Here is a 576,716-nt window from a genome sequence, read left to right on the forward strand (position 1 = left end):
CTTACTAGAAGGCTCGAGAACGACGATGTGGTTTCAGGTAAATGAAGATTGGAACGAGACCTCCCATTCCTAGCCCTTGATCCTATTTCCATGGATATTTCTCTTGAGATGTGGAACTCCTCCCTCTTTTCATGGATCCCCAACTCCCTCTCATTCCCTATAAATGAATTTCTAACCATCCACTAATGGTTGGTTGTTGGTTGGTTGGTTTCCATCCTAGTGTTGAACTATGCCCAAATGTTGCCCATTTGCAAAGGAGAAAAGGTGTTTGAAGGCTAAGGCTTGGACTTGGAATCTCAGTTGAAGGAGGCTTCCAACATCAAGGCTTCATTGGTTGTCATGCTCCCTTGTTCATCTATTAATAATACAATATATGTTTTATTTCCATAAATATGTCAATTATTGTCCATTTATTGTAATGCTCCTTGATATGTTACATAATCTGTATTAGAAAATATTATGATTTGCATAGTTTTGTTGTCTCCACTTGATCTTTCTTGCAGGTACTCATCTACACTAGCAAATAGGAGATCATGAGCTTAGAAGCCAAAGAGCCAAGGTTGACATCAAGGATATCAGCATCAGAGAGAGGTAGGATATCTATCCTCCTTTTTATTCTCTAATATGAATTAGGTAAGATTGCATGTAGTTGGCTTTTGTAGTTGCTAGATCCTCCCATAGGACTAGAGGGATTATTTATGTCTATAGAAAGGATTTCCTACACAACAGTTCTTAAACAAACACGAGCCTTAAAGCACGAGGACATACCATTTCAATAAGATGTGAATTAAATAAAATAAAGTAGTTCATTACCTTCAATACATATAAATGCAAACACATACCATGACCATCATAAGAGCAGTCCTATAATAAATTGTGATACATGCATGAAAAGGATGTTTGGCTCTAAGAGTTTCTTATGATTATGAGTAGAAGTATAGAGATACATGGTTCTAAAGACATCTCACTTGTTCACATAGTGTAACATGAAAGCCACAACTTTCTTCTCAAAAGAATAATCTCTCTCTCATATGCTATAATGAGAAGCCAAGGCTAAAAGTCCCCTTCTTTGAGCTATGAGGGTTTGCATATAACAAATGAGGTGACCCTTCACCTTCCATGTGACTCTTGAGCTCCCTCATGACTATTTGGTTTCCATGTGTCTTTTGGACTTCTTTGAGACTTTTCAACTTCTACATGGATTTTCATTTCTCTCTATTTTCTAATTACAAAATTGAGCCCTTTACAAAATTGTGGCAAAAGAATCACTAAAAATAAAATAGCACGTATTATGTTCAAATTTGCGGTAATTGTAATTCAGCCACTTTAACAAGGTGAATAATTTTTACAACATTTTGATTCCAAGCTTTGTACTATGTTGTTATATCCTTGACCTTTTGTGGCAACTCAGATTCATACCTCATCCTGCCCTCCAAATCATACAGTAATTTTGTTTTGGTGCCCACCTATAAATTGTTCCACAAAATGGCCACCTTCATATGGAACTTAGCTGGTTCGTTGACATATTGTAGAACAATATCCTTGGTTACCTCAAGGTCATCTTTGGTGGCCACATGTCTAATTATCTCCCAAAAATATTTTAGCTCTTTTTTGATGCCATCTTTATGCTTCAATTCTCTGGGATCTCCTACTGAAGGTACCGTGTGCATTCGCACAAAAGCTTCTAATCCAAAATGTAATTTCATGTAGGTATACATGGTGTTGGCGATGCAGTTGCTGAGCTGATTGTTGGTTTCCATATGTATCTTCATCTCTACTCTATCCATTTCAGTTGCAACCCTTTCTTTCCTAGCCAATGTTGTTGATGCATTTAGGTACTTGGCACTCCATTCGTGGATCATAACTATGGCCATGTGTGCCAATCTCACAATCCTCGATTTTTGTTGCAAATTCCTTTAGATTTTGTACAAAGGTGACATTACCTTATGCAGAGTCATTATCTCCTCATAAATCTACTTCATTGTGTCCTCCAATTGTTTGAGTTCCTCAAGTATCGTGGCATACAAATCCTCTTTACTGGAACTTGTGGAAGACATCCTCTGATTTTCTATTAGGAGTTGCTCATTTTGTTTCTTTGTAATCATCAGTTCTTTCTTCAATCGTTCATTCTCATCAGTAAGATAGTCAATATTCTTCTATGTGGCTATTGTAAAAGCTACACCTACTAAAGCAATTGGCTTTGGATTAGCCTTTGTATTTGAAACAATCACTCTTTTTGTATTGATATAGATCGGACGATGTGGCTCATTCGGAAAGTAGTTCTTGCTCTCTTAGATGATATTGTTCTTCAACTGATCAAATGTGAAGTTAGAAATGTCTAAAATCATATCTTCTCCAAGGGGCAAAATCCCCATTTCACCAAGAGGAAGATGGTCGACTGTTAGAGGAGCTGGAGGTCTTATAACTAGATAAACTGCAATTGGCTCATTTTATGTTATCTGATTGTCTTATGCTAGCTCATCATTTATTTCCTGAGTGATCAACTCTTCCTCCAATTTCTTCACCAATTCTTTTTCTTCTTGCTTCTTTCTCCTCTCTTCCTTAAGTTGTAGCCTCTTTTGTTCTTCTTTTTCTTTTTGTTTCTGGTAGACCTCCTCTTGTTGTTTCTCTAGAGATTCCTCTTATTTCCTTTCTTCTGCTCTTCTTTCTCTTTTGAATGGCCTCTTTCTTGAGTCTTTCTTCCTCTTCCTTTTGCCTCTGCTCTACTTCATGTTTCTTTCTCTTTTCTTCCTCATGCTCTTTCCTTCTCTTCTCTTATTTTGTTTCCCGTGTGGTAGTTTTATTTGCTGTAAATTTATTTCTCCTCTCCTCTGCTACTTCTTGTTCCTATTTCCTTTTCAACTCAAGATTACCTTGGGTATTCATCTCTTCCTAGTTTCTACCCTCTCGGTTTTCTGGAACATTCACTTGATTTGATGGGTATGCTTCCCCGTTTATCCCTGTTATTATGGAAGTGTTATAATGATCCTTGATTTGCTCATCCTCCTCCCAGGAGACAGAGGCATATGGCCATGTACATCTCAACATTACACAATTTGTGTGGCGATGCCTCTTAGATCATAGCAATGGTATCCCATCTCTCTGAACTTGAGGCATTCTAATCTAGGAATTTCATGTTTTATCGCCTTTAAAGTTTTATAACAATATGATCCCATGCACCAAGGAAAGATGGGCCATGGAGACTTCTTCACTTTTTTGCAACGTTCCAGTGTATCTGATAGCAATCTAATACCCAACCTCTTGAATCACAACCTTATCCATTACAAACAATGGCATAATGTGTGGGATCGTATAAGCTTCGAAAACTCTAATGAATGTCGCTTGTGGTGATGGGAACTAGTTTGCAATGTCCACTATGGTTTCTCTCACCTGCTTTGTCATACATAGCACCTTGATCCGAATATAATATGGTACAAATATTTGATGAAGAACTCACTTATTCTGGCATATAATCCTCTATAACTAGTCTCCCATAATGCCTTATAGTATATATGAACTGAAGGTATCTCATTTTTCCATCTCAATTCTAGCCCTGGGAAATTATTCTTCGCACATATGTCGTCTAACAGATAAGGGGCCATGTAAAACTCTGGTTTCTCCCCTTCTGGCACATTCTTTTCTTTTTCAAAACTCTTCTACAATTCCTACACTATGAGATTGGCCCAATCGAAAATGGTTCCCTTATTAGCACATGGATGCACCATATAGACCCATTTTTCTTCAAAGTACATAGCATTTTCACGTCCATAAATCCTACAACACATAGCCATTAGGTGTTGGTATACCTTCTTGAGCAGCTTGGTCTTGTAGATACTATCAATCATTTGGCAGAATTTGGTCGATTCCTACCACCAAGTTTTGAGGATATCTTATGTGGCTTGCCCAAAACTTGCATAGAATATAGAATTGAGATATTCCCTGGCCTTGGGGAGCTTGTAATATGTATGGTTATCATGGGCCAAATAGGTAGCTAATTCTTCTCCCCGCATGTTCCCAACAATCATTTTTTGATGATTGGTATGTTGTAGGATCCATCCATTTGTTTTGGCACATGGTAGCACTGGGTAGCGACAAACAATCGTGTGAAACCTGGAGCGCTTGATGTTGACAAATACTTCCTTGTCTTCTAAATATTTCATGAATTCCTTCTTGCTGAATTCCTTAACTATATTTGGCCAAGTGAGGGTGATGGACTTGTCTATAAACATATTGTGTCCTGCAAGATAGGTAGCTTCATTTTCAAACTTTCCACAAAACCTTCGATATCACTTTCAATTGCCTCTTTTCGCAGGTCCTTTCCTTGTAATTAGAGGCATATTGTTAGTAGAGGATGATACATTGATATACTAAAGATTACTAGTACCTGGAAACTAAAAATCATTCATGGACACACATACAAGATCAGTCCTCAAAAACTTGTACTCTAACTTGTTTAATTTGTATGAATTTTATACTATGGGGAAACAATGCACTAAGTTCAGGCATCAACACAGAGGTTAGGGACAGGTCTTGGTTAGACTGAGCACTGAAAGTGCACAATCTACTAGCACTTGGAGAAAGTATATGTAATGAGTGCAAGTGCATGTGTTAGAGACAAGAGTTGGTCTGAGCGCTGGGAGTGTGCAATGCACTCACACAAGGCTAAGGTGTGATTTGGGTACAACTGGATAAATTAGGGATAGAGCACTTCGAGACTTGGACTAACAAGTGTGTGGTGTGATTTCATAAGAAAGGCCTCAAGCTGGCGTTATTGCTCTTCCTAAAGTAAGGGACTTATGCCCATGCTCTTACCTTGCGTCAGTGCAAGAGATTAGAGAAGACTTAATCGTAGCGTGAGTGCATTGTTGAGGAGCTAATACATGAGGCTAGTGTTATTAGGTTGTGCAACGTGCCATGTCAAGGCTCGATAATGATATAACCAGGAAATTCAAAATTTTAGCTGGGAAAAGCCTTGATGAGAGAGCACAAGAAAATTGCATAAGGTGATGACTGGCGCGCACACACACACACACACACACATATCAATTTAATTATTAAGGAATTTGAATGGTCAGGGTAATAAAGAGGCGCATAAGATAAGAACAAGGAACTGAAACGAAAAAATTATAAGTGCAATTTTTGAGTGTCAAAAGAGGAACTTACCCGTGAAAAGCGTGTGACATGATCGCAAATGGAAGTCTATAGCTTTGTACTCAAGAAGTGTGTGGAGCTCAATAAGAACACATAAAACTATGAAATGCACATTTGTGGGGGGGGGTTATATTTATAACTAGCCCACATGTGTGATCTTGTCATACCTTTTAAGTGCACCCTAGCATCAGAAAGTGCGCCAATATGCCAGACTAGTACTATGAAGCGCGCTTGTGTTGGGCCAAAGAAGTGCACTAGTTTTAGCAATAGGAAGTGCGTTACGCAAGAAAATTGCATTGAGCTTGTGAGGAATGAGTGCGCCTTAACTTGATGAATCTCATAATGACTTCAACACATATAATTTTTCAAAACAAGCTTCAGATGAACTGGATTGGAAACTTAAGAAAACATTATAACACTTAGGGGAACTCAACGATTAAATCAAATGAAGAACAAGATATTTTCACAAAGATTACAGGGGCTCCAAAATTTGAAGGCTAGTTGTAGAAACTATAACAAATGGATACATATCACATTTCCTTGGGAGAAAAATTTTGGGAAATTGTAAACACCAAATATAAAGTTTTAAATTTCATCCCAACTAATGCAATAGAGAAGGAAGTTTACATGTAGAATACATAAGCTACGCATGCTATCTTAAGTGGCTTAGTAGAGTCTAAATTCGTCAAGGTAATACATTTCAATTCAGCTCATGAGGTATGGAATAAACTTCGATCATATTATGAAGGAGATAAGAAAGTTAAAAAATTCTTATTGCAAGCACTTAGGGGACAATTTGAAAGCTTGAATATGGAATATGGTGAGTACATTGCTTCATATTTCCTTCAAGTATACAACATAGTCTACTCCATTGTAGGACATGGTGAATAAGTCTCTAATAACTATGTTGTTTGAAAGATTTTGAAATCACTTCCATCAAGATTCAATACTATAGTTTCATCCACTGAGGAACTAGCAGAAGTTGACAAGATGGTCATGGATCAACTTCATGGAACTCTTTCCACATATGAGATAAGAATGAAGGAAGACAATTCAGGGGTCAAGGAAGCAGCTTTCAAGGCAAGAAGAGAAGAAAAAAATAAAAAGGATCAAGAAGACTCTAATTCTTATGAACAAGAAGCCAAGTTTGTTCGAAAGCTCAAAAGAGGAATCAACAAGTTAAAAGGTAAGCTTCCTTTCAAATGTTTTGAATGTGGAAGAATTAGTCGTTATGCATCTAAATATCCTTATGCTAAGATGAATGAAAGTGATGATGAATCAAGATTCAAATCCAAGTATAAAAAGAATAAGCGAAAAGGAAAGAAAAAAAACTTTTACTCAAAGGAGCAAAGTGACTCAAGTGTGATCGATGAAGAAAGAAGTTAAAATTATTCATTGTTGACGCTAAAGAATCTAAAGCAAAAGTGTATCTTGAAGGAGAACTTAAAAGTGCATTAAAAGAAATCAAGACTCTCAGGAAAAAAGAAAGTCAATTGATGCAACAAATACAAGACAAGAGTCTAAATTGAGACACTATTGTTGCTCTCAAAGTTGAACTAGAAGAAGTAAAAGGAGTAAAGGAGTTTTTTCCTGAGCAACTAAATGAGAAGGAACAAATATGTGAAATACTAGACCATTAATTTATCCTCTTAAGAAAACAATTAGAGGATCTTAATTCAAATTTCAACAAAGGAACTAAATCCCTAGATCATATTTTTAGCACGCAGAGGTATCTTCTTATTAACATGGGTCTTGGCTATCAAGAAGGTGAGGCACCCAATATTGATGGTCCCCTAAGCTCACCAAATGAAATTCATCCCAAGAATATTTATTGGACATGTATACCATCTAGTAGCAACTCACTTGAAGATTGAAAGCAAGTAGTACACCAAACCAAGCATGTTCACTTCAATGGTACTCAAGGAAATTCCTCAAAGGACCAGAATGCAAGGAATCAAAATGAAGGGAAAGGATCCACAAGCAGGAATAAAGCATGACGGAATCCACAAGCAACAATGGAACTAGTATTCGAAATCAACAAATGAGTATGGCTCATGCAAGGATTGAACAACAAGGAAACATGGCTCCTCCAAGAAGAAACTTCAGAAGATCAAGATCTCCTTCTATATCTAGGTATCAAAATAAGTTTTGTGGTTATTATTTATCATCCACAAAGTTTTGACACAAAGCATAATATTGTTATACGAATGACTCAGTAAGATATAAAAGATATGATCAAGTATTTAAATGGAGACTTGTGGACTAGATCAAGAGAATGCCTCGACCATTTCCATGAGTGTTGAAGTCAGATGTTGAATGTCACATATGTCATAATGAAGACCATATAGCATGAGACTGCATACTTAACTTTGGATGGTACAAAAAGCAAGGACATCCTATCAATGTTGGTAGATGGAGAAGAGGACAAAAAAGACCTCGATTAGGTCATATTCCTTATATATAATCCTTTGAAGAAAGCTTCTTCAATATCATTACTTATAAAATCAAAATTTGAAAAGGCAATTATTGTGTGAAGGTATTATGTGGACTATGATTTTATGGTTATATCTAAAATGTGAAAATAAAGTAGGCACATAATAGGTACCTATAAATGAAGAAAATAACATGATATCAAGGGGAGTACAACAATAGTGGAAGCATGGTCTTAGGGGGAGTACAAAAACAATCACAAGCAAGAAGTGGAAGCAGGATCTTAGGGGAGTACAAAAACAATCATAAGAAAGAAGTGGAAGCATGGTCTTAGGGGGAGTATAAAAACAATCACAAGCAAGAAGTGGAAGCATGGTCTTAGGGGGAGTACAAAAACAATCACAAGCAAGAAGTGGAAGCACGGTCTTAGGGGGAGTACAAAAACAATCACAAGCGAGAAGTGGAAGCATGGTCTAAGGGGGAGATTATATGTTAGCAGGAAGGAAGCACGGTTCAATCAAGTCCATAGGATCATCCAGGAACATATATGATCATCAACGTGACAATTTTTCGATATATATCCATGACCAATTTACATTGATATCAAAGGGGGGGAGGTTGCATACATTGATGCAGATATTGACATTGAAAGGGAGATATTGCAGACACTTACTTGAGCAAGGAGAGATCGCAGACATTACACTTGCCCAGGAGTTCTTGATTTGTTTGATGTCAAATGACCATCAATGTCTAGGGGTGTTGCCATTAATGATAAAGGGAATATTGTTACACATAGTGTTTTCGTTGATGTCATAGGAGATTTATTAGATAACAACAATGGTACCAAGGAATCAACATGACTCTTTATGAAGTGGTATGACAGTTGGATCTTTCACAAGGACTCCTTACTTAAAGATACAGGCGTTTGAATTTATTCAAGTTTTTGATGAATTTATGTTTCTCAAAATACTCTATAGTAGAGCTCATTAATACCATTACAACGGTATATCTTTCTCATAAAAACTCCTCTAGGATGAGAAGATATGGGCAGTTGAAAATAAGCATTAGTTGGATCAAAACAAAAGGGAAACCTATAGGGCCAAACCCAAATGGTTAAATGGTCATATAATGGGAAAGTTTGGAGTGAATATGCCATTGAGCAGAATAGTCAACAAACATGATTGCACCGAGTTGTGTGATCCAAATCTCTCAGCTACCGAAATTAACCAAGATCTTTTACTTCTATGATGTTAGCATAATTACATGTGAAAGAGTATGAAAAACCTCATGTGCGTACTTTTAAAGAAGAGGAAACATAATGACAACCATCAAACCAAGAACACACACACATTCATAATGGATTTCACCCAATGTGGGTTACTTCTATAGGCTCGGTGTTAAGAGTGGGGAGTTCGCTTCATTAAATGTTGCAAGATGATGATGATATACATGGTATATTCTTTGTCATTACAAGGATAAACTCCCTCAACTATAGTGGCATGTCTCTCCATGAGATGTTCTCCTGTAGGAACTCTCACTCATGTGGGTACTCCTTTAGCATGACAAGATATTAAATTCTCACATGAAGTGGCATACAAGTATCCTCCAACAAAATGGTAAACAAGGATCTCAACATCAGAAACATCATCTCAGCAAATCAAAAGAAAGAAATGGCAGCACTGCATCATATACGTCCACTTCCGGGGATGGCCTCAAAATGCACAACTCTGCTGAAGAAATGGATTGCATCATTGAGTTCGTGGTACAAAATCATGTCAAATGACCGTAAACTCAATCCCTTCTAACACCGTCAAAATTTGGACCCTCGGGACTCTCAAAGATTCCTTCTCGCTAGTTGGCTGGAATTCTGCTGCTCAGATGTCAAATCTGACTTCACCACTGCGCTCCTTGCAAAAAGCTGAGTAATTTGAGTATAAAGTCAGCCTAGTTCTGAAAATGTAAAAAATCGTCCCTTAGGGAATCTTTTGGATTCCTCATGATTCCACAAATATTCCTCTCTGAAATTTTATTGAAGATATTTTGCTTAGATCCAAAAACTGATCACGCCATCAGACTCCTAGCGAAATTCTAGTTCGTTTGAGTATAAAGTTGGTATGATTCTGTCACTGTGAAAATTTAGCCCTAGGGGAATCTTGTAGATTCCTCATAATTCCACAAAGATTCCTCTCTGCAATTTGACTTAATATCTTCCACTCAAATGAAAAATCTGATCTCACCATCACGCTCATTGTGAAAAATTGAGAAAAATGAGTATAAAGTTGATATGAATCTGATACCTTTAAAAAGCAGCCTCCAGGGAATCTCCAAGATTCTTCACTAATTATGTGTGGGAATATTCCAAAGAATATTCCCTTGGAATATACTCTCCTTGAAATTTGTGCCAACAGGGTTCTGATCTTGTCTTGGTTTCGTTGCACACACAAGGTTCCAAGTGGCTCTTGTTTCCGCTCACAACCTCTTCCTCCTCCCAATGCGAACATTGTTGGCTTGTATTATGGAGGGGTAGATTTGACAAAGTTTCTAACTGGGATGTTGAATGGCCGCATATATATTAACGTGTTTGGTTGGTTTATGGTCTCGGGTTCAAACCTCGAGGACTCTTAATTTTGTCTCTTAGTTAAAATAAATTTTGTTTTTTTTTTTTAAATTAAACATTCATTCTTACCATATGCTTAACCTATGTCACATGACTTTGAAATGACATGAGACAAAAAGGAAGGTTGCGCATTCCAAGGAAACATGGCCCATTTGGAGGTGTTATGTCGCACCATGTGATTAGGTCACGTGGCATGTTCCCATTGGTCCATAACTGCCAAATCACCATGCCATGTCATGTGCACAATCAATGATTTGTCAGCACCATGTTCGCAATGGGTCTCACCATTGCTGACTATACCTATTGAATGAGTTGCCATGTGTCAGAATCTCATTAGTCCACATCAGCCATATGACATTGTCAACAGTGCCATCTGTCTTGTAGGTTGACTTTCACTTCTTCTTTTTTTGGTACAATCTTCAAACTGTAATAAATTTCTCATACGAACTTAGATTGAGGTGTCATTCGCGCCGTTGGAATCAAGATGTCGAGATCTACATTTTGGTCATGGTTTTGCTTAAATCTGAAAAGTATGAATTTTGATCTTTTGTTGAGCCCTCTTTGATCTTTGAGTGTCTCTGGAGCCACCTGGATCATTGTGTATTGGTTTAATGCCATTAAAGGACATGAATGTTCCAAACAAATCAATGTTGCATCTCATGGGTCAATGGTCAGATGACGGTATGTGAGAAATGTGCAGTAGATTTTGTATTGGATTCATCATATTCATTCTCTTTGTTGAATTTCCAACTCTACAATATTTTGATCTTTGATCATCATGGCAGTTATAATACATATTTTCCTCAATTTTTGCTATAGCTAAACACAAATTTTAAGTTCTTTAGTGATTTCTTACATCTACAAAGTTGTATTAGACGAGCCATAGAAAATGGCGACTTTGGGTTTGTACTTTGGTTAGTCTCAAGTTTAAACAAATGACTCTGATGCAATTTTTTAAATGGTTGAGCGTATTAACCATGTGAAAGTTACTTCCTTATTCTAAAACAACTATGTTCTACATCTATTGGATGATTGTTTGTGCCAACTGAACCAATGAAACCTACAAGACTTTACAAAGTTTTATAATTTAATTAAAGTTTTAGAATTTAGAATTTATAAAGTTTCAAGGTCTAATTTTTTGAAGGGTGCTAGCTCAATGGAAGAGAGTCTTCTTTACAAGCAGGTTGTTTGTGGTTTGATTCTATCGTACTCTAATATTCATAGGAAATAGTGATTATCACTATTCATCCTTAATTATGTATCAATAATGAGGGTCGTTAAAGGGCCATCCTCAAAATTCATTTTATATATATCAAATGGTCATGGTTGATGAACGTTGCCGTATATATGCATCAACAACAACCCCCCCCATTTCAAATTTTTTCTTAATTTTATTCTAAGATGCTAAATAGGAAATAGGGTCCCTTTAGTTTGTAAAAAGCAATAAAACCTTTACATAGAAATCAATTTCTTTGTTTCTTGCTTTTTAAATAAAAGTGCTTCAAAAAACCCTCTAAAAACAACACACATCGCAAATCGCAATCACTTAAGGTTAAGGAACATACAATCCGTATAATATTGTTGCGATCTGAAAGTCTCAATCGTAGAGCTTCTTAAGCAAATCATTGACAAACATGCGATGTGATAAAGCGATCGCATATCGCCTATCGCATCACAGATTCCAAGTGATAGGTTTAACGAAACATTGAAACTTTGCGATGCGATAAGATTATCGCATCTCGCATATTGCCGAAAACCAAAAGAAGCCACACCTAAAAACTTGCGATGCGATAAGATTCTCACATCTCGCATATCACAATCCCAGCGGAAATAAGTGATAATCACCTTGGGGACGCGTGATGCGATGTTAAAATATAATAAAGTGGTTTAATGATAATACGGAGAAAACATGATGCGGGCGGTTAAATAAAGATTTTCCCAACTCTATGTGCCAGGTCATCACTGATCGCAATCACAGAAATTTAAAAGACTCTTAGAACATGGCGCTTACACCTCCTGACTTGCGATATGTGATGGCTCTTAGAATATTAAAATAATATATATTGAAATCGCTCATCGCAAAATCGGAAAGTTTACGACACACATTCTAATTAGGCCTTAAGAAAACTGCGATGCGATCTATTTATTGAACATTTAAGTTTCACATCGTTGAATACGGCAAAGCATTAAGAACAGTAATGACTTCAATCCTTCAAGATTTTGTCTTTCGTGTTAATATTATTTCATAATATGAAATATTTCGCACCAAATGCTCCTGCCCTGATTTTCGACTGTACTATTATCACCACTATCTGTTCAAGCATTAGTCGCTCTGAAAGTTTTAGTTTATCGCTCTTCTCTATTTCATATAATTGCAGTTTGAATCTGGAAGTATGCAGCCAGCTAAAATGTCAAAGAAAGCCCGAAAGACGAAAGCTTCCCCTGCAGTAGCCGAAGGACCAGAAAAAGTTGTGTTGATCTCAGATATGACATGCCAAGACTGTGGGAAAATTTCATGGGAAGGCATATATGATATGTTGGAAAAGGAAAAGCCTAAGGTAACTGAAGGACAGGCAACAACAGATGGACCTGCAGAATCTGAGAATACAAATGGTGATTTAGCCAACTCTTTTTAGAATTGCAGCTCAACCAAAGATTTTGCCATACAATGACATGGTAAAATGGGTAGTTGAGGGCATCAATATAACAGACAGGACGCTATTCACAGCCGATGGAAGAATGTTTGGATCCTTCAAGCCTGAAGACTTGAAGAAAATGTATCATTTTCCAGAGCCTCAGAAGTACTACAACAAATCATTCCTTGAAGCTTTCTCGAAGGAAAATGAAATAGAGTTGGACCCCATCAAACAATGGAGGCACTTCCCTAACAAACACAAGCACGAGTCATCCGGTATGTATTATGTGGACTCTCTAGCGTCTCCATATTGTTATGCTGCCGCAATGATGTGTAGACTATTTGGAAGCCCCAATTCTGCTAAGTTTTCCATTGAAATGGTTCTGTTAATAGAAGCAACATTGAATTCTTTTGTGATGGATTGGGCTACTATCCTATCAGACAAAATGGTCGTCCAAATACTTGATTATAGGAAAAATAGGTTTGTGACCACTCGAGTTGTTCCCCCATTCTATATGAGTGCCTACATAGTTGATACCATTTGTTTCAATTCTGATTTTCCCATCATGGGATGGAAATGGACTGTTCAGGACCCAAACCCTATCCATATTTACCATAAATACCTGTGGCAGAAACAATATAAGAAGCATTTTTACAAAATTTGTCATGGCTTCATCCTACCCATTCATCAGGCCATTTTTAATAGACCAGCCCCTCGGCTATCCGAGGAAGCTAGCATCGATTTAACTTCAATTGGCAGTTGGTTTGGGGAAGAGTTGTTTACATACATTAGGGTTTTTGGCAGCATTACCAACCCACATGTCCTTCCTCTATATGTCCCAGATAAATTATTGGCTAGGGAAATAGCTTGTCAGACAGTTGAAAAAGGGCTTACAAAAAATCTCAAAGATGCCAAGAAATAGTTATGGCCTGCCTTTCCGGTTCGCTGCGGCATCTATTCATTGCATGATTATAAGCACGCCCAAATTGAAGCCGAGAAAATAGGGGGTTTGAACCTAGCGGTTATTCCCAAAAGGCAGTATGACCCGAATAATGTTGCTTATAATTTCACTACTCAGGTAAAAGTTAAACAATTCATCCATGAGAAAGATGAATTCAATGACTTCTTTAGATCAGCCGAGACGTTCTCACAAGTACACCACCTAGCAAAGATTAAGTTGGAACCAGGGAAAATGGATCAATTCATCCAATACAGGACGCAAAGGCTTCAGACAGTACCACTGGACTTATTGAATATTGCACCAGTCATCCAGCAAACAACGCAAAGCACAGAGCAGGAGAAAACTTCTGAGGCGGCCGAGACAAGCGAGAAGGCAATTGAACAGTTGGACACAGATGTTCACATTGATCCGATATTGATCAAAGAATGGGAACAGTTTGATCAACAGATTAAAGGTCAGAGTAATACCCAAACTGTTATCGCACCAGAATCTCCCTTAAAACAACAGCCCATGATTCATGAGCCTGTGATTGATAGACCATCTGACATGGACTCACCTCTAAAGGAAATCGAGGTAATCCCTGAGTATCCTTCGTCAGAGATTACACTCAGCATAGAAGAAATTCCACCGTTGGATGTGTTCTATAGCCCTAAACACAGAGTTGTAGTCAAAAGGCAGCGAAAAAAGAGAAAGATAGATCAAGTATCAGTGACAGTTCCTCAAAATGAATCCATGAATATCATTTGGAGAGACTCAGAAGTTAATCCCTCTGAGGACTTGACCAAATTATCTCAGTTTGCAGGAGCATATACAGCTGCCACGATTGATAAAGCAACCGAAGTTAATCAATTGATCAAGGAAAAGGATCAGAGGATTAAACAACTGGAAGAACAATTAAGGGTGGAAAAACAGAGGATTGATCAGCAAGTTATTGAAAGACAACAACACCTATCTCAGGAATTCGAACAGCTGAAACTGGCACATCATGAAGAGATCAAATCTAAGGATGAGCAAATAAAGCAGCTACAACTCTCAATGGATCAATTTAAAGACAATCCCAAAATTGAAGAGTTTATAAAGGAAGCCTTAGAAGTAAATAATTTCTTGTCTCAACAGCTAACCCAACTCTGCCAAAAGATATCTCTCATTCATCCACTATGTATCAAAACCAGCACGTTGATAGATCAAGCAATCAATTCCAGGTTGGAATTCGAAGATGCAGATGACAAGATTATAGATTACATCTCTTGGTAGAACACAGGAAAGGGAAGGGCTACTAAATCACCAATAATTGAAGAATCTCACAAAGAGATATTATTTTCAGAATGGGAGACACAACTGATCAAAGCAGAAAGAGCAACTTCTAGGGCTAGGGTAGTGAGGAATAATATCATTGAACTTATAAATGATAACTTACACAGTGCCAATTTAATTTTTGAGTGTTCCCCAGAAAACCTTCCAAAAGCAAAGGTGTTGGAAAAACAATGGAAGCAAGATTTGAATACCAGGGAGGAGCAAATCAAAAAATTAAAAAGTCTCAATTGGGATGCACATTGGTTCTACTTGGTCAAACCGCATAGTCAACAAATGACAATCAAATGTCTTGCTGATGCAGCCGATCACATGATGCCAAAACTCTCGGATGCAGTGTACACAGGTCATCCACCAAAAGTCTAAACTATGCTCGAGATTTGTCAGTTAAAGCCACAGGAGGAATGATAGATGTGATGCATCTTTTTAGAGTTATTGCAATTCTATTTTTATCATGAAATCCCATATTTTGAGAGAGGTTGTTCCAACCACTTTAAGCACTTTTTACGAACAATTTGTTTTATTTTTACTATAAAGACCCTTTCATGTCATTTTAGAAAGGGTCCTGAAATTGTATTAAATTAGATTTAAGAAGATAGCACTTCTGCACTTCTGGATTTATTTTTGTAGAAGATAAGGATCAAGGTTCAAACTTGTTATAAAGGAGAATTCAAGAGGACTTGCATTTCTGTATCTTTTTGGAGTTTTCGGAAATAAGAAGAATGAACCAAACTGTTATTCTCGTAGCAGGATTCAAATACATATGGTACTTTTATCAAATGTCTTTTTGTTACATGTTATGCAAATAAATAGTCTTTTGATTCGATGTTGTTATTATATGTGAATGTTCATACAGTTCTGCATTACATCACTTTTGAGTAAGTTGGAATTGGTATTCTATAAGCACATATGCTGACAATTGATGTTATTATGAGATGTGATTGATCTTTATTAGCATTCGATTACCATGAATCATTATAAATCGCATTGATATTGCATTACGCGGGTTATATATATATATATATATATATATATATATATATATATATATATATATATATATATATATATATATATATATATATATATATATATATATATATATATAGATTTATTTGTATATTTTCATAAATTTGCAACTCAAACCATCTATCATCTCGTTATATACTTAAAACACTCATTCATCAAAACACATTTGATTGGGAAACTGGTCCCATATTATCCAGTCGGAGCCACCATCCCAAACGGAAAAGGAACTGTATTAAGGGCCGGACCGGGTGGTTATCCCCAATGTTGGTGCAACGATTTTAGAGGCATCAACATGTTCATATGAAATGGTAACGATAGGTATTTGTCATTATAATCATTATCTATGACGAACCTTGAATTTCACCATAACACCTATACTTTTGGTGATGCGACCTTTGGTGACATTCAATTTTTAGTGATGGAAGTTATTTTCACCATCACCAATGAGCTTATGGTGACATTTTTCGACCCTCAGCAAAATATGAGAAGTTGACGGTCAACAAATATTACCATATATGTGCATCAATAGTGAGGGCCATGAAAGGTCCATCACCATAAATCATTGTTGTTCATATGAAATGGTGATGGTCACTATCCATCACTATAGTCAATATTCATGACAGACCTTGAATGTGACAACAATACCTATAATTTTGGCAATGCAGCCTTTGGTGACGTTCATTTTTTTGTGATGGAAGCCATTTTGAATGTCACCAATGAGTTATGGTGACATTTCTCAATCCTCACCAATGACCTTTTTTGTTGTAGTGTGTTGTGTGCATAAGTATAAAACTACGAGGACCTTCCATCTAGATCGTTGCATGTGCAGGAAAAAAGGGACATTGAATTGCATGCGTGCATAGGAAGAAAGGAGTTCACCGAGATTTTGGCACTCCAGTCTACACAACGGTTTTAAGGATCTATTATGGGATATTGTGCATTGCTCTTGTGCTTGCAGTGGTAAGGATGGAGGTTTGTTGCTCGTGGTTGGAGTATTGTGGCTGGTGATTCATGGTTGGCAGTTCGTGGTGAGTGGTACATTGCACCAAATCCTTGGTTCATGGTTTCCAGTGCTAATCAGATAGTTCTCTTGAATGAAAGATTTGCATAGTAGATATTTTTTTTGCATATAGTTGTATGTAAATTGGCAAGGTGAAAATTGTAATGAGGCCTTAACCATCAGACCACCGTTGTCTAATGCTTATTGTGGTAGAAGCTTTTGGTTAGCAGATAACATATAGAAATTTTGTAATATCAAGATATTAAACCTTTGTTATTGGTCGATTTCCCAGGGGGCAGGCTCATAGCAAAGCCTATTACTCTTTGTAATACTCTATTTCGGTAATCAAATGATGAACTTCAAAAAAAAATTGGATGTTGTAGATTTTATTTTGATGGATATTTAATAAGTATAATGATGTTGTTAGTTTGTATGGATGTCCATTTCCCTAAAAATCCTTTATGAATGGTATGTTATAAAATATTTCAAATGCAATATGACTTACTTTATATACTTAACTAATTTAATTGAAATAAAAAATATTAAATTAATAAATGGAAGCTATAAAGGAAGCAACATGTGTTATTAAAATGAAAGCATAATGTGGCTCTAAAATGGAAGTAAAATTCAACATTAATTGGAAGTCATACTTGGAGTTATTACTAGCTCTAAATAGGAAGATAAATTGGTTGCTTAGCAAGAAACAAAATTGGAGGCTAATTAAGAAGCAAATTTCAACACTAAAATGAAACAAACCCTAAACCTAAAAAATAAGCAAACCCGGGCACAAAATAGGAAGAAAACCTTGCAACTAAAAGGAAGCAAACCATGAGACTAACAAGGAAGCAATTTTGGAAGCAAAAAGGGAAGCAACATTAAAAGTCAAACTAGAAGCACACCAAAAGCAATTTTGGAAGCGAAACTTGGTTTTACCTGTTATCACAAAATCACAACTGAAGGGCTGCTGATCAGGCAGACTCTGTGTAACTATTTCAGACCAAGCTTTTGACTAAGGATTGGCCTCCCTAGCCTGAGAGGGCTCTCTCAAGAAAAGGTTATTGATTTTGAATGTTGGTAAGAGGGCTAACTCTTGTACAATAGATTTAATGTAAGCATAACTGGTTGGAAACACACCAAAAGATATCTCATTGGGCTATGGAGTCTATAATATCAAGCAAACAAGAAAACACAGTGAACTCATAGAAATCAAGGCTCTTAGCATTACAAGTCAAACATATTCCACCACACATAGCTTGCTGTATACACAGGAAGTCAGAGCATACAAGTATGAATTCTGAGTGATTGCATACAACAAAACCATAAAATAACATAAGGTATAACACATCATCACTTCATTTGACCATGGCAATCCTTCGAGAATCTTGAGAAGAGTATAACTCTGTTTTACTATTACTGTCAAAAAAGATCTTACAGTGGCCCAAAACAACACACTTTTTCTATTAAGTATCCAACCTTTTTTACATATCAAGTCTTCCTATATATAGCCTATCAAAAACTACTGTACGAGGCTCCTCAACCAGCATGAAGGGAGCTCGTGTTTTTACATAAATGACCTTAACCATGACACAAACCAACTGATTAATTACAAAAGTTATGATGATACGAAAACAGGGGATTCCATCATACTGGCCCTTTAAGTCTCCTTCCTTGTATACCCTGCTATGTTCTTCAAAGCTCACCACCTGTATCATTGCCATAACAACCATATCCAAACTAGAAGCATGTTCAATGTATATACAGCTTCGGGTTCCTGATGCAGAGATGATTCACATAACCGAAAAGAAAACGAAGCCTATATTCTTGGTTATTGTCCCCCTCGGTGTCCACATATTAATGATCCATATTTGAACCTCTTACACCTCGGATAACCTCGTCTGATTAAAAAGAATTCATGAACCAGCCATCCCAGAGCTAGACAAGTGGATTATCTTACACCTCAGCAGCTCTATCCAAACCCTAAATTCTCGGAGATAAAGTGACTTTTTAGCAAAAAACAAAACTTCGCCCCTTTTTTTAATATTTACCCTTGGCCTCTTTAACAAAGTATCTGATTGATCTTCTAAATTCCCCAGGCTTAATATTTGACCATTTGTTAAAATATATGCTGACCTCAGCATTCCATTCCAAGCTTTAATCATAATCAGTCATCTACAGCAGTTTCGTAGCGCGCTACGAAACTGCTGTAGGTCATTAAAATCAATTTTATGAGCCTCAAAACAGTATCACTTCAAATTTATAATTCTTCAATCATTCCATACCAGCAAAAAAACACAAAAAGTCTCAAAAACTTTTGACAAGATAATGACCCAAAATATATCAAAATTTTGAGAATACACAATCCTTCTTGAATCATTTAGCTAGCCTGTCTAGCTTTTCTCTCAGACTGATGACCTCCTTCTTCAACTTCTTATTCTCTGCTTTCAGACTTATGTTCACTTGTTTCATAGTTTTTGCTTGTTTTAAAGCTGGTACTGTCCATACATAGGCATCAGACACCGAACTAGCTTGACTGATCATTCTTGCTTTACCTTTCAACACAGCTTTCCTATAATTGGTATACCTGACTGCCTTCTCTTTAAAAACATTTGAGACCTGAGGTATCTCCTTACTTACTCCAGCTTGTTTTTTGATGGCCACCATATTGCCACTTGGACTCATAACCACCTTTTTGTCCTTACTCTTATTTTTAGCTGCTTGGACCATTTCAGAGAAAATTTCCAGTGCCTCTGTCCTAGGCAAGTCTGAAGAGACTTTCCCTTTTTGAACCTTTTCTGCTTCCTTCACTTGCCTCCTAGTCATTGGTCTGCGGGGTTTAAAAGCATACTCTACCCCTGGTTCTTCAAACTTTAATTTTTTAGAAGCCTTTGACTTCTTTGAACTTTCAGGAGAAGACAGTGTTAAATCAATATGCATTGGCGATACCAATTGATCTTGTTCAATTTCAAGGGGTTCAACTTGAATTGGGTGCTCTTGTTCTAATTCAATAGCTTCCAACAAATCATTTAAACTACCCCTAGACACAGGACTTTCTTCCACAGGAGCCAATTTTCCCTTTTCTTTATTTAGCTGTCCTCTAGTTCTTACTCTTGAAACCCTTTCCACTTTATTGGACTCAAATTCATCTTTTCCTTTGTGAGTCTTCTGTTTAGATGATTCTGGTGTTTCTTTAAGAGATGACTTAGAAGCTTCCTTTTCAGATACTTTGGATGACTTTGAAGTTTTGATTGTCGATGCTTCAGGAGCTTTTTCAACTGCTGACTTAGGAGTCTTCTTTGTTTTAGCTTTGGACTTGCTATGGTCTGTTATTTCTTTTCTTAACTCAGCCAAAGTAGTACCGTCACTCCTATCTTCTTTTTCTCTTACAGGTAAAGGAGTTAGGCTCGTTTTACTTGGGAAACCGGCCATGAATACAAACGAGTCCCAGTCCTTACCAATTTTATGTAGGCTATCCAACACCAGTAATTTAACCAGACCATGATGGAAAAGAGAAGTTTCATAGGCTTCCTTCTTCAACTGAATTTTATCACACATCTTAGAAATACTCCTGAATAAGTAAAAGGGTATGTCTATGGAGCTCTTACCAGTAAAGTGTAGCAACAGCTTGAAATGATATGAGTAAACTTTGTTGTATCGGCCTTCACACGTCAAATACTTCTGAATGCATGACAATAATGCAGCATAATTCTCCTTAAGATAACTCCTTGGGACAGCTCTGGAGAGATCTTCATTCACATACGGTGCCTTTAAGAACTCCTTACACGGACCCATATCAAACTTGAAATTCTTGAACCACTCTTGACCACCTCTTGGGATTTCTGTGACTTTAGAAATAACTTCAGGTGAAACCGGGAACTCCAGCATGGCCACTTTTGAATTTAATCCCGTAAAATTCACTGCAAATGCCTTGGTAACTTCTGCATGTCCACCTTTTAGCTTTTCACAAAACCGCCAACAACCAGTAGCTCTAAATGCCTTTGCTATTTCCTCATCCCTGAGGGTTACATCTAATCCCTCCGGTTCTGTTCTCACACACCTCCCTGAACGATGCTCTTTTTTCTCCATACTTCTTAACACAATTCTTCACGAGGGAATGACAATGGTTTGCAGCACAATAGCAGATTTTACGCTGTAGAAATCAGGCTCGCTTGCAGAAGTCTATTTAGGATGAAGCTCAAGCTTTCATCAAGCAGAAGACATTCATTTGTTATGAAAAACATATTATGACACGACCACTTTCCATAACGTTCCCCAAACCGACACCTAACTCAATGAGATCAAATCTGATGGCAAAGTAATGGCGAATCATGACAGACAAATGGTGTGAGGAAACAATCATGACCGGACACGTAACTCATCCCCTCTCGGATTAGACAGTTAGGGAAAAACGCTGCATAAAAACCCGAAACCCCGATTTCGTAGCGCGGGCAGTTCAAATTTAAGGGAATGCGCTACGAAATCGCTAACAAACAAGCCGCTACGAAACCGCGCAAACAGATTTGAGCAACAGACTTGACCAATCATACCCGCGCTGCGAAACTGCGCAAGTACCTAAGACATGACACCCGCGCTGCGAAACTGCGCAAGTACTTTTGACAAGACATGACATAACTAACTATGATGAAAGATGACCAATGCCCTTGTCTTTACACGAATTTCATTCATAACTCTTGCATTTTCAAAATTTGAAATTAACACAAGTTAACAAAGCTATTTACAAGACCACAAGACTCTTCAAAATTTATGGACAATTGTCATATACATGGACTATAGTTTCTGGTGATAACATTACCTAAGAAGAAAAAACGGAAGTAATTTAGGTAGCAAAAAAAGAAGTAATAATGGAAGCAATACTATCAGCCAAACTTGACATTAATTGAGAAGTAATTCAGGGAGCAAACAAAGTGTTGACAAACTTGGGTGCAGCTAGATTAGGTGATTTCTCTTACTTTGATAACTGCTTGCGATGTATTTTTGCTTAACTTGATTAATTTCTTCTTCAACTTGATTATTATTTTGTTTTCTATCATAAAAAAACTACCAAACAATAAAGATCAATGAGACAAGATGACTCATAAAGTACGTTGTAAGTCAGGGCCAAAACCTCTCCTTTTGAGAGGAAAACCCACAAGAATTCTTCTCTTCTTATAAAACTTCAAATGATGAATTCCAAGGCCTAAGACCCTTGTCAAAGACCCCTCCAAAACCAATTCAAACTTCTTCTTGAAAAACTTCCTTCTCACAGAGTCAAACCAAGTCAAACTTGCCTTGTGACAATTGCAACTTCTCCTTAGATCAAGATTTTGAATCTGCAACTTAAGACTGCAATTTCGACCTACAATTTTCGGCTATTGCAGAAACCCTAGCTCGCACGTGTGGATGGAAGATCATAAATTATGTCTTCTTTCTCCTTCGCTTGGGGATCTTCTTCTTCCTTAGCAACTTGGCTTGCAAATTGCTCTTTTAGATACATAATTTATGCCTTCCAATGTGACTATAAATTTTGCTCTAGATGTAGTAGGATGATTCTGTAGATCTCGCAAATGAGAAGAGATATAGTACAAAACATGTCCAAAATTTCATTTTTCTTCTCCTAGTTTATTTTCCTCTATCTCGCTCTTCTTTTAGTCTTCTTCCTTGCCTTGATCAAACTTCTCGAGAGTTGAATAGATGTTCTTCAAGTGAGGTCGATGTCTCTTATATATAGACTTCTATTCTAGGTCGAATAGATACTTGAAGGTCAAGTTGGCTACTCATGAAGGTCGAGTTGTTCTTTGGATGATGACAAGGTCTTGGAGGGTCTATATGAAACTTTTGACTTTACATCATTTTTCTTTGAATTGATGCAATAAGCCCAAAAGGGTCTTCTATGCATGACAATGGCTCAATTGACTTGTTGAATCAATAACAATCCCTAGAATAACTCAATGGGTGCTTGAAATATAAATAAATTTACCTTGAGTATGAAACTTGTTGTTCCTTAAGAAACCAATTTCCTGGCTGTGGGGAAATTGTGCTTAAGACATTAATAAATATTATTTACTATCACTTATTGTTTGTTGTGTTCTCAAATGAAGGACCTGGACAACTTGTTCTTTAACTCTTAATGCATGTATGACCAGAACATCTCAGAATTCCATTTGTTGCTAGATATAAATGATGAATAAAGAAAGTCTGAAAGAGAAGTTAAAGATAATATGTTGATCTTTCACAGAAACTACTATTTGTAACTTAGAGGAACTATGATAATGAGAACTGAATCATAGACAATATGCTGGTATTTCACAGAAACTATTATCTATAACTTAGAAAGGAAGTGAGGACTTCAAGTATAGGAGCGCTCTTTTAAGGAATTTTAACTTTATCTACATAAGAAAATAAAGACCTGTAGCTTCATTACTATACTTGAAAAGAAGAAAACATAGCATGACACATGACAGAGAAGCTTACAAAATTATATGCAACAACTCATGAAAACTTCTCATTCTTTCATTAATCAACGATGATATCAGGAATACAGTGGCCTAGTCTCCAAGTTCTCCAAAGTTCGAACCCTTTCTTAGTAAATTTTCCTCTTTTTATACATTGTGGAACAATTGTTGATTTCTAAAACTACCCAAACTATCTAACTGCTTTTCTAACTATATGAAGTAAAAACTATTACAGAATTTTACAGAGGGTAAAAGACACCTCCAAGAACATGAAATAACAAGAACATAACTGGATTCAGAAGGGGATGATAACTGCTGGCTTGCTCTGTTGATCCGCTGTCAAATTCCTCTATAAATGCCCTAATGATGCTTAACTCGTTTTAGCCGTAATGAAATATGTTTAGTTTGTGTAATCCTGAGCTTACATGGGCATTCTGATTGGCCAAAATGCAAAGAAACATACCAGATTGTCTTCCTCTTCAGCTTTGGCTCTAACCCTGATTTTCCACTTTACACAGCAAAATTAACGCGAACTTCTGATTAATCCAGAACTCAAAAGAGTTAATCCTGCTTTATAAACCTGTCAAATCCACCCGTTCAGCACTCCGTTGACTTTTGCCACAAATCACAATCGGCCCTTTCAAATGATATATCACTACAAAACTTAACTTTACGCACAAATCCTTCATATTTGTACTATTTCTATTATATACCTTTTATAATAGAAATATGCCATAAAACATGCTTTTTCGCCTTTAATAAGGGCTCTGCACAATTATCGAGACATACCTTTCTCGTGATAGATCCTCACCGTAGATTTGTGCTTAGTAGATCAGACAGTCTACAAAGATTTCAGATGTGACATAAGCCCGGAGAATACCCGCCTGAAATGGGCGGTTTTCTCTCTCCACCCAGCTGGTACGTGTCAAACAATAAGTGGAATCGGGTAAGCTCCACTAAAAACCGCTTACCCTTTTGCATCCACCCAAAATTCTGCCTTTTAGCTTGAAATCCACCTTTTCTTAGGATTCGGCTTTAACACTAATTTTTCCGTTTACACAGCAAAATCGACACAAAACATGTAAAGCGGAATTGAAAAGAAATTAACCCAATTTAATAAATCTATCAGGTCCGGAACCCAATCGTAAATCACAATCGGCGCTGTGAACATATACATAAGATGCCTTACGAACCCGTCGGAGTTATTAAACACATTATATATAATTTCGGGTCCGATATCACAATTGGCATAGCCACACACACACACACATATATATATATATATATATATATATATATATATATATATGTGTGTGTGTGTGTGTTTGTGTGTGTGTGTGGTATATATATATATATATATATATATAGCCCCAAGGGATAGCTCAATTGGTCGAGTTCCCGTTGCTAAGTACTTTCCCAGTTGGGAGGTCACGGGGTCAAATCTCCTCGACGCCCTTGGGGTTAGGCCTGTTAAGATTGGCCGACGGGCAGATCCACCTTGGCAGATCCCTTCGGGTGGATCTGCCCCGATATTTCCCGTGGATGTAGCGACCACTCAGTGATCGTGAACCATAGCGTAAAATATATATATATATAAAGAGTTATGCGATGTTGTGGACCCGCCACAATTATAAAACATAATATATATACTCTCAGGTCTGGCCCGCAATTGCAAATCGCAATCGTCATAAGTCATAAACGCTATGCGATGATCGCAGACTCCTTACAAAATGCAACATATAATATTTCGGGTCTGGTCCGCCATCGCTCATCGCAATCGGTGGAACCAATGTACATAAACCCTGCGATAAGTCGACCCAACGAACTTTATAAAGCATAACATATATATATATATATATATATATATATATATATATATATATATATATATATATATATATATATATATATATATATATATATATATATTTTAGGTCCGGGCCTTTAACTTTAACACTTGTTTCCTTTGTAAATCTGATATATTTATGCTTTGCGGTATATATATATATTCAAATGTGTTTTCATATATTTTTGATATACTTTTAGACTTTGCGGGAAGGGTAAAGAATATAAAGGAGTTTTATTGAGTTTGAACTCCCGATAGTGATATAACTGATAAATAAACCTCAAGCACAATATAGGCTACAACATTTGGCTCCAACTGGGGATAGTGCTTTTGCCACAGAAGCACTAAGAACCGCAGATCAGTGCCTTATCCATTGAGCATGGAGTCATATATTGCTTCTCCAAACTTAACTGTGTGAAAATTTTGTACTGTGATCCCACACCGATATCTGCAGTGATAAGATGCTTGCACTTTGATAGCAAAACATTGGGAATCATAGATCATTAGCCTTAGTTGGGCATGGAGTCCAAAACTATGAAAACCTTGAAATATGACAACTGAAACCTGACAATATGACACCTCTGCAAACCTGTTTCCAACTGGGAAAATCACCCTTATTCATCAACTAATGATTGAACTAAAGAACTGCAACTGGAAACCAAATGCTCAACACCTGAGCCTATTTTTGTACAAGTTCATACATATACACATGATTGATCTCCATCAGGTGAAGTCAATCTTCCAATGGTACCCGATTAGCATTTGAGTGCATAATATTGAACCATTCTACCAATGAATCTTGAAAATGCAATTCATCCTGAGTTTCTCCGGAGTTCCAATGTTGTGATCCTGAATGTGTTCATCCTATGAAACCTTCCCTAAGTCAACAACCACATCATTGGAGTTAGAAAGCCTTTCAAGAGGAACAAGTCCCTTTGGCAAAATATTATCCTTCAATTGAAAAATCTTCGGATTAGCTATTGAATCTTTTAAACCACTGATTTCTGCAACTTCTATTGTTTCTTCTTTATCCTGATCAATTTCTATGCCCTCAAACTCCTCAACTATAGTCAAAAATTCTTTAATCTAGTGATCATCTTCAAAAGCTTGCCAATTTTTAACATTATCTGGAACAGAGGGTCTGTGTCTCATCCCTACCTCATATCTTAGCCTTGGATTAATAGGAGGCTTGAAAGTACTAGCAGACGTAGCCAATGAATCTGCTAATCTATTCTCATTTCTTGGAATAAATTGAATATTAAAAGCTTCTAAGAAGTTCTCAATCAAATTACATACCTTATTTCTGTATGCCCTAAGCCTAGGGTCCTTTTTTTGGAAATGATCCTTTTTTGCTTAATAATCAGCTCTGAATCCCAAAAAGTAGAAATTGACTTAACTCCCATCTGTTTAGCTGTTTGTAAAGAAATAATTAAGGACTCATATTTTGCCACATTGTTTGTTGCCTCGAACTCTAATTTGAAAGAAAAAGGGAACATATTCCCTCCATGCGCAATTAGAAGAAACCCAACATCTGTTCCTTCCTTGGAATAAGCTCCATCAAAGAAGCATTTCCACACTCCTTTAGTTTGCAGCTCTGTAATTACATTGGTTGAAGCAAGTTGCTTCTGATTATCTTCAGCCAGCTTTGCATTATCATACAGTGTGAAACAAGAAAAGTCATCCTTTTCTTGGCTATATACAGGTGAATTACTTGCTCCATTTATTGTAATTGTTTTTGCAAATCTAGTTTCTCTGTACAATCTCCTCTCTTCCCCACCAAAAATTGGTATAGCAACATATGTAAAATCCAGTTTCAAAGGACCACCCAATTTAGCCCCCCGGGACCTAGATAGAAGCATTCCAAATCTATCAGGGATATTTGCTACTACTACATCCATGACCAAGCTTCTAGCTGGAATTTGAACTAGTGACACTACCAGATCCTTAATAACTCCCAGACACCTGACTTTGCTCGAATCAAAAGAATACAAGTTTCTATAGGGTTTGGTAACTTGTAGATCTAGTTTCTTCATTACTGACAAATGCATAAGATTGTGTGAAGCTCCCGAATCAAACATACAATTATGTAAGAGGAAGTCATGGACCAATAAGGAAATATAAAAAGGAGGTATTGAAGGGTCTACTTCCTCTACATGTGGACCAAAAACCACTACTGATTTGTCTTCCTGCATATTTACAGTGTCATTTATAATCTCATTTTCTTTCAAACGAACAAACTTAGCCATCTCCTTTTGATAAATAGGTATTTTTGTCAATTCTGTAAGAGGAACCTGAATTCTTACCTTTTCCAACTCCTTAGTAAGACAAAACAAGTGACCCTATTTAGCAGTCCTTTCATTCTCATCTTCACCTTTCTTGGTTGGAATTACTTGAGGAATTGAAACAAGTTTCTCCAAAGGAATTTTTCCAGTTTGATCTTGAGAAGACTCACCTTGAAGTATATGTGTCTTCCCATTTGCATTCTGTTGCTGCTTTCCTTTATTCACTTGTTTTGCATACTGAGATTCTTGTGGAGTCGCCTTTAGTGAGGAAGTTGAAACTTGCTGCTCACTTTCCTTTTCTTGATTTCTTGACCTCTTCCTCAATCTCAAGTCATATTTCTTATGTAGTTCAGTCTGCATAAATCAGAGAATTGCTTGCAATATTCATCAACTCTAAAATGAATGGCATATGTTTCATCATTTTCATACTCTTCTCCTTCGATACCAATTTCATCTTCATCCACTGCATATAATGTAAAAATTTGATCTTCGGGATGCTTTTGTTTTTCAACAGGACTTGCCTCTATATATAATGGTGCTTGAATTTGATCTTGATCTTTTCTTTCCCTTTGCAATATTTGCAAAGGTTGTCTTCTGAATTGGGGATTAAAGTTCTTATTATACTGTGTTTGTCTCTGAGAGTCCTTATTCTCTAGCTCTAACCTATTTAACTTATCTGACATAGTTTTAATTACATTACACATATCCTCCAATAATTGACTTTGAGAGGATTCTATCTTTGCCTTTCCCTTGTCTTGGGTAGGTTGTGTTTCTTGTGCTTTTCCTACAGCCACCAGATTCGCTTCTATCTCTAAAGCATCTGTTTGGATTTGATCAAGGATTGGAGCTCTTCTTTTCCTTAATATGAATCCAAAATTTGATTCAAAAACCCCTGCAAAAGTTATTTTTGCACCAGCAGGAGGAGGCTTAATCTCAGCTGGGGGACTATTGTATAATCTATTAAATCTTCTGACAAATTCGGCCACAGTTTCATTAGACTTCTTCTTTATGGCATTAAACTCTGTCAATATACCCATCGTCTCTTTTTTCTCCCCATCTATGAATAAAAACGTGTTCCATCTCTTCCCAAGAAGGAATGGTATTATTGGGAAGTCCTTTTAACAATTTCCTTGCTTCTCCATCCAGGGACTGAACAAAAGTCTTAGAACAACATCTAAATGTTCAACATTTAGGCTTTCTACAAAATTAAAAAATACTACTACATGATTCTCTGTTGTCTGTTCATATTCTCCTGAAAAACGTGGAAGAGTTTTAAGGTAATCCTATGGCATTTGATTGAAAGGTTGTGGTAGTTGAAGAGGTGCACACCTATTAACTAAGAATGCAGGTGCTGCCATGTTTACTAAACTTTGATTACAAACATATGTGGAACTTGATTGAGAGGTAAATGGAAAGTGCAAAGGAGGTAATGTGGTTATTGGTTGAGGTTGAATAATTACAGCAGGTAAATGAAAAGCAACAGATTCAAAAGATTGGTCTTGACAGCTAGGTTCCTGAAATGAAGATGATGAAAAAGATGATTCTCTATCAGATGAATGTTCAAGTGAATTGCTGCCTGATGCAGACAATATAGGAATTGGTGTAATTGGAATCTTAGACCTTCCAACCCTCTTAGAAAATAGCCTTTCAGGATCTGAAAGAGCTTGAACTTTCTTTTGTGAAGTGTCTAATCTTGTATGGGGCCTTCTTGAAGCCAGAGTTATTGCTTTGATTCAAAGTAGCCAAATATTTCCTCCTCACTGAACAACCAGAGGAAAATATTGAAACCCGGGGAAAAATCTTCTTGTCTTCTCCCCGAAATTGCGCCAATTAATGTTGTTCCTTAAGAAACCAATTTCCTGGTTGTGGGGAAATTGTGCTCAAGACATTAATAAATATTACTTACTGTCACTTATTGTTTGTTTTGTTCTCAACTGAAGGACCTGTACAACTTGGTATTTAACTCTTAATACATGTATGACCAAAACATCTCAGAATTCCATTTGTTTCTAGATATAAATGATGAATGAAGAAAGTTTGAAGGAGAAGTTAAAGATAATATGTTGAACTTTCACATAAACTACTATCTGTAACTTAGAGGAACTATGATAATGAGAACTGAATCATAGACAATATGCTGGTATTTCACAGAAACTATTATCTATAACTCAGAAATGAAGTGAGGACTTCAAGTATAGGAGCGCTCTTTTAAGGAATTTTAACTTTATCTACATAAGAAAATAAAACCTGCAGCTTCATTAGTATACTTGAAAAGAAGAAAACATAGTATGACACATGACAGAGAAGCTTGCAAAATTACATGCAACAACTCATGGAAACTTCTGATTCTTTCATTAATCAACGATGATATCAGGAATACAGTGGCCTAGTCTCCAAGTTCTCCAATGTTCGAACCCTTTCTTAGTAAATTTTCCTCTTTTATACATTGTGGAACAATTGTTGATTTCTGAAACTACCCAAACTATCTAACTGCTTTTCTAACTATATGAAGTAAAAACTATTACAGGATTTTACAGAGGGTAAAAGACACCTCCAAGAACATGAAATAACAAGAACATAATTGGATTCATAAGGGGCTAATAACTGCTGACTTGCTCTGTTGATCAGCTGTCAAAATCCTCTGTAAATGCCCTAATGATGCTTAACTCGTTCTAGCCGTAATGAAATACATTTAGTTTGTGTAATCTTGAGCTTACATGGGCATTCTGATTGGCCAAAATGCAAAGAAACATACCGGATTGTCTTCCTCTTTAGCTTTGACTTTAACCCTGATTTTCCACTTTACACAGCGAAATTAACGCAAACTTCTGATAATCTGGAACTCAAAAGAGTTAATCCTGCTTTATAAACCTGTCAAAGCCATCCGTTTAGCGCTCCGTTGACTTTTGCCACAAATCACAATTGGCCCTTTCAAATGATATATCACTACAAAACTTAACTTTACGCACAAATCCTTCATATTTGCGCTATTTCAATTATATACCTTTTATAATAGAAATATGCCATAAAACATGCTTTTTCACTTTTAATATGGGCTCTGCACAATTATCGAGGCATACCATTCCCGTGATAGATCCTCACCGTAGATCTGCCCTTGGCAGATCATATGGTCTACAAATATTTCGAATGTGACATAAACTCAGAGAATACCCGCTCGAAATGGGTGGTTTTCTCTCTCCACCCAGCTGCTACGTGTCAAACAATAAGTGGAATCAGGTAAGCTCCACTAAAACCCACTTACGCTTTTGCATCTGCCCGAAATTCTGCCTTTTAGCTTGAAATCCGTTCGGATTCGGCTTTAACACTAATTTTTCCATTTACACAGCAAAATCGACGCAAAACACGTAAAGCGGAACTGAAAAGGAATTAACCCAATTTAATAAATCTATCGGGTCCGGAACCCAATCGCAAATTGCAATCGACGCTGTGAACAGATATACATAAGATGCCTTACGGACCCGTCGGAGTTATTAAACACATTATATATCATTTCGGGTCCAGCACACCCATATCGCAATCGGCATAGCCACATATATATATATATATATATATATATATATATATCTATATATTAAGAGTTATGCGATATCGGGGACTCGCCGAAATTATAAAACATAACATATATACTCTCGAGTTCGGCCCGCGATCGCAAATCGCAATCGGCATAAGTCATAAACGTTATGCGATGATTGCGGACCCAACAGGCGTATAAAATGCAACATAATATATTTTGGGTCCGGTCTGCGATCACTCATCGCAATTGGCGGAACCAACGTACATAAACTCTTCGATAAGCGGACCCGATGAACTTTATAAAGCATAATATATATATTTCAGGTCCGGGCTTTTAACTTTAACACTTGTTTCCTTTGTAAATCCGATATATTTATGCTTTGCGGTGTATATATCTATATATATATATATATATTCTTCAGATCTAGGGTTCGAAACTGGAAAAGAACAGGGGCAGAGTGGCAGAGCTATTCAGAAGAGGACAGATTCTGACCAGACAGATGGAAAACGAGGGGTCCATAGGGACCCCTTCGTACAAACATATAATGATGCACAGATAGACAACACAGGAAGGTGTGCAAATAGCTGGATATGAAAGATCACAGAAAGAGGACGGAACCAACAAGGGAAGGAAAAGAAATGAGGGCAAGGAGGAACACCAGAATCAAAAGCTAAAAGGAAAGGAGGATGGTGGACGAACAGAAAATAGAGGCAGGGAGAAGGCAACGCTTGCACATCCCGATCATGAAAACAGACAAGGAAAGAAGCAGATAGAAGAAGAAGAGGAAGAAGATCTGAATAAAGAGAACAAGGAAAAAGGAGACAAAGCAGGAGCAAGCAATGGCAAAAAAATTCAAGGCCCATGTAAACCTAAGGCGGCAGAAACCCTAAGGGTGGTGATAACAGATCCAGAGATTCAAGCCTACCGGGATCACATGACCGAACATGCAATAATCTGCAAGTTTATGGGACTCTGGCCAACGGAAAGGGCTTTGTGTCAATGGATAAAGCAGCAATGGAAACCCAAAGGTGATGTTAGACTGCACTTAGGAGCGAAAGGTTTTTTTACTGTTGTTTTTGCAAATCTAGAGGATAAGGATAGGATATTTGATGGCGGACCTTACTTCTTCGCTTCTGCGGGCCTATACATTAGGCCTTGGAAGCCAAATTTTGTGCCAGAAAAAGAGACCTTCAAGCAAGTGCCAGTCTGGATTCGCCTTTTCTCCCTGCCAATAGACTATTGGGGATATGCTGCTCTAAAACAGATAGGTGACAAATTAGGAACCTTCATCAAAGCTTCAGAAGCTACTCTGCAAAGAAGATACACTTCCTGTGCCCGAATCTGTGTGGAAATGGATGTATCAGGGGCTCTGCATGAGGGACTGTGGCTGGAGTATAGGGATGAGGACTATTTCCAAGCCATTGATTATGAGCAAATCCCATTCCGATGCCGAAAATGTCATGAGCATGGACATTTAGTCAGAGAGTGTCCATTAAATAAAGTAGCAGAAGACCTTAACGCAGACAAAGCAGGAAAGAACAGGGAGATCTTTACTCGACCAAGAGCGAGACAAAGAGCAAACAGGAAACGCCCAACCAGAGCAGGAACATCACAAGGTAATACTAGTAATGCCTTCGAAGTATTGGAAACTGAAACCGAATCAGAGGACAATAATAAGGAACAAAATACCGCGGAAGCAAACAAAACTACAACAGAGCCTGAAACCAAAACAATGGAGGAAAATCCTCCAAGCATTACACTACAGATTCAAGAGATAACGGAAGGGGGAGATGAAGACTCAGAAATGCTCATAAGTGACATCGGAAGTGATGAGATGGAGCTTAATGACATACTAGAGCAAGAAGGAGTTAATCTACCAGACATGGTGGAGCACTGGGGACGGAACACATACCGGAAGAGGAAGTTAGAAGAATCAATGAGATACTAATAGCACAACAAAAAGTAGAAATCGAAAGACAAAGCAAGAACCTGGGCGTAGCCAAAGGAATGGGAAACCGAACAAAAGGTCTACTCCAAACCTCCACAAGCTCCAAACAAAGGAAAAAAAGAGGACGCAGAACCAATAATGAGGCACTGCAAGAATTGGGTCAGATGCTCTTAAACTCTGGTAAGATGAAAGCTCTAGAAGATTTTTCTCTTAACTACTAAATATTGTTTTAAAATGAAAATCATCTCTTGGAATGCTAGAGGGCTTAATAGCCAATTAAAACAACAACTGTTAAAGAATAAAGTTCAGAAGGAGAACCCAGACATCATATTTGTACAAGAAAACAAATGTGCAAATAGCACTTTTCAGAAGATAAGGAAAAAATTAGGTAAACAACCGGAATGCCTGGAATCCACCAGCCATGGATGGGAGGGAGGTTTAGTTACCCTATGGGACCCACGAGTTATCACAGTCCTCTCCTCGGAAGCAACAAGATCCTACATAGCCATATAAGCTCAAGTGGTAGGTAATTCGGAAACATACTTATACACGAATGTCTACGGGCCTCAGAAGTTAGAAGAAAAGTTTCTATTTCTGAGATCTATAATAAATCTGATGCTGAGATATCCCAGAGCAAAGGCTGTCATAGGAGGAGATTTCAATATGATAACCACCCTAATGGAAAAGAAAGGAGGGACAAGAAGACTTAACAAAGATTCTGAAGCCTTTTTAGAGTTCATCGATTCTACTAAACTAGTGGATGTCTACCCCAAGAGTGGAACTTATACTTGGAATAACAAAAGGGGAGGGGATAGACAAATCGCTTCCAAACTAGACAGATTTCTAGTCTCTGAAAGCATTATGTTGGAGGGAGTTGTAGTGGAATTAGATATACTCCCAAGTGGAGGATCTGACCATTGGCCCATTTCTCTGATTGCTGCTATCCAGGGCACTCCAAGAAACAAGCCATTTAGATTTGATAAATTTTGGTTCACTCATCCGGACTTCATTCAACTTATTGAAAAATGGTGGCATGAACTGGTGGACATCAGAGGCACCAAAATGTATAAATTACAAGGAAAACTGAGATATATCAAAAACAAAATCAAAATATGGAATAAAACAGTCTTTGGGAACATTTTCAAAGAAAAAGCCAAGTTAGAGGAGAAATTAGAGCAGATACACAAAGGCTGGATTACGGGAGACATTGACCCAGTAACAGCAGACAAAGAAAAAATGCTAATGCAGCAATGGCAGCTTCGTTGCCATCAAGATGAGACACTGTGGAAACAAAAGCCCCAGATTCAGTGGCTCAAGGAAGGGGAACATAATACAAAATTCCTCCATAGATCATCAATGGACCACAGGGGAGCGAACAAGATACTCAGTCTCAAAAATGAATAGGGATTCATAATACAGACACATCAAGAAGTTTCAACCCTGCTTACTTTGCATTTTAGCAGCATAGCTCAAGAGCCAGAGGTTGATAGGACAGAAGCGATAGAGGAACTTCTCAAATCCATTCCCAAGACAGTCACCGATGAGCAAAACCTAGCACTTACTCGTGAAATTTCTTTGGAAGAGGTGGAAGAAGTGGTGAAGGATATGCCTAATGATAAGGCGCCTGGACCTGATGGTTTTACCATCACCTTCTACAAGGCATGTTGGGACATTGTTAAAACAGAGGTATGGGAAGTGGTGGAAGACTCTCGGCGCTCGGCCTCAATCCTCAAATCCCTAAATTCTACTTTCTTTACCCTGATTCCAAAAGAAGAGGAGGCCAACATCCCAGCAAAGTTTCGGCCTATTGCTTTATGCAATGTTATTTATAAAACTATCTCTAAAGTCATAACTAACAAAATGAAGCCTATTCTTCCGGGTCTCATCTCTGAAGAGCAATCTGGATATGTAGAGGGGAGACAAATCCTGAACAACATTTTACTAGCTCAAGAAATGATTCATACACTTCACTCCATGAAAAAAGCAGGTATGATGATGCAACTTGACTTATCAAAGGCTTATGATAAAGTCAATTGGAACTACCTGGAAGCAATTTTAAAGGCTTTTGGTTTTGCTAGTCAATGGATAGTGTGGATTTTAGCTCTAATCAAATCTACTAAATTTTCTATTCTGGTTAATGGTGCCCCTGCTGAGCAATTCTCTCCATCACGAGGACTTAGGCAAGGTGACCCATTATCACCCTTCCTCTTTGTAATCCTGATGGAAGGTTTAAGCAGACTCATTAGCCGAGCTAAAGAGAAGGGAAATATCAAAGGTTTGCAGCCCCTGCCTTCCATCCTAGCGACCAGTCACCAACAATTTGTTGATGACACAATGTTACATGGCACTTCAACAGTCAAGGAAGCCTTGGGTTATAAAAGGATCCTCAATCTCTTCAGCAAAGCCTCAGGTATGGAAATTAACCTATCTAAATCCACCATTTTCTTTTTCAACACTCATCTTGCAATGCAAAAAAATCTCGCCACCATTCTAGGTTTCCGGAGAAGCAACCTACCCTCTCGATACCTAGGAGCTCCTCTAACGGATAAACCTTGGCAAAAAACTCATTGGGAGAAGAACCTAGCTAGCATGGAGAAAAGATGCCAACATTGGACCCACAGAGCCCTCAATTTTGCAGGTAGACTTGTCTTAACCAAAGCAGTCTTGCAAGCTATTCCTCAATACATGCTATCCATACTTCCTGCTCCCAAAGGAGTCCTGCAACAAATGAGGGTAATTCAGAGATCTTTCTTATGGTCGGGAAATGCAGAGAAAAAAAGTGGGCTCTAGTGGCATGGAATAAAATGTGTAAGCCCAAACATCTGGGAGGGTTAAACCTGCTAGACCCCTCCACCATCAATAGGGCCTGCGGAGCTAAGCTGTGGTGGAAATGGCTGAAGGAACCCAATCTTCCATGGGCTAGACATTGGAAGGAAAAATATGCTCCAATGCATAATATACAGCACCTGATCAGAATGCAAGAGAATCCAGAAGGCTCACCGATCTGGAACCTAGCAAGGAATAATCGATACATTATACAGGAGAATAGCTTCTGGGAAATTCGCAATGGAGAAACAGCCCTTTTCTGGGAGGATGCCTGGCAACAACTCCCCAAGCTAGAAAGGCCTGAGTTTGTAGCTTTACAGAGAAATTACCAGGAGCTTGGAAGAATAACGGTGAATCACTATTGGACTCCTAGTAACAGGGACCCAGAATGGAGAAATTGGGCAATCAATGAAACAGAGAACATTTCTGAAGCAAACAATGACATCAGGAATCTGCAAATGCTGTTAAACAAAAGAAGAATTAGAATGGCGGAAGACAATGACCAACTAAGATGGGGAAAACAAGGAGGGGGCAATTTCACGCTTAAAGAAGCCAGACACTGTTTCGAAGACTCGGAGCAAGAAGAAAAGGTTAAATGGAGCAACAAGGTCTGGGATTCTCAGTTCTGGCCGAAAATTAAAACATTCCTCTGGCTCCTAATGCACAGGAAAACTCTCACTTGGGAGAACCTCCGAAATAAAGGGTTCTGTGGCCCATCCAGGTGCCCCATGTGTGAAAAGGAAGAAGAAACAATGAATCATCTCTTCAACACATGTGAGGTAGCAAATCTCCTGTGGAATTGGGCGGAAACTACTTTGTAGCAAACGGATAGAGTAAGAGAGTCCATTCAAGCAACCATCGAAAATTGGCGAGGCAATTTCTCTAGCAATCAAATGGTCAACATCATTTGGAAAATCATGCCGAGGTTTATCACATGGTCAATCTGGAAGGAAAGAAACAGAAGATTTTTTTAAAATGAAACCATAAACATAAATCACTCTATAGAAACAATCATTCAAAACACCAGGCAACTGATTCTTGTCAAAGGAAAACCAGACAAAGATACTAAAGTATCAATGGGGGACTTACAAATCTTAAAAGCCTTCAACCTGGATAAGGAAACCTTTGCGACCACCGTAAATCGCCAACAAGAGATAAATACCACTTTAAGCATCTGGAAGCGACCACCTTCAGGCTTCCTCAAGCTAAATTTCGATGGTGCCTCGCGTGGTAATCCGGGTCTGGCAGGTATCGGAGGCATTATCAGGAACAGCGAAGGAGAAATTCAGCACATCTACAGTAGAGCCTTAGGGGAAGGAACCAATAATGAGATGGAGTTCGCAGCAATGGAACAGGGTCTGAGAATTCTAGGGAAATTACAGGCGGGCACAGCGGTGGTAGAAGGGGACTCCCAGCTCGCAATCACAGCAGCCAGAAGGATGTATGCGGGAGCCAAAGCAAATAAAGTTACACAGCATTGGCGACTTGCCAAAGTAACAGAGAGTATTTCCGATCATCTTGGGCATTTGAAAGGGTTAATTTTTCAAGTTGTTCGCCGCAAAGCCAATACAGCAGCAGACCATCTAGCAAATTATGGTATATAGAACCCAAACATTATCATGGAGAGCTATTGGCAGGACGTCACCTGCCCAGAAGTAAGAAACAAATGTACCCTACTATCGAGGCAGGATATGGTGAATGAAAGATAAGGACAGTGGGACAGTACTCTTAACAGGCATAGGGATATGATCACGATTAATCATATTGCGGGGAGAATTAAAGATAGGCAGAGGAATGTAGGACAAGCAGGAAATGGGCATTCAATGCATAGGCAGGTGAAAGTCACGCCCATCAACTCCATAAGTGGGAAGTATGAGCGACGTCGTCGCCCATACAGAAGGAGGGACACTTGGCACGCTTCGGAGAAGCTCAAAAGAGGCAATCTTGAGAGTAAAAATCTGAAACATCATCGAAAGTATAAACCACGAAATAGGGATAATCATGAAAAGATTGGCGATCAGCAGGTGACACGATGGAATGCAGCAAGTGGCTCATCCGATCTCTCCTATATATCTGCAATACCCAGCATCGGCAGCGTCAATGTGAATTCAATTAGTCTGCAGAAACTCTTTTCCTCGGCCCTTAGAATACAGTGTAGTCGGGTGCTTGATTTCAAGATAATGGCGGGTGAGGGAAGCAAAAATGCTTCCGCTAACCGGGATCTCAGACAAGCCCGGGAGGCATATGAAACAAGGACGTCGCAGAAAGAAAAACGGAAGATCGAGGAGCTGGAGGCCATTGTGAATGAGGAAGAGGAGAATTTGGAGGAGCAGGAGCTGGAAAAAGATATGGAATGGGTCCACGACCGTGGAACTTCTACTACCCGAGCCACCCAATATGTCCGCACACAAGCGGAAATGTGGAGAATGAAAACGCTGATGGAAAAAGCCATAAGTATGCAGGGTGACTATATAAGCCAAGCTCGACAGGCTCAACATGCAATTGTTGTTACTTCTGCTGAGCATGCAGCGATCTTGGAAGGCCTGGAATTCAAAATCAGTGGCCTGGAGCAACGATTCGACAGCATTTCTAAAAAACTGACTGTCTTGATCAGTCTTCTGCGCCATTCTATATGTCAGGATGTTGCAAATGTTGGGGAAAGGGTGGAGGGGATCACAGGCAACAGCAAGAGCACGCTATCAGCGCCACCGCAAGCGGGCAAAGCCAAAGCTCCGATTGGTTAGGATTCCCCCAAGAATTATGTGGTTCTCGAGATGTAACGGGTCACTGCAGCAAGCTTTGGATGAGCTCTATTCAGCTATTTTTTCTTTTACTGTCTATGGCTTCATCTGGTCTAAGTTTGTTAACTGTCTGCATTTTTGTGTCAACCCCAAACTGTCATGGCCGCCCTGCGTGGTGTGCCCGGGGTTCTGGAGGAGGTCTTTTTGGTCAAGATGATGTGTATGCGGAGTAGCGATACAGACTTCTGTCTGCACGAGCAGACCTTTTGTAAATATGTATTTTTGTCTTAATATAAAAAGCTGATTTACAATATATATATATATATATATATATATATATATATATATATTCAAATGTGTTTTCATATATTTTCGATATACTTTTAGACTTTGCGGGAAGGGTAAAGAATATAAAGGAGTTTTATTGAGTTTGAACTCTCGACAGTGATATAACTGATAAATAAACCTCAAGCACAATATAAGCTACAAAAAAACCCATGCATCAAGAATAATAATTTTTTTCTCTTTACATTAAACATAAAATCATGATTACATTAGACATTATGAAGACCAAACATAGTTACACATTTCTACACAAAGAAGTAACAGTGGAAGCAATATTAGAATCTAAACTTGGTGTTCCCTAAGAAGCAAACAAAGAATCCATTCACGTAGAAAACCAATAAGTAATAATGGAAGCAATATTAGAAGCAACAAAAGGCACTATAATAGAATCCATATTAGAACCTAAAGAAGTTGCCATAATGAAAGCAAATCTAGATGTAACAAGAGATGTCATATTGGAAGTAAAACTCGAAGCAAAAAATGACGTTATAATGGAAGCATAACTCGGCGTAAATTAGGTAGCCAAAAAAGAAGCTATTTTCTATGCCATACCAAAAGCAAAATAGGAAGAACAATTTGGAGCAAAACTAGAAGTACAAATGGACACAACAATGGAAGCAAGAATGGAAGAAACAGTTTTCGATGCTAAACCCAGTGATAGTTCTAACGCTATTACCAATCCTATTTGTGGTGCCCAAGTGAAAATACATTGTAGCGCCAGGTTTCGTGCCACCAATTGAACCCAATTTGTAGGCTCAAATACATTGATTTTCAGTGTTATTTCTGGCACTAATGGTCTCTTATGTTGTAGTGTCTGTAGGTGCAATGGTCTATGGCCTAGAACTGATGCTTTACACAGTGGGTCTTTTTAACATGGACAACCAATTGTGATATTTATCTTTGTTCCAAGGGTTTCATTATTGTTCAATTTGACACTTAGGAAGAGCAGGAGAAAGTATTGAATGAGTGACCCTAGTTTTGGGGAAGAGTTGGGCTCTTCATTACCCGTTGGTTTCCAGATTTTGATGCCACAGAAATGGTGGTCACAACAATGTTGGTGTGGATGATGCTATAAAATATCCCCCTTCCTTTTTGGCACCATAAGGTTTTAGAGGGAACAAGAAACACCCTACGATCATTCAAAAAGATGGATCATGAGAGAACCGAGAAATGCATATTTACCTTTACAAAAATCTGTGTATAAATTGATCTCAACAAAGGTCTACCTGATCGCATATAGTTGAAACACAAAAATGTTCAATGCACCCAACTTTTGGATTATCAAAATACAACATTCAAATGTTGAATATGTTACCAAATGGAACATTTACAGAATACATGGTTGCGGGAAAAAAGATCCCAAAAAAGAAAAAGTAGCAGGCTCATAAAACAAAAGGATGGTAGCCTTCTGACCCCTACCTCTCATAAGAAGAAGAAGAAAATAAGAAATAAAGGATAACCCTCTAAACCAAGTAGAAGGGGATGCTCTGGTACACCATGGAATTGTAACCCATACACAGAATGGAACAAAATTAGTAGAGATCCATGAACTAGATCAACAGAAAAATGAGGCACACAAAGAAAATGGGTTGAGGGGTACATAGAGAGCTCATGTTTCTGAGAGCTCAGATTCAGACAAAGAACTCCCACTAATGACAATAGGAAGTGAATTGGCAATGGTTCCAATTGCTCCTAACTCAAGGGGATGGCAAAAGGTCCAAAAAAAGAAAGGCAAGAAAGATAAGTTAAGTGATTATTATCACACTTCACTTTGCATGTTCTTATGTAATTTTTTTCTTCAGTTTTTATCTTTTTTCCTCATAAGCCAAGAGTCTTTTCTTACTGAGTGCTTTCAACATCTACAAAATGTAATTTTGTTCCTTGTTATAAGTTGAATAAAAATACGGGTTTTTTCCCTTTGGAAAAAAGGAGAGACTGCAATAAGAAATTATGCCCATTTTGCATAATTTGTTAAACTATTGGAATGCGCTAATTTAATTGAAGTTGAATCCATTCAATGATTTGACCCAAAAGGCACCTTTTCTAATCACTTGGCATCCATGAAATATGTCAATTCAATCACAAGGATCTTAGAGGGAAGTGGAGAAAATCAAGTTGGCACTTTTAAACGACCTACCCGTCCAACAATGTTGTGCCAAAAGCAATTACCAATACCATAGGAAGAATGAAACAAAGAGGGGAAATACCCTCAATCTCTCATCCTAGTCAAACTCCATAAACTGGTTGAAGTTCCTCTTCTACATAGAGGAGAAAAGGAACAATTATTATAAAAGGAGATGACAAGGATCTACACTTTGGTGGTGGTGATGGATAAGAGCCACCCCCTCATAATTATTTGGAAAAATTATATGTGGTTTCATCATCCAAAAGTAAAATCTTAGGTAAAAAAGGGTCATTGAATGCAAAAGAATCCATGGACATGGAAGTAGATAGTACTACATGTTTGAAATGGGTAATGACATGAATGGTTCAAACCCATAAACTTGTCGAATAATTGGTTGCTAAAGAGCCTATCTTATTTGAAGACTGATATTTAACCATGCAAGATACCCATTATTATAAATATATACAAATGTTGTTGTTTGAAAAAGTGCAAATATGAAAGAAGAAGGTAGTGAGTCAAATGGAGAGTGAAATGGATGTTTTAGGAGTTGGACCTTTTGAACTCCTAAGACTATAAAAAACTACAACGGATGCTTTTGCTCATTTTGTAATACAGTAAGAACAAAATAATTTGAGATTAAATAAAAGTATAGATGAGCTTGAAGAAGCACTTAGTCCTACACCCTTGTTCTTGACTTCATTGTCTATTAGAACACCTGAAGTAACAACTACAATCGGCACGCCCAAGAAGATTAAAAAGGAAGCTCAATTGTTAAAAGGAACTAGAACGTGTGTCAATATGGACATTAACAAGAACCTTGAAATTATAGAGGCATGGGAAATTTCACCATTTGAGAAATTTATCTTAGAGAATTAAACCATTTTCTGAATATTTATCAAGAGACCTTAAGAATGATTAGTAATTCACTAAAAATGATTTAAATACATTCGTAAATAAACTCAACTCTTTAAATGAAATCCAAAGAAATTAGCAGGCTTGCCTACTCCAAAGAGGATAAATCAAATCAAAGCAAGTTGGTATGCTAGAATTAAGATGTTTGAGGATGCTCTTTGTTAAATGTTAAGCATCAATGACCACAAAATCAACAATTTCTTCAAAGCAATTAAGATTGTTGATGCTCTCAAAGGCCCCCAAATGATCAGGGATTCCGTGATGATCCCTAAAGATGATTACAAAAAAAATTGGATGATACGTGAGCATCATTAGGGGTTGACTTTGACATTATATTTAATTTTCCAAAAGGCTAGAATAAGAAATGGTTGGTCACATTCGACTGACAACAACAACCAATTGGCTAATATTATACAATTTCACTCGAATGTTAAAGACATAGGAGATGAGATATTCACTTTGAGATTGAAGCATGACATATCCATCCCACCAATGAAGGACTACATTGAAGAAGGGATAAGGAAATTCTTGAATGAAGTCATTAACCCACAATAACTACATGAGTAGCTGGTATAACAAACAACTGAGGATCCAATTATATAAATTTCTTCTGCCACAATTGCAATGAGAGAGGGGATCCATTCCACTTGTGATCCTTTTGTAATTTTTTGAATGTTTATTTTTCTTTCAAGCAATTCCCTATTCTCTTCCTTGTCTTTTCATTCGACTTTATTGAACTATTGTATGTTTCCTAAAGCCAATCCTTGACTATGTTTTCTCTCTTTCTTCTAGGAACCTTTACCATTATTATTTGGTCTATGAGAGCCCCATCCCAGTCCTTTAGGGATGAACACATTTTATTTTACACTGAAGTAACAAGATTTTGTGATTGTGCTCTAAGCACCTAACTTTATTCTAAAACTTTAAGTTTGTATATTATTCTTTTGACTCTCAAAGAGAGCTTGTTTCAGGAAGGCATGCTAATTTCTATTTTGAAACTTTAATAAGAACTAAGAACCCCATGAATGTTTTCCTATGCTCTTATGATTTTAGATGTGTGAGATCATTTTATAATTCTCTGAGTATATGGACTAATAATTTCTATTTATATCTATTTCAATTTTTTTCAAATATGTTTCCTCATTGTTGGGTCTCTAAAATGTCATTCATTTCACCCTTTTTTTTCACTTTGCTTCAAAATTTACCATATTATGTAGCTCCATAACCATACACTAAGACCATCTTCATAATTAAATATGGGCTTAGGCACATTATTTTCCAATACATTTACTTTGGTATTGAGTGAATTTATGGTTAAATATTAGAAAAATAACATGTACTCACTTATATATAAAAGTTGGAAGAGTTTTGTGACATGTGTACGCATATTTGAAGATTCTAAGACAGTCCTATTTGGTCTACATGACTCAAATTCGAATTTCCTCTTCAAACTCTTCAATATTTGAGGAAGATTTGAGATCATTGGTCAAGCACAATTCTTGGAGAAGAATCATGGAAGTTTTCATAAGTGTCTCCTATCAAAGTTATCAGAGATTTGTGAGAGGATATGAAAAGATGCTAATTTCTAGATGTCAACACATGGTTGTAACCACATGAGATATTTATGGATCTATATTTATGAGTTAGTTATCTTACTTTTTGTATAAATAGGAGTTCCTACTCATCTCAAAGGGTGTGAAAAGTTTGGAATCTATGCTCATGCTTCAATGTAGAGTTTTAGATGTTAAGGATTGACACTATGCTTATGATTGATGTAATGATATCATTGTAGATCACTTTGATATTGTTGGTGTTTAATTAATAGTTTTCTCAACTTTCCACCTCTCATGCACTTTGGGATTGCGACCTAATGAGTATGGGACGTATTCTAATGGTTTATTTTTAATTTCTTTATATTCATTTTAAGTTTTTTGATTAGAGGCATTGTTTACATTATTTCATACTCATTCCATTTATGTTCTTTTGCATGTTAAGCGTTATTGCTCTCATTTCATAGATTCATTGCTTTTCAATTTGTTTGAGAGAAATGCATGAATGATTCTAATTTGACAATGCACATTGCACACATTAGTAATTCAATTGATCTCTCACTACTTTCAGAATAGGTTGCCTTTATTTCATAATGTAAGAATTCAATGCAACTTTCTTCGTATACGATTTGTTGCTTTCTAGATTAAATTTACTTTCAAGTCATTAGAATACATTTCCTGTTGGTAAAATAGATTTGCTTTCATGCCACTATAATAGATTTATTTTCATGTCAACATAGTAAGTTTACTTTGATGTCAATTGTCATTTCAATTTCATAGATTAAAAGATTGTTTTCCAAGTTCCGAATTTGAGACTTTTGAAAAGAAAAGTGTATGCATATTCATCTTAGACATTTTTCGTGAATAGGTTTTATTCCAGTTTTGCCATTTCTTTCAATAGATTAGGATCTCCTTTTGAAATTGAAAGTGATTCCTAACATATACTGTGCACGTATACTTCGCAAGTTCACGAACTCCGGGTTTGACAATTTAATGACAAGTAATTTAACTAATAATTAAATTACCCAACATTTTTGGCCCCGTTGTCGGGGAAGTATACATTGGTGTTAGCTTTCAATTTAAAATTCCGTTTTAGTTTTCAATCTCATTTTTTTAGTTGCATTCATTTTTAGATGCATATTTAAAATTCATGTTAAAAATCATTTAGATGCATAAATTTCAATCATTTTTTGTACTATGAGAGTTTCGACATTAATCCATTTATGGACAGGAGATCTAGAATGATGATCAAGCATTACATGGAGAGCAAGGACTATATTGGAGATTGGTTTCAAACAGTGACTACGCCACAACATTTGTCCATTCTTCAACAAATCCTAGCACCAAATCCAAATGTACAATTGGTCTCTCATATCCTGGTGGACATTGAGGTATATTTTTCAAATTTGGATGTGAGCATACTAGAGATCTTGATTCGTAAATGGCTTCATTGGAAATAATCCTACACTTGAATAAAAATTCCTTTTCAAAATAGAGTAGGATAGAATAAGAAAATAAAACCAAACTTGGTAAAGTTTTTGAGTTTTTGATTTTATTTTTTTTCTTATAAGTTTGATTTCATTTTTTTCCTAAAAATTTTAATTTAGTGGTGCAGTAAGAGCCACTTTGTCCACATATATATATAGATTCTTAACTCTACATGAGAGCGCGCGCTGGAGATGGAGCTCCGCCCCCGCCTCTGAAGCCCTGATCGTCCCCGCTTGAGCCTTGGCAGCCCTGCTGCCGGGCTTGCAGGCCCTTTCGGGCCCTCCCTGCTGCGCTCTTTGCCCCCCTTCGCTCGATCTAAGGGCGGCCCTCTGTCGCTGCTCGCCTTCCTGGGCCTCCTGCCCTCCCCCTCTTGCATTCGATGGATTCTCACGCTCCCAATCAGCCCGACTTTGAGAAAGCCTTTGCCTCTCTCGTCCCTGGAAATAACTCTGAGAGGATTCGACCTTCTGCCTCCAAATTTATCAAAAAACTTGATGAAATTCCAGAAATTCCTCTTCCCCTTTCTCTTCCAAGGAGATCGGCTGTAGCATTAGCTGAGCGAGGATTGGTTGGCCAGTTCACGGGGCTATGGCCCTCCCCTCGATCTGTCCAACGTTGGGTGGAAAGAAATTGGAATGCCATGGTCCAAGGAAAAATTGCCATAAGGTTCTGTGGAAGAGGATTTTATACATTCCTTTTTGAAACAGTGGATGATCGCAACCTAATTTTCAGGAACGGACCATACTTTATGGACTCAAGAGGCCTTTATCTCAATCGTTGGACCCCGGACTTCGATCCTGAAATGGACGTACCCAATGCAGTCCCCGTTTGGGTACGCCTTCCGCATCTGCCGCTTCACTGCTGGGCTGATGAAACTGTTCGAGCAATTGGAAATGCTATAGGTAAATACGTGGACAGATCAGAACCAAAGGAAAATATGTATGCATGCGCAAGGATCTGTGTGGAGGTAGACTTGGGCAAAGGCCTTCCAGAGGCAGTTAAACTCAGAGTGGACCAGTGGACGCATATTCAGCAGGTGGACTATGAACAGCTCCCCTTCAAATGTAAGGTATGTCATGAGTATGGTCATTTTGCAAATAGGTGCCCTAAATCCAAACCAGAAGTCAATAACAATTTGTCTGAATCTCATGAGGAAGCGTGGGAATTAGTAAGAAAAAAGAAGAAGTCAAACCCTCCTCCTGCGCCTGAGGCACCTCATGCCGGATCCCCTCTCTCTTCCCCTGTCTTCCCCTCGTCCTCCAACCCCTTTGGATCTCTTGCTTCAGAGGAACCCCCTTCTCCCCCTCCTTCCCCCAAATATCCCAGAATCTCTCCCTCTTCCCCCCTCCGAGCTTCCCCTCCTCACTCAGTGGATAGGAGCTTATTCAAAAATAAATCGAAAGTACCCGATGATGGCCCTCAATCTGATCAACCAGTTCTGACCCGCATTGAGCCCCCTTTGATCTCTTCGACCCCAGCTCAGCCAGTTCTCGGATCTCAGCCCATAAGAACCACCAGAAGTTCCTCCAAAGACCTTGGTGCATCCGGTGACACCCACAAGAAACCTGGACCAGGCAGAAAATCAGCCAAGCAACATCGGGAAGAAAGTTCGCAAAAGGACATAGCTCTAGGGATTCAGACCCCTATGGATTCCTTCATTACAGGTTCTCAAGAGAAAGACACAGCAGCCAAAGAATTTGAGAGGCGAGCACCTCCTCGACCGAACGCCTTATGATGAAGCTTTTATCTTGGAATAGTAGGGGTATGGGGCACCTCTCCAAAACAGCGGCCCTAAGAGACCTTCTTCATTCAGAAAGGCCTGAAATTGTTCTAATTCAGGAAACCAAGCAAAACCAGAATGATATGCAGTTAATCATAGATGCACAAAAATCCTTCATAGGGATCAGTAGCAGTTCCAGAGGAGCCTCTGGAGGAATCACTACTATGTGGAATAAGCAGCAGTGGAATTGTGTATCCTCCGTCATCAATTCAAATTGGATCAGGACCAATCTCGTCAATAAGGAAGAAAGCTGTGATATAATCATTTACAATGTCTATATCCCCAACCATTTTAGGGAAAAGGATCAATGCTGGAAGGAATTGAAGCAGGAAATAGACAAGGAGCAGAATACAAATCTTATCATTGCGGGAGACTTCAATCTAATTCTCCACGCGAATGAGAAAAGGGGGGGAGTCTTCACCCCCGATCCTTTCAGAAGACAGTTAGAAATCATCATGGCTGAATACGAATTGCTGGACATCATCCCAAAGAATAGAAAATACACCTGGAACAATAGGCGTATGGGGCCAGGTAACATTATGGAAAGGCTGGACAGAATCTTGGTTAATGTTTCTCTCCTTTCCTATTTTGCTGCAGGACACACCAAAATTCTAAGCGCTACAGCTTCAGATCATTTCCCCATCCTTCTAACGATGGACTCCCACGCCAATTTGGGACCAATCCCTTTCAGATACAATCCACTGTGGAGAAACAGCCCTGAGGCTGAGTCTATTATAGAAGAAACTTGGAAGAAGCACGTTGAAGGCTCCCCAAACTACATTTGGGAAACTAAAATTCGAAACACAAGGAAAGCTCTCAAGGATTGGGCAAAAGCTAGCTACAAGGAACCAGAAAAAATAAAGGAAAAATTACAGCAGAAATTGGAAGACATTCATAAGCAAATAGAAGAGCATGGATTCACTAATCAGCTCAAAGGCAAGGAATGGGAACTGCAGGGACAGCTAACTCAAATTAAGAGGGCGGAAGAAATCAAATGGAGGCTCAAGTCGCGAGAAATATGGTTAAAGGAAGGCGATAAAAATACGGCATATTTCCATAAGCAGGCCACTGTCAAAAAATCAAGAAACATTGTAACTACTATCACAGATAGTCAAGGCAGCAGGCATGAAGATCAGGAATCTATTAAAAGGGCAGCATTCCAACATTACAAAAGTCTTCTCACTGAACACCAAGGCGCCAGGGACTATACGGCCTTTCTCCAACACCTTCCAGGAAAAATCTCTGCTGAGGAGAATGAGAGGATGAACAGAGAAATAACTGAGGAAGAGATAAGAAATGCTATCTGGACTCTTCAACCAGATAAATCTCCAGGTCCAGATGGGTTCTCTATAAATTTTTACAGAGACCATTGGCATTTGATTAAAAAAGATCTTGTAAAGATGATAAAAGGAATCCAAAGAAAAAAGAAAATGGGGGGGTTCACAAATTCAACATATCTTGCTCTCATTCCCAAGGAATCCAGGCCCACTTCCTTTTCCAGGTTTAGACCAATCTCCTTGTGCAACACTTCTTATAAGATCTTTGCTAAAATCATAGCTGCTAGACTCCAACCCTTGCTTCCTTCTATCATATCTGAAAATCAGGGCGGCTTCATGACCAACCGACAAATTCACGACTCCATCTCCTTGGTTCAAGAAGCTATCCATTCTAGTACCTCTAGACAAGAGAAAGGCTTCGTCCTCAAGCTCGACTTAGCCAACGCATTCGATCGAGTAAGACATTCCTTCTTGTACGCTGTCATGAGAAAAATGGGCTTTAACTCTGACTTCATAAGCACCATTGCTGCATGCATCTCTGGTCCATGGATCTCGCCTCTCATTAATGGCCGCCCCTGTGAAGCTTTTCAATCTTCAAGAGGACTAAGGCAAGGATGTCCACTCTCACCCTATCTTTTCATCTTGATGGCGGAATCCTTCAGCAGCAATCTTGACCACAACCGAAGAGTCGGCCTCATCTCTGGCATCAAGTACGGGAATGGAGTTAAAAATATCAATCATTCACAATTCGCTGATGATACCTTGCTAATTGGCGGGGCTTCCACCACAATAGCAAGGCGCTTCAAATCTCTCCTTGATCAATTCATGGAGTGCTCTGGGGGAGAAGTCAACTTTCAGAAAAGTTGCATCTATGGATGGAACATCTCTAAACAAACAGCTCACAATATTGCCAACATATTTGGAGTAGCCTACAAAGAAATTTGGGACCACTTCACATATCTGGGGATGCCGGTTACCTTGGGCGCCCTCAAAGCCTCCACCTGGAATGAAATAATCGACAAAGTCAAAAGAAAGATGCAGCAATGGGGGACTCAATGGCTCAACCCAGCGGGCAGACTAATCTTGCTTAAATCAGGTATTTCCTCCTTACCGTTGTATCGTTTCACTCTTTACCAAGCTCCAGTTTCGTTCCACAACAAGTTAGAAATTGCTCTTCGTAATTTTTTATGGCAAGGAGGGAAAAAAGAAAAAAATAGATACAATTTGGTCAACTGGAAAAGTGTAATTCAATCTCCAGACAGAGGTGGATTGGGAATCAGAATGCCCAAACTGCTAAATCTCGCCTTTGGGATTAAAATGGCTTGGAGACTTATCAGTGAACCAAAAGCCTGGTGGAAACAGGTCCTTGAATGCAAATATCTATCAGATCACAGACAAAGACTTCTTGAATCTGATGTCCCAACAAGAGACTCCACTAAAATCTGGCAACTCTGCAAAAAAGCAATCCCCACTCTTATTCAAAACACTTCAAAGATTCCGGGGATGGGAGCAGCATTAACTATGCCACTGACAGAATTATGGGCCTTCAACCCTTAATTTCTGTTGAAGAAGCCATTCCCATCATTCTTTACCTGCACAGTAAAGGCATTCAGAAGTTGGATCAAATCTCAAAATGGGACGCAGAGAGCGGTGCTTGGCTTAGCTGGGAATTCCCGGTTATTCCCCCACACTTGGACTCTAGCTATCAAGTCCTCCTTAAAAATCTTCAAAATAGAGCTCCTATTAAAAAAGGAACTCTAGATGGACTTAGATGGGACCCCTCGGGCTCAGGGTACACCATTAAATCTGGCTACCAATTCATCTGCAACAACAATTATCAAGCACCGGTTTGGAACCAATGGCGAATAATCTGGAAGTCTGAGGCCATCCCAAAGGTCAAATTCTTCATTTGGCTGCTGCTTAAAGGAAAAATTCTCACTTCGGAAAATTTGAGAAAGAGAGGGATATATGGTCCATCAATCTGTCCTAACTGCTGCTCCGAGGAGGAAACCATCCATCATCTTTTTCTTGATTGTGCCTTTGCGAAGAAATGCTGGATTATTATGGCCAACCTTGGCAATATAACATGGCATCCTCAGCAAAACATTGCTGAGACAATCCAAGATTGGAAAAGAACCTGCCCCTGGAAAGATAAGCGGAGCAAGATTGTCAAAAGAACCTGGGACATCATCCCCCACAACCTTCTTTGGAAAATCTGGCTTACTAGAAATAAAAAAAATTTCCAAAATCAAGAAGGCAATGTTAGAAAAACTTGTAACAGTGCTCATCTTCTGGCACAGGAGACGATGGCTGTCAAATATTCAGGCATCATTAAAGCTACTGACTATACAACTGAAGAGAGAATCATGATCAGGCACATTTTAGGTAGCACAGGCCAACATCAGAGTACTCTGAGAAGTGGAATGAAACCTCAGCACAAGACCAAAGAATGGGAAATAAGGCTTTCTTCTCAGGATTTCAAGAGATGGATTTTGAGCAAAAACTGTCCAACTTTATTCTTTGATGGAGCCTCCAAGTCCAACCCAGGACCAGCAGGAGCAGGAGGAGTTATTTTAGATGAAAAAGGAGAAGAGATATGCAGCTATGAATGGAGTTTAGGAGTAAAAACAAATAATAATGCCGAGGCTCTTGCTCTGTTTCAAGGACTGCTGCAGTTAAAAAATAGGGGAATCAAAATTGCAACTGTTTTAGGAGACTCCTCCATAATCATCGGCTATATGAACCATCACAGGACTTCCTCAAACTGTAGTCTCCAACAGCACCTCCATCGCATCACCCTCCTCATCGATTATTTTGAAACAATTCGATTCTACCATATTCTACGAATACACAATGGAAAAGCGGATACTCATGCTAATAAAGCAGTTGGAAACCAGAAAGGAACTCTAAGGCACAGTCAACGAACTACCTTCCAGCCCCTGCCATGAACCAGGCCAACTCTGACAATGCCCAAGCGCGCAATCCCAGCAAGCGTGTGAGGGGTATGGTGAATCCCGTCTCTGGATACAGCTCGAAAAGCTCTATCAATCAACCTCAGAAAATGACCGGCAGACCAGTGGATATCCCAAGCAAATCTCATATCTACAGGGAAGGACTGAGGAAGGACTTCACCGCCACAGTCAATCGTCCTAGAAATCTCGAAAAATATTTAATTGCTGCAGAGGATCGGGTTGCGGATACGAATCCAGGGCGCTGCAGTCGAACTTATCCCATATATTTGAGCATAGGAACTCATATCTCTCAGCATTGTGACCAAGAGCAGCTCTGCGAAAGTCAAGGAAGCGTCCAGGATCAGCCTCGACAGAGAACTTTTGCTCTGGTATCGGGTCTCTTTTTTCTGTTTAACATTTCTCTAATAAATCTGTTGATCTCTTTCAGGAAAAAATCCAAAGGGAAGCTCAGAGCTTCAGTCGCCCTCTCTCATAATCTTCTACTTCTCTCACAGCTTCTGTGCTGGCCGTCGTCCCGCTGTCCGCCATCCGGCTCCCTCTCCTTGTATCTTCCCGACTCATTTCCCCTCTTTTCAAACTCTTATTCCTTTGTCCTGTGCGCCTTCATCCAGATCTCTCTCTTTTATCTTCCATTGAAGTTGAGATCTGGGATCTCGAATCTCCTCTGCCTTTTCTTAACCCCTCACTGCTCTTTCTTAATCCCTTACAGACCCGCCAATAATCTTCGATTTATTTCTCGGCCCCCTCCCTCTTGTAGCTTGAAGAAGTCAATAGATTATTCTTGTGATCCCGCCTCTTTTAGAATCCATCCCATTTCTGTGATGGCTCGTGCGGAGCAATGTTTCCATTGCCAAGACCTACAAGCAGAATTCGACGAAGTCAGAGCTCAACAGCGAATTCTGGAAGATCAAGTGCGAAATATGGAAGCTAGGCATGCTGAGCAGATGCGATGTCTGGAAGGAAAATTCAAGGAGCAGTTCAGAAACATCCATGCTAAATACCGCACAGAAATGGGTCTATTTCTCCACAGGGTTCATTCGCTTCAGGAGCAGTTCAACGGGCTCAACAATAGATGCATTCATGCTGAGGAATCGTTGGCAATTTTAAGGGAAATTTTGGAAGCCAAACAGAAAGAGAAATCAACTTCTTCAAGCGTAAAGCCAATGGAAGCAGATCAGCACCCAGAAGACTCTACTGCGAGAAATATCAGTCATATTTCCATTGATTAATTATGTATTGCAAATGCAAATTTTTGAGTCATCAGTTCGTCCGGGTCTATAGTAGTTCTAGTTCTTTAGTAGTCAGAATTTTCAGGAAGCAGCTCAGGGATAGGAACCTCAAGCTCTATCCTTGGATTTGTAATGCTTTTGAAGCAAACTATGTACGGCTTTATGCCTTATCACTCTTTTCAATCAATATATAGCATCCGACTTTAAAAAAAAAAAAAAAGAGCCACTTTGTCCACTAATCATTGGCAGTAGAATCTACAATAAAAGGGATGTTTGTGAAGGAGAACAAGTGGAGTTTAGAGAGCTAAAATTTGAGGTTTGAAAGATCAATTCTTCTTACTTTGTTTTTCAAATTTCAGATTCCAAATGGATAACGAATTTCTATATTTCTGAATATGGTCTCTTCTTATGCCTTGTGTGACTTGGAAGATCATAATAGAAATTGGATAAGTTAGCTTTGAAATTTCACAATAAAAAATGATAGGGAGATCTAAATTTACTATTAATCCTTAAAAGTTTTGCTCAAATTTTGATCTCCAACTTTTAGATATGTCTCAAAATTTGTTAAAATAAATTTTCCCTTTATTTATTTATTATAAAAAAAACAAAAACCTAATTAAATTCTTTTCAAAAATTCCTAAATTAAATTATTTATTTTATTATAAAAAACAATAATAAAAAAATAATAATAACTAAAACAACACATTAAAATAAAAAAATAAAAAATAAAACAATTTTAAACAAATAAAAAAACAATTAAAACCAAAAACATTAAAGAAGAAAAAAAAAACAAACAAACACTGAAAGGACCCCTTCAAAACAAGAGCTGCATAGTAGCTAGTACTTGCCGCTTAGCTTAAATATAGCTTAATTAAACTAAAATTGATAAAGAGAAATATTAATGTATTGTTGAATGTTATCACAAAAAATATGATTAAGTAATATTGTTTATATTAACACATATACACTTTAATATATATGTTTTTATATGTGTTTTATTTTTTATTTATATGTGTGTGTGTGTATGTGTGTGTGTTTAATATAATAGTAAGTCATTTTAAATTGGAAATATGGGAAAAACTATAATCCATGAACACGGAAATAATAGAAAAATAGGAAAAAAAATAGAAATAAAAAAGTGAAATAAAACAAAAAAAAAACAAAAAAACAAAAAAAATAGTAACTAATAGAAATGGAAGTTACTAAACAACCCATAATACGACCTCAACCAATCACCTTACAAATAAATAAATTTAAATAATAATAATAATAAACAAAAATTGAGTTCCTAATGTTAAACTATGGATAATTGGCAAAAAAAAAAAAAATTGGTCAAAGGCAAACAAAACTAAATGCATAATACTATGCCTATATAATAAACAAACCACGTATAAAAAAAACACACCATTCATTATATATTAAACCCCAAAGGAAAAACTAATTAAAAAAACAAAACAAAATAGTAATAATAAAACAAAAAAAATAATATTAAAAAAACAAAACCCAAAACGAAACAAATGTATAAAAACACAAATTAAAAAAACCAACGAAATGTGGGTTAAAAACCCATCACGTATAGCTTATATAAAACAATAAAATCGAAAATGCAATGTTGGGTTGCTCCCATCCTGGTTGGACAAATCAGTGGAGCTTCTGAATTAACCCATAGTGATTGTTCTATTTCTGCAAATGAACTCTTTGACTCTCAATTCTCATTACTAGTACACTGAAGAAAGAAAGAAAGAAAGAAATTTTAATGTCTACGAGGCTAAAGATAACCTATGGGACAAATTGCTTCTTTATCTGCTTGATGTATTCGACCCTTTTCCTATGAAGCCTCGCAATAAATGCTCTCAACTTCTCGACAAACCCCTGGCTAAATATATCATCCTAAGAGCTAACTGCCAGAATATTTGCATAACTTTCCCTGTTGTATTTTTGTCTTTAATGATAGATTGTGCAAAACAAAAACAAAACTTGGATGCAACAAAATAACAATGGTTTAGTAAATGGGGTATTTGCTTGAACATGTGTCCCATAAACAACAAAGAGATAAAAGCTTTTGTTATGGATAAGTTCCACAAGCGTACTTGGGATAAGGAGCTAGGAAGAGAGAAAAAGTGCTATATTGAAGTGCTTAATCCCACTCATAGTCATCAACCAAAAGCTACATAGAGGCCACTATTTCTTGGAGAGCCAAAATTCATATTTCTTAGTTAAGGACTAATTATCATTAACTCCGTTGTGAAAAAGGGATCTAAGTTGGGATGGTTGTAGAAAGAAAAGAACCTTGAGGGGTTGGAAAACATTTTATGCTTTTCAAAATAGGTGTAGAGAGGCAGAGTTATGGGACTGGAAAACCAGTTAAACACTTTTTGGGCTTCTAGTGATTCTAGTGATTCTCTATGATTGTGAACTATGGGTCAGCAATACATTTGACATGTAGTGGAGACAAATTGAGAAAATTCAGCAGCGTTTGATTACAAACAAATTCAAGATTAAAAGTGCAGTTCCTTATGCTATCTTGTTACGTGAAATAGGGGTTGCTCCTATTGAAGCAATTGTTATGGTGCGAGTCATAAGGTATTTAAAAAAAAAATGGGCTTCTAGTGATTCTATTGATTCTCTATGATTGTGAACTATGGGTCGGCAATACATTTGACATGTAGTGGAGACAAATTGAGAAAATTCAGCAGCATTTGATTACAAACAAATTCAAGATTAAAAGTGCAGTTCCTTATGCTATCTTGTTAAGTGAAATAGGGGTTGCTCCTATTGAAGCAATTGTTATGGTGCGAGTCATAAGGTATTTAAAAAAAAATTGAGCAAATGGAAGAGGGTAGATGACCTAAGGTTGTCTTTAATGACAGATTGTGCAAAAAAAAAAAATCTTGGATGCAGCAAAATAACAAATGGTTTAGTAGATTGGGTATTTGCTTGAACACGTCTCATAAACAACAAAGAGATAAAAGCTTTTGTTATGGATAAGTTCCGCAAGTGTACTTGGGATAAGGAGCTAAGAAGAAAGAAAAAATACTATGTTGAAGTGTTTAGTCCCACTCATAGTCATCAACCAAAAGCATACATAGAGAGCAATATCTCTTGGAGAGCCAAAATTCTTATTGCTCAGTTAAGGACTAATTCTCATCAACTCCGTTGTGAAACATGGCGCTGGAAAAGGCCAAAAGAAGTGTGGGAGGAAAGAGTATGCATTTTTTGTTCTTCCAGAAAAGTGGAAACAGAGAAGCATTTCATTTTAGAAAGCGAGGTCTTCAAAGCCAACAGGGAAAGTTATGCAGATATGCTGGCAGCTAGCTCTTGGGATAATCTATTTAGCGAGGGGTTTGTCGAAACACTGGGAGAATTTATTGTGAAGCTTCATAGAAAAAGGGTTGAATACATCAAGCAGATGAAGAAGCAATCTGTCCCATAGGCTATCTTTAGCCTCGTCGACGCTAAAATAATTTCTTTATTTCTTTTTTTGAAGGCCTCACATTCTAAAATGAAATGCTTTTTATTTACACTTTTCCAGAAGAACAAAATATAAATACTATTTCCTACCACACGATATGAAGTCCAACAATGTAATGGCGCGGGCCGAGTCACATGAGGGCTTCGGCCTTAATAAAAAACCTGCAATAAAAATTCGTACTGCGAATTTTGTGGTCAAAAAAATGAAGAATTCCACTGTTAAAACTTTTGTTTATATATTGCAACAGGGCATTGGAAGAATTCGACTTTAAATCAAATATGCATTTCTTTTTAGGCAGTGGTCGCGCCAATGTTTGAATCGGTGTTTACGTGGATCAAAAAAATGGTTGAATGATTAATTATGTGGCAGAAATGTTGAATTCGTCTGCATGGCTAGTCAATTTCTAAATTTATTTTGAAACCTTTAAAATTTAAAACTTGTTTTTGCCTTTCAATAATGCAGTTAATGTGTTTGTTGCAATGGTAATACTTTAGAGTTGTAGGCTTGAGACCAAGTATTCAAGCCTTGTGAGCTCCATTACATTGAATTTAAATATTTTAGGTAAAATGAGGTGCCACGTGGCAGCCATACATTGGTCAAAATTCAATATTTTAGGTAAATTGAGGTGCCACGTGGCACCCATACATTGGTCTACATGGTGGACCATGCCATTTAGCCATTTGCACAGTCATATTTTAGGTAAAATGAGGTGCCACGTGGCAGCCATATATTGGTCAAAATTCAATATTTTAGGTAAAATGAGGTGCCACGTGGTAGCCATACATTGGTCCACATGGTGGACCATGTCATTTAGCCATTTGCACAGTCATTCTACTCAGTTAGCAATCTGCCACATTGACTGCTACATCCATCACGTCAGTGTACCAATTGAGCGACCACATTAGCATTGCACTGCCACATGCCACTCATGCACCCATTTTCATTGTTTTGCTAAAACTTCAAATGACCATAACTTTCTCATACGACGTCCATTTGACGGGATTCAAGCGTCGTTGGAAATATCTCAACGAGATATACACAATGGGATAGTTTTCATTAGCATTTGAGACAATTAAAAAAGTGGTCATTTTTTATGGATTTTGCAGCAATTGGACTTGTAAAACATCATCAGATCATTAAAAACATGTTTCTAATATGAATTTTCTTTAACCTGATTTTTGAATCACTAAAATTGGGCATCAAACGAATAAATTATCAACAAAATATTGACAGGTTGTCCAAAATGCATCACTTCCTAACAGGTAAAAGTGCATTTCATTTTTATTTTATCTTCCTTGAATTTGTATTATTGGTACTATTTATGAATTTGTTGTGCATATATAGTATGAAGAGAGATTGATCACCTCTCTCCTTCGAGAATCTTACATTTTATTGCAGATAAGTGCTAAGTTTTTTTGTAAGTTTCAAGATTATCAAAGAAGATCAATCTATGCACAAGTGGCTTTTAAGAACCAATTTTTTTAGAAGATCATGTCTCAATGAAATTTTGAAGAATTCAAGTCCATGTCAAATCACGTTCATCATGTCGCTGCTATCAAAAGAAGACTTTCTAAATCCAATTGTGTCATGGTGTACTCATTCATTTTCCCCTCTCTAAAGCATTCATGTTGAGGTCCTAATTCTCATCTTCCTATCACTACCAAAGTATGACTACAAACTTGTTTTCCCTTTGCAAGTTCTATACTTTTCCGTCTCACTTACATTTCATCCCTAACCCATGAATAAGGTCATTCAAATCACTTACAATGTTGAGTTACCTCATTTTCCTCTTCCATTTTCAAAATAAATCTCACTTCATAAATGCAAAATTTTCATCTATGGTCCTCCAAATCATTGTTTTATACTCACGTTAGATGATGGGGGATTCATTATGGCCCTCCTTCTAACAAGTCATTACTCATCGACTTCAACACATTATCTGGGTTCAATACTATAGTTATTTTTATTACCTTGAGGCTTGTATGCCTTAATGGCAAGTTCGCTCACCAATGAACAATGGGAATACATCGATGTCCCATGTTTGTTGGATCTTCTAGGTGACTGGACTCCAACTCATTTATTCGTACCTAATAGGATGTACTTGGGCATCTTGACTTTCATTGACATTAATGGTGGGTAGTCTCGTGTTGGTTAACGACAATGATTAATGGTCGGTAATCCAACAATTTATTTCTATGTTCGACATCAGCAAAATTTATTCACATAGAAAGAATTATGCCACGATGTGAAAATGAATGAATACTGATTTTCAGTAGCTTGCAGGAGTGTTCCAATAAATCAAAATTAAGTTCTAGTGTTCAGTAGCAGTACCAGCAATAAGAAGGCACAAAGATTCCAATTTCATAGTTCTTACACTATTCATACAACCAAGAGAAGAAGAAGCATTTCAGATTCTTTCACTTCTTATTCCATGATCCAGCAGTAATAACCAAGATCTCGCAGATGCGTAACTTATCAAATTTTCATGTAGGTGAAGGTATGTTACGTTCTAATCTTTAATCAGTAATTCCTTGAATGCTAAAAGACATTTATTTGGAAAATTTCCCATGTGACATTGCTTTACCTATTTTTAAAAGACAAAATACCTTCAGTTGGGGGGGGGGGGGGGGGGGGGGATATTCATTACCATTTTTCATTTCCATATTCCATAACCTCATACATTCTTGACCAACATGCTTCTCCCAACTGAATGTTGTTGCTATTTTTGGTTCTCTAAAGATAGATATGTTTTGTAAAAGATTCAAATCATGAACAAGGATTGATTAATATGTATATGAATAGGTCTTCATTTTGAATACATTCTTATGTATTCTTTGTTGCAGCAAGAAGAAGAATAAAAGAAAAGTGTTGTCACACAAGAACCAACACTTGAAATAGTTATGGTTGCCACACAAGAACCAACCATAAGAGCTGCCACTTAGATATCTTTCAGATAAAGAATACTTTTCAAAAGATGCAAGTCTTGAAGAGTATCTCAAAGTCACAAAATGACTTAATCTTCTACCTCATAAAAGGCTACAATCCATGATAATTAATGCAAAGTTGCATGAGGACATGCAACATCTTTAGTTGGGGGGAATGTTGGGTCTCCAAAATGTCATTCATTTCACCCTCTTTTCTTTCACTTTGCTTCAGAATTTACCATATTTTGTAGCTCCATAACCATACACTAAGACCATCTTCATAATTAAATATGGGTTTACACACATTATTTTCCAATACATTTACTTTGGTATTTTGAGTGAATTTATGTTTAAATATTGGAAAAATAGCATGTACTCACTTATATATAAAAGTTGGATGAGTGTTCTGACACGTGTAGGCATATTTGAATATTCCAAGGCAATCCTATTTGTCCTCCAATACTCAAATTCCAATTTTCTCTTCAAACTCTTGAATATTTGAGAAAGATTTTAGATCATTAATCAAGAACAATTCTTGGAGACGAATCATGGAAGTTTTCATAAGTGTCTCCTATCAAAGCAAGGATAGATTTGTGAGAGGATATGAAGAGATGCTAATTGCTAGATGTCAACACATGGTTGTAACCACATGAGATATTTGTGGATCTAGGAGAGATTTGTGGATCTACACTTATGAGTTAGATAACTTACTTTTTGCATAAATAGGAGTGCCTACTCATCTCAAATGGTATGAAAAGTTTGGGAGCTATGCTCATGCTTCAATGTAGAGTTTTGGATGTTAAGAATTGACACTATGCTTATGATTGACGTAATGAATACCATTGTAGATCACTTTGATATTGTTGGTGTTTGATTAATATTTTTCTCAACTCTCCACCTCTCATGCACTTTGGGATGGCCACCTAATGAGCATGGGATGTATTCTAATGTTTTATTTTTAATTTATTTATGTTCAAGTCTTTTGATTAGATTCATTGTTTACATTTTTTCATAATCATTCAATTTATGTTATTTTGCAAGTTAAGTGTTATTGCTCTCATTTCATAGATTCATGTTTTTCGATTTGTTTGATAGATATTCATGAATGATTCTAATTTGAAAATGCACACATTAGTAATTTCAATTTCTCTCTCACTACTTTCATAATAGGTTGCCTTTAAATTTCATAATTTAATAATTCAATGATTTCTTAGTATAGGATTTGTTGCTAGATTAAATTTACTTTCAAGTCATTAGAATATATTTACTTTCCTGTTTGTAAAATAGATTTACTTTCATGTCACTAGAATATATTTATATTCATGTCATTAGAGTAAACTTACTTTCATGTCAATTGTCATTTCAATTTCATAGATTAAAAGATTACTTTCTAAGTTCCAAATTTGAAACTTTTGAAAAAGAAAGTGTGTGCATACTCATCTTATACATTTTCCATGAATAGGTTTTATTTCAATTTTGCCATTTCTTTCAATAGATTATGACTCTATTTTGAAATTGAAAGTTGATTCCAAGCATATATTTTGCACGTATACTTCGCAAGTTCACAAACTCCGAGTTTGATAATTTAATGACAAGTAATTTAACTAACAATTAAATTACTCAACACTCATGTTTGTTTATGGATGACAATGTGGATGCATTTGTGAATGCATAATTCATTTTGTTGTCATTTCATTTTTACTTTGAAAAACACTTGGTCCACTCACAAATGCATGCATTGAATGTTTTATTCTTAATATTCAAGTTATGTGCATATCAGTGTGATCAATAGATGTAAGATGGGAACATTCTCGGAGCGTGAACATAGTTTGAGCAACCATGGCAGATGTATTGGTTATGTGTGACACAATGGAGGGCCACATCAATGTGGTGACAGCCATCACAACCCCAAATTCATTCCCAATAAGAAGGTTCATGTTGATCTAAGAAATGGCTTCAAAGAGAGGAGTAAAGGCTCCTATTGTTGCTAAGAAGAAGGTGCAAAAGGTTATCCATCCATTGTTTGAGAAGCATCCCACATAATTTTTAATTGGGGGAGCTTTGCCACTAAAGAGGATCTACACATAACAAAGAAATGGCTAAAGTTTGTTTGCATCTAGAGGTAGTGGACGGTTTTGAAGCAGTGTTAAAAGGTTCCTCCAACTTTAAACTAGTGCACCAAAAGCCTCAACAACAATCTTGCCCTCTGTTATCCAAATCCTAAGCCAAGAGTGAAGGTCAAGCCAGATGGGAGAGCATTTGAGGTGGGTGGCATTAATTCTAGGAGCACAAGGGTTTCAAATTCTTCCATCCACCCAAGTTTTTGGGAGATCCCTTTATCTACATCCTGAAAAACCCTCATTCCAAACCGATTATTGGAAGGATGAATAAAGGGCCACAAATACATATAATTTAGAGAAATGGATTTCAAATATCAATCAAAACTCTCATGGGAATTCCATCCAGATTTGGGTGCAAGAGGAACATAACATGGGGCTCAGGACTCTACACTATTCCTAGTGTTGAGATTGCGTGGGGGTGTTTTAGGCTCCAGAGCTCCAGCCGCTACAACATCATACAAGGATGTAGTGCGTGGAAAGGGGCCAGTTCAAATGGAACAACCATCCTCCATCCCTGGGATGTACATAGTGGAAAAAGGTGGTTGATATGCCATCCCTGGATATTAAAAATAATTAGGTAGACATCTCTTTTCTTTCTTCCATTCTAGGGTTATCATCTATATATTTAATAGGTTTGGGCCAAAAACAGATGCATTACATCAATGGATCTTCACATCCTGAACAAAAAACTATGATATCTATCTCTTCTCCAAGGGATTTTTCATTGTCCAGTTTGATACACAAGAGGACCTTGACAAAGAATTGAACGAAGGAGCCTGGTTTTGGGGAAGATTAGGCCTTTTCATAATTTATTGAATTTAAAAAGATGCTAGTATGGGTTTAACTTCCAAATTTGCCTCTCCATTTATGGCATCACAATGTTTTGGAAGACATAGGTAATTCTATGGGAACCTTTAAAAAAACAAGTAATTAGTGAATTTAGCAGGGACTATCTACATTTACCCAAATATGGGTTGAAATAGACCTAAGAATAGGTCTTCTTGATCACATAAAGCTGAAAAATGGAACATTTCAAAGGATCTAAAGTCTAGACTAAAAAACACAACGTTCAGATGTCGCACATTCTTTCAAATAGGACACTTGCATGATTCTTTCCACAAGCCGAAAATTCCCCAAGGAAGAAAAAGGTCAATCCCGTAACATGAAAGGATGGAAACATTTTGATCCCATATGTTCATAGGATGAAGAAGAGGAGGCCACACCTACTCAAGGCAATAAGAATACCCAAAATAATGAAGACATGTCTCAACCAGTGCATAATGAACAAGAAGATTAGATGAAACATGGGACAGGGGTACAAAGAGAGATCATGTTTCTAAGAGCTTGGATTCAAACCAAGAACTCCCACTAAAGACAACAAGAAATGAATTGGCAATGCTTCCAATGTATTCCAAGTCAGGGGGATGGAAGAAGGTGCATAAAAAGAAAGGAAAAAAGAAACGTTAAGTGATTATTATCCCACTTAACTTCGATAGTTCTTATGTAATTTATTTATTTTTCCATTTTTTTCCTTCACTCATTAGCTAATAGGCTTATCTTACTGAATGCGTTCAACATCTACAAAATGAAATTTTGTTCCTTGTTTAAAGTTGAATAAAATTATGATTTTTTTCCCTTTGGAAAAAGAGGTGTGATCAATAGAGGAGTACCACCTCTATAAATACATAGACGGAACTTGGAAACATGCCCTAGGAGGTTTACCTTTTCCATATTGGAAAAATTAGATCAACAACTCCTCCACCTTCCTTTTGATGCACTTATTTTTATGCCTATAGGGTTCCTTGTGAACGAAGGAGGGAGAAAATGATTGTCGTGTCAGGTTACTGTCTCTAGAATGAATATATAGGGTTAGGAAGTTTCTTGGAAAATCAAGTTGAAAGGAGGGGTTGGTGAAACTCGGGTAGTATACCAACGAGAAATAAGGGGTTGCAACAGATGTTTTGCGGAGAATTGCCACATCCATAGGGAAGCGAGGAGAGGGAAGTTTGTCTAAGGGTGAAGAGGGGGAGTTATTTTTGTGAAAACCAATAGAAGGGGAATGGGGAGCAGACCCATCCTTGAAACCATTGAAAGATTTTTCATCTATGCCACTTTCAATCAATGATTGTATCACTAGATAGGTATCATTTGTTGTCACTTCCATTGAAACATGCTCTGAATTGAGTGAAGGACAAGGGTTGGACATGTTATTTAAAATTTGGAACAATGGTGAGGTATGGAGCAGGAAGGACCATATTTTTGTCCCTTCCAAGGGATCCTCTAAAAAATCAATTAATTCCTCGTCCATACTGTCCCATCAGAGCATAGTGCTACAATAGAAGTCATGGGGGTGGATTTAGAGCATGTAAACAACCATCCTTTTTTTCTTTTCTTCGATATGCCTTTAAAGGTTAGATTTGTTTAACAAAGTCATTAATCAAGATTTATAATGATTACATTCTCTTTCAATCATAGAGTGCATAAAACTATCAAATCCTTCATAAGCCTAACTTTACCATTTTAATTAGTTTTTGGAATACATATGTTATTGATAGATTTAATCTTTATCTTTCCTCTATATCAAAAGTAATGGTTCTTTGTGATAGAAGATCACAAGAATTTTAAGTTGTAGTTTTTGAACTTAGATGCAAGATGAATTCAATCTAGTCTCAAAATCATATAATGGGGTTCCCCTCCTTTCATGAAACCCCACAATCATTTGTTAGTTCATCCAGTTAAGCCCAATTAAAAGTTGAAGAATCATGTGAGCAACTCAACTTTTTTAATTAGCACAAAGAAGATAAAATATCCCTTTATCGTTGATTGTGAGAATGATTTCGGCAAAATCACATAGAGAATCATTTGTCGACGTGTTTCGAACCAACTAGCGTGGTTCATCGTCAGGACAAGTTGAGGAACAATTCTACGCGATCCGTTAAATAGAGCATGCAGGTCCTTCAATGGCTATGTGAATGGGCAACGGTTAAAAAGACCCTTAACGGTTATAATATATATATATATATATATATATATATATTTATATTTATAATTATTATTATTATTATTATTATTATTAATTGCAATATTATTATATTAACATCAAATTATTAAAATATTTTTATTAACAGTAATATTATTGTATTAACTATTTAGTAATATTATTATATTAACTCCAAGCTAATATTATTATATTAATTTCAAATTAATATTATTAATAATATGAATATTATTATTAATAATAGACTAGGGTAAATTATTATTATTATTATTAAATTCTATTTTTTATTTATTAATTAATATTATTATAATTTGTATTTTTTTAACATCAAATTATTAAAATATTGTTATTAATAGTAATATTATTGTATTAACCTTTAGTAATATTATAATATTAACTTATAATTACAAATTAATATTAATAATAATATTAGTCTAGGGTAAAAAAATTTATTCTTATTTTTATTTTAATTTTTTATTTATTTTAATTTTTTTTTAATATATGAGTAAAATGAATAATATTACAATTGTTAATTACTAATAATCCAGGTCAAGGGTGAATAATTAAGAATATTAATTACTAAAGAGACTAAAGTTATTAAAAGAGCGATATTATTATCACTAAACCAATGATATCAAGAGAAAACAACATCCAACTAAACAAACCGAGAGGGGTCACGCGAAGAAGAGGCTAGGGTAAAAGGGCTGGGATCCAACACCTACTAATCTTCCAGCCGTCATCCCTATTGAGATTCAAAGGTCTTTTCTCGATCTCCAGGGCTTCCCTCAATTTACAATGGTGAAACTGCGCCACTCTTGCGATAACTTGAGCCTCTTCGATACAGACTTGATGTTTAGTTTTCTTGGCATGCTCAGCAAGGGCTGAGGACTTGGCCCTACCATGCCTCAAGTTTGTTGAGTGCACACTAATCCTCTGATTAATCAAGCGACCAGTTTCACCAATGTATGGCGCCCCACAGGAACAGGGAATGACATAGACCCCTTTCATGTCTTTAGGGTCGACAGGATCTTTAAGAGATCTAAGAGAGCTACGAGTGGTGTTAAGAGGTCTAAAGGTCGAGGGAATATTATGCTTCTTAAGAATCCTGGCAATCCTATCAGTGGTTCCTTGGATGTAGGGGAGGTGTACCCCCAGGATCCGGTCTTTAGGATCTTTATGTAGGAATTTACAGGGTAAGTTCCTCAGACAGAACACCAAAGGACACCGCTCACAAACAGATCACAGATCAATACACCAGTACTTTTGACGTGGCTAAAACCCCCAAAGATGGAAACAGTCCACGGCCTGAGCCAACGCGGCCACTTCAGGAAATTTATTAATAAAAGAATTAAAATTTACATAAGCTTCTCTCGTGAACGGGTTAACCTACAAATGACCCTCCATGCTCTTTAAATAAAGATCATGGACCAATCGGGTGTTAAGCCACGGATCAAGTGTCGGTAATACCGAGGAGAGAATGAACCGTCAGATCACTACATATCGTGACCGTCGGATTGTGAGTTACAAAATGTAAATAGTAAAGAAACACACTTTACCTAACTCTATACTAGACCAAGTTATACTTAACTATTTCCTATGTGTCGGAATATCCTAACATCCCCCCTTAAGAACAACTTGGGATAGGATTGAAGGATTTACAAATATGACACAATAGGAGAAGGAAGGAGGCACTAGAGCCTATCCCCCCTTAGTGGCAACTTCCTGAACTCCAACCATAAATCGAAGTTTAGTGAACTTCGCCTCTGTGAGAGCCTTTGTAAAGATGTCTGCAACTTGATCATCTGTTGAACAATATTGCACTTCAAGAACATGGTCGTGGATGAGCTTTCTGATGAAGTGCATGTGCAGTTCAATGTGTTTGTTGCGCTGATGTTGGACTGGATCTTTGCATAGTTGAATGACACTTTGATTATCACACCAAAGTGTAGTCGGATGCTGCTGCTGAAAGCCAAACTCGGACTGGATCTGACAAAGCCACAAGGCTTCCTTACTAGCTTCTACGGCACCACGATACTCTGCTTCTGCTGAAGAAAGAGAAATGGCACCTTGTTTCTTGCAAGCCCATGTAATAGGTCCTGAACCAAGAGTGAACACATAACCTGCAGTAGACTTCCGATCATCAGGGTCACCAGCCCAATCGGAATCAGTGAAACCAACCAATAGAGGAGATGCTTCGGCACTATAATGAATCCCAAACTGAACTGTACCTCGAACATAACAAAGTATTCTTTTAGCTACTTTCCAATGACTTTCACGTGGGTTTTGCATAAACTGAGCAACAAGGCCAACAGCAAAGGAAAGGTCAAGACGAGTATGGGTTAGATACAAAAGTTTTCCTACAAGTTGATGGTATAAGGTAGCATCAACTTCAGGAGAAGTACAAGTGACTGAAAGTTTAACTCCAGACTAAAAGGGAGAAGGGGCTGGCTTACAGTCTTCCATGTGAAAATGGCGTAGAATATCACAGGCATACTTGGACTGGGAAAGGGAAATACCTTCCTTGGATTGCAAGACTTGGAGACCAAGAAAATAATGTAAGTGTCCTAAGTCTGTCATTTCAAACTTCCTTTTAAGGCTAGTCTTCACATGGTTTATAAGGTTGGGATCACTACCAGTAAGGATAAGATCATCAACATAAAGAACAAGAATGATAAGAGACTTGCCCACTTTCTTGGTGTAGACAGTATTGTCAGAATGACACCTAGAAAAGCCATTTTCTAAAAGAAAGTTATCCATTTTCGCATACCAAGCTCGAGGAGCTTGCTTGAGACCATAAAGGGATTTCTTAAGCTGACATACAAGGCTAGAGTCTGTTTGTATAAAGCCAATAGGTTGTTCCATATAGATTTCTTCAAGCAAGTCCCCATGCAAGAAGGCGGATTTAACATCCATCTAATGGACTTCCCATTTGAAAGAGGCAGCAAGGGAAAGAACAAGGCGGATAGAGTTCATTTTTGCAACAGGGGAGAAGGTTTCAGTATAGTCAATGCCTTCAACTTTTGAAAAACCCTTAGCAACAAGATGAGCTTTATGTTTATCAACTTTCCCATCTGGTCCATACTTGTTTCTGTAAACCCATTTGCATCTAACAAGTTTTCGTCCCTTTGGTAGAGGAACAAGATCCCATGTATCATTTGCCAATAATGAATGATATTCTTCATTCATAGCTGCTTCCCAATCTGGATGGCCTGAAGCTTCTGCAAAGGTGTCAGGATCATAATTCATTGAAGCTTGAGCCAGTAAAGAAGAGGCTCTATCAAACTGAGAACGTGTACGTCGCTGATCTGTAGGATCACCGGCAAGATCACCTATTGCATCCAGAGTAGCACGGACCCATTTTGGAAGCTGAGGAGCTAAAGGAGGATCCTGAGAAGGTGGGGGAGGATTTTCATCCTCGCTTTCATCATTTGAAGAAGAAATATTTTCAAAAGTAGAAGAGATAGGGAGAGGTGGAACATTCGCCGAACTAGGCTCGCAGGCCGATATATTTTCAGCAAACTTTACATCTCTTCTAATGATAACATTTTTGGACTTAAGTGGAATAAGTCTATATCCTTTGACATCTTCAAAATATCCAACAAAAATACATTTTTCACTCTTAGGTTCTAAAGCTTTATGTTTCTCATCTGGAATATGGGCCCATGCTTCACTTCCAAAAACACGAAAGTGACTTACATCTGGTTTGATTGAGCTCCATGCTTCTTCTGGAGTGATATTCTTTAAAACCTTAGTAGGAGTGCGATTTATTATGTAATTTGCACAGTTAATTGCTTCTGCCCAATAATTAAGACTAAGTCCTTTAGATTGAAGCATACAATTAGCCATTTCCTTTAAGGTGTGATTCTTCCTTTCAGCTACACCATTTTGTTGTGGAGTATATGGAACAGTATGTTGCATTTGAATTCCATTCTCAGTGCAAAAGTTGATGAATTTGTTGTTAACATATTCTCAGCCATTATCAGATCTTAGCTTAAGAATTTAATGTCCAGATTTTTTTTCAACAAAAGCCTTAAAGGCCAAGAACATGTTAAATACTTCACTCTTGAGTTTTAAGAAGTATACCCAAGTGCGTCTGGAGAAATCATCAATGAAAGTTAAGAAATACTTGTATCCATAGAATGAAACAACTGGAAGTGGACCACATAAATCACTATGCACAAGCTATAAAGGGGCTGAGGCATGCCAAGAGGCACGTTTTTCAAAACTTTCCCGATGATGTTTCCCGAGTACACATCCGAAACAAACACCAGCTCTGCAAGATACCATTGGAAGACCTGTCACCATATTTTCTTTACATAGATTCTGAAGAGAGCGATAGTTTAAGTGACCAAATCGCTCATGCCAAAGTTTGCTCACTTCATCATTATGAGCAACAAATACCGAGGGAAGATTTGATGACCCAAAGTTGTGAAACTTATACAACCTTGTAGAATCATCAGCAATGCCAGTAGCTAAAATATGTCTAGGATCTCTTAGGTCCTTAATTACAACATCGTGAGATGAAAATTCAACGATTTTACCTTCACCTGAATGAGATATCTGATATACAGATAGAAGGTTGCAGGATAAGGTTGGAACACATAATACATCATTAAACTAACCATTGTCTATATGAACAGTTCCAGTCCCTACAACACTAAGAGATCTATCATCACCAACATATATATTTTTGGTGTTACAATCATTTAAAGAAGAAAACATGGCTTTGTTTTTGGCCATGTGATAAGAAGCTCCAGAATCAATGAGCCACTCATGAGAATGAGAAGAAGAATATACATTTAGTGCATAGCCAGACCGAGATGCTTGACAACCACATGCAGAAAGTGTCATTCCTGAAGATGAAGTTGAAGTTGAAGAGTGCTCCAAATGGATGTTATGCTTCTTCATCGCTGCTTCCAAGGCTTCCATCTTCTTAAAGCATTTGGATTCTAAGTGGCCATCTCGATTACAAAAGTTGTAATGTCTATCAGTCTTCTTCCCTTTGTTTTTATTTGTCTTATCATTTTGTTGAAATGATTTTTCATTTTGAGGCTAAAATTGCTTAGGACCCTTGTTTGGTTTAGGGCCATTCCTTTTAGGATACAACTTCTTAGGATTCTTTGGATTTGGTTGATGCTGGGAAGCTAACGCTTTCTTGGAAGAGTTTCCAAGATTAAGAAGACCAAGGTGTAAGAGTTTTTCTTGTTCTCTTATTAAAGAATCACAAAAAGAATCAAAGGAAGGGGACTTGTAGTCTTGTCCTTGAGAAATGAAGGCTTCTCTTGTGGAATGGAAGGTGGAAACAAACATAGAGTAGGCTGGTCCCAACTTAGTAAGAAAGGAATAGATAAGGTTACTATCTTCTTTCTTAACCTTAACACCTTCCAAGAGAAGTCTAAGGGTCTTGAACTTGGACAAAAAATCTTCAATGCAAGAAAAATTATTGGGGTCCAATGTAAGCAACTCATTTTCAAGTTGATGGGCTCTAAGTTCATTTTTTATTCCAAAAACTTTAGTAATCTGTTTCAATGCTTCATCAGGAGTATCAAGTTCTGCAATATGGAATCTAAGATCTGGAGAAATAGACATCCCTATCAACCCACGTGCTTGATCTTGCCTATTTTCCCATTTAGCTGCCTTATCTTCATCTTTCGGTTTGGTTTCTTGGCCTGTGGCTATTCTGTAGAGACCTTTACTTCTAAGTAAATCCACAATGTAGGACCACCATTGGAAGTAGTTGGTGCTGTCAAGAATAACTTGGCATGGAATTTCCATTTTAACAGAAACTGAAGCTATAGATGTTGAAACTAAGTGTTCCAATGGAAAGATCTCGAAAAATTAGGCTGTTTCAAAAAATGGTTCTGAAAACGGCTTCCGGATGAAGAATTTATGGCTTTTTGAAGAAAATTTGATGAAAAATCCGCCCCACAAAAAGGAGACTTGAACTCAAGACCTCTACTCTCATAAATTAGCTTTGGACCAAGTGAACTATACAAAAAGTTAGAGAGAGAGAGAGAGAGGTTGAAGCTTTGGGTTGCGTGCTTGCTTTGAGAAAGCTCTTTTTCCCTACAAAACAAAAAACACAAAACCCAACACGGACATACAAAAAAAAAACAAACCTTGCGGCTCGAAGTTAGCTTTAGCCGGAAACTAAATATTTTCCTCAATGTTTCTGATTTTCCAAGATCACATTAAGGCGCAGCGGAAAAGAGCATACGCATGAGAAAAATCCTTCCTTTCTGTTTCTGATTTGCCCAGATCGCACAAAGTCGCGGGGCAAAGAGGATACGGAGAAATGAAAGGTATAGATCCGGTAATAAAAAAAAAGCTAAATAAATTGAAACCTAAATAAACAGAGAGAAAATAACTGTAAACTGCAAATAAACATTGTATACCTCCAGATCTTAAAAATGACGTAGCTAGGGCTACCGAAAACCTTTTCGCCTGAAACAAAAGGGCTTCCTCACTGGAACAGATGCTCCCAACACAACAAAGCAGTCCTCTCGGCCCGAAAGTAGTCAGAAACAATAGATCTAGGAAACGGTAGTCAGATGCAATTCTACCGGCTTCAGATTTGGATCACCAACGAACGCGGCCCTCAAATAGCTCTGATACCATGTAGGAATTTACAGGGTAAGTTCCTCAGACAGAACACCAAAGGACACCGCTCACAAACAGATCACAGATCAATAAACCAGTACTTTTGACGTGGTTAAAACCCCCAAAGAGGGAAACAGTCCACAGCCTGAGCCAACACAGCCACTTCAGGAAATTTATTAATAAAAGAATGAAAATTTACATAAGCTTCTCTCATGAACGGGTTAACCTACAAATGACCCTCCATGCTCTTTAAATAGAGATCATGGACCAATCGGGTGTTAAGCCACGGATCAAGTGTCAGTAATACCGAGGAGAGAATGAACCGTCGGATCACTACATATCGTGACCGTCAGTCTGTGAGTTACAAAATGTACATAGTAAAGAAACACACTTTACCTAACTCTATCTAGACCAAGTTATACTTAACTATTTCCTATGTGTCGGAATATCCTAACACTTTATGGACAAAGTGATCTTTCAACTCATTACTTCAAGTACCAAAACAATAGCTCTTGTTTTCTTTTTTGTAACCACCATGGCCAAGCTCCAACCCATTAATTCAATGGTCATCATATATATTCATGCTACTTCATCTTAAAATTCCTTTACCACACATAAGCCATCCTCCCTAATACCCCATATATTCATTACTATCTTCCCATTAGTAACAACCCTCATTGTCTTCAGCACCATGTGTTAAAGTCATAGCCTTCACATGCAACCAAAACAAACTACATCATGAGAACACAACAAGAATATACACAATACACAAAGAAGAACCGAGTTTTAGGAAGAAATTGCAACCAACTTTCCATTAAGTCTTCATGCATATTTATACATAGATGATGTGGTTGGAGCATTTGTACCCACTCCAACCAATCACTCATGCATTTACCTTTTACCACTTATTACATACATTTACTCATATAGATATGATGAATATACATGGCCTAAAAGGCCCTACCAACATCTCCTCCACCCTCAATGTCTTGCTCATCCAAAACAACGACGCATAATGTCTTGGACCTCTACTTCTTGTAGAGGTATCCTTACTGTACATCAACCATGTATACCAGTATGCATAGGTAACTCAGTCGCAACAACCTCCAGCTGGATAGGAGGATGCACATATAGAAGGTTTACTATGACATATACTTACTAGGTGGATACATATTGGATATATCAACTCTCAATCATTTTCTACAGCTTTTCTACCATACAGGCTGCTACTCCAAGTAAGAACCATTAGGAAGCTCCTCTCCAATCAGAGGGCCTCTCTTACTTCTCTACGGATGAGTCTAGTGTGTGATTATCACTCCTAGGAGTTCTTCATTCATACATAAACTTAGTGAAAGTCTGCACATCAACCATCCTACTCTTTACCACTATCACAACCTAAGAACCATTCTGCAACTTCATACCGAGGATCTCAATCAATATAGTCTCATGTTGTATTCATCTTATTTGTTTAGCTCTTTGTGTGTATGTTCAACCTGTTGGCCTCATTCTTGACCGCACTCTTTCACTTTTCACCCCCTGCAAGTGTTTATGTCAAAGAATTGTTTATGCTCATCTAAGATGTTTTTTTGTGCTATTGTTGTTGTTGTTATTAACATGGTGGAGTTGAATTTATTGTTTTCCTTATGTTGCTAATGATGTCATGTTTTGCTGCATAGTAAATTCGTTTTACCAATAAAATATAGTTGGACTACATGGTCACTCCCTTGATGAATTTGTTGGTATTTTTCTAAGTTTGTAATTCAATTGTGAAGGATAGCTTTAGTTTGACTAAAACATTCTATTTTTTGTTGTCAACTGGGCTTTTTACTATAAGTGTCAACTTGATATCAATGGTTGTCAACATGGAGTTGATCTCATCTATTAGAAATTGATTTAGTTACAAAGGTGAAGAGGATCACTTGCCTTAGAAAAGGCTCGTGTTTAACCCACTCCTAAATTTTTGACTTAAACATAACTAAAATACTCATTCAACAACATAAACTAGAGACTCACTCAACTATACTTTCGATGATTTTCTTATCCATAATTCTATTACGCAGTATTCTATTCCTTAATTACATACTCAGTGGATTTAAAAAATGCATCGGGAGAATCTTATTCATTGTAATATGAGTATAAAATAAACAAAATTTGTTGTAAAACATTATTCAATCTTGTTTAATTAGATATACAGCAAGTCAATTTGACCAAGTCTGCTAAGACCAATGCTTCTGCTTGGATCTCTTTTAAAAAATTTGATGTTTCCCAAAATGGTACTCCTTCTCAACATATATAAAACACAATTTCTCCATCCTTGTATGCCACCTTAGGATTTGTAGTTGAAAGCTCTGTTAGTGTCAGTCTTTACAACCTTCCTCCAGTGATCAAATGTGCTCTTACATAGTGATTTTGAAGTGTCAAGGTCAAATTTTGTCATTTCAGTGAGTCTTCAAGCAAAATTTGGTCACTAGGCATTAGGCCTAGGGTTTGCCCAAATGTCAGTCCATGTCATCATTCAGCTGAGCCTATCATCATTCAGAGGTTTGTCATCGTCATGTCAGTGTCTAATGGGTCATTTTACACCATGTTCATGCTTCAGTTGTGCCTAGGCAAGCTCATTTCCCTCTCCTAGGGTTTTGAAAGCCAATTTCTCTTGGGCGGCCAAATCATCGGCCAAACTTGTTTCCTGATGTTAATACACCTTCCCCTATCCTTCATGTACCTTATCAAACACTTCCCATCCCTTATATCCGCCAAATTCCTCATTTTTGCACAAACCCTAGTTTCTAGCTACAACTTGGCAATTTTTTAGGTTTGGCCTGTGTTTTGCCCTTTTGGACCCCTTCCCCTCGCTCAATCTCTGAGATTCCACTTTCCCCTGCTTCCTAACATCCCTCCCCATTCCCAAAAATTTCCCCAAGAATTTAGAAGCCCTCTGTCCCCTTCATTCCGCTTCATTTCGACAAAATTCCTTGTTTCACACATCGGGACAAGTTTCACTCAAAAGCTGTTTCTGAGCAATCAAAGATGAATTTTTCAAAACTGAGAGAGGTTTTTGTCCACAACATGCCAAGGAAGAAAAACCTCCTTCATTGTTTACACAGGTGTCATGGTTTGAGAGAAATGTCAAGAATACCGTTGCCTCAGGAGAATCAAAGGCACCTCTGAAGTGACCTTGGGAAAATCAAGTTTTCTCCTAGCTTGGTTGGCCAAATGACTTGCTTGATGGGTAAATTGATAACTCGACATGAAGATATTTCCAATGAGCTATCCTGCGCTCAATTTGGGGTTGAGGAAGGCATTCAAAAGTTTACTGCAACAGCACTCTTCCTTGAGGCAGCCTCATTGGACACTTTTTGACCAGTCTTGGGAGATTTGCTTTTTGACAGGTCAAATCAACTCCAAATTGAAAAATTCTTGTTGGGTTGGAAAGTAGACTCAAATACCTTTCCAACGCGCCATCCTGCGCCTAATTCCGATGCCGGGAAGGCCCTCAAACAAGGCTGTGAACGTGCGCGACCAAAAGGAGGTGCGCGACCAAAAACTCTGTCTGCCGTAAAACTCACCTAAACTTCAATTTTCTTTCAAATTTGCTCGGATTTCTTCAAGGTATGCTTCCCTTATGATGTTTATAATCATGCCATGGATGAATAAGGAGGGTTATGGTAATTTTATCATGCAAGAAATTAATGAAAAATAGGTTAAGTGACTTGATGTCTTTGCAAGCTTATGTTAGGTTGTATTGTTTGTTTTTCAAGGTAATTTTTCCTTTATTCCCTTCCATTAGTTTCCCATTATAAATTCACATGTGTTAGAGTGTCATTTTCATTGATCTCATTTGCAAATTAATGCTAGACCCCATCCCAATTTCCTAAAAACCCTAACCCCTCCTAAACCCTATTTCAAATCCTAATTTCTCCCATGCATCCTACTCAAACCCTAACACTTTGTCACACAGCAAAATGAAAAAGAAACATTGTGAAAAGAAAAAGGAATATGATGGCAAATGCATGCATATGAATATCACAAAAAACAAAGTAATATCACTATGCATAGCCTAGACAAGACAAGAGCAAAAGAGACATATTGCTGTGTAAAAATCAGAGGCAAGGTAACTAGGTGGCTGTCATGACAAAGTTAACAATATACAGCTGTACATGTTGTAAAAATGAACATTTTGCTGTGGTAAGGTTTGCATAAGAACATGGTATATCTCCCTAACCTCAAACTCTGTTTTCCTACCCTTCCCTTCATTAAAACCCTAATTCAATTGCTTATCCTTTCCCTAAAATCCCTATGCAATTGATACCCTTCCCTTTTGACAAAGTATGTAATTGAAGACCCTAATTCACATATGACAAAAGTATGAAAGCTGCCAGCATTGTAAAGGACTGCTGTTATGAAATATGGTTGGCAGCATTGTTGATGGGTTCCTACTCCCTAACCCTAATTCCCATATCCCTCCATCTCCCTAATTCCCTTGATACAGTCCCTTTCCCATTTCCTTTTCAAATTGTCATAAAAACCCTTCTCTTCCCCTTGTAATCAAAATAACAAAATCCCTGTTTCCCAAAAGCATCAATGACCATTTCAAAAGCTATAAAAAACAGAGTATGCTCCTCAAGGACATGCAAAAGCAAAATGAAATGAGCTGCCTGTTACTTGTACATAAGTGATGCTACCCTATTCCCATTTGCCCATGACATCCTTCCTTCCATCATGATGAAAATTCTATATTGTCCTTTCCCTTGGTGCTTGAAAAACACAGTTTCCCTAAATAAAGTATTGATTTGCAAATGTGGAAAGATGGAATGACATGTTTAGCATTATGTGATGTTTTCCTTCAGAATTCCCTGCTTATATATATATTTTTCCCTTTCCTATATGTAAATTCCCTCCCCTAACATATCCCTCATGATGTTTCCCCTTGAAAACAACATACTTCACAGCATTTTGCAGGCAGGGCAGCGGTCATTTTGACTTGTTGATTCCACCTTGCTCAATAACATCAGGTCAACCAATGAGACTAATGAGCAAGGTGATGACCGGTCTTCTTCCACGGAGGTTGAGACACAGCAGAGGCTTTTAGAGAAGGCAAATCATGACAAAGAGCTGCTACGCAACATGAAAACACATTATTGGGCAAGATTACATGTTTACAAGGCGAGAATGAAAATTCTCCAAAGAGAGCTGTCAGAGGCCCGGAAGAAGAAGAAAAGGACAAATCCACTCCGCATCTTGGCTGAGGCATCCCTCACTCATCATGGTATTGATTAGCCTTGATCTAGCATCAAAATCTGAAAATTTTGAGAATTTTGGAGCATTTTGCAAATTTTTGGTAAAATTACAGGTTTTGCCCACGGTTTGGTCTCACCCCGGGTGAGACCATTTTGAAGGGCTGCTCGGAATTTTGCAAACTTGGCATTTTTGGAAACGGTATGCAAAAAGAAAAATTACCAGTACTTGGGGGCAGCCTAATTTTGAGTTTTGAGCCTCCAAAAGCTCAAAATACACCTAAAAATTGACTTTCTGCCCACTTTTTGAGTTGCAGAAAGTGACCTTGGGAGAAATGGTTTTTGAGGGGTCAAATCTACACCAAATTCAGAAATTCCACTTGGGATGGAAAGTAGACAGGCCAAGCTTTCCAATGAGCCATCTTGCACCTGATTTGGATCCGTGGAACCCACTCAAAAGTAGCTGCAAAGGGGCGCGACCAGAACTTCCAGATTTGCCAGTTTTTGACTAGTTCGGCCAGAAAAGCACTATTTTCACTTTGGTTGACTATTTGGGCATGTAAATGATGGATTATTGTGTAAATTTCATGGCATTAGATACTTTTACTCTTCTTTACCACTTCTAGAAGCTTCTTTGATGTAAATAGTGAATATTTAATGCATGAATCAGTTAGCTAAGTAATAGAGGCAAGTTGTTGGACTGCCTATTATCTAGTGCTTGATTTAGAATTAGTTCAAACTGCCCCTAGGAAGCTGAGCTCGACCCCTAGAGGTGGGGAAAGGAGTTAGATGGTCTAGATGGTCTATATTATGCTCTCTCCTACTCATTTTCATGGTTGGACTCTAGAGGGAGAAGTGCTATTGTATTTTTGACTTGTATTTTCTGCAATTTGAGGAAAAGGAAGGCCAGGGTTTTGCAGACTTCATTGTGGATTCTTGTGGATTATTATGTTGATGGTGTGTCTCCTACTGTTATTGTAAGTGTGTTTATGTGTTCCATTTCTTGATCTCTTGCTGCTATTTAAACAAAAGAAGTGATAAAGTTTGAATTCATGCATGCCATGCTCAGCTTTCAATTTTGTTTAAAATTTATGTTTTCCACTGTCTAGAGAGGATTCGAATTCATTGTTTGCCCTCTTTAGCCTCTCTTCTTTCTTCCCTGATCATCTCTTTCAGTTAAAGGCATCAGCATAGACTCCTACCTTGCCCCAAAGACCCACCTGCAAAAACTGAGCTCAATCCCCGCACCCTAAATTGCACTCCCTCCAATTGCCACCAAAAACCCAAAAAATCTTTAAATCAACCCCCCTTATCAATTTACTAGCCTAATATCTTTGATCCTAATTGGTCAGCTTATTATATTATAAGATCTATCAAATCTGACCCGAGAGAGCCTTCTCATACCTCGTAGGGCTAGCTACGAGGTGAAATGGTTTGATGTAGCCTTGAGAGTTTGTCTATCTCAGCCTAGGTGAATTCCAAGCGCTAACATATTGGCGACCATACTAGGGAGAACATATTAATCGTTTGCTCATTGTCGTGTTATTTCATAAGTCTTAGACGGAGCCTGAAGTTACGCCAGAAGCCTTCGAAAACGCTCTTGTTTTACATCAGCGCAAGTAGATAAACGCTGCTTTAGTCTATCTCCGTGGGATTAGTGAACATAGCGCTTCATTTGCATTTTACCCCAGTACATGTATCAAGTTCAGATCTGATTGTTGATAGTGGACAACGATCAGACACTTGAAAGGCTGAAATCATTCACTGGTGACTCCTTCACTGAAAACTCCAGAGATCGATGTTTCATGGTGACTTCACTGCAGATAGATCAGTGGCTTTGAGATTTTCATGATGGACCTAATCGCAAGAAGATATGCTCCCTTGAGCCGAGATCACATTCCAGGTTTTCCGAATAAAATTCCGAAGGTAGATTGGTCAAGGAATTTGCCTACATTTAATGATGATGGTAAGAAAGACGCTGCTCTACATTTGGTTAGATTTCATATGCATATTCGCAAGTTGAAGGTGGATTTTCCTGAAGATTGCTTAATGAAGATATTCTTGGCCACTCTGGAAGGTAAAGCTCAATCATGGTATGAAAGTTTGCCGCCTGCTTGTATTTACTGTTTGAAGGATTTTCATGTCTTGTTCATTGAAAGATATCAAGCATCTTATCCATCATTAAATTTGGTTCAAGACTGTTGCAAGCATGCTTATAGTTTTATTGAAATCCTTGAGAAGTTTTATGAAGATGATAATTTTATGGATGTTGAGATCATAGAGGCTTTGTATGAGAATCCATTTCAGCAACATGAAGAGAACCTAGAGGATTCCCATAGAGACGATTATGAAAATTTGCCGCAGGACCAAGATCTTAGTATGGTGGAAAATGAAAAAATTTCGCCTCTTGACAATCAACAGAAATTGCATGAAATGAATCAAAAGTATGAGGAAAAGCTATATTCTCCTTCACTTGAAATCAATGAAGACACTCACTGTGTGAACAAAAGAAAACAAAAGGCATTATCTCCTTTGTCCGAAGAGGAGATAGATCAGCTCTTGAGAGGTCTTGCTCCAGCTCAAGTTAACGCAGATTTGCAGTGCACACATGGTCAAGAAGATGATGGTGGACCTTCTTCCTCTTCTGAAAAGGATGACAGTCTTGTAAGCAGCTTTATAGATCAGCAGGTTGAAATTTGTTATATGGCTGAAGATGGTGAAAGAGAAGAGCTCATTTCAGATCTGCCCACAGAAGAAGACAGCATGCAAAGCCTGCATGAGGAGGTGATTCAGTCAGTTCATGAAAATCAAGATGAGATCTTCATTCAACAGGAGGTGGCAGTGGTGAATCTTCATGTTTTTCACGATCCTCTAGCAAGTTTGTTGCAGCCAACAGTGATAGTGTTTATTGCAGTGTTCAATGATGAAGGAGATCATGGTCAGCTATGTTTTTGGACGCTCAGTTATAGGTTTGTACTATTGACCAGCAGATCTGATAAGAAGAATCAGTCAAGAAGCCATCTTCTTGATTGGTTGCATTGGCATTTTGATATAGTTTGATGGTATATTGTATTGTAAGAAACACAGGTGGTTGTCATCATGATTTCAAATCTTGATGGACTGCTGCCCTTCATAAGCTTTGTAAGTCTTGTTTTAAGTCAGTCATGAGTCATTTGTGTTTGGTTTGTTGAGTGAGTTTTTCAAGTTATTTCAGTTTGCCATCGAGTCGGTTTGAGTCAAGTTCTAGTTAAGTTTCAGTCAAGTTTTCATTCAATAAATGAGTCAAAGTCTTGTGTCGTTTGCCGAAATATTGACTCCATCGCCCAATGATTGTAAGGCACTGGTCTGCTCTCCCAGAGGTCTAAGGTTCTTGGCACCTCCAAGGAGCTACCATCCCCATTGGAGCCAATGTTAGTGTCAGTCTTTACAGCCTTCCTCCAGTGATCAAATGTGCTCTTACATAGTGATTTTGAAGTGTCAAGGTCAAATTTTGTCATTTCAGTGAGTCTTCAAGCAAAATTTGGTCACTAGGCATTAGGCCTAGGGTTTGCCCAAATGTCAGTCCATGTCATCATTCAGCTGAGCCTATCATCATTCAGAGGTTTGTCATCGTCATGTCAGTGTCTAATGGGTCATTTTACACCATGTTCATGCTTCAGTTGTGCCTAGGCAAGCTCATTTCCCTCTCCTAGGGTTTTGAAAGCCAATTTCTCTTGGGCGGCCAAATCATCGGCCAAACTTGTTTCCTGATGTTAATACACCTTCCCCTATCCTTCATGTACCTTATCAAACACTTCCCATCCCTTATATCCGCCAAATTCCTCATTTTTGCACAAACCCTAGTTTCTAGCTACAACTTGGCAATTTTTTAGGTTTGGCCTGTGTTTTGCCCTTTTGGACCCCTTCCCCTCGCTCAATCTCTGAGATTCCACTTTCCCCTGCTTCCTAACATCCCTCCCCATTCCCAAAAATTTCCCCAAGAATTTAGAAGCCCTCTGTCCCCTTCATTCCGCTTCATTTCGACAAAATTCCTTGTTTCACACATCGGGACAAGTTTCACTCAAAAGCTGTTTCTGAGCAATCAAAGATGAATTTTTCAAAACTGAGAGAGGTTTTTGTCCACAACATGCCAAGGAAGAAAAACCTCCTTCATTGTTTACACAGGTGTCATGGTTTGAGAGAAATGTCAAGAATACCGTTGCCTCAGGAGAATCAAAGGCACCTCTGAAGTGACCTTGGGAAAATCAAGTTTTCTCCTAGCTTGGTTGGCCAAATGACTTGCTTGATGGGTAAATTGATAACTAGACATGAAGATATTTCCAATGAGCTATCCTGCGCTCAATTTGGGGTTGAGGAAGGCATTCAAAAGTTGACTGCAACAGCACTCTTCCTTGAGGCAGCCTCATTGGACACTTTTTGACCAGTCTTGGGAGATTTGCTTTTTGACAGGTCAAATCAACTCCAAATTGAAAAATTCTGGTTGGGTTGGAAAGTAGACTCAAATACCTTTCCAACGAGCCATCCTGCGCCTGATTCCGATGCGGGGAAGGCCCTCAAACAAGGCTGTGAACGTGCGCAACCAAACGGAGGTGCGCGACCAAAAACTCTGTCTGCCGTAAAACTCACCTAAACTTCAATTTTCTTTCAAATTTGCTCGGATTTCTTCAAGGTATGCTTCCCTTATGATGTTTATAATCATGCCATGGATGAATAAGGAGGGTTATGGTAATTTTATCATGCAAGAAATTAATGAAAAATAGGTTAAGTGACTTGATGTCTTTGCAAGCTTATGTTAGGTTGTATTGTTTGTTTTTCAAGGTAATTTTTCCTTTATTCCCTTCCATTAGTTTCCCATTATAAATTCACATGTGTTAGAGTGTCATTTTCATTGATCTCATTTGCAAATTAATGCTAGACCCCATCCCAATTTCCTAAAAACCCTAACCCCTCCTAAACCCTATTTCAAATCCTAATTTCTCCCATGCATCCTACTCAAACCCTAACACTTTGTCACACAGCAAAATGAAAAAGAAACATTGTGAAAAGAAAAAGGAATATGATGGCAAATGCATGCATATGAATATCACAAAAAACAAAGTAATATCACTATGCATAGCCTAGACAAGACAAGAGCAAAAGAGACATATTGCTGTGTAAAAATCAGAGGCAAGGTAACTAGGTGGCTGTCATGACAAAGTTAACAATATACAGCTGTACATGTTGTAAAAATGAACATTTTGCTATGGTAAGGTTTGCATAAGAACATGGTATATCTCCCTAACCTCAAACTCTGTTTTCCTACCCTTCCCTTCATTAAAACCCTAATTCAATTGCTTATCCTTTCCCTAAAATCCCTATGCAATTGATACCCTTCCCTTTTGACAAAGTATGTAATTGAAGACCCTAATTCACATATGACAAAAGTATGAAAGCTGCCAGCATTGTAAAGGACTGCTGTTATGAAATATGGTTGGCAGCATTGTTGATGGGTTCCTACTCCCTAACCCTAATTCCCATATCCCTCCATCTCCCTAATTCCCTTGATACAGTCCCTTTCCCATTTCCTTTTCAAATTGTCATAAAAACCCTTCTCTTCCCCTTGTAATCAAAATAACAAAATCCCTGTTTCCCAAAAGCATCAATGACCATTTCAAAAGCTATAAAAAACAGAGTATGCTCCTCAAGGACATGCAAAAGCAAAATGAAATGAGCTGCCTGTTACTTGTACATAAGTGATGCTACCCTATTCCCATTTGCCCATGACATCCTTCCTTCCATCACGATGAAAATTCTATATTGTCCTTTCCCTTGGTGCTTGAAAAACACAGTTTCCCTAAATAAAGTATTGATTTGCAAATGTGGAAAGATGGAATGACATGTTTAGCATTATGTGATGTTTTCCTTCAGAATTCCCTGCTTATATATATATTTTTCCCTTTCCTATATGTAAATTCTCTCCCCTAACATATCCCTCATGATGTTTCCCCTTGAAAACAACATACTTCACAGCATTTTGCAGGCAGGGCAGCGGTCATTTTGACTTGTTGATTCCACCTTGCTCAATAACATCAGGTCAACCAATGAGACTAATGAGCAAGGTGATGACCGGTCTTCTTCCACGGAGGTTGAGACACAGAAGAGGCTTTTAGAGAAGGCAAATCATGACAAAGAGCTGCTACGCAACATGAAAACACATTATTGGGCAAGATTACATGTTTACAAGGCGAGAATGAAAATTCTCCAAAGAGAGCTGTCAGAGGCCCGGAAGAAGAAGAAAAGGACAAATCCACTCCGCATCTTGGCTGAGGCATCCCTCACTCATCATGGTATTGATTAGCCTTGATCTAGCATCAAAATCTGAAAATTTTGAGAATTTTGGAGCATTTTGCAAATTTTTGGTAAAATTACAGGTTTTGCCCACGGTTTGGTCTCACCCCGGGTGAGACCATTTTGAAGGGCTGCTCGGAATTTTGCAAACTTGGCATTTTTGGAAACGGTATGCAAAAAGAAAAATTACTAGTACTTGGGGGCAGCCTAATTTTGAGTTTTGAGCCTCCAAAAGCTCAAAATACACCTAAAAATTGACTTTCTGCCCACTTTTTGAGTTGCAGAAAGTGACCTTGGGAGAAATGGTTTTTGAGGGGTCAAATCTACACCAAATTCAGAAATTCCACTTGGGATGGAAAGTAGACAGGCCAAGCTTTCCAATGAGCCATCTTGCACCTGATTTGGATCCATGGAACCCACTCAAAAGTAGCTGCAAAGGGGCGCGACCAGAACTTCCAGGGGCGCAACCAGAACTTCCAGATTTGCCAGTTTTTTACTAGTTCGGCCAGAAAAGCACTATTTTCACTTTGGTTGACTATTTGGGCATGTAAATGATGGATTATTGTGTAAATTTCATGGCATTAGATACTTTTACTCTTCTTTACCACTTCTAGAAGCTTCTTTGATGTAAATAGTGAATATTTAATGCATGAATCAGTTAGCTAAGTAATAGAGGCAAGTTGTTGGACTGCCTATTATCTAGTGCTTGATTTAGAATTAGTTCAAACTGCCCCTAGGAAGCTGAGCTCGACCCCTAGAGGTGGGGAAAGGAGTTAGATGGTCTAGATGGTCTATATTATGCTCTCTCCTTCTCATTTTCATGGTTGGACTCTAGAGGGAGAAGTGCTATTGTATTTTTGACTTGTATTTTCTGCAATTTGAGGAAAAGGAAGGCCAGGGTTTTGCAGACTTCATTGTGGATTCTTGTGGATTATTATGTTGATGGTGTGTCTCCTACTGTTATTGTAAGTGTGTTTATGTGTTCCATTTCTTAATCTCTTGCTGCTATTTAAACAAAAGAAGTGATAAAGTTTGAATTCATGCATGCCATGCTCAGCTTTCAATTTTGTTTAAAATTTATGTTTTCCACTGTCTAGAGAGGATTCGAATTCATTGTTTGCCCTCTTTAGCCTCTCTTCTTTCTTCCCTGATCATCTCTTTCAGTTAAAGGCATCAGCATAGACTCCTACCTTGCCCCAAAGACCCACCTGCAAAAACTGAGCTCAATCCCCGCACCCTAAATTGCACTCCCTCCAATTGCCACCAAAAACCCAAAAAATCTTTAAATCAACCCCCCTTATCAATTTACTAGCCTAATATCTTTGATCCTAATTGGTCAGCTTATTATATTATAAGATCTATCAAATCTGACCCGAGAGAGCCTTCTCATACCTCGTAGGGCTAGCTACGAGGTGAAATGGTTTGATGTAGCCTTGAGAGTTTGTCTATCTCAGCCTAGGTGAATTCCAAGCGCTAACAAGCTCAACCAAAGGATATAGCGACAAGACTAGACTTCTCCTTTACTTGAAACGATAATTAACCAATTTGACTCAGTCTAGTCAACTAGGTCAACCAATGTTTGTGTTGTCTTCATGGTCAGTTACATGATTCCAAATGCAAGGTGAGAAGTGAAATGCTTCCCACCAAAATTCTATAATTTATTACTCTGTTGCTTGAGCTTTTCCTATACATGGACAACATACATTTATGCTTGTAGGTAGACCAAGGTTTCCCGAATAAAAGTGGACAACTTGAAATTGAAAACCATATGAACCTTCAATTGTCTAAGGACATACAAACATTTATGCAAATATCTAGGTTGTTTAAAGTTTGAACCTTCAACTACTTTGGTCTCAATTTAGGAAGATTCCTTCCTTGTTATTTTACATGAATAAGGTTTCTTGTATGGACTTGAAGGAGGCATCGATCTCCATATTTTTTTGTCTACTTTTGATGTTAGTTGAGCAGATTGAGTAGAGAAAGTTATACATAAAGCCTCACTAGTGTTTTGCCCGTGTTTTTTTATCATTGTGTCCTCAACGTCCATATTTGATTTGGAAACAACATCATCATCAACATCTTGAAAACTTGAGTCTTCAAATATTGCATCTCATTCCACCAATAGACTTGTGAACAATTTCTTGAATTTGATCAATATTCAACATTACCTATTAATTGTCTTTTCAAATCGATGGCCTAAAAGCCCCTTCTAACGCCATGATTCCAACAACCCTCATAAAATTCACCATTCTATAGAATTGATGGAGATAAGCATACTTTTTATTCAGTATCCACTCCCCACTATAAGTAGCACCATCTATTCCCATATATATTCCTTAACCACTCCAAAAAAATGCTATCATAATTTGTGCTTGTTGGATAAGAAATTCTACATTTACCCACATGCTTATCTCTACACCAATGGTATTCATACATGCAACCTTTTTCCCATGAGTGTTGACAAATTCTAGCTTTAAGTGTCTATTTACCTCTACACTATTGGTCTTTATACATGAAACCATTTTCCTGCAAGTAGTTACCTCTCCCCTTTATTAAATGACTATGCCAAGAATGAGCATATAGGTCCCCATGAGTGTTGACAAATTCTAGCTTTAAGTGTCTATTTACCTTTGCACTATTGGTCTTTATACATGCAACCATTTTCCTGCAAGTATTTACCTCTCCCCTTTATTAAATGACTATGTCAAGAATGAGCATATATGTACCCATTCGTTAGTTCCTAACAAAACAAGTCCATGTGGGCTTTGACCCATTGGAAAACTGAGTCTATAATATAAATTATGCATTGTTGTTGTTTACCTCCTTCTTTCATGTGGTCCACATGAATAAGCATACAAAGTATATGATTAATTTCATTATTTTTTATTTTTTTTTGCAACCATCTTCTTCATCATAACAAGGTTGGTAAAAGCTCAATTAGTGTTTCTCCTCCTCCTTGCTTTATTGGTAGATCTAGATATTTGGTGTTTGCCATTGTAAAAGCCTCAGATTTACAGTCACCTTATTGTGAGGGTTATGCATGGAATCTCATAACATACATAAACTCATGTCACATGGAAGTGTGAGATGACAACCTATATTGGCTTCCCTTGAAATCCTATGTATTTACTCTTTTATAATGACATGATTAATATGTATTGACTCCTAAGAAAAGGGATTAACATAGTTTGCAAAGGTATGTTGTGTATCACTGTGAAGTATAATGTAGTAATTGTGAATGCGATCACATGGGAGAAAAAATTAAAGAGTTGGACTATCCTTTCTTTATAATTTTTCATATTTTTTTGGACTATTAAAGACAAAATAAATAAAATTCAACAATTTCCAACCAATCACAATTCTAAAAAATCAAAGGAAAAAGAAGTTTTGGAATTTAAACAATTCAAACTATTACAAAAAATGTGCTCATATATTCCTCTATAGCATGCAAGTACTAACAACTGATATGAGCATATTGTAAAGATATGTCTCGAGTTCTATAATATGGGAGACAATCATTTAAAACACTTTGACTCCTATTTGTTTTGATATAAACTTGTGTTATTAAGGTCTTCTTTATCAAACATACATCATTTTATTCAAGCTCTGATTTTACTAAGAGAAGTAAGGTGCATTCTACAACCTAACACTAAATAAAATGTAAGGTTTTTGCCATGTCCGTAATGTTGATGTCATCGTATGTAGGCCCAATATAAAATATTATCCAAAACTAACAATTTAATAACAATAATGTAGGCTAAACAATACTCATTCACAAATATGTTTATACAATAATGCAAAAGAACACAAAACAAACTAGATCATATCAATTATTTTTTATCAATCCAGATTAAGATAGGTGGACCACATTATATCAAGCATTAATCTATCTATATAAAAAGCACACCAGTATTCCTTAATGAGTGTGTCCACCTAGGATAGTCATAATGTTGAGCCAAGAGACATTCGAGAAAGGGAGAGAGGTGATAGCATGGGAGGACAATTAGCCTCCATGCGCCTACCCCACACTCAAGCACTGGATGACTCTAGAAGAGTATGGTCCACACTATTAATTTTTGTTACAAAGGAACTTGATCGTAGACCTGTGCAAATGTGGGTCTGTTAGAAAATTAGAAAGGTATATATATTTCCTTCTCTTGATAGTTACTTGTGATTATCTTTGAATTCTTATTATCTTATTTTATCTTCTTATCATCAAGAAGCTACCAGAACATAAGTACATGAAGACCAACACAACAAAGACACAGGATGTAGGCTCTCAGCCAGGGCTAAAACCCCTTTTCTAGGGGAAAACCCAAAAATTATCTTCTTTCCTATAGAACCAAATCAAATGTCAAGATGACCAAGATCTTTTGACCAAGATAAAGACCTCCTCCAGTCCACCAAGTCAGCCTCCCAAGATGATTAACATCAACTTCTAGTCAACCAGAGTTAGCCTTCTTCAACACTGCAACAAACCCAAACTTCGTCCTCCTATAACAACCTAGAAACTCACACGTGTGGCAGAAAAGAGAGAATTTTAGCTTCCATTTGCTTTGACAAATGTCTCCTTCATCTTTGTTAGTGTTTTTCCTGATTTTTTTAGGTATTTAACACTACTTTCTTCACTTAAAATTGTAGTCGAACTTGTTTATTGATTGGATACTCTAATAGGTAAAATGGAACTACTTTTGTAGTCTTTCTGTGAGGTCGACTTTGTGGAGGCATAAAATACAATTTTGACTCAAAAATAAATTTATTTCTTGACATATAAAGCCGAAGAAGGGTCTATAACAAAATGACAAGGACTATGACACATGACATAAACCCTAGGAGCACTCAATGGGTGCTTTTAACCTAGAAATAAAATAAATGAAGCATGAAACCCATGCTTACAAATAAATTTATTTTCTTCTTTTGACAAATACATTACGTATTGACTCAAATATAATTACGAAGACCAATACTAGTTACATTTCTCAACAATCCCTCTTAACTAGTAAGGTTTTCATAATTGTTCAACTGATACAAGTTTGACCTCAATTTGAAATGTTCTTAAGAAGAGTACAAAAACATACATAATGCTAGGGATACCCTAACTGCCAATGTATTGACCCAACAAACTAAGGTGTCATTAAGGCATTTGTCATTATAGGTGCCACGAGGCTACAACCCTGGTATCAAGCCAAGAGAATATAGATACCATCTAGGCCTCCATGCCCCGACACCAACCCTTACAGGGATCCAAGTATCAACATTAAACCAAAGCTCCACACAATACCCTCCCTCACAGGGATCTAGACATCAACTGAGATCTCAATATTAACAAGACCACGATTACCTCCCAAGTACCATCATACATGCAGTTTTATGGTACCCATATCTCCCTCTAAACCAAATAAGAGATATCCTCCAATCCGAGCATGCTCCTAAAATAAACTAACTTCTTTTTGGGAAGAGACTTTGTCAACACATCAACTACTTGTTCATCTGTTGGCATGTATTGTAGCTTCACAACCCCAATCAGTATCAAACTTTCAATGTATATGTTCTTATATGCTAGCACAATCTTCAGGGTATTATGATTCTGCTTAGGTCATTAAGATATTCAAACACGTCTTGATGGAATATTCCTTCTTCAATTTCTATGGCAGCACCAAACTTATTCTCAACACTTTTCAAAACGTTCAGTCCTTCTTCACAACTTCATCAATCATGAATAACCATCAATAGTGCTCTAGTCTTTCTTTGATTTTCATTGTTTCTTCATGGCCTTTATTATTTTCACAATATGCCCTCCCTCTTAATTTGGGAGATATACACTTTCTTTTATCCAAACTTCTTCTCTAATAGAGGAAAAGTTCATTCACAACTCAACCACACATGCTCTTTCTTTCACATCATCATATCATCAGAGAACTTCAACCTTACAAAACATCATTTCTTCTATTTTCACAAGGTCGACAACAATGCAAACTTTGATGCCATCAAGATTCTTACAACTCCCTCTTTCCATCATGCTTATCAAGGTCATCAACAATTATCATCATAAGGTCATCATCAAGTATGTGATAGGTAAGCATCTTCAACATCTAAAAGATTATGTACCCGCAAATCTTCAATAACAAGTACAACAAAATACAAATATACAAAAGCATGAAGTTAAGTTTATCAATATAGGGTTAGAATGGAGCATCTAGGGTTATCAAATAAGAAATCAATCCAAAACCTAAACTTGGTTAGGTTTGTAATCAACAAAGGTTACACTTTTCATGCTCTAGACTTTCACAACAATTTTGCTAGGGTTTTTGTCATAAACCCTAGATTTCATCATCAAGACTAAAGCCTTAGATATTAACAAGTAAATCAAGTTAGGATAGTGAAAGCATTATTACAACTGGGGGTTTCATTATCATGCCCTAGAAACTTATATCAATTTATACTAGGGTTTTTTCGTAAGCCCTAGACACAAACATACAAAAATTTAATGTTAGATATGCAACAACTCGACCAAGCTAGGGTTTCAATTAAACATAAGCATATACACCTAGGGTTTCATTCCTAGGATCTTTGACTATTTCCCTAATCAAAACCTACAAATCTAGGGTTTCATCATAGGTTTTATAATGAGCCCTAAAGGTTAGGGTTTTACCAAACTGAACAAAAGATAAATAGTATGACAAAGGTTGATTTAATCTTAATATTAATCACCCTAACATATAAGAATATTTATGATTCAAAACCCAAGACACGAGAGAGTTAGTAATATAAAGCAAGACAAAATGAAAATACCTTCTTATATGAGGAATATCTTCAACAAATTTTGTAATTTTAAACAAACCTTGAGTTGATCCTTTTACAAACCTTGTAGGATTTCCTATTGAAGGGCTCCCTCTGCAACTAAGCTTCTTTCTTATTATTTTAACTCTCTCTTAGAATCTGGCCATAATTCTTATTTTAAGCATTATTTTGATTATACCTTCAAACATTCCCTCCAGGGAAAACACAAGAGAAAGGATTATAAACAAGCACAAATGAAATTTAGACAAATAGAGGAAATCAACAATGAAAAGAATATAAAGAACATGATACTTCTTTTGTGAAAAAGTGGGGAAGCTCCCTCTTGCTCCTACATCAACCTAGTCTTGTGAGGGATTTATTTAACTTATCAAAACAACTCAAGAACCTTATAACAAAACATTTTAAATCTACAAACCCTACAAATCAAAATATTGATCCTAGAGACAAACTTTCTACAAACAATAAGTCCTTGACCTCAAAATCCTCTACTTTAGACTTATTTGTAGGATTATCATCAGTAGTGACTGTAGATTGGTCCCTTTCTCTCTTCTTATTATTAGGATTATCAAGACATTGACTCTTATAATGTCCCATCTTGTGACAATGATAGAATTCTATTTTAGATAGAACAATCTTCCCATGATTATTCTTTGACCCCTTAAACTTCTTATTTTCTCCTTTCTTCTTGACATGAACAGAGTAGGAATTTGCAACATTTTCTTCTTTTTCTTGTTTACCTTCCACCAAGGAAACATGGGCTTCTTCTTGTACACAAGCAAACCACATTTCTTCAAAGGATGGACAATTATTTTAACTACTAATTCGAGTTGCAAAGGCATTCCAAGACTTTGGTAGTCCTAGAAGGGCAGCGATCACAAGTTCCTTTTCAGTGACTATGTCGGCCGGATAAATCGTTCTTGCGGACAAGACCGATCTCCCTAGTATCTACAGATATCTAGCGACAAGCAGAACAAGCAAATCTACCTTTCTCTAAATATTGTGATTTATAAATAAAAACCAAGAGACATTTTAGACCCTACCTTAAGTCCAACGCTAGTTTGTGGGAGCCACGCTTCGACCGTCCGAATGAGTTTCCTTTTAAGAACCTGCAAACACAAACAAGCACACATCAAATAACACCTGCATAGCCAATATAATAAATCATATTCATCATAGTGATCAAGGAATCCATGAAATAAACCATAAGAGACAGCTTATTGAGAAAAATAAACTTGATTGTATTAACTTTAAACAAAGAAGAAGTTTACAACCTTGGTAGCTTGATGTTGTACAAGCTCCTCCCAGGGTCCAAGCAAGAATCTCCTCTACTTTGACAAGCTTCACACTCTTCCCAATGAGATCAAAAGGTATGTAATCTCTCCTCTCAAGCTCAATTAGGAAGTCTAAATTCCAACAACATTTACCCTCAAAAATATTCAGCTTTCAACCTCCTCAGTAACCAGTCCAATGCCTCATTTTATAGTGCAAAGGAAGGAGGTTACAGGTCCACCTATGAAGGGATCAAGTCCTCCTTCAAAGGGATAAGCTCCTCACATCAAGGTGTTAGCTCCTTAAGGTATGGGATGCATGAACCTTAAAGGAGCGAACTTGCCACCTCAAGATTCCCTCTAGAAGCTTCCAGAAATAACCCAAAGTGAGTTTTTAAGAATGTACTTGCGCCTTTTTGACTTTTACAGGGGTCTGCACCCATTACAAAGAAACAGAGTGGTCAAGTACACAAGGGACATGACCAGTAGGTGCAGGACCGCAGGTAATGCTAAGAGAAAGTGTGGAACCAGAGTTTTAGAGATTTTTAAGGGTTTTCTCTTATTTTTCAAGGCTTGACATGAAGAGCTGAGGTTTAAGACTTGCAAAATAGGAAAGTATGAGTGGTGATAGACTCACACTGACTACAGAATGTCATGGTGACAATATTTTGTGCAACAGACTATTTCATCAATTGCTTGTAATTCATCATTTATATGGGAAATTGTTACAAAAAAGGAAGATATTGTGTCATCCTTTGTCATCTTAATTATTCGAAGTTCATTCTTTATACTTGTCACTTGCCCAATATTATTGATTGTAAACAATTTTGAGAGAGCACATACATTTTTATTGAAGAATATAGTGTGTATATGTAGGGAATTAGGTTGTCTTTGACTCCACCAACAATTAGGTTCATGGAAAGAATATTAGTTTCTTTGTATTTCTCCTTTCGAACATCAACTAAAGGTTCCTTGACTTTTCCTAGTACAAAATCCAATACCTTATTCATTGGAAGGATGAGATCCATCCGTGTCTTCCATGCTCTATAGTTAGAGGCTCCTTGAAGCTTGTTTTTAGAATTCATTGATAACGTCATAGGTGAACTTACTTGATGAAAACTAGTATCCTTTTAAGAATTACTTTATTCTCCTGAATCCTTCCTTGAGATGATGCAAGCTATTGATCTCCAGGTTTTCTTTTTCCTTCTTCTTCACCTTAGCTCTAATACCATCTAAGAAAATCAGAAAGGCAAAACATGTTTCCTTCTCTTGATGTTACTTGTGATTATCTTTGAATTATTATTATCTTCTTTTATCTTATTATTATAAAGCAACTACAAAATCATAAGTACATGAAGACCAACATAACAAAGACATAGGATGTAGGCTCTCAGCCAAGGATGAAATCCCTTTTCTATGGGAAAACCCAAAATTTACCTTCTCTTCTATAGAACCACATCAAATTAGATGACCAAGACAAAAACCTCCTCCAAGCTACCAAGCAAGCCTCCCAAGATGATTCTTCCATGACGATAAAAATCAAATTCTAGTCAACAAGCATTATCCTTCTTCAACACTGCAACAAACCCAAATTTTGTCCTCCTGCAACAAAATTTAGGCCCTATTGCAGACCTGCAACTTTAGCCCTCTTGTAGCAACCCAAAAAATCGCACACGTGGCAGAAAAGAGAGAATTTTGGCTTCCTTTTGCTTTGACAAGTGTCTCCTTCTAGTGTTTTTCCTTATTTTATAGGTATTTCACACTTATTTCTTCACTTCAAATTTAAGATCAATTTTTTTATTGATTGGATGTTCAAATAGGTCGAATAAAACTACTTTTTTAGTCTTTTTATGAGGTTGAATTCCTTCAATGAGGCCGACTTGAATAAAGGGCTGGCCGACTTGGTGGAGGAAGCATAAAATACAATTTTGACTCAAAAATAAATTTATTTCTCGACAAAAAAAGCCCAATAAGGGTCTAGAAAAAATTGACATGGACTATGACACATGACATAAACCCTGTATGATCTGAATTTGAAACTACTTGAAATTTGTTTGCAAGGTATTCAATTCAGAATTAAACATGTTTAAAATATTTCCATGTCTTGCAGAAAGAAAACACATGAAATTTTCAGCTGTTCATGACCCATTTAAGCATAGCAGATTTATTTCCTTTTACTGTTTAACACATTAAAACGAATTTTTTCTGCAAAATAAATCAACCACAAATGCAAAAGAAGTTGATAAAGCAGTTCACCCCCTCCAGGGCTACGTCTGCTGGGTCCAAAGCTCCCAACCGGGCTTGTCCTTGTTTTTATTAAATGCTCAAATTGAAAATACAGCTGAATAGAAGCATCTACAGGAGAAATAGATGGTAAAAATATATTCAGAACACTTGAATCCTTCACGATTGACTATTGGATCACCTCCAATGGATACCTGTAACCCTATACAGTCTTCACAAAACTGGGCCCTAGTGGCTCCTAGAACTTTCACGGCTCAAAAACCTCTGTAAATGACCTCAGATGGTTGTAAGACCTACACCAATGGCTTCAGAAGGTCAAAAATACCCAAAATCAAAAAAAAAATCGTCCAAAACCGACTTTCCTAGCCAAAGTTATGGCCATTTAAAGTTTCTCCAGTTTGCCCCTAGAAAAACTCCAGCTAACTTTAGTTAACTCCAGATAGCTCCGCCAATTATGGCGGGTCCGCCAAATTTGGCGCTCCTGCCAAAATTCCGCCAACTTAACTGCAGTTACATTTAATATTTGGGTGGTTGCCTCGGATTTCGTGCTGGAGGAATATTCCTTTTTTAATTTTTTTTGAAAAATTAAAATTTCTAATGTTATGGACAAATTCTTCTTTTTGCCATAACTTCCTCATACGGCGACCATTTTTTGAACCGTTTGCGGCGCCGGAATCGGGAAGACGAACAATTTCCAGTCATTCAACTTTGAACCAGTTCTAAGCACTTTAAATCTTGAGCATTTTACGACACTTAGGACATGAGCACCTGATCACGCCTCCCCATTGGGAAGCTTTTGGACCCCAAAAGCCTTCGACTACCTGTTATAGAGGTGAGGGTACAACTCCCTCACTCTGTCCACCTCCATCCACTTTGCCTTGTTCGGTTTGCTGCCTTTGAAACCAACCCGAACATAATCTACACTGCCCCTTCTTGAAGTGTGTGTCCTTCTGTCAAGGATTGTATCTTCTTTCAGCTCATCTAAGAATTCTGGCGAGAAATATTCTATAGATGGCAGCTGAACAAGCCTCTCATGATCAGCAATCAAAGGAGGTTCATACAAACATAATTTCTCCACATTGACAACAGAATACATTTGCATGTAGGAAGGTAAATCTAATTGAAAAGCATTATTTCCAACCTTCTTGAGGATTTTGAATGGACCATAACGAATAGGCTTCAGCTTTTTACCTTCTCCTTGCATCCTTTCCTTACTAATGTACAACCATACTTCATCTCCTTCTTGAAACTTGTGATCGACTCTATGCTTGTCATGTCTTTCCTTGTACTTGCCTTGACTCTTCTCAAGCTGTTCTTGAATTTGCTGATGTATTTGCTGAATTCTTTCAATGAATGAACGAGCTTTGTCAATGTCACTATGTCCCTCAATGGCGACATCTTTCTCAAGAATGAAATCAAGAGGTGATTTTGGCAAGTAACCAAAACAAGCTTCAAATGGTGAGGTGTTTGTGGAAGAGTGTTTGGCACAATTGTAAGCATGTTGTATGTAGTGCAAATGTTCATCCCAAAGCTTGGGATGCTTGCTGCGATAACCTCTCAAGAGGTGCACAATGGTTTTGTTCACAACTTCGGTTTGTCCATCTGTTTGCGGATGGAAAGCAGTACTTTTCTTCAACTTTGCGTCCATCATCTCCCATAGGTTGGACCAAAAATTCCCCACAAATCTGGAATCCCTGTCACTAATAATGGAAGTAGGCAAACCAAAGTGAATCCATACATGATGAAAAAATAATTCAGCAGTTTGTTCAGCAGTTATAGTTTTCTTACAAGGCATAAGTATACACATTTTGCTGAAACGATCAACTACTACATATAAATAACATGTTGCTTTCGAGATTTTGGCAAACCTCCTACAAAATCCATAGAGATGCTCTCCCATGGTCTAGAAGGTACCGGCAAAGGAGTATACAAACCAAGCTTCTTGTTGCTAGGCTTGCTTGTAGCAAATAATGAACAACCTCTTATGAACCTTGAAACAGAATCTACCATGCGAGGCCAATAGCAATACCTTTGTAGATGTGCAACTATTTTGCTCACACCAAAATGGCCAGCAATAAGAGAAGAATGAGCTTCTCTTATGACATTTATCCTCTCCCCCTGTGGTATACACAACTTGCCCAAATGAAACAGCAAATTGTTATGCATGTGATAGTCATTTTCCTCTACATGATTTCCTTTACTCAAGTTAGCATACACATCTTTAAAGTCATCATCAGATGCATATTGTTCTATGTAACTATCATGTACAATGGAATCATTCTTAAGTAAAGTAACAGCACCAATAATAGGCCTTGAAAGCATATCATCAACCTTATTCAAAGTACCTTTCTTATACCTTATTACCAAATGGAACTGTTGCAAGAAGCCCATCCATCTGAAGTGTCGTGACTGTTGTAACTTGCTTTGTGATTGCAAGTACTGTAAGGGCTGATGGTCTGTATGTATAACAGTTTCTTTGCCCATAAAGTAGTGTTTCCACTTTTTGACGCTTTGTACCAACGCATACAACTCCTTATCATATGTAGGATAATTTACAACAGCACCATTAAAAGTTTCAGAATGAAAAGCAATAGGCTTACCATGCTGTAGAAGAACTGCACCCATAGCATAATCACTAGCATCAGTTTGTATCTCAAATGGTTGTCTCAAATCCGGTAATGCAAGGACTGGAGCTGAACTAATCTTCTCTTTCAAAGATTCGAAAGCTTTTTGCTGCTTGCCTCCCCATTGGAAAGCATGCTTCACACTTGTCACTGCATGCATAGGAGCTGCTATAGAAGAGAAGTTAGAGAAAAACTTCCTCCAATATTGAGCTGCACCCAAAAAACTTCTTACCTCTGTTATGGATTTGGGAGTAGGCCACTTCACAACAGCCTCAATCTTAGCAGGATCAATTCTCAAAGCACCTCCTCCTACTATGTGTCCCAAATAAATCAAAGAAGTCTTTCCAAATTCACACTTTGACATTTTAAGAAATAACTGATTCTTCTTCAAAACATCAAGTACTTTCCTAACATGCATGACGTGATCTTCTCTAGACTTGCTGAAAATTAAGATGTCATCTAAGTAGACAATAACGAAATCATCAAGAAAAGGACGCAAGACATCATCCATTACCCGCATGAAAGTTGCAGGTGCATTGCACAAACCAAATGGCATCACAAGCCACTCAAAGAGTCCTTGTTTGGTTTTAAAGGTTGTCTTCCAAATGTCACTTTCTTCAATTCTTACTTGATGATATCCACTGCGCAAGTCTAGCTTAGTGAAATATCGAGCATCTTTCAGCTGGTCTAGCAAATCATCTATCCTTGGGAGTGGGTAACGATTCTTTACCGTTATCTTGTTCAAGGCCCTGAAATCAACACACATATGCCAAGTGCCATCTTTCTTTGGAATCAATACAATCGGTGACCCACAAGGCGAAGTACTTGGCCTTATGAAACCCTTGTCCAACAATTCCTTTATTTTCTTCTTTATTTCAGCATTCTCCATAATAGACATGTGGTACATGCCTATGTTTGGAAGAGGACAATCTGGATGCAAATGGATTTCATGCTGAATCTCCCTCTTAGGAGGCAAACCTGTAGGCTCCTGAAACATCTCATGATATGCATCAACTACATCATACAGATCTGATTTAAGTTTCGGATCACAATTGTCAAATGACTCATGATTCACATCAACCTTGGGCTTAATCATAAGAAGAACAAAATTCTTACTTGAATTGACCAGCCTTTTTACCTGTCCTGCATTCACCATCGCTATATTTGTCTTCTTGCGATGAGCTCTAACAATGAACTCCTTGCCATCTTTGAACAGATGATATTTGTTTTCATGGCGATGAAAGATAGCTTTCCTGTCAAACAAGTAAGGACTTCCCAAAACAATTCCTGCTATATCAAAAGGTACCACATCAAGTTCAACTGTGTCAATAAAATGTGCAGTAATTGCAAAGCGCAATGTGCACTTTCTTGAAACTTGTAAATTTGCATCCTTGCAAATCCATCCAAGTGGATATGGCTTCGGATGTGGAACGGTCTCAAGTTTAAGCTGCTTGACCAAGTCCTCTGATATAAGGTTTTCTTGTGACCCACTATCAAAAAGTGTGTCAATTTTAGTATGTTTTGAAATCACCCTCACATGAAACAGTTCAATTCTTTCTTCCTCATTAGGAGCTTGTACATGGCAGTTTGAGGTACTAGTGCTGGCTTGAGTTTCAATTTCTTTTCCCTTCAAGTCTTTCAAACCCATGGCTGCAATTTTGGTTTCATCACCTAAATCTTCCCCTAAATCTTGTGGTGTAGATGTAGTAGCAGCAGTTTTCTAGTTCCCTTTGGATTTGTTAAATTGAGGTCTTTTTTTAGGATATAATTTCCAACAGTTTTTCTCCTCATGGCCTGGTTTAGAACAGTGTTTACAGATCACTTTCTCACTCTCCTGTTTGACAGATGCATTCTTTTTTCCCTTTCCCTTGGAGGTTTTCTCTTTGTTTTTCCCCTTGGGGGGCTTGTTTCTACCCTCTTCAAATGTGTTTTTTCCCCTTGCCTCTAAATGGGTAGCTTGGACACAAACCTCGTCTAGGCTAGTAGGGTTAAACATCAAGATGTTGTGTCTAAGGTAGCTATGCAAGCCACCAATGTATTTCAGCAAGGTTTCCTGGGTCTACAAATCTACCCCTAACAAGAGAGCTCTTCTCCTGAATTCTTGGGTGTAGTCTTGGACACTCTGACCCTTAAGTTGTCTGAAATTTTGTCAATTCATAATGGTTTTCCACATGTGAGCAAGAGGATAAAACTGTTTTCTAATGGCTAACAGAAATTCAGGCCATGTTAAGGTGACCTTACCAAATTTTTTGATCTCCTCTTTAGTCTTGGCCTCCCACCAGACCAGTGTTGCTCCATCCATTCTCAAAGAAGCCAACTGAATCTTTGTGGCATCATCATGCATATTCTGGATCCTCAAGTAAACTTCCAACTGCCTAATCCAATTGTCAAGCTTTTCTGCATTCACTTCACCATTAAACATAGGTAATTCGAATTTTACATCAAGCTTCAAAAAAGGACTTTTTCCAGAGGATCTATGCTTATGAACAAAAGAAGACGAAGATGAAGAGGAAGAAGGTGAAGATGGGGGTGGTGGATCACCATTTCCTCCATGTCCTTTCTTGGAATGATCATCATCCTTCTTACCTCCTGAAGAGCCCTCTCCTTCATGTGGATGTTTGGACCCTTCTCCAGCCAATTTCTCATTTCTTTCTTGGTACAATATCCTCACCATTTCAGTGAGGTCCAAGAAAGCCTTTCTGAAGACTCTTTCTTCTTCTCTTGGATCTGTCTCTGTAGGAATTTCTCCTTCATGTTCAGACATCCTTGAAGCTTCTGCTGAGACTCTTGAGGGTGAAATTGAAGGTGGAGGTGAAGGCTCTGTGGCCTTCCTTGACTGAGGATTCTCTCGTTCTCTAGTCAACTGTCCTTCCCCTCTTTTGAGTTTCAACCTGGTAAGCATCAATACTTTGCAAGACAGTTAGAAGATCTTTGCACAAAACCCTAAGCTCTGATACCAACTTGATCTGAATTTGAAACTACTTGAAATTTGTTTGCAAGGTATTCAATTCAGAATTAAACATGTTTAAAAGATTTCCATGTCTTGCAGAAAGAAAACACATGAAATTTTCAGTTGTTCATGACCCATTTAAGCATAGCAGAGTTATTTCCTTTTACTGTTTAACACATTAAAATGAATTTGTTCTGCAAAATAAATCAACCACAAATGCAAAAGAAGTTGATAAAGCAGTTCACCCCCTCCAGGGCTACGTCTGCTGGGTCCAAAGCTCCCAACCGGGCTTGTCCTTGTTTTTATTAAATGCTCAAATTGAAAATACAGCTGAATAGAAGCATCTACAGGAGAAATAGATGGTAAAAATTGATTCAGAGCACTTGAATCCTTCAAGATTGACTATTGGATCACCTCCAATGGATACCTGCAACCCTATACAGTCTTCACAAAATTGGGTCCTAGTGGCTTCTAGAACTTTCACGGCTCCAAAACCTCTACAAATGAAATCAGATGGCTGTAAGTCCTACACCAATGGCTTCAGAAGGTTGAAAATACCCAAAATCAAAAAAAAAATTGTCCAAAACCGACTTTCCTAGCCAAAGTTATGGCCATTTAAAGTTTCTCCAGTTTGCCCCTAGAAAAACTCCAGCTAACTTTAGTTAACTCCAGATAGCTCCGCCAATTATGGCGGGTCTGCCAAATTTGGCGCTCCTGCCAAAATTCCGCCAACTTAACTGCAGTTACATTTAATGTTTGGGTGGTTGCCTCGGATTTCGTGCTAGCGGAATATTCCTTTTTTAATTTTTTTTTGAAAAATTAAAATTTCTAATGTTATGGACAAATTCTTCTTTTTGCCATAACTTCCTCATACGGCGACCGTTTTTCGAACCGTTTGCGGCGCCGGAATCGGGAAGACGAGCACTTTCCAGTCATTCAACTTTGAACCAGTTCTAATCACTTTAAATCTTGAGCATTTTATGACACTTAGGACATGAGCACCTGATCACTATAACACCCTCCTCCCACATCTACCCAAGCAACCGGCTAGCCAGGGTAAACATGCGACAAGATGCCACTATGATATGATTTGACCTCCTAAGTCACATTAAGGAAGTGGAACCAACAGAAACACACCATACAGGCATTCAACATAAGCTTCAGGACCATCATGAACCAATCCAACATTTTAAACAACTTGCCCTTGGGTCCCCCTGAGATTTTGGACAACTTAAGCCTCAATGGCTCTCATGTTATAGGCATGAAAACATCCAGAAACCCAAAGTCGCACTCATAGGCTTGCCTGCAAGTGTCTAGAGGCTCATTTAGTCAGTGCTATGCCATTGTCCCCAGGATTTGAGCCACTTTTTCAAACCCAAAGCCCAGGTCGCTGCCCATAATTGAACCAACTCTTCAGAATAGTAAAATAACATGGAAATGACAATACTAAAGTAAATACTTTTTTAAGACCTTGATTGCACCCCTACTACTCATGATAGGAATTTCGTCAAATATATCGGGAATATGTAAACTACAAGTGTAAATAATAGTTCTGAGCATAGGGGTCTCATACTTAGCTGATAATCGCTAACTATTGATGCCTCAACACATCAACTGCCATTCCATCCATTAGGCCATAGATACATTGATCATTCAATTACAAGTAAAAATATGATGAAATCCATATATAGTTGTTCTCATAAAACACATATATAGCCAGCATAATAGCAACATAAATACTAATGAAAGTAAAACCATATAGACCACATATAATCTATCAAATTACTCATAGAAATAGAGGGAGAAATAACCTTTCATTAATGATGAAAAAACCGAACTAGGGATGGGACTTCCACGTTCCACCCGACCGTAGAATGGTTGAGCCAAATATCTCTTCAACCATTCACCCATGTGCCATATCCCAAGAATGAATGTGGGATATCATAGAACACATAAATCAAAACTCATTCAGGGCTTTTAGAGGCCATCCACCTCAACCGATCAAACAGTGATTCCACCTCACAGTCAAACATCACAAAACCATCATCAGACTGGTCTCCATCCAAGCCTTCCAGGCCTTCCAGAATGTTTGTTCCAACCAAGGCTTCCAGGACTAGTAACTCAACCCACATCTTATAGAGGGCTTCCAAAGCGTTTGTTCAACCAAGGCTTCCAGCACTAGTAACTCAACCCACCAAGGGATTCCAAAGATTTTTTCCAACCAAGGCTTCCAGGACTAGTAACTCAACCCAAGTTTTTACATGTATTACAAATATTTTGTCCAACCAAGGATTCCAGGAACTAATAACTCAACCCAAGCTAAGAAACATTAGAAACAACCAATTGGAGGGGAAACTCCTCCTCCTGGATTCTAAGCATATCATGGTTTTGCTTTAGGGCTTTGTCATTGGTCACAGTGGCAGGGCGCAGAGGAGGGAGATTAGCTCCCTCCTACAGTCAAGTGGTTGCAAACAGAAGCAAGGGAGTTGGATCGCATCGCTTTAAGAAACCAACAGAGGTGGTAATAGAGGCTAAGAATACAAAAAAATCGGAAATTATCAAACCTCAAGGACATGAAGAGAATCATGAGGAAGCTAGTAAGGAGAAGAGGACAGAGGTTAGCAGTCTGAAAATTACTCCTATGAGTACATCAGGGGTCTGTAAACCCAAGTCGACCACTATTCCTCGAGTCGCTTTAAGTGACCCAGTGCTACAGGTACACAGAGACCACATGTCGGAGTATGCTATTATCTGTAAATTTATGGGGATATGGCCGACGGAGAAGGATTTGCAAGCATGGATAAGGAACCACTGGAAACCAAAGGGGGAAATTGACCTTCACCTTAGGTCCAAGGGCTTCTTCACGGTGGTGTTCACAAGCTTAGCGGATAAAGATAGAGTGTTCAAGGGAGGAGCCTATTTTTACGCTTCTATAGGACTTTATATGAGACCATGGGTAATGAACTTTGTCCCAAAACAAGAAACTTTCACCTCAGTGCTGGTATGGATAAGACTCTATTCCCTTCCTTTAGATTATTGGTTGTCAGAGTCTCTAGAGGCTATCAGAAACAAGCTAGGGCATTTTATAAAGATCTCAGATGCTACTCTAAGAGGAAAATACACTTCCTTCGCTTGGATATGTGTGGAAATGGACTTATCTGGGGCATTTCCAGATGCAATCATTTTAGAAGTGTATGACGAAGAATGGGTGTAGGCGGTGGACTATGAATACCTCCCATCTAGGTGTCGTAAGTGCCATTAGCACGGGTACCTATACAGGGACTACCCATTGAACAAGCTGGAGAGCAATACAAAAGCCACTACAGGGAAGGATCCCAAAGGTTTTACTAAGGTTGGGGGTAAAGGGAAAGGAGGCAAGCGGTACCAAAAGAAAATTAATGAAGATGGACAACCGAGTCACAATAGTTTCAAGATCTTAGAAGAAGAAGTCGAAAACAACGAGACAAACCAAGAATCAGAGAATATTCCCACTGAGAAGGAAAGTGATACTAATATGGAGGATGTAGCAGAAAACATCGAACAAAAGGATGATATTCTGAGCATTATGGAGCTCAGTAGGGACCATGAGATGACCCCAAGTGAGGCTGGAATGGAATACCATGAACTACAGGAGATTCTAGAGAGGGAGAATTTAGATCTAGAAAAATTTCTGGAGCAGGGAATCACCAAAGGGGTAGACTCTCTGCCAAAAGAGGAGTTTGACAGGGTTCAACAGCTCTTCCTCTAGAGATCACAAATGAAGTGTTCTGGAGTCAAAATAAACCATGATAGCCAGGAGAATATGGGAGTGAAAACGATGGAGGATACACCGATGCATTCTTCCAAGAGGACGGGTAGGAAAAGAGGAAGAAAAATGCAGAATGAGCTGCTGACCGAATGTGGGAAACTTATGATTAACTCAGGTAAGATGAGGGATCTTACCAGTTACTCCTTTACAAACCTTTCTTAATGAAGCTTACAAGATGGAACATTGGGGGTCTAGGAAGTAAAAGGAAATAAAGAACTCTTAACAGTAGAATGAAAGAAGAAAAATCAGATATGGTTTTTATTCAGGAAAAAAATGTTCGATGGACAAGATCAGAGAGATACACAACAAATGGTTAATCAAGTATGAGTATCTAGAGGTTAAAGCAGATAACTCGACGAGTGGGATTCTTATTTATGGGATCGTCAAAAACTTGGAATCCTGGATGTTGAAGCTTCTAGGAACTATCTATCGCTAGTGATTCAACCTTTGGGTGATAAGGAGATCTACATGATCACTAACATCTACGATCCTCAAAAACTAGAAGATAAACTTAAGCTTCTCACCTCCCTTGAGAAGCTAAGAGAGAGATATCTTGATATGCCCTGGATTCTGGCTGGGGATTTCAATATGATCAGATCTCTTACAGAGAAAAAAGGCGGTACCAGAAAACTAGGCAGAGATTCCATTGCCTTCCAGAACTTCATGAATAACATGGGGCTAGTGGACACCGAAACAGTAAATGGCACTTTTACTTGGAATAATAAGAGGGGAGGGGCTTCTCAAGTCACCTCTAAACTAGATAGATTCATAATCTCAGAGGACCTCTTTCTCAAAGGCCTTGATATGTCAGCTTCAATCCTTCCCTTCGGAGGCTCGGACCATTGGCCTGTCCAACTTGAAGCTACTTTCATGGGTACACCGAGGAACAGACCTTTTAGGTTTGAAAATGTCTAGCTCTCTCACCCTGACTTCACCAACAATATTGACAAATGGTGGGCAGAAGATATGCCCGTTCAAGGCACTAAAATGTTCATGTTGCAGCAGAGACTTAAACACATCAAATCTAGGCTTAAATATTGGAACAAAAAAGAGTTTGGTAATATTTTTAAAGCTAAAAGAGAAGTTGAGAAGAAAATCCAAGAGATTAATAATATCATCATCTCAAAAGGTTTTACTGAGGAATGGAACATTCAGGCTGACTCTCTTCAAAACGAATGGGACGATTGATGCATGCAAGAGGAGATTTTCTGGAGATAGAAATCGAGGGTGCAGTGGATTAGAGAAGGAGAAAGAAACATGAAGTTTTTTCATAGATCAACCTTGGATCACAGATCTCATAACAGAATTTCAAAACTTAAAAATTCTCAAGGGAAAGAGCTCGTCTCTCACAAAGGAATATGTCCTAGTTCAACACTTCCTTAGCATAGTAGAGGAGCCTCTCGTCGACAGATCTCGGTTCATTAACAAATTCACCAATTTCATTCCCAAGCTTGTAACCAGGGAAGACAACTACAATCTTAACAGGCCAGTGTCTGAAGAGGAGGTTAGTGAAGTTATCAATGACATGCAAAATGGGAAAGCTCCTCGCCCTGATGGCCTCAATGTGGACTTCTTCAAAGCTTGTTGGAAAACAGTCAAACAAGATATCCTTGATGTTGTGGAAGACTCTAGAAGATCCAAAACTGTTTTGACAGCTCTTAATGCCTCTTTCATAGCTTTGATTCCAAAGCAAGAAAAAGCTATGACACCGGACAGATTCAAACCCGTAGCCTTCTGTAATGTGGTGTACAAAATTATTTCCAAAGTGATTGCTAACAGACTCAAGCCTCTTCTTCCTGCTCTCGTCTCATAGGAGCAAACTGGATTTATGGAAGGAAGATAGATTCTCAATAACATCATACAAGCTCACGAGGTGGTACACTCTCTTAAGAGTAATAAGCAAGCTGGTATGATCATGCAGCTTGACCTAGCGAAAGCATATGATAAGCTAAGCTGGTCTTACATCAAGGCAGTGCTAAGAGCTTATGGCTATGACCAGAACTGGGTAAGATGGGTTGTGGCCATTATATCCACAGCCAACTTCTCCATTCTACTTAACGGCTCTCCCTCCAGAACCTTTATGCTTTCTAGGGTTCTCAGACAAGGGGATTCGCTCTCCCCCTTCCTCTTTGTTCTCATGATGGAAGGGCTAGGCAGAGCGATCAGAACGGAAAATTCTAAAGGAAGAATCCAGGTTCTGAAACTTACTTTGGATGGTGATGCTTCCACTCATCAACAATTTGTTGATGACATAATGATGCATGGCATTCCTCCAGTCAAGGAAGCCAGAGCTTTCAAAGAAATCCTAAACAACTTTGCATTGGCCCTAGTACAGAGGTAAGCCTTGACAAATCAAAGGTGTTCCTTTTTAACACTGGCATTGCTATTTAGAGGAACCTCACCAAAATTCTTGGGTTTCAAAGGGATCAGTTACCTTCCATGTACCTTAGGATTCCTCTTACTGATAAACCTCTGAGCAAGGGAGTGTGGGAGCCAGTAACTAATAAACTTCAGGACAAAGTCAGGAAATGGACCTGTAGGTCTTTGAATTTGGCGGGGCATCTTGTGCTTACTAAGGCTGTCTTGCAGGCTATACCCATTTTCATGTTTTCAGCTCTTCCTACTCCTAAAGGAGTTATGCAACAAATCAGGAGTATTCAACGAGATTTTCTTTGGGGCAAAGGGGAAGAGAAAAAGAAGTGGGCTTTGGTAGCTTGGGACAAGCTCTGCAAACCTAAGGCCCATGGTGGTTTGGGGCTTCATGACCCTGAAATCCTCAGTAGAGTTTCGAGAGCCAAACTTTGGTGGAGGTGGCTCAAGGAATCGGCCACCCCTTGGGCCAAGCTTTGGAAGCAGAAATATGCAAATAATTGGCAGGAGAGGGATCATATCTGAATGTCAGGGCTCATCAACGACTCCCACATTTGGAACCTTGCTTGGGAGAATAGAGCCATCATCCAGAAGCATAGTTTTTGGGAGATCCGAGCTGGGAACCTTGCATGGTTTTGGGAGGATAACTGGCAGCAGGAACCAAATTTGTTTAGGGAAGAACTAACCGCTCTCAAAAATGACACTGACAACAAAGGTTTACTTATGGTAAGTGACTTCTGGGATCAGGTAAGGAATAATGGTAAATGGAGAATGTGGAAGGATCTTGGTTATAGTGAAGAGAGTCCTTTGAAGGCCAAAGCGGATTCTCTTGCTCTTGACTTGGAGCAGAGGAATATTTTGGTGTCATCCTCGTCTGACCAACTGAGATGGGGTTGAAACACCGAAGGCACCTTCAACCTCAAAGAAGCTAAACACATGGCCCTAGGTTTTGATTATCCAAACCCTAATCAGGTTTGGAATGACCTTTGGCAGAACTCGCAATGGATGAAAATAAGGTTATTTATGTGGTTGGTTCACCAAAAGAAAATTCTCACATGGGAGAATCTTCTAAAAAGTGGATTTTTTGGCTCATCCAAATGCCATATATGTGGATTACAGGAGGATATGATGGAACATTTACTAAACCTCTGCACCTTCACCTCTACCTTGTGGGATTGGGCGGCCTCAGTCTTCAGGCAAACTAACAGGGACAAACTCAGCATCACCAACACTTTGAAGAATTAGAGGAAATACTTCTCAGGTAATGAAATCATTAACAAGGCTTGGACTCTGGTTCCAGGCTTTATTATCTGGGATGTCTGGAAAGAACGCAATGCCAGGATTTTAAAGAACAAAATAGACTCGACCCAAAACATCATTGTCCAAATTTTACGACAGCTCAAAGATACAGTAGGAGCCCTTATGTGGAAAATTCCTGAGGACCCTCCTTCGCCCCAGGATGCTCGCATATTGTTGCAGTTGGGTCTCCATTCTCTAGTTCCCCAAGGCATTATCAAGGGTGTGAACAAAACAACTGCTGGTAAAGATATCTGGCAGACTCCTCCTCATGGTTTTTTGAAATCAATATAGACGGGGCCTCTAAGGGCAACCCAGGGATGGCTAGATTTGGTGGTGTCATAAGAGATGAGCAGGGGCACATAAAGGATATCTTTCACAGCCATTTGGCGACTGCCACTAATAACATGGCGAAGCTCATGGCCTTAGAGAAGTGCCTGGAAATCCTGATGGAGTCAAATTTACACAACGCCATCATTGAAGCTGACTCTGAATTGGTCATTAATGCGGCCAAGAAAATGTGTAATGGAATGACACCTAGAAAAGTGTCAAAACATTGGAGGCTCTCACAGGTCTTTCAGTGTATTCATTCCCACTTGCGAACCCTGAGAACTGTCAGCTTTGTTCATGTGCGAAGAAAATCCAATATGTTAGTTGATCGTCTAGCAAATGAAGGAGTGCTATGTAAGGAAAGCTATATTCGGTACGACTGGGATTCTATACCCTCTGGTAAACTGCGTGATGATTGTCAACGACAGGCAGCCAAAGACATGGCATACTTCCAGACCATGAATAATGAGCAGGAGGAAGACTAGCGGAAGTAGGAGAGAGCAGAAGTCCTTGAGCCTGGTTGAAGTGCCGCAGTAAATCCTAACCATCGATCCCACAATCAATGCTTACGTCATAGCTAACTACAGGGGTTGAGTATTTGGTAAACAACATGTTAGTTGAAGGGTCGCAAGCCATAGGATTTGATGTCCTTCATTATTAAATGGATATCGGGTTTTAAAATGGTTGGAGGTTAAGTCTAAGACCAAACTCGAAGTTTTATAGACCAAGGTTTATAATCTATATCGGCTCCGTGAAGCGAGTAAATGTCACGCAAGTTTCTGATGCGATATCATTGAGGACCGTCAGATCAAATGGGTTTTGATCTACAGTGCAGGATCACCGTGCAACTCTGTTGATCGGAGAGAATATCAACCGTCCGATTGAAGGTAAGATCGACGGTGGAGATTGAGCGATAAGAATTGGGGAGATTGAGCGATAAGAATTGGGGAGAGATCAACAGTTTGAACACTTAGGAATAATGACCAGGGGTCTAATTTTGTTTTTGTGTGTAAGGTTTTGGGTTTTGTTGACCCTGTTGTTTGTTTATCATCAACGGGTCTGTCTTTTTTGTCTTTACACTTGTAAAGATGTGTACCATATGTAATATTTTTTCGATTAATTGAAGGATCCACTCTTACTTGACCAAAAAAAATTAGAAACAACCAAAAACAAACAATGAAAGGAAACCCACAATCACCATGGCTATCCAGGAAATGGCAAGGTTAGGCATTCCACTGCCAATCCAGGCAATCCTTCATGCCAATGATAGATCATGACCAAGAATCCACATGCATATGCCATGCATGCCAAAACTAGTGAAGAAATCGTACATGCAACTCGGTACCTGCAAGCAAATATGATGTAGTTTCTGATCCCGATGCCTTCTTCATTTTCCATTATTTTCTTTCATTTTCCTCCTCACAGGCAACTTGTGATATTTCACCTTCCTTTTATCATAATTTCCTTTATTTTCACAAATAAATGTGTCAAAAACTCCATTTTTCCTTCCCAAAGCCTTAGTCATTGCCTTTCTCAATTTCCTTAGCCATAATAAATCGAATCAACACCCACTAGGATGTTTCCCCCACCATTAAGCTTGGAATATGTGTCCCATCACCATGGCCATATATATATTTTTACATGGAATTTTCACCAGGGTTGTTATAGAACCCTCCCCCTTGGGGGAACATCGTCCTCGGTGTTCAATGACACGTATAACCAACAAGACTGTTGAAAACAAAACATACTTCCCCTGGAGCTTTATAACACATCTCGTTGTAGTATTTACAATGACCATTGTTGAAACGTGACAATCATATCGTTTACTGGAGCTTTATAACATATCTCATTACGGTATTTACAATAACCACATATACACATACACATTTTCTTCAACCAGCAAATAACCATACTATCTATGGAGCTTTATAAATCCAGCTTGATACAATATTTACAATAATACACACACATATGCACATTTTCTCAACTAGTAAATAAAAGGATATGATGCCTGCATCCGCAACAAGGGAATCTAGAGGCTCACACCTCCACCCTCAAAGTAATACAAGGATTCACTTCCTTCCTAGGTAATCCAGAATCCACTACAAACTCAAATTTGCATCCAATGTCCAGCTCTACAAACGAGCGCCACTTGTCCTCTCATTGAATAGTTACAGGCTAATTTTTCTAGGGCACACTCCCAATGTGCATCTGATTCCATCTGGCAATGCTAATGACCAAAACAAACATATCCATGACCTTCCTTTCTCTGCTACACAATCCATCGGGAAATCTGGTCACCCCGTGCAGTCACTCACCTCCCAAGTTCCGTTGGTACCCCCATTCCGGGCAGTCCATCCCTTGGCAAGGCTTCTTCGCATTGGAAGATAAAAGAACCAAGGCATATCCCTGCCTTAAAACCATCATACCGATCATAGCATGCTCATGCAATTCCTAGATCTAACAATCCCAGGAATCCTACTACAACCAACTAAATCTACTTCACATAGATTATCAATTACATTACAAGCTTATTTCAAGTTTCTTCTTGAAACATTGAAGTAAATTAGTGAAGTAGCCTACACCAATTAAATATGATTATGAAACATAGAAACTAAGCAAGGAAAATAGAAACACATAGGACATAGTGATTTTTGGACAAAAGTCCCCGGAAAAACCCAATGTGGGAAAATCGGTGTAATGACTTTAAGAGTTTATTATTAAGCAGTATCAAAATCTAAATACATCACTTAATACCTCACAGGGTTATTCAGTTACAGAGAGAAATACTAGCAGAAGCTTTGTGAGTTTTACCTCATACAATCACTGAGAAAAAGTACTCGATGTTTTGGCTGCTAAATGAGGTGCCCCTCGCAGGCCCTACATTGCCTCTATTTTGTCCCAACATCAACCCTCTCAGCCACAATGTCACCCAACTGGGGAATCGATCAATAGCCTAGAGTCACTACTCTCAACCTCCTGATTTCACACCCTGGCTTCTGGCTGCTAAAACTGACCCTTTGCTCTGATTTTCGACTTTATCTCTCTCCCTCTGTCCTACTTCTACATGGCTCTTCTAGCCCTGCATCAGCCCTCGCGTCAAGGCTACTGGATCACTCTCTGCCTCTCTCTGCTAATGTATCTCTGACTGAGAATCTCTCTCTCTCGAAGCTTTTATCCCTGCACCTCAATTGAAAGAGATCCCTTCAATTGATTTTTTCTCTTGAGAACTTCTCACTTCAGAAAATCGATTTCCTCAATCTCTCTGTGTGTCTTCCAAATGATCCTCAAGCACCTTCTTATATCTTCCTGTTGCAAAACCAACAACCTAGATTAAATCATAATCAAATACTCAAATCGTTTTGGCTTGATATTCGTCTTCTTTTAGAAGTTACACCCACAATTAGATTAATACCCATTAATATTTTAATTTTCCTAAGTTTAGACTTCGAAACTCCATTAAAAATATTAATTCTTTTAATAAAATTCTCTCGGTGGAATTTCCCAAAACACTTTCTAGGTTCTTTGGAATACATGTGCCTAAGCCTCCCTTACAAAATTTGAGGCCTAGAGCACATATGATGCTACCCCAAATCAACACTCCCTCTTAGCGAGGAATGTGCTTTAGAAATATATTATTGTTGCATACTGCTCAGATTGTGAAGCATCATCCTCTGCACTGTTGATATCTGACATGTTATCCACTAACTACTGCATTGCTACTGTATATGTACTGCTCCCTATGACATGGCCACTGCCAATGCTACATATGTACTACAACTCCCTCTCAAACGTTGCATCTGTTATGCTGCTAGCATTGCCACTACTAACACTGCATCTATACTGCAACTTAGTTGCTGAGAGAAGCAACTAAAAACACCCAAAACTAGACAAGTATCCAATGGATACACCTCAGTGCTGAAATCCTGACTTGATGCTAGTCCCACGCTATCCTCTAAAGCCATTGTGTTGTTGAAGCTCTACACTGTACCTCCATGCACTGTTGCCTCTCTGCTCTGCATTGCTCATGTTCTTGCGCTATTAACTACTGCATCTATCAAATCAACACTCCATGGCACCAACTAAAACTCCATCATCTCGCTACTAATGATCATGGGCTCTCGTAGCAAGGTGATGATCCAAAAGGTGGGCTCCTCAAGGATCCTGCCCATCTGTAGCTCTATCGAACTACAGTTCTTTATCAGCCCACCTCCCTCTTGGAGGTATCTTGGCTGTCATGGCGAACTCCTCCTCCTGTTCAATCTTTGCGGCTACAACCTTAGGATCATGCTTCTCATCCTTGTCCTTTTTCTTTAAAGGAAATTGGGATGCATAGCGGCCAATATCCCCACATCTGAATCATTTCACCTTGGAGACATCCTTCTTTCGTCTTTGTTGCCCCTGTTTTCTGTTCGATGCAAGGGTTGCGTTATCCTCCTCCTCTACTTTGGGCTATGACCCACTGCTATTGTTGCTTCTGTCAAGTTTACACTTGACTATATCTCTCCTCAGCTCTTTGTGTTTCAGATCTGCCCACATCTTGTCCCAATTTGGCAATGTTGCTCTGCCCAGGATACTCTGGACAAAGAGTTGTCATTAATCTGAGACTAAATTTAGAGCCAGTCTCACTAACTCTGATTCCTGAGGTGTGTGCCCTACAACGGACAACTCATCGCAGGTCTCCTTCAGTTTCGTGAGGAATGGATCCACACGTTCTCCCTTTTGCATCTGAGCAGATCTCAACTTCTGCTCCAAGTACATTTTCCGCAGCTCGAAAGATCCCTGATACAATGTGGCCAAGACATCCCACATCTCTTTAGTAGTCCCTTTGCTAGCAACGTGAAATACCACGTGATCCTTGAACCCATCCAAGATCATCCTTTTTGCCTTATCCATCTCAGCTCTGTACTTTTTCAGTGGATCTGCATCCACAAGGATAGCTACCACACTATCAACATACACCTTGAGGGCATGCTCATCTAGAAGGAACGAAATTCTAGCCTTCTAGATGGCGTAGTTGGAAGCTTCGTCTAACCTATCTTGATTCGTCAAGCCACTGGTTGCCATATCCTTCAAAAAATGTCTAACAACTCCCTCTTTCTCCCTACTGCGTAGCTCCTAAGTTGGCTTACGCACTCCCTGATGGAGCTGGTAAGTCTTCTTCTCCTATGTTGGTCAACAAATGAGAAATATTGATTTCCTTGGCAAGAAATCACTGAGGAAGTATTCCTCACCATCCGATCCGCTTCCTCCTTCTGACAATTTTTCTGCCCAACATTCATCTTACAGAAAAATGCATCCCTCTAGCTCTGTGTAGCTCCCTCTGCCTTAGAAAATTCTCGATCCGACAGTCTTACCTCTTTGTCGACTCACTCAGAGAGAGACACCCATGAAAATATAGCCCTCCTAGCTAGAACTACGCAATCCCTTAGGGGATTTGAACCGCTACTTGCTGCAGCAAGTTGGCCCTTGCTTGAGTGCTAGATCTGCTCTTCCATGTTTCACAACAACAACTCTGATACAATGTGAACAATCCTATATCTAACAATCTCAAGAATCCTATTACAGCCAACTGAATCTACTTCACCTAGATTGTAAATTACATTACAAGCATATTTCATATTTCTTCTTGAAACATTGAAGTAAATTACTGAAGCAGCCTACGACAATTAAATATGATTCTGAAACATAGAAATTGAGCAAGGAAAATAGAAACACATAGGACACAGTTATTTATGGACAAAATTTTCTGGAAAAACCCAATGTGAGAAAATCGGTGCAGCGACTCTAAGGGTTTATTATTATTAAGTAGTAGCAAATTCTAAATACATCACTGAATACCTCACAGGGTTATTTAATTACAAAGAGAAATATTGGCAGAAGCTTTGTGATTTTTACCTCACATAATCACTGAGAAAAGTCCCAATTGTTCCGGTTGTTGGATGAAGTGCCCCTGGCAAGCCCTGTGTTGCCTCTACGATGTCCCAGCATCAACCCTCTTAGCACAACGTCACCCAACTAGGGAATCGATCAGTAGCCTAGAGTCATTTCTCTCAACCTCTCTATCTCACACCCCGACTTTTGACTGTTGAAACTGACCCTTTGCTCTGATTTTTGACTTTCTCTCTCTCCCTTTGTGCTGCTTCTACGTGGCCCTTCTGGCCCTACATCAACCTTTTCATCAAGGCTACTGGATCACTCTCTACCTCTCTTTGTTGATATATCTCCGTCTAAGAATATCTCTCTCCATAAGTTGTTATCCCTACCCCTCAACTGCAAGAGATCTCTTCAATCGATTTTTCCTCCTCGAAACTTCTCACTTCAAAAAATCAATTTCCTCAATCTCTCTGTGTGTCTTCAAGATGACCCTCAAGCCCCTTCTTATATCTTCCTGTTGGACAACCAACAGCCTAGATTAAATCATAATCAAAGGCTCATATTTTTTTTGCTTGATCTTCATCTTCTTCTAGAAGTTACACCCACAATTAGATTAATACCCATTAATATTTTAATTTTCCTAAGTTTAGACTTAGGAACTCCATTAAAAATATTAATTATTTTAATAAATTTGTCTCTCGGTGGAATTTCCCAAAACGCTTTTTGGGTTCTTTGGAATACTTGTGCCTAAGCCTCTCTACAAAATTTGAGGCCTAGAGAACATTTGATGCTACCCCAAATCAACATTAATGAAATAAACCTAATCATCAAGTTACTAACATATAATAACCATAAGCTATATAGCATGCCCATCAACAACATATAACTTAATCATCAAGTTATCTAACATAAAACAATCAACGATAGAAATGCATCCAACCACAGGTTACTATCATCCTTGACTATCCAACACATGTGCATATGACTATACTTATCAACCATCATCTATCATGTATGTAACCATAACATCAATAGAATGAAAGACATACACATAACCATAATGCACATAACAAACCTTAACCTACATATCTGAACACCCAACATACACACCTGTATGCCGACATGCTCTTGCCTCGAGGTCTAATGCTGCAACCTCACTATGATGATCTGCATCTCCTGCTCTATCTCAGCCAACATATTAGCATCCTAACATACCAATAGCATCATGATAACTTAAATTGCATACCATGACTTCACAAGGCATGTTTGACCTACATTTCATGCATAACTATAATCAAGACCTTGCATGCATAACAGCTGCATATAGACATATAACACATGAGTACAAAACCATATACACATCATTCTAGCTAGAGTCCAGTCATCAATGCATAACTTTAACAACAACACACACCACGACCTCATGCATGACAACAACCACTACATCACTGTAAATTTGACCACATGCAAACATGAACATTCATAAGCAATACGTAACCAACTACACATATGCATAAGCACATATGATCAAGCATGAATGAACGAAAAATGAAATCAAACCTACAAGAATGATACATGCAACCAAGCATACAAGAATGTAACCAAACATGCAAGATTGTAACCAAACATACTACAACAATACATGTAAGTGACATAAGTCGACATGTAACTAGTCATACACTCACGACATTGCATTCCACAATAAAAACCTCAAATTTCACATGACGACATCACTACCACCATGAACAACATCATGCAAATGCAACAAGCACATGGAATGCAAGTGTGAGAGACACACATGCAACTGACATGCATGCATGACCAACACATAGCCCATCTAATCTGAGGGGTGAACCATGCTCTAATACCACTCTATAACACCCTCCTCCCACATCTACCCAAGCAATCAACCAACCGGGGTAAACATGTGACGAGAGGCCACTATGATATGATTCAACCTCCTAAGTCACGTTAAGGAAGTGGAACCAATGGAAACACATCATACAGACATTCAACATCAGCTTCAAGGCCCTCAATAACCAATCCAACACTTTACACAACTTGCCCTTAGGTCCAACTGAGATTTTGACAAATTAAGCCTCAGTTGCTCTCATGTTATAGGCATGACAACATCCAGAAACCCATAGTCACTCTCACGAGCTTGCCTGCCAGCGTCCAAAAACCTAGAGTCATTCTCACAGGCTTTCCTACCAGTGTCTAGAGACTCATTTAGTCAGCATTATACTAGCATCCCCAGGATTTGAGCCACTTTTTCAGGCCTAGAGCCCAGGTCACTACCCATAATTGAACTAGCTCTTCAGAACAGTAAAATAACATGGAAATGATAGTCCTAAAACAAATACTTGTTTAATACCTTGACCGCACCCCTACTAGCCATGAAAGGCATTTTGTCAAACATATCACAAATATGTAAACTATAGGTGTAAATAATAGATCTAAGCATAGGGGTCTCATAGTTAGCTGAGAATAGCTAAGAACCATTGATGCCTCAACACATCAACTGCCATTCCATCCATTAGGCCATATATACATTGACCATTCAATTACAAGTAAAAACTTGATGAAAGCCATATATAGTTGTTGTCATAAAACACATACATAACTAGCATAATAGCAACAGAAAGACTAACGAAAGTACAACCATTCTGACCACATAATCTCTCAAAATACTCATAGAAATACAAGGAGAAATAACCTTTCATTAATGATGCAAAATCCAAACTCGGGATGGGACATCCACGTTCCACCCAACCATAGAATGGTTGAGCGAAATCTCTCTTCAGCCATTCACCCCCGTGCCATATTCCAAGCATGAATGTGGGATCTCATAGAACACATCAATCAAAACTCTTTCAGGGCTTCTAGAGACCATCCACCTCAACCCATCAAACAATGATTCCACCTCATGGTTGGACATCACAAAACCATCATCAGATTGGTCTCCATCCAAGCCTTCTAGGGCTTCTAGAGTGTTTTTTCCAACCAAGGCTTCCAGGACTAGTAACTCAACCCACAACTTATACAGGGCTTCTAGAGTGTTTGTCCAACCAGTGCTTCCAGGACTAGTAACTCAACCCACCAAGGGCTTCTAGAGTGTTTGTCCAACCAAGGCTTCTAGGACTAGTAACTCAACCCAAGCTGTTATAGGGCTTCTAGAGCGTTTGTCCAACCAGGGCTTCTAGGAACTAATAACTCAACCCAAGGTAAGGAAACATGAGAACCAACCAATAACAAACAATGAAAGTAAACCCACAATCACCATGGCTATCCAGGAAATGGAAAAGCTAGGTAATCCACTATCAATCCAGGCAATCCTTCATGCCAATGACAAATAATGACCAAGAATCCACATGCATATGCCATGCATGCCAAAACTAGTGAAGAAATCATACATGCAACTCGGTACCTGCAAGCAAATCTGATGTAGTTGTTGATCCCAATGCCTTCTTGCGCTTTCCTTCTCTTCCTTTTCCTTCTTTCTCCAAGAATCCAAGTATGCCACACCCTCCAAGAGTGCTCCAAGAAAACTCTAAGTCTCCAAGAGTATGAGAGAGAGAGAATAATGAGAGAGCTCCAAAACTAAAATGACCAAATATTACCAACTGATGAAGCTTGAGCCAAGAGCTTACCAACTGATCCCGAGAAGCCTTTTTATGAATGACACCTCCATTTTCTTCATTTTCCATTATTTTCCTTCATTTTCCTCCTCACATGCAACTTGTGACCTTTCACCTTCCTTTTCTCTTAGTTTCCTTTATTTTCATAAATAAATGTGACAAAAACAATGTTTCACCTTTCTAAAGTCTTAGCCATTGCCTTTGCCAATTTCCTTCGCCATAATAAATCGAATCAACACCACTAGGATGTTTCCCCCACCATTCAGTTTGGAATACGTGTTCCATCACCATGGCCATATATATATATATTTTACATGGAATTTTCATCAAGGTTGTTACAAACCCTAGGAGCACTGAATAGATACTTTTGACCTAGAAATAAAATAAATGAAACATGAAACCCATGCTTATAAATAAATTGTCTTTTCTTTCTTTTGACAAATACATTAACACCATGGCTCAAATATAATTATGAATACCGATACTAGTTACACTTCTCAACAGGGTCACCTCGTGCTGAAGTCACAATGAATTTCTCTTGGGATTTAAAGGCTACCATTCAAGGCACCGCAAATCTCAAGGTTAGTTCAACTAGTTATAAGAAGAATAAGGGAATGTTTTCCACCTTTGTGAATTTATGTTTCAATCTGCATCATATTTGGTTTGGAAACTTCTCGGTTTATCAAGTTCTTTCTTGCCAATTTAATAACACTAAGTTTGTGGAAGGACAAGTACCTCCTGGTCTCACTCCTTCCATCCTATCATTGCTTTGTCTCCAGTTCACACTTTCTCTCTCATAATATTTTCCTCTCTAGAGAGCCTTATGAAAATCTAAGTTTAGGACTTATTGGTTTCTCTTTCAACCTCCCTTCATTTTTCCATCATCAAATATAATCGGGAAAAGAGCTATGGTTGGTTCACCTCTAGATATTTGATGAGTGGCTAAGGTGTCAACTCTCTCAATTATCCAACACTATGTTTTTCAGGTATGCATCATAATAGTTGGCTCTTTTTGTTCCATGCATGGCTTTTATGTAATTTGGATTCAGTGGAGCATTCTCTCCTCTTGCATTGCACCCTTCCTACATCCTCTTCCAATGGAATCCCCTTGGGTCTCTTTCCATTCTTTCCATTTTTTACAGTCATCCTGACCCTCTCATCCCCAAGTCTATTTCTTAGCCTCAGTTTATATCTTGTTGTGATCTTCATCTATCAATCATGCCTCATTAGACAACACCTGTGAGACAAGTAGCTGGAGGCCGAGATGGCCTCAATAATTCTCAAGCTCGAGCTCGAGCACATGCTGCTTTAGAAAGGTATAGAGCACACACTCCCTTGGTGGTGCAACAAGAAATTGAGGAAACTAAACAAGAAGTGGCCAATGAATGTGAAGACATTTTAGATTTTGATGTTTTGGTGTCCTTCACCAACTTGATCCTTAATATGGGCATGGGGAGAGGACACCACAATTGATATTTGCTCATTGTTGATCTCTATTGGCATCTCAAGGAGCTATTGAGAAAAGAAGTGTTTGAATGCAATGAGAGTCATGATGACCTCCTCCTATGGATGGAGGAAATACATTTGCTTTATTGAATTATGGATGAGTGTTTATAATGCATTGAAGGCATCCTTATGCGAGACCATGATCCACTTCCCCTAGCCAATCTTGCTCCTCCAACTTAAGGAATTAAGCATGTGGGCTTTGTTGTTTCTACTGCAGACGATGTTCAATTTTTTTGCCTTATTACAACCTAAGGACTTATATCCTTTTTCATATGTAATTACAATTTATAAGACCAAGATGCCCGATTTTTTTCTTAGTTTCATTAGACATATCATGTATATCTTGTAGATTTTGGCAATCATATGCTAGAGCCTTAGATTCTGCCTTTGGTCTAGTTTCTAGACTCAATGACCAAGGCACTCTAAGGCGCTTTTTTGTTATATGCAATGTAAATATTATTATAATTAATAATAGAAATTGAGCTTACAAAAAGAAAATCCACACCAATATAAATCCATCTTAACTAAGGGCCTTTTGAGTATACAGATAATTACATCTTGATAATTATTTTTTGATCTCTCCCATTACTTAATAGATTCAAAGTTAAGATTCATTTGTGTTGGTCAATACTAAGGCTGAGTTGTGTCCTAAAAGATCTTACATGGTAATGAATCTTGGTTTCCCTTTACTATAGTATTCGTCTAAGTTTTTTTTTAGGGGTTAACTTGGAGTTAGAGTAAACCATGACTTAAATGAAGATACAAATAAATGGCCTACACAAATTTTGGCCTTACACTCCAATCTTGTTAGGAAGAAAAAGGAGGTTTTATGACATAAACAAGACAAATAACCTTTCACTACAAGGTTATTAGAGATCCATGGTGAGAGCCTTGTGGATACCTTTCAAAACATTTATTCCCTTTCTCAAGTGAGGGTCTGGAGATTTACACTAGCAAGGACTTTTTGACAAATCTTCTTATATCTTCTCACAATGTATTTAGGCAAAGAGACCATGGGAAAATGCGTAGATATATTTGATTTGGACTATTGGTTTGAATTAAAATACAAAACAAACAAGTGCATGAGAGAAATATTTGCAATACTCTATAGTGGACAATATAAGACGGGTTCAAGAGCTATCATTAGCTTTGATGGATTGCCTAAATTTAGTTCAAATGTTCCTCTATTCCATTGAGAGGTTTAAGGCTATTAGTATTAAAAATAGGTGAATTCACTTGTTTCATGGTTGTAGGTCAATATCTTTATTGAGTTTTTCACAATGGCGTGAAATGTCTAAGTAAAAGGTGACTACAAATTTGAGAGTGAAAAGATGGATAAAAGAGACTCAAGTAACACTGTAATTCAAAAATATCCCATCGAGCGAAAATAACTCTAGTGATAACAAACTATACTACTCTTTTGCATGGATATGGATCTTTAACTTAAAATCCACATATGGGTCTTTGGAAAATCTTTGGGTACATTCCTTGAAAACCAATGGTTATGTTTTGATTATTTACACTAGGGTAGGTCTTCATGTGTATCGAAGCAAAGGTCTCTGTAACTACAATGTGTTGGAATATAGCGATTGGTGTTGGACTCAACCCTTGGATTATAAACACATTTCTTTTCATTGTAGACTTTGATTTAATGATGGATATACGATAAATTTCCATGCGAAGGCAAAAGCTTCCCTAATTCCAAAAAGAGAATTTGGAAACCCTCTTGGTGGAAAGACTAAAAGTTGGACCATTGTTGTGTAGATCCAACTAAAACTATTCAAAACTTAACACTCACTCCTTTGACAATGTCCTCCACTCCATTGTCAATCCATGAGAATAGTAAAGAATCTTATTACTCCTATATCTTACGAGACAACTCCCATCATACTGACTCCCAAGCAACAAAGTTCCTTTTGAACCAAGGAGAATGTTTATCCATATATACATGACTCATCTATTATTAAAGCTTGCAACTTTTTTGCAAATAAATATATCCCTATGTTTGACTAAACTAAAGCAAGTAGGGTCCCATTAGTTAAAGTTATGAATGGTTGACATGATTTTATGCCTTATATAACTATTTGGCATAACTAGGTAAATAAAATATTTGACATGATATTTTTTGTTTCAAGCATACTTTATTGAAGGTTTTTGTGATGCAACCAGCGCATAAAATAGAAGAAAATATAGATCAACGACTTCAAAATCAGTCTCTTCGATGGGGCAACCTCCTTTACATTACACAAATGAACAATTATTGGAAGATTCAAATGACGAAACCTCATTTCTATATATAGGAGTCTAAGGGGTCACAATATAATCAGAGCCGACATAAAAATAATAATGTAAGGGTACAACAATAACAATAGTGGGCTTCTATGGGGCAAAATAATAACAATATGGGGACAACATGGGTTCAACAATAACAATAAGGGGCTACAATGACAATAATAATAAGGGAATACACTGGTATTATAGGGACCTAACATGCCCCTCTCCTTCAAAAAAATGTTGTCCTCAATGCTTGAGTAGTTTTGGGTGCTTATGTATAAAATTATCATCCTCCCATGTGGAATCTTCAGCAAGTAAGTTCTTCCACTTGATGAGATACTCTGAAATTGATCGATTTTGTAAGCTGTCGATTTCTTGTTTCTGTGATTGCTTCAGGTTCCAATATGATTTTTTCTTCCTTGTCAAGTTCTGGGAATATTGTTTGAACTGAGAGCTCGTCACCTATAACCTTCTTTAAGCATGAAGCATGGAAAATTGGGTGCACTCGGGAAGATGGAGGAGGCTCCAATTTGTATGCCATAGTACCAATATTTTGTAACACCTTGTATGGACCATAATACTTTGGTGATAATTTATTATCCTTCTTAGCTTGCTTGAGGGACATTTGTTTGTATGGTTGTAGTCGTAGAAATACCCAGTCACCTACATCCAAATTCTTTCGTTGCGATGTTGATCTGCCTGTTGCTTCATTCTATTCTGCGCTAAAGTGAGGTTATCCTTTAAGAGTTGGAGAACTTGTTGTTGATGCTTGATGTGATCTTCCACTGCTTGAACCTTATAATTTTCTCTTAAAGATGATGTGATGAATGGTGGATGATATCCATAAAGTTCCATAAATGGGGTCATTTTTGCTGCAGTATGGAAGTGTTATACCACCATTTAGCCAGAGGCAACCACTTGATCCATTGTGTTCGTTTATCATATGCAAATCAACAAAGATATCCTTCCAAACATTTGTTCACTATCTCAGTTTTCCCATTAGATTGAGGATGATAAGATGAGCTATGAGCTAACTGAGTACTCAGACAAGAAAATAATTATGTCCAAAAATTTCCAGTGAAAATTAGATCTCTATCGCTTACAATAATATTTGGGTTTCCATGTAGCTTTTGAATTGTTTCTATAAATGCAGTAGCAATTGTACCGGCTTTAAGTGGATGAGATAATGCACAAAAGTGTGCATACTTGGTAAGTCTATCAACTACCAACACGATGACACTCCTTCCTTCAGACTTGGGTAAACCTGTGATAAAATCCATTGAAACCTCCTCCCAATGTTGACTTGGAATGGATAAAGGCCGTAACAGACCTCGGGTCTTAATTGTCTCAACTTTATTTTGTTGGCAAACCAAACATTCTGCCACAAAATTTTGAATATCAGATTTAAGGCCATCCCAAAAAAAATCCTTCTTAACCTTGTGGTAGGTTTTTAAAAATCTTGAGTGCCTTCCTAAGGGAGAGGTGTGCAATTCCAAAATAATCTTTTGTTTGAGTTGGGAATTCTTACAGAGGTATAAGTGATCTTTGTACCATAATGAATCATTTTTTCAGTTAAATGTATCAGATGTACTGGGATCTTGTTGCAACTTTTGAATGAGTGCCCACACTTCTTTGTCATTCTTCCATTCATCCCTTGTTTCATTTATCCAATTTGGTTGGCTAATAGAAATAGCACAAAACAATGCTTTCACATCCTCATCCTTTCTTGAGAGTGCATCTGCAACAACATTTTGCTTCCCTTTTTTGTAGATGATTTCAAAGTCATAACCCAACATCTTTGTGACCCATTTTTGCTGCTCTTCTGAAGATAATATTTGTTCTAAAAAGTATTTAAGACTATCATGATCCGTTTTTACCTTGAAGTGTCTTCCCATTAGGTAAGGTTGCCATTCCTTAAGTGCATGTAGTATTGCCAACATTTCCTTCTCATAAACAGCTTTGTGCAAATACTTTCCTTTGATTGGACGACTTTTGAAAGCAATCAATCTTCCTTATTGCATTAAAACAACACCAATTCCATTTCTTGAGGCATCGCATTCCACAATAAAGGTTTTTGTGAAGTCTGGCGTAGCTAAGACGTGCTTGGCACATTGCCTCTTTAAGATGTTCAAAGGCCTTTGTTGCTTCTAGAGTCCAAGAAAATCCATCTTTCTTCAGTAATGTTTTTAGAGGTTCTTCTATTCTCCCATAATTCTTAACAAACTTGCGATAATACCCCGTTAACCCGAGAAATCTTCGTAGATGCTTTATGGATGTGGGGATTTTCCATTTCTTAATGGATTTAATTTGGCTAGGGTCTACCTTAACACCTTCATGAGATACAATATGACCCAGATATTCCACCTCTTGTACTCCAAAGAAACATTTGGCGGTTTTTGCATATAATTGTTTCTCCTCCAATAGTTTGAGCACCATGTCAACATGTTGAACATGATCCTTCCAAGACTTGTTGTAGATTGGTATATCATCAAAAAATACTAACACAAATTTTCTAAGGAAGGGTTTTAAAATGGAATCCATCAAACCTTGTAATGTAGAAGGTGCATTGGTAAGGCCAAAAGGCATGACCACAAATTCAAAACGACCCTCATGAGTTCTAAATGCTATTTATGGAATGTCTTCAGTCTTCATTCTAATTTGATGATATCCTGAATGAAGATCCAACTTGGTGAAGTAAATTGCTCCATGTAATTCATCTAATAATTCATCAATTACAGGAATCAGAAATTATTCTTTAATAGTGATCTTGTTGAGCTCCCTATAATCCAGACACATGCGCCACGATCCATCCTTCTTGTGCACCAATACTACTGGAGCAAAGAAAAAACTTTCACCAGGTTGAATTATACCAGCCTCTAGCATTTCTACAACCATACGTTTAATTTCACTCTTTTGGGAATTTGGATATCTATAAGGCCTCATGTTTGGAGGAACATTTCCTGGAGTCAAATGAATAGCATGATCATGATCATGAATAAGTGGGAGGCCTTTGGGAGTCTAAAATACTTTGGAATGATTGTCCAACATTTTTGGAGATCTGGAGAAATAGATGATTTCGATGTGGGAACCTGTAGTGAAAATAATTGTGAAATTACGCCCCATTGTTCTTTCTTTACAAGCTTTGTCATGTTGTTAGAGTTGATTATATTTCTCGGTTCCCCTGCGATACCCCTTAATTCAACTTCCTTTCCTTCCCAAAAAAATTAAAGAAAAGTTCTTGAAAATTAAAATCTATTGTACCCAAAGATTGTAGCCATTAGACTCCTAGTACAACATCAGCACCACCCATTGGAATGGAAAGAATTGAACTATTCAATACATATTATCCCATGGATACCTTGATATTATGGCACTTTCCAGAGCAATTCATGGTTCCTCCATTTGCAACCATCACTCAACACTCTGGAGCTGGATATAGGAAGCAATTCAATTCCTTGGCTATCTTACAATGAATAAAATTATGGGTACTGATGAGCCTCATCATTGGGTAACTATATGGACCTTAATCCACCTCCTAGCTTATTCAAATCAACTCTTCTCATAATTTATTACATATTTTGATTGTATTTTTCTCAATGAGATGAGTCAAAGTGAGATATTATGCCTAGTGGACTAATATGCATTGATTGCAGGTTTTTGAGAGAAAATCATGGAAATTTTGGTTAATTAAGGGCTGAAAATCAAATGAGACAAGGAGGAGAGATTGTAGGAGGTAAATCCTCCTCATTTACTCCTCATTCATTCGAATATTTCTCCATCAGTCACACTAGCTGGGAGTACAAGCAGCCAGGTCATGGAGATCAAAAGGCAGTCGAGCAAGTGACAATCAAAGAGCTAGTTTACCTCGAGTTTGAGAGCCAAGCCTCCCTAGATTTAAGGAATTCATTGGAGACTTCAGTTGTATAAATTAGAAGGCCTAGGGCCTCATTAGGATTCAAATTTTCGCTGTAAAAACACTAGTCATTTTCGAGTTCAAGACTTGTGGAAGACATTGTTATGTAATTTTCTATTTTGATAATGAGAATGGGCATTTCCTTGATCCAACGCTGAGTTGAATCAAAGGGTTGAAGCTCTTGGGTTAGGGCCCAACCCTAGCAACAAAGTCTCCTCTTCTTGTATTTGTATGCTTAGTCAGTTTCCTAAATTAATAGTTGAGTTGTCTTTAAACTTATTTCATTACAAGTAGTTGTAGATTTGATTAGTGTGCTTTCATTTGTGCTTTACTTCAGTAGTAGCTTAGAAGAGATAAAGGAACTTCACAAAGATGTTAGTAGGTGGATTTGGCCTCACTCCTTCCTTCAGGGATCATGGTTTGAGGAAAGAACCCCTATGCAGCCCCAAAAAGGCATAATTCTTGTTTCTCATGGAATTTAGGGTTTTCTGTACTTAGGCCACCATTTAATCAGTTTGCAAGAATAGGATTTAGTTATCATTTCTTCTATCTTCAGTATTACATTAGATCTCATCGAGGTTTCATCTTATTCTGCAAGTTTTCCCTCATGCATGAAGTAGGCAGCTAGCTCATGAATATATGTTTTCCTTAGCTAATTGAAATCCTTCTTGTTTACATGATTTTTGGATAAATGTCAATGATTGATGCAGTGCAGGAGTTTCATAAGTACAAAGATATTTCATGATGAGCAGCCTCATTCCAACTTCATCCATCCATGATCATTCCTTCCTTTCACCAAAACCCTCACAAATTTCATCATTTCACAAGAGTACTTCTCCAAGCTTGTTGAGCAAATCCAACCATCTCCCAACTCTGGTTTTGAGTTATGAAGTAGTCCTAGGCATTCCCTTGCCTCATTCCATCCACCAACCACCTTCCCTAAGCCTTCCATCACCTTCAACATCCCTCCTTTTTCTCTCGGCTGTATCTTGTAGGAATACAGGGGATCCTATAGGAATTCAGGACATCCTGTAGAACACATTAGGACATCCTGTAGGTTGACAAGTAGTGGCTTGTTTTGAGGCCGGATTGTGGAAAAAGCCCTAGGAAGCTAAAAAAGGACCCCTACTTGTCTCCCAAGCCTTCTAACCATTCACCATCATCCCAAAGCCACCTGCCACATCACCAAAATAAGTTAGCTTTCACACTTTCTCATGAAAAAAGACAAGAAGAGAAACAGAGTTATTTTATTCATTTACATGCACAACAGTATAGTGTTTGATGTTTCAATTTGCATACCTAGGAAAGTAGGATTGCATACATGTTAACTTAGCATTCTTTTGAAGCAAAGCCTCTTAGCAGTTCGTTAGAGAAATGGTGTGTTTAGTACTTGATTTCAGTATTTTTCCTTACTGTAGTAGACAAGCTTTCCCTTAGTGTAGATTTCTCTTTTCCTCATTGGTAATCAAGCTTCTTCTGAATCAATAGAAGTTTGGTTTGAAAAACCTTAGTGGTCTATCACCAGCTTAGCAGTGACAAAGAGCGGACCCATCACATTTACTTGTGTATACAACACTATCACCTCCAAGTTTGTACGAACCCCGGGTTGATAAAGTAAAGTTGGTAGCCCTAGGAGTTGCAACATTCTTGCTACAATACTGGTGCTCATCACTTTTTGGCACCGTTTCCGGGGAGGTGTCTGAGTAATATGTGATTTCTACTTTCTTTCTTCCATTTCTTATCTCTGACATTCTGCTATTAGTTTCATTTCTGCAAAAGTAATTTAGTTTGCTTTCTTTTCCATTCTGCATTCTTTGCTTTCTTTTCCATTCTGCAAGTGAGATTTCATTCAAGTAGTTAGTTTTCATTCAGTCAATTAGTTTCCATTCATTTTTCAATTTCAATTCTGCAATTATTTTCAAAGCTTGAAAAAAACACAAAACAAACCAAAAACACTTCTTTCATGCCTCGTAGGAATAGGGATAACTTAGGGAAATTTCTGCCAAATACCCCCACCACTTCAAACAACCAACCTTCCCTCTTCTTTGGTGGCTGTGAATTGGAGGAACCCTTAGGTGAACAACTAGAGATATTTGAAGAGCCTACAGGGGGAGAAGAAGAAGAAGAACCCATTCCAACTGACCCAATGGTTGAAAATAGAAATGACAGAGGAAATAGAGAAAGAGTTGAGGGTACCTTTCCCATCAGAGAAACTAATGGGGATACCAAGATGAAGAATATAAGCCCCTCTGCTCTTCCTCATTTCCATGGCTTGACCTCAGAAGATCCAGACACTTTCTTGTTTGAGTTTGTTGTCATATGCAGAACCTATGATTACACCAATGATGAGCAGAAGTTGAAACTATTCCCATCCACTCTCAAGGATGCAGCTTTGCGCTGGTTCATGGGTTTACCTGGGGATAACATCACAACTTGGGTTCAAATGCAGCAAGCCTTCAACAACAAGTATCGAGACTACTACAGGTCCAAAGACACTAAAGAAGAAATTTTTAGGATGACCTTAAGGCATGATGAATCCCTAGAGGATTATGAAGAAATATTCCAGCTTAGCTACAAAAGGGCCAGGTGCACACTTGATCCTGAGTCACTGAAGCTAGTCCTGCTTAGATGGGTAAGGGAAGATCTTCTGGATACCCTAAACCTACTAGCAGGAGGGGACATCTACCAACTACCCTATGAAGATATCAAGACTGTCTTTAGGAACCATTCTAGGGCAACTATGAAAAAGGGTAGGGGTAGTCATCCTATGGTAAGTCCATCATATTCCAATACATCCATCAAAGGTGAAATTGGAAATATGCTGTAAGATTTCAAGAATGAGATGTTGCAAACCCTTGCCCTACAGATGGACACTATGCACATCAAGAGAAAGCAGGAGGAAGCAGAGAGAGCCTTAGTGATTTTCTGCCCTAGATGCACAAGGAGGGACCCTAAGAATGAATGTCCATTAAACCTTATTGAAGTTTACTGGGTCTATGAAGAAAACCACTCCATAGTCAAATACCCTTCTCTACATGGACTAAAAGATGTGTATCAGGGAACTGAAGGGGTGACTGAACAACTCTACTACATAAATCAACGGAGACCTCATGGGCCTCGGCCATACCAGCAGAGCATGCAAGGGTCTTCCCATGCCTATTACAACCCTAACTAGACCACATCCATTCCCTCTTAGGGACCCCTTACTCATCCTTCTTGTTCTACACCTCCTCCTTGGTCCTTTATACCTCAGTACCATTCCTAGCTGACCAACCAATCATTTCAGCCATATGCTCCACCTCAACCTCATTGGAATGCACCGCCCTAGGGGTGGAGGCCCCCATACAATAATGCTCCAAATTTATCGCCTTCACCACCTACTCAACCACAACCTTTACACCCTACTCCACCTAAACAACCCCAGATGCCTGCCTAGCCAAATCTGAACTCGAACAACAAACAGGGACAACAAGTATACATTGGAGAGACATCCTATCCTGCTTATGCTGAGATTCAGGGAATCAACTCAAGATCTAGGAGAGTACTCCCAGAAAACCAACCTCTACCTCCACCTAGGGAGAGTGGGAACAAAGAGAGGAAAGCATGCCTAAAGTAAATCCTCCATCCTTTACTGAGAGATTAACTCATCTAGTCCAGCCTACCCTGGAAGAGAATGAACTTTTGGGTGAATTGAAAATTATATGTGTTGAAATTCCACTTCTCCAAGCCATAAAGGATGTACCTATTTAAAACAAGTTGATTAAGGAGAAGTGCTTCAAACATCCAGGGAGGTGAAAAAGAGACACCCCTACCATTAATGTCATTGGACAACTGTCCGACTTAATGTTGGGGCAGGTAATTTGTCCAAAGTATTTGGACCCTGGAAGCCCTGTAGTAGATGTGCACATTAATGGCACCATTGTCCCACACACTTTGATTGATCTTGGGGCTTCCATTAATGTGATGACTAAGGACACCATGCTCAAGCTCAACCTCTAGGGTTCATTGAGAAAGACCACAACAGTCTTGCAACTTGCAGACCATTCCACAGTGACCCCTGAGGGGATTGTGGAGGATGTGATGGTCTCCATTGACTCTTGGGAGTACCCTGTAGACTTCCTAGTTCTCCAGCCTAAGGCCAAGATTACTAGTTACCCTCTCATCCTTGGGAGGCCCTAGTTAGCCACTGCCAATGCCTACATCAGTTGCAGGGCTGGAAATATGACTATAAAAAATGGGCATATGTCCAAGCAGTTAGTCTTGTACCCTCATGCTCAACCATCTCTAGAACATGAATTACCTTTATGGCTGGAAGAGGAGGAAGAAGATGAAGTTTATTCAGCCCAACTCTATACCTTAGAAACAACCATGGGAGGAGGACAACCAAATGAAGATGATTTGATTGAACACATACTCCAAAGTCCAACTCCCAACACATTGTCCTTAGAGGAAGTAGTAAAGGAAACCCAAAACAACCATCATATTGACCTATCAAGCCCTACCCGTGTCAAAACCATAAAATTCAACCCTGAGAGAACTTTGAAAATCAACCTCTCTTTTTGTACACCAAGAAGAAAAGTTGTGCAACATGCTAAAGGAAAATCTGGATGCCTTTGCTTGGAGTTACAAGGAAATGAAGGGAGTGCACCCCTCAGTGTGTACTCACCACATTTATGTCAAAGAAGGTTGCAAACCAGTCCAACAACCCCAAAGGAAAATGAATCCAACTCTCAAGGATATAGTCAAAGAAGAGCTGCAAAAGCTGCTAGATGCAGGATTCATTTACCCTATCTCAGACATTGAGTGGGTCTCTCCTTTGGTGTTGGTTCCAAAGAAAAATGGGAAGTAGAGGACTTGTGTCGATTACCGAGAGTTAAACAAAGCAACAAAGAAGGACCATTTCCCTCTACCTTTCATTGACCAAGTGCTAGATAGCCTCACAGGTGATCCGAATTGGATCATTAAACATTCTCTAAGTTTTCATGACTGTTCCAAATTATGTCAAGCTACAAAATCTTATGGATATCGAGCTTATCAAAAATAACCTTTAAACAATGGCAATTATGGTTAGCACAGAACAACGAGTGTTGGCTACTTGAATTGTTTATTGATTAAACAGTCGAGTACCACATTAATTTTTCAACCCGGGAAAGTCCTTTTATTTCAAAGGTGACCTCGTATTGTATGTACTTAATTCTAAAAGCATTAAAAGCTGTAGTAAACACAATTCTATCTTCTGTCAAACTCCTTACTCTATGTTATAGCAGTTAAAATATGTTGCAGAGATGAAATGAAAGCAGTTAACTAAGATTACAATTCTGCAAAGAAAAATAATGCCTGCTCTGTTAGCAGAGGATCAGGACCCTATCCTCAGGGTAAGGATGTTCAGCACCTGCCCCTGTAACCAAATTGCCAATACACACTGCAATTTCTAATCACCGGTGAAGTATTCTTGTACAATATCAAGCAATTAACAAAACAGAGTATCAGCAAAAGGAAATTATCAGAGGTAATCCTACAGAATCCAAACAGAGTATCAGCAAAAGGAAATTATCAGAGATAATGCTACAGAATTCAAACACACTCACACACTAACAGAAAATAAATGGGTGAATCTTGTGAAGAAGGTGGGCCCTGTCCCTCTCACAAGATTCCCCAGAACACAGATGCCGGATTAGATGCTCAGAACAACCTTTTATTCATCTGCCAAAATGTCCAGTTATAATGAAGATTCAGACTTGCTTTTGTTTTTCAAAATTTCCCTTACAACTTCTTTTCTTTCCTCCCCCTTTTTAATGTAGATGTATCCTCTTTATAGAGGAGACATCTATTACAATAGACCGCCATGGTTCATTCAGTTTAACCTTTTTGTCAAAAATAAGAAATCCATCCTTGTTACAGGATGTCGTTACAACAGTGTGACGGTGTATGCTTTCTTGGGTCTCTTACTGTTACACAACTGGTAAACAAACCTCAACCGTCTTCTTGGAATCCTCGTACTATCCTTTGTCGCTTCACCATCGTTGCTGATTTAGTAAACTCATACTGTTCCTGGTGTTTCAGCAACTGTAACTGTGTTTTACCCTTTCTGGACAGTTGCTGTCGTGCTGTGTCAGCATGGAATTCTGTCGATCTTCTGATAGTTGTTGTTTGTCATTTCCGGTATTCCAGTTGTTGCAAAATAACGTTTTCCCTGCTTTAGATAGTTGTTGTTGCTGGTGTTGTAGCAACTGCGTAGTTGTTGTTTCTGGTGTTGCAGCAACTACGTAGTTGCTGTTTCTGGTGTTGCAGCAACTACGTAGTTGCTGTTTCTGGTGTTGCAGCAACTACGAACTATAATTTCTGCAGACTTTAGATAGTTCAACGGTTACTTAGAAACTTGGTTAACTTCTCCAAAGATTAATTATAAAGATAACATGAATATGTAATGAATGATTAAACATATAGTAATGAGGAGAGTTGCTTCATACCTTGGAATGATTAGGTCATTATATAATCAAAAGCTTTCAACTTATGGACTGAAGAGGGTAATATTATAGCAAAAATACAAGGTCAAAAGTGGTCAATTTGGAGTCCTAACATCCCCCCCAACTGAAAGGGTTGCATGTCCTCATGCAATGCTTACTCTGAATCTGAGTCGGAGTACTGGGATGAACAGTGTAAATTACTGATACAGTAGCTATGGAAAGTGTTATCAAACCTGTCTCTGAACCCACAGACACTCTCTAGTTGCCTCCATGCTGCCACCTCTTCCTTTTTGGATGATCCAAACTGACCCTTGTATTGCTGACCAGATAACCATAAGAGGGGAAATTTAAATCTGTAGCCAATCCATTTTTCAGCACATTGTTCCATACATCTAACATAGTAAGGTACCCTTGAAATTGCTGCCTGTAGATTAGGGGTATTGTAGGGATGATACTCTTGTCTTTCCTTGGGACAGTTTTCCCAGAATAGGTTGTTGGCTTTAATAGCCATAGGTGCCTTTGTTTTCACATACTGTTGGCAATCTTGCAAGACCACTGCTTGTAGTTGCCTAATGTGATCAATCATTCCAGGTTCACTTAACATTCTTTGGTGCTGTGCAATGAAAGTAGTTGCATTTTGGGGTTCAACCCTAATCCAAAGGAGGCAGTTTTGTTCATTGTGTTGTGCTGAGATGAAAGCGTTTTTCCAAGTGAGTTGGTTGGCTAGAAAGGAAATGAAAGCTCTGAGTTGTATGTCGCCAACAAGAGGGAGTATATTCGTTTTTCTATCTTCAGACATAGCTTCGTTGTGCAGATAAAGCTCACACAACAAATTCTGATCATTCTTGGGTGCTTCTGCAAAGGTTTCAATAAATTGTTCTAATGTAATCACCTGATGAGGTCTGCCTTTATCTGTAAGAATGTTAGTCGTTCCCTCAAAAATGCTGCATAGTTGAAGGAAGGTTTTCTTGTAGACAGTATTCTTTGAACCAAATCAAAGATCTGGGACAGTCTGGCTTTTAGTTCCTTAATTTCTTTGTACTGAGCTCTAGACTGCTCAAGTGCTTCCCAATTCTTATATGCATAATTGAACCAGATTCCCTTTTGCTGTTGGAATGCTTTCCCTTGTGACAGCTCATATTCTTTCCACCATATTCCCTTTAATTCCTGAAAACTAGCGGTCTTTATGCATGCATCACTGACAGAGGGAGATTCAGTTTGTGTAAAGGCATCAACAAGAATTTTATGTTCTGTGATAATTGGAGTAGGCCGGGGTGGTTCGATGTCTTCTTCTCCGTTTCCTGCTGATTTCTGTGTAACAGCCAATGCTTCTTCTTCTTGTTCCATAACAATTTGGGTAGGCCGGGGTGATTTTATGTCTTCTTCTCCATTTCCTACTGATTCCTGTGTAACAGCCAATGCTTCTTCTTCTTGTTCCATAACAGTTTGGGTAGGTCGGGGTGATTTTATGTCTTCTTCTCCATTTCCTGCTGATTCCTGTGTAACAGCCAATTTTTCTTCTTCTTGTTCCATAACAATTTGGGTAGGCCGGGGTGATTTTATGTCTTCTTGGTCATTTGCTGTTGATTCCTGCATAACAGCAAGTTCTTCTCTTTCTTGTTCTATAATTTTTGGGGAGCCTGCTGGTTCTTGTGTTACAGCAAGTTCTTCTACTTCTTTCTTTACACTTTTTGGAGATCCTGCTGGTTCTTGTGTTACAGCAGGTTGCTCTGTTTCCACCTGCACTGTTTTTGGAGAGCCTGCTGGTTCTTGTGTTGCAGCAGGTTGCTCTATTTGCTCCTGCACAGTTTTTGGAGAGCCTGCTGGTTCTTGTGTTGCAGCAGGTTGCTCTGTTTGCTCCTGCACAGTTTTTGGAGAGCCTGCTGGTTCTTGTGTTGCAGCAGGTTGCTCTGTTTGCTCCTGCACAGTTTTTGGAGAGCCTGCTGGTTCTTGTGTTGCAGCAGGTTGCTCTATATCAGCAGAGGGTTGTGGTGGTTCTGTTTTTGCTTCTGCAATTTGTGTAACAACAGGTTCTTTCATTTCAACTACAACAGCAGAAGGTTCTGGAATGACTCCAGTCACTGGTACTGCAACTATCTTGTATCCTGCTTGAGTGTATAGCTCACCACACTTGGCGCACATATATTCACTCTCTTTACTCTTCTCCGCTGCAGATGCTACCTGTGCTAAAATGTGCAGGTTGCGTTCATTTTGATAAGCTTCTTTGACCCTTATTATTTCCTCCTGATAATCCTGAATTTGGGATTTCAGAAATTCAATTTCTTCCTGCAGGGCAGATATGGTAGGCTGAGCTTGTGGAACTGCAGGTTCCAGTGGAGGCAGAGGTTGTGTTTCAACATTCATTTGAACATTTATACCCCCAACAGGTGGTTCTTGTGTGTCACCTGGTGGGGTAGTGGCTGTTTCTTGTGTTGCAGCCACTTGGCCAATATTACCTTGGGTGTCGGCAGCTGGTTCTTGTGTGACAGCTGCCTCAAAAGATAATGTCACGACACTGTGAACACTCTGCATCTCAGCCCTAGAGGGTGAGGAAGGGGAGTGTTCAGGGCTGGTGGGAGTACGGGTTCTTAAGATGATGGGTGGAGAGCTGGGGAGAGTGGGGCTAGGGGGTTCAACTGTTACAGACGACCGAGTCCTTTGCTTGGGTAGAGAAGCAGGGAATTCAGATATTTTTCTTTTTCGGCTAGCTTTCTTTAAAATAGGGGCAGTGGCGGAAATAGCAGCTGCCTTGACCGAAGCCCTAGTTCTTCTTCTTTTCGGTGGGGTTTCATTTTTCTGCTGCTTCTTTCGTTTGAGAAGGGTAATAGGGATGTTATCATCAGAGTCGTCGGTAGAAATACCAAGTATGGGAGTGGATGGGTCGGTTTTATTGGGGGATGGGGTTGTTTGCATGGGTATTTCTACTGCTGATTGTACATTTTCAGCAACTTGTGGGGGAGTTTGCTGGGGAATTTCTTGGGGTATTTGCTCTGAAATATCCTCTGTTTGCTGAGGAATTTCTTCGGGTATTTGCTCTGAAATATCCTCTGTTTGCTGAGGAATTTCTTCGGGTATTTGTTCTGAAATATCCTCTGTTTGCTGAGGGATTTCTTCCTCTTGGTGGGGATTAATGAGGGGAGGGGGGTTATTTAAGGCAAGGCCTTTATTTATCAATAATTGAGCTAGACGGTGATGTTTCAAGGAATGGAGCAGACGCTTTGCGTTGACAGTATAACGTGACATATTTTTAAGACATCCCAATAGATAGTATGGCATATTTATCAACTGACCATGCCTTAAGTGATTCAACAAGACGAAATCGTGCTGATAAATTACCTGGTACCGGCCTTCGCACGTCAGGTATTGCTTTACAAACTCAACAACTTTCGGCCATGGTTGAGGCAGTGCTTGAAGTGCTACGCCTCTGCCCTTGGGTTCCACCTGCTCGCCTGGTTGAAGAAAATCCTGCTGCGCGTTGAGGATCAGGTGCTTCCTACTGAACCAGCACGTGCCATTAACTGGTAGCCCGGTAGCTTGGGCTATGACTTCCTCTGTGACTGGAATTTGTACTCCCTGAACGACGGAAAAACCCTATGTTAAATTGCATGCAAACTCAAGGACTTTCTGTGCGTCGAAATCTGGAATTCTCCTAAAATAATCTAGCCATCCCGCTTGCAGGAAGATTTGGTAGGCCTCGGGATAGAGCTCAAGAAGTTCTGTTGTGCCAGGTTCATATGTGATGAGATTTCCTCCCATAGCTGCTGTTTCAGTGAGAATTCTCAGTACAGAGCCGAGTTTCCGAGTTCAGTCCAGAGTAAACCGTTGCAAATGGTAACATGACACAATGAGGTGACTTTTACATATTACCGGGAGAGTTAAGGGCGGCGGCAGTTGGCGTGCTATACAATTATGACAGCGCTTTGGTAAGCCCCCCTCCAAAAGCTACGACTAAATGATATGATTGGAAGTACAATTATTCGGTAGCCCTATCAACGTCTCCACATTAACTATTATTTAATATCCATGCATAATCATGCGTACCTTTATATTTTACCTTTTTAGTTGCTGCGTCGAAAAGTCTTGTCTTGTCTTTTGCTAGATTAATAATGATTAAAGCGGGTCTAAAAGTATGAGAATACCGGCGGTTTTTATTACTGACGGGAAGTAATAGTGGAGGATTGTAATCATCATAGTGTATGGCTGGTTCTTTTGGTAGGAAATGGTATGTTTTATGCAAATAATAATTCATTTCTTGGGAACTGAAGTGGAGAAATTGGTGCTTTTTTTTAGTATAAATGAGAGAAATACTGAAAAAGGCATTACGACATCGGTAAGTGGTGTTGCAGCAACGGGAGTTGGTGTTGCAGCAACGGGAGTTGGTGTTGCAGCAATGGGAGTTGGTGTTGCAGCAACGGGAAATGGTGTTGCAGCAACAAGAGTGGTGTTGCAGTAACGGGAAATGGTGTCGCAACAACGGGAAATGGTGTTGCAGCAACAAGAGTGGTGTTGCAGCAATGGGAAATGGTGTCGCAACAACAGTAAATGGTGTTGCAGCAACAGGAGTTGGTGTTGCATCAACGAGAAATGGCATTGCAACAACAAGAGTGGGTGTTGCAGCAACGGGAAATGGTGTTGCAGCAACAAGAGTGGTGTTGCAGCAACGGAAAATGATGAAAGACTGATTTATGGTCCAAAAAACGTTCCCAAGTCCGCAAAGTGATTCTTTTGAAGTTTTTGTTCTCAGCCATTTTCCAAAACTAAGATCTGCAAAATAATGAATTGTAATATGGCAACCCTTGGCAGGGATTATTAGTTGAAAAGAATATCTAATCTAAAAATAAATAAATGAACAGAGATTTAAGTGCCTTGAGGGACAGCAAGTTCCCCCAGGAAAGCATAGTGTATATCCGTCATGCAAGTAGCTTTAAAATCTTCTTTAGAAACAGGCCGCTGATACAAACGGAGTCGATACCCATTCACTAGTAGTGGTGTTCTGCTATCATCAATCGTTAAAAGTCTGACTGTCCCATTTGGAAAAACAGCATCTACTTCATAAGGCCCTAACCACCTTGTTCTTAACTTACCTTGGAAATTCTCAAAATGGGAGTCATAGAGTAGAGCCCAGTTACCTTTCTGGAACTGCTTTTGCTTGATGGTTCTGTCATGCCACCTACTTCTTTGTTGCTGTATCACGGTTGTTTGATGGATGGCATCCAGTCTCTTCTCGTCCAATTCCTGAAGCTGCTGCAACCTGGCTGTCTGTGCATCAGTCAAGTCAAGGTTAACAGCTAAAGCAGTTCTTAAAGTTTTGATTTCAAACTCTACAGGAAAACAACATTTTTTCCAAAAACTAATTCATAAGGTGAAAAGCCCGTATTATTCCTCCACGTAGTTCTATAGGCCCATAATGCCTCAAGAAACCTTTGAAACCAGTCCCTTCTATTCTCCTTTATTGTTTTTGTCAAGATGGCTTCTATGACTTTATTGGTGCTTTCTACCTGCCCATTTTCCTGGGGGTGATAAGGTGTAGTCATTTTGTGCTTAATATGATATTTCTGAAGTGTATCCTTGAAGCCATGAGAGTTGAAAGGAGGTCCTCCATCCGTGACTAGTTCTCTAGGCAATCCAAACCTAACAAAGATCTCTTCAAATAAAAATGTTAGTACTGATTCTTCATTAGCTTTAAGGAGTGCCTTAGCTTCTACCCATTTAGTCATATAATCTGTGCACACTAGTATGTACACTCTTTGATTGGATGGGGGATTAATGGGACCTATAAAATCTAATGCCCATCTCTCAAAAGGTTCGAGAATTACCTGGGGTTTGAGTGGCATTTCATCCCTGTGATTAGGCTGGCCCATTCTTTGACAGCTATCACAGGCCTTCACATATTTCTTTGCTTGAAGAGTGAGTGCCAATAATAACCCATTCTAAGTACCTTGTGTGTTGTTCTTTTATCTGCAAAATGCTCTCCACAAGGGCCATCGTGACAAGCTTTTAACACATCATAAATTTCATCTTCACCAATGCATCTCCGGATTTCTTGATCGAGTCCTGTGTGGAAAATACACATGCTTATCCAGCTGTACCTAGCACTTTGCTGAATGATCTTTCTTTTTTCCCTGTGTGATAGGTGCGATGGTAATTTTCCTGCAACTAAATAGTTGGCAATGTCTGCATACCAAGGTGAGTGAGCAGATACTGCAAATAAATATTCATCAGGAAAATAATCATCTACTGGAATATTTTCATCAGTTTTTAATCGAGAAAGGAAATCAGCAACTACATTTTCTTTTCCAGGCCTATCTACAATTGTGATGTCAAATTCTTGTAATAATAATAACCATTTAGTAACTCGAGCATTTGTAACTGATTTATTCATTAGATATTTAATGGCCGAGTGATCAGTATGCACAAAAGTAATGTATCCAGTAATATAATGTCGAAACTTATTGATAGTATAAATGACTGCTAGGAATTCTTTCCCAGTGACTGTATAATTCAGTTCAGCTGGTGTCATATTCTTACTGATAAAATAAATAGCATAGGGAAGACTATTTTCTTCTTGGCCCAAGACAGCTCCAATTGCAGTATCTGAAGCATCAGAAGATATATGAAAGGGTAGTGCCCAATCAGGTCCTCTCAAAATGGGAGCTGTAGACAACTGATGTTTAAGTTCATTAAATGCTTTTTCACAATCATCAGTCCACTTAAATTCAGCATTTTTTGTTAATAACACAAATAGAGGAGAAGCTATTTTGGAAAAATTCTTGATAAATCTTCTATAGTATCCAGCATGTCCTAAAAAGCTTCTTACATCAGTTTGTGTTTTGGGGATAGGGAGGGTCTGAATTACCTGTGAATTCCTAGGAATGAGATGAAGTGACCCAATACAATACCTTGATTCATCATCATATGACATTTTTCAGTGCTTAAGGCAAGGTGTGCTTCTATACATCGCTTAAGTACTTTTTCAAGGTTCTGCAGTGCATCCTCAAAAGTCACTCCATAAGGAGTAAAGTCATCCATAAATATTTCTAAGGAATCGTTTAGCATATCAGAAAAAATCCCTATCACTGCTCTTTGAAATGTTGTTGGAGCATTACATAGCCCGAATGGAAGAACCCTGTAAGCAAAGGTCCCCCATGGGCTAGTAAACGTGGTCTTGTCCTGGTCTTGGAGTGCAATCTTAATCTGATTGTATCCACTAAATCCGTCCAAAAATGAAAAGAATTTCTTACCTGCCAAATTATCTAATACCTGATCAATGAATGGTAAAGGGAAATGGTCTTTCTGGGTGGCTTTATTTAAGGCTCTGTAATCCACACATACTCTCCATTTTCCATTTTTCTTGGGTACAATTACAAGTGGGGAAACCCACTCACTGTCAGATATAGGATATATAAATCCTGCATTCAACAGTTTTTGAAGTTCTTCCTTCACAATTTCCCTTAAATTGGGATTCATCCGTCGCTGAGGTTGACAGACTGGGCGGCATCCTTCTTTAATATAAATGCGGTGGGTGCATAGCTCAGGAGAAACCCCCTTCATGTCTGTACAATCCCATGCAAATGCTTCTTTATTCTCCCAGAGTAACTTTATTAACTGTTGTTTTTCATTATTAGTTAAGTTAGGATTTATATTTAATGTTTTGCCAGGCTCAATTTCTATTGTTGTACTTTTGGAGGAGCTGCCTGCTATTGTCTGAGATAAATTTTCAGTTTTCATGTTCTGCTGAGATTCAGATTCCAAGATTGCAGTGAAGTGATTATACATTTCTGGGCTGACCGAAGAAGGTTCAGAAATGAAGCTACTGATTAATTCATCTTCAGTAGAATCTTTGAAAGTTAAAGCTTGTCTGATAGTCAGGATAGGTTAGGTTTCTTCATCCTCATAATCTACCTATACAGAATTGTCATTATTAATCATGGGTGTAGCATGAGAATAAAGGGTAAGCTGTTTGGTTTCTTGCCCATTAGAGATGGTCATTGATCCTGATCTACAGCTGATGAAAGCATCTGCTGTAGCTAGCCAAGGTCTTCCTAGAATCAGTGGATGGCCCCCCAACTTTGTTTTAGTTTGTAACACCACAAAATCAGCTGGGTAATGTTGAGCCTCAAACCTGCACTCATTTACCCATCCTCCCAATAACCTTTTCCTACTCATTTCCTTCTTTTGTCATCATTTCCTTCATCAACTTGTTCAATTCATTGCATTATAGGACTTTTTAACATGATTTGCTAATCGTGCTAATGATTGACTGTTGGTTTAGATTTTTGGTTTAAGTGCTGCAATTCCGCAGCTTATACAGGGTTTCCGCAGCCGATCTCTGATTCCGCAGCCGATCCCAGATTCCGCAGCCATTTTCTTATTTGCTATGCTCCAGGTGTCCTCCAGAGGAAAGAGCCACATGGGCAAGTTTGTATGACTGTGTACATGGTGCGTGTGCTGTCAGCTCAGCCAAACTGGCCGTCTACACCCCTGGTCAACGCGGAAGTAACTCTGGTCAAACGGCAAGGTTGCAAACGGTGGCACGGCTCTGCGTGTTCAGGTGGAGCACGGAACTCACAGCTGGCCTCCTCTTTAGCCACGAAGACTGCAGGGGACAAGAATCCAACAGCGGATTTATCATCCACGATGACCGTTTCCTAAATCCGTGCACGGTGCTACTGAACGTGTCTTTTGCATAGCTCTTAGTTAGCTTAGTTTACGCACAGAACAGTTTGTGTTCCTGCTATAAATAAAGCGTTTGCACACGCTGATTAGTTAGCTTTTGGAAGTTAGTCTTTTGCTGTTGTTGAACTCTGTTTCAAGACTCTTTTACATAGCGTTTACGCTCCCCACTGTATTTTATTATGTTCTGATTTAATACCAAGAAGACAGTTCTGTTCTTACCTGCGTAGCTGATCTTTTTAATTGGTTGAAGTGAATGGAGGGCCCCTGTCTGCTACAACCATTGTACAGTAGCTTTTAAATTTATTTTCATGCATTCCTTTTTTCTAATTTACCATGTATATTAATGTACAGTTTGATTTCTGCAATTTTGATTTCTTTTGACATGTATATTAATGTACAGTTTGAATTATGCTGCTTTACGTTCCTGTACTTTTCATGACTGATCAGTGTGTGTTTTTGCAGCTTTGTTAGGAGCCCGGGACAGTGTGTTTTTCCTTCTTTTTATCACTAGTGGCATTTGAAGTTGTCTTATCTAAACTGCTGACTTTTGCTTTGATTTTCATTAGTTTCCTTGCTTAGTTAGTTTCCTTGCCTAGTTTACTTTATCAAGTTTTGTCAAGTTGCTAATCTCTTGATGGTTCTTTTTATCATAATTCGCTAACTTTTATGGGACCAAAACATCACTTAATTGCAGCTTGGTTTATTTAGTTTTAGACTCATATTGCTAATTCACTCCTAACTCTTTTTCACATGATCAATTTAGCTAAAGGCAGAATGTTAAGGGAGAATTAAGTAGTGTGATTTGTCACTTAATTTTTGCATTGCTTTAGATTCAATAGAGGAGCTAGAGTAGTGTTCATACTTTCAATTGAGTTAAGTAGATGTCATTTTCATTCTTATCAGCAGTAAAGGTATTGGACTAGTGCCATTGGTCTTTTTGTTTGATGCTTTACTTTCATTTGAAGCTTTAATTTCATTCCAAGTTATTGTTCTAGTTTTCTCTTTAAATTTCAAGAAGCATTTAGAAATTGTCACATACACACACATTCACTCACTTGTTTATAACTTCATCACATCACATTAGGAAGATAAGTCAAACATGAACTAAAAACAACAAAAAGAACTAGGAAAGGCTGCTTAAGTATATATTGTACACTTCACTTCATCAGCTTACGAACCCCGGGTTGACAATTTATGATAGCAATTTAGACAACACTAAATTGACCAAACAGGTAATTCCAGGATTCTACAGAAATTATTAGGTCTTCAATGACTCCTTCAGGTTTAATTGTAGAGCGATCAGCCAGCTCTAGAATAGTTGGAGTTTCCCTAATAAAGTTTTTTAACTGCAGCAATTGTGTTGTTTCAAGCGTCATAATGTTTATTGTAGCACCCAAATCTACTAGAACTTTAGAGACAAAGGTTTTTCCAACCTGAACTGTTACTGTAGGGTGACCAGGGTCACCATATTTCACAGGAGGATCTTTTTCTGTCATTAAAGCAGTCAGTTCTCCCATCACATGAACTGTGAGGGGGTCCTTAGCTTTTCTTCCAGGTTTTTTTATACAGATATCTCTAACGGTCCTAGCATAAATGGGAACATCTCTTAGCGCTTGCAACAATGGAATTTTAACATATAAATTCTGCAGTTCGCCTAAAAGGTTAAAAGCAGGTTGCTCAAGCGTTTTGGTGAGAGCTAGACGTTCAGGGAATGGCGGATCTGTTGTTTGAGCATTGTTGTTAGATGCTGATTCAACTGTTTCAGCATTATTGTTAGCTGGTTTTTCTTTTCTAACTTCCTCTTTATCGGAGTTAGTAATGTCATCAATGATGGGTTCAACAATTCTCCCTGAACGGAGATGGATATCGTTACATTGCATAGGGGAGACAGGCTGATTTTGAACATCAATTACTTGCAGAGCTTTATTATTATTTGGGTTGGGGTTAGGTTGCACAGGCAGCTGTGGTCTAATTGCTTGGTTATTCGGAGGAGTGTTGAATGGTAAGGAAAGAGATTGTTGATGCTGAGGAAATGGCATCTGCTGGGCTGCCAAGTTCGGATTCCATTGATTAAAATACGATTGCTGGGGATTCCAAGGATTCCACATGGTAGGATCAGGAAAAGGAAGACTTGGTTGCTGCATGGGTAGAAAATTCATCGTATTAAAGGGTGGGTACTGCATTTGGTTCATGGGTGGGTAATTCGTTTGAAAAGGAGAATGATTATTCCAACGACTAAATGTTGTGTTAGAATTCATACCTTGTCTTTGTGGCCATTGCCTCCTCTGTGTCATCAGGTACACTGCTTCAGCCTCTTCTTCAGTTGACTGCAGTGCTGCTTTTTGTTGGAAATAATACTGAGAGGGGGGGTGAATCAGTATTATCAAGTTCTTTTAATAAATCTTCCTTATTTATACTTTGAATTATTTTTGCATGTCAGTACCATAAAATAATGAGCATGAACAAAGAAAACAGATAGTCACACCAAAGAACACCAGATGTAAGGTGGAAACCCAATGTGGGTGAAAACCACCTGCTGCAATATCTTCTTTCAAATTAGAAACTCCTTTTACAATGGTTTTGTACTGGTGCAGTCCTTTACCAGTACGCAGGCTGCAACCTGCAGAGAGCTACAACTCTCTCTCGTTTTCCAGTCTCTCCTAGAAGGGAGCTACAACCCCCTACTTCTTTTCTTTCAAGGACCACTTTTCATAAATTTTCAAACTGGATCCATAAACATCAAGAGATCCTCAAGTACAAGTAAATCACCCAGTCAACTGCAGTAACCAGATCAACAATAACAGTAAACTAAACCCAGAACACCTTATCAACAGAAAAATTCAGCCAACAAAAGGTCTTAAGACAGATACGCAGTTTTTCTTTATCTGGCCTGCGTGGCTCTGCACTTCACCTTCTGCTCCCCTGCGTGTACCCGCATAGAGCCTTCTGCTGCACCGCGTACCCACGCACTGTTTCTTCAATCACGTCGCGTACTGTTACTGTAGGTACGCACCCACAAATGTTATCGCGCCGCGTACTGCTACTGTAGCCACGCACCCACAGATGCTATCGCGCTACGTACCTACGCACCTGCGGCTTCTGAAGCGCCGCGTACTTTCACTGTGCCTACGCACCTGAACCTCTGTCGCGCTGCGTACCCATGCACTGCGCCTTCTTCTGCTCTGCGTACCCACGCACTGCTCCTTCTTCTACTCTGCGTACCCACGCACTTGCACCGTTAATCACCTGCGTACCTCTGATTAGGGCCGAATTGGCAGTCCCCCAGTGTGCCACAGATAGTCAGATGCTCAGATCTAATCATGCGCTCGAGAGATCACCCTTCATAGATTCGCTTTCAACTTCACTTTTATATAGATCAAGCTTTTAAAACAATAACCCAATATTTCAGATCTTAAGATATTCAATTTGCAAAAGATACCTTAGCCAAGTGATCTCCTTCCCTATTTATAGTCAAGCCCTTATTCACACCATGGGGCAAAACCATCAATAACCAATACAAGGGATCCAAACCGGGGCTAAAATAGATCCTATACCACGGGCCAAAACCATAGAATCAAGAACGGCGGGCTAAATACCACGGGCCAAACATAGGAAACCCCACGTGAACGCGCTTCTCTGCCTTGAAGTAAGTGAACTGGGGGTACGCACCTTCTGAACGGGTGACCTGCGTGTGTGGCCGCAGTCCCTTCACGGCGTACCTGCGGGTACGCACCTTTTGAACTATTCTCCTGCGTACCTCTTAATTTCCAACATTTTGAGAGCCTGATCAGAGCATTGCCACTTGAGGGTGTTGCCATCAAGTACAACATCTGTATCATAGAGCCATACCAGAATCATAATGCCAACACTTTTATTCCCGGCAGAGAGGGGCATTGCTGGGTCTCATGGTCCTTTTCACAGATTGTGCAGACTAGTACCTTATCTAGTGGGCATTCCCTGAGTGGGTGTTTTTCTCTCCATTTAGAACAAAAAATAGCTAGGGCAGCTTCTGCTTCTGCCTGTTTCTTTTTTACCTGCATAGCATCAATTTGTGAAGCAAAAGAGCTTAACATTTCAGTTTTAAATTCTTCCAACAAATTACCTATTTCAGCCCTTGTTGCTCCTCCACTTGCTGACTTCTGGACTCTTGAGTATACGCTGTCCCTGCTTTTTGGTCTGCTTACTGCTCCTCTTGAACATCTCATACAGAGGTTGATAATTTCATCAAATGGTTCCTTGGAAATATCCCCTTTTCCAAGCATATTTAACATGTCCAAGCAGTCATCTCGTACCCCTTTCAACAGTATTGTTTTCAGAATATCTTTACTCATGGTAGGGTGGTCAGACCGCTGCAGATTATACTGCAACCTTTCCACAAAGTCCTCCAGATTCTCGTCCTCCTTTTGAACCATTTTAAACAACTCTTCCTTCCTCTCTCTTGTTCGGCAGTAATCCTGATATTTGGCCACAAAACTTTCTTTCATCTGATCCCAGGTAGTGATTGCCTGAGCTCCTAAGCTCATAAACCACCTTAACGCATTCCCTTTCAGTGTTGCTGGAAACAGTTTTAGTTTCTGATTAGGGCTCACATAATCATAACTCCTACATAGTATATCAAATTCAAAGAGGAATTCATTCGGGTCTTCAGAGGATAACCCATGAAAGTTGGGTAATGTTGAAAGTGGAATGTTCTTCATAGGGGTTGCCCCTCTCGGGAGCTCCCCAATAGGGAACTCCAGGGTAGAGAGTGAGTTTTCCCCCCTTCCTTCTGCTCTGTTATCCTCCATTGGTCTTTTTCCTTAATCGCTTGCTCTATCTTCAGTATCTTCTGTCTCTTCAGGTTCTTCTACCGGTTCCTCAGTGTGCTCTGGTACTTCTAGCTTCCTTTCAGGTCCTAGTACCTCCTCCGTCTGTCGATCTGTTTGTGAGGAATACTGGATCTGAGGTCTCCGGGAACTCGTCCTCTGTGATGTCTCGGCCTTTGAAATAATTTCGTCCATGAAGGTCTTTTTTCCTCCCCCGCCTTTGCAGCCTGTGAAATTAGGTTTCTTGCGTCCTCTCATGCACCTGTTATTCTTAAAAAGAAATCATTAATGCTTTTAAAATCTCTAGTCGCCTTCCCCGGCAACGACGCCAAAATGTTGGCTACTTGAATTGTTTATTGATTAAACAGTCGAGTACCACATTAATTTGTCAACTCGGGAAAGTCCTTTTATTTCAAAGGTGACCTCGTACTGTATGTACTTAATTCTAAAAGCATTAAAAGCTGTAGTATACACAATTCTATCTTCTGTCAAACTCCTTACTCTATGTTATAGCAGTTAAAATATGTTGCAGAGATGAAATGAAAGTAGTTAACTAAGAATACAATTCTGCAAAGAAAAATAATGGCTGCTCTGTTAGCAGAGGATCAGGACCCTATCCTCAGGGTAAGGATGTTCAGCACCTGCCCCTGTAACCAAATTGCCAACACACACTGCAATTTCTAATCACCGGTGAAGTATTCTTTTACAATATCAAGCAATTAACAAAACAGAGTATCAACAAAAGGAAATTATCAGAGGTAATGCTACAAAATCCAAACAGAGTATCAGCAAAAGGAAATTATCAAAGATAATGCTACAGAATTCAAACACACTCACGCACTAACAGAAAATAAATGGGTGAATCTTGTGAAGAAGGTGGGCCCTGTCCCTCTCACAAGATTCCCCAGAACACAGATGCCGGATTAGATGCTCAGAACAACCTTTTATTCATCTGCCAAAATGTCCAGTTACAATGAAGATTCAGACTTGCTTTTGTTTTTCAAAATTTCCCTTACAACTTCTTTTCTTTCCTCCCCCTTTTTAATGTAGATGTCTCCTCTTTATAGAGGAGACATCTATTACAATAGACCGCCATGGTTCATTCAGTTTAACCTTTTTGTCAAAAATAATAAATCCATCCTTGTTACAGGATGTCGTTACAACAGTGTGACAGTGTATTCTTTCTTGGGTCTCTTACTGTTACACAGCTGGTAAACAAACCTCAACCGTCTTCTTGGAATCCTCGTACTATCCTTTGCCGCTTCACCATTGTTGCTGATTTAGTAAACTCATACTGTTCCTGGTGTTTCAGCAACTGTAACTGTGTTTTACCCTTTTTGGACAGTTGTTGATCGTGCTGTGTCAGCATGGAATTCTGCCGATCTTCTAATAGTTGCTGTTTGTCATTTCCGGTATTCCAGTTGTTGCAAAATAACGTTTTCCCTACTTTAGATAGTTCTTGTTGCTGGTGTTGCAGCAACTGCGTAGTTGCTGTTTCTGGTGTTGCAGCAACTACGTAGTTGCTGTTTCTGGTGTTGCAGCAACTACGAACTATAATTTCTGCAGACTTTAGACGGTTCAACGGTTACTCAGCAACTTGGTTAACTTCTCCAAAGATTAATTATAAAGATAACATGAATATGTAATGAATGATTAAACATATAGTAATGAGGAGAGTTGCTTCATACCTTGGAATGATTAGGTCATTATATAATCAAAAGCTTTCAACTTATGGACTGAAGAGGGTAATATTATAGCAAAAATACAAGGTCAAAAGTGGTCAATTTGGAGTCCTAACAACGAGGACCCTTGGTCAAAGCACGCAGACTGTTGGCCCATGGTGACTGCGCACTGACACAAATTGACAAACGAGAGGTCAAATCCAAAAACAGAGGCAGTTTTTGATATGCGATTAGTGCTAATCGCGTATGGCAGGGCGTCCCCCTTAGTGAAGGAAAGCCCCCAAGTGCTCGTTCATGACGAAAAGCATACAGCCGTATGAAAATCGCTAATTTCGTCAGAAGGCGGGTCCTGCGCTAAAACAGATAGGATATTGGAAGGGCTTCAAGCGGTAATCGAGTTTGATCGAGTCCCGCCCGATGCCATACACTGGGTGACACGCTTCCAACGGATGAGAGAGAAAACCGCTCACATCGGACGGGTAAAGGGCATGCTACTTACCCGCCCGATATGGACGGAGACCGTAGGATCTGGAGGCTCCAGATCAATGGCGGAGAAATAATCCGATGGATGACCAGATTCGACGAGGAAATAGGCTGAGTCATATAAGATTTGAGGTTCGGCATGACCGATGAGTTGGCAGAGGAATCAGTTTCGCGGGCAATCTTGGAGCAATAGAAATAACGATCGTTCAAAGAGAATTGACACTCAGTTCGTGAGAAAACAAGTGGCCACCTCTCTGTAAAGTGTTACACAATGATGATGACGCAGAGCAGGGGAATTCAAGCAGACAGAGGCAGGAGATCCAGAGAGCCGAAAGCGGAAACGAACAGTCATGGAGCAGATTGGCTTTAAGCCACGAACAGACAAAGAGTAAGAGAGGCAGAAAGAGAAGTAGAAAGCCAAAAGGCAAGAAAGAAGTGAATTGTAGAGAACAGAGAAGCCAAGCTGACTTGCAGAGCAAAGGCAGCATCGAGCAGACAGAGGTAGAGAGAGTCTGAGAGTCTATGAACTTCGGAGAAGGCTTGAGAGGTTAAAGCAACTCTTCTGTGTATACCTGTCAGGTATTGAGTACCAAATCGGACTCATACCACTCAGACCAGTTGAGATCGAGATTTATTAGGGGGAGTCTGTGTACTCTAGAGACTTGGGGAATCCAAGTACAATCCTACTGATCATCATCTATTAAGTGAGACTCAAATTGAGTTCCTTATTGTAAAAACTCTGCTTTAAGACATAATAAAAAGGCCACCATTGAAGGCTGGACCGGGAGACGTAGCCTAGGAGGATTAGGTGAACTCCTTATTAAATTTGTCGTGTTTATGTGTTTGCTTACTGTGTTCCCTTACTGTTTCAGTGTCTGTGTATTTCGCAATCTTATCGATCTGTTGCATAAAATAACATAGGCACACCCCAACACTTGAGTCTATAATACCTTCATTATTTCTCTGAGGTCATTTACAAGTGATTTCAGATCAACAGGGAAATTTTTTTTCTCTTTCCTAGATGGGTTTAGCAGGTACAATCAAATCCAGATCAGCCCCGAAGACCAAGATAAAACCACCCTCACTTGTCCTTGGGGTACTTTCGCTTATAGGGTCCTTCCTTTTGGCCTATGCAATGCCCCTGCCACTTTCTAGAGAGCAATCTTGAGTATCTTTGCCGAGCTAATCCATGATGCAGTAGATATTTATATGGATGATTTTACACCCTATGGGTGTGATTTCCAGGAGGCTTTGTCCAACTTAAGTAAGATGTTGAACAAATGCAATGAAATGAACCTATCCCTTAGTCCCGAAAAATGTGAGTTCTTGATGATTGCAGGCACTGTTCTAGGTCATTCAATATCCCAGCAAGGACTGCAGGTGGACCCAAACAATAGCCATCGTCCAAAGTGTCCCACCTCCGAAAAAATAGAGAGATGTCAGAAGTTTTCTAGGTTTAACTAGATACTATAGGAGGTTTATAAAAGACTTCAACAAGTTAGCTTCTCCTTTATTTGGGTTATTGGCCAAAGACTCTGAATTTGTATGGTCAAAAAGTTGTCAAGAGGCCTTGGACACCCTGAAGGACAAGTTGACCACTGCACCTATTCTCCGAGGCCCAAATTGGGCCCTTCCTTTTCATATACATGTTGATGCCTCACACAAAGCCATAGGAGCAGCTCTAGGCCAAATAGATGACAAGTTACCTTATGCCATTTACTTTATCAATAAGAATCTGTCAAAGGCCGAACTGAACTACACAGTGACCGAAAAGGAGCTCCTAGCTGTTGTGCATTCATTAAACAAATTTAGGCATTACATTACAGGTTACCAAACATTTGTGCATACTAACCATGTTGCAATTAAATATTTGATGAATAAACCTGATGTGAATGCCCAGATTATTAAATGGTTACTTTTATTACAACAATTTGATCTAACTATTGTTGATAAGCCTGGCAAGGAGAATGTTGTTGCAGAATTTTTATCCATATTAACTTTGCCTGCAGGGGAGGAAGGAATGGTCGAAGATCAGTTATCGGATGAACACTTATTCGCCATTTCAGTTCTATCTCCATGGCTTGCTGACATAACAAACTTTTTGGTGTCTGCACAGTTCCCACCAAATTTGTCCTCCAAAGAGAAAAGCAAGATTGTGAGGAAGAGCGCCCCATTCACTTGGATTGGGGACAACCTTTTTAAACTAGGCTCGGATCAAATTCCGAGAATATGTGTCAGGGAAGAGGAAGTCCTTGACATCCTTCTAACCTGTCATGATGGGCCTTGTGGAGGTCACTTTGCAGCCAAAAGGACAACATTCAAGGTGTTACAGGTTGGTTATTATTGGCCTTCTCTTCATCAGGATGTGAGAAGGTATACTAGTCAGTGTGATCGATGCCAAATGATGGGAAAGCCTACTCCAAGGGATGAAATGCCTCTGCAACCTCAAGTGACTTTCGAGCCATTTGACAAGTGGGGCATGGATTTCATTGGACCTATTGACCCTCCATCCAAACAAAAGCAGTACATCATTGTGTGCACTGACTATTTGACCAAGTGGGTTGAAACCAAGGCAATTAAGGCAACAACTGAGGAGAAAGTGGCCGAGTTCTTAAGGGAAAATGTATTTTATAAGTTTGGGTACCCTAGAGAACTGGTCACTGATCAAGGCAACCAATTTACATCTAACATGATTGAAGACTTGTTAAGCCAGCACAAGATCAAGCACAGAACCTCCACCCCTTATCACCTACAAGCTAATGGGAAAGTGAAGGTGACCAACAGAGCGCTGGAGGGTATTTTGACCAAAGTGGTTAGCAACAACAGAAAAGATTGGGTAGATAGGTTAGTTAAGGCCACTTGGGCCTATAATACCACCTGGAAGACCACTACTGGATTCACTCCCTATGAGTTGGTCTATGGGAAGAAGGCCCTGTTGTCCATTGAATTTAAGTACAATACATTAAGGATGGCAGCCCAACTAGATCTAGATCTTAGCAGTGCAAAAAAATAGAGATTGCTCCAGTTGAATGGGTTAGATGAGTTTAGAATGCATGCCCTCCTACACACAAAGGCGACTCAAGTTCAGAGGAAGATCTGGCATGACAAGAACATCAAGGAAAAATAATTTCAAGAAGGTGATTGGGCTTTGTTATATGATTCCATATATAAATATTTTAAGGGAAAGTTAAGGACTAGATGGTTAGGGCCTTATGTCATAGAGAAATGTCATGATAATGGTTCAACGCAGATTAGAACCATTGATGCAAAGGCCATTCCTTTACTTGTTAATGGGCACAAATTGAAGGTTTATAAGAAGCCATTGTCAAAGCAAGAATTCATTGATGGGGACAACATGGGCTCAACAATAACAATAAGGGGCTATAATGACAATAATAATAAGGGAATACACTAGTATCATAGGGACCTAACAATTTTAGACTATCATGACATGAAGATCATTTTGGGCTCATGGTTACATTACGTGAGTTCTCGTATGAATCAAGTTCTAAACATATGACCCCTGTTACAAAATTGAGCACATAATATATGGCCGGGCATATAAGTTAGAGCTAATGTGCATATATATCAAAGTTTGTCTTATAATAAAACGAAAAGGTTTCACAATCAAGTTATAGGTGATACAATTTAACATCATGTATGTAATATGTAATATGTAATTGTATTGATAGTTTATATGGCAAGTTGGTATGTTATAACACGGTATAAAGGTTAGTCACATGACATATACAACCTGGTTAAACTTTGTATAATGCTCATGTACTTTTAGATGAGGTTGATGACATGCAAAATATATGGTTACATATTAGTTGTAAACATGCCCCAAAGCATCGCATGGAACAATTGGAAATTATAGTGTATATAGTGGAGTTGATGGGTTGATAAACTTTAAGTGGGAGGCATGAATTGTAAGGGATTTCATGGTGTGTTTAATGGCATCGGTCTCCATCTCACTCATCATTCTAGAAGTTTGTTAGGGTTCGAATGCTAGTTCATTTTCTCATTTGGATGTTGTAGCTCCATCTCATGTAGTTGTAAGCTTTGTCTCATACTGTTAAATATGAGAGTTGTTTTAAATACCTCAGCCATTGCACAACGAACTGTTGGAAGCTACTTAAGTTCGTGGAGTTGCTTTGCAACAAAGAAGAAGGTTGAACTAAAGGTGAGTGATTTTACTATGTGTAGTTAAGTACTACTATAGCTTTATTTCATTTGTAAATGGTTTATCTTGCATTAGTTTTTGTAATGGGTATTTTGAGTTTGTTTTTTTATCCATAACTATGATATCCCCTGCTTATCAAAACCCTAAATTGATTTTGCATACAATGCTTTATAAAAGTGTCATTTGGATGTTTTTGTTTGAAGTTTAAAATCAGCCTATGTCTTCCCCTCACTCCGTGTATTTATCCCTCTTTTGAAAATGTTGTGACTCTATATATGGAATTTTTAGCTGTCTTGAATGATGAAAAAGGTTTTGTGTTGTCGAGAAGAGTATTTATTTGTCACTAGGTTAGCTCATTCTATGTTTTCATGCACTCATATTTTCATCTCCCATTTGCTCACTCTATCCTTTTAAATGACTCACTATGTATGTTCTATTTTATGAGATTTTGTTATGGGTTTTGGGATGAAATAATGGCGAAAGTAAAGAGTTTGTGTATAGGGATCTTACTACTCAAAACTTCCCGTACATTTGTTGAAGTACATAAGGTTAAGCTTATTGGTTTAAAATTAATCTTTATTTCACCTATAAAGAAAGGAAACCTACAACAAATTCATGCTCCATCCATATATTATTTCGTTTTCCATATGTCATACAATTGTTTCATTTATGAAGCTAATGAAAGTTTTAATTGAAATACATTGTTTTGTTCATATATGAAATGATGTAACCAATGGCAAAACTTAGGGCTTGCAGTTCATAGTAAAATTATGTTAAAGATGCTTGCACTATGGAAATTCCATTTTAAAATTTGCTCTTTTATGGAGATTTTGAATGCATTATAAGTTGTAAAAGGAATTGTAAAGAACACTAAGGGAGTATTGTTAAAAAAGATGGTTACGGTTTTTTCATTCATTCATATTTATCATTTCTCATTTTTTCCCTAATATTTTGTGTTTTATATTGCATACAATATGCCTTTTAAATTTGTTAAAGGCACTTGTTTTGAAGATTGGAAAAATATTGACATATGGTTTGAATGAAAGTTATAACTTTAATTTTTAAATAAAAAAAGAGAATAAGAAGGCTGGGATCATTTTTAAATTCAAAGTTTTATAAGTTCAAAGTTTTGTTATCAATGGAGAATGAGTTGATTATGTAGAGCATAAAACATAGCTCTTTATGGTCTTTATGTTTGTTGAGCTTTTTCGTGAGTCATAAATTAATTCATTTTCTCTTTTTCTATTTACGTTCTCATATTCACTATGCTTTAATTTAAGCTTTGCTAAAACATATTCAATGAAATGAGATTGATGTGAAAGTGTACTTCATTTCTACATATTATATTTCAAAGTTGAGAAATTTCAATTAATATCATGGCAACTATTTAAATGATTTTTTTAAGCAAGGGTTCGAGTGGTAGGAATAAAAGGGGATAAGGAAGAAGGCCAAATATTGTTTCGCAAGAGGACAAAAAAAAACAAGATTCATTTTTCTATCAATTTTGATGCCAACTCTAATGAATTGAATATCAAACATTTATACATGGGTGGACAATAATGTTTACCTTAGCCTTTTGTTCCTCTGGATGCTCCCTTGCAACCACACCTAAGAATTATGGACATTCCTGAGCGGTAGTCTCAACCCATGAACGATGGGTGGGAAGACAATCCTATTAGAGCTCCCTCTAGTATTGTTAACTGGCTAGAAAACCCAAGAGATCCACGTCTATCACTTGCTACTAGATGTATTGTAACTTCAACTGCTTCTTTTGTTCACTCAAATCCTAAAGCTGACAAAAAGTATTTTCCTAAGACCCCGTTAATAAAAAGAGATAAAGGAAAAGAGCAATTGGAAGAATTCTCAAGTACTGAATCATCCCAATCAACTTTTGCACATTCCAAGTCACACTTTCTAAAAACACAGGTGAAGGAAGAAGAGAGATTTCTTTTAAAGATATGCATGGAGAGATATTCTAATAAGACATTTTGTTTTTATTTTAGGACAATATTCGCAGTTTAAAACATGCCAAGTAATTAATTTTTTTATTGGTGATATGACATTTAATTTTGAAAAACTCAAAATATCATATTTCAACAAAGACGATAAAAGCGTTTTTTTTTTTGTAAATTGATTTGTATTACCTCAAAGTATCAAATAACATCATATCATTCTTTCCATAAGCACAATACACAAAAAAACATTTACTACCTTCCTAGTGTTAGATCCTGAGATTGTTCATGGGTTTTTCCTTCATTCCTCTTCTTTTGCAGACGTCTATCCATTCCAAGGAGTTATCAGGAGCAAATGTAGATGAGACAATGGCGACATTTCCTTGAGATGCTTCCGTTGTTGAATTTTCTAGCATATTTGTTGTTTCCTTGTCACTATCTGAGTGATTTGATTTGTGGGTATGTTTGGGCCCACTCATTGACGAAGCCAAAATTATGGTTGATTTTCTTTCCTTTTCGGTAAAAGGATGAGCTTCCATTGTTGAAGGTTGAGATGGCTCCACATGAGCCTGACTAGAGTTTGAAGGTGTTGATTTGGCATATAAAGCCCATAGGACAAATCACACATATTACATAGTGTTATTCCTGAAATCTCTACAATATGATTAGCTGTGAAAGTCTCCAATCACTCATTCCAAATAAATTTTAAAATGCTTGAAAAAAAATGAAAATGCAATACAAATTCAAAATAAACTCTTAGTAAGCCAATCAAAGAAAAAAATTGACAATTTTTTTTTTTATGAGATTAATATGTTAGGGTAGTTCATCTATACTTGACTCAGTCAAGTTACTAACAATTTTCAAGCTCCACGTTTATGAAAACCCATGGTTTCATCCACCATATGGAATATAACATATTTAAGGTAGAAAGGCTCCAAGTAAATTAGTATTGGTGACCAACATGATCCCAACAACAATGTCCTTAGACACCACCACTTCTCTCGGTGTTTCATGATTCTCACAACTGACATGAGAGCGCGCTGTTAAAAAAGACAACAAAGAAAAAATAAACCAAATACAAATTAACTCATAAGTTGGAGACTGTATTTACGTGGAAAAACTGAAAACCTATTTGATAAAAATTGCGAGCAAAAAAATTAAAACTTTTTTATTACAATATTTATTTGGAACTTTTTTTGTTCTTAGTTTTTTTATACAATTAATTTATTTTATTCATTGAGTTGGTATAGAAGGTAAACATAAACCTTACATTTCTAAGAAAATAAAATTCATATTTTAAGAATTTATGCATCTTGAAATTTGGTATAGTTTTAAGGGCTATAAACCTAGGGTGACATTCTCGCTTATTTCATTTAGCCTAATGAGATTTAAGGTGTTTTGTGTGAATTATCAAAACTTCATCTTCAAGGAAGAGAAAACATGAATTTAATTCCTAAGATTAAGAGAGAGGTCTAGTTTCATTGTCTCAGTAAATATAAAATAACAATTTACGATAATACATACTCTTGCCGTAAGTGAGGAGAAATTTAATGAAAATGGAAAAAATAGTGAAATACAATCATTTATTTGCGAAAACATAAATACATAACCATGATTATGATTAGCTTTTCACGCTAACCAACATGTATCAACAATTTAATACCATATCATAATATGATTCTTAAAATTTTTATATACCTTGAAACCATATAAAAAGAATTTGCAAGTAAGACATGTCCACTATTTGTAAGTTGCTTATACTTATGTTGGTAAGAAAAAACATTTACATTAATAATGGATGAACAACATCAACTAAAATCACCATTTATCAATAATAACCCTATCTTTCATCTATTAATCATACATTTCTACATTAATAATAAATGATCAACACCAATAAAAATCACTATTTATCAAAATTTCCTTAATCTATTAATCATACCATTCTCATTATATAAGTATTTTTAATTAATAATAAAAAAATTAATCATATATTCCTCATTTATCAATTATTATATAAATATTTTTAATCCTCTAATTAATAATAAAAAAAATAAACTATTAGATATTGAAAATTTAAAATGACTAATTAATAATCAAAGATTTAAATTATTAATCATTGAAAATCTCAAAATGCCATCTTAGACTGTCCACATTTTTTCCAGACTATCGAAATAATACAACCGAGTACAAAATGCCTGCGAACCCCTTAACCAATTTTGAAAATATGCTCGTTTCTAACCATTCAAACACGTCTCATTTAACAGTTGCCACAAGTAAACAGTTTTCAATGAGAAAAACCCACACATTAGTTTTCGATTAAAAAAAATCCAACGCCATATAAGTTGCGAAGTTCAACATTGTCAAAGGGGCCTCGCTCTCAATTTGAATTGAAGAGGTCTCTGTGGTGGGACGTTTATCAATTGCACTCGCAGGGCCATCACTCCCGTTTGTGAAGAACCAGCAGAAGAAGAAGTAGCAGAAATGGACTCAGAAGAAAGCGGCGGCAGTCCAGTTGAGCCCAAGCAGAAAAAGAAGGCAAAGCCTAAAACTCCTGCTAAAGGCAAAGAAAGCGTTCTTACGCAAAGTAAGTAACCATAACAATAAATCCTCGCAGTTTAAATCCCAGGCTTCACAGTTTCTGTGTCTTTTAAAACCCTAACATTCAAGAACTTGGAATGAGCACATTCTGAAATATTTTAGTGGCATTTTGCAGAGTCCCCTGCAGAATTCTTCGCAGAAAACAAAAACATTGCTGGTTTTGATAACGTGGGTATCATTAGTTATTGAACTTTCAATGCTGTTTGTGTGTATATATGTTTATGATTATTTACCATATGTTTTTATATGGCTTTAACAGCCGGGCAAGAGTCTTTATACGACGGTGCGCGAGCTTGTGGAGAATGCACTTGATTCTACGGAGTCCGTTGGCGAACTTCCGGCAATTGAAGTTACTATGTAAGGACGCATATCGATGTTTTAAGTTCGCTGATGATTGTTTAGTGTTTTTCTCCTGTCCTTTATTTAGATGGAGGGACTATGAAATTCTGTTGGGAACAATGGGGCAGAACAACCAGATTCTGTAGGAATTCTTTTGCAACTGCTTGCTTACTCTTGCAGTTACATGATATGACTCCACGCGGCGATAATATGTCGCATACTGGCATTGGCTTGGTATGTTTCTGCTTCTGGCTTTTAATGGCTCTGGCTTGCTGTCCGTTGGCCCCTCGATTACTCATTCTAAACTAGCTTTCTCTTATCAAGATGAGGCCAACGCGTCCAGATTTAGCACTATGGAAACCGGCTAGGTCAATGCATCCAGATTTAAAATTATGGGTAACCATTAGCATCACTCAATTTGGTGGCCTTTACTTAAAATGCTGCGAGTGGGGGACTATCAATTCTGTCTGTCAAATTCGCCCAGGGCTTCTATCTGGTCCCAATTATCACTTAAATGGATCCTTCGATATCAACAACTTGGTGGCTTTTGATTGGTTCACAATTATTTTGATTTTATCTATACATAGTTTGAAAATTTAATGTGCAAAGGGAACTTTTTTTCCTTAAATTTCCACAAAGAAACAATCATGATATTTCCTTTCATGAAGAAAATATACATGTTTCTCCCCATTCTGGGTTCTCCTCAGACACTGAGACTGTCTTTTTCTGCTTACATAAAAAAAAGTAACATCCTGCTACATAAAGACAACCTACAGACTTAAACGTCCATACAATTTCCAGTTGTTGTATAACAGCTCAACTAGAAAACCATTGACATTGTTGCTTTGGGAAACTGTCAACTAGCATTTACCTTTGGAGCCACTTCTGTTGACAGAGAAAAATTGTGGAGTACAAATTTCAAAACTAAAGTAAAAAAACGTATCTTGAATCAGTTTGTTCTCAAAGAATTCATGGATAATGAAAGATCCATCTTGGAGATGTTGAAATATGTAACTAGGTTCGGTCTTCATAATGTAATCACGATTTTATATTAAAGAGAAAAAAAAAATATTATTGTCATTTTTGATGCATGGGTTTCATGGTCAAGGTAAATTTATTTGTAGGTCAAATAACCATTGAGTGCTTCTAGGTTTGTCATAGAATTATGAAGTCAAAAGAGTCACTGTCTACATGTAAAACCCCTTTGGGATGTTGTATCTTGTAAAGAAAATTTATGTAAAGTCAAAAGTGTCATATGGACCCTCCAAGACCTTGTCATCATCAAAAGAACAAGCCAGCCTTCATGAGTGGACAAGTCAGCCTAAAGGCAGCAATTCGACCTAAAAAGAAGCCTATACATAATTCGACCTAAAAAGAAGCCTATACATAAGATGTTGAAGAAAATGTAACTAGGTTCGGTCTTCATAAATGTACTTTTGATATTTGTATTTCCCGAAGAAAAGAAATATTATTTTTATGATATATGTCAATGAGTTTCTTGTTCATTGAAGTAGGTCTAGCACATGTTAAAGTGCTATAGGTAAGTCAAAAGGTCAAAAGAATTATGTTAAAGACCTTAAGGGTATGTTACATTGTGTATAAGAGTCAAAGAAGTCACCTCCAAGCAAATTCAAGTCTCCTCCTAGCAAAGACACCATCAAAAGAAGCAATGGCACCATTAAAAGCACCCATCGAAGCAAAGGAAGTCAAGTCGGCCTAAAGGAGGGACAATCCTCTATATATAGAGGCTGTCCACTCCTCCAAAGAGAACACAATCATCTCTGAAATTAGCGAAGGAAGAAGCCGAGATAAAGTGAAGGAAAATAAGTCTAAAAGGGTCTCCAAAGTGTAGCGAAGTAAGGAGGAAGAAAAGTGAAGGTAGAGGACTGTTTCTAGGGCTAGAAACAGTGACACGTGCGAAGAGGAAAAGGTCAAATTTGCAGGTATGACAACAGGGACAAATATTCAATGAACTAGTGTTGTTTGGGTTTGAAACTCGGCCTACAAGGCCTCCCAAGACAAGCGAAGAAGCCTATCTCTCTAGCGAAGGAAAAGGACCCTAATTCTCTAAGGTACCTCTCACACGTGCGAGAATTAGGGCTGCAGTGTTGTCACACTAAGCCTTCCACCATACGCCAAGAAGGAACTCAGATGATCAAGAGAAGGAATGAGTATCCTTAGGTGAAGGATATCACTAAGGAAACCTATCTCTTCTAGAAGATCTACTTACAGTGGAAGGAATAAGGAAGTGCCGGAAGAAGGATGAAGAGCCAGGGAATGAAGTGTCGGAAGGAGGTGGATAAAGTGTCGGGGAACATAGTGCAAAGAAAAGGAAGGACTTGACTTGTGCTTGGAGGTTCTTCTAGTCAAGGGTCTAGGGTTTGTCATTGATCAAGAAAGAAGCTTCAATAAGAGAAAACTTACTGAAGGGTTTTCCTCTCAAGAGAAGAGAGGTTTGGCCCTAACAGAGATTCAACATCTTGTGTTCTTGTTCTTATGTTTTGGTAGCAGTTTGATGAAGTACATACACATGCATTAATAATAATAGGAAGAAGATTAATCTAACAAGAAAAAGTAAAAAGACTCCACAAATTGTTATCAAGTAACGAGGAATCGCACTACACTTATTTGCCCTAGATTCTTCAACATAATAGACTTCAGCCTCATTTGAAAATCATCCAATCAACTCTCAAGAAGTTCAATCTAAGAGGAAAAGAGGACAAAAAAGGAAGCCTAATACCTAACAAAGAAGGAGAAGGAGAAAGCGAAGTTTTGGGTTTGCCTTTGGGCTATTATCCTTCACATGTGCGAGAGAATTAGGGCATCTATTGCAGCAGCTAGACCGAATTGCAGACTTGCTACAAGAAGTCGAGTTATGGTATACCTTGCAAGCGGACTTCCATAGAAGGAAGAACTGAGTCAAGTGAAGAAGAATGAAGAAAGAAATCACTATCTTCTCCCTCACATGCAAGAGCTAGGGTTTCTGCAACAGTCGAAATTGCAGAGGAAACTACTGGGGTTGAAATTAATAGAGAAGCTGTTGGGGTCGAAGTTGTTAGAAACGTTGCTAGGGTCGAAGTTGCTAAGGACAAGTTTGCTAAAGAAGTTGCTAGAAGGCTCATCAAAGAGGAAGGATTGACTTGGTCTTGGAGGGGTCTTAGGTCTTGGAACTCGTTATTTGAAGTTCTATAAGAAGAGAAAATTTCTTGTGGGTTTTCCTCTCAAGAAGAGAAGTTTTGGCCCTGGCTGATAGCGTATATCTTGTGTCCTCTTGTCTCATTGTTCTTTCATTGTTTGTTAGATGTTTGATGATAAGAACAATAATAATAATAATCTAAGTGAAAAAAGAAGCTAATCAAGTTAAGTAAAAATACATCACAAACAATTATCAAAGTAAGAGAAATCACTTAATCTAGCTGCCCTAGATTTCTCAACAGGAGAGGCAGTGCCTCTTATGACAATTCATCTACTACGGGATTTTTTCCCTCTATATGTGGGTAAAATAAGTCCATTCAAAGGTAGAATGTGCAAAGGGATTTACCAGGTTGTTGCTTTCCTGATTAACTTAAAAGTTAAAACCTACTACTTATGTCATCGAGTAACATTTATAAGTTATAAAACTATGTTGTACAAGTTTCCACAATGGGGGACAGGGCTATGGAGGTATGGGTTTCATCTTTCAGGAATAGGTATAAGTTCTCCCCCAAATTTCCAGCAAAGGGCATTTTTGTTAAAAGTTGGAAATTCCACCCGCTCTCCCCACGAGAAAAAATTACCTAGGATTTTTAACACTTTAATATGATATATCATACATGGTATATATTATCATTTTAAGTTTAAGAGAGGATGGTATAATGATGCAATTTCTTGGTTAAATTACTAGAGGATTCAAGAGGATGTTACTCTTCAAATTGGCGATATTATTAAAAGGGGATGTTACTCTTCAAATTATTAATAATATCAAAGCGGATGTTACTCTTCAAATTATCGATGATATCAAAAGCATTGTCACAACTAGAGTTAAAGAGAAATTATAGTACCATGAAGAAATAAGAGAAAGCTAATGTACTATGAAAAGACCGTCAACCCCAAGTTAGAAGATCAAAACATTTTATTTCTTTTATTGGTAGCTTAAAGAAGAAAATTAAAGTTACTAAAATAAAGGCGATCTCTAACTAGCTTCATAGTGATACTAAGAAAGCAGAGGATGAAAAACACTTTCTCTCAGAATGCCATTCCTACACACACATTAGGGCTCAACTTCACAATATTTTTAAGGCCAATGATTTGCATAGCTACTCATGAAAACATAAGAGAACTAGGAAAATTTATCTACAATCTTTTGGATCATAAAAGCAAAATATTAAAGAAAATCAATTAGTCATCAAATTTCTTATCATCATCATTGCTCATGACTATTCATGAATACCAAAATACAAAACTAAAGACCAAAATGATAAGAGTAATATTTAATGAAAGTGACCTAGTACATAGTCCAAAATGACATGACAATAATGTATGTAGTCCATTGTGGAAAAATGTACATAATATATGCTCAACCATCTAAAAAGTAATTATAATTTTCTGCCTCAAGGTATGCATGTGAGATTTGAATTCTTTCTCCCCTTGAACAGGTGTATGGCTTCATGTATGCCCAGGTTTGTCCAAAAGATGATGAACTCCCTGGTGTAGTTACCCCTAAAATTTGCACGACCATCCCTTATAACCAGTAGTGCCAGTGTTGACTAATTAGATACTACAAAAAGGGTTTGTTTGCAGCCCTCCCTCCTTTATGAAAATAATTAAAGCCTATAAAGCAAAATGAAAGTAACTTCAAAATAACAAGTGACATGATATACATATATGCAAATGTGGTGAAGGGAGCTCTTCTATTTGTGAGCTCAGGGTTAGCTTTTTGTTTTTTATCCTATTTGTTTTGCTGCTTTTTTCCTGGTTTTTGGGTATATTAGCTAAGTTTGCCCCATGAAGGCCCACTCTTGGTTGAGTTGGTGCCAAAACAGGCCTGTTTTGACACCTGCTGGGGCAATAGGCTGCCGGAATGCCCATAAGTGCACGGAACACTCCCTTTTGGACAAGAAAGTGACCAGGAACATTGGGAAGTTCCTAATGTTATCAGTGCCATTCCCTCCGAAAGGGAGCATTCCCTTCTTGTTCCAAAGTTCCCTGGGATGTGGGAACTAGAGGAATGGGTCCACTAGTTGTGGGAATGAGTTCCCGTGCAAGTATGGTATCATAAATTTTTGTTAAACATGTGAGAAATTATTACAGTAACTAAATATCTCTTGGAGTTAGCTATTAACATGCAGAAGATATGCCCTATGGGCTCAAAATTACCAGTGTACACTTGGAGAACAATTCAATGATGCTGAAAAGTAAGAGTTGACTCAGACTTTGAAAAAATTTGGGTGTTGACATGGATCTTGACAATACCTAGGCTTTGATACGGGCAATAATAAAATGAAACATACACTAATACACCAAGTTTTCTACAAAAATAATATTCTTCATTAATATAAACTTTATATTGGCCAGATGATGCAAAATTTCAATAATAACTTGTTTCATAGTACATAGATGATACTAGACCGTACATACTATGATACTACTATAAAATGCTGTAGATTCTAGATAGTTGACTGGCTATGATTGTCTATTGTAAAATCAGGTTAGAAAAACAAGCAAAACGAGATTCACGAGTCAGACTTTCCAAGTTAATCTGACTCACAATTGACTTAAGGGTCTAAGTCATAGTCATAAGTCCAACATGCAAGTCTGACTCGGGGCCAAGTTAGACTCATAATGGAGTTGACTCCACATGGTTTCCTGTATGAACAGAGCCAAACTTGAAAGTTGAATCGGATTTAGGAGAGTCTGGTAACATGACGCGAGCCTCTGATTGGTAAGTAGGTAACGTCTAGCGTGAGGAGATTGAGGTTCAAATCTTGTGGACACCTTGCCCTTATCCTATCTAATGTTGTGCCAAGCAATAGTTCAATATTAACTTTGCACCAATGTCACCAAGATATGAAGTAGTCCGCAGAGCTTACCTTTCAGGAATGAAAGGTGGACTGTTGCCACAACTCTCTATAAACAGCAGGATATGCACGCTACACCCTCTGGATTGTTACCACATCCCTCTGGAAACAGCAGAATATGCAGGCTATACAATAAAAGTGATACCCTCTGAATCGTTGTCAAAACCCCATGGAAACAGCAGAATATACAGGCTATACAATAAAGTTGAAGATGATGAGGAACACTGGCATTGCAATGCCTTGTTTACAATAATATTTTGGAAATCTTGAAATTCTGCACTTTAAAACATTTCAGAAATTTCACCTTATTTACTGGAGGTTCCCCAGATCTATTCCATAGAACTTTCAGCCTTATGGATAAATCTGAAATATTTATTATAACAGCAATACTTTTCTGACCAACCTTTTCACTCGACAAGCTCAATAAGATAGACATTGAAAACGCACTTAAAGGAGAGATGAATATCACAGCTCCAAGGGCACAATCTCCACCGACACACAGAACTGAAAATTACTTTTATAACATCAAACTTATAGGTCTCTAAATTGGTCTTGTAGCTTCATCTAGGTGCGTTAAAACACATAACATTTCAACGCAGCTGCCCCAACAAATCAGCTCATTAAAACAACCATGAAACTATTCACAACAATTTGAAACCAAGGTCTGATTTCAGATTTGCAAGACATAAATTTAGGACAATAATAATGCACTTCATATACTACACAAATGAAGATAAACTACAATACCTCTGCTCATCCCAAGCTGGCACGACAAGTCTCTTCGGCTATTCCAAGCAAGGACTCTATAATTACTTTTCAAACACTAGGTAGGGCATCCACCATCAACAACAAACCCTACCTAGCAATACAAAGGCCTATCAAAGCATTTTTCCAAGCTATTTAGCAACACCAATGGCACTACAACAAGCTGACATCAACACCAACAAGTCCACTCTTGGATCTCTCACTTGCGTTCTACAGGCGATCAACGAGATTCACCAATTACACATCACACAAATTCCACTTGCCTCCAAGTCCTACAAATCTTGCTCCAAGGTTTCATCTTACAAACCCTGGCTCACACCAAGACTTCACAAACCCTAGTGTTCCAAGGACCAAGTCTTCTATAGGGTTTACTTTGCAAAAATCCCCAAGTCTTCCCAACTGTTGGACCACAGAAGCAGAAAGATGCCAAGACAAGTACATCAAGGTTACAAGTACATACAATAGTTGTTCGTGACAAAGGGTCTCTCCTCCCATTCTATGGAAGTAGACGAGGGAGGCCAACAATTGAAAAGTGAACTAGGTCCACAAGTTACAACAACCTACTCTAAATCACTAGATCCAGTTTAGAAGGGGAGTTCTCCTCTACCAAGAGAGTACACACGTCACTAGGTGGTTGGCCACCTCCTCCCAAATCAAGTGCTCTCCAAGTTAAGCCTCCACATGTCAAGTGCTCCTCATCACCATGCTGCATGCTTTCCAAGATAGTCTTCCAATCTCAACGGTCCTCCACATATGTGTAATTGGGTTCACAAGCAACCTCCAATGGAGTGCGCTTCAAGCAGGACTCCCTCAAGCCAAGCACTCTATCTCCACTTGTGTGCCACGTGGTCTTAATGCTTCTTGAGCCAAGAGCCTTTGCTCCTATTTCCTAGGTCTCCTCCACTGGATAGCTCATTCACCTTTGCCAAGCATCCATCCTCCTCAACTTGTGTCGAGTAGAAGACATCAACTGCCACATAAGATAGCTACCTCTACAAGAAGTGCAACTTTTTAAGCAGGTATTCTGAGGACAAACAACCACCTATAGTATGCTCACCAAATGTCAATCAACCAAAAGTGTAAGATACATCAAAGGGCCAGGGTTTCACTGTGCAGTCCACATCACATGAAGCACACCCCTAGCGTGGTGTGAACACTTCCAGAGGAACCCAAAACTAACAAATATACAGCTCAGATAAGACATAACAAGGCACAACTCGTTCCAACAACTATTAATAGCCAAAATGAATTACTGGACAGGAAAAACTAATAACAGTGATCCTGTGGAGTGTGGACTTCAAAATAAAAGTCTATTATAAAAACAGGAATAACTCAAAAAGAACTATGGAATTCATTCTTACCTAGAGTTGATTAAAGCTTGCAATGGTTTGTATACTTTCACAATATTGTGTATATACTATTAATAAGACCAGAGGGAATGCTTGCAAATCCCAGAGACTATCCAGACCAGAATTGCATAATGTTATGAATATTTTGTTCTCTGCTCTGAACTGTGCACAAGAGGGAAGCAAAGAGGGGCTGTGGTAAACAAGGGTCAATGCCAAAAACTGGGAATCCACTGATGCTAGATTGAGGGTACAACCTGGAAAAAATTGCAGTCCCTGAGGAACTGTAAATGCTCAAGACTTTGGCTGGAAGTTGGTGATGTTTGGGAGCTAAAACGCAACCAGGAAATTGGCATAGAAATTTTGGAAAGTAATGCTTAATTTACAATTTACTGACCAGTCACAATGTGTCATTAGGGGTCATAAATTGGAAATGGTGGTCATAATCTGTAGCACCAATTGGAGACTACCGTTTCCATCTATGACTCCTAATGACAGATTGCGACTGGGAAGTAAATGACAATTTAACGTTCTTTTTCCAAATTATCTATGGTCAGTAAGAAAAGGAGGGCATATTTTCTTGATCTCGATAGTACTTTTAGTCAATTCCAAAAATAATTCAGGTGTGCGAAAATAATCCACATCTCTCTCATAAAGGCCCTTATGAGCCTGCCTGGTGATGGGTTTGTTCTCACTTACCTCCTTCAGAATAGGAAAGGGAGTAGGAAAGGGCCTGACTGGGGGTAAGATGGACAGTTTGTTCCGGTGGGTCATCGGGGCAGTTTCATTTGGAGTTAGAAACCTAACTGTCCATGCTCTTAGTTTGGGATAGGAAGGTATTACGGGGAGCACTACACAGTTCTTCTTATGAAGTTAGCAACTACAAGAAGCTCAATAACCCCAATGGCACGATGTTGCTCAATCAGGAAGGATGTGGGTATTGAATCAAAGGCTTTCTTGAAATCAACAAAACGACAAGGAACCTTCAAAGGCCTCTATCTTATTTCCTCAATAATAATTGAAAAAGTGACAATATAGTTCCTTATTTGGTAACCCTTCCTAAATCTACCATTGCCTCAAGTTTTGAGCTTCCTCATCTCCAGTAAGCTATAAAGGCGCATCTCACTAGCTACAGTGTAAAGTTTTCCAAAGTGTGGCCAATCATGATAGTTAAATAATTATTTGGATAAAATATGTCACTTGGCTTGTAAATAGGATGAAGATGTGACCAACAAACAAAAAACATTATTAAAGAGATTGATAATGGACCAACTACATGACTAATACCATGCCTGAAGTAATAGAGCCATTCAATATTACTTGCTTTGTTACTAAAATGTATAAATGCCCCTCTAAATGATATTAGGGGTAAAAAGTTGACAAAAGGAATGAAGGGATGCGATGTGCATAGGAGATTGATCATCATGAAGATGAAGCACGAAAGTCAGAATAGGGGGGGGGGGGGGTCTTAGTGTCTGTCACAGGGAGGGACTTTGTTGGGTGCATGAGCTTGTCAGATTTTCTTGGGATTGTTGTGAGGCACAGTTAAGAGCTCATACATTCTTATGTCAGAACCTTGTGTTTCTTTTATTTAAGGAAGCAGTCTTGCTCCCTTAGAGTGGTTGGGTCTAAATCAAGATGGGAGTGAGAACAAACTTAAGTTTCTTGTGCATAGTTTTACATTCATCATCGTACCATTTGTTCATAGAACAAAAGCTAGGAGGTTGAATGGAATTAAAGGAGTAGATGGTGTGAGTAAAGGAATCCGGAGTAGCTTCCCAAACATGCTGGTCAAAACCCGGGGTTTTATAATGACATTATTGATAGGATAGAAATCAGGAAGATGTTAGAATAACTGAGCTTTGTTAGCAAAGGCATATGAATTATTAAACTTGATACGAGAGGAACTAGGAGGGAGAGAGGGGAAAGAGGAGCTAATCCTTGAGCCTCCAACCATATTTTATTTATCTTTGCATTAGATGACATTATTTTCCTACTAATGTGTACCTATCTTCTTCTTGTTTGCTACTGTTGGCTTCCAAGACTTCTATGAAGTGTCTTTAAAACTATTGTTTTGCAAATGTTGCATTTTTGCAATGATTTTTACCACTCTCAGATGTGGACTTTGGGATATTGTGCACTCCAAGTTGAGTGCTGCTGTGACATGAATTGTTATATAAAAATTAATTATTCTGTAATCTATTAGTTTAATTAGGGCACGTAGGGTTGTATTTAAGCCCGAACCTCTCACTATGTAAAGCATCCATTCATATTTGAATCATTAATAAAATATATATATCATTCCTATTAATTGTTGAGTATTCTACTACATGCGGTATCAGAGTAGTTCGCTCCTCGGACTTTGTCGTTGTACCATCGCTGCACCTTGTTCGTAGCTGCTCCACTGTGCACACACAACCGTCTGTCTCACCTGCCTTTTCTCCACCGTCGATGTCCAGTGCCAATTCCTCTATGCATCTCGATTTCCACCGTTCACCCCTGCGTCTATCCTCCTGTCTATTCCTGTCGTCACCCCCTTCCCTGAACAACCATCGAACCAACACAACCCCTGATTCCGTGTCGTCGCTCCATTCGACATTGCCGTCACTCCTCGTCCCCATCAACACCTTTCACCCTGTTGTCTCGGCGTCCACGTCGTGCGTACTCATTATTGACCCCGGTCATCCTTCGTCCTATTGACCACAACTCTGTCCATCATTTCGATAAATGTTGAGTTCATTTGTTGTCCGCTCTTATGTTTTATTGGTTCATTTGCATATAGTTTAATATTTATACATTATATTAATTATTATATAGTTTTGTTATCAGTTGTTATATAATTCATAATTATATAATAATTAATAAATAAATAACTATATATATTAATTAATATTTAGTTATAAAATAAAGTCATTTAAAAAATAAAATAATAATGAGGTCAATTTAACAAAAAAAAAAGGCGTTACACTGGATAAGTATACCCCACCTCATACACGCTTGATCGCTGCATCAATGTCGATGGCCGATTTCAATAAAAAATTAATAAAACTTGAGGCTAAGGTGACCGAACATGGCAACAAAATCGAGGCACTGTAGGACACAACAAAGAAAATAAAGAGTTAGCTTGAGGAGATTTCTTTGATGGAGGGTGCGAGGGTTCCAAACAATAATGTATGAATCGAAAAAAACTTTAGCAGCAACAACACTTTCTTCATGAGTCTAGTTGAGGTCATCCATTTCTGGTACATTTGAGAACCATAGGAAGCCATGTATATGTGCAAAACCTCTATGTTTCCATTCGTACCTATGGTAAAAGAAAAAGAGAACAAGTAAGAGGTTTACATGAAAGAAATTGTACATTAAGGAGAGAAGACAAACCAAGAATGCATTTAAAAAGGATTAGGTAGACCTTTCAGTTAAAGTGGATAAAGCAATGGTGATGTTGACCTGTATTTGTAACACTATGAAGATTACACCTCATCAAATACCCCAGAATAATGAAGCTACTCAACATCGCAATTCTTCAGATTTGCCAAACTTGTTAGACTCACATGAGAAGCCCAAGTCTCCAAAGACATCTTCCACTCCTAATCAAGAAAATAGTAACACGAATTTTGAAAATAGGCAGCTTTGGAATCCATACACCAGTATGTTGTTTTCAAATCAATACCCCTTCTTTGCTCCGTCGATAGCGACATATCAACGAAGCGCAAAGCTTGAGCTATCCAAATTTGACGGTAATGAAAAATGTAGCGTTGCTTGGTTCAATAAGCAGAAGAATATTTCGAGATTTACGGTATTGACAATGATGGCGAAAAGATCAGGCATGCTTCCATGAAAATGGAAGGCAAAGCATATAATTGGTATATGTAGTGGAAAAATATGACACTTGTGATTAGTTGGAGGAAATTCAAAAACACGTTCTTTAAAAGGTTCCAAGGTGTCAAGGAAGAAGAATTCTTCTCAGCACTCACCAGATTACAACAAAAAGGAGCTGTGGATGAATACACTCGAGAATGGGAGACTTAAGAACCACGAGTACCTGGATTATCAGAAACTCGTCTCATTCAATCGTACACCTCGACACTTAAACCCCATCTACAAGCAGAACTTGAGCTTCATGACATTACCTCGATAGAAGTAGCAAGACAAAAAGCAAAAGTTGTTGAAAAGATGCTGTGGTCAAAGGCTGAAAGAGTATATTCGAGACGAAGATTTCCCTAGTCCGCGAACACGGATAATACAAAATATGTTCCACCACGTCTTCGTGAAGGAGACAAAACTAACGTGGAAATGCAAAGGATGAAAGAGGGCAAGTGTAAACATTGTGGTGAAAAGTGGGACCCTAAACATAGGTGTGCTAAAGGAAAAGAGACCAAGAACCTGTATAATTGTGAAGCAACTAATGATTCAGGCAGTGATGAATCAGACGTAGAAGAAATCGAAGATGCCCCAAAATTCTCTCCATAACTAGATGATGAGAGCATTCCACAAGTATCATTATCAGCTATGACAGGTATTTCACAACCCCATACATTAAAGTTAAAAGGACATATCAAGAAGAACAATTTGATGGTTCTCATCGGTACCGGCAACACCAACAATTTTTTAGACTCAACCATGGCGAAGAGACTCATCGTTTTCTCATTCCCCATGCACAACATGAAGGTTATGGTAGTTGACTGTAAAAAAATTGAGAAGGCAGGGAAATGCCATGTTAGGTCCCTATAATACTAGTGATTCCCCCATTACTATTGTCGTTGTATCCCTTATTGTTATTGTGGTGGCCCTATTGTTATTATTGTGCTCCATAGAATCCCACTATTGTTATTTTTGTACCCTTGTATTATTATTATTATTTTTTTTTGGTTAAATAAAATGACTCTATTATCATTAAAGGGGTAAAATTACATCTAGACCGTAGTAAAAAACAACTGCCTTGTAGAAGCAGCAGAGAGTATCAGAAACACTGCCCATGATAGTGAACTAAGTCGAGCGCTGGTATTCAAATCCCACGCAGGGGAACAAGTATTGACCCTCTTACTGAGCTTGCAAAAATTCAAAGAAGCATACAAATTAAACCATATCTTGCAGCAGTGAACCAAAAATTGCATCCTGAACCAAAAATTTCCCGCTATTAAGGGCCGCGTGACAAGTAGCAGAGGCAACAGAGAAAGAACTACGCATCTGGAGGCTCCTCCACAATTCTGCACCAACCGAACTCAGTCAGAGCACTTGCACGAGCAGCATCTGTATCATTCCTTGCACGAGCAACATCAAGTTCAGAAGGACTAGGAGCCTCCATTTCCATCACCATGTCCAAGGCATTGTGAGTTGGGACCTCCGGAACCTGCATAGAGAAAGGAATTTGCACAGAGATAGAGGCAGGGTCCTCCTGATGAGAGCTGGATTCTCCTACCTCCTGGCCTTCTTCATGAAAGAACACCGAGACGTGAGCAGTGATTCTTGGACGATTCAGGGAACAATTGAAAGTGAAAATCGCCGAGCCAAAAGAGGGAGACGACGAGGAGTCAGGAGGGTAATGGCTGGGGAGATGGAGACGCCCTCTCCCACTGCCCTTGCGAGGGTAATGGCGGGCTGAGAGATCACTGGAGATGGAGGGAGAATTGGAGGACGGATGGGAGGGCACACGCCTAGGAGTTCCCCTGCGGCTCATTCTATGGCGAAGACGGGGCATAACGAGGACCGTAGCAACACTATGTAAACAAGACCGCTCAACCACCTCCTCAGAGCTTGGCCTATTCAAATGGGCATCCAAACTCAGGCTGGAGGCCTCCAAACGAAGCCTGGGAGTTGACGGAAGCAGCGTCGCAGAATTGGCCGAGCATAACAGAGCGACAGAGCATAACAAAGCAGCAGACCATAACATACCTTTACCAGACCAGCAAAGCACCAGAGGCTTCAAAACAATCCCAAAGCTGAGCCTGTATTTAACACTCTCCGCCCTGCCTCGGATTGCACCCGCCATAACTCCAGCATTAAAGAGAGCCGAGGCCCAGCTCAGACCAGAGCATGCGGAGGCGATGGAGAAATCGAAGGACAGGCTGGGCGAAACAAAGCCACATGAAGTGAAACCAAGTGAAACCAAATGCCCCTGTTTATGCTGCGTCGGGCGATAAACCAAATGGTACAGGGCAGGCAGGTGTCGTCCTACCTCACCGCACCCCTGTCCCATCACATTAACCAACTGTCTATGTACCCCTTATATTATTATTGTTAGGTCGGCTTTGGTTATTGTGACCCCTTAGACACCTATATATAGAAATGAGGTTTTGTCATTTGTATCATCGAAGAATTGTTCATTTGTGTAATGTAAAGGAGGTTGCCCCCTTGAAGAGGCTGATTTCTAAGGCGTTGATCTATATTTTTTTATCTTTTTGTGAGTTGGTTTCATAACGTTTGGTATCAGAGCTTTGGATTCTAGGGTTTTGCTGCTCCAAACAGGTCATTGTGGCATTTTTGCTATAACTTTTTTCGCTTCGAAGTTTCAGAAGCTAAAAAAAAAACCCATTTGAGACGGAATCAGTTTGAACCTAGGGCCATAATTTTAGATCTTATCTCGCTATATTTTCAGAAATATAATCTGAGGAAGTTAGGGTTTTTGCAGACCCCGAATTACATTCCAAACAGGTGATCTTGGGAAAATCGTCATAACTTTCGCTCTGAGCATCAGATTGAATGTTCGTAAGAAGTTACAAAAAGAGGACAGACTGTAGTTTTTTGAGTATCATTTTTAGAACCTAAGGTTGAAACAATGACCCGCGGCACGTCGTACAAGTTCGCTCTACTGAACCAGTCTATACTAGGGTCATCGTGGGAGATTTGGCATAACTCTTCATTGGAGAATCCAATCTTGATCAAACTTCCGGGGCTATAAAGATTATTCAGAAGGTTATCGTAGGAAGAAATTTCAGACCTTGGAGATCCAAGATTACCGAGATACATCAGATTCAATATCGAGCTCCTACAAAGTGAAAAAAAGTGTGTAGTTTTTTTTAAATTTTTGCATAAGCTTGGTTTGAAAAATTAGTTTGAAGGAATTCAAAGGGCATAGTGAAGCATTATTATCAGTAATTGATGCCTTGAAGAAAGAAAATGGAAACACTTAGTAAGCAACCTAAAAGCTCTAGCATGACTCATGAAGAAGAGGAAGAAATGCAACATGATATATCAAAATTACGAGATCAAGTGCAACAAATTTCACTCACACAAAAAGTAATAGAAGCTAAGATGGATGGTTTAAAGAAAGACGTAGAAGCTAAGATGTATGGCGTGGAAGCTAAGATGGATGGTTTAAAGAAAGGCGTAGAAGCTAAGATGAATGATGTGGAAGCCAAGATGGGTGGCGTGGGAGCTAAGATGGATGGCGTGGAAGCTAAGATGGATGATTTAAAGAAAGACATGGAAGATTTGAAGACAGATTTGACAAAGTTTCTACAAGAAATGCTTACTAATGGTGAAAGGGTAGTAAATGAAACTCATGATGAGAACAAAATAAATGTTAATCATGATTTCATAGACTCTAACGTTGGATCGAAGAACCACCATGTTCCAAAGATCGATATGAGGAAGTTTGATGGCAAGGATCTCAGAACATGGATACTACAAATGGAACAATTTTTCGATCTCCATAATGTGCAAAACACACAAAAGGTACGCATTGCAACTTTATATTTGGAACCAAATCAGTTTGTATGGTATCGATCACTTTGCTCTCGTAAACAAATTGTCATTTGGGCTATTTTTATGGATGAAATGATAGCACATTATGAGGATACAAAAAGAAACACTTTTTTTAGCCAATTGATAAATCTCAAACAAACGGGTTCAATGATGGAGCACATTGAGGACTTCCAAAAATTCAATATAAGGGTAAAAGATATTCCAGAGGAGCATAGGATTGATGTGTTCATAGGGACTTTAAAAGATAACATCCAACATGAGGTTCGCCTTTGGGAACTAGATTCATTGGAGAAGGCATCCAGGTTGGCAAGAAAAATGGAAAGCAAAATTATGGCAACAAGGAAGCCTACCACTCAATCATAAAGATGAAAGTGTTGTTGCCCCTAGCCATCCACAACCTACAAGGTTGACACCACAACAATTGGAAGAAAAAAGAGCAAAAGGGCTTTGTTACAATTGTGATAACAAATACACTAAAGGTCATAAGTGTGCCGAGAAGAAATTATTTTACATAGATTGTGAAGAGGAGGAAGAAAATGAACAAGGAACGTCAAAAGAAGAGGATATACACCAGGAACAAACCCTAGAAAAAAGAAGAAATGAATCCGACCATATCTTGTAATGCATTGGCTGGAATTACCACTCCTCAAACTATCAAGATAGAAGGGCATATCAAGAAGAAAAAGGTAATAGTGTTGCTTGATTCGAGAAGTACCCATAATTTTATTCATTGTAAGACAGCCAAGGAATTGAATTGCTTCCTATATCTAGCACCAAAGTGTCAAGTGATGGTTGCAAGTGGAGGAACCATAAATTGCTCAGGAAAGTGCCATAATATCAAGCTATCCATGGGAGAATATGTATTGAATAGCCCAATGCTTTCATTCCAATGGGTGGTGCTGATGTTGTACTAGGAGTCCAATGGCTACAATCCTTGGGTACAGTAGCTTTTAATTTTCAAGAACTTCAGAAGGAAAGGAAGTTGAATTAAGGGGTATCGCAGGGAAACTGGGAAAGATATTCAACTCTAACAAAATGACAACGCTTCTAAAGAAAGAACAACGAGGCATAATTGCACAATTATGTTCACTAGAGGTTCCCACATCAAAATCATCCATTTTTCTAGATCTCCAAAAAGTCTTGGACAATCATTCCAAGGTATTTGAGACTCCCAAAGGCCTCCCACCTATTCGTGATCATGATCATGCTATTCATTTGATTCCAGGAAGTGTTCCTGCAGACATCAGGCCTTACAGATATCCCTATATCCAAAAGAGTGAAATTGAACGTATGGTTGCAGAAACGCTAGAGGCTGGTATAATTCAACCTAGTCAAAGTTCTTTCTCCGCTCCAGTAGTATTCGTTCACGAGAAGGATGGATCATGGCGCATGTGTCTAGATTATAGGGAGCTCAACAAGCTCACTATTAAAGATAAATTTCCCATTCCTGTCATTGATGAATTATTGGATGAATTGCATGGATCAATTTACTTCACCAAGTTGGATCTTTGTTCAGGATATCATCAAATCAGAATGAAGGCTAAAGACATTCCAAAAACAACATTTAGAACTCATGAGGATCATTATGAATTTTTGGTCATGCTTTTTGGCCTTATTAATGCACCTTCTACATTTCAAGATTTGATGAATTCCATTTTCAAACCCTTCCTTATAAAATTTGTGTTAGTATTTTTTGATGATATACTAATCTACAACAAGTCTTGGAAGGATCATGTCCAACATGTTGACATGGTGCTCAAACTATTGGAGGAGAAACAACTATATGCAAAAATCTCCAAATGTTTCTTTGGAGTACAAGAGGTGGAATATCTGGGTCATATTGTATCTCATGAAGGTGTCAAGGTAGACCCTAGCAAAATTAAAACCATTAAGGAATGTAAAATCCCCACATTCATAAAGCATTTACGAGGATTTCTCGGGTTGACAGGGTATTATCGCAAGTTTGTTAAGAATTATGGGAGAATAGCAGCACCTCTAACAACATTATTGAAGAAATATGCATTTTCATGGACTCCAGAAGCAATGGAGGCCTTTGAACATCTTAAAGAGGCAATGTGCCAAGCACCAGTCTTAGCTACACCAGACTTCACAAAAACATTTATTGTGGAATGTGATGCCTCAGGAAATGGAATTGGTGCTGTTTTAATGCAAGAAGAAAGACCCATTGCTTTCGAAAGTCGTCCAATCAAAGGAAAGTATTTACACAAAGCTATTTATGAGAAGAAAATGTTGGCAATACTACATGCACTTAAGAAATGGCGACTCTATGTAATGGGAAGACACTTCATGGTCAAAACAGATCATGATAGTCTTAAATACTTTTTAGAACAAAGATTATCTTCAGAAGAGCAACAAAAATGGGTCACAAAGATGTTGAGTTATGACTTTGAAATCATCTACAAAAAAGGGAAGCAAAATGTTGTGGCAGATGCACTCTCAAGAAAGGATGAGGATGTGGAAGCATTTCTTTGCGCCATTTCTATTATTCAACCAGATTGGATAAACGAAGAAAGGGATGAATGGAAGAATGACGAGGAAGTGTGGGCACTCATTCAAAAGATACAACAAGATCCTAGTACATCTGATACATTTAGCTGGAAAAATGATTTGTTATGTTACAAAGATTGGTTATACCTATGTAAAAATTCCCAACTCAAACAAAAGATTATTAGGGAATTGCACGCCTCTTCCTTAGGAGGGCACTCAGGATTTCTAAAAACCTACCACAGGGTTAAGAAGGATTTTTTTGGGATGGCCTTAAATCGGATATTCAAAAGTTTGTGGCGGAATGTTTGGTTTGCCAACAAAATAAAGATGAAACAATTAAGACCCAAGGTCTATGACAACCTTTATCCATTCCAAGCCAACATTGGGGGGAGGTTTCAATGGATTTTATCACAGGTTTACCCAAGTCCAAAGGAAAGAGTGTTATCATGGTGGTAGTTGACAGACTTACAAAGTATGCACACTTTTGTGCATTATCTCATCCATTTAAAACGAGTACAGTTTCTACTGCATTTATGGAAACAATTCAAAAGCTACATGGAAACCCAAAGATTATTGTCAGCGACAAAGATCCCATTTTCACTGGAAATTTTTGGACATAATTATTTTCTTGTCTTGGTACTCAGTTAGCTCATGGCCCATATTATCATCCTCAATCTGATGGGCAAATTGAAATAGTAAACAAATGTTTGGAAGGATATCTTTGTTGCTTTGTATTTGATAAACAGACACAATGGGTCAAATGGTTGCCTCTGGCTGAATGGTGGTATAACACTTCCTTCCATAGTGAAACAAAAATGACCCCATTTATGGCACTTCATGGATATCATCCACCATCCATCACATCATATTTAAGAGAAAATTCTAATGTTCAAGCAGTGGAAGATCACATCGAGCATCAACAACAAGTTCTCCAACTCTTAAAGGATAACCTCACCTTGGTGCATAATAGAATGAAACAGCAGGCAGATCAACATCGCAACGAAAGAAGTTTTGATGTAGGTGATTGGGTATTCCTATGGCTACAACCACCATATAAACAAATGTCCCTCAAGCAAGCTAAAAAGGATAATAAATTATCACCAAAGTATTATGGTCTGTACAAGGTGTTGCAAAATATAGGTACTGTGGCATACAAATTGGAGCTTCTTGCAGCTTCCCGAGTGCACCTAGTTTTCCATGTTTCATAGTTAAAGAAGGCTATAGGTGACAAGCTTCCTGTTCAAACAATATTGCCAGAACTTGATGAGGAAGGAAAAATCATATTGGAACCTGAAGCAGTCAAAGAAACAAGAACTCGACAACTACGAAATCGATCAATTTCAGAGTATCTCATTAAGTGGAAGAACTTACTCGTTGAAGATTCTACATGGGAGGATGAGAATTTTATACATAAGCATCCAGAACTACTCAAGCGTTGAGGACAACACTTTTTTGAAGGAGAGGGGCATGTTAGGTCCCTATAATACTAGTGATTCCCCCATTACTATTGTTGTTGTATCCCTTATTGTTATTGTGGTGCCCCTATTGTCCCCATAGTGTTATTATTGTGCCCCATAGAATCCCACTATTGTTATTTTTGTGCCCTTATATTATTATTGTTAGGTCAGCTTTGGTTATATTGTGACCCCTTAGACTCCTATAGAAAAGAGGTTTTGTCATTTGTATCATCGAAGAATTGTTCATTTGTGTAATGTAAAGGAGGGGTCCCCCTCGAAGAGGCTTATTTCTAAGGCATTGATCTATCTTTTCTATCTTTTTGTGAGTTGGTTTCATAACATGCCAAAAGTCAAATTGTAGATTCAAGACTTTAATTTAGAATCCTCGTTCTACACTGTACCATTAGGTGGAGTGGATGTGGTCTTAGGTATCCAATGGCTACAAATCCTCGGTACTTTGCCAACCATCAAAAGCAATTTATAAAATTTAAATGGGAAGGGCAAAAATACAAATTATATGGGTTCCAGCCACTTGAAAACCAAATTGTATCATCATCCCAGATGATGAAAATGATTTGGAAGGGAGCACCAACTTATGTAGTACATTGTCATCAGTTAGAAATGTTAACTTCAAATATGGTCAACGAAGAATCACTAGAAGTACAGGAGTTGATTCAAAAGCATGAAAAAGTATTCCAAGACCTGCCAATGAAGATGGCGCCTAATAGAGAAATCGAGCATACAATAGAGGTCAAAGCAGGATCAAATCCCATCAACATCAAACCATATCGATATCCACATCATCAAAAAACTGAAATTGAGAGATTAGTCCAAGATCTTTTAAAGTGTGGCATCATCTCAAAAAGTAAAAGTCCATATGTTGCTCCAGTTATATTAGTTCTTAAGAAAGATGGATCGTTCAGATTATGCGTTGGTTATTGATGGCTAAACAAAATAACAATTAAAAACAAGTTTCCAATTCCTTTTATCGATGAAATGTTGGATGAACTACATGGCGCTAAATACTTCTCCAAATTGGACCTAAGATTAGGATATTACCAAAATCAGAATAAGATTGGAAGATGTAGCAAAAACTGCATTTCGAACACATGAAGGTCATTACGAGTTTAAAGTAATGCCTTTCAGTTTAACCAATGCATCGACAACATTCCAAGCTACTATGAACGAGCTATTCCATCCATATCTAAGGAAGTCTGTGTTAGTGTTCTTTGATGACATTTTAATTTACAGTAAAACCTGGAAGGAGCACCTACAACATTTGGATAAAGTTCTTACTGTGTTGGAAGAGCATCCGTTCTATGCCAAGAAGTCCAAATGAACTTTTGGGAAGGAAGAAGTAGAATATCTCAGACATATAATATCCAAGGAAAGAGTTAAAGTAGATCCTAACAAGATCAAGGCTATAAGGGAATGACCCAAACCATTTAATATTTTCAAGCTAAGATGATTCTTATGACTAATTGGGTATTATCGAAGATTTATTAAAAACTATGCCCATATAACCGCACCCCTTCCTAACCTTCTTAAGAAGAACTCATTTCAATGGAACCATGAAGCAGAAAAGTGTTTTGAAGACTTGAAGGGAGTTATGTCTAATGCCTATGTATTGGCAACTCCATACTTCTCAAAACCATTTATAATTGAATGCGATGCTTCGGGTTTCGGCATAGGAGCAATACTAATACAGTATGGTCACCCAATCGTGTTTGAAAGCAAGAAGCTCAATAGGCACGAACGTCTGAAGTCTACATACAACAAGGAAATGCTTGCTATTATGCACACATTAGCCAAATGGAGACAATATCTCTTAGGAAGTAAGTTCTTAATATGAACATATCATAATAGTCTTCAGCATCTCCTCCAGTAGAAAAAGCTATCTACAGAACAACAAAAATGGATAGAAAAAATCGCTACATTTGACATGGATATATTACATAAGCAAGGGAAAGATAACGTAGTAGTTGATGCATTGTCAAGGAAAGACGAAGAACCATCATTACTTGCAGTTTCAGTGGTTGTGCCTGAATGGATTAATGAGATTCAAAGTGAATATGCAAAAGACCCAGAAACAAGTGCTATAATCAATAATCTTCCTCAGAATTCAAAATTTGAATGGAAGAACGATATTCTATGGTACAAGGGAATAAATTATCTGAATGCAGATTCCAAATTTAAAATCAAGGTTCTCAAAGAGTCCATGATTCACTGTCTACCAGACATGTAGGATTTTTTAAAACCTACTATAATGCACACCGGTCATTCTTTTGGAAGGGAATGAGTAAGGATATTCAAAAATATGTAGCCGAATGCGATAAATGCCAAAGGAATAAAAATGAAAATATTATGACACCTGGACTCCTTCATCCCTTCAACATCCCGAATCAGAAATGGGAGGAAATATCAATGGACTTTATTGAAGGGTTACCTGTGTCTGACGACAAGGATAAAATTCTCGTGGTAGTTGATAGACTCACCAAGTATGCTCATTTTATTGTAATGAGGAAAACAGACTCAACAAAACAAATCGCTGACATATTTTGCAAAAATGTTTACAAATTACATGGATTTCCCAAGGTCATTGTGAGTGATAGAGATGCCAAATTTAAGAGTAATTTTTGGAAGAATTTTTTTAATCATATAGGAACCTACTTCAACATGAGTTCCGCTTACCACCCTCAAACAGATGGTCAAACAGAGGTTGTTAATAAATGTTTGGAAGCCTACCTAAGTTGTTATGTCGTAGACAAACAAAATAAGTGGGTTCAGTGGTTACACCTTGCTGAATGGTGGTACAATTCTACTTACCACACGTTAGCTAAAATGAATCCATTTCAAGCTTTGTACCGGTACGAACCTACGAAATGGAAGGACTTTGCTATCGCATAGACGAAACTACCAGTTGTTAAAAACTAGTTAGAAGAAACCCAAAAAGTCGTCCAAGCTCTAAAAGAAAATTTAAATAATGCAAGAAACCGTATGAAGCAACAAGCTGACTGAATAGAATGGAGAGAGAATTTGAAGTTGGAGAATGGGTATTTATCAAACTTCAACCATATAAGCAACTGTGCTTAAAACAAAAAGGAAAAAATAAATTGGCACCAAGGTTTTATGAACCATATCAGATCAACAAAAAGATCAGCCAAGTCGTATACAGTTTAAGCCTTCCCAATAAAAGTCGTGTTCACGTCTTCCATTTATCTTGCCTCAAAAAGGCACTTGGTGAACATCAATCAGCACAGACAACACTACCGACTTTAGATGACGAAGGAAGGGTTATTCTAGAGCCAGAAGGTATCATATCCAGTAGGGAAAGGAAGCGCGATCACGAGTGATCAAAGAATACTTGATCAAGTGGAAGCACTTACCAGAAGAAGAATCTTCCTGGGAGACTGAAGCGTTTTGTCAACAACATGCGTCGTTACGTATGCATTGAGGACAAAGCATCTTTTTGGGAGGAAGGCAATGCTATATAAAATTTAATTATTCTGTAATCTATTAGTTTAATTAGGGCATAACATCTTATTGGGAAGAAGGCAATGCTATATAAAAATTAATTATTCTGTAATCTATTAGTTTAATTAGGGCATAGGGTATGATCAAAGATCATGCCCATTCACTAAGAGGCACGAAGGGCTATATTTAAGCCTGGGCCTCTCACTCTGTAAAGCATCCATTCATATTTTAACAATGTTCCACCAAGACTCCGGTGCGGGGAGACGCGGGTGCGGGGAGACGCACAGGGGGGACGTGTGGGAGTACCCTCAAATTTTAGGGAAATTTCGGGGGTGCGGGGAGTCGTCAAGGTATATATATATATATATATATATATATATATATATATATAAAATTCAAGTTCATATTCATTGTCCACTGTTCAATAATGAAAGCATAAAAATATTAAATAGACAATTGAAATTTAAATCATTGATCCATCCTCATCATTCATTTTGATACATACATCATTCATATGACATACTCAAGTGACAAGTCTCATTATTGAATTAATTATTATTCATACATACCATGAGATTCAAAAAACAAAAATAAAAATCAATAATAAAATTTTCGATATCATTCATCATTCAATGGTTCATCATTCTACAACAATGACTCGGCTCACTGTCCCTTAGCTTAGCGTCTCAACGTTCAGGCAAACAGTGGGCTGGAGCAATGCAAGGCGACTGGCTCAGAGTCTTGGCTCAGCAGCGGCGGCAGGGAGGTTGGCTGGGCGTGTTCTCTGTTCACGCTTTCAACTGTGCGTGGAAATGGTATTTTAGCGCTGTCTGGAAATGCCTCTGTGTGGAAATGGAAATGACTTTGGATTGAAATGAAATGAGCTTTTAACTTTAAGTTTTGCCTTTCATGACTTTTAGGTTTAGGCTTTTAACTTTAAGTTTTGCCTTTCATGACTTTTAGGTTTAGGCTTTTAAGTTTTAGTTATTTAGTTTTAATTTTAATTTTTTTTGTAGACTTTTAAGTTTTAGTTATTTAGTTTTAATTTTAGTTAAAAAAAAATTAATGGTTTTGATTTTTGAATTTTTAATTTTTAAGTCTTATTAGACAAATTTAAAGGGGGACGCCCAGGCGCACCCTTTTTGGGGAGTCTAGACTCCCACACTGAAGGGGGACGCCCAGATGCACCCTTTTTGGGGAGTCTTGGGGAGTCTAGACTCCCACACTAGGGAAACGCACCCCCTTGCGTCTCCCCAAGACTCCCCAAAAAGGGTGCGTGGGGAAATGCACCCCCAAGAGACTCCCCGTCCCGGGTGCGTGGGGTGCGAGGGGTGCGTGCACCCCACCCTGGGGGACGCGTCCCCGTGGAACACTGTATTTTAATCATTAATAAAAATATATATATATATATATATATATATATATATTGTTAATTGCTGAGTATTCTACTGCATGAATATTTCTTTAGATGTTGCTATTAATGCTTGTGGAAATTTAAATGGCTTTTCTTGTTTCATTGTGAATATTAGACATTGCAACTTCTAATTTATATTTTAAGGACTTTTATTAAATTCAGTGTCTGCAACCATGGTTGATGTGATTCTAGGGCAGAGGGAGAATGTTTAAAAATTTGCATATATCCTCTGTTATTTTTGTTTTTGTTATATTTTGAAAAGTGGCAACTGCAAATGCCATTTGTGTTATTGGAGAATCTGCCAGCATAACTCATCAGTCTATTAATTATTGATGACAAAATGGTTTTGCTTGATTGTATTTTTAATGGTTATTACCAATGTCCAGTCAAGGAACTGGATTTGTACGTGAAAAATTCACGAAGTTTGCATCACTACAAAAGAACAAATAATCAGCAGTCGTAGGTGTTTGGATGGAGCAAGCCTAACATTATATCACGTCTCAAGTTTGTGCTATCGTACCTGCTGTTTTGATAGCTTATTGAGCTATGTGATATTGATGATGAGACAATGATATGAAATGGATTGATTTAGTTTCACTGTGCTTATATCAATGCTCAAGGATTTTGCATTGCAATGTTGAATGAGTTCATGAGAATTGCAACACTGCATGGGGCACATAATTGGTAATCTAGTTGTTTAGATAGAGCAATCATAATGATGTATCAAGCCCCCAGTGTGTGCTACTTTGCCTGCACTGTTTGATCCAACATCTGTAGAATTTCCACAAAATTTCAATCTACTGATAAGAACAATCTGAAAAACACTTTCTTTTTTTACAAACATAGAATTTCTCTACTCAATTTGCAACGGAATTAGGAATAGAAATAAAACACAGTCACACAATTCAAGACAACTTTTTTTTATTAGGGAACCCAACTGGGAAAATCTTTTGCTTGATGAGAATTTATTGATAGCAAAAACTGAACAATTGATCTTGTTGACCACTCCGTGTCAACTACCCTATAGTAGTACACATTTTTGCAAAGGAATTCCATCGTGTTTGAGCAATCAAATATCCAAGATTCATCATCGTCAATTGTTAGTTCATAAGAATTGTAAACCCAAATTCTGCAATTTTATTGTAAATGATTAGTATGACTGTTTAATTATGTAACAACTCAGATAAAATTATTATTTTGGTGACGAATTTCATCCTAGGAGGTTTTTCGTCTCACTGATTATCTGTGTTTCTAAACACGGATGATCAACAGAGTTTTTCCCTCAAGCTTCACCCCAAAGCTAGGGTGAAATTTATCGTCAAGGTCTTAGGTGAGTCCTAATGTTCTTAGTAGAGTCTTCTGTAAAAGTGATTTGGGAATAATTTAAGCTAAATGGCTAAATTATTTTATTACTTGTCACTTAGTCTACTAGATCATATTGAGTTGCAAAATTGGGTAAATTATTAAGAGTCTATGTCTAAAGTTGTTTTCCCCTTTCAAGGGTTGAATTAATTGTAATATCTTGATGTAAAAATTTCTTGGTGAATGGTCCCTCATATTTAGACACCATGGCTTAAATATTTAAGAGTGGAAAAAGATATTAATACCCTTTAGTATCAATTAATCAATTTTTCTGGCCAAAACAAATTAAAATCCTAAGCCAAAAAATTAATTAATTTAATAAAAAAATTATTTTCATTTTTGGTGTCTCAGCAAAAAAGCGGTTAAATAATTAGTTGGAAATTGGTCAGAAAATAAAAATAAGAGAAAAATAATTTTTTTCCAAGTGAAAAGTATTAAAAAAGAGAATGTGCACTTTCCAAGAAGGGAATCTCCACAAATCAAGCAAGCAAAAATTCAAGAAAATATTTTTGGTCCAAAAAAGAGGAATTATTTCCCAGAAAAATCTAATTTTTAATGAAAATCAAATTTATGGTCCAAGTTGGTTAAGTCACTGGGGATTTTTTGAGGAGAATATGTCAGAAAAAAATATTTCTTGGACCAAGAAAAAAGGCACCATTAAGGAATTCGAATTTTTTTTCAAGCAATCAATGGTGGAGATTATTTTGACATGGATCAAGCATTTAATTAGCGAAGATCAAGTCAAATTTGTGCACTTACATGGAACTAGCCATATTCACTTGGAAGAGCCTTTAGAGCTCTCATTTTTTCTATATAAGGAAGCATATGCTCCTAATTGTAACTTCTCTTGATGCTATGCTATGGCTTTTTGGTCTTGAAGCTCTCTCTATTTTGAAATAATAATACACAAGTCTTTGGGGTGAAATACTGTGGCTCCTCTTATGGATATGGTAATGAATTCTTGAGCTTATTTTTCTACTGGTGTTTATCTTTATCACTTCACTTTCTTACATAGAATTATTAGTGTATAGTTATCTTATACTGGTAATTAGATCTGGAAAATATTTTAGGATTGGAAGCGGCTAGTGTGTTTTTGTTTAAGTTGCTAGATTTTTCTTCCATTATATTTTTCATGTCTCATCTGAGCCTAACAATTTTTTTTTTTTTGAGTTGTGTAGAAAACATTTCACTGAATCAAATCTCAAGCGTAAGGGGATGCTTTTGCTTAAGTTAACCAACTCTTGAGTGATTAAGTGGGAGAAGTTAACCAACTCTTGAGTGATTAAGTGGGAGAATCCACTCTATCTTACTTGAAGGACTTATCTGACAATTTTTGCCAGAGTTTATGAACTTCAATTTGATTAAATTTAAATTTCTTTAATTTATTGAGCTTTAATCTATAAATTTTCCATTTGAAGTGCTAGTTACATTGAAAACTTTGTAAATGATATTTGCGTTATTTTATTTTAAATTTTTGTAAATATAATATTTTATTTTAATATTTGTAAATATTTCAAAGTTTATAAATAAGTTTATTTAACATTTATGATCGTGATGGTTTTTTCTTTTGTACCTACTCTTGGTCTTCACAAGAGAGCGTAGTGTTTGTTGGTCAATAATTGTCATTGATGAAATATATATTGTTGAGCTCTCCTAGTAAATGTCACCATGAAGCCTTACATTTCCAAATGGCCTTACTCTCCATGAAGCCATTCTGTCCTACCTCCAATTTTGCACTAATTGATGACCAATCACATTAAAAAATGTTTTTCACTACCTTAGAGGCAACCTCTCAATATGATACCTATACCATCTTTTAGAGCATAATTTTGCCTTTCCAATGAGCTCTTACTTGGCCCGAAACTCCAAATAGTTTGGGAGATATAATTTTTTTAAGTTAAGGATATTATTCTGGACAATGAGCTGACCTATACTGGCCTACTCATGTCGGCCTATTTGTAGAGACATGAACACTATATATTAGGCATACATATTCATTCTTCACTCATCAGTTCGATCATCCACACAGAGGAAAGACAACGAGCTGAAGATTCACATCTCGTGAATCTTAAGGAAACTGCAAGTAATACATTTATCTCGGGTTGGTGGATTATATCTCAGATTGGGTCTAGGACTCTTACACGTTGGATTGGTACATAGTTACAGGATAGATTTTCGACCTTATTACAGTGACAAAATTCAGACTGTGGACTGTGAGAACTGTGGTGGAACAGAATTCGGATTGTGGACTGTGGTGCTCGGACTGTGGACTGTGTGCTCACACAACAACTCAGACAGGGAAGATTCACCTAAACAGTAGCTCAGACTGTGTTCATCATTCATTACAGGACTATCTCTCAGCCCTCTTTACAGGACTGTGGTTCTTATACACTAGATTTGGGTAGCTCTTCCTACACAGACTGGTGATTATGTACTACTAACATAACTCAGATTTTTTTGAGACAAAGAACTGTATCTTGGACTGTGCAGTAAGGCTGTCTTTCAGGATTCAGATTAAGTGACAATTGACTGTAAGGACCAGATTGTAGTGTCATTTAAACAGTGGCACAATGAACCTTCTTTTGGACAGTGAAGAACCCTCTCTTGGACAATGTGAAGCTCAGTAATCAAGACAATGCAGTGAAGTGATCTTGGTATTGAAGTCAACATAAGATCGAACAGTGAAGTCAACGTCAACATAAGCAATTATGGAAGCATTTGTGCAGTGAAGAATTATGTCAAGGACATTCAAGTAAGTACTACTCTCCTTCTCTATTAAAAGAAGCAAAAAGGATTGTTGTCATAGGGGTTGGTGCTCCTAAATGCAAGGTTGGAGCCTTGGATAAGATAGGGTCGAAGCCCTAGAGGTCGGAGCCTCATCAAGTCCAAGTTGGTGCTAGGCAAACATTCATCATTTATTAAAATCATTATTATACATTTCTCTGATTAAATTGTGAAGAATCCAATTGGTAAATATAACAATTGAAAAGAAACACTGATTCACCCCCCCTCTCAATCTTTCCAGCAATTGGTATCGGAGCCAACTTCTTCATATCAACCTAACAACTAGAAGAAGGATTCACAGGTCACAATGAAGAATCAGGAAATGACAGGAAAGATTCCCCTGTTTGATGATACAAACTTTGGTTTTTGGAAGAAAAGGATGTCCTACTATTTAATGTCCCATGGACCTGAAATATGGCAATTTGTTTTGGATGAATACAAAGCTCCTCCCACTCTTCGGACTGATCAAGATGGGAGGAAAATTTACATTGCAAATGCCAAAGCTTTAAATTCCATAACTAGTGGAATCACTGACTCTGAATTCACAAAAGTCATGGGCTGTGATTCTGCAAAACAAATGTGGGATAAGCTCATTCCTTTATACGACGGGGACTCCAGAGTTAAGAAGGCAAAGCTCCAAACTCATAGAAGGCAATTTGAGAGTCTCAAAATGGATGACAAAGAAGATATTGCATCATTCTTTTTCTGAGTAGCTGAAGTTGTCAACTCACTTAAAGGCTTAGAAGAAAATATTGAAGAAAGCACAATTGTTCAAAAGGTCTTGAGATCTCTCCCAGATAGATTTGACTCCAAGGTAAGTGCCATAGAAGAAATGAAGGATTGGATACTTTAAAAATGGATGAACTTCATGGAATTCGCATTGCTTATGAAATGAGAAAAGTGATCCCAAATTCCAAGGAAGCAGCATTGAAAGCTTCAAAATAAAAAAAGAAGGGAGAGGGGGGGGATTGGAATACCAGCAGTGATGACTCCGATACTGAATCTGAACTTGCATTGTTTGTATGAAAGCTAAGAAAATGATCCAAGCTAAAAGGTAAGTATCCTCTCATTTGTTTTAAATGTGGAAGGATAGGTCACTATGCTGCAAAATGTCCTCATAAATATGATAGTGATAACGAGGAGGAATATAAAAAGGGGATGTTCAAAAAGAAAATTTTTAACAAGAACTTCTTCTCCAAACAAGACGATTCTGATGAAGATGAATTCGTGATCACCAAGAAGAAATCAACTAAAAATATCACTTTTCACAAAAGAAATGATGATGAGTCAGATGAGGAAAATGACTATGCTAGAAGCAAAGAAGTATTATTCATGGCATTTACAAATCATGATGACTCCGAACAAGAAGGCGAAGGAATTGTGGATGAGTTACTAATGAGTGCCATTGAAGAAAATGAGAAATTATGAAAGAAGTTTATTTCTCTCAAAGTAGAAAAGGAGGAAGCAAAAAGGAGGGGAGATTTCTTGAACAATAAACTAAAAGAGAAAGAAGAGATTTGCGAAAAACGTGAAACTAAAATTGGTTTTGCTAAAAAAAGAATTGGATTAAGTTAAAAAGAGTTGGAAAAGCTCTCAAACACTTGATAACATCCTTAAAGGACCAGACTGTGGTGTCATTTAAATAGTGGCACAATGAACCTTCTTTTGGACAGTGAAGAACCCTCTCTTGGTCAATGTGAAGCTCAGTAAGCAAGACAATGCAGTGAAGTGATCTTGGTATTGAAGTCAACATAAGATCGAACAGTGAAGTCAACGTCAACATAAGCAATTATGGAAGCATTTGTGCAATGAAGAATTATGTCAAGGACATTCAAGTAAGTACTACTCTCCTGCTCTATTAAACGAAGCAAAATGGATTGGTGTCCTAGGGATTGGTGCTCCTAAACGCAAGGTTGGAGCCTTGGATAAGATAGGGTCGAAGCCCTAGAGGTCGGAGCCTCATCAAGTCCAAGTTGGTGCTTGGCAAACATTCATCATTTATTGTATTCAATCTTTTCTATACTTAATAAAATCATTGTTATACATTTGTCTGATTAAATTGTGAAGAATCTAAATGGTAAAAATAACAATTGAAAAGAAATATTGATTCACCCCCCTCTTAGTGTTTTCAACAGGGTTTTTCTTTTTTAATTTCTTTTATCCGCAGGTTATTTCTTGAAGAGTTTGGAGGGAGCTGAGCAGACAAGAGGGCTCACCCCTTAACCAAAACTAAACGGCTAGAGTTTGATGACATTTTCTGAGCCTTCCTTGAAGGATTTCTAACCTAAGAATTTTTTCTTAATTTTTTTTACTGAGGTTTATCACAATTTTTTTTGGGAAAGGTCGCCCTTCTTTGAACGGTTGCTCGCTCTATTTTGGAGGGACTTCATTTTATTCTCTTGTGGCATAAAATTTTCTTTTGCTATTTCTCAAGGAGCCGCAGCCACTAGGCCTCATATCCAGTGAGCCACTAAGGGATTAAAGGGGTTTCTATTGCTTTATTTTTCCAGATTTGTCAACCCTTTCTTTTGTTTTCTTGCAGAATTTTTTAAGAAGCCCTAAGCCCTTTTTGGGCCTCCAAGTCCTTGATCTTCTTGGATATAATTTTCTTAAAGGCTAACATATTATATGCAGCCCTCAAAGGCTTTAAACCCTCACTAATTTGAAGTGATCTGTTGAGGAGGTTTGAAGGGTTTATTTTGTATTTTTATCTTTTTACTTTTTTGCAATAAGTATTATCTGATCTTTGAAATTTTCTGCAAAGGTTTCACATTTTCTTTTGAAGGTTTATCCATCTTTTTGGCATAAAAATCATCAATATAACCTTGTTTCTTTTACAGGTCCATAAAGGCTCCTTTAGAAAGCTTATTCTTTCCTCTGCCGTGAGCTTAAGCATTGTCTCTGTCACCTGGTGTTAGCAGCTGAAAGTGGCCTAAGCATTTGCACAAATTTGTTAAAGTTTCATGCCTTTGAAATTGTAATAAATTTCCCTATTTTTTTTTAATCAAAATTTAACCCGAATCTGAATTTTTGGAGTTGGCTGTAAGGATTTTTTCTATTGACTGTAAGTACCTTTGTTTGTCACTGGTTAAACATGCATTTTTCAGGGTCTGACACATTGGTTCTGCAGAGGTAATCATCATAAAAGTTCAAGCATTCTTAGTGGCAGAGATCTCTTTGCCGATAGGCCAAAAATATCATCCTTGTTTTCAACTTATTGGGAGATCATAAGCATTTGCTAGACTATAAACTCTAAACTTAACAAAACTCCCCTTCAGGATGTCTTGGTGAATTTTAATAATTTATTTTGCAAATTTGAAGGTTGCTTTAATTTTTTTTAGCCTATATTCCTCTAGACTGAAAGCTATTTCTTATAATCCGGTGCAGGTGTTAGCTTTTATGTTTTCTAATCTTGGTATTTATAGGGATTCTTGTTGAAAATGTGTAACTAGGTTCGGTTTTCATTCGTATGAAATGTATTCTTGTAAATGTAAAATGAAAAAGAAATTATTATTATTATTGAAGCATGGGTTTCATGCTCAAGTTCTTTTATTTTATAGGTCAAGCACCCATTGAGTGCTTCTAAGGTTTGTCCTAGGTATAGGAGTCATTGTCATATATGGAAGTCCCTATGGGCACATTATATATTGTAAAGAAAAATTTATTTTGTCTTAAAAGTGTCAAAATACCTCAAAGATCAAGTCTGCCTATTGAGTTGTCAAGTCGGCCTACATGAAGAGCCACGTCCACCCTTAAGGAAGCCTATATATAAGAGGAACTCGTCCTCCACTTGGATCATTCATTCACTCATCTTTTATGCGAAGAAGGTAGAAGAAGAAAGTCGAAGAAGGAAGTGCGAAGAAGAGAAGGACGAAGAAGTCGAAGTGATTGGGTCTCTCTCTATTCTTCTGGAAGTGCGAAGTTAGGGTTTCTATGCTGGGATAGTCTGAAGTTCGATTTTGAAGGCAAGAGAGAAGGGAAGGCAAGCGAAGGTCTCTTAGGGCATCCTACTAGCCCTAGGACTCAAGTCAAGGCAAGCGAAGTCAAGAGGAAGGCTGTTAGAGGGAGATCGAAGTCTCCTAGAGAAGTAGCAACAGTTGCTAGGGGGCAGAATTTTGGATCTATTGGGAGGATGAAAATATTGTAGTAGGAGGCCGAGGAAGACTTGATCTTGGAGGGTATTTGTCTGAGTCTAGGTCATGGTATTCGTCAATTGAAAGATTTGAAAGATAAGAAGAGATTTTCCTATTTTCCCCTCAAGAGGAGGGGTTTTGGCCCTGGCTTGCAGCCTTTATACAGTGTCATTGTTCTTACTATTTTGGTAGCTATTTGATGTATTGTACATTGGAATAAGGAAGATCAAAGCTAATAAGTAAAAAGGTAACACAAACAATTATCAAGTTAAGAGAATTAACATATACATTTCCCTATTGAATTCTCAACATGGTTTCAGAGCTTTGGTTCTCTAAGGGCATCATGAAGATCTCCTCTACAATGAAGAAAGTCATCAAGAAGATTGCAAGCCATCTCAAGAAAGGTATAAAAGAAGTATGGAGTCTCATATTCTCTTCAAAGAAGGTATCACTCAAAGAAAGGGATGAGGGACTCTTCTTGGCTCTCTCTGGGACATTCCAAGACGAAGATATCTGGGTGATTGATAGCAGTGCATCAAGGCACATGTCTGGTCACTCCCACCAATTGAAGACATTGTCAAAAGGAAAATCTGCATACTCTGTGGAACTTGGAGACAACAAAAGTTGTCTAGTGAAAGGCATTGGTTCATCATCCATAAAGCTCAAAGATGGAAGCAACATCCATCTCAAGAGCATTCTATTTGTTCCAGGTTCGCACAAAAATCTACTTTCTATTTCAAGCTTAGAAGATAAAGGAGATAGAGTAGCCTTCACTGATGGTAAAGTAGTTGTATGGGCAAAAGGCTCAAGCATAGAACAAGCAAAAGTGATTGGTATCCGAGAAGGAAGACTCTACAGATTAATATCTCCTGTAAACCATGCCCTAGTTCACACTGAGATTAGTCCATGCGAACTTTGGCACTGAAGGTTTGGTCATCTACATTTCAAAATACTTTTGACTCTAAATTCCATAGTAGATGGAATGCCAAATTTGAAGGAGGATCATGAAGGTGTCTGCAAAGGATGTGCATTGGGCAAAAATACCAAGAGACCATTTGGAAGCAGTGCTTCACGGTCGAAAGAAATCTTAGATCTCATTCACTTTAATGTGTGTGGCCCTATGACTCCAAAATCACTTGGAAGACCTCCTCCTTATGTCACACTCATAGATCATCATTCAAGAAAGACCTGGGTTTACTTAATGAAAACCAAGGATGAAGTACTTACTAAATTTCAAGAATTCAAAGTTGAAGTGGAGAACCTTACAAAAGAAGAATCAAGATACTAAGATCTGATAATGGAGGAGAATATACATCCAAAGAGATTATAGCATTCTGTAAGGAATCTGGGATTAAGAGGGAGCTGATAGTTCCATACAATCCCAAACAAAATGGAGTTGCAGAAAGAAAGAACAAATCCATTGAAGAAAGTGTAAAAGCAATGTTACACGATCAAGATCTACCTAAGTTTCTGTGGGGTGAGGCAACAAAGACAACAGTCTACATACAAAATCAATGTCCTCACAGATCTCTAGACAACAAGACTCCGAAAGAAGTGTTCATTGGGAAGAAGCCATCTGTAGATCATCTCCGAATCTTTGGATGTCCTGTGTATATTCATATACCAAAGGACAAAAGAAAGAAGCTAGATCCTTCCGGTGTGAAGGGCATATTTGTTGGGTATAGTAACTCATCGAAAGCCTATAGAATCTATATGAAAGATGGACATCACATTGAAGTTAGTCGTGATGTCATATTTGATGAAAGCGTTGTGAAAATTCCTAAACTAGAATCCCTACTGCAACAACTGATGATATTTCTCCTAGTTGTTAGATTTACATGAACAAGTTATTTGCAGTTTCCTACGACAAGTATTGAAATACATACACTTCAACCTTCACTTAATTAATTTATATGCGGAAACAAGGGACTAAACAAGAAAGAAAATACAACACAATAACACCGTTGGACAATTGTCCTCGGAAAAACCCAATGTGGGAAAACCGGTGTAGCACATTTGAGGGTTTTATTATTATGTAGTAGTAAAATCTGAACACATCTCTGGACGCCTTCCCGACATTCTAGTTACAGAGAATAAACTTGACAGAGAGATTTGTGAGATTACCTCACACTATCACTGGAAATCCTAACTGATCTAGCCCCAGAAAGATTTCCCCTGACTTTTCTAGCTGCCTCTATGCAGTGTCTGCGTCAGCACAATGTCAATCCTCTCGCTGGTCGATTTGCTGCCCAAGTGATTTGATTTCTGCCTCCTAGTCTCACACCCCGGCTCTCGGCTTTTGAAACTCGAATTCCCTCCGCAAATTTCAGACTCCCTCTTGGCTTTTGCGTTGCCTCTTCATGGATCTGCGTCAGCCCCTTTGGCTCAGTGCTTCCAGTGCTGGATCTCCCTTTGCCTTCTTTGCTGAGTATCCTCTGACTGGGAAAGATTTCCCTTCGGATACTATCCCTGCTCCTCACTGCAAAAGCTCACTTCGAATCTCTCTTAGGCAACTGCTCTGCTTCAGAAATTCGACCTTTTGAACTCTCTCGGTGTGTTCTCCAAGTGCCCATCAAGCCTTCTCTTATAATCCTCTCGTTGATCAATCAATGACCCAGATTAGATTCTAATCAATGGCTAGGATCATATTGATTTGATCTTTGCCTTCTTCTAGAAGTTACACCCACAGTTTAGATTAATACCCATTAATTATTTTAATTTCGTAAGTTTAGACTTAGGGTCCCATTAAAAATAATAAATAATTTTAATAAAACTCTCTCCAAGTGGAATTTCCCAAAACGATTTCTGTGTATTGGGGAATGCATGTGTCTAAGCCTCATTGCAAACTTTGAGACTTAGAGCACATCCGATGCTGCCAGAAATCAACAAGCATAACATTCAAGAAATCAAAAGAACTTTCTATAAATTCTCATGATGAAGAACTTCCCATATTTGAGGAAGAAGTTGACAAGGAAGGAGAAGGATTTCATGTCGATTTTTGGTAGCATCGAATGTGCTTTAAGTCTCAAATTTTGCAAGGAGGCTTGGGCACATGTATTCCAAAGAACCCAGAAAGCGTTTTGAGAAATTCCACCTGAAGACAGTTTTATTAAAATAATTAATTATTTTTAATGGGTCCGTAAGTCTAAACTTAGGAAATTAAAATAATTAATGGGTATTAATCTAACCGTGGGTGTAACTTCTAGAAGAAGACGAAGATCAAGTAGAAATGATCTTAGCCATTGATTAGCTTCTAATTTGGGCCATTGAATGACAACGAGAAGATTATTTAAGGAGGCTTGAGGGTCATTTGGAAAATACACAGAGAGAGATCAGAAGTTCGATTTTCTGAAGAAGAGTAGCTGCTAGAGAGATTTTCGATATTGATCTTTTGTAATGAGGGGCAGAGATAGTATCCGGAAGAGGGGAGTTTTCTTGGGCCAGAGAGTACAAGGCAGAGAGGGCAAAACGACGTCCAGAGAGAGGTTGCCGCTGGCCCACACAAAGCTGATGCAGTGGCAACAACGCAGAGCCTAGAGGAAGATCAAATTCCTGCTGAGGAGACCGATTTGAGAAGTTGGGAGCCGGAGTGAGACCGGGAGGCTGGAAATCGAAGTTTCTAGGCGGCAGAGGATCCGGAGGAAGAGCAACGCAGTCCCCAGCTGAGGTGACGCAGACACTGCGTAGGGTTGACGCAGATCTGTGTAGAGGCTGACGCAGAAGGGACACAGAGCCTCCTTCCAGCGAGATCAGGGTCAGATTATTTTAGTGACAGGGTGAGATCATCTCACTATTTGTTTTGTCTAGTTTCTCTCTGTATCATATAGCCAGTTGGGCTTCCAATGAATTGTACTCAGATTTACTACTACATAATAATAAAACCCTCAGAGCTGCTGCACTGGTTTTCCTGCATTGGGTTTTTCCGGGGACATTGGTCCAAAAATAACTGTCACTTGTGTTGTATTTTCATTCTTGCTCAGTTTCTTTTTTCCGCATATAATTTAATTAAGTATGTATTTCGATATTTGCTGTAGGAAATTGCGAGTAATTTGTTTAAAGGAATTTAACAAATAGGAGAAATATCATCAGTTGCTGCAGTAGGGATTCCGGTTTAGGAATTTTCACATTTCACCATGAGGAAGAAGGACCTAGTGAACCTGTTCAACCCGTGGTCATTCAAGAAACAAGGAAAATACCTAATTGGTTGAAGTCTATATTACTTGATGCAGAAGGTCATGGGGCAACTCAAGGATCATTTAGAGAAAGTAAAAGACCCAAGAAATATTCTGTGTATGCTGCCTACATGACAAAATTAATAGAAGCAGAACCATCCACCTTTGAAGAGGCTGTAGAACATCGAGAATGGAAGGATGCCATGAACGAAGAATATGAATCTATAATGAAGAATGGAGTTTGGGAGATCGTACTTAGGCCTAAAGACAAATCTGTGGTTACTTCCAAATGGATCTATAAGATCAAGCATGCAACTGATGGAAGTATAAATAAGTATAAAGCAAGATTTGTGGCTAGAGGGTTCTCTCAACTTGAAGGCATCGACTATGAAGAAACATTTGCTCCAACAACAAGATATACAATGATTCGATCATTAGTCTCTCTGGCAGCATCGATGGGATGGAACATCCATCAAATGGATATCAAGACTGTGTTTTTGAATGGCACTATAGATGAAGAAGTCTACATAGAACAACCCTTGGGATTTGAAATCAAAGATAGGAAGGCATATGTTTGCAAATTGAAGAAAACATTATATGGCCTCAAGCAAGCACCAAGGGCATGGTATGCTAGAATGGATGCATACCTACAAAGATTAGGCTTCACGAAAAGTTCTATTGATTCGAACCTATATATTAAGGTTGTAAACAATGAACCTGTAATTATTCTTCTGTATGTAGATGACCTTCTCTTGACAGGTGTAGAAGGTTGAATTGAAGAATGTAAGAAACAATTGGCAGCAGAGTTTGACATGAAGGATCTTGGGTTGATGCATTACTATTTGGGACTAGAAGTCTGGCAGGAACCTAATGAAGTCTATTTAGGTCAAGGAAAGTATGTGATCGAGATACTGAAGAAGTTCAACATGATGGACTGTAAATCTATGACCACTCTGATGATCACAAACTTAAAAAGACTAAGGAGTTCCAAATCAAGCCTTGTGGATCCTTCTAGATATAGACAACTGATTGGCTCATTGATGTACTTGGTGAATACTCGACCAAACATATGTTTTGTAGTAAATGTACTCAGTCAATTCCAAGTGGAGCCGAAGCATGATCATTGGATAACAACAAAACATATTTTGAGATATCTAGGAGGAACGATGAATTACTACCTGAAATATGATAGAAGGAATGATGTTCAATTCATTGGTTATACATATTCCCACTGGGGAGGCAGTGAACGGGATGGAAGAAGCACTATGGGAGGATGTTTTAGTTCAGGATCCTCTATGGTCTCATGGATGAGCAGAAAGCAAGACACCGTTGCTTTGAGTAGTGCTGAAGCTAAATATGTTGTAGCATGCGAAGTTAGTAGGGAAGTAGTTTGGTTAAGGAATCCACTATCTGACTTGTTTGAAGGACTGATGAACCCTACAATGATACTTTATGATAACACTAGTTGTATTCGTTTGTCTAAGGACCTAGTATTTCATTGGAAGACAAAGCACATCAACAACAAGTATCACTATATACGAGAGCTAGTACAAAATGGTGTGGTGCAACTTCGGTCTATCTCCACTGATGAGTAGGTAGCTTACATATTGACGAAATCACTTCCAAACAAGAAGCTTGTATACTTAAGGGACAAGCTTGGTTTGGTGGATTTTTCCTCCGTAATTGAGAGGGAGAGATAGACACAACATTCTTGTCTTTACTTGGGAAGAAAGAATGGAGGATTGGGTAACCATCTGGCATTCGATACTCTTTGAGAATGTGGTAGGGCATTCAAGACGAGTAGTCATGGACCGATATTCTTTGAGGATTAGCTACCCAAGATAAGAATAGCCCAATGGGAGGTCATACTTTGTGAACCCCCTGGTGGGGTATGTACGTTGGAGAGACAATGATGATGGTCTCTATACATCATTGATCTCGCCAACATTGTGCTTTGATATTGTGGAGAGATAGAGCTGTTAATCGAGGCTTTGCTATGTGATAATGCTGGTTAGTATGATGCTAGACAGATGGGTTACCAATCCAACTCTTCTTATGAGATCTCTTCAGATTGAGAATGACCATGTACCCCTAATGAATACCTCCCTAGTTAAGAGGGAGTGTTGAAAAAATGTGTAACTAGGTTCAGTGTTCATTAGTATGAAATGCAAAAAAGAAATAATTTTTATTATTGAAGCATGGGTTTCATGCTCAAGTTCTTTTATTTTGTAGGTCAAGCACCCATTGAGTGCTTCTAGGGTTTGTCCTAGGTATAAGAGTCATTGTCATATATGGAAGACCCTATGGGCACATTGTATATTGTAAAGAAAAAATTATTTTGTCTTGAAAGTGTCAAAATACCTCCAAGATCAAGTCGGCCTAATGAGCTGTCAAGTCAGCCTACATGAAGAGTCACGTCCACCCTTGAGGAAGCCTATATATAAGAGGAACTCGTCCTCCACTTGGATCATTCATTCACTCATCTCTTATGCGAAGAAGGTATAAGAAGAAAGTCGAAGAAGGAAGTGTGAAGAAGAGAAGGACGAAGAAGTCGAAGTGATTGGGTCTCTCTCTATTCTTCTGGAAGTGCGAAGTTAGGGTTTCTGCGCTGGGATAGTCTGAAGTTCGATTTTGAAGGCAAGAGAGAAGGGAAGGCAAGCGATGGTTTCTTAGCGCACCCTACTAGCCCTAGGAGTCAAGTCAAGGCAAGCGAAGTCAAGAGGAAGGCTGTTAGAGGGAGATCGAAGTTTCCTAGAGAAGCAATAGTAGTTCCAGCAGTTGCTGGGGAGCAAAATCTCAGATCTACTGTGAGGTCGAAAATATTGCAGTAGGAGGCCGAGGCAGACTTGATCTTGGAGGGTAATTGTCTGAGTCTAGGTCATGGTATTCGTCAATTGAAAGATTTGAAAGATAAGAAGAGATTTTCGGGTTTTCCCCTCAAGAGGAGGGTTTTTGGCCCTGGCTTGCAACATATATACTGTGTCATTGTTCTTACTGTTTTGGTAGCTGTTTGATGTATTGCACATTGGAATAAGGAAGATCAAAGCTAATAAGTAAAAAGGTAACACAAAAAATTATCATGTTAAGAGAATTAACATATACATTTCTCTATTGAATTCTCAACAATTCGGGCATTTGAAAACAACATTGTTGTGTTCCTTGTTCCATGCGCTAAGAGCTCCTAAAAGGGCTTCCTTTTACCTGTGCAAAAGTTTGAGAATAGAAGGGTTTGCAGTGAATATATTTTGAGAAAGTTTGAACTCTGAACCACACAGAGTTTTCCTTAAAATTTAATAAAAATTTAATCTAAACTTATTTGATTTTTCTGGGCTAAGTTGAGAGCCCTTGCTACCTCTAGATTGTCGAAGCATAGGCCTTGTTGACAGTCATTTCACTTAATTGGGGCAATGAACTAAGGAGAACCATTCACTAAGCTTCAAGTCACTATTGTTGCAGAAAACTCATCCATTTTCTGAGCTTGAAATTCAGATTTTGCAGAGGTCTTGGTCTTCTAAGCAATGAGCAAATTGGTTATCAGTTCATCAATGTTTGGAGGTAGTGATCTAGAAGGTTGACCTACTTGTCTTGGGGTGTTTTAAAGTTGTGATTGTAATTGGATCAACATTATTGCTTGAGGAGAAAAGTTATTTTGAATCCTCTTATCATTTTAAATCTCCTTAAGTATGAAAAGAGCCCTTCTTTGTGTCAAAGGGTCTATCTTGTAACATCTTTAAAACCTTGTAATTTTCTTAAGAAGGCATTCTGGTTTCATAAGCCTTCCTCAAAAAATTCTAAAGTCCTCTAACTTCCTGCCACAAGAAGGACTTCTCTATAGCATCTCAACAAAAGATTCATCTTTATCCAAGGGAGCTTGGGACTTTGATCCCTTGGAATCCTGTTTCTCCTTATTTAAAAGGGAGATCTTGTGTGGTTGGTTTTGTAATCCATTAATTTGCTTCTACATCTCATCTCTTTTGCATTCTAGATCTAACTTCACCATTTGTATTTCATTTTTGTCTACTTGATCTAAGTGCTTGGAATATTTCCTGTCTCTATTTTAGTTACAATTGTAGATCTAAGTAGTAATTTCTTTAATTTCCAGTTAGCAATCTCATTTGCCATCCTTTAGTTGTGTTTGCATCATATAAGTTTTCACTTGTTCTGTTGTCTAAGTTAAGTGAAGAAGGTCTTTAACTAACACTTCTTAAAATCATTTTGAGATTTGCTTTAGGTCAGCATTGCCTCTGTTGTTTCATTGATCATTGTCATTAACAAGTAATCCCGTGCTTTGAAGCATTTATGTACTTGTGATTACAAGTTTATTGACATTTTACTTTCCTTGAAACAATATTGATATCATTATATCTCATTGAAATTTGCATCATCATTTACATTCTAGAGTTAGATTTTGCATCTTAAAATTTACATCCAAGCATAAGCTTGGTTGGAAGAAAGTTAGGACCACCTTTCTGTTGTAGCTTGCGAAGGATAGATCCTCTTTAGTGGTTAACACAGTGACCTTGCAGTCGTTAGAGGCACAGCCTCTGCAGCGTCGAAGGCATCGTGTGGTTAGATCTCAAGGGGAGGGATCGTTAACCAAGCCGTAACTTGCTCCCCTTTGCTTTCTCTCCACAACTTACTCTAGAGACTAGCAACAAAACAACTAGGAGAAAGGATTTATCTAGATTAGGCATTTTAACTAAAAATAACCAAGATCTTGCATTCCACCTAGCTTAGTTTGCATTCGTCTATCTGGCTTTCTCTAACTTGGCATATTGTTATTTTGTGAGCACTCTATCTTTACTTGCAATACTATATTACTACTCTTGTATTGTCATTTAATTTCCTTGCTCATTGTCCATTGATACTATTACATTTATTTGAGCATCTCTATAAAAGCAAAATACAAGTTTCTTTTATTCTTGCAAGTTATATTTTCTGCTCATCTTTTAATATTGTGCCATTTCCTATATTAATACTTGTCTTGCAACATTATTTATCTTGTGACTTGAATCTCTATTAAGCATTGTCATAAGGCACTGGTTTATCATTGCTAATTTAGGCATTGTCATAACCCCCCTTAGCTTATCTAGGAGAAAGCTTAAACAATGTGACTAGGGATTAGGTGACAACCCCTACTCTGAGGCTTTTGCCTTAAAGATTATACATTGCGGGGTTAGAAACTTTTTCTGCACTTAGGTGTACATCTTAGGCGACAACATTTTTTTGGCGTTGTTGCCGGGGACAAATTTACTTTGGCTCAGTTTATTCACTAACTATCGGTTCTTAATTAACTTTCGGTTCTTAGCATATTGGGTCTTTAGAGTTGGGTTCCTTTTCAAATGGCGACTCTGCTTGTTACTTTTCCTGCGAGCATCTCTACTAGAAGGAATCCAAGACTTTTGTATAATCCTACTCCGGAACCTGAAAGGGCTCTTAGAGTTCGATTACACAAGCTTCTTTCTCGTAGACTCCTTGATAATCTTGGACATGAAGCTCTCCTTGATATCCATTTGTTTTTTCCTGACCCGGTTGAACAAGACGTCATGGACTTGTTCGCCCCTTGTAACTTTGCTAACATTCAAGGTTATCCCCATGATCTTCCTGATAATGGTCTTGAAAAGTTGCCCTCTTTCCAAGGCAATAAGCGGTTAATGTTAAAGCTCATCTCAAAGCTTTCAGCTCTTGGTTGGGTAAATATGCTAGAGGTGCTGACTATAATCATGAAGATGTGAAGATGAGCCTCTTTGTCCTTTCTTTGGAAGAAGATGCTTTGGATTGGTTTACAGAAAAGCCTGATAATTTGTTTGATTCATTGCAATCGATTATTACTGCCTTTAAGGATAAGTATATTGATAAAAAAGAAGAAAGGCACTTACTTAGAGCTATCAACACCATAAAGAAGAATAAAAATGAGGTTGTGGAAGAATTTAATAAAAGGTTTAATGGTATTGTTAGAGATTTACCTCAAGATTATAAATCTATTGATAAGTCTCTTTTGGAATATTATCTCGATGCATCTAGCAATGATACTTCTTATGAGATGTGCTAAGCCTAATGATTATAAGGCTACCCAAACTTTAGCTGAAGAAATGGAACAATGTAGGAAAGCGTCTGGGAAATCTGAGATTCCAGGTTTTGATAGGGGTCCAAGTAAGTCTCGTGAATCTAAAGGAAGAGAAATTAAAGAGGTTGATCACGATCCTATTAAAGAATTGACACAAATGATTAAGAACATGGAAATTAATCAAGCAAAGATGATGTCAAATCATGCTAAAGAAATCAGTGCCATGCAAGCCAAGTTGGTTCAAATGGAAAGATCGCAAGCACAAAATATCCAACCTAAGAATAATCAAAATAATAATGCTTGGCAAAAGAGGGGCCTGTTGACCACTACGTGTCAACGACCCATATTAGTACACCCCCTTTTTCGCAAAAGGGATAGCGCTTGATCAATGTGTTCGTGCTGTACAACTATCATCGTCAGTGTCGCTTCCAAGATGTTATAATGTAAACCCATTCTGCATGTATGTGATGTAAATAATCTCAGCAGATCTGTGTCGTGTATGTAACGACCTAGGCAAACCTACTTTTTTGGTGACGAATTCTCGGAGGTTTTTTGTCTCACCGATTCATTCTTGGATGGTCAGCAGAGTTTTCCTTCAGTTTTACCCCAAAGTCGGAATGAATTTTGTCGCTGGGATCTTAGGCGAGTCCTAATGTTCTAGATCGAGTCTATGTAAAAGTGATTTGGGATAATCTTAACTATTTGGTTAGGTTATTTTATTACAAATTGCTTGGTCTGCTGGATTATATTTATGTCGCAGAAATGGGTAGTCTGTGAGGGTCTATCATAGATGGGTTTCCCCCTTACGATGTAAAAAATATGAAAATTATGATGTAAAGTGTCTTGAGGGTTGGAAAAATAATTTATCCCCTCATAGGTTAATTAATTAAATTTTCTGGCAAAAAATTAATTAAAATCCTAAGCCAGAATTTAATTAATTATAATTTATCCCCTCATAGGTAAATTAATTAAATTTTTCTGGCCAAAAATTAATTAAAATCCTAACCCATAAATTTAATTAATTCTAGGTCCTAGGTGAATTTAAATTCTCCAAAGGCAAAATTCGTCGGTCCTTAAAAATCAAATTTTAAAAGGTCCCGGGACTAAGATAAATTAATTATTTTTCTAAATTTTAAGCCTTTTATCCTTGGAGGTTAAGTCTTGAGGAAATTAACTCAATTTTTATTTATTTTGAGTTAATTAAAATGCATTTAATTGAAAAATTTGAATTTCCTCAAGAATTTAGTATTTTGACGGATGAGATTAAAGGAAATTTTAATTCTCATCAATGATCAAGATTGCTTTGACGAGGGTCACTCGAACTAGCTGTTGGAGGATTTATCTTTAAATAGGAGGTCATTTGTTAGTTGATCCATCCGACCTTTGAGTCGTGCGTTAAGCGAAAAGCTCTCGTGTAATCTTTTTTGTATAATCAAGAAAGACTTTGGGGTTAATCTTCACTGGTGTTACTCTTCATGGAAAAACTGTAAGGTATGTCGTTTTTCATGCGTAATTTTTTTTAGTCATTAATGATAGCTTCTGAAGAGTGATTTGAGTACAGGATCTTGCTCAGTCGCTGGGGTTTAAGTGATAATCTAAATTTTGAATGTAATAGCAGGTATCTCTATTTATCTGAATTTTATTATCTTTTTCTCGCTCTATTTTAATGGCTGAATTGAGTTTTGTGGGAAAGTCTTGATTTTTAGATCATCGGGCGTTAGGGGAAGTTTTCAGTTGGACCAACCAACTTTCGATCCGTGTTTTCTGAAGAGCCCAGCTTAATTTGATCCCGGGCTTATCATAAGATTTTTATTGGTGATGCATGAAGGGTTTTGAGCTAAGCACTTCCTTTAAAATTTAAAAATTTAATTTTTTATGTGCGAAATTGATGAATCTGGCTGTTGAGAGCCTTAGATTATCATATCTGGGAGCGGAGTCAGACTCACACTCCCCAGATTTGATAGATCTACCATTCCTGTGCATAGATCTATAAATTATTTTTTGGTTTTCTGACTTGGGTTTTTCTGGGTTTTAATTTTATCATTGTATATGTCGTTTGGGTGTTTCTTGTTGTCTTGCAGCGGCAAATCTGAAGAAGAAAATTGTGTAAGGTCCAGATCTAGGCCCTGGAGGGTAAGATCTGGATCTCTGGGGTTCATCAATATCATTTTTGTAGGGATTCTATCCAAATTTTTGCAGTCCAAGGGTTTTTAAAATTTTTAAATCTGGAAATAATTTAAATTTTTAAGGGTTTCACTGGTAAATCTTAAGCAAAAGTATAACATCAAAATCTAGAAATTTCTCTTTGGTTCTTTGGCTACATGTCTGCTGCAGAAAAATTTCGATTTTTTTTTAAGGCCCACAACCTTTTGCTGCTGCCTGCATTCGGTTGTCCCTACCCTTGCTTGTAAGAATAATAGACTCAAGAGATATCAAAATGCAGTTTGGGACACTATGGACCTTTTTTACGCTCTCGATCTTGAAGCTGTCCCTAGAGAAAAGAACAACCATGTTGATCAACTTGCAGTTGCAACATCTACTTTGCAATTATCTGATGAATTAGTAAATGATCAAGTCAAGATGGAAGTTATTTTTAGGCCTTCAATTCCCGATAATGTTGAGCATTGGCAAGTGTTTAATGATGATAATCAAGTAGTTCGCTTCATGAATAGCTTAGAAGAATTTGAAGGTTTAAACATTGCTTACAAGGAGGAAGGATGTAATTGTGTTAATGATGATGTGATGAATCCTATCCCCAAGGGTCAACAAGCATTAGAACGACTTTTTGATAGGCATGATGCCACAAAGAAAAGAGAAGAGAAGAAGATTGATCCAGGGGAATACATTGAAGTAAACATTGGTACCTTTGGGGATCTAAAAATTGTGAAAATTGGTAAGGGTACCATGGAGGAAGAAAGGAAGAACTTAATTGATTGGCTTCATGAATATAGAGATGTTCTAGCATTTTCTTATGATGAGCTGAAAGGTTATAGGGAAGATGTCATGGAACACTATCCCTTTAAAAGATGAAAATGGTAAACCCTTTCATCAAAAACTTAGGCAAATAAATCCTAAGTTACCCCCCTTGGTTCAGAAAGAGGTTCAAAAAATGCTAGTAGCTGGAATTATTGCACAAACTAGGCATTCATCATGGTGTTCTAATTTGGTGATTGTTAGAAAGAAAAATGGAACAATCAGACTTGTGTAGGTTTTAGAAACCTTAATCTAGCATGTAAAAAGGATAATTACCCTTTGCCTAACAAGGAAACCATGTTGCAAAGAGTAACAGTTTTAGGAATGATGTCATTGCTAAATGGTTTATCGGGTTATAATCAAGTTTGGGTAAAGAAAGAGGATCATTATAAGACAACTTTTACAACACCATGGGGAACATTTGAATATACAAGAATGCCTTTTGGATTGACTAACGCTAGAGTGACTTTTCAGCGGGCTATGGACTATGCCTTAAAATGATTAATTGGTAAAATCATTGAAATATATCAAGACGATATTACGGTTTTTTCAAAGGATGGTATCAATCATATTGATCATCTTAGGCAAGTTTCTAACAGGTATAGATAATTTGGAATTTCTTTGAATCCCGCTAAATCTGTGTTTGGAGTAACTAAAGGTAAATTACTTGGTCACATCATTTCTAACGATGGGATCAAGATTGATCCTGAAAGAGTTGAGGTCATCCAGAACATTCCTTTGCCTCATAACCTTAAGTCCCTTCAGTCCTTCCTTGGAAAGATTAACTTTCTCAGGAGGTTTATTCCAAACTATGCAGAAAATGATAAACCTATTCAAAATCTTTTAAAGAAAGATGCAAATTTTATATGGAAAGACGATAGTAAGAAGGATTTTAAGGAAATCAAAGGTTCTATCGCTAAAGCTCCTGTTTTAGCTAGCCCAGATTATTCAAAGGAGTTCATGATTTTCTCTTTCGCTTCAGAGCATACTATAGCAACCGTTTTGCTTCAGAAAAATAAAGAGTGTCATGAGTAGACAATTGCTTTTATGAGTAGAGCGCTTCAAAATTTCGAGTTAAATTATAGTACCATGGAAAAGCAAGCATATGCCTTGGTCAAGTCACTTAAGCATTTTAGGACATATGTGGGATATTCTAAAGTTATAGTTTTTGTCCCGCATTCTGCTATTAAAGATATATTAACGCAAACTGATTGCTTAGGGACTAGATCTAGGTGGGTCACTTAAGTCCAAGAGTATGATTTAGAAATTAGACCCACTAAGCTTGTTAAGGGTCAAGGATTGGCCCAAATGAGAAGGCTTTAGGCTTGATTTGTCAAAGTAATTCTTCAACTTCACCTGAGCTTCAAAGGTTAGGAGAAATTGAATGGTACATGGACTACCCCTTGTTGACCACTCTGTGTCAACAACCCCATAGCAGTACACCCCTTTTTTTCGCAAAAGGGATCCATTGTGTTCGAGTGTTCGTGCCATTCAGACTTCATTATCAGTGGACAATTTTATGAATATGTTAGCCCATTCTGCATATGTAAAATGTATATCTCAGAACGACCGCGTCTGTATGTAATAACCTAGGTAAACCTATGGTTTTGGTGACGATCTCCATTCTAGGAGCTTTTTTGTTTCACTGATTCATTTGTGTCTCTAGACACAAATGATCGGCAGAGTTTTTCCCTCCACTCTTACCCCAAAGTTAGAATGGATTTTGTTGCTAAGATTTTAGGCGAGTCCTAGTGTTTTAGATCGAGTCTATGTAAAAGTGATTTGGGAATAATCCTAGCTAATTGGCTAGATTATTTTATTTCAAGTCACTTGGTCTACTGGATTATATTTTGTGTCACAAAAATGGGTATTTTTTGAGGGTCTATAACGAACAGGGTTCCCCCCTTCAGGTATTAAAATGTAAAATCTTGATGTAAAAAATATTTAGTGCATGGTCTCTCATATTTAAACACCATGGCTAAGTATTAGAGTGTTGGAAAAATAATTAATCCTCTGATAATTCAATTAATTAAATTTTCTGGCCAAATTAAATTAAAAATCTTAAGCCATAAACTTAATTAATTTTATGTTCTAGGTAAATTTAAATTCTCCAAAAGCAAAATTCGTTGGTCTTAAAAAATTATTTTTTAAAGGTCCCGGGCCAAGGGAATATTGAAAATTTAAGAAATATTGGACCCTTAAACCTTGGTAGTTAAGTTAGTTAATTTTTTGAGGTAATTAACTCAAAATTACTATTTTTGAATTAATTAAAAATGAATTAAATGAAAAATTCGAAATTCCTCAAAAAATAAATAATTTCGACGGACGAGATTAAAAGATAATCAAATCTTTTTCAACGGTTGATATTACTTTAACGGGGATCAAGCGAATTAGCCATTGGAGAATTTATCTATAAATTAAAGGTCAGTGTCAGTGTATTTATCATCCAATATTCTAGATCGTGTATTAGCTCTCGAAGCTCTCTTGTACTCTATTTTGGAATAATACAAACAAAATCTTTGGGGTTTTACTTGATGGTGATGTTCCTTTTGATTTTTTTATGGTAATCTTGATCTTATTATTCTGCTGGTAATTATTTGAAGAAATTGTTGATTAATAGCTCTTGTAGAGTAATCTATTGCACAAGTACCTTGCTTAAGTTACTGAATTTAGGATAAAGTTTTAATTGGATTGAATTGGCAGGTACTTCTAATTCTTGAAAATTTTATTTTTATCTTATTTCTCTATTGATTAACAATTTAACTTTAAGTGTGCAGAAATCTTTCGAATTTAAAATTTGGGCATTTGGGGAAGTCCTCTGTTGGACCAGTCGACTCCTAAAGCATAAGATCTGAAGAGCCCGCTTGATTGAAACCCCAGGTTTACGAATTTTCTCTTGCAGGGTTTTCTGCGCTAGTACCTCTTTTAAAATTATTTCTCTTAACAAACTGTGCCAAATAGCGAGATCTGGCTAGTAAGAGCCTTAGATGACTAGACCTGGGAGTGGAGTTGGATTCGTACTCCTTAGATCTGATAGATTTATAAATTATTTGTAGAGATCTGTTATTTACTTGTGTAGATCTGAAATTTTGTAACATAATTTTGAATTTTAACACCGGGGGTTTTGGGGATTTTTTCTATTTTTATATATATTGGGTATTGGGTTTTTCTCTTTTCACTTGTGCAGGAATAGATCTGAGAAATCAGCCAAGGAAATCTTCAGGTTTGAGCCAGATCTAGACCCTGGAGGGCAAGATTTGGGCTCAAAGATTGTTTGCAGGGATTACGTGATAAAATCATTCATAAGAATTCAGATTTGAAGTTGTTTGAGGAAATTTTTAGAGTTTTAAGATAGATCTAGGCCCTCGAGGGCAAGATCTTGTTTCAAATATTATTTGCAGGGATAAACAAACTCCAAAACTATTTTTAGTCAAGGAATTTCATTTTCAAATTAGGGTTTTCATCAATTTTTTTTTGAAAATAGCATGGATATATATTTTTTTTTGGGCCTGGAGGCCTAGCGTTGGCCCTAGGGGCCCTCCAAACCCGTTGCCCAGCCTTCCTTCTCGGCACCCTAGCAGCTCAGCACTCCTCCTCCTTACTTGCCTATAGCCTTGTCTGCCCTCTCCATTTTCCTGTCTCTCGCAGCCCTCCTAAACATTAATGCTGCCATACCTCTAGGCTCTGCCCTGTGCTAGCCTCTTTTCAGCATCCTAGCTGTTGCTCCCTTTCCCTCTCAGCCCTTCAGTGCCTCTTGAAGCCACAACGCAGCCTCTTTAGACTTATTTCAGCTCCCTTGAGGCCTGAACCAAGTGGGCAGTACCCACATTAAAAACAAGGAGATTCTTTGAAAGGGGTTTGACAGTCAAATCTGAACTGTGGAGTAAGAAACATTTTCCTGAGCGGATATATCAGCAAGTTTACAGTGGGATTGCCCATCACTGGAAGAATTGGGTAAATCACTTCAAGGCCTAGGGCCTTCAGGTTCTTCTTCCTAAACCTTGCTTCCTATTCATTAAGCAAAGACATAATCTAACACAGTCAATACAACTTAAATTCACTGTCTCTAAAGTCTGATCATTAACACTGAATCATATAGTACAGTTCAGATTTCATATTTTTGCATCAATGGTTCAGGCATTAACTTGGCATGTTAAACTCTTTGCTGTCCTAAATACATTTTCTGAAGTAAAAGCGCTAAAAGTGAATTGAATATTCTGCTGTTCCATTTGTCTTCTCACTGTTTTCATCATTAAAACTGAAAGCAACTTTGGGACTAAGTGCTTGCTGTCTCTCATAATCTGAATTTGCATTTAATGTAAATTTCTAAATTCTAAACATTGCTTGGCATCTTCATTTTGACATCTCTGAGAAAATAGTTAACTCAGAATTTTTTTTAAAGTATTGCTCATTAATTTGGCATTCAAAGCTTACTGCTGTCATAAAACATAATTGTTGTCCACTTATCTCTGAAATTCAGGTACTGTTAGCTCACTTTGAAAAGACTGTTTGCACTATTTACTTCAGCAAGTTCTAGTAGTCATTAGCATTAAGATTTCCTGAGTTTTGAAATTGGATTACATTCACGTATGCTAACCTGCCTAAAGGAACATTATTGCACCATTTCATAAGTAAATTAATTGTTGATACTTAATGTTCTGAAGCAGTATTGTTCCTTGGTTTATGTGCTGAAGTCTAGTTGCATTTTGATCTAGATCTAATTGAATATTTGGGCTATCTAAACATCTCTTGTGTAATTAGTTTTCCTGAACTTCAAGTATTTATCATCAGCATGTTACATTAAGATTCTTGTTGTGGATCAGAGATAAATTGTACATTTTTTGAAAATTTCATATGTCATCTTGTTAAAGGGAGCATTTATGTTTGTGATTTTCTGAGTCTTGGCTTAAATAGTTAACGATATAACTCAGAATAAATCACACATCTAAGTACTCTAAAGCGTTAAACTCTCATTCATCAAGCAACATTAGTTATCTTGTAACTTGATAAACCTTTCATCCTGCAAGTTCATTCCTCTGGGCATTGTTATTAAAGGCACTGGTCTCACAACTTTAATCTAAATTGTCTAATCTAATTGAATATCCTAAAAGCATTGCTCAATCAACCTCGCTTGCATCTAATTTAAGTCAGGTTAATAAGATAATTCTCAGTGCATCTCCTAGAACTTGTTGGCTCCCAACAAGTTTTCCTTCATTACCCATCTTTCACCCCCTAGGGACTAACCCCCCTAGTTTGCCTAGGAGATAGCTAGAACATTGTGGACAGGGATTAGAGTGACAACCCTTGACCTGAGCCGTTGTCGCGGTGCCTAGACATTCTGTGCGACAACACACCCCTTAGCTTATCTAGGAGAAAGTTTACACAAAGTGAGTAGGGATTAGGTGACAACCCCTACTCTGACGGTTGTGCCTTAAAGCTTATACCTTGCAGGGTTAGAAACTTTTCCCGCACTTAGGTGTACATCTTAGGTGACAATAAATCTCTTACGAAATAATTGTTTCAATCTGAAAACTGCCTAGTTTTCCTGCCCTGAACTAGGCTTGAAACGCTTGCAAGATTGTTGCCTTCTACCAATCTGTGCACAATCTTCTCTTGCACACTCTTCCCCTCACAACTAGAAGATCAAAACTCGATTGTCAACTTCAACGCCTCAGTTAACTGCCTCATGCACTCCTATTTTTCAGGGAAAATCCTAAATTTTAGGAACTTGACCATGCACAAAAAAGGTGCTCGACTTTGACTCCTTGAATTAAGGCACAAATCAGGGAATCACTTTTCTCGCTAATTTTCAACACTCCCTCTTAGCGAGGAAGGTGTTCCTAGAAGGACCTCGTCCACTTGGATCTGTCTGCAACATTACCAAGTTCTCCGCTGCTGCAACTACTCTCTTTGAACTAGAAGACTTCCCTGCTTTCTTCTGCGGAACCCACTTTGAAGACTTGTTCTTTCCCACTATACTTTGCGAGCTCTGCTCCTCTTCATCATCCTGCTGGTCAGCCCAACGCCAACTAGCTTAACCTGAAACTGAGATACTCACTGAGGCTCCATCTTGAGAGCTCTATCTTTCTCTTGCTCGACCATCACTTCTCTATTCTATGGACTATCAACCTTGCTACTCAAAGTTGCACTTGTCTCTACCTACAACTTGTAGAGATTCTTGACCCTCACACCTATCTGCTTCTTACATCCATAAGCTAAGTGCTGGAGGTACGCCATAGCTTTGCTGAAGATGATATCATATCCTTTGTCCTCAAGGGTGGCTACCAAAACAAGATTCTACCTCAATCTTGGAACATAAAGAACATCTCTGAGATGAATGGAATTACTTGACTCCCTCTGAAAGATGACAGTACCAACTCCTCTAGCTGCATATTGACCATCATCTTCTAGCTGAATTTGAACTTGCATGTCCTTCTCCTTCAAGTGGCTGAAACTTTTCTTGTTTCCGGTCATGTGGAAGGAAGCTTCTGAATCAATATACCACATACAACTATTTTCTAAGCTTGCCATGCAAGCTTTCAATGAAAAATCCTTCTTGAACTGGGCAGAAAAGTCATCTACCTCCGTTGATGCAACAACATGATCCTTCCTGACCCCCTTTTTCTTACCAAGACACTTAGAATCATAGTGTCCAAACTCATGGCATTGGAAGCACTTGATCTTACTTAGATCCTTCTTCTTGATTTTCTCATTGGACCCAACCTCTCCTTGGTCCTTCATGCCCTTAGCTTTGCTACCCTTGCCTGCCAGGGCACAATTCTCCTCGTCCTTTGTCGTAAGTGATCTTCCTTCTATGGTTCCTCTCCCGATCTCTTCTTGTATGTGGTCAGTCTAAAACCTTTCCCACTTTGGGAAGTTCTCTCTCCCACTAACAACATCCTAGAACCCTTTCCACGACTTGTGAAGTCCAAGTAAGGCAAAACTCACAAGATCATGATCAGATACAACCTCACCCACCCCACCTAGTTCATCTCGTACTTGAGTGAACCTTGACAAATATGGGACGATGGGCTCATCCGGATACTTCTCAACTTCTCCTTAAGAGCAAGCTTCCTGGTATCACTGGTACGCTGATACAACTTTAGGATTGTATCATACATCTCATACGCTATCTTCTTCTCATGGATATGAGGCACCATATGATCTTTGATCCCTTCTAGAATGATCCTCTTTGCCTTGATATCATTCTTATTATGCTTGTCCAATTGCTGGGGTCTTGAGGTGGTGCTATCGCCTGCTTGATGTACTCTCCCACCCCATTATCTTCCGGCACTATCATGTTCCTCCCTTTCCAAGCTATGAACTTCGATGCTCCCTCTAGACAGTGATCTGCTCTCAAGCCTTGGTAAGCCATACCGCTTCCCCTAAGAGCTTTCTAAAAAACTTACCTGCTAACAGTCTTGTAGTCCTTCACAAGAGCTGTACCTGGGGCCTCTAAAACTGCCTTTTCTAGCATACCTAATAATCCTTCACAGGTCTGCACTTGGGGTTCCTTTTGACACCTGCTAGCAGCCCTCCTCACTTCTCTTAAGATGCCAAACACACACTGTCCAACCTGAACAATATCCAATTAGCAAAACGACAACATAAGAAGGCACATACATACTCTTCTGCCCGAGATTCAACTCGGTCCTGTGCCCTTGGTTCTGAGTTTTCCCAGTCCACGGGTTAGGGCTTTCTTTACCACTGTAACAGCCCTCAACACAGCCTCAAACCTCCACAACTTCTGCGCTGTCCTTCCTCCCTTCTAGCCCTGCCTTTCCACTGTACTCGGCCTCCTTCTAGGCTGTTATAACAGACTTGAATTAGCTCAGAACTGCCCTAAACTAGGGCTCTGTCCAGCCTGAGGTCACACAGAAATTCGGCCTGCTAAACAGAGATATAACACCTTCAAACTAGCACAGAATTAGCCCAGAATTTCTCCTTTTCTTGCTGGCTGCCTTCTCCAATAACTCGGCCTGCTGTCATGAAAAAATAGCACCACAAACAGTCCCTTTTCCCTCCTTCGCTAGGCTTCCCTTGGCTGCGGCCTAACAGAACTGTCTTCTACTATGAAGCATTGCACTTGTGCTGGTCTTTATTCTGATCCATTTTCTAATACCATGTAGAATTTCCACGAAATTCTGATCTGCTAATAAGAACAATCTGAAAAACACTTTCTTTTCTTACAAACACATAATTTCTCTACTCAATTTGCAGTGGAATGAGGAAGAGAAATAAAACACAGCCACACAATTCAAGACAATTTTTTTTTACTAGGGAACCCAATTGGGAAAACCCTCTGCTTGATGAAAATTTTATTGATAGCAAAAAGTGAGCAATTGATCTCTTTCAAAATAGTTGTTTCAATCTGAAAACAACCTAGTTTTCCTGCCTTGAACCAGGCTTGAAACCTTTGCAAGACTGCTGATCAATGCTGCCCTCTAGCAATCTGTGCACAATCTTCTCTTGCACACTCTTCCCTCACAAGCTCCACGCATATACTTGTGCTTCCTATTGCTTGGTCTCACCAACTCGTGCTCACCAAAACAATTAATAAACTTTTGTCTTCGTTCCTCCTTTTAAAGGCAATTTGAATGGTTAAAATTGGCAAGTTTTCTAATTAAGGAATTGAACTGGAGCTTTTCTAGTTAACAAAAGCCAACTGGATCCTCCCAAAATTTAGGAGGCTAACTCCACTTAAGCTTTTAGTTCCCAATTTAACTCACTAGAAAATCAAAACTCGACCTTCAACTTCAACACATCAGTTAACTGATGTGAAAATTTCTGAATCTACACATCAGAAACCCCTACTGCAATTACTGGTTTAACATCTCCTACTTGTTCTTTGCATTAACAAGTTATTTAATTACATAAATATCAATGTAAAACACTATTGCAGCCTACACATACATACAAATCATGAATTGAATTACATTGAGACAATCACACAAGGGACACCATTATTTTTGGACAATTGTCCCCAGAAAAACCCAATTCGGGAAAGCTGATGCAGCATATAAAGGGTTTGTATTATTAAGTAGATTCTTGAATACAACTAGGGTGCTAGATATGGCTCACCCAACAGAGAAAAATCCTGGCAGAAGTACCTCTATCTGGAGACAGATATTCCGACAAATTCAGCAACTGGATGATCAAACCCCATAGATGACTCGGCTGTTCCCAGTGCTGGGCAGCGATGGCTGCTCCAAGCTCTGCGCTGGAACTGCGTCACCTCCTCTAGGAGCTGCGTCACCCCCACAGTGAGCCTCCCTTGCTCAGAAAGTCGATTTTCTGAACTGCTCCCTCTCTGCCCCACAAAATCTCCCCAGCGCTGCCTCTAAGGGCCTGCATCAGCCCCTACGGCTTCTGCGTCACCTGTGTCAGCCCCTACGACCTTTGTGTCACCCTCTCTGGGACTGCGCTGTCTCTCCTGGTGCTGCTATGCCTCTCTGCTATGTATTCTTCAACCTCAGACTGAAGTTCCTTTGCCGAACTGCCCCTCACTGCAACTCAGATCAGTAGCTAGATTTTCTTAGCAAACCTTGCCCCAGAAAAATCGAAGTCTTTGATCTCTCGGTGTATCTCCAACTGACCTTCTAGCCTCCTCTTATACTTTTCCTATTGATCAATCAACGATCGAGATTAAATCCCTAATCAACGACTAAGATTAAAATAGACTTGATCCTAGTCTCTTAGAAGCTTCTCACCCATATCTTTATTAATACCCATTAATATTTTTATTTTTCTAAGTTTAGACTTAGGAACCCATTAAAAATATTAATTATTTTAATAACTCCTCATCCGGGTGGAATTTCTCCAAACGATTTTTGGGTCTTGGAGATCTCATGTGTTCTAGCAAGACTTGGATCTGGATTCCTTGGGCGCAAGAAACCCTCTAAGGAACAACTCCTTTCTAGAATCCCTCTGAATCTTGATTTCCCTCTCGTAAATCCTCCAACCAACTGTTGAATCACTCCTCTCCAATCCGCCTTTGCTGCTGCAACCCAGATCTAGATTTCTTGGCTAGAAATCTATCAACACAGTGATTCGCTCTACGTTGGTGTAGTCTCCTTAGACACTGTTCTGCACCAACAGAAATATTGTCCCACCAGCTCCTCAAACCGAAAATCTGCTCAGCTTCCTTGGCACTGACAACTTGAAGAATCTGATCCCTTCAGGCTCTGCGCAACCACTGCGTGGGATGGATCAGCTCCTCCTGGCCAACTGCGTCAATCCTTCTTGGCTCAGAAATATGACGTGGCTTTGCATGAGCCTGATCTGTCCCCCTTTGCTTCTGCGTTGGCCTTGACGACTGACGCAGCTACTGTGTGGGCTCCTCCCAGCTACTGCGTCACCTCCACCTGGCTCAGAGTGCTAACGTAGGCACTGTGTGAGCCTCTGCGTCACTTTCTTTGCACTGCGTCACTCCTTCTGCATCTCTGGAACAATGCTGTCACTCGGGACAGCGGCTTTTCTTCTGCAAATTCTCCGTATTTCTTGGCTGGTGTCTTCAGTGGCCTATGATTTGCAATCCCTCGATACCATGTGAAAATTTCTGAATCTACACATCAAAAACCCCTACTGCAATTACTGATTTAACATCTCCTACTTGTTCTTTGAATTAACAAGTTATTTAATTACATAAATATCGATGTAAAACACTATTGCAGCCTACACATACATACAGATCATGAACTGAAATACACTGAGACAATCGCACAAGGGACACTGTTATTTTTGGACAATCGTCCCCGGAAAAACCTAATTCGGGAAAAATGGGGCAGCATATAGCGGGTTTGTATTATTAAGCAGATTCTTCAATACAAATAGGGTGCCAGATATGGCTCACCCAACAGAGAAAACCCCTGCCAGAAGTACCTCTATTTGGAGACAGATATTCCGACAAATTCAATAACTGGATGATCAACCCCCACAGATGACCCGACTATTCCCAGTGCTGGGTAGCGATGGCTGCTCCAAGCTTTACGCTGGAACTGCGTCACCTCCTCTAGGAGCTACGTCACCCCCACAATGAGCCTCCCTTGCTCAGAAAGTCGATTTGCCGTACTGCTCCCTTTGTGCCCCACAGAATCTCCCCAACGCTGCCTCTAAGGGCCTGCGTCAGTCCCTACAACTTCTGCGTCACCGTCTCTAGAACTGCGCTGTCTCTCCCGGTGCTGCTTTGCCTCTCTGCTATGTATTCTTCGGCCTCAAACTGAAGTTCCCTTGCCGAGCTGCCCCTCATTGCAACTCAGATCACTAGCTCAATTTTCTCGCCCCAAAAAAATCAAACTCTTTGATCTCTCGGTGTATCTCCAATTGACCCTCAAGCCTCCTCTTATACTTTTCCTGTTGATGAATCAACAATCGAGATTAAGTCCCTAATCAACGACGAAGATTAAAATAGACTTGATCCTCGTCTCTTAGAAGCTTTTCACCCATATCTTTATTAATACCCATTAATATTTTTATTTTCTTAAGTTTAGACTTAGGAACCCATTAAAAATATTAATTATTTTAATAACTCCTCATCTGGGTGTATTTTCTCCAAACGATTTTTGGGTCTTGGAGGTCTGATGTGTTCTAGCCCTTAAATAAAATTTCGGAGCTAGAGCACATCCGATGCTATCCAAATTCAACAACTGCCTCATGTACTCCTAATTTTTAGGGAGACTCCTAAATTTTAGGAACTCAACCACGCACAAAAAAGGGAACTTGACTTTGACTCCTTGAATCAAGGCACAAATCAAGGAATCACTTTTCTCGCTAATTTTCAACAACATCTAGAAAATCTATTTGTGAGATTATTCTTGTGCAAGCTCTGCAGTAATAAGAGGAAAATACCAGAGGAATGCACCTCCTATCAAACTTTTCAGGGTCACTACTAAAACCATTTCCACATGTTTTGTTCAACTTGAAACCCATTTATTTTATAAAACCTATTTTTTGTTGAACCTTGTATCTTTTATTTTCATGTATCTAGACAAAAAAGGCATTATATTTGTCTCCTTAGTATCTGAAATTGAAATGCAGATGTAATGTATGCAAGCTTATTTTAAATGGGAATTTTGCCATGGCATTGCTTAGATTACTTGTGATATAAAAATCAATGATATGGAAACATTCAGATTTCTGTAATCATGTCTTTTAACTACCTATCATGGTTGATTTTGATAGAGAGGAGATTACTAAGTCCACTTTTAATACCATGATTGGGCTAATAGATCGGGAGCGGGTGGATGCAGCATTGTATGGTGATTTTGAATCTGAGAAGGCTCGTGAGGTATATCTTGTTTATTTCTTCATGTCAAAAGTCATTGCTCATTATTTAATAATGACATATATCCTTTCTGTTTAAACAAGTGAATATCTAGGTTGCGTATGAGTTTGACTGCCATAATTGATATCTCTTGTCCATGGCTCCCCAAGTGATTACAATGTCACAATAGCACCCTTTTAGAACAGTTTGAAGTCATGACCAAAATATCAAGTAACATGATAAGATAGTAAAAACTTTTTAGTTGTGTCAGGGATGTCAAAAATCTATCATTTGAATGGAAAAGTATGAGTTTGTTGCAAATCAAACAGTTTTGCTGCCTATAAGTTTATAACAGATGGAGTTTCAAACATTTTATGCTGACCTAGGACATCATATTATTTGATCCTGTTGAAATATTCTAAGTCATAAATACGGAGTCCAAACTCCAGAGTCTTAACTGTTACTAACCATTCTAATGTTTTGGAAGACATCTATCTGCTATTTAACAACTTGTTTGCTATGAATGCATTTCTATTTAAACTCGTATCAATGTGCGATGGCATAGTTCAATATGAATTCTATGTTTTATGTCATGTTTCTAAATGATGCTCACTGTGAATGCTTAGTATTGATTTTGTATTTTGTGCATCACAAATATAGAAAATGAAGGACAGGAAGTTGATATGAAAGAATTTGTTCAAAAGATGTGGATGTATTTTACATAATAAGATAAAATGTATCAATCTTATGTTATGCTAATGCACTGATAATATTTTCACAGAAAACCTATATTAAAATTTGCAGCATACTCTTCTTCAGTTTGTCATTTCTATTGAGAGAACACCACTGTCCTGAACGTTTGTTTATAGTGGATTGTTTTAACAATGCTAGCAAACTGGATCATGCAAATTTGTTGCAAAACCTCTGTTAAAATTTGCAGCATACTCTTTTGGTTTGTCATTTCTATTGAGAGAACACCACTGTCCTGAACGTTTGTTTATAGTGGATTGTTTTAACAACGCTAGCAAACTGGATCATGCAGATTTGTTGAGCTTTGTTCTAACAAGTGTTTTATGCCTGTTGAAACGATAATATAGAAACGTCTAGCTAAAGAAGCTCGTGAACAAGAGAAGCTGGCAAAGGTTGCTGCACTTGGGAAGAAGCCTAAAGAGATGTCCACTACAAAGAGTCAGAAAGCCCGGGGCGAGACATCATTTTTCAGGGTGACTTGTAAGGTGATTGCACATGCTATCCAGTTTCAACTGTTTTGTTTGTTTTCACATTAAAATATCGGACATTTCTTGCAGTACAAGAAACTTCTAAATTGCTATTTACATTATTTATGCTGTATATACTTTATGAATTGAGGTTTAATTGAAGAATAGTAGGTATTGAAGCTATTGAATTGGTAAGTTCAAATCCAGCTGTTTACATTTTGTCCACTTAATATGTGGAACCCCTTTACAAGAATGATAATTGTCAATTTTCTTAGTTAAGTTCCATGTTTCTTTAGAAGCTAACTCCTTGTATACTATTTAACTATGGACAGATTCCATATACTTCAAGAATCAATGATGTTAGCATATATATATATATATATATATTTTAGTGTTCCACCCAGTTTCTGGGACGTAGGGACGGGGGAGTGGGGAAAGGCAGGAGTGGCCTATGCAAAACCTCCCCACCAATTTTTAGGAAACGTGGGGGGACATCGGGGTCTTTAACACATGGGACCCCGACAAAAATAGTAAAATACTAAAAAGTTATAAATAGATCATTGAAATTTTATAATTTAACTGCCTTTATCATTATATAACACTTACATCATGAAGGATAAATCGATGAATCATATAACTGAAACAAATTTAAAATGAAAAGCATGATACAATCATACATATAATTGTAACATTGTACAATGAAAATAAAAGTTTAAACCATATTGAAGTTCCAATTGTGAATACTGAATATTGAAATAAAAGTCAAGTCTGATACATCAAGATTCAAATTTTTATAGAGTCAAGTCTAATATATCATATATCAAGATTCAAAACAAACTAAAGTCGGAAACAAAAAAGCAGATAACGTAAGAACATATCTATGCCTCATCAAGTCCCTTCTCCATATCTACCTGTGCATCATCCTCTAGATCAACATCCTATCATGTCGCTGGTCCCTTCAAATACTTAGGTGTCTTCCTATGTTCACGACATAGGCCACTGTGCACAACAACTAACTTCTCTGCTCTTTTAGAGGTAAGCCTGTTCTTCTTGATAGAGTGGATGAAGCTATATGTGGACCAAATCCTCTCTGCTGTGGAGGAACTGGCAATCTGAGATACCACACATATAGCTAGATGTTTGAGCTTTGGAGCATCATCCCCATGCATCCTTCACCAACCAATCAGGTCATTTTGGCCTAGATCTATGCGATCTACCCGAGCACCACGTGTGTTGAAGGGGCCACTAAGAGATGCAAACTGAACAAATTGTCTTCGAAGTTTTCCCCCCTCCTCATTGTACATATTTGCAATTGCATCTAGGAAGCCGTTCTTTAACTTAGGATCATCAATAGTAAGCACTCTCCCAGGCCTTTCAACATATCGTTTTGGGTTTGATGCATATGTTGCTGTGTGCAAAGGTGTGTTCATGCGATCCCGCTAAATAATGGGTCGAATTTGGGATGTATAGAACTCTAATGAGGGCTCCTTCTGTTGAATGGCTGCCTTCAAATGACCCAACATGCTATCAAAGGTCTCATGGATTTCTCCAAGACTAGGAGCATCTGAATCAGAGCAACAAATGACCTCCACAATCGGGGCTAGGAATGACACCAAATAAGAGCAATCTGCCCACCAATCATTGTCCAACACTTGAAGCTTGACCATCGTCCCCAAGTCCGTCTTTGATTCTGACCACGATTTTTTTTGGAAACGCAGGAAACATTTATTGTTTTGTGAGAAAACGCCCCCCTTCGAGTTTCCTCATGTTTCCTTCTTTTGGGGACATGGGGAAACATCCCCCAAATGTCCCCACATCCTTAGAGTGCAAGGAAGTGCGGGAATGTGTTTCCTAGGTGGGGGGACGCATCCTCGTGGAACACTGATATTCTTTTCTAGGTGATATATCCTGGGAACCATCTGAGCACTTCCCTTCATTTTGAGGATGGTACATAGTGTAAACCTAGATGCTTCAAGGCATAAGGCCAAGTCAACAACTAATGAATAAATTATATTTATCTCATCAAAAATCCGTTTAGTAAGAGCAAGCATGTCACAAAGTGGGATTTGAACCCTAGCAGGGAGGGTAATAACTTCTCCTCACAACCACTTAAGCTACACCCAGTTGACACATAAATACACATATTCTTTGGAAATAACTCCTTCGGAAACTCCTGGGCACTTATCCTCATTCCTAGATGGTACACAATGTACATTGTAAAGTGGACAGCTAAGCCACTTGACACGCGGACACGGGACATGCAGGACACAAAAATACGAGAGTCCAATTTGGGACATGGAGACCTCCCGGAACATGACACATAGGACACATTATATATATATATATTAAAAAAATTAATAGATACATCATATTATGATATTACACAAATTCTCATGATGAGACAAGTAACAAATTCAATCATAGACACATACATGTACATTGTAAGTTTGTAATATTATGCATATAATCATGATTCATCAATGATACAAGTTTACAATGTTTACAATTATAAATTAACCATAAATTGCAACTTTCTCATTAAATCATCAAAATAAAAATGTATTACTTAGGTATTGAGTCATCAACTTCAAAATTAATATCAGTACCAAGAGTTGGAGTCAGATCCAGAACTATGAAGAGCTCCCGCAGCTCATCACTAGTCTACAGGCTTCCCATGCACATGTATTCAAGAGTATGGATGTTGTGGTGCGTGCACATGCGATCCCATCTATTGGGACTCTCACCCAAGTGAAGACAAAGACACAAGTTCGACTAGAGCTTGACTTGTACTTTGACGAGTTGATGCGCATAGCCACTAGCCCATACTTGCCAATCAGTGCAAACACCAGGCATAAGTATGTAGCTGGTCCAACCGCGCTGAAGACAATGATGCGCATGCTTTCAGATGAGTTGGACAGAGGAGCCCGAGCAATGTACTCGGATGCTATGGAGGCAAGAGTTAGGTTCCAGAAAGATGTCACCTTGGAGTACATGGACACCATCATAGACTACCGATCTTGGTATCAGTTCGCTACTGTCGATCATCACGAGGATGTCGAAGAGTTGGACTTCTCGCGGTTGTCCGAGTCATAGTGATGTCTTGCATGGCTTGCTCAAACCATTTTGTCTCACATGGGTACATGCGCATTGTAATGTAACTTTTTGCCAAGTGTAAGTTCAAGTGTCGATAGTTGGATGTAACAATCATAGAGTAGATGAAGAGTTGTGAGGGTAGATGAATTGTCATAAAGGGGAATGTTAAGGGTCACCCCACCTTTTGCTATAAATTGTTCCTCATAACTCATTGTAAAGGCTTTTGGTCAGCCAAGCTTCGATAGGAGTATCTTAGAGAAAGCTTGGATAATATTGTAACACGCTTGGCTTCTCCACTACGCAGAGCTAGTATATCTCTTTAGAGGAGCAGGCAGTTGTTGCTATAACATTCCACTATTGGAACTAGTGGTTGGACATGGATGTATTGTATGACTGGAACTTACACTTTTTAATATAACAAAGCCAACATGTTCTCATGCATATGTTGTTATTGTAGTTGGACTGATCTGGTTGCTATAGCAATGTATGTTATTTAACTAATGCATTTGTATATGAACTATTTTGGATGCAATTGTATAAATCTTGTTTGCAGATGTGCTGTTGGTTTAACCGTCACTTTGGATTTCTCGCTATCTTGCTTTCCTGCTGGTGATGCATCTTTGCTCATGTGTTCCCTTCCAAGCCGAGTACTATTACAGGTTTCCAAGGGGCGCGCTCACCTCACTCTTCGTGTGTTAGAACCTCTCATGCACTTTCCTTGACTCCCTGCAGCTGTCACACTCTTGCTACCAATAGGGACAACTTACTTGCCTCTGTGCGAAATCGCGGTCAAGGCATTACTGTACGACCCACTGCTGAGACTCCTACATCAAACGGTCTGAGGTTTAACTAAGACTTCTTACCGGGGAGATCTGCTAACATGTTGGTGGGTCTAGCACCGTCAACACCATGACAAGTCCAAGCATATTGCGATCAAATATCACTATATCCGGGATATGGTGCTGAGAGGAGCAGTAAGATTCCATCATATAGCAACTGATGACTAGATCGCTAACATTCTTACCAAGCCTTTGTCAAAGGGGAAGTTCTTGGTTTTCAGAGAGCAACTTGGACTGACGGATGTCACCCTTCCTAGAGAGGTTGGTCATGGATGATAAGCCTTGGTTGTGCGAGATCCTTGTCATGTGTTGACAAGTGGATCCCCCCAAGCAGAGATGAGACTTGGTTGTGTGAGATCCTTGTCAAGTGGGTTATCCCCCTAAGCAGAGATGTGACTTGGTTGTGCAAGATCCTTGACAAGTGGGTTATCCCGCCAAGCAAAGATGAGTCTTGGTTGTGTGAGGTCCTTGTCAAATGGGTTATCCCCCCAAGCATAGATGTGACTTGGTTGTGCGAGATCCTTGACAAGTGGGTCATCCCCCCAAGCAGGGATGTGACTTGGTTGTGCGAGATCCTTGACAAGTGGGCTATTCCCCCAAGCAAAGATGGGACTTGGTTGTGCGAGATCCTTGTCAAGTGGGTTATCCCCCCAAGTAGAGATGAGACTTGGTTTTGCGAGATCCTTGTCATATGTTGGCAAGTGGCAATCCCCCCAAGTGAATATAGGGTGATGGATGAATCTCCCCTATGATGATTCTTCTTCATTAAAGTGAGACATGATTGTTTCAGATGAGACAAAGCATAAATGAACAAAGATGAGCAAAGAAAGAAAAGATGTGTGTTGTAGAAAAAAATTCCTCCCTAGCTGAGAGGGAGTGTTGAAAATTGGTATTTCAAGGATGAAAGTCTAAAAATATAAAGTCTCAAGATAGTAAATCACCTTGCATCAATTGGTAATCAAGTATTGTTGATGAAAAATCACTTCTTATCATTAATCAATCCTAATAGTTCAATCTCGACTTAATATTTTATCATCAATATTAGTATTATCCTTTTTATGATATTATTATTAATAAAAAGAAATTTCAAGACACTCAATCATGACTCTCAATAGTGTTTTCTTACACTCATTATTGGCATGGCATACTCTTCTTACACTCATTATTGGCATGGCATATTCCTCTTACACTCATTATTGGCATGGCATATTCCTCTTACACTCATTATTGCTCTCTCTTTTTCACTCATTAAAGCATGTCATAAAAGATTCACTTACACTTTGTCACACTCAATAAAAGCATGTCATAAAAAATTCCTCTTATGTACTCTTTAATGCATTTGTTACACTCTCTTAAAAGCATAAGTTACAAAAGCATGCGTACGAACTCTTTAATGCATTTGTTACACTCTCTCTTAAAAGCATAAGTTACAAAAGCATGTGTACCTCCTTAATGGCATGAGTTATATTTCCTAAATGGGCATGAGTTACGCTCCTCAAGGCATGCTAGATTCCTCCATTGAAGGCATGCATTGCCTCTCTCCATAATGGCTAAAGTTACTCTTCTTAAATTGACATATGTTACTCTCTCTCTTGGCATGCTAGTTACTGCTTTATGGCATGGATTTGTTGCTCCTCCTATATATATATGTGCCTCTTTCTCCCTTCACTACTTGTGCATTGTGAAAGAAGAATTCGAACTTGAGAAAGAGTTGAAGAGAGTTGAAGAAGATTGTGAAAAGGAGACTTGGAGAGTAAAAGTAGAACTTGGTGAGCCAAGGTTGATTCAGTGCTTCAGTGTTCCAGTGTTGATTTAGTTGAAGGGAAGGTTGATTCAATGCTTCAGTGTTCCAGTGTTGATTTAGTTGAAGGGAAGGTTGATTCAGTGTGTGCATATGTTGCTGCAACCAGTGATCTTCATGCTACAACTTGTTAAAATTTGGGTGAACTTACTCATTCTCTTGATCTCTCATTATACTCTGTGTCTCTGTTGAACAATTGATTTCTAATAGAAGAAGAATATCTTCATGCTACAACTTGTTAAAATTTGGGTGAACTTATTCATTCTCTTGATCTCTCATTATACTCTGTGTCTTTGCTGAACAATTGATTTCTAATGGAAGAAGAATATGGTTGGGTTTTCCCCTTGTGGGTTTTGCCTTGGTCATTGGACTTAAATTATCTATCTCATTGTATTCTTAGTTGTCTCCTATTGTGCATTTGATTTATGTTCTACCTACAATTGCTTATCGAATATTGCAGCATAAATACATTTTGTAATAAGTGATTATTATAGCATAGAACATCGGAATTTAAACACGGATTTCATTCACCTTCATCATTCCATCAGGTGAGGGTGTCCTTTTACCTCTTATTTGTATGTCCTAGTTGCTAATAACTTGTGTTATTCATTGGAATCTGCTTAGATGTACGGAAGAATTTTGGGTATTTCTCTATCTGATTGGTCTAAAATGGTATTGGCCGTTTTGTTGATGATTCTCATCTCTCAGTTTGGTTAGATCAAATATTGGTGGAGGCCAATAGTTGCTTGGATGTCGTTTGCAACACTTATTAGATAGTGGTAAGTGAGTGGAAAATTGATCATTGGTTGGTTGGGTTTGTGACACACTAGCTTGGGTCCCATCTCTATGGAATCGGGTCAAGCTTGGGGTGATTGTCTAGTACCTAGGGATTTTGTTTGGTGCCTTCAAAGGCATAGGAAAAATTTCTCATATGGTGTATATGAGTTTTCCCTTTGTAGTAAAATTGTGGTTGTTTCACAAAACATACAATCATTTACATTTATTACATAACTTGCTGGCTTCTAAGCAAGGCCTAGTTCAACAAATTGGAGAAAATCCTTGGGTTTTTCTGTGTTCCAAGTATGGTAGTGAGTGAGAATTTCCTATGCTTCATTGGGAAGTGTGTACATTTGCCTCAAAATCTAGTAGGCCTTGTGAGAGGGCTCACAAAGAAAAAGCTAGACTAAGATGCAACAATGAAGTGGACTGCTATTGTCACCTCAACTATCCACCTCCTCCTCTTTAATGGAGTTTCACCACATGAGAGGCTTCCTAGTTTTCACCTAAGGGACATTCTGAGTCAATTGGCTCAAGGTGATATAGGTCTAGGGTTAAGCAAGGTCCTTCTTCAGTGGACAAAGGCACAATTCTCAATGCGTAGGAGCAACCTACCATATACAAAAGCCTTAAAGAAGGCACTTGACACCTAGGGATTTAATATGTATTTCAATAAAGGAATGTCTAGGCATACAAGTATAAAGAAAAGGTTTGCTAATGATGAGCTTAACAAAAAGGGATGGCAAGCCTTCAAAGCAAACCCCAAGTTGAAGCCTTAATTAAGATTAAGGTTTTTGTAGGGCATAAATTGCCTTTGGTTGATGATGTTAACCAAGGTTGCCAGGGGGGAACCTTGGTTTTCACTGGCAAATCCTAGCTATCTTTTTATCAAGGGAGGAATTAAGTAGAGGAAAACCCTCTAGGAGGCCCTCTATGGATTCAAGGAAAATAAAATTTTACATGCAATGATCAAGCAAAATTTCCAGTAAAGATATACATTTAGAGATATACATTTAGACATGGAACAATAGAAAAACCCTAGCAAACATTCATCACATGAAAAATAATTAAAAATATGCAATTATACTCACGCATTTTCAAAGAAATTGCCTTATTTCATTCCTTAAAAGGCATTTCCAATACACAAATTAGTCTCCGATAGCGACAGGGCCAAAAAGATCACATCTCCTCAAGCAGTGGATTGCAAAAGGCTAAGTCGAGCTCTCTAAAGGAGGACAAAATCCACAAGTGATGATGAACAATAAGAATTGAGTGATCCTCCTTTTATATGAGGTCTATCACATCCATTAGTCTAACTTAAAGCCCTATAACAAGTTTGATTTGGAGTAAAAACGAAGTAAGTGGGTTACAAGCGAACCCAATAGCTCAATAAAACAAAATAAGCCATTAATTGCCCACAAGTGTGAGTTGAAATCCCTCTGTAAGAATGATGTCTTGCCCTTTTAGGGCTAATAAGGCTCCAAAAGTGCAAGATATGGGCTATATGCATCTACAATTGTCATAATCAATCATGAATTGAGGAAGAATCCTCAAATCAAGCCTCAAAACATCTCCATGTGTCCAAAAGCCAACTCTGCGTGTTCTTTGTCATCTTCATGGGAGCCATCAAAACAACGTGGTGTAATCTCTCTCTAGCGTTGGGGCTCCATGAGGTAGTACAAGTCTGCCCTAATCATCTTGAGGATTATCATCATCATCTAGACTCCAGATCAAGGAATGCACATCAAATAGTGTCAAGGCCAGCCTGGAGGCATGCTTGGTCTATTGGGTACATCATCAAGAATCTCCATTGCTAAGCAGAGTGAGCTCAACGTCTTACATGTTGAAAATTGTGGTAGCCATGGTGGGTATTTTCATCTTAAAAAGAAATTAGAAAATTTCGAATTTAATTTTGCCTCCTAAAGATGACAAGGCGACTCCACTAAAAGTCAGGTCGACTGGACCCCTAGAGACACTCGTTTGACTCCCTATAATGACTATATATACGTGACAATTGCTCCTCATTTGGGCAATTCGTTGAGCATCTTTTCTTTCTATTTTCTGTGAGCTACAAAAGGACAAGAAGGACGAAATCTCAAGATGGAAAGGAGGCTTGTCTATTAATATTGATCTGGTTAGCTATTGTGTTTATATTTCTGTTTATGGATATTTTGAAGGACATTAGATTCTCTCTCATAATGAAAGTAGTTCTGGGTTTTCCCCTTGTGGGTTTTGCTTTGGCCTCAAGTTTAATTCTTTGTGTCTCTTGTTCATTGTCTCACTGTGGAATTTACTGCTCTTTAAATGTTTAAATAATTGTAATTTTTCTTGTATAATTGCTTGATGAAACTATGTGAAAATTATGCTAATATGATCATTTGATGTAGTTATTTGTTAGAAAAATTGTTTCTAGTTTCCCATGTTAGAAAAAGAACATGGTATTGAAGCTATGGAAGATCAAAGATGATCTAAGAGTAGTTAATATTAAGGACAAAGAAATGACCCCTTCGCTCTTGCTCTCAATGCGAATTCTAGTAGAAATTCAAACTCTGAAAAGGAGGGCTGAAATTAATCACTATGTAAGGGTATCTACTCTAATTCTGTTGAAGAAAAGTCCGAGCCTAGAAAGAACACTGTTTTAGGCCTTGTTGTAGCAGCTACGACAACCCTCCAAAATTTTGCCTTAGCTTCGTTTTGGATCCTCCCTACCAACCTTTCACAGCAGCATGTCTTGCCTTGTCAAGTACACAAGCTTCAATTATTTTCTTGTAGAATGACAACGTATCCATCAGAACTTGCTGCATTCCCCTCACAGGCTATTTCACCAGACTTAATCCAGCTGCAGGCTGGGCAGCTCCCTCAAGAAATTGCGCAATTTTGGAGGGGAACCAGCCTTCCCTCCAAAAATTGCGCAATTCTGTCTGGCAGCCTGCTGGGCTCTAGAATTGCGCAAATTTGCCTGTCACTGTTCACTGGAAAATTTGCGCAATTCCTCCCAGCAGGACTGCTCAGCCCAAAAATTGCGCAATTTTGGGCAGTAGTTAGCTGCTCTGCGCAAAAATTGCGCAATCCCTCTAGGCAGCTAGCCCAGCTCCCTCCCAGAAATGCACATTTTTTCCTCCCAGTTGAGCAGACTATTGCATATGCATTTGAGTTGACCGGTTCCCTCTGGGACAGAGCAAAAATGATTTGCATGCATGGGCTGCTTCTCCCAAGGCAGCATGCACAAGCATCCCTTGATTCAGGGATCTACTTTTAGTAGTTGGAGGTTGCATGCAAGCATCATTTCAGAAACCTCCTACTAAGTGTCACTCTTGTTAGATTTGTGGCATGCGCACATCTTCGATTTTATCAAAACTCATGAACCAGACGCTACAGAGCTCATTCCTCACATCGACCTTGCAGCTCTGACATCCGACATTGCATCTAGGAGTCGTCGACACATTCAACTCAAGCTGTTTTGGGGTAAGCCCGCCTTCCATGTCTTATGTTGCATTTCTGTCGCATTTTGTGTTTTGCTTTTTGTGATTGTTGTGTTCTTGATTTCAGTAAGCGCTTGTTGTCATTTTGATGCATGTTAGCTTGTAGAAGCACTGTTTCAGTTTTTGTTCGCATCTCACTGCTGTCGCATGCATGACATTGTTTTGCACGGATGGTCGTTGTTGCGGCGACTTGCTTCACACACATGCATGCTTTCCCGTTTTCTGAATCCTGCGCTTGTTGTTTGCATGAATGGTCATTCACTCTTGTTTGCACTCATCTCACTGTGCATTCACACTTCTCATGTTCTCAGTTGCCCGTCGATCGGACTGGGCTACCATGGCCCGGACCGTTTCTTGCTTGGCTAGCACTGCGCATTTTCGGAAGCGAAGGCTCTGCCTTCCCTCCAGAAATTGCGCAAGTCTAGCGGCTAGCCAAGCACTGACCTCCAGGCATGCATTGCACAATTCTTGGAGGCATGTCTTGTTGGCGATAGAAACTGCGCAATGCAGTTTGTTGGTTGCATGTCACTGTTGACTGAAATTGCACATTGTGTAGTTTCAGTCCTCAGCAGGCCAGGCTGGACTGTGCATTTCGCAGTTCCAGCAATCAGTTAGCCTAGTGACAACTCGGACTATTCCTTACGTAGTTTTGGTAGTTAGTCTCTTGACCTCCTGGTGTAAATTGCGCAACCTTCATGATTAGTCACACAGGTATGTTGCAAGTCAGTTCTTAAGTTCGTTTTGGTTTTTGATTGACAGATTGCTTGCCATGAGTGTTGCCATGTCTCCAGGTATCGTAGGTGTTCATCTGTCTCTCAGCAGCACACGTACAATGGTTTCCAGGAAAGCAGAGTTGAAGGCACTGTTCAGAGCACACTTGGGGATGCAGTCGATCAAGTGTCTATGAACTTGCCTACCGAAGACATTGAGTTGTTCGTAGACAAGGACATCAAGATATGACGACAACAACATCACAACAAGCAACACCATCAACAACAGCTGAAGGCAGCATACCGAATGCAACGAACGTAAGAGGAAGTTTGTTGACAACACAAAGGCGGAACAAAGTTGCAAGCTCAAGCAGATCCACTTGTGATGAAAGAAACTTTGGAGACTCAGCCTACGAGGTGACGATGCGACATGAAGATCGCGCGAAGGCAGAGAACAGAACAAAGAAGGAGTTGCATGTGCTGAAGTAACAACTCAAGGAAGAAAAAGAGCTGCATAGACGAGAGAATGAGTTGCAGCAGGAACATGTACAGTAGGGGGCACAACATGCACTCACGGATGAAACTGCGCCTGTACAAGTTATAGATCCATCCCAGCAGCTGGCACAAAGCAGACAAGGTGAGCAGTGTTGTTGATCACATGCAAGGGAATGCAACAACATGCATGTCATTGTGTGCATGCATGCGATCCCACCCATTCGGCACACTCACCGAGGCGAAGACAAGAAGCAAGTCTGACTGGAGCTGAACATGTACCTCGACAAGTTGATGCGCACAGCCACCAGCACATGCTTGGAGAGCAGCGTAGACACTATGCATCAACATGTTGCTGGTCCAGTCGCACCAGGACGACCATGCGCATGCTATCAGACGAGTTGGACAGAGGAGCCATATTAGTGCACCTGGATGCAATGAAGGCAAGAGTTCGCTTCAGCAAGATGTCACCATTGAGCGCACAGACACCATCACGGACAACCAAGCTTGGCATCAGCTCATCACCTTCGACCATCACAAGCATGTCAAAGAGTTGGTCTCACCACAACGGTTCGAGTGTCAGTGATGTCTTGCATGGCTTGCTCAAGCCATTTTGTCTCACATGGGCACATGTGCATTGTAATGTAACGTCTTGTCAAGTGGAAGTTCAAGTGTCAATAGTTGAATGTAACAATCATAGAGTAGTTGAAGAGTCATGAGGGTAGATGAACGGTCTCAAAGGGGAATGTCAAGGGTCACCCCACCCTTTGCTATAAATAGCACCTCATAACTCATTGTAGAGGCTTTTGGTTAGCCAAGCTTCTGATAGGACTATCTTAGAGAGAGCTTGGACAGTATTGTAACGAGCTTTGGCTTCTCCACTGTGTAGAGCTAGTACATCTCTTTGGAGGAGCTGGCGATTGTGGCTGTAACATTCCGTTGTCGGAACTAGTGGTTGGACATGGATGTATTGTATGACAGAACTTACACTTCTTAATATAGCAAGAGCCAACACATTTCATGCATATGTTGTATTGTATTTCAGCTATCTGTTTACTCTAAATGATATATGTATTTGTTTGCTTACGCATGTATGTATAGCTATATCTGTGTATGTATGTATGAATCTTTCTGAATTGTGTTGTTGGTTTAACCATCACTTTGGATTGCTAGTTAACTTGCCTTACATGTTGTGATGCATCCTTGCTTGTGTGTTCCCTTCTTAACTCTGTGCTTTCACAGGTTTCCAAGGGGCGCACTTATCTCAACCCCCGTGAGTTAGAACCTCTCATGCACCTTACTTGGCTTACTGCATATGTGACACCCTTGCTACCAACAGAGTTATTTTACTTGCCTCTGTGCGAAATTGTGGTCAAGGCATTACCATACGACCCACTGTTGGGACTCCTACACCAAATGGTCTGAGGTCTAATTGGGACTTCTTACCAGAGAGATCCCCTGACATGTTGGCGATTCTAGCACCGTCAACAGGCCTCAGATGTGTTTCTGTCCATGTTGTGATAAGACAGTCTATTTGCAATTTGAAGAAGGGCCGAGCCCCTAAATGTGTTGCAGGATCCCTAATAAAGGACCGTGAAGTATATTGTTCTAGAAAATCAAAGACCAAGCTCCATGTGAAATTGATTCGTGTTTATGGTTGTTCTGATTTGAGGTTGTTTGATTCGAGTTCATGCTTATGATCTGAACTGTGGAATAGACTGAGAAAGGCTTAAGTCTGTTCCATTCCATGGCTCATATTATATTTTACTATGGCTCGCACACCTCTGTGGATTAAACGATATTTTGGATTGGACGAATCCTTGTAGCATATATCTCTATGGATTGGATGAATTGTTATGGCTTCTATCTCTGTGATACTAAGACTCAACCACTATGATACGAATAAAACTATCTTTGCAATGTGATGAAGACCATGATCTCTATCATGCGAAGAAGGGACCTTATTCTCTATTAATGTGATGTTTACCAACTTCTGTGATGCAAAAATAATATTTGTGATGAAGAATCTCTGTTAGGAGAAGCCTTGATCATTGTAATGTGAAGTGATATTTTTCTCTATTTGATGTGTGAAGACCTATCTCTATGGTTTATGTGATGATACGAAGTATATAACTTCTGTGATGTGTTATATCTATATATATATATATATATATATATATATATATATATATATATATATATATATATACATAGACCTATCTCTATGGTCTATGTGATGATGCGAAGTATATAACTTCTGTGATGTGTTATATATATATATATATATATATATATATATATATATATATATATAGTACACGAGAATCGCTCCTAAGAGTTGAGAAATCGTTCCAATGGTTCCTGCGCTCTTGGGAGCTTTGGAACTGTATGGGAACATTCCCTTTTCAGTGGGAGCTGCAATGGGAGCTTGGGAAAGTTCCGGGAGCTTTGAAGACTATTTTTTTGGAGTTCCGACGTTCCCTAGGGTTGGGGAATACAAAGTCTGTAGAGAAATATGCTGAACTACCCACAAAACATGAGCCTAAGTTGAAACCTTCGTAGGAAGAAAGGCCAAAGACATCCTTAACACCGATATCCTTAATTGAGAAATTGGAGCAATCTCTTGATGGGTTAAGGAAGCGTGTGGCACCTCAATGTAAGGGCGATATCTGGGATGTCATGCTGATGAGTATTTCTTTTGTTGTTTATGTATATATATCGCAAAAGATTGTGTGTGCATATTGTATGTGGCAGTCAATGCTTAAACATTAGAGTTGCTTTACTTTTTCTCTTAAGAATAACTAGAGAAACATATGTAAAACTGTTCCTTTGTATTTTTAAGCCAGATTGTTTCAAAGATTAACTACCCACAAAACACGAGCCTAAGTTGAAACCTTCGCAGGAAGAAAGGCCAAAGACATCCTTAACACCGATATCCTTAATTGAGAAACTGGAGCAATCTCTTGATGGGTTAAGGAAGTGTGTGGCACCTCGATGTAAGGGCGATATCTGGGATGTCATGTTGATGAGTATTTCTTTTGTTGTTTATGTATATATATCGCAAAAGATTGTGTGTGCATATTGTATGTGGCAGTCAATGCTTAGACATTAGAGTTGCTTTACTTTTTCTCTTAAGAATAACTAGAGAAACATATGTAAAACTGTTCCTTTGTATTTTTAAACCAAATTGTTTCAAAGACTTGTCATGTGTCATAATGAACTTGACATTTTAATATTTTATATATATAAAAGGGAGAGACTCAGGGAGAGAGACACCCAAAGAATATATTTATATATAAGAGAGATTATATATTTAAATTGATTTTAATATTTGAATATTTTGATTCAATATTAATTTTGATTATTATATAAATTATATAATTGATTTTTTTTTTTTTTATTATATAATATTACCGCTCCCGATTAGCCGTTTCCTGTAAATTTTGGGGAAACCTCTAGTCGTTCCCGACACTCGTACCCAAGTTCCCAACATTCCCACGCTCCAGAAACTCATGCAACACACACACACACACATACACACACATATACAATCTCTTTAATACAAAGAGGGTTGTGACCGTAACTTCTGGGCTACGAAAAGTCCAATCATCGTGATGTGAAAAGAACTAATCTCTGTATTGATCTATGTTTTGCGAAGTAGAACAAAATCATTGTTGATACAAGGAGACCTCAATTTTTGTCATGATAAGAAGACCTTGATCTACTATGATGCGAAAAGTCTAGAAGACCTGGATCTCCATAATACGAAGAAGCTATGGCAATGATACATATGATGACAATGATCCTGTTCATATGGCTGTAACAATGATATAGTGACCTTGATATCACTTGACAGTAACTATGCACTTATGAGACAGTGACTTGTTAATGATGACAACAATGACCATGTTCTTGATACATGGTTAAGTGTGCTACATGAAACACTATTTTCCTATAACTATTCAAGCTTCCTGAAGCTATAATGTTCCATGCAAATCTCTAGAAGCATATTCTTCCGTGGTTAAAGCTGTCCCTAAGACACTTTATTTCCGTGATATGTGGCATTGCTAACAACCTAAAGAATGTGTTCAAGGAAATCTATTCTCTAAGATATGATCTAGAGTTTGAGGGTATAAGTTAGATTCTATGATGAATCTGGATCCCTGATCAGAAGCCTGTGGCATGATTGTATAATTGTCAAGGTTCTATATATAAACGAAGATCAACCATTCTTCAAGGGCACTGACCTAATTGATTTGATTTCAAGAAGTCGCCCCGAAGTCGAGCTTACTCTCATATATTCGTCTTAAAATAGTTGCCTCAGGCCATCATGGAATTCACTCTAAATGTGAAAAATTTATGGTAGTGCACGAGGCAACACTAGGACAAAACTGAAACCCATTTCTTTATGCAATATAAGTTATGATGGTAGCCCTGGCAGAAGATGAGCTTCGTCTTGTCATTAATGATGCTTTTATTCTATAAAGGAGATCTCGACACTTTTTTAGAAGCCATAAAGAAGAAAAATATTTCTAGAAGCCACCAACAAGGAAGCCCTAGGGTCTGTAAACTAAACCCTAGGATTGATACTGATATTGAAAAATCAGAATGATGAAAAATTGCTAGAATTCGTGTCATCTGAAGAATATCCAGAAAACTTAAATTTTGTATTGCTAGAAGGATGACCTTGTGGCTGTCAAGCTCCAGAAAAGGGGACAACTTCACTAATCTATTTTAAAGATAAGCATTAGGGTTTGTTAACCCTTGTCTAACTTGAAAGTTCATTAGGATTGATAAGGAAGGCCTTGATTAACCACTTCCATATAAATGAAGGAACCCTAGCTCTTAGAGGATCTAACATCTTGATGTGAAGGTTGATTTGCAAGTTGGAATCAAGAGGGCTAAAGATCAAGAGTGAGCGGTCTTGGTCAAGATAAGTATCTTGTATCTCTTTTATTGTTCTAATTATTACTGATGTTGGATTGTTTATTGTTTGTAAACCCTAGGTAGGGTTTGGTGAAGGAAATGGAAGGCTTATGGACCATTATGTCTAATCGATGGTGTGATCCCTTTATTGGATGTTCTGTGAGATCTATGATTTGGTCGGGAAGGATGAGTCATCTCTATGAAAGATTGGACTGTGTTATAGCCTCATGGACAATGTTGTTTGGTTTGATGCTATCAACTTTCCTTATGTTAACACTGATCTCTCCATTCGATGTTCTGTGAGATATCTGATATGGTGGGGGAGATTGATCGTGAGAGAGAGAGAAAATGAAAAGTACCTCCCTAGCTAGAAGGGAGTGTTGAAAATTGTGGTAGCCATGGTCGTTATTTTCATCCTCAAAAGGAATTAGAAAAATTCTAATTTAATTTTGCCTCCTAAAGATGACAAGTTGGCTCCACTAAAAGTCAGGTTGGCCGGGCCCCCATTCGGCCCCCTATGATGACTATATATATGTGACAATTGCTCCTCTTTTGGCAATTCGTTGAGCGTCTTTTCTCTCTATTTTCTGCGAGCTACAAAAGGAAAAGAAGGACAAAATCATAGGATGGAAAGGAAGCTTGTTTATTAATATTGATCTGGTAAGCTTTTGTGTTTATATTTTTGTTTATGGATATTTTGATGGGCGTTGAATTCTCTCTCATAAGGAAATCCATTCAAGGTTTTACCCTTATGGGTTTTTCTTTGGCCTCAGTCCTAATTCCTTGTGTCTCTTGTTCATTATCTCATTGTGGATTTTACTGCTCTTTCAATGTTTAAATAGTTGTAATTTTTCTTGTATCATTGCTTGATGATAATATGTGAAAATTATGCTAATATGATCATTTGAAGTAGTTATTTGTTAGAAAAATTGTTACTAGTCTCCCATGCTAGAAAAACAACATTACATCTGAGGGTGCTCTAGGGTGTCAATCAATCGTTAGGATCATCAAAGTGCCTAATGCTTTGCTATGGAAGGGCAATGTTGCATCTGCAAGGTCATCATGCTCTCTAGAAGTGTAGTGTGACCTGAGCATGATGTGGAGTAGGCATGTAATAAGTGTGCCTTCAAGGCCTTTTCTAACTCTGTGCAAAACCACCTAACAAAACCATCTTAAACTCAAATGAAAGCGACCATTCATTAGAGCCAATGAACATAAATGCATCATAGTGTACCATACTTAATTATTAAGGGCATAGTAATACTTCAAACTGGGATCACCTTCAAATATCTAACTAGATCAAGTTTTGTAAAAGTGTTCCCTACCTTGTTAGAGGTGGCTAGGTAATCAACCCTATTAGGTGCTTCTAGCCCCTAAAAGGAAGTGGCATTTCCAAGGTCAACCCCTCAATTCATAGTTGTTAGTGACAATAATTGCCATCAGAGTGGAAAGACTTCATGGTTAATTGCCATGGCCATGGGACCAATTGGTGTGTGGTCTCCACCCTAATTGTATAGATGTAATGGAGGGAACAATTTTGTAGGAATGAATACCCCTTTCCTCGGCCTACCTCCACCCCTTTGGCGCACCTTTTACTTCTTTTTGATAATACTTTTATATGGAGTGTAGCTCAGTTGTTCAAGCTTGCTTTTTATGATATGGCATTTATTAACCCCTTTAAGGTGAGTTGGTTTCTCGCTCATCAGGGTTGGGACATGTAAGGGTTCCTTATATGATGAGATGGAGCGTTTAGTGCTTAGGAATCAGGTGACAACTATGCGGGGGATAGATTTCATGCTAGGCTTTTTCCCACATGCTAATTATGTGCTAGGGAAAAGTTTTCCAGCCCTAACTCAAGGATGTATGAGTGCCAAATCCCAATGAACCAATGACTGTTAACCCAAAGAATGGATGTGATATAATGGAATGGTGAAAAGTGGTAGGTATGGAATGGTTATGGACACACTACTTCAATCCAAGTTTATCAAGTAGTGCCCCTCCTATAAGCCCAAGGCCTAAGATGAGGTCCCACTGGACTAGGGCTAAATATTAACACTTTTGGTAAGGTGAGAGAACAAACTTACAATCAAGACTAGCCAATTATCAAAATCACCCCTTTATCCATGTTAGAATGCCCAAAAATTAAGTAAAAACACTGGATTGCAAAATGGTTAAAGTACTACCAGTGGTAGTCCACATTCATTCAAGAGGAATGCTGGATGGTGAGAGGTGTATGATCTGTGCAAATGGTGGAGGAATGTGGCATATCATCATCACTGAGCAATATGTATTAGGTTGCTGGCTAGATGACTGTCCAAGATAGGAGAAATATTTTCTCCCACGGGGTTACCCACTTTTGCTGGGTAACAATGTACTATGCCTAAGGAGCAGGGAGGTATAGGTCTTACTGATGTTGCGACTCAAGGTCATATTTTGGTGGTGAATGGATAGTCAGGTGCATTGAAGGTTCCTCTGCATGGAAGAGCCTATTGTGATATTGGTTCCAAATTGCTGAGTATTTACTTCTGGTTTGAACTTTTGGGGTTGTAAGATATCCTCTACTTCCTGCGCCTCTTTAAGATTTCTGCGTCCTTCCTCCATAGGACCATGTGGGAGGCCTAGAAGTTTGTTGCCCTTTTTGTGAAGTGGATCTTATCTGGTAGCCATGTGTGATGGGATTTTGCTTGGTTCCCTATTTGGAGTTGGTTTCGTTAGTATTAGTGTATTGCCAGTGTTCAAGATTCTATGCATATAGGTTAGGTAGGAAAGGCATCTCTTTAGAGGGATCTTTGGGGTTTTGAGAGCAGGGATTGGATGGATTAGAGATTGCTGGCTTGTCAAAAGTACATGCTGTCATCTAAGAAGCTGACTATCAAAGAAATCGTGGGGTGATTCCTACTGAAGAACTATACAAGTTGAATATCAGTATGTAGGGACCGTTGTGCCGAGGTTGAAGATGGAAGTTTGGAAAGCAGATTCAGCAGTATGACATGAAAAAACTATATTTTCTGTTGCACTGGAAACACCATTTGTCTCCTGTATTGAATGTCAAGTGGATCTTTTATGATTCGGAGGATTGGTGGATTTGTCAGTTGCATAGTGTTTGGTTGCCCCAGTGTAGTTATAACGTTTTGGTTTTTGTTTGGCTTGTTACTTACTGGGGTTTTCCATCTAAAGCATGGCTATCTACAAGTGGGCTGACAGAAGGTTTTTGTGTAGTTTGCAGCTTTTAGAGATAGTGAAGCACACTGGATTGCATGTTTTGCTAGAGCTTGCTGGAAATATGTTGAGGATCAACACTCAGTTTTGTTTTAGGGACAGCTTCATTGGAAAACAACATTGTTTGGTGACTCTTGATCTGTAGTACTAACCCTTCACAAGCATTTGGGATTGCCTAATAATCACTACATGATTTACAATTTGGATCCTGGAAGTTCCAGTGGAAGTACGCTTTTTCTGATGACGTTATTTCAGTCCAATCATTTTGTCACTCTTGGTGGGATCAAGTATGTATGCATGCAAATATCTGCCAAAGGTTACCGTTTGATTAAGAATGCAAAGGAATTAGATGCTTAGCTTATTCTAACTTTGTTTATGCTTTAGTAGCGGGAAGAGTAAATAATAATTAGACTCCATTGTATATACTAAATAATCTCCTGCTTTTGTTTTTGGATTTGTAAATATCTACTTGTTAATAAAAGCTCTGTTTAGAAAAACAAAGAGACGAAACATGTTCAAGTATATGTATATATATGTAAACGCACACAAAACTAAATGGTTTTGCTACTAATTTTATTTAAAAAAAATCATTGTTCAATCACATTTTTCTTTAAATTTGAAATTCACCATTAAATTTGCCAATGCTCAAGAGTCAGTGAATTTGGATTTATATGGCAAAAGGATGTCGTGTGTAGTGGCTAAGGATAGAGGATTGGTGGTTTCAGAAATGCATGTCCCACTACACAGATTCAGAAATAGCAATCTTTTTCTTGTTTTTTGGGGTGAATTATCAGTGAATAGTCTCCTTTTTTCCCTCTTTAAATAATTTTGTATCAACTGTTTTAGTTTCCCAGTGTGGGTCATTTCTGTTGATAGTTATGGCCTAAGGAGAATAGCAATTTTCAGAGATTGATTCAGTTTTAGAATGAATTATATGATGAGGAAATGAATGCTTCATAGGATTGTCATGCTTTGTGTCCATGCGTTTTCCAATATTTATGAGGAGTTATCTTCAGTTTTCAATCTACATAAATAAATTATATGACGAGGAAGTGAATGCTTTATATTATTCTCATGCTCTGTGTTCATGGCTTTTCCAATGTTTTAGAGAGCAGCTGTATACCATCGTCACCAAAGAATATTAATGACCAACATCTGTTTGCATACAGGATAATGGAAAGGGAATGCCACACGATGACATCCCAAATATGCTTGGAAGAGGTGATGCACCTTGCCCCAGATGGTCAATCTTTGAACAGTATGAGAGTTGTCGCTTTATGTCTTGCCTAGCCATGTGTAAAAAGTGTCAGAGGACTCACATTAGAAATACCTTTCAAAAATTTTCATAAAGAGAGATGCAAATTACATTTAGTTTATGGATTTCAGTTGAATTCTGTATGCATTGTGCAGTGCTTTCTGGAACAAAGTATGGGTTGAAACAAACTCGTGGAAAATTTGGACTAGGTGCAAAGATGGTGAGCACAGTCTTCTCCCCTATATATTAGTGTTTCTTCTGAAATGGTTAAACTGTGTTATTGTTGATGTGAAGTTCATCCTAAAATATTGTGTTAAGCATAATGTTTTTGTAAAGATTACTGACATCTTTATGGTAAGAGCAATTGGAATTGTAAAGAAGGTAATAAAGTGATGGGCACTGAAATTTACTTTCCACTGAGATCTAGGAAACATGGAATTTTGGTAGCAGTTATCAGAAAAATTAACAGAGAGGGAACCATACACTTAGAAGAGAGGTGTATATATCTAATCAGAATATGTTTTCTTACATTTATACAAGTGGAGAGGGAAAGACATTATGTAACTTCCTTCCATTGATTTATTATTAATACTAAAAGTACTTTAATGAAGTTATTTGCATAAAATAAATCCTAATTACTAAAGAATGACCATAAATATTAATTACACTAACATTGTTGCTTAATTGTCATTCTCAAAAATACACTAACTTTATCTCTATCTTTGACAAATTTATTTGGATCAAGTGGATTGGTGAAAAATATCTGCAATCTGTTCCTATGTGGTACAGTATTGAAGTTATCCTCATCATATTCTACAAGTTTTCTGATGAAACGACAATGAACGGCAATGTGTCTAGTGCTTCTGTTCGGTTTGACGAACCCTTGAATTGTGCTTTTAATCCCCACAATTTCTTTTGACAAAATTTGCTTGGATGACCAATCTTTCCACAATAAAAGTGTTTAGAAATATTTCCCTTTTTGAGATTTACTTGAATCATTTGTCTTACCGCCTTCTTTCTGCCCACTTGTAGTCGCCCTACCCTTTCCTTTTCCTTTAAAATTCGCTGCCAGGGCTACCTTTGAAGTGTCATGACTGCTGCTATTTCGAAATTGATTCCTCCACTTATCTTTTTGCAAATGATTATTTCTAGGTTCAAAGCTTAGGCCATCATTTGAAGTAACATTCAAGGTTTCAATAAATTTTTTTTGAATGAGGAAGCCAGGCTCTTCAAAGTTATGATGTCAAGATCTTCCTCTTCCTATCAATGGCCTCTAATTGGTCTCTAATTTAATATATGGAAGAGAATCATGATCATTCCTCTCAATGAAAACAAAATATTCTTCAAGAAAAGGCTCTACCTTTATCAGAGGATTTATGCAAATTTTTAAGAGTTGCCAAATGGTGAATGCATGACACCCCGTCCGAACTTCAGGAAGCATCTCATTCGTGACAGAAAGATTAATGAGCATGACAACCTCTCTATTATTTGCATCATACTTTTCTTGGGGCTCTATATCGGTTTCACTCTAGATTTTTTTTCCGAAAATCAATTTGTCCAGGCACTTGTACTGAAGGATTGCAAACATTTGGTTGTTTCCATGTCTGAAAATTCTGAGCATGTCAGCCTCTATTATTTACATCATACTTTTCATGAGCCTCTATATCAGTTTAACTCTAGATTTCTTTTTCCAAAATTAATTTGTCCAAGCACTTGTACTCAAATATGTAAGCATTTGGTTGTCTCCATGTCTGAAAATTCTGGCCATTAGATTTTTGGCTAACCTCAAGCATAATATTTGACAAAGGGGGCATAACATTACAACCACCGTACAAAATGAATGACTTCAAATGTGGTTGTAAAACAAAACAAGAAATTAAACTAAATTTGTACTGAACTACACTAAATCTGTATGGCTCCAATTAATCTGTACAACAGCTACTGAAAATCTGTACAGTTGTCAGTTGGTAGAGGTGCTATGACAAAAGATGTACAACGACATTAGAAGTGTATGATATACGGCTACCAGATACTGATGTCTTGATAAAAATGTGTATGCCACTGTCAGAGAAATCGTATGGCAGCTGATAAAATCTTTCCATGTTAGATTTTCGACACTAGATGTTGATTTCTGGTAGCATTGGATGTGCTTCAAGTCTCAAATTTTGCAGGGAGGCTTAGACACGTATTCTCCAATACTTAGAAATCGTTTTGGGATATTCCACACAGAGACAGTTTTAAAGACTCCATGCCCAAGGATGTATTAGAGGCCTACTGTACCATCAGAGATCATCATATCGCCCGAGTTTTTCAACTCTACTTTTTCTTCTCATCTCTTTCTGTTGTACTCAAATTCCACAAGTCCTGCGGGGACAATGTAAAAGTGATACTAGTATGAGGAGTCGAGTCATGTAATAGGCCTGGGTGGCTTGAGACCTTGTCATCAAGAGAGTTTAGTTTGGGAGGTTCTTTTTCATTTGGTTAATTATCATTTTCTTTCAAGAATTTAATAATTAATTGAATTTTTTTCTCCAAGCACGACACCAAATCTAAAGTGCGGCTTGATGGTGAGTTCTAGTGTCTAGGGTCATTGTATATTACCATACTAGATCACACAAAAATTTTCGTAGAATTTGATTAGGTCTAGGGAGTCATTTTTAAATTTCCCGCAAGGTGGAAATTCAAATAAATTTTGTATATGAAATGTAATAAGTGATGTCTAGAAAAGTTGTATAGGGTATGAATGATCAAAATTACACCTTTCACCTTCAAATTTCTACTATGACACACTTTGAGGAGTTAAAAATGTGTTTTAGACCCTCAAAACCCACTTTTTCTAAGTTTAGTGGGAAATGTGGCAATAAATTAGCACAACAATTAAATAAATTGGAAAAAATAAATATCCACACATACTAAATGATGTGGAAATGAGGTGGAAAATCATCAAGGAGTTGAAGCCAAGTTATAAAGTGATGTGGACCAAGAATCAAGGGGAGACTTGTGACAAAAAAGGGAAATTGAATTTCCTTGAAGGGACCACGAGTTTCACAAAAGCAAATCACGTTTTTTTAGGAGGACAAGTCGAGTTAAGGAGGTGACTCACCCATTGCTGGGCTTTGAATTAGAGTTCAACAAGAGATGAGTGGAGAGTGGTCTCCTACCACTCCACTCTCATATACACATGTCCTCGTCACCTCAACGAGTTCTCCTCAAAGATTGTGTGGGCCTCTCTTGGGAAATTCGAATTTGCATGTAGAGGCATTGGGATTGTCACCATTTGCCTTGGGATTGACTCCCAATCTTTTATATAATAGGGCCATGGGCTCTGACAATGTATCAATTGTTACTAGCTATTGTGCTTGCGGAAGCGCTGCTATTTTGTACACTTTTCAAGAATTTCAATAAAAATACTATGGGGGTCCATTCATAGGTGTTCTTCCTTTGGAGCATGGTGCATTGTGAGCTATTGATATAATCTCTTTTATTTATGCTTTGTGTTATTTCATTTTCTGTATACTCTTGTAGACTTGCAAGTTTCTAGTGCAAAGCTATTTTATATTAGCATTTGATTTTGGAAGTAGGCTCTAGATATTGAAAACTCTAGTTTATTTTCAAATAAATTTATAGAAGTTTCAATTCATTGTTTGCTTATCTAAATAGATATGGACTAATGTGTGATTGAGGTATTCTAGAAGAATTATTTTTGGATCAAGCATGAGGGGAAATCTTTGGGAGACCATTCCACTCTTGAAACATTTTCAAAGGAACTCTCATTTGTTATTTGGATCTTTCATAGTTTATCTTACGAAAAAGTGTTTCTGCAGGGATTCGTTTGGACATAACTTGTATACAAGCAAATATTCATATTTTAAATATTTTTCAAATAGTGCTTAATTGATTTTATGTTAGCTACTTGAGGGCATTTCCTAAACTAAGCAAGTGATGTGGTTAACTCCCATCACTTGATTTGGTTTCTTGTATATTATTTGTATTATATTTATTTGTTTCACATGTTCTCTCTACACTAATTGTCTTTTGATTTTGTAGCCCATAGTTGGAGTGTTGGTGACAAGATCATTGAAGAAGGATCATACAAACTCTAACCATTTTCTTGTAGGACCTCTCAAGCATTCAAAGTTGACTTTCTAGGAGACGTGGATATTTGAGGAGGGCTGCCATTTAGTTAGGCTGTGTACAAGATAGAGGAGGATCTCTCACTTGACAAGGGCGTGGACAAAGAAGATTAGCTCCTTTTCTCTTGCAAGTTCATTCTTCATTGGAAGCTAATCTTTGGGATACCAAGTGACATCTAAGGTCTTCAAATTTGAGAGCATTCTTGTTGTAATTACCTTAGTTTCTAATTTTGATTTTCAAGAAGGAAATCTAGTGCTTGAAAAGCCTCATATGTTGTAAAAGATTGCTCTTGAAGTTTTAGTTGAGATCCTTTGGAAGAATTCTCATATTTGTAACAATCTAATAAAAAAACTTAGTTTTTTTCTTGTGGGAGCTTGGGTTTCACCCAAGACATCCTTTTCTCCTTATTTAGAAGGAGAAACATGTGGGTGGATTGATTTTGCATTGTTTTCTTAGTTTTCATTTTTTCATGCTCTAAGAATTAACACAATCTCACCATCAGTATCTAACTTTCTAAATTTGTTTTTGTTATTAGTTTCCAATTTATGCTTTGCATTTTAAGTTTTGCTCTTAAGTACAACTTGGGATTTCACTTTGGAGCAACTTATTTTATTATATGCAAACATTTCAATTCATATGGAAAAGTTTGATTTAGTTAAAGTGCTTCATGTTTTTCTCACTATAGGTTCATTTTCTATTTGGTCATTTATTTCAAAGTTATTTACTCACTTTGCAAGCATATCATACTTTGAAGCTTCATCTCATTTCATTGTTTTCACAATGTGCTTAGATTCTCTAATACCCTATTTTTCATTAAAATGTTGATTTTTTGTTGCATTAGGAGGTATTCTATTTTCCCGAATGCTTAAGTCGACCTAGAAGAATTATGATGAAAGAATTAAAATAAAATTGATTTTTGGAGTTCATGTAGGCTCAAGAAGTCAGGTCGGCCCAACTTATGAAAGGGTGTGCCCCTTGGGTTAATTTACCCCATTCGACGAGTCTATATAGATGATGTGACATCTCATTTTTCCTCACCAAGCAAGTTCCTTCTTCATCTTTTAGAGGTCTCCTTGACAACTAAACGTGGAGAAATAGAGGACGAGTTGACTATTTGACGGAGCTGTTTCTCTCTGTGTGGCTGAGTTTGATCCGAGTTCACTGAATTGTTTTAGGTCGAGTTTGACCAGAGTTGATAGAGCTATAGGAGGGCTGCAAGTGTGCAGGAATTTGAATGTAGTGAGCTACAGGAGGGCTGCAAGTGCATAGGAATTTGGCTGTAGTTTACTGCAGGAGCCAGAGGGCCGAAGCTTTACCGCATGTTCACCATTTGACTAGCTTTGACTTTTGTGCATTTTGGCTGGTTTGACCAACGTTGACTTGCTGCTATATTTTGACCAGATTTTGAATTGTATTTGGACTTGTACTTGGCTTAGATTTCTAGACAAACTATTGATTTGTAAACATTGTTGAAGAATAATTTCTCCTAAGAAAAGTTGTTGAGTTTTCTACCAAGTTTGGGTTTTGCAGGGTGGCTGTCTTTCTATGATCTTGACCGTTTCTGTTGCATTTATTATTGTTATTTTTTGAAGTGTGATATATCAATGGCACAATAATACTGTGTGAAAATCATTGGGTAGTAATTATCTGGCAGAAAATAGTATTCTACTATGCATCTTGTAGAAAATTCCACATGGTATTAGAGCTTTATTGAAAGAGTGACCGTTGAAGTCAGCATAAGACACAAGTGCTCAACAACTTGGTTTTGAAATCTCTTGTCAATATGGCACCAAGTCTCAGAGGTTAAGACAGGTTAGGTGGTGCCATCAATTTCAGATCTTGGAAGACCAAGATACTCCTTACCTTGGAAGAGAATGAGCTTCAAGATCACGTGGAGAAAGTCATTCTAGATCCAGAGGGGGCTGAGTAGAAAGCCAAGTATAAGGAGAATGAAGCGAAGGCAAAGAGAATCTTGGTAGATTCCATAAAGGACCACTTGATTCCCCAGGTTGCTGAATTGAAGACCGCCAAGGAAGTATATGATGCTCTAGTAGGATTGTATGAGAGAAATAACACTAATAGATAGTTAGTCTTGAGAAATCATCTCCGTAATGTCATGATGAGTAGATCATATTCTGTTGTTATTTATCTTATGGGAGTCTCCTAGATTAAAGATGAACTTATGGCCATTGAAGACACCATAGATGATATAGAGCTAGTTACAATGATTCTCAGTGGATTTACTTTGTCATGGGAGCCATTTATTAGGGAATCTGTGCATGAGAAAAATTGCCCATGTTTGATAACTATGGACTGATTGTCTAAGAGGAGGCCAAATTGTTGTTTAGGAATAGCTTGCAGAATCTACAGGATGAAGAAACTCAAGCTCTTGCAGCTCATGCTAGGAAAGGAAAGGGAAGAAGGAACTTTGGAACGTTTGATAAGAAGAATACAAGTAGAAGACCCACTCTTGTTCATGATCAGAAGAAGGAGGATATGTTAAAGGTTAGGTGCCTCATTTGTCATGATTTTGGTCACTATGACTCCCAATACCCTGAGAAGAGAAGGAAGGGAATACATCATGCATCAATAACAAATGTTGATGATGATGATGAGCATCCACCTTAGAAGTCAAAGGAATTTTTTCTTGAGAAACTATTGCCAACAATAGGGATGTTTGATTTGTGGACTAGCCATATGACCGGTTTTCAAGACTATCTTACATATTTGTCAATGAGGAATTTGACAATTCCCTACAATCCTCAAATTAAGAGATAAGTACTCCATATTTCTATCCAAGGCTAAGATGCTAAGAAAGGGTTTCAAATGATGATTTAATCAGAACAAAGGTACATAAAACCCTCAAATAAGCCCCTAAGTTAAAGGAAGACTAAACTAGGGTTTTCCCTTAGGGCGAACAACTAGGGCAAAGAAATTGATAGACAAGAATGAAGTGGATTCCCACCAAAAGATGAGATTTTGTGGCAAATTCACTCTTCTTGATGTTTAGGTTCTTCAATACCAAAAATACTCCTTGCCTAGAGATTCACACCAAGCCTTAATTAGTGAGCTTGGCCTTAAAGGGGACGAATTAAAGAGGGAAGAGTTTATGGATAACAAATGTGTTTGATCATGAACAGAATTGACCAGTCCCCTGTTCCTTGGGATTATGGAATCTATGGTTTGATAGGACAACCAAATTTTTTCTAAGGAGACTGAAATCTTGATGTAGTAGCACCAAGACTCAAGCAATTATCTAGATAGCATTCAATAGATTTTCAACAAATTAGGGCACAATAACAAACCCTAGATTCAACACATTCCATACATTAGACATAGAAAATAAATATTCAACAATAAGTGCACTTACAAGATAACTTGCAATGAGATTCCATCTGTTTGATCCAAGGAATAGCTCCAAAGACAAACTAATCAAACTCCAAAAGTCAAAATGCATTCATAGATTTGAATTCTCCCAACAAAAGAAACCTGAATTAGCTCAAGAGGTTGAATTACACAAGTTGATGATCCTTCGATACAAATGAACTCTTCTCTATTTATATGAGGAGTCATAAAGTCTATTTTAGCTTAATTCCCCCTAAAATGATAAATTAAAGTGCCACTGGCAAGTTAGGTCACAAGCTGACATAGTAACCAATGATAGAACTCATAAATTTGCCCACATGTGTGAGTCGTAGGGTTGATCTAGTTGGCGTCATCTATGCGTGGGTTGCTATTGGGAATGCGTTGAGGGCTACATGTGTTAAGATGTGAGTAAAATCCCTCTAAAAGTCTCTCCTAAGGGTTGGCCCGTAGGTCTCTATTAATGCTCCTCCTCTGTGGACCCAAATTTTTATCTTGAGGTATAGAAGTGGTGGCATGGCTCTCTTGGTGGTCAAAATGTCTGTCTCTGCTCCAATGTTGAGGGTTCCCAATGTGGTGCTGGCCCTCCCATGTCTCAATGAGTGAGACCATCCTCCCCTCTGGGCCCTTGATCAACTTCCTCCCCTCTAAGAGTCTTAAGTGGCTGAGGGCACATTAAGTCCAGGTGCATCATCCCAAAAAGTAATCAATAAAGGGAAAAGTGTTGGAACACTATGGGTGCTGGAGGTTTCCAAGGATATGTATGATTCTCTCCTGTTGCTTGGAGTCCCATAACTCTCAATGCTTCACTTGTGGGCGTCAATATATTCCTCTGATGGACCTGGATCCCAGTTAAGTTGATGTGAAACCACCTGACAATTACACACAATATGCAGTGCTACAACTTTCACCATTAGCCAATAATCATTTTTGCTTCCAAGTGGCCAAACTTGAAAGTAAAGGGCTATTTAACACTTCAAATAAGGTTTCCCTTCCAAAATTAAGGCATTGAACTCACAATGGTTGTTACCTCCCTAGGTAGGAGTGGCCAATGGACAACCCTATTAGGTGTTTCCAACCCCTAAGGGGAAAGACATGTCCTTGGTCCACCCTTCAATTGGTAGGTATCTGTGAATAATAATGATGGAATGGAGGGGAGAAAGACTTCATGGCCAAGAACCATGGTCAAAGGGACCAACTTGATGGGTATCCTCATCCTTAGCATACAAATGTGAGGAAGGAGCAATCGTGGATGCATAAGCTACCAACTTGGCATTTGTTTTTCTGCCCCTCTTGTGCGCCTTTTACTTTTTCTTGATTTTTCTTTGTATTACTGTTCGTAGCTCAAAGGGTTAGAGCTTGCTTTATATGATGTCTAACAATTAGTACCCCCTTAATGATGAGGTAGTTCATCACCCATCAAGGGTTGGGACATGCAAGGGTGCCTTTCTTTTGACGTAATAGGGCAACATTGGCCTAGGAATTGAGTGATGGCCATATGAGTGAGGTAGAGCCCATGCTAGGATTTTTCACACGTGCTAATTGTTGAGAAATCTAGGGCATTCAAAGTTAACAATTTCTCTGCTTGATAATTTCTTGTGATTTAGTTTTACTTATAGACTTTTGTTTGTTAGCTTATTAATGTGTTCTTTCATCAAGATAATTACCAATATGCATAATAAAAGACTAGTGACACAGTATGTAGGCTTCTCTAGCCAGGGCCAAAACCTCTCACCTCTTGAGAGGAAAACCCGATCAAAATTTTTCTTCTAGATCTTCAATTGATAACTACTAATGGGAGTTTGGATTCAAAACCAAAATCCCTTGCTCATGAAACCCATGAAGCAAGTCAATATAATAATTTTATTTTTCTTATTTACATCTCATTACATAAAATCATAATTGCATGTCATTATGAAGACCTAACCTAGTTACACTTTTCAACACTCCCTCTTAACTAGGGAGTTATTCATAATGGTACTTGGACTTTCTCAATTTCAAGAATCTCATAAGAAGAATTCAGATTTGTAACTCATTTGTCTAGCATCATATTAACCAACATTGTTATATAGCAAGGCCTTGACTAATAGATCTATCTCTCCACAAGATCAGAGCACAATGCTGGCGAGACCAATGATTTATAGACACACTCATCATTGTCTCTCTCGGAACATACCCCACCCGGGTTCTCTCAGGATATGCTCCATGAGGACTATTCTTTTCTTTGACTTCCCAGTCCCTCAAAGAATATCGGTCCTCCATGATTACTCTTTCATGGGATGCCCTATCTCATCCGCTAAGAGTATCAGATGCCAAATGATTACACAATCCTCCATTCTGTCTTCCCAGGTGAAGACCAGAACGACAAGTCTATCTCTCCTTTTACAAACCAGGAGGACATATTCCATTAAAGGAATGTACTCATTCCTATCACAAAGGAATATACCTAAGCTCTCTGCTTAGGAGTTTCCAAGTTTCTTCCAAGTAAGAAGCTTCTTTTCAAGCTACCTCTTAACTAGGGACCTACCGTAGCTCCTCATTTGGAGATCCTGAAACAATCAGTTGCTTGAAGAGATCCTTCCTTTGATGTCATGAATTTCTTCTTTGTCAAGGAGTCTTCATTTTCGGGAACTTTCTACATAGGGCATAGATCATTCATCCCTTTTATCCATGAGTTAGTCATGTCCTCAACTCATCAAAAAGTGATCCAACAGATTTTCCTTCTGGCTTTGCTTCATGTCATTCTGCTTTCAAGCCATATTTTTCGGAGGGATATTACATCCTTCTATATGGTCCACTTGGAAGTCATCCTCAGATTTCCCTTTGACAGTCCTACATAAGCTTATCCAGATATTAGTTTAAAAATAATCAATGAACACCTCAAATCAAAATTACCTTTGTGATGATCTTTAACCATGACATCTTCCTGAAAGTATCAGCATCCTGCATGCAGATTGACACATATCCCACAGATATCCATTGTCAAAGGTCTCTATCTTTTTTGACTTTCATTAGAGTCTTCATATATTTATGGGAGATATTCTAGTTAAATCTTCTTGGACTTCAGATGTTGAATACCTTTTACCTTCGTTGCATATTATCATGATCTCTTCCTATCTTATCATACACACTTTATTTCCAGAAGCTTCCAATCATAGTTCCTTGATTGTTGTCAGCTTCCTCATGATTCACATATTATGTTGATTTCATCTAGTGTGACTTATGCTTTGCTGTAGTCTTTTGGAGGAGGAGGTCCTTTGTTCTCTTGATCATATTTCCCAAGATGGAGATGTTGATCCATATTATCTGCAACCATATGACATGACTTTCATAATTATCTATATAAGGATACATACCTCATTTTTCTTTCGGTCATCCAGACTTCTTGTAGCAGATTCATTCGAAAGGACTTTATCCTGCTTTCCTGTTATGTCATCATGCCATCATCCCTTGAATCCCACGAGTTGGAATTCCTGATGAAAACCTTGCTTTTCTTTCTACATCAGTGAATCCTTTGATTAGGACTCTATCAGAGAAACTCGAGGATGTTTCATATCCTTACTCGACATATGTTTTCTTTATGATGGTCCCAGTCGATGATGACCTTTGCTTCTTTCTATAAGTATCAATGAGGTTTCCTAAGAGCTTCCTATTCTTTGTAATCAGTAGGATTTGTACCAGACATACTTTCTGCTTCCCATGTCACGATCTCTTACTTCTAATGCTTTTATCACGATGCTTCTTTCTAATTTGATGCATCCTATCTTATTTACACTATTCCTACCTATAAATTACAAGTGAAGGGTACTTTCTAACGAAGAAGATCATCTTTATCATCCTTTTGCTTCTTCCTTCTTATGCTTCTTTGTCTTTGGTTCTTTCACTTCACTAGTAGAATAGTCTTCTTCCCTGTCTCTCTTACGATAAGGACAATCTTTTCTATAATGCCCAAGATTATGACAACCATAGCATCTTTCCTTAGCCATGTTCTTCTTTGGAGTACTATACTTTCCAAATTTTCCCTTTCGACTTGACACCAATCGTTTCCCTCTCTCTGATCTTTTGTCACTTTACTGTTGAAAATAATACTGAGAGGGGGGGGGTGAATCAGTATTATCAAGCAATTTAATAAATCTTCCTTATTTGATCTTGAATTATTTTTGCATGTCAGTACCATAAAATAATGAACATGAAAAACAGATAATCACACCAAAGAACACAAGATGTAAGGTGGAAACCCAATGTGGGTGAAAACCACCTGCTGCAATATGTCTCTATCTTCTTTCAATTTAGAAACTTCTTTTACAATGATTTTGTACTGGTGCAGTCCTTTACCAGTACGCAGGCTGCAACCTGCAGAGAGCTACAACTCTCTCTCTTTCTCGTTTTCCAGTCTACTCCTGGAAGGGAGCTACAACCCCCTACTTCCTTTCATAAAGCATCAGATGATCAACAAGTACATAACAGATATAGATCAGTAATAACAGAAACAACCCAGAACACCTTATCAACAGAGAAATTCAGTCAACAGAACATCTTAAAACAAAGACGCAGTTTTTCTTTCTGTGGCCTGCGACCAGACGCCGTCAACTTTCTGCTACTCTGCGTCCACACGCAGATATCCTTCTGCTCCGCTGCGTGCCCACGCACTGTTCCTGTGACTGCTCTGCGTTCTGTTGCTTCAGGGACGCACCCAAAGATACTATCGCGCCGCGTCTTTCGCTACAGAGACGCACTTGAAAACATTATCGCGCCGCGTCCTTCTGCTTCAGAGACGCACCTGAACCTTGATCGCCCTGCGTCCCCACGCAGGTCTCTTTCTACTGTACTGCGTCTCGGCGCACTTACCCTTTACAGTATCAGCGTCCCGGCGCACTTGCCCTGTACAGTATCAGCGTCCCGGCGCACTTTCCCTTCACTGAACCTGCGACCCTTCAGATGTAAATGATATGAAGACTTCAGAACAGACCCAAACAGTCAGATCTACAGATCTGATCATGCGCCATAGAGATCACAGTCCATTAGAAGATTCGCCCTCTTAGATCTGGACTAGATCTCACCAAATAAGATATTCAACCCAAGACACTTGCCCAATCCAAATGAACTCCTTTGCTTTATATAGGCAAGCTCCTCCCCAAAACATGGAACAATACCACGAGCCGACACCATAGAAACACAAAACCATCGGCTAGATACCACACAAGAAACCCCCACGTGCTTTTCTCTGCCTTGAAATGTGTGCACTGGGTAGACGCACCCCCTGAACGGCTGGCCGGCGTCCCTGGACGCGGGTTCTGCATGGTATACCTGCGGGGACGCACTTTCTGAACCGATTGCCTGCGTCCTTCTTAATTTTCAACAAACTGAGAGTCTTACCACTGGAGTTGCCATCAAGTACAACATCTGTAACATACAGTCATACCAGAAAACATAATGCCAACAATCTCCCCCTTTGGACTTGATGGCAACCTCACAAACTTCAACTTCATTCTCCCCCTTTGACATCAAGGGCAAAGGGTATGCTCCCCCTAAGCTCATGCTCCCCCTGAATATGAACCAGATCTGCAGCAACGCACCACCATGAAAGAGATAGAGACATATTGCAGCTATTTCCAAGATCTCCTTCTCCATAATGCCAACAATGCATTATGTGCTCCCCCTGAGCCTGTACCACCAATAAGAAGAAGTTCAACAAGATGATGCATCAACAACCCCCAGCTTTTGCCTGAGGTATTCAAACGTGTCCCTGGGCAATGGTTTGGTAAGAATATCAGCAACTTGTTCCTTGGAAGGAACATACTCCAACTTGACTTTCTGTTCAAGCACTTGTTCCCGGAGAAAATGGTACTTGATTGGTATGTGCTTGGTTTTTGAATGCATAACCAGATTTTTTGAGATGCTGATTGCACTTGTGTTATCACATAAGATGGGGATAGGTGGTGTACAAGTGATTTGAAAATCCTGCAAAGTCTGCATCATCCAAAGGAGTTGAGTGTAACAAGATGCAACAGCAACATATTCTGCTTCAGCTGTAGACAAGGCAATCGAACTCTGTTTCTTGCTGAACCAAGATACCAGTCTGGAACCCATAAAGAACGCACCACCACTTGTGCTTTTCCTGTCATCCACGCTTCCGGCCCAATCTGCATCTGTATAAGCATGAAGAGTAAGATCTGTATCTCTAGGATACCATAAGCCATAATTTTGAGTCCCTTGAAGATATTTGAAAATTCTCTTTACTGCCTGAAGATGAGTCTCCTTCGGATTTGCCTGAAATCTTCCAACTATTCCAACTGCATGCATGATGTCCGGTCGGGTACCTGTCAAATATAGTAAACTTCCAATCATAGATCTGTAGGTTGGTTGATGTACTGCTGCAGATTCATCATTTGCACTGAGACTACATCCTGTGACCATGGGTGTACATACTGGTTTTGCATCTTCCATGCCATATTTCTTCAAAATCTGCTTGAGATACTTGGTTTGAGATAAAAAGATTCCTCCTTTCTTTTGTTGGATTTGCAAACCAAGGAAATATGTCAGTTCTCCTAGCAAGGACATTTCAAATTCTTTCTGCATGACCGAGGCAAAGCTTTGACTCATAGCTTCTTCATTGCTGCCAAAAATAATGTCATCTACATACACAACAAGTATTAGTAATTTGTCATTTTCAATTTTTATATACAGATTGCTATCTGCTGAACCTTTTGAGAAGCCTTGTTGATGAAGATATTTGTCCAACCGGTAGTACCAAGCCCTTGGAGCTTGTTTGAGACCATAGAGAGCCTTTTTCAATCGGCATACAAGATTTGGATCATTTCCAAGAATGAACCCATCTGGCTGTTCAATGTACACTTCTTCTTCCAAGTCTCCATTCAGAAAGGCTGATTTCACGTCCATTTGAAATACTTTGAAGTTTTGAAAACTTGAGAGAGCAAGGAACATTCGGATGGCCTCAAGTCTTGCAACAGGAGCAAAAGTTTCTTCAAAGTCTATTCCTTCTTGCTGCGCATACCCTTTACAAACAAGTCTGGCTTTGTTTCTAATTACTTCTCCATTTTCATTCAATTTATTTTTGAAGACCCATTTTGTTCCGATAACATTCTTATCCTTTGGTCTAGGAACCAGCTCCCAAGTGTTGTTCTTTTCGATTTGCTCAAGTTCTTCATCCATTGCTTTCACCCAACATTCATCTTTGCAGGCTTCTTTCACATTTTGTGGTTCAGTAGAGGAGAGTAATGCCAAATAGCTTGAAGCTTCTGCAACTGTTCTTCTTGTTTGTACACCTGCTTCTTTCTGCCCCACAATCTGAGATTCTGGATGATTCTTCTGAACATATCTGGATGGAGTTTTCTCTTCTATTCTTGTCTGCTCCTCTGGTTCTTCTTGAGGTTCTCCTTGGGGTTCTTCTTCTTCATCATTCTGTCTTTGAGGGTAGCCTTCATCTTCTTCTATATCTTCATGATGTACTTGCCTAGGAATATATCCCTTCTCATCAACCACTACATCAATGCTGTCAACAATTCTGCCAAGTCTTTTATTGTAGCATTTGTATGCTTTGCTATGTGGAGAATAGCCAAGAAGAATGCCTTCATCTGCTCTAGGTTCAAGTTTGCCAAGCTGCTCATCAGTATTCTTGATATAGCATTTGCTCCCAAAGATTTTGAAGTGCTTTACCGAAGGAGTTTTACCACTCCAGAGCTCATGAGGAGTTTGAGTGCTGTTCACCCGGACATTTGTCTTGTTGAGAATAATAACCGCAGCATGTGCAGCTTCACCCCAGAAAGTTGCGGGAGTTCCTGATTCATCAAGCATAGCACGAGCCATTTGTTGGATTGTTCTGTTCATTCTTTCAACAACTCCATTTTGCTGAGGAGTTCTAGCTGTAGAGAATTCTCTCCTTATCCCATGTTCATCACAGAAATCGAAAAATTCATTTGAAGTAAATTCCCCACCTCTGTCGGATCTGAGGCACTTAATTTTGTGACCTGATTCATTTTCAACCAAGGCTTTGAAGGTCTTGAATTTTTCGAATGCTTCATCTTTGTGCTTCATAAGTCCTAACCAGACAAACCTGGAGAAATCGTCAATAAATAATATCAAGTATTCCTCTCCTCTAGGTGTTCTTTTCCTAAATGGGCCACATGTATCTGTATGTACTAGCTCAAGAGGCATGCTAGCTGATCCTCTTTCTCTGGAAAGTTAGTCCTGGTTTGTTTTCCAAACTGACATGATCTGCATATGGTGTTGTCAGGAATTTTGATATCTGGAAGATCGCGAACTGCCTGATATTTGCATGCTTTCCTTATTTGTGAGAAGCTTAGATGTCCCAACCTTCGATGCCATAACCAGTGCTCTTCATCCTTGCTAAGATAGCATTGTTGTTCTCCTTCTTCAAATATGTACAGATTATTTGGAGTTCTTTTGCCTTTGAGTACTGTTTTACCTGTATCAAGATCACGAACAAGACATCCATTCGATCTGAAAATAACCTCGGTTTTTTGATCACACATCTGGCTGACACTTAGTAGATTATGCTTCAATCCATCAACATACAAAACATTTCCAGCCTTGACCTTTTCTTTCAAAGGAGCAATACCTTTTCCTTTTATAGTTGCAGGAGTATCATTTCCAAAAGAAACTTTCTTTCCCTTTTCTAAAGTAGAATAAGATTCAAGTTTTTCTTTATCACCTGTCATATGTTTCGAACATCCACTGTCAATGTACCATAGATTTTCCTGTCCTTCTGCATAAAATGCTATCCCACATCTTTCTGTTTGAGGTTCCTTTATTCTCCATGTTTTGGTGCTTGTGGCTTGTTCCTTTTTCTCCTGAAACCTGCTCCTGCATTCAGAGTCTTCATGACCAAAATTATTGCAAATAGAACATTCAACTTCATTTTCAAGAACCGAAAAGTTGTTATAGGTCCTCTTTGTAATCCCTGTCATACTTCTTTGTTTTTGAGCTTCCCTAGTCATGATTGTTTTATATGCAACACATTGAGCTGCTTTGTGACCAAAGTTATGGCAAGAAAAGCATTGTCCATTGAAGAAGCTTCTGCGGTTATTGAATCTACCAGCCAACTGATTGTAATTTCTATTTTCATCTATTCTTGAACCAAACTGAGAAGATTTTACCTGTGGCTGGTTGTAGCTTTTGTTCACCCTTAAGATGGATTGTCCCTGATAGTTTCTGTTTGTAATTCGTCCCTGCTTTACCTGATTATCTTCATTGTTCTTCTGCTCATTTCTTCTTGCTGCATCAAGATAACTTTTTGAGGTGGATGCTTGAGAGGTTTCTCCATTATAGCCCAAACCTGTCTTGTTTAGAGGAGACCGCTGCACATTGATAATCTCATCCAAAGTTTCAGATCCTTTGACAAACTTAAGATTAATAGCTTTTGTTTTCTCAATTTCTTTTCTGAGACCAACAATTTCACCTTCTAGTTTTTCAAGATGTTTTTCCTTTTCATCAATTTGAAATTGCAAAGTATCAATGATCACATTCTTTTCTTCTATGCATCTCTTGAGTCTAGTAATTTCATCATAGAGATTATCCACATCTACAGCATCCTCATAATCATCATCTTCAAATGCCATTAACAACTTATATTTATTACCTTGTTCATCTTCATCACTGTTTGATAAGCCATCACTATCTTCATGGGTGTAGTAGCTTTTCTTATTTGCACTTTGTTTCTTGTTCCATCTAGCAGGTTCTTTTCCTTTATCCTTATAAGGACATTTTGCAGCATAATGACCTACTCTTCCACAAGCAAAGCATTTGAAAGGTAGCTTACCTCTGAACCTTCCAGAACCCCTTTGAAGATTTCTGACAAAATTTGATTCTTCTTCCTCTTCTTCTGGAACATGGCTTGCTTCATAGTAATCTTCTTTGCCTGATGCCTTAAAAGCAGCTTCCCTTCTGTCTGATGGACCTCCCTTTCTCATTTCATAAGCAGTTAGAATTCCATGTAGCTGAGACATAGTGAGAACACGGAGATTTTCCTTTTCTTCTATTGCAGATACTTTAGATTCAAACTTGGGGGATAATGATCTTAGAATCTTTTGAACTACTATAGTCTCTTTTATTTCTTCACCCAAATTTTTCATACAATTAACAATCTCATCTACCCGAAGAAAATAATTAGCCACACTTTCATCATTATACATCTTGAGAGTCTCATATTGAATCCTGAGAGTTTGAAGTTTAGCTTGTTTTACCTGTTCATCTCCTTCATAGCTAGTGATCATTTTGTCCCATATCTCTTTTGCTGATTTGAAGTGCATGACCTTCATGAATTCTGTTTGGGATATACTTCCTAATAGAGTACTGACTGCTTTTGCATTTGTTTCATACTGCTTTTTCTCAGCTGGATCTGTAGGAGTAGCTGAAGGAAAAGCATAGCCTGTTTCTACAATGTTCCAAACTTCTGTACCAAGAGATTGAAGATATGCAGTAACTCTTACCTTCCAATAATTGAAATTTGTCCCATCGAAAATAGGTGGCCTGATTGATGCTTCTTTCTCGTAGTTGCTCATGATGAACGATCTACCTTCAAGCGATCAAGCTTTTCTGAAGGACCTGCTCTGATACCAATTGTTGAAAATAATACTGAGAGGGGGGGGTGAATCAGTATTATCAAGCAATTTAATAAATCTTCCTTATTTGATCTTGAATTATTTTTGCATGTCAGTACCATAAAATAATGAGCATGAAAAACAGATAATCACACCAAAGAACACAAGATGTAAGGTGGAAACCCAATGTGGGTGAAAACCACCTGCTGCAATATGTCTCTATCTTCTTTCAATTTAGAAACTTCTTTTACAATGATTTTGTACTGGTGCAGTCCTTTACCAGTACGCAGGCTGCAACCTGCAGAGAGCTACAACTCTCTCTCTTTCTCGTTTTCCAGTCTACTCCTGGAAGGGAGCTACAACCCCCTACTTCCTTTCATAAAGCATCAGATGATCAACAAGTACATAACAGATATAGATCAGTAATAACAGAAACAACCCAGAACACCTTATCAACAGAGAAATTCAGTCAACAGAACATCTTAAAACAAAGACGCAGTTTTTCTTTTTGTGGCCTGCGACCAGACGCCGTCAACTTTCTGCTACTCTGCGTCCACACGCAGATATCCTTCTGCTCCGCTGCGTGCCCACGCACTGTTCCTGTGACTGCTCTGCGTTCTGTTGCTTCAGGGACGCACCCAAAGATACTATCGCGCCGCGTCTTTCGCTACAGAGACGCACCTGAAAACATTATCGCGCCGCGTCCTTCTGCTTCAGAGACGCACCTGAACCTTGATCGCCCTGCGTCCCCACGCAGGTCTCTTTCTACTGTACTGCGTCTCGGCGCACTTACCCTTTACAGTATCAGCGTCCCGGCGCACTTGCCCTTTACAGTATCAGCGTCCCGGCGCACTTTCCCTTCACTGAACCTGCGACCCTTCAGATGTAAATGATATGAAGACTTCAGAACAGACCCAAACAGTCAGATCTACAGATCTGATCATGCGCCATAGAGATCACAGTCCATTAGAAGATTCGCCCTCTTAGATCTGGACTAGATCTCACCAAATAAGATATTCAACCCAAGACACTTGCCCAATCCAAATGAACTCCTTTGCTTTATATAGGCAAGCTCCTCCCCAAAACATGGAACAATACCACGAGCCGACACCATAGAAACACAAAACCATCGACTAGATACCACACAAGAAACCCCCACGTGCTTTTCTCTGCCTTGAAATGTGTGCACTGGGTAGACGCACCCCCTGAACGGCTGGCCGGCGTCCCTGGACGCGGGTTCTGCATGGTATACCTGCGGGGACGCACTTTCTGAACCGATTGCCTGCGTCCTTCTTAATTTTCAACAAACTGAGAGTCTTACCACTGGAGTTGCCATCAAGTACAACATCTGTAACATACAGTCATACCAGAAAACATAATGCCAACATTTACTTCTTCACCTTGTCTTCTTCTACCTTGCAGAGAGACCATAATTTGATGAATGGGATAACTTCCTCTTCCCTAGTAGAAATGAGGTTACCTTGTTCATCAGTTAATGCATTTAGAATAACGAAGATTGTTTCTTTATCAGATACCATCTCTCCTAGATCCTTCAATTGATCTTTTATTTGAGATGCCTTTGAGAGACATGACGATATCCCTTCATCCTTTGACACCTTCAATTTATGAAGATCAAATCTAAGTGATAAGATCTTTTCTATCGTGCTTCTAGAGAAAATTTCTCCCAACTTATCATATATTTCTTTAGATGTCTCCAACTTGGCTACATAGGAAATGAGTGGATCTTTGATAGACTCCTTAAGAATATTTTGAGCCTTGAGATCCCTTTCCATGTATTCAAATAATGCTTGTTCTTCGGATGGCTTAAAGACCTTCCCATGGACATGACCAATGTTGAAGAATCGAGGGCAATTAGATATAGTAGGATTCTGCTAGACATGATAACAATTTGTGAAGCACTTTTCCAGTTTAACTTGTTAGCTTGATCTTCTTCTCTTATTATTATTGTATGTGTGTTTACTTCATCAAACTGTTATCAAAACACAAGAAACAAGAACACAAGATATTGGCTCTCTGACACGGAAACCTCTCTCTTGGAGAGGAAAACCCTTTCGTAAATTTCTCTTATTGAAGCTTCTATTGATCAATGCCAAACCCTAAACAAGAATATCCTCCAAGCACAAGTCAAGTCCTTCCTTATTTTGACACTTTGTTTCTTGGCACTTCATCGTCCTTCTTCCAACACTTCGTCCTCCTTCTTCTTCTGGCAATTGGTGATAGACCTTGTTATGTGAGCTCTAGAAGAGACACTTTATCTTTGATCCATAGTGAGGTTCTTCACTTATGGAGATGCCTTCCTTCTCTTGACCAACCGAGCACCTTCTTGATGTGTAGTTGCAGACTTGATATGATAGCACTGCAGCCCTAGTTTCTCGCACATGTGGGAGGTTTCCTTGTGTATTTGACTCCTTTTACCTTCGCTTGGGAGAGCTTGTTCTTCACTTGAGTAGGAGGCCTTATAGGCCTAAGTTTCTAGCCCAAACAAAGGGAAATATATGACTATGACAATGTTACTTGGGAGCGGAAGCGAAAACGGGAGCGGGAGCGACCATTTTCAGAAGCTATTGGTTTGGGAGCGAATCCGGGAGCGATTTTTTTTAAAATATATATATTTTTAATTTTTTTTAATTTTTGATACATATATGTCAACAAAAACATGTAGAATGATGAATTAGACATAAAAAATTTAAAAAACATAGATTGATCATTGAACCATATCACATCAATCATCTAGAAATTATAATCGTCATCAACCATGTCCACAAGTTAGTAAAATACATTACAACTGCAACATATTGAGTCTTATAAATCATGATTCATCAAATTCAATCTTAAAGTTTCAACTTCAAGCTTTCAGAATTGAAAATTCAATAACATTTATCATCATTGATCACCAAAGTTGTACTTGTAAGCTAATTTTAACCATTACAAGAAGTAATATCGAAGATATTTCTAAGTCCTAACTTCTAACTGTTAACATGATATGAAATGTTAAAAATTTATAAAATGAAACATGAATAATGAGATGAAATGAAACAACTTTAGTCTTTCACAAAGCATCATATTCATAATTCACAATCATTACCAATGAGTTATAATTGCCAAGGCCCAACTTCAAACTTCAAATTTTCATTGTCACAGTGATATAATGTTTACAAAAAATATCATTATGATATGAAAGAGTCAAGAGTCAAGAGTCAAGGACTCAAAACTCAACAGTTATGAAAACTAAAGTCTAATAGAAACTAAAAAAGACAAGTAAACTGTAAATCTACATGTGGCCCTTGCCACGAGAGTCTCCAGGAGTATAAGCAGGTCGTGGTGGTCTTCTAGGAGTCTCCCGCACAACCGACGACCAGAACTAGAACCTCCACGCGAGGGTGTAGATGGAGGTGGCGACAGCAAAGGAACAAGACTCGGACCTCGAGCACTGCTACTGGATGGTGGAGGTGGAGGTGGAGGTGGCATGGCTGCTGCTGCATTTTCATCCCTTACAAGTTCCTCTTCTAGTTCTTCAATATGTACAATGCCATCCTCCAAATTGTCATCCTCTGGGTGATTGTCCCAAATTTTATATGTGGGATCCTCATTAGCCCGATCACAGTAATGACTCAACAACCTCAAGTTGTAGTGCACATAAACCAAGCTTTCTGCTCGGTTTTCATTGAGTCTGTTTCTTTTCACATTATGTATATAGCTGTAGGTGCTCCAACACCTCTCTGCAGAAGAAGAATTTACAACCTGTGAAAGAACTTTTTTTGCCAATTTTGGCAAAAGTCCGTGGCCGCCATATGTTTCCCACCATGTGAGAGGTTCAAATTTATCTTTGTCGTCCATTGCATGGAAGTTACCATACAAACCAGTGCCACTGAAGTATCTGCCTATTTCAAGGCGCACAGCTACACATTCCTCCCTGTCAGGTACCAACTTTTCTAATGCTTCCAAATATCCTTTAGTTACCTCTGGATCTAAATGGGGTTTGGTCCTAACCCCACCCCCTGCTGCAGGTTGGCCCAACCAAGATGTAGAGTAGTATTTTGGCGTAAGGATATACGCCAAGCAATGTAGTGGAAGGTTAAGCCTATTCCACCGTTCACACACAATCATGAATCAGTTTGTACAAGTTGGGATCTCTATTATGAACAATGTCTTTTATTTCCCCCAACATGGTATCCATTTGCTCATACACCTCGCCAATCACTGGTTTGTCTGTATCTGCAAACCGAATCATGTGATAAATTGGCTTGGTGAAATCCAATACCTGCCTCACACTTGTCCAAAACTGCCCATCAAGAGCGGCCTCCTCCACCATTTCAAAACCTGCCATGTCAGCTACATTTGTAGCCCTTTCCTTTAACACCTGCCAATGTGGACTTGATACCATGCTAGCTAATGCCTCTCTTACCTTCAAAAGGCGCCTGAAGGTGATGTAATAGCTACAAAATCTAGTCTTCGCAATCTTCAGCAACTCCAATCTCGAGTGACTGCGGAAAAGGCCATGGGTATTGCTATGATTTGTAATAAATTTTATCATTTGTTTGCCTTTCTTGTACAAATCACCAATCCATTGGTATTGTTCATTTTTGTTTTTGACAATATCATGCAACAGAAGGTTCAATGTGTGAACCAAACATCCAGACCAAAATATGTTGGGGTATTTATCCTCAATAATTGCTCCCGCTGCCTTACAATTAGGAGCATTATCAGTGATGACTTGGATGACATTGTATGGGCCAATATGCTCAATTGTTTCAAGTAATGCTTCTGCAATGTTGATGGCGGTCTTGAACTTGTCTGAGTAATCATGTGCAGCTAGAAAGATGGGACCACTAACAGACACAGCAAGAACACTTATCAATGGCTTGCCTTTTACATTTGTCCATCCATCAGATACAATGGACACCCCATGGTCAGTCCAAGAACTTGTCATTTTATTCAAAGAATGTGATATTTTTGCTTTTTCATGATCAAGGCCAACGGTTCTTGCCTTGTCATACCCAGGGCTCTTGTATCCTTTAGGGGCATCATTTATTGCAGAAACCATTTCGTGCCAATAAGGTGAGCGTAGAACATTGAATGGTATCCCACATGCATAGAGAAACCTGTAAACTTTTGAATCCACATCATTCCTACACCCCTCATCAAGGAAATCTGATATGGTTCTACGCCTTAAAGATGATGACCCTGTGCCTCCATGTCCATATCGACTACCTTGGGAGGATGTTGAAGGAGTTCTTTGTGATTGTGAGCTTGGTTCAAAGAAACCCCTTGATTTTTTTGTTCTGTATTGGGCTTCCTCCTCTTCCCTTATGTATTTGGCTCTATCCGCTGTTGGCTTCTCTCCATCCCATGGCCTTTTCCCGCAGAGGTGTCTTCTAGCACGTGTGTATGAACCTGTGTAATCAGTGTTGCAATGGGGGCAATGAAATTTAGTGGTTCCACCCCCTCTCCCTGTTTCAGCCCTGTGAACATATTTCCACAATGGAGTTTGGTCCTGTTTAGTTTTTTGAGGGTCATGTTCACCCTCCTCCAGCTCCTCCTCATCGGGGTTTTCACCCATTTGACTTTCTCCGGCTTCTTCATCCCCCTCTTCAGTTTGGGGCCCCCTCCGTTTCCTACTCTCCAGCACCATAATAACCATAAAAGGGACCAGGAAGAGGAAAATGCCAAAAAATATAGCCAGGTCCATGGTGTTTGATGTTTGTAGGGTTTTGATTCTTGAATCTGCAAATTAATTTAATTTATTGGGATTAATTAATTTAATTTAAATACATGATTTTTAAACTCAAACAGTTAAACTAAATTAACTAAATTACTATCTAACCAGCTAAACTAACTAAATTACTATCTAACCAGCTAAACTAACTAAATTACTAAGTTACTTACCTCTGCAGGCTTGCTTCTCGCTCCTTGGCACTTGCTCCTTGCTCCTCAGCACTTGCTCCTCGCTGCTTTGCTCTTGCTCCAGCTCCAAACTCAACCTCAATGAAGTTAGAATGAATTTTTTTTGGCCCATTGGGCTTTTAAAACCCAATTTTTTTTTTAATTTTTAATTTTTATTTTTCGGGTTCGCGTATTTTTTTTTTTCCGCCGAACCGCTCCCGGCCTGGCTCGAATCGCTCCCGGTGTGATTTTTAATGCTCGGGAGCGATCGCTCCCCGATCGCTCTCGAGCGTTAAAAATCGCTCTGGGAGCGCCGGAGCGATCGCTCCCTATATCGCTCCCTAACAGACTAGGGAGCGCAAATTTTTTTAAGGGAGCGCGCTCGCGAAAATCGCTCCCGTTCGGGAGCGATTTTGGGAGCGCGCTCCCGAGCCGCTCCCGCCTGGAGCGCGATTCGGGAGCGGGTTCGAGGGTGGGGAGTGCTCCCCCGCAACATAGGACTGTGATATTGCTATTGTAGTGATCGCCTATTGCCCTCCTTTTCTCACACGTGTGACTGTAATTCACCCTTAAATCAGCCTTCTAAACTTCAGTTTAGTTTTCTTTCTTTGCTGCACTAAAGTCTTCTTATGCTCGACTTCTCTCACCCTTTTCTCGACTATCTTCTTCGTTGATTTCAGAGGTAGTTATTGCTTGTCTTTGGAGGAGTGGACAACCTCTATATATAGAGGACTGTCCTTCCTTTAGGCCGACTTGAGGCCGACTTGACTTTTCCACTTTGTTTTTTCTTCTTTGGTGATGTCGTTGCATGGAGAGGACTTGTGACTTTGCTTGGAGGGATATCTTTGACTCTTATACAAATGTATACATAGTGTAACATGCTCTCAAGGGTCTTCAACATTTTCTTTTGACTCTTTGACTTACCTATAACACTTTGACATGTGCTAGACGTATTTCAATGAGAAAGAAAGTCATTGATAAATATAACAAAAATAACATTTCTTTTCTTGTATAACTACAAATATCAAAAGTACATTTATGAAGATCGAACCTAGTTACACTTTTTTCAACAATCAATGAATTCATTTACTTCAAAGACAATGTCTATCCTTCTTTTCCATACATGGAAGTTTGATATCCCAACCAACTCTTGGTCTTCCTTGAAACATGAAGTCATTTTTACTAGATTGTATTATAATAAGAGGTACTTACTTGTGAAGATCAAATCTTCAACTTGATGATGAACTTGCTGCTTCTTACTTCAAACCTTTTGGTGAGGGAGGACTACCTTCTATGAGATCTCTACTTCAATAGAGCGAGGATTGACTTTCAATTTAATCTTCCTTAGATTTGAAGAGCTTCTACTTCTTGTGTGATGTAAGATTATGTAATGTACCTAGGGGGGATAATATCGGGTACAAAGGGAGGTACCCAAGGGAATAATGTAATAATGGGATGGGCCATAGTAATAAATAAGGTGGTTAATCCGTATCATGTAAGGGACCACAAGTAGTTAGTAATAATGTAATGGGCCCATGGTATTAGATAGATGGTATTGAGGGAACCATGGTATTTGACCCATGGTATTGTATGTATGAGACCTATATAGAGGCTAGAGACTCCACATTGAGAGATGTCAAAGAATATTGTATGAACAGACATATGGCTTGTGGAGTGTTCTCCTTTCTTGAGGAGTGAATGTATGGTGTTGCCCTACCTTAAGGGTTTGATCAATAAAGAAACATTTCTATCTATTTCTCTCTTATTGTTTCTGGGTTTATTTGCATTGTCTTATATTTTTAGATCAGATCTATAACAAGTGGTATCAGAGCACTTTCTTGGGCAAAAGTGGAGATTTTTATTTTTTTTGTTAATTTTTTGCAGGAACTTTCTGGGGCGGCAAGTTTGCAGATCAGATCTGTACGTTTCGGGGAAAAATCTGCAAAATCTAATTGCAGATCTGGATCCTTTGTGAAAAATACCCAAGTTCAAAAAACAAATCGGCCAAATCGGAGTCCTGATGAAGGAGATATTGCTGATCTAAAAATCAGTGGTGTTGTAGACATTTTTCGGGGCAGCGAATTTGTAGATCAGATTTGTATGATTTGGGGCAAAATCTGCAAAATCTAATTGCAGATCTGGATTCTTTGTGAAAAAATACCCGATTTCAAAAAAAAAATCGGCCGAATCGGAGTCCGGATGAAGGAGATATCGCTGATCTAAAAATCAGTGGTGTTGTAGACATTTTTCGGGGCAGCGAGTTTGTGGTGCAAATCTGTATGTTTTGGGCAAAATTTGCAAAATCTAATTGTAGATCTGGATTCTTTGTGAAAAAATACCCGATTTCAAAAACAAAAAATCATTGAATCAGAATTCGGATGAGGGAGATATCGTTGATTTAAAATCAACGCTTTTTTCAGAATTTTTGGTGACGGCGGGAGAGTTGCAGCGCGGATCTGAAATTCCAGTGCCTAGATCGGGATTTCTATCACATGGGAAGATGCAGAATGGTCATTCCATTTCCGAAAACAGGTCATAATAGAGATTCTGAGCAATATTGACTAAACTGTGGCCACTTTAAATTTTCGCCAAGTAAGTGATTTTTTTCGTGTCGTCTAGCAAGATGTTTTTACAGGAAAAGATAATGGCCCTACTATTGAAGAATTCATAAAACAAAGAAAGTTCACATATGGGACAGATTGGAAGGATTTAGTGTGGCTTGGTTTCAAAGATGAGGCTACCAAATGGTATTTCTCACTTGACTACAACCAGTTGACCAAACTTTCAGATGCAGAATTTGAAAGAGTCCTTTTAGACAAATGGTCTCGTGCTAGAAAAAAGGAGAATGAGACACGTAAGGGGTTATTTTCTACTGGTGTCTCCTTATTGCAGGTTCATGGATTAATTCAGAAGGAGAAGATCGTTGTGTTTATAAATCCTAGTTGCAAGCATAATTTGATCAATGTTAATTTCGCAAAAAAATTACAAGTTCCAGCAAAACACATTGAAAACACACAGGTGGATGATGAGGATGTTCAAGTGTATAAGGATTTGAGGATTTCTATGGATAAGTATACGTTGCATGGTGATTTTTATACTTCAGAGATGGATAATATGGATGTTGTTTTGGGATATCCTTGGATGGAATCCGTGGGTACTATCAATATTAATGTGCAGAAAAAATCCCTGAAGCTCTGATATAAAAAGAAGAAAATTACATTACAGGATATTTCCCTCAATAAACAGGTAGAGTCCACGGAGGTTGAAGCAGAAGATGTTCTAGGGACTGACATATCAGATGATAAGCCTTTGATGATCAACAATCAAACACAAACAAAGGTTGAAATAGAAAAAGTTATAGGTGCTGATACATCAGATGAGGACTCAGTGGTTGAAGTAATATTGGAAGATAAGACAACACAGCCGGCACCACAACATGCACCAGATAATAGCCAGGCTCCAGTAAGGGATGAATTAAAGAAAGATACATCGTTGGTTAACCCTTCAGCATATCGCTACCCACATCACCCAGCAAGAAAACAACCAACAAGATGGCAACGAATTAGCCACAAGGACAACAACCCCTGCATGACAGATAAAGAGGATCGAAGATCCACCTACTACACATCAACATAGAAGTGCTGCCCAGGTCAACTTCCATTTCAAGTGAGCGAGACACCAGCGAGATCGAGGGTTCACCTTTCTCTTGGATGGCTAGATGCACGTGCATGATGCCAGTGGACTACTCTTTTGAGTAGATCTTATTATTTGTGTTCTTCCCATGTTTCGGGGACGAAACATGTTAAGGGGGGTGGAATGTAATGTACCTAGGGGGGATAATATGGGGTACAAAGGGTGGTACCCAAGGGAATAATGTAATAATGGGATGGGCCATAGTAATAAATAAGGTGGTTAACCCGTATCATGTAAAGGACCACAAGTAGTTAGTGATAATGTAATGGGCCCATGGTATTAGATAGATGGTACTGAAGGAACCATGGTATTGACCCATGGTATTGTATGTATGAGGCCTATATAGAGGCTAGAGACTCCACATTGAGAGATGTTAAGGAATATTGTATGAACAGGCATATGCCTTGTGGAGTGTTCTCCTTCCTTAAGGAGTGAATGTATGGTGTTGCCCTACCTTAAGGGTTTGATCTGGATCTGATCTGAAAATATAAGACAATGCAAATAAACCCAGAAATAATAAGAGAGAAATAGATAGAAATGCTTATTTATTGATCAAACCCTTAAGGGAGGGAAACACCATACATTCACTCTTTAAGGAAGGAGAACACTCCACAAGCCATATGCCTGTTCATACAATATTCCTTGACATCTCTCAATGTGGAGTCTCTAGCCTCTATATAGGCCTCATACATACAATACCATGGGTCAATACCATGGTTCTCTCAATACCATCTAACTAATACCATGGGCCCATTATATTATTACTAAATACTTGTGGTCCCTTACATGATACGGGTTAACAACCTTATTTATTACTATGGCACATTCCATTATTACATTATTCTCTTGGGTACTTTCCTTTGTACCCCATATTATCCCCCCTAGGTACATTACATTTTGTTATAGATCTAATATAAAAATATAAGATAATGCAAATATATCCAGAAATAATAAGATAGAAATAGATAGAAATGCTTCTTTATTGATCAAACCCTTAAGGTAGGGCAACACCATACATTAACTCCTTAAGGAAGGAGAACACTCCAAAAGCCATATGCTTGTTCATACAGTATTTCTTGACATCTCTCAATGTGGAGTCTCTAGCTTCTATATAGGTCTCATACATACAATACCATGGTTCCCTCAATACCATCTATCTAATACCATGGGCCCATTACATTATTACTAACTACTTGTGGTCCCTTACATGATACGGGTTAACCACCTTATTTATTACTATGGCCCATCCCATTATTACATTATTCCCTTGGGTACCTCCCTTTGTTACATTACAGATTACTGGAATGCTTCTAGGGTTTTGTTCTTTCTTCTTGCTTCCTTCTTGAAGATAATTTCAAGACTCTTGCTTTCGATCTAGGGTTTTGGTTTGATGAAGAACTAGATCTCTTTACTTGCTTTGATCCTTCTTTGAAGATCGATTCTCTTGTGTCATCTTGCTTTGACTGCCCCTTCTTGTCTTCAACACCTAAGCTCTGATACCATGTTGAGAAATCTAGGGCATTCAAAGTTAACAATTTCTCTGCTTGATAATTTCTTGTGATTCACTTTTACTTATAGTCTTTTGTTTGTTAGCTTATTAATGTGTTCTTTCATCAAGACAATTACCAATATGCATAATAAAAGACAAGTGACACAGTATGTAGGCTTCTCCAACCAGGGCCAAAACCTCTCACCTCTTGAGAGGAAAACCCGATCAAAATTCTTCTTCTAGATCTTCAATTGATAAGTACCAAGACCATGACACAGACCCTTGACTCTAGTATCCTCCCAAGAATCTTGTCACTAACCTTGATGCTCTACCTCTTCCTTCCTTCACCTTTCTTCTTGATCTAGAACTGCTCTCCTCGGCTCCTTCTAGAGAAACTTGGTCTCTATCCTTCTTACTGCTTCTTCTTAGATTTCCCTAGAGAATCTCGGTCTCTAGGTCTTCACTGGTTTCCTCTAGAGAAACTTAGTCTCTAGATCTTTACTTCGACCTCTCAGAAGAATCCTTCTCTTGCTACCCTAGAAGAAACCTCTTCTTTTACTTGCCCAGAAGAAACTTCGCTGCCCTAACTTCGCACTGCCCAGAAGAAACTTCACACTGCCCAAAAGAAACTTCGCTATACCCAGAAGATAGTCTCCCAGAAGAAACTTCGTTCTTTTCTTCACAACTCCTTTCCACTCTTTCTTCATACTTCTTTCCAGACCGAATTCAGATCGAGTTACTTGCTTAGAATGGAGGCCGAGTTAGGCTATTTATACACCACTTCACATGATCTTTAGGCTGACTTGACAGCTGGAGTTAGGCCGACTTTATCTAAAGAGTTCCTTCGTCGTTTGTAGGCCGACTTGAAGAGGTTAGGTGACAAGTTCTTGGAGGATACTTTACATAGATAGGATTGACCTTTTATAAAGTGTAACATGACTTCATTTACATGACAATGACTGTAACATTTTATGACTAGATGATAAATAAGTCCTAAAAACTCTCAATGGGAGTCTTGACTCAAAAACAAAATCCCTTGCTCATGAAACCCATGAAGCAAGTCAATATAATAATTTTATTATTCTTATTTACATCTCATTACGTAAAATCATAATTGGTATCCCTTCCATGCTCAAAACGTCCCGTCAATGGTTTGCCACCCAGACAATCACATCCTTTTTTTCTTTTTGATTATAATAGTAGATAGGGTCATTATGGAGTTAGTAGCCAACAACATCATTCCAACGAAGTCTAGATCTATTTAATCTTAGGGGGTTTCGTGCCCCCTCCAACGTGACCCTTGCGAAGTTGTTGATTGAAATCTTATGGTAGGGCTTGACTTTCTAGTCAGTAGACTTTCACATTTAGACAACAATAGAGTGCTCCCTTGAGATGATGAGAACTATACAACTCAACTCTTCTTCTGATACTATACGACAACCGTCGATTATGAGTTTTTTCCCTCTGATCTCAAATGAAAAGAGAGACACATTATAGGTAGATGGCTTGCAGGAGTCCATTTTGTCCTCATCTTCAATAAACAGACCTTGTTAACACTAAGGTGTATCCCCTTTCCCTTGCATCTTCTTATGAGGCTATTGTTTCCCTCAGTTGCTCACGTATTGCTTAAGTTTTCACATCAACACTTTCTTTTCTAGATGTTAGACTTTAGATCTTAGGTTATATGTTCTTTCCATCCTTTCCTTTATATAGGAGCGGTGCCTTACAAGCGCAAAGTATATTGATGCTATTGTATTTAGCAGTCCCATTGACCTATTTGTGGTCATTTGTTGGACATTACTAAGATTATCTAATCTTATCTTATCTAGCAACATGGATGGACATGGAGATAATGATGTTCAACTTTTGAGAATTTTTTTAATTTTGAATTAATTTGATCTAGTAATTCACAAAGAAGGCTGATGTGAGAAGAGGAAAAATAAGTTTGAAACAAAAACAAATGAATTGGCATTGATTTCAGAGGACATGATGACAACAAGGACATAAGCAATGCAGACCATGTTTGGTTGGATACAAATCCAACTGAAAATGGGAATGGGCTTTATGGATGAATAAAATACAAGATAACGGTTGATAGAGCCTAGAAAACTTGATGAGAGGGTGAAGGGGAAAGTAACACTATTCAATAATGCTATGGATATGAGCACTTCGATAGTAGGCATTTGGAGTGTATTATACATTCAACATCTAGCATTAGAAATTTTAGTGACTTGGAAGGCATACACAATATTGAAATGGTGATGAAATATTTCCAGTGTTGCTAGGGCAAGTTCACACATCAAAAGATCATAAAACCTGTAGATGAAGAAACAACATGTTAATTAGGTAATGGTATCCAAAACACTAAGGTAATGTTTAAAGTCCTTTATCATTGAGATGAAAAGATTATATAATTTACAATGATAATTTTATGGAGTGAGGAAGTCAAAATAAGGTTTCCTTGAGACATCAAGAGGACAAGGAAAATCAAGACAAACTCCATTGGTACAAGATATTGAAAGCAAAATCTAGCATAAAGGATACACAACAAAGAGGACAATGGAAGGAGTGTTGAAATATGTAACTATGTTCAGTCTTCATAATGACATATGTAATCATGATTTTATGTATTTAATATAAAGAGAAAAATAAGTTTATTATTGCTATTCTTGAGGCATGGGTTTCATGCTGAAGAGAAATTTATGTTTAGGTCAAGCACCCATAAAGTGATTCTAGGCTTGCCATAAAGTCAATTGAGTCATTGTCATGCATGGAAGACCCTCTTGGGCACGTTACATATTGTAAAGAAAATCGTATTCGAGTCAACTAGAGTTAAAGACCCTCCACGATGCTGTCAAAAGTGCAAACATCAAGTCGGCCTATACAAATGACAAGTCGGCTTAAGGGACAGAGTCGAGTCCGACTTCAAGGTGAGACAAGGAGCCTATATAAAGCACTCGACCTCATTTGAAAAGAAGACATCCAAGCAACTCGTGGAAGTAGATAAGAAGCTTGTACAAGCACTAGAAGTATCAGCGAAGGGGAGAAGAATAAGAAAAGGATAAACCAAACTGTTTTCTGGGCTACCTTACCTCACACGTGCAAAATAATTAGGGCATCTGTGGCTACATAAAAGCCAAAATACAGAGCTGTCTAGAAGTCATTAATTGGTGTCAAGAAGCCTTTCAATACAAGCCGAGTTGACTGGAAAAGGGAGGCACTTCAAGCAGAAAAAACAATCTTTTCACCACTAAGTTCACCCATGTGTAATTTTGTGAGAGCTACAAACATGCGGAAATTGTAGTCCTGAGATGATAGCCGAATCTCTGAAGTTAGGGACGAAAAACTGAAGTGTATAAACAAGTTTGACTGACGTTGACTTGGTGAAAAAGAAGCTCATCAAAGGAATGTCTGACTTGGTCTTGGTGGAGTCTTGGTCAAGGGTCATAGGTCTTGGAATTCGTCAATTGAAGATTCTATAAGAAGAGAAGAATTCTTGTGGGTTTTCCTCTCAAGAGGAGAGGTTTTGGCCCTGGTTGATAGCCTACATCTTGTGTCCTATTGTCTCATTGATTTTATTGTTTGGTAAATGTTTGATGATAGTAAACACTAATAATAATCTAGTTGAAAGAAGCAGTGAACCAAGTCAAGTAAAAATACATCACAAGCAATTGTCAAAGTAAAATAAATCACCTAACTTGCTGCCCCTAGATTTCTCAAAATGGTATAAGAGCTAAGGTGACTTCATCAGTTTAAGGCAACTTAAAGAAGGATACTCAAGGGCCGAAGCACAAGAAGCACAAGAAGATGATCTGGGAAACATCAAGAGCATAGTCATAAGAAGGCTTGTACCAAATTCTGGGCACAAAATTCTCAATTTTTGATCTCAAAATGGCAAAGAAGTTACAATGAACACTATCTATGTCCTAAGAATATCTCTCAAGAAGTTGAAAGGAACGGAACTCATTCCAAATATAAGCGAAGTTCTGGGCTACAATACTAGCCCTTCACCAAGTAATTAGACCTTCGAATTGTGTGCATACAAGAATGATTTTTGAGGGATACTATATCACTCTTTCAATAGTTCAAATATTCGAAACAATGTGAGTCCTCTGGCAAGAAGAACGAACCTCTAACCCTTGAAAAAGAGGACTGTTTACATCACCTCAAGAAGCCAATTCTAATGTAGCAACCTCAGAGCCAAATTTCTGGGCATCTTCAAAGAAGTATTGAACTCCTCAACAAGACTGAGAACCTCATTAGTGAAGGTAGTCAAGATATGTCATATTCCTATCACTGATTGCAAAACCCGAGTTTGTGGTGAACCAAACCTTTGTGGCACTAAGAGTACATATACCAATGATTCAAATATACTTGTCCCTCAAGAAGGCCGACCTTCCAATGATTCATCTATACATTCTGGTAAGCGGTGAAACCAATACTCTACAGGCAGTGAATAAATACAACAAGAAGAATCTCTACTGTGACGTTTTTAGCAAAGAAGTCATGTAGCCATCAAAGTAGCAAAAAAGAGCTACAATCATACTATATCTTAAATACACACTTGGAGAAGCAGGTCCCATCAGAAGAGCAACAATATCCCCGAAGATTCATTAAAAAGAGGTCATGAAGATGGCAAAAGGTCAATAAAGATTACAATGCCTTTGTGAAGGAACCATGGCATCCGAAAGTACAGGACATTACAAGTAAGTAACCATGAGGTATGTATGGCATATTTTATTAAGGGTCCATCATAAGATGTTTTAGGGTTGAAGTTATGACTCTAGGGTTTGTAAGATGTTTTAGGGTTGAAGTTATGACTCTAGGGTTTGTAGTTATTTCAGTATCTTGAATTGTAAAATCTAAACAGTTCACAAGAAACCCTAGTAATTATAAACATCTTAAGGTACTTGTTCCCTATGATTTCATTTCTAGGGTTTGTTAGGATTTTAGGGCATGGGATAAACCCTAGTATGACATGAAGAGAAAATAATCTGATCTAGGGTTTGAACTTAAGAAACCCTAGGATGACCTCATGATTGCATGAAAACCCTAGAAAGATAACTTGACATCATGTTTTGGTATCATATACTTTGCTTGTCAATAAATATTGTAGGTACATGAAGTAAATATGGATGGGTTGATCCTTTGTTTTGAGAAGCATGATGGAAGGAGGGAAGTATATGGACCATCGGATCCTCAGGCACTATTCTTGATGTAATTGTAGAACTATGGATGCCTGGTTCATAGCATGGAGAAGTAGGAGGTGATAAAGACCTCTACCATGGCATTCAAAATGAGAAGTATTGCAAGTATGGTAGGATGCATCATATTAAGAGATGGCATCATTTTAGAAGCATGCGATTGAAGCAAAGCAAGAACTCATGATTAGAGAAGCATGAGAGAATAGTTGAAGTAGAAGTCTACTTGGATGTAGCAAGGAAGTAGCTCCTAGTAACTACATTGAAAGCATAAAGAGTACATATGGTGAATGTTGAAGTTTCTAAGTCTAACAGTTAGAAACCCTCCACGTACTTTCTGATTTATTCCTTCCTACTTGTTTTAATTAATTAACAAGTTATATACCATGTAAATACTGAAAATAAACACAAGTACATGCTCAACACATTACAGATCATCAACTGAAGGAAACAGAAACAAGCACACAAATGACACCGTTATTTTTGGACTAATGTCCCCGGAAAAACCCAATGCGGGAAAACCGGTGCAACTATCTGAGGGTTTGATTTATTAAGCAGTTTCAGAATACAATTTGGGTGCCAAATCCGGCTCACCCAATAGAGAAAAATCTCGGCAATAGTACCTCTCCTTCGGAGACAGATGCTCCGGCTGAAACCCCGGATAAACACTCCGGTAACTCCTCAGCTCCAATTTTCCCCATGAAAAATCCCAGCGTCAACCTCTTCTGCCCTCTACGTTAGCTTTCCCGGCAGTTCTGGCGTTTGCCCTCTGCGTCAGCTTTCTTGGCAGTTCTGACAGTTCCCGACTGTTCCGGATTCTGCCCTCTGTGTCAGCTTTCCTGGTAGATCCGGCAGTGCTCGACAGTTCACGATAGTTTCGACTTCCGCCCTCTGCGTCAGCTTTCCTGGCTGTTTCGACAGTTCCCTGCAGTTCCGGCTGTTCCGAGCAATTTCGGCTTCTGCCCTCTGTGTCAGCTTTCCTGACTGTTCTGGCAGTTCCTGGCAATTCCGGCTTCTGCCCTCTGCGTCAGCTTTCTCGATTGTTGCGCTGATCCTCCCAGAACTATCTCTGCCTTTCTGCTTCTGTATTCCCTGCCTCTCAATTGCAATTCCAGATCACTCTCTCAACTTTCTCAGCAAAAACCTAGCCCCAGAAAGTCGAAATCTTGATCTCTTGGTGTGTTCTCCAAGTGACCCTCAAGCCTCCTCTTATACTTTTCTCGTTGACAATTCAATGGTCAAGATTAAGTCCCTAATCAACCACTAAGATTAGATCTGGCTTGATCCTTGCCTTTTGGACCATTTTAACACAGTTTTATATTAATTCACATTAATATTTTAATTTCCCTAAGTTTAGACTTAGGGACTCCATTAAAAATATTAACTATTTTAATATCTCTCAAACTGTTTAGAATTTGCCCAAACCCTTTCTGGGTATTGGAGATCTCATATTCCTTAGCCTCTCCACCAAATTTCATGGCTAGAGCACATCCGATGCTACTCGAAATCAACACTCCCTCTTAGCGAGGACTGTGCTCTAGCAATACTCCTCACTGAGTATCACTCTGATCATCTGGCATCGGTCCCTGTGCTGATGCTAGGCCTGCTGCCCATCATCTGCACTGCTGCATCCTGTACTGCTACCCATGGCCCTGCCACTGCCACTGCTGCATCCATACTGCAACTCCCTCTCATCCTGTTGCATCGTGTTTCCCATAGCACTGTCACTGCTAACTGCTGCACTGCAACCCAGTTACTAAGAAGTAAGTAACTGATCTCCCAACTTTGACATCTCCGTCAGGCTAGAGACACCCATGATGCTGAAGCTCCCTCTGTCGCTGACAAGTGCTCCCTCTCTGACCTTTGTGCTGCTGCAACTATTCCATGCATCTCGCACCGTTGCACACCTCTCTGTGCCATCTTCCATTGGTGCAACACTCTGTGCTTCTTGCACTGCTGCCTCACGCTGTCCTGGGAATCCTGCACTGTAGCTCCCTTTGTCGCTCCATTCGCATCCGTCTCTACTGACATCCGCCAGTACTGCTACTCCTCTTCGGGGCTCCGTTGCAAGGTCTAAACCAAGAGGCTGGGTACCTCGAGGATCCTGCCCCTCATCGGCTGTAGTACGTCTGACTACAGCTCGATTTCTCCCCACTTCCACTCAAGTGGTGTGTGTGCACTCATGGCACAGTCATCGTCTGTCTCCACTTCCTTCTCTGCCCTTGCTGGCGCAACCTTGGTCTTGGAGGCCTCTCCCTTGCTCTTCTTCCTTGGACACTGGGTCACATAATGACCTAGCTCCCCATAGTTGAAGCATTTGACCTTGAAGAGGTCCTTCTTGCGTTCTTCTTGCTTACCCTTAGATGCTAGGGCAACATCCATGTCCTTCTCCTTCTTGATTCTGATCCCCTTGCTGCTGCTTCCCGTCTTGGTCAACCTCTTGATCTCTTCTTGGCGAAGAGCTGCCCACATTTCCTCCCAATCTGGAAGGTCACCTTGCCCAGTATGCTCTGGACAAACACCTCCCAGTCTTCTGAGACTGCATTCAGGGTTGTTCTCACCATCAACTCTGGATTTGGTGTGGCCCCTATGGAAGTCAGCTGATCTCATATCTCCTTCAATCGACCGATGAAGGTGTCGATCTGTTCTCCCTTCTGCATTTGGTATGACCGCAACTAATTTTCTAGGAGCATCTTCCTCTGCATAGAAGTATGTTGATACAACTTGGTTAGGGCCTCCCACATCTCCCGTGCCATATTCTTCTCGGCAATATGTGGTACTATATGATCTTTGACCTTGTCAAGAATGATACTCTTGGCCCTCACCATTGCTTCCTCATACCTTGCCTGTCATTGTCAGTTGGGTCAATCGGGACCGCTATTGTCTTCAAGGTGAAGTGCTTGACACGATTTCTGTCAAGTACGGATAAGATTCTGACCTTCTAGACTATGAAGTTTGAGGCTCCGTCCAGTCTGTCCTGGTCTCTTACTCCTTGTAGTGCCATTTTGCTACTCTTCTACTTCCCTCATGGAAGTTCTCGATGTGACTCTCTCTGAGCCTTGATTTCCCTCCTGGAAATCCTTCTGCCGATGTCGAGATGCCCCCTACTCTGATCATTTGTGCAACCGCACCACTGATTCGGATTTCTCGGCTAGAAACCCTTGGTAGCAACTACCTCCTTCTTGGCCTCGCCCTGTTAGGTACTGTTCTAACAACAGTACCCCACCAACTCCACTCTGCAACTTATCCACAGCCTCCTAAACCCCAGCAACCTGAAGGTGAGAGCTCCTAGGCTTTGCGCAGTCCCAGCACCAGCAAACTAGCTCCCTAAGCCAACTAGGTCAGCCCTTCTGGCCTTTGAGTGGCTCTGCGTGAGCCTGTCTTTGCCTCCCCTTGCTTCCGCGCAGCCTCTTCTTGGCCTGAACTTGATGACGCAAGCATTGCGTCACCCCTACCTTGTTGTTTTTTTGCTAGGAACAACTTCTGTCACTCAGGACAACTGTTTTCTGCTTCTGATGCTCTGCTCGGTTGATGTCCTTAGTTCTCCTATGATTGTAACCACGCTCTGATACCATGCTGAAGTTTCTAAGTCTAACAATTAGAAACCCTCCATGTACTTTCTGATTTATTCCTTCCTACTTGTTCTGATTAATTAACAAGTTATTTACCATGTAAATATTGAAAATAAACACAAATACATGCTCAACACATTACAGATCATCAACTGAAGGAAACAGAAACAAGCACACAAATGACACCGTTATTTTTGGACTAATTTCCTCGGAAAAACCCAATGCGGGAAAACCGATGCAACTATCTGAGGGTTTGATTTATTAAGCAGTTTCAAAATACATTATGGGTGCCAAATCTGGCTCACTCAACAGATAAAAATCTCGGCAGTAGTACCTCTCCTTCGGAGATAGATGCTCCGGCTGAAACCTCAGATAAACACTCCGGCAAGTCCTCAGCTCCAATCTGCCCCACGAAAAACCCCAGCGTCAGCCTCTAGGCTTTGAGTCACCTCTTCTGCCCTCTGCGTCAGCTTTCCCGGTAGTTTCGACAATTCTCGGCAGTTCCGACTGTTCCTGGTGGTTCCAGCTTCTACCCTCGCATCAGCTTTCCCGACAGTTCCAGTAGTTCCTGGCAGTTCTGACTTTTGCCCTATGCATCAGCTTTCCCAGCAGTGCCGGCAGTTCTCGGCAGTTCCGGCTGTTCCCGGCAGTTCCTGCTTCTGACCTCTGCGTCAGCTTTCCCAGTTGTTCCCAGAAGTTCCGGCTTCTGCCCTCAGCGTCAGCTTTCCCGACTTTCCGGCAGTTCCCGACAGTTTCGGCTGTTCATGGCAGTTCTCGCTGTTGCCGGCAGTTCCGGCTTCTGCCCTCTGCGTCAGCTTTCCCGTCTGTTCTTGCAGTTCCCAACAGTTTTGGCTGTTCCGGACAGTTCCGGCTTCTGCCCTCTGTGTCAGTGTTCCCGACTGTTCTTGTAGTTCCAGCTTCTGCCCTCTTTGTCAGCTTTCCTGGCTGTTGCGCTAATCCTCCCGGCACTATCTTCGGCTTTCTGCTTCTGTATTCACTGCCCCTTAACTGCAACTCCAGATCACTCTCTCAACTTTCTTAGCAAACCCAGTCTCAGAAAGTCGAAATCTTGATCTCTTGGTGTGTTCTCCAAGTGACCCTCAAGCCTCCTCTTATACTTTTCTCGTTGACAATTCAACGACCGAGATGAAGTCCCTAATCAACGACTAAGATTAGATCTGGCTTGATCCATGACTTTTAGACCATTCTAACACAATTTTATATTAATTCACATAAATTTTTTAATTTCCCTAAGTTTAAACTTAGGGACTCAATTAAAAATATTAATTATTTTAATATCTCCCAAACAGTTTAGAATCTGCCCAAACCCTTTCTGGGTATTGGAGATCTCATGTGCCTTAGCCTCTTCACCAAAATTCGTGGCTAGAGCACATCCGGTGCTACCCCAAATCAACAGTGGAAAGAAATTCATCTAGCATGATAGAAGAAATTCATATATCATCATCATTAGAAAGGAGCATTTGCAGGATGAGGACAATCAAGATCCTCTGTTGCAATCTTCATTAGAAGATTCACCTCTACTTGGAAGAAGCAAATGTCTTGCTAATGGTCTACATTCCACCTTGTGTGGGATCCTTTGTTTAGAAGGATGATGGTATGATGACAAAGGAGTGCAACTGATTGAAATACTTTCAAGTAAGGAAAAAAAGTTGCCGAAGGAAGTCTAGATGACTATGTTGCAGGAAACGTGGGGGGGGGCCCGTTTCTGGCTGGAAACTGGGACGAAACGCGTTTCCGGCCGTACTGCCACGTTTCCCGAAACAGAAACGTGGCAGTACGGCCGGAAACGCGTTTCCCGGCCGTACAACCCGCGTTTCCCAATTGAATTGTGGTTTTTTTAATTTTTGTTTTTTTCAAATTTGTTTTTTAATTTTCTAGATGGGTGTCTAAAGTTATAAAAGTGAATTTTTGCCCTAGTGTTGATATGCAGTTCATGGTAATGTTAAATTCTTAAAGTAAAAGTGATATTCTCCTTTATTTTTCATTTTCATCCTTTTACTTAAATTTTTAACATTACCATGAAATGACTCAGGATGTTTGAGAGTGGTTTCGCCCTCATTGGATTTCATATGGAGAAAGTAGAATTTTAGATCTCACTCAAAATCCAGCAGACTTATTTGTTTTTCAGGATTTCAGGATTGGGGGGATTGCAATGTTTCCATTGGATTTTATCATGTACTAGGGTATGGAACTTGTATTTAATCAAGAAAACCAAGCCCTCTATGCAGGGGAAACTCCCAATAGTCAAGATCATGTAGGGTACTAGGGTATGAAACGTGTACTTAATCAAGAGCACTAAGGTCGTTCGAATATGTAGGAGGAGACTCCCAATACAACAGTGGTCCTTCTAAAGAATGGGATGTGGATGCAGAAAATCCTGATTTGGATCTCTCTATAGTCTTTATTGTACTTGCAACCTCATATATTAATATAAATAAAGGATGATTTTGAGATTTGGATATCTAATAAAGGTTGCTTTTGGATATTCCGATATTTTTATTTTCATTATGTGATCATTCATGAGTAAATGTGATGTAAATTAAATCTTAATGTTTAAGTGTAATAAATTATAATGTATCATTTATGCTTTATGATTGCACACACACACACACACACACACACACACATATATATATATATATTTAAATATTTTCTATATATATATATATATATTCGCGTTTCCCCGTTTCCAAAATTTGGGGAGGTCGCGTTTCGTATCGCTTCCCGTTTCGGAAACTTGTCCCTGTTTCCCCGTTTCGTGCAACTTAGCTAGATGACCAATAAGAGGTATGCATATATTTGACAGAATAAGCCATGTCATCATATAGTTGCATGAATAAATGCTCTACCTCATAAGCATGATCAAAGAAAAAGAGATCTCTACCTTTGGAAAGATGCATGGTTCACATATTGACAAGATGAAATCAACATAATATGTCCTCATATGGATTATGAGGTGGTTGACAAATATGAAGGAACCATGGATGGGAGTTCTTGGGGAGCAATGTGTGAAGAATAAAAGAAGGGATCGTGAGAGATGCAACTATGATCACATAAGAAAAATGAAATCAACAGCCGATGACTAGAAGAATTGGCTATGACATCTCCATAAAGAAGGTATGAAGACCCCGATAAAGTCTGTAAAGAAAGGAGACCCTTGACATATGAAGTCTTGAAGATGTGTTTATGAATGTGCAAGATGTTGATGTTGCTAGCAAGCAAGATGTCATGATGAAAGGCCATCACAAAAGCTAACTTTGATTTGATTTTTGATTTTCGAACCATATCTGGATGGGTTGATACAGGGCTACCGAAAAGAGAGTTGTAGATGTCACTTACAACTAGCACTCTTGAGATTGGATGGAAGTTCCTAAACATGTCGTCGAAAAGGTAGCAGTATGTGGAAAAACCAGATGTGGACTATAAGATCACTTTCAGATGAAAAGAAGGATTACATCATGTTAATCTAGGTTGTCATTGATGGATGTCAATATGGTGTTGTTGAAAATGGTAAATGTCCTCGTGATACATGCCGTAAACCTTGATGTAACCCTAACCCTATCATAGATTATTGAAACCCTAAATTTCTACCTAAACCCTAATGGCTAGTGAAAGCCCTAAGAAGCTGCAACCCTAAAATCCTAACCCTAGGTGCAAAGCCCTAAGATCTAAGTCAACCCCTAATTGAATCCATCCCTAAAAACCCTAGCCAAACCCTAACTCTAAAACCCTATACCTTAAATTATTACATGAAATTCTAAATACATATCATTTTAATGGGACCCATTAACTCTTGCCACAAATTTCCTAATTCACTTAATCATCAATTTACTTGATGCACCTTCATAATAAAACCAAATCACGTGACACTTTACCAATTAAAAAAAAAAGAATTAAAAAATATATTTCCTATCTAATTAAAAGACCAAACGATTATATACATATCCAAAAGCCTTTTATTTTGGGCGTAGATTTTTTTTTTTTAATACACATTGGACAACTGTTCAAACTTTACACGTCGGCCTGATTGGTCGGCTCTACCTTCGGACGTAGACAACATTCTACGTATACATATTGTGACACAATTTCATTTGAAAAGAAGATGGGATAACAACGAAGACAATATACAACGGATAAACAAGGTTCACGAGATGTGAACGTAAGCGAAAGATGGTAAAACACATATCTCAGATAGCCTGCGAACAAATGCGTATTTCTGGGCAAACATATATTTCTGAATAAAATACAGTAAACGCATATTTTTGGGTCAACCGAGTTACAGTAAGCGTGAACAATTTCGGACAACTTGTGGATGAAGGAACATCGGACAGTCTCTTTTTTATTGCATCGTTACATAAATTCTCAGAAGACTGTAGCCTTACACCTTCAGAACCAAGCAACGTTCTTTGGCACTTCTTCTATTTATGTGTCAACGACTGTTTGAGTAGTTTCATTACCTCAGTTAGACTCGGACTGAGGAGCAGATACTTCGGTCATTACAGAAAATCCTTACTTGCATTCTCTCAACTGTTGACTGCTATTTTATAGCTCGGACTGTTGGAACAGTGCCTCAGACTGTGGTAACTCAGACATTGCAGAAGATCATGACTTACTGTTGATTGTAATCTTATAACCCTGGAAAATGAAGAGTTCTTTCTTGAACAACGGACAGTGAAGTAAATCAAGGACAAGTACAAAGCAAAGCCAAAGTGTTTTCGTTGCTGAAGTAGTGAAGACATTGAAGAATATACCAAGAACATTGAAGTAAGTACCTTACACATTCTCTATTAAACAACAAGATTGGTGTCCTTGGAGTTGGTGCTCCTAAACACAAGGTAGGTGCCTTGGATTAGATAGGGTCAAAGCCCTAGAGGTCGGAGCCTCATCAAAACCAAGTTGGTGCTTGGGAATAATTATCATACATTGTATCTATTCTTTTATACTCAATAAAATTATTCTTATACGTTTTTTTGATTAAATTGTGAAGAATCTAACTGGTAATAATAACAATTGAAAGAAAATATTGATTCACCCCCCTCTCAATGTTTCCAACACATCATTGATTTGGTTCGTGAAAGTGATGGATGGCCGATGCCCTATGAAAGATTAAGGCTCCATAATGAAGAAGATGACATTCATGACATCAAGAGGAGGAACTCTACTAGCAGCTGAAGGTACCATGATCTCAACCAAAGCGCTGCTATGGGAAACAAATCCCTGGTTAAGAGGGAGCTTGGGTACATTCCTTTTATAGGAATGGGTTGGTCCTCCCTGGTAAAGAGGGAGTGAGAGATATGATTCTCTACTTCATGTCTCAAGCACTAGACCAGGACTAACATTTGTAAGTCTGAGTGAAGACCATGAAGAGAGGTAGACACATCATTCTTGTCTTCATATTGTGAAGAAAGAATGAAGGATTGGGTAAGCATCTGCCATCTGATACTCTTTGAGGATGTGGTAGGGAATCCAAGATAAGAGTCGTCGAAGAGGACCAATATTCTTTGAGGATTGGGAATCCCAGATAAGAATAGTCCTGGAAGGACATACCCTGTGAACACCCGGGTGTGGTATGTACCTTGAGAGACAATGATGATGGTGTCTATCAGTCATTGCTCTCGCCAACATTGTGCTCTGATCTTGTGGTGAGATAGAGCTGTCAGTGAAGGCCTTGCTATGTGACAATGTTGTTGGTATGACGCAAATACATGGCTTACCAATCCGACTATTCTTATGAGAATTCTTCAGATTGAGAATGTCCAAGTACCTTGTATGGATTATGAATACCTCCCTAGTTAAGAGGGAGTGTTGAAATATGTAACTAGGTTCGGTCTTCATAATGACATATGTAATCATGATTTTATGTATTTAATATAAAGAGAAAAATAAATTTATTATTGTTATTCTTGAGGTATGGGTTTCATGCTCAAGAGAAATTTATTCTTAGGTCAAGCACCCATTGAGCGCTTCTAGGTTTGTCATAAAGTTAATTGAGTCATTGTCATGCATGGAAGACCCTCTTGGGGATGTTACATATTGTAAAGAGAATTGTGTTTGAGTCAAATAGGGTCAAAGTCAAGTCGGCCTTCAAGATGAGACAAGAAGCCTATATAAAGGACTTGACCTCATTTGAAAAGAAGACATCAAAGCAACTCGTGGAAGCAGATAAGAAGCTCATACAAGCACTAGAAGTATCAACAAAGGGGAGAAGAATAAGAAAAGGATAAACTGAACTGTTTTCTGGGCTACCTTACCTCACATGTGCAAAATAATGAGGTCATCTGTGGCTACAGAAAGACCAAAGTATGGAGTTGTCTAGAAGTCATTATTTGGTGTCAAGAAGCCTTTCAATACAAGACAAGTTGACTAGAAAAGGAGGCACTTCCAGCAAAGAATGAAAATAATTATTTCATCACTAAGTTCACCCACACGTGCGGATTTGTGAGAGCTACAAACATGTTGAAATTACAGTCTTGAGATGACAACCAAATCTCTGAAGTTAGGGTTGAAAAGCTGAAGTGTATATGCAAGTTTGACTGATGTTGACTTGGTGAAAGAGAAATGTTATCACTCAAACTAGCAGGGGGCATAAAAGGGACTCTTAAAGGGACAACTACTTGATCAAAGGGCAACGATGGAGGCTTAGTTGACTGTCACCTCAGCTAAGACGCCCTACTCTTTCCAGATTTTCTCTGATTGGAGGAGACCCGATATATAGAAAGTCCCTTGCGAAGGATGAATCAACCAATGAATGTGAAGTGACCTTTTATAATCCTTTTTCTAGGATGGGGTTAAGAATAGAGCTTACTTGCTTGTTAAACAAGGTACAAGGATTTCTAGGATAAGGAGGTGAGGATTTGAAGGTTAGGTTAGAGGGATATTCCTTATGAAGGAGTTTCCCAATCCTAAAATCCTTATTGGAGTTGACTTCTCGAATGGTTATTGAAGCTTTCACTTTTCAAAGGTGTGGGACCATACAGAACCAATTGGACCTAGCCTAGCTTAAGGGGGAAGAATCTAGCAACCAATGATGTTCTTAAGCTAGACAAAGAAGGGGAAAGGATCACAACAAGAATTTCCACTTAAAGGTGTCGAATTGATCCAATGAGGCACTAGCCTTGGGAACACTAGGGCAAAGTTTGATCTTGGAGCTAGGGCTTGGGTTATTTGACAACTCCACTGTTGGAATGGCTTCAAAATTGGAGGAGGCCTTAAGGACACACCAACGCAGGAGAGGCTAGGAGATTGAACTTTTTGTTTGGCTATTTTGTCAGGAAAATGATGCCCTAGGTGACCCAACTTGGATAGACCTAGAAGAGAGAGAGAGAGGTGAAGAAAAGTATTCTTTGAGAGATCACCTATTGGAGGACCAGTGCCTTAATCCCTTGGGGAGAATGGAGTCTAGGAGAATGATGAGGAAGGAACTTGTATTTCGTTCAAGGAGGCCTCAAGGACTTCTTCGCTTAGCCTTTAGGGCAAGAGGGAGATTGTTGATTTGGGGTAGCATTAGATGTGCTCTAGCCATGAAATTGGTGGAGAGGGTAAAGCACATGAGATCTCCAAGACCTAGAAATGGTTTGGGGAAATTCCACCCGGTTAGAGAGATAACTAAATTGTTAATATTTTTAATGGGTTCTTAAGTCTAAACTTAGGAAAATAAAATTATTAATGGGTATTAATATAAAAATAGGTGAGAAGGTTCTAAATGACATGGATCAAGCCAAATCTAATCTTAGCTATTGATTAGAGATTTAATCTCGGCTATTGAAGACTCAACAAAAAAAGTATAAGAGGAGGCTTGAGGGTCAGTTGAAGATACACCAAGTTGATCATTCAGTTTGATTTTCTGAAGCGGGATTTGCTGAGAGAAATCGAATCAGTGATCAGAGTTGCAAGGAGGGGCAGTGAGTGCATAACAAAGAGGCAGAGATAGTGTCGGGAAACTAGTGCAGAGGCAGGCGTAGAACCAACAGGAGCCACGCAGAGGGCCATAGTGACTGCGCAAAGGGCCAGAGGGCTTGTGTGGGTGACACAGAGGGCTTGAGAGCTAGTGTAGAGCATCTGTAGGCTGACACAGAGGCCAGGAGGGTTGACGCAGAGCCTCAAAGAGGCGTTAGAGAGACTTTTGTAGAGCAGACTTGCCAAATATCTGCGACCGAAGAGAGGTATTATTGCCAGATTTATTTCTTTGTCGGGTGAGCCAGTTTGGCACCCATGTACTCAAGAAAGCTGCTTAATAATAAAATCCTCAGAACTGTTGCACCGGTTTTCCCAAGTTGGGTTTTTCCGGGGACGATTGTCCAAAAATAACAGTGTCCCTTGTGTGTTTGTCTAATTCTTTCAGCTGATGATCTGTAGATGGTTGAGACTGCATTTGTGTTTATTTTTAGTATTTATATGGTTAAAAAACTTGTTAAAGAATAAAACAAGTAGGTGAAATAAACCAGATAGTGCAGGAAAATTTCTAATGGGTTAGACTTAGAAATTTCAACATGGTATTAGAGCATTGTAGATCACAGGAGAACTGAAGGCACCAGCTAAATTAGAGAATTTGTGGCAGAAACAACTGTCTCGAGAGACAAAAGATGTTCTTGAGCAGAAAGCAGCAGAGTAGGAGTGACGTAGTTGGTCAGAGGAGCGATTCAACCTTGCCGGGATTGCGCAAAGATAAGAGGCTCAATTTCTTCAGCCACTGGGGCCTAGGGAGCTGTGGGCAGATTGTGGATTGTGAAGCTGGTGCGGTGTTGTTTCTGTCAAAGAATAATAGTACCTAACGAGACAGAACCAAGGTAGAGGGAGTTGCTACCTAGGCGGATTTCTAGCCAAGAAATTTAGATCAGTGTTGCAAGAGCAAAAGGGATCGGAGAGGTGTGATCCGATTGTTGGCAGTAGGATTTCCACGAGGGAAATCGAGACTCAAAGGGAGTCTAGGAGAGGATTTCCAAGAGGGAAATTGTGACTCTGAGGGAGTCTTGGAGAAAACTTCCAGGGGGGAGTAGAGACTCAGACGGAGTCGAAGAGAAGAGCAGAGATGGCAATGAACGGATTGAGGGATTAGGATAGGTTGGATGGGGCATCCAACTTTGTCATCTGGAAGGCCATAATTTTGTTCGTTCTGGATAGACATCACATCAAGGCCTTCGCCTTGAGAACCGTGGCTATCCTAGTTGACCCAGCTGAAAACAAAAGGTATGAGGATGCAATGGCCAAGGCAAAGTGCATGATCCTTGATGGGGTCAAGGATCATGTAGTTCAACATATTACCGAGAAGAATACAACAAAGGAGATGTGGGATACCTTGACGACAGTTTATTAGGGCACTTCCGTGCAGAGGAAGATGCTACTAGAGAATCAACTGCGGTCGTATCAGATGCAGAAGGGGGAACAGATAGATCACTTCCTCAGCAGGTAGCAGGAGATTTGGGACCAACTTACTTCCATAGGGGCCACGCCGGATTAGGAGTTAATGGTGAGGACCACCCTGAACGCAGTCTTCGAAGAATGGGAGACATTCGTCCAAAGCATTTTGGGCAGAGTGAATCTTCTAGGATGGGAAGAGTTGTGGGCAACTCTTTGCCAAGAAGAGATCAGGTGGATGACCAAGGCCGAAAGTAGCAGCAAAGGATGTCAAATCAAGAAAGAGGAGGAAGCGGATGCGACTTTGGCATTTGCGGGGCAACAAGGGAAGAGGAAGAAGAAGGACATTTGCAAGATGAAGTGCTTCCACTGTGGGGAGCTAGGCCATTATGCAACCCAATGTCCTAGGAAGAAGAATAAGGGAGAGGCTTCTGACGTTAAGGCAGCGCCGACTAAGGCAGTGAAGGAAGTGGAGACTGATGACGACTATGCCATGAGTGTTCATGTACCTCTAGAGAAGAGGTGGGGAGACATCGCGTTGTAGTCAGAAGGATTACAGGAGATGAGGGGCAGGATCCTTGAGGTACCCAAACTCTTGGATCATATCCTGCTACGGGAGCCTAGAGTGACAGTAGCAAGATGGCGGATGTCGATAGAAGCAAGATGCGAATGGAGTGGCAAAATAGTGCTAGAGTGCAGGGATATGTAGCAGTGCAGTGGGGGTTGCAGCAGTGCGAGAGGAACAAAGGAGGTTGCAGCAGTGCAGGAAGGCACAAAGGTGTTTGCAGCAGTGCGAGAGGAACAAATGAGGTTGTAGCAGTGCAGGAAGGCACAAAGGTGTTTGCAGCAGTGCAAGAGGCACACAGTTGTTGCAGCAGTGCAGAGGCAGCAGCGGGAGCACAAGATAGCGACAGAGAGAGATTAAACATCAGGAAGGCTTCTAGTCTGACAAGGATGTCAGTAGTTGGGTAGATCAGTTACCATTGTCTTAGTGACTGAGTTGTAGTGCAACAATAATAGCGGTAGTGCTATGGGCAGCACGATGCAACATCATGAGAGAGGGCTGCAGTGTAGATGTAGTGTTGGGAGAAAGGACCAGCAACAACACGGATGCAGAGGGAGCTGTATTATAGATATAGTAGTGGCAGTAGTAGAGCCATGGGCAGCAGTACAGGAGGCAACAGTGCAGAGGATGTTGGGCAAGGCCAAACATCAGCACAGGTACCGGTGCCGAATGATCAGGGTGATGTTCAGTGGTGGAGCATTACTAGAGCACATTCCTCGCTAGGAGGGAGTGTTGATATGGGGTAGCATTTGGATGTGCTCTAGCCATGAAAATTGGTGGAGAGGCTAAAGCACATGAGATCTCCAAGACCCAGAAATTGTTTGGGGAAATTCCATCTGGTTAGAGAGATCTTAAAATAATTAATATTTTTAATGGGTTCCTAAGTCTAAACTTAGGAAAATAAAAATATTAATGGGTATTAATATAAAATTGGGTGAGAAGGTTCTAAATGACATGGATCAAGCCAAACCTAATCTTAGCTGTTGATTAGAGATTTGATCTCAGCCGTTGAAGACTCAACATAAAAAGTAGAAGAGGAGGCTCGAGCATCAGTTGGAGATACACCAAATTGATTAGTCAGTTCGATTTTCAGGAGCGGGGTTTGTTGAGAGGAATCGAAACAGTGATCAGAGTTGCAGCGAGGGGCAGTGAGTGCATAACAGAGAGGCAAAGATAGTGACGGGAGACTAGCACAGAGGCAGAGAGGCAGACGTAGAACCAACATGAGCCACGCAGAGGGCCAGAGTGATTGCGCAGAGGGCCTAAGGACCTGCATGGGTGACGCAGAGGGCCTGACAGCTAGCGCAGAGCATCTGTAGGCTGATGTAGAGCCTCAGAGAGGTGTTGGAGAGACTTTTGTGGAGCAGACTTGCCGAATATCTGCTTCTGAAGAGAGGTATTACTGCCAGATTGATTTCTCTGTCGGGTGAGCTAGTTTGGCGTCCAATTGTACTCAAGAAAGCTGCTTAATAATAAAACCCTCAGAACTGCTGCATCGATTTTTCCAAGTTAGGTTTTTCTGGGGACGATTGTCCAAAAATAACGGTGTCCTTTGTGTGTTTGTCTATTTCTTTCAGCTGATGATCTGTAGATGGTTGAGACTGCATTTGTGTTTATTTTTAGTATTTATATGGTTAAATAACTTGTTAAATAATAAAACGAGTAGGTGAAATAAACTAGATAGTGCAGGAAAATTTCTAACGAGTTAGACTTAGAAATTTCAACAAACATACCTCTAATATTTTATATTTCGCTTGGCAAAAGAGATGGCTTATCCAGAAAAAATTCCCTGGTGGAATTATCCCTAGGAGATTTCATTCACATACATGGTCCAAACATTGAGAGATGCTATATAGAAACAATAATTTTACAAATTTGCTATTATGCAATGCAACAATTAGCCCTATTATAGCGAAAATCCCATTCAATGCACATGACAAAAGTAAAACAAGAATAACATTAGAAGTGTATACTTACATGTAATAGAACATATTCAACCATCAACAATTTGACAATAAAGAAGCTTCAAGATAAAAATACTCCAATCCAAACATCAAAATTCATCCATGCTCCAGTGCTTCATCCCAAAAAAAGTGCGAAATTCTCTAACGAGAAGAGAAATCCATTCCAAAGTGATGATTAGAAAATGAACTCATCTCACTTGTATTTATACACTAATGAGGTGTTCGAATTAGTCTCTTAAGCCTACACAAGCCTCAAAAATAAAATAGTGTGCTAATAATCTAAATTTTGGTGACAAACCTACCAAAGTAGCTCATAAATGGAATAATAAGCCTCTCAAGAGGTCAAATGATAAACAATACATGTCGTTGGGTCCTCCAAGAGGCTTGATGAGGTCCATAGGTGCCATAATGAAGAATAGGACCTTCAAAAGCGATGGACAAGTGGGTGGTCCCTTGTCCTCCAAACAATAAACTGGTGGTGCTCCCAGTGGATGTGGGGGCACAACAATAACCTCATGGTTTTCCAAATGAGTCGAAGATTCCTGTAAATCATCTGTAAGGGCTTCGATGATGGTGAAGGTGATGCCGCATCATCCTACAAGTCTTGGGTCAGCTGCCAAGTGCATGGTATATCTGTGGGGCTAGCTGGGCAAAGGTGAACTAGGTGCATCTTCCTCGTCCAATAGGTAAATCACGAGCAATATTTGAGCATCCGTAGGGATCCATGGAGTGTTGTTTACTACTGTGGAGGCCCATGGATCTCAACACACCCTACATATGTCAATGTATTCCTCTGGAGGGTTAGGACCCCGTATAGGGAGACTAAACCCAGGATGGAGAGCACCTGCAATCCTCCATAAGATCCAATGAGTCCCCTAGCCTTGTAGTACAAGAAGTCATCAAGGAAATCGAGTAAAAGAGCTTACAAACCATGAACCACAAGTGGGGACTTCATAATGGACCGCCCTTCCATAATGGGCTTTGGCATGTGCTAATGTCTCCAAACTCCAGATGGGGTTAACCAAGTATCCTATTAGGTGGTTTCCACTTCTAAGGGGGATAATATGTTTAAGGTACATCCTTTAAAAGGTGGTGTTATGTGATAAAAAGGTGAGTGGAGTAGGGGATGAGAAGGGGTAGCCCTGGGCCACATGTTGGGGTACAGGGGTAGCTGATAAAAGGGAAGCCCACACTTGGGTATATAATGTATAGGAGGTAGCAATCGTGGTACATGAGGTGCCCCGATCTTGATTTTTCCACCCTTCTTTATACGCCTTTTGCCTTTTCATGATTTTTTCTTTAATTAACTGCTCGAGGCTCAAGGGGTAAGAGCATGATGCGTGACATGTAGCAGTGGATACCCCCTTTTAAGGTAGGGCGGTTCATTGCCCACCAGGCTTTGGGACAATCATGGTTTTCTATATGACGAAGGAGGCTCATAGACCTTGTAGGAACCAAGGTGATGGCCATGATGATGGGGTAGAGCTCATGTATTGGCTTTTTCCCACGTGCTAAATGTATTTGTCCCGACCATATTTTGCATTTTGTGGTGCATTTCCTGTTGAATGTGGCCAATTATGCTTTTACTCTTCTTTTTAGCTGCATCAAACTTCAGGGCATCATTTCAAGCTTGACCCAAGGTGTGGGCGTGGGAAGGGGAGAGCTAACCCCATGTGGACCCAGTGGAGGAATTTGGGCCCGGGTGGGAGAAATGATGAATGGGGTAATGATGAGCAGAAAGGGGGGTAATATATGCAGATGAGGGAGTGGGACCATGCAACCAAAATCAGGGTTTCCCGTGAAATACCATCCTTAAAGCCAAATGGTCAGTAAAAGAGATCCCACGGGATTAGAATCCAAGGTTAATATCCAAAAGGGGTCTAGGGGACAAGAGCACAGAACTATTACATTCTTTCCGCCGAATCCCCCCGTTAATTCATGCCCAGAAGTGTCCATGATAAGCAAACTACAATACTCAATTACCAAATGACAAGGCATAGCCTTAGGTTTGAGAGGCCCACCTTCAAACATTCGATCATGGAAGATGGGTGAGGGACCACATGGCTGGCTCAGGTGGCAGAGAAGTAGCACAATGAGCTAGTTGGTGGCTGCAAGGGGTTGCCGAATGAGGACTATCTTGGATAAATTTTTTTCTCCTAGGGATATCACCCACAAAATGGTGGGTAACAAGAAGCTCATCAAAGGAATGTCTGACTTGGTCTTGGAGGAGTCTTGGTCAAGGGTCATAGGTCTTGGAATTCATCAATTGAAGATTCTATAAGAAGAGAAGAATTTTTGTGGGTTTTCCTCTCAAGAGGAGAGGTTTTGGCCCTCGCTAATAGCCTACATCTTGTGTCCTATTGTCTCATTGATTTTATTGTTTGGTAATTGTTTGATGATAGTAAATACTAATAGTAATCAAATTGAAAGAAAAAGTTAATCAAGTCAAGTAAAAATACATCACAAACAGTTATCAAAGTAAAAGAAGTCACCTAACTTGTTGCCCCTAGGTTTCTCAACAAGGAGGACACTAGGATGTGGAAGACTGAGGTAACATCTAAGAATTGAGGAAGATAAAGTAAAAGAAGGGAGACAAGAGGCAACAAAATTTGGTTATATTCAGTTGGAGGATTTCACACCAAGGATAAGATTCTAGACATCTTTCCCAAATTTTAACAAGGATCAATTTACATACTTAGCTTGGGATGAAGGTTTTTGTTTTTTTAGGGTGCACAATAGAATTGTTCCTTCCTTGGCCCCGCTCCCCAAGTCAAACTTAAAGGGGGATGCTAGTGTATAATCTTGACTTAGGTCACTATTGTTGCTAACGATGTTATTGTTATATATAAATTTGGGGTGTGATGGAAAGGGCACAACCCCTTTCTGTATGTTATTATGTATTTGGTCTTGCACCCATTGTATTATTCACCATTGATGATTGAGCTTATTGTATATTTGCTTATAAGAGTATACCTGTGTGTCTATGTGCTATGTGGAGTTAATCATGTAAGATCCCAATTTAAATACATAAATCCAATATAATTAGTAACCGCCTTCTTCTTTTTCTTATGTTATTTTTAAGAGACTAAATTACAAGTGAATTTTAACCCCAGTGAATTTTGATCTGAGTGAAATGTTCTTTCATAATGCTCTTGGTATTGCACTATTGCAATTCAGTGTCTTAGCATTTGCACCTTGATGCTTGTATGCAGGCGTTGATATGGTCCAAGATGAGTACTGGACTTCCAATAGACATTTATTCAGCAATGCAAGGCCAAAATTACCTTTCATTTTGTAGGCTTGATATTGATATTCATAAGTACGGATTTTTCAAACATATATCCAGAAATATTTCATATATTTTCTTCCTCTATGTTTCATTCATTAAGCATCTACTGTTTGAGCTGATGCTTGAAATTTCTTTTGATTGCATAGAAATATTCCTCATATTCATGTACATGAAAGGCGGGACAACAATGATAGATGGAATGGAGCAGAAATTCAAGTTACAATTGAAGGAAATTGGACAACTTATCGTGTGGGTAATAAATTAGGGTGCAGAATATGCAACTTGCTTTTTTGTTTTGTCTATTAGAAATTTATTTATGGCTTTTTTTTGGGATTTTGTTGATTGGTGTCTGCAGTCAAAGATAATACAGTATATGCGCCAAATGGCTGTAATAACACCATATGCTCAGTTTCTATTCCGATACATTTCAGCAACAGCGGAGTAAGAATTGCTTTAGCAAGGTCCTTTAGGACATATTGCATACGTTCCTTACTATTTATTTTAGTGCCCTTGTTCATTCTTTTTCTGGATAAAATTCTTTCTTCTTCTGTGTTTAACTGTGAATATTAAGTTCTAATTTTGGATTATTTTTATGTTTGTGTCATGTTGCAGCAAGAATGTCACAATAAGATTTGCACGAAGGACAGATGTGATGCCTCCAGTACCTATTGAAACGAACTATCATCCTTCTGCTGTAGATCTATTACTTATCAAGCGCCTTATTGCAGAGACATCGAAGCAGAACCTTATCCAGTTTCTCCAACATGAGTTTGTTAATATTAGCAAATCTTATGCTGATCGCTTAATTGGTAAGCTTTTCCCAATACTTTTAGCTTTTTTGTTACTGTCTCTGTCCAATGACTGAATATTGGATACAGTTTTACTTTTTAGCATGAAACAGTAGGACTTGAAAATAAACTACAATCAGTTGTATTTATTTGCAAGTCAGAGGTTTTGGATGGGTAAATATTTATTGAGTCATTTGTGAGTTCATGTCATTCTGTGCTGCCACATCAAGTTTAGTGAGTTCATACAATGTGGTTTAAAATCCTATCTTGTACTCTTCTATGAACTTGTCAGGTATTTTTGTTGAATCTGGATTTAGAATTGGAAAAAATTAAAATACAAAAAAGAATGGAGGGATATGCAAAATTGATTATCCTATTGAAAGAATCATCTAATATTAATGGAAGCTGATGCCACGAATCCTTAAACTATAGGATAAAGAAATGTGAGAAAGTGAGGGTGTTCAAGGATAAGATGGAGGATCAGAAGATGGGAGATAGGGACAAAAAGAGTTTCTAGAAGGGTGAAATGGTGTTAGGATATTGAAAGAGAAATTTCACACTTGAAGGTTATGCAAGACAAGGAAGGGGCCATGTCATAAGGCTATTGTTTCATTGGGAGTGTATCCCTTCTGTTTCCTGCCTTTTGGAATCAAGGGAGCACCTTGGGCATCCCTTGCCAACCCTATCTGCAAGGGGCAATGTGGAAACATCCTTGGGATATCTCTTTTGTTGGAGGCCTTCTTGGGTGTTAGAAAAAGAGAACAATCCTGATTGATTGCTGTCTAATTACCTATGAGCATATGCCACTAGTATAAAAATATCAAGAGATACAATACGAGAGACAAAAACACTAGGATTTATAGTGGTAGATGTTGTCGCCTAAAATGTACACCTCAATGTGGGCAAAATCCGAATTCCACCAGGTGTAAATTTAGAGGCACAATGCTCAGAGTAGGGGCTGTCACTTTGATCCCTACTCACTTTGTTTAAGCTCCCTCCTAGACAAGCTAAGGGGGGTAGTCCCTAAAGATGGATGGAGAAGGGGAAACTTGTTGGAACAACAAATTTTAGGAGATCTAAGGGCAAGACAATCACTTCTCTTGGTAACTTGAATTTAGATTAAATGGCAACTTAAGTTATTGAGCAATGTAAGAAATAGAGATTTAATTGATATGACACTTAGGATTAAAAATGAGAGACCAGTGCCTTGATAACAATGCTTAGATAGATTTAAAATACTTGCACAATAGTAAATGATATTTCAAGCTACAAGATAAGCAATGCTGCAAGAAAATGTTAGTACCGAATCAAGAAAATTGAAAATAAGAGCGATGAACTTTAAAGGAAAATGGCAAGGAAAATATGATATTCAAAATACAATAAGCTTGAGGAGACAACAATGATATTGTAAAACTTGCAATTATAGATTAAGCTCAATTCCAATCATAATGACCAATGATGATGAATGCAAGGCCTATCTAATGTGAGATGCAGGCTCTTGGTTAGTTTTAATTAGATGCTTATCCTAAGGGTGAAGACCTTCTCCTCAATTGTTTTGAAACAAGTCTTAAACAAGGTTGTAGAGAGAACTGTTGGGGAAGAAGGCTAAGGCCTCATTAACAATACCTCTCCAGGAGTTCTAATGACCTAAGTGTTTCCGTTCCTACAAGGGATTGCCTACAAGAGAAATGCAAGGTCACCTGTTTTAATCGTTGAATAAGGGTTAAGTTTCTCAAATTGGTATGAAGAAGGTGGTCCTATCTCTCTATCAACCAAGCTTATGCTTGGAGGTAAATTTTAAAGATGCAACACTAATCTAAAATGATAGTGCAAATGATGATGAGATTAGATAGTTTCAAAGAGATATGATAATGATAATGACAATATATGCTTCAATGTAAGGAATATAAACCCCTTCTAACCAAGCTTATGAATATCACTTTACAACACAAGATTGCAAGATGCCAATAGTAACCAATGAAGCACTTTAGGATTACTCAATGAAACAATGGCCATACTGACTACAATATCACATGCCTTTAGTTAGATTGCTTGTTAAAGTGTTCTTCACTTTATGAAATAACAATTAAAAACAAGTGAAATTTAAATGATACAAGCACAAGTAACCAATCACAAATGAGATTGCTAACAGTGATAAATGAGAGTGCAGTTTAGAGATTAGATCTAACTGATGAAATGAAGTGCTAACCTGGACAAAAGAGAGCGAGAGAAAGTTAGTATCTAAGCTAGAAAAGAGAAGAAAAGGCTCCTCCCAATACCTTGAGAAGATGACAAAGATGCCAACAACCCTCAAGCTACAAAATGCAAAGATAAAGGCACATGAAGATAATTAGTATACTTTAGTGCGAAAGAACATGCACCAGACTTCAAGAAACTCAACGATCAATATAGATATGTCATACAGAACCCACAGCCCAACAAGAAAAAAAAGGTTAGACAGATTGTTAAAGTTTTTGTGGATTATGTGTAATGAATTTCATTGACTTCCAAGCCTTGAAATATTAAATTTTGTTGTGATCACCCTCCAGTTAATATGCTTCAGATCAGAGGTGGATTTGGCCTCTTAGAGGCTCACGACTAGGAGGAAGAAGGCCTCCTAGGCTTGCAGTGTCTTCTCAACAGATGATATGCCAATGTGAGACCCAGAGGGCAATGCCTTAGCCATAAAAAACAATGATAAACCCTCCAAACGAATGAGCAATGCATCTGGAATCAATCAGTTGCTAGTCCTGAAGCAAATAAGGTATGAACAGACACCTAAGAAGGTTTGCGGTTGGGCTAGATAAGGACTTTATGTTATAGATCTAACCCAGAAATATATGATAATATAAATAGACCCAAGAATAACAAGATCAAAATAGATAGAAATGCTTCTTTATTATCAAACCCTTAAGGTAGGGCAACACCATACATTCACTCCTTAAGGAAGGAGAACACTCCACAAGCCATATGCATGTTCATACAATAATCCTTCACTTTTTTGCCCAAGAAAGTGCTCTGATACCACTTGTTATGCTCTTAACCTGCAAAATGATACCCAAATACAGAATATGCGAAGAAAAGATACCCAGAACACAGAATAGCAATGATTTTATTATTCAGAGAGTAATGTTCACTTGCCTCTTCGAGGGGGCAACCTCCAATAGAGCAGAGCTCGATTACAAAATAAGACACGATGCTCCTCGCAGGGAGTCTCTATCTTTTATATATGACTCATACATGCAATACCACGAACCAATACCGTGGGTTTTATTAATACCATCTATCTAATACTACGACCCATTTGCAACTAACTGTGGTTCCGTCATTAATTGCGGATTAACCACTTACAATTATTAATATGGGCTTTATTGACTCTTGACTATGACGTGATCCCATTACATAAATAAGGGGGTTAGGGTGGGACCCTAACACTTTAGGTCTAGAATGAATCTCTAAGCATCAAATCAGAGAATGCTAGCTTCAAGCCTTACACAAGTGATGATAAACCCTGCAAATGATGGAAATAGGCCTGCAAAACACCAAGGTTTAGTTCATAAATCACATGCGATAAGTATAAGACCCTTATAGGGCTACGACTAGTGCTAATAAGCTTAAACAAGCTTGCGGCCAGGCCTAGAATGCCCAAAATATGCTAGCGGCCAGCCCAGTAAGCCCTGTAATCAGATCAGAGCCCAAAGAAATGATCTATAACCCTGCAAAAGTCAAACCAAATCAGATTTAGGTTGAGACAATAGTGAAACAATTTAGAAAATTATTTGCAATTTTTTTTGAATGTCAAACCCTTGCTAAAATTTCGACTAGCAGTGACTCGTGAGGTGAGGGCTTCAAAAACATGCCCTTCTTTAAAAATATTTTGTTGATGAATGAGGTCTTCGATATTGCAGATCTGATGCCTAAGAGGCCTTAAAACCCGTGGCATTACCAGATTGGAAGACGACTCTAAAAAAAAATGTAATGACAATCCTAAATGCTCGCCGTCTAGGCTAGGTGAGGGCTGGAGCCTTTACAACTTCGGTTTCTCTTTGTTCTTGAGATACATGTATCTGCAATAAAAGTACTTGAAAATAGATGAGATAATTTTTTTTAATAGATGATCTTGTTAGATAAAAAGGCAAGAAACTCCCTTCAAAGCATCTCATAATAATCCCTTGAGAGTCCCACAATGGGTTCTTGGTTGCTATGGACCGAGGAGATGAAGATCCAAACAAGGATTACTCCAAATGCTCGACTCGAGTACTTAGCTGATTCAAGCAAGAATTTCCCCAAGTCCTCGATACCTGATCAGAAAAGATTTTCTACACAACTTCGAAAGATTTTGTTAGTTTCAATAGGGATTGGTTAGCACAACAAAAAGGAAGTCTAGTGTCCAAGCAAGGATCCACTAGATCCGCCTAATCAAATGTGTTCCCCAATCCAAATATTGGTAGCAAACAAATGAGCAATAAATCCAATAGGCTAATGAAACAACAAATTTAAATCTAGTAGAAATTTAAGTACAAATTATTAAAATAAATTTACCATAACAAGATGAAGACATACACACATAGCTTTGCCCCTGTTGACCACTACATGTCAACGACCCATAGCAGTACACCCCCTTTTTCGCAAAAGGGATAGCGCTTGATTGATGTGTTCCTGCCATCCAGCTATCATCATCAGCCTGAGGATCGTCTTATAATGTAAACCCAGTCTACATGTGTATAATGTAAATAATCTCCGCAGATTCGTGTCGTGTATGTAATCACCTAGGTAAACCTACTTTTCTGGTGATGATCTACATTCCGGGAGGTTTTTTGTCTCACCGATCCATTCTCGGATGGTCGGCAAAGTTTTCCTTCAACCTTACCCCAAAGCCGGAGTGGATTTTGTCATTGGGATCTTAGGGGAGTCCTAGTGTTTTAGATCGAGTCTATGTAGAAATGATTTGGAAATAATCCTAACTATTTGGTTAGGTTATTTTATTACAAATTGCTTGATCTGCTAGATTATATTTGTGTCGTAGAATTGGGTAGTCTATGAGGGTCCTTTTCAGATGGGTTTTCCCCCTTGTAATGTAAAAAATGTGAAAATCATGATGTAAAGTGTCTTGAGGGTTGGAAAAATAATTTATCCCCTCATAGGTTAATTAATTAAATTTTCTGGCCAAAATTAATTAAAATCCTAAGCCAGAAATTTAATTAATTCTAAGTCCTAGGTAAATTTAAATTTTCCACGGAAAAATTCGTTGGTCCTTAAAAAATTAAATTTTAAGAGGTCCAGGGACTAAGGTAAATTAATTATTTTGCTAAATTTTAAGCCTTTGGTCCCTGGGGTTAAGTCAAAGTCAAAATTTTGAGGAAATTAATTCAAAAAATTAATTTTTGAATTAATTAAAATTCATTTAATTGAAAAATTCGAATTTCCTCAATAAATTAAAATTTCGACGAATGAGATTAAAAGAAATTTTAATCCTCATCAACGGTCGAGATTGCTTTGACGAGGATCACTCGAACTAGCCGTTGGAGGATTTATCTTTAAATAGGAGGTCATTTGTTAGTCAGTATCATCCGATCTTTTGATGTACTAAGTGAAAAGTTCTCTTGTAATATTTTTTTATGAGCAATAAAGAAAGACTTTGGGGTTAATTTCTACTGGTGTTACTCTTCATGGAAATACTGTAAGATGTGTCATTTTCGTGCATAGATTCGTTTTAGCCATTGATGATAGCTTTCTGAAGAGTGATTTGAGTACAAGTATCTTGCTCAGTTGCTGGGGTTTGAATGATAATTTAAGTCTTGAATATAATAGCAGGTATCTCTATTAAATCTGAATTTTATTATCGTTTTCTCGCTCTATGTTGATCGCTGAATTGAGTTTTGCAGGAAAGTCTTGATTTTTAGATCATCGGGCGTTTGAGGAAGTTCTCGGTTGAACCAGCCAACTCTTGATCTGTGTTTTTTGAAGAGCCCAACTTAAATCTGATCTCGGGTTTATCATAAGATATTTTTTACGGGTGATGCATGAAGGGTCTTGAGCTCAGTACCTCCTTTTAAAATTTGAAAATATTTAATTTTTTTGTGCTAAATTGATAAATCTGGCTGTTGAGAGCCTCAAATTATCAGATTTGGGAGCGGAGTTGGACTCACACTCCCTAGATCTGATAGATCTTCCATTCATATATATAGATCTGTAATTATTTTCAGTTTTCTAACTTGGGTTCTTTGGATTTTAGTTTTTTGGGTCATTGTATATATCATTTGGGTGTTTCTTGTTGCCCTGTAGCTGTAGATTTGAAGCTGAAAGTTGTGCAGAGTCCAGATCTAGGCCTTGGAGGGTAAGATCTGGATCTCTGGGGGTCCATCAACATCATTTTGGTAGGGATCATATCCAGATTTCACAATCCAAGGGTTTAAATTTATTTATTTTCAGATCTGGAAATTTTCGTGAGGGTTTCATTAAGAAATCTGAAGCAGAAGGATTATAATTTTAAATTAATATTGCTGGAATTTTTGAGTTTCTGGTGATTTAAAGAATTTTTGGGCCACCATTTTGCAGATCGGTTTGCTGCCTGGTCTCAGGGTTCACCGTGCAATTTCAATTTTTTTTTTTACAAGGCCCCAACCTTGTTGCCTTCCCTCATTCTGCAAACGCTGTCTACTGTCTAATCTTCCTACAACCTTCTCCAGATCCTCAAAACCTCGCTGGTAGCCATGCCCGCACATACTATCGAAAAGCGGTCTCTTAGCGTTTCTCGTTGCCATCATTCTCATTGATCCCTCCGACTCATCCCTGTCCACGTGAGCTTCCTCAATCTGTTGCGTGCTCTCTTCTCTTTGACACCTCCAGCTCATTTTCCCTCCATGCAGCAACATTCTTCCGTTGCCCATCACTAAACCATCCATTCGAGTTTCCCTTCCACTGCCTATCACATGCGTCTTCTGTTGCCAACGTCGCCCATCAATCCACAACCAATCGTTGGTTTAAGTCGCACACCCGCATCCATTTTCGCTAGCCTTCAAATTCCATAGACTTGCCTTCATAGCAGTCCTCTTTTGCTGCTATCCCCGCGCTTTTCCTTTGTTTGCTGCCTGCAAAGCCTGAGCTTCCTCATTCGTCAAGTTCTTCACCTTGCCATTCAAACCCTCTTCCTGTGGCCCTCTTCTCATAGCATCTTCTCCCGTCCAATCTTCAGTTGTCTGTCCAAACCCTTACGTAGTCTCTGCTCTCGAGCCCTTGCTCTCCCCTCTGTCCAAGCAGCTCTCCCTTTTGCGATTTCTCTAGCTCCATTAGCCCTCTCCACGTTGTATCTTCTTGCCTTAATCTACAGTCTTTCCATTGTTCCTTACCCTCGGTCTTCCATTCAGCCGCCAAACCTACATTCACAAAAAGAAACACTTCGATCCTTTTTGCCTTCACTTATATGAATGCGTTAGGTTAGGTTTTTCATTTGTTAAGTTTTTTTTTATTTTACTTTGGGTTTGTATATAAATTAACACTTTAGGATTAGAATGTATTTTATTTTTTATTTTTTGATTTGATTTAATTTTTGTTCCATTTCATTTATATATATATATATATATATATTTTTTTTTTTCTTTCTTAAAATCATAAACATTTAAAAATCCTAAAATATTTAAAATTTTACAAAAATCTAAAATCTAAAACATTTAAAAAACTTAAAAAAAGGTTTTTTTTTTGCATTTGATTTAGATTTTTTTTTTGGTTCTTTTTTGTTTTTTTATTTTCTAAAAAAATCATAAGGAATATTAAAAAAATAAAAAGATTTCAAACTTTAAAAAATTTCTAAAATAAAAAATGAAATAAACTAAGTAAATTAAAGGAATTGCGCTTTAACATCAAATTTTTTAATGTGGCCTATGGCCCATTAAAAATTCAATTTATTTAACCCTTTGATTTATTTTACTTATTCATTTTTCACATTGATGTTATTGCCTAAGGAATAATTAAATTTTAAATTTGAAGTTCCTTAGTGTTATTTGGTGATTAAGTGTGTTTTTCTCTATTGTCAAGTGCGATAAATGTTTTAAATTATATTGGCTATAGGAGAAGATTTATTAAATCTAGATTTGGGCAGTTAGCGAAAATCATTTTAAATCTGGAATTTCTTGCATGTTACAATTTTGGGCGTCTATAGTGATTATTCATGATTGTCATTATTCGTCACATATTGGAAAATTGTTTTGGATAACTTGTTTTACTTAATCTACGGTTAATCGAACATAAGGCACTGGTCTATAATTGTTTCTATCTTGTCGTCGTGTCTTGGTTATGATAGCGCCTGATCTATTCATCTAAGTTAATCGAGATTCGTTTACATTTATCAAGTTGTCTATCATTAAAATCTCCTAGAGTCTGTTTTTCACAGGTTATTTCATCCATTTACCTAGGGACTACCCCCCTTGACTTGTCTAGGAGAGAGCTAAGCAGAGTGAGTAAGGATTTAAGAGTGACAGCCCTTACTCTGAACGTTGTCGCGGTGCCTAGACACTCTGTGCGACAACATTTTTTGAGTTAGGTGGCCTCCGCAGCAAAATCGAGGCGCCAACCGGGTGACTCGAGGGTGAGTCACCATATTTGTGTTGGGGGCCTATTGGGATAGGGTCCCCAGGGTCAATTTTGGGTTAGTTTAACCAATTTTTGTAATAGATTTTTTGTAAAGAATATACAGAATGTAATTAAAGCGCTAATCCAAAGTTCCTTGGTGTTATCTGATGATTAAATGCATTTTCATAATTCTTCTATGGTTAAAGTGCGATAAATGTTTTAAATCAGATTTATTGTTGGAGAAAATTAATTAATTCTAGATCTGGGTTATTAGCGGAAATCATTTTAAATCTTGAATCATTTTGCGTGATACAATTTTGGGCATTTATATTGCTTATTCATGATTGTCATTATTCATCACATATTTGTAAAGTGTTTTGGATAACTTGTTTTACTTTATCTACGGTTAATTTAGTTTAAAGGCACTGGTGTATAATTGTTTCTATCTTGTGGTCGTGTCTTGTTTATGTTGGCGTTTAATCTATTCATCTGATTTAATCAAGATTCATTTAGATTCATCAAGTTGTCTGTCATTAAAATCTCCTAGTCTGTTTTTCACAGGATATCCTCATCCATTTACCTAGGAACTAGCCCCCTTGACTTGTCTAGGAGAAAGTCTAAACGGAGTTAAGGATTTAAGAGTGACAGCCCTTACTCTGAGCGTTGTCGCCGTTCCTAGATACTTTGTGCGACAACAACCCCCAAAGACGTTGATTTTATTGATCAGGAAAATATTACAAAGCTTCTAGAGCCAATTACACCATCCAAAGATGTTTACAATGAGTAGCATCAGGCTCAATTTATAAAAAAAATGAGAGATTCTAGATCCCGCTCCAAGTGGAAAATGGCTAGGTCCAAGGAAGTGCACAAATTTGACTTGATCCTGGAGAATAATAGCTAGTTGATGCTTTATCCATGCCAAAATTTAATCCTGTCCCTTGATCTGGAAGAAGAAATTCGAATTTGTTGATGAAGGCTTTGATCTTGGTCCAAAAAATAAAATTTTCAAATTTTTCTCCTTGAAAAATCCCCCTTCAATTAACCACCAAGGTTCAATTTTTTCCTTTGATAGAGGGCCTCAAAAATATTTTCCAATTTCTTTCCTCAAAATTCCCTCATTCAATTTAACCACCTGGACCCAAAAAATCGATTTTCCTTAAGAAATTATTTTTTTTGGTCCAAGGAATTTTTTGTGGGATTTTTCTGCCTTGGAAATGAATCCTTCAAATTTAACGTCCTCGAGAAAGTCAAACTTCTCCAAAAATTCGTTTTTCCGCTTGGAGAATTTTTATTCTCTCATTTTAATTTTTTCACCATTTTCTGGCTAATTTTTTGCCATTTTTTGTCAAAAAGTAAGTTAAATGACTCTAGAGAGGGCTAAACATATTTTCATGCTCAAAGTGGGTCTAAAAAATAAAATATCTAGACCATGATGCCTAATTATGATTAATCATCCACCTAAAGTATTCCTAGACACCACTTTTTACATCAAATATTACATAGACATCCCATACAGAAGGGGAATTTTAATAATTAAAACATGATCTCTAGACACAACCAAATTCTGTGACATATGACAGATGATCTAGTATGAGAATATACATAGACTCGATAATGTGAAAATTTCTGAATCTACACATCAGAAATCCTATTGCAATCACTGGTTTATCATCTCCTACTTGTTATTTACATTCAACAAGTTATTTAATTACTTAAACAACGATGAAAACACTATTGCAACCTACACATACATACAAATCATGAACTGAAATAAACTGAGACAATCACATAAGGGACACCGTTATTTTTGGACAGTCGTCCCCCGAAAAATCCAATGCAGGAAAACTAGTGCAACATATAGAGGGTTTGTATTATTAAGCAGATTTTTGAATACAACTAGGGTGCCAAATCCGGCTCACCCAACAGAGAATAAACCTTGCAGAAGTACCTCTATCCGGAGACATATATTTTGACAATTCCAGCAACTAGATGATCAAACCCCACAAATGACAATTGCTGTTCCCAGTGTTGGGCAACGATGGCTGCTCTAAGCTTTGCATTGGAATTGCGTCACCCTCCCAGTGAGCCTCCCTTGCTCAGAAGTCGATTTGCTGAACTGCTGCTCTCTCTGCCCCACCAAAAACCCTAGCGCTACCTCTAAGGGACTGCGTCAGCCCCTCTAGCTTCTGCATCACCCTCTCTAGAGCTGCGCTGTCTCTCCTGCTGCTACTCTGACTCTCTGCTATGTATCTTCGGCCGTGGACTTAGGTCCCTCTGCTGAACTACCCCTCTCACTGCAACTCAGATCACTTAGCTCAACTTTCTCAGCGAACCACACCCAGAAAAATCGAACTCTATGATCTCTTGGTGTGTCCCCAACTGACCCTCAAGCCTCCTCTTATACTTTTCCTGTTGATGAATCAACGATCGAGATTAAGTCCCTAATCAACGACTAAGATTAAAACAGACTTGATCCTTGCCACTTAGAAGTTTCTCACCCATATTTTTATTAATACCCATTAATATTTTTATTTTCCTAAGTTTAGACTTAGGAAGTCATTAAAATTTTTAATTATTTTAATAACTCCTCATCTGGGTGGAATTTCTCCAAACGATTTTTGGGTTCTGGAGATCTCATCTGTTCTAGCCCCTCCACAAAATTTCGGAGTTAGAGCACATTTGATGCTACCCAAAATCAACACTCCCTCTTAGCGAGGATGGTGAAATTTCTAACGTTGACACGTTAGAAATCTTTACTGCATTATCTTGTTTAATTTCTCCTACATGTTTATTCCATTAACAAGGTATTTATAAATATAAATACTGAAATAAACACAAATGCAACCTTAACTCATATATAGATCAACAACTGAAGTAACTGAGACAAACACACAAGGGACACTGTTATTTTTGGACAATCGTCCTTGGAAAAAGCCAATGCGAGAAAACTGCTGCAGCAGATATGAGGATTTTATTATTATGCAGTTTCTGAATACAACTAGGGTGCATGAAATGGTTCACCCAATAGAAAATGCCCTCGTCAGTAGTACCTCTCGGAGATAGATATTTCGGCTGATCAAACACAGGATGAACGATCCCACAGCAAATATGACAACTTCCACTGCTTTGCATCACTCTGCAGGCACTGAGTCACCCTTCCTGGCTCACCAGCACTCAGTCTGCCCCATGAAAATTCTTCTGGCGCTGCCTCTTGGCCCTGTGTCGGCTTTGCTAGCCTTTGCGCAACTTTTGAAGCCTCTGCGTCAGCTCTCAGACCATTTGCATCACCCACGCTAGCCTCTTCAACCTCTGCATAGCTCCTAGCTGCCTCTGCGTAGCACCCAATTGCCTCCGCGTCAGCCTCTCCAGGCTCTACGCTATCTCTCTGGCACTATCTCTGCCGCTTTGCTATGTATTCTCGACCTTCTGTCGAACTGCCCCTCGCTGCAACAGACCACTGGTTCGATTCTCTCAGCAAAACCCCGCTCTAGAAAATCGAACTGATTGATCAATATGGTGTATCTCCAACTGACCCTCAAGCCTCCTCTTATACTTTTCCTGTTGAGTCTTCAACGATCGAGATTAAGTCTCTAATCAATGGCTAAGATTAGATTTGGCTTGATCCATGTCATTTAGAACATTGTCACCTGGTTTTATATTAATACCTATTAATATTTTAACTTTCCTAAGTTTAGACTTAGGAACCCCATTAATAATATTGATTATTTTAATATCTCTCCAACCAGGTGGAATTTCCCCAAACCATTTTTGTGTCTTGAAGATCTTATGTGCCTTAACCTCTCCACCAATTTTCATAGCTAGAGCACATCCGATGCTACCACAAATCAACACTCCCTCTTAGCGACGAATGTGCTCTAGTAATGCTCCACCACTGAAACATCACACTGCTCCTTCCGCACTAGTACCTGTGTTGATGCTAGGCCTGCCGCCTTACATCATCTGCATTGTTGCTTCCCGTACATGCTGCCCCTGACACTGCCACATTTGTACTGCAACTCCCTCTCAATATGCTGCCCATGCTGCTCCTAGCACTGCCACTGCTAACCACTGCACTACAACTTAGTCACCATGAAGTAGGTAACTGACTTCTCCCAAACACTGACATCCCAATTAGTCTGGAAGCCTCATGAAACCGAAGTTGCCTCTGCTGCTATCCTGATCTCTCTCTGTTGCCACTGTGCTGCTGCGTACAACTCTGTGTCTCTCGCACTGTTGCACCCTCCATTGCGTTGCCTCAGATTTCTGCACCCAAGCACTACCTTGCTGCTTCACTACACTTTGCTCCACCCAACATCTGTCATTCTACTACTATCGTTAGGGGCTCTCGTAGCCAAATATGATCCAAGAGTTTGGGCACCTCAAGGATCCTGCCCCTAGTATGTAGTCCTCATGACTACAACTCAATGTCTCCCCACCTCTTCTCTAGAGGTGCATGAGTCGTCATCAGTCTTGACCTTTTTCTCTGCCTTAGCTGGAGCTGCCTTGGAGTTAGAAGCCTCTCCATTGTTTTTCTTCCTTGGACACTGGGATGCATAATGTCCCAACTCCCCACAATGGAAACACTTCACCTTGGAGATGTCCTTCTTCTTCCTCTTCCCTTACTGTCCGACAGATGCTAGAGCCGCATCCTCCTCGTCTTTCTTGATTCGACTTCCCTTGCCACTACTCCCCTCCTTGGTCAATCTCTTGATCTCTTCTTGGCGAAGAACTGCTCACATCTCCTCCCATCTTGGAAGAGTAGCTCTTCCCAAAATGCCTTGGACAAATGTCTCCAACTCCTCGGAGTCTGCATTCCGGGCGATCCTCACCATGAACTTCGGATCCGGTGTAGACCCTATGGAAGTAAGTTGGTCACGAATCTCCTACAATCTAAGGAGGAGCGAATCTGTCTGCGCTCCCTTCTGCATCTGATATGATTGCAGCTGATTCTCCAATAGCATCTTCTGCTACATGGAAGTGCCCTGATATAAGGTCGTCAAAGTATCCCACATTTACTTTGCTGTGTTCTTTTTAGAAATATGTGGTACGCCATGATCTTTGACCCTATCAAGGATCATGTACTTCGCCCTCGCCATTGCATCCTCATACTTCTCATTTTCGAGTGGGTCGACCTGGATAGCCACGGTTCTCAAGGAAAAGTCCTTGATGCGATGTCGATCCAGGACTGCCAGGATCCTGGCCTTACAGATGACAAAGTTGGAAGCCTCGTCCAACCTTTCCTAATCCCTCAGTCTGTTCACTGCCATTTCAACTCCTCTTCGTGACTCCCTCTGAGTTTCGATTTCCCTCCTGGAAATCTTCCTCTAAGTCCTGATTTCCCTATTGGAAATCCTCTTGCCAAATGTCGAACTGCTCCTCTCCAACCTCCTTGCAACTGCAACTCAGATCTGGATTTCTTGGCTAGAAATCCGTCAAGGTAGCGACTCCCTCTACTTTGGTTATGTCCCCTTAGGTACTGTTCTGCATCAACAGAAACAACACCGCACCAGCTTCTCAATCACAGTCTGCCCACAACTCCCCAAGCCGTGACAACGAAAGAAATTGAGCCTTTTAGGCTCTGTGCAATCTCAACAACGACAAAATCTGCTCCTCCTGGCCATAGCGTCAATCCTTCCTGGCTGAGAAAGATGACCGGGCATTGCGTAGGTCTGATCTACGCCTCTCTGCCTTTGCGCTGACCCTCCTCCTGGCTCGAAATGGTGATGTAGGTCTTCTGCGTCACTTCTCTGTTGCTTTTGCTCTGGAACAACGCTGTCTCTCGGGACAACTGCTACTGCTGCAAATCCTTCATATTACTGTTGGTGCCTTCAGTCCTCCTGTGATCTGTAATGCTCTGATACCATGTTGAAATTTCTAAGTCTGACACGTTAGAAATCCCTACTGCATTATTTGGTTTAATTTCTCCTACTTGTTTATTCCATTAACAAGCTATTTATAAATATAAATACTGAAATAAACACAAATGCAACTTTAATTCATATACAGATCAACAATTGAAGTAACTGAGACAAACACACAAGGGACACCGTTATTTTTGGACAATCGTCCCCGGAAAAACCCAATGCGGGAAAATTGGTGCAGCAGATATGAGGATTTTATTATTATGCAGTTTCTGAATACAACTAGGGTGCTTGAAATGGCTCACCCAACAAAGAATGCCCTCGACAGTAGTACCTTTCCTCAGAGACAGATATTGTGGCTGATCAAACACTGGATGAACGATCCCACAACAACTATGGCAACTTCTACTGCTCTGTGTCACTCTACAGGGACTGAGTCACCCTTCTGAGCTCACCAACACTTAGTCTGCCCCACGAAAATTCTTTCGGCGCTGTCTCTTGGCCTTGCGTCAGCTCTGCTAGCCTCTACGCAATGGCTGAAGCCTCTTCGTCAGCTCTCAGACCCTCTGCGTCACCCACCCTGGCCTCTTCAGTCTCTGCGTAGCTCCCAGCTGCCTCTGTGTAGCACCCAACTGCCTCTGCGTCAGCCTCTCCAGTATTTGCGCTGTCTCTGTGACACTATCTTTGCCTCTCTGCTATGTATTCTCGACCGTCTGCCGAACAGCCCCACATTGCAACTGATCATTGGTTCGATTCTCTCAGCAAAACCTCGCTCTAGAAAATCGCACTGACTGATCAATATGGTGTATCTCCAACTGACCGTCAAGCCTCCTCTTATATTTTTCCTGTTGAGTCTTTAATGACCGAAATTAAGTCTCTAATCAACTGCTAAGATTAGATTTGGCTTGACCCATGTCATTTAGAATATTTTCACCCAGTTTTATATTAATACTCATTAATATTTTAATTTTCCTAAGTTTAGACTTAGGAACCCTAGTAAAAATATTAATTATTTTAATATCTCTCCAACCGGGTGGAATTTCCCCAAACCATTTATGGGCCTTGGAGATCTTATGTGCCTTAGCCTCTCCACCAATTTTCATGGCTAGAGCACATCAGATGCTACCACAAATCAACAATGTGCTCTAGCAATACTTCCCATAGAAGCATTACACTGATCCACTACATTGGTCCTCTGTGCTACCGATGCTTGGCCTGATGCCCTTCATCCACTGCACTGTTGCTTCTTGTACTGTTGCCTATGACTTTGCCACTGCCACTATTACATTTGTACTGCAGCTCCCTCTCAAAATGTTGCATCATGCTACCCATAGCGCTACCACTGCTAACTGCTGCCCTGCGACTCAATTACTGAGAAGTAAGTAACTGAAACTTCACCCAAAAACTGACATGTTGGTTAATATGGATGCCTCGTGATGTTGAAGCTACCTTTGCTCCTAATTTGTGCTAACCGTCTGCTGCTACTGCGTCCTTGCAAACTGCTCTGTGCCTCTCGCACTGCTACAACATCCACTGCGCTGCCTCAGACTTTGGCATTCTAGCTCTGCCATTGTCGCTCCATCACACCTCACTCCAACTGACACCCTTCATCTTGCTACTGTCGTTAAGGGCTCCTATAGCCGTATGTGATCCAGGAGTTTGGGCACCTCAAAGACCCTGCCCCCCATGTAGTCCTCTCGACTACAACTCCATGTTGCCCCACCTCTTCTGCTTAGGCGCATGAGCAATCATGGCACAATCGTCATCCTCGCCTTCCTTGTCCGCTTTCGCTAGAGCAGCCTTTGATTCAGAAGCTTCCCCCTTGCCCTTCTTCCGGGGGCACTGAGTGGCATAATGTCCTAGTTCCCCACAGTTGAAGCATTTGACCTTCGTTATGTCCTTCTTCTTTCTCCTCTGCTGCCCTTGCTGTCTTGACAATGCGAGAGTTGCATCCTCCTCCTCCTCCTTGACCCGGCTCCCTTGCCGCTACTCCTTGTCTTTGTCATCCTCTTGAGCTCTTCTTGTCGAAGAGCTGCCTACATCTCCTCCCAACTTGGGAGAGTCGCTCTGCCCAAGATACTTTGGACAAATGTCTCCCAGTCCTCGGTGACTGCATTTAGGGCAGTCCCGACCATAAACTCAGGGTCTGGTGTAGACCCCACGAAAGTCAACTGGTCGCGAATCCCTTGCAACGTGAGAAGGAAGGGATTGATCTCTTCTCCCTTCTGCATCTGGTATTGCCTCAGTTGATTTTCTATTAGCATCTTCCGTTGGACGGAAGATCCTTGATACAAGGTGGTCAGCGCCTTCCACATCTCCCTTTGCTGTGTTCTTCTGAACAACGTGTGGTACTACATGATCTTTGACCCCGTCTAGGATCATGCACTTGGTCTTAGCCTGGGCCTCCTCGTACTTCCTCAACGGATCAACGTCAACCGGCTCAGCAACTCCCTTCAAGGCATAGTCCTTGATGCGATGTTTGTCTAGGATTGCTAGAATCCTAGCCTTCCAGATGACAAAATTGGATGCTCCATCCAATCTGTCCTGATCTCTCAACCCATTCATTGCCATTTCTTCTCAAAAATAGGACTGGTTCTCTTCTCCCTCTCCCGCTGTCAATCTAGCAAGACTTGGATCTGGATTTCTTTGGCGCTAGAAATCCTCTAAGGAACAAGCTCCTCTAGACTCCCTTTCAGTCCTGATTTCCTTCACGGAAATCCTCCTACCAACTGTTGAAGCACTTCCTCTTCAATCCTCCTCCTTTGTTGTTGCAACCCGGATCTAGATTTCTTTGGCTAGAGATTTGTTAAGGCAGTGATTCCCTCTACCTTGACTTTGTCTCCACAGACATTGTTCTGCATCGATCATAAACATTGTCCCACCAGCCCCTCAAATCGAATCTGCTTTGCTCCCTCAGCCCGACAACTGATTGTTTCGAATCTCTCAGGCTCTACGCTGGACCAGAGAGATGACACAGTCACTATGTGGGCTCCTCTTTGGCTCTGCGCCACCATCTGCAGTTTCAAAATGCTGACGCAGGAACTGCGTCACTCTCGCAGCTGCTTCTCTGCGTCTGAAACAACGCTGTCACTCGGGACAACTGCTTCTCTGCAGCAAATTCTCTGGATTTCTCTGCTGGTGTTTTCAGTCTCCTATGATCTGCAATGATCTGATACCATGTGAAAATTTCGGAATCTACACATCAGAAATCCTATTGCAATCACTGGTTTATCATCTCCTACTTGTTCTTTACATTCACCAAGTTATTTAATTACTTAAACAACAATGAAAACACTATTGCAGCCTACACATACATATCATGAACGGAAATACAATGAGACAATCACACAAGGGACACCGTTATTTTTGGACAATCGTCCCCGGAAAAACGCAATGTGGGAAAACCAGTGCAACATATAGAGGGTTTGTATTATTAAGCAGATTTTTGAATACAACTAGGGTGTGCCAAATCCGGCTCACCCAACAGAGAATAAACCTGGCAGAATTACCTCTATCTGAAGACAGATATTTTGACAATTCCAGCAACTGGATGATCAAACCCCACATATGACAATTGTTGTTCTCAGTGTTGGGTAGCGATGGCTGCTCCAAGCTTCGCGTTGGAACTGCGTCACCTCCTATAAGAGCTGTGTCACCCTCCCAGTGAGCCTCCCTTGCTTAGAAGTCGATTTGCTGAACTACTGCTCTCTCTGCCCCACAGAAAACCCCAACGCTGCCTCTAAGGGACCGCGTCAGCCCCTCTAGATTTTGCATCAGCCTCTTTGGAGCTGCGCTGTCTCTCCTATTGTTGCTCTGCCTCTCTGCTATGTATCCTCGGCCTTGGACTCAGGTCCCTCTACCGAACTGCCCTTCTCACTGCAACTCAGATCACTTAGCTAAAATTTCTCAGCAAACCACGCCCTCGAAAAATCGAACTCTTTGATCTCTTGGTGTGTCTCCAACTAACCCTCAAGCCTCCTCTTATACTTTTCTTGTTGATGAATCAACGACCGAGATTAAGTCCCTAATCAATGACTAATAAAGATAAGGATGAGAAGCTTCTGAGAGACGAAGATGAAGTCTATTCTAATCTTAGCTGTTGATTAGGGACTTAATCTTGGCTGTTGATTTATCAACAAGAAATCTATAAGAGAAGGCTTGAGGGTCAGTTGGAAAGAGACTGAGGGAGACTAGTGAGTTCGATTTCTGGAGCGGCGCTTGCTTAGAATCCGAACTAGAGGTCTGGATTGCAGCAAGAGGTAGCGAGTACATAACAGAGAGGCAGGAACAATGCTGGAGGACCAGTCAAAGTTTAGAGAGGCAGACACAGAGCTACTTAGGAAGACACAGAGGCAGTTGGACTGCACAGTCATTGGAGGGTCAGCGTGGGTGACGCAGAGGGCCCAAGTGCTGACGCAGTGTGGTAGACGCTGACGCAGAGGGTGTAGGAGCTGCACAGAGGCTCACTGAATAGATGCTGAGCCTAGGGGAGGCGTCAGAGGATTTGTCTCTGTTGGGTGAGCTAGTTTGGCACCCTAGTTGTACTTGAGAAAAGCTTAATAATAAAATCCTCCTTTGCTGCATTGGTTTTCCCGCGTTGGGTTTTTCCGGGGACAATTGTCCAAAAATATTTGTGTTGATGTGTTTGATTCTTGTGCATGTATTTGTTTTTGTATTATGGTGTGATATCTGCAGTAGAATTTATTTTAGTATTTACTGAAGGGTTTTCGTAAATAACTTATTGGAAAATAAGTAGTCAAAATAAATCAGTTGCTGCAGTAATAGAATTTTCACATGGTATCAGAGCAAATAATCAGAGACAGGAAGGGAAAATCAATTATTGGTCGAGATCATGATGCAGAGTCCTCTACGTCAAGAGACTTGTGCAGATTTTCAGAAAATTGCACAAGAGACAGTAATTCCGATTTCTCTATGCTGGCTTCCAGATTGGAAGAAGAAGTTGCTTGTGTGACAAGCTCTACATCATCAGAGGTATGGTATATAGACAGTGGAGCCTCCTAGCATATGACAAGAATCCAGGAATGTTTCTCAGATTATCAGGAGGAAAGGATGAATTTTTAGATCACCATGGGGAATAAGGCAAAGTGTACTCCAGTAGGGAAGGGTACCATAGTTTTTCAAACAAAAACGGGAGAGCGGTTCCGTGCTACCAATGTGTTGCATGTGCCAGCACTGGGGATGAACTTACTTTTTGTATTGCAACTTTAAGGCAAGAGCCATAACGTTTTCTTCATTAAGGAGAAATTATACGTCAAACACCCGCGCTGAAAAAAGAAAGAACAGATCGAAATCAGAAGTAACAGGTTGTACAGGTTACAACTGGAATCACCAATGGCACTGATAGGCAGTAATGGAGACAAGGATTTGAATGATCTATGGCACAGAAGAATGAGACATTTGCACCATGGGGCTCTGAGAATTCTTAGGAAAACTGTAACAAGAGTTTTAGATCTTAGTATAGAACGAGATGATGTGTGCAGAGGATGTGTTCTGGGCAAGTATGCCAAAGCAACATTTTCTAGAAGTAAAAACAGGGCCAAGAGTATACTAGGATTGATACACTCAGATATCTGCGGACCTATGTCCACTAAAGCTCTTAGTGGTGCCGAATACTTCGTTACCTTCATTGATGACCACTCAAGGAAAACCTGGATTTATTTTTTGAAAACCAAGGATGAGGTTTTCTAGCAATTCAAAGAGTTGAAAGCTCTGGTGGAGAACCTGGCAAGGAAGAAAATAAAAGTTTTGCACTCAGATAATGGTGGAGAATATGTCGATAAGGACTTCACTGATTTTTGCGCTAAGGAGGGCATCAGAAGAGAGTGGACAACTCCTTACAATACGGTGTAGAAGGGAGTAGCAGAAATGAAGAATAGGACTATCGTGGGAGTAGCTAGGGCCATGATGTATGATCAGGATATGCGAAAATTCATGTGGGAAAAAACATGCAACGCGACAATCTATGTCTAGAATAGAACTCCTCATAGGGCATTGGGCAAGATTACTCCAGAGAAAGTCTTCATCGGAAAGACACCTAAAGTCAGTTATTTTAGGATATTTAGGAGTTTAGCATATTGCTGTATACTGGAGGAGAAAAGGAAGAAGTTAGATCAAAATGCAGAGAAAGGATATCTAGTGGGATATAACGAGAACACTACGGCATATAGAATCTATCTTCCAGGGAGCAGGAAGGTAGTAGTTCGACGAGATGTGAAGTTCATGTAAGATAGGGCCTTCAGAAAATCTTGAGAAATGCCTTCCGAGGAGCTGTCAAAAGATGAGCCATTGGTCAAACCACTTCAACTAGCGGAAGCCAGGAATTCTTCCTCAGAACAGGAAGAATCACAGAAAGAGGAGGAGCTAACAGAAGCACTTGCTACCAAAGGAAGAACTAGCAGGGAATTTCGACAGATTCTGCGGGATGCAGAAGATTTCATCGGTGCACCAAGAAACAATAAAAAGGAGCGAAAACATCCACATAGATATCAGGCATTAGTAGCTCAGGATGGGGAGCCTTCCAGTTTTCAAGAGGCCACTCAACATCAAGTTTGGTTGGATGTGATGGTAGAGGAATACAACTCTATAATGGTGAATGATGTCTGGGAAGTAGTGCCTAGGCCTCAAGACAGATCAGTGGTAGGTTCGAGATGGATCTACAAGATTAAATACGTTGCAAACGACAGTGTGGAAAAATACAAAGCCAGGTTTGTGGCTAAGGGGTATGCTCAGAAGGAAGGAATTGATTATGAAGAGACCTTCGCTCCAGTAGCCAGGTATACATCTATTAGAACCGTGATATCTCTTGCAGGTCAGATGGGATGGGAGATTCATCAGATGGATGTCAAAACAAAATTCTTGAACGGGTAATAGAAGAGAAAGTATACATTGAACAACCAGAAGGCTTTGAGACACGTCAGAAGAAGTCTCATGTATGTAGATTGAAGAAAGCCTTGTATGGGCTCAAACAGGCACTTAGAGCATGGTATGGTGGAATCGATGGCTACTTGCAGAAAATGGGGTTCGTTAGGAGTGATGCTGATCCCAATCTCTACTATCTGGTTGTAGAAGGTGAGCCTCTAATACTAGTATTACATGTGGATGATCTCTTTCTGACAGGTTCATCCAGGCTCATCGAGGATTGCAAGAAGAATCTAGCCACAAAATTTGATGTGAAGGATTTGGGACAGATGCATTATTTCTTAGGGTTGGAAGTTTGGCAACAGAAGGATAAAATCTTCCTTGGACAAGGGAAATATGCTACAAAGGTCCTGAAGAGATTCAGGATGCAGGACTATAGGCCGATGGTTACTCCAATGATCACCAGTTGGAAGAAAATTGATGCATCAAAAGACAAACATGTTGATCCCACTTTATACAGGCAGCTCATAGGGTCCCTAATGTATTTGGTCAATACCAGGCCAGACATTTGTTACGCTATCAACACCCTCTGTCAATTCATGGTGGAACCAAAGAGGGCTGATTGGGCAACAACCAAACATATTCTCAGATATCTACAGGGAATAGTCGATTATGGACTCTTGTACACCAGAAGTAAGTGGGTTTACTGATTCAGATTGGGCTGGAAGTTCAGTGGATCAGAAAAGTACCTCTGGGTACTGTTTCAACATTGGATCGGGAATGACCTCCTGGTGCAGTAGGAAACAAAAATCTGTAGCTCTGAGCTCAAATGAAGCAGAATATATGGACACTAGCACAACTTCATGTGAAGCCATATGGCTTGGAAAACTACTTGTGAACCTATTTAGAAGAAGAATGGAAGCGACCAGGATCATGTGTGATAATTAGAGTTGCATCAAGCTCTCTGAGAATTCAGTATTTCATGATCGGTCAAAGCACATTGATATTCGGTGTCACTTTGTCAGAGACTGTGTCCAACAAGGAGCTGTACAATTGAGCTACACTCCTATAGGAGAATAGCTGGCAGACATCCTTACCAAAGCCCTTGGAAGAACAAAGTTTATTATTTTAGGGAAAAGATGGGGATGATAAAGAATCCATTTCAGTAGCAGAAATGGGTATGATATTGCAGTGTAGATGTAGTGTTGGAAGGAAGGACCAACAACAACATGTATGTAGGGGGAGTTGCAGTGTTGGGAGGAAGGACCAACAACAACACGGATGCAGAGGGAGCTGCAGTACAGATATAGCAGTGACAGTGGTAGAGCCATGGGAAGCAATACAAGATGCAACAATGCAGAGGATGTTGGCTAGGAAGGCCAAACATCAGCACTGGTACTGATGCTGGATAATTAGGGTGATGATCAATTGTGGAGTATCACTAGAGCACATTCCTCGCTAAGAGGGAGTGTTCATTTGGGGTAGAACCATATGTGCTCTAGCCATGAAAATTGGTGGGGAGGCTAAAGCACATGAGATCTCCAAGACCCAGAAATCGTTTTGGAAAATTCCATGCGGATGAAGAGTTATTAAAATAATTAATATTTTTAATGAGTTCCTAAGTCTAAACTTAAGAAAAAGAAATAGTAATGGTTATTAATAAAGATAAGGATGAGAAGCTTCTAAGAGACGAAGATCAAGTCTATTCTAATCTTACCAATTGATTAGGGACTTAATCTCGGCCGTTGATTCATCAACAGGAAAAGTATAAGAGAGGGCTTGAGGGTCAGTTGGAAGGAGACTGAGGGAGACCAGTTAGTTCGATTTCTAGAGCGGGCTTTGCTGAGAAATTCGAACTAGAGGTCTGGACTGCAACAAGAGATAGTGAGTACATAACATAGAGGCAGGAACAGTGTCAGAGGACCAACCCAGAGTTCAGAGAGGCAGACGCAGAGGTAGTTGGACTGTGCATTCATTGGAGGGTCAGCGTGGGTGACGTAGAGGGTCCAAGTGTTGACGTAGTTAGGTAGATGCTGACACAGAGGGTCTAGGAGCTGCGTAGAGGCTAGTTGGACAGATAGTGAGCTTATGGGAGGCGCCAAAGGAGTTGTCTCTGTTGGGTGAGCCAGTTTGGCACCCTTGTTGTACTCGAGAAAAGCTTAATAATAAAATCCTCCTTTGCTGCACTGGTTTTCCCGCATTGGGTTTTTCAGGGGACAATTGTCCAAAAATCTCTGTGTTGATGTGTTTGATTCTTGTGCATGTATTTGTTTCTATATTATGGTGTGATATCTACAATAGAATTTATTTTAATATTTACTGAAGGGTTTTCGTAAATAACTTATTGGAAAATAAGTATGCAAAATAAATCAGTTGCAACGGTAATAGAATTTTCACATGCGTCACCTATTCTGCTGATCGGTTTGCTACCCGAAGTCTCTGCTCTCAGCCTCCCGGTCTCACACCTCGGTTCCCTACTTCTGAAACTGACTTTTGCCAACAAAATCTCAGATTCTCTCTCTCCCTCTTCATTGCCTCTGCGTGACCGTTCGTGGCCCTGCGTCAGCCTCTCCTTCTGGGCTACTGGATCAATCTCTGCCTCTCTTCGTTGATGATTCTCTGGCTGGGAAAATCTCTCTCTCTCCAGATGCTATCTTTGCCCCACAACTGTAAGAAATCTACTCGATCAGAATTTCCTTTGAGAACTTCTCACTTCAGAAATTCGATCTCTTGATCTCTTGGTGTATTCTCCAAATGACCCTCAAGCCCCTTCTTATATCTTCCTGTTGGAGAACCAACGACCTAGATTAACTCCTAATCAAAGGCTCAGAGTTTTGACTTGATCTCCGTCTTTATCTAGAAGATTCACCCACAATTAAATTAATACCCAGTAATATTTTAATTTTCCTAAGTTTAGACTTAGGAACCCCATTAAAAATATTAATTATTTTAATATAATTGTCTCTGGGTGGAATTTCCCAAAACGGTTTCTGGTTTCTTTGGAATGCGTGTGCTCAAGCCTCCCTGCAAATTTTGAGGCTTAGAGCACATCCGATGCTACCCCAAATCCATAGATCCGCCATCCACAAGGATCTACATTGAACCACATTGGACAATGCTCTACATTGAGCCACCTTGATGGATGATCTAAACCAATGGATGGATCATAGTGACCTCAAGAATTCCTTAATATTTAGGCCTTAACAGTGAGAAGATCATTTGACATCTATGTCGCACTGTTTGTGTTCATGTTGGAATCCGACAATGATGAAATTCGATTCAGATTGCCCAAAGGGGCTGCATTCCAATGGTAAAAAGTGAGGAGTTTCTCACTATTGAGCAATGTTCAATTCTTGTGCAGGTCACTTACCTTGGAAGTGACAAGGACACCTTGAAGTAGTTGTCAAATGTGTGGTTGCACTTAGAGAGATTATATTAAGTCTTGTAACTCGTGCACACATAAGTGGAATTAATCCCACCCCCATGTCCTTTATTTTTCTTAGTCAAATTCTTTGAGTGCGATTGGATTACGAGGCTTTTGTTATGTAAGGTGGCCAAGGTTTGAAATTTGTGGTTGTTGGGAGGAGATACCAAAAAAAATCTAGCTATGTTTAAGGGATGGTTTGGCCTAGGTCGGGTGCAATCCCTAGGTGATTTTGATGGCTTAGATGTCTTTAGGTTGTGGTTTCTTAGACCACAGGCTAGTCCTGCAAGTCACGAACACGCCAGAAAATAGAAAAGTTCTTCACCATTAAATTCATATATATATTACAAGAAATACCATCACTACATATTATATATATATATTTTCTTTTTATTTATTTATTTTTATTGCATAAGGCATTTCTTGTGGAAACCCACACAGGGCTTGTCCTCATTTTGAGGATGTACCCAAGGTAAACTAGATTCCTTAGGGCTTAGGGCCGAGTTAAGCATTAACTCTTGGCTCATGAAGAGAGCACGCATTTTGTAAAGTGGGATTTGAACCTAGGTGGGAGAGGATTATAACTTTCCTCTTTGCCACTTGAGCTACAACCAATTGACAACAACAACTGGCAGATATTGTATCAATACAAAATCTATGGCAAAATGCATGTAGCGAAGGTACATCAAAAAGGTTGTTCTTGAGAGAATGCCACATTCTGATATCATAGAGAGGTTTGGCTTATATTTGGCTGGTGAAGATAGTTTCAGATATCAAAATTCAAAAAAGTCCTTGATAGTGTAAGCATATGGAAAATCCCTGGAATCCTACAGATCATAAAAAACATGAGAATCACTCGTGTTATTTTGTTGTTGGCTTCTTCGACTGCTTCATGTTTTGTTTGATGCTCCTTTGGATTTAAATTTCAAATCTGTTACACTGGCTTATCCATTTCCTATCTAGATGTAGAATTTATTGAAAGGATTTGATTCTAAAGCCCAATTTGATGGCTGTGAGAAGATCTGTTTAGTTGATTTCGAAGAGCCATACACACACCTTCAACCACCTTTAGTAATTGCCATTGTTGAACCAGAATCCCGATCACCACCTCCAAATGAGCTGAAAAGTTGGCATCCTTCACTTGAATTTTACAAGACAAAGGCTGAACGCTATGACATGTTGAAGAATCTAGGGCATGCGTAATTAAGATGATTCTTCGTTACATGATAACAACTTGTGAATTGTTAATGCAATTTTATGTTAGCTTGATGTTTACTTCATTATTAGCATGTATAAGTTAACTTCATAACACTGCAATCAAAACAAAAGAGACAAGAACAAAAACATTTTGGCTTACTGCCAGTGCCAAAACCTCTCCCTCTTGGAGAGGAAAACCCACGCAAAAATTCTTCTTATAGAGATTCCATTGACGAATACCAAGACCATGACCCTTGACATACTCTGCCACTCCAAGACCAAGACATCAATCCTTCACTTCTCTGAACATCATCTTCACTGCATCCCTAAAGCCAATACTGCTACATTGTTGAGATCCTCAATATTGCTTGATGAGATCTTTCATCCTAAAAATATCATGCAGTGACACAGCTACTGCATCTTCACTTCTTGTTACCAGATCCTTATTGATCTGCATCCTTGGAACAATGAGGTCACTGAAACAATCTCATGTTCTGTTCATGCTCGAGGGGAAGTTCTGCATATATATCTATCTATCTATCTATCTATATATATATATATATATATGGTTATCACAGAGATCTTCTCAAAACCCTCATCACAGCTATTGATCGTCTCAACCGAGGTACTAGATCTGAATTTATTGCTGGATATACTCATGCCGAGATTGTCATACGCTTTCACTATGCATATCTATTAAGACTGTAACAATGTTCTTAGAGTCTCACCCTTACGTTGATGCTGAGACAAAAGTGAATGCGAGATTATTACTTTTTCTGAGATTGTGATCAAGAACAACGTTCATCACTGTTATCTAACACGAGCACAGATGTATATGCCATGACTGCTACGAGAGATCCATCATCACTGTGTCTTTGTCCAAGATCCATCGGTTTCATTTGAGATTCACCATCACTGTGCTCTCATTATCACTGTCCCTTGGTTCGAGATCTATCATAGTCATGCCGAGATCACTGCGGCTTACTATCTTATCCGAATCCTTGTCTGCGGTCATGTCACGTCCAAGGTTGCACTCAAATGAGATCTTCGACCGGCGACTCATCCGAAACCCAAGTCACGCTTGCCAAGGTCACTGTGCCTTATGCGAATCCTTATCTGTGGTTATGTCATGTCCAAGGTTGCACCGGCCTACACTCAAACGAGATCTTCGACCTGCGACTCATCCAAAACCCAAGTGATGCCTGCTTGCACTCTATGCCCATCGACATTTCAGAAGATAATGCGAGTTCTATCTCTTGCCATTTGCGGATAACTCAAATGGGGTATTTATAGTGGTTTGCATCATCTCTTTGAGCCGACGTGAACCATGAATCGTTGTGTCTCTTACCCAAGCCGACATGGCTTTTCATTAATGTAATTAATTCATAATTTGAGTTGACATGTAGACTTCTTCATTGCTTTCGTTTGCAGACTTCTAGTGAAAGATTATGCTTGGTCTTTGGAGGGCTTCTTCACATCTTTGAGGGTTTGATTACATTTACATAAACTCATGACGAGTTTCTATATCCATGACATGACTCTTTGACACATAAATAAATCCTAAAGACATCAAGAAGAAGTCTTCTACTTAGAGACACTTCTTGCTCATGAAACCCATTTAGCAAGATTACAAAAATAATTTATTTACTTTTATTACATCAAATACAAAGATCATGTCATCATGAAGACCAAACCTAGTTACACTTTCTTCAACACTCCCTCTTAACTAGGGAGGTATTCATAATGGTACTTGGTCATTCTCAATCTGAAGAATTTCTCATAAGAAGAATCGGATTTGCAATCCATCTGTTATAGCATCATTTCAACCAACATTGTTTCCATTTAGCAAGGCCTTGACTAACAACTCTATCTCTCACTTAGATCAGAGCACACAATGTTGGCGAGACCAATGACTGATAGACACGCATCATCATTGTCTCTCTTAGGGTCATAGCCACCCGGGGTGTTCTCCGAGTATGCCCTATTAGGACTATTCTCATCTTGGGTTCCCAACCCTTAAGAATATCGGTCCTCTTGCCCACTCTTGTCTTGGATGCCCTACCACATCCTCAAAGAGTGTCGGATGCCAGATGATTACACAATCCTCCATTCTTTCTTCCAAACTGAAGACAAGAATGTCGTGTCTAACTCTCCCTCTTAATCAGGGACGAGTTCCAAGTTTCTCTTTTCTCAGAAACTTGCTCGAGTTCCTTTGCTCATAGGAACTTCCCAGAGCTCCCTCTTACCTAGGGACTCTATCATCAATGCTTTATAAGGTCTTCTAGTTGACTGATGATCCAAGACTTTCATGTCATCAATTTCTTCACATGTAGGGTTCAGCCATCCATCACTTTCCTTCGTCATGTCATTCCTTCGTTCCTGGAAAGTATCCTCCTTGGTTTTACATCTAGGGTTTCCTTCATAAGCTCATCTGTCTTCACTTTTCTTCAACAATGATTGCTCTGGATCACAAGGTACATAGTTGTGACATCCTTCACAACTCCCCTTTTCTTGATCCTACACACGTACCCAAACTTTTCTAAGAGGTTAGACACCAAAAACAAATCACATATTACCTTTTGTTGATGGCCTTCTTCCGGTGACATCTTCTTGTAGGTATCAATCATCCTGCATACATGTTGACACATCACCCAATGATACCTATTTTCAAGGTTTCTCATCTTTTCAGACTTCCATCAGAGTCTTCACATCATTCCAGGAGGTTTCCTGGTCAAGTCTTCCTGATCCTTTGGATATTAATTGCCTTCATCATGGTTGCATGTTTCACGATATCTTTCATCCTCATGTCTTTCATTCCCAGGAACTCTCAGAGCTCTTCAATTGTAATCAACTACCTCATACTTCATATGAGGACATATTATGTTGATTTCATCTACTTGGACTTATGTCTTTCCACATCCTTTCAGAGGAGGAGATCTATTCCCTATTGATCATGCTTGATCTATTTTATTTGCAACTACATGTCATGACATTACAATATCAAATGCAAATACAAATACAATCATACATACCTTATTTTCCTTCTTGGAATTTTCCTGCAGCTTCCTTGATTGAAAAGATCTTCAATCCATTTGTCTGCTCCATTCTTCTTGTCATTGAACCACCAACTTATGAGTTCCAGGAGTTGGAATTTGTGATGAGACATTTGTTGCCTTCCTGGACTAGGAGATCCTTCGTTGAGATCTCTATCAGAGATCCTTTAGGATCTAGTATATCCCCATTTGGCAACTGTTTCCTTTGACCTGAATGACTTCTTCCTTTTCTTCAATGTATAACGAGATTCCCCGGAGCTATGTTCTTCAAGATTCCATACGAGCTCTTGATGCCACGATGCATCTTACTATGTTCATATCTGCAGGGACTCTTGATAGGATCCTTTTGAGAGGGATATCATTTCATCCATAGTGGAGATCCATTATTCCCTCTTTCCCTTGATCCTTTCCTCAACTTCCCTGCACTTATTTGTATCCTATACAACTTGCCTTTCTCTATCTGACATAGAGATCACAGACTGTTGATCGAGGTAAACTTCTTGTTCATGGACATTTGTTACCTTGCTTATCGATATCAATATCAATGATGTTTATTTCATCATTATTCCCAAATCTCGTATCTGAGATCGTATGAAGATATTTCTTCATTCTTCTTTTACTGCATTTCAGATAGTATATCCTTTAGCATTTCATGAATCCTTCTTATGTCTCCTTTCTTACTTCATAGGTCCTTAAGAGTTCTCATAAATTCAAAGGTGAACTTGATGTATTAACTTCTCTAAGGATTATGACATTCCTTCTCATTCCATGCAAGAACCTTTGATGACCCATACAGCATACAGATCTTCTTGTAATGAAGTCATTTAAAAAATAATTAATGAAAAATACTTACTTGAGATGTGAAGATAAAATCTTCACCTTGAGCATGTTGGCAGTTGATGGAGTAGGTGTGTTGATGCTTCCTTTGGTTGAGATCTTTGATAGGAAGACTGCCTTCCTTCCCTTCAAGCCATCTTCATTGATATATCAATAGACTGCTGATATAATTTGGTAGAATGCAACATCGACTTGTGATTGCAAGTGTATTGCCATTGACATCCAAAAACCCTTGCTGTTGTAGATTGTAAACTACTTCCTGAATCTAGGTCTCGTCCTTTGCTTATAGATCCTTCAGCAACATTGATTCCTTGACCTCTGAATGTCTCTTTTCTGCCCCTTTCCTTGACTGTTGAACCAATCCCTCCGATACCATGTTGAGGAATCTAGGGCATGCATAATTAAGATGATTCTTCGTTACATGATAACAACTTGTGAAGTGTTAATGCAATTTTAAGTTAGCTTGATGTTTACTTCATTATTAGCATGTATAAGTTAACTTCATCACACTGCTGCTATCAAAACAAAAGAGACAAGAACTCAAATATGTTGGCTTACTGCCAGTGCCAAAACATCTCCCTCTTGGAGAGGAAAACCCACGCAAAAATTCTTCTTATAGAGATTCCATTGACGAATACCAAGACCATGACCCTTGACATACTCTGCCATTCCAAGACCAAGACATCAATCCTTCACTTCTTTGAACATCATCTTCACTGCATCCCTGAAGCCAATACTGCTACATTGCTGAGATCCTCAATATTGCTTGAAGAGATCTTTCATCCTAAAATCATCATGCAGTCACACAGTCACTGCATCTTCACTTGTTGTTGCCGGATCCTTCTTGATCTGCATCCTTGGAACAATGAGGTCACTGAAACGATCTCATGTTTTGTTCATGCTCGAGGGGAAGTTCTGCATATATATATATATATATATATATATATATATATATATATCACAGAGATCTTCTCAGAATCCTCATCACATCTATTCATCGTCTCAACCGAGGTACTAGATCTGAGTTTATTGCTGGATATACTCATGCCGAGATTGTCATATGCTTTCAATATGCATATCTATTAAGACGGTAACAATTTTCTTAGACTCTCACCCTTACTCTGATGCCGAGACAGAAATCAATGCGAGATTATTACGATTTCTGAGATTGTGATCAAGAACAACATTCATCACTGTTATCTAACACGAGCATATATGTATATGCGATGACTGCTATGAGAGATCCATCATCACTGTGTCTTTGTCCAAGATCCATCATTTTTGTCCGAGATTCACCATCACTCTGCTTTCATTATCTCTGTCCCTTCGTTCGAGATCTATCACAGTCATGTCGAGATCACTGCGGCTTACTATCTTATCTGAATCCTTGTCTGTGGTTATGTCATGTCCAAGGTTGCACCGGCCTGCACTCAAACGAGATCTTCGACCTGCGACTCATTCAAAACCCAAGTCATGCCTGCCAAGATCACTGCGGCTTACTATCTTATCTGAATCCTTGTCTGTGGTTATGTCATGTCCAAGGTTGCACCGGCCTGCACTCAAACGAGATCTTCGACCTGCGACTCATTCAAAACCCAAGTCATGCCTGCCAAGATCACTGCGGCTTATGCGAATCCTAATCTGTGGTTATGTCACGTCCAAGGTTGCACCGGCCTGCACTCAAACGAGATCTTCGACTTGCGACTCATCTGAAACCCAAGTCATGCCTGCCTGCACTCTATGCCCATCGACATTTCAGAAGATAAATGCGAGTTCTATCTCTTGCCATTTGCGGATAACTCAAATGGGGTATTTATAGTGGTTTGCATCATCTCTTTGAGCCGACGTGAACCATGAATCGTTGTGTCTCTTACCCAAGCCGACATGGCTTTTCATTAATGTAATTAATTCAAAATTTTAGCTGACATGTAGACTTCTTCATTGCTTTCGTTTGCAGACTTCTAGTGAAGGATTATGCTTGGTCTTTGGAGGGCTTCTTCACATCTTTGAGGGCTTGATTACATTTACATAAACTCATGACGAGTTTCTATATCCATGACATGACTCTTTGACACATAAATAAATCCTAAATACATCAAGAAAGAAGTCTTCTACCTAGAGACACTTCTTGCTCATGAAACTCATGTAGCAAGATTACAAAAATAATTTATTTCCTTTTATTACATCAAATACAAAGATCATGTCATCATGAAGACCAAACCTAGTTACACTTTCTTCAACATGACAGTTTTCTTCAATTAACCTTTCATGTTTCCTTGGCACTCTGCGCGTCTACTTTCAAATCCTAATAGTCTATTGAGGGATTGTTGAAAAACTGGCCGCTAAACTTGAGAGACCCAAAAGAGCTAGGGGAAGGCAAACCCAACTAAGAAAGGAAGAACATGGGATAGGAAACAAAATCCACAGAATAAACTCCAAAATGAAATTCCCAATCTGCAGTAGCAGAAACCTCCCCAAAAGTAATCTGACTTGCAAAGAGGAGAGAATGAAGAGTGCCCACTTACCCAGGGTGGGATCCAGAAATAGACAACTCTCCATTATCCTAAACACTTCACTGTAACCCATGATCCAGTTCCACCAGTGGAAATCATTAAAGCTTTGCATGGATGGATCCATCACATGGAGAATAAACCCACTGATAGGTTGCAGGATTCAAAGCGATGTTTTATAATTGAAAAATTAAATGTGGCTGAAGCATGAAGCACGAGAGCAGTTGTGTCACATAAATTAGACCAGGGAGCCCGTCACCTCAAGAACGAGCCAGGTGCCCCTACATTACATGGCCACTTAAATTGACAATTAACATTAGGGAATGAGTTGATAATAGTTTTGGTGTTAATGGTAATAACACCCACTTTTTCGGGGATTTGTTAGACTATGAGTGCCCAGGCTCTCACAAAGTCTGAGACCACATTGTCATGAGTTGTAATTACACCAACCCAACGACCTACCACAACACCACCCCCCCAGGATCTGTCACCCTTATAGACTTGAGAATAAATATAATACTTAAGAAATAATTCTTAAATAAATAAGAATAATTATGAATAAATAATAAAATTAAGAATAATTATTTATTATCGAGAATTGTGAAAATCATTCATAATATTTCAGAAATCTAGCTCCTGTATTAGAAATGTCATCTTGTTTTACACTTCTGCAATGGTAATTTTTTTTTTCAGGCACCATAGATTTCATATTACAATTTACAGTTGTTTTGTAATATACATGTAACTCGAATAAGGTTGATTTAATTCAAATTTTATGTATTGAGATAAATTTTAGGTGCGTTTCTTGATGTCGTAGGAGTTTGTTGAATGTAGTATGGCAGATGAATATGATGGTTCGTGGAATAACAATTTCTTGTGATATCTGCGAAGTGGTGTATCCTGGGGCTTTGTCCTATCTCGTATGTTATACATATTGAATATCTAGGATCTTGGTTATTTTTGTCATGTGTTTTTATATAGTTGCTCCATTTATTTCTTTACAGGTGAGATGGGTCCAGATTTTACGCCCAAGATGGCTGTGAAAACTCTTTCATCTCAACAGATAGTTCGAATCCATCAACTCTTCCGGCAAGCTAAGTTTGATGATCCTAGTGGTGATGTGAGGGCAAAATGCAGTTTCCATATAATATTGATTAGTTAACTTCGCTTATTTGCAGAAAATGCCAAAGTACTGAACTTTGTTATTTATTTCACTGTTTACAGTGTCTTAGTCCTGCAGGGGAATACAATCTTCGTCTTGGGATCATAAAAGAGCTACATCCAGACATGGTTGCAACATACGAGGGAAGGTGGATGTTTTACTGATAAATTTGTTTTATTTTCCAAAAGTTTTACCCTCCATGATAGAAAAAGTATTAACTCTGCAGGAATTCTCAGTACATACATTTTATCCCATAGTATATATCTTTTGTATGGGGCGCTATGGTACATGACACAAATAATGGATCGAAGTAACAAGATCTTTGAATGTTATGAATATAGATTAATTGATGTTGAAAGGTTGTTGACTTAAACTTTTAAAACTTTTAATCCATTTTTCAAGCTTTTCAGAAATATGAAGATTGTAACACTCCACATTTTTTTTCAGTCCACATGTTTTTGAAGGTCATCCGTTTATTGTGGAGGCAGGGGTCAGTCTAGGTGGAAAAGATGTTAAGCAGGTAATTTTCCAGCATTGTACATTCATTCTTCGATTTTTTGTTGGTGTCATTTGAGAGAGATACCTGATGACATTTATTTGCTACAAGGCAAGAAAAATATTTTAGGAACTTTATGCATAGACACTTATACCTTTGTGTGTGTTGCCAAGGACTCATGTTAAATGTATCTTATTTATTTAGTTCCTTCTTGTCATGATCTTCATGATTGCAATCTCTTATAAATCTCCTCGCTGACCATGGTGTGATTAGTGATTCATTCACCAGATGTGAGGGCTGTTAAGGTTGCTTAAATGAAATTGGCATTTCTTTTGGGATTTTCAACTTTATTGGTAGGATATTCTTGACAATTTTCTATAGTTGGCTGCATGGACAAATTATGGATATGCACAAATTTTGTGACTGCCTTGTGTAATACCCCTATAAATTATGCATGAAAAACTATCTTATTTTAGTATGTCTTCTTACAAGGCGTCTAAAAGGCTACAACTTGATAATGCACTTTTGTTATTCCTCTTGTAAAGACCTTCAGGATTGAAATAATTCTTTTGGGTATTGTTGTTCATGATTTTCAGATTCATGGATTTAGATGAACATTGCAACAATGAATCTGTTTGCATATGTAGGATAACCACATACTATCCTGAGGGAATAAATACAACAAATCTAGATCTGATCCAGCTGATCATGACCTTGTCTTGGCTGATTTGGATCTCCTTGCTGCACCCTAGCACTTTCCGAACCCAGCATACTTGAGTGGATGTCCTTCTCCACACAACCATTGAGATGGCTCTATCAATGCTTTGTGCTCCTCTATGTTGTGTCTTCTCCCTTGGCCTAGCTCTTCTTTTATAAGCTAGGATTACAACCGAATCTTCAAAGTGATTGACGGCTGAGATTAGGTCTCACCTCATTTGAGATTGACAGTTGGGATTCATCTAATTCACTAATGCAAAAACCTTTGCATTTCATTAGATTAACTCACTTGATCTTATAAAAAAAAACTTACTTTAATTACTAGAGTGATTTCTATGGTTTAAGGGTGTTTTAGGCGACTTCTGCATGCCTAGACACTTAGGCTTGTGCAGAAGTACCTTACCCAAGCTACAAACATCAACACTTCCTCTTAGTGAGGGAGTTACTTCCACCACCTGGAACTTGCTCTACCTTCAATCTTGGAATAATGTTTAACACCTCATCCAATACCATGGTTCCTCCCTTTGAATAGGAAGCCTTCGCTACCACTTGGCTTGGAATCTTCTTTGAAGGATTGCTCCCTTTGAATTTGCTCTTGCAAGCCTCTTGCTCCTGAACATCCGCAAAAGTCATCTCAAACCATGATTCCACCTTGATAGACTTGGAAGGATCTATTGATTGCTCCTCCCCAGCTAAACCTGATGGTTGACTCCCTCTTCTTTGTTCAACCTTCAGAGTTTCCCACTTGTAATTTGGCATTGTCCTGCTTCTTTCCATTTATCGAATAGGCTGGCCCTTTAGCCTATACAAGTTTCCCTCTCTAACTGCAATGACGTGGTCATTGACAAAACTAGATCCCATGTGTCTGATCAGTGTTTGTCCATCTTGGGATGTTATGACAAACCCCTTATTCTCTATCATAGAGATTGAGAGCAAACCTCTCCCGAGTTTTGGCACCCATAACACATCCTTTTCTTTCAACATGCCTTTTGACTCAAGTTGCAATAACACTGTCTCAACACCCTTCACTACATGTTTGCTATCAACACCAAATTCCACGTGCATTTTTGGGCCCCTCTCTGTAAAATTGTCAAACAACTCTTGTGCTCCTATCATATGACATGTAGCATCACTATCTAATAGCCATGCACCAACTAGTATGGTGCTCGAGGAAATGTAGGAAACATGATGAATTTAGTCTCAAACTTACTAGTAAACTCTTCCACCTAAAGCTTCTGTCAACACTGCTACAACCGACTGCATACCATTTCCACCCTTCTTCCTCTCTAGACACTATGATGCATAGTACCCATTGCCTCAAAATCTAGTAGGCTTTGTGAGAGGCCTCACAAAGCAAAAACTAGATTAAGATGCAACAACGATGTGGTTCCATGTCACCTTAGCACTCCACCTCTTGCTTTTTAGTGGCATTTCACCATACGAGAGGCTTCCTAGTATATATCACATATAAAAGGTATTCTAAGTCAATAGTTTCAAGGTGATATAAGTGAATGGCTTAATCAAGGAACCCTTATTTGTATTAAGGCACAATTCTTTATGTTAAGGAACAACGTATTGCTGACTAGATGTTAAATTTTTCTAACCCAGTTACAAATTAACTACTCAACAAATTTTCATAGAATAGAACCAAAACAAAATTTATCCATATGATTTGTAATATCCAATACTCGAGGTTAATTAATAGCAATAAACAATAGAGGTAAATTCACATCAACAAAATAACACAGGTATACGGAGGAAACACTAGTGTGGGGAAAATTTGCAAACATTGAGCTCTTTTATTCAACTTCAAGAGCAATATTTCTTATACCGGTGTCACAAAATGCTACGACAATTACACATCAATAATTTCAGCCTCAAAACGCTCACTCGACCCTCTTGTACTGCCCACACCTGGCCCTCTCGGCCCACTCCTGTGGATCCACTGATTTACTTAAGCGTACAAGAGAAAATTCGACCTCTCGACCCTTGAGAAAGTACATGCCCTGTTGCTCAAGGAACTCGGCCTTCTCTCTCATAAGCAAACTCGCCCCCCTTTTTGATCGATTTTCTCTTGGCCTTGCTATAGCTAGCTCGACCTCACAATTGGCTTTCTTTGCCTAGATACTCGCTCTCACTGAATGTCCAACTCGTGCTCATCAATTGTGTCTTCGTTTACCCTTAGGCTCAATTTATAATTTTTCTAAGCTAAGATTGATAGCCAAAATTAACTCATCAAGTTAATTGAAGATAAATTACATACGTTTAATTAACTTTCTTATCTTTAGTTGTCTTTACTTTAACTCAAGTATCCGTCATGAATTTAACTTGTATTACACGCATATCTCATGCATGTTACATGTAACTCATCCGCATACATGCAACTCCGCATGCAACATGCAAGCCACTTGCACACTCCGCATGTTGCATGCAATGAACATACAAACTCCGCATGTTGCATGCAATCACATGCATGCCTTGCATGTCACAAGCAAGCTCCTAAAGAGGCGAAACAAGGTCATTCTAGTTAAGAAACAAGGCTAGAAGACTTTCCACAAATACAAAAATCAACACTCTCTCTTAGCGAGGAAGGTGTTTTGCACAACACCCAACTTGTCCATGAAGAATACAAACTTGCCCTTAATCAAGGCCTTGGTCAAGATGCCTGCTACCTACTTGTCTGTAGGAATGTACTGCAACTTCACTGCCCCCTTCTACACACAATCTTTGATGAAGTAGTACTTGATCTTAATGTGCTTTGACTTGTCATGAAATAATGGATTTTTAGAGAGTTCGATGCAACTCTGATTATCAGAGTAAACGACAGTTAGATCTAGTTCCTGATAAAAAAGCCCAACAAAAAGTGTCTGAAGCTAGATTACCTTGCATGTAGCCATACTGCCTGCCATATACTCGACCTCCTCAGAACTTAATGCAATTGCCTTCTGTTTCTTGCTGTACCAAGAAACTTCTCTCGATCCCAAACTAAAACTGCATTCTAAAGTGCTTTTCCTGTCAGTTGTACTGCCTACCCAATCCGAATCAATGTTCCGCTCGATCTTCGCTTCATCCTGTTGAATATACCTCAACCCATGCTCAATTTTGCCTCAAAGATATCTCAAAACATGCTTCAAAACCACCTAGTGCGCTCGCTTAGGCTCTATCATAACTTGATTGAGTGAGTTCCTCTTAATCGGGGAAGATATGCCCAAGTTTCCTCTTAGCATAAACTTGATCAAGCTCCTTTGTAATTAGGAACTTGTTAGAAACTCCGTCTTAGCTAGGGACTCCGTCTTATCTAGGGAGTTGTGCATGCATCAACAACTTCTTCTATGTGGGTCCTTCAGTTGCTCGATCTTCTTCTTCCTTTGATGTCATGAAGTTTTGTTGAACTTCTTCTTTTTGTAGGGCATTGGCCATCAATCACTTTTCTTCCTAGTTTGTCATGTCATTTCTTCCTTCGTGGAAAGTGGCCTTCTTGATACATGTTAGGATCTTTCGTCATCTTGCTACTCCTTTGTCATATACTTCGGAATATTTATCATATGGATGCTTAGTTGTACTTGCTTGTTCCCATACTTCGGTCTAGTAGCCCTTCATGACTTTATCCTGATATTACTTCAACATCAAATAGTGCTTTGCTGGATGGCTCTTCATCATGACATCTTCGTGGAGTTGAATCGGTTATCTGCATCTTAATATCTCCAAGGCCTTCATAGGTGTCAAGGGTCCCTTGATCTTTTTCTTTCTTTGTCAGAGTTGTCATGCCTTTTTTTTTTCGGGAGATGTCTTTAATGGATCTTATCAGATAATGATTCTTTGTGGCCATGGTGTTCTTCACATGTTTGATCTCCTTCTTCATCTGCTTCTTCTTGGATTGTTTAGTCAACCACCTCATACTCCTTATGAGAGCACTTCTTCATGTTGACCTTCATTGGATTGTAGTACATGCTTTCGAGCATGTCATTGGTGAAAGAGATCCTTTTATACTTGATCATGTTTTAGAACTATTCCATGATTCAATAAGACATATGATGACATGACTAAACTTTGATGCATACATACCTCATCTTGATTCTGCTTTTGATCATTTTGGCTTTCATGTTTGTTGGTCCTTCTTGATTGGTGTAGCTTTTCTTGCTTCATCTTTTCTTGCCTGCATATCATCCTTTCTTGAATCCCATGAATGGAACTCCCATTGAGACATCTGCTCTTATTTATGAACTTCCTTTTGAAGATTCTATTAGAGGATCTTGAAGACCCTCATCCTGCAAATGTTTCTTCCTTTTGATGATGGAGGCTTTCTAAGATTTTTAATCATGATCATTTTCTTTCATCGTGGATGAGGTCCTTAGTATGTATATTCCTTCTACATGAATATCTTGAGCTATATCTACATCATGCTCCTATATTCTAGAAGATATCTTTAAACCATGCATTCTATCCTATTTCTATATGCTCCTATACTACTCAAAACTTTGAAAGAAGACTTAAGTGAAGAGGTTGACTTAGTCATAGTAGAGATCTGGAGGATCTTCCTTCTTCCACTTCCTTCTTCCGCTTCTTGTCTTCTTCTTTCACTTCTTGAGTTATGTGAGTTTCTTCCCTTTTTCTCTTGTTGTTTTCATTCTTATGTTTGGGACAATCTTTTTTGTAGTGTCCATATTCTTGACAACCAAAGCATTGGACTTTGGACATATCTTTGTTGCTTGTTCTTCATGGACCAAATTTGCCAAATTTTCCTTTTCTCTTTGCCTTGGTAGCAAATGCTTGCTCCTTTGATCCCACATCATCCTTGGCTTTCAGTCTAGTCTTCTCAATTTTGCATGGAGACCATAGTTCATTTAGTGGAGTAGCTTCCTTCCTGGCATATATGCTTGATGTGAGGTTGCCCCAATCCTCAGGTAGAGCATTGAGTACTACAGTTGTCATTTCTTTGTTAGACATGACTTCTCCTAGTCCTTGAAGTTGATCTCTCATCTCAGAGATCTTCATGAAGTATGGAGCTATTCCTTCCTTTGATATCTTCATCTTGTACAAATCATTATGTAGTGATATCACTTCTCCAGCAGTGCTTATTGAGATAGATTTCTTTTGATCTCTCAAACTTGGAGACATAAGGAATGAGAGAGTCCTTGATAGATTCTATTAGAATCCTTTGAGCTCTTGTCTCATCCTTACTGTATTTGGCTATGGCTTGAGTTTGTTCCTTAGTAGGGATAGTGATATTACCTTTGAGGAGGTCTAGAAGTTCATTCTCCTTGAGAAGTAAATCAATCCTCTTCTTCCATGCAAGGAAGTTAGTGGTCCCAACCAATTTGTTGCTTTCCTTGCAAAAAGACATTGATGTATGTTTAGGAGGGGACATATATACTTACTTGATAGAGTTTGTGATGTAGTAGTCTTGCTTTCTTCTTGAAGACTTGATGGCTTGCCTTCTTGGATCTTGACGCTCTTAAAATTGCTTTCTTCAAATGGACTTGACTTGATGATGAGATTTGCTTGGAGAGTGAGGCTTGACTTGTAGTCCTTTTCCTTTGGAGATGATGTAGGTCCTTCTTTGATTGGATATTCTTGTAGATGTCTTTGTATGAAAGGCTTGTCTTCTTGCTTAGTAGTCTTCCTTGATGGATAGTAGATAGTAGACCTTTCTTGTTCTTGATGAATTTGAGACTTCTTGGCTTGATGCGTCAACCTTGTTGATGTTCTTGAGTTGTCCTTCCTTGATGAGTCACCTTATGAGTGTTCTTGAGATGCCCTTTCCTTGATGTGTCACCTTACCTCTGATATCATGTTGAAGAATCTAGGGCAATTTGATATAGTAGGATTCTTCTAGACTTGATAACAATTTGTGAAGCACTTTTCTATTTTCTTATTAGCTTTGATCTTCTTCTCTTATTATTAGTGTATGTGTGTTTACTTCATCAAACTGCTACCAAAACACAAGAAACAAGAACACAAGATATTGGCTCTCTGCCAGGGAAAAAACTCTCTCTCTTAGAGAGGAAAACCCTTTCATAAATTTCTCTTATTGAAGCTTCTATTGATCAATGCTAAACCCTAGATCCTTGACAAGAATATCCTCCAAGCGCAAATCAAGTCCTTTCTTCTCCCGGTACTTCGTTTCACGACACTTCATCCTCCTCCTTTCGGCACTTCGTTCTTCTTCCAGCAACTGGTGATAGTCTTTGTTATGATAGCTCTAGAAGAGATACTTATCTTTGATCCTTAGTGAACTCTTTCACCTATGAGGATGCCTTCCTTCTCTTATCCAACCGAGCTCCTTCTTGAAGTGTAGTTGCAGACTTGTTATGACAACATTGTAGCCCTAGTTTCTTTGCACGTGTGAGGAGTTTCCCTATGTATTTGACCCCTTCCTTCTTCGCTTGAGAGAGTCTCTTCTTCGCTTTAGTGGGAGGCCTTATAGGCCTAAGTTTCTAGCCCAAACAATGAGAGATATGTGATTGTGATAGTGTTGCTGTAATGACTGCAAATGGCCCGCCTTTCCTTGCATGTGTGACTGTAATTCACCCTTAGAACAACCCTCTAAAACTCGGTTTTGTTTCCTCCTTCTTTGCTGCACTAGAGGCTCCTTTTACTCGACTTCTTTCACCCTTTTACTCGGCTTCCTTCTCGCTGATTTCAAAGGTATTGATTGCTTGACGTTGGAGGAGTGGACAACCTCTATATATAGAGGTCTGTCGCTTCTTTAGGTCGACTTGAGGCTGATTAGGAGACTTTAGGCTGACTTGAATTTTCCACTTCGGATTTGCTTCTTTGGTGATGTTGTTGCTTGGGAGGACTTGTGACTTTTCTTGGAGGTAATCTTTTGACTCTTATACAAATATATACATGGTGTAACATGCCCTTAAGGGCCTTCAACATTTCTTTTGACTCTTTGTCTTACCTATATCTCTTTGACATGTGCTAGACCTATTTCAATGAGCAAGAAACTCATTGATATAAATAATAAAATACTATTTATTTTCTTTTATAAATACAAATATCAAAATTACATTTATGAAGACCAAACCTAGTTACACTTTCTTCAGCAGACCCTACCTCTTTGGCCCTCCAATGGTGCTGCCTTCAATCTTCGGTGCAAGCTCCTCAAGCTCAAACCCTCTCAATCTTCTTTTCTCTCAAGCTCCTCAATATCATGAAAATGATACATTGTGAGAGGGGAGGAGGTGTTTTATTCTTTTGGTCCCTCCCTTCTCTCCAAAAAAACCAGCGCACCTTCTTTTTTACCATGGGAGAATCAAGTGCGATTGCTCCCGTATAGCTCCCCAACCTTAAAAGTCACCCTTGGAGTGAACAGAAGCGATCACTCTCTCTATCGCTCCTGAAAGAGCAAGGTGTGCAAATGTTTTTAGGGGGGAGGGGGTGCGAGGGGTTGTCCTTCGCAAACCTGAACATGACAACACACAAGGCATTCAAAGATGCGAATGTGACCCGAATCTAGTTTCTTCCCCATGAATGCCTCCTTTGGTGTCGATTTTCCCAACACCTTGTGTGGGCTTCTATTTTGCAGGTTTACGACAATGTTGTAGGCCTCTACCCACAAAAACCATGGCAAATCCTGATCATGGAGCATGGCCTTGGTCGCTCCAACTATAGCCCTGTTTTTCTGTTTTGCAACCCGATTGTACTCAGGGTTGTTCGGAACAATCAACTCCTTGATATTGGCTTGAGCACATAAGGCATTTGAGGTGTACTCGCCTCCTTTATCTGACCTCAGTGTCTTGATCTTCCTCCCTATCTGATTCTCCACGAGAGCCTTAAACTCCTTGAACTTGCTGAAGATCTCATCCTTATTCTTCAAAAAATATATCCAGGGCTTCTTGGAGAAATCATCAATGAAGGTAACATAGTACTCGTACCCACTCAAAGATACCATTGACATGGGCCAACACACATCTAGCTGTATTAGATCAAAAATTCTTTTGGACCTAGTGTCGCTGCTTGGAAAACTGGTCTTGGCATATTTCCCCAGTGCGTGTAAGACCCATAATTCATAAAATTAACAAATTTAGTGGTTCTAAAGCTCTGAGAACAGTTTAAGAAACCCCAAATTAGGAATTTAACAGGGTGTGACCAATATTACTTTTAGAATATACTGTTATGTAATATATGTACAAAATTTAACAATTTTATATTGAGTATCAACTTGGAGTTCTGTAGTCGAAGTTGTCTTTGCTTTGCAGTGGCTCTTGCTCCCTGTTCTGTTACCAAAACGACCAAAACCTCCCTGCCAAACTAAGCACAATTTCAGTACCCAGCTCCAAAGTACTTCAAATCCGAGGTACTTTGGTCCCTGTGCCCAAAACTTCAAGAACAATTGAGCTCATAATGCTTTCTATTAGTAACACTATGAGAATTTCCTACTGTCTCTCTATCAATTTACCCCAAAAATTGCTCCTCCGTTATGGCCTTCTTCACTGCCTTATATGTTTAATTTTACTGCCTCTTAAACTCTTTGCTGTCCGCCTCCTTCCTCCACCGCTTCCATACTTTCCTGTGCTGTCATTCTCCTACTATCTTCTTGACCCTTCCTTCTTTTAGATGGAGGCGGTCCTCTTTTATTTTAATTTAATTTACTCACTTTTAGGACTAGGCAATATTTTATTAACTTTTAATTTGTAATTTAATTAAATTGTTTTGGTTCATATGTTAAAATAAATTATTTTATGTAAAGTTTTAAGTAATTTCTTTTATTTAATTTAATTAATTCTAAATTAGTTAAATTTTAATTAATATATTCCATCATCTTATTTTATATATAGATATATATTTTTGATTTAAAATATTGTATATATATATATAGTTCTATAAAGGCGGTACATATATAAATTCCCTAATCGATATATTTATTATAGCCTGGTGAGTTTAGTAACTTATTTCGATAATCAAAATTTTTAATATTAGCTAGTGGGTATAATAATGCAATACATGCGGTTCATGCATATGTAGCTATCATATGGATGCCATATGTATGCTAATATTCATACTCAGATTGTAATTATAGGCAGGTCATTACATACACTGTCTCCTCCAAAAACTTCGTCTTGAAGTTAGGGTTTATATAGTATAATGATAATTGCTTTAGGGTTGAGTATAATCGTGTAAGGATTGAGTTTTCATTCATACCTAACTCCTTTACGCTGGAGAGTTGTGATAGGCTTTGCAATTTTGGAGGATCCTTTTACAAACCTTCGATAATAACCAGCTAAACCCATAAAGCTTCGTACTTCATGTACATTTTTCGATATTGGCCATTCCATGAATACCTTTACCTTATGAGGATCCATTGAGATCCCTTCACCAGATATAATATGACTCAAGTAATGAATCTTTTTGTGAAAGAAAGAACACTTGGATAACTTTACATATAACTGGTGTTTTTTGAGGCGAGATAATACTATCCACAAATGTTCTTCATGTTCTTTCTCATTTTTGGAGTAGATGAGAATATGATCTAAGAAGGCTTGTACAAATTGATCAAGATATTTGCGGAAAACGTTGTTCATAAGGTTCATGAATACTGTTGGTGCCAATGTTTTACAAAACGGACTCGGATTCGGACTCGGCCGAGGATCGACTCGGAAACGGAAACGGAAACGGCAATGACTCGGCCGGCTCGATTTCAATGACTCGGTCGTTGTAAAAAATACATTAAATATTTATTTTTTTTATAAAAAAACATAATTTTATTTCTAAGCTTTATGTCACCCTGCCATAATTCTTTTTTTAACATAGCTCAATACCTAACCCTTCACTGTTTCTAAATGAAGTTGTCAACTGATCATCAAAACATTTGGACCTCTTGGAAAGGTACAAACCTAGTGCTAATATGATGCATGACTAGGGTTATTTTGTCATGAATAGATGGATCTTCTCTAAAATTTGGTAGTGATCATTTTGCTTGTTGGAAAGAATAATAGTCCATTGCCTATCGAAAGGTGCAATTTGAACATATTTTTCATTCAAAGAGTTAAGCTTTATGAAATAGGAATGATATTGTACCCCAATGTTATTGTACCCCAATGTTAATTTGGTTTTCTTCCTTAGCTCTGACAGGACAATGGAACTAACAAATTGTTGATTGCAAGGAGAGCAAACAACATTAACAGATTTTGTTGCACGGTTTCTCTGCAACTTCTGGTTGACTTGTGAACTAATTGGCAGGTTAATAACTCAATCATGATCTCCATCATGATCTCCATCATGGCCTTTAGTGTGTTGTGCTGTAGTCCTTGGTGAATTAATAGCGTTCTTGATCTTACCAACAGAAAATGAAGCAATGTTGATGGAGCCTCTCTAATTCTGGAGCATCCAAGTTACCTACAGAGATCTTAAGTTCATCCTTATGATTATCAATGTGACTTGCGTTTTTCACCTTCATATTGGATCTTATTTGTAGACTCAGTTGTAGAATCTTTGAGTTCCAAGATCTATCTCCTTTGATCTTTTCATAAGATAAATGTATTCTGAGAAACTTCTTTCAGGAGTTTTTTCATGCTAAGGTTCCCATAAGTTTTGATATTCACTAATGAGGGTCAAAATTGCTCTATCTTCGATAATTTTTTTTATTTCTAAGAGCTGCCTTTGCTGTGTGCAATCACGAGGCCAGGAAAATTCTCTGATCCGACTAACCTGATAACTGCTAATAAAATGACTGGAAAAATGCTGTTATAACTGAAAAAACCCTGCTAACTGGAGTCCTACTGACTCGGCCGTTTTTTGACGGGACCCGGCCGGGTTGACCGGGTCAGCTATGACCCGGCCGAGTCATTGGCTGACTCGGCCGGGTCATAGCTGACCCGGTCAACCGAGCCGGGTCAAAGGCCGTTTTGAAATTTTTTTTAATAACCCGGAACGAAACGGCCGTTTCCGTTTCGGTACGGCCGTTTCGTAAAACACTGGTTGGTGCATTGGTCAACCCAAATGGTACCACAATGAACTCATAATGCCCAAAATGTGTTCGGAATGCAGTCTTAGACATATCACTTTCCTTAATTCTTAACTGATGGATACCGATTCTTTACTGTAGCTCGATTTAAGTCTCAGTAGTCTATGCATAGCCGTAAGGAACCATCATTCTTCTTGACGAAAATTATAGGAGCACCCCAAGGTGAAACACTGGGTCGAATGTGTCCTATATCCAATAGTTCTTTTAATTGAATTTGTAATTCTTGAAGTTCTAGGGCTGTCATTCTGTAAGGTGTTTTAGAGATTGGTTCTATACCAGGTTTCAATTTTATTGTGAGATCCATCTCTCTTTCAGGACGTAATCCTGGTAGTTCCTTTGGAAAAACATCCAAAAATTCGAATAACAATTGATATTGTTCTAAGGATGGTCCTTTCTCTTTGCTTATTTATTGAATTCCATATACTTGACAACCTTTTCTTAAACAACGCTTCATTTGCATTGCTGAGATGAAACATAAATATACTTTCCTCTTAATACCATGGATTTTGGATCGTCTCCCCTTTATCATTTATACAGAGAATTGTTTTCTCGTAACAGTCTACCCATGCTCGATGAGCTTCTAACCAGTCCATCCCTATGGCGAGGTCTTAATTTCCTAGGGCTATGAAATAAACTTTTAACTTAGTCGAACAAATCCCTAGATCAACTTTGCATTCCTCAACACTTAAATCTACCGATCGTAGTTCTCCTGAAGCCATTTCCACCTGTTTGAAATCGTTTTGCGTGCGGGCTGCCAACCCACATTTATTTAATGCATATGCCGAAATGTAACTATTAGTGGCACTAGTATCAAATAAGATTTTGAGTTTTATGCTGTTAATAATACTTGAAGATTCTAGTACAGTGGACCGATGTGTTGCCTAGTTGTTGTTGACTACAACATGGATTCTATGATTGCTTTGGGTATTTGATGATGGCTCTTTTCTTTCTCTTTGCATTATACTTGACAAAGATTCTGGACGATCATGTTGAAAATGCAATCCTCCACATCCCCAACAATTTACCTGTTGTGATCCCCTTGAGTCAAATTGTGAGTTTCTAGACATGGAGCTCCATCCTCTTGTGCCACTTCCTCTCATATTTCTTCCTCCATTAGCAGTTCCTCGAGATTTCCATGGACTTGTGTTTGATGGTTCAACAATTGTAGTATTAACTGCCATGGGAGCTCTTGCTCCTACTCCTCTTGGGGTAAATCTATTACCATAAGGAGGTGGTCTCGAGCTACTTCCCTTGAAGAAGTTTTTGAGAGTGTTTCTTGGAAATCCTAGCTGTAGGGGTTCTGTTGGCCTAACGTCCCTTTTTATCTCTAGACGCTCCTCCTCATAATGACCACATTCAACTGCCTCGACTACGGATGATGGTTTCCACATCTTAACCATGGCCCTGATTCGAGTATTTAATCCATATACGAAGGGCTCAGCTTGACGTTCATCTGTATGTAGATAATGAATATATTTCAAAACCTCCGTAAACTTTATCTCATATTCCTCCACTGTTTTGTTACCTTGGACTAGCGTATGAAAGGCCCCGACTTGCTACTTCTGAAAGTAAGGTGGCAAGTATTTAGCATGGAATTTTTTCTCAAACAATTCCCAGGGAACATTATCTGTTGTGAATTGTAATTTTTTTTCCAGATTTCCCCACAAAATCAAGGCACTTTCCTTTCACTGAAATACGACAATTTTTGTCTTGGAAGTAGAAGGGTACTCTCTTAGCGCAAAACATCTGTTCATTCCTTCTAACCATGCTTCAGCACATTCTCTAGCTCGTCCTCCTGAAAATTCTGGGAGTTTAATTTTCTGCAGCTCCATAGGAATCTCTTCCTTTGATTGTCTATAATCATAACCTTTGGGCTCCGTTGGATTTATTTCTTCAAGTTGAGGTTGCTCTTCTTTGGTATTAGCTATTGGCGACCCTTTTAATGTTTCCAAGATGGCCTCCAATGAGTGCCATTGTTCCACGGGGTCGCATCCCCCCACCTGGGGGTCGAGTTTCCTAGCTCCCTCGCGCTCCGGGGACTTGGGGACGATTGGGGGTCGTTTCCCCACGCTCCCAAAAAGCAGGGTACGTGTGGAAACTTGTAAGGGGGTGTTTCCTCGATTTTCAGGGTCGAATCCTCCAAATGGGGTTGTTTCCTAGGCAAAAGGGGTCGTGAGGGGTCGTTTCCCTAGACAAAAATCGCAAATTTTTTTAATGAAACAAAAAAATCCTATTTTTTATGAACTGGGAAGGGTTTAAACTTTATTTTCAATGTTCATTTCATATTGTTTCATCTTTTCATGATATCGCTCTTTTTAGCTGGATGCAGAGACTAGCGGGGCATTACCTTGAGCAATTATGCTCATTTATGATTTATCATTTGATATGTTCTTATGTTATTACCTTATTTGCTTTTCTGTTTCAGACTTCATTTTATTTTGAATCTTGATCTAAGTTGCACGAAACGGGGAAACGGGTACGAGTTTCCGAAACGGGAAGCGATACGAAACGCGACCTCCCCAAATTTTGGAAACGGGGAAACGCGAATATATATATATATATATATATGTGTGTGTGTGTGTGTGTGTGTGTGTGCAATCATAAAGCATAAATGATACATTATAATTTATTACACTTAAACATTAAGATTTAATTTACATCACATTTACTCATGAATGATCACATAATGAAAATAAAAATATCGGAATATCCAAAAGCAACCTTTATTAGATATCCAAATCTCAAAATCAGCCTTTATTTATATTAATATATGAGGTTGCAAGTACAATAAAGACTATAAGGCTGCAAGAGAGAGATCCAAATCAGGATTTTCTGCATGCACATCCCATTCTTTAGAAGGACCACTGTTGTATTCGGAGTCTCCTCCTACATAGTCGAACGACCTTAGTGCTCTTGATTAAGTACACGTTTCATACCCTAGTACCCTACATGATCTTGACTATTGGGAGTTTCCCTTGCATAGAGGGCTTGGTTTTCTTGATTAAATACAAGTTCCATACCCTAGTACATGATAAAATCCAATGGAAACATTGCAATCCCCCCAATCCTGAAATCCCGAAAAACAAATAAGTCTGCTGGATTTTGAGTGAGATCTAAAATTCTACTTTCTCCATATGAAATCCAATGAGGGCAAAACCACTCTCAAACATCCTGAGTCATTTCATGGTAATGTTAAAAATTTAAGTAAAAGGATGAAAACGAAAAATAAAGGAGAATATCACTTTTACTTTAAGAATTTAACATTACCATGAACTGCATATCAACACTAGGGCAAAAATTCACTTTTATAACTTTAGACACCCATCTAGAAAATTAAAAAACAAATTTGAAAAAAAAATAAAATTAAAAAAAGCACAATTCAATTGGGAAACGCGGGTTGTACGGCCGAGAAACGCGTTTTCGGCCGTACTGCCACGTTTCCGTTTCGGGAAACGTGGCAGTACGGCCGGAAACGCGTTTCCTGGTCGTACCAAACGCGTTTCCGCGTTTCGTACCAGTTTCCAGCCGGAAACGGCCCCCCCCCCCCCCCCGTTTCCTGCAACATAGATCTTGATATATGATATATTAGACTTGAGTATTGACTCTAAAAATTTGACTCTTAATGTATCATACTTGACTTTTATTTCAATATTCAGTATACATAGTTGGAACTTCAATATGGTTTAAACTTTAAAACTTTAAGCATTTATTTTCATTGTACACTGTTAGTAGTTACACTGTATAGTTACAAACGTACATGTATGACGTATGATTATATGATATCATGATTTTCATTTTAAATTTGTTTTCGACTTCAGTTATATGATTCATCGATTTATCATTTATCCTTCATGATGTAAGTGTTATATATTATATAATGATAAAGACTGTGACATTATAAATATTAAAAATTCAATGATATATCATATACTTTTATATTTACAAGTTTTTAAGACCTCGATGTCCCCCCACATTTCCTAAAAATTGGTGGGGAGCTTTTGCATAGGCCGCTCTTGCATATCCCCGCTCCGTTGCCCCCACGTCCCGAAAACTTGGTGGAACATTGATGAGTGCATTATAATAGTTAACTCAGGTGCTGAAGTGGTTGGCGTTGATGATGGTCTCGGTGGTGGTGATGGCAATGGCGATGGTGATGACGACAGTGGTGGCGTTAGTGATGGCGATGCTACCCAATCGCGTCGTCGTCGTTGATATGTGTTTACCATCACAGATTTTCCTAGATACATAATAAAATTATGAAAATCTGAGGTACAATTTAGATTTAATAAATATAATTTCGTAAATTCAAGCTCACATACGGGTATAGTTTTTCTACTATTATTACCTACACGTAGGTCTTACTGACATTGCGGTCAAGGAGGGTGGTATCGCTACCTCTTTGTCCTAATGCATGGTGATCTATTCCGATGCGTAAAAATACTTATAAAAATGCATGGGTCTTTTATGGTTCATCAAGGGTTATCTATAGGAAGTTTGACAAATCTATGTTTAATGGAGGAAATATGAAGTGTAAAATTTAAATACATAGTTTAGGGGTTTAATTTCTCAGATTGAACTTATATAAAGTTGGTATTCTCTTAACATTTTTCTCCTTCAAAATATATAATTTATATTTCCAATTATTTAAATTATTTTAACATGGAATGTTATTTTAATAATAATTATAGTTCAATGCTATTATAAAATATATAACTTACTGAAACGTCACAAGAATTAATAATTATAACAATTTATTTTTATAATTATACAATTAAATTTTATTGCCTATATTTATAATTGAATATATTAAATTTATATCTTCTAATATAATAATCAATTTGTTCACATTAAAATATTATATCTTTTATTTAAAGATTATATATACCTTAAATATTTTATCCCTGAAAGCTTTATAAATCTGGAATGAAGATAGATTTAAAGCTAACTAATGAAACAATGTCCCTTTATTCTTAATATATAATAATAATAATAAAATTATATAAAATTTAAACAGTACGTGTAATTCAAAAAACTACACTACATCATTAGTTTACAATGTTACACAATGCTTTTTAAATTAAAAAAATAAATACATACAAAGTCAACTGAGAAAAACTTCTAATTATAAAAACTGTTTATTTATAATTGTAAATCTTTAACTCACGCAGTAAGCTAAATTATCATTGACCACTGAACCTTTTATATTGAAAAATGAAACTGTGTGAAATGAATATATGAACCTTCAAGCGACAAACAAGTCGGGTGTGGCCAAGATAACTACGTCATTATTTCTTTTTTCTTTTGAACCAAGCGTAGCGATGGAAGAACACTGCTCGACCATGGAACTTGAGAGTCAAATTTAGTGACCCCACCCAAGCATATTTATAACTTATTTATGTTTTTAACTTTGGTGTGTTGAAAGAAATATGTGAAATGACTTCTCATTCTTATGGCTATTAACGGGTTTATCTAAAGCCAAAATCATTTTTTTGAAGGAAGCTATGAAATTCGAGAAGCCATGGGTTTGAAAATTAATGGAATGATAATCTGGTGCAAAAATATTTCTAATGGCATCCTCTCCATTCACACAATCTATGCTATATTTCAATTCTAAATGCTTTTTAGCCAAAAGAAAGCCGCTATAACCTTCCCAGGCCTCCAAAATAGTTGGAATCTAGAAGAATTGTGAGATAAACTTGTTTTTATCCACACAAGCACAACGCCCAGACTGAGACCGAGCATAATATATATATATATATATATATATATATATATATTTCATTTCTTTGCTGGAGTTTTATCATGATATTGACTTTGTTGTATGCCTTGAGCCAACAATTCCTTAACCCTGTCATTTCTAGGGCAACCTTGCCATTTCTAAAGGGCTGCAAAAGTGAAACTAACTTTTAACCAATCATTCAAGCTTCAGAACGTGTCTGAGGTGATATTGTTACAACAGAAAAAGACTTATTTCATAGCTACAAACTCTGCATGCACCGAATTAATGATTTTTCGCTAAGTCAATAATTCTTAAAATGTTGTCAAATTTGGAGTGGCTTCTAGAAAACTGTTGTAGAGATCTACAATTTAAGGATGGACCACTTGTGAGTTTTCATATTTTCATTGATTCAGCTCCAACAGGCCGAGATTCTTGGGCCAGGACAACGTATATCTCAGGCTAGTTAACTTCTTCAGCGAGAATTTTATTTGTAACACAGGTACAGGAATTTGGATTTATAACAACAATACCTACAATAAGAGGAGTACTTTTTTCTGGGGAGAATTCTAATTACAATACTTAATAATTTTTTTTTTTATTGAATACAAACTATAACACTCTTTTAATAGGTCCGAGAGTTGGAGACCTGCTCTGATACCAGAATGTAAGACCCAAAATTCATAAAATTAACAAATTTAGTGGTTTTAAAGCTCTGAGAACAGTTTAAGAAACCCTAAATTAGGAATTTAACAAGGTATGACCGATATTACGTTTAGAATATACTGCTATGTAATATATGTACAAAATTTCACAATTTTACACTGAGTACCAACTTGGAGTTCTGTAGTTGAAGGTGTCTCTGCTCTGCTGTGGCTGTCGCTCCTGGCTTCATTACCAAAACGACCAAAACCTCCCTACCAAACTGAGCACAATTTCAGTATACAGCTCCAAAGTACTTCAAATTCGAGGTACTCTGGCCCCCACACCCAAAACTTCAAGAACAATTGAGCTTATTAGAATAATGCTATTTAGTGTTTAATGCTCATTCTTATTAGCTGTTTCTATTTTTATCTCTTTAGCAGTTTCTTAGAAGAAACTGGTTGTTTCTATGCCCTAATAGAAACTTGATGTTTCTATTTCTGTAAATATCTCTGTATTACTTATTGAGCGTCATTTGCTCATGTAAATCAATTCAATTCATTCATTGATTATGGTATCGGAGCCAAGTTATTTTTTCGAAATTAGGAGTCTGAAATTTTTTTACTGGGGCGTCATAATTTCTGAGTCGCAGTTTTTCTGAGGCAAAGGCAGCGAAAGGCAGGAGTACCATGCTCTGATGTTTGGTTTGATCTGTCACTTCCGTGAGCTCAACTAAGCTCCACTATCAGTCTACCCACGGCAGGATTTAGCAGCTCTCTGCTGTGACTTGATTGAGGATTTGGGTTTCACATGGTGTCGAAGGTCGTTAGTTTTAGTTTGAAGGAAGCCGCAAGTCCAACACTACCAGTCCATGCAGGCACGTACGACGTCCATCATCCGATAGTTTCTTCGTGCCTTCTACGGGAGAAGAAGGATACCTGTTCGTCAAGAGTTCGGTGCCATTTCGGTGGGTTCACTTCTTTCTTTCGCTGACCGTGAGAAAATCCGCCTTCCTCTGCTATCCGCCATTGCTGAGCCACTGCAAGCAATTTGGCCGCGATTTTTTTCGCAGAACAGCTTGTGAGACTTGCTGCGGGTAAGCCTGGGCGATCTCACGAAGAAGTAACAGTGCCAAGCCTGAGTTACATGTTTTTCTTCCCGCGTGCCTAACACGGCTCCTCCCTAGCGTGCGACTATTCTTTAGCTGTCTCAGTCACCGTCGCTGTCGACAGATCAGGAGATCGAACTTGCTCAGAGCTCAATACTGATCCTGGTATTTCTTCACGCGCAAATTTTTTTTTAGCCGCTGTGTTGACAAGAGGACTGCGGCCCATAGCATTCAGTTATTCGCTGATCTGCGTGTTTATCCACTATTTCCTGGGCAGCGTATTTCACTGTTATGTGAAAGAAAGGGTCTGGTCGGTGAATCATGCATACCGTTGTTTGACCGAGAAAGGAGTTTTCAGTGAGAATCTCTGTCAATTGACAGATTTTTTTGTGTGTGGCTCGTTTGTCGAAATTTTTTCCAATTACAGATTTGATGTGGGTTTTGTAATAACTCAACTAGGTAGTTGTCTGAATTTTTTGGGTGCATCATTGTCTGTGCTTCGATTTTTTTCAAGTCAGCAGATTTGAATTTTGTTTCCAGCAACGGTCAATTTTTGTTCGGATCAGCCGGCATCTGCATTAAAATCCGTGCTAGACTCCTTATTGTTTTATGTGTCTTTGGAAACGTGCAGATGGCCTCGCTAACCAATCTGATGTTGGAAGGCAGTCAACGCTTTAATGGCACCAATTATAACATTTGGAAACAGAGAATGTTGACCATTTTTTAATATAGGCGTCTTGACCAGCGCATTCTGAACAAAGAGCTCCGTCCTGGTACAACTGGTATCGATCAAGATAAGTTTGATGATCGAAATCGAGACGTTGTTATGCTTCTCAAACTCTCTGTGACTGATGATCAGTTACCGCAGATTCCTTTCGGCAAGACAGCTGTCGAAATCTGGCAACATTTGAAGGAATTGCATGAGACATCTGACAAGAGCAGAGCTTTCTTTCTTAAGAATCAGTTGTTCTCCATCATAATGGGCAAACATATGTCTTTACAAGAACATCTTAACAGGATTAAAGACATTCGAGATCAGCTCGAAGCCATTGGTCGGACCATGGAGGAAGAAGATATGGTAGTCATCACTCTGAAAAGTCTACCGAAATCTTATGAACACTTCATAGAAACACTCAACATTACCACCACAAATGTTGATCTGAAGTTTCTAGAGTTATGCACCAAACTCCTGCAGCAGGATCATTGGAAACAACAGTTTGGTAGTAGTGCTTCATCAGCCTCCTCAAAAAGTGCTTTTGCTGCCAAATATCAGTCCTCTCGGTCCTTTCAGCAAAAAGGTTCTTCTCAGCCTTTTGATCCTTCTAGGAAGAAAAGTGTGCAGTGTAATTACTGTCACAAGTTCGGCCACATGAAGAAAGATTGCCAACAGAGGATTGCTTCTGAACAGAAGAAACAGGGAGGGCCCCATCAGACAGCGAATGTTGCAGAACATTTCGAGTAGACAGAATCTGCCTTTTACGCCTTTATGGCTACAAGGTCTTTAGAGCATGTCCCGTCTTCTGCCTGGTACATTGACTCTGGTGCATCACACCATTTCTCTCACAGGCGTGACTGGTTTATTGACTTCTCACCTTTCACTGATTCTGTGGTATTCGACGGAGGTGAAAAATACACAGTGGTTGGCAGAGGTACAGTTCAGGTCCAGTTTGGTGGGCGCACACTCATCTTCCTAAATGTGTACTATGTTCCTGGTATGGAAATTAATCTGCTATCTGTCAACCAGATTATGAGGAACTCTCCTTAGCTTGATGTAGTGTTTAGTGCGCACAAGTGCTCCATTATCGACAGGCAGACTAGTCTTATAGTTGCTGTTGGCCTAGAGGATCATGGTCTATACAGGCTTCTTGACACTGGTGATTCTCCAGAAGTGGCTCTAGCAGCTCGTGTTTCTCCCATCAGCACTTTGTGGCATCAGTGATATAGGCATCTAAACATGCAGTATCTCTCTCAGCTCTCTCAGGAGGGACTTGTGTCAGGGTTACCTGATATTCAGACTTAGCAGTTGGGAGTATGCAGTGCCTGTCAAGCTGGCAAGCAGCATCAGTCTTCATTCAAGGATGGAGAATCTTGGCGCACATCTAAGGTACTCCAGTTAATTCATGCTGATATTTGTGGTCCTATGAATACATCTTCTATTACTGGTTGCAAATATTTTTTGCTTATTGTAGATGATTTCAGTAGAAAGATGTGGGTGTATTTTCTAAAAAATAAATCTGATGCATTTAGTACCTTTCATAAGTTTAAAACCTTAGTTGAAAAAGAGTCTGGCTGTAATATCATGACTCTTAGGACAAACAATGGGGGGGAATTTTGTTCTTCTGTTTTTCCAACTTCTGTGATACTCATGGCATCAAACACCAGTTAACTACACCCTACACTCCTCAGCAGAACAGTGTTGTCGAATGCCGCAACCGTACGGTTGTTGAAATGGCTCGCTCCATGTTACAACACAGGAGTGTTCCAAACAAATTTTGGGCTGAAGCAGTATTTACTGCTGTCTATCTTCTTAACCGATCACCTACTCAGGCTGTTAAGGGGAAGACTCCCGAAGAGGTTTGGTTTGGCCGTAAGCCAAAGATCAATCACCTCAAAGTATTTGGCTCAGTCGCATATGTTTGGATTCTAGCTGCTAAGCGCTCTAAGTTGGATTCCAAAAGCCAGAAACTCATGATGACAGGTTACAGTGATCATCACAAGGCCTATAGGCTGATAAATATAGCCATTGGTCGTCTTAGCTTCAGTCGGGATGTAGTATTTGATGAAGACAGAGGACTCTTTCAGTCTTCTCCTTCTGAGCAGTGTTCTGAGGATCAGCCTCACAGTGTTCTTCTTCCAGTAGGTCCACCTGATGGGAGGGATGATGCAACATCAGTATTTGATAATACACTACCTGAGCTTCCTCTGGAAAATAACACGCCTCTTGCTGCTCCTATTGTTCTTGAGCCTTCTCCACCTCCTCCTGATATTGGTTCCTCTACTCTTCGGCCTAAATGGTGGGCTAAAACCATTGGTGATCTCTGGGATAATGAGCTCCTTGGAGGTAGAACTTCTAGACATAAGAGCAAACACCAATCTACAGTAAATTTTTCTCTTATGGCTAACTTGCACAGTATTTTTGAGCCTCAAACCTATTCAGAGGCTAAGGGTACATCTGAGTGGGAACAAGCTATGGAAGCTAAATTCCAGAGCCTTCAGAAGAATCACACGTGGACCCTTTCTGATCTTCCTGCAGGGAAAAAGCCCATCAGCTGCAAATGGGTGTATAAAGTGAAATACAAAGCTGATGGAACCCTAGACAAGTATAAAGCTCGTCTTGTTGCTCGAGGGTTCTCACAGAAGGAAGGCATCGACTATGAGGAGACCTTTGCTCCTACAGCCAAGATGAGTACCATACGACTTGTCCTTGCCCTAGCAGCTTAGTTCAATTGGAAAGTTCATCAAATGGATGTAAAGAGTGCTTTCCTAAATGGTGACTTACAGGAAGAAGTCTACATGACGTAGCCTCCAGGATTCAAGGTTGCCGGTCAAGAACAGAAAGTGTGTAGATTAGTTAAAGCACTCTATGGATTGAAACAAGCTCCTTGGGCTTGGTACATGAAAATTGATCAGTACTTGACAGATCATGGCTTTCAGCGGAGCCCATCTGATGCAAACCTGTATATCAAGCATACTGGTGATGATATCTTGTTTGTGGTTGTCTATGTGGATGACCTTATCATTACTGGCAACTCTGCACATTTGATCCATGAGATCAAACAAGACTTATGCAGCACCTTTGATATGACAGACTTGGGACTTCTTCATTACTGTTTAGGGGTTGAAGTCTGGTAGACTGAAAACAACATTTTCCTCTCTCAGTCCAAGTATGCCAAAAATCTTGTGGACAGGTTCAGAATGCAGGATTACAAACCGGCCAAGACTCCTATGGAACCAGGGCTCAAACTTTCAACTCAGTCATCCTCCCCCCTTGTGGATGAAAGTTTATTCAGGCAATTAGTGGACAGCCTCATCTACCTCACTACCACTAGACCTGACATCAGTTTTGCAATGAGCTACATTTCCCGCTTCATGTCAGCTCCTAAGGCTGATCATTGGATAGCAGCAAAGCGTGTGCTACGTTATTTGCGTGGCACTCCTGATTATAGACTCCTATACACTCGAAGTTCTGATCCTATACTCAGTGGTTACACAGATTCTGACTGGGCCGGTTCAGTTGATGACCGTAAATCTACAGCTGGGTATGTGTTTAGTCTAGGATTCGGTGCTGTCACCTGGACTAGTAAGAAGCAGTAGGCAGTGGCTCTCTCCTCCACAGAAGCAGAGTATTGGGGAGCAGTTAAGGCATCTTGTGAGGTAGTTTGGCTTCGACGTATGCTTGCGGATATGCATGTTTCCCAGACAGGTCCTACTCCCTTGTTCTGTGATAATCAGGGAGTGCTCAAACTTGCCAAGAATCCAGTCTTTCATGAGCGAACAAAGCATGTGGAAACCCATTGCCACTTCATTCGCCAGCTTGTTGAAGACGGATTTGTTCAGTTGCGATATGTTCCCACAACGGAGCAGCCCGCAAACATCTTCACCAAGCCTCTTGGTCCTGATAAGTTTGTAAAATTTAGAGGGTCTATTGGTGTTGTAAATAGATTGAGCATTAAGGGAGGGTATTAGAATAATGCTATTTAGTGTTTAATGCTCATTCTTATTTGCTGTTTCTATTTTTATCTCTTTAGCAGTTTCTTAGAAGAAACTGGTTGTTTCTATTTCCTAATAGAAACTGGTTGTTTCTATTTCCTAATAGAAACTTGATGTTTCTATTTCTGTAAACATATCTGTATTACTTATTGAGCGTCATTTGCTCATGTAAATCAATTCAATTGATTTATTGATTAGAGCTCAGAATGCTTTCTATCAGTAACACTGTGAGAATTTCCTACTGTCTATCTATTAATTTCCCCCAAAAATTCCTCCTCCGTTATGGCCTTCTTCACTGCCTTATATGTTTAATTTTACCACCTCTTAAATTCCTTGTTGTCTGCCTCCTTCCTCCACCGCTTCCATACTTTCATGTGTTGTCATTCCCCCACTATCTTCTCAATCCTTCCTTCTTTTAGATGGGGGCAATGCTCTTTTATTTTAATTTAATTGACTCACTTTTAGGACTAGGCAATATTTTATTAACTTTTAATTTGTAATTTAATTAAATTGTTTTGGTTCATTTGTTAAAATAAATTACTTTATGTAAACTTAAAATTAATTTCTTTAATTTAATTTAATTAATTCTAAATTAGTTAAATTTTAATTTATATATTCCATTATCTTATTTTATATATATATATATATATATATATATAAAGGAAATACATATATAAATGCCCTAATCGATATATTTATTATTGCTTGGTGAGTTCAGGAACTTATTTCAAGAATCAAAATTTTTAATATTAGCCAGTGGGTATAGTAGTGCAATACATGTGGTTCATGCATATGTAGCTATCATATGGATGCCTCGTATGTATGCTAATATTCACATTTTGTTTGTAATTTTGGGCGAGTCATTACAGTGCGTAGCCCTTGTACACCTCATGCTTCTCGACCTTCATTTCAGGCAGCCTTGTGACTATCTCCTTGAGCATAATAAGTGCTCCAAGATGAAGATGGGCCATCGTCCTGTGCCACAATTCTCCTATCTCTCTACTACTGCTCACCAATGCATGCACTAACTCAAACTGCAAACAAAATAGGTTGTGCTTCTTGACCCCTATTACTTTCGTTGTCTTGTAGATCTTCGGCTAAATCTAGCCGAAGAAGCAGAGTTCACAATCTAGCCCTTGTCCTCGAAGTTAGCAACTGAGATCAAGTTCTTTGTGCCAGGTTTGATGAAAAAATTACTTTCCATTTCTTGTCTAGAAGATAAAGGATATAGAATTGCTTTTGTTGATGGAAAGGTTATGGTATGGGGTAAGGGCTCTAGCATTAATAATGCAAAAACCATTGGAATTCGTGAGGGTAGAATCTACATATTACCTACGCTTCTCTCTCAAGCCTTGGTTCACCTTGAAATCAATCCATGTGAACTTTGGCATAAAAGGTTTGGACTGTTGATTTCTGGTAGCATCAGATGTGCTCTAAGTCTCAAATTTTGTAGGGAGGCTTGGGCATATGTATTCCAAAGAATCCAGAAAGTGTTTTGGGAAATTCCACTCGGAGACAGTTTTATTAAAATAATTAATTATTTTTAATGGGACCCTAAGTCTAAACTTAGGAAAATAAAATAATTAATGGGTATTAATCTAACTGTGGGTGTAACTTCTAGAAGAAGACGAGGTTCAAGCATAAATGATCTTAGCCATTGATTAGCTTCTAATCTGGGTCGTTGAATGTCAACATGGAGATTATTTAAGGAAGCTTGAGGGTCATTTGTAAAGAGACACGAAGAGTTCAGAAAATCGATTTTCTGAAGTAGAGGAGTTGCCGGGAGAATTTCAATAGTGAGTTGTTACAGTGATGGGCAGGGATAGTTTGGTTGGAGAGTCTTCTCCTGAGCCAGGATACATAGCAGAGAGGCAGAGAGACACCAGAAGGAGGCAATGCAATACCCGGGAGGGGTTGACGCTGAGGCAATGCAATCCTCCAAGCAGAAGTCCAAAAATTTGCTGGGGTTTGACGTTCTGAGCCGGGAGGGTTGATGTTAGAGCTTTGGAAGAGCAAATCGATCCAATGCTAGGGTGACACAGTGCCTTAGAAGCTGATGCAAGGCCCAAGTAGGGGCAGCGCAGAAATAACTGGGGACACGTTGGTTTAGCTGCTGGATCAACCAGGACTTGCCGGGTAGAGTGAGGTAATCTCATCAGTGCCTTCTGCTAATAAGTGATAAGTGATATTCTGTGTAACTGGATTACCAGGAAGGCATCCAGTAGTTGTATTCAGAAATACTTCTACATAATAACAAAAAACCTCAGATCTGTTGTATCGGTTTTCCCGCATTGGGTTTTTCGGGGACGTTTGTCCAACAACAACTTTGTCAATTTTGTGTATCTTTCTCTATTGTTCAGTTTCTTGTTTCGACATATTATTCAAATGGTGTAGGCTATAGTGTATGTATTTCGATGTTTGCCATAGGAAACAACAAATAACTTGTTCATGTAAATCTAACAAGTAGAAGAAATATCATTAGTGTTGTAGTAGGAATTCTCAGGTTTAAGGAATTTTCACATGGTATCAGAGCAAGTGTAGGTGAAGCAAGAAAAACAGTGCTAGAAAACTCGACGCTGAGCAAAAAAGGAGGTCGAAAAAGCTGTAGGAGGAAACAGCTCCAATTCCCAGAGGGGTTTGCGCAGTCCAAGCCGAGAGGGCAGAATTTTGAGGCAGTCTCTCTCTGAGTGAGTCGACAGAGAGAAGGGATTCCAGATCGAGATCTTGCCGTGGCAGAGGGTGTAGTGCTAAAGCCTCAGCGTGAGGAAGAGCTGGTGGGACAGAGTTTTTCTGCAGACCATTTTGCTGGGCAGAAAGACGTCAGAAGAGAAGAGAAAGACTGAGTGAATTTTTTCCTCAGAAGACTTCCTGCCAAGAAGTCCGTTTTCTTATTGGCTGAGCAGTAGCAGTAAGCAGAGAGGAGTAGTTCGACAGTTTTCGTGGCAGAGATGGCAACAAGTGGTTTGAGAGATTAGGACAGACTGGATGGAGCATCCAACTATGTCATTTGGAAGGCAATGATGTCATTCCTTCTAGATGAGGATGCTCTCAAGACATATGTCGACAGCGTGGTGGCTGTGCCTGCAGATGCAGATTCGCTGAAGAAGTACAAGGTAGAAATGGTGAAGGCAAAAAGAATGATCCTCGATGGAGTGAAGGATCATGTACTCTATCGCATCGCTAGCAGAGGAACTACTAAGGAGATGTGGGATGCGTTGTCTGCATTGTATCAGGGATCTTTCGAGCAACATAAGATGTACTTAGAGCAGAAGCTAAGATCTGCTCAGATGCAAAAGGGGGAGTGTTGATTTTGGGTAGAATCGGATGTGCTGTAGCTTTAAAATAATATGGAGGGGCTAAAACACATGAGATCTCTAGAACCTAGAAATCGTTTGGAGAAATTCCACACGGATGAGGAGTTATTAAAATAATTAATATTTTTAATGGGTTCCTAAGTCTAAACTTAGGAAAATAAAAATATTAATGTGTATTAATAAGAATATGGGTGAGAAGGTTCTAATTGACAAGGATCAAGCCCGTTTTAATCTTGGCCGTTGATTAGAGATTAGATCAGGACTGTTGATTCATCAACATTAAAAATTTAAGAGGAGGCTTGAGGGTTAGTTGAAGATACACTTGAGAGATTAGTCAGTTCGATTTTTCTGGGGCGTGTTTTGCTGAGAAAGTCGAGCTAAGTGATCTGAGTTGCAGTGAGAAGGGTAGTTTGGTAGAGGGACTTCAGTCCAAGGCCGAGGGTACATAGCAAAGAGGCAGAGCAACAATAGGAGAGACAACGCAACTCTCGAGAGGGTGACGTAGAAGCTAGAGGGGTTGACGCAGTTCCTTAGAGGCAGCGTTGGGGTTTTCTGTGAGGTAGAGAGAGCAACAGTTCAGCATATCGACTTCTGAGCAAGGGAGGCTCACTGGGAGGATGAAACAGCTCCTAGAGGAGGTGACGCAGTTCCAACGTAGAGCTTGGAGCAGCCGTCACTGCCCAACACTGACACAACAATTGTCATCTGTGGGGTTTGATCATCTAGTTGCTGGAATTGTAAAAATATATGTCTCCAGATAGAGGTACTTCTGCCAGGTTTATTCTCTGTTGGGTGAGCCAGATTTGGCACCCTAGTTGTATTCAGAAATTTGCTTAATAATACAAACCCGCTATATGCTGCATTGGTTTTCCTGCATTGGGATTTTTCGGGGACGATTGTCCAAAAATAACGGTATCCCTTGTGTGATTGTCTCAGTTTATTTTAGTTTATGATTTGTATGTATGTGTAGGTTGCAATAGTGTTTTCATCGTTGTTTGAGTAATTAAATAACTTGTTAAATGTAAAGAACAAGTAGGAGATGATAAACTAGTGATTGCAATAGGATTTCTGATGTGTAGATTCAGAAATTTTCATAGGGAGCGCGTAGATCCGTTCATCACGAAGCTTCAGGAGACCCGAGATGAGTTATTAGCTTTGGGGTTTACACCTCAAGATTCTGAGTTGTTTAGACTGGCCCTCAATTCTTTCTCAGATGAATGGCAAGTCTTTGTCGAGAGTATCCTGGGGAAGGCAACTTTGCTGAATTGGGATGAGATGTGGAGAGACTTGGTCAAGTGTAAGCTTGATGGAAGCAACAGTGGGTCGAAGCCCAAGGAGGAGGATGAGAATGTAGCGCTTGCATCGAAGGGGCAACAGGAGCAGCGAAGGCGGAAGAAGGACGTCTCGAAGATAAAGTGCTTCAGGTGTGGTGAGATGGGTCACTACGCAACATAGTGTCTTGTCAGAAAGAAGGACAAAGATGAGAAGTACGATTCGAAGGATGCTCCCGCAAAGATCGAGGAGGAGGAGTTCGCCATGACAACCGAAATACCTCCAAGAGGGAGGTGGGCTGATTTAGAGCTGTAGTTCGAAAAAGCTACAGATGGGCAGGATCCTTGAGGAACCCACCTCTCGGATCAATTCCTTGGTACGGGAGCCCAGATCAGAAGTAGCAGGATGGACTAGTATCGGATGGTGTTGAGGAGTGTTGAAGAGATAGTTGCATGTCTAGGAGCACCAGAGACTGAACAATGTAGAGTAGAGTTGGCAGTAGTGCCGATGGCATAGAGCAGAGGTCAGCAACAACGCAGAAGCTTCAGAGGGTTAGCACATAAAATAGCAGCAGCCAGGCTCCAACATTCACTTGGTATCATACTGAACACAGTTAGTTCAGTAATTTGGGATGTTTTTCCGTTGTTGTTGCAGTAGCAACAACAGTTTGTAGTGCAAGGATAGTTGGCAGTGGCAGTGCCAGCGACAACATGGAAGCGGAAACTCAGAGGGAGTTGCAGTACAGATGCAGTGTTGATAGTGGCAGGGTCAGTAACAATACAGAGGCAGCATTTGCGAGTGGTTGGTGGACAACATGTCAGACATCAACAACGCAGAGGGATATGTTACAGAACAGAGTGATGCTTCAACAGGTTGCATTACTAGAGTACATTCCTCGCTAAGTGGGTGTTTTGATTTCTGGTAGTATAGGATGTGCTCTAAGTCTCAAGTTTTGCAGGTAGGCTTCGGCACATTTATTCCAAAGAACCCATAAAGCGTTTTGGGAAATTCCACCGAGAGACAATTTTATTAAAATAATTAATTTTTTTAATGGGACCCTAAGTCTAAAATTAGGAAAATAAAATAATTGATGGGTATTAATCTAACTGTGGGTGTAGCTTCTAGAAGAAGACGAGGTTCAAGCATAAATGGTCTTAGTCATTAATTGGCTTCTAATCTGGATCGTTGAATGTCAATGAGGATATTATTTAAGGAGGCTTGAGGGTCATTTGGAAAGACACACAAAGAGTTCAAAAGTTTGATTTTCTAAAGCAGAGCAGTTGCTGGGAGAATTTCGATAGTGAACTATTGCAGTGAGGGGCAAGGACAATTTGGTTGGAGAGTCTTCTCCTAAGCCATGATACGCAGCAGAGAGGCAGAGAGACACCAGAAGGAGGTAGCGCAGTATCGAGGAGGGGTTGACACTGAGCTAGAAGGTCTCACGCAGACGCAGTGCAGTCATCCAAGCAAAAGTCCTAAAATTTGCTAGAGTTTGGCATTCTGAGCCAGGAGGGTTGACATAAGAGCTCCGAGAGAGCAAATCGATCCAGCGCTGGGGTGACACGGTACCTTAGAGGCTAAAGTAGGGCACATTCCTCGCTAAGTGGGAGTTTTGATTTCTAGTAGCATAGGATGTGCTCTAAGTCTCAAGTTTTGCAGGTGGGCTTGGGCACATGTATTCCAAAGAAACCATAAAGCGTTTCGGGAAATTCCACCTGGAGACAGTTTTATTAAAATAATTAATTATTTTTAATGGGACCCTAAGTCTAAACTTAGGAAAATAAAATAAATGATGGGTATTAATCTAACTGTGGGTGTAACTTCTAGAATAAGACAAGGTTCAAGCATAAATGATCTTAGCCATTGATTAGCTTCTAATCTGGGTCATTGAATGTCAATGAGGAGATTATTTAAGGAGGCTTGAGGGTCATTTGGAAAGACACACACAGAGTTCAAAAGTTCGATTTTCTGAAGCAGAGCAGTTGCCGGGAGAATTTCGATAGTGAGCTGTTGCAGTGAGGGGCAAGGATAATTTGGTTGGAGAGTCTTCTCTTGAGCCAGGATACGCAGTAGAGAGGCAGAGAGACACCAGAAGGAGGCAGCGCAGTACTCAGGAGGGGTTGACACTGAGCTAGAAGGGCTCATGCAGAGGCAGTGTAGTCTTCCAAGCAAAAGTCCTAAATTTTTTTGGGGTTTGACATTCTGAGCCGGGAGGATTGACGTTAGAGCTTCGGGAGAGCAAATCGATCCAGCGTTGGGGTGACGCAGTGCCTTAGAGGCTGAAGCAGGGCCCACACAGGGGCAACACAGAAATAACCAGGGACACGTTGGTTTAGCTGCCAGATCAGCCAGGTAGAGTGAGGTAATCTCAATAGTTTCTTCTGCTAAGTGATATTGTCTGTAACTGGATTGCCGGGAAGGCATCCAGTTGTTGTATTTAGAAATGCTTCTGCATAATAACAAAAACCCTCAAATTTGTTGCACTTGTTTTCCCGCATTGGGTTTTTTTGGGGATGTTTGTCCAAAAACAACTGTGTCACTTGTGTGTATCTTTCTCTATTGTTCAATTTCTTGTTTCGGCATATTATTTAGATGGTGTAGGCTATAGTGTATGTATTTCGATGTTTGTCATAGGAAACTGCAAATAACTTGTTCATGTAAATCTAACAAGTAGAAGAAATATCATCAGTGCTGCAGTAGGAATGCCCGAGTTTAAGGAATTTTCACATGGACACCTTCATTACAAAATCTTACCATCTTTAAACTCAATGGTGAATGGCATCCCTGAGTTGAAGGAAGAGCACGAAGGAATTTGTAAGGGATGCACATTAGGCAAAAATGTAAAGAAACTATTTGGGAGCAGTGCTTCAACATCTAAGGAAATTTTGGATCTCATTCACTTTGATGTTTGTGGTCCTATGGCTACAAAATCTCTTGGAGGTCATCTATACTATGTAACTTTCATTGATGACCACTCAAGAAAGACTTGGATTTATCTTCTTAAGTCCAAGGATGAAGTATTTGATAAATTTCAAGAATTCAAGGCAGAAGTAGATAATCTTATAGAAAGGAAGATAAAAGTACTAAAATCTGACAATGGAGGGGAATACACATCAAAAGAACTCATTGCTTTCTGTAAGGAGGTTGGAATTAAGAGGGAGTTGATAGTTCCCTACAACCCTGAACAAAATGGAGTAGTAGAAAGAAATAATCGTACAATTGAAGAATGTATTAGAGCTATGTTGCATGATCAAGACTTACCTCAATTTCTGTGGGGTGAAGCATCCAAAACAACAATCTATATTCAAAACCGAAGTCCTCATAAGATACTTGACAATATGACTCCTGAAGAAGCATTTACTGGAAGAAAAGCTTGTGTAGATCATCTTCAAATATTTAGCTGCCCTGTATACATTCACATTCCAAAAGATAAAAGGAAGAAATTGGATCTTGCAAGCATGAAGGGCATATTTGTCGGTTGTAGTGCCTCATCAAAGGCATGAAGGGCATATTTGTTGGTTGTAGTGCCTCATCAAAGGCATATAGAATCTACATGAAGGAAGGTCATGGAATTGAAGTAGGTAGAGATGTGATTTTTAATTAAAACATTGCCTACAAGAAGTCTAAAGGACTCCATATTGATTCTGATGAAGATATACATATATTTGAAGAATGTCCAAGGGAAGAAGAAGATACTATACCTAATTATGAGGAAGAAGGTCCCAATGAACTTGTGTAGCTAGTCATAATCCCTAAAACTTGTAAGAGACCCATTTGGTTAACATCTACTCTTCAAGAAGCTGAAGGAAATGCCGCAACTAAAGCAACATTCAGGGAAAGCAAAAAGCCAAAAAGATATTCAGGGTATGCAGCCTATATGAAAAAATTGATTGAAACAAAACCATCCTCTTTTGATGAAGCTGTCAAAGAAGAATATCAATCTGTAATGAAAAATGGAGTTTGGGAAGTCATTCCTAGGCCGAATGACAAATCTGTTGTAACTTCAAAATGGCTCTACAAGATCAAATATGCAGTGGATGTAAGCGTTGACAAGTACAAAGCAAGGTTTGTGGCTAGGGGTTTCTCTCAACAAGAAGGCATCGACTATGAAGAAACATTTTCTCCCACAACAAGGTAGACAACAATAAGATGATTAATTTCTTTGGCAACAACTATGGGATGGAACATCCATCAAATTGATGTCAAGACAACTTTCTTGAATGGTACCATTGGTTAAGAAGTATATATTGAACAACCCTTGGGATTCAAAGTACATAGTAAAGAAACTCATGTCTGGAGGTTGAAGAAGAACTTTATGGACTTAAATAAGTGCCAAGGGCATGGAATGCTAGGATGGATACATATCTACAAAGGATTGGTTTTTTAAGGAGTTCTGCAAATCCAAATCTTTATATCAAAGTAGTGAAGGATGAATCAATGATCATTCTTCTATATGTGGATGACTTACTCATAACATGTGTGGAAAGTCATATTCAAGAATGTAAGAAACAATTGGCAGCAAAATTCGATATGAAGGATCTAGGGCTCGTGCATTATTACTTGGGGTTGGAAGTTTGGCAGAAACTTGGCAAAATATATCTAGGTCAAGGAAAATACGTAATCAAGATGTTACAAAAGTTTGGCATGATGGATAGCAAATCTATGACAACTCCCATGATTACCAATTTGAAGAGATTGAGAAGTTCAGAATCAAGCCTCATAGATCCTACAAATTATAGACAATTGGTTGGCTCTCTGATGTATCTTGTAAATACATATCCAAATATTTGTGTTTTGCAATGAATATCCTGAGTCAGTTTCAGATGGAACCTAGACATTACCACTGGATAACAGCCAAACATATATTGAGATATCTGCGAGGGACAATACATTACTGCCTGAAGTATGATGGAAAGAACAATATCCATCTAATGGGATATACCGATTCAGATTGGGGAGGCAGTGAGACTGATGGAAGAAGCACTACTGGAGGATGTTTTAGCTTGGGATCCTCTATGATCTCATGGATGAGTAGAAAGCAAGAATCAATTGCTTTAAGTAGTGCTGAAGCTGAATATATTGCAACATGTGAAGTTGGTAGAGAAGTTGTTTGGTTAAGGAAGTTGCTATCTGATTTGTTTAAAGGATCGATGGACCCTACAATTATACATTGTGACAACACAAGTTGCATAAGGTTGTCTGAAGACCCCATATTCCATGCAAGATCAAAGCATATAAACAAAAAGTATCATTACATACGAAAATTGGTGCAAGATGGGGTGGTACAACTACAATATATCTCCACCGATGAGCAGGTAGCTGATATTTTGACAAAATCTCTTCCTAATAAGAAGCTTGTGTATTTAAGAAGCAAGCTTGGATTGGTTGATATTTCCTCCCTAGTTGAGAGGGAGAGATAGACACATCATTCTTGTCTTCACATTATGAAGAAAGAATGGAGAATTGGGTAAGCATCTGAACACCGATATTCTTTGAGGTTGAGGTAGTGCATCCAATAGGTAAGAGTAGTAGAAGAGGAAATTCCTTGAGGATGTGTAAATCCAAGACTGGAATGGTCCTAAAAAGACATACCTTGTGAACATTTGGATGGGGTATGTACTTTGAGAGACAATGATGAAGGTATCTATAAGTCATTGTCTCCCCAACATTGTGCTCTAATCTAGTGGAGAGATAGAGATATTAGTCAAAGCCTTGCTATATGCAATGCTGGTTGATATGATAAGATGCATTGATCTAAGCTGAAAAGATAGCATATGAGATGGCTTGCCAATCCGACTCTTCTTATGAGAGCTCTTCAGTATGAGAATGTCCTTGTACCATTATGAATACCTCCCTAGTTAAGAGGGAGTGTTGAAATATGTAACTAGGTTCGATCTTCAAATAATATTGTATGTACTCTTGATCTTATGTATTTTATGCAAAAGAAAAATTATTATTATTATTATTATTTTTATAGCATGGGTTTCATGCTCAAGTTTATTTTTATTGTAGGTCAAAGCACTGTTTGAGTGCTTCTAGTTTTTTTCATAAAGTCAAGAAGTCATAAGAGTCATTGTCATATGTGTTAGATCCTATTGGGTAATTTGTAACAAGTCATAAGAATTTATTTTGAGTCAAAAGTGTCAAAATACCCCTCCAAGACCAAGTCAGCCTAGCAGTGAAGAAGTTGGCCTAATTAGGGCTATTCGTCCTCCTTGGAAGCCTATATATAAGATACCATTTGACCTCATTTGGACATTCACTCAAGCATTCAATCAAGGAAGCAAGAACAAGAAGCAAAAAAGTAAGCAAAGGACTAGAAGGAAGAAGGAAGACAAAATTTCAATTTACTCTCTCTTTATCTCTCACACGTGCGAAACAAGCTAGGGTTTTTACAGCGACAAGGCCGAAGTTTCTAAAGAAGCAAAGAAGAGATGACATCCAAGGAAAGAAGGTCATCTTGATCACCTACAAGCCTTTAAAGAAGAAGCAACCCAAGCGAAGTAAGGAGGAAGCCTAAAAGATGCTAGTCCATCCAGACATGCAAAGTTGCAATGTGTTGCAGGGGGGTGAAGATTTCAAATCTATAGTGAGGGCCAAAGTTTGTAGTTGGGAGTCGAAGTTGTGCATTCGGAAGAGATTTGACTTGGTTTGATTTGGTATGAAGAAGCACATCCTTAAGAAGGTTTGACTTGGTCTTGGAAGGGTCTTGGTCTAAAGGTCTTGGAATTCTTCATTTGAAGAAATTATAAGAAGAGGAGATTTTTTGTGGGTTTTCCTTTCTAGGGGAGCTTTCGGCCTTGGCTAACAGCCTACATCTTGTGTTCTATTGATTTTCATGTTTTGGTAGTTGTTTGATGATAAGAACAACATAATAATAAGAAAAGAAGAAGCTAATAATAAGGAAAAGTAAAAGAATATCACAAGCAATTATCAGGACAAGGGAAATGACTTCAATTGCAGCCCTATTGATTTCTCAACAGTGCTCATCAATTGTGTCATCGCCTCAACTCTTAGGCTCAACTTATAATTTTTCTAAGCTAAGATTGACAACCAAAATTAACTTGTTAGGTTAACTGAAGATAAATTACTTATCTTTAGTTTACTTTCATATCTTTAGCTTTCTTTACTTTAAATCAAGTATTAGTCATAAATTTAGTTTGCATTACATGCATATCTCATACATGTCACCTAGAACTCATCCACATGCATGCAACTCTGCATGTAGCATGCACAACCCACTTGGACTCTTCACTTGTTGCATGCAATCAACATGCAAACTCCACTTGTCACATGCAATCACATGCATTCCTTGCATGTCACACACAAGCTCCTAAAGAGGCAAAACAAGGTCCTTCTAGTTAAGACACAAGGAAAAGGTTTACTTAAAGTTTTGATCAACAATAGGCTATGGTAAACCTTTAATAAGTGCTAAGTTGAAGCCTTTGTGTAGAACTATGATTTCATAAGGCCCTAAATTGCCTATGGTTGAAGATGTCAACCCCAATGAGGCAATTTCCGCCATGAACGAAGCTAGATTTTGAGTTTGTGAGGTCAAGCAAGGTGAAAGCTTGCCAAATCAGCTCCAACGTTTCAATAGTTCAAGCCCTAATTGAATTTGATCATTGCCCTTAACCTTATTGTCTTGCCTTGAAGGGCTGAAAAAGTAAGAGAGAGGAAAAAGGTAAAAGTCTTCAAGAGTTTTATCATCAATGCGATCTCGATGCCTTTCCTTAGGTGATGGAGTCTTAGGGATTGAAACCATAGAGATATCAAATTCATGCATGGAGTAAGGGGGAAACCCTAGTTTTCACTTCCTAACCCTAGCTATATTTTTATGAGGGAGAAATTAACTAGAAGAATGCCACTAAGGGGTCTTCTAGGGAGTTCAAGAAAAATGGATTAAACATGCAACAATTTACCCAGAATTTTCAATAAAATTTTGAATTTAGACAAGGAACAAGTAAAAACCCTAGAAATATTTCAGTACATGTAAAACCATAAAAGATATGTAGTAAATAGTAAATACTCACAATTTTTTCAAGAAGATTCCTTCTTTCAATCACAAAATGATGTCTCCAATTAGCGAAAATACACATAAGATCGCACCTCTACAAGTAGCAAAGTACAATACGTGAAGTTGAGCTCTTTAAGAGAGGAGAAACTCCACAAGTGTGATGATGAGAAATGAAATGGAGTGATCCTCCTTTTATAGAAGGTCTATTGCTTCCAATAATTCACTAAAAGCCTCTAAAACAAGTTTAATTTTGAGTAGACATAAAAATGGGTTACAAGGCAACCCAATATCTCAACAAATAAAATATGTCAATACATGCCCACATGCGTGAGCTGTAAGCCTTCAATAAGCATGACTCCATGGCTTTTGAAGGCTCAAAATGCTCCAAATGTGCAATGGAAGGGTTGGATGAGTCTCCAAGCATCATGATGAACCTCAATTTGAGGAATAGTCCTCAAATCAAGCCTCAAAGGATCTCCATATGTCCAAAAGCTAGCTCTTGGTGTCCTGTATCATCTCTATGGGTGCCATTTAGACAATGTGTTGTACTCTCTCTTCAGCATTGGGGTTCGATCAGGCACGAGAAGCCCTCCTCAATGATCTTGGGGGACAATTGTCCTCATCTGGGCTCTAGATCAAGGTATGCCCATCAGTAGTGTCAAGGCAACCCTAGGGGAATGTTGGGTCGATTGGTACATCATCAAGAATCCTCAATGCTAAGGAAGACAAGCTCAACATTCGAGCATTTGAGGGTGCTCTGGGGTGTCCATCAACTACAAAGATCATTAAAGTGCCCAACGCACTACTGTAGAAAGGCAACATTGCATTTGCAAGATCATCATGCTCTTTGAAATTGTAGTATGGCTTGGGAATCAAGTGGAGTAGAAGCGGAATAATGTGCCCTTAATTCCTCAACCGCTCTGTGGAAAATGACCTGGGAAAACCATCTTGAACTCAAGTGAAAGCAACCATTCATTAGAGACAATAACCATAGATGCATCTAAGTGGACCATACTTAATTGTTAAGGGCATAATAATACTTCAAACCAGGATCAACTTCAAATATCTAACTAAACCAAGTCCCGTAAAAGTGTTCCCTACCTTTGTACGAGTGGCTAGATAATCAACCTTATTAGGTGCTTCCAACCCCTAAGGGGAGGTGGCATTTCCAAGGTCAATCCCCGAATTCATAAATGTTAGTGAGAATAGGTGGCAACAGAGGTGAATGACTCCATGGGGAAGTGGCATGGTTAGGGGACCAAGTAGTGGAGCTCCACATCCAGAGTGTATAGATGTGATGGAGGGAGTAATTGTGGAGGCATGAGCTACCCCTTTCCTCGACTTGCTTTTTCCACCCCTCTAGTGTGTCTTTTAGTTCTTTTTGATAATGCTTGTTATATGGTTCATAGCTCAAGGATCAAATCTTGCTCTTTATGATACACCATTTGTTTTACCCCTTAAGATTAGCCAATTTCACACTACGGTTGGGACATGCAAGGGTTCCTTGTGATGAGATGGAGCATCAAGTGCTCAAGAACCAGGTGATGGCCAATAAGGGGGGTAAAGCGCATGCTAGGATTTTTCCCATGTGCTAATTTTTGTCCGAGCCATCTTTTGCATTTTAACTTTTCCCTTTCTTTTCTTTTCTTGTGGCCATCTTTTGCATTTCATTCTTTTAGCGACATCAACCTCCAGGGCAAAGTTTTTGGGGCACACTCAAGAATGTGAATGTGTGAGTGCCAAATCGTAATGAACCAATGATAGTTAACTCGAAGGATAGAGGTGGTGTCAAGGGAATGATTGAAAGATTGTAAGTTTGGAATGGCAATGGACATGCTACTTCAATCCAAGTTTCCCAACTAGTGCCCCTCCTATAACCTTTACGCCTCAGTGGAAGCCCCATTGGACTAGGGCTAAAGATTAACCTCCTTGGAGAGGTGAGAGAACACATTTACAATCAAGATTGGTCAATCATCTAGATCACTCATTTATCCATGTTAAAATGGCCAAAGCATTATGTAAAGAGCACTTGATTGCAAAATAATTATAGTACCTGTTGAGTGGTAGCCCACCTTCATTCAAGACGAATGTCGGATCATGAGAGGTGCATGATCAGTGTAGATGGTAGACAAATGTGGCATATCATCATTAAATAGCAAAGTGTAGGGTTGTTGGCTGTCCAAGATAGGAGAAAAGGTTTTCTCCTATAGGGTTACCCATTTTGGTGGGTAGCAATTTCCACTCTTTTTACAACTGAAGCACTTGATTTTGCTCAAGCCTTTCTTCTTCCCTAGTTGAGAGGTTGTCCCCTTATTGTTACCTTTGGAACCTTTTCCTTTGCCATTCTTAGCCATATCGACTAGGGTTAGGTTCTTCTCTTCATCTTTCTACTTGCCAACCTTAGACTCCTCTCGAGCCTCGTCTTGGATGCAGTCATCCCAAAGCCTTTCCCAATTGGGAAGGTGGTCTCAAGTGCACATTTATTTAACAAATTTGTCTTGTACCTTCTCCTCAATGGCTGCAACTTGATCCCGCGTTTGGGTGATCCTCATGAAGAAACTGGTAACATTATCAGAATTTAACATACAAATGGATTTGAGTTTATTCCTCAAGATCATCTTCTTATTCATGTTGTTGCTCTGGAATGGGTTCACTACAACCTTGTATATCTCCTTGGCTGTCTTCCTTTTTGTCAAGTGAGGAATTAAGTGATCCTTCATGGCATCGATGATGACACACTGAGCTCTAATGTCGTCGTTTTCATGGGCTGCCAAGTGTGCTTGATTTGTTGGTGATTGGATCTCCTTATTCACAGTGTCCCAAAGGTCATTCTCCTTCATTAGTAATGTAACCTTTACCTTCCATGGTAGGAAATGCGATGCTCCATGCAACCAATCCACGAATTTGAGATTGGTCGACGTCAATTTTGATATAATAATTAGCCCTTTCCTTAGTCCTTCAAGAACCCATAAGAAATCTGTTGGTTTGTAGATATGCAAAGATATTTGTTGTGGATCTCTCTCGGTCCTTTGAGACGCCCACTAAAATTGATCTGCTGCTAATCCCTTGATTGATATAGTCTCCCTCTCTCCCTTCAAAGGACATCCTTTTCCAATCCTGTTGAAAATTCGATATTGTCTTTCCTACCCTCAACTACTAACCACGTTGCTAGAACACTAGTTCTCTGCATCACATTACGTGCATCTATGCTCAAATGCTCTCACAACACACTATGCCCGCTTGTGTCACTATGCCTTGCACTGTGTGTGTTGCCATTGTTGCACAGGCCTAACTCCATATGGCATTATTTGTACCCATAATTGTCTCCTATTGAACTATCGACTCTGTTTCCTCTGTTGGCGCATGCTCTCTTTTCTCCTCGCTTTGTTCGAGCGTTGCTTTCACAACAGGCTTCTCCCACTCCCTGCGACTCTACTCTTCACAACCCTGTTTCAACTTCTTTACTCTATGACTCCTCTTCTTGACTGCTGTTGATCCTGTTAGCTCTGCAATGAGTCTCGACTAACCTCCACGTAGCTCCTTGGCACTTGATCCAACAACTGTCTCTTCGCACTTGTAAACGACAGGTTTGAAAGGATGTGCCAAGCATTAGACCTCCTTTATGGATGGGATCCTAGCTAGGCAATAGCTTCCTGATTGGAGCCAGTTGTGGGATGTTTCATCCAGAAGGAGACATGGTAAAATTCATTAACTGGAGGGCAACGTAGGAGAGGCAAGGAGAAAGAGGAGTTTTCTCTTATTGCACAAGCTAAAAAGTGCAAAGGGAAGGCCAAGCATAACAAAAATGGAGGTGAATCTTCACAGGGTAAAAAGGAGGACATGAGCAAAGTCAAGTGCTTTACATGTCACAAATTTAGACATTTTACTAGTCCATGTCCAAATAGGAGGAAGGGCGAGGGAAAGACAACCACTACATAAATGGAAAAATTGGCTAAAACATTCAAGAAGAACTTTGCCTTGGTATTATGTTGTTTTGGGACTATCATGAGAGGTGTTTGGTTTGCGGACAGGGGAGCATATTGTCATGTGACAAGAGCTCAAGACATTTTCACCAATATGACCAAGGAACTTAGAGTTATACATGTAGAGCTCATTGATAATGCAAAGTATGAAATAGAGGGCATTGGTAGCATTGAGCTTCATATGGACTTAGGTGGTATCATGGAGGTGAATGAAGTGTTGTCTTATATAGTGTTTGGAGAAGAATCTCGTAATAAAGGACTAGAGGTCGTCTTCATGGGAGGTGAAGTGGTTGTTGGGCCTAAAGGAATTGATACCAACAAGAGGTGAGTAATTGGGAGAAGGGAGAAGAATCTCTATGTATTGAGAGGACAATAGGTGAAGACTCGTACATGAGAGTGACATCCAGAGCGAACTTTGGCACAGGAGGATGGTTCACCTACACTACAAGGCTCTTCCATTGTTATAGAGAATGGGTTATAGTTTTTCCGGAGATCAAGGTGGAGCAAGAGAGAGTGTGCGCTTGGCAAGTAGGCCAAGGCTGCGTTTCCTCACATTGAGACTAGGTATGTCAGAGTGTTGGACTTGGTGCATTCAGGCATTTGTTGTCCTATGTTAGTTGAATCAATCACACGGTCATTGGACTTTGCGACATTCATAGATGATTTATCTAGGAATACTTGGATCTACTTGCTAAAGACAAAGGGTGAGGTCTTCGATTTGTTTCAGGAGTTTAAAGTTCTTGTGGAGAACTAGAATGGGAAGAGGATTAAGGTGTTGAGATCGAATAATGGGGGCGAGTATACCTCCAATGAGTTCCAAGATTTTTGCAGGGCAATAGGGATCAAGAAGGAGCTCATGGTGCCTCACAACCCTTAGAAGAATGGGGTTGCCAAGAGGAAAAACAAGATTGTAATGGATGCAACGAGGGAAATGATTTATGACTAGGAATTGCCTGTGTTTTTGTGGGCGGAGGCCTTTAATATAGCTATCTATCTACATAATAGAAATCCTTAGAGAGTGTTGGAGGTTATGACTCTTGAGGAGATGTTCACAGGAGTGAATCTAGAGGTAAGTCATCTACACATCTTTGGTAGTCTAGTTAATGCTCATAGTCCTACGGAGAAAAAGACTAAGTTGAAGTCCTTGTTAGAAAGGGGCATATTTGTGGGTTATGATGAGGTCTCAAAGGCCTATTGAGTCTGCATTCTAGGACAAAGGAGAGTCATTGTCAGTCGGGATGTCAGATTTAAGTAGGTTAGGACCTTTTGGAGGTCTCATGATAGAAAGTCTACGAGGGTAGAGGATCAAGAGCAAGATGCTCCGAAGGTTGAGCATGGACCAATAACATAGTAGCAAGGACATAACCTATAGATCTAGAGGAGTGAGATGTTCCTTTGAGCTTTACTAGGAGGAGGCCGAGATGGGCCGAACAAACCTTGAGGGATGGTAAGGAGCATTTGGAGGCTCCTAACAACAATTTTTGGGAACGTAGACCACCAGCAAGATTTTCCATTAATTCGGCCTTGTCAAGCAGCATTAGTGAGTTCGAGGCTTCTACTTTTGAGGAGGCTGCAAATGAACAGGGCTGTAGGGATGCCATGGTGGAGGAGTATAGCTCGATCACGAGGAATGATGTGTGGGACATAGTATTTAGGTTAGAGGGGAAATCAATGGTCGTTTCTCGATGGATCTCTAAGATCGAACATGCTACTGATGTCAATGTCGAGAAGTACAAAGCGGGGTTCATGGTGAGAGAGTTCTCCTAGAAAGAGGGAGTGGATTACAAGGAGACATTCGCACTTGTTCCTAGATATGCATCCATTAGAGAAGTCATATCCATTTCTTCAGAGATGGTATGGAAGATACATTAGATGGATGTGAAGATTGCCTTCCTCGATGGGGTGATTGAAGAGGAGGTGTATATTTAGCAGCCTCAGGGCTTTGAGGTGCATGGAAGAGTCTCATATATGCAGATTGAAGAAGGCCTCTTATGCGCTAAAGCACGTTCCACACTCATGGTATGCCAGGATTGATGGATATCTTCTTGGTTTGGGCTTCACGAAGAGTGAGGTGGACACTAACCTGTACTATGTACTTGTTGAGGGTGAGATGCTCGTCTTGGTACTTTATGTTGTCAATATTTTCTTGACGGAATTGGAGAAGCTCATAGGAATATGCAAGGAGGACCTTGTGTCGAAGTTCGAGATGAAGGACATTGGCTTGATGCATTACTATTTGGAATTGGAGGTGTGGTAGTAGCCATGGGAGAGTTTCCTTGGGCAGGGCAAGTATGCAATTGAGATCTTGAGGAGGTTCAGGATGGAGGATTGCAAGCCTCTGTCTACATCGATGATCACTAACTTGAAGAAGGTGAGTGCTTCTGAGGGCAAGTTGGTGGATCCCACACTATATAAGCAACTAATAGGTTCCTTGATGTATTTGGTCAACACTAGGCCAAATATCTATTTTGCTATTAACACACTCATCTAGTTCAAGGTGGAGTCGGGATAGGTTCATTGGGTGGTAGCCAAGCATGTGTTTAGATACCTGCGAGCTAAGTCACATGACACGAGAACACGAGACACAGAGGACACGTAAATACGAGTATTGAATATGAAACGCAGCTACCCAGAAACAGGACACGAGGGGCACGTTTTATATATGTTTAATAAATATATATATATATACACACACACACACACCAAAATATAGTTTTTGATCCATATTAAATTGCAGGTTACAACTTATCTAATCAAATTAAAATATAATTACTTCAAAGTTCATAGTTCATTTTAAAAAAATAAATAGAATCAGAATTTACTATTTAGAAATTAGAATGTGATATGCTTAGTCTTGATTCTTGAATATTTAATGTTCATTGAGGAAGATTTGATGAATCTGGGAGAACTGGGAAGATGACTGCCGCCTTCAATGCCACTTTTATAGCCCTAATCTTAAATCTGATGATCCTTCTTCCTTTGAGGAATTAAGGTCCTTTTATTTATTTTTGTAATAGTATTTATAAGACTATGAAAGAGACAATTTTCTGTGGTCTGGAGTCATGTGAATGGGTAAAAAATTTGCCATCTATATGGCAAGATATCCTTGGAGTGCAATAAATTTAAGGTTATACAACTTGCAATTATAGTTCAATACTTCTGTCAAAAAGGTATATGTCATTGATGCCACTACATATTTATTGTTCACTCGTGCTTTGCGTCTGCTGATGCATTTCAAATATCTTGATCATCAAATTTATCCTTGCCCAGTCTCTTCAAAGTAATTGTTACTGATTTTCTCGATAACTTCAATCACATCGTAAGCTTAAACTTTAAAGTTATGCACAATTAGTGAATGCATTCAAATATGAATCTCACATGTATGGTGGGAGCTACATAATGCTGAAAGAACAGTTAGGCAAATGTAATAAAAAGAAGACAAAAAAAAAGTTAATGGAACATCAGAACTTAGATTATCCCTTCAGAGTAAAGAGATTCAAAATATGGTCAGAAACATGCCTCTAAACACAGTGGAATTGGAAACATAACAGGTGAGTACACAAGTAGAAATTTGTTTTACTCGAATTATAGGTGAGAAAGTCAAGAAGCTTGTTCTATGATATTATAATCATACATTACTTGCAAAATAAAATTACCATAGAAGTTCCCAGATCTTAAAAGATGACAAGATGGGCAACTACTTGAATTCACACTTCATACACGCTGCAAGCATTAGGAAAGAATTCTTCTTCTGTCCATTCTAAGATGTATTTTGTTTTACGACCGAGCAATTACAGAGTTATAATTACAGACCACATTTATGAATTGCCCATCTCGAAGAATAGTCTGATAGACTGACACAAGTTTTCGAAGCGCATTTCTTTAAGGCTTAAATGTCTTTTAGTGATAGCACATTCAATCCATTAGAAATAATAATCATTCACATTCACCAAAAAGATAGAGAAATAACTAAACCATCTAGAGTGATATCAAGCTACCTAAAAGAAAACCTGCGTGAGAGCCAACATCGCTTCTACAACAACTAACACAATTTCTGTAAGCAAACACGTCACGATGAATATACAATGACCAACCATGGTTTACCTGAACGCTGCAGCCTGCCAAGTTGCCAAACCTCACACAAGCTGCGACCAAACAGCTCCATGAGTCCATGGAGATGACTCGGTCCACACTCGACTCCACACTCGGCTCCACACGACGAATATACAGTGACAGAGAGTGACGACTGAGGAAAACGACCGAGGAAAATAGGAAAAGAACCCCAAAAAAATAATTGTGTGGGCTTTAAACTAGTGATTTCATGGGGTACGTATTCAACCGGAGAAAAAACGTTAGGGCAACGTATTCTAGACACCGAATACTCGTTTTCCAGGAGTAGGACACGACTAAAATGCCCGAACATGTTTTATGTTTTATAGGACACGATAAAAAACGTTTTTGACATGTTTTAGGGCCGTTTTCGTGTCTGGCACATTAAATACGGGACACGGGACCTTGGAGGACGTGTCCTATGACTTAGCCTGCGAGGTACAATGGACTTGGATATGTTGGAGTTGGTGGACTGGAGTTGCAAGGGTACATGGATTCTGATTGGGTTGGGAGTGCTATGGACATAAAATCCATGTCTAGATGTTGTTTCAACTTGGAATTAGCCGTGATAACATGGTACAACAGAAAGAAATAGTTAGTGGCACTTCGTTTGGCAGAGGCAGAGTACATGGTAGCAAGTATGGCGAGTTGTGACGCTGTATGGCTTCGCAGGATGCTTGCAGGATTATTTGGTCTAGAGATGGGGCCAACAATGATTCGCTGTGACAATCAGAGTTGCATGAAGATCTCGGAGAATCTTGTGTTTCATGATTGGTCCAAGCATATCGAGATCAAATTTCCTCATCTCAGACAGCCTTTGTGCAGCCTCCAACTTGCACATGTGCATAGGAAAAGAAGCCTACATGTCTGTACCATTCACACTGTGCAGATAGCCAGATTTGCACAGGCAGTATGACTTATCTAGTGCTTGAGAGGGGGATTGATTCATCTCAGAGCTGATCAGTTATTGTGATAAGAGGGAAAGTTTTTCCCTAGTTGTAATTCTTAGAAGATAATCCTTTGCTGCAGAAGAATAATAAAACTCACAGCGTTGCAGGTTTTCCTTGGAGTTGGGGTTTCTTGGGTATATCTTGTGTTCTATGGTTGATGTGTTTTGTCTTCTGATTTATTTTCCGCTGTGCATGTTAAGTGAGAAAACTCAGTGTGTTTGTGATTTAAGTTTCCGAATATCAGTGGTTTATATTTTTGGGTTTTTACACTTAGAAATTGCAAATCAGTTTGCTGGGTTTCAAGGAAATCTAACAATCCGGATCAGCGGCTGAAGTGAGCTGTGATGGAGGGTTAAAACCTTTGAAAATACCCCAAGGAAATCCTAGAAAAGGGTTGATCAGGAAAGCCTAGTCCTGAAGCTCCTTGGGCAATGCGACTAGACGAAAAAAATAAAATCAGATCCACTGTAAAGAAAGTGATGGTTTGAAACCCTGGTTTTGAAGTCATAAAGGAAACAGGGATGCTACCAGCCATAGACGTGGATCAAATTCAGAAAAATTGGGTGAAAAAGAAATGAGCAGGTAAGCCCTAATGCTGGGTGCCCAAATCTACGGACAAGATTTCATGAAAGCACATAAAACAGGCTAAAAACAGCACTAGGAAAAGTGCCCCTCTCCAATAATTACAATCACAATGAAACAGTGCTAATACCCTGTAAATTAGGCATAGTCTTCTGCCACAAATTCTGATCACTGTAAAATACACAGTCAAGAACAAAGCCAAACAGCCATAAGAGAGTGAGGATAAAATGGAACCAAACAGCCAGCCCCAAAGCCTGCGAAATAAAGGAGAATAAAGCCACTAATTAAGTGTGCTAGATCTGTCCATTGGTGCACTAGAGCTAGAGAGAGAAACATCAATTTTGATAAAGCAGAAAAGAAAACGGCCATAGATCACAGGAGAATGCGATACTAGATATAGTGCAAGTAGTCTAAAACACTTTCAGACACTTTCAGAGAGAACAATAGCTCACAAGTAGTTGGTTTACAAATGACTCGTGTGTTAATACTCAATACACGATGTAAGGCACCCTCCTCATGAGGGGTTATGGGCCCACATATAAGTTGACTAGGTCAGCCTGAAGCATAGCCTAGTTTTACAATGAATGATCATAAGTTGGCTTTAGCCACTTACATCAATGATTAATATGGGTCCACCATAGGTCATGTGAGGATTACACCATTCTCAACATTGTACATGGGGAAGAAAATTGTGCTTGCCAAAATCTTTATGGCTTTTTAAGTTTTTAACCTTGAATTGGTTCTTACTAAGATTTTTGTGGCTTTCTATAAACTTGGAAAACAAAGTAAAGTTTATTATCTCATCCAGTGAAGGCATAAAAAGAGAATCCTTTTACTACAATGGACAAGCAGTGTTATTGATTGAACTTGATAATGGCAACGATTCATCAATGCATAGTAATTCCGAAATCAAACAATTTGTATCCACTTACTTAGGCACAGTGTAACCATTCGATTATTTGGATTTTTTCACCAGAATCCGGCAATACAATATGTGGCGAGATTGTGATTTTTTGTTGTTTAAAATGCATTTTTGAATCCACAAGTGGAGTCAGTGCCCTAAGCTGTTGGGAAATCCAAAGAGTTGGCAGTTAAACGACTTCCCTTATTAATGACATTAACTTGTGATGTTTTCATTATTAGTATAAGAGTTCTTAATTATTTTTCTTATCATCAAGATTAATGCCAAGCAACAAATAGAAGATATAGGCGTGCTGCCAGGGCAAAACCCCCTCGAGGGGAAAATCCATTTCCAAATTCTTCCTTCATTAGATTCAAATGATGAGGCGACGAACACCCTTACAATCTAGACCCAAGACATCTGCCATCCATCAAATCAACCTTGTCATTCTTTTTCATACTTTGATCCTTGCAATGACACTGAATCCACAAGATAGCACCGAGTTTCCAGCACTGAGATATTCACTGTGGTAGCAATGAAGTACGTCATGTAATATCACCGAAGTGTGATCACTGTAGTAGCACCAAGGTAGCACCAAAACTGTGATAGACGTAACATTGAGTCACTGTGATATAACTGAACTGTCTCCTCTACAATCTGAATTCTATATGCCAAGACTGTCATGAAAATATCTCTGAGATCACCGAGAGTGATTCACTGATATCGCCCAAACTCCACCGCAATCTTCTTCTGAGATACGAGCTAGTGATCTGTGTTATCTTACCGAAACTTCTCCTCTGAAAAATGCGAACTTCTGAGATAATCGAACTTGTACTTCTGTGGTTTATGCGAGCTTCTGTTGTGTGTAATGCGAAAACCTCAGCCTGGTATATATAGTAGTTTGCCCATCATAAATGATCTGACATGACCATGAAGAGATGCGTCTTTGTTGTAGGCCAACATGAGTTTATTTTATGACTGTTTCTTTGAGGCTGACTTGAAGGAGTTTTGTCAGTCAGCAAGGAGACTTTGATGGATGGAGGAGTCTTCACAATTTGACTTTGACAAATAACCTAAAGCCTACAATGGAGGCTTGACCTATACATTTGATCCAAGCATGAAACCCATGCTTTAATAAGTCAAATAAAATAATAATAAAATTCTTTTCACTTTCTTTTGACAAATATATTACATTTTGACTTGAAGTACAATAATGAAGACCGAACCTAGTTACATTTTCGAACATAAACACCCGTGGGGCACTTGGATTGTGAAGATTACACAGCTCAAACTTACAATTCCAACAAATACATGCTGGATTTCAGGCAAAACTGACTGGAAAAGGGAAAAAAAGTCAAAGAGTTAGACTATGCTCTTACTTATAGGTATAGCCTTCAAGTTAGTTAAAAGAATGGTAGTTTAATGTAATACAAAAGTCTTTCTCTTGTGTATATCGTCACTATATCCTAAGTGTGGCAATGTGGACAAGCAAATATTTTGGAATCTCTGCCATTAGAAAAAAGAAGCAATATACCATGAAGCACAACTGCAAATTCAAACCAATAGCAAAACATTGCTTTCTTATTAAGGTAAACTGATAGTGATAACCATCAAAATACAAAGTTTTTGATCACTAAATTTTAATGTTGTGATTTCCAAATATTTGGAACTCAATATGTCGATTTAGAGGCATACCGTGGGCTTCTTACTTCAAGGTTATTTTAGGTGCTAATATTTAGAACTGTAATATTTCAAATTATAGAAGAAGTGGCACATTGCATCTTTGTCCCATTCGTTAATCACCCCCCTGAAGCACATCGCATAATATTCTGAGTGCAGGGCATCAATGTATTTAGATTTGCAAACCGCATTCCGCTTTTGTTTGAACAAGGGGCAGATGTCGTCACAAGGACTGCTATGAAGCGGATCAAGTAATTGGAAGATTTTATTTTTGCTACTTACAGCCTTTATTTCATGGTTGTAGCATGTTAAGTGCTTACTTCTATCATTATCTTAACAGTTGGAATAGCTATAAGATTAATCAGACACAAGATAAGATTGGTGTTTTTGTGAGCATTGTAAGTACAAAGATTCCCTTCAAGGGAACCGGCAAAGAATATATTGGAGATGACATAACAGAAATAGTTACTGCTGTCAAGGTAAGCAGTACATCTTTTGGTGCATTTCTATATATGATATTTCTTGATTTTATCACTTTAGAAACTGACATATACTGGTACTATTTTTCCAGGCTGCTATCCAACAATGTTGTGTTCAGTTGAAGTCAAAAATCGTTAGAAAACAACAAGCACGCGAGCGACAAGAGCGTAAACGAAACCTGACCAAGTATGTACATTTGGACTTTTAAATATAATCTATCAGTTATTCCAGTTAAAATTTATATTTATTTGGTCTTTGTTCACTCTACAACGACAACTTGATACATTTTTGGAATATCTCACCCCACCTTCAAGCAATTAAGTGAGAGTGAGATTGCTTGTACCTTGACAGCACCAAATTGACTCACAAGGGGCAATCATCTCACGAATGGGGTTTGAAGCTGGATGAGGAGGATAACAGCTTCTCTTTAACCACCCAAACTAGACCCCATCGACAACTTGATACATATTTAGAACATGAGCAAGTTAGCATCCAATGTAGCGTATTCAAGCTCCAAGGGTGACTATCTATTATGATTGATCATACTAGGATCCTCCATTGAGGAGATGAAGCATGCCCAACACCAAACCTAGCATGCAAGAAGAGTTGCACATGGTTAGTGCCATCAGTATTATCCATGCAACAAAATTCACACATGTTCCTAATTCACTATTCCGTGGTTCCAGTAATTTGATATGTCCATCATTTCTTCTCACCCTTAGTTATATGTAAAAGTGATTAGAATGTAAGGATAATAAGGTTGGGATGGCCAAAAGTGCTAACTCAATCTAACTTGTTATATCGTAATCATAATGTAACTAATATAGTCTTGGGAATATTGTAACCCTCAAAGGTGGTAAGATCATAATAATATATTGGAGCCCTATACAAGAAATATGTTTTTCATAACATTTTGACCCCCAAATATAGTAACCCCATAATATGGTATTGTATATGTGTTCAACATAGTGTTGCGAAACCTGGAGCATGTTGATTTTTAGGGTGTCTTCTATACAGATAATTACTTCTAATGATTTTGATTTTTCCTGACACTTATTTATTACACATTATTCTATCATTAAGCAATTATACAGAAGACATCAACGATTTATGACATTAGGATCATGAAGATTCAAGAGACAGCCACACAAAGAACATAAGAGATTACCTTGGGGAACACCACATGGGTGAGAAACCCAACAATCCTTTCCTTATAGTATCAAATCAACAAGAGATACATCAAAGTCATAGACTGAATGACCAGTATAGTAGCAAGATGACCATCCACCAAGTGCCAAGCTTCTTGTTAAAAGTAACTAGGTTCGGTCTTGATAATGACATGTAATCATGACCTTTGTAAATGATGAAAGGAAAGGAATAAAATTATTTTTGTAATGCCTTGCTTCATGGGTTTCATGAGAAAGAGATTTTATGTGTTAGTGGCTCACATTGAGAGCCTTAGGATTTATCATTAAGTCAAAGAGTCAATGTCATGTATGAAGAGCTCTTCTTGAGCATGTGTCAATGTATATGAGTCTATGAAAATGTCTAAAATCCCTCCAATGACAAGCACTAGTCCTGCTCTTGATGTCAGCCTCAAAACAGAAGGGAATTTCATGTCAACTTCAAATTAGAGACACATCCCTTCGCTGGATGTCAGCCTCAAAACAGAAGGGAATTTCATGTCAACTTCAAATTAGAGACACATCCCTTCGCTGTATATATGTCAGCTTATATATACAAGAGACTACTATATATAGGCGGGTAGACTTTTCGCATAACATAGAAAACAGAGTTCGGATTACTCTGAATTTTCGAATGGTTATCAAGCTCGGATTTAGATCTCAGAACAGAAGGTAGTTCAGATGAAGTTTAAAGAGATGTTTCAAGGGATAGCGAGGGTTTGTTATGATGAAAGGACAACAGAGTTACAGCAAGAAGGAACTACAAAAGACTGTTTGGATGCCTCTTTGAGTCTTGGATGGGCAGTGATATGAAAAGGGAGAACAGTTTGGATGGGTCAAGGGACAGCAAGAAGTGATGAAGGAACGACGAAGCTTTGGAGCTATTATTCAGTGATGTATCGCTGTGTTTTGGTGCTACTGTGTCTTCTTGGAGTGGCTAATAGGTCAAGGGTCTTGGTCTTGGTATTCGTCAATTGGGATCACTATAGGAAGAATTTGTGCGGGTTTTCCTCTCAAAGAGTGAGAGGTTTTGGCTCTGGCTCATAGTCTACATGTTGTGTCTCTTGTCTATTTATGTTCATGCATTGGTTACTGTTTGATGAAGAAGAAATAATCTAACATGAAGAAGATCCTAATCTAAACAAGTAAAAAGCATTTCACAAGCAGTCACTAATAGAAGAGAAATCACCTAATGCTAATGTGTTAATTTTAGATAAAAATGGTATGTTCTATGCTTAAGAGCAATTTTACTTCAATTTGCTTATTAGCCCAATATCAATATCTAGATTAGCAATCACATCAACATGACAGTAAAATGCAGATAGAACATAAACAATAACAATAGAAGACAAGCCAGGACAAGAGGACACAAGATATGGTGCCAGCCAGGGACAAACCCCAATGTGGGGAAACCCTTTGATCAATTCTTCTTATTATTCTTCAAAAGTTCAGCAGAGAGAGAGAGTACAATAAGCAATATTCACTTGCCCAATCACAGTGAAATCTAACCCAACAAACAGTAGCTATAGAAAGCCCTAACTAGAAAGTCAATGCTGGTCAACAAGACAAAATTTGACCTCCAAAACAGCTTGGTTGAACTTGGTCAACTCAACCTCCAACAGTGAATCAATTCAGCCCAAAAACAGTCTGAAAATATCTAGTCAAACCTTGTCAACAAAAGTCAATGTTGTAGTCAAACCCTTCTACAATCAACGTTGGTCAAATAGTACGGTCTGCCTCATTTTTTATGCCCAGAAATGTGGCATGCCCTCACAAAACCGCAATCAATTAGGTCAACCCTGTTGGTCAACACTGGTAAAAAACCCTTCCTACAAATTTGGTCAACGCGAGAACAAAACTGCCCTTCTTCGCACGTGTGGAGAGCTACCTCAGAAATCCGTACCCAGTCAATGAAGAAGAGAGAGATATGTGAGTGAGTGAAGTGTCTAAATGAGGAGGAGGCATGTTGTATTTATATGAAAATGTTGAAGATGAATAGACATAACTATTGGACTTTTGAGCCTACATTAGTTTGTTGGACGACCTTGATAATTTGTCCATAAATAAAATAAATTCATAATTCCATTTATACATATTAGAATGAGATGATATTTAGATCAATCCTACACCTCTCGCAGAGAGGAATCTAATAAAAATATTAGTTTCCTCATATGAGCTGTCCAAGGTGAAGTTTGGCCTTAGTTGCCAAATTTAACACTCCCTCTCAACTAGGGAGAACTTCACCTGCCAAACTGTCTGACAATGTGTACCATCCCTGTCTCTGCTCTGCTCTACTGAACCATGAAGAAAGAAGAAATGATCGAAAATGTATCATACAATTCTCCATTGACCCGAAGTCAGTCTCCAATAATCGAGAGTGTCTCATACCACTCTTAACTAACCCGAAGTCAGTTTCCATTGATCTCAGATCAATATCAAACATCCTAGCATAGGGAGTACTGTAGTACACAATGTGTCCATCAGTAGTACTATGGTCCCTATCCTCATTTCCCTACTCATTGGCCAGATGAGAGGTACTTCCCATGACTCCTAGACTGCATGGGTAGGATGTGCTGACAGGAGAAGGTGCGCCACTCATCTTGCTCATAATGCCATAGGAGAAGGTGAACCACTCATTCTATGCATATCTCAACATGGGGTATCACAGGGGACGGTGAACCACTCACCCTGTACATCGCACACCATTAAGGGAAGGTGAACCACTCACCCTATGGTCGCTCATCGCTCCAAGAAGTACCCCAAGCCTCCTGGAGCTCCCAGAGCTCAACATCCATCACATAGTTGCGGGGGAGCGCCCCCCCCCCCCCCCCGAACCCGCTCCCGAATCGTGCTCCGTGACGGAGCGGCTCGGGAGCGCGCTCCCAAAATCGCTCCCGGATGGGAGCGATTTTCGGGAGCGCGCTCCCTAAAAAAAATTTACGCTCCCTGCCCTATACAGGATCGTTTCGGGGAGCGATCGCTCCGTCGCTCCCGGAGCGATTTTTAACGCCCGGGAGCGATCGCTCCCCAATCGCTCCCGGGCATAAAAAATCGCTCCAGGAGCGATCCGGCGGAAAACAAATCCGCGGACGCAAAAGAAAATCAAATTTAAATTTAAATTTTGGTTTTAAAAGCCCAATGGGCCTAAAAAATTTCATTGTGACTTCATTGAGCAACAGTTTGGAGCAAGAGCTAGGGCAAAGGAGCGAGGAGCAGGTGCTGAGGAGCGAGGAGCAAGTGCCAAGGAGCGAGGAGCAAGTGCTGAGGAGCGAGGAGCAAGTGCCAAGGAGCGAGGAGCAAGCCTGTAGAGGTAAGTAACTTAGTAATTTAGTTAGTTTAGTTAGTTAGGTAGTGATTTAGTTAATTTAATTTAGTTTATTGAGTTCAAAAATTATAAATTTAAATTAAATTAATAAATTAAATTAATTAATCCCGATAAATTAAATTAATTTGCAGATTCAGGAATCAAAACCTTACAAACATCAAACACCATGGACCTGGCTATATTTCTTGGCATTTTCCTCTTCCTGGTCCCTTTTATGGTTATTATGGTGCTGGAGAGTAGGAAATGGAGGGGCCAAACTGAAGAGGGGGATGAAGACGCTGGAGAAAGTCAAATTGGTGAAAACCCCGGTGAGGAGGAGCTAGAGGAGGGTGAACATGACCCTCAAAAAACTAAACAAGACCAAACTCCATTGTGGAAATATGTTAACAGGGCTGAAACAGGGAGAGGGCGTGGAACCACTAAATTTCATTACCCCCATTGCAACACTGATTACACAGGTTCATATACCCCTGCTAGAAGACACCTCTGCGGGAAAAGGCCATGGGATGGAGACAAACAAATAGGAATCAAAACTTGTACAGCGGTGTCAGCGGCGGATAGAGCCAAATACATAAGAGAAGAGGAGGAAGCCGAATACAGATCAAAAAGATCAAGGGGTTTCTTTGAACCAAGCTCACACTCACAAAGAACTCCTTCAGCGTCCTCCCAAGGCAGTGGATATGGAGGCACAGGGTCATCATCTTTAAGGCGTAGAACCATATCAGATTTCCTTGATGAGGGGTGTAGGAATGATGTGGATTCAAAGGTTTACAGGTTTCTCTATGCATGTGGGATACCATTCAATGTTCTTCGCTCACCTTATTGGCACGAAATGGTTTCTGCCATAAATGATGCCCCTAAAGGATACAAGAGCCCTGGGTATGACAAGGCAAGAACCGTTGGCCTTGATTATGAAAAAGCAAAAATATCACATTCTTTGAATAGAATGACAAGTTCTTGGACTGACCATGGGGTGTCCATTGTATTTGGTGGATGGACAAATGTAAAAGGCAAGCCATTGATAAGTGTTCTTGTTGTGTCTGTTAGTGGTCCCATCTTTCTAGCTGCACATGATTACTCAGACAAGTTCAAGACCGCCATCAACATTGCAGAAGCATTACTTGAAACAATTGAGTGTATTGGCCCATATAATGTCATCCAAGTCATCACTGATAATGCTCCTAATTGTAAGGCAGCGGGAGCAATTATTGAGGATAAATACCCGAACATATTTTGGTCTGGATGTTTGGTTCACACATTGAACCTTCTGTTGCATGATATTGTCAAGAACAAAAATGAACAATACCAATGGATTGGTGATTTTTACAAGAAAGGCAAACAAATGATAAAATTTATTACAAATCATAGCAATACCCATGGCCTTTTTCGCAGTCACTCGAGATTGGAGTTGTTGAAGATTGCAAAGACCAGATTTGGTAGCTATTACCTCACCTTCAAGCGCCTTTTGAAGGTAAGAGAGGCATTAGCTAGCATGGTATCAAGTCCACATTGGCAGGTATTAAAGGAAAGGGCTACAAATGTAGCTGACATGGCAGGTTTTGAAATGGTGGAGGAGGCCGCTCTTGATGGGCAGTTTTGGACAACTGTGAGGAAGGTATTGGATTTCACCAAGCCAATTTATCACATGATTCGGTTTGCAGATACAGACAAACCAGTGATTGGCGAGGTGTATGAGCAAATGGATACCATGTTGGGGGAAATAAAAGACATTGTTCATAATAGAGATCCCAACTTGTACAAACTGATTCATGATTGTGTGTGTGAACGGTGGAATAGGCTTAATCTTCCACTACATTGCTTGGCGTATATCCTTACGCCAAAATACTACCCTACATCTTGGTTGGGCCAACCTACAGCAGGGGGTGGGGTTAGGACCAAACCCCATTTAGATCCAGAGGAAACTAAAGGATATTTGGAAGCATTAGAAAAGTTGGTACCTGACAGGGAGGAATGTGCAGCTGTGCGCCTTGAAATAGGCAGATACTTCAGTGGCACTGGTTTGTATGGTAACTTCCATGCAATGGACGACAGAGATAGATTTGATACTCTCACATGGTGGGAAACATATGGCGGGCATGGACTTTTGCCAAAATTGGCAAAAAAAGTTCTTTCACAGGTTGTAAATACTTCTTCTGCAGAGAGGTGTTGGAGCACCTACAGCTACATACATAATGTGAAAAGAAATAGACTCAATGAAAACCGAGCAGAAAGCCTGGTTTATGTGCACTACAACTTGAGGTTGTTGAGTCATTACTGTGATCGGGCTTATGAGGATCCCACATTTAAAGTTTGGGACAATCACCCAGAGGATGACAATTTGGAGGATGGCATTGTACATATTGAAGAACTGGAAGAGGAACTTGTAAGGGATGAAGATGAAGCAGCTGCAGCAGCCATGCCACCTCCACCTCCACCATCCAGTAGCAGTGCTCGAGGTCCGAGTCTTGTTCCTTTGTTGTCGCCACCTCCATCTACACCCTCACGTGGAGGTTCTAGTTCTGGTCGTCGGTCTGTGCGGGAGACTCCTAGAAGACCACCACGACCTGCTTATACTCCTGGAGACTCTCGTGGCAAGGGCCACATGTAGATTCTGATTTACAGTTTACTTGTCTTTTTTAGTTTCTATTAGACTTTAGTTTTCATAACTATTGAGTTTTGAGTCCTTGACTCTTGACTCTTGACTCTTTCATATCATAATGATATTTTTTGTAAACAATATATCACTGTGACAATGAAAATTTGAAGTTTGAAGTTGGGCCTTGGCAATTATAACTCATTGGTAATGATGTGAATTATGAATATGATGCTTCGTGAAAGACTAAATTTGTTTCATTTCATTTCATTCTTCATGTTTCATTTTATAAATTTATAACATTTCATATCATGTTAACAGTTAGAAGTTAGGATTTAGAAATATCTTAGATATTACTTCTTGTAATGGTTAAACTTAGCTTACAAGTACAACTTTGGTGATCAATGATGATAAATGTTATTGAATTTTCAATTTTGAAAGCTTGAAGTTGAAACTTTAAGATTGAATTTGATGAATCATGATTCATGATGATGAGACTCAATATGTTGCAGTTGTAATATGTATTTTACTAACTTGTGGACATGGTTGATGACGATTATAATTTCTAGATGATTGATGTGATATGTTTCAATGATCAATCTATGTTTTTTTATGTTTTTTATGTCTAATTCATCATTCTACATGTTTTTGTTGACATATATATCAAAAATTAAAAAATATAAAATATATATATATATATTTTTAAAAAATTGCTCCCGGATTCGCTCCCAAACCGGGAGCTTCTGAAAATGGTCGCTCCCGCTCTCGTTTTTGCTCCCGCTCCCGCTCCCAAGCAACATTGATCCATCACATACGGGATCCTCATAAGAGGGTCTCTCCACGACTCCAAGTCGTTTACAGAGGTTTAATAATTTGACCTTCCCTAGGGGCTTCGTAAGAATATCGCCGACTTGATCATCAGTGCCAATATGATGGAGCCTTATTGCTCCTCGTTGTACCATATCTCAGATAAAGTGGTACCTAATATCAATATGCTTGGAGTGGTCATGAAACACAGGATTCTCAGAAAGACAAATCCCACTTTATTTGTCGCAATAGATCACTGTGGTATCCAACACATGTCCAAATACCTCACTAAAGAGCTTCCTCAACCAAATAGCTTCACAGGAGGCCATACTAGCATTAATGTATTCAGCCTCAGCAATGCGTAAGACAATCAACTTTTGCTTTGTGCTCATCCTTGATATCGAAGTAGAACCTAGAGAGAAGCAACATCCAGATGTGCTTTTGCGATCCACCACACTGCCAGCCCAATCTGCATCAGGGTAACGATAGAGCTTCACATTCTCGACAATGTATCTCAGCCCATAAGTGATTGTGCCCTGGAGATATCTCAAGAGATTCTTGGCGGCAATCTAATGTATGTGATGAGGCTTGACCATAAACTGACTCAATGTATTCACTGCAAAACATATGTCCGGACGAGAGTTCACCAAGAACATCAGGGCCCCCACGAGTTGACGATACTTAGAAGGATTTCACAAATTGGGCCCAACAACACTTTCGCATAACTTCTTGGAGTTAAGTTCCATCGGAGTAGTCATGGACTTGCAATCCACCATCCCAAATCTTTCAAGTAGCTTCATGATGTATTTTCCTTGAGAAAGGAAAATCTCACCTGGCTTTTGCCAGACCTCCTACCCTAGGAAGTAATGCATCAATCCTAGGTCCTTCATCTCGAATTCGGAAGCCAACTCCCTCTTACATTGATGAATAAGAGGGTCTGCACTCGTTCGAAAGAGATCGTCCACATAAAATACCAAGATGAGAGGTCTATCATTGTCAACCTTAGAATAAAGGTTTGGATCAACTTCACTTCTTGTCAATCCCAGCTTCATCAGATAGCTATCAATCCTCTCATACCAAGCTTGGGGAGCTTGCTTCAATCCGTAGAGGGCTTTCTTCAATCTGCATACATGTGTCTGACGATCTTGAACTTCGAACTGCTTGGGCTTTTCTACATAGACTTCCTCCTTAATTGAACCATGTAAGAACGCGGTCTTGACATCCCTCTGGTGTAGATTCGATCCTTGCGAGGCAGCAAGGGCTATAATCGAACGAATGGTGGTATATCGGACAAAGGGTGCAAATATGTCATCGTAGTCCACACCTTCCTTTTGAGAGAAGCCTCGAGCAACAAATCTAGCCTTGAACTTTTCAGCACTTCCATCAACTCCATGCTTGATCTTGTAGAGCCATTTCAAGGTTACAACGGATTTGCCCTTGGGTATAGGGACCACATTCGAGACATCATTCTTCATAATCGACTCATAGTCTCTGTTCATTGCATCCTTCCAAACGTAGTGCTTTACAACGTCTTCGAATGTGCAAGGCTCAGATTGAACAATGGTGCTCATTGCAGTTAAGTACCCTTGGTACCTATTCGGCTTCTTACTTTCATGAAATGTCCCTCTAGGTGCAACATGTCTCTCGACATCTTCGAGAGTTTCCCTACACCATGAGGGTCTCCTTTTTGAGGAGGAGGGCTCATGAGGTGGTGGATCAATGGGATCCATTGGTACTTCAACATCGAGCATCGGCTCATCCCGTGGTTCTTGCTGCTTTTCTAAATCTGCTTCTTTGTCCTTCCTTGGAATAGGAAGGTTACTAATCTTCCCAAGGGCAGCATCCTCATCAAAGGTGACATCATGAATTATCTCCACTTCTCTTTGACCGAACACATAGATTTTATATGCCTTAGAAGTTTCATTGTATCCCACAAATGTTCCTTTCTTCCCAGAAGCATCCAATTTCCTTCTCTTTTGTTTTGGCACATTAAAACATACAGGGCTACCAAAAATTCTAAAGTGAGAAATATCATGTTTCTTACCGGTGAAAACTTCTTCGCGAATTTTGGAGTCCAATGCTTGATGAGGGCATCTATTTTGAACATACACTACAGTATTTGCAGCTTCGGCCAATAAGAACTTTGTAGGGCTTTGATCATGAAGCATGGCACGAGTGGCTTCTACGATATAACGATTCTTCCTTTCAGCAACACCATTTTTCTCAGGAGTATATGTGGTAGTAGTCTCCCTCTTAATGCCAGCTTCTCTACAATAATTATTGAACTCATTTGATTCATATTCAGTTCCATTATCGGTCCTCAATATTTTGATCTTCTTCCCAGTTTGATTTTCGACCAAAGCTTTGAAAGAACGGAACCATGAGAATACTTCGTCCTTCTTCTTCAAGAAATGTATCCAAGTCATGCGAGAGAAATCATCCATAAAGATAACATAATATAAGTATCCTCCCAAAGAGTTCATAGGCATCATACCAGATAGATTAGAATGAACCAATTGCAATATGTCGGTAGTCTTGCTATCATTTGAGGGGAATGGTCCCGTTGTATGCTTTCCTTTGGCACACCCCTGACAAGCACCTTCATGTTCTACTTTAAATTCGGGCATAACTGTCACCATCTTCCTCACATCGGGTAGAGCCTTATAATGTAGATGAGCAAACCTCCGGTGCCATAATTCGAATTGAAGTGATATGTCGCAAGACATAACTCCAAATGGACTTCGTCCAACTTGATATAGCCTATCAACCCTGAATCCAAGTGTAAATGCATCTTTGAAATTTTTATTCCACACACGTACCTTTCCATTGATGAATGCCACCTTGAATCCTTTGTCCTCCATTGCCGAGATAGATACTAGGTTCTTCTTTAGATCGGGTACATATAGTACTTCTTGTAGATGAATGGTGTTACCTTGATTCAATTGAAGAGTAACATTCCCAACTCCCTTCACGGGATAGGTGGCATTGTCTCCAATGATAATTTCCAAATTTGTATCCTTTTCAATCAGAGTTGAAAGAGCTTTCTTATACCCAGTGAAGTGCCTTGAGGCTTCACTATCAATCAACCAATTTCCCAAAGTGTCCGGAGGAGATGCAGTAGAGAGTGTAGATATAAGATAAAATTCTTTTTGCTTGTTATCAACAACATTAGATTCATCATACGTGGTGTTTCTTGATCTTTTGGGAGGGCGACCATTTCCTTGATGAGGAGCGGGAGCATTCCTTTTTCCTTAGTTGTTGAATCTGCCATTCTTTTGATTGTTGTTGCCCCTGAAATTGTTGTTGTTGTGGTTGTCATCATCATGAGGTGTATCGCTTCTATTAGGACACTCCCTACCATTGTGGCCAAACTTGTTGCAAATGAAGCATATTCCCTTCCTTCCATTTTTGAAACCCGACCTTCCTTGACAATGCTTCTTTGAACCTATGTTGTTCTTCTTTTTAGCATGAGCGGAGAATGCAGTAGGATCATTTCTATTTGAAGGCATATCTAGTTCCATCATTCTTATTTCTTCTTGAGAACATCTAGTAAGCAATTCTTCAAAACCTGGAATCATGTCGTTGTTAAGAATAGTGGTGTTGAACACATGCCATTCACGAGGGAGTCCTCCAAGGGCAATGAGAGTAAGCTCCCTATCAGCAATGACTTCTCCAATTGAAAGATCATTTTTGATCATGGTAATCCTCATGAAGTAGGATCAACTGTCTTCACGTCTTCCCTTCTTTATATCCTTCAACTTGTTTTTGAGAAAGAGAACTTGGTTTGCATTCCTAGATTTGAACAGGCCAACCAACCTGTCAAATCAGAGATGTAAGCAACTAAATGCTTATGAATAGAATCCCTGATGATCTTCTTTGCTTTGAGTTCACCTTTTTTGTACTTGTCTTAGCAGCAACCAGTGCATTAGAAGGAGGTTCTGAAATCTTTCCCTACACATAGTCCATAACATCTTGCTCTTCTAAAGTCAAATCAAGAGACATCTTCCATGCACGATAATCAGACTTGAAGTAGGATGTGGAGGCCATTGAATCTTGACCTTGATTAAAGGATCTCAGTGATTTCTCTTTTCACTCTTGCTTGGGCTTTGTCTTCACCTCTGCTCTGATACCATGTTAATTTTAGATAACAATGGTATGTTTTATGCTTAAGAGCAATTTTACTTCAATTTTCTTATTACCCCAATATCAATATCCAGATTAGCAATCACATCAACATGACAGTAAAATGCAGATAGAACATAAACAATAACAGTAGAAGACAAGCCAAGATAAGAGGACACAAGATACGGCACCAACCAGGGGCAAACCCCAATGTGGGGAGACCCTTTGATCAATTCTTCTTATTATTCTTCAATAGTTTAGCAGAGAGAGAGAGAGAGAACAATATGCAATATTCACTTGCCCAAAGTGAAATCTGACCCAACAAATAGTTGCTACAGAAAGCCCTAACCAGAAAGTCAATGTTGGTCAACAAGGTAGAATTTGACTTCCAAAATAGCTCGGTCAAACTTGGTCAACTTGGCCTCCAACAACAAATCAATTCAGCCCAAAAACAGTCCGAAAATATCCAGTCAGAAACCTGGTCAATGAATGTCAACGCTGCAGTCAAACCCTTCTGCAGTGAACGCTAGTCAAATAGTGCGGTCTGCCTTGTTTTCTGTGCCCAGAAATGTTGCTTGCCCAAATAGGGATAACCCTCACAAAATCGCAGTCAAATAGGTCAACGCTAGTAAAAAACCCTTTTTGCAACTTCGATCAACGCTGGTCAATGTAGGAACAAAACTCCCCTTCTTCGCACGTGTGGAGAGTTGCCTCATAAATCCGTACCCAATCAATGAAGGAGAGAGTGATATGTGAGTAAGTGAAGTGTCTAAATGAAGGGCACCTTGTATTTATATGCAAACATTGAGGATGAATAGACGTGATTGTTGGGCTTCTGAGCCTACATTAGTTTGTAGGCCAACCTTGACAATTTGTCCATAAACAAAATAAATTCATAATTCCATTTGTACATGTCAGAATGAGATGATCTTTAGATCAATCCTACGCCTCTCGGAGAGAGGAATCCAATAAAAATATGATAATATCAGTTGCCTCATATGAGTTGTACAAGGTGAAGTTTGGCCCTAGTTGCCAAATTTAACATAATGCCCTAGATTTCTCAGCATGGTATCGAAGATAAGGTGCTGAAGTCAAAGGAAGGGCATCTAATCAAAGAGACACTCAAGGATCGAGTTTCAAGAAATGCATCAAAGCAAGTCGAAGGTTATCAAAGCAAAATATCAAGATCTACATTGAAGGATAAAACCCTAGATCGAAGAAGCAGTCTACAACAACAAAAGTTTTGGATCCTCTAATCATCATCAAAAGACCACAAAAACCCTCATCAAGTTATCTACAAAGCAAGGTAGCTCAAAGGACTTTAAAGATGAAGATCACATCATCTTGAAGAAAGTTGAAACCCTAGAAGCAATTTTGATCTACACTCATTCACTACCAAAGTAGTTGAAGTATCTTGAAAGCAAGAAGGCATTATCATCATCTTCAAAGATATAAGGCAAGTTCCCATCTTGTCCTTGAAGAAGATCATCTAAGGAAGCAACAAATACATCTTCTTCAACCATCATCATCAAAGTGATCAAGTAGAAGAGTTCATCTTCACTTATCATGTAAGTATCTTTCATTCTTTAATTTTGGTAAAATGACTTCGTATTTGCAAGGAGATCTATAAGTTGGTTGGTTCATCAAAATTCGTTGCATGAAAAAGGAGGATAGACATAGTCCTCTAAGAAGGTGAAGTCATTGAACATATCAAAAGGTCTCCTCTGAATTCATGAAAAGGGATTCTTATGAAAGATCCCCTCATATAGCAATATTGGAGACATCAAAGAGATGTATATGATAAAGTCGTAAGAATATTCTTCGAAGGTGCGATATAGTAGGTCACATGACTTAGATCTGATTTACACAAATCAAAGGTATCAAAGAATGAAGGGATATCTTCATAAGATCTCAACTGCGAGATCTAAGAGAGATGATAAGAAGATAATCATCATTGTTCTAAATGCACTAACTAATGAACAAGATTACAAATGTCCATGGGGATAAGAAAGTTACCTCATTCGACAACCTGTGGTTTCTATGCAAGATAGAAGAAGACAAGTTGAGGAAAAAGGTGTTGAAGGTTAAAGGACTCAAACATTTGTAGGAAGGAAAGGGAAGTTTGGAAAATTTGTTCCTCAGAAAAGAAAGAAGAGCATAGCTAAGATTCAATGTTATGGATGTAAAAACTATGGTCATTACAGGAAAGATTGTCCTAAAGAGACAATATCAAAAGAGGAAGAGAAGAAGCCCATATCACCAAAGAAGAGGAGCCGAAGAGAAGAAGTCCAAGAAAAGAGGAAGTAAGAGATCTCCACTATGTTGAGATAGTCTCCCTCACAAAATTTCTTGTCATAGCTCCTAAACCTTATAGGATATGGCTATAATAAATAATAAGATGCATCGTGGCATCATGGAAGCATTAGAAACAAGAGCTCGTGACATCACCATAGGAAACATGAAGGATGTTTGATAGTCAACTTTGAAGGATATAGCTCTTGGTGACCTCATTGAAAGATCAAAGGAAGAAGTCATCCAAGACAAGTCTCATCATACATCAGTTTAAAAGGGAAACATCCGGCGAATAAGAATATGCGAGATGGAATCCTCATTGGAAGATTCACCGATCTAGAGAGGAAGTAAGTGTTTGATCAAGAACTCCAACTTGTGGAGTTCATGGGATGACACATGAGAGATGAAGCAGATCAAGGGGTTGAAGATCTTTTCAATCAAGGAAGTTGCTGAAAGAAGCCTAGAAGACCTAAAGGTAAATGATGTATGTATGCTTGTATTTAATATTATAATGTCATGTCGTATGATTGCAAGTAAAAAGGACCACTACTATTTTTGAGAAGCATGATCAAAGGAAAGGAATCTCCTCCTATGAAAGAATATCAGAAGGCATGAGTCACACTAGATGAAATCAGCATAACATGTCCTCATATGAAGTATGAGGTGGTTGACTACAATTAAGGAATTCTGATTGGAAGCTGCTGGGAAAGAAACATGTGAAAAAAGGAAGGAAGAGATTGTGAGATGTGCAACCATGGTAAAGGAATTCAACATCCGAGACCAAGAAGAGTTGACTAGAATATCTCCCAGAAAGATATGAAGACTCTTATAGGAGTCGGAAAAAGATGGAGATCCTTGACAATGGATATCTTTGGGAAATGTGTCAATCTGCATGTAAGATGTTGATGCCTACAGGAAGATGTCATGATGAAAGACCATCACAAAGGTAATGCTTGATTTAAGTGTCCATTTATTATTTTTGAACTAATATCTAGATGGGATTATGTAGGACTGCCAAGGGGAAATCTGTGGATGACTTCCATGCAGACCATATAGAAGGATGTAATGTCCTTTCGAAAAATATAGCATGAAAGCAGAATGACATGAAGCAAAACCGGATGGAAAATCCGATGGATCACTTTCTGATGAGTTAAGGACATGACTAACTCATGGATAAAAGTGATGGATGATCTGTGCCCTATGTAGAAGTTCCCAAAGATGAAGACTCCTTAATGAACAATAAATTCATGACATCGAAGGAAGGAGCTCTTCAAGCAGCTGGTTGTTTTAGGATCTTCACATGAGGAGCTGCGATAGGTCCCTAGTTAAGAGGGAGCTTGAAAAGAAGTTTCTTACTTGGAAGAATCTTGGAAAATTCCTAAGCAAGGAGCTTAGGTACATTCCTTTGTGATAGGAATGAGTACATTCCTTTAATGGAATATGTCCTCCTGGTTTGAAAAGGAGAGATAGACATGTCGTTCTGGTCTTCACCTAGGAAGACAGAATGGAGGATTGTGTAATCATTTGGTATCCGATACTCTTTGGGGATGAGATAGGGCATCCCATGAAAGAGTAGTCATGGAGGATTGATATTCTTTGAGGACTAGGGAGTCCAAGATAAGAATAGTCCTCATGGAGCATACCCTGAGAGAACCCGGATGGGTTGCTCCGAGAGAGACAATGATGAGTGTGTCTATAAATCATCGGTCTTGCCAGCATTGAGCTTAGATCTTGTGGAGAGATGGAGCTGTTAGTCAAGGCCTTGCTAAGTAACAATGCTGGTTGATATGATGCTATACAAATGAGTTACAAATTCGAATTCTTCTTATGAGAAATTCTCCAAATTGAGAATGACGAAGTACCATTATGAATACCTCCTTAGTTAAGAGGGAGTGTTGTTAAAATTAACTAGTTTCAGTCTTCATAATGACATGTAATCATGATCTTTTTAAATGATGAAAAGGAATAAAATTGTTTTTGTAATGTCTTGCTTCATGTGTTTCATGAGTAAGAGATTTCATTTGTTAATGGCTCCCATTGAGAGCCTTTGTTGGAAATACTGAGAGGGGGGTTGAATCAATATTCCTTTTCAATTGTTATTTTTACCAGTTAAATCATTTATATTTAAAACACAAAATGAACAATAGGAATAAATTCTTTTATTAATATAATCTTTACAATAAATCAGATACAATATATATAAGGCTCCAACATGTTGCCAAGCACCAACTTGGACTTTTTGTGAGGCTCCAACCTCCAGGGCACCAACCCTGTCTTGTCAAGGCACCAACCTTGGATTTAGGAGCACCAACTCCAAGGACACCAATCCTTCCAATTCTGAGGCACCAACTCCAAGGACACCAATCCTTCCAATTCTGAGGCACCAACCCCAAGGGCTCCAACCCTTTGCTATATATTGTCTGGATATGTTTGGTAGTAATTCTCTGCTCCCAAAATCTTCTTCACTGAATTTTGTCAATCTATAGCTTCACTGTAGTCTCCATGCTACATCATCAATGACAACCTGTCTTCAGATGAAGGAGTCTTCACAACTCTTCATATTGCCCACATAGAGTCTGCAAAGTTACCTCATGATGATTTCAAATAGCCATCATGATCTCCAATAATGTCTCCAAGATCTGCTGATACTTATCAACAAAATATTTGCGCTAGGCCTCGATGTCTTTTCAAAACAACTCTGTTTCGACCCTCCATCCTTACTGTCATAGTAACTGCTTCGGGAGTGAGCCTTCAAGAGTAACTGCTTCAAGAATGACTTCTTCAGAGGAGTGACTATCGCAGTTTCATATTGTGTGTTCAATTAGAAAAAAACCATGCCCTGTTCATACTCAGATAATCTTCTTAGATCCGCAGAGCGTCCTTTTGAACTGTTATCTAAAATCACTCCGAAACACAGGTCCGATCTTTTCAATAAATAACCTAGTCAACAGAATTTTTGACGTTCGATTTCCTCCTTATGCTAGATCCTTCGACTTCCTTCTTCGATTGCTTGATCTTCGGCTTCCTCTGCGCTCACTCGACCTTCTTCGCTCGCTTGATCTTCGGCTTCCTTTTTCGCTCGCCCGATCTTCGGCTTCCTCTGTCTCTTCGAGTTCACCAATACTCAAAAGACACGTTCATTCAGAAGAGAGGCCGAATTACAATAGATGTTGCATATTAAAATTATATCAAAGAGGCCCTTTTTTAATATTCATACAATAGACTCATTATTTATGGAGGATTTCATAGGAGAGACCGTACCCAATGAGGTCCCACATCCACGTCATCAATCGCAATCGCAACTTTCGAAGGTCCCGCAATTGCAACTCTTAACATCATCGATGTAACATGGCTGATATTCATACTGCCGATGAAATGGACACGATATAATATTAAATAGTCGTCAATAGATCCGTCGGGTCCATAGCTCCATCGCAATCGACGGTCTGTCGGGTCCACAAGTCTTATCGCAATCGCAGTTTACCATCGTTACATTTCTTCAAGACTTGCGATATGCGACAGATGCGATATTTCTTTAGGACATATTATAATGGTGCAACGGGTCCACATACATATCGCAATCGGTGGATTTCAATGTGGCAAGGCTTTAAAGAGACTTGCGATGTGGTGGATGCGATATCATCTTAAGGCGTATGTAATGGAACTATCAGGTCCGTATTACATATCGCAATCAGAGGTTTTGAGTGGTGTCATAAAATAGAATTGCTGATATGATTTCTATCGATATTATATACTGTCGAAAGGGTTCCCATGGTTTATTACTTCCTCCGTATTACATATCTCAATCAGAGTATTTCAGTGTAAGAACAAGGCTTCAAGACTCGTGATGTGGTGGATGCGATATTTCAATAAACAGTTGTTAATAAACCCGTCGGGTCCACAGCCTTATTGTAATCGACGGTTTGTGGGACTTCGACTGGCACATAGATTAAAAACACGCTTAACCCCCATAGTTGACCGTGATCTAAGGGTTGACTATGAGATCGACGACTAGGATTGAGTGTGGGACTTCAGCCACGATCAAGGAAGTCCGTACTTTTCTACCGCTGCTCTTCCGATAGTTGTTGCTCCTATGACTTCTCTTCACTCTTCCGATAGTTTTTCTTCTTTACTCCTTTGTTGTCACTGTTGCTCTTTGTTCTTTTGATAACACTTACCCTTGGGCATATGCGATAACCTGCTTCTCTTACTCTGATGACTTGTTTCTTTGATGGCCTTCGATAAACTCTTCATCGTACTTTTTGGCTTCTTGCTCCTGTTGCTTTACTGGATCTACTGCGTCATTTGTTGTTAAATTGTTGTTCAATTGCTGATCAATTGACCTCTTGCGTCATTTGTTGTTCAATTGTTGTTCGATTGCTGTTCAATTGTTGTTCAATTGACCTCCTGCATCATTTGTTGTTCAGTTGACCACCTGCGTCATTTGCTGTTCAATTGTCCTCCGTCTCATCATATCATCATATATCAAAATTTCATCACTATGAGCATTATGATCAATGGGCATCAATGGGCAATCATGTATCAAAGAATTTGCCATCACTAACACTGCTATATTGACATCAATGACAACCTAGATTAACAACCTTAGGTTTTATCATTAAGTCAAAGAGTCAATGTCATGTATGAAGAGCTCTTCTTGAGCATGTGTCAATGTATATGAGTTTATGAAAATGTCTAAAAGCCCTCCAATGACAAGCACTAGTCCTGCTCTTAATGTCGGCCTCAAAACAGAAAGGAATTTCATGTCGGCTTATATATATGGGAGATTACTATATATAGGAGGGTAGACTCTTCGCATAACATAGAAAACATAGTTCGGATCACTCCGAATTTTCGGATGGTTATCAAGCTCGGATTCAGATCTTAGAACCGAAGGTAATTTGGATGAAGTTTAGAGAGATGTTTCAAGGGATAGCAAGGGTCTGTTATGATGAAAGGAAAACAAAGTTACAACAAGGAACTACAAAAGATTGTTCGGATGCCTCTCTGTGTCTCAGATGGACAGTGATATGAAAAGGGAGAACAGTTCGGATGGGTCAATGGACAACAAGAAGTGATGAAGGAACAACGAAGCTTTGGAGCTATTATTCAATGATGCATCACTATGTTTTGGTGCATCTGTAGAGGTGACTTTGGTGACAATACATTGACAAGTTTCGGTGCGATAACTAGTATATCTACAGTTCGTTGAAGAGGTGATCTCAGAGTGAAGAAGGTAGAAAAAGAAGAGGAGTCAAGAAGAAGAACAGATAACTAGTGTCTTGATTTTAGAGTGGCTAATAGGTCAAGGGTGTTGGTCTTGGTATTCGTCAATTGGAATCTCTATAAGAGGAGTTTGTGTTGGTTTTCCTCTCAGAGTGAGAGGTTTTGGCCCTAGCTCATAGCCTACATGCTGTGTCTCTTGTCTATTTATGTTCATGCATTGGTTATTGTTTGATGAATAAAAAATAATCTAACATGAAGAAGATCCTAATCTAAAAAAGTAAAAGGCATTTCACAAGCAATCACTAATAGAAGAGAAATCACCTATTGCTAATGCCCTAGATTTCTCAACAAAGCCAACCCTCCAAAATTGCCAAGACAAGATGCTTCAAATCTGCCCACAGATAGGTCTATAATAAAGTCTGCTTCAGGTCTCCAAGAGAGTCGAATTTCAGCCTCTACCTCAGCCTTGGATTTCGGATTATGCCACAAAACTTTGTGCCTCGGTAGTTCGCATTCACCACAGAAGATGCCTCAAATTTCTGAACAGACTTTGGCCTCTTTTGTCCACAAGAGCGAGGGCTAGAAGATGACTTAGGTGCTTCTATTTTCGGCCTCCTTGTGCTTCCTCATTTTTCGCATGGAACAAAGATATGTGCGATTAGATGAATCCCATTTGGAGGAATGTGAATGGCTACTTATAGCCTTCCACTAATGTGAATGGGTGTCTCCTTGTAGGCTGACATGATGCTTGGAGGGCTGATTTGATCACATGCGGACACAAAGGACTCTTGAGTCTTGAAAAAATTCAAATTTTTCTTCTTTTGCAAAGGCCATGAAGAACATGCATTTTTAAATTTATTTTGACAATAATGAGCATGAAGAACATGCTTGACAAATAATAATAATAAATCAAATACATCAATAATAAATATTCTTTATTATGAAGATTGACTATAACGACATGCTTCAACATAACAATAATTCTTCTCTTCTTATATAACTTCAATTGATGAATTCCAAGACCTATCATCCTTGACCAAGACCCTCCAAGACCAAGCGAAACCTTTCTTTCTTTCCAGCAACTCTTGCTACTTTGCCCTGCCCAACAAATTCTTCTACAACTTCGACCTACCTAGAAAATTCTTAAGCAACTTCAACCTGCCCAACAAATTCTTCTGCAAAAACCCTGGGCTTGGCACATGTGGAGATTATGGTAGTTTCTTCTTCCTTTATTTTTTGCTTGAGTTAATTCTCTCTCCTAGAGAAGTCAGTTTGCAAAGTCTCCTTGATGCCCTAACTCGACTTCTGCAACTCAACTTTTTTCTGCTGTAATAGTTGTCCTAGTTCCTTTGCATGTGTGGAGAGTAATAGTCCAAAACAAATCTAGAAATCTCACTTTTCTTTCCTTCTCTTTGTCCTTCCTTTCTTCGCACTTCTTTTTCTTTCTTGATCGAACTTGAGAGAGGTGAGTGAGTGTTCTAAGTGAGGTTGAGGTCTCTCTTATATATAGGCTTTCTGTTAGGTCGAATTATTCCTTTAGGTTGACTTGTCCCTTCATGTAGGTCAACTTGATCTTTGCAACTTGACAAGGTCTTGGAGGGTCCCTTGACTCTATTTTGACTCAAAAAAATTCTTTTTACAATATGTAACATGCCCAAGAAGGGTCTTTCATACAAGACAATCACTCTCTTGACTTGTAGACTCCATAACAAGCCCTAGAAGCCCTAAATGCGAGCTTGACCTATAAAATAAATTTACTTGAGCATGAAACTTGACAAGAGAGATTTCGACTTGACAAGAGAGACTTCGATCTCCTAGAAGAATCCACAAGAGAGAGAGATAGATAGCCAAAAATTTCGATCTTGCTTTTTCCTTCCTTCTTCTCCAACTTCGCACTCCTTATAGCCTTCTTTTCCTACTTCGCACTTTTCCAGCTCCTTTTAGCCTTCTTTTCCTACTTCGCACTTTTCCATCTCTTTTTGTTGGATATCGAACTTGTGTGAGAGAGAGTGAATGCTCCAAATGAATTTGAACTGCTTGTATATATAGGCTTCTGGTGAGGTCGAATTACCCAGATTGAGTTCAACTTGATCTCCTTGAGTCCAACTTGGTGTGGAGAGGACAAATAGCCTATTTGACTCAATATTAATTCTTTTTACACGATTCAAAAGCCCAAGGGTCTCTTTTAATGGAAAATGACTCTAATGACTCAGAATAAATCCTAGAAGTCCTCAATGGGGACTTTGACCTAAAACATGATGACCTAAGCATGAAACCCATGCTTTAATAAGTCATAATAATAATAATAATAGAAATATCTTTTTTATTCTTTTGATAAATACATTATTGTGACTCAAATACATTATATGAAGACCGAACCTAGTTACATTTTTCAACAGGGGCAACATGTTTATCAACGTCTTGAAGAATGTCATGAAGCCATAATGGTCTTTTTCTAGCCAAAGGATCATATGGAGGAGGATCCAAGGGGTCCATGTGCTCCATGGGTTCATCAACAAGATCAGTTTTAGCCTCAGGATCTTCTTGTATTTCGAATACATCATCTTGTCTATTATTATTAGCACGAGGAAGAGGAGTGTCTCTTGTCAAAGAATTTAACTAGTCAAAGAATTTATTTTGAATCAAAAAGTGTCAAAATACCCCTCTAAGACCATGTCGGCCTTACAGTGAAGAAGTCAACCTCATTAGGGCTATTCGTCCTTCTTAGAAGCCTATATATAAGAAGCCATCGACCTCATTTGAGACACTACCTCATTATTCGATCAAGAGAAGCAAGACAAGAAGAAAGGAAGGTAAGCGAAGATCTAGAAGAAAGAAAGAAGACCGAAAAATCTGATTTTTACTCTCTCTATCTCTCACACGTGGGAAGACGCAACTAGGGTTTTTGCAGCTACAAGGAAGAAATTTTTGGTCTCTCAAAAAGGACCGAAATCCAAAGTTAGGAAGCCTATTTGATGCTCTACCAGCCTAGAAGAAAGAAGCAACTCAAGCGAAGGAGAAAAGAAGCCTAGAAGAAGCCCTTATCACCCACACATGCAAATTACAACTACTGCAGGAGGACTGAAAGTTGCAAACTTGCAGTTGAGGCCAAAATTTGTTGCAATGGTCGAAGTTGTGCAAATAAAGAACAATTGACTTGGGTTGACTTTGTGAAAGAGAAGCTCATCTAAAAGAAGGATGAGTTGGTCTTGGAAGGGTCTCAGTCTTGGGTCAAAGTTCTTGGAATTTGTCATTTGAAGATTCTATAAGAATAGAAAAATATCTTGTGGGTTTTCCTCTCTAGGATAGGTTTTGGCCTTGGCTAGTAGCCTACATCTTGCGTCCATTTGTTCTATTGATCTTCATGTTTTGTTAGTTGTTTGATGATAAGAACACTAATAATCAAGAGAAGATGATGCAAATTATAAGTACATCAAGTTAAAGTAAAAGAACATCACAAGCAATTATCAAAGTAAAGAGAAATCACATCTAATCCATTTTCCCTAGATTTCTCAACATGGTATCAGAGCTAAGGCGACAAGGAAAGGCAACTTGAAGATAGATCATTCAATTGAAAATGATACAAAAGGGCCAAGCATAAGATGAGAAGAAAGAAGAAGATCTAGTCATCACCTCATCATCATATTGAAAGAACTCTTGAAAGAAGGAAATAGACCTTAAAGACCCTACCTCCATCTCATCATCTAAAAGAAGGAAAGACACTACACACTTGAAGCATCTTGGAAAGCCTCCCACATTCTACATCAACATCAAAAAGAGAAAGAAGAGAAGTGACCTTTGACGAAAGGATCACACCTCAAGCATCTTGAAGAAGGAAGATCATCCCTCCCTCATTCTAAAGTTCACACTCTAGCGGAAGACATCATCATTAAGGATGTATCTTCATTTGTCAAGTAAGTGCTTTATATTCATGTCTCAATCTACAAATCAAATGACTACTTTCTGCAAGGAGAACAATAAACTTGTTGGGACATCAAACTACCTTGCATGGAAGAAGAGAATAGATTTGATTCTCACAAAAACTAAAGTTTTTGATTATGTTGAAGAATCTAGGGCAAATTATTAATGATTCTTCCATCATTGACAACTACTTGTGATGTCTTTTATTTTCTTGAGTTAACTTCTTTATGTTTGCTTGTTCTTTAATCATCAAACAGTTATTAAAACAAGAAAAAAAAGTACACGTACACAAAATGTTGGCTCCAAGCTAGGGAAAAACCTCTCCTCTTGAGAGTAAAACCCTTTAATCTCTTCTTATAGATATTTAGATGATGAATACCAAGACCCTTGACAAAATTGAAACTAGATTACCTGCAAGATGTTTGTCACTATCCTCGACACTGTTTGGCCTATAATCCACAGTCTATAGAGTTGATATCAAGAGTTGATATCACTGTACTCCTTTAGTTCTTGGTCTCCTTATACCTTCGTTGTCTAGTCACAGTCCTTGGTTCCTTCTTTCTCGGCTGCCACAGTTCTCTGCTCAGGAATAGATTACTTCGTTCATGAGACAGTCCTTCATGCTCTTTGTTTATGATAATGGTCAAACAAGTCACCACTGAAATCTATATCGAAAGCAATTAATGTTCTTCGAGAGTAATGTTCTGACTTCCAAGAGCTATCATTGTGTGTGGATATATATACTTCTGAGGGTTCTGTATAGACTTCCGAGAGCTATCACTGTGTGTAGATATATACCTTCGAGAGTTCTATGTAGACTTCCGAGATCTTGACACGATATATATGTAGAGACTTCACTGAGATATTACCCTTGCTGACTATGTATGTATATCTTCTTCATTGATTGTATTATCAATTTATCCGAAGACTTGTTTATTGACTCAACATTTCTCCTTATATATATTGATCAGCTATGGTACATTAAGTCGACTTGAGTGCCTTAACGCTAGGCCGACATATCATCAAGGAGATCACTATCTTTTTGTAGAGCCGACTTGCATGAGGATAGTGACACTTGTTCTTGGAGCGTAATCCTTTGACCTTATGACTTTTATAATACTTATGATGAGACATAAAATCCTAAAGACATCAAGAAGAAGTCTTTGACCTATGGTAAACACATCTTTCTCATGAAACCCATGATGCAAGGAATAATAATTTTTCTTCTTTTACATAATATTATAAATACAAGCCAATGAAAACCGAATCTAGTTACATTTTCTTCATCAAATTATGTTATGAGTTCCATCACTAAGCTTCCTCAAGATTAGGTTCAGGCATTATCAAAATATATGAAAGGAGAAATAAGGGCTCAAAGAATCCTCATTGGATCTATCAAGTATTCTCTCATTCCCTTTGTATGAAAATTGAAGTCATCAAAAGAGATCTATGACAAATTGGTATAGCTGTACTCTGTAAGTACAACTAGGGAAATAATATCGCTAAGAACTGAATTATACAAAATGGAAGTAATAAAGGAAGAAGGGGTAGCTTCATATCTCATGAAAGTATCTCATATAAAAGATCAACTACAAGAGCTAGGAGAAACCATGTCAAATCCAGAGATGAGCACCTGTGTATTAAATCCATTACCAAAAGAATGGGGCAACTTTGTATCAAGCATCTATGCAAAGAAGTAAGCTATACTATTTAGTGATATATGAGCATCATGTAAGATTGAAGAAACCAGATTAAAGTCAAATGATGACGTTGAATCGAATGAGCCAACTCAAGCATTTGCAACTATGTGAAGGAAGAAAGGAAGGTTTGAAAATTTGAACCTTGAAAGAAATTTCAAAAGAAAATTGACATGTCTAAGATTCAATGTTATCAATGTAATGATCATGGGCACTACAAGATGAATTGTCCCAAACTCAAGAAGGGCAACAAGGAAAGGAAAGAAAGAAGTGAAACCCATGTAACCGAACAAGTGGAAGAACCTAATGAAAAGAAAGCAGAGAAGGAAGAAGTGAGAGACCTCTATTATTAAAGGTCTCTCATATATTGAATTTCATTTCAAGTTTATAGAAGATAGCAGTCATGACATAACACATTACAGTTATGATAGGACACATTGGCAGCAATATTGAGATGGCATCATATTAGAAGCATAAAAGGAGAGCAAAAGTAGCAATTTGTATGGTTGAAGCAAGTCATCTAGCAAAATTGGAAGATAAGAGCTCATCACACCTTATCATCATTAGAATAAAGCATTCACAGAAAAGGATCATCAAGATCCCATAATCTTTGTTGAAAAAAAAGTTCACCTCTACTTGGAAGAAGCAAATGTCACATAGATAGTCTACATTCCACCTAGTGTGGGATCCACAGTTTAAAAGAATAAAGGTATGATGACAAGAAGTGCGACATGACGATTTGATTGAAGTATTTTCATCCTCAAGCAAGGGAAAGGAAGCTACTGAAGGAAGTCTAGATGACCATACGAAGAAAGAGGTATGCATACATTTGATAACTTTTTGATCGATAGACAAAGTCATGTCTTCAATTTGTTGTAGAAAGAGTGATTGAAATGCTCTATCAAATGAGCATGATTGAAAGGAATTTTTCCTTATTGATGACACATGAGGGCATGAATACAATATGCCTTGAACTCTTCTACATAATGACATGGTAAAATCAACATTATATGACCTCATGAAGAGTATGAAGAGATGGGCAACAATTGTTCCTATGCAGAAGGAGCTATGTATAGAGATCCCTAGAAAGCAGTATGTGAAGAAGTTGAAAGAAGAGTTCATAAAGATGCATCTATAGCTACTTATATGAGATGATTAATCAACATCTGATAAAAAATAGAAGGATTAGCTATGACATCTCCATGAGGAAGCTATGAAGACTCAAATAATGAAGAAGGAGAACCTTGGTAATAGATGCCTTGGAGATGGATTAGTATAGAAAAGGATGTTGATGTTGCAGAAGCAGATGATTTGACAAAAGGCCATCATAAAAAGGTAATTATGTTTTGATGTTCACTTTTGATTTTTGAAAGAAAGCATCTGGTTGGATTGGAACAGGGCTACCGATAGAAGGTTGTAGAAATTCACCGACAACTAGCATACATAAATTTGGATGGATGATTCTGAAAGGAACATGACTTGGAAGAGGTAGCAGTATGAAGAATAACCAGATGATGACAAAGTAGGTCACTTTTTGATAAAAAGAAGGATGACATGTCTAGCATTAAATTGGTTCAACACTATGTTTCGTTGAAGGAAAGTGATGAGAAAGATGGCCAAAGCCCTACGAAGAAGCTATGGAAGAAGATGGCTCCATGATGTAGAAGTTGAAGTTTATTCATGACATGATGATGCAAAAAAGGAACCCTACAAGCAGCTGACGGTACCATGATCTCCACAGAAGAATAGGTAGTTGTTGTTGGAAACAAGTCCCTAGTTAAGAGGGAGCTTAGGTATATTCCTTTCATGTAAAGGAATGAGTAGATCCTCCCTACTTGAGAGGGAAAGATAGACACATCATTTTTGTCTTCACATCATGAAGAAATAATGGAGGATTGGGTAAGCATCTGAGACCGATACGTCTTGAGGATAGAATTAGTCTCGGGAACTGATAATCTTTGAGGATGAAGTAGGCAATCCAATAGATAAGAGTAGTTGAAGAGGAAATTCCTTGAGGATGTGTAAATCCAAGAGGGGAATGGTCTTAAAAGGACATACCTGGTGAACATCCGGATGGGGTATGTGCCTTGAGAGACAATGATGAAGGTGTCTATAAATCATTGTCTACCCAACATTGTGCTCTAATCTAGTGGAGAGATAGAGTTGTTAGTCAAGGCCTTGCTAGATGACAATGCTGGTCGATATGATGAGATGCACTAATATAAGCTGAGAAGATACCTTATGGATGGCTTACCAATCCAACTCTTATAAAAATTCTTCAACGTGAGAATGTCCTTGTTCCATTGATATTGTGAATACCTCCCTAGTTAAGAGGGAGTGTTGAAAAATGTAATGAGGTTCAGTGTTCATAATATGTATATTTTGTAAAAAGAAAGAAAAAAAATATTATTATTATTTTATAACATGGGTTTCATGCTCAAGGTCATTTTTATTAAGTGAAAGCACCCATTGTGTGCTTCTGGGGATTGTCAAAAAGTCGTGGTCAAAGAAGTCATTATCGTATGTAATAGACTCTATTGGGCATCTTATAACGAGTCAAAGAATTTGTTTTGAGTCAAAAAGTGTCAAAATACCCCTCCAAGACCAAGTCGACATGGCAGTGAATAAGTCGGCCTTATTAGGGCCATTCGTTCTCCTTAGAAGCATATATATAAGAATCCATCGACCTCATTTGAGACACTATCTCATTATTCAATCAAGAGAAGCAAGACAAGAAGAATGGAAGGCAAGCGAAGATCTAGAAGAAAGAAAGAAGACTGAAAATTTTGAATTTTACCCTCTCTATCACTCACATGTGCAAAGAAGAAGCTAGGGTTTTTGTAGCTACAAGGACGAAATTTCTGATCTCTCAAGAAAGACCGAAATCTAAAGTCAGGAAGCCTATTTTGATGATCTACTAGCCTAGAAGGAAGAAGCAAATCAAGCGAAGGAGGAAAGAAGCCTAGAAGAAGCCCTTATCACCCAAACGTGCGAATTACAACTACTGCAAGAGGAACAAAAGTTGCAGACCTATAGTTGAGGCCAAAATTTGTTGCAAGGGTCAAATTTGTGCAAAAAGAACAATTGACTTGGGTTGACTTTGTGAAAGAGAAGCTCATCTAAAAGAAGGTTGGCTTGGTCTTGGAGGGGTCTTAGTCTTGAGTCTAAAGGTCTTGGAATTCGTCATTTGAAGAATCTTTAAGAAGAGGAGCTTCTTGTGGGTTTTCCTCTCTAGGAGAGTTTTTTGCCCTGGCTAGCAACCTACATGTTGTGTCCATTTGTTCTATTGATCTTCATGTTTTCGTAGTTGTTTGATGATAAGAATGTTGAAGAATCTAGGGCAAAGTAGAGTAGTGTGATTCTTCGTTACTTGATAACAATTTGTGGAGTCTTTTTACTTTTCTTGTTAGCTTAGTCTTCTTCTTCTTATTATTAATGCATGTATGTACTTCATCAAATTGCTACCAAAACATAAAAACAAGAACACAAGATGTTGGCTCTCTACAAGGGCCAAAACCTCTCTTCTCTTGAGAGGAAAGCCCTTTAGCAGGTTTCTCTTATTGAAGCTTCTATTGATCAATGCCAAACCCTAGAACCCTGAATTAGAATATCCTCCAAGCACAAGTCATGTCCTCTCCTCCTTTCTGCACTTTCTTCCCCGGCACATAGTGTTCCTCCTTGCGGCACTTTGTACCCCAACACTTCGTCCTAACATCCTTCCACCTCCTTTCCACCTTCGCTAGAGAGATAGGCTCCTTCACTATGCTTGGGAGTTCTTGTAGGCTTGATTTCTCACCCAAACAATGATGTGACATGGACTGTTCACCAGCTGCAGACTTGTCCTCTTATTTTTCCGCACATGTGACTGTTTCTAGCCCTAAAAACAGTCCTCTTCTTCCTCAGCCTTATTCCTTCTTCCTTCGTTTGTGAGGGTCTCTTCTTCGCTCTTAGATGGAGGCCCTGTAGACCTTAATTTCAAACGCAAACAACACAAGAATGTTGACTGCTTGTCCCTGCTGTCATATTTGCAGATTTCTCCTTCTTATCCTCGCACATGTGACTGTTTGTAGCCCTAGAAACAGTCCCCTACCTTAGTTGTTCTTCCTTCTTACTTCGTTGCTCTTGTAGACCCTTTTCTTCGGCTTCCTTCATTCCTCTTCTCCTTCTTTCCTTTGCAGATTTCAGAGCTGAATCAATGCGTTGTATTGGAGTGGACAACCTTTATAAATAGAGGATTGCTCCTCCATTTAGGCCGACTAGAAGGCCAACTAGTCAACTATTTTTAGGCCGACTTGAAGAGTGGACTTTGGATGGTTCTTTAGGTGGTGTTGCATGCTTGAAGGAACTTCTTGATGGTGCCTTATCATAGGAGGATACTTGACTTTGGTTGGACGTATTCTTTTGACTTTAATACATATTTATACAAGGTGTAACATGCCCTTAAGGTCTTCAACCTTTTCTTTTGACTATTTGACTCACTTATAGCACTTTAAATAGTGCTAGGCCTATTTCAATGAGCAAGAAGCACATTGACATACATTATAAAAATAATATTTCTTTTTCTTGAATAAATACAAATATCAAAAGTACATTTATGAAGACCGAACCTAGTTACATTTCCTTCAACACTCCCTCTTAACAAGGGAGTATTCATACAATATTCTAAGGTGTTTGGCTATTATCAGTCTTGAGGAATTCAAATAAGAGAAATCGGATATGCAATCCATATGTTATAGCATCATATCCATCAACATTGTCATAGTGCAAGGCCTTGACTAGCAACTCCATCTCTTTACGAGACCATGACCTACAATGCTAGCGAGATCATTGATTTATAGACACCTTCATCATTGTCTCTCAAGGTACATACCCACCCGAGTGTTCTCCGTGTAGGACCTTCTAGGACTATTCTTATCTTGGGTTCCCAACCCTCAAAGAATATTGGTCCTCTTGCCTACTCTTATCGTGGATGCTCTACACAACCTCAAGGAGTATCAGATGTGAGATGATTACCTAATCCTCCCATTCTTCTTCCCAAGTGAAGACAAGAATGTTGTGTCTATCTTGTGTCTACATCTCCATTCATGGCCTTCATCTAGACTTACGATTGTTAGTCCTGGTCTAGTGCATGACACATGAGATGGAAAACACAAGTGTCACTCCTTTGTAATCAGGGGTGATCCAAAACTCCCTCTTGATCAGGGACCTGTCAAAGCTCCCTCTTAACTAGGGACTCTTTTATTCATCATCAACTTCTTCTTCATGGGTCCTTCAGCTGCTTGATCTTCTTCCTTTCTTTGATGTCATGGAGTCTTTGTCCGAACTTCTTCTAGGTAGGGCACCATCCATCGATGACTTTCCTTCCTGGTTTGTCATGTCATTGCTTCCTTCGTGGAAAGTGGCTTTCATGTCATACATTAGGTTTTCTTGTCATCTTGACTACTCCTTTGTCATCTTGTCCATACTTCAAAATATTCTTCTCATGGATGCTTCGTTGTTCTTGCTTGTTTACATGCCTTGACCTAGTAGCCCATTATGACTTCATTCTGATATTGCTTTAACATTGCTTTTTCTTTTGTTGGATGCGTCTTCATCACGACATCTTTGTAAAGTGGAATCAGTTATCTACATCAGAGTTGTCTTGCCTTCTTTCGGGAGATATCTTCAAAGTATCTTGTCAGATAGTAATTCTTGGTGATCATAGTGTTCTTCCACATGCTTGGTTTCTTTCTTCATTTGCTTCTTATTAGATAGATAGGTCAACCATCTTATGCTTCGCGTGAGAGCATTCCTTCATTGCTTGCTTCCTGGATTTGTCAGCATTTCTTCTTGCTTCTTAGTCAGCAATTTTATACTCCTTATGTGAGCATATTGTTTTGTTGACCTTCATTGCATTGTGGTACATGCCTTTGAGCATGTTCTTGGTGAAAGAGATTCTTTCATGCTTGATCATGTTATAGAACTATACCCATGACTCAATAATATACAAATGATAACATGACTTAATCTTTGATGCATACATACCTCATCTTGATTCTCCTTTGATCATCCTTTGGTGTGGCCCTTCTTGCTTCATCTTAGCTTGCCTGCATATCATCCTTTTTCTTGAATCCCATGAATGGGATTCCCAATGAGACATCTGCTTTGGTCCATGAACCTTCTTTTGAAGATTCCATCATAGGATCTTAAAGATCCTTGCTTTGCAAATGTTTCTTTTCTTTTGATGATGGAGGTCTTCTAAGATTCTTAATCATGATCAATTTTTCCTTTCATCGTGGATGAGGTCCTATACTAGGTATGCTTCTTCTACATGAATATCTTGAGCTATATTCTAGAAGATATTTCTACTATGTATTTTTGTTCTTATCATAAATGCTACATCTTCATGAATATCTAGAACTCTGTATATCATGCTTCTAGATTCTAGAGGAAGTTTATAGCCATGCAATTTTATTCTATTCCTACATGCTCCTATACTACTCAAAACTTTGAAAGAAGTCTAGAAGTAAAGAGTTTGACCTAGTCATAGTAGAGATCTGGAGGATCTTCCTTCTTTTGCTTCTTTCCTTCTTCTTTCACCTCTTGAGTTATGTGAGCTTCTTCCCTCTTTCTTTTGTTGTTGTTGTCCTTCTTAAGCTTAGGACAATTCCTTTTGTAGTGTCCATATTCTTGACATCCAAAACATTGGATTTTGGACATGTCTTTGTTGTTTTTTCTTCGTGGACCAAACTTGCCAAATTTACCCTTTCTCTTGGCCATGGTAGCAAATGCTTGCTCCTTTGATCCCACATCTTCCTTTGCCTTAAGTTTGGTTTCCTTTGTTCTGCATAGAGACCACATTTCACTGAGAGTGGTTGCTTCCTTCTTGGCATATATGCTTGATGTGAAGTTTCCCCACTCCTCAGGTAGAGCATTGAGTACTACAGTTGTCATCTCTCTGTCAGACATGACTTCCCCAAGCTCTTGAAGTTGATATCTCATTTCAGATATTTTCATGAAGTAGGGAGCTATTCCTTCCTTTGTTATCTTCATCTTGTATAATTCATTCCTTAGAGATATTACTTCTTCGGTTGTGGATACTGAGAATAGCTCTACTAGCTTATCATAAATTTCTTTTGATGTCTCAAACTTGGAGACATAGGGAATGAGAGTCTTTGATTGATTCTATCAGAATCCTTTGAGCTCTTGTCTCATCCTTATTGTACTTGGCTAAGGCTTGAGTTTGTTCCTTAGCAGGGATAGTGATATTCCCTTTGACATGTTCTAGGAGTTCATTCTCCTTGAGAAGTAGATCAATCCTCTTCTTCCATGCAAGAAAGTTATTGGTACCTACCAATTTATTGCTTTCCTTGCAAAAAGACATTGATGTATATTCAGAAGGGGACATGTACTTACTTGATAGATTTTGAGATGTAGTGGATTTGCTTCCTCTTTGGAGACTTGATGGCTTGCCTTCCTTGGATCTTGATGTTCTTCAAGTTGCCTTCTCCAAGTGGACTTGCTTGATGATGAGATTTGCTTGAAGACTTGTAGCTTGATGTAGGTCCTGCTTCAATCTGCTCTTCTTTGTAGGTGCCTTTATGTAAGGCTCTTCTTCTAGCTTTGTAGACCTCCTTGATGAATGATGGATTGTAGACCCTTCTTGTCCTTGAAGTGATTGAGACTTCTAGGCTTGATGCTTCAACTTTGTAAATGCTTCTCCTTGATGAGTGTTCTTGAGTTGCCCTTTCCTTGATGTGTCACCTTAGCTCTGATACCATGTTGAAGAATCTAGGGCAAAGTAGTGTAGTGTGATTCTTCATTACTTGATAACAATTTGTGGAGTCTTTTTACTTTTCTTGTTAGCTTAATCTTCTTCTTCTTCTTATTAATGCATATGTGTGTACTTCATCAAACTGCTACCAAAACATAAAACAAGAACACAAGATGTTGGCTCTCTGCCAAGGCAAAAACCTCTCTTCTCTTGAGAGGAAAACTCTTTAGTAGGTTTCTCTTATTGAAGCTTCTATTGATCAACGCCAAACCCTAGAACCCTAACTTAGAATATCCTCCAAGCACAAGTAAAGTCCTCTCCTTTCTGCACTTTGTTCCCTGACACATAAGCTTCCTCTTTCTGGCACTTTGTCCCCTGGCACTTCGTCCTAGGGTCCTTCCACCTCCTTTCCACCTGTGCTAGAGAGATAGGCTCCTTCACTAGGCTTGGGAGTTCTTGTAGGTTTGATTTCTCACCCAAATAATGATGTGACATGGACTGTTCACCAGCTGCAGACTTGTCCTCTTTTTTTTTCCACGCGTGTGACTGTTTCTAGCCCTAGAAACAGACCTCATCTTCCTCGGCCTTATTCCTTCTTCCTTCATTTGTGAGGGTCTCTTCTTCGCTCTTGGATGTAGGCCTTGTAGACCTTAATTTCAAACCCAAACAACACAAGAATGTTGACTGCTTGTCCCCGTTGTCATATCCGCAGATTTCTCCTTCTTCTTCTCGCAAGTGTGATTGTTTCTAGCCCTAGAAACAGTCCCCTACCTTCGCTGCTCTTGTAGATCCCTTTTCTTCGGCTTCCTTTGTTCCTCTTCTCCTTCTTTCCTTTGCGGATTTCAGAGCTGAATCAATGCGTTGGATTGGAGTGGACAGCCTCTATAAATAGAGGACTGTCCCTCCATTTAGGCTGACTAGAAGGCTGACTAGTCAACTGTTTGCCGGCCGACTTGAAGAGTGGACTTTGGATGGTTTTTTAGGTGGTGTTGCATGCTTGAAGGAGCTTCTTGATGGTGCCTTATCATAGGAGGAGACTTAACTTTGCTTGGAGGTATTCTTTTTACCTTAATACATATTTATACAAGGTGTAACATGCCCTTAAGGTCTTCAACTTTTTCTTTTGACCATTTGACTCACTTATAGCACTTTAAATAGTGCTAGACCTATTTCAATGAGCAAGAAACTCATTGACATATATTATAAAAATAATATTTCTTTTTTTTGAATAAAAACAAATATCAAAAGTACATTTATGAAGACCTAACCTAGTTACATTTCCTTCAACAAAGAACACTATAATAATCAAGAGAAGAAGAAGCAAATTATAAGTGCATCATCTTAAAGCAAAAGAACATCACAAAGAAGTTATCAAAGTAAAGAGAAATCACATCTAATCCATCTGCCCTAGATTTCTCAACCCTAGATACTTTTGAAAAGCAAGATATTGTTTGTGGCGTATTTTTCCCAAGAAAGCAACATGCTGTTTGATGAAGGTTTGGAAAGTCAAAGTACTTCTTGAATTAGTTCATGTAGACTATGTCACAGGGTTCGGCAAACTTAAACCTTCAGGTTCGAAATTCGGCGAACCTCAAAAAATTTTGAAATTCGTTCAGGTTCACCGAACCTGAAAGTCGAACCTGAAAGCCGAACCTGTTCGAACTCGAACCCCATTTGAACTCGAACCTGAAAGCGAACCTTAAGCCGAATTTAATCGAATTCGATTTTTTTTTGTTGAGGTTCGAATTAGGTTTGGCAGTTGGTTTTCGACAATCTTCCCGCCAAAAAAATCCTTCATAAACAACACTGCGTTAAGGATTTAGCATAGCTTGCAAGTGTCGAGTGAGTTCTGAGTGAGTTATGGCAAGAAAATATTTTGAAGGTTCCATCTATTTTATGAAATAGAGAAGGGAAAGTCATTGTCATAACCAAAAATATGATAGACAGGTAGTTGTGATCATTGAATCCCAAGCCTGCATGTGATGGGGCCGTTATCTATTTATAGTTTTCATTGGTCAAGTATCTCAAATAATCCAGTTGTGGCAGCAAGTACAGCAGAAAATTATTTTAATAGTTGCATATATTTTGTGAAACCGCTGACTGAATATGGTAACTGTAACTAAGAATACAGTAGGCTAGTCTCAGGAGTGACCAAAAAATATCAAGCCTGGGTGTGACAGTTTTCCTAGATTCCAATATCGCATGCTCTAAACTATTATGGTAGTTATTCAAGATTCCAAAAGGAAATTGAAGTGCTGGCATGACAGATGAGAATGGAATCAGGGTATCATAAGAAAAAATGGGTTTATTGTGTTAGTAAATGAGCCATATGGACCTCAATGCAAAGTTATTGTTCCATTAAAAGATCTTTAAGGTGATCTTAGATGCGGTTAGGAGATTACAAAAACATTCTTTATTTGATTTTGGACACACTTAAATTTGAAATTGACCAAAAAAAATGGTTACTCGGTCTATTATTCTAACATAAAACACTAGGCATCCTTTTACTAAATTTAAAAATAGACAGCTAATGAAATCTATGACATATAAAAGTTAAATCACAACTCCATGTGCTAACATTTATATGGCACAAAATAATTTTGACAGTTGCAGAACAACATTAAGATTAAAGACAAACTGAAAAATTAACCTAAAATTGGGCAAAACTTGTTTCCAAGATTTATATTAGCAGCCTATTATTATTAAATTAAAAGCTAGACACGTTTGAAGGTTATGAAACAAGATTAGTATGGTTAAACGTAGAGCCAGCTCAACAAATCTTATTACAAAGGTACTGGCTACAGCTTTTAGAATCTCAATTTCATCATCAAACAACAAATTGTAATCATTGGGGATTCACCTATTCACTTCCAAAACAATTATGATTGTCAAGGGGGGTGGTGGGTTCAGTGGGCAACAAGATTCCAATCCCCTCAAAACATATTTGCTTAGAATTTGCCACTTAGGGGTTCCCTCACTTCCATTAAAAGGATTTATATGAAACAAAAACTGACAAAGTTCCATCAAAAGGCTTGGTATAACCCACCAATGACATCTAGAGATTTGTATACCCACCAATGACATATAGGGCTTGGCTTGGGATGAAATATTTTCAGTTACATGCCCCCTTTGCATAGGATATTTAAATAGTGATAACTTAATTAAGAGAAATGGCTCATGGTAAGTCTGCCTAGTTACCCTGGCTAAAGACCAAATTAGAAATACATTGTTATAAGATATGAGTCTATATGCCATCTAAATAGCATGCAAACAAGAAGAACAGACATATATACAAAATAAATCACAGCCTGTGAAATTGCTGAACAGTATATACAGCCTGTCAAAATGCTAAACATATTTATATGATGTAAAAAACATTTTAACAAGCAACTGAAAATTATGTCATTTCTTTTTGCAAACTACTATTGTGTATGTTTACATTTAACTAGATGTTGGAATGATTACATTATTCATGTATGTTTACTAATAAGAATTTGTGTTCATGTGTTTATGGATCGATTTTGAATTTTTTATTATTTTGTCATATATATATATATATATTGAAAAATATGTATAGTTGAACCTAATGTCGAACCTCATTCGAACCTGATTGGAAAATTCGAATTCGAATCGAACTTAATCGTTGTCGAACTCGAATTCGAACTTGAACCGTGTGACATAGCATGTAGATATATGTGGACCAATGAAGACAGTATCATTTTCCTACACAAGATGAGATGGGCAGGTGCATGTTATAGAACAAGCCCATTCCTAACAAATATTGGGCAAAGGTAGTTCATACTGTTGTATATTTGCTAAATAAATCCTACAAAGCTAGTTCCAACTATGATTCTAGAGGAGGCTTGGTCTGGAAAGAAGCCTCAAGTAAGTCATGTCAATATTTTCAGTTAAATTGTTTATGTATGGATTCTTGATGAGAACTGTTGCATGTTGGAGTCAAAATTAATGTTTACAAGGTGTGGTGACCCTCATAAGGCCTATTAACTGATTGATATAATGCTGACAAATGTATTTTTTGTCAAGATGTTGTACTCAATGAGCATGGCAGTTTATTTTCAAGTAATTCAAATCATAAACCAGGTCTGAAATTTCTTGTAATGGGTTGCGATATTGTTGAAAATACAATTCTTTGAATATGTCAGCCAACCATAAAAACATAAGGTAGGGAAAAACTCTGGTAGTAATGTGGTGCGAAAATTAGTCCAAACCAACATCATATTAGTGCTGAGATCAGTCCAATCAAAATGAGATCAGTGTTGATATATAGACTGAAGAAGTAAAGAGATGTTCCAAGTGATTCTATCAGACATTTGATGATGTTTGTTTGGATGAGATTCCTGAACCATGGGAGGAAGGATGGTTGTTGCAAAACAAAGATAAAAAGGCTGATTCTTGCAATTATGCTTTACTTGCTGACATTTTGCACTTTTTTGAACATCAAAATTATAAAGAAGCCAAAAGATGACTGGAATGGGAGAAAGCTATGCAAGTTGAATATGATAACTTGATGAAAAAATTAGATGTCAAAAGTGAGGATGGTGATGTACCCATATTGGTGATATCTGTAGATAACATTATCATAGGTAGTGAGGTCAGAGCAATTATGAAAGTAAAATCTGAATTATGGTCTGTTTTTGACATGACAGATTTAGGTTCCTACATTATTACTTAGGTGTAGAAGTTTTGCAATCTAACAAATATGTTATTGCTTCACAAACTAAACATGCAAAACGTCTATTAGACAAATACATGATCATTGATTGTAAAACTCATTGACACCTATGGAGAAAGGGCTGAAACGTTCAGCCAAAGTCAACTAAAAATCAGGAAATAAGTCAATTTTCAGGGAATTGTTAGGAAGTTTGATCTATCTTACAACTACTAGGCCATATCTTAGTTTTGCTGTCCGTTACATATCTAGGTTCATGACAAATCCCGGAGTAGAACATTGGACATCAGTGAAAAGGATTTTGAGATATGTTAAAGGTATGATCATTTTTTTATTATTATATGGTAAAACTGATGCACCTCAGTTTACTGGTTATACAGATTCTGATTAGGCAAGGTTAGTGGATGATCAGAAATCAACCACTGGTTACATGTTCAGTCTTGGAACAGGTGGGATTTCATGGGTTAGCAAGAAACATTATGTTGTTTCTCTTTCCTCAACCAATGCAGAATACGGGGAAACAATGGGAGCATGTGACGTAGTTTAGCTTAGAAGAATACTTGAAGATTTAATGCTTGACATTTATTTTTTGCGACAATCAAGGTGTTCTAAAATTAGCAAAAATTCAGTCTCTCATGAGTGTTACACATTGATGTACATTGTCATTTCATCAAACAGCATATAGAAGATGAAGAGGTTGAACATCAATACTGTACCACATAAGAGAAGAATACATATATCTTCAAGTAATTGTGGTAGAATGCATGTATAACGAAAATACAAAATACGTATCCATGGAAAGATGACAGATAATACAAATTCCCAATATAGTTTCCATTCAGATAGTTTTGTTATTTTTGCGTGGAAATCTTTCACAGGTTTATAACAACATTGTTGCTTTGTTGGATGCTGTAGGTACATACCTGATGCTTCACGTGCTATATATGACGTGCTAAAAGATATCGTACAACTTAGGACACCGAAAAAGCCAAGATATGGGGATGTATATGAAGAAATACTCAACGGAGTATCATCCCGTGAGATTACAGAAACAACCTTGAGAGACAAGCTCGCCCAGCATGTTGAACAGGTATTGACTATAAATGTTATACACTCTCTTATTGCATTGTTTTTTAATAGTCGTTCCTTCAATATTAAAAAAATCATTAAATAAATGACTATTACATTTCAAACTTGTATCTTATCAGGTTGATATTGAAATGGCACTTGAATATGCTACTCAAAGTGGAATAACCCTGGAAGCTCGTGAGACTACGTATATACGTTCTTTGGAGGGAACTCAAAACTTTTATGACTTCCATAGTCCTGTTTGTGTTATTCGGTTGTTTCATTAGATGCAATGGCATCTATCTATTATATTCTCTCTATTAATATGTTGAACTTACGTAGTATTCTTTCTACTCATCTGTCTGCGAACAATTAATTGAATGGTTTAAAAGGGATTGCTAATCAATGATATGTTCATTTTATCTAAGTTTCTTTGTTTATCTACAAGGTCTATTTTGTTTTTTTCTTCAACTTGTTACAAATCGAGTCATCTGCCCACAAGCAATTAATTGAATGGTTAGAAATGGATTGTTAATCAATGATATATTTATTTTCTCAGTTTCTTTGTTTATCTACAAGGTCCAATTTGTTTTTTTTTTTGAACTTGGTACAATCCTACTCTTCTGCCTACTAACAGTTATTTAACAGTTAATTGAATGGTTTAAAAGGCATTGTTAATCAATGATATCGTATTCATTGTCTTAGTTTCTTTGTTAATCTGACAAGGTCCAATTTGTAATTTTCCTTCAGCATGTTACAAGTGCCTTTAGGAAATCAATATTTCAATATTTATTCAACTACACCACTTGGTCCTCCCCATCAATATGTACGCTTCTTTCTTTGATAGCTCTATTTTTGTGTGGTTGATTATGTCTTTAACTCGTGTAAATTGGTCTTTTTTTTTTAATCACATTTCCCTCTGAAACGTAATCGAGATAATTCATTCGGAGTAACCATGTATCCATTTGGTCCTAGCTTTTTTGTTAATTTATATGGTCCAATTTGTTTTTTCTTCAATGTGTTATAGGTGGCATGGTGAAATCAATTAAATTATAAACGTTGGCTTTAACTTTGCCTTTCTTCTTCCCTTTCTTAAGAATTCAAAATTACATAGGATAAGACAAATAAATCTATTGTGATGTGATTGGATGTTAAATTTCCTAATACTAGTCGAAATTTGTTTTCTGACAACAATTTTTATTTTCAGCAACTTGTTTATTCTACCAAATAAATTTTGAATCCTTGAAAAAGAAAATCATTGGTATTTTTAACTATAGAAAAATTAAATACGCAGTAGAAATGAAACAAAGAGTTCAATCACACATTACAACAAATAAACACCCACAACAATTCTCTTTCATCTGTTAATCTCAGAAAATCAGGGTTTCGACCCATTGAGAATTTACAAACAAAAAATCAGTGATTGAAATCTAAAACTTGGCGCCAATAGAATAATTCGAGCCAAGGGAATTCGGCCTACTAGAATTTAGACATTGAAGAAATATGACTTGGAGAAAATCGACCCACCTCTCACTAGTAAATTAGCCCCTTCGCCTTGCCCTCACTCAACCTCTACACACTCGCAAATCAACCCTGACAAATTGATCTCCATGGCAACATCAACACCTCCCTGCTTCAACAATTCAGGTTCTCAAATCTCTAGCAAATTGGCCTCTTGGAAACACTCTTGAAATTATCCATGTATTCTCCTTCATTCTGCTCAATCAAACTGAGCCACTCCAAAGAATTTGCTTCCTCGAGAAAAATTGCTTTTCCAATAATGTTGTAGTTGTCTCTATTCTCTGTCTATATCTTCACCTCCCCTGTTGGATTTCATTTATAATCTTCATTAAGCCCAAATCCATAACACTAATCTCCCTTCTAGAAGATTTAAGAGATTGATCGCTGAAATGATTTCAAAGTCACTTAAATAATTTCATTATTTATATTTAGAAAATGACTAAATAGTCCACAATAATTAATTGACTTTAATTATTGTACTTTTCTTAAGTTAGACTAGAGGAAGAAGACATAAATACGTAGAGGGGTAGTAAATCATCTCCTACATGCCAAAACACTGAGCTTATGTAGAAGACCTTTCGAAGCTATCACGAGCTTCAACACTCCCTCTTGGCAATGTAGGGATTCTCCACTATTCCCCAACTTATCTCAATATTTAACAAACTTCCCTTTCACTAGAGGCTTAGTGGGAATATCTACCACCCGATCCTCTATGGAAATGTACTACAATCACATAACACCTTTTTAAACTGTTTTTGATGAAGTTGTTAAAATTTGGGTAGTAGAGGACAAGTGGTTCCCTTAGGCTTTGATGTTTGGCCTAGGGAAAAGAGTCCAAATTTATTTTTTACTTTTCTCCTAAAGTGACTTTATAAGTGGTTAAGTTAATTTAATTTAAAAGTGACTTTATAAGTGGTAAAGTTACATTCTAATTTAAAAGTGACTTTATTAAAGTGAATGAAGAATTAGAAAGTGAAAAGTGACCATGGAAATAAAATGCTAAGTGGGTCTTTATTAAGTGGGTGAATTAAAAAATAAAAAGTGAATTAAATGCATATTTATTTTCATCCTTAGATTTAAATGAATCTCAACCATTAGATCGTAAGGTATTCCAAAAGGTCATTTAGAGAATAAAAGGAGAAGAGGAGGAAAATATTAATTCATTCTTTCATGAGCATTTGAGAGAGAGAAGAGAGAGCAAGGAGAAAATTTCTGAGTATTGAAAAAGTGAAGGAGAGCAGCAAGAAGACATTTCAGCAAATCTGGGCAGAAACATTTATTGGCACGCATCCCAAGGAAAAATCGTACAACAGGAGAAAGACAAAAATCGAGGAAGAGGGACAACAAGTTTTGGGTACATTTTTCGAGGCTGGTCGTACAACATTTAATGTTGTTTTATTACTGTAAAAAAAAAAATTGTTTTGGTGTTTGTTGATTGACACGATTTTCGAGGTGGAGTTCAAGCACGGAAATCGAGATAAGTTGTAATTTGTGGTTGCTGGAATTTTCACTGTGTATTTCAGTGTTTCTATAAAAGCATTTTCAGAAATAAAGAAGAGCTCTCAAACTGGTTTTCCCCAAGAGTTGTAGGGGGTTTTTCCAGGGTCACATTGACAAAAAATCACTGTGTTATTTTGTGTGTGTGGCTGTCATAATTTTATTGTGTTTTATTTCGGCAATTTCAACAGTTGTGAAGTATCTAAATTTGTGTTTTCAGAAAAATATTATCATTTCCAGATTTTAGAATTTTTATCATGCTTAGATTTAAAACTAAATGCATGAAGTGATAAGGAAAACTGATAACCAAACTGGGGTTTGAAATTTCTTCATGGTATCAGAGCTTGGTTGGCTGAAAAGTGCAGTTTGTGACAACAAATTGAAAATTACAGCAAGTTGATTTTTACACAGAAAATAGAAACCTTTACCGTAGATTTGAAAAATTCAATTTGATAGGACAGTGAAACATGTCTTTGGGTTTGAGAGTTGAAGACAGGTTTGATGGGCAGAACAACTACAATGCATGGAAGGAGAGAATCCAGAGCATCTTTGAGGAAGCAGAAGTCTTGGGTATTATGGTAAATACCACACAGAACCCAGTAGCAACACATGTTGACCCTGTATAGTTGGTAGAGTTCAACAGAAAGAATGTTAAAGCAAAAAGATTGATTCTGGAAGGAATCAAAGACCATGTCATTCCTCATGTGAGAGGAAAGACTTATGCACATGATGTGGACAACTTTGACCAGTGTTTACCAAAGCTCAAATGAAAACTGAAAAATGGTCCTAAAGGAGAAACTGAAGGCCATTAAAATGGCTAAGACTAACAGTGCTACAACATACCTCACAAAGATCACTTCAGTGAGAGATGAGTTGGCAGCCGTAGGTGAGATCATTGCACCCACTAAGTTGGTGAGAATTGTTTTGAATGGTCTTCCCAAGACTTGGGAGAATTTTGTGGATGGCATTGTTGCACGGGAAAACCTTCCCGATTGGGAGAGTTTATGGGATGATTGCATGCAAAAATGAGATAAGAAAGAACCATCTTGGGGCAGCCAAACAAGTGGAGGAGGATGACAATGTGGCATTGTTTGCAAGAGGCAAGAAGGGCAGAGCAGAGAAGCAAGCTTCCAATAGTGGAGGCAAAAGCATTGGTAAAGGCAAGCAGTAGAACAAGGAGAAGGACTATTCCAAAGTCAAATGTTGGAATTGACAAAAGTTGGGACACTATGTTGTTGTGTGTCCGGAGAAGAAGAACAAAAAAGGGAAAGACAATCCCATGGCAGCTTCTGCAGAGATAGAGAGCTTCTAAGAGAGATTTGATCGAGAGTTTGGGTTCATAGCTTGTGAGGCCACTAGTGCAGGATCACCTGCCATACAGGTTCAGAGGGAGTGTGCCTTCCCCGCTACTAGCAGAGCATCTTCTAGCATTTGGTATGTTGAGAGTGGCACTTCCCGCCACATGACAGGAGTCAGAGAGTACTTCTCAGAGCTTTCAGAGGGTGATACTGATATGGAGGTAGTACTTGGTGATGACAACATTTTTAGAGCAGTCGGTGTGGGGACATTGACATTTGATAGGGGACCCAATCCTCCCTTGAAAGTGTAAGATGTTCTATGTGCCTGGAATGAAGAAGAACCTGATATTCATCTCAACACTTGAGGATAGAGGGTATGATGTGTTGTTCAAGAGAGGGCAGGTGCTTATATATCCTAGGGGAACTCCAACTTCTTCAACTAGAGAGATTGGTGTGTGCCATGCCAAGGTGTACAAGTTCTCATTCCGACCCCTGATGGCATTGAGTAGTAGCACCCGAGACAGGATCGACAATAGATCTAGCAGTTCAGAGTTGTATGAGATTTGGTACCGCAGGATGGGGCATATGTATCATGGGGCCTTGAGTACATTGCGGGAGATCACCACTGGTGTGCCAGATTTCAGTTCTGATCACCTTGATGTATGTAGAGGATGTGCTATGGGGAAGTTTGTCAGATCCCCTTTTCCCAGCAGTGACAACAGAGTGACCAGGATCCTTGACTTGATTCATACCGATGTGAGTGGTCGGATGTCTCATGTATCCTTGAGTGGCTATGAGTACTATGTTTTATTTATTGATGACCACTCCAGGAAGACATGGATTTATTTCTTGAACACCAAGAGTGAGGTCTTTAAGCGGTTTAAAGAGTTCAAAGCTCTTGTGGAGACCCAAATGTTGGAAATAATACTGAGAGGGGGGGTGAATCAGTATTATCTAATTCTTTTTCAATACATTTATACCTTGAATTATTGTATGTTAGTACCATAAAATAATGAGCATGAACAAGAAAAACAGATAGTCACACCAAAGAACACCAGATATAAGGTGGAAACCCAATGTGGGTGAAAACCACCTGCTGCAATATGTCTCTATATTCTTTCAATTAGAAACTCCTTTTACAATGATTTTGTACTGGTGCAGTCCTTTACCAGTACGCAGGCTGCAACCTGCAGAGAGCTACAACTCTCTCTCCTGGAAGGGAGTTACAACCCCCTACTTTTTTTCTTTCAAGGACCACTTTTCATAAATTTTCAGACTGGATCCATGAACATCAATTAATCATCAAGTATATCTGCATCAAACAATCTCCTTTTCTCAATTAGCACTGAATCAAGTAAGCACTTCTCTGACAGTTGTACCCAGAACACAGTAACAGTAACCACACACCAAATTCTGAACCCAGAATACTGCAGCAATAGACAGAGGCGGCTAGATCATAATTTAAATATATACGCTACTTCAACAACCTGAAACCTGTGTGCAAATCTATAAAGGATAATTCCTTCTTTCAAATATTCAGACACTAATTAACCCAGATTGTCAGATTTATAGATCAAGCATGTGCCTCATATAACAGATCAAAATCATACAAAGATACTATTATTCAAGCATAAAGATTATGACCCATCAATAGAACTTATCCTTCTTTATGCGCTAAGGTTCCTCCTTCATTCTGATCCAGATCTGCACCATAACCCAATCACAAATATTTCAGATCTAGCACTTATTAGATATTCAATTCATTCGATGATGCTTTGCCAAATGATCTTCTTCCTCTTATATAGTCTTAGGCCTTTCACAATACCACGGTCCAAAACCGTAATAACACAATACCACGGACCCAATACTTGGGATCAACACTTTTGGATGCAATACCACGGACCAAAACCATAGGATCAAAAACTGTCGGACTAATACCATGAACCAACCATGAAAGTGCGTGAGATCAACACTTTTGGGTGCAATACCACGAACCAAAACCATAGCATCAAAAACTGTCAGACTAATACCATGAGCCAACCATGAAAGTGCGTGAACTTTTCTCTTCATGAAAGGAACTTTTCTCTGCATGAAAGTGCGTGAACTTTTCTCTACATGAAATAAACTTTTCTCTGCATAAAAGTGCGTGAACTTTTCTCTACATGAAATAAACTTTTCTCTGCATAAAAGTGCATGAACTTTTCTCTACATGAAATAAAATTTTCTCTGCATAAAAGTGCATGAACTTTTCTCTACATGAAATAAACTTTTCTCTGCATAAAAGTGCGTGAACTTTTCTACACTATAATTTATCATCTGAGATGAGTGGGTTGCCATCAAGTACAACATATGTATCATAATGCCAACAATCTCCCCCTTTGGACTTGATGTCAACAACAACCAATCACTCTCCCCCTTTGACATCAAGGGCAAAGGGCAAACCAAGATAATCTCTTTCCTAGAGAAACATACTGCTGCCCATACTCCCCCTGAGTATCTGCTGACATCTCTGAAAGAGCTCCCCCTTTGTATATGCCAAGGTGTGCCACTCTGTCCATGCTTCCTCTGAGTACATGCTGAAGTCTCTGCTCTACTGAAGTGTGTTGTTCATGCTCCCCCTGACTATAAGCAAGGTCAATAACTGATAGCAGCAGCATCTGATAATCACCATAAATGACCATGAAAGAGATAGAGACATATTGCAGCAATATTCCTTCTGTCCTTCCTCCTAATGCCAACAACGCATTATATGCTCCCCCTGAACTTGTGCCATTCGATCTTTGACCAATCCGCAACTCAGCAAATGTACGCATATACCCCAGATGAACCTTGCGTACAACCAACAATCAGAAGAGAGTCAACAACAAGATGATGCATCAACAACCCCCAGCTTTTGCCTGAGGTATTCAAAGGTCTCCCTGGGCAATGGTTTGGTGAGTATATCAGCAACTTGTTCCTTAGAAGGAACATACTCCAACTTGACCTTTTGTTCAAGCACTTGTTCTCGGAGAAAGTGATATTTGATTGGTATGTGCTTGGTCTTTGAATGCATGACTGGGTTCTTTGAAATGCTGATTGCACTTGTATTATCACATAAGATGGAGATAGGTGGTGTACAAGTGATTTGAAAATCTTGCAAGGTCTGCATCATCCAAAGGAGTTGAGTGCAGCAAGATGCAGCAGCCACATATTCCGCTTCAGCTGTAGACAAAGCAATTGAACTTTGTTTCTTGTTGAACCAAGATACTAATCGGGAACCCATAAAGAATGCACCACCACTTGTGCTCTTCCTGTCATCCACGCTTCCGGCCCAATCTGAATCTGTATAAGCATGAAGTGTGAGATCTGTATCTTTAGGATACCATAAGCCATAGTTTTGAGTCCCTTGAAGATATTTGAAGATTCTCTTCACTGCCTGAAGATGAGTTTCCTTTGGATTTGCCTGAAATCTTCCAACTATTCCCACTGCATGCATGATGTCTGGTCGGGTACCTGTCAAATAAAGTAGACTTCCACTCATAGATTTGTAAGTTGGTTTATGCACTGTTGTTGATTCATCATTTGCACTGAGGTTACATCCTGTGACCATGGGTGTACATACTGGTTTTGCTTCTTCCATACCATATTTCTTCAAAATCTGCTTGAGATACTTGGTTTGAGACAAGAAGATCCCTCCTTCATTTTGTTGGATTTGCAAACCAAGAAAATATGCCAATTCTCCAAGCAAGGACATTTCGAATTCTTTCTGCATCACCAAGGCAAAGCTTTGACTCATAGATTCTTCATTGTTGCCAAAGATAATGTCATCTACATACACAAGTATTAGCAATTTGTCATTTTCAATTTTTATATAAAGATTGATATCTGCTGATCCTTTTGAAAAACCTTGTTGATGAAGATATTTGTCCAAACGATAGTACCAAGCCCTTGGAGCTTGTTTAAGACCATAGAGAGCCTTTTTCAATCTGCATACAAGATTTGGATCATTTCCAAGAATGAAACCATCTGGCTGCTCAACGTATACTTCTTCTTCTAAGTCTCCATTCACAAAGGCTGATTTCACGTCCATTTGAAATACTTTGAACTTTTGAAAGCTTGAGAGAGCAAGGAACATTCGGATGGCCTCAAGTCTTGCAACAGGAGCAAAATTTTCTTCAAAATCTATTCCTTCTTGCTGCGCATACCCTTTACAAACAAGTCTGGCCTTGTTTCTAATTATTTCCCCATTTTCATTCAACTTATTTTTGAAGACCCATTTTGTCCCTATAACATTCTTATCCTTTGGTCTAGGAACCAACTCCCAAGTGTTGTTCTTTTCGATCTGCTCAAGTTCTTCATCCATTGCTTTGACCCAACATTCATCTTTGCATGCCTCTTTTACATTTTGTGGTTCAGGGGATGAGAGTAATGCCAAATAGCTTGAAGCTTCTACAATTGTTCTTCTTGTTTGTACACCTGCTTCTTTTTGCCCCAAATTCTGAGATTCTGGATGATTCTTCTGAACATACCTAGATGGAGTCTTCTCTTCTACCCTTATCTATTCCTCTGGTGCTTCTTGAGGTTCTTCTTCTTCATCATTCTGTCTTTGAGGGTAATCTTCATCTTCTTCGATATTTTCATGATTTACTTGCCTAGGAATGTATCCTTTTTCATCAACCACTACATCAATGCTGTCAACAATTCTTCCATGTCTTTTATTGTAGCACTTATATGCTTTGCTGTGTGGAGAATAACCAAGAAGAATGCCTTCATCTGCTCTAGGTTCAAGTTTGCCAAGTTGCTCATCAGTATTCTTAATATAGCATTTGCTCCCAAAGATTTTGAAGTGTTTTACCGAAGGAGTCTCACCATACCAGAGTTCATGAGGAGTTTGAGTGCTGTTCACTCGGACATTTGTTTTATTGAGAATAACAACCGCAGCATATGCAGCTTCACCCCAGAAAGTTGTGAGAGTTCCGGACTCATCAAGCATAGCACGGGCCATTTGTTGGACTGTTCTGTTCATCCTTTCCACCACTCCATTTTGCTGAGGAGTTCTAGCTGTAGAGAATTCCCTTCTTATCCCATGTTCTTCACAGAAATCGAAAAATTCATTTGAGGTAAACTCCCCTCCTCTGTCGGACCTGAGGCACTTAATTTTGTAACCTGATTCATTTTCAACCAAGGCTTTGAAGGATTTGAATTTTTCGAATGCTTCGTCTTTGTGCTTCAAAAGTCCTAACCAAACAAACCTGGAGAAATCGTCAATGAATAATATCAAGTATTCTTCTCCTCGAGGTGACCTCGTCCTGAAAGGACCACATACATCTGTATGGACTAGTTCAAGAGGCCTGCTGGCTGATCCTTCCTTCTCCGGGAAGTTGGTTCTAGTTTGCTTACCAAACTGACATGATTTGCATATAGTGTTGTCTGGAATTTTGATATCTGGAAGACCACGAACTGCCTAATATTTGCATGCCTTCCTTATTTGTGAAAAGCTTAGATGCCCCAACCTCCGGTGCCATAACCAATGTTCATCATCCTTGCTCAAATAGCATTGTTGTTGTCCTTCTTCAAATATGTATAGATTATTTGGAGTTCTTCTACCTTTGATCATTGTTTTCCCTGTATCAAGATCACGAACGCTACATCCATTTGATCGAAATATTACCTCGGTTCCTTGATCACACATCTGACTGACACTCAGAAGGTTATGCTTCAAGCCATCAACATACAAAACATTTCCAGCTTTGACCTTTTCTTTTAACTGAGCTGTGCCTTTTCCTTTTATAGCTGCTGGAGTATCATTTCCAAAAGAAACTTTCTTTCCCTTTTCTAAAGCAGAATATGATTCAAGTTTTTCTTTATCACCTGTCATATGCTTCGAACATCCACTGTCGATGTACCATAGATTTTCCTGTCCCTCTGCATAAAAGGCTATCCCACATCTTTCTGATTGTGGTTCCTTTATTCTCCCTGTTCTGGTGCTTGAGGCTTGTTCCTTTGTCTGCTGAAATCTGCTCCTGCATTCAGAATCTTCATGACCGAAGTTATTACAAATAGAACATTCAATTTCATTTTCAAGAGTCGAAAAGTTGTTATAGGTCATTTTTGTAATCCCAGTCATACTTCTTTGTTTTTGAGCTTCTCTAGTCATGATTGTTTTATATGCAACACATTGAACTGCTTTGTGACCAAAGTTATGGCAAGAGAAACATTGGCCATTGAAGAAACTTCTGCGGTTATCAAATCTACCGCCCAAATGATTGTAATTCTTATTGTCATCCATTCTTGAAGCAAATTGAGAAGATTTTACCTGTGGCTGGTTGTAGCTTTTGTTCACCCTTAAGACAGATTGCCTCTGGTTTACCTGGTAGTCTTTGTTAGTTCTTGATGTAATTCATCCCTGCTTTACCTGGTGATCTCCATTGTGCTTTTGCTCATTCCTTCTTGCTGCATCAAGATAACTCTTTGAGGTGGATGCTTGAGATGTTTCTCCATTATACCCCAGACCTGTCTTGTTTAGCGGAGAACGTTGTACATTGATGATCTCATCCAGAGTTTCAGATCCTTTGACAAACTTAAGATTAATAGTCTTTGTTTTCTCAATTTCTTTTCTAAGGCCAACAATTTCACATTCTAACTTTTCAAGAAATTTTTCTTTTTCATCAATTTGAAATTGTAGAGTATCAATGATCACATTCTTTTCTTCTATACATGTCTTGAGTCTAGAAATCTCTTTATAAAAACTATCCACATCTGTTATGCTCTTAACCTGCAAAATGATACCCAAATATAGAATATGCGAAGAAAAGATACCCAGAACACAGAATAGCAATGATTTTATTATTCAGAGAGTAATGTTCACTTGCCTCTTCGAGGGGACAACCTCCAATAGAGCAGAGCTCGACTACAAAAATAAGACACAATGCTCCTCGCAGGGAATCTCTATCCTTTATATATGACTCATACATGCAATACCACGGGCCAATACCGTGGGTTTTATTAATACCATCTATCTAATACTACGGCCCATTTGCAACTAACTGTGGTCCCGTCATTAATTGCGGGTTAACCACTTACAAATATTAATATGGGCTTTATTTACTCTTAACTATGACGTGATCCCATGACATAAATAAGGGGTTTAGGGTGGGACCCTAACATGCCCTCCCCCTTAAGACTAGCCTTGTCCTCAAGGCTGAAGCTGCGGAAATTGCTGAAGAATAGTGGCTGGTTCCCAAGTTGCATCTTCCGGAGAGGTGTCTTTCCATTTGACGAGGACTTCCTTAATCATGCGACCGCGCAGGTGCTTGTCTCGTGTATTTAGAACCTGTTCGGGTTGAAGCCAGATTGACCCTTCTTCATCCAATTCAGGTACACTGGTTTGAACTCGGAAATTGTTCCCAATCACTTTCTTGAGGCACGATACATGGAAAACTGGATGGATTTTTGCCGTAGGTGGCAAAGCCAACTTGTAAGCCACTTCTCCAATGCGCTGAAGTACTTGGTATGGTCCGTAGAATTTTGGAGAGAGCTTTTGACAACCCTTGTCTTTGAGTGATGTTTGCTTATATGGTTGCAGCCGCAAAAAGACCTGATCCCCTTCTTGAAATTGGCGCTCTGAGCGATGCTGGTCGACCTGTTGCTTCATGCGGTTCTGAGCTTGATGAAGATTCTCTCTAAGATGGGCGAGCATGGTTGCGCGGTGTTGTAGGAGTTGATCCACTGCTTGTACTTTGGAGCACCCCTTGAGATAAGAAGTAGGGGAAGGCGGAAGTTGACCATATACTGCTTCATAGGGAGTCATTTTGGTGGTGGCATGAAAGTTGGTGTTATACCACCATTCAGCCAGAGGTAACCACTGTACCCAAAGGTGTTGCTTTTCTGAAGTGAAACACCTACGGTAGGTTTCTAGACATTTGTTGACAGCTTCGGTTTGACCATCTGTTTGCGGATGATATGAAGTACTGAGCTTGAGTTGAGTGCCTTGTATTCTGAAGAGTTCCTGCCAAAAATTATTGGTGAAGATCGGGTCGCGATCGGACACAATAGAAGTGGGCATGCCATGCAATTTGAAGATCTGATCCATGAAAGATTGAGCAATCAAAGTTGGTGTAAACGGGTGGGGTAGGGCGCAGAAATGAGCATACTTCGACAGTCGGTCCACAACCACCATGATGACTGACTTGTTCCTTGACTTTGGAAGACCTGTAATGAAATCCATAGAAACCTCCGTCCAAATTGATGCCGGAATGGGCAATGGTTGTAATGTGCCTGGTGTGTTGACGGTTTCCCCTTTGTGCCGTTGACAGACATCACATTCTGCTACGAAGGTAAGGATGTCCTTTTTCATGCCTGTCCAAAAAAATGATCTTCTGGTGCGAGCATACGTCTTCTGAAAGCCCGAATGTCCTGCAATGGGAGATGAGTGCAATTCTGCCAAAATGCGACTTTTGAGGGTGGATGTTGGTGAGATTACGACTTTGTCCTTGTAGCGAAGAATATCATTCTGCCACGAGTAGCCCTTGGTGGAATTAGGATCTACCTACAATTGATAAATGAGTTGGGAGAGCCCGGGGTGTGAAAACCATTCCCTGCGAGCCTCTTCAATCCAGTCTGGAATGGGGAGGGAAATTGCGAGCAGAGTACTTTCCTCCTCAAATTGGCGAGATAATGCATCTGCTACACTATTGTCTTTCCCTTTCTTGTAAATGATCTCATAATCATATCCCAGCATTTTGGCTAACCATATATTTTGTTGTGGGGAGGATAGGCGTTGCTCCAAAAAATATTTAAGACTGTGATGATCTGTGCGGATTTGGAAACGTCGCCCCAATAAGTAAGGTCGCCAGGTCTCGCCTGCATGTAAGATGGCCATCATTTCCTTCTCGTAGGTAGATTGGCCCAGATTCCTCCCACTGAGTTGTTGGCTTGTGAAGGCCAACGGTCGCCCTTCCTGCATTAAGACCGCCCCAATACCTGTACCCAAAGCATCACATTCAATGACAAAGGATTTGGTGAAGTCAGGTAGTGCTAAGACTGGAGTGGAACACATGGCGTTTTTTAGAGCGGTAAATGCCTGTTGTGCTTCCTTGTTCCAGAAGAAGGAATTTTTCTTTAGGAGTTGAGTGAGGGGCTTCGCTATGCGGCCATAGTTGCGGACAAATTTACGATAATAGCCTGTGAGACCCAAAAATCCTCTCAAGCTCTTCAAGGTCTTAGGTTGAGGCCATTCTTGCATTGCCTGGATCTTTTTGGGGTCCACCTTGACACCTTCACGCCCCACAATGTGGCCCAAATACTCAACTTCTTCCATGCCAAACGAACACTTGGACATCTTGACAAATAATTTATGCTTGCGGAGCAGTTGCAAGAGTAGATCTACATGCTGAAGATGTGCAGCCCAAGTGCCACTATAGATGAGGATGTCATCGAAGAAGACAAGGACAAATTTTCTGAGATATGGTTTGAGAATGTGATTCATAAGGCTCTGAAAAGTAGAGGGGGCATTACAAAGACCAAATGGCATGACCAGGAACTCATAATGGCCTTCATGAGTTCTGAAAGCCGTCTTGGGAATGTCGACTTCCTTCATACGAATTTGGTGATAGCCTGAGCGAAGATCCAACTTAGTGAAGAATTGAGCCCCATTGAGTTCGTCCAGCAAATCGTCAACCACCGGGATGGGAAATTTATCTTTGACTGTCAGCTTATTGAGGGCCCTGAAGTCGGGACACATCCGCCACTCCCCATCTTTCTTGAGCACCATGACCACTGGGGATGAATAAGGACTAACGTTGGGACGAATGACACCTGCTTCCAACAGTTCCTTGATGATTTTTTCTATTTCATTCTTTTGGGTGAACGGATATCTGTATGGCCGCACATTTGGGGTTGGGCCCCTGGAACCAAGGTGATGCTATGATCATGTTCCCCTCGCAAGAGTGGAAGCTCATGAGGCTTGTCAAAGACCGTCCGATAGTTATTTAAAATCTGTTGCATCTCATGATGAATTGGCAGAGACATGGTTTCAACTACCTGGATGGCATTAAATTGAGCTACTACTCCATGATGGCCCTTTTTTAACAATTTTTCCATCCTATGCGAGCTGATGATAGAGGGGGCTCCCGCCTGGAGTCCACGGAGGGTATGTGTGGAGTTGTTCTGCTTAAAACTCATATATAACTCCTGGAAATCCATTGTGATTGGCCCAAGAGTGCGGAGCCATTCAGCGCCGAGGACAATGTCGCAACCCCCCATGTGTATGGAAAACATGTGGGTTTTCAACTGATAATCCCCCATTTGAAGTTTGACATTTTCACAGCGGCCTTCACATTTCATTGTGCCCCAATCCGCAATTTGGACTTGGAAGTTAGAAACTGCTCGTACAAAACACTGCGCTGCTTCTGCGATTTTTTGATGGATGAAATTATGGGTACTTCCACTATCAATCAAGACTACTACTGGGCGATGTTTAAGAAAACCCCGGATTTTAAGAGTTTGAGGGGAAGAAATCCCTACCAACGCATGCAGCGAAATAATTGGTTCGTCAGAGACATTCTCCTTTGGGTTGTCTTCTTTTAGCGCCTCGTGTTCCTCAAGTGGTGGATCTTCCTCTGTTGAGCTATAGTCAGTGGCATCTATTTGAAAAAATTTGGGCTCCTTGCATTTATGACCTGGGGAGTATTTTTCATCACAGTAGTAACATAGTCCTTGCTTCCTTCTTTCAGCCATTTCCGCAGGTGACACCTTTTGGACCTTAAGTGTTTGAGTCGTGTTGTGAGCCTGTGGGGGACGACCTTTAGCGGGGAAATTTGGGCGATTGTATTGGGCTGCTAATGCACGTTCCACCTTACGAGCTACCTGGCAAGCCTCCGTCCACGTGGGAGGGTGGTGAAATAGCACTTGAGCTTTGATGGCTTCTTTAAGACCACTGATAAAACATTCCGTGTAGAACTCATCTGTGAGACCCCTAATGCGGAAGGCTAAGGCTTCAAAAGCGGGAATATATTCATCCACTGTACCAGTCTGTCGGAGCTTAGTGAGACGACCCAAAAAAGAGTCTTCTTGTTCAAAGCGATCTCGAAGAGCTTTGGTAAATTGGGTCCAAGTCCTAAAAGGTCCATTGCAACGCTGATGCCATTCCCACCATTGCCACCGTTCATTGTCCAAGTACATGCTCCCCAACATAAGCTTAGTCGCATCCTCTGGGATATGATTCAATTTGAAATACTGCTCCATTTGTGCTAGCCATGCGGACGGGTGAGAACCGTCAAATTTATGCACATCCAACTTGGTAGGTCGCTGACTGGGTGGTGGATGGGTGTCCCAGACGTGAGGAGAGTGGCTAGACTCACCCTCATTGTATTCATGGCCATTATACGCCTCCTCGTGGGCTTGCTCATTGCCCTGCAGGAGTAATTGCTGTATCTGGAGACTTAGTCCGCGAATCTCAGTTTGGATGGAGTTCACAGTTTCTTCAAGTTTGTCCATCCCTTCATTGGCCATCGCTTGAGCTCTAGTTTCTACCATACACCACGCTGATGAAAAATTGGGACCGCCTAAAAATTTTTACTAATAAATTGAATGGTACCACCTTGCTCAGCTCGTCGCCCTGATTCTGATGGGCTAGTTCACCAATAAGCGCCCCGGAAGATCTCAGATCACCAATAAGAGTTGATGGGCTAGATCACCAATAAGTTTTACTCCTTGATCAATACTGTAGTCGCCAAATCCTCAAAATGTCAATGCTGCCAAAAGTCCTGCGAAAAGTATACCCCGGTATAGGAACCCTTCACAACAACTCCGATCTGGTGGGTCTGAGAGATCTGAATGGCGGAACAACTGCTGCGGCGGATCTAATGGATCTGCGGGACTGATGTCTGCTGCTGCTGCACCTCTTTGCACACACGGATCGGGAATAGATGATGTGTGATCCCCCGATAGAAAAGGAAACTATGGTCGTGAGGAGTGTCAGGTGCTACAGATCGCAATATACATAAGGTTCTGGCAGTAGTACTCGGCCCAATGTTTCAGGGCTCTAACTAAGGAGGATCGACCGTACCCTTAGCCGTACAACCCGACTTCCCTATCGTACGGGCGAGTAATCTCTCCCAGTGCTGTTCTCGGTGTACTGTAGCCACAAGACGGCCGACGGTTTATCTATGGCGAGGTTTCAAGGGAGCCTAGGGGGCTTCCGATATACCCAGAGGGTACGTGGAAGACAGTCCGTGCGCGGTTCTGTCTAATGCACTACTACTCGAAGGGGTACCCACAGGGGTTACAAGGGAGTCCAACAGACGTGACCACCTCTTGTATTTCCTGCGTGCATGCCTCCCTAAATCCGCAGGTTTATGCGCTCAACGACAGATCCCGTGGTTTAAAGACGTCGGAACACGTCTCTAGCCGAAAAAAAAAAAAAAAATTGCTAAGAATTGGAGATCCCACCGGCCCTGGAAAGTGCTCTGATACCACTTGTTATGCTCTTAACTTGCAAAATGATACCCAAATACAGAATATGCGAAGAAAAGATACCCAGAACACAGAATAGCAATGATTTTATTATTCAGAGAGTAATGTTCACTTGCCTCTTCGAGGGGGCAACCTCCAATAGAGCAAAGCTCGACTACAAAAATAAGACACAATGCTCCTCGCAGGGAGTCTCTATCCTTTATATATGACTCATACATGCAATACCACGGGCCAATACCGTGGGTTTTATTAATGCCGTCTATCTAATACTATGGCCCATTTGCAACTAACTGTGGTCTCGTCATTAATTGCGGGTTAACCACTTACAAATATTAATATGGGCTTTATTGACTCTTGACTATGACGTGATCCCATGACATAAATAAGGGGGTTAGGGTGGGATCCTAACAACATCTATAGCATCCATGTAATCATCATCTTCAAAGGCCATTAAAAGTTTATAGTCATTACCTCGTTCATCTTCATCACTATTTGATAGACCATCACTGTCTTCATAAGTGTAGTAGCTTTTCTTATTTGCATTTTGTTTTTTGTTCCATCTAATAGGTTCCTTTCCCTTGTCGATCTTATCCTTATGAGGACATTTGGCAGCATAGTGACCTACTCTTCCACAAGCAAAGCATTTGAAGGGTAACTTACCTCTGAACCGTCCAGCACCCCGTTGAAGATTTCTGACAAAATTTGATTCTTCTTCTTCTTCTGACCCATGTCCTGATTCATAGTACTCTCCTTTACCTGAAGCCTTGAAGGCAACTTCTTTCCTGTCAGATGGACCTCCTTTTCTCATTTCATAAGTAGTTAGAATTCCATGTAGTTGTGACATTTTAAGATGTTGTAGATTCTCCTTTTCTTCTATAGCAGAAACTTTAGATTCAAACCTACGTGACAAAGATCTTAGAACTTTTTCAACCACAACAGCCTCTTTTATTTCTTCACCCAAATTTTTCATACAATTAACAATCTCATCCACACGAAGAAAATAGTTAGCCACACTTTCATCATTATACATCTTGAGATTTTCATATTGAATCCTGAGGGTTTGAAGTTTTGCACGTTTTACCTGATCATCTCCTTCATAGCTCAGAACAATCTTGTCCCATATTTCTTTTGCGGATTTATATTGCATAACCTTCACGAATTCAGATTGAGATAGACATCCTAGAAGAGTATTAACCGCCTTTGCATTTGTTTCATATTTCTTCTTCTCAGCTGAATCTGTAGGAGTAGCTGATGGAAAAGTATACCCTGTTTCTATAATGTCCCATACTTCTGTACCCAAAGATTGAAGATAGGCAGTAACTCTTATCTTCCAATATACGAAGTTTGTCCCATCAAAAATCGGTGGCCTGATTGATGCTTCCCTCTCGTAGTTGCTCATGATGTTAGATCTTCCTTCAAGCGATCAAGCTTCTTCAGAAGGACCTGCTCTGATACCAATTGTTGGAAATAATACTGAGAGGGGGGGTGAATCAGTATTATCTAATTCTTTTTCAATATATTTATACTTTGAATTATTGTATGTCAGTACCATAAAATAATGAGCATGAACAAGAAAAACAGATAGTCACACCAAAGAACACTAGATATAAGGTGGAAATCCAATGTGGGTGAAAACCACCTGCTGCAATATGTCTCTATATTCTTTCAATTAGAAACTCCTTTTACAATGATTTTGTACTCGTGCAGTCCTTTACCAGTACGCAGGCTACAACCTGCAGAGAACTACAACTCTCTCTCCTGGAAGGGAGTTACAACCCCCTACTTCTTTTCTTTCAAGGACCACTTTTCATAAATTTTCAGACTGGATCCATGAACATCAATCAATCATCAAGTATATTTGCATCAAACAATCTCATGTTCCCAATTAGCACTGAATCAAGTAAGCACTTTTCTGACAGTTGTACCCAGAACACAGTAACAGTAACCACACACCAAATTCTGAACCCAGAATACTGCAGCAATAGACAGAGGCAACTAGATCATAATTTAAAGATATACGCTACTTCAACAACCTGAAACCTGCGTGCAAATCTATAAAGAATAATTCCTTCTTTCAAATATTCAGACACTAATTAACCCAGATTGTCAGATTTATATATCAAGCATGCGCCTCATATAACAGATCAAAATCATACAAAGATATTATTATTCAAGCATAAAGATTATGACCCATCAATAGAACTTATCCTTCTTTATGCGCTAAGGTTCCTCCTTCATTCAGATCCAGATCTGCACCATAACCCAATTACAAATATTTCAGATCTAGCACTTATTAGATATTCAATTCATTCGATGATGCTTTTCCAAATGATCTTCTTCCTCTTATATAGTCTTAGGCCTTTCACAATACCACGGTCCAAAACCATAATAACACAATACCACGAACCCAATACTTGGGATCAACACTTTTGGATGCAATACCACGGACCAAAACCATAGGATCAAAAACTGTCGGACTAATACCATGAACCAACCATGAAAGTGCGTGAGATCAACACTTTTGGGTGCAATACCACAGACCAAAACCATAGCATCAAAAACTGTCGGACTAATGCCATGAGCCAACCATGAAAGTGCGTGAACTTTTCTCTTCATGAAAGGAACTTTTCTCTGCATGAAAGTGCGTGAACTTTTCTCTACATGAAATAAACTTTTCTCTGCATAAAAGTGCGTGAACTTTTCTCTACATGAAACAAACTTTTCTCTGCATAAAAGTGCGTGAACTTTTCTCTACATGAAATAAACTTTTCTCTGCATAAAAGTGTGTGAACTTTTCTCTACATGAAAGAAACTTTTATCTGCATAAAAGTGCGTGAACTTTTCTCTACATGAAATAAACTTTTCTCTGCATGAAAGTGCATGAACTTTTCTGCACTATAATTTATCATCTGAGATGAGTGGGTTGCCATCAAGCACAACATATGTATCATAATGCCAACACCAAATAGGTAGGAAGATCAAAGTCCTCAAGTCGGACAATGGAGGGGAGTATACCCTTGGCGAGTTTGTTGATTTTTGTGCTGAGGCAGGCATTAGGAGGGAGTTCACAGTTCCATACTACCCCCAGCAGAATGGGGTTGCAGAGAGGAAGAACAGATCTATTGCAAGTGCTGCCAAAGCCATGCTTCATGATCAGGGGTTACCTTTATTTTTGTGGGCAGAGGCCTGCAACATTGTTGTGTACTTGTAGAACAGGAGTCTACATCATGACTTGGGGAATGTGACTCCAGAGGAGGCTTTTTCTACGAAGAAGCCTGATGTTGGGCACTTTCGTATCTTTGGGTGCCTTACATATTCCTATGTCCCCAAGGAGAATAAGACCAAGCTAGTGCCCACTGGAGATAAGGGCATCTTTGTGGGTTATAGAGAGACCTCGAAAGCTTATCAGATTTATATTCTTGCGCAGAGGAAAGTGGTTGTCAAGCGGGATGTGAAGTTCGAGGAGGAGAGAGCTTTCAAGAGGTCACGGGAGTTAGAGTATCCAGAGTCACCTAACTCTCAGGAGCAGTTGAGTCAGTCACAGGGATCCAGTGGTCAGGGATCAGGGGGTACATCGATTACAATGTCAGGTCCATCAGTGAGCAATGGCTCTTAGAGTCAGGTGGGTGGTTCTTCGGGCAACATGCAGGGCAGTGCACAGAGTAGTTCATAGGGTAGTCCACTAATGGACAGTTCACACGATACTTCAGCATCTATAGGCACAGATTCTGGCATGAGGTCAGTTGGCAGGCCTTCAGGAGTTCAGGCTTTTGATGATGATGAGGATTCTTTCACTCCGGTGGGAGAAATATGCTCAAGGAAGAGGAAGCCCAAGTGGCTTCAAGATACCTTGCACGAAGCCACATCAGTCGCTGGGCCAAAGAGACAGGTTAGAGAGAGTAAACCACTTGAGCGGTTTTGTAGTTACATGGCATTGGCAACAAGCATTGTTGACTCCGAGCCTTCTAGTTATGAGGAGGTAGCCAACCAGCAGGTCTGGAGAGAGGCCATGATGGAAGAGTATTCTTCTATTATGAAGAACGATGTTTGGGAGGTAGTGCCGAGGCCTGAAGGTAAATCGGTTGTTACTTCTAGATGGCTCTACAAGATAAAGCATGCTGCAGATGGTAACATCGAGAAGTTCAAGGCTCGATTTGTGGGGAGAGGGTTCTCACAGGTAGAGGGAGTTGACTATGAGGAGAACTTCGCTCCCGTAGCTCGATATACATCTATTCGCTCCATTATATTGATTGCAGCAGAGATGGGTTGGAAGATCCACCAGATGGATGTGAAGACTGCATTCCTCAATGGCTTCATTCAGGAGGTTTATATTGAACAGCCGCAGGGCTTTGAGGTGCATGGGAAGGAGTCCCATGTATGCAGATTGAAAAAGGCACTCTATGGCCTGAAGCAAGATCCTAGAGCTTGGTACTCGAGGATTGATACATACTTGCAACAGTTGGGTTTCACAAAGAGTGACGCCGATCCGAACCTATACTTCATTGTGGTGGGTGAGGAGCCTCTCATTCTGGTGTTGTATGTTGATGACTTGATCATCACTGATGCAGAGAGACTCATTGAGGAATGCAAGAGAGATCTTGCTTCAGAGTTTGAGATGAAGGATATCGGCTTGATGCATAATTTTCTGGGATTGGAGGTGTGGCAGGAGGAGGGGCATTTGTACTTGGGATAAGGGAAGTACATTGTGGATATTCTTAACAGATTTCACATGGAGGACTGCAAACCCATTTCTACACCTATGATCACTAACTGCAAGAAGCTTCACGATTCTGATTCCTCGTTGGTGGATCCTACTCTATACAGACAGTTGATTGGTTGTTTGATGTATTTGGTCAACACTCGACTAGATATATGTTTTGCAGTTAACACTATGAGTCAGTTCATGTGTGAGCCGAGGAGAGTGCACTAGGTGGCTGCAAAACACATTCTTCGTTACTTGTAGGGGACTGTGGATTTTGGTCTGGATTATAGACAGGGTGATGGAATGAGAGTGGCAGGGTACACTGATTCAAATTAGGCAAGTTGTGCTTCAGATAGGAAGAGTGCTTCTGGGTGTTGTTTTGGGTTGGGTTTGGCAGTTGTGTCGTGGATCAGCTGGAAACAACAGTCAGTTGCATTGAGTTCCGCTGAGGCAGAGTATATGGTTGCTAGTTTGGCTAGTTGTGAGGCCATATGGGTTCGCAAGATGTTGTTTGGTCTATTTGGTCAGGCATTGAGGCCTTCAGTAATTCACTGTGATAATCAAAGTTGCATAAAACTCACAGAGAATCTAGTTTTTCATGACAGGTCAAAGCATATTGAGATCCAGTATTACTTCATTAGAGACTATGCCCAAAAGGGAGTTGTCAAGCTTGAATACATTTCCATAAATGAGCAGGTAGCGGACATTTTCACCAAAGCCTTACCACGGAGCAAGTATGTATACTTCATAGACAAGATGGGAATGGTGATGAACGCTTTCTTTGGTAAGAGGGAGTATTAAAATTTGGGTACCAGAGGACAAGTGGTTCCCTAAGGCTTTGATCTTTGGCCTAGGCAAAAGTGTCCAAATTTATTTTTTACTTTTCTCCTAAAGTGACTTTATAAGTGGTAAAGTCAATTTAATTTAAAAGTGACTTTATAAGTGGTAAAGTTACATTCTAATTTAAAAGTGACTTTATAAGTGGTAAAATTACATTCTAATTTAAAGGTGACTTTATTAAAGTGAATGAAGAATTAGAAAGTGAAAAGGTGACTGTGGAAATAAAAGGCTAAGTGGGTCTTTATTTAAGTGGGTGAGTTAAAAAATAGAAAGTGAGAATTAAATGCACATTTATTCTCATCCTTAGATCTAAATAAATCTCAGCCATTAGATCTTAGGGTAATCCAAAAGGTCATTTAGAGAATAAAAGAAGAAGAAAAGAGAAAAAGATCAATTCATTCTTTCATGAGTGTTAATTTTAGGTATGTTCTGTGCTAGAGCAATTTATTTCAATTTTCACAGTTAGCTCAATATCTTTTCCAATCACATCAACATTAAATTAAACTGCAGATAGAACATAAATATAAATCGCAGAAGATAAGCCAAGACAAGAGGACACAAGATGTGGCGCTAGTTAGGGACAAACTCCAATGTGGGGAAACCCTTGATCAATTCTTCTTTTATGTTCTTCAAAGTTCAGTAGAGAAAGAGAGAGAGATAGTACATTTATAATAGAAGTCATCATTTTGACTTTTGATATCTGCATGAGATCAGTTGAAGACATATTGCCAACTGATTCTCCAAGTTGACTGCTTCACCTATCATCCATTTGTTGCACCTTACCGTGTAGCACCATGCTGTACCATCACTGTGCTAGACCTTGATGACTGAGCTGTGCTCATCTGCACTCATCATCATGATGCCAATTATGCGGCATCTTCCATCATCATGCAACCCTATTCATCAGCATGTTGCTCCTTACTTAACATGCCCATTATGTTGCATCTTTCGTCATCATGCAGTCTCATTCATCATCATGTTTACAACTGTCTCATGTATGCTTACTGTACCTTGCTACTCCATTAAGCTTGTTGTCCCTGCTGTTATGACGGTGACTGGTTAGGGCACCTCAAACTGCTGCAATAGCCCTCAAATAGTCATCCAAACAACCCTTAATCTCAGCAGCCTTTCCTGGTGTGAACCTTCTGCCTTCACACTGAAGAGTAGGGCATAACAAGACTCCAAAACTGCCCACGCTGTCCCTTGCTGTGGTGGTATGGCCTGCGACCTACCCCACAGCCTAGCTATAGATTTACAACCCACATATCAAACCCAAAACAAGCCTCCTCTAAATTGCGTTGTGGGAGCCTCCTTTACAGTGATGACACTTCTCCTTCAAGACAGCGTTAGGCCTCTTCTAGAACAGCGTTAGGCTTTTTCAAAACATGCCTCTATACTGACGCTATTTAGCTCTTCCTTTTGACAACGGTTAAGCATCATTTAGACCATAATTAGATGACTGCGACTAGATGGTAGCTAGATCCTTCCCTTGTTGTTGCGTATATACCTCCATGAATTATGGCCTAGGGCAATCATAAGTGCTGTGGCTAGGAGACTGTGTTACGATCATAGGTTCATCATTATGACAACGTTAGGCTGCAGCTATGATTCCTTTAGGATAGAGCTTAGGTCTATCTGTATTTAGGGCATGACAACATTAGAACCCTTGTTCTATGATTGCGTTTAGAACCTCCTTTCTGAACTGCGTATAAGTGCCTCTCTTTGCTGCATTAGGTCATTATTAGATTTACTGCGGCTAGGGCATCATACACTTAGCCTAGCGTACTCTTTAGTGTCTCTCCTTCACCAAAAACCCAAGACGTGGAGAGGAGCAGATCACATGAAGAGTGTGTGTAAATGACTTCAAGTCCTCTCCTATTTATACTAAAACGTAGAGGATGAATAAAAATGACTATTGGGCTCCTGAGCCTACACAAGTTGATGTCCGACTTGACAATTTGTCTTATAACACAAATAAATTCATAACTCCATGAATACTTATCGGAATCGGATGATCTTTAGATCAATCCTATGCCTCTCGATGAGAGGGATCCAATAAAAATATCAGTTGCCATAAATAAGATGACCTACATGGAGTTTGGCCCTAGTTGCCAATTTTAACACTCCCTCTCAACTAGGGAGAACTCCATCTGTTGATTCATATGTCCAACTGTACTATCTCTGCCATCAGTGCCCTGTACTGCTCTGCTAAGCTCAACTATGCTCAACTCTACTCGGATTTTCTCAGCTCTGCTCAACTCAGCTCTGCTCTGCTCATCTCAACTCAGCTTAGCTCAGTTCAGCTCAGCTCAGCTCTGCTCACCTCTGCTTTGCTCAGCTCTTGTTATGCTCAGCTGAACCATGAAGAAGAAGAATTGATCGAGAATTTCTCATACCATTCTCCACTGACTCGAAGTCAGTCTGAGAGTGTGTACCACTGGCCCCAGACGAGTCCTCTACTAACCCGAAGTCAGTGTCATAGTATGTACCACTCTCACTGGTCCCAGACTAGTCCTATACTGACCTGAAGTCAGTTTCAGAGTGTGTACCACTCTCACAGGTCCCAGACCAGTATCATTGATCCCAGATCAATGAAGGTCATCCTAGCATAGGGAGTATGGTAGATACAACGATGCATCCATCGGTACTACTATGGTCCCTATCCTCATTTCCTTGCTCATTGATCAGATGAGAGGTACTTCCCATGAGTCCTAGACTGCATGGGTAGGATGCCTCGACAGGGGAACTAATCATCCTGTCCACAGGAGAGCGAATCATCCTATCCACAGGAGAGTGAATCATCCTGTCCAGTGGATGGCATGGAGAACTAATCATCTTGGCCCACAGGAGAACAAATCATTCTGTTCCACAATCGCCACGAAGAACAAATCATTCTGGCCCACAAGAGAACTAATCATCCTATTCAGCGTGCACCACCAGGGGAGGGTGAGTCACCTTGTGGTCGTATGTTGCTCCAGTAAGAACCCCAAGCCCCCAGAGCTCCCAAAGATCAATGTATGCAACATGCAGGACCCTTTTACAAGGGTCTCTCGACGACTCCAAGTCATTTGGGAAAATCATAGATTTGATCTTTCTCGGGGCTCTGACAAAGTGTAGCGACTTGTACATCATCTCAGTGTGATGGGACCTCCTTGCTCATCGAATTACCATATCCCAGATAAGGCAATATCTGATTTCTATCTGTTGGAGCAATCATCGAATACGGGATTCCCTAATAAGAGAATCACAGTGGTATTCATCATGTGTACAAACAACTCACTTAAGGGCTTTTGCAATGCAGCTTCACACGAGATCATACTCGTAGTTATGTATTTGGTCTCGGCGGTGCTTAGCAACCGTCTTCTGCTTCCTGCTCATCCATGATATTGAAGCAGAATCCAAAGAGAACCAACAATGAGAAGTGCTCTAGTGATCCTCCACACTGCCTGCCCAGTTAGCATTCGAATAATCATGCAGTTTCTTATTTCTGGCAGTGTATCTCAATCCATGAGAGATTGTGCCCCGAAGATATCTCAGAAGATTCTTGGCACCAATCCAGTGAGGCTCAACCAAATATGAGCTCAGCATGCTAACTGCAAAACATATGCCCGGACGGAAGTTCACCAAGAACATCAACGCGAATGAGTTTATGAAACTCAGAGGCATTTCCCAAATCTGGTCCGACATCACTACCATATAACTTTTGAAAGTTAAGATCCTTAAGGTAGTCACAAGCTTGCCGTTTACCATTCCATATCTGGAATCCAACTCCCTCTTACTTATGCAAGTGAGAGGGTCTGCACCTGTCAAAAATAGGTAGTTTTTTAGAGGGTGCCAGTATGAGAGGTCTATCATCCACAACCTTAAAGGTAATGGTTTGGATCGGTTTCACTTTTAGTGAATCTTAACTTCATCTGACAGCTATCAATCCTCTCATACTACGCCCGGGGAGTTTTGCTTCAAGCCATAGAGGGATTTCTTCCACCTGTATACATGAGATTCCTGATGAATCTCAAACTCCTCGGGTTGTTCCAAACCTGTGGACCTGCTACATGAGGGGAACGGTCCCCTTGTAAGATTTTCCTTTGGTACATCTCAGACATGTACTTTCATGCTCTTTTTGAATTCAGGCATCCCTGTCACCATCTGACTCACAGACCTTCAATGTTATGTGTCAATGGACATGGTCCCCAATGGACTTCTTGCAACTTGATACAACCTTGAACTCAAACATATTTGAAAATTTTATTTTCAAACACATACCTTTCCATTGATGAGTGCCACCTTGAAACCTTTGAATTCCATTGCTAGAATGGACCCCAGGTTCTTCTTGCGATCAGGTACATAAAAGAGATTCTGGAAATGAATCGAGTTACCCTCATTCAATTGAGGGATAACATTCCCTACACCCTTCCAGGGATAGGTGGCATTGGCTCCAAGTATAATCCATGATTGTTTCCATCTCTACCAAATTAGAGAGTGCACCCATCTATCTGATGAAGTGCCTTGAAGAACGACAATCTATAAGCCAGATTCCCAAAGAATCTGAAGGAGAGGGCCAATACAAGATAATGCTTCTTTATCTTATCAGAAACAACATTTGATTCTTCATACCTGGGGTTCCTTGCTTTCTTTGAAAAGTCGACCATTTCCTTGATGACCTGCATTACAAGTCATTGAAGATGTCCTTGGAATGATTGTTATCTTCATCAATAGATGTGTCTCTGCCATTCAGACACTCCTTTGCACAATGGCCAAACTCATTGCAACCAAGGCATCCGCCTTTCCTTCTACCCTTAGATCTGAACTTTCCAATGAAGTGATCTTTAGGTAGGCCATTAGAAACTTCCGCTACGCCATTCTGATAATATTCTCTGCTTCCACTTCACCCTCGGTGAATTTGAAGAGGGATGAGGAACCTGTTGATCCTTTTGTCCTTTCCCAACTGTCTTTGGTGATTGCTCTTTCACTCTTGCTTGGGCATTGTCTTCACCTCAGCTCTGATACCATGTTAATTTTAGGTATGTTCTATGCTAGAGCAATTTATTTCAATTTTCATAGTTAGCTCAATATCTTTTCCAATCACATCAACATTAAAGTAAACTGCAGATAGAAAATAAATATAAATTTCAAAATACAAGCCAAGACAAGAGGACACAAGATGTGGCGCTAGCCAGGGACAAAGCCCAATGTGGGGAAACCCTTGATCAATTCTTTTTTTATGTTCTTCAAAGTTTAGCAGAGAAAGAGAGTGAGATAGTACATTTACAATAGAAGTCATCATTTTGACTTTTGATATCTGCATGAGATCAGTTGAAGACATATTGCTTCAACTGATTCTCCAAGGTGAATGCTTCACCTATCATCCATTTGCTGCACCTTACCGTGTAGCACCATGTTGTACCATCACGGCGTTGGACCTTGATCACTGAGTTGCTCTCATCTACTCTCATCATCATGCTGCCAATTATGCTGCATCTTCCATCATCATGCAGCGCTATTCATCATCACATTGCTCCTTACTTAACATGCCCATTATGCTGCATCTTTCATCATCATGCAGTCTCATTCATCATCATGCTTACAACTGTCTCATGTATGCTTACTGTACCTTAGTACTCCATTAAGCTTGATGTCCCTGTTATTGTGATGGTGACTAGTTAGGGCACCTCAGACTGCTGCAACAACCCTCAAACAGTCATTCAAACAACCCTTAATCTCAACAACCTTTCCTAGTGTGAACCTTCTACCTTCACGCTGAAGAGTAGGGCATAACAAGACTCCAAAACTGCCCACGTTGTCCCTTGTTGTGGTGCTATGGCCTGCGGCCTACCACACAGCCTAGCTGTGGCTTTACAGCCCATGTATCAAACCCAAAACAAGCCTACTCTAAATTGCGTTGTGGGAGCCTCCTTTACAGCGATGACACTTCTCATTCAAGACAACGTTAGGCCTCTATACCGATGCTATTCAACTCTTCCTTTTGACAGCAGTTAAGCATCATTAAGACCGTAACTAGGTCCTTAGATGACTGTGGATAGATGGTGGCTAGATCCTTCCCTTGTTGTTGCATATATACCTCCATGAATTACGACTTAGGGAAATCTTAAGTGCTGAGGCTAGGACACTGTGTTATGATCATAGGTTCATCATTATGACAACGTTAGGCTGCAGCGATGATTCCTTTAGGACAGAGCTTAGGTATCTTTGAATTTAGAGCATGACAACATTAGAACCCTTGTTCTATGACTGCGTTTAGAACCTCCTTTCTGGACTGCGTATAAGTGCCTCTCTTTGTTGCATTAGATCATTATTAGATTTACTGTGGCTAGGGCATCATACGCTTAGCCCAGCATACTCTTTAGTGTCTCTCCTTCACCAAAAACCCAAGACGTCGAGAGGAGGAGATCACATGAAGAGTGTGTGTAAATGACTTCAAGTCCTCTCTTATTTATACTAAAACGTAGATGATGAATAGACATGACTATTGGGCTTCTGAGCCTACACAAGTTGCTGGCCGACTTGACAATTTGTCTTATAACACAAATAAATTCATAACTCCATGAATACTTATCGGAATCGCATGATCTTTAGATCAATCCTACACCTCTCGATGAGAGGGATCCAATAAAAATATCAGCTGCCATAAATAAGATGACCTACGTGGAGTTTGGCCCTAGTTGCCAATTTTAATAATGAGCATTTGAGAGAAAGAGAAGAGAGAGCAAGGAGAAAATTTATGAGCAGTGAAGAAGTGAAGAAGAGCAGCGGGAAGACATTTCAGCAAATCTGGGCAGCAACGTTTATTGGCACGCATCCCAAGGAAAAACCATACAAGAGAAAGGTACAAAAATCGAGGAAGAGGGACAACAAATTTTGGGCACATTTGTTATATACCTAGGGGGGATAATATGGGGTACCAAGGGAGGTACCCAAGGTAATAATGTAATAATGGGATGGGCCATAGTAATAAATAAGGTGGTTAACCCATGTCATGTAAGGGACCACAAGTAGTTAATAATAATGTAATGGGCCCATGGTATTAGTTGATGGTATGAGGGAACCATGGTAATGATCCAAGGTATTGTATGTATGAGGCCTATATAGAGGCTAGAGACTCCACTTGGGAGATAGTGAAGGATTATTGTATGAACATGCATATAGCTTGTGGAGTGTTCTCCTTCCTTAAGGAGTGAATGTATGGTGTTGCCCTACCTTAAGGGTTTGATCAATAAAGAATCATTTCATATTATTTCTGGGTTATTTACATCATCTTATATTTTCATATCAGATCTATAATATTTCCGGGTTAGATCTATAACAAGTGGTATCAGAGCTATAACAAGTGGTATCAGAGCTACAACAAGTGGTATCATAGCACTTTCTTGGGCACAAAAGTGGATTTTTTTTTTTTTTTTTTGCAGGATTTCGGGGGCGGCGAGTTTGCAGATCAGATCTGTACGTTTTGGTGTAAGATCTGCAAAATCTAATTGCAGATCTGTACTCTTTGTGAAAAATAACCGATTTCAAAAAAAAAATCGGTCGAATCGGAGTCCGGATGAAGGAGATATCACTGATTTAAAAATCAGTGGGGTTGTAGATAATTTTTGGGGGCAGCGAAATTGCAGCGCAGATCTGGACGTCCTAACACAAGATCTGCAAAATCTAATTGCAGATCTGGATTTTTTGGGAAAGAATACCCAATTTCAAAAAAAAAAAATTAGTCGAATCGGAGTCTGGATGAAGGAGATATCGCTGATTTAAAATCAACTCTTTTTGCAGAAATTTTGGTGACGGCGGGAGAGTAGCAGCACAAATCTGAAATTTCAAGTGCCTGGATCCACATGGGCAAATGCAGAATGATTGTTCCATTTCTAAAAACATGTTATAATAGAGATTCTGAGCAATATTGACGAAACTGTGACAATTTCAAATTTTCGCCAAGTGAATTTTTCTCAAACCCTCTTCATGGAAAAGCTATATTTTACAAGGAAAGATAATGGTCCTACTATTGAAGAATTCATACAAAGAATAAAGTCCAAATATGGGATATGTTGGAAAGCTATAGTACGGCTTAATTTGACAGAAGAGGCTGACAGATGGTGGAAATCACTTGGCATCAAACAGTTGGACGACTTGTCGGATAAAGAATTTGAAAAACTCTTTATGGACAAATGGTCTTGTGCTAGAAAAAAGAATGAGACACGTCAGGGGTTATGTTCTACTGGTATATCCTTACTACAGGTTCATAGATTGATTCAGAAAGAGAAGATCATTGTTTCTATCAATCCTAGTTGTAAACATAATTTTATCAATGTTAATTTGGCAAAAAAATTGCAAGTCCCAGGAAAACAAATTGAATATACACAGGTTGATGATAAGGATGTTCAAATTTATAAGGATTTGAAGCTTTCTATGGATAAGTATGTGTTTCATAGTGACTTTTATGCTTCAGATCTGGATAATATGGATGTCGTTTTGGGATATCCTTGGATGGAATCTGCGGGTACTATCAATATTAATGTGCAGAAGAAATTCTTGAAGCTCTGGTATAAAAAGAAGAAAACTACATTACAGGATATTTCCATCAATAAACAGGTAGAGTACATGGAGGCAGAAGCAGAAGATGTTCCAGGGACTGACATATCAGATGATGAGCCTTTGATGATCAACAAACACAAACAGAGGCTGAAGAAGAAAATGTTACAGGTGATGATACATCAGAGGAGGGCTCAGTGGTTGAAGTCATATTGAAAAAGAAGACACCACAACAAGCACCACAGTAGGGTGAAGTAAAGAAAAAGCCATCGTGGGTTAAAATTTCAACATATCATCACCCACATCACCCCGCAAGACAACCATCAAGATGGCAACTAATTAGCCACATGGACAACAACCCCCGCATGACAGATCGAGAGGAGCGAAGATCCACCTACTACACATCCACACAAAAGAGCTACCACAGTCAACTTCCATCTCAAGCGAGCGAGGCACCAGCGAGATCGAGGGTTCACCTTTCTCTTGGATGGCTAGATGCACGTGCATGGTACCAGTGGACTACTCTTTTGAGTAGATCTTATTATTTGTGTTATTCCCATGTTTCGGGGACGAAACATGCTTAGGGGGGTGGAATGTTATATACCTAGGGGAGATAATATGGGGTACCAAGGGAGGTACCCAAGGTAATAATGTAATAATGGGATGGGCCATAGTAATAAATAAGGTGGTTAACGCATGTCATGTAAGGGACCACAAGTAGTTAATAATAATGTAATGGGCCCATGGTATTAGTTGATGGTATGAGGGAACCATGGTAATGATCCATGGTATTGTATGTATGAGGCCTATATAGAGGTTAGAGACTCCACTTGGGAGATAGTGAAGGATTATTGTATAAACAGGAATATGGCTTGTGGAGTGTTCTCCTTCCTTAAGGAGTGAATGTATGGTGTTGCCCTACCTTAAGGGTTTGATCAATAAAGAATCATTTCATATTATTTCTGGGTTATTTGCATCATCTTATATTTTCATATCAGATCTATAATATTTTCGGGTTAGATCTATAACAAGTGGTATCAGAGCTATAACAACATTTTTCGAGGATGGTCGTACAACATTTAACGTTGTTTTATCATTGTAAAATTTTTTGTTTTGGTTGTTCGTTGATTGGCACGATTTTCAAGGTGGAGTTTAAGCACAGAAATCGAGATAAGTTGTAATTTGTGGTTGCTGGAATTTTTACTGTGTATTTCAGTTTCTCTGTAAAAGAATTTTTAGAAATAAAGAAGAGCTCTCAAACTAGTTTTCCCCAAGAGTTGTAGGGGGTTTCTCCAGGGTCACATTGACCAAAAATCACTGTGTTATTCTCTATGTGTCGTTGTCATAATTTTGCTGTGTTTTATTTCTACAATTTCAACAGTTGTGAAATCTCTAAATTTGTGTTTTCAGAAAAAATATTATTATTTCCAGATTTTAGAATTTTTATCATGCTTGGATTTAAAACTAAATGCATGGAGTGATAAGGAAAACTGATAACCGGAGTGTGGGTTGAAATTTCTTCAAAAGTGATATATGATCTCGATGTGCATGGACTGACCATGAAACACAAGATTCTCTTAGAGTATCATCTCCCAAATTAAAATTTTTGTCAAGGAAATTTTCAATTTTGGTAATTTTGGCAATTAATATAATATTAGATAAATATAACTTAGGAGAAATAAGTCGTGTAGGTGTTAAATAAATATTTAGACAAAAGACAAAGGTTGGGACTTAGGAAAAGAAGAAATTAAAGTGAAGACAAGTTGTGGAGGTTACCAAAGGGAAATCGAATCAAGGGAAGAATCAAAACATGGTATCAGAGAAATCGAACCATGATATGAAAACAACCATAAAAGGAAGGTTGGAGCATCATTTTGATCATTTTATTTTGGCATTTCATTTCTGATGTGGAGGGTGTTCCTGAGTTGTTGAGCCAAGTCAACCAATTCTACTTAGCACAGGGATTTCCAAGCGGAAAATCCAACTCTCTTTCGGTGAACCTAGAGTGTCACCCTAGGAGAGAAATTTGGAGCTGACTGGATATTTATTTTTCTAACTTTTGTGAGCCATTTCATCTGTGCAACAGGTGGGCCAATATTTTCAGGAGGGCGCAGTAGCAGAAATATAATTACTTGGAGGAGGACACATTTCCTTGTGGAGTTTCAGAGCCTGAGACTATTGCATTTGTGTGGGCTAAATTCTTCTTCCTTTGCACCTATGCTGGGGTTTTTCTGTGTTGTTTTGTCGAGCAGTTGTGAAGCAGCTTGGTGTCGGGAATTAATTGAAATTCGTTTCTACCATTTCAGAGCTATTTTCTCAGACATTTCTCAGTGATTTGGAGGAAATTGGAGGTAATTTGCAATAGATATTCTTAGTGGGACACAAAACCCATTTGCTGGGAATTTCGTCAAATTTGGGTATTTCCAGGTCAATTAAAATTAACCCAAAATATTTCTAGGGTTTTGTGAGTTTTATGAGGACTTTTGAGGGTCAAAAGAGAGGGTTGAAACCAACCAACAACAACAATATTTCTAGTGCAGAGCGTAGTTATTTGGGGAAGTCATTCTACCACTTGGATCTGTGAGATTTTTCTGGGTTTGTTAGTTGGGATGTGAAGAGCATTCCCCTAATTTTTCAGAATTTTTGGAGCAATTTTGAAGGGTGATATTACAATTTGCCTCCAGCAGCAACAACAGTTGCAGAATTTTAGGGCACTAATTCACAGGTGCAACTTATTATTTCCAAGTCTATTTTGGATACCCAATTTATTATTGCAGCAAATCTTTTGTGGCCATCACTACAACTATGTCTATCAAGAGCTTTGTATGTCATTGCTCCAATTAATAAATGAGCTGCTCAATTCTCCAATTCTTGTGTTTTTTATAATTGTGACATTTTCTGAGTTTATTTGGAAATGTTATTTTATTTTTTTGCCGCAATTTCATGGTTTTTCATGGTTCTTGTTCTCCAATTGCATGGAGAAATTTATGGTAGAAATTTTTAAGCAATTTCCCCTAGAAACTTAGGAAAAATTATAAATCGGGACATTACAGCGGTATCAGAGCATGATCTTGGCCATGTTGAGAAATCTAGGGGCAACAACATAGGATGATTTCTCGAACTTGATAATTGTTTGTGATGTATTTTTACTTTTCTTGATTTACTTGTTTTTTATTATTATTATTGTCTTCATCAAACAACTACCGAACCATAAAGAACAGTAACACAAATGACACAAGATATAAGCGATCATCCAAGGCCAAAACCTCTCCAACTCTGAGAGGAAAGGCCACACGAATTCTGCTTATAGAATCTTCAGTTGACAAATTTCAAGACCTAGAACCTTGACCTAGACCCTCCAAGACTAAGTCAAATCTTGCTTCCAGCTTTCTGCAATTCAACCTTCTAGTTGCTTCTTGCAATTTTGACCTCCCTTGGGAGAGCAGGGAGGGTAGGGATATTCATATTTCCTTCCAAAAACAGTCAATTGGGATTCCGCCAAAGAAAAGTTGTTTTTCCATCCATGCAGAGAAGGTAAGGTAGGAATTGGATCTGAACTTTCTCTAATCCCTTTTCATCAATGGACCCTTGATGTATATGAAGGAGTGCGATTCGTTCTACAAATTATTATCCCGAAAACGAAGAGTTGCCACTTATGGTAAGGTGAATCCTTCAAAAATGAAGTAGATTCTTTTGCAATTTCGACCCACCCAACAAATTCTTCTGCAACTTCGATCTGCCCAAAAAAATCTTCTACAACTTCAACCTTCCCAAAAAAATCTTATGCAGAATCCCTAACCTTTGTACGAGAGAGAAATGATGGTGTGATCTCATTCATTTCTCCTTCATTTGGGTAGATTCTTTCTTCTAGAGAATTCAACGTCCAAAATTGCTCTTCTTGATGCCCTACCTTCACTTATGCAACTCGACTTTACTGCTGCAATATGAGCCGTAATTCCTTTGCACGTGAGGAGAGTATTAGCCTAGAAACAACCCTAGAAACTTGATTCTCTTTCTCCTTCGTCCTCTTCTTCTTCGCACTACTTTTCTTCCTTATGATCGAACTTGAGTGAGTGAAGTGTGTCCTCCAAGTGAGGTTGAGGTCTCCTTTATATAGGCTTCTCATTGGGTCAAATTGATCCTTTTAGGCCGACTTGATCATGAGTGTAGGCTGACTTGAATATAACATTATGACTTGGTCTTGGAGGGTTATTTGCCTTGACTTTTACTCAAATAAATTCTTTTTACAATATGTAACATGCCCAAATGGGTATTTCATACATGACAATGACTCGTAAACCCTAGAAGCTCTCAATGGGAACTTGACCTATAAAATAAATTCCTCTTGAGCATAAAACATGTTATCACTCCTCCAGATCTCCAAGGCTGAGGAAGAGTCTAGCTGAGGTAACCACAGACCAATATTTTAGCTTGGTAGCTAGCCCTACCAGTCGGAGAGGGCTCTCTCCAAAGGATCACAACCAGGAGCGCTGGATAGATTAGGGTTTTAGGCTAGATGTGAAGTGCAGAGGGTTGTTTGATTTTATTTTGGTTGGGTAGTCACAAGGATGAGTGATTTAGGTCAGAGGGACTAGGTTAGGGCAAATGGGATATGATTGCAGACATTCAAAGGGGCAAGGCAGGTATGAAGCTTAAGACTTAAAAGGTGATTTGATGAGATGGTTTAAGACTGATGAGGAGTTAGGAAGAGCATAAAAGAGGAGTTAGGAAGAGCATAAGAGATGTATTCTTCCTAAACTGAAGAGAAATGGACAAAGTATGATAAATTACCCAAAACAGAGCACGAGCAAGCATGTATTTTGTGTTCAACTTGAAAATTACCATATAACAGACATGAAATGGTTTATGAACTGATAAAACATTCATATAAATGATCACAAAGAAGAAACAATGACAAACATTCATACCACATGTATCCCAGAAAAATCGCTGCAACTCATCTATTGAAAATTGCCACAATTTGATACAATAGTCTCTAATCACTAGTATAGCATCTCTACTGAATCCAACCTATAAAATCACTGAGAAAATGCATAATATAGACCAACAACCAACTCATCCTAGGCATCAGGGGTTGAATCCATGAGTGGAGGAGCAATTTCAAGAAAGGTTGAACTGATAACTGGAGTGTAGGTTGGTCAAAGTGACTCATCCCTCACTCTAGCAAACTGATTCATTACATGTCAGATAGGCCATCTAATTGATGTATCTACCCTAAGAAAAAGTAAAAACATGATAATTACATCATCTAGATCAATTACATAGGAAAAACTTGAATTTCCCATAGATAAAAGTCAACTTGGAATGAAATAGTGAAAATTGTGGACCGCCTTCCTGATGTTCAATTATAGTATAGGATAGCTCATTGGAAAGCTTATCCTGTCTAGTTTCTAAAATTGCCCTTGGTTTTAAAAATGGGCTTCATTTACCCCTCCAAAATTGCAATCTCCCAAGACTGCTCAAACGCGCAGCGACCAAGCCAGAAAAGAGGCGGAAAGGTGATTTTTTTAGTAGTTTCTGACCCTTTTGGCTGACCAATTTTGCTCCAAATTCTTAGAAAAAGTACAGATTGCATGTCCTCATCATTCTGAATCCACAAATGCTGACCATTCGCTCGTTGGATGCCCAAAACAAAAGCGCAGCATCTTAGGTGTTGCGCGTTTGACCATGCTGATTGTGCCGAAATTTCTTCAAAAAACACAGCAAAACACATCTTGCCAAAATTGTTCAAAAATGGCCAAAATTGATGGGATGATAGCTGGCTATATGTTTTAGGCATGGAGTGATGCCTCGGCAAGGATATCCAACCTCTTTTTCTCCTCTTGCTTGGTCAAAGCCTCAATTTTTGCATGAGCTCTTTTGAGCTTCGCTCTTGCAATTTTGTCTCTCATAGCATAGTGATTTGCCATCCTTCTTTGAATATCATTTTCCTTCTTGGCCTTGCCTAGGAGGTTCTCTAGATGATCATTTACCTTCTCAAGCCAATATTCTCAGTTTTCATTTACCATCTTGGCAAATTGCTCATTTAAGGTGAGCTGATTGGCCATTTCTTCCTCTCTTTTCCTTTCCTACTCCGAGGCTCTTTTTAGGCCTCTAGTCCTTGGCCTTATTCTTAGCACCTGTTCGTCAAGTGGCTCACCATACTGCCCATATGCCTCATCAAGTAAGGCCTTTGCCTTTTCAGCCTCTCTCTTTGCCTTTCTGCACTGAATCTCCTGAGCTCATTTTTTACCTCAAACTGCCTATTTTCCTACTCATAGTAGGAAATGATCCATTTGGCCCTTTGCAAATTGACCTCGAGCTCTCCTATGAGTGCATTCTTCTCCTTGATGACAATAGTTGTGCTTTTACTGTCATCACGTTCATATGATTCAACTAACTGAAAATCATGCTATATCTCATGGAGGTCTTCCTCCTACTGTTGGACCTTTGCCTCTACAACTTTTTCCTTACCCTTTTGTACCTGCTTTGTCGATGAAGAAGGCAAGGCCCCTCCCACAATCAGTGGGGCAAACACTTGCCTATGCCCTCTCTGATAGGTATGTGCCAAGGTACCTAAACCAGCCATTTTGGGCTTGCTGCTCTCACCATGCTCAATACGCTGATGAAATGGTGATGATGGAGGTGATGGTGTGGTTGACTCATGAGATGAAGATGAATGATGTATAGACTAAGGTGGAGGAATGGAGGTGGGTGGATGAGAGGATGAAGGTGCCTCTTGGCCATGCTGAATAGGTGGGACTGTGAAAACCTCATTGGATATGAAAGTGTCCCATGCAATGTTAAGTTGATCAAGGCGGTGTAGGACTATCATTTTGATGAGAGAATGGTGAAATATGCTCTGCATTTGATGATCATGATCTTTCCTTTGGGCAATGTATGACATCTTGTCGATATCCCGGTAAAGATAGTAGGGCAGATTGAGCATTCTGACTCTTGTAAAATGCATGAGTAACCGAATATGATAGGAATAGAGCCTAGAAAACCTGCCCTCACATGTGAAGTACTTCATGATGATTTTCATCATAGGAACATATCTGTCTAGGAGGTAAGAGAAAGGAAAAATCCTCCTTTCATTCTTATGGTTGGGTTTAAGATATGGTTCATAATAGCAATAATCCAAATTTGCATGTTTAAACCACTTTTCCCCAACATCTAGGATCTCAGTAGCAGCTGATATGATAGCAGAAGATATGGTAAAGGTGACACCGGCCAAGGTTGCTTGATTGTCATGGAGGTTGATAATGAACTATTTGGTCAATTCATAATGATGTTGTGTCCTTTCCACCACCTCACAAAACTCAAAACAACCCATATTTTTAAAGCTTGTGACAATGATGGGAGATGCCATGAGCTCTCTAGTATTGGTTGGTTCATATCTAATGATTTTCCCTCCTTTTTATATTTCCTCCTCTGTTGTTTTTCTCCATCACTCTGACTTGTGTGTTCTTCTTCTGCCATGATTTGTTGCTTTTAAAACCCTAGGGGAATGATAGAATGGACTGTGGGTATTGGAAATGTGGAATGATGTGAGAAGAGATGATGAGGAGGAGATGGGGATATGTGGAATGAGGGATATGATAGGGAATAATTGTTAAGTGAGGGAGGAATAGTGATGAAAACTAAGAAATGTGCTTTTGAGATGATGGGAATGTATGGCTAGGGTTAGATCTTAGGACAAACAACAAACAATTTAAACCCTATGTAGGCAAACAAAGGAGGGTAGGAATGAGTAATTCTTCCACCAACCTGATTTGTTGGAGTGAATGATGATTAACTTGGAAACTTGGTGGCGAGGGAGGGATTTTAGAACGTTTGGCTCCTTCCAGGTGAATGCGCAGCGACCCGGGAAAAGGTGTAGAAAATCTGATGGTTGGTTAACCCGATAACCTACTTCTACTATCAATTTGCGGAAGCTTAAAGATCGAGCTGAATAATATAACCAGAAGAAGAAGAATCAATCGAACAATACACATGAAAATACTTTTGGGAAAGCCTCAGCTAAAAACCCCACACACTATTGTATTATCATATAGATGGAAATACATAGGAATTATACAAATCCTTAGCTCTCACAGCTAGCCTGCTCTTAGTACAGTCCTCACAGATGCTCATGGGAAATATTGGCTTCTCTCCAGCCTTCCTCTCTGCCCTCCAAGCTCCTATTTCCTTGCGTTGTTCCTTGTGGATGATTCTCCTTCAACCAAGTGGAAAACCTCTCACCAAGTGGATGGTCTCTCTCAAAACTGCGCAATCCTCAAGGATTAAATCCTTGACTACATGCATGAGTTTTCTCTTTGAGAAAACACATGCAACTGATAGTACACTGTCCTTGACTTTAATCTCAATTGGGTCTTTCTCAGAATCGACATACATGAGTTTTTGGTGAGGGAATCTTCAGTTAACTGGAGTAGTGCTAGTTGAGTGCATGCATGCACCAACTAACTGTTAACTCACTATTAGTTACTCAAACAATTTGGAACTAATTTAACTGGACTTAACTCAGTAAACTGAGTTAACTAATTACAACTAAAATATAACTCAATCTTATCTCCTTAATTTAAGGGATAACTCTTGCATGACTTCAGAAAGAATTCTAACTTGAATTTCTCCAACTAATTAATTTAAAATAAATTAATTATTATTTCCAAGTAGCTATTAAGACTAAATTCGATTTTAATTCACAATTTAATTCAAGGACAAATTAAATTGGAATATTCTTGTTGCCATATTTCAACACTCCCTCTCAACAAAAAAGGGATTATCTGCCACTTCGATCCTGTCTCTATGGAACTTGAATTTACACTTTGACAATGCATTTGTCAAAATGTCAGCGTATTGATCCTATGTCGAAATGTACTGCAGCAACATGATCCTCTCCACTTGTGAAAAGACATGGGCAAAAAATCTTGCGTGATGCTTCTCCACACTACCATCAACAGCTTGCTTTACCTTGTAAAGCCAACTAGAACTCACAATTGACTTGTTCTCCGGTCTAGGAACCACGTCCCAAACACTGTTACGAACTATGGAGTCATACTCCTCCACCATAGCATCAACCCAAATCTGCTACTGCACTGCTTCCTTAAAGGAATATGGCTTGATCTCAACACATTCCCCAGCAAGGGTCATGTATCCAGTGTACCTCTCAGGTGACCTCCTCTATATGTGCTAAGAAGATGGTGCTCCCACATTCTCTCTCGCATCCTCCAACAATATGTCAGCTTCTCTTGTGCGCTTCCGTCCATCTCTGGAATACTCTGAGTGAGTGGATGTCTCCACTCCTGGAACCTCTGCATGTGGCTACTCCGCATCAGTCTAAGGCTCCTCCTCCGTAGGAACCAACAGTTCCTCCACAGCCTGTAGTTGGAGCTCCCTCTCAAGGGAAACTCGCATGGCCTTCTGCTCATCAAACTTAAGATCTTTGCGAAACACTGTCCTCCGATTGGTAGGCAAGTACACCCGATAGTTGTGAGGTGTATCAGTGTACCCCACAAGTATCTCCAACTCTGTTGTCAACTCAAACTTCTTCCGTGCATTTTTTGTCACATGGTAATATATCGATGAGCCAAAGATCCTGAAATGACCCACATCTGGTCTCTTACTGGAGAAAGTTTTCTCTAGTGTCTTCATCCCAAGTATGTGATGTGGGCTTCTATTCTGCAAATAGACTGATGTGTTGCATGCCTCAGCCCACAAGTGAAGTGGTAGGCCTTGGTCATGCAACATTGCCCGTGTTGCCCCTACAGTAGTTCTATTCTTCCTCTCGGCCACCCCATTCTGTTGTGGGTTATGAGGTGCCGTCAACTGTCATTTAATTCCTTCCGCTGCATAGAAGTCATTAAACTCTAAAGAGACATATTCTCCACCATTGTCGCTTCTCAAGGCCTTTATCTTCTTCCCTGACTCTTTCTCAACCAAAGCTTTGAACTCACAAAACTTTATGAAAGTTTGGTCCTTCTTCTGCATGAAATAAATCTAGCATTTACGAGAATAGTCATCAATAAAAATCAGATAATACCTTTGCTTTGCTGTGGATGCCGTCGAGAATGGTCCACAAAAATCAATATGAACTCGCTCTAAGATAGCCTCTGCTCGACTGTCTCGATCATGAAAGGAAGACTTGGTGTACTTTCCCAAGGTATAACCTTTGCATGTGTCAACTTACTCAAGTTTACCTTTGGGAAGTCCTGTAGATATATGTTGCATTATCTCCGTACAAGAAGGACCAAACTTAGTGAAATTATAGTAGAACAACCATGATATGACGATAAACCACTATGATGGGCATCTAAAATACTAAAGTAATTGCAAAAGAATAAGTGGCAACTATAGATTGCAACTTGTTTGAACAAGTATATTAACCTCATTTTCATTTTCTAAGATCATGCAAAGAGCTATCTATTTATATCAAATTTTTAACCTGTTAGTGAATAAAATTACATACTCTTTGTGCATGGTTGCAATGAAAAGCGTGATCAACCATCAATCCAAAAATCATTTGTAAAATGAGGGATCGTTGTTGAGAAAACATCTCAACTATCCAATCCACTCAATAAACGAATCTTACATATTTTCCTAAAGTATGTTATTTCCAAGCCCCATTTTAACGCTTACATTATTACATAAGTCACAAATTACATATAAATCACATCAGTATAATATGGTCTTCATCAAAAATTATGTTCACTCTGAGATCTTGCAGACACTACTCTTTTCTCACCACCACACGAGCTATCGCTTGACCTCCATTTGAAACATACTTGCCTCTAACCATCGTTGATGAACTTTGAAAAATTGACATTTCTTGACTACCCTGAAGAATAGCCCAGATACTAAATATATCTATGGACAAGTTTCCATCCTAGTAGTATGCACCGACATACACACTTCCAGTTATATAGGTAACATATCTAAGTACGAAGCTTATCCAACAGTAAATCATGCAACTGACCTTTCTTCTCACACACTTACATACACACATTGATAACATCTAACTAATACTATAATTGATAATTGTTTTAGAAAATCATGCGAGGCGCTATATTAAATTCATGATCATTGTCACAATCTGAGAAGTCCTTAAGGTTGGCCTCTCGCAAGTCTTCAATGGTAGCTATGTTGGCTAATTCCTTTGATTTTCCATTTAAGATATATCTTGCACAAGTTTTACAATTGAATGCTTTGTGTCCATGTTTTCGGCAGTAAAAAAATTCTATTGAGTTCCTGTTTTTATTGACTCTACCCTTAGAGAATAGTGCCATCTCATAATGTGAATTTCCCTTTGTATTACCTTATTTCATCCTATTTTCTTTTACCAGAATTGCTACAATCATTGGATCCAATGATCGAGAGGAAAATTGACTCAAGGTGAAAATAAGATTATCATAATTTGAAGATAAGCTATTTAACAAAATAGCTTTACGATCTTCTTCTTCTATTTTTGCGCCAATTTCCTCCAGATGCCTTATGAGTGCTTTTAGATCATTTATGTGTGTAGACAATGATACCCCATTATGTAGTTTGAGTTTGAATAACTGCAATTTCAAAGAAAAAATTCCATTCACGACCTTTTCCCCAAATATCTTGCTTAATTGTTCCCATATTTGTGAAGAAGACTTTCCCAAGTCTATAAGGTGAAGTTGTGAATTTGACAAAGATAGTCCTATAATAGACTTACCTCTCTCTTCCCTTTTCTGCCATTCAATTAATTGTTTAGAGTCTTGATGTGTTGGCTCTAATCCTTTTACTAGGCTCCATAAGTTTTTATGCATCAAATTCATTTGTGCTTTCACCTTCCAATTATAAAAATTTGACCCATTGAATTTTTCAACAACTATTTGTTCCATGCTTACATAAACATAAATGGCTACTTTATATTGTTACCTCACAAATATGTAATGTATTATAGGTGACGTCGTAGATTATTTTACACTGACTCCTTCCCACATGCCGACACTTAATTGGCTAGGCAACGTAGAATAAAGCAATGAACCCAAATAGTCTCTTTAATTCGGGAATCAAGATTTCATGCCTCTGCAACTTTAAAATCACGTGCATAGTCAAAGGGGCATCTTTACTTCCATGATCCTTTGGTGCGAAGCCTCTAATATACATCAATCACCCTACTCAAAGAACAAAACATGCGGTAGGGGGTTCACAACAAACAACTGCATACCAATGACCTTACGAGTCATATACAACATATGCCAATGCCCCAACTCTTTTGACGAGGCCTAGCCCTCGACTCCTACTATGACCTAAATCCTGGAGGGTAGAGCCCTGCGTGCTTCAGAATTTTCGATGGCGGGAAACTTTCACAAGGAAATCATTGAAATTGGATTTACGATCCATCCACAATGAGAGAGGAGGCAGCTGAGAATGAGCCCCGCTACATCCACTTGCTTGCTAAATGCATCTTCAAACGCAATGCTAATTATGTCATCGGTGCCTGCAAATGACAAGCAATTGATCTTGATTTGCACCAATGCAACGTTTTGGACAACAAGCTCAACAAAGGGTTTACGCCTCATAAAAAAGCTACTCCCAACAAGCTCGACAAAGGGTTTACGCCTCCTAAAACAACTACTCCCGGATCTATAAAAAAAAAAAATCACAAGGAGATCAGTTTTTTGGGCCCTATGAGGATTAAACCTAGAGTTATCAACTTTGATCCCAAGAAAGAGTGGGCACACACAAACAAATATCTCAATTATCCAATCCACTCAACAAACCAATCTTACTTATTTTCCTAAACTAAGCATTATTTCCAAATTATTGGCACATTCACTTTGGTTTTCACACCTCCGCCCAAAATTTCTTTTGTTGCCTTGATGCATTGTATTTCCTCCACGCAGAGGTCACGAAATTTGACAGGGCAGAAAATATTGAGCTCTTGGGTGGCCTGCACATCTACGTTCTCCCACCAGAGATTTCTTTGAACAAGCAATTGTTTGAAGAAGTGTTATATGGACTGCAAAAACCACAATATGGTGGATCCCTAACTGAGCAATGATCAAACTTTCTAGCAAGCAATTCTTTGCGTGTTCAGTACATGCTCACCATATAAGAAAAATAATGATTGGGTTAGGGAAATACTTCTCAGAAAATCCATAGCTATGTGTGCCAATAACTAAAACTAAAATGATAAGCAATGAGATCTCAGAAAATCCACGGCTGTGTGTGCCAATAACTAAAACTAAAATGATAAGTTGATGCACTATTCCAATAAAAAGGGAAAACGTTTTAACCAATGGAATGCAGTGCCATTATTGAAAGCAGAATTATAATATGATCTTCTTATCCAAACGTACAGAATGGGTGGACTAAAATCCAGTAAAATACTAAGAACAGAGATTATTGCAAATGCGAGAAAGTTAAGCAAAGCTAAAGCACAGGGCATACAGTAAGTGGCCTGTAACAGAAGAAGACAAGGCATACGTATATAAACCGATCCCCAAGTCCGGATTTGAAAAAACGCTTAACATGTTGGGTGTGGATAAGGTCTGAATAACGATTCTATAATGCGGAATAAAAACTTAAAAGAATTGAAAACTTGAAGGCCCAAGAAATCATACCTCCGACCATTGATACTTGCTCACACTCTGTCACTGTTTCTTTCTCCCGTTTGGCACTTCCAAGCTCTGCTCACTCTAATTTGATGGTGTAAGGCTGAAGGGGTTTGAGTAGTGATCTTGGGGACCAAACATAAGTATTTATAGCCAAGCTTCCATCAAGCTTTTGATACCTATTTGTCAAGTGTTCCACAGAATATGGTAGAGAACTACAGAGAGAGTAATGGACCACTCCAGGAGCTCCCAACAAGAAATTAATCAAGGGCAGTCAGTTTCCGTAATTGGCGGCCGTAAAGTAAGCTCACTCGGCGGCAGACTGTTTCGCAAAATTTTGGCGGCCGTTATGGGAGCTAACATTCTCCCACTTGGTCCATACTTCCAATCTTAACGTCTCATCTTAAAACCCATTGATAATCTGTATTAAGTAATAGATACATGAATCATGGCGATAAGTCCTCCAATGACGAGTATTATCTTCCATGTATTACTATGTATTTATTCTTATTATAATTTATGTGGCAACAATTTCTTAATGAATAAACCTTATGTTTATTCTTGGTCCTACACAGATGAATTCTCTCAAATCAAATTAAAGTGCACATAAATATGAGGAAACATTACAATAATTAAGGATTTCATTAAAATAACATTGTCCATACAATGAGAAACTACATAATGGAACCAAGTCCCATATTCATTACATGATCTTTGAATTTCAACGGTGGCATGCCCTTAGTCAAAGGATCAGCGATCATCAACTCAGTGCTGACGTGTTGAATGACCACTTTCTTTTCTTTAACACGTTCCCTTATAGCTAAATACTTAATGTCGATGTGTTTATTTCGACTCCAACTTTTGTTGTTTTTAGCCATAAAAACAACAGCTGAATTGTCGCAATACATTCTCAATGGCTTAGAAATAGAATCCATAATTCTAAGCCCATAAATGAAACTCTTAAGCCATACACCATGTAAAGTAGCCTCAAAACAGGATACGAACTCGGTTTCCATAGTGGAAGTGGCAATCAAGGTCTGCTTGGCACTCCTCCATGATACACCACCACCGGCCATCATAAAAATGTATCATGATGTTGCTTTGCGTGAATCAACACATCCAGCAAAGTCAGAATCTGAGTAGCCAATTACTTCCAAATTGTTCGTCCGTCTATACATAAGCATGTAGTTTTTGGTTCCTTGAAGGTACCTCATTAATTTCTTTGCAGCTCTCCAGTGGTCTAAACCTGGATCACTCTGATATCGTCCCAACATTCCCACAACAAATGTAATGTCAAGTCTTGTTCAGACCTGAGCAAACATTAGGCTTCCGACAACAGAAGCATATGGAATGTTCTTCATTTTTTCCCTTTCAAAGTCGTTCCTCGGGCATTGGTTCAAATTGAACCTATCACCCTTCACAATGGGAGCTACACTTGGTGAAGAATCCTTCATCCAAAATCTCTCTAAAATTTTATTAATATAGGTTTCCTGAGACAAACCCAAGATGCCTCAAAATCTGTCTCTATGGATCTTAATGCCAATGACATAAAATGCCTCACCCATATCCTTCATTTCGAAATTTTTAGAGAGGAATTGTTTCACCTCATGTAGCAAACCCTTATCATTGGTTGCTAGCAAAATGTCATCCACATATAAAACAAGAAAATAGATTTTACTCCCACTCACTTTCAAGTATATACATTGATCCATAATGTTTTCTACAAAACCAAATGAAGAATTTACATTATGGAATTTCAAATACCATTGGCGGGATGCTTTTTTTAAACCTTATAATGATTTCTTGAGCTTGCAAACCAATTTCTCACCATCACTAGAGGGGAATCCTTCAGGTTGTTTCATGTAAACCTCCTCCTCTAGATCTCCATTGAGAAATGTCATTTTCACATTCATTTGTTGCACCTCCAAGTCAAAATGGGCTACTAATGCCATAATAACGCGCAAGGAATCTTTCTTAGATACAGGAGAGAAAGTCTCTTATAGTCGATTTCTTCTTTCTAAGTGAATCCCTTAGCAACAAGTCTTGCCTTGTATCTCTCAATGTTGCCCAATGAGTCTTTCTTTGTCTTAAAGACCCATTTACATCCAATGGCTTTTGCACCATTAGGCAACTCAACAAGATCCCAAAATTTGTTACTATTTATAGAAGTCATCTCTTCCTTCATGGCATCGTACCATAATTTTGATTCTTTGCAACTCATGGCTTGTGAAAAAGACTCGGGATCATTTTCGGCTCCAATGTTGTAGTCAAACTCTTGCAGATACACAACATAATCATCAGGAATTGTTGATTTCTTTATTCTAATAGATCTTATTAATGTTGTAACATCATCTTCCTTAGAAGTATGTGGTTCAACTCGTTGTTCAAAAGTTCTTGGCAACTCTTGAACTACCTGATCTACTGGAATTTCGTCAGCAGCTTGTGGAACTTCAACAATTGGTTGTTCAACACCAATCTGTACTTGAGGGATGCTGCGAACAATAACCAATCTATCACTTGAGGTGGAAAGTTGAGATTCTGAATGATCCTTCTCAGAAACTATGTTCCTGGTTTGATCGCTCCCACTGATCAAGTCATTTTCAAGAAACTTTGCATTTCTTGATTCCACAATCCTAGTGTTGTGATATGGACAATAAAATCTGTAACCTTTAGACCTTTCAGCATATCCAATGAAATACCCACTAATGGTCCTTCGGTCCAGCTTCTTCTCTTATGGATTATATATTCTTACTTCAAACGGGCATCCCCAAACGCGCATATGTCGCAAACTCAGTTTCCAACCTTTCCATAATTCAAATGGCGTTTTAGGAACTGTCTTGGTTGGAACTCGGTTTAATATATACATTGTCGTCTTAAGTGCTTCAGTGCACAAGGATTAGGAAGATTGGAGCTTGTAAGCATACTCCACACCATGTCCAATAATGTTCGGTTTCTTCTTTCTGCTACACCATTCTGGTCGGGTAAACCAAGCATGGTGTACTGGGAAACAATCCCATGCTCTTGAAGAAATTTTGCGAATGGCCCAGGTGCTTGTCCATCTTCCATGTATCTACCATAATATTCTCCACCTTTGTCTGATCTCACGATCTTAATTTGCTTGCCGCATTGTTTCTCTACTTCAGTCTTAAAGATATTAAAAGCATCTAATGCTTCGTTCTTTTTATGAAGCATGTAGAGATACATATATCGTGAGTAATCATCTATAAAAGAGATGAAGTATCTCTGACCATGTGAGTCCATGTCTGGACTACATATATCAGTATGTATGATCTCTAATATGTCCGAACTCCTATTGGCACCTTTCTTTGACTTGTTGGTCTGCTTTCCCTTTATGCAGTCCACACAAGTCTCAAAATCAGTAAAATCCAGAGTATTAAGTACCCCTTTATTTACTAATCTTTTCATTTTTTCTATGGAGATATGACCTAATCTCCGGTGCCATAATTTAGAGGAATCTTCATTAATAACACATCTTTTAGTGCCAGTGTGACCATGCATTGAATCATAAGTGACATTGTTTTGTAAATTAATACAGCAAAGACCATTAGACAAAATACCATTCCCAACACAATCAGATTTATAAAATAAACTGAAAGATATTTCTGAAAAGTTGAAGGAATATCCAAAATGTACAAGTCTTGAAACTGAAATCAAGTTTTTAGAAGAACTTGGAACATAAAAGGTCTTTTCTAATTCTAAAACAAACAAACAAACGAGATTGGATTACCTTTGTCCGCAAGCCATTTCTGAAATTTGGCGCATTCCTTCTTCATGTGTCCCTTCTTTTTACAGAAAAAACACTTGGAATCCTTCTTGATATCGGCTTGGGGAGGTACTTTACCTTTCCCTTTCCAATTGGCTTGAGACTTGCCCTTTCCACGCATTGCCAGCATTGCACTTTCTCCCAGTTCCATCACCAGTCTCCCTTCCTCTTGAACACACATGGTCATGAGTTCATTAATTGACCATTTATCCTTATGTGTGTTGTATGAGATTTTTAAGGGTCCGTATTGGTGCGGAAGGGTGTTCAGGATGTAGTGCACCAAGAAGGACTCTGATATTTCAACCTCAAGTTTCTTCAATTGAGCCACAGTGTCCCTCATTTGCATGATGTGCTCACATACACCTTTCACACCGGTGAGCCTTAGGGACGAGAACTTCATGATTAGGGTGCTTGCTAGTGCCTTGTCTGAAGTGACGAAATGATCATCAATGGCTTTTAGCAAGTCTCGGACCTTTTCATGCTGATCACCAGAACCACGAATACCAGCTGAAATTTTAGTCTTAATGAACATCATGCTTAGGTGATTAGATCGCTCCCATCGTTCATAAAGCGTGATGTCTGTTGCAGTGTTGGTATTAGTGAGTGCTGGTGGTTCATCTTTCCTAATAGCGTAGTCTATGTCCATCCACCCCAAATGAAGGAGAACTCTCTCCTTCCAGACCTTATAGTTATCTCCCTTAAGTTCAGGTATATCACAACGAATATCAGAGAAATTTGCAGGTTGTAAAATTGCATAAAATTAAAGATTACATGCTTATGTTAAAATTGAGGTCTAAATAAAATTCCATGCTTTACCAATGTAAATCATGCTTAAAATTGAATCTAATGACATAAAAATTGTCTGTGGACTAAATTTTCAATTCAAACAGATTCAATTATTCTTTATGATAGAATTTATCAAATTATTCACTTAATTCAACAAACATTTGACTAGTTCAAGTTTTCACCATGCCATTAAATGAATTAGTTGGATTAGGATAATTTTATTTATTATTATTATTATTTTAAAAAAATTATTAGAATTGGTCAAAATTTTTATGACTTTAGTATTTTATAAAAATTCCAAAACATTTAATTAATTTATATATTTAAAAAATTACAATTAAATTAATAATTTTATTTTCAAATTCGGAAATATATATATATATATAAAAGAAATTACACTACTAAACTTTATTAGAGAAATTTAACGTGTTATTCTAATGGGTTAATTGTTAAGTCACCGTGACCCTAAAATTAAACTTAGCGTGAAGCATCTTATTGATAAATAATAAATATTTATTAGCTAAAAGTAATTTTATATTTTAAATTATTATTATTATTTAAATTTAATATTGATTAAATTTACCATTACATTATTAAAAATTAATTTACACAATAAATATTCACCGCACATATTAAAAACTAAATAAAAATTTAATTCACACGTCAAGAACCTTCCACAACATATCAAGAACTACATTGGCATATATAATGCTTATGTTCAACAAATATTCTAAAAATACATAGAATTGTATTTACATGGTATATGGGTTTAACAAATGGTTTTACTACAATTTCTATTAAGTCTCAAAATACATAGAATTGTATTTACATGGTATATGGGTTTAACAAATTGTTTTACTACAATTTCTATTAAGTCTCAAGTAAGTGCCATTAAGTGCCATTATAGTTTTAATTGAGATATGTAATAGAGTTATTTATTTTGAAAATAAGTGACATTATAGTTTTAATTGAGATGTGTAATAGAGTTATTTATTTTGAAAAAAATATTTCTTTATAGTTTTATAAGTTATTACAATCAGATAATATATAATATATTTAATTTCTTAAATCATTTTAATCACAGTGGGAGTTATAATTTTAATTTTCTTTTAATTATTTTAAATATTATTTTCAAGTTTTTATCATTTTATATTTATCAAGGTTGTTTTCAAAGATATAAAATGTATCATTGTTAGTACAACGCACCAATGTATGGTTTTAAAAGCTTTTGATATTAGTGCCATGTCAATATATTTGTACATTTATATGTGGCAGATGATTTGAAAACTAATGCCACATATCATTTCAAGGGTGCTACCTTGTGAGCATGCATGGCTACCTAATCTTACCAAGTCATTCCTTACCTTCCACACGAACAATAATAGAGATAGTAGAGCAACCTTACCCTCCAGTTGAGTTTCCCTGCGAAAGAGTTTCCAAAGTTATATTTTGGTGTTATTGTGATTTGTGAGTGATTGTTTTATTTGTTCTCTCTTTTCTATATTTTATATATTGGGTGCACAAACAAAAAACAAATAAATCTAGAAAACCTAAGGAAAATTAACTCCCATAGTATATATTTCATATTTAGTGGAATATCCATGGTAGTTTACGATTAAAGAATTAATGAAAATAAGTGCATGAGAAAGAGGTTATCACCTAAATTTTAAAGCACATCATTTCAAGTTGTTACCAATATAGTCATTGCCTCTTCCAACATTCAGAGGTAAAGATTAACTAAATGTCAACATTGCTCCATACAAGAAGGACCAACCTTAGTGCAATTATAGTAGCACAACCATGATATGACGATAAACCACTATGATGGGCATCTAAAATACCAAAGTAATTGCAAAAGAATAAGTGGCAACTATAGATTGCAACTTGTTTGAACAAGTATATTAACCTCATTTTCATTTTCTAAGATCATGCAAAGAGTTATCTATTTATATCAAATTTTTAACCTATTATTGAATAAAAATTACATACTCTTTGTGCATGGTTGCAATAAAAAGCGTGATCAACCATCAATTCAAAAATCATTTGTAAAATGAGGGATCGTTGTTGAGAAAACATCTCAACTATCCAATCCACTCAACAAACGAATCTTACATATTTTCCTAAAGTATGTTATTTCCAAGCCTCATTTTAACGCTTACATTATTACATAAGTCACAAATTACATATAAATCACATCAGTCTAATATGGTCTTCATCAACAATTACGTTCACTCTGGGATCTTGCAGACACTACTCTTTTTTCACCACCACACGAGCTACCGCTTGACCTCCATTTGAAACATACTTGCCTCTGACCATCGTTGATGAACTTTGCAAAATTGACATTTCTTGACTACCCCGAAGAATAGCCCAGATACTAAATATCTCTATGGACAAGTTTCCATCCTAGTAGTATGCACTGAAATACACACTTCCAGTTATATAGGTAACCTATCTAAGTACAGAACTTATCGAATAGTCAATTATGCAACTGACCTTTCTTCTCACGCACTTACATACACACATTGATAACATCTAACGAATACTATAATTGATAATTGTTTTAGAAAATCATGAGAGGCTCTATATTAAATTCATGATCGTTGTCACAATCTGAGAAGTCCTCAAGGTTGGCCTCTCGCAAGTCTTCAATCGTAGCTATGTTGGCTGATTCCTTTGATTTTCCATTTAAGAGATATCTCGCACGAGTTTTACAATTGAATGCTTTGTGTCCATGTTTTCGGCAGTAAAAAAATTCTACTGAGTTCCTGTTTTTATTGACTCTGCCCTTAGAGAATAGTGCCATCTCATCATGTGAATTGCCCATTGTATTACCTGATTTCATCCTATTTTCTTTTTCCAGAACTGCTACAATCATTTGATCCAATGATCGAGAGGAAAATTGACTCAAGGTGAAAATAAGATTATCATAATTTGAAGATAAGCTATTTAACAAAATAGCTTTAGGATCTTCTTCTTCTATTTTTGCGCCAATTTCCTCCAGATGCCTTATGAGTGCTTTTAGATCATTTATGTGTGTAGACAATGATGCCCCATTATGTATTTTGAGTTTGAATAACTGCAATTTCAAAGAAAAAATTTCATTCACGGCCTTTTCCCCAAATATCTTGCTTAATTGTTCCCATATTTGTGAAGAAGACTTTCCCAAGTTTATAACGTGAAGTGAATTTGACAAAGATAGTCATATAATAGACTTACTTCTCTCTTCCCTTTTCTGCCATTCAGTTAATTGTTTAGGGTCTTGATGTGTTGGCCCTAATCCTTTTACTAGGCTCCATAAGTTTTTATGCATTAAATTCATTTGTACTTTCACCTTCCAATTATAAAAAATTGACCCATTGAATTTTTCAACAACTATTTGTTCCATGTTTACATAAACATAAATGGATACTTTATATTGTTACCTCATAAATATGTAATGTATTATAGGCGACGCAGTAGATTATTTTACACTGACTCCTTCCCACATGTGGACACTTAATTGGCTAGGCAACGTAGAATAAAGCAATGAACCCAAATAGTCTCTTTAATTCGAGAATCAAGATTTCATGCCTCTGCAACTTTAAAATCACGTGCATAGTCAAAGGGGCATCATTACTTCCATGATCCTTTGGTGCGAAGCCTCTAACATACATCAATCGCCCTACTCAAAGAAAAAAACATGCGGTAGGGGGTTCACAACAAACAACTGCATACCAACGACCTTATAAGTCATATACAACATATGTCAATGCCCCAACTCTTTTGACGATACCAAGCCCTCGACTCCTACTATGACCTGAATCCTAGAAGGGTAGAGCCCTGTGTGCTTCATAATTTTCGATGGTGGGCAACTTTCACAAGGAAATCATTGAAATCGGATTTACGATCCATCCACAACGAGAGAGGAGGCAGCTGAGAATGAGCCCCACTACATCCACTTTCTTGCTAAATGCATCTTCAAATGCAATGCTAATGATGTCATCGGTGCTTGCAAATGACAAGCAACTGATCTTGATTTGCACCAATGCAACGTTCTGGGCAACAAGCTCAACAAAGGGTTTACGCCTCATAAAACAACTACTCCCAACAAGCTCGACAAAGGGTTTACGCCTCCTAAAACAACTACTCCCAGATCTCGAAAAACAAAAAAAAAAAAAAAACCCAAGGAGATCAATTTTCTGGGCCCTGTGAGGAGTAAACCTAGAGTTATCAACTTTGATCCCAAGAAAGAATGGGCACACACAAACAAATATCTCAATTATCCAATCCACTCAACAAATTAATCTTACTTATTTTCCTAAACTAAGCATTATTTCCAAATTATTGGCACATTCACTTTGGTTTTCACACCTCCGCCTAAAATTTCTTTTGTTGCCTTGATGCATTGTATTTCCTCCACACAGAGGTCACGAAATTTGACAGGGCAGAAAATATTGAGCTCTTGGGTGGCCTGCACATCTATGTTCTCCCACCAAAGATTTCTTTGAACAAGCAATTGTTTGAAGAAGTGTTATATGGACTGCAAAACCCACAATATCGTGGATCCCTAACTGAGCAACGATCAAACTTTCTAGCAAGCAATTCCTTGCGTGTTCGGTCCATGCTCACCATATAAGCAAAATAATGATTGGGTTAGGGAAAGAGTTCTCAGAAAATCCACAGCTATGTCTGCCAATAACTAAAACTAAAATGATAAGCAATGAGATCTCAGAAAATCCACGGATGCGTGTGCCAATAACTAAAACTAAAATGATAAGCTGATGCACTATTCCAATAAAAAGGGAAAACGTTTTGACCAACGGAATGCAGCGACATTATTGAAAGCAGAATTATAATATGATCTTCTTATCCAAACGTACAAAATGGGTGGACGAAAATCCAGTAAAATACTAAGAACAGAGATATTGCAAACGTGAGAAAGTTAAGCAACGCTGAAGCACAAGGCATACGGTAAGTGGCCTATAACAAAAGAAGACAAGGCATACGTATATAAAACGATCCCAAGAACAATGTAAACTTTGAAACAGGAACTATAAACTCAAAACGAGAACTTTGCCCAAAAAACCCCGAAAAAAAAACATGAAAACAGTGCTAAAAACGAAAAGTGTGTATACTAAAACGACGGTTTTTTTTTAGGGTCAATTTTGATGTTTTAAAAATGGCAGTGAGAACGAATTTTTTGTGCAAAAATTGTGCAAAAACCAGCCTGAAAATGAAAAGTGTTAATGATGAAATGATGGATTTTTTTTTAGGGTTAATTTTGAACATTTTAAAAAAATGCCAGTAAAACCGAATTTTTATGTGCAAAATACACCCTCAAAACGAAAAGTGTTGATGCTCGAATAACACTTTCTTCTTCTTTTTTTGAGTAAATTTTCAACATTTTGAAATAATGGTGTAAAAAATTTTGTTATGACTCCAAAAAACATTAAAATTTCAAAAAATAAAAATGAAAACATAAAATTAAAAATAAAAACAATGAAAAAGCACAAAAAATACCAAAACGTAAATAAAAATATATATTTAAAAAAAAAAAAAAAAAACAAAACAAAACAAAAACAAAAACAAAATTAACCCATAAAATATAAGAATTAAAAAATTAAAAAAATTTAAAGAAATAAATAATAAGAAAAATATATTTTCAAAAAAATAACTTTTTTTAATGTGATAAAAAAAAATTGCAAAAAAAAAACAAAACAAAAAAAACTACAATTATGTAAAAATAGGAAATTTAAAAAAAAAACGTTACCAAAAAAAAATTTACAAAAATTAAGATTAAAAACATTTTCGAAAAACCCTATAAAACAAAAATATGATGAAATTAAAAATAAAATAAAAACCCGAAAAACAATTAAAATATTAAAAAAATACATATTTTCAAAAAAAATATTAAAATTAAAAAAGTTAAATATATTTTTGATATTTTTTAAAATAACCTTAAAAATTATATAAAAAAAAAAACAAAACAAAACAAATATATATATATATTTAAACACAATAAACATATTTAACAAAATTTATTTTTTACTTTAAAAAAAAAAAACAATTTTAGCGGCTATTCGATTATCGGAATCGAAGAATCGAATAGTCACGTCCACGGGTGGTTGGGCGGTGACTATCTGATTCTCGGAATCGGATCGCCACCACTCAACCACCTATGGGGGTGGCCGGGTGGTGGTTATCTGATTCTCAGAATCGGATATCCACCTCAAGGGCGGTCAGAGGGTGGTTATCCGATTCCGAGAATCGGATAGCCACCGCTTGATTGTCGATGGGGGTGGTTATCTGATTTTCGAAATCGAATAGTCATCGCTCGACCACCCGTGGCGGTGGCTATCCGATTCTTGGAATCGAATAGCCATCGCCCAGATGCCCTTAGGGGTGGCTATCCAATTCTTGGAATCAAATAGCCATCCCCCGGTTGCCCATGAGGGTGGCTATCTGATTCTCGGAATCGGATAGCCACTGCCTAGCCACCCGTGGGGGTGGCCGAAGGTGGCTATCTGATTCTCAGAATCAGATGGCCACCGCTCGGCTGCCCGTGGGGGTGGCCTAACGGTGGCTATCCGATTCCGAGAATCGGATGGCCACCCCCATGGGCAGTCGGGCGGTGGTTATTTGATTCCGATTACGGGAACTGATACTGTTATGCATTCAATATTTTTAATATGTGATTTTCACATTAATTTTTAAGTTAATAATTATTTTTTGGGCAAAAAAAAAAGAAAAGAACAAGAAGAGAAAAGAAAATAAAAGAAAAAGAAAAAAGAAGAAGAAGAAAATAAAAAAATAAAAAAAGTGATTATTATTTTTTTTGACATGAAGTTCATTAAAATATATATATATATATATATATTATTTAACCATTTTTAGTTAAAATTTTTGTATAAAAATTGTGATTTTGACATGTCAATTCTAGCAAAAAATTATTGAAACGTGTAGTTTTTTAGTTATATTTATGTTAAAAATGGTTATTTTTATGTCCATTGTTAAAAAATATTGTTTTTTAGAAACAATTATTTTATGTGGATTGAAAAATTAATTAAGGATGTATAAATATGTAAAATATCGAAAATTCAAAATATCGACCTTCTGATTTAAAAACGCAAAACAATAAAACCTCACTACAAAAGAATTAAAATAAAAATAAAAACAAGAAAATATGAAGAAAACGACCACTTCAAAAATTATTAAATTTACAAAATAATTATTTACATTTTATACATTAGAAAATTTAAAGTCACAAAATAAGTCTTTTAAAAAAAGGGTCTGATGCAGAATTACCACTTTTTTAAATCAGCATGAAAATCACTACCATTCTAAAACGCAATGTACATAAAATAAATTATAGTGCTAAAAACTATGCTTTAAAAAAACAGGTGTGTTCTGCATCACCCATTTTCAAAATCATGTCACTTTTTTGCTATCTCTACGAAACGGGTAAAAGTATAAGTTCTCGTTTCAAAGTTTACATTGTTCAAGTCCGGAATTGAAAAAACGCTTAACACGTTGGGTGTGGATAATGTCAGAATAACAATTCTTTAATGCAGAATAAACAATTAAAAGAATTGAAAACTTGAATGCCCAAGAAATCGTACCTCCGGCCATTAGTACTTGCTCACACTTTGTCACTGTTTCTTTCTCCCGTTTGGCACTTCCAAGCTCTGCTCACTCTAATTTAATGGTGTAAGGCTGAAGGGGTTTGAGTAGTGAGCTTGGGGACCAAACAGAAATATTTACAGCCAAGCTTCCATCAAGCTTTTGATGGCTATGTGTCAAGTGTTTCACAAAACATGGTAGAGAACTGCAGAGGGAATAATGGACCACTCCAGGAGCTCCCAACAAGAAATTAATCAAAGGCAGTCAGTTTCCGTAATTGGTGGCCGTAAAGGAAGCTCACTCGGCGCAGACTGTTTCACAGAATTTCGGCAGCCGTTATGGGAGCTAACATTCTCCCACTTGGTCCATACTTCCAATCTTAATGTCTCATCTTAAAACCCATTGATAATCTGTATTATGTAATAGATACATGAATCATGGTGATAAGTCCTCTAATGACGAGTATTATATTCCATGTATTACTATGTATTTATTTTTATTATAATTTATGTGGTAACAATTTCTTAATGAATAAACCTTGTGTTTATTCTTGGTCCTACACATATGAATTCTATCAAATCAAATTAAGGTGCACATAAATATGAGGAAACATCACAATAATTAAGAATTTCATTAAAATAATATTGTCCATACAATGAGAAACTACGTAATGGAACCAAGTCCCATATTCATTACATGATCTTTGAATTTCAACGGTGGCATGCCCTTAGTCAAAATATCAGCGATCATCAACTCAGTGCTAACGTGCTCAATGACCACTTTCTTTTCTTTAACACGTTCCCTTATAGCTAAATACTTAATGTCGATATGTTTATTTTGACTCCCACTTTTGTTTTTTTAGCCATAAAAACAGCAATTGAATTGTCGCAATACATTCTCAATGGCTTAGAAATAGAATCCATAGTTCTAAGCCCAGAAATGAAACTCTTAAGCCATACACCATGTAAAGTAGCCTCAAAACATGAGACGAACTCGGCTTCCATAGTGGAAGTGGCAATCAAGGTCTGCTTGGCACTCCTTCATGATACAGCTCCACCAGCCATCATAAAAATGTATCCTGATGTTGATTTGCGTGAATCAACACATCCAGCAAAGTCAGAGTTTGAGTAGCCAATTACTTCCAAATTGTTCGTCTATCTATACATAAGCATGTGGTTTTTGGTTCCTTGAAGGTACCTCATTACTTTCTTTGCAGCTCTCCAATGGTCTAAATCTGGATCACTCTGATATCATCCCAACATTCCCACCACAAATGCAATGTCAAGTCTTGTGCAGACCTGAGTATACATCAGGCTTCCGACAGCAAAAGCATATGGAATGTTCTTCATTTGTTCCCTTTCAAAGTCGTTCTTCGGGCATTGGTTCAAATTGAACCTATCACCCTTCACAATGGGAGCTACACTTGGTGAACAATCCTTCATTTGAAATCTCTCTAAAATTTTATTAATATAGGTTTCCTAAGACAAACCCAAGATGCCTCGAAATCTGTCTCTATAGATCTTAATGCCAATGACATAAGATGCCTCACCCATATCCTTCATATCGAAATTTTTAGAGAAGAATTGTTTCACATCATGCAGCAAACCCTTATTATTGGTTGCTAGCAAAATGTCATCCACATATAAAACAAGAAAACAAATTTTACTCCCACTCACTTTCAAGTATATACATTGATCCATAATGTTTTCTACAAAACCAAATGAAGAAATTACATTATGGAATTTCAAATACCATTGGCGGGATGCTTGTTTTAAACCGTATAATGATTTCTTGAGCTTGCAAACCAATTGCTCACCATCACTAGAGGGGAATTCTTCAGGTTGTTTCATGTAAACCTCCTCCTCTAGATCTCCATTGAGAAATGTCATTTTCACATCCATTTGTTGCAACTCCAAGTCAAAATGGGCTACTAATGCCATAATAACGCGCAAGGAATCTTTCTTAGATACAAGAGAGAAAGTCTCTATGTAGTCAATTCCTTCTTTCTCAGTGAATCCCTTAGAAACAAGTCTTGCCTTGTATCTCTCAATGTTGCCCAATGAGTCTTTCTTTGTCTTAAAGACCCATTTACATCCAATGGCTTTTGCACCATTAGGCAACTCAACAAGATCACAGACTTCGTTACTCTTTATAGAATTCATCTCTTCCTTCATAGCATCGTACCATAATTTTGATTCTTTGCAACTCATGGCTTGTGAAAAAAGACTCGGGATCATTTTCGGCTCCAATGTTGTAGTCAAACTCTTGCAGATACACAACATAATCATCAGGACTTGTTGATCTCTTTAGTCTAATAGATCTTCTTAATGTTGTACCATCATCTTCCTGAGAAGTATGTGGTTCAACTCGTTGTTCAAAAGTTCTTGGCAACTCTTAAACTACCTGATCTACTGGAATTTCGTCAGCAACTTGTGGAACTTCAACAATTGGTTGTTCAACACCAATTTGTAGTTGAGGGATACTGTGAACAATAACCAATCTATCACTTGAGGTGGAAGGTTGAGATTCTGAATGATCCTTCTCAGAAACTATGTTCCTGGTTTGATCGCTCCCACTGATCAAGTCATTTTCAAAAAACTTTGCATTTCTTGATTCCACAATCCTAATGTTGTGAGATGGACAATAAAATCTGTAACCTTTAGACCTTTCAGCATATCCAATGAAATACCCACTAATAGTCCTTCGGTCTAGCTTCTTCTCTAATGGATTATATATTCTTACTTCAAAAGGGCATCCTCAAACGCGAATATGTCGCAAACTCGGTTTCCAACCTTTCCATAATTCAAATGGCGTTTTAGGAACAGCCTTGGTTGGAACTCGGTTTAATATATACATTGCAGTCTTAAGTGCTTCAGTCCACAAAGATTTAGGAAGATTGGAGCTGCTAAGCATACTCCGCACCATGTCCAATAATGTTCGGTTTCTTCTTTATGCTACACCATTCTGGTCGGGTGAACCAGGCATGATGTATTGGGCAACAATCCCATGCTCTTGAAGAAATTTTGCGAATGGCCCAGGTGCTTGTCCATCTTCTGTGTATCTACCATAATATTCTCCACCTCTATCTGATCTCACGATCTTAATTTGCTTGCCGCATTGTTTCACTACTTCAGCCTTAAAGATTTTAAAGGCATCTAATCTTCATTCTTTTTATGAAGCATGTAGAGATACATATATCGTGAGTAATCATCTATAAAAGAGATGAAGTATCTCTGACCATGTGAGTCCATGTCTGGACTACATATATCAGTATGTATGATCTCTAATATGTCCGAACTCCTATTGGCACCTTTCTTTGACTTGTTGGTCTGCTTTCCCTTTATGCAATCCACACAAGTCTCAAAATCAGTGAAATCCTGAGTATTAAGTACCCCTTCATTTACTAATCTTTTAATTCTTTCTATGGAGATATGACCTAATCTTCGGTGCCATAATTTAGAGGAATCTTCATTAATAACACATCTTTTAGTGCGAGTGTGAACATGCATTGAATCATAAGTGACATTGTTTTGTAAATTAATACAGTAAAGACCATTAGACAAAATACCATTCCCAACTCAATCGGATTTATAAAATAAACTTAAAGATATTTCTGAAAAGTTGAAAGAATATCCAAAATGTACAAGTCTTGAAACTAAAATCAAGTTTCCAGAAAAACTTGGAACATAAAAAGTCTTTTCTAATTCTAAAACAAACAAACAAACAAACGAGATTGGATTACCTTTGTCCACAAGCCATTTCTGAAATTTGGCGCATTCCTTCTTCATGTGTCCCTTCTTTTTACAGAAGAAACACTTGGAATCCTTCTTGATATCGGCTTGGGGAGGTACTTCACCTTTCCCTTTCCGATTGGCTTCAGACTTGCCCTTTCCACGCATTGCCAGCATTGCACTTTCTCTCAGTTCCATCACCAGTCTCCCTTCCTCTTGAACACACATGGTCATGAGTTCATTAATTGACCATTTATCATTATGTGTGTTGTATGAGATTTTGAAGGGTCCATATTGGTGTGGAAAGATGTTCAAGATGTAGTGCACCAGGATCTCACAACATGTAATATTCATGCATAACATTCAACTATGAATCTCGTATACTCATCCAAAATAGTATGTTTTAATTAGAGCAAAAATAATCAATTCATGCAAATTAAATATAAGCATAGTTAATAAATTTGCACACAATTATGCAAATTGCATATAATTAAACCAAATAAATATTATAAGCATAAAAACTGAGCAAAAATTAGACATATTTTCAAATAAATGCCTTAATTCAAAAAAATTTCAAAATATGACATTTAACCAAACAGACATGTCTATAAACACCAAGGCAGAGATAAAAATTGCTTTGATACCAAGTATAAGCAAAATAACGATTAGGTTAGGGAAAGAGTTCTCAGAAAATCCACAGTTGTGTGTGCCAATAACTAAAACTAAATTGATAAGCAATGAGATCTCAGAAAATCCACAATTGCGTGTGCCAATAACTAAAACTAAAATGATAAGCTGATGCACTATTCCAATAAAAAGGGAAAACGTTTTGACCAATGGAATGCAACACCATTATTGAAAGCAGAATTATAATATAATCTTCTCATCCAAACGTACAGAATGGGTGGACTAAAATCCAGTAAAATACTAAGAACAGAGATTATTGCAAATGTGAGAAAGTTAAGCAAAGCTAAAGCACAGGGCATATGGTAAGTGGCCTATAACAGAAGAAGACAAGGCATACGTATATAAAATGATCCCAAGTCTGGAATTGAAAAAATGCTTAACACGCTGGGTGTGGATAAGGTCTGAATAATGATTCTATAATGCGGAATAAACACTTAAAAGAATTGAAAACTTGAATGCCCAAGAAATTGTACCTCCGGCCGTTGATACTTGCTCACACTCTATCACTGTTTATTTCTCCCGTTTGGCACTTCCAAGCTCTGCTCACTCTAATTTGATTGTGTAAGGCTGAAGGGGTTTGAGTAGTGAGCTTGGGGACCAAACAAAAGTATTTATAGCCAAGCTTCCATCAAGCTTTTGATGGCTATGTGTAAAGTGTTCCACGGAACATGGTAGAGAACTACAGAGAGAGTAATGGACCACTCCACGATCTCCCAACAAGAAATTAATCAAGGGCAACTAGTTTCCATAATTGGCGGCCATAAAGGAAGCTCACTCGGCAGCAAACTGTTTCACAAAATTTCGGCGGCCATTATGGGAGCTAACACACCACACATACAACTCCTTGCAGGGGGACCACAAAACACATTCCAACGCAGTCTCCTCTGAAAAGAACTTGTAGATGCCCATTTCAGATCTCGTCAGAAATGCATATTTGAAAGGTCCATCTGCCTTTCTCTTCCGGCAGCTCTTCTTAGAGTTTCTTGCATCAGGAGGCTCATCAGTTTGGACCATAGTAGAATTGTTATCCAAGTGGGTACATGGTAGATTGCTAGGAAAAGGGCACACATAATCATGCTAGAAACCTTGTTCAAATGTGAAATTGTCAAAGTTGTAACACTGATCACCCACATCTTCACTTTTCCATGAATTGCTGAATTGCTCCCCCAAAACATGGAAGTCTGAAATTTCAAACTCTTCGGCACCTTGATTCATGTGCTGCGAACAATTTGCTTCCAGCAGTGGTTGGGTTTGTCCCTCGCTGAAAACCGTAATGGTGCTTGAAAATGGCGATTTCTCGAAAAAACTCTAGGAGCCTCCCTCGAAACTAGCAAAATCTTTTGAAGGAATTTGGAGGAGTGGGACACTGGCGTATTGCAACTCCTACAATGTCCACGGAAATCGATTGACTTGACTGGTATTATAATTGCACAAAAATCGATTGACTTGACTAGTATTATGTAGAATGGGCCACCAAATTTATGCACAAAACACATAGGCACACTCCAAAACTCTCACGATAAACTGATTTAATCTCACACTCACACTCTATTCTAGTTTATGTATAGACTATGAATTTAATATTCATATTCCTTCCATTCTATTCTATGTACAGAATACCTTCCATTTTCCTGGCACATAAGGGGTTTGATACCCCATTAAAAAAAATAAGACATAACACACAAAAATACACATTTATTCAATTACATCACAATTATAGAGTTAGTCTTAATCTAATTAATTTTAAACATAAATATAAAGATTGAGATAATTTTTCAACAAAATCCCAAATTTGTTCTAAACTCAACATATAAGCATTATCTCCTAGTACAACATATAATATTTTTAAATGATTTATTATCTCCAAGTACAATATATAATATATTTAATTTCTTGAATCATTTTAATGATTGTGGGAGCTATAATTTTCATTTTTTTAATCACTTGAAATACCACTTTTTGGCTTTTTATTATTTTATATTCATTAAGAGTTTTTTCAAAGATATAATATGCCTCATTGTAAGTCTGAGAAAATAAGATATGATTCTTAGAAGCTTTTGATACTAGTGCCATGTCAACATGTCTGTACATATAGTGCTATGACCTAAAAACCAATGCTACATATCACTTCAAGGGTGCTACCTTGTGAGTATGTAGGGCCATCTAATCCTACCAAGTCATCCCTTACCTTCTACACAAATAGTAGTGTTATTGTAGTTTTTAAGTGATTATTTTATCTATTCTCTCTTTGCTATATTTTATATATTTTACCATCATAGTATAGATTTGGATTTTTTGTAAATTTTTATAAGATCTATTTTGATGAATTGTCTGGTGGAATATCTATAGTAGTTTAAGATTAGCATAGTCAAATTGTTATGGTCCTAAAAGAATATAGCCATTGCCTCCTCCAAAGTATAATAGTTACAAATATGTAGATGAGGGAATTCAAAGTGATCATCATTGATATAGGCGAATAAGCATTGACTAAATGTTACCGTTGCTTCATTCAAAAAAGATTCATGATATGGTGGGAAACCACTATGATGGGAATCACCAATGTAATTGCAACTTTTCAAATCAATTTTGGTGTTGAACAAGTATATTAACCTCATTTTCATTTTCTAAGATGATACAAAGAGCTATCTATTCATAAAAAAAAATTGAAGAAAAAAATATAAATTTTATTATTGAATAAAAATTACATACTATTTGTGCATGGTTGCACTCAAAATAGAGTGATCAACCATCAATTAAAAAATCTAATAACAAATTAATCTAGAATGCTTCATTCTTTAATTTGTGGTTTAACGATATTTGAAACCAGGCAGTGTTATGACATTTCTAGAAAGCTTGGATAATAAAATGGTGAAACCACATGCTCTTAAAAATACAGGAATAAACTAAAAATGGTTTGGCTTCTAAATTGAATATTAACTTTAAAATATTTTAACTCTATATTATATGAAATTTAAAATTATTCTCCCAATATAACTTCATAATTGAAAAACACCATGGAATGGTGTATTGAGGATAAATGTTATTTGTAATACTAAAATGTATATTTTAACTAATAATGTAATATTGAGATCTAAACATGAAAATCCAAAATTAATGTTAATAGATCTAAGAAGGAACATGCACTAAAATGCATTGAAGATTTTAAAAATGGTGTGGCTTCTAAATTGAATATTAACTTTAAAATATTTTAACTCTATAATATATGAAATTTATAATTATTCTCCCAATATAACTTCATAATTGAAAAACACCACTTCATAATTGAAAAACACCATGGAATGGTGAATTGAGGATAAATGTTATTTTATTACTAAAATGTATATTTTAACTAATAATGTAATATTGAGATCTAAACATGAAAATCCAAAATTAAAGTTAATAGATCTAAAAAGGAACATGCACTAAAATGCATTGAAGATTTTAATGAGCTTGCAAGACTACCGGCTTACCTCTTGGTGTTAACAGTTGTTTAAAAATAACTCAAATCATTCTCCACCCTCATGAAACCCATTGAAATTGCTTTGTGTAGTCCCATTTATAGATTTGTCTTTGTTGTATTATTTTACTAATAATGATAAAGGATAAAGTTTTAAAAACAAACCAAACTTTGTACAAAATACATTGTTAATATCATCTTTGAACCATTTGAGTTTGACATTCAAGAAAAGGAAATGGATATAAAGAGGTTGATGATATTGAATTGATATTTTTGAGAGAGTTTAAATCTAAATAAGAAATAAGATATAAAGAGGTTGATGATATTGTTTTGACATATTTTTTAGAGTTTAAACCTAAAATGGCAATATGATGAAGATAAGGGATGAAAACGAGGAAATATTAGGATTGAGTAATCTACAAAGAATTATGTATTTATGGAATATCTACCTAATAGTAAGTGAATACAAGAGAAGTATATCAAGCAATAGCTAGTCTTGAAAATGGCAATATGATGAAGTTAAGGGATGAAAACGAGGAGATATTAGGTTTGAGCAATCTACAAAGAATTATGTATTTATGGAATATCTACCTAATAGTAATTGAATAAAAGAGAAGTATATCAAGTAATAGCTAGTCTTGAAAAGCAAATGCTGAAGGCAAATGAGAAAAGTTAAAATTCGTTGAGGGTAGGGATTCTTACAAAGCACGACAATTTCATAATAAAATGGAATATTGGATAAAAGAGGTAATAATGTTGAGATGTCTTCATGGAGTAACATTTTAAACCGAACTTTAGATTAGGATTATGTTCTTGTTTTCTAGGGTGTTGTTTCAACTTCCCTAAATGTGTGTAAACTATAAATATCTCACATGTAAAGCATGTAAGGTAAAGCGTGTTCTGCAAAGGCAGTCTTACAAGTGGTGTTCCACACCTTTGAGAGCTACTCAGATTTGATTTAATAAAGTTGATTCTTATTTTTGACATGGTATCAAAGCTACAAGGTTGAGGACGGTCTGTAACCTGAGTGGAGAGAAAGACCGGCACGTTTGAAGGGAGATCAACGCGGAATTTGGCACGATAGTTGCACCAATTCACTCCTTATTTGAAAGCCAAATAGATGGAGATACCTTAAGAAAATGGTTAAATTTGTTTGAGTACTATTACTCTGTCCAAAAAAATTCTAACGATGAGAAGATCACATTCACACTATTGAAAGTTGTTCCCCACATCAAACATTTGTGGGAAGGTTATTGGGAGAGACACAACAAAGATGAGCCTGCAATCTTCAATGTAGGACTAACTTGAGCCACTTTTGTTGATTCCCTTAAGGAGGAATTTTACCATGTAGGGAACTATGACGTCCAATACACGAGATGGACAACTCTGCGACAAGAGAGAGACAAAATGGTGCTAGAGTACACCAATAATTTCCATGCCTTACGCTCAAAGTTGGGTATCAGAGACTCCAAACAACACCTAGTCTTGAAGTACCAAAGAGGCCTACACAAGCACATCCAAATGAACATGGATTTCTTAGAAATCTCCTTATTGGGAGCCACTTACCGATATGTTGTCAAAATCGAGCAAAAATTGAAGTAGCAAAATAAGCAAGAATTCAAGCCCACAAATACTCAACAATAGAAGCTCAAAAAAGAAAACCCAAACTCATAAAACAAGGGGAAAAACAAGAAGAGTCAACCTCAAGACAACCAACCCAAGTCGCAAGAAAAGCACTGTGATGGGAAGTCAAAAAACGACACTGGAAAGTGGTGTGAGCTCCACAAAAGCACCTAGCACAACATTGACAATGTCGCTCAAAACAATCATTGTTAGCGGAGCTAAAAGAAAAAGAAATAATCTCCAACTCTAGTTTCAATTTAGAATAGGATAAAGGGAAGCATATCATCAATGCAAAACCTAGTGTTACAATCACAACCACAAAGATCCAACCAAACAAGCCAGAGGAAATTTAAGAGAGAGCACCTCTTCCACTCACAAATGTGGAAGGGGACCCCACTCCATTTCACCATTAATAGCAGGAGTCGAAATAACTTAATATTAGCCATTGTCATCAACATATTGAAGTTGTTAATAGCGCCACACCCTCAACCATACACCATTGGTTGGTTGAGCCATGGATGAGACATCCAAGTCAGCCAACAATGTCGCTTGTCCTACAACATCAAGCCCTTCAAAGATGAGGTATTGTGTGATGTTGCCCACTTGAAGTTTGTGATGTTCTTCTAATACAACCTTATATGTGGAAATGTCATGTTTATGAGTCTCATCCTTATAGTGATTGTTATTGTCAAAGGCCAACCCTATAGCATACCAGAGGAAATCCCAACAACTGCAATTTCATTGATCTCAACAAAATAATGTCAAATTGTAATCTCTCAAACTACGAAGATTGTTCTCTTCATGGTTCGATCGGAAGGTGAAAGGAAGGCCACTGCAACCACGACAACCTTTGCACAAGGCCTCACTACACAATAGAAGCAAGTGGACAAGATTATGGAGACATACAGAGATATTTCGCTCAACCTGTGAAGGTGTTTCTACACTGCTAGGACGAGCACTCAATTGACTTGATACCTAGTGCTCTACCTAATGGGCCAATATGTAGACACTCTCTCTTGGAGAATGAGGAAACAAAACTTCAAATTCATGAGCTCACCCAAAAGGGCCACATTCAACCAAGCTCTTCACCTTATAGGAGTCCAATTGTATTAGTGCAAAAAAAATTCGACATGGAGACTTTGTATTGATTATCGAGCCCTAAACAAAATCATTATCAAGAACAAGTACTCGATCCCCAAGATTGATCATCTTATTGACCAACTTAATGGTGTCTAAGATATTTAGTAACATTGATCTAAAGTCAAGCTACCACTAGGTTCGAATTGAACAAACTAATGTATGGAAAACAACATTCAAATCTAAAGAAGGCCTTTTTGAGTGGTTAGTCATGTCCTTTGGCTTGATTTATCCTATAGCAACATTCATGAGGATGATTGATGATATAATGCAATCGTTCACAAACTATTTTGTGGTTGTATACTTGGATGACATCCTCATCTTTAGCAAAACCTGGACAAAACATTTACAGCACATTCAACATGTCTTAAGCACCCTACAGCAACACAAGTTGTATGCCAATTTACAGAAATGCTCATTGGGCATGCAAATAATTCAATACTTGAGCTACATTGTAGATGAGCATGGGATGCATGTGGACCTACCCAAGGTCTGACTCATTCAGAATTGACAAACCCTAATGACTCTAACAGAGCTTCGTAGCTTCTAGGGACTTGATAACTTTTACCTTAGATTCGTGTTAGGGTTCTCTTATATTGCTTGGCCTTCGAGTCAAGTGACCTAGAGAGGAGCATAAGCAAAAAATTTCTGGTGTGAGTCACAGCAAAAGGCCCTCGAGAATCTGAAACACCGTGTTTGCTCTAAACCAGTCTTCACCTTGCCGTGCCTACAACAACCAATTGAGATTGAAACAGATGCCTCTGACTATGCTATTGGTTAAGTCCTCAATCAGCAAAGGCATGCAGTGGTATGTCACAGTGAAACACTTCATGATATTGTCTAGAGATACCCCACCTATGATAAGGAGATGTACTCCATCGTGCAAGCTTGCTAGCAATGGAAGCATTATATTATGGGAAAGAAGACGGTCATCCACACTAATCTCAAGCCTTCACAATTTATGCAAACACAAGGACAGTTATAAAATGACCACCATTAAGCATAGCCCATATACCTGCAACTATTACATTTGAAAATCAAATACAAGAGTAGCGCCAATCATGTCACAAATCGCCTCAATCAGCCCCCAATCGTGGCACTAATGGTGGTCATTCTGGGCAAAGCACTTTATCAGGTCCGGAAAATGAGATTTATATTAAATGTAAATACAAAATAACAATTTTCAATAATAAGTGCCCAAACACATCTAGAATATGAACCACAATAATCTTATTACCTAGAAAGAATAACTAGAATCACGTGCAATATCCCACTAGCCATCTGAGTACATCACTGAAACATTTCATTAAATTAGCTTTTAGATAGGCATAACATGAACCACAATCATCTTATTACCTAAGAAAGAATAACAAGAATCATGTGCAATACAACGAACAAGCCATTTTTGAGTACATCACTGAAACATTTCATTAAATTAGCTTTTACATAGGAATAAATATATTACAGTGCCCGTTTCAAAATTTGGCCTTGTTAAGTTTTGATGTAGGCGATAAAAGAATATCTGCATATGGTTCTTCTTGTTTCACTTCAAGATAGTCCTTGCTCTTCAAAACCTGTAAGTAGTGGATGTTAGCACACCACTTGAGTACAAACATATGAAACTCTAAACAAAAAGGAGAACATGCATTCAAGTTAGCAGTAAAATTGTGATTCAGAAAAACCAAAGCTGCAATAAAAGAATACCAGAGTTTCAAAAAACATTCTAACGGATTCCTTCCGTGTTCTTCGCGCAAGCATTTGGCTCAGATTAAGCTTCTCCTGTGGTGTATCTAGCTTTTGAAAAGCTGCTTGCAAGTATTGTGCTACAGCCCTGCATGAGAACTCATAAAGAATGCAAAAGCAAAATTCATGTCATATCTTATTTCGACTAATCAAACATGTTAAAGTCTAGGCATAAGTGGAACAAAATTGATTAATAAAATCTAAGTTAATGAAAGCACCAACCTGGTCCTCACCGACCAGCCAGTGCTATCATCGACTCTACGACGTTTTGCAGCATCACCCATACCAGGTTCCTCAATGAATTCTTGCTCAACTGCTGCAACAGAAGCTGGAACCCAAAAACAAAAAACAAAAAAAAAAAAGGAAACATGAATCGAGTCCAATGAATCTATGATACTTCCTCAGGATGCAAGTCAACGATTCCTACTCATCATTCATAAAATTTCAACCGATCCAAATATTAGGCAGCTTATGATAACAAGCAGGCAAGGGACAAATGCGACTCACCAGCATGTCTATAATCTTCTTCCAAAAATTTGAGACCCTGCAAAATTGGTCATAATACATGAGCAACTGATGCATTTGCATCCTAGAATAAATTGTAACCAAGAATGATCTATCTTGTTTTCAGCAGATTAACTAACAGCAAAAATAATCTGGTAATGTTGTAGTAGTGGATCAATCATTTCATTGATCAAATAGGAACAAAACGATCAAAATGAATATCATTTTTTTCAAATCATCTAGCAATGTCTATATCTCATTTGATTGAAAAATGCAAAATGCCATATGTTATATAATTGAACAATTCAAAACTCTCTGGGACTCACCTGATCACCCTCTTCATCGTATACAGTTAAACCAATGCTAGGTGCTTCTTCAAGTGGCACCTGCTCTGCCTCCCCAAGACTATGTTGACGTGGTGTTTCAAATTCTAAGCTTGTTGGTTCACCTGTTCTAACCTCTCCAAGTTCTACTATGATCTCTGGTTCCAACACATCTGGCATTTGAGCCTCTAACTCAACCTCTTCAGTGACCTGGAATGTGGGCTCTTCTGTCCTATGTGGAGCCTCAAATCCTACAGGGGAGGCAGCCTCAACTTCTGGAGGTGCAAGTCGAGTTGTTTCAATTTCAGGTGCTTGAGGAGATATTGGTGATTCTTCATGACCATCCTTGAAAACAGTTGTTGGAGGCTCTGCAAATTGAACTTTTACACCTTGGACAGTGAAGACTTTCTTAAAAAGCTCCTGAATATCAATGGACATACCTGAAACTCCACTTGCATGTGCACAAATGAATGACTTCAGCATCTGGAAACCAAACTTGAATAAATGGAATACCACAGCTTTACAAACCATTACATAGGAATATGACAAGAAACTGACCAGGAAGAGAGGGTTCTGAAAAGCTTTGTTGAATATGAGAGTTACGGTACGCTTTCCAAATTTCAGTTTTAGAACAAGGAACTGTTGTACGAGTACGGCAAAGATCATCTGTATTTTCTAACTGCCTCTTCATGAACCTGTGAATTACCACATGTGACCACTCGTGTCTATAACAGGAAACAATTTTCTTCAATAACTGGAAAATGAAGCTTCTAGGATCTAAATAATAAAGACCACTTAAAAGCATATTGGTTATCCAAGGAAAACACAGCATGAGACCATTTTACCATAAACCCAACAAAGAAGGCCTCCCACAAAGGCCCAGAATTATATACCTGCACACACTATGCAAAATAATAAAATGCATCCAGCAGAATATACACGCATGGTAGCAGGGAGGACTTGCTATTGCAGAGGCTTAAGTACAGCTCATAGTGAGTAAGGAACTCACAGAGGTGTAGGAGAAAATGACTACTGATAGTCATAGCAGAAGTTCTGAGAGAGACCACAGCAGAAGAAGAGTGAAGAAAGATGTCAAAGCAGTTGACATATGGAAGATGAGTGACAAGGAATATGACAGAGAAAAGGCTGAGAGAAGAATGCAATTTAATTTGTTGATGGAGATGTTTGTGAAGAGTAAAGAAGACCAGAGATTTGGTTACAGAATGAGAAAGAAATTGCAGTGGCATAGGCTACAAGAGAAGAGAGAACAGCAGGTGAATATGCAGTTAATAGAGGAGCTGAGGAAGCTTGAGCAGATTATAGGTGTTCAATTGAAGACAGAGAAGCTTGAAGGAGTTGAGCTACAGCAAAAGAAAGTTGCTGGAGAAAGTGATGAAGAAATTGAAGGAAAATATAGCAGAGAATCTGTGAACTATGATCATAGTTCTGATGAAGAGTGTATGACTGGAATATCAACTGAGGTTGAAAAGCTTCATGGTTTTAATACTAATGAGTTTTGTATGTTTGCAGGTTACTCAAGAAAAAGGGAAAAACAGTTAGTGAATACTGTCAGAGCAGACAAAAATTTGTTTTGTGAAAACATAAAAGAAGAACAAAGTGGAAATTTTGAAGCAAAAAGAGATAGAACAGCAGTGTTTCAAAGTTACCCACAGGAATCTATTGAGATGACACAGGAAAGGAACAATTACTGAAGATTGTTCAAAGGAAAGAAGAAGTCTACACTGAAGATGCAATTAAAAAGCATGATGAAGAAAAGTTATTTACTGTGCCTAATGAGTTTGGAATTTTTAAGCATGATGATTTAGACATGTGTGTAGATTTAGCAGAGGGAGAAGGGCCATTTGATGATTGGTCAACAACAAGTGAAGATATGGAAAATTGTGTAAAATTTCCAAATTCTACTCCAATTGAAATCATTGAGTTATATAGAAAGTTAGACCTTCAAAGAAGAAAGTTGGAAAAGCAGAGGATATATGCTCAAGATGAATTGCTGAAAAAAGAAGACAAAGAAATTGTCATGAATGACAATCAGGAAGAAGTTATCAGTTGCAATGAACAGAAGCAGAAGATTGTCTTGGAAGACAATGTGACAGCAACTGAAAAGGTGCAAAACAACAGTGAACAAGAGGGTAAGGATGAAAGGGCGGCAGTAAGAATAAGAGTTCAGCAATCAAGGAGTGAAGGCAATCAGCGGTCAGAAGATATACTAGACAAAGAGATTGAACTGATAAGAAGGATGATGATGAAAATGTCTCAGAGGAAGACAGCAGCAGGAAAGCAAAGAAGCAGCAGCAAGAGGAAGACAACAGCAGCAACAGAACAGCAGAAAGAAAAAGAAATTACAAAACAAAATCTGGGATCCAGGCGTAATTACATCAGCATTGAAGACACATGATCTAGAGATCATGAATGTTTTCAACCTTGGGAGTCTGATGCAGGGACATCCGGCTCAGAAATTTCATTGTATTTTAGTTGACTTAGGGGTCTTATGGTTTTAAGGAATTTGGGTTCCTATCTATTAAATTAATAGGATGTGAGAGTTTTAATTAATTAAGTATTGTGAGGCATATTGTAAATGTGGGAGAACATGAGAGAATTAGGATAGTTGAGAATTCATAGGCATTGTTAGATTTGAAAATTAATTGTAAATCTTAAATTAAGAATTAGTTCATGATTTTATGGAGTTGAGAGGATTTTTAGGGTTTAGTTGCAAAGATTAAGGATCTGAACCAGAATTGGTTAAACAGAACCTTTTATATAAAAATTGTAAGCCTCAAGTCATAGGAGATTCAGAATTCAGAATAGAGAATAGATAGGGTTCATTTGTAGCCTATGGGCAGAGAGATGAGAAAGGCCAATTGAATTAAAATAAGATCAGGCCAAAGGAGAGGAACGAGATTTCAATTAAGGATATATGTACAGCATTATTAATTAATAGACTTCATTATTTTGTTTATTGCCTTTGTATGGCAATAATCCAAATCGATTCTGGAAATGAGTCTTTGATACGGTGCTATTGGAGGTGCGTTGAGACTCCAGTCTTCCTCTTATAGCGGTATGCAAAGTTCGTTCATCTACTCTGGCATTTTCTGTGCAGCATTTTTATTTTGTAAATGTATATAATTCTGAAATTCTTATAAAGGGTTCAAAAAGAAATCAATATATACTGGGGATAATGCAGAGGAGAGAGAGAATAGGAATACATCAAATTGTGAATTAGTTAGGAGGGAATTCTCTGCGTTGAGCAATACTAAGGAAATCGCTGCTGGAGGTTTGTTGTGCCAAAATTGTGTTATAATCTGCTTGAACAATAGATGGGAAGGTAAGTCTCTGCATTTTTAGCTGTTGAAACAAATGGGGAAGTTGAATCTTCTTCATCTTTAACGACAGCACAGAGACTTGCTGCATCTACAGCTATAGCGACTGAAGTTCTGCCAGATCCATTTGCGAAAGAGGCAAAACATTTCACTGAAATTAGAGTTTTAAACAGAGATGTTCGGATTGTGTTAGAAGGTGTTGATAAATTTAGTAATTTAATTGGTTCAGTATATTACCCTGATGGTGATGTTGCAAAGGACCTCGCATTAGAACTTGTAGAAAATGGTTTAGCTTAATTTGTTGAATGGAGTGCTAGTATGATGGAGGAGGATGCCAAAAGGCGCCTAAAGAATGCTAAGCTCCACGCAAAAAAAGTCAAAAGATCGCTTGAAGATCTGGACTAGTTATGTTCTACCTCCGTCTAATTCAAAAGCAATTCGCGATGGCAAGTTTACTGGAAAGGTTGTGGAGGTTGTTAGTGGAGACCTGCATACAATAAATGAATACGTGTGTCAGATCTGCGTGTGCAGAGTTGGAATGTTATAAACCAGCATGAAGATGTATTATAAAAGTCTGGTGCTTGAGGAATTGGAGCCAAAGTGAAATGCGTAACTGAGGATTGGAGCTGTATGTTGAAGGAATATGGAACAATGTTGGAAGGTATCCAGAATTGCGTGTTGGGATCCTTAGTTTCATAGCTTCAGTCAGAGCAGGGTCAGAGGTACCAATATATCAAACATTTTGTTTATGCTGTCAATTTCATAGATTATCCTAGCATTGGATAGAGTTAATATTTCAGTGAAAAGATCTGTTGAATTACTACAGTAGGCTGTAATTGCGAGTTCCAGTGTGATTTAAATCATGTTTGAAGCTGATTGCATGGGTTGGAATAAATGTTTATGAGTCATGTAAGAAGAGGATTAAAGCCTCGTGGAAGGAAATCGAATGTTGAATTCAGTGTCATGGGAAATGTTCTTGGAGAAGAATGCTGTCAATGTCATCGTGTCAACAGCAGAGAGGCACAGGATCTTAATGCAGAAGACAGCACAGAACGTGTTGAATTGTGAAATCACAATTTGTTTCAGTGTGAATGAAACAGGAAATTAATTTCCTGTTCCAGTTTCGATAAAAAGGAATTTTTTATTAAAACCTGAGCGCCTTGGAGGCGTTAGAGAAGTTTTATTGCTGTATAATAAATGGAATTCATCAAGACGTGGGCCCATAACCCACAGGTTTTCGATGAAGGAAACCATTGAGAGAATTAGATTTGACAGACCAGGCTTAGCTTCGTAATCAATTGCACACAAAACCGATACTTTAGAACTCCTGCATGTGATCAAATCTCTTTTGACTAGCAAGGAACAATTCTAGGTCTTTTTGGTACCAGCTTGGCACAACAAAAAATGTGCCTGTAAAATTTAGTACTTGATATCTGAAAAAAACAATTACTGCTTACGTGTTGCTCAAAACAATAGACTCGTCAAAAAGCTGCTTCCTCTTTCTTGATCTTTTCCTCTTTTCTTCAGGGGCTGGACTTTTAGTAGGGGTTGGCATGACTGTTAAAGCTGGTGACATGCCTCCTGTGTGGAGCAGATTTATACCCGTGAAATCTTCATTAAACTGGAATTTTCAAGAAGGCTTTATATGAAAATGGTAAGAGTGAAATAGAAGAAATTAGAAACTATGTGCAACTTTCTTCTAGTCGATTCCTTAGAGATGGACATGTCATGCATGAATTGATCCTGCTTAATAGGAGTGACATTAAGATATAATAGAAGCACCCACCTAAGGCAGTTGTCAGCAGGTCCTCATTTCCAGGAGTTTCACCTGGAGTTCTCCTACTAGATGGTGTTCGACCCCATTCAAAGGCTGGAGTTCCATCTCCAGGCACAGGAATCTCTTCTAGGACAGGCCTTTCTATATCATCCATCCTCTGGCCTTCAGCCTCATCAACAATTTCAATACTCCTCTGCACCTCTTCCAATCCCATAAGGAATGGTTCTTGCTGTGGAACTCCCACTGCAGACCTAAGTGTTTCACGTTCTGGAATATGTTCAGGTAGTGGATCATCCATCAGCCCTCGAGCAGCCTCTTCCAAACCATTAATTTCTATATCCATCTGATCTAAACCCATAGTATCATCCATTGGAAGAGGAGGAAGAACACTGCAAAAGATGCATGTCAGTGTAATCCACCTCCGGTGCAAAGTTCTACACAAAAAATGAATTGGCAGAACAAGACACAACTAAATGCTGGTATCGAATTAGAATGGACATACTCTTCCTCCATGGATGGTATAAGAGGGCTTGGAAACCGAGGCTGAGGAGTTCTGTGTATTTGAGATTCCTACAAACCATGAGCAATATACAAAATCAGCATCTCTTAAATAAGCTTCCTGAAATCAGCATCCTGAAATAAGCTCCGCAAAGTTTGGCAACTCAATTTTGTGTATATCTTAATGTGAGTGCAGTTATATGTTATTGTCATTCATTTAGTTGCCTAAAGGACACATCATTCAGTTAAAACTTAAAGCCTGAAGGATGCATTTTAACTTCACAGGAAACCAGAGAAGATAAAAGACTATAAAGGCAAAAGACCTTGTTGAAAGATACACGATAATAGAGGCAAAAGGCCTCATTAAAAGATTAAAAACAATAATGGAAAAAAAAAACCTAATAGGAAATCAAATATTCAAACCTCATCCAAATAGATCATTGTATATGGATCCACTCTTCCTGGAACCTGCTCTGCATTAACCAGAAAAGGGCATTACATACTATGTATATGAAAACATGTTAACTACTTTCGATCAAGAAAATGGTAGTGACTAGAAACTACATTAAGAGCTCACCATCACGGCCAAAATGCGGTCTAGCATCAAAACCTTGTGGCCAATGGCTTAATGTGATCTGATCACGAGTGGTAACATGCATATCTGGAATCCTGCATCAGCCAAGAAATTAATATTTATTAGATTGTTAATCTCCACTCATTAATGAACTACGCATCAATCCCAACTCTCCTGTCTGAAGAAACAGAGAAATTTTACCCATATCTCAATTCTTCCTCCATATCATCAAATTCGAATGTCTCTGGCAAAGTAATGGAATGAAATGGTGCACTAGTAGCTCCAGGTGGCAGGTCCACTTGTACAGAGTTAAATACTTGCTTTATTTTTGCTAAAGCGTCACTGCAGTCTTGGTAAAGATAGTTTACTTTCTTTGAATATATCCGAACCACACCAAGCAGAAGGTGCCCTGATAGTCGAAGGGCAATGGGTACTTCAGGAAACATGATAGAGTCTGCCACATCAGCAACACAACAAAAATGAAAAATCAGCAAACCCATCAGAGTTACTCACTGAAAATTTAAACTCTTCAAAAAGATCAACTTGCTTGGGAGAGAAGTTTTCAGAGCTACGTATAAAAGGTCATCAAATTGTGCATGTCTCCAAAGGTATTTTAACTGCAATTGTCCATGCCTGCAACTTATACAACAAAGAAGGCCATGCACAGACTGGAATAGTAAATTGAAATTACTCGAACTAAAAAATAGTAAAAAGTGATGATTCAAAGACTTGGTCTAAAGTCATCAGTGTCTAGAGTCAACACTCAAAAGTTAAAACTAGAAATGAACGATGGACAATGAACCAGTATTATCAGACTCGGACCGGCGATCGAATCAATCAACCCCAAAACCAAGAACTATAAAAAAATACAAAAAAACCAATCAACCAAAAAATACATAAATATTCAAATTTTGAAAAGAAAAAAACATAAATATTCATGTGCATCCATATGAATCCAAACCATTATACAGAAATATGCAAAGTTTCTCATATATATAGCAAAGGTGCATATAACCAAAATAGCACGAATTACAATCCATATTTTTACCAAAAATTAAAAGGCTCTAGATGGCCTCTATAGTCCAAAAAATCATGCTACAATGAATACCTACATATCATCAAAATCATTGCATACATTGAGATGCTCATCATCAATATCCCCCTCTAAGCAATTAAAATAAGATAGAAAAAGCTTAACATGTCAAGTCGAGATTTTTTTGAGTGATAGATACAATTTTACTAGAGTCATGACAGAGAAGTTCAATAATCAATGCCACCAACATCAAGTTACATAGAGGGCTTGGTGCTCTTGATTGAATGCTAGTTCCATACCCTCATACAAGATAGAATCCAATGGAAACATTGCAATCCCCCAAATCTTGAAAACTGTTAAGTCTACTGGATTTTCAGTGGAATCTAAAATTCTAATTTCTCCATATGAAATCCAATGAGGTCAAAACCACTATCAAACATCCTAAGTGAATAAATGGTAACATTAAAATTTTAAGAAAGTCACTTTTACTTTGAAAATTTAACATTATCATCAATTACATAGCATTAGTAGGACCCTAGGGTTTAGACTTTCCCATTTACAAATTATTGTTTTCAACCAAAATTCAAAGGGGATGCCCACAAGCACCTCTTTTGGGGAAACATGTTTCCCACATTGGGGACAAATTCCCCCCTGCATCTCTCCAAGTTTTCCCCAAAGTGGGACATGAGGAAATGTTTCCCAAGGAATCCCTTTGTCCCAAGTGCATGGGAAATGTGGGAAGCGTGCACCCCACCTAGGGGGGCATGTCCCTATGGAACACTACTTAAAACAATATAAGAAGAATTAATGCATTTCATAAATAAAATTTGGAAGCTAACAACAAATATCTCGACATATATCAATAGCCCATTTTGTGCAACAGCCTCAAACATTAAGGTACCATAAATTTGGCTTTAGTTGTTACAGTAGCCTCAGGCATTAATACATTCTACCTTTCAAATAAAGCACAATATATATCTGAGTATTCAAGTTGAAACACTATTTGCATTCTAACAAATTATAATTTTGCATAGCTAACTATCATCCCCGAAGTGAGACACAAGAAGAAGACTAGGAGTTGAATTGTTGCAATTGGACCAAAACATAGATGATGGATTATGTTACATTAGGTTTCACGACGAAGGAGCAAGAGGAATAGGTTCAAGGACAATAAGAAGGTTCCCCCCAAATATCAAGGGGTAGGGAGAATAGGGAAACATATATATATAAGAAAATAATGATCCAAAGTCTAATGAAAGAATTAAACATGTAAAAACCTAAAAAAAATGGCGTTGTCAATACATCATGTCAATACATCGTGTAATTATAAAGAAAATAAATAATCATACTAAACAATTTCAAATTAAAAATAAACAATATAATATAATATACTTGACAACTATCGAAATAAATACTCTTTGGCATGGTTCCAACTCTTATCACTCAATGTAAATCGTTGAAATAAATATTTTCATAGAAAATATTTCACACATTAGTATATAGCATATACAAAGAATGGATATTCACCATCCCTTCCTATTGATTTTTTGTGTAGCATTAGAAAATATTCCCACATGCCTAAAAGGTCTTTAAGTCAACCTAGAAGAATTATGTAAATTTTATTTTTATTAAATCAAGTCAGCCCAAGAAAATCAAATTGGCCAACCAATGAAGAAATGTGTCTCTTGGGTTGTCACACCTCATTCAACTTGTATAAATCAGTGAAACAAGAATCGGCAAGTCTGGAGATTAATCGCGACTCAAAGTCATCTCGGCCACTAAACGAGCAGAGTTGCCTCTGCGCAAGTCAACTCGCGTTGACTGAGTTTGACTCGCGACTTGGCGATCAGACGCAACTTCCACAATTTAGGCGATTATCCCAGATCGACTCAGCAAGTTTTTTAGGTTAATGAGGAGTGATTTTATTCGCCTGTCGTTTACTCAATGTGCCATTTCACAAATATGTCGCCGATTGGATTTTGCTGGAGTCTGTCGCTTGGATTTCACAAATAAGCCTTTGCAATTCGTTGTGGTTTACCATTTTATTACGAGACACTATGGTTTACCATTTTATTTGTTGTGGTTTCCGTTTCGTTGTGTTAACATGCGTAGGTAAATGTTATCATTGCTTTATAGCTAGCTAGATGTTGCAATGGTCAATAATGTTTTCAGGTATAAATTGATATACACAGTGTCTCTATCGTGCATTGTTTATTTAGGATACAATGCATTTTTTTATAAAATGATTAGCAGTTCCATTGTTTGCCATGTCTATAATCGCAGTTCGAAAAATAAGTCTTGACTCTTCAAGGTCCACAGTGTAATAATCACAACGAAATACATGGGATTCTTTAAGACACACCTCAATGTTTAAAGAGTCCTCCCTTTGGATAGGGATATAACAAGAAATCCAAAAACATCTATTTACTGTGAAATCTACCAAGCCAACAAATAGCATAACACCCTTCTAGTCTACGATAATCTCTACCATTTTCCTGAACAATAAGGGAAAGTAGCAACATGGATTTTGTTACAATTATATCAACTCAAGAGGACATGATTTGCAATGCATTAATTAATTTATAATTGAACTATAGTCAGCAGTGTTCACTGTTAGTTGCATGGTTTCGTATTTAGTATTTAAATTTTACTGCTTAGTAGTTTAAACTTTACTAAGTATACTGCTAATATACTATAGAGGTATTTACTAGGTCAAAAGAATACTGATGATTTAAATTTTAAGATCATTTAAATTTTAACTTATATCAGAATATCTACATTTTTTTTCTTTTTTGGTCTTTTACAAGAGCCACAAAATAAACAAAAGCCACAACTTCAAATCTCGATTCTTAATATAAGCCACAATTTAAACACAAGTCCAAAACAACAACAATGTTGAGGGAGAAAGATTTTGCTTGGTCTTATTGTGACAAGATTCTTGGAGACCCCAGCTCCTTTGTAAATTTTGCAAAGCGCAATGTAATGGAGGCATTTATAGATTCCAGTACCACATTGCACAGATACTCGACCATGATATAGGTCTTTGTAACAAGGTTGACGAAAATGTCAAACACCAAGCAACCTTGGCCCTTGATATGTTGAGTCAGCGTAAAGCCAAGAAAGCAAAGCAAAATAAAGAAATAGGAACTTTTGGAGTTGGTGTTTCTTCTTCCAATACCCCCTTATCATCTCCCTCTGTTGAATCCTCAATGTTGTTCCCAAGTTTCCCACACATGCCTACAAGTCCAAGTCAAACTCAAGGCCAAATGAATCCTCCTGCATTCAACACTGGAGGTGGAAACATAAACACTATTTTTGCTCCCCGCACAAAACCTAGTTCCCAACCTACCTTGGATGCCACTAGTTGGAAAAAAATATCCATAGTCAAGCAAGGAAGGCCATTGCTAACTTTTGGTATTATTCTGACATACCTTTCCATTGTGCCAGAAGTCCTTATTGGCAAGCAATGATTGATGAAGTTGTTGTTGCAAGTCCAAGATTCAAAGCCCCTTCATCAGAGAGCCTTAAAACAGATTTGTGTTAGAGAATGTTGAAGATGTCATGTTTGTGCTATCTAAGTTTCATTCATCATGGCAGAACAGGGTGCACCATCATGAGTGATGGATGGACAAATCAGAGGAATAGAACTTTAATAAATTTCCTTGTATCTTGTCCAGCAGACACAATGTTTCTCAAATCAATGGATGCCTCAAAAAAGGTTAAGACTGCCCAACTTACTTGTGAAATGATGGAGGAAGTTGTTCAAAAAGAGGGAGAAGAACATGTTGTATAAATTGTCACTGACAATGCAGCTAATTATATGGTTGCTGGTAGACTTTTTGAGATTAGGCACCCCATTATTTTTTGGACCTCATGTGTTGCCCATTGCATAGATTTAATGCTTCTTGAGGACATTGGTAAGTTTCATTAGATACATGAAGTTGTAGAGAAGGCAAAATCCATAACCAAATACCTATACAACCACACTATTGTCCTAAACACCATGAGGAAATACACTGAAGGTAAAGAAATTATTCGACCTGCAGTGACTAGATTTGCAACAAATTTCATATCTTTGCAATTTGTGGTTGAGCAAAAGATAAATATGAAGAGGATGTTCTTGGGACCTAAGTGGATGACATCTAAACATTCCAAGCCCCTTGAAGGCATTGAAATTGTTGCACTTGTGTTTAATGACGGTTTCTGGAAAGATGCCAAAGAGATTATTGTTGTGACGAAGTCCCTTGTCAAAGTTCTCAAGTACTTCAAGTCTTTTAACTTTTTCATTTTTAAAATTTCATTTCAGGTTTCTTTTATTTTCAAAGTTTCATATTCATTAAATTTGAAAGCTTGAACTTTCAATGTGGTTGATGGTGACAAACCTGCTATGGGTTACATTTATGAGGCGATGGATCTCGCAAAGGAGGCCATCAAAAGAAGATATGGGGATGAGGAGGCAAAGTATCTGCCTCTTTGGGACATCATGCACGTTGGTATAGGCAATTGCATTCCCCCTTACATGTTGTTGGGTACTTCTTAAACCCACAATACTTTTATGATAAGAGCAAATGTAATGAGGATGGGGAGGTTGGCAAAGGAATTATGACATGCATTGAAAGGTGCTTCCCTGATCCAGATTTCAAAGTCGTGTCTTTGCCCAACTACAGGATTATAGGGTGCCAGCTAAATTATTTGCCCATACCAATGCTATACGAGACAGGACTAAGATGTTGCCATGTACCCTTTGAGGCTTGAACGACTTCATCAATTAATTAAATTTGTTTAAACTTTATTTTGTATGTTAAATGTTTTATTAATTTTTGTCGTCTTTTAAGTTTTTACTATTTAGTATTTAGTACTTACTACTCACAAACACTTGCCACTTGTTAGGTCTTTGGTGGCAAAACTTTGGTAGTGATACGCCATATTTGAAGAGATTCACCATTCGAATCTTAAACCAATCATGTAGAGTTTCAAGTTGTGAGCGCAACTAAAGCATGTTTGAGAAAATACATTCTAAGAAGCGCAACCGATTGACACAAAAGCGCTTAAATGACCTCGTATTTATTCATTACAATCTATGACTTTGTAACAAGCAAATACTAGGTGAGAGCCTGAATTTGAAGTTTTCATAATCTGATTTGCACTTTAAAGTTCAAACTTTAATTCACATCATTGTTTCAATGTCTCATGGTAATGACAGGTTTGGATTATTCACCAATCGACCTTGAAGAGATAGATCTGCAAACTACAAATGCATCAGATTGGGTCCAATTAGAGGAGGCTCCTCTTTTAAGCCTACATGACTTGGAGAACTTTGAGAGTCAAGCAAGCGAAGGAGTGGGAGGAATCGCTTCTAGTTCTTACTCTTAGAGTCAAACTCTTAGTCACTGAATTTTTACAGATTAGTATGCAATATTTTGTGAACTTTTAGAAGCAAATGCTTCTGGTTTTATGTAATCACTACTTAAGAGTCAGGACTCAGTACTTGGGATCATGTTTGGATTCATAACATATATGAGATACTTATTCATTCATGATATTTTGGACATCTATTGATATTATGCATTGTTTGGACATGGATTTGTTGAATACCAATGAAAAATGTTTTTTCTAAATTCAATATATGTGTATATATTTATTTATTAAATTCACCGATTTTTCTCAATCCAATTAAAACTCTTCACTCTTTTGCCTCGCCGATTTATTGCCGATTCCGAGTCTGATAACATTGGTATGAATAAGAAGTGATGTCTCAGTTCTCCACCAAGCAAGAGCAATTCTTTATCTCTCTCTTCATCATTCTTGGACAACAGCATGTGTGAACAAGAAGGATGAGTTTGACTTTTCTTTACCGAGATAATTTCATCGAGTTTGATTAGGCATTGACCAAAGTTATTTGACTATAGGAAGGCCACACGTGCATATTGTTGACCGCAAACCATTGGGCCAAAGTTTGACCACAAGCCTATTTGACCAAGTCGAGTTGACCAACATTGAATTTCTAATTTTGGTTTGTTTGACCAACATTGACCAACAAATATTTTGACCAAGTTTGATTAGTAGTTGATTTGGATTATTAGCACAAATTTCTAGACAAATAGTTGATTTGAAAACCTTGTTGAAGAATATCTCCTAAAAAAAGTTGTTGGGTTTTCTCCCAAGGTAAAAATATTCTCTTTTTGTTCAAGGACGTCTTTTTGAGATCTTTATTGTCACCGTTGCATTTACTATTGATATTTTCTGAAGTATAATTATTCAATGACAAAAGAGGCATAAATACTGGTTGAAAATCATTAGGAAGTGATTAACTAGCATGAAATTGTATTCTACTGCACTAGTCTTAGAATTTTAACATGGTATCAAAGCTTTGTTGAAAAAGCAGCCATTGAAGTAAGCCTAAGAGATGGTAATCAGCAGTTTGATTGGATTTTAGATCTCTTTTCAAAATGGTGCCAAGTCTCAAAGTAGTAGACAGGTTAGATAGTGCTACTAATTTCAGATGTTAGAAGACCAAGATACTTCTTATCTTGGAAGAAAATGACCTTCAAGATCATGTGAAGAGAGTCATTCCAAAGCCAAAGGGAGCTTAGGAGAAAGCCAAGCATAAGAAGAATGAGGCGAAGGCTAAGAGAATCATGATATATTCTATAAAGGACCACTTGATACATGTTGCTCATTTGAGGATTGCTAAAGAAGTGTATGATGCTTTGGTGGGATTGTTCCAAAGTGACAACACTAGTAGAAAGTTAGCCTTGAGGCATCAGCGTTGTAGTATCATGATGCCCAGATCAAATTATGTTGTCTCTTATCTTCTGAGAGTCTCTCAGTTGAGAGATGAACTTGGAGCTATTAGAGATACCATTGATGATGCAAAGATTGTTACATTGACTCCCAATGGATTTCCTTCCTCATGGGATCCATTTGTTCAAGGAATTTGTGCATGAGAAAAGTTGCCTGAGTTTGATAAGCTATGGACTGATTGCGTCCAAGAGGAGGTCAAATTGTTTCTCAATGACAACTTGCAGAGACTTCGAGATGAAAAAACTCAAGCACTTGCAACTCATGCAAAGAAAGGAAAAGGAAGAAGAAATTTCGAAAGTTTGATAAGAAGAATACATGTAGAAGGCCTACTCCAGTTCAAGATCAAAAGAAGAAGGATATGTCAAAGATCAAGTACTTCAATTGTCATGATTATGGACACTATGCCTCCCACTGTCCTCAAAAGAAAGGAAAGGAAAAGTAGCATGCATCAACAGTCAATGTTGATGTTGTTGATGATGATGAACATCAACCTCAAAAGAAGACAAAGGAATCTAAACTTGATGGGATTGCAAATGGACTTTAGAAAGAATACTTCTTTTGACATTCATTAATGATTTTTTTTCCATGAAGGCCAAGAATGAGGTCTTCAATAAGATCAAGGAATTCGAGGCTCAGGTCAAAAACTTGACAAGGAAAAGATCAAGGTTTTTGAGGTCAGATAATGGAGGAGAGTATACTTCCAAGGGCTTCAATGATTTTCTACAAGGAGCAAAGGATCAAGAGGGAGTTGACAGTTCTCTACAACCCTCATCAATTTCTTCCTCGATCAAGATATAAGTACTTCCAATCATATTTTTTCTCCTTTGCTTTTTTTTGGGTCAACCTCTTGTCCTTTTGTATGCTTTAGATACCAGAAAATGATTGCTTGGTTATGATTTTTCCTTTTCCATGACCTCCTAAATGACGTTTGCAAAAAGGAAGAATAGATCCATTGCAGACGCTGCCAAAGTGATGATTCATGCGGCAATTGATAGCATCGAGGAGTACCAAGCGAGGTTTGTGGCAAGAGGGTTCTCCCAAAAAGAGGGACTGAACTACAAGGAGAATTTTGCTCCAGTCACCAAATGGTCAGGTTCTTGTATGGCCTAAGGACTCGAGCATAGACTCAACAAAAATGATTGGTGTTCGAGAGGGAAGATTGTTAGGACATCCAGGACCATGCCAAAAGAGCTTCCGATTCAGAGGGAGCAAGCAATCAGCAGAGTAGAAGGAGCAGCCTTCTAAGAGGATGTCATGGATTGAGATTGTCAAACTAGATGCTCAAAGACAAGAGGTCTCTCGGTAGTATGCCTTCTATGAAGGGACCATGCCAGACAACAAGGTATGCTTCAGTAACAAAGGGAGCAGCAGCGGCAAGAGGATTTGCTTTTGTGACAAAGGGAGCAGCCAGGATTGCCACGAGAAAACCTGCTTCAATGTCAAAGGGAGCACGCAGCCAAGGTGACCAAAAAGCAACTATGGTTATGTATCTAGTGAAGGAAGCTGGCCAATTTATGGTTGAGTTGAGGCATGCGAAAAAGCATGTGTTGAGGCACCCTTATGCTACAATTGGATATGGTTTGAGACATGTCTCAAATGGTGAAGTGAAGTTGCAAGGATATACTTCATCCAAGACATGATGTAGACGAAAGCAGTAAAGCTCCAGTACATATCCACAGATGAGCAAATCGCAGACATTCTCACCAAGCCCTTGTCTAGAGCGAAGCCTATATACTTCAAAGACAAGCTTGGTGTTGATGTTTCTGCAACTTGCAAAATAGGGTAGACATTCTCCCATAGGATCATGCTAAATTGACTAGAGGAGAATGATACATTCACCCATTGGCTCATGCTGATTTAGCTAGGGGTGAATGGCCCAAAGTGTTGATGCTTGTAAAATTGGGGCAAACTTTCTCCCATACAACCATGTTGATTTGGCTAAGGTCATGTTTATTTAATTGGGGGAGATTGATACATTTACCCATGAAGCCATGTTGATTTGGTGACGAGTGAATGGCCCAAGGCAATTGCAACATTTTGATTTTTTGTGTAGCATCGAGAGGTATCCAACATACCAAAAGGCCCCCAAGTTGGCCAAAGAAAATCATGGAAATGAAAAATTAAAATTATGTATTTTTTACCAAGAATTTGTTGTGTTTGACCAAGAGTTTAACTGAATTTGGTCACAAAAAAGGGGCAAGTTTGACTACAAAAGAAGACGGCTTTAAGCGCATATTTGGGCCATAGTCAACCACAATTGACCACAGACCCTTTGACCGCATGATCAATCTAACCTCAGGCAAAAGTTTCAGAGTGTTGACTAGTGTTGACCAACACTAATTTCTCTAATTTTTGGAGGTATGACCAACATTGACTAACTAGTATTTGACCAAATTTGACTAGTATCTTGGACTTGGATTTATGGAACAAATTTCTAAAATTCTCTTAGAATTGTAAATATTGTTGAAGAACAATTTCTGCTTAAAAGAAAAGTTGTTGGGTTTTTCCCACAGTTAAGTTTTCCTAGGGAAAATTTGTTGTCTCTATTGTGCATGGTTTTCTCTTTATGATCCTACTATTTTCATTGCATTATTGTTGAGATTTTTTGTGTGATTGCTTAATGATATATGTGACATAAGATAACTTGATTAGAAATCATTGGAAAGTAATTATCAAATCAAAAGATCAATTTCTATTGTGCATTATTGTAGAAAAATCAACATGGTATCAAAGCGCGATAAAAGAGCAACCACTTAAGTCAGCCTAAGAGACAAATGTTCAACAGCTTAATTATTTCTCTCAAAATGGCAGACAACAAAGTTAGTCTAAAACCACTGGGAGCTAAGGACAAAGCCTTGAGTTCTTAGTTTGACTCTTGAAGATCTTAGTTCTCAAGTTGGGATCATGTATATATATTCTTATATATTGATTGTGGGAATAGATGATCTTGAGATTTCATTTTGACCCTTATTGATCCTATTCCCAAAGATGTTTTCCTATACATGTATGCTTCAAGTCTAGCAAAGAAGTATGAAATGGAGGATAAGGTAGCAAAGACTATAAATGGAGGAGATACATAGGCATTGATATCTGTTTTGAATGAGCCAAAATCTACTTGGGTTGAAGTGCGAGGAGAGGGCAATGAAATACCACTCAATATGGTGAATTGCCAAATGACAATAATTCTGAGAGAAAGAATACCATAGTAGTTGAGTGTTTGTGTGTTTGTGTGTTTGTTTGTTGGATGAAGAAGAAAGAGGCAATTGAATTTTGAAACAAGGCTAAAAGGCCATTGATCAGTGGACAGAAGAAGGTTGAAAGGCCTCAAACCCTTGAGAAGTAGGGCCAAAGTGCCTCAAGTCAACTAAGAGACCAATGCACGTAAGAATGAGGTTGTTGATCAAGAGAAGGTGGTTGGTTGAGTATGTAAAGGAACTAATCTTATATGTATAATAGAACTAAAAGATTGCAGAGGAAGGTCAATCAGCCAAGAAAGCAATGTGTGGATAGCCCTCTGAGATTAAATAATAGTGATGTTCATTGTCATCAAAAGGAAGTTACTTCAGAGCCAAAGGGAGCTGAGGAGAAGCCTTGCCCACCTACTTTTATATAAGAAAGGAGATTCTCATGTTCACAAGTTGTAACCTATATCACGACCTTGATGTGATTGTCCTTATGGTAGATGTTCTTCAAAGATTCAAGATGTTGCGACAACATCTTGTGATAAATCAGTGACAAATTTATTTCAAGAGACAATGATTGATTTTGTAACTAGAGCAGGTATAATTTGCACATGATAAGTTTCATGAAATTGCAAAGGGTATCAGCAGGTGTCCTTATGCTTGTGTGGTACAAAAGATGGAATACTTAGGGTTTGTAGACCCTGGAGTAAGACTTGGAGTATTGAAAGCAAGTAGAGTTGGTATAATGCATACTTGATAACATATGGAATGACTTGGCATTTATACTAGCTAGTTGAAGAACCTTTGGTGTGGCTAGATAGCTGAATGAATGGCTTGTTAGGCCTAATCCACATAATGAAGAAACTCTAGCCCTTAAAGATCATGCAAGGAAGGAAAGCAACATTAGCAACTCATGTTGAGGATGAGAAGATTACAAATGGCCTTCATTGATTTTTGCAAGGAGGCAAGGATCAAGAGGGAATTGACAATTCCCTACAATCCTTAGCAGTTTCTTTATCAAGAGATAAGTACTTCATATCTTTCTCCCTTGATTATTGTTATTTTTCCTTGGTCAACTTCTTATCTTTGTGCTTTTTGCTTGATTACAATTACTTCTTGCATGGCCTCCTGAATGAGGTTTGCAGGTACATCGTGAAAGCTACTAAGGTAATGATTCTAGCAACACCAAGAAAAACAAAGCAAAGTTTGTGACAAGAGGGCTCTCCCAGTAAGAGGGAGCAGCTACAACAAAAGGACTTGATCATAACTTCAACAGAAGGACTTGCCTACGTGATAGAGGGAGCAACAGTGGCAAGAGGATTTGCTTTCGTGACAAAGGGAGCAGCCAAGACTACCACAAGAAAGCCTACTTCAACGTCAAAGGGAGTTTGATCAAAATGAAGGATTCTGGAAGATACACTATTTCTCGGGATTGAAAATTCAGATTTGGTGAATCCCACAATGTACAAGTCATTGATTAGATTCGTGAAGTACCTGGTTAACACCAGGCCAAATATTCGCTTTGCAGTGAACACCCTGAACCAGTTTATGGTTGAGTCGAGTCACATATAGCGAATAACAACAAAGCATGTGGTACATATGTTGTACAATTGGATGTGCTATGAGATAGGTCTCATGAGGTGAAGTAGGTCCTTGTAGAAATATCACAAGTCATGAAGCAATGAGGCTTTAGAAGCCAAAAGGACATGGTCAAGTCACTTCATCCGAGACATGATGCAAAGAGGAGCAGTAGAGCTCCAGTACATATCCACAAATGAGTATATTATGGACAAAGATGAGCTTAGTATGATGTTGAATGTCTCCCTCATTAGAAGGGAATGATGAGGTCTTTGCAAGATTGGGTCGATCATCTCTTGAAGCCATCAAAGGACTTTCGTTGGGTCATAAAGGACTTTGACCAAGAGGAGATGAATACATTCACCTTTGAATCCAGGAGGACTTGGCTAGATCATAAAGGACTTTGACCAAAAAGGTGAATGGCCCAACGCAATTACAAGGGAAATTATATGATACATTCATCTCTAAAGCTAAAAGGACTTGGCTAAGTCGACCAAAGGTGAACAACCCAAGGAAATTACAGGATTGGAAAGATCTTCTCCTTAGAAGAAAAAAGAACTTGGTTGCCAGAAGGACTTGGCTATGTTGACCAAAGGAGATAGATGTAATTCACCTTTGAATCCAAAAAGACTTAGCTAGGTCATAAAGGACTTTGACCAAAAAGGTGAATGATCCAAAGGCAAATTCTCTCCTAAGAAGCTAGAAACTTAGATGCAAGAAGGACTTGGCAAGGGCATGACCAGAGGAGATTGATACATTTGCCTAAGGAGCCATAAAGGACTTTGGCCACAAGCCCTAGATGCTTATGTACATATGAGAGAGTTACATTGCCCACTCCAATATGGCGTTGTTTTATAAACACGCATCAACATGACAAGCTCGTTAACTTTTCTTAAGGAGAAATTTCAACAAGGAAAATTTGTTGCAAAGAATACCTCCCTCGCTAAGAGGTAGTGTTGATTTTTTTGTGTAGCATCTAGATGTATTCCCACATACCAAAAGGTCCCCAAGTCAGCCAAAGAAAATTATGGAAATGAAAAATTAAAATTATGTAGTTTTGGGCTTCATGTAGATCCCAAATGGTCAAGTTGGCCCCACCATGAAGGGGTGTGATTTTTGGTCAAAAGTCACCATTTGACAAATATAAAAACACAAGTTGACTTCCTCATTTGGACCAATTCGAAACACAAATTCTTTTATTTTCTTATCCACACGTGCAAAAGCCAGAGGAAATATGAAAGTTGATCAAGATAACGAAATTGCCATTTGACCGAATTTGACTTGCTCTATTTGACCAAGAATTTGTTGTGTTTGACAGAGAGTTTGACTGAGTTTTACCACAGAGAAAGGGGCAAGTTTGACTATAGAAGAAGAATTTGCTCACAGATTTGCGTTGATTGTAAAAGAAGAAGACTTTGACCATAGATTTAGGTTGCAGTCAACCACAATTGACCACAATTGACTGCAGACCCTTTGACCGCAGGAACAATCTGACCTCAGGCTGAAGTTTCAGACTATTGGCCAACACTAATTTATCTAATTTTTGGAGGTTTGACTAGCTGGTATTTGACAACGTTTGATTGGTATCTTGGACAAGATTTGCGGAACAAATTTCTAGAATTCTCTTGGATTCATAAATATTGTTGAAAAACAATTTCTCCTTAAAAGAAAATTGGTTGGGTTTTTCCCAAGGTAAATTTGTTGCCTTTATTGTAGATGGCTATCTCTTTATGATCCTACTATTTTCATTGCATTATTGTTGATATTTGCTGTGTGTAATTGCTTAATGATACATGTGACATAAGATAATTTGATTGGAAATCATAGGAAAGTAATTATGAGATCAAAAGCTCAATTTCTAATGTGCATTATTGTAGAAAAATCAAAACAACATAGGCCAAACATTCTTCCATTAAAGCCATGATGATTTGGCATTCATAAGGTCATGTTGATTTGACCGAGGAAGAGTGATACATTCACCTAAAAAGCCATGCTAATTTGGCTAGGCCATGCCGATTTGGCCAAGGGTGAACAACCCAGGGACATACCTTCTCCTAAGAAGCCATGTTGATTTGGCTAGGTCGTGTTAATTTGACCAGGGGATATTGATACATTTATCCATGGAGCTATGCTAATTTGGCTAGGGGTAAATGGCCCAAGATACTCACATTGTTTGCTCCAAGATGGAGTGATCTATAGCTATAAACGTGCATGTGAGGAGACACTACATCAACATAGCAAGTTGGTGAACTTTTCTAGTGGAGGAGTAATTTCAGCAAAGGAGAATGCCTCCCTCACTAAGAGGGAGTGTTGATTTTTTGTGTAGCATCGAGAGGTATTACCGATGGCTAAAAGATCTTCAAGTCGACCTAGAAGAATCAAGTCGGCCCAAGAAAGAAGTCGGCTAGCCAATGAAGAAATGTGTCTCTTGGGTTGTCACACCTCATTCGACTTGTATAAATAAGAAGTGATGTCTCATTTCTCCACCAAGCAAAAGCAATTCTTTATCTCTCTCTTCATCATTCTTAGACAATCGCATGTGTGAACAAGGACGAGTTTAACTTTTTTCATCAAGCTAATTTGACCTTTGTTTGACCAAGTTTGACTAGGCATTGACCAAAGTTGTTTGACCACAGGAAGGCCACATGTGTGAACTATTGACCACAAACCATAGGGTTGACCACAGTTGATCACAAGGCCAAAGTTTGATCGCAACTTGTTTGACCAATGTTAAATTTCTGATTTTTTTATGGTTTGACCAACATTGACTAGCAAATGTTTTGATCAAACTTCAACTAGTATTTGAGTTGGATTATTCTCAAGGGTATATTGATCCAAAGTAAAGAATCATTGAAAAGGTAATAAAGTTAAAAGCCTTTATATATAGAGTTTGGTCAAAGTTAGAAGTTCTATAAAGTTGGATGGTTGATTTAACTATAAAGTCTTGGTCATGTTTGTACAATTTATTGTAAAATATTTATGGAAAGTCAAAGTCGAATTATTGATGTAAAAAGTTGAAATTGAAAGGTTGAGTCCACTTCAAAGTCAAGTCAAAGATAGAGAGTCAAAGTCAAAGGTGAGATTATGGAGTTTAAAATCAAAGGTGCATGATCGTTGTTACCCAACACCTTTATCATTGTTGTCTGGGTGCATTCTCAATTGAACCCGACACCCATTTGAATCATTGTAAGATGACTTGTGTTGGGTGCATTTCCGATTGAAGTTGACTCCTTTTTTGTAAGTTGATTACAAGTGTTTTCTGAAAATGGCCAAATTTGGAGTATGAGAGTTACTAAATACTCTAATACTATCTACTATTGAGGACACAATGAAAATTAGCAAAGCTACTCTTGCTACTATTAAAATACATCTACATCAGGCATATGAGATGATTGAGTTTCTCCAACTTGAGTCACAACTACAACAAGATGAGTTACAGCAGAAGGGTCGTGTTTCCGAGCCATTCAACAATACAACTTCAAATGATGAAGATGATTTCAAACCACTCAACAATACAACTACAAGTGTGGAAGATGTACATGATAAAGTCCAGTGTTCTCTTTCCAATTCAATCATCAAACCATGGGAAGAAATCCAATGCAACAAAAATCAATATGGTTTAGGATATGACAAAGATGATAACGATTTGCATATTCCTGATTATTCAAAACCAATCAAGTTCATCAGTGGAGGATTTCTTGATCAAGCAACATCAAAAATCAATGAGACGATTGAAAAAAGCCAAAATGTTAGCATTGTCAAAGAATTGGTCATATGAAAGATCATTGTTTTGATCTCCATCCTTGTCACCTTTGTGAGAAGAAGAATCATTCATTAGATAGTTGTTCCAAAAGAAAGAAACCAGCCAAATTGAAGATTAATTATGAATGGATAGATCCTCAGGAGTGGTTGTCAACAGTCAAACAACTATATATGTTTTATAGAAGAATTCAATCTCGTATGAAGACAAATATTGCAGCGAACAGTGAAAAGAAGATGGTACTCTCATGCACCTGAAATGGGGAGTAAAATAGTGAAACTCTCCTACATTTTAAGGGGGGGAGTTCAAATCAAATGCAAATGGTTATGGTCTCTCCTTCCAATTGACAGGGGGGGGTTGAAAATGAAATTGAAATTGAATTGATGTTGATGGTTGTCAGATTGAAAGTTTTGACAAAAAAATCAAATTTGTCAATGGGGAAGCAATTGGGATTTTAATTGAGGGTAAATCAATGGACATTTTTGTTCACGTGGATGGTTATTGGACCCAGCAAAGGATAGATAGATCCTTTTGCATTACAGCTTGGCATTAAATTAAGTTGTCAAGCATTTTTATGGATTTATTAGACTTGTAGTTGATTCACTTCTCTTGGTGTGCTCTCTTCATATTGGAGTTTTCAACATCCAATTTTGGCAGTTTCAAGCAATTCTTCATTGAGGCACAGCTCAGGAGTTTTAGCATGAAGATTTGGAGATTGTACCAATTTATGTTTCATTTCTAGTATTATTGCTCGAACTTATGATTGAGGGGGGGAATGTTAGCCTCTTACTCACATAAACAATCATTAAGTCCTAATGTGCTACCTTTGTTTATTTTACATCTTGGGATATAGTTTTTATCCTAAGAATGTTTCTATAATATCTAGATCCTAGATCCTATTTTCTAGAGCATAGATCATATTTTCTCTCTTCCTTGTTTATCTATGAGGTGTCAAGGTGATAACATATGGGTGGTTTATTAGCCCCAAGGGTTAGCTCAACTGGTAGAGTCCCTGTTGTTAAGTGCCTCGCCGATCGGGAGGTCATCGGGTCAATTTTCCTCAATTCCCTTGGGATTAGGCCCTGCTAGTCTGGCCGACAAGCTTTAAAAGATTCCCTTCGGGGTTGATCTGCCCAAATTTTCCCATGGATGTAACGGCTACCCAATGTCTGTGAACCACAGCATAAACAAAACAAAAAAATATATGGGTGATTTATTCATTATATTATAAATATATGTATAATTAAACATTGATTAAAAACAAACAGGCTTAAAGCCTTTTCCACCAAATTTTTCTATTTCTAGTATTCTTATTTAGTTTGTATTACTTATCTTCATTTCAATCTGTGGACTTAGTCAATAGCTACGAGGTTCAATGAAGTTCATCAACCTCAAATCTTCCTTTTTAGGTTCACCAAATTTCAAACCTCAAGGTTGAAGTTCGACGAACCTCGTGACATAGCATGTAACAAGTCAATGATATAGTTATCATCTCTACATGATAAAGGAATGACAATCCTAATCTTCCTATGGTATAAAATCATCTAACTCCCGGAAAGGTGAAATATGCATTGTTTATTCAAGTTAGTATTTTTTAAAAGAAGCATTCATCATTGTGAGGATTCATCCTTTCTCCATAAAATATTATTAAAACATGAACCTTCTTCTCAATAAAAAATTGAGATAAATATTTTATATCTTGTAAATTGTTTCTTTAGTAGCTTGTCCCTGTGATATCTCCTCCATGGTTGCAACAGATCAAATCCCAACCCAATATAATAAGATGTCCCCAAACAATACAAACATCCCCATCATGGCTAAGGAGTTGGTATTATCCTTGAGATGAAAATAAAACAAGTGGAGAATTAACACATGAAGGCAAGGAAGAGTTAGCTTATATGAGCAAGAGGTTAAGAGAAAGGTTACCACAGATCTTTGACTAAAATTATTATCCTAACATTTACATAATGAGTGCAATACAACCCTCCCAGTTCTTAGCTAAAATAAATTAATGGTGCAAGCTAGAATCATGCAATTGATACATGACCATCAAGCAAATGATACCAATTTGCAATTTCATAATGCTTGTCAAACATTCAAGGATTTCAAGAAGAAACATATCATGCATTAAAAGGTTTACAAGTTCATGTTTAAGTGGAGGTTTTGGCAACATCTATGTGACCAAATTTGTAGCGTCTTGACGCTGGATCTACATTTCATATCCAAATACAAATATAGATCCACCCAAATCCACGTAGGATCCACCATGCAAACAAATCCTTCAAACCTAGAAACAAATCTCATGCTATTAAAATAGATCTTGTGCTAGGTATCCCTCACACGCTAGATCCCAAACAAATAACACTATATATATATATATATATATATATAGAGAGAGAGAGAGAGAGAGAGAGAGAGAGAGAAAGAGACCCTGATCCAAGTGTACAAGTGGGGATTGAAGGTAATGATGGCCTCCATGATAACTCGATCTAGCGCATTTATGGCAGAGGGATGGTGGTGCATCCTGCCTACCATCACCACATGCCCCATTCACTACATGAGTTAGGGTGGTTGGCCTATATATATAGACCCTGATTCGGTGTACAAGTGGGCATCGAAGGTAATCATGGCCTCCATGATAACTCGATCTAATGCATTTATGGCAGGGGGATGGCGGTGCATCCCGCCTACCATCACCACATGCTCCATTTACTGCATGAGTTGGGGTGGTTGGACGACAGCAAATTGGAACTTAATGCTAAATTGGGAAGTTGAGCCTCGTTTTATTTTGCAAGTGTTTGGTCTATCTACCATTTGCATTGCTGACAGAGGAGCGAAGGTTAGTGGTGTCAGAATGGGAAACTAACGTCGATACAAGGCTCAAGCTAGCAGCCATGGTCCGTGAGCATGGTATTCCCAAGAGAGGAGGGAGAGAAAAACCCTGTCAACCTCCTCCTCCCTAACATGGGTCTAGGAGCAAAAAGGTTTGATGAGGACCTTCCACGATGCATTGGGAGAATGGTTGATAAAATGGAAACGGAGGAGAGAGCAAACACAAGGGGACAAACATGAGGCGTTGAGGAACTTGCTCAGATGACACTTGCGGGACCAGGAAGAAGTTGTGCACGTGGTGGAAGGTTGAATCACTGATTCAAATTTTTATCTCGTCCAAGCTAGGTTGGCATTGCACGTTCTGGTTGGTTCTCTAGGAATTCATTTCCCTCCACCACCCTTGCCTCCCACATCCTCCAACTCCACGGATAGCTCGAGCTCTTCTTCTTTGAGTCCTCCAAATTCGATTTCTCAAGGAAAAAACCGCCCAAAACTAAGAAGTTGGAGCCAATGCAAAGGGTGGAGAAGATAAGTCCATTAAGCAATGGGGTGAAGGAGCAGACCACTAGCAACAAGGCAACAACGAAAGACAAGCAAAAGGAAGAGGATGATCCTTTCAGTTAATTCTCAACATGGCTATGAATGCTATCAAGAATCAAGGATTTTTCAGTCTTTGTTGCTTTTTTGCATGTTAGTTTGATTTTTTATTGTTATAAACTAGATTCATGACATTTAGGGAGGTCATCTAGTTTCCCATATATGGGAAAATCGCCATCCATGTGCTTTGCATAGTGTTAGTTCCAAGTTAGATAGGCCTTTTTGTTTTTTGAATATGCTCAATCCGAACATGGTTTGTTGAAGACTTTATATGCTCTATGTAAATTATCAATAATCTAATGAAATCTTACTATGTGTGTGTGTGTGTGTTTGAAACCCAAAAGAGCAAATATTTTATTTAGACTTTTAGTTACATTACGTAATCTTAATTTGTAGGTTGTACAAGCTACGTAAGTAAATTATTAAATACTTGCAGCCTATAGACTACAAAACATGATAATGCTAGCAGGAAAAGTTTAAGACATTAAAATTTTGATTTTCAATTTTTGACAAAGCTAGCAAGAAGATCTAACAAAGCTTTAAGACAATATCTAGATGATAGCATATAGTATATGCTTAGTTTTCAGTTTATTTGTGCACAAACGATGGTTGTGTCATTAATACAATATACAGATAACAGTATATAGGAAAATACCTATGTTGCATGAGTTTCTGGAACGTGGGAATGTTGGGAACTTGGGTACGAGCATCTGTAACGACTAGAGGTTTCCCCCAAATTTACAAGAAACGGTTAATCGGGAGCAGTAATATTATATAATAAAAAAATTAAAAATATAAAAATATAAAATATTTTTTCATTATATAATTTATATAATAATCAAGATTCAAAATTAATATTGAATCAAAAAATTCAAATATTAAAATCAATTTAAATATATAATCTCCATTATATATAAATATATTCTCTGGGTGTCTCTCTCCCTGAGACTCTCCCTTTTATATATATAAAATGTCAAGTTCATTATTAGTTCTCTTAAGAGAAAAAGCAACTCTATCGTTTAAGCATTGACTTCCACATACAATGTGCACACACAATCTTTTGCAATATATATACATAAACAGCAAAAGAAATACTCATCAGCATGACATCCCAGATATCACCCTTACGTCGGGGTGCCACACGCTTCCTTAACCCATCAAGGGATTGCTCCAGTTTCAAAATTAAGGATATCAGTGTTAAGGATGTCTTTGGCCTTTCTTCCTGCGAAGGTTTCAACATAGGCTCATGTTTTGTGACTAGTTCAGCATATTTCTCTACAAGCTTTGTATTCCCCAACCCCAAGGAACATCAGAACTCAAAAAAGAAAAGCAGTCTTCAAAGCTCCCAGAACTTTCCCTAGCTCCCATTGCAGCTCTCGCTGAAAAGGTAACGTTCCCATACAATTCCAAAGCTCCCGGGAGCGCAGGAACCATCGGAACTAGTTTACCACCTCTCGGGAGCAGTTTCGGTGTAATAGAGGAAAATACTTAATTTTTAGTTTTATTTATGTACAAAGGATGGTTGTGCCATTAAAAATTTAATTAAATCAATCATGTCCAACTTTAGGTGAAGACTCCTCTTAGTATGGTATGATACATGGACTATAGCATGTTTCAAACAATGTACGATATTATTCATTTAACATTGCAACTAACCGAAAAATTTTAGATTTTAAGGCATATTTCAAGGAAGATGACAAGTTGATCATGTAGAGTTGAAATATTCAAATGCGGATGTAGACCCATTTCTAGATATGCAGTTAGACCTACTCTACATCATCATATCAACAATGTAGCCATTAATGAGACACTCAATTTTGTACTTAAAGTTATCCTTTTGTATAAGGCATGATCATTGATGCATCATGACTTCAGTCTTCTAATTTATAATAATGATTCAGTCTAGTGTTGTGATTCATGTTTTGATTTCTACCTTTGAATGTGTTTTTTGAGACTAAAAAAATATTATTGTATTTTTTGGACATGGCCTTTCCCACCATTTCCGGATCCTGGCTTTTCAAAAATTTAATGGATCCATATCCATATCTGTTTCCCGGTAACTTAGAACTACATTGATTAGCTACAATCTGAACTTTACAAAAGATAATGTGGCTTCAATTTGAGTTCTTTGCACACGGGAAGCAGCCCTGCTAGACAAATCTGATCAAGCCTGTGGACTTTTCACCCAAATGGAGGTTGACTATTTGAATGGGATGAAGTGGCTCACAACCATGGCCGATGTAGATGAGAATTTTAGGTTATTGGACAACAATATCCAAGAAGTTCATATGGCTGTATTTTGCACAATAAGCAGGAGATTGAGCCACAGATAGAATCAGTGAAGCTTCAGCTTGCACGAACAGAATCATCAGACAACTTGCAAAGTTCTGAAGATAAACATCATGCATCTAGTTCTCTGTCCGAGTGAAAACATGAGCATAGTTTCCAACCACAAAGTATTCAGGCATATCATTGACCATCTCTTCATGTTTTAACTGCTCTGCCCTCACCTCAGCACCTGTCCACCCCCATCCTCGTCCTCGAGTGTCAAATTCTGAACTATGTCAGGTTTCTTTAGCATAGCAGCAGCTACCTAGTCAAAAACATATGGCACATCAATCTCCAATTATATCTCTACCACAGCAGCAAACTCGGTCAGATGCATCAGCTATCTCAAGGCCCCAGGCCACTCAGTTGCCACACGTCAGGCAATCTCCCCAACAAGCTCAGACCGATGTCTCTGACCACAACACCAAGGACATATAGAAGAGCTTCTTCTACTGCACTATTATTTCCAGTAATTATTTATGTTCTGTTCTTCAAACATATACATCTTCACATCCACATGGATACAGCATTTTGTGTTAGACCATCATTAGAGATTACAAAGCCACCTCCACATGCATGAGAAGTCATAGAAAGGCCACAGTTTCTGAAGAGAAAGACCCTACATATTACAACCCGTTCTCTTCAGAAAACTGGAACAGGAGCTCAGGCTCCTCAGAAGTAGAACTTCAATCCACCTCTTGCATGGTAAAAAATCCTGGTATAAGGGTGGCAGCCTACATCATCGCAGAAAACCACTTCTAATCCAGCAGTGATTGGCATCCTCCATGCAGCAACAATGTCAGCAGCCCGGACAACCCTACTCCTTAGTCTCGAAATTATACCAAAACCTGGATTTGGGAAACAAGGAATATCTCAACCCATTATGGGCCCGATCATAACATGAGCAACATAAATACTCCTTAGCCACCACACCCACAGGTCTGGGGTAACGAGAAGCTGTATCAATATGCACACTCGAGTGAGTTGGTATCAACGACAATTTGGAGCATGTACTCTTGCAGAGCCATACAGTGCAAGCAATACAGTCGGTTCACCGTAGAATCAAGAAACATGGTCGGCCAGATATACACTGCAAACAATGCAGTTAGCTCACTCTCACAGCAACAGTTCAGTTATACACTGTATTTTTAGTGGGTTCTTTAAAACAGACTTTCATTACCAGCCACTGTCTCAAGCAGGCATGGTTCTTACACAAGTTCATCGTCTTCAGCCAAACAAGCATGGATGACATCAACACCAAAGAAGGTATACACCCTCACTGGTTCTCAACAGGGCATCCTCGGCTACAGCAGGTCGGTCAGCATCACTTTATGGGCAAGAGACGTTTATCTTCAGCACTTATTGACATGTGGTATCAGTTTTACACCGGCAACAAATTAACTGGACTTGATCTAAAATTCCTCTTCTGGACCTAAAAGCAATGGGGACCATTGCTATCAAAGGGGGAACGCCTGATCCGAAAACTAAATAGAGGCCACATTGGCACCGTGTCCCAAACTGCCAAGCGCAGTGACCTTAACGGTTTATCAGCTTTAAAAACAAACGTAGGGCCTGGAAGAAAGGGGGCAAACAGAGTAGGGAGCGCTACTTCGCACCTTCATATCGCTTCTATGTAATTTGTGTTCCATGATTTTGTTTTAATCAAATCTGGAGTTTATCTTTTATTTTCTTGCTGGCCACTGTGCTCATATAACTGTTATTTTTAGCACTAAAATTCTCTATTAAGGGACTGCTGGTTATGGCCCTATAGTGTCCAGAGTATTAGGAAACATAATAGTCTGAATAATTTTTTTGTGCTTATGTTATAACAGACCTAGCCAGCGTTCAGGGGTGAACGATGGATCAATTTAAAGTGTGAACTTTCAGTTCGGTGGAAGCTTCGCATATCATAGAACATTATTCTGTAATTCAAATAACTAAGCTTGAAGAACCGGCTTCTCCTTCCATTAACCTAAGATAAAAATAAATTATAACTATATGTTTTCAGCTGTCTAGAATAAGGAAAACAATTCTAACAATTACCATTCTTATTATCCATTGTATTTAAAGCTAACTAAGTCATTCAGTAAACATTCCAGGCATTCTAACGTTTAAACCCCTAAACCCCAAATCACATGGAGGAACCAAAGTGCCCAAAGTGTCCGCACCCCTTCCCTCACCAAAAAGAAGAAAAATCAGAAGCATGAATACATACCAACAGAAGCGCTGATGTTGGTCTCCGTGACCTGATTCTTGCGCAGCTTGCGCTCTAGATGAGCTGCAATCCATACTGTTCCGAGCGGCCCTTTCTTGGCCAATATGAAATGTGAATAAAACATTGCATACAGGAGAAGCTGCTGCAGTTTTTAGCTTTGGTCGGGGTCGAACCCAGGATCGAATGGATGCCAAAATCAATGGAGCTGGGAGGAATACGGTGGAAAAAAATGGAGGCGGGAAAGGGAGTTCGAGGATGAAGAACAGAGAGAGCACCTGCTTTTTTTTTTGGCTTTTCTGTTTTTGTTACGCCCTGTTGGCAGTTTTTGGGGTTGGGTCAATTTTTGAATTAGCGGGAGGCTATAAATGCGTCAAAATTTCCCCGCCAGAGAGGGTGTGGCGCTGCAACTTGTCACGTTTGAGCCTCCATATCGAGCATGACTAATTCCATGTATTGTTGGACAAGTGTTTCCGTTTTCTTAGGCAAAAACATTCGCTCCTTAATAACAATAGGGCAAACAAACCTCAATAACGCATTTCGTTCCATCATCGTTGAGCAGAAATAGCGAAATGGAAGTACAAGTGAACTTGTTTTTCCTTTCTTTTATTTTTAACATTTTAATTTTATAAAAGTTGTTTAATTTTGTAATAATTTATTTTATTATTATAATTCGCTCAATTTGGATGGAGTAGAAATAATTAAATGGGAGTAGAAAGGAAGGAGCAGAAATTGGTGATGGTTCAGTGGAATGGTTGTTATCTTTTTCATCAAGTTTCAAAGCCTAGATACTGACATGATGAGCTATAATGCTTTTGATGATCACTGTTGTAATGGCTTTGAGCCTTATGAACTCTTAAGTGAGTATATTTGTGGGATGGCCTAGTATCAACGATTTCTCTCCAGCCCAGTGAGTATACCTATGGGCTAGTTTGGTACCATCCTCTCTCTAGCCTTCAAGCATAGAGGAAGGCAGATTTCTTTCCTCAGATAAAGAAGGTTATAAATTTTTTTGATCATTTTTATTAAATTTTCAACTATTTTAGATATTTAGAATTTTAAAAAATATATAAAAATAAATAAAATATATGTGTGTGTGTGGTTTTATCATGTACAAAACTTACCTGGGTTAGCTTAGTTGGTCCAGTCCCCGTCGTTAAAGCACCTTTGTTATTGACAGGTCACAAGTTCAATTCTCTCGACACTCTCGGGATCAGGCTCTGTAGTTGAGCCAACAAGAAGTGGTCCTTTCGGGTAGATCTACCTAGTACAGGTATTCCATGAATGTAGCAACCACTAATCTCCAAGGACTGTGAACAACATAGAAAAAAAAACATGTACAAAACTTGAATCGTGGTTAGAAAGAGGATCATTTCATTACAAGATTATCCTACTCTCCCAAATATATCTTTCCCCTAAGTAAAAAGAATTGTCTCGGTATCTTAATAATATATGCAAATGATCTTCTTTCTAGTTATCATTCAATAAAAAGCATTTCCTCAATATCCTGATGATATATGGAAATTTGCAAACACATGAATATCTATTAAAATCGTGCATTTCAGCTTTTTCTTATTTAAAACAATTGAACTACAATGTGCAAACATTTGGAGATAATGTTAGTCTCATTTTGCTTAGAGTAAATTGATTTCACAAGGCAATGTTCAAGGCATTTGTGTTAATTGGCATATCTCGAGGAGAACATAAGAAAGGAATTGAGGATGATCATGGATGAGGGAGGATGGCGTTGCCTGTTTTATCTTTTGCATTGTGAGAAGGAATATTATATGAGTGAAGTGGGCTTTCATTAATAAATCATTTGACCTTATTGTGTATGGATTTAGCAACCTCGTAGTCAAGTTGCACGGGGTTTGCAGTTTGCAACAGTTCTCATGTTTATTGGATTGTATCTAGATCCCCCTTTGCATCTCAACAAACATATCATGTTTATATTACATGTTCATGGTTGATTATCTAGCATCAGATGATTAAGAGAATTAGTGCACCAAAGCTTGTGTTCGTGTAAAGGCTTCCAAAGTTTTAGGATGAATAGTTAATGCTTCCTACTTATCTTTGTCATAAGCAATTATGTTTCCTAACACTTCTCTACATCTACTTCATCAAGGCTAATGGTTAAGATTGTTGATTCAATATTTTGAGAAGAAGGTGGAGATTGTGGTGACATAAGAAGATCAATGGTTGGTTGTGAGCTTAAGTAATTTGAGTTTCAATAAGCAAATAGGATTTTGTATTAAGGTCAATTTCACACAAAATGATTTCAAATGCACTTTGTTGGTATTTTCTTAGATTCATTGCTAAAGTTAAATATGGCAAGGTGTAAATCATTACTTCACATCATCCTCAAATTTACTACAAATAGCAATGTTTTGAACCTGAATGTTGATCACATTGTTGTGGAGAAAAAAATCCCCAGGGTTTGGTCCATGAGATGAAAAAATATATTATTTAATGATCTCATTAATAAATAGTACAATATTTCCATCTTCTTTGAGTTTTTGTCTCCATGTATCTTACAAATTAAGTTGATGTTTGATAAACAACATCCACTTGTAATTTGCTCTTCATCATTATTCACCAAGTAAACATGCACATGTGATAATATAAAAATCAATCTAGATTGGAATTAAATATATATATATATATATCAAAGTTGCATATTTCCTAGGTTTCATATAAACCATTTGAATATATTAGAAATTTAAATAGTTTACACATTAAATAGTAATAACAAAACATTTAATATTAAAATGGTCACCATTTGAAACATGGTGACCATTTTTTTAAATGCAAAGAAAAAAATGTTAATATAGTTTAAAATTTATATAAAAGCAAGGCAATAAAACAAACAAATATTGAATAACAAAACATCATTGTTAGATTAAAATAGATATGTATAGATAGCATTTAATATTTTCTATGGTAATGCTAAATAATATCATGAAAAATGTTAGAAGGCACTATGTCAATTCAATGTTATTTGTTTTCTCAAAACACTCACATAATTATTAGGTCGATGAAACTATTTACCTATAAAAAAAAAAACTTAAGATAAATTGACATTGAGAGAGTCAATATTTAGAAAAAAAATCAATTAAATTGATGATGTGAGAGTTAATGAACAATTTTGCGTGGACTCCATTGCATATTACTCCATTTGTGGCTTTATGCTCTAATTTATTGTTATATTTAGCTTCAATGGTTTTGTCCTCTAGGAAAAAGGATCACAAGATCAAAGACAACTCAGTTGTGGTGACAACAAATAATACATGTGATTGTAAGTTCCAACATCTCATTTTGGTATTCATTGTTGCCCAAGCCTTTGATCTCTAATCAAATCTACGATGTTTTCAATAATAAACAAGAATGCATGGGAAATAAGTTTTGCACACTTAAGAAGTTTCTTCGAGTTGTTCAAGATAGATCTATAACAAAAAGGGAAGGAGGAATTCAATAAGGTTTTGAAGTAAGCATATGTACATAGAACCCAAAGGGTTAGTTCAAATAGATGTTTCCAATGATGGGCATTTGGTTAGTTCCATGGCAATAAATTCTAGGTTTGAATCCCCTGGGTTAGTTGCACTAATGTACATCGACGAATTTACTAAGCATGTCATTCACAAAAATGAGTGTTAGGATATTCCGACACATAGGATATAGTTAAGTTCAACTTGGTCTAGTATAGAGTTAGGTTAGAGTTAGGTAAAGTGTGTTTCTTTACCGTTGTACATTTTGTAACTTACAATCCGACGGTCACGATATGTAGTGATCCGACGGTTCACTCTCACCTCGGTATTACCGACACTTGATCCGTGGCTTGACACCCGATTGGTCCATGAGTTCTATTTAAAGCGCATGGAGGGTCATTGTTCGGGTAATCCGTGCATGAGAGAAGCTTATGTAAATTTTCATTCTTTGATTAATAAATTGCCTGTAGTACCCACGTTGGGACAGGCCGTGGACTGTTTCCCTCCTTGCACTCTGAGGGTTTTAACCACGTCAAAAATACTGGTGTATTGATTTGAGATCTGGTTGTGAGCGGTGTCCTTTTGGTATTCTTTCTGTGGAACTTACCCTGTAAATTCCTACATGGTATCGGAGCTATTTGAGGGCCGCGTCCGTTGGTGATCCAAATCTGAAGCCGGTAGAACTGCATGCGGCTGTCGTTTCCTAGATCTGTTGTTTCTGACTGCTTTCGGGCCGAGAGGACTGCTCTGTTGCGTTCGGAGCATCTGTTCCAGTGAGGAACCCCTTTCGTTTCACGCGAAAAGGTTTCCGGTAGCCCTAGCTGCGTCATTTTTCAGATCGGGAGGTATACAGTGTTTTTTTGCAGTTTACTGTTATTTTCTCTCTGCTTATTTCGGTCTCAGTTTATTTAGCCTTTTTTTAACCGGATCTATACCTTTCATTTCTGCGTATGCTCTTTGCCCTGCGACTCTGTGCGATCTGGGCAAATCAGAAACAGAAAGGAAGGATTTTTCTCATGCGTATGCTCTTTTCCCTGCACCTTAGTGTGATCTCGGAAAATCAGAAACATTGAGAAAAATATTTAGTTTTTCGGCTAAAGCTAACTTTGAGATTTTTTTTTAAATTTCTAGTTTTTTTTGGCTAAAGCTAACTTCGAGCCGTAAGGTTCGTTTTTCTTTGCATATTCGTGTTGGGTTTTGTGTTTTGTGTTTTGTAGGGAAAAAGAGCTTTCTCAAGGCAAGCACGCAAACCAAGGCCCCCCCCCCCCCCCCCCTCTCTCTCTCTCTCTCTCTCTCTCTCAAATTTTTTGTATAGATCAATTGGTTCAAAGCTATTTTAAGAGAGTAGAGGTCTTGGGTTCAAGTCTCCATTTTGTGGGGGCGGATTTTTTCATTCCCGCACATTCGCGCACTTTGCCGGCAACGTCAACATTTTTTTTTCAAAAAGCCATAACTTCTTCATCCGGAAGCCTTTTTCAGAGCCGTTTTTTTTAAAACCGCCTATTTTTTCGAGATCTATCCATTGGAACACTTACTTTCAGCATCTTCAGCTTCAGTTTTTTTTTAAATGGAAAGTCCATGCCAAGTCATTCTTGACAGCACTAACTACTTCCAATGGGTAGCCTACATGGGAGATTTACTTAGAAGTAAAGGTCTCTACAGAATAGCCACAGACCAAGAGAAGAAACCAAAAGATGAAGACAAGGCGGCAAAATGGGAAAATAGACAAGATCAAGCACGTGGTTTGATAGGGATGTCTGTTTCTCCTGATCTTAGATTCCACATTGCAGAACTTGAGACTCCTCATGAAGCATTAGAAAAACTTGCTAAAGTTTTTGGAATTAAAAATGAAATTAGAGCCCATCAACTTGAAAATGAGCTGCTTACTTTGGATCCTAATAATTTTTCTTGCATTGAAGATTTCTTGTCCAAATTCAAGACCCTTAGATATCTCTTGGAAGGTGTTAAAGTTAAGAAAGAAGATGGTAACCTTATTTATTCCATCCTTACTAAGTTGGGACCAGCCTACTCTGTATTTGTTTCCACTTTCCATTCTACAAGGGAAGCTTTCATTTGTCAAGGACAAGAATACAAGGCCCCTTCCTTTGACTCCTTTTGTGATTCCTTAATAAGAGAACAAGAAAAACTCTTACACCTTGGTCTTCTTAATCTTGGAAACTCTTCCACGAAAGCGTTAGCCGCCCAGCAGCAACCAAATTCAAAGAATCCTAAGAAGTCATATCCTCAAAAGAATGGTCCTAAACCATCTCAGCCTCAAAATGAAAGATCATTTCAGCAAAATGATAAGACCAATAAAAACAAATGGAAGAAGACTGATAGACATTGTAACTTTTGTAATCGAGATGGCCACTTAGAATCTAAATGCTTTAAGAAGATGGAAGCCTTGGAAGCCGCAATGAAGAAACATAACATCCATGTGGAGCCTACTTCAACTTCAACTTCCGGAATGGCACTTTCTGCATGTCATTATCAATCATCTCAGTCTGGTTATGCATTAAATGTATCTTCTTCTTCTTCTCATTCTCATGAGTGGCTCATTGATTCTGGAGCCTCTTGTCACATGGCCAAAAACCAAGCCATGTTTTCTTCTTTAAATGATTGTAACACCAAAAATATATATATTGGTGATGATAGATCTCTTAATGTTGTAGGGACTGGAACTGTTCATCTAGACAATGGTCAGTTTAATGATGTATTATGTGTTCCAACCTTATCCTGCAACCTTCTATCTGTCTATCAGATAACTCATTCAGGTGAAGGTAAAATTGTTGAATTTTCACCTCATGATGTTGTAATCAAGGATCTAAAAGATCCTAAACAGATTCTAGCTACTGGTCTTGCTGATGATTCCAAAAGGTTGTATAAGTTTCACAACTTTGGGTCATCCAATCTTCCCTCAGTATTTGTTGCTCATAATGATGAAGTGAGCAAACTTTGGCATGAGCGATTTGGTCACTTAAACTATCGCTCCCTTCAGCATCTATGTAAAGAAAATATGGTGACAGGTCTTCCTATGGTATCTTGCAGAGATGGTGTTTGTTCCGGATGTGTACTCGGAAAACATCATCGGGACAGTTTTGACAAACGTGCCTCTTGGCACGCCTCAGCCCCTTTACAGCTTGTGCACAGTGATTTATGTGGTCCTCTTCCTGTTGCTTCATTCTCTGGCTGCAAGTACTTCTTAACTTTCATTGATGATTTCTCCAGACGCACTTGGGTATACTTCTTAAAACTCAAGAGTGAAGTATTTAACACTTTTTTGGCCTTCAAAGCCTTTGTTGAAAAACAATCTGGACATCAAATTCTTAAGCTAAGAACTGATAATGGTGGAGAATATGTTAAAAACACATTCATCAACTTTTGCACCGAAAATGGAATTCAAATGCAACATACTGTTCCATACACTCCACAACAAAATGGTGTAGCTGAAAGGAAAAATCGCACCTTAAAGGAAATGGCTAATTGTATGCTGCAATCTAAAGGACTCAGTCTTAGTTTTTGGGCCGAAGCAATTAATTGTGCAAATTATATAATCAATCGCACTCCTACTAAGGTTCTAGAGAATATCACTCCAGAAGAAGCTTGGAGTTCCATTAAACCAGATGTAAGTCACTTTCGTGTGTTTGGAAGTGAAGCATGGGCCCATATTCCAGATGAAAAGCATAAAGCTTTAGAACCTAAGAGTGAGAAATGTACTTTTGTTGGATATTCTGAAGATGTAAAAGGTTATAGACTTATTCCATTTAAGTCCAAAAATGTTATCATTAGAAGAGATGTAAAATTTGATGAAAATAAATCGGCCTGCGAGCCTAGTCCGGCGGATGTGCCACCTCTTCCTATCTCTTCTACTTTTGAAAACATTTCTTCTTCAGATGATGAAAGCGAGGATGATAATCCTCCCCCACCTTCTCAGGATCCTCAACTTCCAAGATGGGTCCGTGCTACTCGGGATGCAGCAGGTGATCTTGCCGGTGATCCTACAGATCAGCGACGTACACGTTCTCAGTTTGAAAGAGCCTCTTCTTTACTGGCTCAAGCTCCAGTAAATCATGATCCTGACACTTTTGCAGAAGCTTCAGGCCATCCACATTGGGAAGCAGCTATGAATGAAGAATATCATTCATTGATGACAAATGATACATGGGATCTTGTTCCTCTACCAAAGGGACGCAAACTTGTTAGATGTAAATGGGTTTACAGAACCAAGTATGGACCAGATGGGAAAGTTGATAAACATAAAGCTCGTCTCGTTGCTAAGGGCTTTTCACAGGTTGAAGGCATTGACTACACTGAAACCTTCTCCCCTGTTGCCAAAATGAACTCTATCCGCCTTGTTCTTTCCCTTGCTGCCTCTTTAAAATGGGAAGTCCATCAGATGGATGTTAAATCTGCCTTCTTGCATGGGGACTTGCAGGAAGAAATCTATATGGAACAACCCATTGGCTTCATACAAACAGACTCCAGCCTTGTTTGTCGACTTAAGAAATCCCTTTATGGCCTCAAGCAAGCTCCTCGGGCTTGGTATGCCAAAATGGATAGCTTTCTTTTAGAATCTGGCTTTTCTAGGTGTCATTCTGACAATACTGTCTACACCAAGAAAGTGGGCAACTCTCTTATCATCCTTGTTCTTTATGTTGATGATCTTATTCTTACTGGTAGTGATCCCAACCTTATAAACCATGTGAAGTCAAGCCTTAAAAAGAAATTTGAAATGACAGACTTAGGACACTTACACTATTTTCTCGGTCTTCAAGTCTTGCAATCCCAAGAGGGTATTTTCCTTTCCCAGTCCAAGTATGCTTGTGATATTCTTCGTCATTTTCACATGGAAGACTGTAAGCCAGCCCCTTCTCCCTTTCAGTCTGGAGTCAAACTTTCAGTCTCTTGTACTTCTCCTGAAGTTGATGCTACCTTATACCGTCAACTTGTCGGAAAACTCTTGTATTTAACCCATACTCGTCCTGATCTTTCCTTTGCTGTTGGCCTTGTTGCTCGTTTTATGCAAAACCCCCGTGAAAGTCATTGGAAAGCAGCTAAAAGAATACTTCGTTATGTTCGAGGTACAGTACAGTTTGGGATTCATTACAGTGCCAAAGCAGCTCCTCTGTTAGTTGGTTTCACTGATTCTGATTGGGCTGGTGACCCTGATGATCGGAAGTCTACTGCCGGTTATGTCTTCACTCTTGGTTCAGGACCTATTACATGGGCTTGTAAGAAACAGGCTGCAATTTCTCTTTCGTCAGCAGAAGCAGAGTATCGTGGTGCCGTGGAAGCTAGTAAGGAAGCCTTGTGGCTTCGTCAGATCCTATCAGAGTTTGGCTTTGAGCAGCAGCATCCAACCACACTTTGGTGTGATAATCAAAGTGCCATTCAGCTATGCAAAGATCCAGTCCAGCATCAGCGCAGCAAACACATTGAACTACACATGCACTTCATCAGAAAGCTCATTCATGACCATGTTCTTGAAGTGCAATATTGTCCAACAGATGATCAGGTTGCAGACATCTTCACAAAGGCTCTCACAGAGGCGAAGTTCACTAAACTTCGATATATGCTTGGAGTTCAGGAAGTTGTCACTAAGGGGGGATAGGCTCTAGTGCCTCCTTCCTTCTCCTATTGTGTCATATTTGTAAATCCTTCAATCCTATCCCAAGTTGTTCTTAAGGGGGGATGTTAGGATATTCCGACACATAGGATATAGTTAAGTTCAACTTGGTCTAGTATAGAGTTAGGTTAGAGTTAGGTAAAGTGTGTTTCTTTACCGTTGTACATTTTGTAACTTACAATCCGACGGTCACGATATGTAGTGATCCGACGGTTCACTCTCACCTCGGTATTACCGACACTTGATCCGTGGCTTGACACCCGATTGGTCCATGAGTTCTATTTAAAGCGCATGGAGGGTCATTGTTCGGGTAATCCGTGCATGAGAGAAGCTTATGTAAATTTTCATTCTTTGATTAATAAATTGCCTGTAGTACCCACGTTGGGACAGGCCGTGGACTGTTTCCCTCCTTGCACTCTGAGGGTTTTAACCACGTCAAAAATACTGGTGTATTGATTTGAGATCTGGTTGTGAGCGGTGTCCTTTTGGTATTCTTTCTGTGGAACTTACCCTGTAAATTCCTACAATGAGAAAGCGTCCCTTAAGCTTCCCTCAAAATTTTCTTTGGAAAAAAAGTTTTTGTTTGTAATTATAAACAATGGTAAGACCAGACAAAGACAATTTTATAAAAGAGCTAAATTACCTTAAGAGCAAATAGTTACCTTTAAATTATTCATGACATAAATATGGTAGGTTATGGAAAAGTTAACCATACTTAATGTAGTTGCCAATAATGTTAGTATAACCACATCATAATGGTTGCAACTATATCCATGGAAACTTATTCTTTAATTAACAAGTTTAAATAAATCAATGCACAAGTAAATATATGCATATGTTGGCTTTGACATTGTTTCAATGTCTTATTATTCTAGCTCATATGAGCACAAATGATTTAAATCTCGATGTAATAAATAAAGAAGATCATTAATGAAAATAAGTGCTCGGTGTTTGGAGTTGGAAGAGGATCAAATACACTTTGAAATTGAAGTTATAAATAAACAAAATCCGGAATTGTGCATGGTATGATTTGTTAATCAAATTGACAGGGGGCATTATGTATGGTAGCATTTTGTTAATACAAGGAGCATTTCTTTTTTGCAATCATCGTTCAATCTTATGCACATCATTTGCATGCATCTTTGTTACTTAGAATTGCGAGTGCTATCTCTATACTATTATAGGTGGACAATCCATCTAAGCCATGAATGCACTAAATCATGGAAAATATTATTAATTGTCTATTTATGAGGTTGTTGGAATACTTGTAATCAAAGATTCAGTAAGCAAGATATGATGCATTGTTTGAAGAAGCATATGCAATTTAAATGAAAGCCAAGAAATCAAGTTAACGTGTTTGAGTCTGCCTTTAGTTTAGATTAGTGGTTGTAATGGTTCGATTAAACAAAAATCAAGTTGAGAAAGAAGGTGAGGTTATATCGTTTAATTGATAGGTCAATGAGCAATTATATAAACAATGAAGTAAATAAGGTTTACATATTTACATTCATCTTGATTAGTGTAGATTAGTGGTTGTAAGGGTTAAATTCAACTTCACTTAATTGGCACCTTACTAGCTTAAAATTTCGAAAATGTAATGAATTTAGAGATGACTTTAGAGATGGTTTTATTAAGGACTTAACAACCATTCAAAGACCTAGAGAAATGGGAAACAATGGGTTTTAAGGTATTGTTGATATTGTTTATGAATTTTATTAGCTTTTTAAGGATGCCAAAGAAATAGATAAAATTCTTATCATGTTTGGAAACCATTTGTATCATGTGGATTAGATGGATTTCTTTTAGAGAAACACATAAACAATGGTGAATTATTTGAGATATGGTGTGAAGCATCTAATATAGTGCTTACGAGGAAGGTTTTCTTCTATCATATAAGTATGGAGATGGATTCAAATCTCTTGCTTATTACATTCCAAGTTGATGTTAGTGAATTTTCATGTCACAACTTCCAGATATCAAGAAAACAGAACATGTGTTTCAATGCCTTATGAATTTGTCATTAAATGAAGTAGGATGTGGAACTTTGTGAAGTTTGGGTTGTTCTTTTGCAGACTCTTTATGATACATTAGACCTCCTTTAAAGAATCATGTAATGTTAATTAATCACACATTTGCGTTGAAATAGAAAAGATTGATATTTGAGGTCTCAATGCAGCCAAAGATAGGTCCAAACTATCATCTTCCCATGCATGTATGTTGAACTTACTCAACATATCATCATAATTTTACCAACACAAAAATTCAAGTAAAGGAGAGTGTAATTTAATCATAGTTGCAAATGTTAATATAATTGATTCATATTCAATAATCATATGTTTCTCATTTATATCAATGCTTTTGGGGTGGAAAAATCAGAGAAATAAGCTTATAGGAGCAATTTTAGTGGTGGGACCCAGTTTGGAGAATTGGGGTCAGAAACCTTACAGGGTCAGTTTGAGGCCTTAAATGTCATTTTTTAGAGGTAAAACTCTGTTGCTTAAATGTGAACACCTTAGTGTTATTCTACACTCAAAGACATTTCTGATGGTGCAAGAACTGATTCAATCGAAGTTTGAACACAAAACTTATGCCTCTCAGAAGGTGACTTATCATGTTTGAAAACCATAATTCAAGTGGATGCCACATCAGCCCTTGTTGCTCATGGAAAAGGGGCTAGTCACACGGGTACTATGAAATACTCTAGAAGAGTTGAGTTGTAACTCATATTGAGAGTTGAATGGGTTAATTTTAACCCCTAATTGGTCATTAGGTTGTGTTATAATTGGGCCACTAGGAGGAAAAAAGGTTTGATTATATTTCGGTGCATTTTGTTCCATATTAGAGAAAATTAGTTGAGAGTAGATAGAGAGAGGGCATTTCAGATAGGGTTTGTATTATGTGGTATTCCACGGGCCATAGGTCTCACTCCTTTATATTTGCACCATTCCACTCAAAGAAAGAGAGGGTAGAGTAGCCTCACCTTTTAGCTTGGTTTTCTCCCAAAAGGGTTTCGTAAGTCATATTTTGGTGTTATTGTGGTTTGTGTAACCACCCCTCCCACATTTACCCAATTTCATCGATCTGTCAGGGTAAACATCAGATGAAGAGTTACTATGACATGACCTAACCTCCAAACTTCAGTTATGGAAGTGGAAGCGACATCTGAGACTTATTGACCACAAACTGACACCTCGCAAACATCCCTCAAGGCCTACAAGACACTTAGGGGCCAAAGAACCACCCCAGGTGGCCAATCCCTGAGCTAAGGCTCCTTTTTACTTCCCTGAACCGACAACTACACCCACAACAAGGCATGCATGCGGTTATAGGCCTCCAACTGCATGCAAAACACTGCATCCAAGCAGTTATAGCCCTATTTCTCCAGTTCAAAGGGTGCAATTCCGATATCTGAGCCACAATTCCAAGCCAGCCTCCAAACCACTACCCAAAACTTCCTGAGACTTTTTAGAATGATAAATGACACAGTGTTAATGTTAAACATACAAAATTTGATCAAAGACTTGACCTAACCAGGCCTAACCATGATAGTCATTTGGTCAACCATATGGTGAACATGTAAACTACAGGTCATGAATGCATATCTTATCATAGGAGTTTGAAACTTTTCTGAGAATCATCAAGAAGGTCTAATGCCCTCTCATAATAGCTCCAATAACACTTGTTAGCTCATGCATTCATTAACCATCAAATACTTATCAAATCCTTAACAAAACATAGCTAGAGTGCACTTCAAAACCATGCTTATAACCAACATATAACTAGCTTACTAACCACAACATAGCAACCATCAAATCACCATAATATCGTGTACAAATGCTCATAGAACACAATAGGAAAATATCTCTAATTAATTGATGTAAAAGCCAACCAAGTCAGGGGCTTCCACGTACCACCTAACCATAGATTGAGCTGAACCAAATATTTCTTTCAACCAATCACCCTCGTGCCATATTCCAAGCATGAATGCAGGAACTCAAGACATAAACAACCAGGGCTCCCGGAAGATTAAACCACCTCCACCCTCATGCTCCTGTGATCTCACCGAAACTGGTCAAGATATCACAAGAGAAAACCAAGACATAAATAACCAAGCCTTCCCAGATATTAAACCACCTCCACCATCAAGCTATCGCGATCTTGCCAAAGTCGGTCAAGAGATCACAATGCCCAGATCAAGCTTGGATGTCTCAGAGTTTCTTCACTAATACCTTGAGGAATTTTCCTTTCTCCACTCACCTGTTGAGGGCTTCCCAAAGATTAAACCACCACCACCCCCAACCCTTGGGAATTTTCCTAAGACCGGATCACCAAGTTCCAAAACATTCTGCCAATCCAAAGCTCAACCGAGAAAAGAATCCCATCACACCATGGCTGTCTAGAAATGGAAAGGAGAGGCTGAAACAACTGTCACACCCAAAAAAACCTATGCCATTAACAACAAGAGAACCAAATACACAAATGCATGTGCCATGCATTCATAAACTAGCTAGGAAATCACACATGCAACATGTTACCTGCAAGTCTTCCTATTGAAGCCACTTGATCCAACCTTCCTTGTCTATCCTTTGATTTCCTTGTCCTTCCTTTGCTTACTTTCCCCAATGCTAGAATACTCCAAGAATGCTCTACACGTGCAGTAGTATGAGAGAATAGAGAGAGCTCTAAGACTGAACTGACAAAAGGTTGTGAATTGATCCTCATAAGCCTTTTTATCATTGAGACCTCTATTTTCTTCATTTTCCTCTATTTTTCCTTCAATTTTCCTCCTCATGAAAACTTATGACCTTTCTGTTAAACACACATGGGCAACCACAAAATAGGAAAGATAAATCATGTGAATACAATTTTTATTAACAAATGATTTACATTTATAGTACATGTTGTGACCGTTGGGTTTCACATCCCAAGGTCTCTTGGACTCCTTTTGTCCATTCGGCTTCCACACTAACCCATTGAGGATTAGGTGTCCAACATTCCCCCCTTAATCTGAAGAGTTATGTATGAGTCCAAGAAGATAGCTGTAATACAAAATGTGCAAAAATGCATGGCAGCACTAGGCTGAATGTGCTCTCTGAAATGTTGGTATAAAGGGCAGTGGTTTAAGGATGACCACCAACACTGGAACGCTTAGTGCAGTTCCCGGAACTCTTCCAAAACTGGCAAGAAATTGAAGTTTTATGCTAGAGGAAGTGCTCCTATTGTTTTGAAGAGGGAAACCTTCAACCATGAGAGGGAGGTCTCACCCCGCATAAAAGAGAGAACTTCAACCTCAAAAGGGAAGTCTCAACCTGTGATGGTTTAAGGATAACCAACAACTCTGGAATGCATAATGCAATTCCTTGAACTCTTCCAAAACTGGCAAGCTGGAGTCTTCTGCTAGAGGAAGTGTTCTCAATTTTGTTCCTGGAATTCTTCCGAGACTGGCAAGAAGCTGAAGTCTTATGCTAGAGGAAGTGTCCCAGATTGCCAACTGAAGGCATGTTCACGGGCATCTTTGTTTCTGGCTACAACTCTGAAACTGGTGTGGCAGGTTGTGGCTCAGGCTTGCTTGATGTGACTTTGAAGCTTGTAGATGACCATCATTTCCCCCCCTATCAGATACAAGGTGAGATGATGGAAAAAACTCAACTGCAATATTGTTCAATACTCTGGAACAAGTTCTGACATGTGTTTGGAATATCTTCTTGGCTGTTGATGCCCATTTCCAAGAAGCGATCCATCCAAGATGAATCTTTGTTCTTGCAGGACGTTTGTTTCTGAAGCATCTGTTTGAAGAATGAGTGGTTTTATGACAGTGCTTACATGGATGAAGATCAAAACAATGATCTTTCAAATGGCCAACTCGGTCACAGTGTTGGCATTTTACAATCTGTTGTTGTTGTTGTGGAAGAGGGGCAGAATCTGGAACAGCTGGATGTGAACTGTCATGAGGAGCAGGTGAACTATCATGAATGAATCCAGCACTCTGAAACTGAATGGGCTTTGAGTAGTCTAGAATATGAAAGGACAAGTCCTTGTCATATCCAAGACCAGTTCTGTGCTTGTTGTGGACAAGTTGTTCCCAAGGTCTGATGATGGGCTTGGGAACTGCAGACTGAGTTTCTGCATCTACATGTACAAAATTTGAACCAATTGTAACATTATTGACTTGCTTCTGATGGGTGGCAGTCTCAATGTTCTGAACAGAAACATGTTCAGAATGACTCCTCTGTTTTAGTTCTTCTTGCTGTAGCTGAGTTTCGAGCTACAAAAAATCAGTTTTCTCTTGTGCATTTTGTAGACAGACCTGAATGTCTGTGAGAGAAACTTTGCTGACTTTTAATGTGTCATGAGTAGTAGACAACATCAGAGTTGTGAGGAACTCTAATACTTCATTGATTCTGGCCATTTTCTCCAATGTTAAACTTACACTTTAAACCAACTATGAACCAATGTTACTACAAGGTATTCTCAAAATTTGTTCTCTGAGAAAACTACAACAATCAAATGAGATTATTCCTTGAGGAATGAACCAAAAGCAAGATTATTCTCCACACAACGATGGTTGGTTGCATTCATATACAAGGAAAGTATATTGTGCATTCCCAAACAATGAGACTCAAACGCTACAACAAATAAAATACTTGTTTCTCCATGATGAATACTTAGAAATATATATCAGCAAGGATGCAGGCTTTACACAGTTATCTATTCAAGGAATACAGTGCGCAAATTGAAAAGGAACCTGTCCACTGTTAAGTCTGCACCAGAACTTGATAAATTTCGTCTCACTGATAATAGCAATCAGCAGAGGTTAGTTTGGAAAGCGTTCATGATATAGCTCTCAAAGGGCTTGATGAACTCTCCACGATTGAGAGATTCTTTGCTACATTTAAGAAGACTTTGTTCAATTCAGAAAGCCTACAGATAGACCCGGAGCTTCAGAATAGAGAATACGATGCAAAGCTAGATAAATCTTTTGCCACAGTCTTACTGTCTGTATATCTGCCTCTTTATGACCTTGCTCACAAGGCGCTAGAGTACATGATTCGGCGATCCAGTCTAATCACTTGCTCTCAGATTCAATCAACCTCCCTTCCAAATCCACTGTCTCCTTTCGTGTAAATGAAACAGAAAAAAAATAAATAAATAAATAAATCCCAAAACTGACTTGCCAAACTGTACAAAATTAAAATTAAATGTCAGGCGTGCATTTACAAATTCAAATTGAAACTTGTGTATGGAAACATTTGTAGCCCGAGAAATAAAATCACATTCAGAAAAATCTCAAACACACATCCCCAGGCCAAAAAATGTTTCGGCGTAGCAGTCAGTGTAAATCCGTGATTCTGAGATCATCATCATCGCCGGAAGAAGTCCAGAAGTATGCGATTTGCAAACAATAGATCTTGGTTCTGAAAACAACAATGTAGAAGCAGGTGCAAGGGTGGAGCTACTATTTTGGTTGGCCCACGCTCTGTGCACTAGAGAAGCCGTCTCGATCAATAATCCAGCATTCTATAACCACAGGATTAGGAAGGAAAAGCAAGCTGATCCTGCTTGTGTCAACCTTAGAAGTCGATGCCCCTACTTCTACGAGTTAGGATGCAAACTTGCACTTTTAGTTTCAGATAGAAGTCTTGGGTCCTTTCTTCTCTACACATTGCGTGGGCATTTCAAAGACATTCTTTGCAAAGCTCATAGCATCGCTTTTTTTGCGACATCAAAATTTGTACAGCTTCTGACGAGGGAAGAAAGCCAATTGTTTGATGCAGCTTACACTTCAATTAATGCTTTCAAGAAGTGGCGACTTGAGGGCCCAAGATTGGAGAAGGCATCTGCGTGGAGGCACTAGTTTTGAAAGACCGCACGCTATTTCCGCACCAGTTTTGAAAGACCGCGTCGTTTCTTGCTTCCCAAGAATGCTAGGCTTCACCAGCAGCGTCAAGAGACTCGTATCCAGGAAAATTAGCAGAGGGACAGAGTCAGACTTCTGAAGAAATTACAGTGCGTAGTAGAGCAGGCAATGGAACACTGGAAGCAGTGTAATACCAGAACGCCAAACACAGCTTATTGGGAGCCAAACGCAGTGTATTGAGAGGGAGAGTGATATGATATGGAGGCTAATAGCGTATTGGGAGCAGCGTGAGGTTACTGCCTGAAGTTATCAATCTTGTGCGTCCTCCTCTGTCTCTTAGCAGCAAACCAGTTACTGCACTATAGGGCCAAAATGCACTTTCAAGTCAAGTTCCAAATGGTCCTCTTTCAGAAGGTAGAGAGGAATATCGATAAGATTACAACAGAGTGCACTGTGCCACTGGTTAGTCACAATGAGGTAAAAGAACGCAATGCGGATCGACAATGAAGGTGTGTTTGGGTCGCCTGTTTCATTCCAATAGCACTATGACTCTCCAGCTCCCAAAGAAAGCGTGAGCAAGGATGGTGAACATAATATTAATAACATGCCGCAGTTAGGCAGAAGGGGTCATCCCATTGGTTCCAGAAACAAACAGAAAGAGAAGCATGTACATTACAAAGAGAGCCATGACGCAATGATGCCTCATATTGTGCAAGTTCAACCCGGGGTTGATATAGTTTGGTCCCTACGTGGATTTTACCAAAGGCAATGGGGATCCAAATTACAATGGAGAACATAATGGGATAGTTGCTCAATCTGTTCCTCCTGGAAGCAGTCAGGTAGTTGCACCATCTTCCACGCCAACACTAGTTGGAGACTGTAGAATATCTCTAGGTCCAAGGGCACGTATTCGATGGGTAACTACCTCTAGGTCCAGGAGCAGGTATTCGATGGGTATACCAAGCGTTACCCAGATTATCACGCAGAGAATAATACAGTGACTCAGATAATTACGGGCTTAGAATAGCAAGGTTCTGACAGGGCAGGAGAAACAGAGAGCGCAGGAGCAACGATGGTTAACGCAGAGCCGAGACAGTAATTGTATGGGCCATCATTTGTATGGTTAGCGCAGAGCGACCAGCGGAACCGATGGGGAGAGCGATAGGCTGAGCGTTAGACTGAGAATGGCAGGCAAGTTTTGCAGAGTTGACAGACTCTTAAAATACCCAGGCCTCTATTTTCAGATTGCTGGAATGTACGTTACATCCATAATAGCAGCACTGACAATTATATGAATGTACATGACTTGCAGGTAAGAAAGGCCACAGAAAACAAGTGGCTCATATTTGAGCAGGGCAGGAGATCGCCTGCTCTGATACCATGTTAAACACACATGGGCAACCACAAAATAGGAAAGATAAATCATGTGAATACAATTTTTATTAACAAATGATTTACATTTATAGTACATGTTGTGACCGTTGGGTTTCACATCCCAAGGTCTCTTGGACTCCTTTTGTCCATTCGGCTTCCACACTAACCCATTGAGGATTAGGTGTCCAACACTTTCATCTTCCTTTTCTCCTATTTTCCTTTATTTTCATAAATGAAATGCCAATTAATGCATGTTTGCCAATTTCCTTAGCCATAAATAATTTGAAATGACACCCACTGGGATATTTTTTCCCAACAATCAACTTGGAATACATGTCACATGAACTTGGTCTTATTTTGCCTTTATTAACTTTATTACATGAACTTTCAACCCGGGGCTGTTAAAGTTTGTGAGCGATTATTTCATATGTTCTCTATTTTTTGCATCTTATATATTGCATGCACAAGCATAAAATAATAAGTTAACAAATCCAAAAAAGATAAGGAAGATTAACCCTCATAGTATAGATTTCATATTTTAGTAAATTTTTATCATATATGTTGGGACAACCTATCCATTGGAATATCCATGGTAGTTTACAAATCATATTGGTGTCAAAAGCAAGTTTTTTGGGTATATCATGGGGAGTTGTTGGAGACTGGCTTGGTTTAAATTGAAAGTCATATAACCCTGACCATGGCCAACGAATCTAGTTTTAGTAATTGTTGAGATCTAGCAAAGGAGATATTCACAAGGTTGGAAGAGAAGGTTGTAGATATTAGTCATAGTATAAATCTCCTTATGGAGGATCTAGAAAATAAGCTTGGAATCAGATCTCAAAATTCATATTAGAAGGGAAATCGGTGGATCAAGAAGAACAAAAAGAGTTTAAGAAAGAACAACCTAGTTCAAGTGTCATGAAAGTCACAATCCCTATTTAAGATGGAAATAAAGGTCAACATCAAGTTGTATCAAGGTGATATTGATGGTTGCAACAATTAGAGGTCTATTTTAGTGTTCACCACATGGAGGAGGAACAAAAAAATATATTTTTCTCATTTGAAACTAGAGGAACATGCATTGACCTATTGGGAAAGCCACATTGAAACCATGAGGCTAGAGCGGGATTCCCCCAGTAACTAAGTGAGAAGATTTCAAACTCTTATGAAGTCTCAATTCTATCATATTGGGTATGTAGAGAACGAGGTGATTTGGTGACATTACTTTAGGTGGAGACAAGGGCAAAGTGTATAGGAGTACACCACAAAATTTAGGAAGATTGAAATAATGTTGGGTATTTGTCCCAAGAACCCATACGTACTCCTCAAGTATATGGGGGGTCTACATAGCCATTTGTGGAAACAAGTGATGTTGTTCAAACCTAGAATGGTGGATGAAGCTTGTGTACTAGCACGATACCTAAAAAAACAAAACTAGAAGAAAGAGCAGCCAAGTGGTTAAAAGTAGAAGAAAATCCATGAAGCTTCCAAAGAAGGGAAGAAGAAATGGAAAGGGGGGAAGGACAAAGATACAATGGCCACAACATATCATTGCAAAGATCCCATCAACTATTGCAACCACTATATCATTGGTGGTCACACAATGGAAAAGTGTTGGAAACTACATCTAGAATTTGACTCAAAGTACTAGAAGAAAGATGGGAAGAAGCAAAATATCATGGCCACAAATTCGATCAATCAAGTGGAAAGAAATTTGTTCATGGATGAGGAGATTGTTTACATATTAGTGTAGAAGTGGGTGAATCTGAGTAGCCTTAAGCAACATGAAAGGAATGAGATAACCAACTAGTGGAGTGTTGTTTGGGAGTCCCTGTATGTACATGTAGGATGCAATCTTCTTGTGGAGAGCCAACTACTATTGATCCATTGAGGATGGAAAATCCTTCACCTTCTATGCACACAAGGGCAAGTCTAAAATTGCAATAGTAAGTGCCAACCAAGCCAAGAATCTGATCAATTTTAGCAAGAAGTATCATTTATTATTTTAAAGAGTAAGTTTATAAAAGAGTCAATGAGAGCAAAGGAATACTTGGATGGGTACATTGAGGAACAAATACAATAACTTGAAGATTTGTTACATGCATACAAGGGAGTATTCCATGAGACTTAAGGGTTACCACCCAAGAGGGAAGTGAAGCATGAGATCCAACTATTGTCAGACCCTTCATTTCCAAATATTGGGCTATGCAAGTAGTCTATAATATAAGAAAATGAGGAGAAAAAGTAGTTTCAATAGCTACTGGAGCATGGAGTTATTCAACCAAAGACCTCACCATGTGGTTCAGCCATCATAATTATGTTCAAGAAGTGTGGGACTTGGTAAATGTACATTCATTGTAGGGCGTTGAACAAAATTACGTTCAAGAATAGGTACCCACTGCTAGTGAGAGATGATCAGTTGGACCAGTTACAACAAACAAAATACTTCACCAAGATGGACTTAAAACAAGGGTATCACCAAGCTCGAGTCAAAGAAAAATATACTTGGAAAACCAAATACAAAACCAAACAATGTTTATATGACTGGTTAGCCATGCTATTTGGCTTATGAAATGCACCAACTACATTCATGAGATTAATGAAGGGTATATTGTGCCCAAATTTAGATTCATTTTTTATTATGTATTTGGATAATATATTGGTGTACTGTGTGACCTAGGAGGAGCACATCTCACATTTAATGTAGGTGTTAGAGACATTAAAGAAGCACCAACAACTAGAAAATCTCAACAAATGTGAGTTTGTACAATGGTGTTTGGTGTATTTAGGATATCTTATTAGTGGAAGGGTGTTGAAGATAGATTATGCCAAGATGGAGACTATCATGAAGTGGATGGTACCTACCAAAGTTTATGAGGTGAAGAGTTTCATTGGGGTAGCACAATACCTGAGTAAATTCACAACCTCATTTTTTAGCAGTAGCAACACCACTCCATGCTATAACAGTGATTAGCAAGAGTTTCCAATGGGGAAATGGCTAGTGGAAATCCTTTGAAGAGTTAAAGAAGAAAAGCAATCAAGCATCGATTCTTGCAATGCTGAACTTGTAGCCTCTATTTGAAGTGGAGATAGATGTGAGTGGTTATGCTATGGGAGTGACGTTGATGTAAGGAGGAAGGCATGTATGCTACCATTATGAATTATTTCATGGGGTGGTTCTCAATTACCTTGCTTATGACAAGGAGCTATATGCCCTGGTACAAGTTGTCAAAAAATGGAAACATTATCTGATGGGAAAGGAAACAATAATCCACATAGATCACCAACCACTACAATACTTGCAGGCCTAGAGTAAGTTACAACATACCAGGCATTACAAGTGGATGTGGTTTTTATAGCAATTTCATTTAGTGATCAAGTATAAGAAGGGAAGCTCAAACGAGTTGGCCGACATGCTTTCAAGACGACCCACATCAAAGACCACAACATTGGGAACTCTAATGCACATGGAACATTTCACCCATGACGCATACATAGAGGCATATAAATAGTATGATGACTTTAAGGAGTTGTTTTAACAGGCGTAGAGCATTAGTCATGTGCACAATGGTGACAACATAGTTGACTACCATCTCTAGAATGGGTTTCTCTACAAGTTGGACAAGTTATGTGTTCCTAAAGGTGAGTGACTGCAACTAATCAGATAGGCTCCCACCTCTAAGGTTGTAGGCATTTTGGTGTAAAGAAAATAGTGGCCAACTTAGAAAGGTATGTGTACTACTCCAAGATGCAAAAAAGTGTAGCTAGGTTCATACGAGGATGTATGTTTCGATGTACGAACAATCCTATAACAAAAAACATAGTATATACCATCCTTTACATATAACCACTTGGACCCTATGTTAGGTTGGGCGGACCCACCTATGGTTTTGTGCATGATTTTCGCACATGTTTTTCGGACGCGATGGTTTTTGGTCCATGGTATTGGATGCTTCGGCATGTATAAATATGTATTATAACATTGAAAGGAACATAATGAAAAATCAAGCTGGTAGTCCCGGTTTTGGGATCCAGGGGAAAATCTCTGTGTATATGTGTTTTATGTGTTCTGCTCTCTCATTTTATTTTCTGTGTTTTAGAATTCGTATGCAGGTAATTTCTGTACGGGGTTAAAACCTACATTAGAGACTGCCTGATTATAGGAGGGAGTGGAACTCTCCCCCTCTCGCCTCTCCATGCTGCCCAACACTGAACTTCTGTTGCAAACCCTAGCTCTACGTGTTTTCTACCAGCGTCCGTCCGAATCCATAAAGAATAAAATCCTATTTCATAAAGTTGAAAATAAATGCAAAATTTTATTTTTAATATTTATTTAATATTAAAACTTGTAATTTAAATATTATTAATTGGTTTATATTATTATTTTTTAACGGTTGGAATTTAATAGTTGTATCTCTACATGATTTAATTATTTGGGGATTAGACTCTCCATCTTAGTCTTGACGATGAATTACATTGGATGGTTTTAAAGGCACTGATCAAACACTCAAGAAAGTGATTTTACCAAAAAAAATTCTCTTAAAACAATATAAATCACAAAAACCTAAATTCAAAAAATATAATTTTTATGAATAAAAACACAATAACTATTCACGCTTCTATTGAGCCCACACAAATATATCAGAGCTGAATAAAATATAGGAATTGAAGTTAATCAATGTATAAACACCATGATCATTGCCTCCACGGATCTGTCTAGAAAAGCAAGCCCAATGTGACGTTATGTTTCCTTCGCACTTGCATCTTTACTGTGAGAAATTTCAGCCACAACTACACTGAAGGAAGGTTATCCGTGTGGTTGGAGACCTCTGGCCACACTGACTGTTCTTCATGCGTGTGACTGGGCTATAAGATAGAGGTCAAAATGTGGTTCCAGCTCAAGGAAAATGTTACCAGTGGAAATTGTTTGACTTATGGGTGATCATGTGTTTTTGAGTGTTACAGTAAGTCTGGACAAGTGGACCCCAATTCCATAGAACTTGGATGTTGGGTCATGCATAGTAACCCTCAGTTCATGTTTACTCTAGTAAGCTTGTAAAAGTGGGTAAATGTGGGGTGGGGTGTTACATGATGTGTGAGTCATAAGAATAATACAAGGCTAAGAGTGATCAACACAAAACAAAGAAGTCATTCAAAGTGGGAGATAGAATATGGTTTTAGGCTTATAAGGTCATGGTAAGAAAATCAAGGCTTTATGCTATAGTCCATTTAAGATATTAAAGAAAAGGTGGGCGATAACACCTATAGGCTTAATCTATCCCTACACATGCACATTTATTAGTAGTGAATGTGGAAAATTCGAAACTCTATGAGCCTTCCATGCTAGATCGAGAAGAGGAGCAAATACTGCCTTTTATAGAGGAATTAACACCATATGCTCAATACAGTTTTTAAGAAGAGGTCTAAAAAGAAAAAATAGGGGCAACATGACCTTTGGCATATTGGGTTGAAAAAAAAAACTTCCAGGCAGGGCTAAATGGTACTCTAGGAAGAAGATAGAGGAAAAATTTACTCACCTCATTTAGTAAAAACTTTTGGGGAGCAAAAGCCTCCCAATAGGGGAGGCGATTTGTATTGGATCATTATATTGTTTGTCATCCATATCAATGTTTTTAGGGTGGAAAAGTCAAAGAAATTAGCTTAGAGGAGTAGTTTTAATGATGGGACTTAACTTGGAGAATTGAAGTCGAAAACCTTTAGGAGTCAGTTTGAGGCCCTCAATGACACTTTATGTGGGGTAAAACTTTGCTACTAAAGAGATGCACCCCCTAATATTATTCTACACCCGAAGAGCTTTCTAATGGTGCAAGAAACACATAAATTGGAGTTTTGACGCAAAAATTATGCCTTCCAAAAGTTGAGCTATCATGTTTGACCACCATAATTTGAGAGGATGCCATGTTGACCCCCATTACTCATGGAAAAGGGGCTATCCACATGGAAACTATGAAGAATTCTCTATAAGGGTTGATTTATAAGTCATATTGAGGGTAAACTGGGTAAATTTAACCCCTAGTTAGCTCTCAGATTGTGTTATAATCAAGCCATTAGGAGGAAAAAGGGGTTCGATTCTATTCTATTTCATCTTGATCCATTGCGGATCAGAGTAGCTATGAATGGATAGAAAGAGGCAAAATAGATAGGTCTATGTTTTATAGCATCCCATGGGCCATAGATCTCACTCCTTTGTATTTGCATCATTCCCATTTAGAGAAAGAGAGAGCATACTCACCTCACCTTCTAGTTGAGTTTTCTCATGAAAGGGTTTCTATGGTTATATCTTGGTGTTATTATGGTTTATGAGTGATTGTTTTATTTATTCTCTAGTTTCTGTATTTTATATATTGGATGCACAAGCTAGGAAATCAAATAAATCTAGAAAATTTAAGGAAAATTAACCCTCATAGTATAAATTTCATATTTTAGTAATTTTTTATCAGAGTCGTTGTGACAAATTGTCTAGTGGAATATCCATGGTAGTTTACGAATAAAAAATTAGTGGAAATAAATGCATAAGAAAGAATTTATCACCTACCTCTTAAAGCACATCGTGTTAAGTGGTCATGGTCCTCAAAAAAATATAGACATTGCCTCCTCCAACACATAGTTGTTACTAATATGTAGACGAGGGAACTTAAAGTGATCATCATTGATACAAGGGAAGTAAAGATTAACTAAATGTCAATATTGCTTCATCCATGAAGGAACAACCTTAGTGTAATTATAGTAGAACAATCATGTTATGACGAGTGACCACTAGGATGAGCCCTTAAAACACCAATGAAATTGAAACAAAATAAATGGCAACGAGGGATTACAAATTATCAATTTTTGTTTTGGTGTTGAACAAGTAGATTAACCTCATTTTCATTTTTTAAGACTACGCAAAAAGCCATCTATTTGTAACAATATTCATCTAGAATGGTTCATTTTTGATCGAGTTGTTCAACAAAATATCAAACTAGGCAATGCTATGAGATTTCTAAAAGGCTTAGATAATAAAATGGCGAAACCATATGTTTTTACAAATATGAGGATAAACTAAAAATATATTGCCTTTTTTTTTTTAATCTATAATATATGAAATTTACATTCTTCTCCTAATATAACTTCACAATCAAAGATGAAATTTAAATTCTTCTCCTAATATAATTTCACAATCAAAGATCACCATTGGAATATAACTTCACAATCAAAGATGAAATTAAAATTTTTCTCCTAATATAACTTTACAATCAAAAATCACCATTGGAATGGTGAGATTGAGGATAAATGTTATTTGTGATATTGAAAATGTGTATTTTAACTAATAATGTAATATTTTGATCCAAAGCTAGAGAAACATGGTCACTCAGTGGAATTAGTTATCTAGAGAAACAAGCACACTTGGTGGAATTAATTATCTAGAATGGTGTTTCTTTTAATCAATCAATTATTTTGACATTAATACCTCTAAGAAATTCAAGAGTGAAAATATAATTTAGTAGATATGTGTGTGAGGTATCAATGTTATTATAAGGAATGTTTATCAAAGAAAGGTTAAATTTTTGGATAAAACATAGATTAAAAAAATGATAAATTACATAGAGATTTTCTTTTGTTTAAAAAAAAAAAATGAATCTTAACATTAATATAATAAACTGAAATTTTAAATTTTATGAAGACATTGCATAGTTTTCTAATTGGAAATTTTAATGAACTTGCAAGACTATCAATTTAGTTGCTTGAAAATAACTCAAAACATGCTCTTATTATAATGGAACTCATTGGATTTGTTTTGTTAGTCTTTTTTGTTGTGTAGAGAAGCACTATCCAAATTAGTATGGTAGAGATGTAATGTTTAACATTTTGATTTAATCAAACTAAAAAAAAAAAAAAAAAAATTCAGTGCATGATTTTTTTTCATGATATTCTTCTCTAGTGTGGCCTATTTAAAGACTAATAATTAAACCCACCCAATCTATCTTAACTTATGATTTCTTTTCACTATACAAAGAAGTTTGTATTTCAAAAGAGAGATTTGATCCCTCTCACAGTTTGGTAGATTGGACTTGGAGATAATGCTTCCATTCTCAGTTTAGAAGTACTTTGGGATTTTGTTGAGAAAATATCTCAACCTCCATATCTATGTTTATAATTAGTTGGATCTAAAATTAACTATATATGCCCTGTAATTGAATCAAGTAAGAAATACAAAATATTATTTAGTGTGTATTTCTATCAGTTTTGTGTATTTTCTGTGTTGAGAGTGATCTGTGTGTCTGTTAAACAAGCACAACGAGGGGAGGCAACGAGTTGTTTTTAGGGAATCAATTCTTGATGTTGATCTATTGATGGTCTGGATCCTCATCGTTCAAGTCTATGTGGAAGAGGTGTGTTCTGAAATCTGCACGGAAGAGTTTGAAAGGCAGGAACCCCTGGAGTCCTTGGGGAAAGCCATTGCAGTCAATGTTGAAGAAAAAAGCCAAGTTCACATATCAAATCGCATATGAATTCATTTAGATCTGTTGCATTATATTGAAGTCCAACAACCTCAAAGTTTTGATTTTCTGAAGGTGTAAATTAGCTGTGAATTGAGATGTGGGTGCCTCTAATCTCTAGTAAGTCACCTTTCTGGAAATCAAAATCAACCACAGTGATTTCTGGAATGTTGAGCCATATCAGGCTCAGTTTGCACATGCCACTATCAACAGTAGTTTCATGGTAGAAAACCTAGGAGCCTCGGAAAGCGTCATTGAAGGAAAGTGGTGAAAAGGATACCACAGGTGTTTTGCTAGCAAAACTTTGTCTCGGGTCCTTGTATGATCTTAGAAATTTGAAAGGCAGGGCATGGTTGGCATATCTTGCTAGAAAGTCTGGCAATTCATAATTTTTTTAGTGCAAGGGGAGATTTTTTCTCACAGTAAAGATGCAAGTGCGAAGGAAACATAACGTCACACTGGGCTTGCTTTTCTAGACAGATCCGCGGAGACGATGATCATGGTGTTTAGACATTGATTAACTTCAATTCCTATATTTTATTCAGCTCTGATATATTTGTGTGGGCTCAATAGAAGTGTGAATAGTTATTGTGTTTTTATTCATAAAATTTATATTTTTTGAATTTAGGTTTTTGTGATTTATATAGTTTTAAGAGAACTTTTTTTGGTAAAATCACTTTCTTGAATGTTTGATCAGCGCCTTTAAAACCATCCAATGTAATTCATCATCAAGACTAAAATGGAGAGTCTAATCCCCAAATAATTAAATCATGTGGAGATACAACTATTAAATTCCAACCGTTAAAAAATAATAATATAAACCAATTAATAATATTTAAATTACAATTTTTAATATTAAATAAATATTAAAAATAAAATTTCGCATTTATTTTCAACTTTATGAAATAGGATTTTATTCTTTATGGATTCGGACGGACGCTGGTAGAAAACACGTAGAGCTAGGGTTTGCAGCAGAAGTTCAGTGTTGGGCACCATGGAGAGGTGAGAGGGGGAGAGTTCCACTCCCTCCTATAGTCAGGCAGTCTCTTATGTAGGTTTTAACCCCGTACAGAAATTACCTGCATATGAATTCTAAAACACAGAAAATAAAAAATGCGAGAGCATAACACATAAAACACATATACACAGAGATTTTCCCCTGGATCCCAAAACCGTTACTACAAGCTTGATTTTTCATTATGTTCCTTTCAATGTTATAAGACATATTTATACATGCCGAAGCATCCAATACCATGGACCAAAAACCATCGGGTCCAAAAAACATGTGCGAAAATCATGCACAAAACCATAGGTGGGTCCGCCCAACCTAACATAGGGTCCAAAACCAAAATTTTCCGTTACGGGTACACCTCAAACCCCCTATGACCCCCCCTCGCTACAAAATCGACGTAACGAAGGGGGTGCTACACCCCCCCTCTAACCCCCTGGTTAGCTACGTGGGCTAGTCGTGGAAAGAATATAACACAACCCAACATTCTCCCACTTGTTGTTTTCTTTCCACAGGGGGCCATAAGAGAGCTTAGCCATTTTTCCAACCCTGAAATGCCCATTGTCTCTTTACACCAAGAGAATTTCTCAGAGCTCACAGATTTTGTTAATGCATCTGCAGTATTCTTCAAAGTGTCCACCTTTACCAACAACACCTTTTTGTCTTCTATCATATCCCTCACAAAGTGATACTGAACATCATTGTGCTTTGTCTTTGAATGATATGCAGGGTTCTTTGCCAAGAAAATTGCACTTTGGCTGTCACATTCTATCCTTATAGCTTCCTGTACTAACCCCATACTTGAACACAATCTCTGCAACCAAACTCCTTCCTTGCTTGCATGAGTGGCTGCCATGTATTCTGCCTCTGTAGTTGATAGTGTCACTACAGATTGTTTCTTACTCATCCAACTGACTGCACCTCCAAATAGATTAAACACACACCCACTTGTATATCTTCTCTGATCCAGATCTCCAGCCTAGTCTGCATCAACAAAGCCACGAATATCCAACACTCTATCCAATCCTGGTCTTCCTTGGTAGCACAAACCATAATCACTAGTGCCACGCAAATACCTGAAAACCCGCTTCACTGTTGTCCAATGCTCCTTTCCTGGTTTTGACATAAACCTGCTCAATACTCCCACTACATGTGCAATGTCTGGTCTAGTACAGACCATTGCATACATCAGGCTACCGACTGCACTTGCATATGGAACACGGGACATGTCCTCTTCCTCTTCTTGTGTCTTGGGACACTGTTCAGCAAATAACCTCACACATACAGGAATAGGAACCTTCACCGCTTTACTATCCTGCATATTAAACCTTTGCAGTATTGTCTCGACATACTTCCTCTGGTTTAACCAGAGCTTCCTCTTTGCCCGATCTCTTTTAATTTCCATGCCCAAAATATAGTTTGCAACACCAAGATCTTTCATGTCGAATTTGGAGGACAATTGGGTCTTCAAATCATAGATAATTTCTTTGTCATTTCCAACCAGCAACATATCATCCACATACAAGACCAGATAAATAACAAGGTCACCAATTAATTTAAAATACACACAGTGATCTGCTTTGCTTTTCGTGAAGCCAAGTCCCCGTATAAATGTATCAAATTTCTGATACCACATCCTTGGTGACTGTTTTAATCCATACAGAGACTTCTTTAACTTGCGTACCAGTTCTTTCTTACCCTTCATCGCAAAGCCTTTAGGTTGCTTCATGTATATTTCCTCTTCCAGATCCCCGTGAAGAAATGCTGTCTTCACATCCATCTGTTCTACCTCAAAATCAAAAGCAGCAACAACAGATAGAAACAATCTAATAGAAGTTACCTTGGCAACAGGAGAAAAAATATCACCAAAATCAATTCTCGACACCTGGGAATAACCTTTTGCTACCAACCGAGCTTTGTATTTCTCCACCTTTCCTTCTGCATTTGTCTTCTTCTTGAACACCCATTTGCTGCCTATGGGTTTCCTTCCAACCATCAACTCCACCAGATCCCACGCCTCATTTTTGTGCAAAGATGCCATTTCATCAACCATGGCCTCTTTCCAGAGTTTTCCATCCTCTGAATCCACTGCTTCCTTCACAGTTTTGGGATCATCATTAGTAATAGACAAAGCAAAATTTGAACAGAAAGCAGATGGACTATACCTTTCTGGCTGCCTTCTTTCTCGAACTGATCTTCTCACAACCGGAGTTTGTGGCTCTTCATCTTCTGATTCCTCCTCTGTTGTAGAGTCTGATTCTTCCTCCTTTAGCTCAAACTCTATCTTCTCAAGTTCCTTTGGTTGGACTTCATGTTTAATAACATCTTTTACCTCTTTGAACACCACATCTTGACTATACACAACCTTCCGTGTGACTGGGTTCCAAAGCTTATAACCTTTTAAACAATCCTTATACCCAATAAAGATGCACTTTTCAGATTTACTATCCAACTTGGTTCGTTTCTCCTTTGGAACATGTACATATGCATCACATCCAAATACCTTCAGACGTGAAAGAGAGGGTTTATTACTAGTCCATACCTCTTGTGGAGTCTTATCCTCCGACGCTGATGAAGGTGGCCTGTTGACCAGGTAACATGCAGTATCCACCACCTCTGCCTAGAATTCCTGTCCTAACCCGACACCACTGAGCATACTTCTTGCCCTTTCCATCAACGTCTTATTCATTCTTTCTGCAACTCCATTTTGTTGAGGTGTATATGGAGTAGTCTTCTGTCGTGATATACCACACTTCTTACAGAATTCTTCAAATTCCTTGCTGCAAAACTCTCCACCATTATCTGTCCTCAGCACCTTTATCTTCTTCTCTGTCTAATTTTCCACGAGAGTCTTAAATTCTTTAAACCTGTCAAAGGCTTCAGATTTCTTCTTAAGGAAATATATCCATGTATTCCTTGAGAAGTCATCTATAAATGATACATAGCACACAGACTTACCTAGTGATGGAACCTTCACAGGTCCAAACACATCACTGTGCACAAGTTCTAATATTTATTTCGCCCTCTTACTACTAGAGGGGAAACTCACCTGATTCTGCTTCCCATATACACAATTTTCATAGAAATCAAAATCCAGAGAAATATTACTCATACCTTCTACCATACCTTTACCATGAAGTATTCGAAGGCCCTTCTCTCCAATATGTCCAAGCCTTTGATGCCACAGCATGGTTTTCTCTCTAGAGACCACTAGATCTTCTGCTCCACTTTCAGAAACCACAGAACTATTGCACCCATCAATAACAGTGCTACCTTGCAGCTTGTATAGAGTTCCAATCCGAACTCCCCGCATCAATACCAGTGCTCCCCTAACCATCTTGTAGGTATCCTTCTCAAACACTGTTTTTACACCTGCATCATACAGCTTGCTTACAGAAATCAGATTTCTGGCCAATGCAGGAATATGCAGAACACCTGGAAGTGTTCTAACTCTTCCACCTTGCAATTTCAACTTTTTTTTTTCCGCAACCAATGATTCTAGCCTTCCTGTCATCCCCTAAGAAGACATCACCACCATTGTATTTCTCATACTCGCAAAACCACTCTCTGTGGGGAGTGAAGTGAAAGGATGCACCTGAGTCAATCAACCATGCCTCATGATCTACATGTGTACTTGAAGAAGCCAAGTACACATCCCGACCTTCATCTGAGGTGGTTTTTGCCTCTGCAAAAGGAGCATCATCAGATCCATTTCCTTTGTTAGGAGCTTTAGATTTATAGACCCTTTTGAAGTGCCCTTCCTTTCCGCATTTCCAGCACACCACCTTTACAGGTTTTCCTGGAGATTTAGATCTCCCACCCGATGACTTATTTTTGTTTCTGTTCTAGGACCGTCCTCTTACAGACAAGGCATCACCATTCTGGCTCTCCATATTTTTCCGTCTCATCTCCTCCGTCAGCAAGGCTGAGACTATTTCATCAAACTTCAAGGCAGTTGCATTGCTACCTATTGCAATAACCAGACTATCCCACGAATCTGGTAGAGAACACAACAAACTGATGCACTTATCTTCATCTGAAATTTAATATTAACAGATGCTAATTGACTTACCACAGTATTAAATGTGTTCAGATGCTCTGTCACTGAATCTCCATCTTTCATCCGCATGTTATACAACTTTTTTCGCAGGAATAATTTATTCACCAGAGACTTAGATTGGTACAAAGTCCTTACTTGTCCCACAAAGCCTTCGTCGTAGCTTCCCCGGATACATTTAGCAATACTAAATCTGAGACACACAATCGTATTGTGCTCTTTGCCTTCTGATCCAACTTTTTCCATTCTTCATCGGACACTCCCGTTGGTTTAGTACCTGGATTTACCGCAATCCATTGATCTTTATCCACCAACAGATCCTCCATCTTGAGTTTCCACAACTCAAAACTCTGACCATTAAATTTCTCGATCTCTATCTTTCCACTAATCGCCATCTTCTTTCACCACCAGAATCGATCTCATAGATCTCCCACTGAACAGGGTTTACCACAGGCCCGAGCGAAACCCCTCAGCAACAAAGGTATCCCCTTGAAGCCAAAACTGCTCTGATACCAAATGTAGTTTTTAACCCCATACAGAAATTACTTGCATACGAATTCTAAAACACAGAAAATAAATAATGCGAGAGCAGAACACATAAAACACATATACATAGAGATTTTCCCCTAGATCCCAAAACCGGGACTACCAGCTTGATTTTTCATTATGTTCCTTTCAATGTTATAATACATATTTATACATGTCGAAGCATCCAATACCATGGACCGAAAACCATCGCGTCCAAAAAACATGCGCGAAAATCATGCACAAAACCATAGGTGGGTCCGCCCAACCTAACATAGGGTCCAAAACCAAAATTTTCCGGGGCGCTGCCCTGGACGCCATAAAGTGGGGTTACAGGTACACCTCAAACCCCCTATGACCCCCCCCCGCTACATAATTGGCGCAACGAAGGGGGTGCTCCACCCCCCCCCCCCCCCTCTAACCCCCCGGTTAACTACGTGGGCTAATCGTGGAAAGAATATAACACAACCCAATATTTAATCGATTCAAGAAACCTCTAGAGGCTGAAACTGGGGTTTTAGGAGGAGGGAAACAGGAAAACAGAAGCTCACAAGGGCAGGAAAATACGCAAGAAGAAGTCAAAAGAGAAAAGCGAATAGAAGGAGAAAATCAGAATGCTGACACCAGAAATCGGACTGGACCTTGTAAGCTTAGGGCAACCATCACACCCCGAGTGGTGTTAAGTGATCCCGCGTTACAAGCACATAGGGAACACATAGCGACTTATGCAGTCATTTGTAAATCCATGGGGTTATGGCCAACGAAGAAGGCTTTACAGGCATGGATAAAGAATCATTGGAAACCTAAGGGGGATCCAAGGGTTTATTCACTATAGTTTTTACAAACATAGAGGATAAAGATAGGGTGTTTGAAGGAGGGCCTTACTTCTATGCTGCTGCAGGCCTCTATATGTAGCCTTGGGTGATGAATTTTGTCCTGGAGTGTGAGACATTCACTTTGGTCATGGTTTGGGTAAGGCTCTATTCCCTACCTCTGGATTATTGGTAGCCAAAATCATTAAAAGCAATAGGAAATAAACTAGGGCATTTTGTAAAAATATCAGAGGCCATGATGCGTGGAAAGTATACCTCCTTTTCCTGTATATGTGTAGAGATGGACCTCTCTAGAGCTCTACCGGATGAAATAATTCTAGAAGTTTTTGATGAAGAATGGGTGCAAGCGGTGGACTATGAGCATGTTCCTTTCAGATGTCGCAAATTCCATGAACATGGGCATCTATTCAGAGACTGCCCCTTAAAAAAAATGGAAAGCAGAACTAAAGCTACCTCAGGGAAAGAAACTAAAAGCTTTAACAAAGTGGGGAGCAGAGGTAAAGGAGGGAGAAAGTACCCAAAAAAAATCAACGAGGAAAGTAGTTAAGTCAGAATAGGTACAAGGTATTAGAAGAAGAAGAGGAGCACGATAAAGGGAACTAGACACTGGAGGACAACCCTGTAGAGAAGGAAAAGGAAGAGAGCATGGAGGATACACATGAAAACAACCAAAAAAAGGAGGATTTGCTAAACACTATGGAACTTGATAGGGACCAAGAGATGACCCTGAGCGAGGTGGGAACAAAGGATCATGAACTACAGGATATTCTTGATAGGGAGCATCTAGATCTGGAAAAGTTCCTGGAGCAGGGAACCACCAAAGGAATGGATTCGCTACCACAAGAGGAGTTTAATAGAGTGCAACAACTATTCCTATGGAGAACTCAGGAAAAAGGTTCAGGAGTCAAAAGAAACCATGATAGTCAGGACAACGAAGGGGTGAAAACAATGAAGGCAACATCGGGACTAGCTCCTAGGAACCCAGGTAGGAAAAGAGGTAGAAAAAAACAAAATGAGCTACTGATAGAGTGTGGAAAACTCATGATCGATTCAGGTAAGATGAAAGACCTAACTAGTTACTCATTTACAAATATTTCTTAATGAAGCTCACAACATGGAATATTAGGGGTCTAGGAAGTAAAAGGAAACAAAGGAATCTTAGCAATAGAATGAAAGAAGAAAAACCAGATATGATTTTCATCCAGGAAACAAAATGTTCAGTAGAAAAATAAGAGAGATACATAGCAAATGGCTTATCAAATATGAATATCTAGAAGTTAAAGCAGACAAAGCAGCAGGAGGGATTCTCACACTCTAGAACCCTCAAAAACTTGGTATCCTAGATGCTGAAGCATCCAGGAACTATTTATTAGTGGTCATCCAACCTTTGGGGGACAAGGAAGTTTATTTTCTCACTAATGTTTATGGTCCACAAAAGCTGAAAGATAAACTCAGACTTTTAACCTCATTGGAGGAGTTAAGAGGAAGACATCCGGGTATCCCCTGGATTTTGGGAGGGGACTTCAATATGATCAGATCTCTAACGGAAAAAAAGGGGGAACCAGATCACTAGGCAGAGATTCTATAGCATTTCATAATTTCATAAATAACATGAAGCTTGTAGATACAAAAACAAGTAATGGCATCTTTACCTAGAATAATAAGAGGGGAGGAGCGTCTCAAGTGGCCTCTAAACTTGATAGATTCATTATCTTGGAGGACCTCATCCTAACAGGCCATAAACTAGCAATGATACTTCCTTTTGGAGGCTTGGACCACTGGCCTATTCAACTTGAAGCGTCCTTTATAGGAACTCCAAGAAACAGACCTTTCCGGTTTGAAAACATTTGGCTTACCCATCCTGACTTCATCAACAATATTGCAAGATGGTGGACAGAGGATATGCAAATTCAGGGTACTAAAATGTTCCTTCTGCATCAGAGATTGAAACACGTCAAACAAAGGCTAAAAGATTGGAATAAGAATGAATTTGGAAATATATTCGAAGCTAAAAAAGCAGCAGAACAGAAACTACAGGAAATTAACCAAACCCTCATTACAGAGGGCTTCACCGAGGAGAGTAAGGAAAAAGCTGATTATGTTCAACAAGAATGGGAAGGCTTATGCAAGCAAGAGGAGATTTTCTGGAAACAGAAATCGAGGGTACAATGGTTAAAAGAAGGAGAAAGAAATACAAGGTTTTTTCACAAATCTACCATGGATCATAGGTCGCAAAACAGGATTTCAAAAATCAAAGATACTCATGGAAATCAGCTCACTACACACCAAGAAATAGAAACTGTTCTGGTTCAGCACTTCCAAGGCATAGCCGAGGAGCCCCTCATAGACAGATCTCAATTTATCAAGGACTTCACAAAGCACATTCCTAAGCTAGTGACAAGAGAAGACAATTATAATCTTAACAGGTCAGTGAATGAAGAGAAAATCAATGAAGTCATCAATGAAATGCAAAATGGGAAAGCTCAAGGTCTGGATGGCTTCAATGTTGACTTCTTCAAAGCATGCTGGGAAATAGTCAAGCAAGACATCCTTGATGTGGTGGAGGACTCAAGGAAAGACAAAACTGTTCTGAAGGCGATCAACTCCTCTTTCATAGCCCTGATTCCAAAGCAGGAGAATGCTATCACACCTGACAGATTTAGACCCATAGCATTATGCAATGTGGTGTATAAAATTATTTCAAAAGTAATTGCGAACAGACTTAAACCCCTGCTCCCAACTCTCGTGTCTGAGGAGCAAACTGGATATGTGGAAGGCAGGCAAATTCTTAATAACATCATTCAAGCTCACGAGGTGGTTCACTCACTTAAGAGTAATAAGTAGGCAGGTATGATCATTCAGCTTGACCTAGAAAAGGCTTATGATAAGTTGAGTTGGGCTTACATCAAGGAAGTACTGATAGCATATGGCTTTGACCATAACTGGATAAGATGGGTAATGGCCCTTGTAACCACCCCAAGTTTTTCAATCCTGCTAAATGGCTCACCATCAAAGACCTTTAAGCCCTCGAGAGGACTCAGACAAGGTGATCCGCTCTCACCCTTCCTCTTTATTCTCATGATGGAAGGGCTAGGCAATGCAATTAAATATGCCAAAGGAGAAGGCAGAATCCAGGGTCTCAAACTCACTTTAAATGGGGATGCCTTGACCCATCAACAATTTGTGGATGACACCATGCTGCAGGGTATACCCACAGTCAAGGAAGCTCAAGCCTTCAAACAAATCCTGAACGACTTTGCTATGGTTGCGGGGACAAAGGTAAGCCTAAGCAAATCAAAGATTTTCTTTTTTAATACTAACATTGCTATTCAGGCAAACCTCATCAGAATTCTAGGCTTCCAAAGAGATATGCTACCCTCCAAGTACTTGGGAGTACCTCTAACAGACAAACCTCTCAGCAAGGCAGTTTGGGAGCCGGTTACTAATAAACTTCAGGACAAAATCAGGAAATGGACTATCAGATCTTTGAATATAGCAGGATGGCTAGTGCTTACAAAAGCTATCCTACAAATTGTCCCCATCTTCATGCTCTCAATCCTTCTAACTCCTAAAGGAGTAATGCAACACATCAGAAATATCCAAAGGGATTTTCTTTGGGGCAAAGGGGAAGAGAAAAAGAAATGGGCTTTGGTAGCCTGGGATAAAATATGTAAGCCTAAGATACATGGAGGTTTGGGACTTGATGACCCTGAAACACTAAACAAAGTCTTGGGGGCGAAACTATGGTGGAGATGGCTAAAAGAATTGGTTTCCCCTTGGGCCAAAGTATGGAAACAGAAATATGCAAGCAATTGGCAAGAAAGGGATTACATTAGGATGACGAGACTCATCAAAGGCTCCCACATTTGGAACAAAGCTTGGGAAAATAGAGCCATAGTTCAGAAACACAGTTTCTAGGAAATCAGAGATGGAAACCTCGCTTGGTTTTGGGAGGATAATTGGCAACAGGAACCTAGACTGTTAAAAGAAGAATTTGTCAATCTCAAGAATGAAACTGACGATAAAGGGTTACTCAAAGTAAATGACTTTTGGGATCAGGAAAGAAGTGATGGAAAATGGAGAAAATGGAAGAACCTAGTTTACAGAGATGACTCCCCATTGAAAGCCCAGGCAGAAGCTCTTACAGTCATCTTGGAACAGAGAAAGATTCTAATATCAACATCTCTAGATCAACTAAGATGGGGTAAAAACAATGAAGGCAACTTTAACCTCAAAGAGGCCAAACGAATAACCCTGGGGCTAGACTTCCCAAACCCTGATAAGGTATGGAAGGACCTATGGCAGAACCAAAACTGGATGAAAATTAAACTGTTCATGTGGTTAGTGCAACATAAAAAAATTATGACTTGGGAAAATCTTAGGAAAAGAGGGGTAGCTGGACCATCTAGGTGCCAACTATGTGAATTACAGGAAGAAACTATGGATCACCTTCTCAATCTATGCCCTTTCACCTCCACCTTATGGAATTGGGTGGCTTCAATCTTTAGACAAACAGACAAGGACATTGGCAGCATTACCAGTACTTTGAAGAATTGGAGGAAAAATTTCTCGGCAAATGAAATAATCAACAAAGCGTGGGCTTTGGTTCCAGGCTTCATAATCTGGGATGTCTGGAAAGAGCGCAACAATAGAATCTTCAAGAACAAGATTGGGTCACCTTAGAGCATCATGACTCAGATCTTAAGACAACTCAAAGAGACAATAGGAACCCTTTTAAAAGATCTCCCTGATAACCAACCTCAAGATTAGGATGAACAAATACTTCTAAATTTGGGATTGTAGGGGCTTACCCCCAAGGGCAACAACAAGACAGTAAGCAATATAACAACTGATAAGGAATTTTGGCAACCTCCACCTTAGGGTTTTATGAAATGCAATATAGATGGAGCCTCAAAAAGAAACTCGGGATCGGTTGGGTATGGAGGAGTCATAAGAGATGAAAGAGGTTTCATAAAAACCATCTTTCACTGTCATTTGGGGAAGGCCACCAACAATATGGCAGAGCTCATGGCCATGGAACATTGCATAGAAATCCTAAAGGACTCAAATCTTCATAATATCACAATTGAAGCTAATTCTGAATTGATAATTAATTCGGTCAAGAAAATTGGTAATGGATCAGCACCAGACAAAGTGTCGAGACACTGGAGGTTACTGCAAGTTTATCAACGCATTCAATCCCACCTGCAAAACATGAGAACCCTTAGTTTTATCCATGTGCGAAGAACAACCAATAAATTAGCGGATATCTTGGCAAACGAAGGCGTGCTCTGTTCAAAAACCAATATAAGATATGACTGGATAGGGACTCCCCAAGGACATTTGAGGGAAGAATGTTCCAGACAGGCGACCTTAGACAGAGAGCTCTATCAGAGCAAGGAGAATAAGCAGGATGAAGACTGTGGGAGACAAAGAAATTTGGTCCACAGGGGAAATTAGTATATGGCAAAGCGTACGAAGGAGGGTAAGTATCCCTCTAAAGTCTGCATTGGGCCTTTGGGCGGGAAATTGCTCCTGGAACTTTATATATTATTGGTGCTCAGGCTAGAGAATACAAACAAGATTAGGTGGGCCAAAGATATACTTATGGACCCTAATTATATCAAGATTAGAACACAGACCATGTTTCATTGGGACACAGATGCAAATAAAAGGGAAGCAGGTCGACTAAATCGCAGCAATCCCATGCATTTCGTGTGGAGAACAGCAAGAAAGATAACGAGGGAACCGGACCCGAAAGTATATAGGCGGGAGATTAATCCAGCTTCGTATCCAAATCAAAGGTTAAATTCCGTGCTAGTCGCATGGCCTCATCGGGATTGCACGCAAATGGTGGATTTCAGGCAGATAAAGTGCTCGGAGGTTAGAGCCCCAAATGGACCCGAAATACTTATTAAATATGGTTCATTGGGTTCATCATGTCCGAATTGATGGATAAAGGGGGTGCTTGTTAATCACCCGAAATTAGTCTCGGCCACTAGATCTATGGAGGTGGATCGAACAGTCTTAGGAGGACTATGTGTAAGGTTTTGTGGGCCCTCGGCCCGTTGTTTGAGATTATGTCTCAAGAACAAGGCTTTGGTTGGCCTGTCTTATTGGTGGGTCATACCTCCTTGGTCTTTTTGTATAGTTTGTTTCTTTTTGTAAATAAATGAATAGAAGAATCCGCTCTTGCTTAAGCAAAAAAAATAAAAATAATAAAATAATAAAATAAAATAAAATAATAAAAGGAATTTCAAATAAAAAATAACGAATAAAAAAATCATAATAATAAAATAATTATATATATATATATAAAACAATAATATATATTGAAATAATAAACCAAAATAATAAACCATCACAAAAATAGGAAAGAAACCAGACTTAAATATATATTAATTATTAATAAATAAATATATATTTATTAATACTTTTAGTTTCTTAGTTTTATGTAACCATAATAAATATATATTTGTATATAGATGGAAAATAATAAAAAATAAGAAAAATGACAAAAACATATATATATGTTCAGTGTTTTTTTTCTTATTGTTTATTAATTAATTTATTATTTATTATTTTTCTATTAATTTTATTATTTGTATTATTTGATTTAATTTTTTAATTACTGTTTAATTATTTTTGGTTAGTAATTATTTATTTGAATATTAAGAAATGTAATTTAAATATTATTAATATGTTTATTTTATATTTTTTTACTATTTGAATTTAATTGTTGAGTGTTTATATTATTTAACTATTTTTTTAGTTTGGATTTCTATATTAATTTTCATGATGAATCATATTGGGTGGTTTGAAACACCTAAAATGTGATAATTCATGATTTTATGGAGAAAAAAAATCTTAATAAGTGTGTATATGTAAATTTTTTTTTTAATAAATGTGTATATGTCAAAAAAATCAGATTAATAATAATAACTAGATAGGGTCAATAACTAAACAACTTACCTGTATTACTGGATTGTTATATTACAGGAAGTATAGAAAAGGTCAATAACTAAACAACTTACCTATATTAATGGATTGTTATATTACAAGAAGTATAGAAAAGGTCAATAACTAAACAACTTACCTATATTAATATTACAGGAAGTATGTATTTCTATAGATACTGTTAGATTGGAAACATGTTCATAGAGATATTTAGTATCTACGGTATTTAATATACGGAGGCCAAAGAAATGGACTCTCCCCGCTGTTTTAGTTGGGCTGAAATTCAAAGTCTTCGAATCCTCGGCACAATTTTTGTTTCCTTAGTTGACCTTAGCAATGGTCACCTTAATCTCCATGACCTGAGCAGGATGGAAGTTTATAAATTCTATCAGGCGGCAGCCATTGGTATGGAAATTTATAAATTATATCAGGCTGCAACCCCTCAAAAGCGAGCCTGTTCACAACTACTGTGTATTCTGTTGAATTTAAATGGACTCCTGCAGTTTAAGTTTACCCTCTGATATGTAAAGATTGTTTGGAATTTGGAGCTGGGGATGGATGACAATTGTAATTGCAAGTTATTACTGAATCTTATCGCTTGCAAGTCGTCTATACTCACTATGACTGCACTGAAGGTCACTGTAAGAGCATAGTTTGAGAATACTTTGTAGGGTGGCTTGAAAGCCAGCCCACCCAACGGTAAACTGTATACTCTTTTGAATAAACCCCTGGTTCTTCTTAATATACACTTCTTCCTTTCTTTCTATCATTATGTACTTCAAAACACACTGTCGAAGTTTAGCTTGAATTCTGATATTAATATTTGCCGTTGGAAGTTTCAATAAGGCTACTGTGTGTTCGGACTGTGTATGTCTTGCGCTCTCAGATACGATACGATGATGCAGAAGATTTTTCGATCTTTCTCGAGTAAAAGTAGTTCCAAAGTACCAAATTCAACCAGCAGTGATCCTGAGTCTGTCAAAAAAGATAAAGAGCAGCAACGCATGACCAACTCGGTTACTGCCAATACAGTGGACATCAACAAATGCTGTTGGCATACACAACTGAAAGGGAGGTTGAAGAAAAAGTCATCTCAGGCATCTGAGTTGAGGAACAAACAGAAATCTCCTCTTTTCACCTGCACTTCAAGAAGTGAACATCACGTCTTTATTAATTGTTAAAATTGTAATTTTAAAACAGCGCGGTGGTTTTTTGAAAACCAGCCCGGTCTCCCCGCACCGCCATTCTCCAAAGACTGTACGAGCAGGAGGAGGACCCGACACAATCAAACGCCGCCACGCGTGCCTTGTACAAACACCAAAACCGCTTTCCCCGGACAGTAAAGTTCGTTTGGTTTGCTGGAGGTTGGCGTGCGAACCACGTAGGATCGGCTCAGCGATTTGATCGCGTGATCTCAGCCGTCAATTTCCCGAAGGTGCTGTCCGCCCGCGACACATCAAATTTTGTCGTTTTCTTCGTTGACCGCCGTGGAGGAAACGTTGTGGTCTTTAATGTTTGTCGTAGTTTTTTGGTGGAGGCTTTAATATTGGTTATGGGCATATGTCCCATATGACATACGCTTTATATTTTTTATATATTTTTTTATATACACGTTGTCATATGTTATGTAAGTCTATGTGTGCGACAGTTTTTTTTAATGTGTAGTTCCTTTTGTATTGTGTGTGGTGGCTACGCACGACAGTGCGATTATCTTTTGTAAATGCACAGCAGTGCGTTATAGAATTTGGAATGTAATGCTTTGATTTAGCTATTGAAGAACAGAGAGCTGTTTTTGTAATATCCACAGCAGTGGAAAATCTGTGAGAGCAGCAGAGTTTTATTTTGTGAATCCCTCTTTGCACAGAGGATGAAATTTGTATCAGAATTTGTTTTAAATGAATAGAAATGTTGTATGGCTGTGTAATGCTGTGTTCTGAGTTAATTTGTTTTTAAAGAGGTTCTCTGCAAAAGATCCTGGACAGAAGAAACAGAGCATTGTCTCTGTGGTGAATATTTTGTTGGTTTTTGGTATTTTCTCCATTTAAAAATACCCAACATTAATTTGACACAAAAACAAGAAAAGGATGATAGAGACATGCTAAAAACATGTCATTTGGAAGTCTATGACAATAGTACTGATGAAGAGCTGGAAAGAAAAGCTAGGGCAGTAGAGGAACAAGCTCAATTGCTGTTGCGGGAAGACATTGGAATATTTAACACAAAATCATCAGTAAAAGTGAGTCCTCATAGGAAGGCAGAATCAGAGAATGTGAAGGTAGAATTATTACAGCTGAAAGTTAAAAGGCTTCTTCGGGAGAAGAGCAACCTGGTTCTCCAAGTAGCTTGTGAAACAAGAAGCAGAATAGCAGAAAGGCGTGCTGCCAAGGAAGCCCTTAAATTGATAGAAAAGGAGAAGGTTGCGCTGCAATCAAGATTAGAGAAAGAGTTGGAGGTTAATTTGTCCAAGATCAAGATGGAAGAAAAGCGATTGAAAGATCGAATCCAAGATTTCGTGGAGAAAAATGTGGCTCTACAAAGACAAGTTTCACATTTGAATAACAAGGAATTTATCCATTTAAAAAGTAAGGTTGCAGAGTCCACTGAGCTTAAGGGAAGATTAATGGAGGCCGAGAATGAAATTGCAGAGCTAAGACAATCCTTGGCAGAGTCATGCTAACGAACAAAGGAACTAGAGGATAATCTACAGTCAATCCAGAGACGTTATGATGAAACAGAAGTGGAAAATTATGCTCTACAATGTTCAGTTATAAGATTGCAAAGAATGTGCAATGATCAGCAGGATCTTATTAGTGGATTAAGATAAGCTGGGCTACAAGATACACCACAGAAAAAAGGTAAAGAATGATCATATGATCACAAAATCCCAACAAGAAGAACTGTTAAGTGTAAGTACTGCCTCTATGGCTTGCCGTGAATTACACGACATGGAAAATATTGTTGGATTTAGAGACGTCTAATTGCAATAATTAAGTTGGACATACGTGCATCATGATTATGATGTCAATTACTGTCAATAAGATTACATTCATATGCCAAATAATGTGATTAATTAAGTCATGGCATTAAACGTATTTAAAAATAAGGATTTGGATTCAAATACATGTAGATTAATGTTAATCAATTATGATTGTTAATGGACCGATTATAGTTGATTAAAATAAATAGCAATATTAAATTTGAGCTGAATAAGGAAATCAAAATCTGATTGATTGATTGATTGATTTCAATCAATCTGAAATTTCAGACAGACTTGTTTCAGCTAAATTTTAGGCTGCCCTAGGATTGGGGTTTTGCAGTGCTATAAAAGGGCTGAGTCTCCAAGGCTTGCAATCAACTCATAAAGATTGTCTGCTCCATTGAAGACTGGAAGGATTGCAAGCTCTTGGAAGGATTCAAGAGCCAACAACTCAAGCAAAGACCAGGAGCATTTGAACATGGAAAGTAAGTTCCGCTGTGCATTATTTTTAATTTCTTACAAAGGAGTAGATCTTGGTTAAGAGTTTAAAGTAATTAGGAAAACTCAGAAATTAAAATCTTACAATTGGTATCAGAGCACCCTTATGTAAGAACTGTCTCTCCCGATAATTTCTTTAAAAAAAAATTATTATTTCACGGTTTGTATTAAAATAGACCCTTCGCTGTTTTTCTGTCTTCATCTGGGCGAGATTCTGAGTGACTGAAAATCCAGGTCCACGATTTGTCTTCATCCTTAGGTTTGTAACGCACTGAGTCTGTGAACTTTAGCGTTGTGCTGGAAGGACTTCCTCCTATTCTTATTGCCAACCTGCTGGAATTGTTTGACTGTGGGAGTCTCATGAGGAACACCCGCTCTGTTTACAATTCTCATTTCATATCAAAGTCAAAATTTAAATTTGGGGTTACAAACCGTCAGCCTTAGAAATGCATCTTCAAGAAGCTTTCACAAATCTGAATCGTTAAAGTGATAGGGATTTTATTGAATATATTGCAGATTTGAGGGTTTCGATGGAAAACAGGGCACTTTTAAGATTTAACAGAAGTTTCCATTTTTAAGGGTTTTATATTCCATCCTGGTTCCTTGGGTTATTTTTTATTTTTTATTACAATAACATGATTGTTTGAGAATGCAAGTTACGAGGGATTTATCTTCGACTCAATGAGTTGATTTAATACAGTAAAGTGCTTGCGGTTAATGTAGGATCTTGAATTCTTTCATACAGCGTTAACATAAATCATTTCAATATGTACTCATAACTTAATAATACAAAGGTTTCTTCTAAAGAAAACCGTGTGATTAAATCTGGTTTACATTTCTCTTAAACATTGTTGAGAGTACCCGTATTTTTTTTTTTTGGTAATTACTATGTTGAGCATATGAATTTGATACGTGGCACTTCAGATTCTCATTATTGTATATTTGTGAATCGTTGTGTGATTTCTTATGTTAAGCAGAGTTTTAGATCTAAGTTATGAAGATTATTTATACTCTTCTTTTATTATTTAAAAAAAAAAAAAAAAAACATGTGTGAAATACCTCAATAATTTGTGATAACTGAAGCATGGTTAGGATATAATCTATGCATATGTTGTATTATTGGAGTGTATAGTGGCACTGTTTTTTTTTTTTTTTTAAAAGATCATTTCTGAGAAAGAAACTATCATGATATTGCCGAGCCAAATGTTATTTTTCTTGGGATTGTAGATTAACGTTTAATTACTGGTATAATACCAAATTCGGATTTTATCACAATAATGCTAATTATGGCATAAAATTTGTATTAACGTTAATTACTGATATAATATTTGGATTTTATCACAATAATGCTAATTATGGCATAAAATTTGTATTAACGTTAATTACTGATATAATATTCAGATTTTATCACAATAATGCTAATTATGGCATAAAATTTGTATTAACGTTAATTATTGATACAATACCAAATTCGGATTTTATCACAATAATGCTAATTATGGCATAAAATTTGTATTAACGTTAATTATTGATATAATACTAAATTCGGATTTGATCACAATGATGCTAATCATGGCAACCATAAAATTATTTAGTATTCTCTAAATAAATTATTTAGTATTCTCTAAATAAATTATTGAAGCATTTCTAAAAGGTAATCATTGTAGAAACTGCTAAAGTTTTACTAAAACCTAATAATTATTTTGATGAATATAGTTGACATATTAAATTTAAAAGAGTTATGAGATACTTTATTCTATATAGGACGAGTAGATTCTATAGGTACGTCCTAGATTAGGTTTTAGACATAATTTTGGAATCTAACTAAAGACGGTGTTTGGTATACATGTGTTGTTTTCGCATGAGTCAAGCATTGATGTTCGCAAACGAACCGCTCTCTGTAAGACGATTGCAAGGATGACTCATGACAAGTTGAAGTAACGTGCTGGCAATGGACGTGGGTGTTAGCTTTCCCAAAGGAGGGTTGGCGCCTGCTAAGTTGTTTGGTGCATAAGGGTTGCCTGAAGGTAATGATTGCACCCAAAGGTGTTTCATTACTGAATGGTGTTTTGGCTAAAGTTTTAATTGAGCAAATAGTTTTACACATGCCTTTAGATAGATTTTAGAATTATGATTAAATCGTGATGCATCGTATCTAAATTATTTTCTTGTTCTTGAATTTTTCAGATCCAAACATAATGTTAAGTCTAAGTCAGATTAAGCCCCTCATGGGGAACAATTTCAAACAGTGGGAGGAAAAGCTGAAATTAGTCTTAGGGATCATGCAATTGGACACAGCACTGAGATTTGATCGCCCCAAGCCTAATAAAGAGAGTGTGGTAACTCCTCAAGAGAAGGCTGATATTGCTAGATGGGAGCATTCAGATCGCATGTGCATAATGGTGATGAAGCAAACGATCCATGAGACTTTTCGAGGCATCATACCTGATACAGAGACAGGCGCTATTGAATACCTTAAGGCCCTTGAAGAAAAATTCACAAAGAGTAAAAAGACTGATGTTAGTACACTCTTTGTGAAGTTGGCAACAATAAAATACAAGGGAAAAGAAGGGGTTAGAGAGCATGTTATTGAGATGACAAGACTGCAACGTGCCTTGAAAGGGCATAATTATGACATCTCTGATGAGGTTCTCATTGAGTTCATTTTTCTGTCTCTCCCATCTAACTTTAGTCAATTCAAGATGACTTATAATTGTCAAAAAGAGATGTGGACACTACCTGAGTTTGAGGCTTGGTTGGTGCAGGAGGAAGAGAGACAGAAAATGACTAAGGGAGAAAGTGCTCATGTAGTAACATCTAATCCTAAGGGTAAAGGCAAGAAGCGCAAGTTTACTGCCAAGGAAAAGGGACCTACCAAGGTAGCTGCAAACAATGCCGCGCAGAAAAGCAAGAAGGAAGATACTTCTGCGAAAGCAGGAGAAAGGAACTGTTTTTTCTGCAAAGCGCCAGGACATACAAAGAAATTCTGCACCAACTATCATGCATGGTTGGCAAAGAAAGGTATGTCTCTTGCTTTGGTTTGTTCTGAAGTTAATTTAAGTTCTGTATCTAGATATACTTGGTGGATAGATTCAGGTGCAACGACTAACATCAGTATGTCGATGCAGGGTTGCCTAAGCCATCGCAAGCCAAGTGAGGCAGAGCGCTACGTTTACGTAGGAAATGGCAATAAAGTAGAAGTGGAAAGCATAGGAAAATTTAGATTATTATGTAAGACAGGATTTTATTTAAATTTTGATGCTTTAGTGGTTCCATCTTTCAGAAGGAACCTAATTTCTATATCTTATTTGGACAAAAATGGTTATGTGTGTTCATTTGGTAATGGAAATTTCAGTTTGTGTCGAGATTCTAAGCTTCTTGCTTCTGGTATCCTGTCTTCTTATGATAATCTTTATTTTCTAGATATAGACACTTCACATTCAGAGGCACTGCATATAGATAATAGAAAACGTAAATTAACTTGTGAGAAATCTGCAACATTATGGCACAAGCGATTAGGACATATCTCTATGAAAAGGATAGAACGTCTTGTGTCTAATGATATTCTCCAACCTTTAGATTTTACAAACTTAAATGACTGTGTAAATTGTATAAAGGGAAAACAAACTAATAAACGTAAGTATGATGCAAAAAGGTGTAATGATGTCTTAGAATTAATTCATACGGATATCTGTGGTCCTTTTCCAAAGGCTACAAGAAATGGTGACCGTTACTTTATCACATTCATAGATGATTATTCAAGATATGGTCATATTTACTTAATAAAAGAAAAGGCGGAAGCATTAGACGTATTCATAAAGTTCAAAACGGAAGTTGAGTTACAACTTAACAAACGTATAAAGTCCATTCGTTCTGATCGTGGTGGTGAATACTACGGTCGTTATGATGGATCAGGAGAACAACGTCAAGGTCCCTTTGCAAAATACTTAGAGGAATGCGGAATTGTGCCTCAGTATACGTTGCCAGGTTCGCCTGCAATGAATGGTGTTGCTGAGCGACGAAATCGCACCCTTAAAGACATGGTGAGAAGTATGATTGCTCGTACAACTCTACCTGAGAATTTGTGGGGAGAAGCCTTAAAGACTGCAGCATACATACTTAATAGAGTGCCTACTAAAGCAGCTAACAAGACCCCTTACGAGTTATGGGTTGGGCGCAAGCCTAGCTTGAATCATTTGAGAGTTTGGGGATGTCCATGTGAAGCTAGGCCCTATAAGCCAAGCAAAAAGAAACTGGACGAAAGAACCGTTAGTTGTTACTTTATAGGCTATTCTGAACGATCTAGGGGGTTCAAATTCTACAATCCAACAGAACATACAGTTTTCGAGTCAGGAAGTGCAAAATTTTTTGAGGATAATGAGTTTGTGGGGGGAGATATGACAAAAGATAGTATTTTTGAAGAAGAAGAGACGAATGCGAATGAGACTATGGACCAAAGTCCTAGTTTTGTTCAAATTCCGATTGTGTTTAGAAATACATCTTTTGACAATGTGCAATCTTCATCATCCCAAACAACTCAGTTAGAAACTCAACATGGAATAGAGAACACAAATGGACCTGAACCCAACCCAAACCCTCACATTGACATGACAAATGTTGATGGCCTAGGGCCTGTGGGAGAGTCAGAAGTTGGTAATGATGTTCTTCCTCCTGTTGAAGATCAAGTTGTAAATGAACCTCAAGAAAATCTAGAGCCTGTGCCAATTAGGAGATCTACTAGAGAGAAAAGATCTACACAATCAAAGGATTATGCATATCTTCAAGAACATGAGTTTGACATTGGCATGTTTGAAAATGATCCTGTTAATATCAAACAAGCTGTGGAAAGCTCTAACTCTCAAATGTGGATTAATGCCATGAATGAAGAGATGAAATCTATGTATGACAATGACGTTTGGGATATCGTTCCGTTGCCTAAAGACAAGAAACCCGTTGGTTGCAAATGGATATTTAAGACTAAGCGGGATTCTAAAGGCAATGTTGAAAAATACAAGGCACGTCTTGTTGCGAAAGGTTTCACACAGAAAGAAGGCATTGATTATAAAGAGACTTTCTCTCCAGTTTCATCGAAAGACTCTTTAAGGATTATATTGGCGCTTGTAGCACATTATGATTTAGAACTTCATCAGATGGATGTAAAGACGGCGTTTCTCAATGGTGACATTGATGAAACGATCTATATGAAGCAGCCAGAAAACTTTGTATCAGGTGATGCAGGGTCTATGGTTTGCAGACTTAAGAAATCTATCTATGGGCTAAAACAAGCATCTCGACAATGGTATTATAAGTTTCACCAAGTTATTAGCTCATTTGGTTTTGAGTCTAACATAGTAGATGAATGTATATACCTTAAGTTCTGTGGGAGTAAATTTATTTTCTTGGTTTTATATGTAGATGACATATTGCTTGCCAGTAACGATAAAGACATGTTGCATCAAACTAAGAATTTTTTATTTAAGAACTTTGAAATGAAAGATCTTGGTGATGCATCATTTGTTCTAGGGATTGAAATACTTAGAGATAGATCTCAAGGTATTCTGAGGTTATCCCAGAGGAACTATATCGATAAGATTCTAACAAGATTTGGCATGCAAAACAGCAAACCAGGAGATACCCCTATATCAAAAGGAGATAAGTTTAGTCTGAAACAATGTCCCCAAACTGACTTAGATAAAAACCTCATGAAAGATATTCCCTATGCCTCAGCCGTGGGTAGCATCATGTATGCACAAGTATGCACGCGTCCGGATATTGCGTTCATTACCGGAATGCTAGGGAGATATTTGAGTAACCCAGGTATGGAACACTGGAAGGCAGCCAAGCGAGTGTTGAGATACCTAAAGAGAACAAGGGACTATATGCTCACGTATCGGAGATCGGAACAGCTCGAGGTCATTGGATACACCGATTCTGATTTTGGAGGATGTGTCGACAGCATGAAATCAACATCAGGATACATCTTCATGATGGCGGGTGGTGCTGTGTCATGGAAGAGCGCTAAACAGTCATTGGTAGCCTCCTCCACTATGGCAGCTGAATTTGTTGCATGTTTTGAAGCATCTAATCATGGCGTATGGCTGAAGAACTTCGTCACAAGTCTGAAAATTGTGGATTCTATTCAGAAACCACTCAAATTATTATGTGACAACAATTCAGCAGTGTTATACGCATCCAACAACCGAAGTTCGTCAAAGTCGAAGTACATTGACATTAAGTTTTTGGTTGTAAAAGAGAGAGTGCAGAATAATGAATTATGTATAAAACACATAGGTACAGACTCCATGATTGCGGATCCTCTTACTAAAGGATTACCACCCAAGAAGTTTCACCAACATGTTGCTTGTATGGGTGTAATATCTGTTTAGGATAATTAGAAAAATGTGGGAGTCTGAATATGTTTTAAGTTCTGTTTTTTTTTTGATGTTCTATGTAATGCAATTGTAAACAATTTTGATGATATATACAAGTTGCATTCAGTTTCAGTTTCATTATTTCTTTCTTTAAAGTTTAAGATTTTGGCCTCATACAGTAAAGTAAAGGTGACTCAATTAGAAATAGGCACGTCTAATCACACTTGCGTGTAATTTCTAAACTATATGTCCAAATCAGATTCATGTCATTCAGTTATGTTGGCAGCGTGATTTATGTCAGTTTAGTTGCGAATAAATGTGACAAATGCCGCTTAAGTCCTTTGTTAGCATAATTGATGGACGGAATTGTTTAAGAAATACGATAAGTAAAGACAGAAAAGTTGCATGCAATAAAGTTAAGGACATATAATCAAAAGGTTGCACTTGTCCATGTGGGAGATTGTTGGATTTAGAGACGTCTAATTGCAATAATTAAGTTGGACATACGTGCATCATGATTATGATGTCAATTACTGTCAATAAGATTACATTCATATGCCAAATAATGTGATTAATTAAGTCATGGCATTAAACGTATTTAAAAATAAGGATTTGGATTTAAATACATGTAGATTAATGTTAATCAATTATGATTGTTAATGGACCGATTATAGTTGATTAAAATAAATAGCAATATTAAATTTGAGCTGAATAAGGAAATCAAAATCTGATTGATTGATTGATTGATTTCAATCAATCTGAAATTTCAGACAGACTTGTTTCAGCTAAATTTTAGGCTGCCCTAGGATTGGGGTTTTGCAGTGCTATAAAAGGGCTGAGTCTCCAAGGCTTGCAAAAAACTCATAAAGATTGTCTGCTCCATTGAAGACTGGAAGGATTGCAAGCTCTTGGAAGGATTCAAGAGCCAACAACTCAAGCAAAGACCAGGAGCATTTAAACATGGAAAGTAAGTTCCGCTGTGCATTATTTTTAATTTCTTATAAAGGAGTAGATCTTGGTTAAGAGTTTAAAGTAATTAGGAAAACTCAGAAATTAAAATCTTACAAAGAATGTGCAATGATCAGCAGGATCTTATTAGTGGATTAAGATAAGCTGGGCTACAAGATACACCACAGAAAAAAGGTAAAGAATGATCATATGATCACAAAATCCCAACAAGAAGAACTGTTAAGTGTAAGTACTGCCTCTATGGCTTGCCGTGAATTACACGACATGGAAAATATTGGTTCAGCTTGTTTGTCAGATCATGAAGAGCTTTGTCCTTCATATTCATCCAATGAACAACAATTGAGTCAGGTGCAGAAAGCACAAAATTTGAGGTGCAGGCTTCTGGGAGAAAAATTATGTTCAAGAGAGCTTCAAGTGGAACAACTAAATGAAGAAGTTGTGACATTGCAAAGGAGTCAGAAGCTTTTCAATAATGAACTGGAAAGGCTGTAGAATCTGCTTGGCAGTGCAATCCACAATGTGGCAGGTTTGGAATTTGAGCTGAAAGCAAAGGATTAATTTAATGATTTGGAAAATGAATGGCACAGATGCGTTAAGAAAATAGAAGAACTCGAAAGAAAGTGGAAAAGCTTGATGAAGACCTGATGCTTAAAGATGGACAGATCTCAATTTTAAGAGAAAGCTTTGGTGAAATATATTTTGGGAACATTACTTTATGGAGAGAGATTCCTTTTTTTCCAACTTTGAAACTATTATATAGAGATTTATGTTTTTTTGGATTTACGAAAATGGGTAATGGTTTGGTGGTTAGGTGGGTAGATTTTGTCTTGGGACAAAAAAATCTATAATCGATCCAGCCATAGAATCCCTATTAAAACATGGTTTATCCAGCAATAAAATCCAGTATTTCTGAAACTATTGTAAAATCCCTATTAAAACATGGTTTATCCAGCAATAAAATCCAGTATTTCTGAAACTATTGTAATACGGCAGATCCGGCTATGGAATCCAAATTTTCATATGGGAATTACAGGACTAATCCAGCAATGGACGTCCAAATTTCATATGGGAATATGTATCTCTGAAACTATTACAACAGGACTGAACCAGCAATTGAATACAGATTTTCATGTTCATGGGAGTATTATTTCTTTTGAAGGGTGCAAGTCAGATTACAAAGAAAATATTCTGAGAAAACTTAACACGCTAGTTTTTTTGAAATTTAGGTGATGGGATTCCATCAATATCTGGTATGTGCTCTTCAATAAGACAAGTCCAATTCCAGAGTGCGAGTAATTAGTCAAATTAGTGAACCACCATTAGATTTAGCAAACATTTGATGAGTTAAAGTGTTTGCAATGAGAGAGAATTAGTTAAGATATTATTTAAGTTGTAGCTTAATTATGTATTCTTTATTGGTGTATATTTTTAAGTTAATTTTAATATTTATTTAAAAATAAAAATTTACATTTTCCTTAACTATTTAACCAAATTTACTAAATCTCGAGATAAAGGTAAATGGTGTTTCATTTTTAGACGAGGGTTGATATTAATCTACTATATATATATATATATTTTATATTTATTAGTCTTTGTCATTATAGTTTGTTGATCATTATTAGTTTAGTATTGACCAATCCAAGTTATAATGTTTAACTTTGAAAATAAATATTTATTTTTAAATATTATTGAAAAAATTATTTTTCAAACATTTTATTGGACCATAACTTTGAAGGTATAGCCTTTGTGCCATGTCGACTGCTACCTTAGTTTTTTTTTTGTTCGCTATAATTTCTAGATGTAGTTGCAATATTTATGCTATGATTTTTAAATATTTGTGCAATAATTTTCCATTGTTAAACTTCATAATTAAAATCCTTGAAAATAACTCATATTCACGTAAATAACCTATTTACCATCATTTAGGACCCACCATAATTTAAGCAAAGTATTTGCATAAAAAATGAATAGAAATAAGATGGAAATAAATATACCTACAGGGAGTTACTACCTACCATTATTTATGTTTTCAATGCTTTAACATATGGAGTAAAAGTGTAAATGTGCCAACTTAGTAGTGGTTGCTACCCAATAAAAAATTATGCAAGTCCATATCCCTTAGTAGGCAATTAACTTTTTTCCTTCATATATCAATATGCAATTTTCTAAAAGCATAACATCCACTTAAGTGGTAGGGACTACACTACCCTACAACACTTGTTTGAATTACCAAAATGGGTAATGGAAAATTTAGTTTCCAAAATAGGAAATGGGAAATTTAGTTTACACATCAACAATTAGGGACAACATATCAAGAACTAAACAAGGGCTACATAGTAGCTAGTCCGTGCCGCTTAGTTGAAATATAGCTAATTAAAGTAGAAAACCATAAAAATATAAAGATTTAAAATGTTAAAATGTTATAATTAGAGTAATTTTAAATTGTAATTAACTACATTATTAAATTTTGTAAATTAACATTGTTTGTATTGCAACATAGAAATAATTATTAATAGTTTACATTTGGCTTTTTATAATTTGTGGATATGGTTTTATGAAAATATTAGAGTACAAAGGTCCTATCATAAATTTCTATTATACCTTGGTTTTGGTTTGTGAATATGAGAAATTTTATATTTATTCCTATTACAAACATCTTATTATTTTGAATATCATTAATTCATTAATAGTATAAAATCTATCATATATGGTTAAGTTCACACAAAAACTTAAGTCACCTCTACACCTTAAAAATATAATGTAAAAATAAAAATATATCTCTCACTTACCATTAATAAATCTTTTTAAATTACATATGTGATTTTGAATAATTGTTTTAAATTATATATGTAATTTTTTTATTTTTTTTTAACTAAAACGAGTATTTTTATTTATGGATGGCCGAAGCCAGAGCAAGAATTACAGTTCATTGTTTCTCTCATTGCCTTCCTCAGCTTTTTCTAGTCCTCCTAGCCCTTTTAGGGAATGATTGCCATTTTCAGTGCCCCTGCATTTATGCTGATCATACTTTTTTCAAGAGTGCATCCTGCATTTGCTAACCTGTCTGCTTCAGTGTTTAAATCTCTGAGAATATGGAAGAGCTGTGCTGATGGAAATTCCTTCATAATTCTATTTACTCTTGTTAGCTGCTTGTTTAGGACTGGGTCTTTGAGGCCTTTCTTGTTTGTTAGAGATCTTATCAGCAGTTCTGAATCTCCAAAAACTATAATTTCATTTGCGTTTCCTTTTCTGGCCAGTTGACAAGCTTTTAATAGACTGAGTGCTTCTGCTTGATTGTTGGTTTTTAGCCCAAGTCCCCAACTGAATTCCTCTTTCCTCCCATTCTGAAAATAGATGACTCCCCCTGCTCCTGACCTGCCTGGATTTCCTTTCGAGGCTCCATCGAAGAATATTGTGCATTTACCTTGTGACTTCCACCACTTCTGAAAGTTGTCCAAGTTGTCTCTGAACTGCCAGTTTTCCTTGTGGATTGGGCGACTGATGGCTGGTGGAATTGGCATAGGTGAAAAGCCTTCCAGCCAAACCTTTTCTTCATTTCTGAGAGTGCTTTCTTTGACGTTGGTTTGTCTCAGAGTTTCTAAAAGAAGATCCTTGGCCTGCTTTGCTACAACTTCTGCAGTGATTTCTTTTTTATTGAAGACAGATTCATTCCTAGATAGCCACAACTTCCAACATACATATTTCGGAGCAGCATTCCACAACTTGTGCCAAAGAGATTTTTCGTTGATGCTGTGGGGGTACCGAGTTTTCCAAGACAGAAACATTTCTGTGATCGAGCAGTGTGTTGGGGGTCTCACATTCAACCCTGTCAAGAAGCTGTTCCAAACTTTCTGTGCATACTCACAGTCAATAAACAAATGGACTGAGGTTTCTGGAGCGTTCTTGCAGAGGGCACAACGATGCGGACCTGCAATGTTTCTTTTACACAGGTTGTCTCCGGTCAAGATTTTATTGTGGAATAAAGTCCAGCTGAAGAAATTGATCTTGGGGATGCTGAAGTTTTCCCAAATCTGTTTCCAAACTGATTCCGGATGCTGTGACTCCTTTTTACCTTGCATTTGAAGATAGCCTTGTTTGACCGTGTACTCTCCTGTTTTTCCCCATCCCCATAAATCTTCCTCTTCCTTATGCACTGGTGTAAAATCTGTTATTGCCTCTATGAGAATTTTTGACTGTTCTTTTAAGTGGGTTGGGATGTTTGGCAATGTCCAGCGCTGCCAGTTGCCTTTGTAGTCCCACTCTGCTATATCCTCAATTTTCCTTATTCCTTTAGAAATTAGCCAGGCTCTTAACTCTGCGATTTCGTTGATGGCTGAGAGAGGGGGATGATCCATAATTCGATCTTTCCATAGCAGCGTATTTTTACCGTTTCCTGGGATTTTGTATAAATGATTTCTGAAGAATTCGACCCCTCTACAACAAAGCCTCCAGGCCTGCGTTCCTCTGGGGGAATGCGCAGGATTGAATGTTGAAATTGGTTGCTTTTGCAAATATTTAAGATTTAGTAGCTGACTGGTTGGGTGCGTTGGCTCTTTGATTATTTGCCACAGGAGTTTACAGCCCAAAGCCAAATTTGCATGCTGGGGGTCGCGGATTTGAAGACCGCCTTCTGCTATGGGCCGCTTCACTGTTTCCCATTTGATGAGATGGAAACGATCTCTGTTTCCTTTCCCTCCGTTCCAAAGAAAGTTTCGAATAATGCTGGATATTTGATCGGTGATTTGTTTTGGTGCCAACAGCAATGAAGCTTGGTATGTTGGCAGGGCGGAGAGCACGGAGCGGATGAGGGTGAGTTTGCCACCTGTAGTGAGCCAAACTCCGCCCCACGCTGTTATCTTTTTTTTATATTTGGATATCACCTCTTCCCACAATTGATTTCGATTGGAGCCCCTCGTCAATGGTAAGCCGAGATATTTAATTTTTTCCCACAGAGCATATCCTTTGAATCCCAATACGCTGGCGATTCTGTCTGTAGCGTGCTGGTCAATGTTCCAACTATAAACTGCGCTTTTCCTTTCGCTGACTAGCGCACCGGTGATGCTACAGTACTGATTAAGGATGGTTTTGAAAGCATTTGCGATTCTCATGGATGCGCCCCCCAGAAGAATTGAATCATCAGCGAATAGCGCATGATTCACCGGAGCTATGCCTTGAACGATCCTTATCCCAGGAATGGTTCCAAGTTGTTTCTCATGAGTTAGCTTCCGGCTTAGAACATCAGCCATCAAAATGTAGAGAAAGGGCGAAAGAGGGCAGCCCTGCCTCAATCCCCTGGTGGCTTGAAAAAATTCAGTTGGTCTGCCATTCACCATTGGGGCGATCCAAATGTTTTCTGTACAGGCCTTGATGAGACTTATAAAATCCTGTTTAAAACCAAAAGCTGCTAGCACCCTGAACAAAAAGGAACGATTAACACGGTCAAAGGCATTGCACATATCCAATTTAATTATCATACCTTGTTCTTTCCGAGTTAGACTGGAATGGAGAGCTTCTTGGATCTGGATAACATTGTCCAGAATTTGTCTGCCTTTTACGAATCCTCCTTGTGCCTGTGAGATGAGCTTTGGGAGAAGAGGCTTGATTCTGTTGGCCAGCAGCTTGGCCACAATCTTATAAGATGAATTGCAGAGGGAAATCGGCCTATATCTGTCAAAGGATCTTGGATTTGTTTCCTTGGGAATTAAGGCGAGAAAGGTAGAGTTTATTCCTCCGCCCACTTTTGCCTTCCTCAGGATTCCTCTTATCATTCTGAATAGATCGTTTTTGATAATTTCCCAGCAAATTCTGTAGAAATGAACTGAGAACCCGTCGGGTCCTGGAGCTTTATCCGGTTCCATGGACCAAACTATATTAGTTATCTCCTCTTCCGTGACTGGTCTCAACAGAGAGTCGTTTTCCTCCTCACTGACTAGGTTTGGGATAGTTGTGAGGAACTCCTCTGCGTCCTCCTCATTTCCATTTCTTTCCGCGCTTAGAAGATTCTGAAAGTGAGTGACAGCTGCTTCTTTAATTTGTGAAAATCCTTTATACACCTGTCCGGTTGTGCTAGTTATCTCTGCTATATGGTTGCGGGAAACTCGTGCCCTGCACTGTCTATGAAAGTATTTGGTATTCCTATCTCCAGATTTAAGCCACAAACTTCTGGACTTTAGGCGCCAATATTCTTCTTCAGTTCTGAAAGAACAGTATGCGTTCCTTTGGGCAGATTTTTCGATGGCTAAATCTGTGGGAGAGGGATCTTTCTCCTCCATTTCGAGTTGGACTCTTTCCAAATGAAGAACTGCTTCCTTCCTCTGGTTAGTTGGGGTTTGCATAGATTTTTTTATCCAGTCTTTAAGGGCTTTTTTTGTATTTTTTATTTTTTGTTCCCACACATAACTTGGGGATCCGAGGACGGCTATCCTCCATGCTGATTGAACTGTTTCGTAGAATCCGTCTTTACCTGCCCAGAGAGGGCTGAAGCGGAAAGGAAGAGGGCCGAGGTCTTCTTCTTCTTTTATACATAGTAGGATTGGCTTGTGGTCCGATGTAAGCTTGGGGAGGATCTTGGAAAAAACCATTCTGTTGTCCAGCATTAATGTACTACTGATAAGAAATCTGTCCAACCTAGCTGAGATTTGATTTTCTCCTGTTCTATTATTGGACCAGGTGTATTTGCCTTTTATGGGTTTGAAATCAACTAAATCCCACTGTAAAATCAGATTGCCCACAGTGTTGATGAAGGGGTCCCTAGAATAAATCCCTCCTCTTTTTTCTTTGGGATCTAGGATGATGTTCAGATCACCTCCAATGACTATATTTGTTGGATTGATCTGTTCTATATAATCCATGAGTGTCCTCCAACACTCTCTCTTTTCTTCATAATGGACAGGAACATACAAGTTAAAAAGAGCTAAGGAGAGATTGCTTACTGTGTGGCGCAGTTCTGTGTGGATCCAATGTTGGGTCTCTGTGGATCGTTCCAAAGTGAATGAGTTTTTTGACCAAAACGTGCCTATTCCGCCGGCCGAACCCCTTGCGCTGACAGTCTTTCCTGAGTCATATTTCCATTTCACCGTACTGGTGTTTAGAAGGGCTTCCCCTTCTATCTTGGTCTCCTGGAGCATAAGGATGTCTGCGGTTTCCATCTTCAGTAAGTCTTTGATAGCCTCTGCTTTATTGGGATTACCCAGTCCCCTACAGTTCCAGGAGACCAACTGCATCATTTACCGCTTGATGAGGGAGGGCCTCCTGGCTTGGACGCCCTTGGTCTTGTATTTCTCCCGATAGTCATTTCTATGGTGGCTTGACTGCCAAGGGTTTTCTGCCTTTCTGATTCTTCTTCCCTGGTTTCCCTGTTTGTTCTTCTTCCCACTTTTTTTAGTGGCCTTTCAAGTATTTCTTCATCAGATGAACCCGCGTATTCTTGGTTCTTCTTCTTTTGTTTTATGATGTCTGCATAAGAAGGAGAAGGAGTGTTGCTGGGATTCGGATTTGGAGTATTACCTGGCTCTTGGATGTCCTCGTTGTTCTTCTGTGGTGGATCTTCCTGTTCGGCCTCTGGCGGATCTTCCGGTGGAGTGAGGGATTCGAAGGGATTTTTGTCTCCAGCACTACTTTCAGCTTCTCTGCTTCCACTGTTTTGATTGTTTGTGTCTTCATGCCCTGATTTGTTCCCTGTCTCTTTTGCTTTGTTTTTATTGTTCTGCCTGCTGCTTGCTGTTCTCTTAGCTTGTTTCCACTGATCACCTTTTTCTTTTTCTGTTGTTTCCTCTATTTTTTTTTTGCAATATCTTACAAAATGCCCGTATTCGTGACAATGTCGACATTTAAAAGGCAACTGTTCATAGTCTAGTTCTTGAATGTGCGACCAGTCTGCCACTGTAAGTTTGATGGCTTCAGGGAGCCCGACCTCTAGATCAACTTCCACGCAGATGCGGGCGCAAGAAAACTGGTCCTTCCTCGGAGCCTGATCTATATATCTGCCTAGGGCATTGCCAATGGATTTCAACGAACTCTGACTCCAGCAATGGAGAGGGAGATGTGGGAGGCGCACCCAAACTGGAACCGCTGTAGGTACATCTTGAGCAGGATCAAAATCTGGGTGCCATTTGTTCAAGTATAACCCTCGAGGGCCCATAAAATAAGGTCCGTTTCTGAAGATCAAGCTTCGATCTTCTTCGCTGTCGAACACGAATACGAAGAACCCTTTGCCTACGAAATGACTTTTTATACCTTCCTTGACCAGCGGGATCCAGTTTCGATTGACCCATTCATCTACTGCTTTCGGGGATGGCCATAGCCCTGTGAACTGGCCAATAAGACCCCTTTCAGCAAGGTTTAACGCTGTTCTGCATGCTTCTTCTGCCGGAAGAGACACCGAGGGGATGTTGTCCAGCTTTTTTACAAACTTTTGTTGCGAGAGCGAGATCGGTCGCTTTTCAGATGCAGCGACCAGGGCTCGGAAGGCATCTAGATCTGAAGGCAGGGGATCACCTTCATTCGCCATTCAGTAAAAGCTGGGATCAGGGCAGGAGCCCCATGCACCTAGTCTGATCGATTCCCAATAGTCCTGTTCTGAACGGATCCTGTTCCTCTGTCCTGAACGATCCAGCAATCGCACTAACCGCGCCCAGATCTGCAGGGGCCGAATCCGGCGGGAGAAGGCAGTCACGAAGCGCGCGCGCAGATTCTTGAAAATTTTATATATGTAATTTTAAATAATATAATTTTTATTAGATTATTTTAATCATTAACTATTTTTATAAACAAGAATATAAAATGATTATACTCATTAGCAATAATTTTCTCACCTTTCCAAAACAAATTGTATCATAAATGTCCATCCTACATCTTGATGTGATCTATGTACTTCTCTTTAATTAATAGAGGTAATGGGGACATTAATAGAGGCAAAAGACAATAGCATGTTCCATTTGATAACCAATCAAATTGAACATAAATAAATAAATTTATTTAAAAAAATCTTTTACTTCAATGTGTAATGTTATATTATAGATTTTTTTTGCAATTTTTTTTATCAAACCCAAAGTAATATAAGTTTGACTAAAAACCATTACAATATCCACTTGCGTGAGAGATAATAAACCAAATAAATGATAAAAATTTTAATTCAAATAAAAAATCTGCCACAACATACCAAGAACTCCTTAGATCAACCCTATTTTCAACCAATATTATAAATATTCAATAAATTGTTTTACAACCAATTTTATTTAAGCTTTATTTCCTGAGTAGCATTGTTTTAATTTAGGTATCTATTTTGAAAAAGTTATTTTCTATACTTTTATGAGGTATTGGATGAAACAATATGTAATATATTTTTTTCCTTTAATAATTTCAAATATTATTTTATAAATTTTCATCTATTTTCGACCAATATTATAAATGTTCAAAAAATGGTTTTATAATCAATTTTATTTAAGCTTTTATTTTCGACCAATATTATAAATGTTCAAAAAATGGTTTTATAACCAATTTTATTTAAGCTTTTATTTCCCAAGCAGCATTGTTGTTTTAATTTAGGTATTTATTTTGAAAAAATTATTTTCTATACTTTTATAAGGCATTGGATGAAACCATATGTAATATATTTAATATTTTTTCCCTTTTAATAATTTCAAATATTATTTTATAGATTTTCATGGTTTCATTTTAAGTTTAGGACATTAAAGTCCCAGCTTTAAATACAAAGAATGTGGCAACCAATGCCATGTGTTACCTTAAAATAACTGTCTTGTCAACATCTATATTAATGCCATGTGTTATCTTAAGAGAACTGTCTTGTCAACATCTATATTTCATCTTTTACTAAGTTATTTTTTTTTTTAAATTAATTTTTTTATTTTTTCCAAGGCTTTTTTATTTTTTACTTCGAAAATTTTTAATTTTTTTGTTTTAAACTTATTTTCTTTTATTGCTTTATGTTCATTTTAAACCATTTAGTCAAATTCCTAATAATTTATCACTCACTTTTTGAGTGAGTAATTCACTCTAAACTTTATTATTTACTATTTAACTTCCTAAACAAAATATTTAGACCAATTTTTCTAAATAAATATTATTTTAATACTTCTTTATCCACCATTTATAGGTGCGTAGAGCTCTTTCACTTTCCTAACACTTTTCACCTCCATTACTTACCAAGCATTCATTAATACTTTGCCAATTTTTTGGGGATGTGGGTTCTTGCTTACATGAGGGAATGGGAGACTTATAAAAGGATTCATGTAACCCGCATTCACATTCCGGCATGAACCAATTTGCACCTATGTAAATTGCACCTCCCATACGTGACCCATACTTAGTTTATTTTTTTAATCTATGAGAGTTGCTCGTTCATAAAAACTCTCTCGCAAAGACTTACCCTAGGATGGGCTAGATTACATACTTTAGAATTAGTCTAATTTCCAAAACAAAGAAGAATTACAATATAATCTTAAATCATTAATATGATTATAATTCCATCAACAAAGTAAGTAATTCTTTTACTATCACGTTGGCTCGAGTTTATATTGGTGGGTTATTTTTGAAGTGTTTTCTCCTTTGGCTTTTGGAAGTAAAATTTTATATTTTCTTGTTTGATACCGTTGCATGGATTGTTGTTTGATTTTAGGATTGAAAATCCAAAGTTCTATTGGTATAAAAAAGACAGAAAGGTCAACATGACTGAAGCTATTCTAGGTCTTTCTTTCGATTTTTAGGTTGAGAGGTCATTCTTTTTGTTTCCTTTTTATCTTGGATCTGTTACCCTTATGTGGCTAAGGAAAATATTCAAGCATTAGAAGGACATGTGGTTTCATGCATTGTGGTGGAAGAATCAACAATAAGAAGCATTTAGTAATTATGTCATAACATTACCTTATATGTATGTTGTCTCCTGTAACTTTTAGTGGACTTTGCATCTAGTTTTTATCACCTTGTTTCCATCTCTCCAGGGATCTCCGACCTATCTTCCACCGCCAATTAATAAGGGTCAAAGCAACCATCTTCCTCATGCTGTGACAATGAGGAAAAGTTAGATGAGGGGCTACCTCATACCAAGAGTGAGTCTACCTGGGGAAAAATCGCATGCACTACAAAATTGAAGCTTCCTCTTCTTGATTTTTGAAACTTACCCCTCCACATGTTTAAGATGGGCTAACTAGCATGGAGGAGGAAGCCTCCTCTCATAGGTCCTCCCTTTTAGACTCAAAAGTCCTTATTGAATGAGTTGGTTGGGTTTTGAACATCGACAACAAGGCGGGGAGATACAATCAATATATGCAGGATATCGATCTATATTGACAAATTAAATTCCTTATTGGATATCCTACAATCCCTTGTGCATATACACAATCATCTCCACACACTAGATAGAAGAATGGAGCAACTCAAGCGCCACCTTGGCAGTCCCCCTACTATTGAGCAGAGCTCAGCTAACTCAACAACTCCCATCTTAGTACCAGAATTAGATTCGAAACTTGCAACATGATGGTTAGTGATTTTTATGTGTAATCATATAACTATTGTTTTCCTTGTAATTGGCCGATCTGGTCTGCATAGACAGATGGAAAAACAAAAGTAATCCACATGACTTTGGCACAACTCTTGAGGAGCTACAATTAGAAGCATCTGAAGGCTTGGGATGAAAATTTGCTATATGTACAACACCCTTACAATAGAGAAGTCCACACTTCTACTAGTAAGTCCCCATTTGAAACTTGTTTTAGATATTTTCCAACTTCACCTTTGGATATTACACATGGGTGACAAGGAGGAGTGACGAAGGATCTTATAGGGGATGCTTTAAGTGCAAAAAAAAATTTGTTGGGAAGATAAGATAGGTCCACCTATAGATACAAGAGATTATGCATAAGTCACCAGAATAATACAAGGCTAGGCATGATCAACACACAATAGAGAAGTCATTCAGAGTGGGAGATAGAGTATGGTTATAGTTGAACAAGGAGAGGCTATAAGGTCCCAATATTGCTTGGCAGATATGGGTCAAACAAGCCAGTCCCTTTGCATGCAGTCGATCTAGGAATTTGGCTGGTATAAAACCAAGTCTCTACAATATGGTCCCTTTGATATACTAGAAAATGTGGGAGATAATGCCTATAGACTTGATCTACTACCATACATGCACATTTACTAGTAGTGAATGTGGAGAATCTAAAACTCTATGAGCTTTCCATGCTGGATTAGGAAGAGGATTAGGTAGTACCTTCAATAGAGGATTTAGCACCATATGCTCAAGCAAAGTTCCTAGAGGAGAAAATTTTGTAGAAGAAGCCCAAAACTACAAGACAAGGGAAGGATGACCTTTGTCATATTGGTTGAAAAAATAACTTTCGGGGAAGGCTAAATGGTACTCCAAAAGGAAGGTTGGATCTATGAATCTGAAGTAAGGGAAAGGTGATCCAAACCGTAGAATAAAGGACAAAGCCAAGGCAGGGCGGCCCAAGACAACCCGTCAAAGTTGCACGCAAAGAACATCGTTGCGAAGCCGAAAAAGGACACGGGAAAGTGGTGTGAGTTCCATAAGAGCTCCAATCACAACACAAGTGAGTGTCGGGCCAAGCAGTCACTAGTGGCTGAGTTAATGGTTTCAGAATCAAATGCATGTTCTGACTCTGAGTCAGAACCCGACAAGGGGAATGAAAAAAGGAAGCATATTATTGATGCGAAGCCCAATGCCACCGTTTCCACCACAAAGATCCAGAAGGAGGCACTTGAAGATCCAAAGGAGGAGGAGTGTCTCTTCCACTCCCAGATGTGGGTAAAGGGCTCCCTGCTACAATTCATTGTTGACAGCGGGAGCCAAAAGAACCTCATTTCGGCAAAGGACGTGAAGCAACTAGGTTTCCGACCACAACACATCCACAATCGTACACCATCAGGTGGCTTCACCAAGGACGAGATCTTCGCGTGAGCCAGCAATGTTGCCTTCCATACAACACCAAGCCCTTCATGGATGAGGTATTGTGTGACGTTTCTCCCCTTAATGTTTGTGATGTATTATTAGGACAACCATACTTGTAGAAGCGACATGTTGTGTATGAGTCAAGGCCCCATGTTTTTATTGTTACTTTGGGAAATAAGTTGCACAGGATATCAGAGGTAGCACCGCCTACTTCCATCTCTTTGGTTACTGCAAAACAAAGCAGTAAGCTCATTTCCAAAACAGGCAAATTTGTTTTCCTGATGATACGCCCTCAAGGAAAGAAGAAGACGGTGGCCACGACCTCCAGACAGGGCCCCTCCGCACGACAACTACAAATGGACAAGGTCGTGGAGGAGTACGAAGACATCTTCACCTCCCTCGCAGGGGTTCCTCTGCACTGTCAGGTTAAGCACTCCATCGATCTGACCCCAGGTGCGCCACTCCCCAATGGACCAATATATCGGTGCTCTGTTCTGGAGAACGATGAAATCAAGAGGCAGATTCAGGAGCTACTGCAGAAAGGTCACATCTGTTTGAGTTCATCACCTTGTGGGAGCCCGATCGTGTTGGTACAAAAGAAGGATGGGACTTGGAGACTCTGTATCGACTATCGGGCGTTGAACAAGATCACTGTCTGTAATAGGTACCTGATCCCACGGATTGATGACCTCCTGGACCAACTGAAGGGGGGGAATATTTCAGCAAGAACGATTTGAAGTCAGGATATCATCAGGTACCAATCGAACCCTCCGATGTGTGGAAGACTACCTTTAAAGCCAAGGAGGGCCTTTTTGAATGGTTGGTTATGCCTTTCAGATTTATGAATGCTCCTGCAACCTTCATGAGGCTAATGGATGACATCTTGCAACCATTCACCAATTCATTTGTAGTGGTATACTTGGATGACATTTTGATCTTCAGCCAGAGTTAGGAAGAGCACCTCCACCACATCCGACAGGTTCTCCAAACACTGCGGCAACACAAGTTATGTGCCAATTTGGAGAAATGCACTTTTGGCATGACCCAGGTTCAGTATCTGGGATACATTATTGATGAACGGGGGGTGCATGTGGATCCAGCCAAGATCCAAGTCATTCGGGATTGGCCATCTCCAACCACTCTGACAGAGCTCCGCAGATTTCTAGCTCTTGCCAACTTCTACCGTAGGTTCATGTTGGGATTTTCTCATATCACTTGGCCCTTGAGTCAAGTCAGTAAGGGAGGAGCGAAAGCAAAATTCTTTTGGTCTGAGTTTCAACAGAAGGCATTCACAGAGTTGAAAGACCGCCTCTGCTCGACACCAGTTCTTGCATTACCAGACTTGCAACAACCATTTGAGGTCGAGACAGATGCCTTTGACTATGTTATTGGGGCAGTCCTTACTCAACACGGGCATCTAGTGGCATATCACAGTGAGACACTTTCAGACACAGTTCGGAAGTATCCCACTTATGATAAAGAGATGTATTCCATTGTGTAGGCCTGCCGACAATGGAAGCATTACATTTTGGGGAAGGAAACGGTCATCCACAGAAAACAACGACCCCTGTAGTTCATACAGAAAGAAGGGAAATTACAGAATGATCGCCATCAGAAGTGGTCCACATACCTGCAACAGTTCCATTTAAATATCAAGTATAAGAAGGGCAGCACCAATAATGTTGCAGATTGCCTAAGTCGACCACTGATCATGGCGTTAACCACCATGCTTAACTCTTGTGGGCACGAGACTTCTGATTGGCCACTTCTCTATAAAAGCGACCCAGAATTCGTCCACACATACCAGACACTCTTGGAGGGTCAGCATGTTCCAGATTTTCACCTCCAGGATGCCTTGTTATGCCACCTGGGTCACCGTTGTGTCCTTTAAGCGAGCGTGCCAAGATGATTTGGGAAGCACACTATAGTCGGGTTGCTGGGCATTTCGGGGTCGAGAAAATGGTGGCAGTACTGCAGAAGTATTTCTATTGGCCGAATCTTTGACAGGATGTCGGGAAGTACATCAGATCATGCACTACCTGCGCCATTGCCAAATCGACCATCAAGAAGCAAGGCCTTTATACCCCATTGCCTACCCCTAGTTGACCTTAGGAATCCATATCCATGGATTACATGTCCAGCCTTCCTTCTACTAAGCATGGAAACAATTGTGTTTTTGTGGTCCTTGACAGGT

General features: G+C 38.6%; 2 protein-coding genes across 2 annotated transcripts; one reads left to right on the plus strand and one right to left on the minus strand.

Annotated features, from left to right (window-relative positions):
• Positions 1-153,573: 153,573 nt before the first annotated feature.
• On the plus strand, positions 153,574-410,653 carry TOP6B (topoisomerase 6 subunit B). Its single transcript, XM_089438736.1, has 19 exons — positions 153,574-153,849; positions 153,979-154,031; positions 154,123-154,220; positions 212,598-212,703; positions 213,777-213,914; positions 234,405-234,456; positions 234,646-234,710; positions 287,543-287,649; positions 287,766-287,868; positions 287,975-288,060; positions 288,232-288,428; positions 321,741-321,856; positions 321,961-322,046; positions 322,346-322,418; positions 371,228-371,319; positions 371,409-371,547; positions 371,640-371,734; positions 410,074-410,248; positions 410,367-410,653. Exons 1-19 carry the CDS (start codon positions 153,747-153,749, stop codon positions 410,511-410,513), a joined length of 2,031 nt encoding a protein of 676 aa, XP_089294862.1. The 5' UTR covers positions 153,574-153,746; the 3' UTR covers positions 410,514-410,653.
• Positions 410,654-478,757: 68,104 nt separating this feature from the next.
• Positions 478,758-511,064, minus strand: LOC149156879 (sister chromatid cohesion 1 protein 4-like). Its single transcript, XM_089438737.1, has 13 exons — positions 510,558-511,064; positions 486,430-486,682; positions 486,232-486,323; positions 486,078-486,127; positions 485,659-485,726; positions 485,166-485,545; positions 484,837-484,960; positions 480,600-480,736; positions 480,045-480,481; positions 479,722-479,758; positions 479,437-479,542; positions 479,176-479,302; positions 478,758-479,045 (listed from the first exon to the last, which is right to left on the minus strand). The coding sequence occupies exons 1-13, from the start codon at positions 510,679-510,681 to the stop codon at positions 478,947-478,949; spliced, it is 2,034 nt and encodes a 677-aa protein (XP_089294863.1). The 5' UTR covers positions 510,682-511,064; the 3' UTR covers positions 478,758-478,946.
• Positions 511,065-576,716: the final 65,652 nt, after the last annotated feature.

Source organism: Pinus tabuliformis, chromosome 9 (genome assembly GCF_031772625.1).
Source record: "Pinus tabuliformis cultivar Carrire ecotype Pingquan chromosome 9, CPIR1, whole genome shotgun sequence".
Classification (NCBI taxonomy): Eukaryota; Viridiplantae; Streptophyta; class Pinopsida; order Pinales; family Pinaceae; genus Pinus; species Pinus tabuliformis.

Excerpts from the sequence above, each read along its gene's own strand:
- LOC149156879 (XM_089438737.1), bottom strand. The coding sequence starts at position 510,681 with ATGTTTTATTCACATTTCATATTGGCCAAGAAAGGGCCGCTCGGAACA. Across the intron at positions 486,324-486,429 it reads GAGGAAGAATTGAGATATGG|GATTCCAGATATGCATGTTA; the intron begins GTAAAATTTCTC and ends TGGCTGATGCAG. Across the intron at positions 479,046-479,175 it reads GAATGTTTTTTGAAACTCTG|GTTTTGAAGAGCAAGGACTA; the intron begins GTATTCTTTTAT and ends CACTACTTACAG.
- TOP6B (XM_089438736.1), top strand. The coding sequence starts at position 153,747 with ATGGACTCAGAAGAAAGCGGCGGCAGTCCAGTTGAGCCCAAGCAGAAA. Across the intron at positions 154,032-154,122 it reads ACATTGCTGGTTTTGATAAC|CCGGGCAAGAGTCTTTATAC; the intron begins GTGGGTATCATT and ends TGGCTTTAACAG. Across the intron at positions 213,915-234,404 it reads TTTTCAGGGTGACTTGTAAG|GATAATGGAAAGGGAATGCC; the intron begins GTGATTGCACAT and ends GTTTGCATACAG.